Source organism: Neopsephotus bourkii, unplaced genomic scaffold, assembly GCF_033783945.1.
Source record: "Neopsephotus bourkii isolate Nb327-2 ecotype Australia unplaced genomic scaffold, CSIRO-AGI_Nbou_v1 NB_659, whole genome shotgun sequence".
NCBI classification, from domain to species: Eukaryota; Metazoa; Chordata; class Aves; order Psittaciformes; family Psittacidae; genus Neopsephotus; species Neopsephotus bourkii.
The window spans coordinates 4,149,927-4,690,640 of NW_026901158.1; the positions used below are offsets into that span (position 1 = coordinate 4,149,927).

General features: G+C 42.9%; 17 protein-coding genes and 4 long non-coding RNA genes across 56 annotated transcripts; 11 read left to right on the forward strand and 10 right to left on the reverse strand.

Annotated features, from left to right (window-relative positions):
• Positions 1–2,364: 2,364 nt before the first annotated feature.
• LOC133211876 (uncharacterized) lies at positions 2,365–4,425 on the forward strand. The gene has a single exon (XM_061352662.1). It carries the CDS (start codon positions 2,450–2,452, stop codon positions 3,767–3,769), a length of 1,320 nt encoding a protein of 439 aa, XP_061208646.1. The 5' UTR covers positions 2,365–2,449; the 3' UTR covers positions 3,770–4,425.
• Positions 4,426–4,989: 564 nt separating this feature from the next.
• On the forward strand, positions 4,990–13,425 carry LOC133211877 (uncharacterized). Of its 6 annotated transcripts, none has more exons than XM_061352666.1 (3): positions 5,041–5,137; positions 9,207–9,408; positions 11,086–13,425. In XM_061352666.1, exon 3 carries the CDS (start codon positions 11,086–11,088, stop codon positions 12,439–12,441), a length of 1,356 nt encoding a protein of 451 aa, XP_061208650.1. In that variant the 5' UTR covers positions 5,041–5,137; positions 9,207–9,408; the 3' UTR covers positions 12,442–13,425. The 6 variants fall into 6 exon arrangements, with proteins under 6 accessions (XP_061208648.1, XP_061208650.1, XP_061208651.1 ...); XM_061352665.1 differs by lacking the exon at positions 5,041–5,137 and adding an exon at positions 7,020–8,593; XM_061352669.1 differs by lacking the exon at positions 5,041–5,137 and adding an exon at positions 7,020–8,424 and having other exon boundaries at positions 9,212–9,408.
• A 3,101-nt stretch (positions 13,426–16,526) lies between these two features.
• FBXW2 (F-box and WD repeat domain containing 2) lies at positions 16,527–23,403 on the reverse strand. Its single transcript, XM_061352670.1, has 7 exons — positions 23,249–23,403; positions 21,122–21,631; positions 19,511–19,705; positions 18,832–18,965; positions 18,124–18,210; positions 17,344–17,513; positions 16,527–17,128 (listed from the first exon to the last, which is right to left on the reverse strand). Exons 2-7 carry the CDS (start codon positions 21,609–21,611, stop codon positions 16,840–16,842), a joined length of 1,365 nt encoding a protein of 454 aa, XP_061208654.1. The 5' UTR covers positions 21,612–21,631; positions 23,249–23,403; the 3' UTR covers positions 16,527–16,839.
• Positions 23,404–23,613: 210 nt separating this feature from the next.
• SLC2A8 (solute carrier family 2 member 8) lies at positions 23,614–40,675 on the forward strand. Of its 5 annotated transcripts, none has more exons than XM_061352687.1 (11): positions 23,622–23,709; positions 23,844–24,003; positions 25,346–25,552; positions 26,833–26,932; positions 27,072–27,283; positions 27,944–28,087; positions 28,579–28,687; positions 29,597–29,770; positions 30,392–30,537; positions 30,668–30,807; positions 40,546–40,675. In XM_061352687.1, exons 1-10 carry the CDS (start codon positions 23,651–23,653, stop codon positions 30,803–30,805), a joined length of 1,449 nt encoding a protein of 482 aa, XP_061208671.1. In that variant the 5' UTR covers positions 23,622–23,650; the 3' UTR covers positions 30,806–30,807; positions 40,546–40,675. The 5 variants fall into 5 exon arrangements, 3 of the variants coding, with proteins under 3 accessions (XP_061208671.1, XP_061208672.1, XP_061208673.1); XM_061352688.1 differs by having other exon boundaries at positions 23,627–23,709; positions 25,481–25,552; XR_009725310.1 differs by lacking the exons at positions 30,668–30,807; positions 40,546–40,675 and adding an exon at positions 29,892–30,000 and having other exon boundaries at positions 23,617–23,709; positions 30,392–30,521.
• On the reverse strand, positions 31,847–72,766 carry GARNL3 (GTPase activating Rap/RanGAP domain like 3). 9 transcript variants are annotated; one of them, XM_061352681.1, is made up of 29 exons: positions 64,624–64,758; positions 55,827–55,896; positions 54,878–54,952; positions 54,693–54,792; positions 54,154–54,254; positions 53,361–53,425; positions 52,613–52,676; positions 52,324–52,350; positions 51,858–51,933; positions 51,630–51,728; positions 51,027–51,130; positions 49,725–49,833; positions 48,895–48,940; positions 47,384–47,490; positions 46,419–46,540; positions 45,562–45,666; positions 44,208–44,282; positions 43,159–43,270; positions 42,353–42,451; positions 41,570–41,686; positions 40,799–40,971; positions 40,350–40,508; positions 39,970–40,036; positions 38,744–38,851; positions 38,201–38,319; positions 37,620–37,755; positions 36,902–37,111; positions 36,503–36,614; positions 31,847–35,794 (listed from the first exon to the last, which is right to left on the reverse strand). In XM_061352681.1, the coding sequence occupies exons 1-29, from the start codon at positions 64,695–64,697 to the stop codon at positions 35,638–35,640; spliced, it is 2,988 nt and encodes a 995-aa protein (XP_061208665.1). In that variant the 5' UTR covers positions 64,698–64,758; the 3' UTR covers positions 31,847–35,637. The 9 variants fall into 9 exon arrangements, with proteins under 9 accessions (XP_061208665.1, XP_061208667.1, XP_061208663.1 ...); XM_061352683.1 differs by having other exon boundaries at positions 49,725–49,782; positions 54,154–54,272; XM_061352679.1 differs by having other exon boundaries at positions 46,425–46,540; positions 54,154–54,272.
• Positions 72,767–74,604: 1,838 nt separating this feature from the next.
• GFI1B (growth factor independent 1B transcriptional repressor) lies at positions 74,605–85,724 on the reverse strand. Of its 3 annotated transcripts, XM_061352692.1 has the most exons (7): positions 85,585–85,724; positions 80,175–80,303; positions 78,768–78,914; positions 77,949–78,211; positions 77,552–77,689; positions 76,928–77,093; positions 74,605–76,481 (listed from the first exon to the last, which is right to left on the reverse strand). In XM_061352692.1, the coding sequence occupies exons 2-7, from the start codon at positions 80,287–80,289 to the stop codon at positions 76,303–76,305; spliced, it is 1,008 nt and encodes a 335-aa protein (XP_061208676.1). In that variant the 5' UTR covers positions 80,290–80,303; positions 85,585–85,724; the 3' UTR covers positions 74,605–76,302. The 3 variants fall into 3 exon arrangements, with proteins under 3 accessions (XP_061208676.1, XP_061208677.1, XP_061208674.1); XM_061352693.1 differs by lacking the exon at positions 78,768–78,914; XM_061352690.1 differs by lacking the exon at positions 85,585–85,724 and having other exon boundaries at positions 80,175–80,809.
• Positions 85,683–89,768, forward strand: LOC133211886 (uncharacterized). The gene is made up of 3 exons (XR_009725312.1): positions 85,683–85,986; positions 89,145–89,359; positions 89,689–89,768. It is a non-coding gene; the product is annotated as an uncharacterized LOC133211886 (long non-coding RNA).
• An 8,615-nt stretch (positions 89,769–98,383) lies between these two features.
• Positions 98,384–118,089, forward strand: TSC1 (TSC complex subunit 1). Of its 6 annotated transcripts, none has more exons than XM_061352672.1 (21): positions 98,384–98,700; positions 99,337–99,440; positions 100,079–100,231; positions 101,942–102,086; positions 103,108–103,262; positions 103,593–103,666; positions 105,106–105,284; positions 105,718–105,827; positions 106,054–106,177; positions 106,568–106,680; positions 107,016–107,088; positions 108,424–108,522; positions 108,623–109,193; positions 109,698–109,741; positions 110,394–110,560; positions 111,434–111,616; positions 111,977–112,087; positions 112,646–112,768; positions 113,773–113,960; positions 114,067–114,228; positions 114,996–118,089. In XM_061352672.1, exons 1-21 carry the CDS (start codon positions 98,595–98,597, stop codon positions 115,480–115,482), a joined length of 3,471 nt encoding a protein of 1,156 aa, XP_061208656.1. In that variant the 5' UTR covers positions 98,384–98,594; the 3' UTR covers positions 115,483–118,089. The 6 variants fall into 6 exon arrangements, with proteins under 6 accessions (XP_061208656.1, XP_061208658.1, XP_061208655.1 ...); XM_061352674.1 differs by having other exon boundaries at positions 98,385–98,700; positions 99,297–99,440; positions 106,565–106,680; XM_061352671.1 differs by having other exon boundaries at positions 98,385–98,700; positions 106,565–106,680.
• Positions 118,090–120,388: 2,299 nt separating this feature from the next.
• SPACA9 (sperm acrosome associated 9) lies at positions 120,389–125,778 on the reverse strand. 2 transcript variants are annotated; one of them, XM_061352695.1, is made up of 4 exons: positions 125,600–125,776; positions 122,626–122,828; positions 121,924–122,071; positions 120,389–120,454 (listed from the first exon to the last, which is right to left on the reverse strand). In XM_061352695.1, exons 1-4 carry the CDS (start codon positions 125,741–125,743, stop codon positions 120,446–120,448), a joined length of 504 nt encoding a protein of 167 aa, XP_061208679.1. In that variant the 5' UTR covers positions 125,744–125,776; the 3' UTR covers positions 120,389–120,445. The 2 variants fall into 2 exon arrangements, with proteins under 2 accessions (XP_061208679.1, XP_061208678.1); XM_061352694.1 differs by having other exon boundaries at positions 120,389–122,071; positions 125,600–125,778.
• Positions 125,779–126,455: 677 nt separating this feature from the next.
• AK8 (adenylate kinase 8) lies at positions 126,456–191,532 on the forward strand. Of its 4 annotated transcripts, none has more exons than XM_061352697.1 (14): positions 126,456–126,618; positions 129,101–129,185; positions 133,106–133,155; positions 133,878–133,991; positions 139,078–139,146; positions 146,375–146,456; positions 148,072–148,143; positions 148,918–149,118; positions 151,686–151,817; positions 154,113–154,202; positions 166,679–166,820; positions 181,278–181,348; positions 189,142–189,222; positions 190,949–191,532. In XM_061352697.1, exons 1-14 carry the CDS (start codon positions 126,541–126,543, stop codon positions 191,143–191,145), a joined length of 1,464 nt encoding a protein of 487 aa, XP_061208681.1. In that variant the 5' UTR covers positions 126,456–126,540; the 3' UTR covers positions 191,146–191,532. The 4 variants fall into 4 exon arrangements, with proteins under 4 accessions (XP_061208681.1, XP_061208683.1, XP_061208680.1 ...); XM_061352698.1 differs by lacking the exon at positions 126,456–126,618 and adding an exon at positions 127,130–127,285; XM_061352696.1 differs by lacking the exon at positions 181,278–181,348 and having other exon boundaries at positions 126,547–126,618.
• Positions 191,533–194,630: 3,098 nt separating this feature from the next.
• On the reverse strand, positions 194,631–205,112 carry GTF3C4 (general transcription factor IIIC subunit 4). 3 transcript variants are annotated; one of them, XR_009725313.1, is made up of 6 exons: positions 204,746–205,112; positions 202,355–204,175; positions 200,413–200,543; positions 199,407–199,495; positions 197,922–198,374; positions 194,631–195,138 (listed from the first exon to the last, which is right to left on the reverse strand). XR_009725313.1 is itself a non-coding variant. In XM_061352700.1 (5 exons), exons 1-5 carry the CDS (start codon positions 205,079–205,081, stop codon positions 198,310–198,312), a joined length of 2,442 nt encoding a protein of 813 aa, XP_061208684.1. In that variant the 5' UTR covers positions 205,082–205,112; the 3' UTR covers positions 196,503–198,309. The 3 variants fall into 3 exon arrangements, 1 of the variants encoding a protein (XP_061208684.1); XR_009725314.1 differs by lacking the exon at positions 194,631–195,138 and adding an exon at positions 196,503–197,808; XM_061352700.1 differs by lacking the exon at positions 194,631–195,138 and having other exon boundaries at positions 196,503–198,374.
• A 247-nt stretch (positions 205,113–205,359) lies between these two features.
• On the forward strand, positions 205,360–253,877 carry DDX31 (DEAD-box helicase 31). The gene is made up of 22 exons (XM_061352329.1): positions 205,360–205,571; positions 205,636–205,719; positions 205,778–205,814; positions 206,890–207,191; positions 207,346–207,421; positions 207,995–208,038; positions 208,452–208,522; positions 209,103–209,167; positions 209,641–209,685; positions 211,221–211,262; positions 212,940–213,004; positions 213,874–213,993; positions 214,355–214,461; positions 215,187–215,416; positions 215,742–215,918; positions 218,210–218,269; positions 224,189–224,239; positions 226,257–226,396; positions 231,426–231,507; positions 237,431–237,542; positions 242,847–243,027; positions 253,440–253,877. Exons 1-22 carry the CDS (start codon positions 205,360–205,362, stop codon positions 253,585–253,587), a joined length of 2,451 nt encoding a protein of 816 aa, XP_061208313.1. The 3' UTR covers positions 253,588–253,877.
• Positions 253,878–259,209: 5,332 nt separating this feature from the next.
• BARHL1 (BarH like homeobox 1) lies at positions 259,210–266,810 on the reverse strand. 2 transcript variants are annotated; one of them, XM_061352701.1, is made up of 4 exons: positions 266,389–266,810; positions 264,370–265,093; positions 261,300–261,522; positions 259,210–259,965 (listed from the first exon to the last, which is right to left on the reverse strand). In XM_061352701.1, exons 2-4 carry the CDS (start codon positions 264,818–264,820, stop codon positions 259,671–259,673), a joined length of 969 nt encoding a protein of 322 aa, XP_061208685.1. In that variant the 5' UTR covers positions 264,821–265,093; positions 266,389–266,810; the 3' UTR covers positions 259,210–259,670. The 2 variants fall into 2 exon arrangements, with proteins under 2 accessions (XP_061208685.1, XP_061208686.1); XM_061352702.1 differs by lacking the exon at positions 266,389–266,810 and adding an exon at positions 265,218–266,208.
• Positions 266,811–270,043: 3,233 nt separating this feature from the next.
• Positions 270,044–330,749, reverse strand: CFAP77 (cilia and flagella associated protein 77). Its single transcript, XM_061352330.1, has 7 exons — positions 330,719–330,749; positions 330,013–330,383; positions 294,221–294,320; positions 293,577–293,805; positions 280,985–281,087; positions 279,325–279,414; positions 270,044–270,250 (listed from the first exon to the last, which is right to left on the reverse strand). Exons 1-7 carry the CDS (start codon positions 330,747–330,749, stop codon positions 270,182–270,184), a joined length of 993 nt encoding a protein of 330 aa, XP_061208314.1. The 3' UTR covers positions 270,044–270,181.
• Positions 330,750–331,207: 458 nt separating this feature from the next.
• On the forward strand, positions 331,208–340,337 carry TTF1 (transcription termination factor 1). The gene is made up of 13 exons (XM_061352732.1): positions 331,208–331,349; positions 331,525–332,142; positions 332,926–333,642; positions 333,880–334,280; positions 335,028–335,302; positions 335,663–335,848; positions 336,690–336,768; positions 337,042–337,172; positions 337,735–337,942; positions 338,252–338,341; positions 338,566–338,631; positions 339,322–339,407; positions 339,836–340,337. Exons 2-13 carry the CDS (start codon positions 331,537–331,539, stop codon positions 340,033–340,035), a joined length of 3,045 nt encoding a protein of 1,014 aa, XP_061208716.1. The 5' UTR covers positions 331,208–331,349; positions 331,525–331,536; the 3' UTR covers positions 340,036–340,337.
• Positions 332,152–332,550, reverse strand: LOC133211904 (uncharacterized). Its single transcript, XR_009725318.1, has 3 exons — positions 332,486–332,550; positions 332,315–332,380; positions 332,152–332,206 (listed from the first exon to the last, which is right to left on the reverse strand). It is a non-coding gene; the product is annotated as an uncharacterized LOC133211904 (long non-coding RNA).
• A 3,179-nt stretch (positions 340,338–343,516) lies between the features above and the next one.
• SETX (senataxin) lies at positions 343,517–371,660 on the forward strand. Its single transcript, XM_061352704.1, has 25 exons — positions 343,517–343,597; positions 344,410–344,590; positions 346,366–346,576; positions 346,763–346,872; positions 347,910–348,129; positions 348,398–348,517; positions 349,500–349,671; positions 351,187–351,277; positions 351,873–355,637; positions 356,454–356,553; positions 357,081–357,257; positions 357,907–358,136; positions 358,614–358,781; positions 359,350–359,503; positions 360,355–360,456; positions 360,916–361,031; positions 361,698–361,769; positions 362,679–362,828; positions 363,428–363,535; positions 364,431–364,618; positions 365,637–365,729; positions 366,336–366,500; positions 366,960–367,055; positions 369,368–369,455; positions 370,482–371,660. The coding sequence occupies exons 2-25, from the start codon at positions 344,411–344,413 to the stop codon at positions 371,244–371,246; spliced, it is 7,641 nt and encodes a 2,546-aa protein (XP_061208688.1). The 5' UTR covers positions 343,517–343,597; position 344,410; the 3' UTR covers positions 371,247–371,660.
• A 6,171-nt stretch (positions 371,661–377,831) lies between these two features.
• Positions 377,832–422,741, reverse strand: NTNG2 (netrin G2). 3 transcript variants are annotated; one of them, XM_061352725.1, is made up of 14 exons: positions 422,234–422,741; positions 418,593–419,693; positions 402,445–403,088; positions 391,895–392,067; positions 390,114–390,140; positions 388,106–388,261; positions 385,779–385,847; positions 383,783–383,857; positions 382,599–382,643; positions 382,107–382,172; positions 381,578–381,652; positions 379,909–380,076; positions 379,352–379,486; positions 377,832–379,018 (listed from the first exon to the last, which is right to left on the reverse strand). In XM_061352725.1, exons 2-14 carry the CDS (start codon positions 418,803–418,805, stop codon positions 378,795–378,797), a joined length of 2,070 nt encoding a protein of 689 aa, XP_061208709.1. In that variant the 5' UTR covers positions 418,806–419,693; positions 422,234–422,741; the 3' UTR covers positions 377,832–378,794. The 3 variants fall into 3 exon arrangements, with proteins under 3 accessions (XP_061208709.1, XP_061208707.1, XP_061208708.1); XM_061352723.1 differs by lacking the exons at positions 383,783–383,857; positions 385,779–385,847; positions 388,106–388,261 and having other exon boundaries at positions 382,599–382,667; positions 422,234–422,738; XM_061352724.1 differs by lacking the exons at positions 381,578–381,652; positions 382,107–382,172; positions 382,599–382,643; ... (1 more) ...; positions 385,779–385,847; positions 388,106–388,261 and having other exon boundaries at positions 422,234–422,732.
• Positions 422,742–432,820: 10,079 nt separating this feature from the next.
• Positions 432,821–443,730, forward strand: LOC133211902 (uncharacterized). The gene is made up of 3 exons (XR_009725316.1): positions 432,821–433,055; positions 433,774–433,857; positions 443,515–443,730. It is a non-coding gene; the product is annotated as an uncharacterized LOC133211902 (long non-coding RNA).
• Positions 440,749–447,379, reverse strand: LOC133211901 (uncharacterized). The gene is made up of 2 exons (XR_009725315.1): positions 447,118–447,379; positions 440,749–440,972 (listed from the first exon to the last, which is right to left on the reverse strand). It is a non-coding gene; the product is annotated as an uncharacterized LOC133211901 (long non-coding RNA).
• Positions 447,380–450,939: 3,560 nt separating this feature from the next.
• Positions 450,940–534,606, forward strand: MED27 (mediator complex subunit 27). Of its 3 annotated transcripts, XM_061352726.1 has the most exons (8): positions 450,944–451,216; positions 453,283–453,427; positions 481,820–481,950; positions 507,749–507,842; positions 517,412–517,519; positions 523,847–523,888; positions 532,037–532,114; positions 534,124–534,606. In XM_061352726.1, exons 1-8 carry the CDS (start codon positions 451,011–451,013, stop codon positions 534,256–534,258), a joined length of 939 nt encoding a protein of 312 aa, XP_061208710.1. In that variant the 5' UTR covers positions 450,944–451,010; the 3' UTR covers positions 534,259–534,606. The 3 variants fall into 3 exon arrangements, with proteins under 3 accessions (XP_061208713.1, XP_061208712.1, XP_061208710.1); XM_061352728.1 differs by lacking the exon at positions 523,847–523,888 and having other exon boundaries at positions 450,942–451,216; XM_061352729.1 differs by lacking the exons at positions 481,820–481,950; positions 507,749–507,842 and having other exon boundaries at positions 450,940–451,216.
• Positions 534,607–540,714: the final 6,108 nt, after the last annotated feature.

The window sequence follows — 540,714 nt, forward strand, 5'->3', positions numbered from 1 at the left end:
GAAATACCAAGATTGCACATAGCAAACACGAACTCCATTGTTTTCTCTTTACATAACAACTGAAAAATGTTGAGGTGTTATTTAACTATTCCAGGCAAAATGGGTGTCAGATTTATAAAGTTTCAGTAAGAGCAAGATATTAAAAACAAGGCTTTCGTTGGTTTTTTTTGTGTGAATAAGTTTCTTGAACTGTGTTGATATAACATACCTTGCAGTAAAAAGTTGTCTTCCAGTTTCTTCTCTGTCCTGCAAGTGGTATTAACCTGAACAGGCTGAAGTATTTTCAAACTCTCTTTTAAAGAGGAAATATATTTTTCTGTTTGAGAGCACACAAATATTTCATGTAGTAACAGAGACCACAGTGATATCAGACACAGTGAAACAGCAGTCATTTGCCCAGCTTTGGAATATTATCTTACATGAAGTGAGGTTTTGCTAACATATATTCATTTGAACAGAGAACACTACAAAGCAGTACAATGAGTACCTCTTAAAAACTTCACAAGTATAATCCTTTATCAGAATGACAGTGGATAATTCTGCTTAGAAATTATTGCTTTGAAAATAGTTGAAATGCTGCATTTTTTTAAATGAACAACAGAAACAGCATTTTTAGTCCCCTAGTTCAGTGGACATCAGGTAGTGGTTGCAGCCTTTCAGCCTGTGGATTCCAAAAGAAGTGGCACAAGCCTGAACCCAAAATCATATTTCATATTTGGGAAATGATGCCCTTTCTTGGAAAATCCGTGTACTTCCCTTTGAGCAGGTCAAGGTGAAAAACAGAAATGGATGAAAGTTAGCAACCCCTGGAGGTTTCCAGACATGCCTGTCTTTGGGGAGAAAACACTAGATTATTTAAAGGGTACATAGATCTCTCTGTGCTTCTGTCATTTTTATAGGCTACTTTATGTAAAAGGGACTTGCTTGTTTCTTTATAGTAACTGTCTGTAAAGTTTTACTCCCAGTCATCATTCATGCCCTAGGAGGCCTCTGGTTTCCAATAGGAATGCTAGTTTACTTTTTTCCCAGATCAAATGCTTCATAATGCTTTTGGCATGCTAAAACTACTCATTGTCGTTAGTCTGAAAATAAGCTATTAGGATGAATTTGCATTGTCCAAATTGGGAAACACATGCAGACGAAATTCATGAAGAGAAACAATATCAAAAGGTTGCTTGCACATAGTTGAAACAAATTGTTTAACATACAAGAAAGACATGAGATGCAAGGGAACATTTGAGTGAACTTCCTGCCTTATGTAACTTACATGTAAAACTAACATGGAGACTTCTGTGCAGATGAATTTACAGGAATTGCTCTCTTTTTATACTGGTGAGAAAGCAGTACTTGCCATGGGTAGATTTTAACATTAGGTCTTTATTGCAGGAAGAGAATACTGGTTTTCTAACATTCCTTAAATCTTAAAAATGCAATTTTATGTAAGTTTCCCAAGCCTGATTTAACAGGAAGTCTTTGAGGTGCATTTCTGCCTGGGGTAAGACTGTCAGTGGAAAACATTTTTCACCAAAACAATGTAGTGGTGTTTGCAGTTAGCATCTATATCAAAAAACCCCAAACAACTGAACACTGTATTTCTGTAAATAAAAGTGACAGGGATTAATTAATGATGAGGAACTTTATTAGTGCTTTGTTTCATCTCACCATTCCATAAATTTGTCCCATCTCTTATGCAGTAAATTATCCTCCCCAGAAAAGTTTCTGTCAGGATACTGTGATTATCTCTACCTTCCTCAGTCACTTTGAGTCGTACTGAAAACAACGGTGGATTTAGGACTGTGGTCTGAGCATCTTTAGTGGCAAAAGCAGTTTACGTTTAAGGTAATCTCAGCCCCCTGAACAACTGAAAAGGTTCATTTCAAACCTCTTTTCCTAGGTAACATTGACTACCATAAAATCCTACTAAGCTCTGAAAACATTTTCTTTGTGATTTGACAATCAGGAAACTGAGAGACTGTGACAATACAAGAAAAGGCAATTTGAATCTCTGTTCGCAGCATCTTTGTTTAGGAGGATGAAGGGAAAGGATAACTCTACAGTCTCACAAGCTTATTGCAATACCAAAAGATAGAAATTGTGGGCTTTCACTAACATAAAGTTTCTTCCAGGCCTTAAAGTGATTCAAATTACACTGTATTACCGTTTACTAAACCAGCTAAAACTGTTGCACTGGGCTCAAATGTAGAGTAAAATATAATAAAGTTTTTAGTGCATTCCAAACCTGTATGAAAAGCCAGGCTTTCATACTAAAGTCTGAAGTAACAAAACAGTAACTATTGTGTTTAAGAAAATACAGTTGAATACAAAACATTTATTCTTTTTGGCAAAATACTGAAAATGTGGGGGGTTCGTGTGTTTGTTTTGTTTTACAGAAAGTGAACAGAAAACTGAGTGTAAAGACCTGTGAAGTTCCAAAACGTGAAATTCAGCAATGATACACTGCGGAAAGAAACGTATTTGTGCTGTTGCCACGTCTATTCTTATTTTTGCAACTGCTTTCATCTCCTACTGGCAAGGTCCTGAGCTACAGAATAACATCGCCAGAAAAATCTTCCCCCAGGCAACAACAGTCAGTCCAGCAGGCCAGCTTTGTAGGGGTAAACCTGCTCAAGATGCTATAACACCATTAACAGATAACAGAACTTTTATTATATCCCCATATTTTGACAACAGAGAAGGCAAAGTCACTCGTGTGATCGGGATTGTTCACCATGAAGATGTAAAAGAACTGTTCTGCTGGTTCTGCTGTAAGCCCGATGGAAAGATCCATGTATCAAAAGCAACAATCGATGTTCACTCAGATAGATTTGGGTTCCCTTACGGTGCAGCAGATATAGTTTGTTTGGAACCTGAAAACTGTGACCCAACGCATGTGTCCATTCACCAGTCTCCACTTGGAAATATTGACCAGCTGCCAAGCTTTGAGATCAAAAACCGCAAACCTGAGCCCTTCCCTGTTGACTTCACTGTGTGCATCTCTGCCATGTTTGGCCACTACAACAACGTCTTGCAGTTTATACAGAGCATGGAGATGTACAAGATTCTTGGGGTACAGAAAGTGGTGATCTACAAGAACAACTGCAGCCACCTGATGGAGAAAGTCTTGAGGTTATATATGGAAGAAGGAACTGTAGAGATAATTCCCTGGCCAATAAACTCGCACCTTCAGGTTTCTTCTAAATGGCACTTTTCTATGGATGGAAAAGACATTGGCTATTATGGACAAATCACAGCTCTAAATGACTGTGTATACCGTAATATGCAGAGGAGCAAGTTTGTGGTTCTTACTGATGCTGATGAAATAATTCTTCCCCTTAAGCACCCAGACTGGAAAACCATGATGAGCAGCCTGCAGGAACAGCACCCAGGGACTGCTGTTTTCCTCTTTGAGAACCATATCTTCCCAGAATCCATCTCCACTCCCATGTTCAACATCTCATCCTGGAATACTGTGCCAGGTGTTAACATATTAGACCATGTTCACAGGGAGCCTAACAGGAAAGAAGTTTTCAATCCCAGGAAAATGATAGTTGATCCACGAAAAGTGATTCAGACTTCAGTCCACTCTGTCCTCCATGCTTATGGGAACAGTGTGAATGTTCCCATGGATGTTGCCCTCATTTATCACTGTCGGAAGCCCCTTCAAGCAAACCTTCCCACAAAATCCCTCATCAGGGATACAATACTGTGGAAATACAACTCATCGTTAATTATGAATGTTAACAAGGTTCTACATCAGACTGTACTGTAAGCTCAAAAGTGAAACCTCAGTCATAAGGAGGGAACGCAAAGTGTTGTGGGGAGGCAGAGGAGATCATTTGAAAATCATAAAATGAAATTCACTTCCACGTGAAGTTTAGATCTCACAGAGGTTTAGGAGAACATCCCTGCTACATACTATACAAAGGTAAATGCTTTTGATTTGTGAACCGAATCAAGGTATCCAGGGAAGAGATTTTCAAAACTGAAAAAATCATTCAAGGATGGTTGAGGCCTCAGCCCACTACTTTTCAGGCCAGTTTTGGGGAGACACTTGCACATGGTTGGGAACGGCCTGATAACATTGTTGTTCCATCAGTGACATGTGTCCTAGCAGGGATACATCCTTCTGGAGATAAAACATCTTTGGCTCTGAAACTTAACTGTGGTGGGTTGCTGCAACTTTAAGTGCAGCAATGAAATTTAAAGGTGTTGCAGTAGGCATTTAATGCCATGTTCTCTCCAACAATAAATGCACTGTGCATTTAAGGTGATCGATTACTCGCAGGAAGAAAGCTCTGTAACATAAAGCCACCACCAGAGAAGATCCCATCCTCATACAGGGTCTCATATGAATGTATTTTGTTGTAGGAATGATTCAACTACCAATTGCTGTCTCTAAAAAGTAAAAGTACCAGTGTCAACGACTGCGTTTATCACCTTCAACTATCAAATTTTCCTTTGCTTTTTCACAAGTGATTTCCATCCGGAGCTCACTTCAGCTTTTCCATTTCACATAAGTTAATGAGGCGAAGTGACCGGAGCCCTCCTCCTCCCCCGAGGCACAGCCTCTCCCTGCGCACTCGCGCTCCCTGCGCTGCTCATCCTATGCGGGGCGGTCCGGGGCGCTCCCGGCACCGGCCGCCGTTGCTCCAGCGCTCGGTTTTGCGCGGGGCCTCCCCCATAAACTGATTGGGGGACCCTCGACAGCGGTGACAGCGACCGGCACCAGGGCTGCGGGGCCGGGTGACCCGCACCGTACGCGCCGTGCCTCGCTGCGCAAGCGGCAGCCCCGCCCCGGCAGGGGAGGGGCCCGCAGGGTCTGTCCGCCCCCGCGCAGCCGCGCCGAGGGGTCAGCGGGGCTGGCACAGCATGGGGTGGGGGGGCCTTGGTGTGCAGTGATGCCCCGGTGTCCCCCCAGCCCCGCGCCGATCCCGCAGGATGGAGGACGCGGGGAGCAGCGGGATGTGAGGCACATCCGTCCAGTCGCACAGCGGAGGGTGTCGGGCTGCGGCTCCTGCTCAGGATCCCGTGACCGGCATCGCTTGCAAAAGAGGCTCGGGACCTTATTTCCACTCAAGAAGTAATAAATCAGATGGTGCTCAGCTGTAGCGTTGTTTTTGGGTACTGGTGCTTAACGGTAAGTTAAAGGTGTACGGTAACTGCACAACACAAGTTTTTGAAGTCTCACCCTCCAAGCCTGGAGTTTAATTTTAGATTTAAAGAATGTGTACTTCCTCGCAAGAGCGGTTTCAGTCTATGTTGTAGGCAGTGAAGCACCACACAGCTGCTCGCTCACTGCCTCCGTCCTCCTCCCCCAGCAGGATGGGGAAGAACGTCGGAAGGGCAAAAGTGAGACAAGCTGTGGGTTGACATTATTTAAGAGGTAAAGCAAAGCTGCATGCACAGGCAAAGCAAGATAAGGAGTTTACTGCTTCCCATCGGTAGGGTTTTAGCCATTTCCAGGAAAGCAGGGCTCTATCACAGAACAATGATTTGGGAAGACAAATGCCATAGTGCTGCATATCTCTCCCTTCCTCTTTCTTCCCCCAGCTTTAACTACTGCCACACCATCTGGAACAGGCCTTTAGTTAGGCTGGTTCAGCAGTCCTGGCTGTGTCCCCTGCAGACTTGTGCTGCCTTATGCCTGGGAAAGGGAGGAGGAAGCAGCATGAGAAACAGGGGTGGCCTTGATGGTGTAAGCACTGTTCAACCTCAGCTCAATCATCAGTGTGTTCAAAATTTAGTCGCAAATGTAAACCACAGCCCCTTACAACCTGGTACAAAGATTAACTGTGGCCCAGCTAAAACAAGTGCAATGTGAAAAACACACAGCTGAAAGAACAATCTTAAACATCATGCCTGAGTGGTTGCTCCTCAAAGGACACAATGTCTGATTGTTTACAATAGCAGAAACTTGCCTTAGGGATGTACAGCAGATTATAGTGGAGAAATTTATGACTGTACAGGAAAATGTGTGGTTTGTCAGTTCCAATGGCACAAATTAAGTAGATGGCAACAGTGTCCGGCTTCCTTTCTTGTGTTTAGAATAGAAGGGGTCAGCTTCAACTTTTTTAGAGCAATATTTTAGGAATAGTGGGATAATACTGCACTTAGCTTAATAGTGTCTGACTTTGGGTTGTATGAGAGAGGAAGGACACTGGTGTTTCAAAGAGTGCTCCTGAAAAAAAGATTAGCTTTCAAAAGATTAGCAACAGACAATCTAGATAAAGATGGTAAATGGGTGTTAGTCTTTGGAATTTCTTATTTAGGTACCAGTTTGTTACTTCTGGTGAGAAAACATAAACCAGAGGATAGAGAATAACTTGTTTCCAAAAATAAGAAATTAATAAGGCTATTTGTTAATGGTGACTTTTTAGTTAGGCCCTGGATAAACCAAGGATTAGGCTGTTTCTTCTTTGTATACTGCTGAATCTAATACTAGATATCAGGGACTGAAACTTCACAGTCACATCCTCTTACCCTCACCCCAGGAAGGGAGATAAAGTAGTAAGCTGAGAATTACAAAAAGTCAAACTCAATGTAGGCATTGCAAAGATACTGAAATGAGCAGCGGAGAAGGTCTACAGCTGTCTCAGTGCAAAGAAAGCAAAGGACAAAGGAAGGCCACAATGCAGAGAGCATGTGAGGGAGATTAGACCTTGGAGTGGCTCTTGAGCTAAATTAGCACCTTGTTCCACCTTTTCTTAAGGACAGTTCTAATTGTGGATGGTTAAGGAAAGATGATGAAAACAAAAGTATGAAAACAAAAGTTGTACAGCAGAGGTAAAATCAATATTCCAATTGGAAGGTGATACTGAATAATTTCAGTTCCAAAATTCTAAGACACACAAGCTATTAAAGAACCTATAGTGGGTGTTTAATAAACGTTCATGAGCGTACTGGTGCAATGTGGCAAAAGAAAGGGTGAGTGGTTCCTTGGTTTAGGGAGGGGAAAACCCATTGTTTAGATATATACAAGTTTGTAAGTACAGTCTTGGGCACACACAAGGTTTTGAAGTAGGCTTTAGAAGGACTGTGGCAAAAGAAATGAGAAGTGTGATTAATTTGAGCAACCTGATCTACAGAAAGGTGTCCCTGCCCACAGCAGGGGCTGGAACTAGGTGATCTTCAAAGGTCCTGTCCAACCCAAACCATTCTGTGACGCTGTGATTCTAACTGGGGCAAGAGATCTTCATTAGTATGACCTTGCCAATGAAGAAAACACATTGTGTAACTGCAGCTGGCTGAAAGACTGGCTAGATGTGTTAATCCTTGGCTGATGACAAGATTCCATCTATCTGTGCAGTGTGATGCATCTGCAAAAAATATAATCCTAGCATGTGTTGAGAAATAATGTTTCCAGCAATGGTAAGGGCTTGTGGCTGTCACATACAAATGGATGAGGAACAGAGATTTCTGGTCTCCTGTGATAGAGCTTAATTGAAACCAGGCCAACAGCACAGAAGCAGCTGTGCAAAGAGTGGTTCTTAGGAAGTGGTATTAGAACTGCTGTCTCATTTAATGGAAAAGTAGGAGGTGATCTGACTGCAGTCCGTAAATGCACTAGGGAGGAAGAAAGGCTCTTTACTGTTAAAGGGGATACTGAAAAAGAACAAACTGGTGCCAGGTAGCCATTGATGCCATTAGCTAAATTCAGTATTAAAGCAAAGCTCTGTAATTTAGATCATGTTCTGTCTGAATAGTAATTGGGATTAAAAGACACAAAACCAGAATGAATTATTGTTGTTATTCTCATTATAAAATAAACCCTTCTAAAGATGCTGGAAACGTATTTTTTGAAGTTAAAACTTCCAAGTACTCTCTGTAGTGAGGAAACACAAATGTAATGTTCCTAATTAATCTGACTTTATATCTGGCTACACATCTGTGCTGTTAATTTCAAGGGACAGAATTCATGGGTCACATGCTGGGAAAACCGTTGATTTCACTCAAATAATTACATACTTCTTTAAGATTCTGTGTCCTGGTGTGTCTTGAGTTCTGTATTTTGCTCCTTCTGCTTCTGGAATGTTCTGTTGTTTCAGATATCTCTCATACTTACTCATCTGTATCTACCTATTTTAATTAGGCCTATAGTATGTTGCTAAAGAAATGGTTGCCCAAGAAGCACCGATATATAGTACATTTTTCTAGTTCTCTTGAAGTATGCGTGTGAACTGTGGCTATGTCAACAAGCAGCATTCAATTCCAGAAGGAGATTAAGTAGCCTGAAAAAAAGTCCCCCGAGTGCTTAGGTTTGATTTGCTTCAACAGCCCCACACTCAAGTTTGTAATTTATAAGTTAATGGGAGGCAACTGTGCTTTACCCAAGAGAAGGAAAACTTGTTTTTCCGGTAGGTGTGGCAGCTGTTGCTGATATTAAGGAACACCGGGCATGGAAATGGAATGTATCGGCAAGGAATTGTACCAGCAGGTTTTGCTTCAGTGTTGTTCTGAATTGAATAACTCTTGCAATTTCTCTTAACAACATTGAAGTTTTTGCCTGGTTACAATAAGCAATCTATAGATCATACCTTAGCAAAAAATAAATGGAGGACTGAACAGAGCTTCACTCGTTTATCTGCTTTAAAAGGTACTTTTTCCATTCTGATATTCACTGCTCAAAACACTGTTGAAAAGATATAATTTTAATTGTTTATTCTTTATAGCTAGCAAAAACAGGAGAAACAACAGGTAATAAATGAAATTATATTATTTAATGTTGATAATGAGTGATAATTCTCTAGTAAAAACTGTTTACAAGACTGAACAATATTTTAAATCATAAATAGATAAGACCAAGATAAAAATGTTGAATATGACCTACTCTATGTTGTAAGAATGGTGGGAATGAGAATGTTCAGGGGAAACATTTTGTTTAATGAAACCATTCGTGTTTAATGAAAGGACTTAGAGAATTGAAGCTGTTCTCAGTCACAAATCTCAAGCAGAAAGTTGTGTGACAATGTCAGGCTCCTACCCTGTATCTGCAGTTCTGCTCTAAATTGTAAGGACTTATTGGGGGGGATACTTAGAAGAGGAGTCAGTGCTGGCAGTTCTGCTTTGTGTCTAGTGCGATGTAGTGAGATTTGTGGTGTAAAGCAATTGCTTGGTGGCTGGGAAAGCCTGCTATAAATCGCATTAGCTTTGGCAAATGGGGCATTTTAGCAAGTATGTTATGACAATAGTTCTCCTTACATTTTCAGGAAAGAGCAGTTGTGAAAATACTGCACAGTTTTTTGAAGGCATGAACTGTTATTTTTTTGCCTAAATTCAGTTGAGATTCAGAAGCTAGATTGCTGTCTTCAGAAGCAAGGTTTTGCTGGTTGGAAAAAACAGTGTTTAAGCAGAACACAAGACTCCAGGAGGACTTTTCAACCCAAGTAGTGAAGTTGCCAAGGAATTCAGGTACCTCCAAAGTTATGAAGTTGCCAAGTATGATACCTGGATCATAACTGTGGATTGAGGTTATTTCTAGTTTTGTACCTGTCTTTGAAAATGCTAGTTTCCTGTTCCATCACAAAGCTATATTGAGACAGAGACTCTTAAAAGAGCTTTACACAATGTGTGAAATGGGGGGGGGGGGGGATCAGATTTAGTTATTATTTTAGAATAGAGTAATATGCTTTGGAAAAAACATTGTTAGATATTTATCATGTGCATGCTCCCTGAAGATGCTTAGATCAATAAATATTTAAGCAAGTGATTTTATTAAGTCTTGAGAAGTAAGTGAAAGGACAAAAAGTAGAAGAAACTTCCAATATCTGCCTCACCTATGACATTACTACCTGTTTTAGCTATAAAATATAAATCTAGAAATCTGGGCCTTTTAATGGTATGGTTTATTTTCTTCTCAGGAGTTGGCATTACGCAGTAATGATATGGCTGTTAGAAACATTTCCTTCATCTTGTGCAGTCGAATCAGTTTATTGCATCTTGGCATTTTACCCTACTTTTCTTGCTGGCTGTCTGGGCTGCTCTTTTCTACCAGTCCAGTTTTCTGATCTAACATGCATCTGATTAACCTGGGGTATTCTTCTTCCAAGAATCTCTGTGGTACAAGCAGGCCTTTGAAGAGACTTGCTGTCACCTTGTGGGTCTATATCTGGATGCTAAAGACTAATTTGTAGGGGAAACTTCAATTTGGGCTGCATTTACCCAAGTGACTGCTTGAAATTGCCAAGAGTTCCCTGTCAGGCATCAATGCTTAGCAGCATGAGTGCTCCTAAAGGCTTTGGCCAGTTTCTGGGAGGCATCCAGTACTTGGGGATATCTGTTCCTGCAGCCGCAAGAGTTTAACACCTGACCCTCAAGCCATGCCAGGATCTGAGCCCGCACTAGTGCAGTGTGAGGAGGCCCAGATTTCTAGCAAACACAATATGAGGTGACATATCCCTGCCTTGTAGGGTAGAGCTAATAACTAAGAAACCTTACACCTGCATAGGTTTCACCTGCCTCCTGCTGAATTGTATGAATTGACCTTCCTCTGTATGTATTGGCTCATCTGGGGTGAGCTGCAAGTTAGGGAATTTATGCATTAGCAATTGTATCTGGACCATCATGTGCAATCCCCAGTTGCTTTGTTTTTAAGGAACTAATTCTGTATACGTTTAATTTTTGTGTCTGCCCCTAACTTGTCTGTGAGAAGTCTGGTTCAGGGTTTTTTTCCTGTATAATTTACATTTACACCATGGGGACTGAGGGGGAGGGAGAAGGCTTTTGTTCTGTTTAAACATTACTGCCTAATTGTTTAATTGGATGTTCTGAAACATGGATTATAGAAAATAATGAATAATGCCTCCTTGTTCTCCTGTATACAGACCTGAATCATACTCTTTCACAGAATCCTCCACGTACGGAAACAATTCCGCATATCGACATACAGAGGCATTCAGCGTTACGTACACTATTGTGCAACCCACTGAAGGTGTGTTCTGGGATTGATTTTCATGAAAGCCCGGTAGCTGGGTCTCTGATGAACTCTGTGCACAATGCTACAGATTTGCCCCACATCTTGTTTGTGAAGTTCTTGAGCAATGATCACGAGTCCATATGATCTCATCCTACCTATTTTCTTTTCTACAGATGCGGCAGCATAAAGTGCAAGGACAAAGAAATGTGCATCCACATTTAGTTGCATTCAGAATGTTGTGTGGTGGGAGAAAATCTTACTTTGCTGCTACGGTGTGCATTGTTACTCTAACTTCAATGATCACGCTTTCTTACCTTAGGTTACAGAGACCTTCTCACCTGCCAAAAATAATTTATGAAGTTAGCAAATGTAGAGGGGAAATTACCAATAGCACAATAACACCATTAACAGATAAAAGAACTTTTATTATATCCCCATACTTTGACAACAGAGAAGGCAAAGTCACTCGTGTGATCGGGATTGTTCACCATGAAGATGTAAAAGAACTGTTCTGCTGGTTCTGCTGTCAGCCTGATGGAAAGATCTATGTATCAAAAGCAACAATCGATGTTCACTCAGATAGATTTGGGTTCCCTTACGGTGCAGCAGATATAGTTTGTTTGGAACCTGAAAACTGCGACCCAACGCATGTGTCCATTCACCAGTCTCCACTTGGAAATATTGACCAGCTGCCAAGCTTTGAGATCAAAAACCGCAAACCTGAGCCCTTCCCTGTTGACTTCACTGTGTGCATCTCTGCCATGTTTGGCCACTACAACAATGTCTTGCAGTTTATACAGAGCATGGAGATGTACAAGATTCTTGGGGTACAGAAAGTGGTGATCTACAAGAACAACTGCAGCCACCTGATGGAGAAAGTCTTGAGGTTATATATGGAAGAAGGAACTGTTGAGATAATTCCCTGGCCAATAAACTCGCACCTCAGGGTTTCTTCTGAATGGCACTTCGTGCATGATGGAACACACATTGGCTACTATGGACAAATCACAGCTCTAAACGACTGTGTATACCGTAATATGCAGAGGAGCAAGTTTGTGGTTCTTACTGATGCTGATGAAATAATTCTTCCCCTTAAGCACCCAGACTGGAAAACCATGATGAGCAGCCTGCAGGAACAGCACCCAGGGACCGCTGTTTTCCTCTTTGAGAACCATATCTTCCCAGAATCCGTCTCCACTCCCATGTTCAACATCTCATCCTGGAATACTGTGCCAGGTGTTAACATATTAGACCATGTTCACAGGGAGCCTGACAGGAAGGATGTAATAAATCCCAAGAAAATGATAGTTGATCCACGAAAAGTGATTCAGACTTCAGTCCACTCTGTCCTCCATGCTTATGGGAACAGTGTGAATGTTCCCATGGATGTTGCCCTCATTTATCACTGTCGGAAGCCCCTTCAAGCAAACCTTCCCACAAAATCCCTCATCAGGGATACAACACTGTGGAAATACAACTCATCGTTAATTACGAATGTTAACAAGGTTCTACATCAGACTGTACTGTAAGCTCAAAAGTGAAACCTCAGTTATAGGGAGGGAAAGTGAAGAGCTGCCTGTGCTGTGGGGAGGCAGAGGATATAATAAAATAGAAATTCACTTCCATGTGAAGTTTAAATCTTACAGAGATTTAGACTAACAGCCTTTTAATGTGTTGTAGGAAGGTAAATGCATTTGATATTTGAACTGTGGCATGGTACCTTGTAAGAGTCCACAGTGATCAAATGCTGACTAATGACTGAGTTCCTCAGGTAAAGTCTACAGCAACCTTTTAAGATGTGAGAGATGAGGCATCGTGAGAGGATAGCCCTTTTACATGCCTATAACTGTGAAAGGGCATTATTCCAGATATAGGAAATGTCCATGCATAAATATGAAATTTAATTTACCAATTTCCAGCTTTCTCTCTTTTCCTGTTCCTATCCTCCTGCATTTTAATTTGTACAATGAACCCGTAAACTTCCTGAAGAAGGAATTGAGTTTTGGTTATTTGTCTCCGAAGGACTTGGTGGTTAACAAAATACAGCTGTGTTTAATGGTGCCTTTTAAAAGATGGCTTGGGACAGCATCTCCCAGATGAAGAGCATTAACACTCTCACCCATTATAATCACAAAGGCAGAGTAAGCAAACCCACCACCTGTAGCACTGGAGCTGTCACTTGTTAGAGGTATTTCTTCTTAAGGGAAATGAGAATTCACAGCAGAGCCATGAGTCATTTCATGATACCAAGCATCAATGCAGATGGTATTCCTTCTGGAAAATGTAAAATAAGGTTATTTTCAACTAAGAAGAAATAAAAATCAGTATTTCTCAGCTGATTCAAATAATGCAAAAGGCTGTGCAGTTTTCAACCAATGTACAGAAAATAACAACTATGGGCTTTAGTATTAATGTTGTTTAATTCTTGCAGTTTGTATGTCACTGTTTGGGTACAGAATTTCTATGTGCCAAGTTGAGTAAAAGGCAAACTAATAAATTGTGAAAGTAATTGAGCACAATCTACTAGTTTCAATTGTAAAAAAAGAACCTTTTATTTTCTTGGAACTAGTTTGCTGAAGTGGTGATGTATCGTAACACTAAGCATAGCTGTTGGAGTTCTGCTGATTGGAATGGCTGCTCAGCTGGTGCTTTGACACATGTGATTTTAAGAATGGTGATCCCTCTTGTTGCCCACAGCTGTTGTGAATTACTTAAGTGATAAGCGTTGAGTCATGTTGGAAAGCTTTAAAACAGAGGCAAGGGCTACAGACTGATGTTGAAGAAACTGAACTGAAAAGGTGGCTGTTTCCAGGCAGAAAGATGGATGGATGAACAACTACTTATGGTATGTAACAGTTGCTTTCTTTTTCTGTGACTTTGAAGCCTTCTAACAAACTGCTTCTTCATGAAAGTCAGACGCCAGGTGGATTTTAGACCTTCATGTGATGGGTAAGTTAAATTATATTGTTTCCTTATGTAGGTGTAAAGGTACAGAAACTGCATCTTTTCCAACCCTTATCTAAAAACAGTGTCAAGTAGTTACTAACTTCTGCCAAAGGGTCAGGAGGACAGAAAAGCAAACAAAACCTATTTGTTCACTGTAGTTTCACAAGTTCAGTTTCTGGTTTTTAAATGCTGTGTGCATTGTACTGATGGTGTAATGTATTAGAACATTCCTATGAGGGGACATCCGGGGGCAGTTGTAGTCTGATACTGATATGTGACAAATGTGCGTGAGAGCAGCTATGCTTGGTTTAATTTCAACACCAAGGTCATGTTTTCATTTGTTTTCAGCTGTCATTAGTGGGTTAGTATCATTAGCTTGCAGATGTCCAGTGGAACTTTCACTTGGATGTCTTCAAGAGACAGTCTGTAAAGTAACTGTTTGCTAATTGTGTTTATAACAATCATCAGCTGCTATGTAACAGGCTACAACTCCATTTGTAAAGCTAAACGGGTAGAAGAGCAACATTGTGTGTACTGAATGCTTCTCATTATGGTTTTCTGCTTGTATCCTCTGGATAATGCTTCCCCCCCATGCCTACCACCACTTTCCCTTCCCACCATGCTCTCTGGAAAGTTGAATTTAGCTCTCAGATGCTTTGTGCTCTGCCCCTCATGGGACTTGCTTGTGTATGTCAGTGTTTGGTACTGGGCAACTCAACATTGGACTTGGGTGTGGCTTTGAGCACAGAACAGAGGTGAAGAATCCCTTCTCTTTGGTGTCTCGCTATCTATGTGTTAGTACAGCTCAGTGTAGTTAAGACGCCTTTGTCACAAGGCATATTGCTAAATTTGTTGTGAAATAGCATTCCCAGGTCCTTTCCTGTAAAGCTGGTTTACATCTAGTTGGCTCCAACCTGCCTGTTGTGTGGGATGACTGTGTCTCGGGTGAAGGAGTTGCTTTGGCTAAACTTCATGAGATGTCTGTCAGCCTACTTGTCCAGTTTGTTGAGAAGCTCAGAATTAGGATTCCCTGTTCTCTTGCATATTGATTGCTGCTTCTTCCTGTGGTTTCCCCTTCCCCTCCAAATAAATCAGTATTGTTGGAAACTTGCTGAGAGACTGCATCATAAAGGTCACTATTAAATTTATCAGTTCTAGCCCCTAAAGAACAGTTCCAGTAAGTGGTTTACAGTATTTTACAGCTGGTCCATCATCGCATGGCTCCTTTAGAGTTAACTGAGTTATAGCCCCCATCATACACGGTATAGTTACACCCACATTAAGAATGAGAACTGAGTTTCAAGGAAAGTGATTGAACCTGTTTCATGTAAGCTTTCACTTTCAACTGAGAAGACAAAAGCTCATTAGTGCCCCAGTCAGTGAAGGCTGTGAATTTGGCTTCCAGTGGGTAAAATCCTTCACAACAAACACATTTGAAAAGTAAGTTCATGTGAATAAAGGTGGAAAACAGTTACTTGAGACTAGCATTGTATTCAAGAGACACTGCTCCACTGTGACTTCATACAATTCCAACTGCATCACCCAAATGATTACTCTTTCATGTAAGAATTTCCCTTTCATTGGTGTAATTTATGCTGTATACATTTGGGAACATTGGCCTTTGTTCAGTGCCAAGTATGGAATTAGGTTTCCTTGGATAGTGGGAAGAAAAAAACTCACGCAACAGTAATGCCAGGCAGTTTGGGTAGTTTCAGCTTTTCAAGGATTTGAGCCAATCTTCATGAAAACGCATGTTTTCAAGTTGTGAAAACAAAGAAAGACATTAAGGGGACGTTTATTGTAAGGGAGGAGGGGAAACCAACCTAAAGCATTTCTAAACCAGATGTTGTCATAGATACAGCTTTTAAGTACATGTCAAATACCACAAAAGTATGTTGACAGGCATTTGCTACTCAGTAGTTAACTGGTGTGTACATCAGGTCTCCTATGATGATCAAAGCAAAAGACCTTTTCCTACTCCTTTGCTTTTCTTCAGACTTTAACTTATTTTCCCCCCGAGATGTGGCATTCTCACTGTTATTTGCCCCCATTTTCCAAATCTAGATGTAGCAACTACTTGAAGTGCAGGATTATCTTAAATGTAATGTCTGGAAAGAATGAACGGCTGCTAGACATCTTTTAGTGTAAGAGAGTGATGCTGTAGAGACTGAATATCATCTTCTCATTCATCAGATTTCTACCTCCCTGTGAACTAAATTACGTTCTCACACAAACTATAGGAAATGTGGCCTATAAAATACTGGTCAAGTCATTCTGAGTTACCATCAGCAAATATGATGAATACTCAGAGGTTCTCTAAGGTTAATTGTGATGGCAAGCTCTATCAGACAGATGAAAAGGTGGCTCATTCTCACTGAGGAGAGTTCATATTGACATGTTCCCAAACTTAAATTATTATAGTTAGCATCTGATCCTAGTTAAAGGACTCACTTGATTCCTTTATTTCAAAGGCTAAGTATTTAAAGCTATCATTAGGAAAAAACATTTTGAAGAGAAGGATGTTGGAAAAAGGAATGGTTTGCTGTCTTCCCATTTGCAGTGAGCAGCCATGCACTGTAACCAGTATTTGCTGTTACATGTACACAAGCCTATGGTTCTAAAATAGTAGCTTCACCTCCTGTTTCAACATCAAAAAATAGATCAGAAGTCAGGTCAAGCACTACTTCATTTCAATCTTGATGGTGGATTTGAATGGTTTAAATGTTACAAGCTATGCTCCAGAGCCCAAATAGGTATGTTTGAACATGAGTACAGACAGAATTTTGTGGTGAATACTGCTGGCATGCTGCATTGCATTATGTCCAAAATAACCCATTCCCAAATGCCCAAATAAAAGTAAATGATTGTGCATTGCATGATGATGCCATTAGGTGTGCAACTTTGGTTCATGCAAAGTCTTGTTTTATGGACACGCTGCTGATAGTCCATAGATTCCTGAAGATGCTGCGCATGTGAGTGTCTCAGCCATGTTCTTTCCATAACACCAAATGGATACTATGGTCTGGCATACTGGTGGCAAAAACCAAGCCCATGTCATTTTGTCCATTAAGTCCATTTAACCAAGACATTTCACCAGCCAAAAAGCTTGAGCCTCTCTTAGATTTTCTGTACTCTGGTAGAGGCCAGCGGCTTATCAGTTTTTCTGTCCTCAAGTCCATTATATACAGGTATCTGTTATCAAACAGTAGAGCAAATATCTCTCCAAAGCCCAGCAAGGAAACATTTGAGAAGTCAGGAGGCTTGATAACCCTAGAAGACAAGACAACATCGTATTAACAGCTGGTAAACTAGAATTAAACCTGGCAGTATGTGTAGAGAAAGATGTTTACAGAATTCTCACCAATATTCAGCCTATATCTAAAATTATTAAAACTAGTATGTTCCACTTCTCATTTATTTAAATAGAACTAGAAATGTATTCTACTTCTTATTTAAAGATGACTAAGTCTTAAACAAAGATTTACCTGAGAATATCATAGCTGGCAAAGTCCCACTGGTATAATCCTAGGGCTGAACTGCACACTATGTATTTGCCATCAAAGTGCAGCCTGGGCTGTAGGGAGATGCTGCGATCCTCAGAAACAGACAGTGTTTTTAAGCATTTGCAGTTTATTTCCCTTCCAATAGGCCAAATCTACAATTAAAACAGAGTTTAAGGCCATAAAACATTCCTGTTATAAAGTTAGGCAGAGCAAGCCTCACAGTCTCTCTTTAAGCATCAGGTAAATGTGTGCATGTTTTCTCAGAAGTACTTATTTCCTTTAGGGAGGAACATTAGTTCTGTGACTCATCTTACAGTGTTGTTGCAATATGTGATGTTTCTAGCCTAAAAAACCCCAATGAAAATGAGCACTTTAAAGAACAAATCAACCATCCAATTGGACAAAAATGTGTTTCAGTTGTGAAGCACATCCATAGCCACAAACTACAGCACTCTCCCACCCAAAAGTCCCCAGCCGTAACAGTACTTGCAGTTAAGTGCTTTGCTGTCAAGACAGCACATTAAGCATGCACTGAAAGCACTTGTTTTTTTCATTACCATTCATGTAGAGCTATGATTTAAATCTAAATGTGAAGGAAAGCATTGAAAGGTTAGCTTCCAAAGAGCTGCATGTCTTGTACACAACTTTACAAGCAGGGAATGCAGGAGAAAATAAAGCTTTATATTATTTGTAAACTCCAGCAAAGCACTCAAGCATTTCTCTCAGTACTGAAATTATGTATGTATGAGATACGGTACACACCTTGATTTCATACTTATCTGCACTTAGAAGAATATAATCCCCAGGACTATGCATAAGAGATTTGACTTTGCACTTCTGCAAAACTACCTGTAATTGAAGGATGTAATGATTTATGTTGATGCTGTTAAATAACCAGACTTTCATTTACATTTCTCATTTAATTGACAACCTGCATTCTGTACTCTTGTATAAAGGCAATTATAATACTTTTAACTAGTGAAGGGAACCTACACTTTACACTCTTCTTGTTCCTACTAGTGACAACTTTATTAATAAGCAAACATATGTACATCACCTCTAGAACGACCCCCCCCATCTTCCAGTTCTGAAATACTCTGAACTAAAATACTGTTTCTTGACTTCACAACACTTTTCATGCTCAGATTTTGGTTATCACGATAACTTAGTTTTTCTACATTATTTTTAAAGTAGATTTCTTTCAGAACCATTGTTCTTATTCGGTCTTTGAACCAAGAACTGATTCCTAATGTTATTCCACCTGCTTTGAACTAGAAGTATCTTCAATGGTCCAAAAGGTTTAATTACAGCTTCTTTCAGTGGTTTTTCTGCTCTATTTTGCAGTATTTCCTGAAGTTCTAGAGATTCGACACCTACGTTCAGGGTTAGGATTGGGAAACAGAAACTTGGAACATGTTACAAGCTTACTGCAAGTGTTTTGCAAGATTAATTGAAAACCATTATTCCCACCTTAGTGACCCATTCTGTGTGTCCAGTGAGGGTATTCAGGCACGTTCCTGTTGATAAGGCCCATACTTTCACAGTGAAGTCTGCAGAGCCACTGACCAGAATATCAAGTTCATCATTGTAATCCACACTAAAAACTACAAGCAGAGAGGGTACTGATGAGGAAGACTAGTCTCTGTGCCCATGGTTTTCTGTAAGACATTAACTAGTAGTCTCTATATGAATTTAGTAGCCTCTAAATTCATACGCTAATGCAGCTTTAACCATTGTTCTTGAACTGTAGACATGAATGGTTGCTCTGGATTCCTAAGCTTACATCACAAAATGACTGATTTTTGTCCAAATTAAGAGTATGTACATCAGTGGTTCCTTTATGGTTGGATTACAGCAAAGCATAATTTAAGATAAATCCTATTTTAAGAGTTCTAGTAAATCAATTCCAGTGGGATTAGTACATTTGATATACCTCATTACTCACAGGGGAACAGACCTACAGCTGAGTTGAAGGTAATTTGCAGTAGAGGACAGAGAAGTTAATTATGAGGGAAATGCAAGTAACAGACTTGGGACAGAGCCTAAAAGAAAAAGGTATTGTGCAAAGAGCTAACTTACATTATAATTAGTTTGATGAGGATGTATGTTACTTGACTGGTGAAATTACAACTTGAAAAGCTCAACATACCTGCACCAGTATGCCCTCTAAAATGCTGTGTCTTTGCCCCAGAGCTCCATTCCCAACAGGCTACTGTGTTATCAAAAGATCCTGTCACAAGCTTTTGTTCATCAAACTTCACCGCAGCACAAGTGTGTGTCTGGATACCATATATGCACTGTCCTGTGCTTACATCCCACAGTTTTGCAGACAAGTCATCTGATCCTAGAATATAAAAGAACAGGGTAACTGGAAGCAAAGAGTAAACAGCGTTTCCTATTCTTTACTCATCTTCTACATTTGTCTCAAATTTTCATGGAATCACAGAATGGTTATGACTGGAAGGGACCCCTGGAGGCCAACTCTTCCAAACCCCCCCTACCCAAACTGGTTGCCCAGGACCATAACTAGATGGCTTTTGAATATGTCTAAGGATGGATGCTCCACCATCTCCCTGGGCAACCTGTGCTCAGTCACTATCACAGTAAAAAAAGCATTTTAGAGGGAACCTCCTGTGTTTCAGTTTGTGTCCACTGCTTCTTGTCCCCTCACTGGGCACCACTGAAAAGAGCCTGCCTCCTCCTTCTCTGCACCCTCACTTCATGTATTTATGTACATTGATAAGATCCTCTCTGAGCCCTCTCTTCTTTAGGATAAAAATTCCCAGCCCTCTAAGCCTTTCTTCATATGAAAGATGCTCCAGTTCCTTCTTTGCTTTCACGGCTCTTTGTTGGGCTGTCCAGTGTGTCAGTGTCTCTTTTCTAGCCCAGAACTGGACAAAGTACTCCATGTGTAGCCTCACTAGTCTGAGTGGTGGGAAAGGAGCACCCCCTCCAACCTGCTGCCGACACTCCTCCTAAAGCAGCCCAGGATACTGTTAGCCTTTGCAGCAAGGGCACATTGGTGCCTCAACTTTGTATCCATCAGGACCCTCTGGTCCTTTTTGCTAAGCTGCTTTGCAGCTGGGTGGCCCCCAGCATATACTGGTGCCATGGAGTTTCCTGTCCCCAAAGTTTATTTGCTTTTTTGAATATGCTCTGGCAGCACCTTAGTTACTATTTTTCCATATTTAAGGTTTCGAATGTGTTCTGGATGTATTTTTAAGTTCAAACTGAAATCTTGAAGTCTGCAATCTTCAGGGAGGAAGCTGAAATTATTATTACAAGTCAGTCTAGTACCAAGTTTAAATGCTACATGTCTTCATACAAGCTCTTGTGTTAAAAACTGAAAGTGCTTACAGACTGTATCGGAGAAACTGTCTTGTTTCAAGGAAGAAAACAGCCTTTTCCTGCCACACCTTACGAGACTGCAGCAATCACATAGCCCAAACAAGGTTCCTTTAACTGGAAGTTACCCCCTGAGAGAACTAACATATCTTCTCAAATCTGAAGCACAAAACCTGCTGTTAATGGCTTTTGAGCCAACAAAGAAATTGGTTTCCTTTTTTTTCTGCTCAAGTTAACTACTAGGTCTGTTGGTGTGCCAGGGGTTACAGAAACCAGGGAAAAAAAAAGAATTAATGTTGCATCATCTTAACCTGTGTCGGCACTATGGAAGTAATCTGGTAAAGGGAAAGCAAACTGTCATTAATCATATGAGGAGGTGACAAATATTAGACTCGAAGTTTTCTGTCCTTCCTACCTGTACACAGAAGTCCATCCTTATAGTAAAGTGCATATACTCTGGCACTGTGTCCAATTAAAGAGGATGTCTCAAAGGCTTCGTGGTCCTTCAGTTGCTTCATCCTTAAAATAGCCTTTAGGTAAACCTTCTTCCAATGTAGAGGATCCTGAACAGAGTCATCTATTTGCCAACCCAAATTCTTACATGCAGTCTGCCACACCTCTGTACAGGCACTTATAACCTTGTTCCACTGCTTAGAGACGAGGCAACATGTGAGTAAAGTCTGAGGATCAAGCCATTTTAACAGATAAAAACTAAGCTCCAATGGAAGAAGTTTGAGGAAGTCCCTCTTGAGGAGAATCTCTAGATTATTGGAGAGGTGCCTGAGCTGGACTGCTCCACTCAAGCTAATCAGGTGATCCAGAGTTTCATTTTTCTGCAAGTCCGTCAGAGAAAGAAATGTAATAGAAATGTTATCAAGCCATGCTTCAAAGTCCTTTTTCTCCATAAGGTTATGGAAAAATTTACCTGTGATACATCAAAATACTGTATTAGTTCTGTTCCGAAAACAAGGTAAGCATCACATCTTTATTACTGGTACATCAGTATTCCAAATGGCATGTTAACACACAGGCAGAAGTTACCAAACGCATTTTAAGATATACATTAGACCAGGATTAACCATTTGCATTCACTCTCAACTATCATTTGTCCCACATCAGACCTAGAAGTGAACTGTATGGAGCTAGTGAATGCTGGTGTTCGTTACGAATGGTAACAGCTTTCTTGTTCTAGGTTAACACTTTCAAATCCAGAATCCAGTAAGGTAAGGGTTGGTTTAAAACCTGTTAAAGCAAAGGGAATCATAGAATAGTTAGGGTTGGAAAGGACCTTAAGATCATCTAGTTCCAACCCCCCTGCCATGGGCAGGGACACTGCCCATAATCAGCACTGTCTTATGGTTTACTGATGGATAAGACTGGTAAATGGAAGAAAGCAAAGCGTTATAAGCAGAGTGATGCGCTCACTGCTGACAGAACTTATTCATACCTCTGTCCTGAACTATTTTAAAGACAAAGCAGGTAACTTTGTGTTTAAAATGAAGTTGCAGAATAGATACAGAGTGTGTTGTTGAAGGATATGTTGGCCATCTTTCTAGTTGGCTTGTGTAAGGACTATAGATTATGCTGGTCTAAGATCACTTTTGACGTGTTTGCACTGCTTTGACTTAAACACTTTTATTTCTTTTAATTCCTGTTCAGTTGGGGGGGTTTACCTATTTTACCAGGTTATTTTTAATGAAAAGAATTAACTTTGAAATTGAAGGTCTGAAATGCCACCTCCTGACCTACACAATCTGTTTGCATTTGCAGTACTGAAGTTCCTACAATAAGCTTGGACAAGCCAAACATCAGGCAAGTTACAAAGCCATAGCTATTTTCTTTTCCCTGGGAGATCTAATTCTGTTCATTAGCCTGGCTGAATTTGATCCATAGAGGCTCCCAAACACAAAGAACTGAGGAATCTGAATGGGAGTCTGTGTTGTGTCTATTTCTGTACATACTTTTTACCTTCATAGAGTGAGATCTTAAGAGTGCACCTCTTAACGTGGCACAGTAGAACAGCAAGTGCAGCCTCTGCTATGCACGGCTGCACAGGACACGCACTGCTGATAAGCGCACAAGAAGGTGCTGGGGCTCAAACGCACTGAAACAGGCGCTTCTGTCAGGTCGCAAGTTCGTACAGCAGCTCCTACAGCCGACAGCACTTACCGGCTGTGCTCAGCACACAGGGCAGAGAACAGACCGGCTGTGCTCAGCACATAGGGCAGAGAACAGACCGGCTGTGCTAAGCGGCACGGGCTCGCTTTAAAACACACACACACACGTTCCTATCGGGCTCCCTCCGAACTAAACGTAGGTGAGCTCAAAGGCTCTGCCGTGCTCAGCGCGGGAAGCCAATACTGAGCTCAAGCGCTGCCGTGAGGCCCCGGTGCCGAGCTCCGTGCACAAGGCTCGTTCCTCGGTGCCGCGCTCCGCTTCCCCCGCCCGCTCCCCGGCACCTCCGCACGCAAAAGGCTCGGCCGAGGCGGGTGCCGGCAGCTGCCCCCCTGCTCGCCCGAGCCCCGCGGGCCGCGGCGCTCACCTCAGGTACCGGTCAGGAGCGGGGCGTCCTTCAGCAGGCGGCAGCCGCCACGGCCCCCCCGAGCCCGGTATGGGCTGGGGCTTCCCCGCGGCCATCGCTCCCTCAGCCGGAAGGGGCCCGCACCGCTCGCTGCGGGGTGAGGGGTGGCTCCCGGACGACGCTGGCGCCTCGGCCGCAGGAGGGGCGGGACGGGCCCGCTCCGGGGGAACCGGCCGGTACCGGAGGGACGGCGCTGCCCGGGACCCGCGGCGCTCCTTGCGCGGCAGCTTCCGGCGCACCTCGGCGTCGTCATCGCTCCCCGCTGCCTCTCTCCATCCGTTTCCGGCGGGGCTGGATCCTGCAGCGCCGCGCCGGGGCCCTGGCTCGTACCGCCTGCCCCTGCAGCAGCGGCCGGCGCCGGCCATGGCTGCAGAGGAGTCCCGCTCCCTGCTGGGTCACCCCGCTCCGGACCCTGACCCGAGGTGAGCGCGGGCGGGCTGAGGGGCAGCGCTGGCGGCCATGGGGCGAGCGGGGCCGGGCCCTCCTGAGGGGCTGGGGCCGGGGCCGAAGCGGGAGGTGGGAGCGGCGTGATCCTTGTGGGCCTCTCCTGCCTCAGAGTGCGGAACAAGAAGCTGTACCTGGCCGCCTTCGCTGCTGTCCTGGGACCGCTTAGTTTTGGCTTCGTGCTAGGCTATAGCTCACCGGTTATCCCAGAGCTGAGGAGAATCGACGACCCTAAGCTAAGGTTGGACAGCGATCAGGCCTCGTGGTTTGGGGTAAGTCCCTACGTGATGATGTGAGTTCACTTGAAGGCATGGGTCAGGAAGATGCTGCTTATACGGTGGGGTCTTATTCCTCTTAAGAATGAGGGTAAATGCGGATCTTGATGAAATCTAGCATCTTTTTTCCTGATCTCGGTGAGTGGCTCGAATTTTCCCAGAGGAAAATGCTCTGTTAGCACGTATGTTAGAGCACAGGACTGATGACAGGAACCTAGGGGAACTAGCGGGGTTCACTCTGGAGAAGAAAAAGCTCGGGGGGGGGACCTTACACTCTCTACAACTACCTTGGAAAGAGAATGGGGACTGGGGCCAGGAGAGGGCTGGGCTCTGCTCCCAAGGAACAGGGCCTGGGACAAGAGGAAACGGCCTCAAGCTGCACCAGGGCAGGTTTAGATTGGATATTAGGAACAGCTCCTTCCCCAGAGGGTGCTCAGGGCAGGGCTGCAGTCACCGTCCCTGCAAGTGCTCACACAGCGTGTACTCAGTGACCTAGTGATAGCCTTGGCAGTGCTGGGAAATGCTTGGACTTGATGATCTTAAAGGTCTTTTCCAGTCGAGTTGATTCTGTGAATGCATATCCTTGTTATTTGGACTTAAATGCCCTCTAACTATTCTCATGTTTCTCAGTTGAACCTGTTAAGAGACCCCAGGAAATAAGCTTGTTAATGAATTAGTGCCATCCATAACATGGGGAGTATTTGCAGACTTCATGTTAGTCAATATAATGAATTCTTCAGGACTTTAAATCAGTTTGAAAGGCCTGTTTGGGAAAGATGGCTTTGTGAATCAATTTCTGCTGCTTCTGGGCTTTTTCTTAATTAGAATCATAGAACAGTTAGGGTTGGAAAGGACCTTAAGATCATCACGTTCCAACCCCCCTGCTATGGGCAGGGACACCTCGCTCTAAACCATATCACCCAAGGCCTCATCCAACCTGGCCTTGAACACTGCCAGGGATGGAGCATTCACAACCTCCCTGGGCAACCCATCCCAGTGCCTCACCACCCTAACAGGAAACAATTTCCTCCTTATATCCAATCTAAACTTCTCCTGTTTAAGTTTTAACCCATTACCCCTTGTCCTGTCACTACAGTAAATTGAAAGAGCTTTGTATGTGATGTGAAATGCGCTCACTGTTCGCTGTGGTGAGCGGTGCTGCTGGACTAGGTTTTGATTAAGAAGTTAATGTCTATTTTGATTTTCAAAACACCTGCATATTCTTGCACAGTTTGTAGGAGCTGTTGGTACTTTTCTGCACGTTAAAAGCAATTGCTGTTATTTCTATATTTATTTACACATATGTATAACAATATTTCTTTTTTACTTATTTTTGAAGTCAGTAGTAACATTAGGAGCTGCTGCTGGAGGAATACTAGGAGGCTATCTGGTGGATAAAGTGGGGAGAAAGCTGAGTCTAATGCTGTGCTCGGTGCCATACGTTTTTGGGTTTACAATTATTATATCTGCTCAGAATGTTTGGATGCTTTACCTTGGACGAATGCTGACAGGCTTAGCCAGTGGAGTTACCTCACTTGTTGTGCCGGTAAGAAGTTTTGCTGGGCTCTGTGCATCCGTGGCTGCTTTTGTGTGTGTTTGTGGGCCTTTTTGTTTCTTTTTCCATAGCAGTGTTATAGGTGGATTGGGTGAAGGAACTGAGTAACTGTGCCCAAGGCAAGTTGTGGGTTTGGAAGAAACTGATTTCTATAGAATCAGATTTAGTTTGGTTTTAATCATCAGGAAATCCAAAATAAAACAAATTTAGTTTCTTCTAGTGGCACTTCTGTGCTGTGCATTCCTGGCACAGTGATGTGATCTGTTAGTAGAGCTTTATTGGATTGCTTCTGGTTATGTTCTACCAGAGTTATATCCTGCAGCTTCCTTCAGTGTGACTGCAGTGTTGAAGGGGCAGTGTCATCTGTAACACCAAGTATTTGTAGCTGTTCTTGAAATGGGGATTACTTATTGTCTGTGCAGGAGTAAGAACTGTGACTTTACAAAGAGTTGTATGAAAGAAATATGCATTAAAAATATGAAGAATTTCATTTTTTATGCATACAGCTAAACTGTAGCTGTTGGCTTGGGGTCAATGTATTAAAAGATAGCAGAAAAGTTCAGGTTGATCCCAGATGGTGGATGCTGTTCATGGTCATGCTTCATGATGTGAAGCAGCTCTTGCTGATACCAGCTCATTCACCTTTGGGAAGGGGCGCTGCATCAGGAGCTCCTGCCTTAGTGCCTCCCTTTTTCACAGCGCTTTCTGCAGCCCCGCTACCCATTAGTGAGGGGGCACCTTTCTGCCTGCGCCTCTGCCTGGGGCCCTCGTTAAAGAGGGAGGGAAATGCAGCTGCGAGGTTTGAGGGTTGGTTTTTTTTTGTGAGATTTGTGTTTCTTGGGTGGCTTGTTGGGGTTTTTTTTCCGTTTTTTTTTTCCGCCCCCTCCCCCCCTTTTTCCCCCGTTTGTTTTCCCTGCTCTTTTTTTTTTTTTCTCTCCCCGCCCGTTGTTGTTTTTTTTTGGTTTTGTACCCCCCTTTTCCCCCACCCCCGTCCCCCCCCGGGGTTGTGGTTTTTGGTTTTTTCTGAAGGGGTGTGTGGGTGTGTTTGTGCCCCCCCCCCCCTTTTCTTTCCCCTGGGTTCAGTTTGGATTTTTTTTTTATTTTTTTTTTAGGCTTTATTTTTTCCCTGCAGGGTGGGGGTTTTGGGTGTTTTTTTATTTTATTTTCTTTATTTCTGTGTTGGGGGAGGGGTGTTCCAGAAATGACTTCTCAAGCCCTTGATCCCGACTTGGCTACAAGTTGTTATTGGACGTTTTTTCCCTCTGCTTTAGGTGTATATATCCGAAATATCCCATCCTAAGGTCCGTGGTATGCTGGGCTCCTGTGTGCAGCTGATGGTGGTGACCGGCATCCTGGGAGCCTACATTGCAGGTACCGGGCTTAGGGCTCTGGGTTACAAACAAGAATCAGTGCATGCAGTGAAAGCACTGCACTGAAGACAGTAAATGTTAACTTGCTTGTACAGCTTGCTGATGCTCACAGTCCTCTTTCTTTCCTTCTTATTGCCAAGGAATAGCACTACCATGGCGCTGGCTGGCAGTGCTGTGCTCCTTCCCATCCTGCATAATGCTCTTGTTCATGTCCTTCATGCCTGAAACACCGAGGTTCCTGCTGAGCCGGAGCAGGCGCTCGGAGGCCGTAGCTGCTCTGCGCTTTCTGCGGGGGCCACTTGCGGACCATGAGTGGGAGTGTGAGCAGATTGAAGCTGGTGTTCAGGAAGAGGTGATGAGAATCTCATTTACTCTTGAAAACACCTTTCTGTATGGGTGTAACAGCTGGAGTTATCAATGCTTGGTTAATAGACTTTTCTGTAAGCAGTAGCCAAACCTGTTCTCTCAGACAAATGATACTCAAGAAGCAAGTGAGATTCTTTGAGTCTTTTTCCTCTGCCTTTCAGCTGTCACTGTTGGCTGCCATCAGTGCACAGAGTAGCAGTCAGGCTCGTGATCTTGGTATGAGAGCTATTTACTTTTTTTGCTTTATTTAGCAATGTGTAGGCTTGCTGCACACCTCTGACGCTAATGTCCTGTTGTTTGTGTTGTATGAATGCATTTTCTCTTGTATCTGTGCATCACTGACCCTGTGAATGCTTAAATAGGCATTGAAGTTCAGTTTCTGCAAGCTGTGGATTCATGTTAACTTTCTCTGCAAAGTACTGTTTATTTCTGACCCTAGAACCTGAGAAAAGGGGAAAAATGCTTTTCTGGAGTTCTCGTACTCCAGATGTAAAGGTTTTTGCTGCTAAGGCACTTAGTTTCGCTAAAGGGGGGTGTAAAACACTGAGTTTGAACAGATAGAAATGTTATGAGGAGGTTTTTTGTTGGTTTTGTTCTTTGAAACGATGAAGTTTTTCACCAAATCATTGCTTTATCTTTTTAACAGGGGCTGAATGTGTCTGAATTTAAGAACCCCTCAATCTACAGGCCGCTTCTTATTGGTGTGGCTCTGATGTTCTTCCAGCAACTCACAGGCATTAATGCAGTCATGTTTTATGCAGAAACTATCTTTGAAGATGCAAACTTCAAGGTAACTGGGGTCTGCTTCTAAACTGACAAACGTCTGTAATAGTTTCAGCTTAGTCAGTGCTGTAATGAGTCTAAAACACCCAGCAAATGACTTGATCCTGCTGCCTGAGGTTGGAGGTTGGGGAAGTATGCTGTGTTTTGCTAGTCTGAAACTTCGGTACTGATAGAAATCCATATTGTAGTCATATTCCTATATATATTTTTTCACTGGAGTTGCAAATGCAATGTTTCAGAGACAGTGAAACTATAGGAAGAAGTTGTGGCTTATTTTAAAGTTTATTAAGAGGATTGTATGTTGTATTAACTGGGGATGGGGTTTTGTTTGGGTTTTTTTTTTCCCCCTAACCCCTGTTTTCTCCTCCCACCATTAACTTCTTTGGCATAGTTTGTCTTCTTTCAGATTCAAGTAACAAATGCGTTTGTAATGCTTGGTAAGTGATCCTCTTGCCAGCCTGAAAGAGTCAATTCTCCTTCCCTCTTACTTTCTTTTAGGACAGCAGACTGGCTTCTGTTGTTGTGGGTTCCATACAGGTGTTCTTCACTGCTGCGGCTGCACTTATCATAGATAAAACTGGACGGAAAGTGCTGCTCTACGTATCTGGTAAAACATCGTACTCAATTTTGGTCAGCAAGGAAGATTACTACATAGAGTATCAAAAAACATCTTAACTGTTGGGGGAATTAAGTCTTGCTATTTATGCATTATTGAGTGGTTTGCTTTTCTAAGTTGGTATAGCTATGGATTTGAACTCATAAGAAGAAACTATCATAATTATATATATTATAGGTGGAACCCCTGGAAATTACATACATCCTTTTGTCTTCTTACCACGGATGTTTCAGTTGGTGCTAAGCAGAGCTTACCCTAAGTCAAGGACTTCCAGTCTCTCATGCTCTGCCAGTAAGGAGGGGCACAAGAAGCTGGGAGGGAACAAAGACAGGACATCTTATCTGAACTAACCAAAGGGATATCCCATACCACAGCATGTGCCCAGTATAGAAACTGGGGGGAAGAAGGGACTGATTGCTGCTCGGGGACTGGCTGAGCATCGGTCAGGGGGTGGTGAGCAACTGTGTTGTGCATCACTTGTGTTTCTTGGGATTTATTCCTTCTCTTTTTGTTGTTTCCCTTTTCATTACTATTGTTAGTAGTAGTAGCAGTAGTACTAGTATATTTTACTTCAATTGTTAATCTGTTCTTACCTCAACCCATGGGTTTTACCTTTTTATGACTCTCTTCCCCACCCCATTGAGGGGGGATGGCTGTGTGGTACTTAGCTGCTGGCTGGAGGTAAACCGTGACAACTGTATTGTGTGGCTGGTGTTTAGAATGCTTGTCTGGCACCTTTCACTCCTGTCAAGGCCAGTGTTCATTTCTGCTGATGGTGTCTTTTAAGAAACACTTTGTGAGGGGCAGCACATCTTCTGTTTGGCTGACGAACTGTGTTCTGTCTCTCAGAGAATACCCAGGTGGTAACTAGTGACAACTTGGTTATTGCTTACTTTTCAGGGGTAATCATGGCTCTCAGTACTGCATTGTTTGGCCTTTACTTTAAAATGGTCCTTCCAAATCCAAACAACTCATCAGATCCTGATGTATGGGCTGCTCTAAATTCAGCATCGCCAGGAACAGAAAGCAGCATATCCTGGCTTGCAGTGGTGAGCCTGGGCTGCTTCGTTGCTGGTAAGTGGAACAGGCATCTACGTAGCCATTACACCAAACTCAAACTTGCTGCTGAATGTGAGAGTTTTGTTCCATTTTGCCACATTACTGATTAATGGGAATGAGTTGTGTCTTTGGCAAGACTTTTTCAGGGTATAATGCAAAGTTGGGCTGAGCATTCAGAACCATGGTGGGAAGAGCTAGTTAAGCCAATTCCCTGAGAAAGGAATTTATACCTCCTTGTGCTGACAGTGAGTAGTGATTGCTCAGGTTAAATTGCTTTGCTGTTAATGGAAAAACAGACCTCATTAGTGACTGAGCCACACTGAATTCTGTGATGGCACAAAGCAGCAGCAGTAAGAAACAAGGTTGGATTTTAAGCTTATCTGTGACTTCATGGCAGGAAGCCTCTCATGTTAAGAATGCTTGTCATTAATTTGCTGTAAAATGCACTGGGATTTATCATGCTGCCCTAAAATAATCTGCTCTCTTTCCTTTGGGCAAAGGTACTGTGTTATTGGAATCATCCAAGAATCTAGAGTGAAAATTGCATCCCCCTTGCTTGACTAACTTGGGCATCATTCAGTCATCCCTTTAATATATATTTAACATGCATTTATTCTCTTCTGTGTGTAATTGCAGGTTTTGCCCTTGGCTGGGGTCCTATTCCGTGGCTGGTGACATCCGAAATCTTTCCCCTTAAAGCTAGAGGCATATCAAGTGGTGCTTGTGTATTAACAAACTGGGCTATGGCCTTCCTGGTAACCAAAGAATTCAATGATTTAATAGTAAGCATTGGAAATTATCCTTTAAAGATGCTCCTGAGAGAGCCCTGAGCCAGTCTTTTCTGGCAATACAGAACTGCAGTTGTACAGTAGTGAGCTCTTAATAATGTGGGGTTTGTTGTCTCTCCTTCAGGGTTTCTTAACATCCTATGGCACGTTCTGGCTCTTCTCTGCCTTCTGCTGCCTCAACATAGCTTTTACAGCCTTTTATGTTCCTGAAACAAAAGGACAGACCCTGGAGCAAATCGAGGCCTACTTCAGAAGATCTTGAGCGTAAGGCTTTTTCTAGTGATACGAAACCTTTATATCATGAGTTACGGTGCTGCAGTTGAAGGCAGCTGCATCGCATGGCAGACATCTCAGTTACTGAACTGGCTAGCAAATCATTTTAATGAATTCTGATAAATATGAATTCTGGTTTTTTTAAACACTACCTCTGGGGGTGTGCCCAAGCCTCTCCGTGGGTGTTGCACATATTCTTTTTATTTGATTCTGAGATGTAAATTAAAATGTAATTTTGTAAGTAAATAGATTTAGTTTCCTTGCTGCACGTTACCTTTCCCTTATGGCAGAGCTTACAGTGAAGGAATGAATTATATAGCCTGGCTCATTTAAGTTCAGACTGCAGTACTTTACCTTTGTGGTGCTGCTACTCTTTCTGGGATGCCTGACCATGGAATAAGTCTTGGTCCCAGTCAGAGATGAATACTTGGATTTCATGAGTGTTAGTGTTAAGTTGACCTTACTTTTTCATATTGCTGTCAAGCTGGCCAGGAATGCATCAAAATCACAAGAAGGGGTATAGCTCTTAGGAATAATGTATTACAGAATTAAAGAAAGAGCATTTCTTTTTCAAAAGGAGTTACAATATATTGGAGCCAGTGAGAATATACTCTCAGCCAGAAAAGGAGAAAAAACTTGTAATTTAAGGGGTAAAGATCTCCAAATGGAGGAGGTCTCTGAAATTCTAAAAGATGCCTGGAAACACAAACCAGTGCTTGACTATAGTTCTTGTCAAGGATGGGTAATGCTTAAGACACAAACACCAATCCCCCAGGTATGATAAAGCACTTAAATGAATGACATCTCTGAAACACAGCTTCTAGAGAACTCAAATGGAAACAGCAATGCAGAGCTGTCTGCAATAGTTCTACCTCCTGCCTGTTTAATGCCTTGTCTGATAAATTAAATTCAGTATAGTCATTAGTTCTGCATGTGTGGAAAAAAAGGGAGGTCAAATTTATGATCCATTCTGTATGAAGGAATAAATCTGCTACTCCTTCATAAAGGTGATAAATGGCACTTAAACCCGTTCCAGCTGTGATAGGACTGTTTCTATTTGGAAACACAAACTGTACACGCTGTCACATGACATTAAAACCAATGGTAATACAGCAGCAGTTAAGACAAATGGGAGGTAAAGAGATTGTGTCACAAATGTAGCAACAGTCTTAACAATAGGCAATTACTAAATCACAAAGCAGTCTGCTGACATTCAAAGACTTAGTCAAAACTGACATTCCAGGTTGATAACACTGTTTGCATAAACCTTTAGAGACACAACATTTTCCATTCAACCAGGTGAATACCTAATAGAGCTTGAAACCAATATGCAGAAAATAATCTCTTAAGTTTGCTCTTTAACTCGTGTGCTGATGCCATGATTTCCAGTGGCAAACAGGAGTCAGCTGCAGGTCAGCAGCAAGTGAAGCAGGTAGGCAGTGTACAGGCTGGTGAAGCTGCTGTGCTCAACTAGTACAAATACTTTCTAACCCGCATGCAAGTACAGATGTTTGCTGCATTCTGTCACATGGGCTTTCCTGTACTGTTAGTACAGTTTATTCCCCCCCACAAAATCAGGCTAAGCCTATCTGAGATAACACTGCTTTGACCGAATTAGCAAGCATTGTGTGTATGAGCCATGCCATCAAACTGGTAATAATGACAGTAGTGTGGTACTCATTTTCATACAGAGAAGGCAACAAAAATTATTCTCAAATACCTTATCACTTGCAGATGTGATAAGATCACATTACTCGATATTCCCATATATGCTTAGGACTTTTAATCCCTTAAAACTTGTGGTAAAAATTACAAATATACACACAAGTATATATATATAATCCTTTGGATTTGGTTTTTACTGTATCTCAAATGCAGACTAAGCCAACAGCTCTGGGAAAGCTGCTGCTCAAATTAGAGACCCACACCTTTAGGAAAACATGCAGGAGTTTGTATCCGTGGCTTGGTCAGAGAGACACAGACCAACAGAAAGTAAATGGCAGGAGCAGCACCCTGGACCCTGTGCAACTGGTTATGTAAGCAGTGTTACACTTCCCATGGGTGCTACTGTCCTGCTCTATTAAGAACTGTTTAAGTATTGATTCAGTTGACTGGCCTAGTAAAACCCAAACATCAAACAAAGCCATCCCCCAACAGCCCAAGAAACCAACTGAAAACAGCAACCCCAGCCCCAAAGCAGGGCAGATCCCTAATCCAAACAGGCTCTACTTGTTCCTTGCAAACTGGGAAACTGAAGGTACCCATTCATCCATTCAGCCTAGGGGCACAGGTGTGGGTTCTGGACTAGATGATTTGCAGGGATCTCTTCTAACCTCAACTGTTCTGTGATTCCATGAGTCACTACTCATGCTGGTAAGGAGGCACGAGTACACTCTATAAACTGCCTGTAATGCTTGCACCAAAGCAAATGACATTCCTATTGTTTAGTCAGACTAAGGCACAGTGCTGAAGTGGTGACAATCCCATTAGCCAGAAGAGGTTAAGAGCCCTGCCTCCTCCAACAAATCCAGCATGTTGGGATAGTAAACATTTCTTGCAGAAACTTATCTGTTGTAAGAGCCCAGAATAGGCCTTCAGATGAGCCTGACACCAAGTGTCCAACTTGGTAACAGTTCTTCCTTTATGGAAAGGATTTCTTCCATCCATCTGTAGCAAGATTTTTCAGTATTCCTCTCTATTAGAACAACACCCATCTTACACAGCTGTAAATTAAAGGTTATCTGCCCTCCCATCCATGAGCTGGTCAGCCAGCATCGAGAATGCAGGCTAAAGGCAGCTTTAACAGATGAAAGCAGGAAGGGTTGTGTTTAGGGTCGACATGGCTACAATTTGTGCCATCTACACTGTTTCCTAAGTTCTAATGAGCAGATGCATGCACATGCTGGAAAAGCAGAAGGGAAGCAACATGGCTCTAAGGCTGGAGTGAACAACAACAATAGCTGTGCACACCAGCAGCCTTCCAGAAAGCCTTGTCATCTAACACCAGTCCGAAGCAGGAGAGGTTGCATAGATGCATAAAAACCTTGCCCTTTATAAATGGTGCACAAGAGCTTATGTATCAATACTACCCACTGGCATTTTTAATTGGAATTAGCAGTCAATGGTATGTATTTAAGACAGTATGTTTTGAGCGAAACAGTGGTTAGAAGCTAGTTCTGAGGATGCCAGTTCATCACATCAAGAGGCACAGAACTCCTGGGCGTCTGATGAGGCACGGTCTCTGGCAATAACATTCTCACACAAAGTTATAAGCTCTTGTAAAGACTTGGAGCTAGCACTTCCTTTTAGATGCTTATTAAGGTTCACCCCATACATCTACGGGTGCAAGAACACTAAAATCATAGTAGCCACTGGTTAATACTGTTTCTGCTTCTAGATTAGTTACTGCTTAAAATATTGCTTCTTTCCTTATCAGCCACTCCAGCCGAGAGTAAGAAATGACCCTTTCAGATAAGGCATTGTGTATATTCTTAGGTGGAGCAATTAAACCATTATACACAATAATCTGGGCAAAAAAATACTTTGCAAAGACAGTTTTACATTCAGACAGACTGAAGCAAAAGGCACACATCTCCAGATGGTCATGCTTGGAAAGAAAGTGAAATGACACAGGAATGGTATTATAAATTAAAGTCAAGGATACAGAAGTATTTCTACATATAGAACAAGAAATACCTGCTAGTAAAGGTAAAATCTTTCTATATATACTAAAAGCCTGGAAGCATCACTCTTTCATGGAAAAACAAACCCCCCCGAAACAAACCCAAACCCTTTCAAAATACGGTTTAAAATAAGATTGTTGGCATAAAGGGCTGAAAAATAATAAGCTTTAAAAATGAAACCCTGTCCTTTAATGTAACAAAATCTTTAAGATGACTGTTTCATCATAGAAAACTAGCTGCTTAGCAGTGCAATTTCCATCTGGATCCAGTTAGAAAAATGCAGTTACCTGGAATAATGACTTACGCTGTTGGTGCAAGAGCAGACAACAGCTAATGCAGTGTTCCAGGAAATGGAGAAATGCACTTGGTTTGGGTTTTTTGCTTGGTGTTGGGTATTTTTTTTGTTGTTTTGGGGTTTTTTCACTTCCAATTCTTAAAAGAATATTTTGAGAGTTTGTGTTTTCTATAAAAAGTCTCAGTTCAAGGACTCTTGACACCAAAACAGTTTTCAAGTTTCTCTAAAAAATATGCATGGACAGGCCAGAGCAAAGGAAGCAGCATCTTCTTATCTTACCTGATCTTTATAGAACATCCTTGATTCTTCACTGAACATACCACAGCTCCATCATTTGGAGGACAGACTGACTGGTTGGAAAGACCTTGCCTGCAAGCCTTTGGTTTGGTTGGTTTGGTTTTTTAAAGGCTTGAAAACCAAAAGGAGTGATTTATGTCGTAAAATTCCTCTTCCCTTATGACACACACTGTTGTAAAACAACTGAAGATAGTAATAACAGTATTAACTTAGCTCTTGTCACTCAGGTACTTCAAATTACAAGAAGCTCAGAACAAGTAATACTTTTTATTCATTTTCAGCCTAAATCTCTCATTAATTACCTACTGTTAGAATTCCACAAAAAGTAATGGTTCATTAACTGAGAAGACAAAACATACCTATGTCAAAGATATAAGCATCACCAAGTCAGGCTGAACTATCCAGAACAACATGGGTTCTATAAAGATGAATCATCAATACTTCCAGCCACATTTCACCACTAGAAGCAGTGTTTGTGACATTCCCACAGAGCTCACAGAGTTGTAAGAAAATGTGAAGTAAGGAGGAAAGCTTTTAAGACTGTCTTCACTTCAAGTCAATGATGTCTTCATCATATAAAGAAATGGGCTGAAAGGGACAGCTAGATGGTGAGCTCTCCTCCCTGTTGGCCAAGGTATCTGGATCCGAACTAGTGGAAGGATGACGTCCTTCAGAACAGCTTTCAAAAGAGCTTGAGATTATCCTGCAGAAAGGAAGACAGAAGTCACTAAAATGCACAGATCAGGGCAAGTAGGATCAGTGGCTATTTCTAGATTTAATCAAGTTATCTTAAAGACACAGACAGACCATTAAAACTGAGTTTCTCTGGTTTACTCTGCTCAGTATCACCAAAAGGCAGTTGTTAATGAAGTCCCTGCCCAAATAATTTTCAAATAGCACAATCAATCAAACGTGATTTTACATTGCAGCAGATTTTGTTTCATTAATTTCAGTCTGTTGTATCTTGGCTGAATTCTGTCACTGCTCACGCAAATGCAGGTTACAAGCCAGTGGAAATAAGAGAATGGCAGTGGGGTCAGGTAAGCAGAGCCAGACCCACCAATGCTGTGGTATTTCTTTGGAAAATACATTCTAGAAATAGCAACACAAGAGCATACAAAGAAAACAGCAAGTGACCTGCACAGCAGAGATCTAGCAATCAAAATCACATTACAGGCTCAACTGCAGCAGGGCCCCAGAAAATCCCATTTAGTGCTGCTTTGGTCATTAACATGTCTTTAGCAATCAGTGGAGTTGTTTCAATACTTAAGAGTGTTCAGATACTCTCAAACACAAACATGAAACTCACATCAGTGTACAAAGGTCTCAGCACCACACAAAGGCAAGCCTGAACAATCAATTCTGAAAGCATTCACAGTTCAGCTTAGGTTCTTTTCTAAACAGTATTTACCTGTCACTACTGGTGGATCTTACTGCTCCCTGCTTGGGGTCTGACTGTCTTCGAGGAGCCTTTTTTTGCTTCTGTGCAGTTTCTGTCTTGGGTATAGGCTCATCCAAGAGGCCTTAATAAGGGAATAAAAGATACTCTTAACAGAAAAAAAAGCATCCAGGAAAATGTTAAAAGTATCTGTTGCTGGTTTCTATTAACTAAAGAGCTTCTACCTGTCTTAGAATATAATCTGTGATCAGATGCTGGCTAGACTACTTGAAAATTCTCAGAGTTTCATTTGTTCATGCTACTTAGTTACAAATGCTGGTTGCATGTTACAGATCTGACTGTGATGGCCCAAAGATTAGTGATCCTCTACGTAGCAAGTGATATCTGCACTGAAGAATGAGGAGCATTTACCCAGCAATTCTTTACGTGTTCTGCTTGCAATTTCTTTGATTTCCATACGAGATAAGGATAGGGAGTGAGTAACTGGCATAGAGGGAGTGCCACTGGGGGTTGTAGTAGTGATGACCTTGGGAGCCAAAGGTGACTTCAGAGGTCTTTCAATGCTTCGCCCGACCAGGTTACTGAGAGGAATTTTGTACAGCTTTTTGCTTGGAACTTCACCTGCAACAGGAAAGGAAAAAAGAATGTGACATTTTCTCAACAGAATCGATTCTTAGTACTTCCAAACAGAAAGTTACTACACTTGTTGTGCTGGGTGCTTTTTAACACAAATAACAAAGATCTTTCTTGCATTACCTACTTGATGAGCCCTTGTTTCTCTGCTGTTGTTCCCCTACAGACTGATTGTTCACAGATCATGTTACACTACATTGGCTGTGTGAACTCTTTCAAGGCTAGAACTTCTTCTTTAGGTTCTCAAAGGAGCTTTAACCATCCAGTGGTAGTTTAGCAACAGTGCTCCCACACAGTCTGAACTGAGATACTATGGAGCAAAAGCTCAGCCAGGTGCTTTATGTCTGTGGAGAAACTGAAAAATCTCTCTCTTCCAGACTCTCAACCAGGAAGTCAAGATCTTCCACCTAACTGATTTCATCTTACTAAAGATCAGATGTGATAGCTGTTAGAATGATCAGAGATGGTTATTCAAGCTGCTTAGAAACCATGTTACCTTCTAGAGAAGAAAGAGGACTTTCTGGCATTTCATAAGCTGTCGGTGTTTGAGGAGAGCTCCTTGAACTCATTTCCTTAGCACTGCTGTCACACGATCCACTTACTGCAGCAGTAGCTTTAAAATAAATATCTGACTGAAATGACAAATAACTCATCATTAGTACAGCAAGACTTTACCTTCTGAGTAAGAGCTCAAATGTTTGTCCACTGTGTTCTATTGCTGTAATGCTGCCAAGTCAACTAGGGTTGGTCATAGAAACGCTACCCCACTGTAAGGTACATCTGTGTACTGTAAAGTACGCTGTGAGGAATATCTGTGATGTTGAGGATAGCATCTGCCCCTTAAATGGTCAGATACCTCAGATCTGCACTACTGGGAGCATTAAAGGATAGTGATATCAATTTTGATTCTCTTTGTACTTGATATAAACCAAGAGCATGAAGATGAATGGTTATCACAGATCAGGTAGCTCATGTTACAGTTTTTGGTTGGTTGGTTTTTGGCTGCAGCAACTTTAGATGTGAATTAGATCCCAACATATCACAGAAATAGACAAACATGGTTGTCCTGTGTCTTACCTTTGATGCTACAAGTTGAAGCTCAGGCACAACTGCTGTGTGGACTAAGTTCCCATTCACCACTAATCGGATCTCAATGGAATCAGTAGTGAAGGCAAGGATATAAGGGAAAGCACAGACTGCAATGAAACAAAAATTATTTGGCAAGGAAAAATGGTTAATGGAAATGTTTGTTGGATGCTCCATCAAAACTGTTCTTGATATCTGACCTCTTCGGGCATCTCCCTTTCCTATGAAAAGGGTTGTCTAACATACTGATGGACATTGAGCTACATCAAGCCTGAAGAAAACGTCACTCTCCATGCCTGGCAGAACGCAGACTGAGTGGAAAATGAAAAACAGAAAAAAAGAGAAAGGAAAAAAAGTTCAGCAAAGAAAGAACTTGGCACCAAGACTCCACTTTTCAAAATTACCATATGCAGAAACTTAGCTAACGTGGCATCATGAATGCAGCATGCTTATTCTTAACACACATACTCTAATTCCACTAAAAGCCAAGTGCAAATCTAAACAACCATCTGGTAAAAAGAGATCTTTTCTTACCAACAGCATAAGGAACTTGATTCCAGCTGAAATGGAAGTCATAAGCTGATGGCTGGATCAGTGGAGAACCTCCATTGAAAGGATGTACCTTTCTGTACTGGCAAACATCTGTAAGATAAAAAGAGAAAAGGAGCATCCATCACACTGCACATGACAAACACCAATCTTACGGGCATATTTTCCATACGTGCGGGCATTATATGCATCATCAAGCATTTATGTAGAGGTCCCTTTATCTAAACAAATAAGGGAAATGTGCTTCCTCTGTGAACAAAACATTTGAAAGATCAAAATGAAAGGCCTACATTTTAGTAAGTTGTCACATTCTTTACTTCTTTACTCACATATTCTGTGAGGGTGGTGAGGCACTGGAACACGCTACCCAAAAAAGTGGTAGATGCTCCATCCCTGGCGGTGTTAAAGGCAAGGTTGAACGGAGCCTTGGGCAACATAGTCTATGGTGAGATGTCTCTGCCTATGGCAGGGGGTTAGAACTAGATGATCTTAAGGTTCTTTCCAACCCAAATCAGTCTGTGATTCTACGAGTGTACTGGAGGCTCCAGGTAAACATCTATGACCCTCTCAAATACAGGCTGTTTCCAGCTCTTTTCTATTTTTAGGCAAAACTGGATATTTTTCTTGTAATTGCTGTTCTTAAGACTAAATCAAAGTTTATGTCCAGAAATGTATTATAGGTCTTTTTCTAAATACGAACTTAAGCCACTGCCAAATTCTGTGTCCCGTTTCATAAAAGGAGATTCAGAGAATTACAATGAAATAATACCAGCAGTGCCAAGAGGCATGCTGAAGGAAAAGCACAAAGACAGAATGGGGTAGCACACAGAGGAAGAAGGGGTGGAATGCTAAATTTTACATGTCTGGCAAAAACCTAGGAAGTGTGTAACTACTTAAAGAATGAACTAGATGTGAAGAAACAGGACTTCTGCGATTAAGGTGGTAACATATATAAATACATACATACTCATCCATATTCCTGAAATTAAAACCTAACAGCTAGTATGTCTACATTCAACATACCCTAAAATAAAATACTGCTTCAATTTTTAGTCTCTCTAATACACATCTAAAGTCAAAAGCATGTATATTGAAAAACTTCCCATGAAACAATGAAACTTACTTAAAAAGATAGATCTAGTCTCCAATGAAAAAAGAATTACATATACAGATTAAGGAATTACCATTTTCAACCTTCCCTAAATACTTACAGTTGTAACACAACAGTAAACCAGCTTCACCATCTTCATATACATCAATAGCTGCAACAAAATTAACCTGCAAAGATAATGGGAAAGGTTAATGAACAGGTAGAGGATACTGAGATAACCTAACTGAAAATAACCTATTCACAAGAACCATCAAATGAAAAGAGAGACTCTAACTGTCTCTGTTGGGAGTGATTATTATCATGTATTCCAAAAGGAATAAATATCTCAAGAGTGCCCTAAAGCAGAGGTGACAAAGTGAAGAGACATGAGGATGTCCATAAATTATCCTTCCAGGAGGTCAGCACAGGATGCACTGAGTATGCAAGAAATTATGTTCAGTGTGGTTCTGCAAGAAAACAGTCTCAATGTTGAAAACTTACCTTGTTTGTTTCAACGTGATGCAGTCTATAGGACTCCCCAGTGCTCTCATTAACTAAGTCAAACTGATGCCGATACGCTACACAGATCATATTGTCACTGTCTCCAGTAGGTCCATCCACCAGCGTCATAACCACTGGAGGGTCAGAAAGGCATATTTCCTATAATGTAAATAACAGAATTATTCTCTTTTTTCAGGCTCCTGCTGTCGGTGCTGCAGGTACTCCGTGAATTTAAAGGGATGTCCATTAAGAACAGACATATGAAGCACAAACTTCATTAAAAAAAAGTGTGAAAGATCTCTTTGGCATACACGTGATGGAGCTCCGTCGGTCAGCTTCTCACTTTTGTTTGTCTGGAGGTTCAGAAGATAAACCCCATGTTCTCTGGCTTCCCTCCCCCAAAAGGCTGCCCAGTCTGTTCAGGTAATTACTGGTTAGATCACACATACCCGGATGTACTGGAACTCCTCTACTGGAGATTCAGATGAGAACAGCAGAGAGCTGCTAGTTAAACTGTTGCATGGATTGTATTTCTTTGTGACGAGAAGTAGTTTGCTCCGAATAGCCACGACAATCCTCAGTTCACTCCCATGGTGAGTATTAATGGCATACAAATGGCAGCCTGAGGAAATAATGTGCTAGATCAGAAGTCTTTGGGGTAGGGTCTGTTTATCTGTATAATGATTAGTACAACAGGGCTCTGATATATGACTTAGCAACACAATTAAAAACCTCCCAAGAGGATAACATTAACTTCTAGAAAAAGACAAAAGGCGAATTCTGCAGGCTCCAGATTTCCAAGGCAACTTGCTTCTGAAGACTAGAAAATGGCTATGTCTACTAATATAACAGGTGACATCCAAGTAATCTAAGCACTATTTGATGGAGATTTGTTAGTGTTCTTCCACCTTAAAATATTCAGTCTCACTAATTATTCTCCTGTCCCTCAATCCTGAAAGCAACATGTCTATTTTTCTCTATAGAGTTTTTCCATCAGCAGTGATTGCCAAGTACCATTTTATTTTCATACAGTTCTAAAATGTCATGTTGGACTACACCAGACTTACTTTCACATCTAAGCTTAACGAAGTTTGAACTGACTGTCCAGAGAAAACTATAAAGGTGAACACCTACAACTGCCTCAAAGGAGCTAATAAGTCCCTGGTAACTATAAGCATCATACCACAGTGGATGTTTTTAACACAAGAGAAAACAATCACCTTTTGTTCTCTCCAGTTTATTTTCTCTGCAGTCATATTTGCTTCTTATGATTTGCTTTGTTTCTATATCCTTTTGGACAGCACTGAGTCTGAAGACAAGGAGACGAGAGTCTTTGCCTGAAGGATGAAGACAGACAGGACACAGCAAGTTAAAAAATTATGATGGTAGTTTGAAATTAATACTTCCAAAGAGAAGCAGCACCTCCCGAACAGAGTTTATAGAGAGTATCATGAGAGTTTTCTGTTAGCTGAGTCCTAGTCCTGTCAACCTTTGTAACAATTACTTAGGATTATGAGATACCTGCTCAGAAAGTCTTACAACTTTTTGCCAACTCTTGGAAAGTGCAGATTATAATGGATGGCTGTGGTTGCTGCCTAGCAATTGGTAGGTTTTGCCAACCTAAACTCCCTAACAAGTTTGTGGCATCTTTGATACCTGTTGCATCGGTGCCTTCTTCAACAGCATTAAGTCATTTCCCCTACATGTTTGCACAACTGAATAAACATAATTCAGTCAAAGAGATTTCCAAAGAGTGTTGAGTTCCAACAGTGGCTGAAGGAAGACCAAAAGACCACATGACCTGTTTCAGGTTTGCCTTGAAGGAAGTATGAATGAGCATTCAGGGATTCTCCCTCCCAGCCTGTCAGAAAATAACAGCAGTTGCTGTATATGCTCCCCTATTCGAAATGAGGCATCTAACACAACTGGCTCATGAGACATACATAGCCAGCACTAGCCACATTCAAATGAGAACAGAATCAAAGAACAGGCACCTCTCCTACCTTTGTCTGTTCGAGCAACCAAAAGATCCAGAGTTTCCAGCACATGCATCTGCTTTACTTGGAGAGTTTTATCAAATACTTGCACTGATGGCTGACCGTCTAAAAATGAAACATATACATGTATTCAAAAAACTGCTAAAATTTGCTTGTCACTGGTTCTGACTTACTTAATTTCCTGTAATGCAAGCCTCAGGGTTGGGGTTTTTTTAATGAAAAAGCTGCTATAGCATCATAGCCAGCACTTGCTCATGGGAGAGTTTTATCATCATATGGATCAGATTATGCAACTGAAGCCCAAAAGGGACCTTCCTATGGAAGGCTTGAGAATTATCACCAAGAATTAACATCATTCTTTTGGTACTGCTGGCCTTATGTGCCATACAGAAGACAAGGGGTCAAACTAGCAAGATCATCACTGTGGAAAAAGCAGGCTTTCTTTGTCACATAAGCCTTTGGTTTCATGCTCACTATTATCAGGGGCTAAGAAATCCAGATAGGCCATTTAAATATTCCTTGAGCTTGGATGTGACTTTATGAGTCTTTTCAGATGGTCAAGAAAACAACATCTGAAATAACAAAGCATTCAGCAATCTGCATTAACACTGCTCAAATATGGCTTGATTTTGGTGCAGCGAGAATTTTTGCAACTAGGTTACTTAAATGCAATAAATTTACTTGGATTGGGAACTATCCCCATAGGTGAAGACCGACCAACACCTGAACACTGCTTATGAACATACATTTTCAAGAAAGTGCACAGATAGATACATAAAAATTGACTCAAAAACACTGGATCATTTACTAACCATCTATTAACAAGATGCCAGCATCTGTAGAAACCAGCAAGGACTGGCCCCAAGAATCTGCACAGACAACCTCATGAGGAAAATTACTGCAGAAAGACTGAGATTCCCAAGGCTATGAAGTAACACAAGGGATACATATTAAGTACACTAGGAAATACAGATCATACAGACACAAAATGTGATGGACAGTTGCAAGTAGTAACATAGAAATGTATCCTGCCAAAAAGCATCTACAGCAGTCTATTTTTCTGAATTTGAAATATCAAACTTAATTTTCTTGCAGAGGAAATGATTTCTGTACTTAGTCGCATCTGGAGACTAGTTAAGTGTAAGACACATTCCTGAAACACTGGAATTACAACACATGCAGCTGATACTCAGTGCAACCCTGGAAATACCCAGAACGTATTTTACTTAAACAAAAAACTATATACTTAAAAAGTAGCTACCACCATGCATATGCAATCTGCTTACATTTTATGGCTCAATTTGTGATGTTTAGTCACTAGCACATGGTACAGTTAAAACTTTCTGCCAGACTGTTCTTTCTTGATGTTCTCTGTACTTACCTCCCAGTACAGAGCCCCTCCCCAATTTAAATATTAGCTGAAGTCTCTGAGATTCTAGAAGTGCTTCTGAAGCTTCTGTAGATAAGATGCATGCAGAAGAGCATGGTTTGCACCTCTGACTCCCTAATGCCCTTGAACAAAATCTGGGACTACAGGAAATAAAAACACAACTGAATTTTGGTTTAAACTTGATGCAGAATTTGAACTAAAAGTTGACTGCATATGGAAAATGGTATTTTCATCAAATATTCTCAGATATAACAATATCCATACTTGCTTTAACTTGGGGAGTGCTTCTGCCTCTAGGCTCATCCTTTGTTAATTTGGTATTGGCTGCAGAATCACTTTGACACTACACATATCATCTTTGGTGCTACAGCACTAATTACAAAAGTAAATATATAGATGCAGGTATGCGATGCCATACTTGACAGTGTTTAGTCTTTTCATAACTCTCTTCGGACAGACAGGTTCACTCACCTCCTTTTTACAAAAGCTTGTGGTTGCCAAGTTAGCTGTCGCATCCCCTTTCACAGCGGTTTTCAATTTCAGTGCCTAATGCAAACAGATGTTTTATTTAAATTGAGTTTCTGTCAGCAATACCCAAGCTAAATACTGTAAAAAACGGACAGTTTGGGACCACAAAGTAGCTTCAGTTTGAAATTCTTGTCACATTTCAAGTAATTGGGAAAGAAACAGAATTCTGCATATCACGAACAAAGTGTATATGAAATACTAGATACCTTCTCAGCCAAAATACACGTTAGTTGGGTTTTGGGTTGGTTTTGGTTTGGGGTTTTTTTTTTGTCTTTAAGTTCTGTGAAGTAATTAGTAAACCTGGGGAATAAATTATTGGTTACTTTTATCTCAACATTACAGTTATTCAGGTTTTTTTCCTACACCTGCCAGGAGTAACCAGTTTGGGAAAGGGTGAGCAAAGCACAGAGTAGACCGAGATTTCTTTTGTACCAGCTCTCAATCATGTGGTACCATTACCCGGATCTGGAACTTGTCAGATTCTTCCACTCTTTAGCTTACTAACTCAGATTCCAAAAATGGGAGGGAAAGGAGGAGGCCTGGGTTTTGGTGATGGTGTGGGGGTTTTTTGTTTGTTTTGTTTCCTGTTCTGTTAACTCCTGCTGAGTATCCTTAAGATGAGCAGCAGAATCATGTCATCAGTCCAGGATCAAGAAGAGACAAGTGGGAAAGGCCAGAGGAACTGATGAGAGTAGACACTTTCTTTCTGCTGCAATGAACCATCAGATTAAACAAGACTAAATCATCATGAAATTTCACTCCTCACTGAGTTAAAATGTCAGTAAGCCCATGGAAGACTGGAGCCAGCATCAGGTATGTTCAAAGCTGTGTGGTAACCTCTGACTTAGCAAAAAGACTGTTGAAACTTCTTCCTGGCTGAAGTAGAGCAAATAATTTCTAAGAAATTCAACCTTAATAAAATACATAGAGGAAATCCATGAAACTTTATGCTTCTCCAACGCACAGAAAAAGACAGAGCTGCTTGGAGGCAGAAAGCGTCTGCTGCACAAAATACAGAAAGACCTTTTAGGTTTGATCCTAAGGTATGATTTTTCAAACTTTCTTTAGTTTAGGTATTTTGCAAGTATTTTTAATCATGTTGTGTACCTCAGGTGTTACAGAGAAATACTTCTATTCATATTTACCTGAACATAGCTTAAACAAATAACACAATACTACAAAAGTATTTCAACCACAGAGAACTGCATTAAATTCTGACATACCCATACAAGCTAACCAAATTCTAACAAAAGCAGTGATGCAGGCTTTGTAAACATAGGTCCTAAACTGATCCTACCTGACCAAGTCGGACAAACTCTGCTTGCCGGGCTTCCTCTTTCTTCCGTGTTGATTTTGGTGACTCTGGTAACACATCACTGAAGGATCTTCTGTTGAGCATGTTCTAAACCAGAAAACATTTTTAACTAAACCACAAGTTTTCATAATGTTTTAGTTTGAGTTAGTGTGGTATCACTTAAATTTTCTTCTTCTGAATGTTTTCCTGTAATTATGAATCCAACTATAGAGCTTTTCAGAGAACAGATAGTACAATTCTTTCAATCCTTGACTGCTTTACTTTCCAACTTGTTTGTCACTGTCATATTCTATATAATCATAAGAAAGACCTCAGACATGAATATATGGACAAAAAAGTTCAAGCAGATCTATTTAGACAGGAGAAATAAACAGTGGGGGGGAAAAGATAGCACCTTGTTAATTTTATAAGTACTAAACTCCTTTTATTTAAAAATCACCTTAATAATGTCTTCATCATCTAAAATTATCTCATTATTACCCAAGGGTAAAAATGATTCAAATTTACACACCAAAGGACAAGTAAGTGCAGTTTTTTTGGTGACAAGACTGATGTCTGTATTTGCAGAGCCTAAATTTCCTGCCTGCTGCAGGCAAGCTTACACAAAGTATGACACTGTTCTGCTTCTCCTTGTGTCTGGATAAACAAAAATGCATGAAAAGTCCTATCTTGAAATGACTGTCTGACAACTTCCATGTAACTGTAAAACAAGTTACAACAACTGGCGTTTAGTCCAGTGTATGCAATTCAGTGCTCATTAGGATTACAGTCTTTTAAAGCAACAGAACATTGCATTTCTAATGAGAACAGGAAAGCACGTAAGGGATGAAACGACTTACATTTACCTTGTGTAGATCAGGCATCAGGTCTTGATATAAAGAGCGGATCAGCATGTCCAGAGTGCGCTGACGTTTCTGAGAAAATGTTGGGGTTTCCAAGGTGGCTTTTTCCCCATTTATTACTAAAATATTATGGAAAAGAGTATACATTACCTAAATGAAGGGTGACAACTCCCACTGACTCTAGTTTGCTTCTGCATAAAAATACCCGTTCTACCCTTAGTAATTTAGAGTTGCCTTTTTTTTAGTGAATAATGACCCCTTAAGTTTAAAAGGGAAAAACAGCAATAGGAGAATTCTACAGTAATCACCTAACTAATAATAGAACAAAAAACAAACAAACAAAAAAAAAAAACAAATCGCTGATCATTTTAATTACTAAACCAGTTTAAATCTGTGAAATCAGTTATTAGTCAAGTTCTTGTCAGCTAAGCATTAACTGTAATCATCACGATACCAAAAGATTTTGTTCTTGCTGATTTAGCAAGGCAAGTCAGTGTCAATGAAAACGGGAACTGGATCATAACAGAACTGAATCATAACAGAACTGAAAAGTTTTTAAAGGTGCTGAAAGGCACCTATGCAGCATGCATTCAGGAAAGTCTATACTTTCAGGTTCCCAAGGCTGCCAACCTAACAGCTTCTATTCCTAAATATCAAACAGCATTACAAATGCCTTCAGATATATCTACAAGTCCTTGAAGAAAATGCAAAGCTAAATATGGCTGCACATTCTGCAGATGAGAAATTCAGATTCTGTCTAGCAGCCCGAGAAGCATAATTGCATAGAAGTGAAATTTTTTGTTAATCTGACTGGAACTGTTTGGTGGAACTGACATCCCACCGATGCTACAGACTTGAAAACAACTGTACACAGAACAAGAGCATACTAGGAAAATGTATTTACATTTTAAGCATCATTCATTTGAAGTATTTTTTTTTTAGCAAAAGAAAAACTGACTTACATTTCACTAACAAAAAATCCCTGAATTCCTGGTGATTTGTAAACACAGGTGGGGATGGAAGGGGAGGCCCAAAAAGAGGAACACTTTCTTCTGAAAATATTTTCAGCCTATTGAAAGAACAAATCTTTGTTTATATTGAAAGTCACAATCAAAATGCACCTTTTTTATAGATGCTGTTCAAAATAGAAGAACTGCAAACTGTTATCTGGGTATGTCTTAGATAACAACTCCCATGGGTCTAACAAAAACCATTCACTGGAATTATTCAGTAGAGCAAAATTCTGCTTCCTTTACGCAAACTCATACGGAGTTTGTTACTAACAAGTGAAGCTGAACTTTGCAGTTCTACCCGTAGAACAGTGCTTTTAATGACACCACCAAAATCTAGTCCTTTTCAAGAAAAGCTGTAAAACAGTTCTTCACCTACAAAACATGTAGTCCTAACAGATTTCTTCTTTACCTGTATACTCAGCAAGTACATGATGTATTTGTTTCTTTATGAATAATAATGCCTTACTACAGCTGAATATGTATCTTGGGAATAGCAGATTCATTTTCACTGAGGAACAGAGTCAGAATGACTTCCATGCCAGCTGGACCTGCTGAGTTCTTTCGATCCATAAGGAATCCAGCATGGATCTTGTGTGATATGCAGTATGGGAAAATGTGTCAAGACTGGCAGAATGAAGCAACTAAGGAGTAAGATGGATTCCTCTACTAAAAGCAGTCAGTTATTCACAGCAAGAAAGGTAAATTTATCTTATTTGCTGCTACTCCTTCCCAAATAAACAGCAGTATAAAATGCGTGTTTACCATGGACAGCCCATCTACTGACTATGAGCTTATCTGGTTAAAGCCACTTTGCTCATTAAAGCCTAGGCACAAGGCTGCAGAAATACTTGCTTTTCAGATTCTGATGACACCTAACAGACTCAGACCTGGATAGCATGTGCCTCCAAGAGTGAGGGTCCCAAGGCTAATTGAAAAACAGGTGAACACCACATGGTCTACCAGCAAAATTCCAGTAGGTTTTAAGTATATGGTGTCCAACTGTACTAGTACTCTATGAAGATCCTAAAAATTAACTGGTTTGCTTAGCTACAACCAAACCCAGACCTGTAAAAGGATCTGCAGTCCATGGCTATCACATCATATCTAATTATCTAGTTATCACATCACACATGTAGTTCACCATGTCATTGACCTCACCAGGTCAGAATATTCCAGGCATATCTTCCATCATTTTGTTACATTTCATCTAAAAAGCAGTTTTGTTCTGACCCTTAGCTTATGCCTGTTTCAGAATTTCATTTTTCTGATGGAAACAAGCAGCTATTTAGAGCCAGTTTACAGCCACCCGCATCCAGGTCCATATTGCCCTCTAATTTCTGAAGTTCATTTAGCTTCCTCTGCCACAAAGACAATACAAAATGTTTTTCCTTTATCTCTAAACCACTAGAAATTCAGTGTGAAGTTATTTGTTACTGTTGTGGTTTATAATCAGCACCTACCTGTAACTATCATTCTGCTTATTGTATCTCACTAAGGCAAAAATATCTGCCATGCAGTTAAGGAAGTTAATCCAGTACTAATGAATCACATGTATTTTAATACTGCTTTTTTTTCCTGCAACAGATTACAGATTTAATAAAGGTAAATTATATTAATCGATGTAAATATATAAAATATTCTAGACTATATACATTCTACTGTTTATAAAGGAGGTCCCATACAAAATTATAACACAGCCTGTAAGTTTTCAGTCTTCATAAACCCTGTCAAAGAAAACATAAGTCTGAATTAACTTCATTGGCTGTATGGGTTGATCCAGATAGAATGAAGAGACCTTTGCCAGCAGCTGTGATCAGCACTGCAAGGGACTGCACAACAGAACAGACTTATAATGGGAATTAGTTATTTCAGTGTAAGCATCCAGTGCAATTTAGGATGCTTAAGAGCATATATTGCCTAGTCTCCAGTTGCTATTCCAAAAGGGACACAGATCTCTTGTAGGCCCTGTGTCATCTCTGCCATGTCAGATATGCTGGGTATCTAAATTGGTGCTGGATGCCTTTACCTGGGCAACTCAGAATTCCACTGACCAGCTGTGGATTACTTAAAATTACCTAACAATAACATGGAGTCCTGAGGCAGACTCAGGATCCTAGTCAAGCAGCTGAAGATAAAGAATGCAAGAATGCATCTGTCTTTCTAAAATAGCTTTCACTCCCATAACCAGCATGCAGGAGGGACTTTGGGTAGAATTAAAAGTAATACAAATCTCATAAATAAATAAATAAATAGATAAATAAGTCACTAGAAAACATAAGGAAAAAGATACGTGTAAAATGAGAGCGAATCATGGATGGCTTGAATGCTGGAGAAGACTCTTCGCCTTCCTGAAAGACGATAGTGACAATGTCATTCCCAATGTGTCGCTTCCTTTCTACCTGGAGAAAAAAAAAATATAAAAGAAAAAAAAAAAGGAAAAATAAAAAATGAAGGGGGTAGGGAGGAGAAACAGACATAATGAATTAAAAAACATATCTAAATACCTTAACAGTTCTGTGAGAGAATAGTAAAACAATGTTCCTAAACTGCAGACGGAATAACTGTGATATGAAAATTATGTCTGAAGCCAGCATAAATTATAGCTGTGCCAGCTGCTAAAACAGCAGCTATTGCGTATTAAATTCACAAAACACTGATATTTTCCATAATTTCCACATTTAATATTCACAGATGGGGCACAGAACACCCCATATCTCAAATAAGCAAATCCACCACTTGAAACAAAGGAAAACACCCTGATGCTCAGTTACTGTTTAAAAATGATTAATATCCTGATTGGCTTCTGGTTTTTGCTGTGATCCTGTCTGAGAAAACTGGCATGGAAATAAAAAACCAACAATATAATCTAATTATATAATACATAATATATAACTATAGTTTAAGTAACAAAATAGTAAAGCAATTAATTATGAGTAATTTTAGGTAAATCATTATGGATGTGTGATGCAGAGGTAAATGCATGTGCTTATGAAGTATTTTTTGCCATCATATAATACATAGAAAGGTTCAAGCAATGGACAATGGCACATTTGAAAAAGCACCCAAGAACTCACCTAATCAATCTATGAAAGGGCAGCAGCAGTGGTTTAGAGTAAACGCACAAAGCTTACCATTAACATGCCCACACGTGGAATTTCTTTCAAGCTACAGGAATTGCTACCTGAGTATGAGTTGTGTGTTACGTATGTAATCTGACAACTCACACACAACTCTAATTCCCAGCCTTCCTAAATTCTTTGAGGTAATGATAATTCCAGCAGTGAAGCTCCACAGGTCATCCGAATAACAGATTACTCAATCACTTCTCACACAGTCAATTCTGACCTTCTTCACAACTGTCTTTTGTACCTTAATAGAGTTGATATGATGCATTATCTTCTAACAAACATCATTACATTTTCAGCATTATAATTACTGTTATAATATTGAAGAAAAAAATATAGCAGAAGCCTTAAGGCTTAAATTTCTGAAGTATTAATAGGCAAGAATTCCCTTATTTTCTTCTGAAGTTTTGGAGTTTGTGATTTAAAAAGAAAAAAAAAAAGAAGAAAACAAAGAGAGAAGCACATACCTGCTGTTTGTTCTCTCTAGAATATGGTAGCATGGTTGAAACATGGAACATGATTTCATGTCCTTGAAAAACCGTATAGATGGAAAAGATTCCTGTTGTATCATCTGCAAGGGAAAACATTCTCAGAAGGGATATGAACTTTAAGTTTTCTAAAGATCAAAAGGTATTTCAGGTCCTTCTACCAAACCTTCTTTAGTAATTGTTTTTTCTGATCCATTCTAGAAAATGTTCACACTGCATGTTCAACAGGGGTCCAAACCCAAGTTTGCAACTTGATCTGCACATTCACACACACACTTAAAACCTATGATGTCCTTCACTTAATCTATGCTGCTTTACTATCATGAAACAAGTAACATGTCAGGTATTCTTCACCTGATTCCAATATAAAACGAAACCATTCACCCTGAAAACACAGGTCCTATAAACACTTTTCTTCAACTGCATTCCATACGAGTGATTAAAGCTAACCTGACTTTTTCCTGGTGAAGCAAAGCATTTAGCATCCACATATTTCTGTAATGTATACAATATGTACATGCAATAAACAAAAGCATTTATACTGCAGCCCCCCTGACATTTTTGCTTCAGATGAGTTCTTACTTTTAGTGTCCAGTCCTCCTCTGTAGCCTGTCCAGCCTTTCAAAGTAACTGTGTCACCCAAGAGATGCAAAAATCTTTGAAAGCTTTCACTTCCCATTTCTAGACGTGGAAGGGAGAAATGTTACAACAGAAAAGCACACACTGTAATAGAACAGCTATAAAAAATAAGATACAGGAATATTCAGGTTAATAGAACAACTACTAAAAAGGTAAAAGAAGAAAGCTCACCGTTGCTGAACATTTCATCATCTGTAAGCTGCCCATCCTTAGCATAAAGGATTCCAAATTTAAAATTTACAGATCCCTGAAAAATAACACCAAATATTGCATGATAAATAGGAAACCAAAAGATAAAAAATCATGTTTTCTCTAAGGACTTCTATATACATACCTTTGTATACATGTGAATATACAATTCATTCCAACTCCACGCTGAAGTAGCAGAAATTGAGTAATTTATCTTTGATCATAGATTATTAATTTTATGATATACCAAGTTGGTGTTTTAGTTACGATCTCTTAAGTTGGAGCTTAAAATTATTTTTGATCTTATGTTGCAAAGAAATAGTGTATTTTTTTACTGCAATAGCAATTGATTTCTAAGTTGTCACAAGCGTGTCAGTGCATACAGTTTAAACAGAAAGCTGTTTTTGTTGAATAGGTCATGAACCATGAGTGGTAAGTTTATATTTACCTCTTGCTCTTCAAGAACCAGTAAGTCCTGTAAACAAAACAGTATCTTTAGCACATTGGTATTAAAGAGAACACAAATTAAAAAGTAACATCCTTGTATACTTAAGTTTTGTTTTGAAGTGTCTAGTTCAGCTGATAAAGACAGTTTATAATATCATGTAACTTTACTCATCATTCTTATCCTGCTACTGAAACAAACCAGTAGCATTTACAGTTAATGACTTATTTTTCCAGAAAATAATTAAGAAAAAGAACCAACCAAAAAAAAGAAAAAAGTAGTTACCTCCTACCTTTTGTATCTCAGGATGAAAGATTTCCCTTGGGCTCCTCTCAAATTTGTCAAGACTCATAGCACTGAAATGCAAATGAAATACTGCTTTAGAGAAAGACAAGTATGCATTTCAACATTAAACCACTCACTGGTTGCAGTCAGAACTGGTTACAAAAGGAATTGTTCAAAGATCCTCTTAGTACTGGTGTCAAGCTTGCTCACTTTATATTCTCTTCTGCCGCAAAATAGGCAGGACAGACTGCAAGCATGCTCATACACACTGACCATGAGAAGGAATTTTTTTGGTTTCACTGTGTATAACACACCCATAGCAAGACTTACATGGAGAAAAATCAACTGAAGAAATATTTATTCTTTTTTTCCCTGTTTGCTTCCTCCTGTTAGGGTCACATCACCACCACCTCTCTAGTCAAAATCTGTGGTTCCTTAGGTGTGTTAATTGCCTATTTAATTTAAAAAGGTATATCCTCACACCCACTGCAGTTCCACTTAGTACCTGATTTCCAATTAACTTGAAAATAGTCTGTTGAAAATAGTGCTAAGAATTTTTCTGGTTTAAGTTGTCACTTTATTCCAAAACAGGCTTTAAAACCACTTTTTGCTGCCTTAATGACTAAGATTTGTAAGCCTGTTTTTTTACTGATTTTATAAATCTACCATGAAAACCATACAACACAAAACTCTGAATTACAGGAAAAGGCATACAGACAAATATCTTTACTGGTAACTTTTTTGTAAATACATACCTTAATATAGATTTCACTGATAATGTTTTTGTGGGACTATAAGGGAGACATATTTTCTGAGTACCCTATAAAGAAAAAAAAAACTGGGAGCTACTACAAGACATAGTGACTTGTTCTGTATATTTAAATAGGAATATTAATAAAACAATTAAGTAAAAAAAAAAAAAAACACCAAAACTGTGCTCATTTTACTTACTAGTTTGGAAAAACAAGCAAACAAAAAGCCACAAACTGAATGTAAAAAGCCATGGACTGTGCAAAATTACTTTTTACCACATGCCAAGGTACTCAGAACTAAGTATAAGGACTGCTGAAACTAGAAAACATTACAAACTATGAACCATGCATACGTACAGCATAATTTTGAAATCAATTGCTTGGATAAAGGGCTCTTATGGAATGTTAAGTAGAAACATATTTAATTAAACAAGTATCACACCTGCCTACTTTCTTAACATTGCATAAGAAAATCCTAAAAGCAGTATAAAGTTATTGCCTAAATTGATCACAGGACATAATCAAGAACAAGTTAGGCAACATTTCTAAAAATAACAGAGTTGAAGGTAAGAACAATTAAAAAAAATCTGACATTACAGATTTCTGTCAGAAATTTTAGTATAATGCTATCTACAAAACTAGTTTAATCTACTATGGTAGAATTTTTCATATAAACAAAAAATATGTCATAAATACTGAAATTCTGAAGAAAGCAGAAAGTGCATGATAAATGTATCCAAAACAAACAAGCAAACCAATATAAAGCCAGAGCAACAGTTAAATATTGGTTTCTCACAGTTTTTCTCCAAAGTATTGCATGGTATTGAGGAACACGCTGATTATTTTGGTCAGACAGTACAACAGACAGAAAGAAAGGGTTCTTCTCTGCATCTGTACCTACGTAATTTTGATGAACTGTTAGGGAAAACCAAGAAGCATTATCAACCATAAAGAAGACACACACACCCGTTTGCACACACAGACATGTGTACAGATGTGTAAATATATGTATTCAGATGTAAAAATATATACTCATCTACCTAAGTAACTATGTATTTATATAGAGATGTATAAAAACCCTAAGAGATATGTACCACTTTAAAGGCCAACAGTTTCAAAACATCCCTTTTTGGTAACAGGGATTCTGCCATTTCCAGAAACCCTCTATCTTGATGTTAAAAATATGTGAAACAAGAAATTGTTTTCTGTACAGCATGGAAAATGGATACCAATTTAATAATATACTTTTTTCCCCATATTTAAGTAATAGCAATTAAAAGCTACATTGCGTTTTCATTGATCAAAACTTAAATCCATTCACGAAAAAATAATTACCTTTCCCTAAAAAATATTTGAAATACCATCTTGTATGATACTCTGGGTTTTCCAAATGCACATCCGTTCTGTGCCATGTGCCAGGAGTGTAGTCTGTATTCTGAAATAGAATTGGGAGAATGTTACATCAAATGCTGAAGGTGAACCATTTTTTCAGCTTTCTGTAAGTATCTTTAACCACTTACCTCACCAGAGGAGCCATTTTCCACACGGAACCGTCCAGCTCTTTGAATGGCTCCATCAGCATCGCTAGATATGAGCTATAAGAGAGTTTAAGATAGAGGTTCTAGTTCCAAAAATAGCCATATGATCAGCAGTCAAAGCTTACCAGAATTTCTTCTTCTCCCAAGCACCAGATGACTACCCACAGAAGGGATCAGCACCACTATTACCAATTTGACTACAGATTTGGCATGACTCAATTAAAACTCTAATCAGGTAAGACAGCTGGAGTTTAGCTTCTTTACCTCTCCCCAGTCCTGTTTTCCTACAGTGAGTTTATGTATTTTCATTAGAGCCTTGTCTAGCTTCATTAGAGTGACATTATTTTAACTGCTGATATACTGCTACTTTCACATTAGAGGAGAAATTTAGATATTAAAAAAATGAAGGGCCAACTTAATCTTTAAATTTGAAGAAAATATAGAATAAGTGATAGATTCTAGGGACCAGCTCTCCATATCCTTATTCTGAATACTTACTTTTAATTTTAAACCTTTTCCCACTGTTCTAAGGCACATACACATAAAATCACATATATCCGTAAGTACACGCACAAGCATGCACAGTTTTTAACCCATGTAATTGCAAGTACTTCATAAAATACTAGCCTAATATTTTGCCATCTTTGTCTCATAACAGGAAAAAAGCTCAATATGGAGGTAAGCACAATATTTATATAATGCTTCCTGTCCCATTATGATGAAATATTCATGAACAAGGTAGTAAAAAGATTTCCTAGCGCAGGTCAATATATCTATACTGAAGCTTCCTTTTATTACCCTCTAACTTTCAAGTTCAGCTTAGAAAGCACATTTTTCTGAACTAGAGCCAATTTTTTTACCTGGAAATGGAAAGGATCTGAGCTCTGCATTATAAGCTGCTAAAATCAAAGGACAAGCTGTATAAACTTACAAGCTCCACAGATCCGTAATGCTTTCTGCTAAACTCTCCACGTCTGCAACCCAGATCTTCAGAGACAGAGCTGGAATAGAAACAGTTCATCAGTGTACACAAGCAACTTGCCTTCCATCTCCTGCAACGCTATACCCTGCCACTAACAAATATCATTCCTGCAGAACAAGGTTTGCAGTGCATAAACTCATTATTGCAGGGAGCACTCCTTACAATGTGCACAACCTCCAGCAGCTATTGCAGTCTGGCTTTCATATTATCCCCAAAAGAAAAGAAATGTCTGTCCTGACTGGAGGAAAAAGCCAAGATTAAATTCAATATTTAGTCATAATTTGATCAGAGTTCCAAAGCAGATGGTGGCTTATAACCACATTTGAAATCTGCATTTAATCTAAGGGAAGCAGAACCTATAATAAACTTAATGCCTAAAACAGGACAACTGCACTGTGCTCAATAACCCCATGCTTAGTACCTTGCTACTGGTTTTTTTAAGAGGGTTGTTTTTTTTTTGACTACACACAAATATTAAGTACACAACTATTTTAATTCAAAAGCATAAGAAAAGCATTTCATAGGTTTCCCCCACCAACCTTAACAAAGATAAAATTGTCAGCAAGTAAAAGTAATCCTACCATGTGAAGTTCAAAATCTACATGCATTGTCACATATAATCTCATACCTTCACATAACATAAAGCACATCACTTCATGAGGTCAAAACAGATAGCAAACACCTCCTCTAACTATAAACACTAAGCCTTCTGCCTTTGCAATGGGCATATATGTGTTACAACTACAAGCTAAATAAAGACTCAGATGCAAATTTAACAGAAACAATTTAACAGAAACAAAATTATAAAAGAAACAGGATTAAAAACTTAGAGATACATAAATTAAAAATGACCAGGCAGTTCCCATGAGTAAGGCTACTTCAGGTTGCTCCCTGAAAAACATGCCCCAAAGATGGAATTTGCAAAGTTTGTGGCAGCACATCTCTGTCAGTCTTTTCACATTTATGACACTGAGGATTTTCAGAGCCTTATCAATTGGATTAAACAACCTTAACAGAGACCAATGGAAGAAACTGTTCTGAAGTCAGGAAGTCTGAGCATCCAGAAGCAGATTCAAATCTTAAGTGATCACACACACCATGAGGACTTCATGTCCAATACTTCCATACACCAGCCACAACTGCTGCTGGGCCTTGGAGTGAACATTACCATGTGATCATGCCACGGTGTTGCACAGTTGTGGCATTGTAGGTTTTCTATTCTTTTTTAACTCTTACAGGAAAATCAAGTAATCGTGGTAGTGCCAGCTTTTTTTCTATGTGCTACTTCTGTTCTACAAAATTCATTTTTATGGGTAGGTGTGCTAGTCACCTTAGAAACCACTGTATAAGCAATTCCAATCAATGAACACTTGTCACCCTCAGTACTGGTGGCAGAATGCTATGGAAACAGCAGTCGAGAGATATTGCTGCTGCTGATGTCTGAAATTCAGCCTTTGATCAAATGAAGAAATGTATGTAAGATGACAATTTAAGGAGTGTGAAAGAAAAAAAAAATCAAAATTTAATAATCCAACAACAGTCACTAGCACAACAAATCTCCTCATGCCTTGGGAAAGCCAGGTCACTGTCCTGTGTGTCTGTATCTGGACAGCTCCACACACAAACATAAAACAAGTTAGAAAGTCACCACAAAGAGCATCTGGCCTACTGTGCTGTGAACAGAACCATCTCTGCCTGGATAACTTTAATCAGTCATGTGATGGCTCCACAAAGCAGGAGAAAAGGAAGCTAAGGTTTACAAAACTGAACTACTTTTGGTTTGAGGAAAAACCTCAAAATGCATGAAACCAGAGGAAAATGCCATCTTATGAAACACCTGCATGATAAACCCAGTGAGTTCCAAAAGCATTTTAAATTACTGCATAAACACAAACTAAGTCCTGTACCTTAACTTGGTGACATTTCAGCTGAAAGTCAAACTCCATCAGGAAAAGCATACTGAGATCTGAGCATACTAATGCTGCAGGGATGACAAAATCAGTAGCTAACAAAAAGCTTTAAAAAATAAAATCTGGAGAGTACTCAAAACCAAATTTGTATAACTAAGAAACAGATATAGGTGTACAACATATGAATACGGTAATGTAACATAATATGGGCTACCAAGTTAAAGGAGAACATGACATGACAGCCATTAGTATTTTTCCAACACTGCCCAAACTGTTTAAAAAGCAGGAAACTGTTCACTAAAACAATAATGGTTTAATATTAATATTCTTATCCATTTGTGTGCCAATTCAAAGTACCTAAAACATACCAAACTTTCAAATACAACAGCAGTCCTTTTAAAAATTGGAATTATACCAAATAGCTCACCTCTGCTTCTTCTCAACCTACTTCATGTCACACTTCTGCTTTGTATCATACTTGTCATCTGCTTCACATCAAGCACTTACAGCAAAACCACACGCCAACATAAATGCTACACAGAGAACCTCATGAAAGTTAAGCATCTTAGCATCTCTTTATGCATAGGCATGATTTACATTATCAGGCTACTTGCATTACTGCCCATATTCCCCAATGAATTCTAGCCTGCACATCTCTTTTGCTCTCTGTTCTGCTACCACCAACAGTTGCACTCAATCAATTCTCTGACATATCACATCATTTAATTTAAAGAAATATGGTGTCATTAATACTGACTTTTCTTATTTTCTTCATTGGATTACATCCTTCCTCAGTCCCAACCTGATTTACATCAGAAAACACTGTTGCTCCAGTTATGCCAGTTTTAAACCCGTTTTCATCCTATTAAGAACCACCACCAGCACTGAAATACTTAGGTTTACCAGTGACTCATATTAGTTTGGTGTAGTAATTTATAATTTACTTATATTGCAAAGTGTTTCAATACAGACAAACCTTTATTCATGTAGCAACAGCACAAGGGGAAATAGATTCAAGCTGACAGAAGGTAGATTTAGGTTAGCTATTAGAAGCTCTACCCTGTGAGGTTGCTGAGGCGCTGGCACAGGGTGCCCAGAGAAGCTGTGGCTGCCCCATCCCTGCCAGTGTTCAAGGCCAGGTTGGACACAGGGGCTTGGAGCAAGCTGCTCCAGTGGAAGGTGCCCCTGCCCATGGCAGGGGTTGGAGCTGGAGGAGCTTTAAGGTTCCTTCGGAACCCAACCATTCTGTGACTGTCACGGGGACAGTCGCGGGTGGGAGCCATGAGGCAACCGCCGCTCCCCCTCCTTCAGCAGCGCTAATGCTGAACAAGCCCCTGAGGGCGCCCGTCTGGCCCCGCCCACGCCACCTGCGGCAGCCCCTGAGGGGAGCCGGGGTTCCCGCTGCTCCGCTACCTCAGTGCCACCGGCCCAGCGCCGCCTTTACGCCATCGACAGCGGGGGCCCGCACCGCATCGCGCCGCAACCGAGCTCGGGCCCCGACCTCCCCCACCGCTCCGGTTACCGCTGAGTGAGGCCGAGGAACCGTGTGGAGGCCGCCTCTGCGCCGCTCAGCTCCATGCGGACGCCCAGCCGCAGGCCTCACCCCTCCAGCGTACGGGGACGCGGCTTCGGCCCGCGCGGGAGTAGCGGCGGGAGCTCCGCGCGCACATCCCGCCACACGGCCGCCGCACACCCGCCCCGGCCCGTCAGCCACTCATGCGCCGCCGCGGCAGCGCCTGCCGGGAACTGTAGTCCCGGGAGCTGTGTACCGGGAGCGAACCCCTCCGCCGGCTCTCCGTCCGGCTGCGGACTCTGCGCTGGGAGCCAGGCTTCGCGCGGCTGCGTCAGGAAAGGCTCATAGAATGTACTCTCAACCTGCTCCCACACAGCCCAGAAGCTATAGAAGCACAATCACCTCACAGACTGAGGGGCTCTGCCATGTTCAGTCGCAGTCACCTCACAGACTGAGGGGCTCTGCTATGCTCAGTCGCAGTCACCTCACGGCCTGATAGGGTCTGCCATGTTCAATCGCAGTCACCTCACAGACTGAGGGGCTCTGCTATGTTCAGTCGCAGTCACCTCACGGCCTGATAGGGTCTGCCATGTTTAACAGCAGCTGGCCAGGAGGATGAAGCCTCACCGGTTAAGAGATAAGAGCTCAGCATTCCTGCTCTAATGAAGTAGACATGCCAGGCAGCACAGAGGAGGGTCCTTGGCCTGTGAGCCAGCACCAGCCTGCTTCATCACAACTGGGCCCTGCACCATCGCCACCTGTATGACTTCAACACAGAACAAAACAGCAGCACCTTCAAGCGTGTGAAGCTCTGCCCTCTGCCTTCTCCTTTTACACAGGTACACACTACTGTTCTCTACCTCTTCAGAGAGTAAACATAGTCCATGCTTGCCCTGAGACACAAACCCTGGAGTAGGGTTTGAACCCCCACACTGGGAATCAAACCATGGCACAGTGACCAAAAGTATTCTTACTATGTGAGGACTGCCTTTAAAACTTTTCAGTAGGAGCTGAAACCAGTATTACAGTCAAGTCCTATGGCTAAAGATGAACCAGTGAATAGCTTCCCTGTGAAGGTGGTGAGGCATTAAAACAGAAAAGCTGTGGCTGCCCCATCCCTGGCAGTATTCAAGGCCAGGTTGGACACAGGGGCTTGGAGCAAGCTGTGCTAGCGGAAGGTGTCCCTGCCCGTGGCAGGGGTTGGAACTGGGTAAGCTTTAAGGTCCCTTCCAACACAAACCAGTCTGTGATTTTATGATTCTATAATGTTTTGCTAGAGTAACAACTTCACAACCATATGTTAGATGACTGCTGTTCAGACAATTTTTTTTTCAGTAATTTCAATTGCTTTTGTGTTTTGTAATGAACTGTGTTGTGATACTGTGTATTACTAAGTACTGCAGCCACCTATGTAGTAAACTGTAAAGGGCTACTACATGATGTGATTTGGTATATAATCTTACCTTTCTTCACAGCAATTATTACAGAATAGTAACTTCAGGTAATATACTAGGACTGTACTTTGAGGTTTGAATTTCATGTAAAGCTTCCCTAGTGTTAAAAGACAATTCAATTCAATGAAGAGTGACACAAGGGGGCAAAGGACAGCCAGTATGCAGTAGAAGCTACCAAAGAGTAACTTTGAATTAATGCTGATCCCAGCTGGATTCAGCTCAGGAATTCTGTTAAGCAATAGCCTTACCTTAAAGAATTCAGACAATGTAGAACCTAAAGCTTATTAGAGTTAAGACCCATTTGGATCTTCAGTAAGCAGTTTCCAACATACAGACACCTGGGATAGCTTCACAATGGAGCCTCTGACAACAATTCTGTGAGTCTGCACCTTCTACTAGCTACTTAACTCCTCTATGATTCTATGCCACAGCATCACCCTTTGCTGTCAATTCTGCCATGGTGTTTGAGGTGTAACACTTAACAGCTGCTCAATTAAGTAACTTGGGGTTAAAATGAAAAAGTCGTAAAACAAGTCTTAAAAAATGGTAGAGAGAGACTTTTTGGTTAGCCAGGGAATTGCTGGACTCACAGCTGGACTCACAGTTGGACTGTGAGTTTAATGATAGGCTGATTTGAGCAAAGTGCAAGCATGAATAGTGATAGAATGCATTCTTTTATCCCAGCATACTATTACTCTGAACCTGACATCAACATACAGGACCACTTACAAGTTACATGGCCCACAGCTGCTCAGTTTGGCAGATGGCACCTCAGGTCCAAATCAAAAACTTGTACCTATACACTCAGCATATGCAGCCTCTCATCAAAAGCTAATACAGTGAGAATTCCATGCAAGGGGCATTCTTTGAGTAACCTCTCTTAGTGATTTCTCTTCCACACTGCCTTTTCCCTCATACCGGTAACTGTAGCATTCCATAGTTTATCTACCTAGAAATAATCATAACCTCATTGTCCAAACACAAATCCAATCCTATGCCACTTGAAACTGCATTTCAACTAGTAATACCATAAACTCAAAGCTGACTGCTTATGTATCAAGAAATAACAAAGTATGCAAACCCATTAAAATAACTTAAAAGGAACTTCCATACTAACGAAACAAAACTCTTTATTGAAAGAAATACTAATAATAATGCCTACTCATAAGTGTGCAGTGAACCATAACTTTCTTTCTTTCTAAATATCTGGGTTGCTTTACAAGACTGCCACAAATGCAGTCTTTATCTGGTTCCTTCAGAAGAACCTAGTTCTTCCACTTAAAGTACTTAATTTCCACTTTAATGCAGTTTTCATTTACCCTATTCCTCCTCCCTTCCATGCACTAGGTATAAAACAGTTAATAAGAATGCACACACTCATTCAAACTGAAGTATTGGTTCTGTGGTACCCCTCTGCCACCCTGGAGAATACCAACTTTTAAAACACAACCACTCTTTCAAACAGCAAAGAAACAGTCTGATTCTGCACAGATCCTCCCAATTGCAACAACAGCTTTTTCTCAGACAATTTCTAAGTACACCTCCTGAAATAGAAATCCCAAAAAAGTTCTGGGCTGTATAAGTCTAACAGCTGCTAAAATTCCACACAGGATGGAATGCAAGCACAGACCCTCTGCATGAAAATAGCCACAAAAAAAATTGAAATTTGAACTTTGGGGATTTTAAAATGTTTGGGGAAGAAAAAAAAAAGGCATTTCTGTAGCATTCAATATAATTTCAATGCTGCAATAAATCTTTAACACAATAAAACCCATAAAATTCTTTACACAAAGGGCTGCCTCCCTTTAAATAACGTGCTGCCTGCAATTATTTTACCATTTTCTCAAACACGTAGCACACAAAGATGAAAATTAGAAAGGTCATAGCAAATTAGTAACAAAATAGAGTATCTAAGGAGGTATTCTGCAAATGCATTGGCTTGGATGCTGTCTAGCTAAAATTTGGGATTCCTGTTGGCAGCTTTTAGCAATCAGATATTTCTAGTACCCTGTTGCAGGATACAGCATGTCTCTGCAGTTAGAGGCTGGCAGAGACACAAAGAGAACTCCTGAACTTTATTTCTAATGATTGCTGATTCTATATCAAGTTCCTTACTTCCCCCAAAAGAAAAAAAAACAATATATTTCTTGATACCGATGTGGCATAGGTTGGCCACTGCCTGGGCAAGTTTGAGATTCTACACTCACTGTAGCATACCTGCCATCTCTGAATGCTTTCACAAGGCCAAGTGCAGCCTGCTCGCAAAAGCACCACACAGAATGAGAGGCAATGTACTTCATGTAAGCTCTCAAACTAGCTAAATATATATATTTACTTGGTAAAAAAATGGACCAAGACCTTCAAAATTACAATGATTGGCACAGAGAAAGTAGGAAAGTAGCTTATGCTTAAAGATTTCCAGAAAAACCTACAGTACTAGCAAGGCAAGAGCCCCAGAAAGAGCAGCCCCCCAGCTACTTCTTACTAGCCTGCAGCACACTGGTCATTTAATGGATTGTAAAAGTACATCATTTCCGCCATCTGCAGGGAGTTTTCTGGGGAAAGTAAACCTGTTCTGTCTGCCTGCAAGTAGCAGAAACTAGGCAGTTCCAAACCAGCCAAGCAGGTAGGTTAGTCAGATTTACTGTGGAATGCTGCTCTCAAGATGTCACACAAACATAACTTCCATTTGCACTATGCAACTAAACTTGCGAGTGCATGTGGTGATTTGCCTGCCAGATGGAAAGCAATGGAATTGTAGTGAAACTAGAGGCACTACAATAGCATTCTCTTAAGTGTAGTCAGCATCACATTTGACACCAAGCAATCAGGCAGAACCTCAGTGGAGAATTTGGTACATGAATGACAGTTCTGGTTTACTAGAAACAGGGGGACAGTTCTTGCAGTGACACAGCTGATGCAGAGAGGGGTGAAAATTCAAATCAAATCCAGTAAAGCAAATAAATCCCAAACCAGAATACTGTCTGTTAGGAAAAAAACAACAACCAAGGGCAACTCCAACATGGGGATAAAAGTTCAATGAGTATTTTTAAGTATTTTCTGTGCTAATGCACAGAATGTGTGACTTAGGAAAAGCCCCACATGACCATGAAACTGTCTTTCTTCTGGAAGGAAAAAGATAAGGTATATTACATAGCTAGAAGTAAATAAATTATCTTCTAAAATGCACTGGGAACTTCACAAGATTGACTGAACTCTAGCTACTTCTGCAGGTAACTGGTTGAGCCATTTCCATTAAAACAATTATTCCCAGTAATTAAAACAGCTTATCAAAACAGCTGATGAAGAAAAAAATACCAATTTTTAAGAAAGCAACAGAACTCGTTACTTTTTTAAAATCACAGATTTCCCAACAGAACGATTCATCTGTGCAGTTCTTGGTACAGATTTGAGCGATTTTTAAGTCAAAGGACCAGAATTTCTTTTCCCATGGGCAAGACTTTCTTATGTCACTGAGGATACGCGCGTGCCAACCCATACGTATACGCAAAGACATAAGTGCAGTTGAATACATATAGAACACACGTGTCAATGAAAAGGAAACGCAGCTTTATCGAGGGTTGGAGCTTCACCCAGACCTCATTCGGAGGAGTTCCTCAGAGACCGTGTTTGCTGGTTTATTCAAGGCAAATCCCTGAAGGCTTCTCCTCAGTTTTGTAATGCTGCAGGGTCACCATCAGGTCGGGCAGGCCGCTGCCACAGGAGCAGCACGTCCACCTCACCTGCCCCTGCCAGGCCGCCGGCTTCGACCCCACCGCCCCGCCGAAGCCCAGCGAGGGGCCGCCCGGCCCCGCCACGCCCGTGGCCCGCCCGCGCTCCTCTCGGTCGCTGCCGAGCCGGGTAGTTACCAGAGGACTCCCAGAGGCGCCGGGCACCAGCAGCAGCTGGCGGGGAAGCTGCCCGGCGCCCCTGAGAAGGGCATCGGGACGCGCTCCCGCCGCGGCACCCCCAACGCTGCCGTCGGTTTCGGCGCTCCCCCGCTGACGCACCGGGCCGGGGGTGCGCGGCTGAGCTCCCGCCCCTTCGCCCCCTCCGCTGCGGCGGCGCCTCGGCAGCCGCGGGGCCCTCGGCAGCGGACCAGGGGGCAGGCCGCTGAGACCCGGGTCCTAGAGCCCGCGGGTCCGCGGCGCCGGCGGCAGGGAGGGTGCGGCGCTGTGTGTTAGCTGTCCTTGATCCAGCCAGGGTCAGCTTCGCTTTAGCTCAGTCCCTCCAGTGTCTGGAGGTTTTAGAGGCAGGGTTTTCATTGTGTCTTGGCTGGACACAGCTGAAGGTTAGGCTGCAAATACCGGGTGCAGTTTATGTGCCAGCGCTCGCTATAGAGGAAAGACTAGGGTTCCACTTCGTTCAAAAGTATAAATGGACTTAGGGGTGACAAGGCTGGGGAGCTGGCGTTGGTGGGTAGTCTGCTGGCTCTGTATGGATGAGAGGCACGCTTCTGCTGACAGTGCGCTGAGTAGCACAGTGACAGATGGTCCCCTTGGCACCCCTTCAGCCTGTGGCAAGTGAGAGGATGGGCTGCGGCACCGACTGCTCGTCACCGGGCGGCAGCACCACCGCAACGATCGTGTTCCGAGCACCGGCCGCGCTCCCACCCCAGTTTGTACCATCCCAGGACGATAACTCCTCGCTGGGCGTATAGGGCGCACCTTTCTTTGCCCTTTTCCCACTCGACCCAAGCAGAAATATTCTGCCTCTGTCCCAGAAAGCATCCCAGTGGCTCAAGCTTTTCCATCCTTCGCGTTTGACCACTTTAAAGGTAGGGGGATAGTTCCTGACTGTTTCCTGTTCCTGTCTCATGTCCCTGCTGAGCAACTCTTAACTCTGACACATGCAAACTGATACCACACACAAACAAGACAAATGATTCCACACAGAGACATAATAACACTCTCAACAAGAAGAATTACCCCCAGAGGGAAGGCACCTTTAGTGAGAAGACATGGGAGCCATGAGGAAGAATCTACAGCTGCCATGGCCTGTTACAAAAGGATACAGCTGCAACTGTGAAGATGGATGCATGAGAAGCCAGGCCCTAAGACTTAAGGCCAAAAAGATGCAGAGAAGAAGCAGCTTCAGAAAACAGCGCAGCAGTGGTGCTGACGCATTCTGGATTGCCCCTGAAGAGAAGGCCATCTGTAAACTGCTTGGACATAAGACACACCAGACAGATCTGTGCAATGAGCCTGTAACAGAAGTAAGGAAATGCTCAATTAGCATTGTGCAGACAAGATCCTTGGTATGGCTGCAGACATTCCCACCTAGCACCAAAAAACAATGAAATCATTGAGCCCTGAGTAACCTGAACCCTTGAGTCAGGGTTGGTGGCATGTCTGTGTTTGTGTGCTAGTATTGCAGCCGCTGTTGTTCCTCCTGTTCGTCTCAGCAGGGTGGGCAATGAGTGTGTTAATTCTGAGAGAACTCTGGGATGGGGCAGAAGCAAGACGACCAGCCCTGAATACCCAGGAGCCGTGAGCCAGTCTCCCTCCCCAAAGAGATGAGCGTGGCTTAGAAATTGTGATTAAAAAACCTGAATTATCTATTCACTGTTTTCAGCCTGTAGAGTGCAGTAGTACCACGTTTTCATAGAATCATAGAATCCCAGCTTGGAAGGGGCCTTACAGATCATCTCACCCAACCTCTCTTGGCAAAAGCATGGTCTAGACAAGACAGCTCAGCACGCTGTCCAGCCAAGTCTTAAAAGTGTCCAACACTGGGGAATCCACCACTTCCCCAGGGAGATTATTCCAGTGGATGATTGTTCTCACTGGGAAAACTTGTGCCATTACCTCTCAACTTTTTTTGCCACGTGACCTCTTTTAAAATGGGAGTCTTTGTGTTCTTGGTAGCCACCCTTTAAATACTCAACATGGTGACATGGTCTCCCCTATTGATCCTAAAAAATGTAATTCTCTCTCATTTTCATTAGGATTTCATGGCATTCTTGGAATGCTAGGCTCTGGAGTGTCAGGGTTGAATGCCATTAGGGGAAATATTCCATCTCCTAACTATGGTCTGGCTGAAGTTTTGTCTTTCTCTATTCTGTAGACCTAAAAGTTCATACTGTATTTCACTCAGGACTGGTTACAGCAGGAAACAAAGCTGATTATGGGAAAGATCTATAACATAAATGTGGTACAGTGGCCAAAACTGTAAGAAGTTAAAACATCCATTCTAACTGCTTTCTGCCATGCTTTGGGTAAAATTACTTACAGAACTTTTATTTCAGAAACAGTGACATTTGAACTGCTTGACAGTGGGCTTCCAAACTATTGAAAGTCTTGGTTACAGGCAGCAGGAACTCCTGAAAATAGTTTGCTTAGTGGAACTTTGTTCCAGAGTAAACCAGAATTGACTATTCAGTTCTCATATATACCAGTAAAAATCCATATCAGCCCTGTGCAATGCCTACATAGCAGAAGGCAGAATGTGCTTCATTTCCTTCCATGTTGTGTTATTTTTTGTTAGCAATGTTTCACAGGGTAAAAAATCCAAATGACAACCCTTTTTCTACATTATTATTGCTCCCCTCTCTCTGCCAGGCCTTGTATCATGCAGCTTCATCGTTTTTTTTCTCTCTTCTTGGAGCCACAGCTTTTCCCCGCTCATTTTTGTAATCTGACATTGTGATTTGTTCATTTATGTGCTTGTTTTTCTCCTTGGAGAAGATTTGCTGAATCATTGGGGAGGAGGCAGGAGCTCTACAGGCAGCTGGTGGCCAGTGATAAAACCAGGGCCACATCCAGTCTTCAGGGTTTGCAGATGACAGCTATTCAGTTGAAGGCCTGAGTCACATTCCCTTCTGAGCTAAGATTGCTGGGGACTTTGGGATTGAGGAAGTGAGGCTGAGGAGATGGTGCCCCAAAAATATAAATTATTGATCTGAAAACCACAAGGTTTGTGTTGCATATCCTGCAAAATTTATAGTGATGCTGTGAGAAAACTTGCTGGCTAGGAGCAAAATCCTGCTGACTGTTGTATGTTGTGCTCACTTCAGTGGGAACACAGAGTTAAGAAAATAGGAATTTGGCTTGAAATAGGTCACAGTACGTAGTGCCTGCTTCGAGACTTGCAGTAGCAAGGTATCGTATGAGCAAAGGTGTGCCAGAGCTCCAAGCCAGTCATCTGCCTGCATATTTGGAGAGAACACACCAGATTCCACTGGTATAACTTATTAAGCTGTTTATATTGCAACAGGGCTGAACTTTGTCCACTACCTAATGACTAAAATAAGAACTGGGAGCTAAAATGCTTTGCTTCCTTTTTTAGGTCTTTTACTCACCCTTTCTACATCCTCTAGGTACTTTATCTCTCCCTGGCCCTTAGTTTTCTTGCAGTAAAACAGGGATAAGGTGTTCCATCTTTGTGGAGCATTCTGAAATCTTTAGACAGTATGTGCTATTCAAATGCAAAGTATCATTAGTATTTCTGAGCCTGCAGCACCACTGCTGTGGCATTATGTAGCTGGCATGTGGACACAGCTCTGTGACTTTCCATATAGTTGTTCCCCTAAGATGCACTTAAGATGGGAGACCTCAGCTGTTCCATGCACATTCACTCTGAAACCAAAGGCTTTCTTCTCTGTCAGCTCTGCTTTTAATGGAAGGCACTAGAAAATAAGTTTTGTGCATAATTTTATAAGTATCTTTCAGAGCTATAATCTTACCAATAGTACACGATACTTTTCCTAAGAACAGAGTTTTAACTTGGGATGTTCCAACTGTACTTCAAGGATGTAAAATAGAAAGTTGGTTAACAAACAACACTGGAAGTCCAGGTGATCTGAGTTCCATTTCTAGTTGTCCTATTCAAATTTGGGCAAGTATTTTAAAGGGACAAATGCAGGATGGCAGATGATAATGCAGACCTCCCTTTGATGCTGTCTGCATGTTCTGTGGAATGCTTTCACAATGCCACTCCAATATAAGGTTACTGTGCTGGTGCAGCAATTTCACCTTGCTCTTATCCATAGATCTCAAAGCAAGTCTGTGTCATTATCCTCACTTTGCAAATGGGAAACCTGAGACATGGAGAGGGATAGTGGCTGGTTCAGATCAGCTGACAATGTCAAAACCAGGAATGCAATCCTTCTTTGAATTTTGAGTCTCCTATGTGGTGTTCTCCATGATGCTACAGTATCAGTTTCTGGACTGTCTTCCCCAGGTTCTCTCACAGCTGAGTGTCCACCAAGCCTGATGTATTTACAGTTAAGCTACTCCAGGCTGGATCTAAATAAGGAGCTGGGTAGGGATGTGTGACTGACACACTGGTTCACCATGTTCACACTCTCAGGATGGAGCCCTTTCAAGAACAGGAATGCTCCATCATTTCTGACTTCCCCTTCCTCAACTGAGACAAGAGATAATTTTTATTTTATAAAGAAAAGAAACCAGTAGACTTGACCACTGCCAAAAATCCCACCAAAGCTCCTAATATAGAAGGGTCTGGGGTGTAAGATAAAGTCTCATTGCTTTAAAATTATTCAAGAGGAAGGCAGAATCAATGGGGTAGAGTTATTTTTAACTCCTTATTCTTCATGAGAAAGCCTTGAACCTCAGAGTTGTGTCGGCCAGTGCTGAATGTGGCTGTTGTGCTTAGAACTTGACTTAGGAGCCCTCAATGCACAGAAGAATTAAACGGCTTAGAGGTTGTTCATGGCCTGGAGAATAGTAGATTATGGATTGGAACAGAAACAGCTGTGAGAAACTTGGCTTGAGAGTGGTGCAGAAACCACAGGGGTGTGACTCATCTGGAGACATCTAAAGTTACAGGAGAAATGAGGCTCCTTTTCTCTTCAGGGAGAAAAGTAGGTGCGTTGAAGGCATGACTTCTGTCCTACTCTAGATAGGTGCTTTAGGAGGAGCTAAATTGATTCCTAGATATGTTACTTGCCAAAAAGGGAGCCTTTGAGTGACTAGCTCACACTGGAGATACCCTGTCCTACTTTGCTGCTGCAGAGGGTTTTCTGCCTTGTATCCCATGGAGGGCTTGGGGCAGCACTTGCACCGAGGCAGCCAAGTCTGAACACATCCTCCCAGCACAGGTCAGGGCTTACACTGGGGCCAGCTCTCAGTAAAATCCCCTGACACAAGCAGGACCAAAGTCACCAACTTGAACCCAGCCAGAGACCCAGCCGTGGTGGGAGGCAGGATGACAGCAGTCCATATGGTCTAACTGCACAGTGACCTGGTAACAGTGGTGTGACAGGCTGAAGTAATGCAGAGTGCTGAAGATGCTGATCTGACAATGGTAAGATGCTGCACAGCGTATTGTCAGCACAGAAACCAAGGATGTGCCATGTGGGAATCTCTTGTTACCCTCTCTGTCACAGCTGAAGTATCTGGACAGGGAGTCTGCACAGGTCCAGGGCAGCTCATCCAAATGTAGGAGAGTCTATCTGCTATGATCTTGAGCTGTACTGATTTGGTTATTGCTGCCCTAGGAGTAGTGTGAATGGTCATATGTTGGCCCATACTCTTGCAGCTCAGATGGGAATGGTCAGGTTTTTTCTCTTCCGTTCACTTGGGTGTTTTTACTGTTTGGGTTGTTTGGGGCTTTTTTTCCAGAAACAGTAAAGGGAAAACAAAGCAATTAACTATACACCAAAACTTAGTGACTAGTGTTATTCTGAAGTGCTAAATTCCTCTCCCAGACCTAGGGAAGGCAGTGTGGGGGAGAAGTGCTGCTCTGAGCACTGAACAGGAGCAGCTTGCTCAGTAAACATCTGAATTGTTTGCTGTAAATCTGACTCTCCCTGCTGTGCAATGTTCCTAAGAAAGCCTACCCCCTGCATTCCCTTAGGCCCCTATGTTCATGTTTGCCGTTCTCATACTGCACTTACCAAGGTTATTTGTGTGGATGGGGGCTCCCTGTTGATGCCTGGGTGGCAGAAGCAAAGGGCTGACAGGCCTTTCCTGCCAATCTGTCTGTTGTTCAGATGAAGTGGTTGGAAAGTGCTCACTCTCCAGTTCCCTCTTTGGCTCAGGCACTCCGATAAGGCATGGGCTGTCCTATCTTGCCCTGGGAGCTGTTCCTCCTCCCTAACAGGCCCACTTTGCCGGCTGACAGTTAGCAGCCGGCAGTGCTTGATAAACTTATCAGAGCAAAGCTGAGCCCAGTGCACACTCAGCTCCTCCCCAGCCTCAGATTTCCCCATTCTTAGGGACTCTTTGCTGTCTGCCTGTCAGTCCATCTGGTATGGTGAACAAGATCACCCTGGGCCCAACAGGTCAAAATCAGCCCAAGGACCAGATTGAAAAATGCTTGTATTGAAGTAACACCGTTAAAATGAAGATATCAAGTGAGGTGTTTGTAGCATCTGTATCCAGTTCTGTCTCTCTGGAATGTTATTCACTGGTGAAAATGCTGCTCATGTCTGATTTATCTTCAGTGTTTCTGCTTGCCCTGTTTCTCCTCTCAATTGGCAGTTTAGTGGTTTTAATGTAGGGGTCTTGCTGTGCTTGGAGGATTTCTTTCTAAGCCAGTTACAGAACTAGGTTGCTTTGCTGAATTAAGTTTCTATCACTTGTTATGGCACTTGGGCGTTCTAAACTGAGATCAAGGCTTCATTGTAGAGGTGCTGTATGTAGAAGATAAGGAGGGGCAGGCCCATTCCTGACTATCTTACTGTTGAAATAAACAAGTGAAATGAAGGGGAGAGGGGCAATTATTATCCTCTTCTCACAGATGGGTGAAGCTTTCTGTGAGCCTCATAGTGAGCTGAACAACTTCAGAAATTCAGAGCTCATGTCTTGCCCTAGGTCATGCAGGAAGCATGTGGTAGATCTCAAGTCTCAGTTCAGGGTTGCAGCCTTAACATCAGTGTGTCTGTGGTGACTGTTAGTTGTGAGATGGTTTGTCAGAGCTCTGCAGGGATATGTGTTTTCTTGGCTCTCATTCAGCTGAGATGCAACTGATAGATTTATTATCCTTCAATAAGTTTGGTGTGGCTGTTCCAGGTTGTCTCTTCTGTGTGGATGTGCTATTCCAGGGGAGAAGTGGGAAAAATTCTCTGCTTTGTGAGCAGGAATGTTTTCCCTACACAAGCAAATGTGTGTGTGCAGCTCTTTCTGGGAGATAGTATAATGCTTTCAGTTTTCCCCTTGTGTGCCATGCTGATGGGCTGGAACTAACCTGCTTGTGTGTCCCCATCTCCTACACTGTGGCCCTGTGGGAATGACCTGCTGTGAGGACAAGGGACTCTGCTCTTATCACTTTTTACACTGAAGGCTTTCTCTGATGTCTGGGCAGGAAGCAACTAGACTCAGCAAGTTTTAGTTTACTTCTCCCCTTCCCCCTCCCAAATGCAACCTGTACCTAAATGAAGCCTAATTCTTCCCTGTCCTTTCTGTCAGTTCTTTTTAGGCCTTCCCTAACCATTGCCAACATAATGTGAAAACTTCAGGGTTTTCCTTCCTTAGGAATCCACTCTGTGGAGGTTAATACAACCTGAATATAAGTTCCAGTGTAATGGCATGATAGCTCTGCTTCCTGCAGGTGTCCTGTGGCTCTGCCTTCATTAGGAAGATGCATCATGTGCCCACACTTCAATCCACCCTTGATCATAGTATTTCTGGGCTGCTGTTCTCAGTGCCTAAAGGGTGTCTGGAAGACACAGAGGCACCTCTCTCCTTCTGACAAATGCCCCAGGTTATTGCTTTGCATGTCCCTCATTTGCTAAACAAAACAGCCCAAAGACCAGGATTTTCTTTCCCTGGCAATAAAGGGAAGATGTGAGGAGGACTGGGGAAGGGCAGGGTGCAGGGCGGGCTTGGAGGGAGGCAAAACAATCAGCTCTTTCTTCAGCTATGAAGATTAGTTGAGATTTTGCTTTTTGTTATCTGTTTCCTTGATTGACCAGAATGTTTTTGATGCAACGGGAGATGGTGGGAAAGGGGTTGTTTTCAGAGTGGTCAGAACTGGGGAGGATTTGCGTGTTTGGAGAACAAGGGCAGGTGTGTTTGGAGTTGGTGACAGCCACAGCCTGATCCTGACAGGTTCTGAGCATTCTTGGGTACCTGTCATGTGGATTCAGCATGGAAGGATCCAAGGATCATGGAAGCCCTTTGCCTGCTCCATACAGCAGGCCTGCCCTTGGCTGGTGCTGTGTTGGGAGTGGAATGCTGTCTCCCAACCTGGTGTGCTGAAATTTGGGTAATGCCAGATCTGTTTTATCCCTTGCTCCTTCACCTGCATTTCCAGAGCTTCAGGGGGTGCAGATGAAAGCCCAAATTTGGGCTGCTAGCATCATAGTCCTGAAGGAAGCAGAGCATTACACAGTGGTCTGAAAGTGCCACTTTGTTACTCAAGAGGAAGAAACTGTAGTGTCTTAGTGGAAAACCGCAAGTTAATTCCTTCTCCTCCTCCTCTTCCCCTTCCCTTCGCAGGTCCTGACTCTGGCTGTACTGTCTCACTCTACCTTTGCCAGCTGGCCTCCATCCACATTCTGTGTTCATAGAGATATACTCCCAGTGCTGGTGGGAGTGGGTCACCCTGGCCCCCTTGGGCTGCTTTGGCCACAGACTTGTTTTCCTGAGCACAGTTCTGCAAAAGCATGCTGCCTAAGGCCATCCCAGTGTGCTTCTCTACATACTGCCCATCTATCTAAAGCAGTCCTTGCATCTCCTGGGGATGTGCCCACCAGTCTCCTCACAAATGTATGGGTATGGCTGACACTGCCTCCTTCAGTGTAACTAATTCCTCTTCAGTAAGCACAATAATGGTTAAAGCAGCTGCCTGCCCTAGAGTCTTGAGAAAATAAAATACAGGACTGGGTAATCTTGCTTGGTTAGGAGGGAGAAGCAGGCTGTAGAACAACCTTAGGAGTGAAGACCACAGCTGCCCATTGAAGGTTATACCTCCTCTGTATCATGGAAATCAAAGATAGGAATGGAAATCTAATGGCTAGAGTAGCCCTTGTTCAGCAGGCTCAGGAGAACCAGCTGCCTGATTTGCTTTTATGAGTGGTTTTACAGGCAGTCTTGCCACAGTGCCAGTCTGTGTGTGCCAGCGCTTCCCTCCAGAATGGCCTTAAGTGTGCAGCTTCAGAGAAGTCAGACACACCTACTGTGCCAGGACACAGGCAGGGAAGTCTGTGCTGTTGTGCCTGTGTGTTTTGCGGCTGGAGGTTATTTACTGCTGAGCAGTTCAGATGCTGACATGCTCGTTAAATATTTCTGTTTGCAGATTTGTGGAGGATAAACAGGGTTTGCATTTTTGGCAGCAGTTTCAATAAGCTGAGATGACTTTGAGTAAGGCTTGTGCATGTGAGAGTGTTCAGGTGTTATGGTCAGGACCTGGGGACCAGTTCCTTTAGCCCCAGTTGTGTCAGAGGTCATACACCTCCCCTGGAGTCTCTGACCAGAGAACCTGACCAGGTTCTAGCATGACCCAGGAAAGGACAGCAGTTCTGGTAACAAAAAAATGGGGGTTTTAGTAACACTGTCTGCTGGGCATACAATCCCATGTCATCTGTGATTATAGCTACACAGCTCTCTTGCTCTGCAGAGCTGACTTGCTGCCTGTGGGGGACTCTACACCGATTTGTCTCTGAGAATGAATGTCTCTTATCCCAGGCTTTGAGCACTGTTTGTGGCTGTTCTTTAGCCAATAGGCCCCTGCTCCCTGAATTTGATTTCTTTCAAGTGTAAGTTTTAGAGCCTTGTTCTGCATGTGAACTTCCATCTTTATTTCCGCTTGAATCATATGGGAAAATGCTGTGCTCTCTCCCTTCTCCTTTTCTCCTCCATCCTCAGTGCCTGAACCTCCAGAACCAAGTGTGAGCTTTTCTTGAAATGGGTATTTTTAACATGGAATACACTATGTTAGCCCAGTTACCGAGAGGAAACAGATTTATCAGATAAATCCCAGCAGTCCTGTACATGTTGTCACTGTCTGGTATAGTGCAATAAAAATATACATTAGAACAATTATAAATACATTTACAGTGTACAAGTAAAGCCAGGAGTACAGACTCTTGAGCTTCCAGAATGAATATTAATGACTAACAGCTTAGGCACATAAAAAAGGGGCAAGTACATTTTAGGTCTTAGGAGAATAACTGGAGTTACAGCAGTGTAATTGAAGGCAGGATGGACTTCTCTCCTGGCAATAAATGAGTTTTCCGTGTCTTCTTTGCCCATGATGGCCCATTCTCCAGGCTACTTCCCACAGGTGTCATTGTCCAAGGCCACATGTTTAGTGATGTAGTTATGGGGTGAGCTGTGTGCTGATACAGTGCCCTGCTTAACTGAAAGAACTTGTCTTTTTAATGCTATAATAATACTTTGTCCTTCCTGTTAAGAACTGGAGGGACTCTATAAACCTGAGTGAATGACTCCACATCACCAGGAGGGGTGGAGAAATAAAAGCCCAGTGCAGTGACTTGCCAAAGGTTATATAGTGAGAACATAGCACAGCTTGGAGGGGAAGTGGCTCTTTACTTGTTCCAGTGCTTTGCTTTAACCCCTAGACCTGGAAGGAGGAAATATCACAGCTGTTTGTACAATATTTGTAAGGTACTTGCATACTCTGCCAAAGTGTACAGGCTGGGTCACTTCCTCCTTTGAGAGAGTGGCTGGAAAGCAGAACTCTGGCCCTTGACGTTGATACCCAAGGGCCAGTCCTGACTATGCAGTGACATAGGATTGCCCAGGACACCTCTAAGTTGGTATGCAGCGAAATACTGTGGGACATACCGGCCTGGATGACTAGAGCAGCCAGTCTCTCTTGTGTGGTACTGAGACATGGGGCTTATTAGCTTATGCCTCATGCTGTGGCATGGCTCTCTCTGGAGCTTGGTTGGATACCACTAACTCAGGGATCTTTGCAGCACAATACATATGGGGAATGCATTTAGAGACCCCTGTTATCAGCTAGGGATAAGGAGCTGTTTTCTCAGTGTTTTCCTCCCACTCCAAGCTAAAAATACAACACAGTTAACTTGTCATTTGATCACAGTAAATGTTCTGCTGAAAGAAAATTACTTTAGGTGCCTGTTGCCAGAATTTATGACCTGGGCAAGTCTCTGCAGAAGCCTTGTCCAGGTTGAACACAGCTCACTGAACACAGTCTATTTGCATGCCCTGGCCTTATCTTCCTAACCATCAAAGCAGAACATGGTTACAGCACTAACTTGGCACAGACCGTTGCTGCCACTAGCCCAGGAGTTCCCATCTCACTGCTGGTTCAGTCTGATGAACCAAATCCTGCACATGGTGTAAAACCAGAGTAATAGTGACCTTGGAGGAACTCCTCTGGCTTTGCACTTGAGCAGGTGATGTCAGATATGGGCTGGTACCTGTTGTAATTGAAAAGTGAGAGCTCCTGCAGGTTTCTTTGTCACCTACTGGGATGCACAAGGCCCTGGTGTGCCAGAACTCCAAAGCCAATGACATGACTTTGCCAGTCCCTAAGGGAACACAGGACACTATATGGGCTTCACAGGGTAAGCAGCCCCACGGTGGATGGAGATGCTGGGGAGAGTCTTATTCCCTGGAGTGGAAGCTCCAGCAAAGACTGGGAGCCATCTCTCACTTGAGACTGTGCTGGGTCTCTCGGTGCCTCCGTAGATCCACCTTGCGCTGGAAGCCCTTAGCACAGAGCTCACAGCTGAAGGGCTTGAAGCCGGTGTGCTTGCGGCTGTGAGTGATGAGGTTGGAGCTCTGGCTGAAGGCTTTACCACATACCTGGCATTTGTGGGGCTTCTCCCCTGCAGGGCAGAGAAAACGTTAAGAAACACTTCCACAGATGAGAGAAGGGAGGTAGAAATGCCCTTTGGCAAATGCAGACCTGACTGGCTATGCTTGGGTGCCAGAGTGCTGCCAGCCCAGCTGTCCTGCGCTCTGATCTAGCACCAGAGGGTGAAAAGAACCAGAGGCAGTATGACCCATGTCCTTTCTGCATCCAGGGCTAGGTACAACCATGACAAGCACCAGAGGCTGGTCAATAACCAGCTCCTTGTCACACAGGAGGACATGCATCTCAGTGATGCTTAGACTTTCTGCTTTCTTACCGCTTTCTTACAGGGAAGAATGTCAGTCCAGTGCCTTTAGGCACCTATTCACAGTCCAGTATCTCTGTCTGGGGTCTATGTATGTGTATTAACACGATGGACTCTAATTTGCATTCGCTTACTAGGACTATTTTGTTTCTCACCAGTATGGATGTAAGTGTGTTTCTTCATATCCGACTTCTGGTGGAAGCGCTTGCCACAGTATTGGCAGGGATAGGGCCGTGTGTCTGAATGGATCAGCAGATGAGTGGAGAGAGTGGAGGAACGTTTGAATGTCTTCCCACACATCTTGCACTCAAAACTTCTTTCCTGTTACAGAAAGAAAATCACGCGAATGTCTGTGACTGCAAGACATGTGACAGAACTTGAAGAGTGTTACAAGTGTTGAGAGTAGTAGATTTGCTAAGCAAATCTCCTTGCCTCATGGACTGATATGCGAGGTGCAGTACAAAGAGAATGTGGGAGGGATACTTATGGAAATGGATTATGTCTTGTGATCCAAACTCCTGTGCGCTTTAGGAAGAGATGAGGCACAGAAGAAAACAGGTAGCAACAATCCTCCATTCCCATCTCAAGGGCAGTCTCTGATTCGTGAGACCATAATCTATGGTCTTCAGAGCTCCTACCATTGTCATTGAGTGCTACAGGAAAGCCACCTCATTTGTAACCTTAGAAATATTACTTCCTTTATGATGGAGAAAGCAATAGCTAAGGTCCAGGCACTCCTGAGCTCTGTAGTGCTGGTTCTCTGGAAACATACTACCCACCTGGGAATGAATATTGGTATGCTGTTCCAGGCTTACAGCGTGTCCAAAGGTTTTGCCACATACTTCACAAGCGAAGGGACGTGTCCCACTATGAGACCTTCGGACATGGACCTCTAGTCCATGGGGAGTGGAGAATACCTGCAAAATAAAATGTCAGTGATTTTTTTAATGAGGTAGCTGCCTCATCTCTGTTTTAAATTCCTTCTTTTCATTTGAGTCTTCCCTCGCATGGGCCATGTGAACTGCATAATTCCTAGTGCCCTAGTCAGGAGAACAAGTAGGTACCCATTTTGAGCTGCATGCATTGCACTTTGTTGTAACCCAGTGAAACACTGATGTATGCAATGAAAATCCCTCCAGGCGCTCCCCATCCCTGAGGTTCTTGTCTGACACGCACCTTGTTGCACTTCACACAATGGTAGGTTTCCATGTCTGAGGAATAATGCATGCTGTAATCCAGAGGGGGCTCACTGCTTGGCAGGAGGTGGCTTCCATAGAGGCTAACTGGGTGCTCCAGAATGGCTGACTGCATGGTGGGAGACATCTGTCGGTAGCTGTATGGCAAATGGAAAGCATCCCAAGAAAAGCCGATTTTGTAGAATGAAGGGGTGCTTGTCGTGTTAGTGCAGTCTTTGATCTGCAGACTTGGGATGGCCATCTCTGAGTTTGGAAAAGAGAGGGAGAAGTGAGTGTCACACCTGCAGCTGGACACCAGTCAAAATGTTCCACAGGTACCACTCCTCCCCCATTTGATATCTTGCCTGACCTTGGGAGTTGCAATTGGTAACTCCTCCTTCTTTCACTCAAATCCTGATTCTCATACAAAGCTCCTGTTCTGACTTTGATTTCAGTCTCAGGAAATTTTATGGGAGAGAGAATGCTAAGGGAATATTAACCTCTCTACTAGCCCTGCTTCATATGGTGTTTGAACAAATATCATGAGAACACCTGCCTTGACCCATATAGCTACATTAGTCCTTGAGGTTTGGAGGCTCGCTCTTTGGGAATCAGCATCATCCTTCAGGGAAATGCTGATCTAGACCAGAATCATAAAGGGAAATACAGAATCCTCTTGATTAGCTCTGCCTAGGCCAGGTTTTACCATTGATGTCAAAATAAGAGCTGCTATTTACTGAAAATCTGGACCCAGCTGTAGGGTCTCCATAAGTCAGCCCACCCCTGACCTCATTTGCAATTGTGGCCTTGGGTAGCAGACCTTGAGCTGAAGGGCCCGATGGCATCCTGCTCAGGTACTGGACAGGGACACTTTCTTCTTTCAGTTCAGATGGGTCATTTTCTTGTTTTGGAATCACACATTCTAGGTCCTGTTTCTTTATGTCCTCCGGTGTCTTGTCTCCTATGTCTGTAATCATATAGTATTGTCACAGTTTATTCTGGATGCTAAGAGTTTATTAAGGTGGGGTTTGTACCTATGTATGAGCTCATGCTTGGATACATGAGTCCATGCTCAATTCCCTGAATAAGTGCAGAGTGGCACAATCAGCACAGCAATCAAGGTCTATCCATTGCTGAGAAACGGAAATTCCAAGCAGGACGAGATAGGTAACGTAGAGGGGAGCAGGAAGAAATGATAGAACACTTGATATGCTTTATAGTTAGAGAAAACCCTACAAGGCCACAATCTGTAACAATAATTTCCCTATTTAAAACTGTTTTCATTTGTGTGGGTAACTATCAGTCACTGATTTATTAACCTCCCCACCCCTCTCCTAAAAGAGTTCGTTATTGTTAACCTGAATTTATGGTCAGCCAAGTAGGGAAGCAGAGAGGGGAGGTAACTGCTTATGCAGCTTTGTCTCCTCCTGCTTGCACTCCCATTTCTCCCAGCCCCTAAAGGGACCAGCCAGCACTTGTTAGAAGTAGACTTTATAATAAGAAACTAAAATGGACAGAGATCCAGTTTGGTTGACATCTGGCATCCAAACCCTCTTGTGAGGGTCATACAACAAATGGTCAAAGGATGATGGCAGCAACTGAAATTAAATGTCACCTTTCTTTTTTATCAAACTTATCATAGGGCTGGACTCTGATATGATAGCCAGGGCTAGAACAAAGGGTATATTGATCCTGGATTTGAATAAAGAAAATTTGAATTGTGCCTGAAGGAAGAGGGTAATTGCCCCAGCCCTGCCACTGCTGTGGGAGAGCAGGAGCAGAAGCAGAGGGAGGACGGCAGGCCTAGGCAGAAGCAGTGTTGGTTGGTGTTAGTACAGTATATAGCAGCTGGCCCTTCACCTGTGAATGTGCAGGACTCCTTTCACAGTCAGTGTTAGGGTATCGCTAGTATTTTCTTTCTCTAGCTGTAACTTTCCTTGCAAATCATTAGGAGGAGGTGGTAACACTGAGGCAGAGAAGGTGTAGGTCCTGAGAGAATGTGTGCAATGAACACAGCAACAATCTAAATTTAGTTTCAGTGGGACAGTGTGCATTCGGCCTAAAGAAAAAGGGCACACAGCAGGGGATCAGTCTGTCCCTAGACTAACATCCCTGTGTGAAGCCCGTAGCTGCTCTCTAGCTCACTAATCCTACTCCCTTAGTTTGCTACTCAATTATTGATCTGCCTTGGTTTATTCTTACAAGCCCAGTGGATGGATTGACTCACCAGTGAAGGGAGAGGTTACTGGATCCCAGGTTAGTATAGGCAGGTCATCTTCCACAAAGCGGTGCTTATGGTAGGTATGAGCCTTTTTGCTCTTCACCAAAAAGGAACGTGGCATTTTCCATTCACTGCCTGGGCAGAAGGACAGAAAACTGGCAGGTAAATCTCTGTGGTTTGGGGTGTAATTTCTCATGTACTCCCCTAGCACATGCAGCAGTGACAAGTACTAAAACTCTTCTACTAGGGAGACAGAGAGTTCATCTCAAAGGCCCGTCCACCCAGCTGAAGAGCAGGGAATGTTCCATGTGCTTAGGTGCTTGGTGGATCTCAGCTCTGGGGAAAACACAGAGCTGTGGAGGGGGCTAAGCAAAAACCTTCTTTGCCACTGCATGTAGAAATGGGATGGCAGATTGCAATGAGATTGCAGATTACAGTATTCTCTGTAAAAACAACACTCCACAATCGACACCTAGTTTGAGGCAAAGCATTACTGCTATCTTCACATTATAAATGGCAAAACAGAGCATGTTTAAATTGAGTTCTGTGGCAAAGACACATTTGAAGCCAGAAGGCCTCTCTGGTAGCTCTCTGCTCTGGCTACAGGACGCAGTGCATTTGAATTTACCCTCCCTGAGAAACACTGGTTTGAAGGTTGAAGATCACCCCTTTGAGGAAGAGTCTGTCTTAGTGTTCGTATTGCCCCTTGAAGAGCACAGTCCTGAGCCATGTCATGGGCTTCTCTGTAAGATTGCTACAAAAAGAATTATAGGAACAACATCAGTAATAGGAGAGACAAAGTGGAAAATCCCCACAGCCACACTGTGTGGCAGGTTTCCTTCTTGTTGGTCAAAGCTGGAGCATTTTGTGTTCTGGCTGACAAACAGCAGTCAAGCAGAGGCAGAGCAGAAGTGCTGGTTAACAGAGGTAACATTTGGATTTGATTCAAGTATCACAGACCGTTGAAATGTTGGGTTAGAAACAAACATAAAATGCTGAAATTTAATCAAACAAAATCCTCTTGCAATACATCTGTTATCTTTACTACCCAGAACCCAGCCCGCCCTGTGCCCGCTCCCCAGGGCTAGTAACTGTTCTCATGGAGGCAGTATGACAACAGGCTCAATGCTGTGTGTGGCAATATCAGCTGGCACCTTATTTGCATATGTATTTGCATTTTCCCTTATAATTGTTCAGGATAGTAGCACTAAAAGCAAATCTTGCTGTATTTCATATGAAAAGTCAGCAGCGAGTCTGGCTCTCTGTTGACCAAAAAGTGCATTAAATTTCTTTTCGTGGAGCAGCTGAAATGCAGCCTACTTTTTTACTAAAAACAAACAGTTTGCTCCTGTTAAGTAGGAATGACCCGAAACATCTGTGTAAGCTGGGACAAAGCAGTGTAGGCTCCTGGAATCCCAGCCATGGATGGAAAAGGTCCACTCCACAGGGTTCTGAAGTGCTCACATTACCTCTACATGCTGAATATAGTCACACAGCCCAGTGATGTTTTGATTAAAGGTCCAAGACCCACATTTACACTGATGCCTATGGCTGCAAGTGCTGTGGAATTCACACAGCGAGGTGTGCTGTGGACAAATGGATTGCCAAACCTGCTGTGGTTGGTGAGAGTCAGGTGCTCACCAGCCCAGCTGCCTTTGGAAGCAGTTATAGCTGCCTTTTAAAATCTGGTCCAGGATTCCCACTGCTTCTTCTATGACTTCAGGGATAACTCTTGGTGTCTCTTAACCATTTTTTTTTTTATGCAATGACTCACCTGTTTTTCTTCATCTTTTTCCAAGAAATTTGCATGTAACTTGAGATGAGTAAGAGAAAACAGAGGCCAAGAGTAGATTTGTTAATTTAATTTTAGAAAGAGGACAAAACAGTGCTGAGAATGAACCATAAGTATGCCCTTGAGGGAAGGGACACTGAAGTACATTGCTGTATTTGCTGTATTTACTCTCCCCTAACTCTCTAATGAGCTTACTTCAAAGATTTGTAACATGTCTCTCTGCCTGGTGAAAAGCTGCAGGCGCAGAAATACCTCCAGTTTGGAACAAACACAAGTGTTCTGCAGTGGGTATAACCCTGCAGCAGTGTGCTCTGCTAAGCCTGTGCATCTCATGTCCTACCAGAAGGGCTTAGCTTAGAGGGTCTTGCTGGTCTTGGTTAGTCCCTGATGTGTGCATGGAGCTGCACTCTGCATCACAGATGTGCCCCAAGCTGAAGTCCTACCACAAACCTTTTCTACATGGAATTTCCACTCATAACAAAGGGATTTTCCCATGTGGTGGGGCAGCCTGTGTCCACGATGGAGGGTATTCAGACCAGTAAGCTTTAAACATTGTATTTTTCTGCCTTAATGAACCAATTAATTTCCCAGGGCTTCTTACACAGTGGAGGAACTCTGAATGTAGGGTGAAAGCCTGTGCCTAGCAGTGTCTGTTGGAAGAGTTCCTCTTCCTCCCCACTGGCTGAAGGACCCTATGGCATTAGCTGGACAGTTTAGCCAGGTAAATTACCCAGAACTGGAGATGGGTGCATAAGCAGTCTTGCAGTGCTTTATGATAGTACCTGTATGCTAACTACACAAAGGCACTAAGTGCAGCCTCTCTTTTCTGATGGTGGTTGGAAGTAGATGCGTATGAATTAATGGGATTTTTCCAGATGTGTTTGCCCCAGCATATGTGAAAGTCAAATTTGGTCCAGTATCTTGACCACTGATAAGGGCCTCTACTGAGCACAACGATCTTTAATGGACTACTGAGCGTTACAAAAGGAAGTTGCCTTCCCCCACCCCATTTTACAGAGAAAACAGGAACTGGGAGCCCAAAGCATAGTTAATTAACAACTGCATCGGGCTGTCTTTGTGAGTCACACAACCAGGTTAGAGGAAAGCTGGAAGCACAGATTGTGAGAGAAAAAATGCTGTCTGTCTTTGAAACTGAAGATTATCTGTAGCAAGTGATCAGCTGCTACTAATGGCTAACTGTATTTCATAGGGAAAGTAGTGCTATGGACAACAGACCCCGCTACATCTTAAAGTCGTTGAAGCTTCTGGTAAAATTTAGCTTCAACCTTTTGCTAAAAATTAAACTCTATATTTTTATGGAGTCTGTTCTTGCCAGCCCCTGTGACAGCAAGGGACTGGCAAACACACAAGGGAGCTCATTGCTTGGACAGGAGTGCCTACTGAAAATGGAAGTGTCATGGCACTTTTTGGATTCAATGCAGGATATAAAAGCAGTAGCTTGCTAGAACTGACACTCTCGTTTGTTGCCATTCATGTAGCTGTACAACAGTGTTGTAGTAGTTACCCCTGAGGGGAAGACAGCCAAAAGGACCCAAGAGGAAAAAACTGTTTCACTATTTTAGTGCAAAGAAGCACCTTAGAAGGGCTTCTTTTACTGGTTATAAATATCAGACCTCAAAGCAGACCCAGCATTTGTGTGTTCCCCTCCTATGTTCAAACTCAAAGTTCCTTAATCCTCAGTGATGCTCTCTGGTGACTTTGCAGAGTATCACATGTAAAACTGTAATGTAATTCTGGAACATTGAAGATTATGAAAAAAAACCCAACCCAAACCCAAACCCCAAATTAAAAGGGGTTTGTTTTTTTAGGGGGTGGTTTCTGACTTCACGATATGAATTTCACTTGATCCTTGGTGAAGCCCTAACTCCCGCTTCACTGCACGGCATCTTGGAGTATCAAAAAAATGCAGGATTGTGCCCTTTGATATAATTCAGAAGACATTCATATTCTCACTGAATTAGATTGGGAAGCTGTTCTCTCTGGTTCCTTCAGTGGGTAAATTTATAATACAAAACACTCTACTTGGAGCAGGTGTTTGCAGGATTGTGCTACACTGAATCAGGAGCCTCGTTTGCAGCATAAGTTCCATTCTAAAGCTGACTTCCATTTCCCTCTAAATTCAGATAATCCTGTTCTCAAATTTTCAAGGTTAACTGCAGAGCTTAAACCCTTCTTTCTGCTACACTCAGTGGAAATACTTAATTTTAACTTGCAATTTATAGATGTCTTCATGTGAGTTGATGAGTGTACAATGTTTTAGGCTAGAAAAGGTTTATTTCATTCCCATTGCTTAATTTATATTTAAATCTTATTATTGCTCTTTTCTGTTCTTTCTGGCAAAGGTGAAGTTTCCAAAGATAAAGAATAGTTTGTCTTTCAGAAGACATTTCTGAAGAAAAAACCCCACAAAAACAGAATACAACCTGTTTGAAATTTTTAAGAGCCCAAATAAAAGAAGAGGTTGTATGGATTCATGATTCTTTAAATATAAAGTCATATTTAAAAGCATTTCAGTTCTTTACAACAAAATTAATCATGTATCACTCATCCACCCTTGCAAACTCAAATGTACTTGGGGCAAGATACTTGAATGTGGGAGTTTTTTTTGTGGAAAAATGAGCAGAACATCTGGAATTCCTGTGGTAAAACTGGGCAAATGGACATTCTGGCAGGGAGAATAAATTATAATAGAAAATTTGTCCAAGATGAATGGAAATCCTTGTACATCTGTAGTATATAGAAAAATGTTTAGAATATAACTACAGCATTTGTTCTTTAGAAACTTCATTTAGCTCCCAGTGACGTTGGGAATGCCACTGGTTTTACCAAACTTTGCCTTAGGCTTCCATGGATAAATATATAGCGTGATCTAACAAATTCCACATCCCCTTAATGTAGAAATGCACTTACTGTGTGAACTTGCAAAATCTTTTTCTTTTCTGCTTTAATGTATTGAATCAATTTGGTGGTATATGAGGAGCATCTATAAATAGCTATTTCCATATGCTAGAAACTGTTACCCTAATCAGCATATCATCCTTGGGAAGGATGGAAAAATAAGAAAATAAGAGATTTGAAGCAAAAATCCTAAACAGGAGAGGACTGAATTTGCATAAAGCACAACTGGCACAGATGAACTGATGTCAGCAGAGGTGTGCTGGTTTCTGAGTTTAAAAGTCTGGCCCTGTAAAAGAGCAATTAAAGGGAAAAATATAGCATGCACTCTCCTCAATACTTAAGTATAAAAATTTGCATATAAAGGTTATTCCTGCTGCATGGAGCTTGCTGAGACACAGGTGTATGAGACCATTGTCACATCTTTTCTATTTTGTTCTGTTATTGCCATTTTCATATGTGAGAGTGAAGTAAGTATATGGCATATACTGAAGTAAGTATATGAAGTAAGTATCTGGTATAACTTTAAAAGACTTAACTCATTTGAATGAAGTGAACCATTATCATAAAGGAATCCTCAGGACAAGTGATTTAAGCAGTGGAATAGGTTACATATTTGCAAACACAAGCAAAGAAGAAAAAGCTCAGAAAAACATATCAGAGAAATGAGAAAAACAATTAAATTGTTTAAAAGGATAAATCAATCACCTCTCTGGGGGACTTTGCTTTACTGGGTTCGCCTTGAAATCTCCCCAGCCAAGCGAGATGTCGTCTTCTCTCTGGACTCTTCTTCCACTTTTTCACTTAGTCGCAGGCTGCTGAAATAGATACTTCTCCTTTTTTCTCTCTCTGTTTTTTTGCCCCTGTTCCCCTCCCTGATTTTTCAATCAGATTATTTGTGTCAAAATCTGGCGGTGAAGAAACAACCAATAGAGAAGCAGAGCCCAGACAGTATTTGCTTATCAAAACTTTCCAGGACTTTGAAAACTTGAAGAGAATTCACGATGCCCAGCTCGAAACCCTGGCAGCAGCACCCTTCACTCTCTGGGGCAGCTTCGCCTTCTGCAGGAATACTCCTTATTGACACAGAGCATGACACGGTGAAATAAGGTACCAAGCAGACATTTGTTATTTTGTCTTAAAAAAAAAAAAAAGCTCTTAAGAAACCTGTATTTTTACACACATTCATCCACGCATCGTGTCTTTCACAAACAGGCACACCATCTGTCTCGCATACACACACTCACATACTTCAGGCTCATAAACAAAGCCATCTAGCACATATGCACAAAATTATTTTATCCGAGAATGGATCTGTTATCTCTCCAATTTCCAAGGAAAAAGGAATAAATACTTGCACGGTAATAACTGAAAAAGATGTGTGTTAATCAGCCTTCATTTTTCTAGGCATATGTGTGTGCAATACATACATATTTGAGGCACTGCTCTATCTATATACAGCTGTATAGAAGATATAAATATAGATTTAAGAAAGCTCATTAAGCAAGCTCATTAACAAGCATCTTTGCAAAAAGCTCTTCAAGAGCAGTAATAAGAATTTGCACTTCTAACACTTGCTTTCAAAAAAGGTTTGAAAATGGGTTTGCAAAAGCAAAATAATTGACTGCCACCCCCTCTGTAAGGGCAGGATGGAAGGAGGGAGAATGAAGCAGAAGCAATGCCTTTTCTTAGATCACCTGGTTGTTCTCTAGCAGAGGTAGGAATAGGAGCTGCAGAGCAGTGATCTTCTTTTCAGAATCCTTGGTCATATCTCTTATTTAGGGACAAAGGAGACCTGATCTCCCCAAATGCTGGGGGGGGGTGGGGGGGGTGGTGGTGGTGTGTGTAATTCCTTGATTTCACCTCTTCTATGCCAGTTTTCCTGACTGTGCAAGTGTCCAATGTCATGAGTTCTACGTGCCTTCAGTATCCCTTGTGCTTACAGCACACTCTGTGCATGGCTGGAACTGGGACAGCGAAGATGCCTTCTGAGAAGTTTATAATCTAAGACATATATAAACACACAAGCAGCTGTTGAGTGCCAAGGGACATCACCAGCAGAGAAATACTTTTAGAGCATGGAGTTTTTCTGCTCTGTGTGAGCTTTCTAACACCGTTTTCCAAAGTCAGTTGTACTAAACCGTGACTCAGTCAGGTCCCTTTTCCTACCACAGCTCAAGGCGGTGAAAGCACCAGGAAACAATAATAACCATTTTACTGCCCTGCAAAAGGGTCGGCAGCAGACTGGCATTTCCCTGATGGAGCAGATGTGGTCCAGAGACGCTTCAAATTCATCACGGAGGTAATTTTGCATCCCGCCGTGGCAGGCAGTGCTCAGGTCTGATGGCCCTAGCGCTCTCTGCTGGGACAGCCACAAGTCACAGCCCTTGTCATCGCGGCTGTCATTGCCCCATGGCACTGGACAGGCTGTGCAATGGGGTTTGATGCAATGTGGAGATAGGAGCGTAGATTTCACCCACATTGAGAAAGATTATGATTTTGTTCTTAACCCATCTGTCATTTACTGAACATAATTAATTCTTGTTGTTTATAGAAGCAAACAATCCCTTTTCCCTCTCCCTCCTCCCCTCCTTATTTATCTAGCTGGGTTTTGCATGAAAGAAACATTCCCAAGGCATTGCACTAGCACACTGATTTGCATTGCCTTAAACACAGGCATGTGAGAGATTACATTTCCCGCTACAAAAACAAGTATTGTAACAGAAACCCAAAATGTACATTGCAGCTTCAGGGTTTCATATGAAGACAGTTACAGGAATTAAACAAAACAGCAAAATTACAAGCTGCTGAAAGGATCGAGATGTTATTTTATGAAACATTGGAGCTGGCTTCTGTCAGCACCCCTGAGCATAGGCTTTGACATAAAGTGGCTCTTAAAACCAGAGATAGTAAAAGCAAGTGGAAAAAAAAAACCAGTTGTGCAAAAAATCCCATAGAATGTTCAGTAAAACCAAAGAACACTGGCACAGTCCTTTGGAGAAGGAGGATGATGAATACACCTCCCAGTGTCAGGAAACTTGTGTAGACCAGCTGTAAATAAAACATCTGTATCAGAGGTTTTGCTTCTCAAAGTAGCTGTTGTCTCACAAAGACCAGTTATAACTGCATACAAACTGATGCTGGAGATAATGAGCAGAGATACCCTCTTTTATGACTATTATCACTGTGCTAGATTGCCTGAAGAGGGATGGGGACACGCTGTGTCCACCTCAGCTCTCACCCACCCCTTCTCCCTTTATTTTATTTCAGGATATTTATTTTATTTTGGGGTATATATACAGAGAAAACAGTTGCAGGATGGGAGAGCAGTCAGCTCTTGCCTTGGCTTGTGTTGTTCTTACTCTTCCCTAGATTTCTGTTTATGGCTTCTGTTAAACTTATCAGCTCTTCTCTCCATTGAAACCACCATCAAAAGGCATTTTATACAAGCGTAATTAAAAAGCAGAGTGCCAGAGATGCATTTTGGTCTTGAAGGGCCTTTGAGCTGACCCCGTGTGGTCATCTTATTTTATGTTCTTCCTGTTGAGATAAATTTCCAAGTTCTCTTCTTATTTCGGGGTCATCAGAGAGCGTAGAGCTGCAGAGGGCTTATCTGGGCTCGCATAGGCTTGGCCTGGCCCTGACCCTCATGGGCCACGGTGCATCTACAGCGAGTTCCACTTCTATCTGAGGACAGTTTGCTTTTGTGTATTGCTATGAGTTCTTCCTGCATGCCATGTGCTCCAGTGCATCCTGAGTCAATAGATTATTAAATGCATAACTCAGTAATAATAAACAGGTTAATTATAAAACATTGTGTCCGTTCTAATGCAGTCATTTTCCCTTTCAAATGTAGCAACAAACCCCTCCTCTAGCATCCATGTTTTCTTTGTCAATTTGAATATTACAGCAATTAAGTCACAGTAAAATAACAGGAGTAATTGCTTCCAGCTCTTTTCTGACGCTCTTCCTAATTTTCACTCTTTTCTGTGGCAGATTAAATAAACATGTCTTCTGCACAGCAGGAAAAGAAATACCATCACTCATTCCAGACTGTAATAAATATTAATTGCCATGTACAAGGCAGGACTAGATTAAAAACATGCTGGCTCCCAGCAGCTCTATCTCATCCAGAAGCAGGATGACCTATTGCAGGTGCATTGGGAAGAGATGAGAGCTGTGAAACACCACAACTAATGCAACCAAAGTTAAACATGAGCTGATGCTCTCAGACATGGTTCTGATCTGCTTTTATTTTTCTTACACAGTTTCCACCTTGCAAATTTAATGTCTGTGATTCCTACTGGCATCTGAGGAGAATTCAAATGGATTGAGGAGTCAGATCAGCAGCTGCATCCTTGGTGCATCCCCATGGAACTGCCCTCGGAGAATGGGGAACACCAAGACCTGGGGATTGACACACTGAGCCGAAAACCTGCTGGCTATGGCACACCTGACTAAAAGCTGGACAACATTCCCCAAGGTAATTTCTGTTCTTTCCTATTCAGCATTTTCCACAGGGAAAAAAATAACCTTTATTTACATGGAAGGATGGACTATTTTGTGTCATGTGGTTGCTGCATTTCAGCAAGAAAATAATCTTCATCCACAGTTTGGATGAAGAAGCACTCAGGGGTCCAAAAGAGGATGAATGACATGAGCTTTGCACATTCATCAAGCAGAAAGGCATCCCATTTTGAGTGCCTGCGCCTGGATGTCTTTCTAGGACTCCTGCAGTCCAGCACACACGGGTGCTCACTTAACACCACTCACACACAGAGCCACTTCACTGAGTTTATTATTCCCTTTCAGCATATTCACGCATAGTAAAAACCGCTTCCAGGCCGCAGCTTAACACCGGGCTCACGGCGTGGCCCGCGGCCCCTCCTGCCCTGAGCGGCCAAAGCCCCCGAACACAGGAGGCCCCGATCCGCGCCCCTGTGTGCCGCGGGGGCAGCAGGACAGGCACCAGCGCATCCCCGCCGGGCGCTCACTGCCCCAAACACCGCCCTCGGGCGCCGCCGCCATTCCCTCCGGCAGGGCCTTGTTTACCGGCCGCCGCCCGGCCCCGCCCCTCGTGACGTAGGCACCGCCCGGGGCATCTCGCGGCACCGCCCCCAGAATCACGCGACCTCTTCGGCGGCCGCATCGCTTCCCGCGCTGAGATACCTCCGCCGCGGGAGACCGGGTGAGCAAGGTGGCTGTCACCGCAGCCTCGCTGCCCCACATGGAGGAAGGCCCTTGACGGGGAAGGGACCAGCGGGGCGGTGAAGGACCCGAGCGGGGTCGGACGAGGTGGGGATGAAGCGGAGAAGTGGAACTAGTTTGTGCGGCGGAGGGATTCGAGGGGAGAAACGTCCTGTGAATGGGAGGGGGAGGCAGGGCCAAGATGGCGGCGCCCTGTGGGCTAGCGGAGCCCTGAGTGGTAAACAGCTGAGGGGAGGAGAAGGAGAGGTGAGTGCGCTGGGCCTCCTCCTTCCTCCCCCAGCGGGGCGAGAGCGGGGGCAGACGGGGGGAACAGAGAGAAGGAGGCAGAGAAACGAGATGAGGCGGGAGGCAGGGAGAAAGGGCTCGGGGAGGAGGCAGTAGGAGAAAGGGAAGGGGCCGGGGGGATGGGAAAGCGAGGGTAAAGCCTGGCGGGGGGAGATGTTTCCCCTCCGTCCCCTTTTCTTCTCCTGAGCCAAACTTGCCCCTTGTCGCTCCCCACCCCCGCCGCGGTGGGCCTGCCCGGGGCTGAGGTCGCAGGGTCCCGTCCCCCCCCCCCCCAGCAAACGCGCCCCTTTAATTCTATACGGTTTATCGAAAAAGGTTCAGCATCCCCGTTTCAGACGCTGAGTAGAGATTGCCAGACCTCCGCCTCCTCAGTTACTTGATCAAGAGGTTCCCTCGTCCGGGGTCAGGCATTAAAGCAGTTGTAAAGCAGTCCCCTTGGTGGAGAAGGCTTGTCTTATTTCCTTGCTCGTGGGTATGTAATGTTGTACAGGATGTTGTTTACTTCTGCAAGAAAGCATTTTGCTTCCTGTTATCCCAAAGAACTTGGAAGGCTGCAGTTCTGAAGTTTTCATTCTTTGTTTGCTGTGGATGCAGTCTCTGTCATTGTTTTATCAGTTTAGTCAGGACTTCCCCTGTTGTTTGGCATATTTTTAATGAGCCTTTTACAAGGCAATGAGTGGAAGAAAGAACATGCCTTAAAGGAGTATATGATTCAAAACCTATAGAAATTACACAGAAACTGGGGTCAGGCTTCGTGTGCAGAACTGTTCCAGAGCTGCTCTTTTCCAGAGAACCTCCCAGTGGATGCTTATACCAAAGGTTTTCATTCTTTGTCTGGTCTGATCCTGTAGCTTCCTGACATTGACTTCTGTGGCAGGTTGTTAGAAATCTGTCATAATCGAAGCACTAATACTGAAGTGATCCCATTAGATGAAAAAATTCCTCTTCGATTTACATGTAGGAACAACTAGAAACTGAATCTTTGGAAGCTCAGGAAGTTTTAAGGATCAGTGCAAGCATTGGGAATACATGCTCCTGTCTGCAGTTGGCTTTGCTTTGCTAAGCAGCAGTCAGGTACTCTGCTTATCAAAACTAGCTATGCCACATTTAAGCTTAAAATAAAATCATGGGTTTAAGATCCTTTCCTCAGTAAAACACTTTTTTTGCTTGTTTGTTCATTTGTTCTGGGTTTTGTAATGTTTTGGGTTTTGTTTGGTTTGATTGGGTGTTTTTTTAACAGCCCAGTCAACCCAGTACTAAATTGTCTTTGTGGGGAGTTGCATGGGCTTACTCAGATGAAAATACAGTCAGAATATCTAATGTGTAATGAGGTGAGCGTTAATTAAAATTACTTTATCTCTGGCTGTGTTTAATCCTGGCTTCTTAACTCATTGTCACTTCAGAACTTAGTTTTATGGTAACTAATAAAAAGTAGCATTATTAAAGTGATCCCCCCTAAGAGATACTGTCCAATTGCAGATGTTTTGGTATTTGAACAAGTATTTGACTTGAGTACCTATTTGTAGTTTAAAATGAGTGCTGGCCCTACTTAGAGCTGAACTGCTGCCATGTTGACTTGTATCAGTTCCTGGAATTCCTACCGCCAGACACCTTATTAGCTCTGAGATGAGCTGGTGATGTGCTTACTGGTCAGTCTCTGTAAGAACTGAATAGACTGTAGCACATGTGCACATGTTCATATATATATCCACATATATTGAGATATGTCTATATATAGATAGATATTGTTGGAAAAGATACCTTCCATAAAATGCAAATAACTGAAGAACTTTACGATTCTATGATTCTGTAATGGTGGAGGCAGGGGAGGGGTACCAGATCTTATAGCATGTTATAGACAGGTATATATTTTTTTGTGATAATGTTACATTTAGGGTCTTGGTCTGAGCTCTGATGGCAGTATTTTCATATAGCTTAATAAACATAATAAGAACAAGTAATAATACTTCCTTTGTTAGCATTAGCATTTCTTTGAGTAGCACATTAAGATATAGAACAAGCAGTTCTTGCAGTGGTGAACTGCTGTCACTTTCCAGGGTATTACTATATTTTGGTTTTATTTAAGAAGTTACACATTATCTGGTATTTTGTTTAATGCAGACTTTAATTCCTGGGGTACTTAAAATGCCTCAGCTGAGCACACTACATAGTTTGCAGAGGTTTCAAGATTTACTGAACTCTCTAAATATGTGTGAAGGTTTCTCTTGGTGGCAAAAAAAAAATCTTCTGCAGAGGTTTGAGTCTTGCTCCTTGTGTTACTGTGAAATCCAGAGCTTTCTGTTTACCTGCTTATAGCTTTACAAAGATCCCTTAATTGAGTTTATTTTCCTTGTGTACTGTTAATTAAATTGACGTAGAAAAACAGGGCTTGTTCTTATTTATTTATTTGCTATTAATATATGCAGTTGTATGTAAGGAATTGAAATAATTCCCTTTCATGCTTGTTAGCATGGCTGCTGCCAAAGGGTGAGGTGTCAGCCCCACCATGTTTGGGCTTTTTTCAACATGCGTTGCCTTTAAACAATTTTCCCCCTGACAGGAATTTGATGGGTAGCAATTAGCACTGTGTATCAGCACAGTGGAGTTTCAGAAGAATCTTAAAAATTGCTGAATATAGTTCTCTCTCTTTGTTTGGGGTTATTGGTGTTTTTTTGTGATCTTCGTGTTAAGTACCTGTAACAAAATACAGAAGAAATTCTGTAATACTGAGTTACAAGTATTGAGTTCACAAATGGAATCTGGTATCAGAGCTTGAAATAACCAGAAAAATGTGGGCTACCAGAAGCCAGACACCTTCAGTGTTTAACAATGAATAAATAAATTGTACTGCCAATTGTAGCGATCAGTTTGAACTGAGGTTTAAAGTGTTTATGGAGTTGTTATTTCTGTGTGGTTAAAAAGGGAATGATCAGCTGCTTATTTTCCCGTTGCCACCAGTGGATTTTCTCCCTGCTGTCACTTTTCATTCATTGCTAATGTCACTTCTGTAATGTAGAGTTTAGTTTACCTATGAAGACAATATAAAAATAAGTGTTGGAAAATATAAATGAGGCTGGGATTTTTGTGTATCAGAGGGGGAGGGAGTAAGGCTAATCCTGTCATGATAAACACTTCAAAGATTTGAGTGAGAAGAGCTGTTTTATTGTCAATCTGGGGAATTTTTGTTATTGAAAGCAGTGATTGCTGTAAAATACTTCTGTCCTCATTCATGGCCTCTCCAAAGCAGTACCTGAGGACCGAAATCAGATGGAAAAGTATTAAGTCTTGAGGTCTGATATCACTTCATTGCTGTCAGCAGTGGCCTTACATTGTTGAAAATCCCCTTTTCCTTTGGAGTGGGGTGAATAACGTTTGATTGTCGTGCCCCGAATTTAACTGTGATGTTCATCCCCACACAAAGCACCCCTCAGAATAAGTGGCTCAATTTCTATGTTGTTCCAAATGCTGAGGGCATTCTGGGAGGAGCATGCATTTACTTTGTGTGTCCCCCTCCTCCCCACCCTTCAGAGGAGCATAACTGGCACTACCAGCTGCTTTTTCATTTGGCTTGAGATAAAAATACACTGAACAGAAGAACATCTTCTCTTGACAGAAATACTTCCAGAAGTCATAATCTTTTGAAATACTCAGCTATCTCTTTCTCTATTTAGCCTTTTCCAAGGAATATTTTTACAGTCTTTTCCTTTGTCTCAAGTTTGTAGCTTAACTGAATTGTGTTGTGGTTAAATTAGCTGCTAATTTAAAAAGAATTGTTAAAACAAATTGGGTCTTGCCTTTTTTTCTCTGGAAGCTAGCTCCAAAGTTGTACTGGTGCTTAAAATTAACACTTCTTACTAAAATTTGTCTTTATGAAAGCTCCTGAATATAAGAAGTTTGCTACTGGTGTTATATCTTCCAGTGAGATTAAAATGTTGCATTTTAAAATGTATTTAATGAGGTTTTTTTTCACTCTTTAGTCTCTAGTGCCTTGGATCTATTATATAAAACTCATTTTAAAAGTTAGTGAAGAACCAGTGACTCAAACTATATGGAAGGGTTGCTGACTTTATTTTAACCCTGTCCCAAGTAAGGCTTCAGGGATGTGAAAATTCTACTAGTAGGGGAATGATTGCAATAGCTGGGAATGGAAGCATTAGAGAGACTCATCTTGTTTACTGTGTATTTGAGAAGAAAGAAGTGGCTATGATACGAATACTGTAAAGATTTGAGGGAAATCCTGTTTACCACAGATGTTGTATCAAACCCAGATACAAACTCCTGTACATTATGGCATATACATTGTGGCATTCAATAGATGATCTTGCTGTTTTACATTATAATGGATGTTCCTTAACCTGTCCTGGGTTCCTTATCTACAGGGTGTGAAAATCATGTCACAAATTACTGGTGGGACTGGTCATAAATCATGCTGACACTGTGGGCCCTGGGAACTGTACTTCATTTACCAGCACACGGTGTTTCTGATTGAAGTTAAAAGGCTGTTGCTGAAAAGTAGTTATTCAGCTGTCTTTGCTTAAAAAAAAGTGAGATGTGATTTAAGGCAATGCTGGAATTTCCTGGTTTGTTCATTTGTGTTGGGCATCATGGACCCAGTATGATTTAGAGGATCTCAGTCTGACTCAGGACTTCAGATCTGTTCCTCACAAATTTACAAGAGATCCTGCATTGAGCAAGCTGTGATTTGCTTTTTGAAAAATGTGGCTATTTGTGTATAGGGTGACAACATTGTACTGGTGTTTATAAACTTCAGCAGTTAAACTGCCCACCTACTGAACTACCTGTGTGTAATATTGTCCCATTTTTAGATGGGGTTTGAAATACTTTTATTAATATAATGAATACGGGCTTTTGGAGTGGAACCTGTTCCAGTTTACATCATGTACTTCAGTGCCCAATCAACTGATTGACAAGTTTGTCTAAACTGTGCTTAATTTATTAGCATAAGGTCTCCGGAGGCATCTGTTTCAGTTTAGGGAGTTTGGGAAATTATTTGTTACCTATGTGTATAGTTATCTGCAACAAAGCTTGCCTTACGAACCTTGCTGTCTGATTGTCATGTCTATGTGTGCCATCAGGCCAATAGCATGAAGTTTGAAATCCTCTTACCTACTGAACATTTAAACCAGTGATTTCCCATCTGTCTGCAAGTGTATTGTTGAACCTGATGTCCACAACTCACCTAGAGTGTCTGTAAAGGCATATTGGCTTTACAGTGCTATAGCTTTTCCTATTAGAATTGGTGAAATCTGTTGTTGAGGTCTTTACTGGAGAAGATCTGGTATTACTAGAGGAAAATAAGATACAGAAATCATTCTTTTCACTCTGGTGGGGGGTGGGGAAACAGAGAAAAGAGAGTTGTTAAGGTGTTCATGGGGTAAAAAAGCAGAGTCTAGCATGTATGCTGCTTTAATTCTCCAAACAGGTTTTGCTTGCAGCTGGTTTGGGGGTGTGTTCATGCATCTCTTTTGTTAACAAGACTTTAAACAACTAATTCATGTTGCTTAGGAAGCTGGTGAATTTATTGCTTAACCATAGCTGAGCCTCTGTCCTGATAGAAATTGGGGCACCTTTACAGTCTCAGAGAGAGTGTTCTCAAAAATAAAAGAATAGATTCATGGTAGTAGAGTATTGCCCCGTATGTAGTTCTGCATTTTCTCTGGTATCTCAGTGTAGCTGTAATTTAGTAAATGAAATATTACAGCTGTTGCTAGAAACTAATAAAGCAGTTGACTCCTGAAAATGAGTAGCAGAGTGGAGGGTTGACTACTTAGGTTGCATGAATGAGTGGCTTTAAGCTGTCTGAAAGGACAATGTCACTCCTTGAACACTGCTTGCGTTCTAAACAGCAAGCTCTTTGAGGAACAAGTTGAAGCTTGGAAGTCTGCACAATGTAGAGGAAAAAAAACCCCAAAAAAACCTGAAAACCCCAAGCCACAACAAATCCCAGCTCTAATATTTTTGGAAAGCAGAGATCTGTTCTGGTTTGAGTAAAAAAGCAACTCCTTTCTGCCACCCCAAGTTTATCTTTTATTAGCTTTAGTTGAAAGTCTTGCTTACACTACCAGCCAATTTGAAGTGTGCAGTTGTAACATCTTGCCAGCATGGGACTTAACAAAGAAACAGCATTTCAATCTGAAGCACTTGGTTTAGAGACTCTTTTGACTGCTTCAGATGAACTGAAAGTTTGGACTGTACAGCTGTGACCATTGAGAAGTGATGTGTGTGGGGGCATGTGTGTGTGTAATTTTGTTTTCTAAAGCAGTGATTACTGTAACACTTAAAAAAGTTTGTTGCTACAGAAATGCCGGTTGTGAGTGTGGTGCCATATTATCACCTTTGAGTTTGTAATCAGTGCCAGATTAAGTAAGCTGATGTCTTGTGGCCCTAATAAAAGTGACCTTGGGCAGTTCTGCAACTACGGAGCGATATGTTGCAAATGACAAAGTTTACTGGTAGACAGGTTAACTCCTGCTGTCCAGAAACATTGTTATATGCAAGTTTTCAAGAAAGTAATGTATATAAGCAATTACATCATTATTATTTAAAATTGGCAATGTTTTGACTAGAATCTAAAGACTTAAGCTGTTACGGTAATTATTCTATGTTCAGAATTTGGTAGGATAAAAGGAGACTTCTTTGTGTGTAATATTTCACCTACCATAAATAAAGCTAGCAGCTTTTGAAGGTTCACAGTACAAAACTACACTGTTGTGAAAGCAGTCTTGTTTGAGACTATTGCATAGCTTAACCTGTGGACAATTCTGGAAAGGGAACTATGCAAAACTTTTTGGTGTTTTTCAAACTAAGGGCTAACTTTCCTCATGCAGGAGCTTCATAGCTCTGCTGTTCTTACTGAATAACTTAATGCTGTTCTGAATATCCGAGGTTTGATAAGGAAGAAATAAATGGTTCTTTTTGTTAACCTCTTCATGCTTTTTCCTTACTAGTGATCATGAAAGGTGTGTGGCTGTCAGAACTGCAGACAGAAGCTCAGCTTGTCCACAGAACAGGTGCTGTATACACAATTGCAGTAAGAAAAATTGTGTGTAAACTTGGTATGTGTCAGTCTTGCCTTCCATAAAGGAAGTGAAAAATATGTGCTGACTTGAAGCAGGAGGAAAGAAGAAACCTTTGCTAGTAGAATTAGGTGTGGTGTGAAGCCAGTCTCTCTGCCCTTGGGAAAGCTTCAGCATGGAATTCATATGGGTAAAAAATAAACCTGTATTCATTTTGTGATTGATAGATAGATATGATACATGAATCCCTCCATTGCTGGTACATGGGAGAAAGCCATCTTACAAGCCAGAATGGCCTAGATTTATTCCTGCTTAGTACTGTGAAGCTGACAAGTCATGTTGTTTGCATGCTGTTGCATTTAGTAATCTCTGCAGGGTTTGACTACAAAGTTTTTAATATATTATGCACTAATTATGTGCAAACTAAATTATATGCACTAAATTATGTGCACTAAATTACATGCACTAAATATGTGCAGACAAGGTATTTTGTGCTGCTAAGTTAGTGATTTAGTATGCACAGGTTGGCCAGAGAGCAGCAGCTGTAGTAACCCTAACTGATTTTCCTAACAGCTGCAGCTTGGCCATGTTGCAAGTATTAAAGCACAAATCTATTAGTATGCAATAATGCAAAGCTGAGGGCAGTGAATTTCTAATCTAGCCACAGCAGTGGAGAGGGCTCTTGAGGTTCGTGTTGTCTCCAGAATGTAGACCACTATACAAAGGACTTGCAATTATGGTTGAGGAGAAATCGCTGTAAGAAAGTGAGAATGGAGTTATTCCAGGGAGCTATCTCCATTTTATTCAAAACTTCAGTCTTACTTTACTGACCTGGAGAGCAAATTAAAACCAATATGGTCATGGAATGCTCTGACGGTGTATATGTGCTAGCCAGTGCCTTCTGCAGAACAGATTAGTGTCTCAATTATGAAGAAAACCCTGCTCGTGACTCACTGGCTTGTTTGGAAACTTCTCTTACAGCCTTTATTGCAGGTGTGTAAACTCCATGAATCTTTTCTGTATTAAATGGGCAATACTGCAGAAAAGAAATAGGGAAGAGATGGGATATGCAGAATGGAAAGGGAAAAGGGAAAGTTCATTCATTTGCTCTCTTTTCTAGTCTGGTAAGAGACACCAATGAGGAACTCCTGAAATTTTAACCTCCACATTCATGTCAGTACGTGCATCATGGCACAGCAAGGAAATGTTGGTGAGCTCCTCTCAATGCTGGATTCTCCAATTCTGGGTGTCCTGGAAGATATAACAGCTGCCTTCAAAGATAATCTCATTTGTGGTATGTATCCTTTGACGTAATTTGAGGAAGGGTTGTGCTTTTACACCAATAGAGGTAATGGGTTTTTTTTCTTTCTATCAAACGCAGTCTTTGCAAATGTAACTTGAAAGAAACTCTTGATATTTGGGTTTGAAATTGCTTTAAGGATTGAGGCTTCTCTTCAGTCCATTTTGCTTAATGGCATGCCTCTTGGAAAGTCTGTTACATAATTGTTAAAATGCTATTATAAAATGATGAGCTTTTCCTAGGGCATAACCTCAAGCTGTGAGCTGATGAAACTTTGTCAAGTGTATCTAGAAAGAATTAGGTATCCATGTTATGGGAACTAGCAGGATTCTGTTAATTCAAAAAATAAACATTAACAAAATACCCCACCGAAGATCAGACAGTACTTGTTATTAAAAAGCCCCAGTTACCTTCCCCAAGCCAAATGCAACTGCGTGAATGGTTAAGAACTAGAAAATGGAGTTGAGAGGTCTCATTTTCCCAGATGTCTTGTAAACACCAAGTACTGGTTTATGTTATAAATTGTGTAATAGTTTCTACGAAGTTGTGCAATGTCCCTGTAACAGATGCTTTGTTTTTGGGGTATTGAGAATATATGTGTGTGTTTTTCTTGTTGTAAACAAATGACAGACCGTGGACCTATGCTTGTGAACAGCCTGGTGGACTACTACTTGGAAACCAGTTCTCAGCAGGCACTGCATATATTGTCCACCCTGCAAGAGCCTCATGACAAGGTGAAGAAGTCTTGTTTTGTATGGCAAATTTTTAGCCTGGTATTGAAGCAGCCCTTAAATAGCATCTGTTAGACCTCTGTTTTTCCACTGCAGTATAGAATTACCTTGTTGTAGAGATGCAGTATCTTTGTAGTAAGAGTAGTTAAGTTTTAAAAAAGCTTCAAAGTTCTCTGTTCCCTGGGTTTCTTAAATTGACCCAATTAAGCAAAGAACCCCTATAAGTGAAAGCTTTTCTGGGGACTAATGTTGTCTTTGCAATTTTACTGATGCTTGTGCAGTGCTGGATGTGTTAGCCTAAAACAAATGGGGTATTTTGAGAGTAAGTATGGATTTTTAGATAGCTTGAGAGAATAGCACTGCAAGTTGCTTTACTTCTGCTGGCCAGATTTTTATTTATTTGTGATAAACATTCTGAAGTGCAGTGACAGCTTCTGAACTGAAACATTTCACTACCAGCAGGCTTAAAGTTATTGCTGGGTTTTATTTGCTCTTAGGTCCTGTATATTTGTAAAATGTCCATACTTCCGTAATTGGTTGTGGCAAACTGCTGATTATAGATTGGTGAAAAAGAGTATGTGCCAGTTAAAAATAAATGCCTTTCCTTTTTTTTTACCATTCTCTGCAAAATTCTCTATCAGCATCTGCTGGATAAAATTAATGAATATATGGGCAAAGCTGCTACCCGTTTACCCACTCTCTCTCTGCTGGGACACGTGATAAGACGACAACCATCTTGGAAACATAAACTTTCTCAAGCACCTCTCCTACTGTCATTACTTAAATGTCTCAAGGTAAGAACTGTCAGTGTTGTCCATAAAATTGTTGTACGCCTGATGTAAATATACATACTTGTAATGCAAGGCAATTATTTTCTGGTTTGATGTCATTTAGTTAACTGTGAGAGAATGTAAAATGTTGATTAAAATACTGAGACAATTATAATAACTAAATACTCTGTGCTGATCCTGTTATTACTGACAATCTTTTCCTAAAAGCCACTGTCACCTCTTAACTTTGAGTTAGGAAAGTTTACTACAATTTTTCTAAAAGGAAGTTAAGGTCAAGAGGACCATCAGTGAAGTTGATGGATATCTTGAGTGTGAACTTAATGAGGATGCAATAACTTCCCATTAGTGCATTCTGAAACTTGTGCATTAAAGGTAATATACTTTACTTGCAGTGTAGATGGGTCATGCAAGATGATATTTCATGGTGCAGTTACCTTGGAATTAGCAGACTTTACTAGCTGCAGATAAGGAGGTGGCTGTTTCCCCATGTTTTGCATTTTTCTTTTTCCCTCTGCAAATTTAGCGGTTACAATCCTGTACAATATTGTACAGTGAATAAAGAACAGAAAGTGTTTTGAGACATAGGATGTCTTGTTAGTAATCTGATTTAATATGATAGTGAAGAATTCATATTAAAGTCACATTAAAATCCATGATGTAGTCAAGTGCCAGTGTGCTTCAAAACAAAAATACAATGAATTTGTAACTGCCAAAAAAGAAAGTACAGGTGCTGTTACTGGGACTCCTGATGTGCCTGGTGAGTTCTGTTATCCTTTTCAGTGTGAGTCTTATCTGACTGTGAGAGGAGTGAAATGTGTGAGAAAGCTGGTGGGAGCAGATCAGAGAGGCGAAGTGCTAGGGATGTGTCAGAGGGATGGGGATGGACATGAAATGTGCTGTGAAAGGTTATATCAGACTGAATTACAACAGAGGTGGTGCCTTACACACAGGAAGAAAAATCCGTAACACTAAGTATGTCTGATCAGCCCAAGTGGCTCTTGAGAGATACCAGGACCACTTTGGTGGCACCTGCCTTCATGTTTACCAGTGCTGTTTGCACCCCTGTCGTCACAAAGCAGAGGAGCCAAGGAAAACGTTCATTAAGCTAGGAAAGAATTTGAACATCATCTGTGTCCTGTCCTAAAATCTGATTATTTATTACTGTTTATCTAGCTAAACATTTTTACTGCCACATCCCTTTCTCTTGATATAAGCCAAGGGATTCTAGTTATTGTTTAAATCACTGCTTTATGAAATCCTAGCAGCCAGAGTTGTCAAGCAGCTTTAATAGAAAAGCTTTTGACACTTGCACTGGTAGTGGGTCAACATCCTTGAACACCCTGATCAGATTTGCAGTTTCCTAGGCTCTGAATGCAGTGTGTTTTTAGCTCTGGAAAAGAAGGAAGGTGGTACATAAGGTACATATTTTCTACTCAGTTGTGGAACTGTGGTGATATTCCCTATTTATCTAGGTAAAATCTTTATACAGTGAAGCAGCAGTAGAGTAGGAGCCAGAATCCCGAATCTTTCTTCTTAGAGTTGTGGATGAAAGAGAGGAGAATCTTGGTCCATGAAGTTATGATAGATTTGAGAGGGACTGTTCTGAAGTAGGGGACTTTTTCCATGATGATGATTCAATGTTCATTTCATCCTTGGAAAAAAATAAGTTCAACACTTTTAACTGACTAATGCAGGTTTTTTCCCTTCTTGCAGACTGACACAGATGTAGTAGTACTCACCACAGGTGTCCTAGTGCTAATAACCATGTTGCCAATGATTCCTCAGTCTGGCAAACAGTACCTTCATGATTTCTTTGGTATCTTTGGGCGTCTCTCAGCCTGGTGCTTGCAGAATCCAGGTGAGAATTCAACTTTGTTGCATGCAGTTATGGTTTAGTAGTATCCTTGGTGTATTCAGTGGCTAAGCCCTTTCTTTTCAGAGACTCTTACTGGTCTGAGATTATTTAAATGCAGAAAATTATGTATTAAGCACACAAAGTACTTTTAATAGCTAGCATTGGGGAGTGCTGCTTTGCTTAAAATTCAGAAGTCTCTTAGATTCTTCCATGTGGTGCTCCATGGAAACTTCCATGAAGTTTTACTGGACTGAAATGCTACCATAATGACAGTGAAAAGCAGAGATTGATCTTGATGGATAAGGGAAAATGCTAACATTTGAGGCAGATACTTGGGAAATTGAGATTCCCTGGAATGGATGGGGAGGGGGAAGAAGCAGCATGTAAGAGTTTCTGTTAATGTGCACCTATTAGTAGTCATGAAAGTGTTGGTAAAACTAGTCCTCTCAGTTGTAATGTTGGGTTTGTTGAATTTGTTGTAAGGTGTCTGATATCTAACACTGCTGTTACCTACGTATGTGTCTTAAGGCTGTGTGAACAAGTGCTGTGTTCAGCACATAGAGATGCTATTTAGAGGGCCATTTTGGTTGCAAATAGGGTTGGAACTTACAAGACAGCTGGTAAGATTCAAGTCTGTTGTAATTGCTTTGTGTGGATACAAGCTGTTAGTTTTTCCTTTTGAAATGAAGCAAACCTTTTTTAACCATTCAGCCCTGCAGACTCTGGCTCACTGTTCAGAGGTGTTTCAGGGTTTAGCTTGAGTAAAACAATAAATGTTATGCTTCAAGAATGACAGAATGCTGGTTGGAATTAATGGTTCTTATCTTAATATTTGGTTTTGCTGTGAACTGATGAATAGGTGTTGCCTGTTCTTTCAGATTTCTCAGTTTCTGTAGGGAATATTTGTATCTCAGAAGACCTGTTCCAGTTAACATTTCAAATTTTAAAGTACTTTTCTTGCATTCTTAGAAGCTTTGTTCTTTTCTCCAATGTAATGAAAAATATTTTAATTATTTTTTTTCAGGTCATGTGGCAGAGATTTATCTTGTCCATCTTCATGCCAGTGTTTATGCTCTCTTTCATCGTCTTTATGGAATGTATCCTTGCAATTTTGTCTCCTTTCTGCGTTCTCACTACAGTATGAAGGAAAACTTGGAGACCTTTGAAGAGGTAGTCAAGGTAAAATGCTGCTTATTTCTATATTATCTGAGACAAGGAGTTCATAGCTGTATAAAGGCAGGTATTTGCCAATTTAATACATTTACATGGGTTTAACCGAGGGGTGCTCAACGAAACAGAATAAAAACTGCCTATTGGAAGACTGAAATCTCAGTTGGCAGCAAGATCATCTCTTGAAGCTGTGATGATGTGCATTAGCTTTTTTATCTGTTAAATGTAACATTCTGAACTGTTGGGACCAGTAGATGCCTCATCAGCTTTGTGTAGTTCAGTGCAATCAAAAGATGCTGTATTGATAATACATTCTTCTCCTTGCTCTTGCTCATTCAGCCAATGATGGAACATGTGCGAATTCATCCAGAATTAGTGACTGGATCTAAGGACCATGAACTGGACCCACGAAGGTATATACATTCACTCTGCTATTAGGAAGGTCTATAAATAAGCAGCTCTTAGAGGGGTTATTTCACAAGGCCTACAGCAAAACCTTTTCTGTCAGCAACAGCGTGTACCAGTGGTGTTTTGTCACCCATATTCATAGGTACACCAGGTAAACATTTAGACTATCTTCATCCAAGCCTGGAGTTGGATGAATAAGAAAAGACTGTTGTAAAAGGCCATTAAGAACACTGGGGTTCTAAAATTAATCTTGTGTCAGGAGTAGAATCTCTCTTCTGTTTAACAGTTGACTTTGCCTTAATTTTATAACTTAAAAATTAAACGTTCTCATCAAGTTCCAGAAGAGTTTGCTTATACTGAATAAACTACCACTTCATTGATTTATGGTTTGGGTCTTATTTTTTTGATTTGTTGAAGTACTTGGTAGGATTTAAGTGTTTAAAATGGCTTCAGTGTGTCTTGTTTTGGTACCTAGATATTGGTTCAGTTAACAGATCAATTCTTTTAACAGGTATGTCTTAACGTTATCAGCTGTATTAGTTTTCTTTAGAAATAGGCTCATTTGCCTGCAGCAGCACCACTTGCTGCTTTTCTCTTGTCTCCACAGGCCCAGCCACTGAAGAGGAGAAATTGACTCTTGTTGCTGCACTGTAGTGCTCTTGCCCTGCTTTTCAGAGCCACTAGGAAAACACTACTAAATGGGAACCTATTGACTATCACAAGGCTCAATTTTGCAGGCTTCTGCCAGACAGGGGGGAGGGTGGCACCACTAAGGAGTACAGTTGGCACAAAGCTACCAGTTGAAGCCTTCTCATTTGGTATCTTGCACAGAATATCTTACATTCTAAAGCAACTCAGCCATTAGTAAACAGCCTTCAGCCAGACAGCTTTCTTTACAGTGAATTTCCATCCCCTGAAATAGCAGGTGATCTAATCTGGCTGCTTGATTCAGTGACAAAAAGTTTTCAGAATGAAGGAAATAGTAATAATAAAAAACAACCACATTCTAGAACATTGGAGATAAAACACAGACCTGAAACTTGGCATTGCAGATGGTGTTTGCTTAAATAATCTAGGATTTCCTCATTGCTGGCATGTCTAAATTTTGACTGCCAACATCTGAGTCTAGTTGAGCTGATTTCTACAGCTGCTGAAGCTCAGGATCAACCAAGTCTTCGTATGCTGTTCTTCATTTCCAGAGTGCTCCATGGCAGACCTTTATGGATCTCTGTGTCAAAGCTGTTTGTCTCCTATTTGAGACCCCCTCTTACAAGTCTCCTTTGCAATTTCTGTCCGGTGCCTTGTTCCAGTTTTGGGTGGGAGCATGCAAAGCTGTCTGGAACAAACGAGCCATCCTACAAGCCAATTCCTCATATCTCCAGGAACTCTTGTTTGTAACAATAATTGACTAACTTACTCTTTTGGATCCAAAAACTGTCTGCAGGTGGAAAAGACTAGAAACTCATGATGTTGTGATAGAATGTGCCAAAATCTCCCTGGACCCTGCAGAAGCCTCATATGAAGATGGCTATTACTCTGTGTCTCGGAAGCTCTGCACAAGTTTAAAACATCATCAAACTGACCCCAGTGCCAGCTATTATATTGACACACAGAGCAGCTATGGTAAGACCTACCTGACAGCTAATGAATGCCCAACTTCTGGAGGAAAACTAACCCTATAGCAAAAAGACATCTTAATAGTTTATCCCACTTAAAGTCCAATTCTTAGGCACCAGAAAATAAACCATAATTTAAAAAAATAAATACAACAGATACATGTTCTGGTCACGCAGACATACAGCATGTTCACAAAGTTGCCTTCCCACCACCCCAAAACAACCAACAGCAACTAAAAAAGCTGTAATTTGTGGGATATATTCAGTAGGTGTTTTCTTAGCCTGGAAGAAAAGTCTCCTGTTTGCTAGCCTCAAATGTGTATGTTGAATGGATTTGAAATGCTTTGGTTAAAAGCCTTTAAATACAAGCCATAAAAATCATTGGCTTGTATTTGATGTGTTGGATACTTTTAATTTTTCTATTTTTTTTTAACTTTCAGGGACTTCTACCCCATATTCTACTCCTCGGCTAACACTATCACAAATGCCAGGGCAGCTACCTCAGATCCTGAGCTCTCAGTCAATACGGCTGTCAACTGAGCCACAGCAGGTAAAGCAGAAGACAAAGCACAGCACACTTTTAATGCTGTGTGCTGCTTTCATAGCTTCTCCTGACAGTCTTAAAAATTTATGTTTCTGAGATGTACTGTGAGTTCTTCAGAACTTAGTGTACATTTTGTATTTAATTCCTGTGTCAGAACCTGGATGCAGATGCTGCATGTATTCCTTTTCTGAGCTTTCCTGATCTGTGTTTGTTGTGTATTGCTTTTCCGTAGGTTACCATCTGGAGTCCTTCTGCAGTTTGTGGTATGACCACTCCACCAACTTCCCCTGGAGTTGTCCCATCAGACTCATCCCAGTCTGTATCACAACCTTACAGCAAAGCATTTGGCACACCTGGTACGTGCTGAATTTTGGAATTAGGCCTTCCAAGTTTGTTAAAATAGAAATTCTGGCTATGAATTTTGCTGTCAGCTTCTTAAATGAGAATACCACACCATGCTATTGGATAGGCTTATGTCATTACTTCTGTTAAGTGAGTACCTGGTCATATGGAGCAGTGCTATTGCAAACACTGAGATAGGAAATAACTTACAGTGAGTTAAGTGCCAAAGTCTGAAGCAGGTCTTTTGGAAACTGTGCACTTTTATGTTGGTAAATAGTTGAAAGACATTTAAGAAGTAAATGCTTGAGATAGTGTTTAAACGGACAATTCTTCACATACAATATTCAGCTGAAGGGAGGCAGTGGGAGCCTGCTGAGAAAACGTTTGCTCCTCCTTTTCAGCAGGGGGGAAAGGAACACCTTTGGGAACGCCAGCCACATCTCCTCCTCCACCCTGCACTTCAGATGACTTTGTGCATGTTTCACTCCCTTCAGCTGCTGCCACGCCTCCTAAAAAGGTATAACAAAATTCTTCTGCCAAACAAATCTGATATTTTTTCATTGACTTGCCATACATGCAGTGACCATAACTGAGAAGGAAAACACTACCAAAATCAAAGTAACTGATCTACAAAAAGTGTTGCATTTCATTGCAAAAGTTCATTTTCTTATAAGTTAAGACAACTATTGCCACTTCCAGTTGCACAGTTTTAAGACTGCTTGTATTGGTTTGCTGTTTAAGCCATCTGTTTGCTGGAATTTCCTTTCTATGATACTGTCAAGAGGTTTGTTTCCAAGAGATGTCTGATGCAAAGAACCTATTTTGGGTTTTGTTTTGTTGTGTTTTTTTCAGGAGGACAAACCAGATTCTGGGAGGCCTTTACTGTACCGACAGCAAAATGTCATAAACAGCGAGAAATCACTGGGTAAAACTGTTTTCCTCTCCCCATTTCAGTAACCTATTGTAAACAAGTCCTGTTTGTATTGACACACATTCCAATTGCCAAACACTTTTCCACAGGTTTTTCTTTTTCCCTTTTTTCCACCCCCGAGTTGTTCGTAGTTCCAGGAGCCTTCCTTAACCTATGAGTCAACTTAAAACCTTCTTGTGATGCTTTTGATTTAGTTTTCACTATTCACCTTCAGAAATAGCTTACAGGTTATTTTTTTTTAACTGGCCCTCATGCATTCTCATGCATGTTTAAATGCCCAGATCTACACTGAAGGTGGAAAATTACATACTTTTTTAAAGAAAGCTGATTCTTTGAGGGTCATTCTTTTTACTATTATGAAAAGCAGCAAGTTGTATATGAAGTCTTACTTCCACGTTTTGTGTCACATGTTTGGATCAAACTGTAAGGCTGCATATAAGGATCGATACGAGGCTCCCTTTGAAAGGCTTTTGGGAAAAATTGTTTTCTATCTACAATTGCATTGCTGTACTTGACACTTTTTTAAAGTCCTCTGGATTACTGAAGTCAACAGTGGATGGTTGAGGAGCTCAGCTTCTAATAGGTATATCATAGATTCCATTTTCCCTTCTCTGTCATCTACAGCTGTAGAAAAGGATTTTGGCACTGTATTTGAGCCTTCTGTACTGTGAATCTTTACAATCCTCAAAGTGGAGATGATAATGAAATTTATAGCTGTTTTTCCTTGGTGAAGTCATACACCAACACTGGAACCTGAACTTCCTCAACTACATGTTAGGAACAGGCAAGGCTTTTCAGTGGGCTCCTAATCTGTGACTGAGCTGTGAGCAAGAGGTTTCTATCCTGCATGCTTCAGTGTCTCAGAGTTTTGATCAGTAGCCACGTATTGTCAAGTCTGTATTACATCTGTTTGCTAAACTTCCTTTTTTCCACAAGTATTGTGTCCTTGTGTAGCCAGATCAGAAGCTGAAAGGGAGTCTAATGCTAGCGTGGAAGTATAGTGGTCACACTACACTTAAGCCATTTTATTTAATGGGTTAACTTACAAACACCACATCCTTATTCATAGAGGTGATTGACTACGCTTGTTGTGCAGTAGCAAATACTAAGTTTACAAAATACATTTTGGGATCAGGACTGATCAGTGACCGATTTCTGAACTAGTTCCTACACGGAATGGACCTCCTCCTTTGAGGAAGCATCTGAAGGAGCAACAAGTTTATTCTAAGGACCTTACAGCAGTAAAGGACTTCTGTTTTGTGCTGTGCTAAGGCTGAAGAAAACAGCATCTGTAAAACTAACTTTTCTTTTTTCTTTCTTTTTTTCCAGACACATCTGGTAGTAAAAGTTCAGTAACCTTAAGTGATCTTGCAGAGTTTTTAGGTGGTTTGTCTTTTGAAGATAGTGCTGAAAAGGATAGAGAGGAAGGTAATTACTCATCATCCTTACATTCATCTTAGCTAAGGAAATGTTTGTAATGTCAAAATACAAGATATGTAATTGTGCTTCCCCCTCCCATCCTTCTCAGATGCAATATCTAAAGAGATCTCCGAGATCACAACTGACGCTGAGCACATGGTGCCTAGAGGAGGATTTGACTCTCCGTTTTACCGCACAAATGAAAGTCTGTCAGGCTCTCAGAAGAAGACCCATTCAGTAGTCTCTAGTGTTCAGGGAAACAGTCAGACCTCTGAGCCTTTAACATCTTCTCTGGACAAGTCTGGGCCTGAGAGTGCACGGGAAACACCCAAACAAACATTTACTCCCATAGACAAGCCCTGTGGAGGCTCTGATGAAAGCCCTGCTGGTAACAGGGAAGGAACCTCTGGGGAGACCAGTATCCTCACTCCCAGCCCTTACAAAGTACCAGCACAAAGAAGAGCGGTGTTTCGGAGTGGGCAGCCTCCCCTGTATGAGCACCTTTTTGAGGTTGCATTACCAAAGACTGCCTACCTCTTTGTTGGCAAGAAGACTGAGGAGCTGCTAAAGAAAGCCAAGGGAACCCAGGATGATGACTGTATGTCCTCTACTTCTCCTGTGGAAGTTCTGGACAGACTGATACAGCAAGGAGCAGATGCACACACTAAGGAGCTGAACAAGTAGGTGACTGAAAATCTTTGCAGACTTTCTTGTTACTCCTATTTGTGCTGGCTTTGTTTTAATAGCTGTGACTAGAAAGCAGCCATGTCTGGAAATCTACAGTGAAACTCTTTTGGTTTCTGAGGTGGAGGATTTCTGTATTTGCAGTGGTAACATGTTTGCTTTGATACAAAGGGACCGTGACTGCTGTGCTGTTACTGTACTAACAGAGTTTGGGGTGGCGAAGCAGGTTTTGGTACTGCTGTTTGTGAGATTTGTTAATCAGGTGTAAGTCATGCAGTAGGTACTTAAAAGCAAATGTTGAGGCTTATACCCTCCATGCTCTGCAACCTGCTGCTTGTGCAGTTCCTCCTTATTCTTTTCCTATTGACTGACTGTAATTGAACTTTTATTAAGCTGTACTTTTATTAAGCTCTTTTGAGGTGGGCTTTCTACTTTCAGGTGAATTCCAGAGTGTTTCTATGTTTAAACTTACTGGCTTATGCTGCATTTTCATTTTTCAGACTGTCTCTGCCAAGCAAATCTGCTGACTGGACTCACTTTGGAGGTGAGGAGGTTTCTCAACGTGTTTTGGCAATCTGTTCCTCTATTATTAGACTGGCTTAAAAAATGACCTGCAACCTATTTTTATTTCATTTTTTTAACTAATGTTGCAGAAAGATGGTGCCCTCCATTAAGTCCTGGTTTATGTGCTCAGCAGATACACTTCTGTGCACCAGTGAGATGAGCTACTTTTTTTCATCTTTGAAAAGTGAAAACTGCTTTCCCCACAATTCTAGACATTTCTACTTTTGACCATTGAAGATCTGCTAACCTCCAGTGATGCTGAGCATTTAATGGATCCTTTCACCTTTCCAATACTATTTGAGTTAAAAACTCAAGTGATGATTGTTTTTCTTGCTGCTTCACATGTGTCTCATAGTTTTGTGCTCTTAGGTGTCTGTGGTAATGATGAGCTTGCCTTTTTTCCCTAAACAGAAGGATCAGTCTGTTGGAAGCATATACATGTTACTCTGGGAAAATACTTCAAAACTTTAACTGTTTAAAACTTTAAGTTCATGTTGGAGACAAAGGGAGCAGACAGAATTTTCTAAGTTTTAATTTCGAACAAATCTAATTTGCTTATTTTAGAAGATATTTCCTGTAGATGGAACAGGGACAGTTTAGTACTACCTTCTGTCTTTTAACTCCACCTCCAGGTTCTCCCCCTTCGGATGAGATTCACACGCTGCGTAACCAATTGCTTCTGCTGCACAACCAGTTACTGTATGAACGCTTCAAAAGACAGCAACATGCCCTTCGGAACCGTCGGCTCCTGCGAAAAGTGATTAAAGCAACAGCTCTGGAGGAACGCAATGCTGCCATGGTGAGCAGACAGCTCTAGCAGGGATTTAAACACGCTGCTGTTAGAACACGTGTTAATTGGTGTGGCCAGTATATTTCAGTACCACTCAATTAAAAAAGAAGCCTCATTTCTCCCCTTATTAAAGTCAGTGTTTGTGGAATAACTTGTGGATGAATTGTGTGCACTGTGATTGTTAAAGCCAGGAGTTTCTGTTTGACCATAGGCAACTGAATCAGAGGATGCCTGCGTGTGTGATCCCTGCCAGCACTTACCTTTGGATAATAGGCTTCACACTTAGTGGAATAGTTACTTAATGCCTAGCTAGACACCTTATTATTGTATTATTTCACTCTTCAACTGAGGAGTAATAGCAAAAACTTTAGAAACTCAGATGTTCTTTTCCAGAGGTATTTACCATTTGAAGTTATAAGTGCATTGAAGGATGTCTTATTACAGATTTAGCCATGTGTTATTTTGTATCTCCATATTATAGCTAGTTTCATCAACAGTTTCACCTTTTGATAAGTCAGTGGAGGAGCCAAAAATAGACTTCCAAATAGGTTGTGAAAGATCAATTGTTGCTTCTGCTGTGAAGCCCAAGTCCCTGTTCAAAGTATGAGATGCAGTGGAAGAATCTGCTGTTGCTTACTGTGCCTTTGGATGTGACTTGGAGTTTTCAGTCTGTCTGCTTTATCACTGTTTGATCTATTCTTCAGCCAAAAACCAAACCAGACCCCCAAAACTTTAAGAACATGTTCCTTATAGAATATTGTATCTATGGAAAGGTGTTATGCCTGCATGCTATTGATAGCTTTACTTAGGTAGTGACGTAAGATAGATGTTCCAACTCAAAGCAGGTGTCCTGTCTGATGCTTTGTGTGGGGCTTTTAACAGAAGGATCAGCTGAAACTACAGGAGAAAGAAATCCAGGCCTTGAAACTCAGTCTGCAGAAGGAACAGGCAAGGTACCACCAGTTTCAGGAGGAACATGAAAATATAGTGTCTCAGCTTCACAGCCAGATCAGACAGCTGCAACATGACCGGGAGGAATTCTACAACCAGAGCCAGGAATTGCAGGTATGAAGCCTGACACTGAACAAAATTGTGTTATCTACTTACTGGTTTTAAAAATAACCTTCCTAATAATATGGCATGGAATACCTGAAAGTTACATATCTCTGTTAGATAAATTGTCCTAATTCAGTATATGACAATGCATAATTGGAAATGCCTTATATCAGCATCTTTTTATAGTTCTGTCTTGTTCTCAGTTTGGAAAAGGAAAGTACAGTTTCATAGCTGGATTTGGGGCTTTCAAAAGTGCTCAGCCTATCTTAATTTATAGTGCCTGGGGTTACAGCCCTCCAGCTGTCTGCTGTTGGTAGTCCTTATTAAAGCTTCAGAACTCTGAGTGAGTTGGTTTCTTCGTTTGAACAGACCAAGCTGGAAGACTGCCGAAATATGATTGCGGATCTGAGGTTAGAACTAAAGAAGGCTAACAACAAGGTGTGTCACACTGAACTGCTGCTTAGCCAAGTTTCTCAAAAGGTAAGAAAAGTCACTCTTCCTAGTGTCCCGTTTTGTCTTTATGTTTGTTTGCTTGATTGTTTTTTCTGATAGCTTTTATCAGATGCTTTTTCTTTCTTGTTCTGAAAGAAGCCTGTGCTTAGTTCTATAGAATCTAATATTAATTGCATAAAACCAACACAGAGACATGTATTTTGGGGGAAAAACTTTAAATTCAGTTCAGAGGCTTCTGAAACTGCTTGTTTTAGCTGCTTTTTCCACAGTAGGAGTTTGCAGATTGAGCAATATGAACTGGTAATAAAGCTCTGCTAAATCTTGAAACTTTAGAGATCTTATTCCTATCAGAAGTGGCATTCTTGTGTAAGTGAAAACATGGTTATCTTAAGGGGAGTGATGCCTGTTTGGTGAAATTCTGTATGAACTGTCACTAGCTTTATCAAAACTGATTTATTTAACACTTATTACCTATGATGCATTGGATTCTTGTCTTTGTCTCCCTCCTTTATAAAATGCCCTGTGAGCACAATGCCTGTCAGATGTGACTCTCCCACTGAACTGTTCAATTTTTTCCCTTTAAAGCTTTCCAACAGTGAATCAGTGCAACAGCAGATGGAGTTCTTGAACAGGCAACTTCTGGTTCTTGGAGAGGTCAATGAGTTGTACCTGGAGCAGCTGCAGCACAAGCACACAGACACTACAAAGGTATGGTTGCAGAGGAAGCCTTTTGAGGAATACTTCACTTGAGGTCATCATCAAGCTGTTCTCAGCCTTCTGTTGGGAATGGAGAAAAAGCCTCTTAATTTAACAGATACTTTGCAGTCGATTTTTCAGGGATTGGATTTCATATTTGATCTTCTGTTCAGATATTTTTTGCTGCAAGTTTATGGAATATCTTCACTGCCCTGTGTCTGAAAGCTAAGAAGGAGGTGTTAGGGTACACCTGAAGTCAGTTTTGGCCACTTGATGTAAGCTATTAGTAATTTTTTTCTTGCTAAAGGCCAAGACTCTTAATGTTCTCTTAATATAATTGGCAGGAGACTTGCTGGTAAAGTAACATTGGCTGTTATGTTTGTGAAAGTGTATAATGCAGGGTAGTAGTACTGGAATATGTAGAAAGATCTTAAACAGGATTTTGTGTTTTAGTAAGGTGCTGTTTTAAAACAAGTAGTCTTATTCTCACTCAGTCCTTTTCCTGTTAAGAGTTAGTATTAACTTTACTAGAACTTCTGTGGTTCATATGGTTTTACTTCCTGACTTCAAAGGAACCTTTTTTTAATTAGAAGCAAGTAAATTACACAACAGTGTAACTGCTCCTGCGTGAGAGCAAGTAATTAAAGGAGGTGATTAATAAGCCAAACAGAAAAAAAGTATTTTAGTGGTATTTAATGAAAGTCATATTGCAAAATGGTTTTAAAATGGAGTTTGTCTGTTCTAAGCCAGTGCAGAACTGACAAGTTTAGTTTGCTGAAAAGAGTTTCTCATAAGGAACATTAATGTGTTAATAAATTCCAGTGATGTATAGTTACAGTAACTTGATGGTGCACATCCTCAGAGCATCTCATTTTCTGTATCCGTTTCTAGAAATACTTCTTTTATTCCATCTTGCTTTAAAATGTACCTATTTATAGCATCTGAGACATGTCTAAATACTAATAAAAATAACACATGATCAAATTATACTTTAACATTGTGTTCTTTCCTTTGAGGAGGTTGAAATGCTGCATGCTGCTTTTCGGAAAGAACTGGAGAAAGCAAAATTGTGTGTTCAACAGCAAAGCCAAAGGCTTGATGCTTCCCAGAAACGGATAGCTGAACTGGAATCTCAGCTTGCTAAAAAGGACCACCTCTTCCTGGAGCAAAAGAAATACCTGGAAGATGTTAAAATTCAAGCAAGGTAGGGGTGTAAAATTTGAGCTGTGCATTGACAGATGTGCTATCATAGTTGAGGCAGAATCTAGAGACACTGGACCTGATGGATTTTGATGTCTTTTTCTGTTCAGAGGTCAGCTGCAAGCAGTAGAAAGTAGGTACAAGGCCCAAAAAAGAATCACTCAGGCATTTGAGCTGGAGATTTTGGATCTGTTTGGCCGTCTGGAGAAGAGCAGCCTCCTGAAAAAACTTGAAGATGATAAAACAGAAGCAGCTGAAGCAGCAGAAGAAAGGTAAGGGTGATGATGTAAAATATGCTTGGCTCATAACCAGCTCATTGGAAGTTGATATATCCTTGTGGAATTCCTAGTATTTGGGTGCATCATCTCAAAATATTTGTTACTCCCCTTTTTGCAGACTGAATCTATTTTGGGACTTTGCTCAGAGTCATTGACAAAACTGGAAGTGCTCATGAAGTAGTTCTCAGATAGCTGAACTGTTACTCAAAGCTTGAGAGAAAGCTCTGGTTTGTGTCAAAGCCCAGTCCTTTTAATCTACAAATTGTTACACTTTTTAAGTAGTTGTTTTACATGTGTCTACCTAAAGCATCAAGGCGGTGCTGTACTTTCCCTCTGGTCATACTTAGCGTTTTATATATCAAATTCTGCTGCAGCATCAGGATAATTTCTTGCACTGCCAGCAGATTTGTGGTGATCCCTGTGCTGGGGTTAGTTAAAAGATCTACAATCCAAGAATGGTCTCCTCCTTTACCTGAACAGATCAGGAGCTAGTTCAATTCCATTCTGCTTTGGGATTATTGTCAGTTTTGGATTTAAATACTGTATGTTGCAAAGCTGAGTGTGTGTGACACTTTTCTGGTTACCCTCTGTCCCTTCTACTTTGCTACAAAACTGTGAAGGGGAAACTCCTGAAGTACATCTACAGTAGCAGAAACAGAAAGTGATCAAAGTAACCTGCCTTCCTCAGTGTTTCCCTGTTCACTGTAAACAGTTGCTATCATTTCCTTGTCACTGTATCCTCTTTCTTTTTTTCAAACCAGGCTGGATTGTGGTAATGAAGATACCGTGGCAGGATACAGTGAAGAAATGATTGGTAGAAATGGAGAGACCAAACCTCCCAGCACTCGAGGTAGTAGTAGCAGTAAGGGTGGCAGTAGTGGTGAGCTCTCCACCCCAGAAAAACCCCAGAACCAGAGATTCAGCAATCGCTGGGAGACATCCATGTTGCTGGAGCCCTCATCTACTGTCCCACTGACTGTAGGTTCACTCCCCAGCTCCAAGAGCTTCCTTGGAATGAAGGCACGAGAATTATTTCGCAACAAGAGTGAGAGCCAGTGTGATGAGGAGGGTGTAACCATCAACAGGCTTTCTGATGCGCTAAAGACTGAACTATGTAAAGATCCAAGTATGGAGACAAAGGCCCCTCCAAGCCCTGACAACCTTAGCCTCTCGCCTAAGATCCAGGAAAGCAGTGTTGGACAGCTTCATATCATGGACTACAATGAAACTCATCATGACCACAGTTAAAAAGGAAGATAGTCAATCAGTGTTATTTTCATATTCTTGGCATAGAACAGGAGGCGTGAATGCAAGTTTAACTAAAAGCTTTTATGTTTCTTTGGTCTGAGCAGCTAGCTCATGCAGCGGAATAGGATTGATGTCCAGAAACAGAAGAAGGCTGCTGAATGAATGCAAAGTGGATTTTTGGGTCTGGAATTGAATCGCCCAGCCTAACTCCTGCTTCTTTCTCAAATTCAGTCCTTAGCAGTGTGTACTAATTTGAAGGGACAACTGTTAGCAATTGCAAGTATTTTTTCCCTTTTTCCCTGTCCCCAGTTGAGTGGCTGCGTTTATGAACTCGAGTGCAATATGAGGCCAAATTAACATTTGTGAGTCTACTATGAATGCTTTGTATTTCCTTGCAAGCTTCCAATTTAGAGCAGTTAATTGTGCTGGCTGTCCAGGTGACTCCAGTTGCTTTCATCCTGGAAAGAAGCAGCACTAGAATTTCTAGTGCATTCATCTAAAGGTCTCTATTTTGCCTGTCACTGTCCCATGTCCCTCAGAGCCCAGACTTCATTAAGTTGGACTCTGGTTGAATATCTAAATGTTTAAAGAACAGTGTACCTCTGCAAAATGATTCATTCACCCTAATTCATGATCATTGTTTATATTGTCCTTAACATTTCCTGGAAAGTTACATTTGAACAGACACTTAATGAGGAACTGGAGCTTGTAATGCAGAAGAGACCACATGCTGGATACTTGGTAAAACACTAGCTTCTGATCTTCTTGGTATTTTAAGTGTTTGCCTGACATAGTGGTACTGACCTCAGACTGGTTCATATGGGAGAGTGGCTGGGGTGGGAGAAGAGGGAAGATGAAGCTTCACTAGAGTAGGGAGAGCATGCAGAACAGATACGTAGGATTGCAAACTTATGAAGATTTGCAGAGGAGCATTTGTTTCTCTAATTGGGGGAATGCTTGTGCTGCCTGACTCTCCTTTGTAATTCTGTTCTTTGTTCCTGGTCTGAGCCAGGCCACTGTATTTTGAGTCCAAGAAATTGGCTTCGTTCTTCCTGGGAATATGTTTTCAGACTTGACTTGGAGAATATGGTTTCCTTTGAGTGCTGTTGTGTTCAGACTGCAGCACATTGTTCAGCTCAGCAGTGTCAGTTTGGGTCTAGGTATCTCCCCTTTGCCCTCATCCTGTTTCCTTAGAGGACAAGGCCGAGGAGGAAGCCTGCTCATACTGTGGATCAGAATTCTGTGTGAAGCCTTCCTGCGCTAATCATATTTTTTAAGTCAGTGATGAGCCTTCTGTGAAGGAGGATTGTGGGATCAGGGCTTGTCAGTGGTCAGACTCAATCTCCTTCGTGGCAGAGCAGAGCCTGCTGTTAGGAAGGCAGTGTGCTTGTTTTAAATGTTAGATATGTCTGGGTCCAGGCGTACTTAGACATATCAGGCTTCACAGTTACCCTGCATCACACATGGCCTCTTTTCTTAAATGTTCTGTGGGTGGCAGCTGCTGTTTGAAAACTGTCTCACATATAAATCAAGTCCAAGTACACTTGCACTTGTAGTTCAAATCCCTTCTTAACCTGAATAGGAACAAGACTTCAAGAGCAGCTGGCAATATGCTAACTTGTTCCTGACAGTACTTCTCCTCACCTTTCTGCTTCTTCCATAACACCTAGGGTCTAAATACATTTCTGCCTGTCTAAATTATTCTCAGTGTCCTTTCGGTTGGTCAGTCCTAACTCTGAAAGTAAAGGTGAACTTCGGTGGTTTTGTCCAAGCTTGAATCTGCATGGAATAGAAAATAGAGAGTTGGTTGTAAGTGACAGACTGGTTTTGTCGACATGTTTATAGGCTTTCTAAGACTTAGTGGTAGCAAACGTGGTAGCATATGTTTTGGTCAGATTTGAAGGTTTCTTGCCCCTTACCCCAGCGGGTGCCAGCCCCAGGAGTGAACGGTTTGCACACTGACCTTGAAGGGGGCTCGGGCACTGGATGCTGTTTTGTTGGAGGGGTTCATTGACCCATCCTTGTGTTTTGCTGAGCCCAGGAGAGTGTCTTGCAGGATGAGGTCACTTGCTGTGCAGAGAGGCGGTCTTTGTTGTCGGTTACAGAAGTGCCCTGGCGGTAATGCAAGCTCAGTGATAAGGTGACTTTTTTCTTCTTTTAAAAAGGATTTTAGCACCGGGATAGTAGTGGAAACCACTTTAGGTTTGTTTATGGACCACAAAGATTATGGAGGAACAAATTTTGCATTTACTTTTTTTTTTTCTAAGTCTAAAAATCATGGATCTGCTGTATGTAGTTAACTTGCAGTTTGTTTGAAGGGGTCCCATCAGTGAAGTGGAAACAGATTTTTTTAACTGACTGCTTTTAGTTAAATCTAAAATTGCTGTCTTTGTCAAGTTAATCTGTTCCCTGCCTCGCTCTTTGTAAGCATGTTAAACAATCCACATTAAATGCCATAAATATGAAATACGAGGAAATGGTACAATCGTAAGCTAAAGAGAACTTAAACCAAAAGGAGGTTTTGCTGTCCTTATTAGAATGTTCTAAAATGTCAAGGCAGTTGCTTGTGTTTAACTGTGAACAAATAAAATGTATTGTTTTGCACTACTCTGTGTTAAATTTCCTCCAAGCTGACCTCTTTGGGACCAAGCCATGCTGAGACAAAACATGCAGAAACAAGTTCAGTATTGAAACATCTTCCAGGAGCTGCATAGCACAGAGCAGGTAAGCGGTTCTGCCCCTTTTGAGTGGGGTTCCATGAATTCTGCAGCGTGGGGTAAGTGAAATGAATACAAAGCAGAAGGTGAATTTGACTTGCTTTTACCTTATTTTAAACCATTTGCATATTCCTTAGCAAGCTTAGCCTTGGAAAGCTGTACTTGCCAGTTTAAAAAAAAAAAAAATTAGATATATATTACCCACAGAAGTACATCCACTGGGGAGCAAAAAGAGAAACTAAAGTACCTTCATTCCTCACTAATGCTAAGTAGTGTGTTTGATGGTTTACAACAGAGGTAATAAACATGGAGTAGACATTAGGGAAAGAAAGAATTTGAAGATTCTTTGCTTGACTGATCTTGATTTATTGGAACTGCTTAGCTGCTGGTGCAGGGGTAGATTTTAAATGAGGTTACAAAAGAATTTAGAGAATCAGCAGGAGTTATTTCATACATTTGTACACACAGGAACTTCACAAAAAGAGCTTAGTTACTGTTCACCCAGGCTTTACTTTTCAGACAGAACTTTATTTTGGTGGGTGGCTGCACAGATCCTGTGTCCCTGAGCTCTACTTTGGCTAAGCCTGATTTTCTTGACATCCCTTTCAGTCCAAGCACACCCTTCCAGCTGCAGCCACTAGAGGCCCTGCCAAGCTTGCCACTTCCCAGTGCCTGCTCTGATACTGTTTTGGGGATGCTGAGTCCCCCCTCTCCTTCAAATCGCCCCTCTCGTGCCTTCAGGAGCCCACCCCAGTGCTTGGTCCTCACCTCATGGGGCCTGACCCCATACCCTCTGCTGGTGAGGTGCTGGGACTGGGTGTTTCACTTACAGGATGTTCTGACCCAATTACAGGTTGACAAAAGCCTCATTTGACCCTTGGCTGAATTGAGGGGAGCACAGAGGATATTTATAGTCTGCAGAGGCCAGGATTCAGTTGAGATCAACTGCTACCAGCCCGTACCTCTTACACAGTATTTGAAAGAAAAAGCAGCATTTATTTCCTGGACTAAGTGACACATCTCTGGGTAAGTCACTCTGGGGCCCTGCAGGGTTTCTCAGTATGTAAATTGCAATTTTATGCTCACAGAGGCTAAAGTTAAACTTTATTGCACTTCTGTGTTTGGCATTTACATCCTGTTTATGCAGATTCTTCAAACAGCTTGATTTGTAGTAGAGAAAAACAATTCTTGCTGTATCTTTTTGTCTTTTGAAGTGTCCATCCACCCTGGAAGAGGAGAACTTGTATGGAAATTAAGTAATTTGTCTAGATGTTTTTGTGAGCCTTAACTTTGCAGTCTTCCAGCAGATCCTGGTCATGTCATTACCAAGCCGCAGACTGCAGGTTTCATGCAGTCATTTTTCTGCTTGTGTCTTAAAATTTGGCTGCATAAGACTGAAAGGATAGGGCTAGGCTAGAAATTATTGGTAAGGTTTAGGGATTTGTTTAGGGATTTTCTTGCATGTATGGTGACCTTGGTCAAGCACAAATGGACAACTGCATTGGTATTGTGAACAGTGAGGCCAGAGTAGGGCTCCTCAGAGCCTGGCTGTTCAAATTTAAACTATGTGACAGGGTGAGGAAGGTTGGAAATAAGATCTGGAAGCAGCATCTCCTGTGTCCCCAGCACTTGTCTTCTTTTAGTCCATGTAGCGTGTGTTTGTACTGAAAAACTTTCCAAGACAGCAACTGTCATCGGACACTTGTCTTTGCCACGTGAAACACAATAGGGCAGCTGTGAGCAACACTGATTTTTCTGCCTGAAGCTGCCTTTGCAACAGGGATCTCAAGTAGAGGCTGAGAGGGTAACAGGCTCATCCTGCTGGCTGCATCCCCAGCAGTGCCTGGGAGCCTTGCTGGGACCCTGGCAAGCTTTATTACCCACTTGAGTTCACCAAGATTCAGTGCAGTTGGATCATGTTGTCTCCTAAAAATAGGCTTCTACTCAGTGTGGACAGATACATTGCTTTGCAGAATAAGTGGATAGGGGGGGAAAGTGCAAAAGAAGGTGGGGTTATGTGAGGAATCAAAATATTCCTGAAAATACTTGCCATTTCATCTGAGCTATCATTCCTTCCTACGCTCCCTCCTCTGCATTAATTCTTCTCCATTTTTTGGCTTCTGGTTGCCAAAATCTAGTCACGTTAAACTGAAAGTTTTTCACAACTTTTTAGCAAACTGAGCCAGGAATGCAAGGGGAAATGGTTTATTCAGGAGTGTCTTCTAGCAGGAAGCAAAGAACAGGAGCTAACTTCTCTGTGGGAGAGGAAAAGAGCAGTCACATACAGGGAAGGCACCATATTATTGAGATCTTAAGTCTGTAGTTAACTGTGCTTGAGTAAAAGCATCACCAGAAATGCGTATCAGCTCCAGAGAATGGGGGGAGCCATGGCTCTACTGACTGTCCCTGAGCAGGCTGGAATGAAAGTTGTTTCCAGCACTGGTATAAAGTCACTGTGCTGGAATTGTAGTGTTGGTATAAAAGCAGCATGAGACTATTGCAAATGCCTTGCAATTTTAATGAATTTTAAGCCTCACAACATCTTTGAAAGCTAGGCAAGCTGGATTCTCATCTCAAAAAAGAGAAAGCACAGACATTTTAACTTACAATTTGAAAAGGAACCATCTGAAAATGGCCACAGCTTTCTCAATCTCTCTGCTCCCACCAGATTCCCATGAATCACATTGGGAATGACTTTGTAGTTTTGCAGAGCTCTGGGGATGATATGGGTTAGAGTTTTATCCAAGCTTGGATATTGACAGTACACCAGACTAAGTGCAAATGATGTTTGTTCTCTTTTCCATCTCTATCTCTGACAGCAAGGAGGTAAAGAGGTGTAAGGGAAGATGTTTGGAGGGGTGTGTGCCGGCCATGGTGTGAGAACCTGCAGGAAGGATGCAGCAGAGCGCAGTCAGTGCAGCTAACACACATTGACCTTTTTGGTAGCCAGTGGCATGTAAGGGAAACATTGTTAGTGTCCTGTAAACATTGATTCTGTGCTCCAGATAACCAGACAATTTCAGTGGGGGTGAGGGAACTTCAGGAACACGCCTGAATCCCAGACCTGTGTCTGAATCCAGCTTTGCTGCTCTGCATCACGTTCTTCAGACATGCAGGTTCATCACACCTCTGTCTGGTGCCTGAGTGGGTGTTCCTCAGAAGCCTGAGAAAGTGTAAAATCCCATTTTCCAGAAACCTGCCCAAGATTTGTGGCTGAAAGATTAGAACCTGATTACTCCTGACTATTCCCTGCTCTCACAGCAGTGCTGGTCAAAGGCATAAGCTCTAATGCTACAACTACTGCTGGTAAGGATACAGCTGGAAATACCAGCAAGGGTGAGACTGTGTACCTACCTGCTCAAGGCCGGGTTAGAGGGCTAACTATTCAGAAAGTGGACTTGGATAGGCAGGATCTCTAGTAATCATTTCACTGTCTTCAACCACCTGATTAAAGGTGGTAAGTATCAGATGGGTGAACTTTGATCCTTTAAAAAGCATGTCTACCTGGAGGTTTCCAGGGACTTTTACATTTCCCACTGTGACTTTTTGTGTCATTGAGGTGCTTCTTCCAGACGTGCTTATTCCCCTGCACTTGTACATTATCTTTCTTATTAGCTGAGGTCTGAACTTCAAGGTGTGCAGAAGGTGCTGTTTCAGAAATGACTGCCTTGTCTGCTGCACCTTGGGGTGCTGACTTCTCAGAGATAGCATTTCCACCACTCACATTTTGCAGCACATCCCGTGACAGCTTCTCAGTGTGAGTTATCCACTCCTTTATGCAGTCTAGAACAATGGGGATGAGGCTCACCACCCCTCCAAAAAGATTCTTTGCTTCATGACAGCTCAGGTGATTCACAACATCGTGGGGGTATCTGTGGGACAGAAGGCAACAAGTGGCAGACTAGTCCCAGCAGTGTAACCCTGGTGAGCCCACAGTGCGTCCCTGAGACCCTCTGCGAAGAGCAGAAATGCAGCCATTCATCTCCCCAGAACAAAAAGGCACAGATAGGACTGCATCCTGAGAAATGAGTCCTGCCAAACACACCATCTCGGCTGTTGGACTGGAGCTGAAAGACTTGAAGAGTGTGTACAAACGCTTGCCCCATGGAAATCATTCCTGCAGAGCAGGAATAGGAGGAGGGAGGAGGTAAACTGCCTGAGTGCTGCATGGGACTTCAGGGTGCTAACCTGTCTTCCACGTACCAGTAAAAAGAATGAATAAAGAAACCAACTCCCTTTTTGTGATCAGAGGCTGGTTTTCCCACCAGCTGGAATGGTAAACTGGGTAGCATCTCATACCCTCACTAAAGCCAGAAGGGTGTTGTAGCAGAACTGATGGAAAAGTCAGGTGGGAATATGCATTCCTGTGACAGTTCCCCAGCACTGACAGTCACCTCAAAGAAACAAAGCTGGTGGAGACACTTACTTGGCTCGGATGCTGCTCAGGTCATTGCTGTGGCTGAGGAGCACCTTGCACCTCCCCAGAATGTCATGGGTTGTGCTGTTACGAGGCTGCACACTTTCCAGCTTCTGGCAGAGCTTGCTTAGGTCATTGCAGATGTTTAGGAATAAGTTGAGGATATGCCTGTCAGTGGAATTGTTACAGTGATTGTCCATGTAGGACTGTACCTGTATGTGGGGAAAGACAGAGTTCTGCATGTTAAATTACATGGGACTTATGCTGTAAAGGTGCTGAAGTTAGTGAGGAGAAGGTGCTTTATTTTGTGACTTCAGGCGTCAGCCACTAGGAAACCACAACACTGCGGCAGGCAGTAAGATTTCTAGAGCATGTCCAAGATGTTTGCTTGTCCTTCATCATGACTAAAGAACGTGGTAACAGATCTGCTCATTGGCACTCCAGTGAGCCTTCTTCCCTCTTTGAAGCAGTATAGGAGAACTGTGGCCAAAGACAGCTCTACTGCAAGCCCTGCATAAACAGGCTGAGCATGAGCAGTTCTCTCTCTGCTCCAGACCGGGCATCCTGAGCCACTGCCACAAACTGCCTGGGCAGAGCTGGGTGTGAGGTGAAGGCAGTGACCAAGCTGGGAATAGTTTGGAGTCATGTGCATTCTTCACTTGGTTCTTTATTTGTCACCACTAGATGTGACTGCAAGCTAAACTCATTTAACTTAAATTGTCCTTACTAAACTGTCACAGCGATGATACTCCCTATTTGCCTTGAGCATTTTTGTTAGTCGGAGTGAATGGCATAGCATGATGAAACATTATGCCAAGAGATTAAGTATCTCCTCCAAAGAAATTATGGATACTTTAGACATGAGTGGTCAGGATATAAAATACTGAGTGGCTGGTTGGCAGTCATAGCTGGGCTCTAACACCTTCAGAGCTTTCTGTAGCATTTCAAGACAAGATCCAAGTAGCTGCTTCAACACTGGCACAGTTCCTGCATACAGAAAAGCCATTACGTGCTCGGGAAAATTCTCAGGAGGTTTGTAAGAAAAATAAAAAATGGGCCCTAAGTGTCCATTTCCACTCCAGGTTCCTCCTTGCTCACTGTCCTTGTGAGTGGCAGGATTGTTTACTGCTTGCTGTGAGCAGATTTTATTGCTGCTGTATTCTCTCCTAAAGAGAATAGCATTTTAGCCTGGATGTTCACCGATGGGATAAGCTGGACTTCTTTCTGTCCACATCAACAACAGAGGTAATGCACCTGAGTAACCAGGATGGGGACCAGGACTACAGGAACAGGAACTACCATTAGCCAGCTGCTGCTGAGCTGCAGCAAGGGGCAATCATGGATGGCCTTGACACTGGGCTGATGTCATGACCACAGCCAGGCTCTGCTGGGGTCACTGGGTGATCTGAAGCAATGACTGAGGAGCTTGTCTCACAGAACCGCTTGGGATTTGACTTTATATCCTACTCCATGTAGAAGTCTTTAAGGAGCTCTTGCCATTGCCTAGCACGGGTGTGTTCTTTACCTTTCCACTTTACTATGCTCTGTCAGAAAAACCTCATCACTCACCACCAAAAATGCACCCACGTACAACTTTCAGGGATTAGAAATGCAGCTGTATTCAAGTACACTATCATTTTTTTTATGTAGTGTCTATGCCTACATGGAAAGAAAGCTGGCAGTCAAGTCAGCTGTACGCTGTGACCACCCATATTTCTGTTTATGTTGCTTATCTTCTTGTGCTATACCAGGCAAAATTAAAGATAAGCTTGGACTGATGTAGAAGAATGGTAGGGAAATAAACTTAATGTCTGGTTTTGCCACAGCGAACTTTGGTGGTGGTTCAGTTCCTGCCCAGTGCGTCACCAGTCTGTGCTCAGCCCTTGCGCTCTGTTCTCCCTGGTAGTTTGCTCTTTTCCCTTTGTCATCCTCACCCTGCTTTGTACCCTCAAGGCTGTCTGGGCAGTACAGTTTGCCACCACTAAGTTCACATATTACTGTTCCGCAATGCCACGGATCACTGTAATTGCTGAAGTTGTTGCCTATAAGATTTCTTCCCTACAATAAACATCCCTTCCACCTCTGCTGTTCTTGCAGAGTCAAAGCTGGCTTAAAACCAGCTGGCACTTTTAAATACAGCATAATGTTACACAAAATCTTAAATGCCTATTTTTGGAAAGAATGGAGTGGAATGATTGTCATGATCTTCTTCAGTATTACGAGCAAAACCTCTTATAATAGGGAGAGTCAGCCCTTAGAAAAGAGAACCAGCTGACTCCTGTGTCCCAATCCTAATAACAGCTTGGCTCTCACTCTGGCTTTGACATCCATCTGGGTTTTGTGCCTGCGTTCTGCTGTCTCAAATCCCACAATTCTAATTTGATTTAGACTTTTCTTCCCCCTCTGTCTGCAGGTGGTCTAAGTTCTTTCCACTACTTAAAACATCCCATGTTATAAAAATTCCAAGACAATTCACTTACCAGCCCAGAAAACCTGTAGCCCACTTGGGACTTCCAGCCCTCAATCCATCATCCTACCTCTGTAACACAGCCATTATTTTTAATAAGGGCTATAGAAAGCTACAGCAGCACTAATACCAGGGGGAAGAGGCAGGCATGCTGGTTACTGTGAGTTAAGGATTACACATTCCATGTGTGGCTGGGGAAGGAGCATTGGTTTGTTTTCTTGTACCCTGGATTTCTGGCCATGCCTCAGCAGTGAAATGACAGCGTTAAACTAAATCATAAAGTGATGCTCAGCAGGAAAATTCCTTCTCTGTAAATGGGAAGATCTAACACAGGTATTTCTCTCACCTACTTTTGCCACTGGATTGCAGAGTTGTACACAAATGTTGCTGAGAGTTTTTGTGCATCTTCCCTTAGTAAAAACATTTGTTTATCCCTGAACTAGACCCAAGTGTGTGACAGCACCGTGCTGGTCCCTGTTCTCATCGGCAGAGAACTTTGTGCTGCATCCTTTGTACCTGGCTGATGCTTGCCACAGGTCTGATCGTGTCATGAGCATTCTCTCGGGTGTGTTGCAGTGCTCCGATAAACGTGAACTGCTGCTGACGGAAGAGCTTGTAGTTCCGCTCTATGCTTCTGAGGGCGTCCTTTACCTCATTCATGTTTTCTCCTTCCTGGATTTGTGGAGGGAGAAAGAGGAAGCTGCTTTTTAGACATGATGCAATTCTATACGTGTAGTTTTACCCGAGTTGGAATGGTGTAGGCTACTGGAAAACTTTTTTAAAATAGAAGTATGAAAGAGGAGATGTGTTGTGTCACAGTTCTGCAGTCCCACAGCCCCAGACGGGAAGTCAGTGAGTTCATAACGATGCTGCAGAGGCAGAGAACCCAGAGAGGACCCTGACAGCCAGACACCATAAGCCCCCTTGAGTCTATCATAAGCTAACTTGGTGATGTGAACGCCGAGCGCAGGGTGGCGGCTTCTCTTGCTCCACACAGCCACAGCCCGAGCGCCTCAAACACTGGCGTTTCATGAAGCCGAAGGAGGCTGGAGAGGCCCGGCACGCACCGTCCCCGAGTCCCCCGAGGGGGCTGTTTCCTCCCTGCAGCCCCCTCCCGCCCCACCGCCTTGCCCGGGCAGCTCAGCGGGCCCTGCGGGTCCCTACCGGCCGGTGCGGTCAGCGGCGAGCCCGCCTGCAGCGGTAGCGGCGAACGGGACTCCGCGGAGCGTTCCGGCATCTCCCGCTGCGCTGCCGTCGCCCCGGCAACGCGCCTCTGTCTCCCTGGCAACCGCGCCGACGTCGCGCATCACCTCACCCGGGGAGGGGCGTGTCGGGGATGGATGACGTTGACCCCGTTGCTGTTGCTCCAAGCAGGGCGCGGCTTTTCTGCGTCGCGGAGTGATGACGCGTTCCTTAGCAACGCAGCAGCGCGGCAGGGCGGGTTGCTAGGGGCGGCCATGGCCGAACTGGCTGGGCCGTGGCCGCCGCCGGTGGGCGCCTACGCGGAGGAGCGGGAGCTGTTCCGGCTCCTGCAGGTGAACGGGCCGCGTCTGCACTGGGGCACTGTGGGGGCTCCCCTCCGGACCTTAGGGGCGGCCTAGAGGAGCCGGGGGATGGTGAGGGGCACACGCCAGCGCCGGCCTGGCCCTGGGCGGGGGACTCGGCTTCCTCACCGTTCCTACCGGCGGTGCTGCCTGGTGGGGTCCCTGAGAATGTTAATTTGGGGCGCAGCGCCGGGGCCATTTTCCCCAGCTGTCGGTACCGGACTCCGGTGAGAATTCGTAGGCTGTGGCCCCATGTGAGGGGCAAATGCACCGGCAGAGGGCTCAATTAATTAATTTATTAACTAAATTAATTAATTAACTTAATACTAGTAATTGCTGGGGGTCGTACACGTCTTGTTTTGAGGAAGAAAGTGCTAGCCTGTGGAGGAAACGTGAGGGGGAGGCGGCAGCAAAGCGCGGGAAAAGCCAGGGTGAAGGGGTTTGCCCCCCCAGAGGTGCCGAGATAACCCCAGAGGCGCCGAGGTAACCGCTGCCGCCTGCCCATCGCCACCGCCCGTCCCAATGCATTTCTCGGCGCGTTGCTGCTGCTGTCGCGGCTTTTCTGTGGAGATGTGTGTCAAAAATAAAAAGAAGTACACTTCTAGCGTCGTTGTGATTTCACTAAATAGCAAGAGCGCTTTCCGTGCCTTACAGAAAGGTATGTTTTGTTTTGTAAGTGTGGGGAAAGCCCTTTTGCCGTGCATGGGGAGGTTTGTGTGCTGCGGCTCTGAGGAGAGAACTTGGTAAGAGAGGCTCCCATGTGCGCTGCTGCTCACAGCTCTGTTTTAAGGCCTTTGTATTAATATCTCCGTGGAAAACACACAAATGCTTATTTTTAACCTAAATCTAATTACTATGACCAGTTTAACATAATATTTGTGGGGTTTTTAATAGAAATACTCTGTTTTGCATGCCATGAGGTATTGAATGCAGCTGCAGGACCTCGCATTCCATCAAACAGTTGTGGGATTTGCTCAGTCTTGTTTTCTTTTTTGTGCTTGAATTGTATTGTAGCAATTTGTAATGGTACAAACAAACACAGCTTGAGATTATTGTCCTAGACTTTAAACATGAAACATTGACAAAACCCAAATTATCGAACCTAAAACATGAGTCCCAAAACATGAAACCCCCTGAGATTCACAGAACTCATGTAAAATTAAACTGGGATTAATAGAAGTGAACAAAATGAAGCATGCCTGTAAGTGCAGGTAGGAATTGGGCACAAAATAGTGGAAGGATAAGTCATTCTTAGTCTGAATAGGTTTGAACTGTAGTAAGGTCAGATTTTCTTAGTTCTTTTCTTTTGATAGCTGCTGATAATGGTGGTGCCAGATTCAGGTTTCTCAGTTTAAATGATTGTTGCTGGAAAGTAATGATTTTAAAGGAACTTCCAATAAAAATACAAATTTTATACTGTGTGCTCTCTGCTGCCCAGATTTTGAACCATCAGATCTTGCATGTGAAAGAGTTTACAAAAGGAATTGAGTGGTTTAATGATTCTAATTAAGTGGATAAGGTCGAAAAGGAAGACGGGTCACTCCAATAAAAGACAACCATTAAAATAAAACATTATGGAATATACAGACTTTATGGTATTTACTTGTGAATATTAAAATGTTATGACTGATTTTTAGCAAAAGATGCTCTATTCCAGTATGAGCATTGTGGTAGGTAGTGTAAGTCAGAATGTTAGCTGCTGTTTGCTGTTTAGTGTTAATTACAGAATTCTTGGCTGTGCTGAAATGTCTTGTAAGGAGATCTACAAAGTTTGTGTTTCTCAGTGTTACTTTTTCTCTGCCTGGAAAGCTGCAGTCCTCACTGAAATTAGTGGAACATCCCCACTGCTGTCAGTGGGAGCTGAAGCAAGGCCCTGTGTAACTTTAAACACTTAATATGAAAATGAGCTCCAAAGTAGACATTCAAGGAAATGCTTTAAGACTTACCCCTCCCCCCCCTTTACTTTTCATGTAGGAGAAAACTAGCATGATTATGAAAAAGAGATGTGCTGCTTTTGAGGCTTTGGCCATTGGTTTTGGGTTTTCTGCAGGTTGTGTCTTTTCTGCGTTCTTCTAGGCTAGTGAGAAGCTTGCCAGTGTGCTTGAGAAGGAGGCTTAACTTGCCCTGCAGAGATACTGATTTAAGTTGACTCTGGTTTTGAAACTCCTTGTATAGTTTTTATATCAATGCCGATTCAACTGTTATTGACACCAGGCTCAAGCAGTGCCTGGTGCCCATATGTATCATAAATAAGCCAAAGCAATGGGGTTATTTTTGTTTCAGTCGGCAATTATCTCACTATGCTTCATGGTTTCATAGTTTCAATTTTGTCTGTGAAAGGGGCCTTAAGAAAATAAAGAAACATTTGTAAACTCTTAAAGATCCCTATTGTAATACTGCTGTAAAAATGCAATACATTGTGACTGCCTAGATATGGTAAATTTTCCTTTGACTTTGCCCTATTTATTTGCAGAACATGCTTGAAGAACTAATAATTCATCAGCCAGATGATCCCATTCAGTTTATGATAAACCATTTAAAGCAAAACAATGATGATGGTAAGTGAAAATTGAGACACCATAAATAGTTCAACTCCTTGTTTGTAAACAGCTGTTTGAAAGCTGTGCTTCAGTTGGCAGATGATGGATAAAACTTTTCAGGCTGTGTCGGGGGGGGGAGGTGAGCGTTTTGGAATAGTTATAGGTAAGATGCTTTTAATATCTTTTTTTAGTGGGTAATCTAATAAAAAATGCACTTTAACAGTTACAATGAAACCCTCTAAGGGAATAACAAAGAGTTCTAGTGTATCAATTATTAATGTGTTCTGTGCCCCATCTAATATTTCCTGTTGTCTTTAAGCTCACTAATTACTCCTTTTGTCAGGTGTAAATTTGGGTTCCTATTCTACCTGGGCTGGCAGATTCTTTGTGGTTTTGATTAGTTAGTTACTAGCTGCTGTTAATGAGTTCCACTGCTCAGTGGCATCTCAGCTGAAGGAACAGTGAGCATGCCTACTTCTGTGTATAACAAAACCTGGTAAATTGAATAGGAAGTCTATATTCTGCACAATAAAAGCATGTTCTCTCAATCAAATTATTTGATTTACAAACTGTTCACCCTTAGGCAGATTATGTTTGGATATGCACAACTGAACTATAATTTTTGTTCTGCATGAGCTGTCAGGGGTAGCTGGTGTCATGTTGCTTCGATGTTTCTTTAAAACCATAGTACACCATTATGAAAGTTCTGCTGCAGCATCAATGAAATTGTTCTCACTAGAGGTGCCGGGAGCTCTTAGTGGTGGGGATCAGATGAATGTTGATTGAAATGCTGCTAAATATATACTAAAAAAAAAATAAATCAAATCCTGCAAATTGTGTCCAGCCTTTTCTGATGTAGGCAGCATGAGTAATCAATCTGCTTTATAGACCTGTGGAAAAAATGTGGAAGAATTTAATGTGGCTTGATAGAATGCTGGTAAAATTTCTGCACATTGAGCTAACATTTGTCCTCAAGCCCCACAGTATTATTTGAACAGAATTAGGCAGGTTTCCATTTCATGACTTCAGTACTTGAAGGCTAAAGATAGAACTACAGCAGTTGTTTGTCAAAGGAAAAATGCTGTCTGTTTTTGGTCTGGAAAAAAAGGAAAGCTATTAAGAAAGGAAAGGAACTCCAATTAAAATTAAAGCCTAAATGTTGTTTTAAGAATAAATTATATGGAAAATAATGTAACAGGAATCTGCAGCAGAGTTGCTTTTACTTTTTGATCATGGCGGAAGGTGCTGACTATTTAGAAGAAAAAAACCTTATTAAAGCCATCAGGAAAACGATGAATTTTCATGATCTTGCCTTGCTAGACAGTTTTAGCCCTAGAGAAAATTTCAAACAGAGATGTGTGGAAAAGCAGCATTGAGTCTATCCCAGGTGTGAAGTTAGGAAACCTTTTTAATTAATAATAACATCTAAAGTACTCTTAAAAATATAAACAAGTCTAATGATGATTATAGCTTACAACTGTCTTGAAAATCTCCTAGGTCAAATGTGTGGCTAAGTGTTTGTGCTTGAGGCTCTGTACTATTGTTCTTTCATGTGTTCCTTCTAAAAGCCTTAAAGAACCAGATGAAGCCTGAGAATTCTTTCATATACAAGATGCTCATTTTCTACACTGTGTCTTGGTTTGTACTCATGAAAAAAGCTTTTGGGATCCAAGTGGCATTTCTGTGAGTTCTTCCTTTACAGTCAAACCTCTGAAGAGATGGAAAAAGGTTCTGCAAGAATGTTCATTGTGTGCTATGTTCTTTTCATGCTTGACAAAGGATTTCACTTACAAGTTAAGCAAATTTTGCCACATTAATACTAATCATGGAATCTCTCAGACTTAAATGGAACTCAGTGAGTCCAGCTTTTTTGTATGTGTGTTATTCCAGGATTAATTTTATTACTAAAATAATTGGTGAATATTAAAACTTATTTTACTTGGAAGAGTAAACATGGAATGAAATATGATTTGTTACTGAAGCCAAAGGCATTTTCTAGATTTCCCTGTCTTCATTTAGCTGGTGGTTCTGACCTCCAGTATTAAATACTGACTATTTGCTGATTGGAGGGGATTAAACATTACATCCAGCAGTGTCCTGGTTGTGCCCTTGTGTCATATGTTTAGGGAGAATGCTTTAGAGGAGTCTTACAAGTGTGCAAATGAGTAAATCAGTGAATTACACTGCCCCATCTGCTGCCAGCCACTAAGCAGAGAGAAAAGCAGATTTAGTACAAAGTGAGCATTTACAGTAGCCCTGGGCAATATTAAAGCATGATGTGGTGTATATAATGGTATGTTTCGTTTTTTATCAAACGTTTGTCCAAGAAAGCTGTGTATTAAAGCTTCAATACCTAAGGGCTTTCTTGTGAATTTTAAATCATGCTCCTAGTTAAACCTCAAAAGGATCTGGGGATGGAAAGGTTTTTTGATTTTCTTTGAAGTGGTTTGAAGAAGTTGATTAGTGTTGGCACCCGAGCACTCTTTTATGACGCTGTTTATAAATAATTCCTAAGTACCAGGCTGGAGTTTCAAGGTGTTAGATTTAGAAAAAAACCCTAGGATTTAATCACATTACATTTGAAAGAAATTAGGTGATAAAAACAGCTGATGTATCCTTTTAAAGTATTTTTCTACATTGTGTACTAGTTCTGTTGCACTTGCAAGAACCAATAAGGGGGGAGTTTTTCTTAAACCTTCCAAGTCAGATAACTTTGTAAAGATGAATCTGTAATTTGGGTTTCATGTCTGTTTAAAAATTGCACCTGCCCAATAACTGTTAAGTGCATGGAAGGCCTCATAAAAATACATTTCACATCCTTCCCTGTCTGCTGCCATCAGACACTGTTATCTCCTTTGGTTATCAAGAGCTGAAGAGGATTTTGGGTGAGTAGATCCCGCCCCTGTTTTGACCTATGTTACTCCGAGAAATACTCATTGGTCCCTTCTGTGTATAGTCTGGTTTGGTTTGGCTTTTATTCCTCCCAAGGTATAGGAGAAAAAACATCAAAGATATGAATATAAAATGATAGCTCAAGGGATTGCAGCTTAAGGTGTGTTCATGGAAAAAGTCCCAAATACTTTCCTAAGGGCTACTCCGTTTGCCCATGTTTGGCTTGCCTGTAATTCATTCCTAATGAAGCTTACAATGGTAATGCCTATTGTATTGTCTGTAAGCATTAGATGAAGGATTCCTCAGAACTGGGATGCATTTTTCCCACCTTGCCATCTTCAGGGGAAGGAGAGGTACATGCAGTAGAGAAACACAGGATATGGAGATGAAGAATATTAGTTTTACTGATGATTAGAAAAAGTGAAGGAGCTGTCAAAAAGGGTAGAGAAAACATGCTTAATTTTGCAATATCTAAATCTTCTCTGAACCCTGACACAACCTATTTAGATGAAACTAAAAAGTGAAATTGCATTTTTGGGTGAGAGCCAAAAGCTCTGCTGAAATAAAAAGTATTTTTACCACCATACTGTGTAAGGGAAATAAGAAACAATCTCAAGAAGTCCCATTCAATCTCAACCATTTTATGATTATGATAATAGTCACTTTGAGATAGTCCTGTCCTAAAAGTTAAACTACTTTTTCATAACAAAACGCGTTAGGTCTAAATCAATGTGTTCAGAACAAAAGTTAAACTTGGATAAGAACATGTTTGTATCATGCTCTTGTTTACCCATTGACCTATCCATGTGTTTAAATTTATGTACGTGTATCATGAAGTTGAATGTTTAATCAGTATTAATCTCACTGACCATGAAGACTTTTTCCCCTCAAGTGGAGCCCAATCATGAAGTCTCTGTTCAGACAGGTTTCCAACTGAAATAATTGTTTTGCTGTGACTACATTTATGTTCTGCAGTGCAATGGTGGGAAATTGGTTCGTATTTTTGCTGTTCTGCATCTTAACATTCACCTATTCTTGTTTGATAGCTCCAAGAATTTGTGTACTTGGTCCACCTGCTTCTGGGAAAACAACAGTTGTAAGTGTCCTACCTTCAGTCAGATAATACTGTTCACTTTTTTGCTTTCTCCTGAGCTGAACACTTGTGGCAATTTTAATGTGATAAAATAATTTTCAGACTAACGTAAGTGATGGAGAGCACAAAGCAAATTGGACGGTGGAATTCTTAAAGGGTACACCTCTATGTTAAACTACAGGTTATATGGAAATACTCAAGTGAGCTCTGCGAGAGCTCACTATCACTAGTGGTAGTGATACTGCTGCATTGCAACAGAACTTCACCTGCCTTGTTTTTCCAGCTTTTTAGCAGAACTGACTGGTCTGGGAGAGAACCATAGTTACATGGTTTTGGTATTCCCATATTGTGGATTGCTCCATTTACATGGCTTGTTGTCTGGCATGCCCACTGGTACCACTTAATTGAAAACATCAAAGTTGTGTTTGAACCACAGAGAAAGCTGACCACAGAAACTGCAGGTGATGGTGGGGTGGGCATGCCAGGAAGGATGCTTTCTTCTTTAAAATCTCTGCTGTAGTACAGTAGATGAAAAAGACTTTACTCAAAGCTGTACACTCTGGAACAACTTCATGAGAAACTGCTTAAATTTATACATATAGTCTGTATTACTTAAATGGAAGGCTGGAAAACACAGTCTGTGTTTCTGTAGCCTTCTAAAAAAAAAAGCTTCATTTTCTTTCCAAATATTTCAACCTGTATTTTTTTGTTTCTTCTTCCCTCAGGCACTGTGGCTTTGTAAACGTTTGGATGCCATACGTATCTCTCGGGAGACTTTGTTATCCAAAGAAGCATTAGCGCTGACAGAGGAAGCAAGGGCATATAAAGAAAGGAAAGAGGTGTGTAAGTGGATAGAACAGTGGCAGTTCTCACGTCACAGAAGAAGAATTATATGGCATTCCCATGATTTCAACTGCTATGAGTTGAGCAGATGAGAGTAAATATTATTATATCTATGGTGGTTTGTACACTGGTTTGTATATATGGATACCTGGATATAGGGCCTTTCAGAGAAGGGTCACCTCTGCTAGATAAGAAGTTATGAACAAAGATAAAGGCTGTCAAAACATAGGATAGGGGCAGGAGAGGAAGACAGTTTAAAGTCATGGAGTTCTTGAAAACATTAACCTTATATTCAGAAGATAGTTCAGTTCTTGGGGTGATGTGCTCTACCCAATTCGGAGTATCTGCTTTGCTCCACACAGGTTTTGATGAATGTTCAAAAGAGCTGGTCCAGAGAACATTTTTTCCAGATGTCATGACTCAGCAATGTAACTGTCTTGTTATTGAAGGATAGTTTCTCTATATGTCAAGGTATTCTGTGAGTAACAGAATGAAAGATGTCCAGTTTTCCGTGACTCTCTAGCAAGTCCACTAGCTTGAGTTTATCTTGTTTTCCCTCACCACTTATTTGCTTGAAAACTGAAGTAATTTCATATCCATGACAATTCTATACCCCTGCTAAATTGGATTGGAATAGGCCAACAAATTCATAATTTGCTGAGATGGTAGATATTGCGACACACAGATTAACTTTTTTTTCTTAGAAAATAAGACTGAAAATAGGGTAGAGTTTATTATATTGAATTAGTGAATGAAGCTTGGAGTTAACTTGAGTAATAAAGATCTGAGAGGAAAGAGCACATTGAACTCACTGAACTTACTGGCAAAAAGGTTTGCTTTTGGCTGGGATGATATAAAATAATTCTTATCAAGAATATGTACTTTGAAATCTTCCTTCTAATTATTAAAGATTGTTTTGCTGGGTTCATAAATTTCGACTTGGAGGGGAAGAATTTAAAACAAAAATTCCCTTTGGTTTAATTACTGTAATTATTAACATATTTCAGACTATACAGATGCACTTTCAAGGGTGTCCTTTTGGGCTTATTTGATTCAAAAAGATGGATAGTGTGGAAGATGAAAGTCAAAAATGTCAAGGCTAATCAGGTAGTAAGGAGTGCCCAAAGAGCAGAAGCTAGTGGTGGTTTAGTACTGTGCAGTTTGCCTTTGGTTTTGAGATGTTAGAGCCTAGAATAACGTTTTTGCTCAATCATTTCCCTTGTTTTTTATGAGTTTGATTCTCCAAATGTAACTCTAAAATTAGGGGGGAACTTTTTTGCTTCCTCTAAATCAATGCAAGGTTTACAATGACTTAAAATATAGCTAAACCATTTCTATGAGATGACAGTATAGCTCTAAAAAAATACAGCTATAAAAATACAGCTAAGAGCTGTTTTCCCTTCCTGTCTGCTGGCTAAATCTACTGATGCTGTAACTGACCCCTGGTTCTGCTGAAGCAAGTGATAAACTTGACTCCTGTAGCACACACAACATCCATTAGCACTAATAGGGTTTGAATGTCTGTTCAGGAACAGAACAATAGCTGTTTATACTATCTTTGATACAACCAAGACATTAAAAAGGTATAGTTGTGGCCAAAGCAATTTAATAAATGGAAAGAGATAAAGCAGGAATTGATTGTTGTTTTGAAAGTCTGGTGTGAAGATCATATAACACAAATTAATGCTGTTAGAGGAACGTTTCATGCAGATAAAGTTACTGTGGCTAAGTTAACCCCAGTGCCAAAGGTCATTCATTTTTAGGTCAGTGGGCCAATGTCACTAGATCTGAGCAAATGCTGCAAAAAAGTCCACAAATGTTTGTTATTTTACTTACCTTTAGCCAAGCTTTCATCTCTTTTGTGTTTGCTCCCAGTGAACATTAAAGCACTTGAGTTTTCCTGGCACAAGAATTCGTGGAATTCAAGGTGTATTTAAAATACATGATGATTCTTCAAAGCTCCATTTTTCAAGTTAGACATGGAATCATTCACTGACACACACCTGGCCACTCACTAATGAGCACAGCTTAGGTACAGAACTTTAAATAGTGACTGTTCAAAGCAAAATTATCATTCTGCATGTAAAAATCAAGTCAGATATTTTTGAATATTCAACAAATTTGCAGAACCACAAGCTAGCAATAAATATTCCACGAACAGAAAAAGAGGCTACAGTTTTGGAAAAATCATTGCAAATTATTCCCACATCTCTAGTTTTATAATGTTAATAGGAAGCATCTTCAGGTTTTTCCTATAGTGAAGTCTAATGATGAGCTATTGCATATTTCACTTTTCCTGTTATCTGGATAAAAGAAGAAGTTGAACCAACTGTGGTAATTGTGGACTGGTGGGATGGGTGTACTCTTAACACTGTACTAAATTGCAGTTAAGGTGTTTGCATATGACTTAATGGCTTAAAACTGCTCTAGAGTTCCGTCATATCCCTGTGCTTTTGAAGAAGAAATATAGTAGAAGAAAGAAAAACCTGAAGCGTCCTTATCACGGTCAGCATTCTAATCTATTCTAGGCCACTATGAAAGAAAAGTAGGAATGGTTCCAGCCTTGTGTGTACATAAAAAGGACTGGCCTTCATGTGTATTATCTGAACAAGCTCAATGTAACCAAACTGAGCCAAATTTCTTCAAACTTGAGTGCTTCTTATCTGGAAGCTGCAAACCTGGAGAAGTCAGAAGTTTTTACCTGTTGCTGTTTTCAGAACAAATGTATCCAAAACTTCCAATAAAAATATCTAGAGAAAGTGCTCCCTGCAAAAGAAAAAAAAAAAGTGTAGCAGTTTTCTGAAAACATCATTAAAATATAGCTGTGCATAGATTAGATAGGCATGTAAATTGAAGGATGATGTCCCTGAAATAACATGGAATATTTAAAATGAATCATGAATGAGTACAGCTTTATAGCAGTATAGAAATAGTGATTAAACCAGTGTATATAGAAAAATCGGACCAGAAGAAAAATACTGTAGCAGCAGGTCTTATTCAGTAGCTAAACTGAATGTTGGACAGGCTCAGAGTGCCTTAGGTAGGTTATGGTTCTGCAGTAACTGAAATGTATGTGTTTCCTTGTCCATTACTGCAGATGTCTGGGAGGTGCAGCCCCATCTACCAGGCTTATGATACATTTATTGTATTTATGAGAGAGAAACTGTAAATATCCTCTCTGCTATGTATCAGATTTAATGATTTCTAGTTGAATAATTAGGCGTTCTGCAAGCAACCTATTGAAAATGATTTCATAGGCCACTGCTCAGTAGGAGGAAAACTGACCAGGAAATGAGACTGGAATTCAGCCACAGAGAGCAGAAGGAACTAAACCAGTGAAATACAGCATGTGTGTCCTTGTTTTTGTGCAATAAACCCTGCTCAAAAGAGAGGACTGAGAATACCACTGCACTGAAAGAAGTTAGTGTAATTTTGGTTTAAATGGGTTTGGCAAGGCTTAGCAGAGTGGACCCCCAGCAGTCACTAGCCTGTCTTGACGTGACACATCAAAGAAGTAAGCAAGACACTAGCTGTTTCTGATAGCAGCATGATGCACCTTTGGAAGGTGACAGACTCAAAGCCTCAGACCCAGGCTCCAGCAGCACAAGGCTGCAGGAAGCTTTGACACACCACCCTGTGGGACCTGCTGACTTTTCAAGAGACATGGCAATTTCTTTCCGTTATTCTCTTTTACCAGCTTGAATGCTGCCTTATGAATGGCTGATATTAGGAAAGGCACTGGGAACTGGGGACAGCAGAGAAACAGAACAAAACCCAGTGCCTGACTGGGCCACCTTGTTCCATAGCCAGATGAAGACTGGTTGCTTTTGTGTATCCTGGAGCGCTTGGTCCTCTCTACTATAAAAGTGACTTGTGCAGTAACATTTCCTCCGCTCCTGGTAAAGTTGTTTCATGATCTAATGAAGAAGATTGTTATGAAATCTACACATAGACACATTTTCATTATATCAGTCTACATCATTTAGTATAACATATGCCTGCAGACATAGACTTTTTTTAGTCTTTTAGCTCACATCATTAGGTGAAAGATATTTTTTTTGAGCTGGGGAGTAGAGAGTCTGGCCTGCAGGGTATTCTCTGAGTGTTCATTTTACCAGTAATGACAAAATGAATGAGACTGACACAAGGCATTTAGTCACATGCTTAATGGCTGGCATGGCCAAAAGTTTAGACTATCAGATTAAACTGGCTAATGTAGAATTTGTTTAACCATGTTCAGCATAGAATGAAGGCCTAAATTAACAAGATAGTCAAGAAAATTCTTACAAGAAGGAAAGAAAGGATTATTAGCTTCTCTTCAGGAAACCTAATACAATAACAAGGAGTATTGGGGAGATGCTAAATCTGTAGAAGAAATTTGTTCTTCTGTCAGATAGAAAATGTTGTCTTACAAACCATTACTAAGTATGGACAAAGTAATAGTGACGGAAAGAAACAGCGCTCCTGAAAAGATTGACACATGCAGCTTCAATTCTGTTTCACAGTCCTGATTTAAAAATAGGCTAACTTTAACATTAAAATTAACTTGAACCATAAAATGTATTTTAGGTAAACTTTTTGGATGATGCAAGACACAGAGTCGCGTGAAATTTTGAAACAAAGCTCCTGAAAGTCAGATTCTGTTCTTTGATCTGTTTGATCTGCTGCTTGTCTCACATTATAACTGTTAAGATCACTAATGCTGAGTCCACTGGCACATGGAGCAGTATTGGGTCAGATACTTGTGGTAGGAAAGACTGCTTGTGGTTGTGGTGATCTTATGGATCTCTTTGCAGGTTTGTTGTCCAGTGTGCGTGTTAATGTGCAAAATTTGGCATTGCTTCCATGTTACTGTGCAAAAAACATGGATGTAGGCTTTGTGTTCAGCTTACCTTTAGCACTGCTTTTTGTGCCCTTATTAACTCTCTGATATATTATGTTAATGGCTTGGGACTTGCAGAGATTTATTTATTTATTTTTAAGAAGACATCTCACTTCACCTTTAACCGGGCTGTGCCTGCATGGTAAAATTCCTTTTGAACTCAATTGTGAATATTCAGCCTTTTTTTGTTCTTTCTTTAGAAAATTCCCAACGCGCTTTGGGCCAATCTGATCCAGGAACGTCTGTCAAACGTGGACTGCATCAAACAAGTAAGAATTGCTCCTCAGAGGGCCGGTGGATAAGCACTTACACAACTCGTGCATAGTAGTTAGCATTCTGAGTCCTGAGCAGAGGAGGGAATGGGGGCAAATCATTGGGGGCTGTGGAGCCGATTGCTTTCTTGAACATCAGCAGAGGGAGTTTGGAGCTTTATTAACAGGATAAAGGGGAGGATGAGAGTATGCATATGCTAATCTTCTAGCACAGAGATGATCAAAGGCTGAACAAGCATAGCTTTGTTGATTGCCTGGGGCAACTGGCAGAGATAGAGTGGACAAAACAGATAAACAGGAAATATATAAAAATCAATATGTTAAGATTTTTAATTCTTATTGAGGAAAGGGGGGAGGGAAGAGTTTAATATTACTAATTTTAATTTTCTTTATTTCTCATTGTTGGTTTATTTTTCTTTTAATTCCTGTGTTGGGAAAAACTGCCTTTGAATATATTCTGGGTAATAATAATTATGTTCACTGTTAGTTTACACAAGAAGGCAACTGAATAGGTTTAGCTATATTTACAAATGTGTGGCTTTTCTTTTTTTTTTGTCTGTGTACTTAGCCTTAATGTAAGTAGAGACTTATAACACCCAAAGAGAACTTAAGTAGATTATATATTGGCCTGGAATCAATAAAAGCAAAATCTTTTTTATGTGATTCCTTTAAAATCTCAGATATTGTGATGGTTTATTGAGTCCATAATCAACCCATTATAAGGGATTATTTGTAAGAGACATACTAATACAATGGATAAAACCCTGTTTCTAAACAGTGCCACAATCTGAACTCTCATTATTTGATGCATATCTTGAGAGGGGAAAGTCTGGTCCAAAGTAGGTGTTATGTTCATGGAGGGCTAAACAGCTTTTTTCAGATAAATAGTATGTGTTTTCAGAGCAATCACTGTCACTCTCAGGCTTTGGATCAGGGGATAACTAGAACTTCCTGGCCTCACAGAGATATTGCAAGGCTCATAGCTTTGTTCAAATCTGTTGCTTCTCAACATCATCATCCTCTACCTTGTTGATTGAATTACCAGGGGTGGTAAGTCAGCATTTCATTCAGGTATAAAAATTGCTTCCTAAAGCTTCTTGGCATTAGGACCTGAAAACCTTATGTCTTGTATTTCTTTCTCTGTCTCTCTGACTTCTGGTGCAGTCTGCAGACCAGATCCTTCCATCCATGTAAAACAAAGTCATCATGGGGGCTGGGCTACTGCCTTGTAGTTTTTAAGATGGTAATTCCTTAATGCATAGGTGTCTATAGGTGCAGAGAAACATCAACAAAGCTAGCAAGAACAACTGAAAAAATATTCTGTCCCTGATTGAAGGTTTCAGCGTTTAGAAGTCAGATAATGTGAATGATTGCTAAAGAAGTGGCTTTCAGTGGACCTGCCTTGTGTAATCTAGATCAGATCATCAATTACATGTATGAGCTGTGGAAAGGATAACTTGATCAGGATAGTAATGAATAGCTTGAGACACAATCTCTTAAAATGTTCCTGCCTGAGGGGTTTGCTAGAGGACATCTGTCTGTGTCATGTTTCTGTTGTGAGTACATAGCTGTAGCAAAATAGGCAGTAAGCTGGTCTTGAAGCAGTAGCTTGGAATTAGCAATAGCTAAACTTCATCCTATCCTGTTATCATAATTTTTATGTGGGTGATTTCTGAACATTTCATTGCATTTGTAGCTAAATCCAGCTTTAACAAGGGGCTTACTGCAGTAGAACACTGGGATGCATTGTTGGCTCCTGTACCTATTTATAAATGACAATACAGGACTTTTAAACTGCACTAGTATTTCCTTGTGTGGGGAATTGCCAAGATGTTAGGGTTTTAAAATGTACTGGCAGCTCTAAACTGCAAAGTGCAGATTTTTCTGATCCTCCCCTCCTGCCTTCTTTCCACTTTCTGTCAATTAATAACATCTACTTTGCCATGCAGGTAAGACATGTTTTTAGGCAAAACGCACACTATTGTTAGTCCAAGCTCTTACTTTCTTCCTAAACCTAGCTGTTGTTTCTCTCTGCATTCCCTTTGTACACTGATGTGATCGAGGCCTGGGAACACTGTTGAAGAATTTTCTAGTTTATTATGTGTAAGGGTATGACACACACCCTTCCCTTTTTTTTCCAAATGGATTTCTTGGGCTTTTCAATTGGCAGGAGAACCTGTTTCAAAACACACATGTGGGGTATCATCTTGTTAATTTTTGTGGCATTTTGAATTAAAGAGTGTAGCTGAGGAACACTTCAGGAACCAAAATTGTCAGTTCTGGATATATGAGCAAATGAGCAGCAAAAAAAGGCTCTGAATGTCAACATTTTTTATGTAAGCAGTGCAAGGATATATCATGGATATACGGCAAGTCAGGCGACTGTATGATTTACTACCTTGTCTTTGTGGCAAGATGTGGAACATCTGTCTCAAGTGAAACTTCTCTAGTGAGTATGTTTAAAATATCTTTAAACCTGTAGAAGTGGAAGTGAATTAGAAGGGTGATAAACTTGAGAGAGAAGCTGCTCTTCTGGCTGCTGACTGCTGGTCTTTAGGCTGGTTTCAGACGCCAAACACAGTCCCTTTCAGCTTAACACTAACAGCTTTTCTGGTTGTGCTACTAGTATTTGCCTGATGGAAAAAAGGTATGTTTGTTTTCAACAGCTGATTTTTCCAGTGTTTGTTGTGAAAAGGTGAGTTTTACCAACCACCAGTGTATAAAGAAAATCCATTGCTCTCCAAAGGCTGCATCTGCCCTATGCTATTTTGCCCCAGGTTTTCTATAATTGTTGTCGTGATTCTAGTTCTTTTAATAGCGAGGAAAGGATCTCTCAGTGACTGTTATTTTAAGTATTAGGTCATGTAAACTCTGAGTAAGGTGACAAGATGGTTAAAATGCCAACAGCTGTATGGTGTCCTGCCTGCATTTTATGTTCCTGTTGTTAGCACCTGCAACACTGAATCAGTGCTGGATGTCTTGCAGAGCTAGGGGGGAAAAAAAACCTTTATAATGCTTCCCTGAAAATCATAAAAAATGGAGAGGGTGTTAGTGATCTAGGTAAAGATTCATCTGGTTTTAGGAAAAAAGCACATAATTGACTTTGCAAAGTTGCGATGGTTATGAAAAATCTTTTAATTACTAGATAGCAATTTATGGCCACATTACATGTCTTCCATTTGGAAAGGGATCTATGCATTTTAATTCCAGTATTTTCCTTGTGTTATTGGAAATAGAATTAATACTGTGGATTTTTTTACGTGGTTGAACAGATTTATGCTATTCCTTTCAAAACATGAGTCAGCATGTTTTTACTGAAAATGTTAATAGATGAAGAGCAGTGTGTTGGACCATAGTACCACAGCTCTTTGTTTTATTTCTCCTTGTGGTGTCATTGGCTTGGCATTAATTGTACAGCTTTCATCCCACTGACAGTAGGAACACAGAATTTTTGTGCCATTGTTTTGACAGTCACAGGTTTATAGATGTCACAGGCATTCTCTAAGGAGAACATTTTTATTGATCAACAGCTCTGCTGAGGCTCGGTGTTATGTGTTCTTCTAACACAAATGTAGTTAGGACTGCAAGGGATCAGATGGGTAGGTCTTCCAGCATAGGCAGAAAACTTATTGCAGACATTATGTTAGAACCTGGGGCTTGTGTAGCTGATACGAAGACTTTTCATCTTACAGGGTTTGTACATGTTGTCTATGGCACCTCTGACTGCTGGTGCTGTGGAGGGAATATATAGAACTGGAGAAGGCTGGTGAAGAGACTGCTATATAATGAATTTGTGAGAGAGCCAGCTGACAAACCTTACTGATGGCTTAGGACTATTTAGAAGCTAAACTTAGGCCAGTGATTCATGAGTGGCAGAATTCCTTTTGATTGCTATGAAACAATTCCAAATGGTAGTGGCTATCCTTGAAAGGGGAGGCAAACATATCAGTGGTTATTGGTTCTTTCTGGGTTTACCTTAGCAGATGAAGATTACCATATTGTTTCTGAAAATCCACGTGAGAATAGTGATTTATCTGGGGAGAGGATGTGCCTATTCACCATGGGTTTTTTTTTTTCCCCAAGAAGAATGTGGCTCTTTAAAAAAACTTTGCAGCTTATTCAACATACAGAAATAATGTGGGGAATAAAAGGTTTCTTTCTAATGGCAAATTATAAAAGTTTTCCATATTGCTCATGTTGATGGAGTGCAGGGTTGACTATTCCTACTGCTCAGTCTGCTGTTTTCTGAAAATCTCAGGAATTTTAGATCCATACTGACAAAGGTATTACTGGTACTATTTTTTGGCACTATTTTCTGTCCCCTTTCACAGGTGGGACTGAAAAGCACACGATACCTTTTCAAAAATACTGAGTGATGATGTGGAGAAGCTGCCTTGTTTTCCTAAAGGCAGCATGTTCATGACCTTTGATATCTGTGCTTGCGGCTGAGATTTCTTTCAGATGTGCCACATAATTCAGCGTTATTTCTCTGTGCTATTCCTTTTCATTGTTCTAAAGCAGTGTCAGTTCTAGATTTTGTAATTAAAAAAATAATTATTGAGGATGTACAGGTTAAATAACCAGAGAGATGTTGAATACCCAAGTCATTATTATTGGGGTGGAAAGTGTGAAAGTATGTAGGCTTGGTGTTATAGCTGAGAGTAGTGCCAGCAAAGGACTGAGATTTACATTTGGGAATGACCTTGAGCATTTCCAGGTTCCTTAAGTCCAGAGAGAAAAGTGATGGCTTTGAAAGTACTTCCTTGTTGCTGCTTTTCAGCATGGCACGGGTCTCCAAGGAGCGCTTCACCTGGCATTAAGGCAACAGCAGGATGCTGTATTTACAGCAGTCTTCTTCTGGGGAAGCATCAAGGTTTCCAGCTGAAATAGAGGAACAGTGACCACAGAGTAAAGGCACCATGGAATTACTCACTTCGTTCCACCCTTGATGTGATAAGGTGCGATCCATGCATGGATGTAAGGTTACTGCTATCAAGAACAAAAAATACATGGCTTCTTAAAAAAACAAATTTACCATGTGAAGTTACTAATTACACTTTCATGATAGTCAGGAGGGCAAAAAAGACCAGTGTTTGCATAAAGCACGATAAGCATATTTTTAAGTCAGGTCTTGCTCTTCTGTGTCTTGCTTCCTCTCGCTTCGTTCCCAAGCCACAATCGCTTTTTACTCCTCTTTCTTTTTTTCCCTATTTTTTTTTTTATCTGTGACATCTGCTTGGAGCTTGTCCCTCCTGTGATCCCATACCACTTGCAGCTGTTCAGACCTCCAGCTCTGGGCTGTGCATGGGGTGCCCTGAGCATACGGCCTTTTTGATGTGTGATAAAACAGAACCAAGCCACTGGGGGTATGGAGAGGGAATGCAGCAGAATATCAATAAACCTGTTCTGAACAAAGCTGCAGCTCTGTGGTGGAATAGACATTTCACTGAAGTGTCAAGTAGATGGATAATGTATTCTAATTAGGGACTGACTGGTACCCCGCAACTTGGAGACCTTTGGAAATCAGATCCAAAATGCTAACTATTTTTGTAGTGTGTGTTTATTTTGCATTTGCTTAATGCCTTAAAACCTGTTTGTTGCAAAAAGCTATTTATTGAGCTGTATTTTCTTACATTGCAGAAACTTTTAGCTATAAAATTGCTTATTGACCATTTTAAGGACCTTTGAGATTTGTATATAAACCTCTTGAAGTCTGTTAAAAATACAATATTGTGTTTTGCTGCCTGTTGCTCAGGGTGTGTTTTTGAGCAATAAGCTGTAGTGACACCAGAAACCATGGATTTGTGTTGGGGTTGTTTCCCATTTGTTTCATTTTAGTTTCCACAAGTGTTGCACTTGGAGTGGAATAAATGAACCAGATTTGTAGCCTGTGTAAACTGACGGAGATGTTTTGGCTTCAGACCTCTGATGCCATCCCTTCCTAGAAGAGGATCTGGGCCTATATGTGCATTCTAGAGGCACAATATATTCAGAGCTAGTGCTGAAGTTCCTAGCATATCACTAAAAATATTGTTCAGCTTTGCCTCCTGCAAGTCCCAAGGGATAAATTGATTTCTCAGCACCTGGGTGACCTTAGACAATGGTTCATTCTAATTCGACAGAGCAAACACTGGGAGTGGCAAAAAAGGCTTTTTCAGTTCCTCTTATTTCCTTCAGCTATCAGCAGGATGACATGTTCCTGAAACCAGGCTAATTAAGGAATTTTAAATAGTCTATTTTCTTGTATAATTGGAATGTCCCATTGACTCCTACAGAAGTCATGGAGATACGTTTTCCTGAAATACTTCTAAAACCTTTGGACCCCAAACTGACAGATCTTCAAATTTATGTGGGTGATGAGAATGATTGCCAGCTAATGCAATATTAAAATATCTTCTTTAATTCAGTGTAAATATGGCTTCCAAATTTACGGTGGTATCACAAAGTTATTCTGAAGTATAGGAAATAGTGCTAAGGACACGTGTGGTTGAGCAGCTAACAGATAAATCAGAGAAAGTTCAGGAGATTCAGACTTGAGACTAGGAAGTGGATTAGATTTCAGAAACTGCATCACACAGACTGAGGCTGCAGCTCTCCTATGGTATTTCACAGATCTGTAAATGTTTTTTTAAAGATGCTCAATCCAACACTTAGCTGGCTATAACAAGGACTTTAGGGAGCAAAAGGCTCTTTTTTCTTTTCTCTTACTTTTGCTCTGTTGCTTCATTAGCTTTGGGAACGCTAGTTCCATTACTGTGAGTTTTCCTGTATAATTTAAGAAAATAATGAAAGCATGCATATTTTCCTCAGTGTTCTTGGCATTAAATCTGCCTTTAGATTTGTTTAGCCTCTTTTTTATACACAGTGTGGGCTGGTATACTTTTGAATATTTCAAAACTGTAGAAATTGTTTTGGGTTGTTTTTATTCAAGGTAGAAATTTTGGGTTTAAGGTTGAAACATGAAAAAAAACACCCCAAACAGTTGTTGCTACAATACGTAAGTTCCCATCGCTCTGTGGCACTGTGTGTGTATTAGTGTGTGCCATCTCACAAAGATAGCAGTGTTCCACATTTGTTTTCTTCTCTCACAAACATCCATAACAAACACTGTACTGCTGGGGATCAGAATGAGGTAGTTTTTGTGCAAGCAGCACTGATATTTAGTGCTAATTTTTTGGTTTTTCTCTTCCAGGATCAGTAACTGTTTCATGTTTTTGTTCAATAGGGATGGATTTTGGAAGGCTTCCCTGAAAATCAGGAACAGGCATGGATACTGCAGTCATCTGGCATCATTCCTAGGCATGTCGGTAAGCAGTACAAGGTTTATGTGTGATTGCATCCAGTAGGAAAGACTAGAAGTGTTTCTCCCCAAAAATCCTCAATAAATTCCACACTGATACTGAATACACCAGAGTCACCACACAGCAAAATACTTCAATATGGCTTAGATTCCTTCAAGAACTCAAGGTAACCTGTGAGACTTTAAACTCTGTCTTTCACATGTGAACCCTTTTCTTCTTGCACATTAGAGTTCTGTATATTCAAGGCAATCACAGCAAGTGTGTCTGAGCAGGTATATGCATCTGTGCTTCTGTTCTAGGGGTGAGTCTCAGTTGTCTCTGCCTTCCATCTCTAGAAATCAACCTTTATCCTCAGACCAAAACAATTCCTTGTATCCTAAATACAAACTCATCCTTCTGTTGAAGTAAAGAATGCAAACTTTACTCCACCAAGTGAAGTGGAAACATCACAGTTTTAAGCTTTACTTTTCAGGGTATGGGTGGATTCTTACTTCATTTCAGAGGAATCTGTTTACTGGCAAAGTGCTGATATCCAAGACCTTGACAGCTGCCCTTGCCATCTAGAAGAATCCAGTTGTCCCAAATTAGTATGGTTAGAGGACCTTCTTAGAATGTAAAGAATTGTTATGATTGTGTGGAATACAGTGTAAATGCTAAATGTAGAGCTTGCCAGTGGATAGTGAAAAGAACGTTAGTGAACTTGATGAATTGTCACTTTGGATTTGATTTGCATGAGATTTGACCGTTAATGAAGAATTCAGAAGTCACTGCAATAGAATTAGGCAAAAATGTTTAATGTCTAGTACTTGCATGTATTTTTAATATACCTAATAACATCTGAAGTGGAGTTTTGCTCACAATTATATCTGTGCCACCAAGACCTGAATGAGAATCTTAAAGCTCAGTCTGTCTAGCTAATCAAAAAGAAGGGTGAGAAGAAATTTATGGTATATGAGTACCTTAATAGGGAGAAAAAGTATCTGGAAGAGCTATTTGATACAGAAGAGAAAGTAATAAGAAGATTTTTTTTTTTAATCTGTAATCATATGCACTGAAAATAGTAATTAAATTACAGTGTTTAACTGTGAGGATGATGAGCCAAAAGCGACCTAGGGACCTGACAGATTATTCCGCTTTTGATGCTTTCTAATCAAGTTTGAACACTTTTCTGTGAGGTTATCAGAAAATAAGTTTCACTGGTCTCACTACCAAAGTACCTGGGTAAAAATTGCTTGTGAAATAGAAGAGATTCAGTCTTGAGTGACCTCTGAGTACTTCCATCCTGGGCTCCAGATACAATGTAAGTGAGAGAGAACCTTGTTAACCAGAGTGGATGATGGGGACAGCCTGTGTACTCATGGTTATTGGACTGGATACATACGTTAATGTGTCTTTTGTCCTACTATGCTGTTTAGGAGGTGAAGCAAAATTCTGATTGAAAGTGGGTATTTTGCAGGTAGAATACTGGAAAAGGAGATTGAGGCAAATGTGCTTGAAATGCATTCATCCATTTTTAGTATTAGGACACATCTAAACAGTTACAGGAAGTAAAGCAATTAACTAACAAGAGCTACACTTTTTTCTTTCATTTTGTTTTGTTTTGGGTTTTTTTTGTGCCTAGTTGTGCTTTATGCTCCAGACACTGTGCTGATTGAGAGGAACAGTGGGAAAAGGATTGATCCCAACACAGAAGGTACAGTATGTTTGCTCCTGATCTCCCCTAGAAACTGGAGCATTGCTTGATCTCAGAACCATTCTAAAGCCAATAGGATTCAAACTTAAATTATATCCCTTTAAGAACTAGTAGGAATTTATAAATTCATCTGTTTGGAAAAAGTATTTGTTGATGTTGCATTATTTTCTGTGCCAGTAAAATATGGAAAATGCAAAGCTCAGTATTTAGACTGCAAACAGTAGACTGTGGCTATAGCAGAGAATATCTGAAGGTTATATCTGCCTATATGAATTTACATTTTGCTGTGCATCTTTGCTAGAGTCTGGGATTATTTTTTTTCCTGAGGTGCAGGTATGCCTATGGATGTCTTCCTTTAAATGACTGTCAAATAGACTTCTGTATTGTTTGTTGTGTAGCAGTCATCCATTACATAAAATCCTGACAGTGATCAATAAAAAAATCCCACTGAATGCTTTAAGAGTGGAATTAGGAGGGATGTTCTTAACTTAAAAAATTACTTTTATTTGTTGTAAGGGAGATTTGTTTATCAAAGGACTTGCTTAAGGTTCAGTCTTAAGAATTTGGAGAGGTATCCCCAACCTGGCTACTTCCTGTTTGTGCATGTGCAGAGTAATAGCTTTCAGTACAAGTAGGAAGGGAAGTGCATAGGTTATTGCTTGCCTCAAAGTCTAAAGCTTAAAGACCATGATTTTGTTCGTTAGGAAACCTTTTGGAGCTGAGCAAGACCTATTAAATAGCCCTCTTAGTTCCTAATCAGTGTCTAACTTTCAGAGGTGTACCATACGACCTTTGACTGGCCATGTGATACGCTGATACAGGAACGTTTGGTGAAACCAGAAGATCCATCTGAACAGGAGATACCAAAAAAACTGCTGGAATATCACAGAAACTTCCCTGGGATTTTCCAGATCTACCAAAAAGTTCTGAAATCAATCAATGCAGACCAGCCTTCTATGGATGTCCTCTCACAGGGTAAATATGCATCTTTATGGCAAATCTGATAGTCGATAAACTATTTTATATATAAATTTATATATAAATTTGAAAGGTAGGTTCCTAGCTGTTAGAGACAGTTTGTAGGATTAGGATTAGTCAACACAGATGGCTCCCAGCTGAGTTATGTTCCTTCTAGTACAACATTTGGGCTCTTCCTGGTAATTATTTTATAGGACTAGAGTAAGTGCAGGTAACTGGAAAGTCTTAGCACCACAGTCCTGCCAAGGAGCAGCTGAGCCAGAGCAAATGTCATGGTTATTTCTGCAAGAGTCTCTTCTAAAAGGCTGCATTGTGGCTCAGTTGTTAATCTCCCAAAGGGCTGGTACCTTCCACAAGTCTGGTAACAAGAAGTAGGAGTAGTTCAAAGCCAGTAACATTTCATTATTTAAAAGCTGTTCTTGCTGGTAGCTTTTCTGTTCAACAGTTCTTGTTTGCCTTTGCTTGACTGTAATGCAATCTGACTTTTAATGTTGATTCTTCAAGAAGAGAATAAGGAAACTGCCAGAAAAGACCAATTGATAATGTACTTTGTAGCTGTCAGTCTGTAGATGATCTGTTATATCCCAGTAATGCTGCATCTCAAAAAGGTCTTTTTTTTAATAACAAGTGCTGCACTTTTAAGATAAACAAGGAGGAAGTTTATATTCTGAATTTACAGATTAATTACTTCTAAATTACTTAATTAAATTTAAAAGTTCATATCATCATTCATAAAGAATTCATGCCTTGAATTGTAAATAAAAATGTGAGTGCCTGAATATTAATTATTATTAATTAATAATGTAGTGAGATAAATTGAAAACTGGAATGAAAAAAATCCTCTCTAGATCTTTTTTTCTGCAGCGCCTCAAGCAGCCAGAGGCTTTTTTTAAAGAATAATTAGCTGTGGAGACTGTCTGGGGGATCATTACTCCTAATTAACTTGGTTATTTACTGCAAATTAAGCATCATTTGTAAGCAGGGTGCTTTGCCTGTAATGTTTGTGCTTTTCAATACACTGGGTTATGGCAAATGTTCAGAATAACTGGAGCACTCCTTGGGTAGCTGATACTCAGGGTTTAGAAAGTTCTGCAGCAAAACACACATTTGCTGTTAGGATTTTCCAGTTAGGATTTTCCAGGGTTTTTGTTAAGCTTCCTTTATTGCTATAGGTACGGTGTGAAAAAAGAAAGAGGAGATCTCTCATCAATATTAGTGTTATTATGGATTGTTTCATAGAATTATAAAATTCTGTAAACTTTTAAACTGTAATGCAATTACTGCTCACATATGCTGGGATGTGTGACGTCAAATTCAGTTTGTGTGGTGTAATGTCCCAGTACAGCCTGTGGCACTGGAGAGATGTACACGATCCTCTGTGGTTGCAGTCTGAGTTTCTCAGTTCTGCAGGTTCACTGCCTAGAAATAACCAGGGCTGGAGTTTGCTGGAGATGCTTCTGGTTTACAAATGTACTTTAGAATGATACCAAAGTGTCTAACAGAGGGTCCTCACAAAATTTGTTAGTATTCATTGTGTGTTAACAATGGTAGTTAAAATACTTAATGGTGCTCTCCATCAATCCTTTTATCCTTTTGTGGTTTTGTTTGTTCTGATTGTTTTGGGGGTTTTAGTATGGGCTTTATGATTCTTACAAACGTTAATGTCTAAGCTTGTCCTGTTTGTTAGTCATAAAAGGGGCACAGGGAGTAAGAGCCTTTGGCTGTGTCCAAATACGATCCTAATTTGTCTTCACTGCCAAGCCATGTTTTCTTTTAGCTTCTTGGGTATCTATCAGGTTCTCTTTTGAAATTGTAACAGAGTTCAGATCTCTATAATACATTACATCATGACGCTTCGTATGTCCTGTGGTCTTTCCAAAGCTCTTATCCGTAGATTGACCTGAATGTAGTATTTCCTACACAATACGAAATGTGGAAGAGTAATGTCCAGCAAACAGTAGAATGGGACAAATAAGCTCAAGGCAAAAATGATGGACAAAAGTATAAAATCATACTGGGTTGTGCATTGTCAGTGCCGTGTTGTGTCATGACATCCTAGGATACAAGTTTATAATACTGTTATTAGGAGTCTGTTAACCACACACAAAGAGCTGGTTAAATGTCATATTAATTTAACAGCCTGAGTTTTTACACTTAAATATTTGTACAGAAACTGCAGAAAGTATTAAATGTAATTATTATATCCCTCTATATTTTGCATGGTAAAATTGTACCTATCAAGCAAAAATTACTTCTGCTAAAAACAGCATGGTAAAAGAGCAGCTATTAATTGAATCTACTCTTTAAAATGGTTTGACATTTACTGATGAAAGGAAGTATAGGGAATATGATGATGGTAACATTTCTAAAGTGCCTCCTGGTGTAAGTTGCTGACATGACAGATACCAGTGTCTCGGTTTTGGTTGGAGTATCTGGAAGTTTCAGTGATAAAATAAATGATCATCAACATAATTTAATTTTATTTTGAGATAAGCTAATATTTATATTAATTAAAAAAAAAAAAGAAATAGGATGTAAACTCTATTTCTTGCTTCGTGTTCTAGTCCTTACCTGTGTCCAAACACGGCACCGATCAGCTGCCCCCTTTACACCACGGATTGTCTTTTTTGGACCCCCAGGCAGTGGGAAGAGCCTTCAGGCAGCGCTATTAGCTCAGAAATATGGTGTTGTCAACAGTAAGTTTTCAGTAAATACGTACTTTGCTCAATTCCCCTTTTCTCCCTTTCTGATCATTTCTCTTTTGCTCTCTGTCTTTCCTACTTGCTCACAAAATTTCTGTTTGTCCATTGCTATGGATGTCAAGTTCTTGAAGGAAGTGAAGTAGTGTAAACCAGTAGAGCATATGTTGTGCCAAACCAGCTCTAACATTATTTAAACATGATTTTTTATACCCATTACATCAGTATTTTTCCATGTGTTAGTTCCTGTAGTGCTCTGAATTCTGTGGATCAGTGGATCATGAGTAATGTCCTTGCAGTTTCAGCTATCTGACCAAAACTGGGGCTCTTTTAAAAGAGAGTTTACTCTGAACTATAATGAAGAGTCAGGTTCTGTGCATCTGAAGTAATGTAGTAGAAAATAAGTGATTATTTGAAAGTGCACTCTCTTTCTTTGGTAAAGGAGGCCCAGAAAATTCTAGATGATGCTTGTTCATGGTTAGCATGCTAATGCTTAGATCATAGGTTTGTACAGTTCCGTTACAGGCACAGAAACAGCTATGAACTGTCTACCTGCCAGTTCAGGGTCCTAGGTTTAGCATTTTTCTATTTGCAATCTTTACTATTATTTTAGTGTTTTAAAAACCATACATAACTGTGACTAAAATGATATCTGGTGAACTTGAAAAGGGTAAATTTAAATTATTTAAAAATACTGAAAAGTACAGATAAAACTGATAGACTGTGCTATCAGTTATTTTAATATTGCTGTGGATTGTAATTTCATATTAAAAGTAAATGTAGTTTTATTCAAAGCTGTATTTTTAATAATGTTGTCATTGGCTTAATGAAAAATAAACCATGTTTGAATGTGTTAAAAAAACTTGTCCTCATGTTTCTGAATGTATTTAATGTTTTTGGACTTTATTTTTAAAACTGCAAGTTTGATAGTGTTTTCATCTAGGTCAAAATTTGCATTTCTTTCTAAAGTAACTACTGGATGAGACTGCTGCAGCTGCTCTTACTAAACACCATTAACACTGCTTTACCTGTATGTTGAATTTTAAATTTACTGTAAACCAAATATTGGAAGAATGAAGTCTTTAATTAATAGACCATCATTAGACCATCAATAGGCAGTCATTTTTGAGAACAGTATTCAGATTATAGTGGGATTGAAGCATAGTCTTAAAAATCTAATTATATGTTTAAATAGTCTCATGAATTGGATTGAGTTTAGGTTTATATATATATATTAGTTCTCTTAAACTGGGGTCTATGAACTGAGTTTCTGTTATGTTTTCACACCATTTATTCACACCATGTATTGACACAAATTTTCTTCTTCAAGACAGCTAGTAACTGTTAAAATTTGTGCTCATCCCTTGTTGCTTAAACATTAAATTCCATCAGCTGTATCCAAGAGATGTTCCTCTTGTTTGCCAAACAGGCTTTTTAATGGCGATAAAACAGATGAAAGGGCTTGCTGCTCTTGCCATTAAAGTCAGTGCAGCTGTAGATGTTGCTGCTCTTGATTTCAGAAAAAGTAGAATTAACTTCCAGTTATTAATTGAAAGGTCATGCAGTAATGTACAGAGTGATTTTTATCTAATACTAACCAAAATGGATTTGAAACTAGGACCTGGGAGGTTGTATAACCTCTCCATGCCTTGATTCCCTCCCTGTGAAATAAGTCAGGTATGTTGCACTGAGCTTCTGTGTAGCAGTGAGACTCAGTAACTCCAGTCAGAAAGGCAGTATTTCACGTACCACTGTCCTGACTAAAATTTTAAATCTGCATCTCCTGGTGTTCTGTGTGTTAGAAGTCAATTATAATACTGCATTAGCACAGCTTTTTAAATATAATTCTTACATGATCATTAAATGATCCAGGGAGTCACTCCCTTGAACTGCAGATTTTCCTGGACCTCCAGCTGAGCTGCTGAGATGCTGTTCAGCAGGTGTTACTTTATTCAGTATTTACAAGTTTATAAAAAGTGAAAACCACGAGCAATCCTCGACTTGTTATTTCAGAAACATATTTGATTAATATCTTTATGTCTATTTTTAATATGTTCTTTGCCAAATGTATTCTTTTTTATTCAGTATTCTCCCCTGCTCAGACTCTTTGCTTTTAGCTCTGCTTGGCCAGAAAAAAAAACAGATCCTACCACCCACCCCCCCAAACCCTGCAACTTTTATTTTATTCAGTGACCTTATTCCATTATGCAGCTTCTGGGTTTTATTTCTCTTCTTTGTTGCTTCCTTTTTAAAATTTAACCTTGTGTCTTTTTTGTTCTGCCTTCCTGTTAGTTTGCTGTGGGCAACTGCTAAAGGAAATTGTTGCAGGCAAGACAAAACTTGGGGAACTCGTTAAGACTTACATTGACAGTGGATACCCAGGTAGGGCACGTTGTCTCATTACACTGTACTTAAAAATTTGTGGCAAAAAAATAAATTGTGAGTGAATTTTTCTTGGTCAGATTCTAACCTGAGTTACATCCGAGTAATCTGGTGACTAATTCCAGTCCTTACATGTGATTTGTAGCACTGCATAACAGAAGTTAGATTGCTGAGCTCTTTGATATCTTCAAAGCAAATAGTTCACTGTTCCAATGAAATTTAGGTTTCTTCTACACCTTCCAAAATTTGAATTCCTTGTTTTATCGCTAAATCAAAATCAGAGTTCTGATGTAGAATTTTAAAATGTTTAAACTGTCACTTAAAGCACAGGATTGTGTTTCATTTTTATTTCAAGTGGGCTGTAACAAAGACTATGTTGTGGTTTTTTTTAATTACTTTTAGTAGATTATTTTCATGAAAATATTTTAAACTTAAAGTTTATTTGCATTTCATTTCTATCAGCATTTTTGGTCATAGGAAGGGACTACCACAAAGAATATCTAAGCATTCTTTGCTTTTGCAAGGCTCTGCGGTGATTTCAGATAAATCATGAATACTGTAAGCTCCTTAGGGCAGCAGATTAAACTTAGGTGTTTGTTAGTTGTCTTGCACAAGGATAGCTGTCTCGATGTGGTGGGTATTAAAAATCAGACAAGAGCTGTAGTTCTAAAGGATGAGTGGCATGTAAAATCTCAGTAGCATGTAAAAATGTTTTGTTTTTCCAAATTACAATGGCCTGGAAGAGGAACTTTCAGTCCTGTTTCTGGCAACAGGCCAAAGGGTTGCCAACGATACAACTAAAAGGAGACAATCTTGTTTAAGATTGAGAAATCTTGGTTAAGCTTCAGTATTAATGGAATTTTGAGCAAACCCCCCTGAGCAAAGAAAAATCTTCATTGTCTTTTAGTTTTAGCAAGGAAAGTCATTTGGTGAGGTGGAAAGCTTGAAAGTGCCCTTTTTTTTGCACAATAGCTTAATTCTGAGACTGAATTACACAGATCTGAAACATGAGCCTATAAAATTAACTGAGGTTCCCTTGATACCATAGCAAGAGATTCAGTACTTTTCTAAGCATTTCAAAAAGACCTTTGGCAGCCTGCAGCTTTGGGTATTCTATCCCTCTGTCAGGCACTTTATCAAGCCATGAGGTAATACATTTTAACTCTAAACTTCATCTCTAGTGAATGGATTGCATTTATTTGTAACTCTGCGAGTTCAGTGCATTAATTTTCTGTGTCAGTCACCATATCACTGGGACTAGGCGCTTACGTGGGAACCATGGGAATGGAAAGCATGAATCTCTACAGCCTGAAAGGGAAGCTGAGTCCTCTGGAACATGGGCTCAGAGATCCAGTAGAGGATTTTCTGATTTAGAGACACTGCTAATCAGGATGGCCATTTAACTCAGGAGATCTTAGTGTATACTAATTGCAATAGATACTAGGTCTTCATGTGTGGAAATAACTTTACGTGTATAGTGTGATTGATACGGAAGTGGCTGCTTGCGCAGTTTAACTCACATGTGGAGATCATCTTAAGCTCTGGGCCCATGTTTTTTCATGGTATCCGTTAATTTCAGAATCTTATGCGTATACTGTAATTTCACCTCTTATCTCTGTGAAGTAGAGGACAGCCACTCTAAATACTTCACTCCTTTAATTTCAGCTGTGGCTGAGATGGGAGTTTGGATGATCTATTTATTCAAAGATAGGTCCTTTAAGAGCTTTCTTTCCTAAAATGCTCTTTTGTGTATTTTAGAAACTTCATCTTAACCATTAAGGTGTCTTAAAGGAGATACCAAAAGCATTCCCAGTAGAGTAAAATAACTGCACAGGTTATAATTTTTAGCCACTCCTTAAAATACACACATTCTTAGTGCAAGGGAGCTGTCTCAGGAAAATAAAATTGAATTTGTAGCTCCTTTCTCCCTCCAAATTAGAAATTATTTCAGATTGAGATTATTTTTTTTAATGTAGCAGGTTAAGGATGAAGCTGTACAATGCTTCTGAATGCTAATGGGAAAATAATTGTATTTCTGTGCATTCTGCTAAGAAAAAAAATCCCTCTTTGCTTGTGGGCACATATATTTTATTTCAAAATTAAATAAATTAATTAAGGGCTGAATAAAAATAAGTATTATATAGCAATACCAGAAATAATAAGTTCTGTCATTTTGCTAATCCTCCTCTCCCAGGGATAGCAAAGAATGAATTTACATTAGTAAACACTAACAAGAATTCATTACTGCCCTCACAAGAGGTTTGGGGAAAATGAAATAACATAGTGTATTGAAGAGGAAAGATGGGCAAGGGATTCTTGCAGTCTTGCTACAGAGGTACAGCCAGGTTAATGCAGAGGAAGGATTCTCACACTGTGATTGACTACGTTCCATTTCAAGAAAATCACATTTAAAAAGAGTTTGTTTAATCAATAGCAGACAGTGTTAGAGCTGGAATAGCAGTTAGAACTTCAACATTTTTCATTGCATTTATAGTTAGGTACCAAGTAAACTTAGTTGTTCTTTGGGCAAGGAATCATGCAAGTGGTATTATCACAGAATATCCTGGAACCAAAGGCAGGCCGGGAGCAATGCTGTGTTCAAATCATTAGTAGTCAAAATGAAACTAGTGCCATAAAATCTTGAGGGCATGCCTCATATATTCTTAAAATGCTTTCCCTAGGGACTGATTTCAGTGTGGTTTTCCTTCTTGTGGACACAATTGATTGCATACAATTAGTCATTTAAGATATGCCAGCAGGGTATGTTGTGGTGTCATAAAAAGACTCAAAATCCAGCTTATTCAAAGCTAACTCATTATTGAATTATTGAGGCTGCCCACTGTCTGTTCTATTCTAGTTATGGTTGACTAACTCAGATCTCTTCTTGGGTTTAGGATTAACAAACATTCTTTGTGTTTCCTGTATGGCTGTTCATGTGTACAACATGTACTTCAAGAGCCCAGGCAATTACATTATTTACCGCAGAAGGCTACTCAGTGCATTCCTATTTTCTGTATTTTCTAGTGTTTGCTGTCTCTTAAAGACCTTATCTCCTGCTTTATCGAACTTGTCAGTTTTGTATATGGTGATTTATTGTGCTTAATGAAGGTAGCAGAGTTATATTTGAGCCCATTAATTTTGTAATTGCCAGTACATTCTCGTCTACAGTTGGTGCACACTGAATACTGAAAAGTCTCTTTTCAGTGGGAAGGTCAGCAACCTGATTGCTTTCTGTCATAAACATAGAGCTGTTCTTTGGACAACCACTCTGAAATGCACATCCTTTTTCTTTAGGATATTGTGGTTTCCACTGAATGCTGGGCAATTATTGCTAACTATACTCGGGCAGAAAATTACACAGTCTGAGACCAGTCCACTGGTCACTAACTTCAGTTTGTTTAAACCTTGATCAGAAGTTTAGCACAGGCCATTTGGAGTAAGAGGTGAGTGTAGTGGCCAGAACACTTCCATAGGCAGCAAAATAACTTGAATCCATTCAGTTTGACTCCTTCTGAAATGTTGTGAAGAGCTTGGTCCTCCCCTTCTAGTAATTCAGGCTGTGGACAAATGATGAATATGTAGATAGCCTGTCATAGACCTCACGGTCATGATGAAGACCTTGATGCAGTATTCATGTCCTCGGGTTGCTGTAGTTCTGAGGAGGGCTAGATGGCCTTCTCTACCTGTCTCATTGAAAACATGGGCATGCATTAATTTAAGGGTCCATCTGCAGGATCTCTGTTCACCATTTTAAAGGTGTCTGTCAGAATTTGATACCTTGAGAGAGGAAAAAAATGCAGAAAGCATATTCCCCTAAATATCCCTGGTGTTTGCCCCTTGAGATGTTTGGATTTGATTAATGAAAATAGAAGCAGAAGCTATTTGGTGTTGGGGGCATCACAAAAATAGGAACGGTCATTAGTCAGTTGAAAAGGAATTTGCATGCCACTGTTCAATTTGCTGTGTTCTCATGCTGCAATAGCATGGAGTGATCACTAATTAATATATCTGTTTGCAAGGCTGCAATAAATGGAGCCAAGAAAAAAGAGACGACAGGAAAACAGCATGAAGAGCTAGGGGGAGAAAAAACCCCCACTTCCAAACCAGTAAGATTCTGCTTTTCAGCTGGGAGAACTGCTATTAGTTTGGGTAATTGTTTTTTCTACCAAAATGAAGATTCAGGTGGCAAGGAGAGCTGATTTGTGGAAGACAGAGAACACTGCACTGCTTGCAGCCTGTTAGAGCTGAACACACACAATCTGTGTTGTTTTTTCCCCTTTCTTTTTCTATTTTTTAAGTAGTAATATCTGAAGTGGTCCCCAATGGCAGCTTGTATGTAGGGGGTAAAATCTGGAATTCCCTAATTTCTCCTATTTTCTAATAAAAACTATTACTGTACAAATGTAGATTATTTTTCCCCATTATTTTAAATTGGAATGGTTTTAAAGGGGTGCTTTTTGGTGGAACCTCTGAAAGTTGGGGTCCCCTGGTGATTGTGATCACAGACTCACTGAAAGCACTTGGGGTTGTTGGGGTTTTTTACATCAAATTAATATTCTCGTCACTCAGTGTGAAGTACAGACTTGACAATAGAGCAGCTTCGTCTTTGTTAAAAACTTGCAAAGAGTTTCAGAGTTGAAAGGCTGAGTAAATCTTTATATCTGAGGAGGTAAGCTTAGTGTTATTTCTTGTTTTTAACAGCGCTGTACTGGCGAGCTGCAAGCTGTCTGAACATTGCAGAGAGACCCTTTGGGAGCTCCATTGGTTTTCAGCAAGTCTTTGCATGCAGTGTGTTTGTACTAGCTGAAGACAGCGCATGGCTCTCTAAATAATTTACAAGTTGATTAATAGACTCACATGGGTATAATTAGAAGAGGGAGAGACAGCAGCTCCAGTAACGGGTACAGTGCTTGGGGGAACTAGAGACTTTATTTTTTTTAAAGAAACTTTCTAGGGTGCTGGGCGTTTGAAGATAAGTTGGGAAGAGCTCAGTGCCTCTTCTCTTTTGAAGTGGAAATAGGACAGTTTGAATCCGTCGAGTTTAATTTTTCACAAGCTTTAGGGGCCCTGCAGTGCAACTCCCTTTTTATTATTGAAAAAAACTCTCCATTTTTCTTTCATTTTTCACACACATGCACACACACACACAGAGCCCAAACAGTAGCTAATAAACAAATTGATTTTCTACTTTATTTAAGATAGTTTTATAACGGTGCTATATGTTCAGCTATATGTACACCTCCATTACAAATATACTGTGTAAAGTTATGGAGATATTTATGAATGCACTATAATTTATGATTTTTAAGAAACCTTCACCTCTGTTTGACAATGCTTTTGAAGTAGCTCCGTTTTTCAAGTCAAACTTTTGACTTTTCCTCTGGGACTGCTACAAAGGTTTTCTTATGGAAAATAGGTAGCAGTCTTTTTTCCTACTAAGAGAAAATTGGTGGTCAAGAGAACAAAATAAAATTTAGGTTTTTTTTCCTCTTTTAATTAAAGATGCAAGGTTGTAGAATAGGAAGTTTTACATGAAGGCAGAGAGGGAGTCAGTTGTCAACTTCTTTCCTGAATTTCACTTTTTTGTGTTTTGAATCATTAAATATGATAAATTAGATCCCCTTTTCCTTTATTTGAAAATCTAGAATATATTTTTCTTTACGCATCGTACAACAATCAAGATTGGCATGTCTGGCTGGCAGATATTCAAGGCTGAAGCAAGTCTTGGGAGACTCAGTCTACAAAGCCAATTTTAAAGCCTTAAATGGGCCATCCCATTTAAGAGTAAAAACAAAACAGCAAAAACCCAACACCCTGGAAGCCAGAGCAGACAAAATCAGTGTGATTTTATTTAAGAGTCTAGTGCAGTTGTTTCCTGGAGCAACTGCGATAAGAAGTCAGCCAGTGGGTATTGGCCTCCTTATATAGATTTTGCCAGTCTTCTGGTTTTGCAGCTCTATTCACTGTTAACTTTACTGGAGTATCAATAGTCCAGTATTAGGCATCCATTGTACTATACAGTGCCGCTGAGATCTGGTGATTTGTGTGAGGAAGGGGGTATAACAGGTTGTAAGTTAAAAGGTCTTGAATGCTCACCGTGGCTTTGGCTCTACTTTGGGTATCATATGCACAGAATCAGGTTCCTGTATGAAACAGACTTTTTTTTAATGACAGAACATTTAATAAATCTTGGGTGTCACTTCACATATTTGAATGTCCTATTAATGTGATTGGTAGGTGTTCAGGAGGAACAGCAAGGGGAGACTCCCAAGTACTGGGGATTCAGACCATGTCCTGGCCCCAGGCCTTGCTACTGAGGACAGCAAACCCCTCATCATCCTCCCTTCTCACTACATGGGGAATGCCAAGATGGGTTTCACTGTGTTATCAGACCAAATTTATTCATTTTTGTAATCTTATCACTGTTAAAAAGGGGTTTGTAGGACAAATTCTGCCTGTCAGAAGGCCTGTGTTCTTCAGTAGGCCTGAACTAGGTTAGAAATAAGGAGGAAAATGGGGAACGTGGTTGATAATGGAACTGATGTGTTACATGGGTTGCTGTCTTGAGTCTAGTGCTATTCTCCCTGCAGAAGCTGGAGTAGTAAAAAGAAATAGTGCACATACAGATTTTGTTACTACTTTTAGAAACTTTCGGGTTGGAAGCATCCCTGTGAGGTAATTCAGAGTAGCTGTTGTCTGGCGGGTGGGAAAGCTGAGGCAGAAACCAAGTTGAACTTGAGCTGCACCGCAGTAAGTGAGTGAGGGTGGATGGGAACCTAGGTGTGTGAAGCCTGACTCTGGTATTAATCTCTGCACCACTCCTGTGTCACTGGTACCTGGGCATTAGGCAGCTACCCACAGACACTGAAAACATCCCAGAGGCCTTTTAGTGGGGGAAAAAAATGCTTTTTGTGTTTGTATGCTGAATAACCAGTTTGGGCTCAATTTCCGTTGCTAGATCTGAAGATGCCACTGACAGGTGTAAGGGGCTGGAATCTTACCTAGTCACTGAATGGGATCAGGTGTAGATTCCTGGATTTCTGACTTAATAACTGTGGGAGAAAGCAAGATGTGCTCCTTTCATGGGTGTTTCTGAAGGTCTTCGTTTATCACCTATCATTTGATCTATGATTTGAAAGGTACCTGTTGCAAAAATGTCATCACTTCCTCTTTAATGCAGCTAATTTCTATTTTAAATTACTAAAAACTCCATAAAATAAGAGGTTCTGGTATATTTGAAGACAAAAAATATAAAATGTAGAAAGAAAATATGTTACCATACTATTTATTTTAGTGTATTAAAATAATCATTTCAGTTCCTGCAGGCACCTATTCTCGGCAGTGCTGTAGATGTAAAATTAGTGGCATCACATCTCGATGTCAATTTGCCATTTGATGAGGTGACTGACCGGGATTTACTGTTCCTTGACAACGCTACGTTACTGGAGGGGTTTTCCACGCCGCCTCTTCACCTGCCGGCTCCGCGCTGGCTTCGGGACCCAGAGCGCCAGCAAGGGCCGCGAGGTCTTACTTAGGGTACTTAAGGAGAGCTTAAATCATGTCCGTGAATGAATCACGCCGAGGTTTCAGCCGTTCACAGCCCCGGTACCGGGCGCCGCCGCCCCGCGCTGCCCGCCGCCCCCGGCAGGTGGCGGTAGAGAACAAGGGAGCTGGGCCGGCCGGGCGGGGCTCCCCCCGCACCTCGGTGCTTGGGGTATAAACCGGCCTGTACCCCCCAAAGCGAGAGATACCGGGGTGAGGGTTTATTGCCTACAGCAGGCTGTGCGCTGTGGAGCGGGACAGCAGCCCGTGGTCACGAGTCTGACGTGTTGGCAGGGTTAGATTCAAATATCGATTGACCTATGGGATGGATGGTAAATCACTGCTGAATCATTCTTCGACACATTAAAACCCAATTGATAATTGTTACCGTCTCTGAGGACTTTAATGTGGGTGAGAAAATAGAACACTTCTCTAAAAGATCTAAATAAAATGACCTGTTGTGTGTAACCCAGAGTTTATAGAGCAATAAAATAAGCAAATCTCACGCTTTGCTAAATTTAGGATTGACAGGACAATCCAGGGAAGTAGCCTTTGGCGCTAGTTTATACTCAGGGCAAGATGTTAACTGTCAAGTTCTGGAATCAAGCCTCAGGCATCTGAATTAACTGTGAAAGTCTGCAGACCTAGCCTAAAAAAATTCTTCAAGAGAAGGGTAAAGGATAAATGGACAATATTGTCTAAAGGACCTGAAACTTTTTGCAGCACAAAGCTGCAAATGCAGATGCATTTATGCTGGACTTAAAATTGAGCTTTTATAGGTTTGGAGAAGTGAGTCAGTGCCCTTCAGAGTCAGTTTTAAGGGGTAATATATGGAGGAGGAATCAATTTAAATATGATAATCGTATAGCTTGGAGCACTGACAGCACTGAAGCTATTGGAGAATAGTGCCCTGTAATTCTCCCAAGTATGTGCCTTTAACGTTCTGTTACTTTTGTCTGGAGCAGATGGCATGATTTTGTAACTGATTGCCTGATTCGGTTTTCTATTAGTCCTGCAGATCTATCGGTTGGGTAAGAGCTAATGGGCCACACTCCTATGAGTTTCATGAGGAATTGCTTTTCCTAAGGAGTACCTTCTACCTCTGAAAACCTTTGAAGCTCTGGGAAGTAAATTTATTTTTTAAATGGTCTGATGATTGACAGCCCTGGAGATAGAAAATCCCTATGTGTCCACGCAGCAGTTCCAGTATGAACAGCAGCACTTTAAGCCTCTGTTGCCTGTCCCCTGCCTGATCATAGACATGAATTGATTAGATCACTTCTTAGGTCCACAGCTGCTAATTCAGCTGTGTAGTCTAGACCATTAACATGGTTGAGACAGACCGGGAGATAAAGGAGTTTTGGTGTGTGGTATCAATGTTAGGCAAAGATGTAGGCATGAATGAATTGCATTTCTATATGGAGCTGGCCTCATTCTGCCACATACACCATTTCTGAGGTTCACCATGACCGTGGTCCACAGTTCTGTATGGTGCTGTCAGCACAGGGCATCACCGTAGCTCAGCAGCTCTGCAGCATTTTGTCTGAGGGGCGAATTTTACTCCGGCACCTTCATTTCTCGCCTTAATAGAGATGTGCTTCCACATTACCTAATCTGGATATCTCTTTGTAGCGCATTGTAATTTTTACAAGAAACTTATCTTTGGACTTCTCTAATGATAAAGTAAAATATCTCTAGAGTCTCATTCCCCCAACTTTCAGAGTTGGAAACTCACACAAGCTTATGTTGAAAAGGAATTGATTATTCAAAGCTCTTGTGCTTCATAATCTACTTAAAACATGTAGATTGACTGTCTCATCAGAAAAGCTCTAAATTTTACTTTGCTATATAGCCCACTGGGTCATGTGCTTAAGGCCAGGAGACCTCTGGCTAGTTACTTACAGACCGTGTGCCCCTCCAATTACAGGTTATTAATTTGCCTTACATTCAAGAGACAGTTCCACATGAGTGAAAAGGAATACCATACTGCAGAGTTCTTCATTACCTACTCTGTCTGTACTGCAGCAAAATAAGAATAATACTGATTTCTTTCTTCCTTCTTGCTTCCTTTTTTTATCCCCCTCTGGTCTGTGGAAGATGTTTTACAGTTTTAATGCAGCTGTTTTAAGTGTGACTATTCCTGTTCAAGGGCAGCTGATGTACTTTGTAATGCCATTGAACAGCCAACAAGCTATGTTCCCCTATTGTGTTGAAGTGATAGGTATGTTTGCTAATCAAGAGGAGAGCAGAGCTTGCTGTCTGACTTGTTTATGTTTTATTTCTCACCATCAAGCTTTAGAGGGAGGCACAGAAAATATGTAAGCATCTATATTATTCAGTGATGTATATACGTACATGAGCATACAAACAATCTTAAGTATATTGCTGGTATCTTCTAGTCAGTCATCACTGAAATTAGCAGGGTGTCAGGGTTAGAACACATCCCCAGTATTACTCAAGATACCTCAGACCTGACATGTCATTAGATAAACTACTAATTCATTGCCACTTCATCTTGATTGTTTTCTTCCTGTCTTGTGATTGTTTCAGTTTTGCTCAAAAATAGTGACCAAATTGGAGAATTTTGATCATAAGGATTCACAGAAGGCCTGTGGGAAGTGATCACACAGAGGAGATGCTGCCTAGTTCCCATCACAAGTCCTTTTTAATTTTCTTGTAGGCTGTAATGTTTCTACTTCCCATATGCAGGATTGAAGCAGTTTGGCCCCTGGAACTGGAGAATCTCCTATGATCTGCTGGAAGCTCAACAGTACAGCCTACCGCTTATTTCTCTGTGCCATTCCTGGGGCTTTCAGCCTCTGCCTCTGATTCCCTGTTCAGCTCACAGGGATGTCGGCTCTGGCAGAATACCACTTCAGTGCAGTTTCACTCAGGGGTTTGTAGGGTTTTTATCCCAGTCCATCGCAAAACTGTTTTAAGCATTCTGAAAATGTTTCCAGAAAAACAAAACAAACAACCCAAACCAAACATGTAATTTGTCATCCTTGTAAATCTATGTTAATAATTCCAGTAGGAATCATGATAAAATAACATGCAGCAATACAGAAAGTTTAGTGCTGCAGCCAGAGACTCAGTAGTACAGGAATATTGCGCTGGTCTTTGTATGGAATACATCTTGGGGAAAGAGAAGGTGGGATTTTATTTTCTTTTTTCCTACTAGGATGTCTTGGATTTGAATTAGTTCTTGTAACCTGGAGGGTGGGGAGAACAACTGCCCTGTAAACATCACTGAAATTCTCCTGTTACCCCCTCTATGCCTGCCTGCAGCTCAGGTCTTAGATAAGTATCATCTGTCTAATAACGTTTCTGCCTGCTGCTGCGCTATTGTATAGTTAATTTTATGAATCCTATTTTTAATGGAATGCCTAGTTTTGCATTGTCATTTTGCTCTCTGTCAAGTGTCTGGTTTTATTCCATCCCTTTTTTCTTTCAGCAGATGGAGAATATTCATCCCCTTAACCTGTTCTTTTTTTTTATCATGTGAAGTAGATATCCTCAATTAATACACTAATCTGTTTTCTAATTAATTCCCTGTGGTTTTCCTCCCTTTTTGCTGGTACATTGAATCCTGAGCGCAATTCTGTAAACTCAGTAATTTGATTATTTAAAGGAGAAGTAATGAATTTCATGCTAGAGGTGTAGGTCATTAGGAAATGTTAAATTTCAGGAAGCAAGTGGATTCTATCATTGTGGTTTAAAACCTTCTTGTACTCAGGGTATAAATGTGCACTGCTAATAATATACTCGGCTAAAATACAGGCACATTCCTGTCAGCTAGTCCTAAAGCGAATTGCATTGTTAGAAATCTGACACTTTTACTCTCCTACAAGCAATTGTTGTTGTATTTTTGTATGCAGATGTGATGGCAGAGTGAGTATCAAAACATCAACATTCCATGATGTGGATTTATGTAGCATTTTTTATCACTTGTTTCCAGTAGAGGCAACAGTGTATAAGACATACTGTACAAATAAAGAGAAAGGACTCTCGTTGCTGCTTGCAAATTGTTTAGTCTGCTTCTTTGGGAAGTAGCTTGAGGTGATTTTGCTGACCTTTCTTTGGGGTTATTTAACACTAAGCCCAGCACATTGCAAGAGTCCTTGGAAATTTTATAGTCGCTCTTGGTGAACTGGAACATTCAATTCTTCTGTAAAAAAAAATAAAATAAAATTACAAGATACGCAAGTTTAAGTGTCTGATTGAAATATTTCAGTGAAAATATGCAGGATGCCTCCTTACCATTATGTCCCATGAAATAGTGTTTTAAAAGCTGCATAGTAATTGGAACCTCAGTTAGCATCATGCTGGTGATCTCTCTTGCCCTAAAGAAAAATAATAATAAAGAAAACTTTTATCTCTAAAATTAGGAGCCATCAATGCAGTAATTACACTACTTGAAATACATTTCAGAAATGTATTTTCAGTTGTAAAAGCTTCAAGCCTTTGGGCAAATGGAAGAAGTATTGCACCCACCCTGCTGTGGCAGAGCCATTGTCATCTGTGAAGTTAAATACAGACTGCTACAAAAATTTCTTTCCTGTTTTAGGGCTTCTTTTTCACAAGTCAAGTCATTATTTTTGCATTTTGATAAGATTGTGTCACACACTTCACTGTGACATCAACCCAGCAGGGCTGAAAGGAAAAACTACATTGCAGATTTTTGTAGGCATCAGTTTTTACCAAATACTTTGCTTTAGTCCTGCAATTCTTTACGAGTTTGGGGGTTCCATGGTAGCACTGTAAAGATGCAAAAGTCAACAGTAACTCCTCTCTCCAAAGTCTATCAATCATAAATGGGAATAACTCTTTGTGTTTTAGTTCCTGTAGCAGTCTAACCAGAAAAAGTAGCATGTATCTTCCTTAATTGCAGACTCAGCATACAAAATAAAAATTATCTTTTGAATTCTTTGCAGTCCCAGACAAGCTTGTGATGAAGATCCTGACGGAACGCCTAAGTGCGCCAGACTGCATGACCAATGGATGGGTGCTTTATGGCTTCCCAAAAGATGTGGAGCAGGGAGAACAACTGCAAGAATCTCATTTTGTTCCAAACAGGTAAGATATACATTTAGTAATCACAACATTACACATATGAAAAATTTGTTTATGGAAAGATACTGATCTTTATTGGCATTGTATAAGCTGTTGCGTCTTACTTATTACTGCCTTAGCTAGAAAAGGGGTCTTGCTCCTGGAGAGTAGGAAATGGAGCACTGGCCTTACAAATCCTCCAGATGGCCAAACTGTGGGAGAGAAAAGAGGTTTGTTATTCTGGTTATTTGTTTGAGTCGCCTCTAAAGGCAAAGCATAAGAAATGGATTAGAGTTTGGATTATATCAGAAGGTGTATTTTATTTGCAGCAGGAGAGGGATCTACATCTTCTTTCTTTAGAGTTGGCATAATGTCATAGAAATATATTAGTATTGTGAGGAGCTCATTATGAGACATTTGGGTTTTGTGAAATAATTAAAAACAACATGAGAATTATATTTTATTTGAGCTATAATGAAATGTTCAGAAATGTAATGCAAGAGAAATGAGCATCAAAAGATAACTGTTATGAGTGTCAGGCAGATAAAATAGGGTTACTCTTTACAACTGGTTCAAAGGTGCTGAGGTTTTGAGATGCTGGTGGACTCATCAAAGCTGACAGGCTTTTCCATTCCCCTTCCAATGGTTCCTGGTTCAGTCCATACCGCTGGCTGACACAGCTTCCATTCCAAAGGCATACATTGGAAATTTGTAGTCTTTTATGCTTCCAGGAAGTTATTCTTACTTAAAAACTCATAGTGGAAAAGGTGTTTTACCCACATAAGTGTTTAAATTGGCAAAGTTACTCCTGTGTCTTTTGTGTGGCTGCCCTCAGTCCCCTCCCATATACAGGGCATAGTGGAAAGATGTAAAAGGGTAAGACTGAGTTGGAGGGAGAAGAGAGGAGAGTGAAAAGGGAGGGAGTTAGCAGCAGTCATGGTATCAAGTTTTGAAAATGAAAGTATGTGAAAACAGCAGTGGCTTGCTTTATTAAAAGTGATGCAGTACATATCTTAAGCAAGAATCCATTTAATGAAAAAAGGGAAAAGGAATCTTGAAATGTTACTTATCAGTTAAGTAACATTTCCCATGGATTATTCCTCATATGCATTCAGAAGATAGGTCCTGAGTCCCTAAACATGTATCTGAGAGCACTGTGAATACTCAAATGAGTGCCAGCTGTGCCTTTACAGGATCAAGACCTCATCAAGTGAAGAAGAGCAACTCATAAAATTGTATGTGTGGAAATTAGGCACTGAGCCGGTTGCTCAGCTTCCGTTTTCTTTAAAGAGCTCTGCATACCCATATGAGTTAAGAATTTGGCCCCTCCAATTTTCTACAGGGGTTGAAGTAAGGGACAAAAATAGACATCATGCTATCTGATTGATTTTGGAGCTGGTATTTTCCAGGCAACTGAAGTAGTAGGTATATAAGGGAGAGAGGGTGATTATAAACAAAAGGACATATTGCAGCATAGGATAGCAGGGCAGTAATTCAGTTTCAGTTGTGATGCTAGTTATAAAACACTATCTGCAGAGGTGGTGTTTCTGACATCAGGAGAAAAACCTGATAGAATTATAGCCTTGAAATCAATCTGGGAATAGGATGCAGAAATCTATAAATCAGACACAGAGCAATCTACAAAGTCTCATTTTTAGGAAGGCTCTGTTGATGAAATTAGATTAAAATAAATTTACATATATATCAAGTTTATTATTAAAATCTAGTCACATCAGTAAACAAAATTATTTGTGAAAGAGTATGTTACTCTGTGTTTTGAACTCAAAGTAGACCTCTTTGGCTGATCAGAACCCAGAGTTATTGTCTGCTTGTCAAGTCACAAATCTATTCCTTAGAGCTAATAAATGGTTAGTGTTCAAATACTATGTTTTATCTGACTCCCACCTCATAAAGCTAGTACACATAATACTAAATTATACAGCATTGAGCAGGATCAGTCTCCTGACTCCTCCATCTTATGGAAAGAAAAACAAACCTAGTAATTGATGGTAGAAAAGAAGGAAAATAAAGTTATTTGAAAACAAACAAAATGGGCTATAAAGTTTGTTAAAATGTAATAATAAAAAAACTTATACAGCATCAGCCACTGCACCCAAAGAACTACCCTGGAACAAAAAGGAAAATAATTCATTTTTCCACTGAAAAAGTAAGGTACAGGGGTTTCTTTAAATTAGAATTTTCAGTAGAGCAAAGGTTTGCTTACAGCCTGATGCAGGAAAACCTGCCTTATCAGACAAAACCTGTCTACCAAAAGACTGCTCTTTCTGTACTCAGAGAAGACATGTATCGCTTTCTATGTTCCTCCCTATGAAGCAGTTACTGCTTAAGTGGACAGGATCCTAATCGCATTGAACTGTGGCAGCCTTTAGGGCAACTAAGAAGCTGAATCTATTAGTGGACTCTCAGCTATCTGGTAAAAGAACACCATTAACCACTTAGTGCCTACAGTAAGTGGGAATTCAAATCCAATTACAGGTTGGCATCTGAAGCTCAGATAGCTTTTTTAATTGTCGATGCTTGAGCAACAGTAAGAAATATATAGTAAAACCATAGATAGTTCTAATATACTGAAAAGTTCTATTTGGTATCTACCAAAATATTTCTTACCCCTTCTGCTCTCTCCCAAACTTACAGTTAAAATAAGACTCAGCAGCGGCAGTATCATCTGTTCAGTATCTCTTGTCATTAGCTTTAGCTAGTTTTTGACCAGCTGAGTGCTGGTTCCAGGCCAGTTGAAGGCAATCAGTAGTTTAAGAACTCCCTGAGCTAGAGGGTCATCTGGACAACTGTCTAATAGCCCATTTTGCTTGACTTTACAGTCTCTTTTTCAACACTGTCCTTTTGGCCTCCACCATATATCATATGGAAAGGAGTTTCACTTTTTCGCTGACTGTCATATGAAAAAACTTCACAGTGTTTTTTCTGGGTTCCTTTCTTCTACGGAGAAACAGGTATAAGCATACCCTGTTCATGTCTCCTAACACTCCTGATTTTATAAGCTGCTTGTGTGTGACTGTTCAGTCATCTCTGTCCCAGGCAAAGAACTTGGATCTGTTTATCCTTTAGTTTCCTAAAAGTCATTTCACTATTCTGATCATCCTGTTTCCCTGTTCTTTACCTTCTCTAAATTCTTTTGATTTCATGGGACAGACAGAACTTCATTCAGTTTTGAGGGTAACACTGGATGTATATATGTTAGCATAACCTTTTTTTAGTTTTATCTTAACTCCATTACTCCTAATCGCTGATACTCTGCTGGATGATATTGTGATATTTGTTGGAATATCTTGTGTGTGTAGACTATTGAAGAATACGGTGTTGCTTTCACTGAAAACGTACTGAAAAATCACAAAGTGTACAGACTCGGTGAGAAGCCTAAAAACCCTTTAACTCAAGATCTCTGTAGTTAAAGTTGTAGCCTGGTTCATGTTAGAGGTCTCCTCAAGCTGATAAAGCATCTGTGCTGATGGGCTCTGCTGCTAAGTGTGTCCTGGGATTCTAAGTTCCCCTATTCCATCATTTCCTTTTGTTTTTTCCATCTGATCTGAATCCAGGGTGAATTGTTTTACATTTCAGTATTGACTAATTATATTACAGTTGAATCTACAAACAATACAAGTGGACAGACAAAGCTGGGCAGGGGAGGGATGAACTGGAGGATTGACCAAACAATACATATATAATATCTCAAATATCCATTTTTCCAATATTATAGTTTTCTCTTTCCCCGTAGAGAAAATAAACAGCACTTGCTTCTCTGGTGCAAGTTTTCCAGCAGTGTTTTATTTGGTCTTCAAAATGGTGTGGCTGTATCCCTGATTATGTCATCTTTTTACATAATATATTTAAAGTTTCTTTTTTATCACACTACTAAGAACCTGTCTTCAAACAGTACAGGATAACGAAGCTCCTAATTTCTAAAGCAGAATCTGTGAATATGTTGAAAAGGGAAAAATCAGAATGGAAAAGAATATTTTTATTTTAACTAGTTGGTCTGTACATGGGGCTTTCATATTTCTGCAGCTGATCCCAATGTGGATTAGGGATAATAAACAGCCTATTAATGGAGGCCTGAACTAGGAAATGGAGTTTGAATCAGCAGCAAAATTCAATGGCTGGCGAAGGTTAATAACTCCATTACTATCAGCTCTATTTTTTAGCCGTTTGAAGAGCTAGGTGTTAGCCTTATCTTACTCCTCATTAATTGAGCTAATAGAACCCCTGTGACCCTACCATGCTGCCATTATATGAGAGTTTACCAGACATGGACTGGAATACTTATCACTGAATACGTATTCCTCAGATTCATTTTTATATCAGAAATATTTTTGTTAAAGATTGGCTCTCTTCAGGTTTCTTTTTGGCTTTTCATTTCCTTGCTGCCTCCCGTAACAGCTACATATTTGGAAATTAAATGTAAATGACTTAATTAAAATCCTATCAAGGAACAAGCTAAGTCCCAAAATAGTTGCATCAAGGAAACATAATAGTGATTGAATTATTCTGACATGGAAAAATCTTACAGGGCATTTTTAAAACTTTGGCTTAATTTAAATGATAGATATTGTGTATTTATAATAGATGTGTTTTTAATTGATGGCATACAAAAATCTGTTGAGGAACAAAGAAGAAATACTATAATTATATCTTATTTTCTCCTCATTTTCAGGGAGGAAAAAAAAAACCTACCAGAAAAATAATGTGGTAATCAAGGTACTAAATCTGTAGAATTAAATTTGCCTGCACCAGGGAGGGAGAGAAACAGTAGGAAAAGTCCAAGTGTCTTATGTAGGATTTTGCTTAATTTATAGAAAGTGTAGTAAAAATAATAGGCAGATGAATTCTGTTTCAGTCATTCTCATTTTTTGTCTCTTCTGATTAGAAAGCAGCTCACTCTTACCAGAGCCATTATATAGTTGCTGGTTTACTGACTACTGTCTTCACTCATGCTAATTGGTTGCCTTTTTATTATCACTTTGGATATCATTTCTCCCATCTCAGATAGTTTCTTCCTCCTTCCCTGGCATGTTCAAAGGCAGAGTGACTGGTTTGGTAAAAACTAAGGGGTGAGACACTGGAAGCTAAAGGGGCAGGATCTTCTTGAGGTCAGTGCTGGGTTTATGAAATAGAAATGTATTTTGGAAAGTGTGTTTTAGGTGATGAATTCTTCATCACAAAGTTTTTCTTCCCAAACAAAATCCATTACACATTGTGCTTACAGAGCAAACTTAATGAATCTTCCTCTGATCTGGATTGGTGAATGATCAGTCAGCTTCACTGAGTGAATGGAACCAGTTTAACCCATAATTGCTACCCGTGTAGCCTTTTCCAAGCTACAACAGTTCAGCCATTGTGTTATCTCTTGATGCGAGTGTTTTGAGACTTACCCAGTTCATTGACAAGATTTTAATTAAGTCCATTACCTTTGTTTCCTGATCTGCCTCTATTGCAAAAGGCATCGCTGAGCACTCTGTAATGGCAAAATATATCAGGGAAGCTCCAGTTACCTTATGTGTAACAGCTGTGCATAGAAAGGTGTAATTGCTCTGGCATGAAGGCTCTGTTAAGCAGTCACACCCATGGGCTACTTAATAGTGACAACTAATTCTCCACAGGTAGTGGAAAAGCTGCACACAGATTCTTGCCCTACACAAAACTGATGGAAGCAGCTCCTTAAGCAGATTGGATGATTACAGTAAAAAATTATCACTTCTGCACATTCTACCTGTCCTTTCTATCCTGGGGAAAGGGCTTAATATGCATCTTGAGCCAACAATAGCAAAACCTCAAATGCAGTTTTAAAATTCTTCCATTGGCTTTCAGTAGGATGCTGCATTCGCTCTCACAAGTTTATTCTGTTCCAGCAAGAATAGAAGGTATATTTGGCATCAGCTGTGGGAGGCAGGTATTATATTTAGAAGTTACCTCATACAAGCTCCTTTTGATGGAGTTTTTGTGGTGAAATCCTGGATACAGCAATTAAGGAGATCTCTGATTTCAACAAGCTTCCTAAGTCTCCAGGAAGAGAAAGGAGAAAAGCTATTGACTTCTAAGAAGAAGGAGAAAATATTGACTTATAAGTCAATATTTTTATTTTTGTATTTTAAGCACCCAAAGCCGCATGCAAAATCCTGCCATTCTTTTTGCTGCTGAAAGGAGGGTTATTTTTCTGCAGTAGCTCTCTCACGAATGAGGAGACATTAGGAGACCTGAAGACTGCTGTCGCCTATAGATTGAAACCATTTTTCTCAGAAGATGCCACTGGTATCAAGACTGCCTGAGCTCAACACCTAACTGGAGAGAGAGAGAAAACTCTGTAAAAATAGTAGATAACATCTAGGATAACATTCAGGCTGAGAGAGTTGGGGTGGTTCAGCCTGGAGAAGAGAAGGCTCTGGGGAGAACTTATAGCAGCCTTCCAATACCTTAAGGAGGCCTACAAGGAATCTGGAGAGGGACTTTTTACAAGGGCATGTAGAGATAGGACAAGGGGAATGGCTTTAAGCTGAAAGAGCGGAGATTGAGATGAGCTCTTAGGCAGAAATTCTTCCCTGTGAGGGTGGTGAGGTACTGGCACAGGTTGCCGAGGGAAGCTGTGGCTGGCCCATCCCTGGTAGTGTTCAAAGCCAGTCTGGGTGGTGATTGAAGCAATCTGGTGTAGTGGAAAGTGTCACCATTACATCTGTACAGGTTAAAACTGAATTCATGAAAGTCTGTTACTGCAACTGCAGTCTGATACTGAGAAACTTCATTACAAATGCACATTACCTTTGAACTCCATGATTACTCAGGAATTCTGGAGTTAAAACTTAAGATTGTGCCAGCCATGCTCTGATTTAGTAGTCTCTTTGGGCTGGAGACTAATCCCAGCGTAAGCCATTACTTGGAGCTAGTGTGTCTGGCAAAATTGGCCCATACTGAAAACCACAGGCAGAACAGGCATTATGCTGCTTTCGCTTAGATTCTCCAAGCTGAAGATCTGGGAAGACAAGTGCATCAGTCTGTAGCAAATATAATACGGCTTGAGTGATTAAAACTGTCAAGTAATATTGCATATTGAATGGAGACTCGTTTGTCATTACCATGAGGATTCGAAAGTGTAATCTTCATTAAAGCATCAGTGGATTTACTGCTGTTTGCCTTGGAACAAGGTATTTGCTCAGAATTTTCTAGTAAATAAATTTAGCAAGTACAGGGCAATTTAAAGAGCAGAACTGAAAATTGTCATAGCTTATTCTGTGGGAAAGATGTAGGAATGATCCCTTATGACAAATGCAAGGTTTCTAATTCTATTGTTCTTTTCATATAACTGACCGAAGATCAAGGTGTAGCCACTTACAAAATAATTGTTTTATTTAACCTTCTAGAAAATGCTGCTACTTTGTGAACATAATTTAAGTTGATTTTTGGGCTAAGTACATAGAAAGAGCAGTTCCTCCTCAGATACTTCTAGTGAAATCGAAGGATTTGTACTGGCTCTGAGTGTGCCTCAGCATTAAAGAAAACAGAAACAAAATAAAGAAATCATCTGGTTTCTCAACCCCTTGAGTCCTGTGGGCTCTTCAGATTGCTGTATTTTTCTTAGCAGTGTTTGCAGTAAAACACTGGACTGTCAAAGCAAAGTATGTCGTGAACTTGCCATATTTCTGTAAAGTTCACTTTCTCCTTTTAAAAGCACAGTTCCTTCACAGAAGTCTCTCTCCAGTTGTACATGTCTAACCTCCATGGAGGAGACTGAATAGGATTAACTGGTGCAGCAGCAAGCCCTTACCTTTCATTGCACCATTCAAATTATAACCTTCGCTTGGAAACTTGCTGCCGTTTTTTTTCTTTTGCTAAAACTGTTACTGCCACTCCATTATACTGGATCCAGCCTCTTATTAGCTGTGAATAAACTGCTGAAATGCATTTTCCGTTGTGATTATTAAATAATTCCTTATTCCAATTCTGTAATTATTAAAGCAAGTAGCTGTTACTCAGAAAAACCCAACAAAACACAGCAAAACCACTGATGGCAGGAGAGAAGCTTGGATGTAATGACAGGGGAGATGGAAGACCAGATGCAGCTCTTAAGGTCTCTTCTATAGCTGTGTATTTGCATTACAAACCTAGGAATTTCATTCAGTACAGTTTCCACATTGTCCTGTCTGCAACATCTTGAGTGGCTTCCTCCGATTTCTTAAGCATCATGTTGATTTACTGCAAAGTGCAGGGGGGTTCCATATTCAGGCTGAATATTTGGTTTTAGTTCCTGACTTGTACAGAATTTCTCAGGTGGTTCCTAAGTTTCTCATCACGCCACCCCTACCTGACCCTGCTATAGATCTCAACTGTTGTTTTACCTTGTTGATGTTTTGTCTATATTTGCTTTAACCAGCTGCCCCTCTTTGCATGCAGCACTGGGACTCATCCCCTCTCTCCTATCAACAATAATTAGCCTTGTAAGACTAATGGAAGAAATCGTGTCTAATTACCCTGTTGAAGGCCCAATTATGTTATTAACATTTGTGGTCTATAAGCTAATGATGAGGAGAGCCTCTCATTTGCATAGCATTAAGTTAATTGAGCTGGAAGCTATGGGGTGGATAGCAGTGATGATAGCAGGATTCTGTTACAGAATGGATAATGATGACCGGAGCAGGACGATTCACCTGACAGGTTTATTAATTAACAGCTATCTGATTACCTAAAAGAAATGGCAAGTGGCAGCTCTTCTGAAAGAAGGGGCAGTATTGTTTTAATGAAAGATGCTATATCACTGCTGGTATTTGGGGCTGATTGATGTTAATGGCAGTGAAAGCTCTTTACTGGAAGCGTACACAAAAACCTGTTCTGGTTCTTCCCTGCCCTTGTAAAAACATGCTGTGAAGGTCTGATATTTGTGAATATGTTCAATTCTCACATGGTGCACGAAGCAGCTCTGTGCCAGTGGATTTGTGTGGCTGTATGAACAACAGCATGGTCTGAAAATCCTGCATTGTTATGTAACCTGGAAGTTTTGCCCTTGAAAGAACCAGAGGACTGGGTTTTGTAAACAGGTTTTTTCCCATTCAGATCTTAGGGAGGATTCTATGTTGTATCAGGGAGAAAATAACTATAAACAGTCAGCTTTTCACATTTTCCTCATGTGTACAAACTGCAAGTGAAGGTGGGTGCCCCTACCTTCAATTTATTTCTGAGTACAAACAGTCGTGCAAAGCTGTTAGGCATCTTAGAGAACAGGAATCTTTTTTATCTGAAACAGTTCTAGGACTAAAAATCCATGTTTTTATTTTTGATTAGATGCCAGGTTCTGTTTGGTTAATTCCAAACACATTGTAATTCGCAACAGATTCAGAGTCTTGTTTGAACTATAGTACCTTTTAGATGAAACAAAACCCCCACTCTGTTTAAAAGTTGCCTGTGCAGTCAATTCAAGACTAACTTGCTACGCCTAACTTTCAACTTGTTGTTGGAAGGCCACTCCTCAGTTCTGAATGTCAAATACAGCTTCCAGTTCACAATCGTCTTAGAGTTTTTTCAGCTACATTGAAAAGCCTATTATTAAATCATGGGAACTCCAGACATTATCCAGTGACTGAGATCCCCAGTTCATCCTGGACAGCCTTTGACCAAACCTGTCCCAGGAAAAAAAGAGAATACTACAAATGTTAACCTTTCAGAAAATGACTTTTTATCCATTTAGGTGGCCTGAAGATTACTGTTTCAATAGTAATAGATTTGTGAAGAGTAAAGACCTATAGATAAAATACAGTCACCATTATTTTGCCACTGGAGAACTTGCATGCAGTCTTCCTGCGTTCTATGACTGGCATTTGTTGAGTACGAAGGAGCTCAATTTTGCCTTGATCTGATATGATAAAGAGGCCAAAAGTTTAGTTTACTGAGTACATACAGACATTCACAAGTTGCCACAGGCACTTTTGGTCAGAAGGAGAAGAAAAATGAAAAAGCAAAGATGAAGGAGTAATCCTGGAGCCAGCTAACAGTGTGGTCTGTTTACTGGTTATGGCTCACAGCCACCAGCAGAAATAGGCCACTGCAGAGTGAATTACTCTGTGCAGCTGTGGATACCTGTGTGATGTGGAGCAAGCGAGGGAGATGCATTTGTGTAGCACTTACAAGGATCATCCTCCATCTCCTTCGAGTTCTGTTGGCTCTGTACCTAGGCTGTATCTGGCTTGGTACAGAGCCTAATGTCCGCAGCTGTGTAGGAATTACCTAAAATGTTTGTTCAGAAAATCTAGCACAATGAGTAAGTGCCTTTGCTGGAATCTAAACCCTACATCCTCCTGGTCCTCATTAACTTTCTGTAGTCACCAACGCACACAATGTTGGATGAAAATATCTTTACTGTATAAGTTAGTTTTTCTGTAAGGTATTCTGTAAGTGTAGTTCACTGCAATGCCTTGCCGTATAAAACAAACACAGCATCAAGCCAAGATCTGATAGATCAGAAATTATGTATTTAATTCAGAGTTCTGTATAGAGTGCTCATAAAAGCTTGATCATGATAGAGGGGGCAATAAACATTTGGGAACATAAATATTTCTGTAGGAAATGGCTTTGTGAAACATTTAGTTGTTGAGTAATAAGAACAATAGAGAAAATCAGAAGAACAGAAATCTCTGGGTACTAATCTGATGGGTTATATATGTTGCAATGATAAGAATGTTGAGAGAGAATTTTTATGGGTGGAGTAGCAACAAATACATTGAGTCCTGTATTACTAATGTCATCATCTTAGCCCCACTTGCTATCTCTGCTGCTCCAAAATTCAGCTTTAAACCTAGAAAAGCAGTGGATGAGACCTTGGGGTGCTGTGCTGCTCCTCTACTTGGTCACAAGGGTGTTAAGTCCTCTGAATTTGCAAGAGCTCAGTGTTTTGAGCAGGCAGGGCAAAGCCTTGGAGTCCAGGCCATGATCAGATGTTCACCAGAAGAATGGATCAAAATCTACAGAGGGCCAAGCAATGTTTGTTGTCAGGGATGGACTGCAGGAGAAAATACAACTATGTGAGAATTTCAGGGGAAATGATGCTCTTTCTTTGTCTCTTGTTTTTCTGGAACATCCATTGTGTGAGTATTTAGGCATCACTCCAGCCAGACAACACAAGGAAATATATAAAAGCACACATCAAAAAGTATTTTAAATAGCCAAACTGTAGAACAAAACATTCTGGCAACAGAGCTGATGCTCTTGTCTGTCTGTAGGCTAGAAAATAAGAAAGAAACCTGTAAGAAAAATAAAAACAACCTGGGAATAGCCAATTAGGTTAGAAGTGATGTTTTGGCTGCAAGGATTTTGAGGGCTGTAGAGAAAAAATAGTGTAAGATTAGAAAATGTTTGTCCATCCTGTGTGACAGATGTGGGGGAAGATGTAATCATTTGTTACTTCTCTCTTTTTTCCTCTGGAAACAGCAGCAGCAATGAGCTGGCAGGCACAGTAAAATGCAGTTAGCAAAAGTAATGGGAGTTGAAAGTTTGACCTTTTGTGATGGAAATTTGATATGAAAAAAGGGTCTTTTGATAATTTCTCTATCCAATCAGCTATGGGAGATGTCTTGATCCTGTTTTCTCATTTGCATGCTGACTGATCTCATTTGAAAACCCAATCATTCAGAAATACTGGGACGTCAACAGAAATGTTACAAGGAGTTGTTTTATCTGGAAGGTCTGCAGGGTGTCATCTCTTGTTTTTCACTCCAGTGGCCTGATCTCTTCTTCATGATTCCGTGTTTTTATTGGCAGTATAAGTTGAACATATTGAAATGCAAATAGCCCTTTCCACATTGAACCAAAATACAGGAGTGGGGTTTTTTTGTGTGATTGATTATATCCAGGGCACTTAAAAGGCAACGAAGAAAATACTTTCTGCAGTTCCTTTGATTTCTTGACATTGGAAAGTTCTGATGTTTCCTGTTAGCAATCATTGGCAGAAAGCGGTTCCTGGGCCTGAGTCCCACCCCTGCTTTTTCCCCATGTAAGGCCCACATTGGTGCAGCTCACTGATTCTGAGACCAGTGTGTGAGGTTATTTAGTTTGTCCACACAAACATACACACTTTTTGTTGTTATCCCAGGCATATTTAATGGTTTTTACCAAATTGCAGATGTCTTTAATCCAAGAATGTTATAATTCAAAGCCTACCAAGATCACATGTTGCCTTTCAACTGTGTGTGTGACCAGATGATTATCTGGCTAGTCATATTTCAGATCCCAGGCACCGCCCACTTAGGTGGGTTGAGGATCAACTTTATCTCCCAGACAACTTAAACCTCTCTTTTGAACAGTCAATCCAATTTCCATTTTACTCAACCACACTGTGGGTTAATGACAAGTTTTTCTGCTGTGTAACTGGTGTCATTATCCTTATTTTGGAGACTACCTATTAAACTAATGTCTTAAGCCAAAGTTTTGCTTTACTTAATGCAGAAGCTAGGTACAAACTAACAATATATGCTAGTTATGAATAAAGGAAATTTTTATATTTTTTTTGGCATACTATCTTTTTAACATCAGGGTCAATCTATACAAGAAATTGTTTTTCTTTTAATATCCCAAGATTTTTATTTCTCACCTATCTCTCCACCTGGACAATACCTAGTCTGCTAATCTGAGCGCTGCCATAGGAGATGGGATGTTCACCTCCTTTCTGGCTTCTTAGGCTTGCTCTGCTTTGTAGAAGAAAGCAAGTATTCACTGAATGTGTCTCGCTTCCCTGGTGAACACCTGCATTGAACTGCAGAGATATTTTGCTTTTCTGGTTTGATGTAATTCTTTATACAAAACAGAACAATTCCAACAGGAGAGCAGGGATGGATTTTCTTAGCTTAATGTTCTGGCGCTTGGCTGGGAGATGGTTCATAACTGGAATGTCAAAGTGAACCTGTCATGTTTTGAAGAGCTACCCGTAGCCCCAGCTGTTGGCTGTCCCTGCCTAACACAACCTTTCTTAAAACTGGTGTGGTTTTGCACAGAGTTTTGCTTCTGGCAGGCCAGCATCCCCTCTTGCCTTTACTGGTGTGGGCAGATTTGGCGGTGGGATTTCATGCTCTGTGCTGTAGAGCAGAAGCCCACCGGAGCGTCAGTGGGGACACTCCACAGGGACTGCTTTCCAAAGCCAAATCCTGGAGGGAGCGGGTGTAAGGAAAGGGATGAACCAGATTATGAGCTTTACATAATAGGATATCTTGAAAGTCATTCAGCTGGTGTTTGTACAACACTTTGAAATGTAAAGCTCTAAATTAGAGAGGAGGTGAAGATTTACCATGGTGTTCCTCAGGTGGGTGGCAGTATACCTCATTAGAGACCCACAGAAGTTTGCAGTCTCCATCACTGAGCTGCAGAAACAGTGTATTTACCCAGCTTGTTCTTTATTCAATAGATTTCAGGGTCTAACCACAAATTAATGCACATGTTTGTGATGTTTATCTGATAGCACCTAATTCCTGCAGCAATACGTGTACTTCTGTATATGGGTTGGGGATTTCATTGCTAGAACGATGTGTGAGGACAGAAGTAACTTGACTGATAGGCCTGTTCAAAGCAAGAGAATCCATTTAATAAAATCCTGTGGCCTGTCAGCTGAGGGGGAGTACTTTTCAAAACAGCAGAAATGGTAAATTCCCCCATTCCTTGTGTAATAAACTGAAGTTGTTGGCATGACTAGCTAGCACAATTCAGCAGCTCTCAGAATTACACACTGAGCATTCTCCCAATGGGAAATCAACCTCCTTCATCTCTCGTGTATTTTAGAATATTGATCCATGGAAGTTAAACCACGATGTGTTATTCTTGATAACTGCAGCAATCTAGCTCCTCCCTGATGGTTTTTAAAATCTACTTCCCTCTCCACCTTCTTTTCCTCCACAGTATTAAAAAAGAAACGCAGCTTAGCATGCCAATATTTTCTCTTCAGTGAAGTCAGCATAGAATATTAGTGTCCAAAAAGTTGTAAAACAAAAGACTATCATATGTTGCACCTTTTAATCATGTAATTGCTGAGTGACATTTAACTCTGAGGCTTTAAGTTACTCCTTTGTCAGCCAGCCTTCTCCTCCTGCCCCTCTCATTCCTCCCTCCTCCCAAAGCAACCTGCTTTTGCAGAGTAGTGCTTTAACTACACTGAAGTTTGGCTGAGCTTCTACATATTACAGCAGCAACACGAAAGCAAACAATTGAAGTATTTGAGAACAATGAAATATGTATGGCTATCTGTGACAGCCCTATAAAGCAGAGCAATTAGCCGCGTAATCCGAGAAAGCCAAAGCGACCGGCAGCCCACGGTTCCCTATTAGTTAAATGCTTTTTGTACGTCCTCATCCCATCAAATCAACTAACACTTCCTTTAATTGGTTCATGAATTATACAGCTTGGCTGCATTATAATTTAATCACCAGTAAACATTCCTGGGGCCCGCTGTAAAGTGTATAGCGCTCATTAATTCCTTAATTTCAGCAGATGGAAGGGGAGATCGGATGAACGGTGGCAGTACAGAGCGCCTTGGGCAATGGAAGAAGGAAAAAAAGGTGGGGGGCCGTTTAGATTTTTTAAGGGCTGTCAGAAACTCAATCTGTGTGCTGTCAGCAGCTTGGACCCGTTTCCCCCCGCCTCCCCCTGCCTTCACCCCACCTACTGCTGCAAGTGACTGACGGATTCATATGGAGGCTTGTCAACCCGTCTTTAAACATCAAGCCAGCGGGTAAACCAAGCCCAATGTAAATTAATTCTTGTCTTACGGGCCCCCCTTTCTCCGTCCCCATGAATATTTCATGGCGGGCAGCATAAATATTAATTCTAATAGCTCTGCACAGTGGTTATTATTTCTGTTTTATGACAAATATTCATAAAATATTCAGGACCCTTTTTTAGAACATTTACACACTTGATTGTGAAATTTTCCAGCTTCCTGGGGACACAGTAAACATATTGGGGTTCTCTTGATGGACTTTTTTCTCTCTTAATTAATACTACGGCACATTAATATTTAATCAGATTTAGTTTTCTTTTCCCCAGAAGTGAACCCTATTACATTTGAGGATTTATTTGACAGTATTTAAACAGGGAATTTTTATTCCCTATTATGAAATTGGTTTCCTTTGACACATATATAAAATGACACATTATAATCCATTCTTTTATTCCCTCCCCTTGCCCCTGAATCATACACTTTTTTGGTGTAAATTCTTTTATTTATTTCATTTTACATCCTAAATATCCTACCGACAACAAAAGTTAGTGTAAGTGATGAGTGTGGGGGGGGGGGGAGGGTGTGTTAATGTATCATTCACTATAAATTTCATTCTATTTATTTAATAAGTATGGGATCCTCGTTAGGAGCAGGAGGTGTAACAGAAAGGCTGCAGACAGGTAGCAAAGGCATCAGTTCTGGTAAGAGTTTGCTAGTCCTTAACCCTGGAGTTCTTGCTTCACTCAAGACTTGCTTTGCAGAATCTAATTATTGCAGGGGAGGGTTGCAAGCATCTGAGGAAACAGGACTGCATTTGGGGAAGCGGGTTCAGGTTCCTGACCTCAGGCCTCTGGGGCTGCAGAGGCTTTCGATTATCTGAGACTGAATTTGATTAACCTTGTAGAGAGTGGAAATCGTGCCAGCCACGTTACTCTAAAGCAGTGCTGGCTGCCATCTTACTCTGTCTTTCACAAAGCACCACTGGAATGAACTCCAGGGGGACTGCAGAGATGCTGGAATAACAGCTGAGAGTAAGAAGGAGGCAAAGAATAAAAATGAGGATAGAAATGTAAACCAGTTTCGAATGGAGGTACCAATGCATCCAAACCATTTATTACGTATGGCAAGAGTTAATACTGCCTTCACAAAAGAAGCTTCAAGATTCTGGTAAAGCCTCGAGTATGAAAACACTTGCTCTGTGTATGCATGCCCTTTCTGTGCTGATGGAGCATTTACGCAAGCAGGAGCTCTTCCACGTGGAATGGCTTTTACTGCCAGAAGGCCTGGGGTTTTTCACTGGTGTAAATCTGTGTGATGCCAATGGAGTGACTTTGCTTTATCCCAGCTCAAGCTCCAGCCCATTGTTCTGTAAAGCAGAAAGACAGTGCTACCTAGCAGGGCTGCGCCTGCTCCCTCTGCTTAGGGTGATGTGGCACCCGCTGAGATGCTGTTGAGATACCAGGCTGGTGGGGTGGGATGCAGCAGGGACCCTGCCACCTCAGCTGTCTGGACTGTTGGGGGCTGAGCACATCTAACTGGTGGGTGGAAAATATCTAATAGTCATTACTCTGCACTGCTGGTGAAGGCAAGGAACATCTGCAGCTATGAAGGATGTTGTTCATCTTGCTCCCCTGGCCAGAAGCCATGTCCTGGGAATAGTGCCCCACTTAGCTGCCTGTTGTGGTTATTGGACAGAAATGCATCCATTTGAAAAGAAAGATCCAGTGTCTGGGAGCAGCTTGTCATCACTTGAATCCGTATAGGAACTCAATGAGCAAAACACTTGTGCCGATTAACCTGTGTTTTAGTATTTATGCAATGTATTTTCCCTTATGGTCAAAACCTAGAGGGTGAAATTACTTCCCAAAATAGAATCAAGCATCATTCATCAGAACATATCCCAGAATTTAAAAGACATCATTGAATAAAACCTCCCGAAGCTCCTTCTATAAATAAGAAATAAGGATCATTTCATCCATTGCAGAGACATGCAGAAGGAGTATTTAGAGTAAGATGTAAACTAAGATCCATGTCCAGTCTATAGTACAGCTTCAGAAGATCCTTTGTAGTCTGGTTACCCATGGGCAAAATGCCTGGTTTATTGAGAACATAAAAGAGAAACTGAGCATTGAGAGAAATCTGAGCAAGACTGAGGAAAAGGTAGATGGGATCTATGTAATCTGTTTAAATTTTAAGAGAGGATTTGGGGATTGCAGAATGTAATTATGGAAATATAACGTGCTCAGGATCCTGTGGCTGGGCCCCTAGTGCTTGAGAAGAGGCTTTGCCAAGGTTTCAGGTTCAAGGTGTCTTTATATTGCAAGAAAGGGAACATTCTTTAGGGGACCTAATTGATCCAAGTCAGGTATCTCTGGCTAGGAAGTCTATAAAGACAAAATGACCTGGGTTTTAGCTGGGATTAGTCACTTGGATTCAAACCTGAATTTCCTTGTACCTGTCAGCTTGAACCACTAACTTGATTTGCTCTATTACTGTGATAATTCAATAGTGCTACCCAAGAAAAAAACCTTTCTGCAATGCAGATTTTTCTTGTATCTTGGCCAAGCCTGTCATCCCATTCCTCTCTGGCTTGTGGTGCCTGGATGATCCAGAAGTTTGTACAGTTGTATGCACTTCTGGAAACTTTAAAAAAAAAATTATGGTGAATTTTAATAATGGGCTTTAGAGTTTAGCCAAATTCAGGGCAGTTGCTGGAGATGTTCCTTGTCTCTCTGCCAGCTGATTCCATGGTGCCCCCCAAGGCTTTTCTGTCCTTTTGCAAGAAGTGTGTTATTTCCTTCTCCACCTGCTTTGGCTGTTTTATGAACCAAAGGGAGGAGCTTGCATTTGTACCAGAGATCACATAAACATTTTACCTGTGGTAGCCTTTTAGAGAGCTACTGCATCCGTACACTTCAACAGCCTCATCTCTTTTTCAGCTTTATAACTCTATTACAAAAATTGTAGCTATTGCATTGCCAGAACCAAGTCCTCAAGGAGAGTTACTTTCCATGGGGAATTGTGCCATAGAATCACATAACACTGCATTGATTTCTCCATATTGAGTAGGATGCACCGTGCCTCTGAAAGGCTCAATTTTCTACCCGTGAATTTAACATTTTATATTTGTCTGCCTGAAAAAAGAGTGTAACTTTGTGCCCCTTCCTCTCATTCCCCTCTTCCTCTTTCTTTCACTCTCTCTCTCTCTTGCTCTCTCTTTCCCCTTCTCTTCAGCTGAGGTTCTGTCAGAGTTCTGCCAGCGAAGTTTGCTGTAACTTTGAGACCACACAGGCATCTGATCTTTACATCCTTCTTTTTTTTTAAGCAGACTGATGTGGTACGTTGTAAACTGCCAGGAGCACTTGCTAATTTAGTAGTTAATGACAGTCACAGAGAGTGTTTTTCCTGCCCCTGGAGAGGCTTTAGACACAGCTGGGGTAGATTTGCCACTATCAATTATGCACAATTTTAAACAAGAATTGGCCAGCAGGGGCCTCTTTTTTTTTTGCAGAGCGCAGAGCATGAAGAATGGAAATATGGCAGCTGGTACCTGCCTATGAGGGAGAAGATCTATAGGAGTTAAGAATATAAGAGAAAGATTAATAGCTTGCTATTTTTAAAGTTGCAGTTTCAACTCAAAGGTTGAAATGCTGCATTAGAAGTGGCCCAGTGTTGTTTCATGCTGTATTTTTTTTAATTCAAGCGTCATAACTTGACTGCAAGGCTTGATCTGGCCCTGGTATAGCCATAAGCAAGTCAGTAGTCTCTGCTATTAAAACCAGCAAGAGAGTCAGGATTCTGTCTTAGATATCATCTTGCATTGTCTTTTCATCCTTAAATGAAAGCAAGGTATGAATTCAATTGGATTTAATGGTATAGGTCAAATTCTGCAGATGATAATTTTACAAAAAGAGCCTGGCTCCTCTCCACCAATGTCAGTCCAGAGCAACTCCAGGAAGTGGGAAATGACAAGGATGGGGATCTGACCTAAGTAGATAGTTCAGGTCTAGAACAGCCAACATCTCATCCACGTAGGTCAGCTTCATCAAACAGCTATGTTTAAATTACAGCACCAAAACTGGTGGAAGGCCATGGCTTACAGGCAGAGCTTTAGTTCTCTGGAGATGTGAAGGCAGCTGGCAAGGCAGTGGAGCCATCCTGGACAAGGACTGTCAGTGCACAGGAGGAGTTTGCCTTAATCCCTAGCTCAGGGATAGAAGAATTCAGGCATGCAGCACTTGCTTGTCTTATAGAAACATTCCTAATTTTTCCATTATAGGTGTTTTAATTTGGTGACTATGTCCACAAAACAGGAAAACTACCACGAAAAAAAATTCTCCTGAGGACAACTCTGAGCGCTGTCAATTGTTAATCACTTGGATTAACTAGGTTGGTTGCCATCTGGAACAAATGCAGTTCAGAATTAGTTGAATGCCGTTGTGTAGGTCAGAAAACCTTTCTTCACTTATTGGATGGCTGTGACACGTTTTTCCAGAAATGCTCTCATGATCAGGCATGAAACAAAACTTGTGCCACCCATACTTTTACCTTCTCGTCTCTCTGTCTGCAAAGGGAAGCCATCAGGATGCCTTGGTGACCTCTAGGATCTTAGACAACACTGTCTGAATAGTCAGAAGCCAGAAGTAATTGGAATACCCTTTTGGAATGCCAGATGGCTGGTAGGAAAATGACATTATATTCCAGCTGGTAGAGGCCTTATATATTTCATTGCCATCCAAAGGCCACTAGTTCTCATTTGACTAGGTACACAGTGAAGGTGTCATCAACATTATGAATCTGTTGGAGTTTAATTTCTCTAATGTATCCGAAAGCAGTGATAGATCAGGTAAGTGATGTCAAGTACAGTGAGGAAGAGGCAAGATTCTCACCCAAGATATTTTTTTTCCCTTTTAACATGTGAGTTCATGGTTTTGTTGTCCATGCAAGCTTGCTGACAGGACTGGAACTTCTCTCACATGCTTCTCCTGGGAGAGGAGAACAAAGGAGAGAGGACACAGCTTTACTTACAAACCATTTGGCTTCAGTCCTGCATCTAACAGCAGTGTTGCCACTCAATGGTAGTTAGTTTGTCCTCAGAATCCTGTGCTGAGAGGCTCTGCTGAGCTGTAGCCCACAGGGCACCAGTTTGTAACTGACTGCCAATGATTTTAGGTAGATGCTGAGCCTGTGATGCAGGAGTGAGGTTTCTTGGTGCATCTCTGCCCAGCCCTCCCCATGCACACCTCATGTTGCTACTGATTGACGTTACTCACCTGTTGCAGAGCTGAACGAACAGCTTGCCAGCTCTGAAAGGGAAGCTGTGCTGGATGCTAATCTAGCAGTATAATGTAGTATACTTTGATACGAGGCTGTGTTTCCTTGCCTTCCTGTCTACCAATTCTGATGACATCTGTTTCATATTTCCCCTTGATAGAAGTTGTGACACATTACAACATACAAAGCCTGGCTGATTCCTAAAGCAAGCTTTACAGAGGATGCATTTATGTGAAAAAAGAATTACAGCTGGTATGTGAAAGGGGCCAAGCTCTGCTTGGAGGTGAATCCAGTACTTGTAGGGCATTGTTCCAGCTATTGCTGTAAATGCTTGATCAATGTCATGAGCGCAGCCCTGTGTCTTAGGAGGATTTCCAAGGGAAATCCAACAAACCTGTTTTCTGGACATTTAGAGGGTCAAGTTTGTTATGTGATCAGAGTCATAGTAGCCTGAGACAGGGACACAGGCAAAATGTTGCTCAGAAACACCTTGAGAGAGGCTGAAGCAGATATATCATATACCCAAGACTACCACTTTGCTGAAAGTACATACATGTAAGTAGGCTTTACTCATGTGAGTAAGCCTCCTGGGGCTGCATAATAGACTGTGTGTGGTATGTTTCTCCTTCAAAACAATAATAAAGCTTTCTAATTGGAAGTATTTGAAGTCTCGACAGTAGTTCTGTCAGTGTTTTTCCCCTTCATCTTTTTTCCCTGTTTCTGAACGATTTTGAACTGACAGCCCTGGGGAGTGTTGTTTTCTCTTTATCTGTACCCTGCCATACCCTGTGGTATGGCAAGGTGAGGCATCCCACCTTCACTGGAAGGACCACTGGATTAGGAGTTGGTGCTGTTGTGTAGTATATTCTGTGTGCCATTATACGATGCATGTGGGGGAAAAAAATAAATATGTGTATTAGCAGGGATGTCTATACTCTCCCACATCTTCTCCCTACACTCTTCTTTAATGGTGACACCAGACTGGATAATAAGAAGCATCTTGTATAAAAAAGAAGGGAAGCTCAGACAAGGCTTTCAGAGTTCATTTTGTTGGCAGCTTTTTAAGTGGAGTTTTTTTAGGCTCTTCTGCTTCAAATACCATAATACTTTTTTGTGTTAGTAACTATGAATTACGACAAGCTTTCTTGATATGCCAGGTTATAATCCTTTAGTGGGTTTGTTTATTTCAGAATATAATAGGAAGCCGTATCAATTATCATGACTGTATAAATGTTGTTCCTCTCTACTAGAATATTCATCTTGAGACATATCATCAGATGTTACCTGTTCTGACAATCACATTTTTGTGCCATTGTTGGGCAACAGAAAAAAAGAAAAACAAAATGTTAAGAGTGTAAGGGATAAAAGAGTGTTGAAACTGTTGTTCTTTTCCTGTCTTTGGAATCTCCGAGATCTTGAATGTTTTATTCCTGGCTGTTATTTTGTTACCACAGTGTGAATAGAAGTCATTATCTGTAAACATTTGAAGAGAGAGATGATTTTCATAACTTTAAATCCTACAAAGGATTCTAGTAATCTGCTGTGTGCATGCCAAGGTAAAGCTCAGCCTTTCATCTGGTCTGATCCCACCCTGTCAGTGTAAAATGCTCCTTTGGTGAATGTCTAAAGCATACAGTATCTTTTGTGAGAGGCAGACACAAACGAAAATAGGAAGCCTAGCCTTGAAGGCAGCAGCAGGAGAAGGTGTAATATAAAGAGAGATGTTTTTACAGCCTTCAGGCCGTGCTCAGTTGGTAAAAGTTTATTTTCATAAGAAGCTTTATTTTTCATTTTGCTCTGAATTAACCATTGAATGTGATCTTCATCCAGATCTGCTTTAGTCTCCAGTAGCTGGGGGACAGGGGACTCATTCTCAACAGTTTGTCAAGAATTTTCTGCTGGAGAGTTTTTAAATGACAACATGAAATTAACAGGGCCATGATAATGAATCAAAATTCCAAGGAGTCAGTGTGAGATGGGCACAACAGCTTATATGCAACAGTGTAATGTGACTGGGATCATCAGTGGTGTACACTGTATATTACAGCTGTAATTCAGTCACTAGTGTCCACATGGTATTGTCGATTAAGGCCTGTCAATGCACACAGCAACACACAGACTGTGTGTTGAAGAACTTCTGCTCTGATGAGGTTGGACACTAAACAGATGTGAGGAGAAGAACCAGAGGAGAGAGGCCCTGTGCATAAGCTAATCTTTTCTGATGCTGCAGTTTTGAGTGGTACTGTCACTTCCACATCTGTGTGTGCCGTTCGTTTGGGTAAGGATTAACTCATACTCTGAAGGTCACAAGTGATGTTCTCAGGATGTTAATGCACTTAATTGTTATGTTCTCCATAGGGTATTTTTCTTTAATCTCCCTTATGAATCCATTGTGGAACGACTGTCTCAGCGGAGGATTGATCCTGTCACTGGGGAAAGGTTAGCACTCCTGTCTGATGTTTAACATTTTGCAAGGCTGCCAGTGAGATGAAAGCACCAGATAGACTTCATAGAAATCTAAGGAAACTCAGGAATGTTGTACTCTTGCTAAGGGATTCCTTAAAAGAAAAGTTAAAACTTTCATAGCTACTCAAGAGCCAACCCACCTGCCTGCTCCTGTTCTCAGAAGAGGACATTTTAAAACCGCAGAGCCTGAAATCTGCAGTAGCAAGTAGCTCAGGTCTGATATTTTAATGGTAACTAAATTGATTGGTAAAATAATGCTGAGGGAAGATGTCTGAAACCTAGCCTAAATGCACGTGGTTTTCAGACATTCCCATGGGAATTTTGAAGGCTTCCCAGCTGGGGAAAAATGGAAAACTTGCTGCATTTTACTTCCCCAGCTCCTGTGATGGTTCTGTCTGCTGTGAGATATTAATATCTTTCCTGCTCAGTAAAGCGAGCAATCTTGAGTCACTGAGTCCCTGTAAGATTGGATTCTCAAACGTGGCTGTGCCTCTCTCTGGCAGTTACATCATCTCACTTCTCCAATGACCTTCATGTCTTCTCCACCCTTTTTTGGGAAGGAACAAGTGACAAATATCTTCCTAAACACCTGCTGGAATTGCTGTGGATTTGCAACTTCACTTGTGCTGGTTTTATGATTCCCCACAGTTAAATTTTAAATCACTATTTTACTTTTCTAATGGTTAAATGTGTCCTATGGAATCAAAGACAAATACCAAACCCTCAAAGATTAAGGTCATAAGTACTGGATTTATCCCAGAGTGATACATGATTATTCAGACATCTCACTTGAGGTGCAACATTAACTTGTGACAGCAACAGTGATTTGCTGTAACTGTTCTCTTTGGCTTAGTAATAAGTGATGCAGTTGTTCCAAAGAAATGAACACTATGAAGCAAATCATTCACACATCTTTGCATTTCTTATCATTAGGATTAGCCTGTTCAGTGTCTGCTCCAGTTAACACGCTTCCTTCTTCCAAACTCTGGGTTTTATTGCTTCCAAATTCATTGTGAATTGAATTGTTTTAGGTACTATATCTAATCCTTGGCATTATGTTAAATCTGCATTGCTGGCTTCAGTGCAGTGAAGAGGGTGGACTTCAGCTGTGCTTTAAATAATAATGATGTGCTATGTGTCCACATCATTGTACCAACAGGAGCTGTAACACAGTTCTGTGCAATCACAGAGACTCTGCTTCTCTCCTTGGTTTTGCATCTATCCCAATAGTTTCAGAAAAGTTCGCTGTACAGGAAGAAGGATAAACTGGTTTTGTGTTAGGGCACAGGAAACAGTAAACCACAGCAAAGGTTTTTAGCTAATGCTAAGGTTTAAGGTTAGGCTTTTTAGGTGCCTTTTTTAAGATAGGAGTCAAAGATTACAAGTAAAACATGTTACCTTGGGATTAGATCTGGAACACAGAGCATTGGGCATGTAATAGGGATTTCTTTGCACCTTGTGTGAAGTATATAAACACCAGCAGCACTATCTCTGTGTCACCTCAAGAAAAGCTCTTAGCTTTTGAGTATCCAGGATTCTTTAGAGCAGGAACAACAGATGACTTGTTTTAAACCCCCAACCTAGAGTAGATAAAGTCACTTCCAAGGAATTGTGATAAGCAAAACCATGGAATAGTTTAGGAAATAGCTGCTGTGTCCTCAGCCTGAGCTCTGAAATGATACTTGTATCTCATCTCCAGATACCACATTACATTCAGACCAGCACCCACACCAGAGATCCAAGCCCGTCTCAGACAGAACCCTCGAGACAAGGAAGAAAACATTGAGGTGTGCGTGGAAAGCTATTACAGGAATATCAAGGAACTGGAAGATTTTTATGAAGATGCCTTTTATGTCAATGCTGACCAAGACCCTTTTGCTGTCTTTGAGTTTATAGAAAGCTGTATCATTAAGCCCCTTCCATGCAAAAAATTTAAAAGCTCATAATTAATACAGATGATTGCCTGAACTGTTGATTTTAAACTTTTCCCTGTAACGTTTGCAGTCTGGTCACTGAAGTGGCACATTATCACAAGGGGACAGGAAGGCAGCAGAGCCGTGTTGAATATGAAGCTCACCAAGGCTGATTGAAGTACAGAGAGTAAGAAATTGTGCTGTAGGGGAAACTTTTGACTTCTGTTTTGTGATCCAAGGTATGAAGCACTGTGGGGAGGGAAGTTCCTGTGTTTGATTCAAATATATTTTTCCGATTCTGTAATTCAGTGAATAGTAGTTTTGTTTTAATTGTGTAATATACACAAAGCCAACTGGAGTGTTAAAGCTATTAGATGTGTTTTGTGTCTTAATTCACTCACTGCTCTCCACCAAAACTACACAGGCACTACTTGGCTACTTCACTGTCACACTCTGCAACAAGCAAACATGAAAGCAAATGGAAAATGAAGTTTACAGCTCTGCAGTGGTTTGAGACCAGGGTGCAGAGGTTTTTATTCCCTTGCTAATTCAGATCACTTCAAAAGTTCTGACACAACACTCTGCAGCTGCACTGGCTGTCACCTTCACCCTGTTCTGCATTCCAATCCTGTGGCTGGGCAGAAAGACTTGGAACTGGAGAAAGTATGCAGAGCCTTAGAAAACTGGTTGCAGGTTCATCCCTTTCAGAACCCAGTTAAGGACATAATGAGCTGCAGGAGCAGGTAGGTTACTAAATTACTTTCCTCAGGAAACGAGGCCTCACAGCCTGTGGCTGCCCTGACTGAGCCGTGGCTGGGGCAGGTTGGTGCCCAGGTTTTTTTGCTCTGACTGGATCTGGCTGCAGTAAACGCTCAGGTAAGCTTTTTTTTTTTTTTAACTGGAAGATCCTTGATGAAAAGCACAGCCCTCTGTTGGCTAGCTCAGGCTCTGGCTGTGGAAATGGTTTGCTGTGATTCAGAGGAGCACCAAGTTTGATGCCTCTATTATGTCTCCCTCTATTTCTTCCTTGCATATGCATGTGAATTCCCTTGAGCAGGGGATGGGGAGCAGCTTCAACTTTCTCCTGGAAGCCTCTGTACCTAGGAAGGTGCAGGAGGCACGTATCTCCTGCTCTTGGAGAAGCCTTTTGGTTTTAGATGACTTCTCTGGTCCTTTTGCTGTGAATAAGTTTGGGTCTTTGTTGCTGTCTCTGTGTTTGCCTTGGTCTATGCAGAGTGCTGTAGAGATGTATTGCCAAATTTCCTTCTAGCGCCTGTAAATTCAGATGGAAAGACCCTGGTTATCCAGATGACTATGGGGATATTGCATTGTTCTGGGAGAGCTTCAGGTCAGAATTTTCAATGCCTTTGGGGGGGTTGGTGAATGGGAATTAAACTTTACAGCCCTGAGGGCAGCTTTAAGAATCTTAGCATGAATATCTTTGAAATTGAAGAAACCAAATCCTCTGGCACCAGCAATGCAAGCTGAGTTAAATGTGCCTCTTGGACTGAGAAACTCCAGCTTATAGCACAGGGTTGAGACAGAGGCTGCTTCCACAGCACAGGGCCCAACCACAAACTGTTGTGTAAAGCTGGGCAAGGGCATTGATAACAGTCCTACCTGTTACAAATGTGCTGGTCTATAACCTACTTGGGCAGCTGTTTTTTATGCTGTTGCTATAAAGATATGCTGTAGCATTCATGCATAATTGGGAGCCCTTCTATTAATAATACATGGGAAGCTCATCTTGCTAATATCACCTTCATCTGAGTGTTCCTACTAAATATTTTGATAGATGAAATGGATAGAGAGTGTATTTAAATACTGTTTGTACTGCAGCTAGGGTACAAAAGGAACAGAGCATCTTTAATTAGACAGGTACATCTGCTTAATTAATTTAGCTGTAAAGCCCTTTTTCCTCTTCATTCTTTCATCTATATGCGGATGCTATATTAGTTCCGCTCTGCTGGTTCCACAGAAACTGAGAAAAAGAGCTCGTCTCATTGAGATGCGCTTGGCATGTCTGGGTACGGAGTCTCAGGTCAATGGTCAACCCCCAAGGGTTTGCAGCAGGCCTGAAGTGCAGAACGTAAGGGTTAGCAGAACATGCTAATACTCATGTAGAACTCTCCCTCGGAAACAACTAAAACAATTGACATTCATTTAATTACTGTAAACGAAACAGCCCCTGCATGACTTTGCATAGTAAAGCCTGTTAATACCAAAAAGGTTCAGTGGGTGGAAGGAGGAATTAGGCTTTTATAATTGGAATGCAACACTTGAAAACCAATTTGGTAACTACGCTTGATTTTATTAGCATCTTATTCTGGCAAAACAAATGTTGAGCAATGAGAAAAACAAGGTAAAGAGGAGGTGGTAAGAACACAGCAGGGATCAGATGTTACTTATAGCACAGCTTGCCTGGTCCTGAAATGGACGTTGTTTATTATTCTGCCTGCCGAAGATGCTTTGTGGAGAGGGCTGCTCAGAGGTTGTGCCATACCCTATATGTTATGCTGTTAATTACATAGTTCAGCATCGAAGTGTTCCACAAACTTTAGTGTCCACCTGTTCCAGACAATAGTTCCCTCAGTGTACCATGGTAAAAGGACTCTTGAACACCCCCAGGCAGAGGCCACATCCTCCAGCACCTCTCTGCAGGGCCCCTGTGAGCCCATGAAGGATTTCCCCTGCCTCCTCCTCTGGTTTCTCACTTTTCTCTCTAAGGCTCAGGTGCTGCTCGTGTGATGACGCCAGCACAAAAACTTTCAGTGTCACTGGTTTTGCCTTCACCCATTCGCAAGCTGCTGTAGAAGCTGTGGGACTGCAGTGGTCCTCAAGGGCTGGGGTAGAGCAAGGACAGGCTTGGTACCTCCCTGTGCCTCAGCTGTTTCCCAAAGGGGCAGCTGGTGCAGAGCAGATCTGGAATAGGAGCGAACTGTAACTGTGTCGTGGTTGTCAGAACTAAACCTGACAGGTGACTTTTCCCTTGTCACACATACTTCATACAGAAAATTGTCTTTCCCCTCTATGAGAAGCCTCTCTGGGGTCTTTCTCTGCAACAAGAACTTTGATTCTATGAAAGAAAACACAATGTGATGTCAGGCTCCTTTCATCAAAGAAGGTTGATTCATTAGCAGCATTGTTTTTCAGACTTGGAGCACTGCAGGTGGCAATTTAGGAAACCAGGGAAAAGGGGCTGACCCTGTGCTGATGATAAGAAGGGACTTACTGTGTGGCTGAGGGGCACTGTCTGAGCTGGGTCCTCTCCCAAGTTTTACCACCTCTGTTCTGTGACAGTGGCCACAGTGTGCTTTTTATTATTACACCTTTTTTAAGTAAGTGTCAAGCTTTGTGCTGAAGGTCTGAGTGTTCAGCTACACTGCTCTGTCTTGCCAGTCTCAGCTCTTAGCACCCCATGTCCCCCACAGGAATTCAGTCCCTTAAAAGACAGGCATTACAAACAAGTACTTTATTTATTTATTTAGAGTAAAAAAAAGGAGCAGAATTACAGTGCTGTGGGTGGTATACAAAACATTCATCTAGGTTTGCTTCACTTTTACAAAGTGTGCCATATACACAGCATTGATATTCACAGCAACCTTGTCACACCCTCCTATGAACTTGAATCTGACAGGAAAAACACAGAAACTGAGGATTAAAACTCAACTTTGCATTTTGGTCAGCCTGGTGACCACATGCTCTGGCAGCCACAACCCTTGCACCCCAGCATGGAATTAAAGTAGAGATCAACTAGATGAGCAGAGTAATTAAATTAAACTCTCCTCTGAACAGTTCCATGTGGATGGCTCTTGGGTTTTTCCATCGCAAGGCTGGTCTCCTGGTTTCGTGCTCAGTAAGAACGCTGTGGGGCTGGTGCAGTCCTGTGACTCCTGCCGCAGGCTCTCAGCAGCGCATGAATCCTCCTGTGATAAAGTGCTCCAAGGATTCGCATTTGGGTTGATTCAGCCATGGCCTAGGACAGCACAGGGAATTATTCCACTTTTGGCCCCCCAGTGTAGCATAGTTAATGCTACCAAGTGCCCCATGTACTGGTTGCATTGCAACAGTGACAGCAATCATCCACCAGCCACTGTGACATTCCTGAGGTCACCACCCAAATCATGGCAGAGCAGCAAGAGCTCCAGGTCTTTCGAGTGCTAGAAACTGAGTTAGCATTAAAAACTAGTGACAGAATGAGAATATTCCACCTGACACCAAGTGTGTGGGAACATCTCCAGTGTAAGGTATGAGTTAGAATTGAGTACAGCCAAAGATTAGCACAGACAGAAGTTTTAAGTAAGAGTATGTATAGAAGGCCCTCCTCCATTAGAAGTGTGAATATGAGCTCTGTGGGCATTGCTACGCACACATACCAACGTCTTCAAGCTGTAAAAAACTACCTTGGATTGAGACTTTCAGGGCTCAGCTCCGTCTTGTTAAGATCCCTGCACCTTTGGCAGATGGGACGAGGCTCCAGATGAGGACAGCCAAGCTCAAGTTATGCCTGTTTACTTACATGGCAGGGGTAAAAAGGAGCTTCCTAATCTGGTGTTTCCCAGCAGAAATGTAAACTAGCAGGTACCTCCATGGAGACCCATTTCATTCACCTCTGGTGAATGGGTCAGGGTAAGGAGTGAAAGCTTTGTGCTAAAGGATTTCCACTGGCATGCAGACAAGGCTGACATCATTGGCTTTAAAATTCCATTCTTCCAGCAATCACAGAATCCGAGGTTAAATAAACTGGCTATGGTATACTGAGTATCTAACGCTCCATGTACCAGAGCTTCTACATTATCTAAAGCATGAAAAACTCAGTCCAGGAAAGTCAAGGGAACTGCTGTAAGTAACTACCAGGAATTAATCTAATAGTATCAGGCTGAACCTATTGGTCAGCCAGACATAAACACTTCAGCAGACCAGAATATTATTATGGTTTCTAAGCCAATATCGAAGAAATGGTCTTTGATGTACAAGGCTCTGGAGAGTTCTCTCATGTCTTCCACAGTCAGGTGAATTTCTGAATTAGAACAGTACTCACTGATGAACTGGCCAAGACTGCCTAGACAAGGACTTGCTGCTTCCATCTAAAATGCTTTTTCTGCCACCGTGAATCAACCCTCTGCTCAGCTTATAGTGACAATTGATGTTCTGTTCCCCCCAAACCCCATCAGCGCTGGGAAGGAGGAGGTAAACGCTGCTCCAGGTACAGCACCTGGCCCCAAACTGTGCACACGCTGGGTATCGAGGTTACTCTTCGTTTTACTAGGTGCTATCACAATCTACATTTTCCTTCTTTGCAGATACACTGAAGTAATTTCAATTTTCAATGCACAGCAATAAAAAACTAAACATTTCTTTAATACAGTTATGGTATCACTTCCAAGAATATTTACAAACAAGGCTATTTTACAGTCGAATGTGCTTCTGCTGTTCTAGGCTACTATATTAATCATTTGCAGTCAAAGCACTATCATGCTTAATGCATGAAACACAGAATAGTAAGGACCTGGGTTAATGTCAGCTGAAAAAGATTTGCTCCTACTGAAGGTGAAGGAACATTAAGAAGATATGCATAGTCACTGACTCAAGGAAATTTAAGTACCAATCCACACATGCACTGCTGGAGTCTGATACTGTCAGACAGATGCTTGATTTCTCAAATAGCTACAGAGCAGTTCACACACAATCAGAAGTGGCATGAGAACCACAGACAGGACAACACATCCGAGTGTCCAGGCTGGTACTCTGAAGAATGTAAATACATAAACTTTAGAATATTTGACAACATGGAGTTAACAAGATAAACTGTACCAAATCGCTGTACACATTTTTGAGGTATTCTTCCTCTTAACGCTGCATAGGAAATTGAAAATTATTCTCCTGCTCCCCACAGGAATGAGATATAAAGATGTGGGTTTTTTTCTGACAGGACAGTTAGGAAGCAGAGTAAGTTTGTGGGCTCAGCCATGCTACATCACTGGTATATTTATGACTCTCTTGACGAGAAGGTCAGGATTATACAAGAACAACTTCCAACAGATTCCATGACCACTCACTGAAACCTTACCTATTATGTGTGAGCCACAGTGGTGGTGGCTGGGTTTGGGGTGTTTTGTTGGTTTGTGGGATTTTTACTGTTTTATTAGGAAAAGAAAGACCATCAGCTGAGAGTGATTACTTGTGTGTCATACTTCCGTAAAAGTCAATTACTGTATGAGGGAGACTCTCAATTTAACTAAAACTAACATAAATTGGTAATGGTTTTAGTAACTGAGTTAGACTCGAAAAGATCATTCCTGTTGGTAGAGGGTTAAGTGAAACAAAAGGCAAATATGTTGGCAAAAAGCTCGGAAGTAGTTAGAATTTAGTTCAGGAAAAGAAAGTGGGACAAAATACTTAGGAGCACTGGAAGTAATGTGTTTGTATACATATATTAGTGTTTAATCTAATTCCTATTAGTTTAATAATTATTACATTTAAAAATTATTCTCAATCATTTGTATTTGACCCAGACAGCCAATATTACCCTTCTGACTGCAATACTGTTATAACAGTTAAGAGGCAGTTACTCTTCTAGACTGTAAGTAAAACTAATGTAACGGCCAATTTATTTCACATGGCTGTAACGGGCACACGCTTCACTCTGCAAGAAATCAGAACCACAAATTATTTTGATAGTTTAATGTTCTGCAGCAAGTGCTAGTGCTTGCTTAAAAGCACATGAGAGCACTTCAAGCTGAAGCCTTCTCTACCCACCAAGAGCATTCAAGAGGCAGCTCCACTGTTCCCGTCCTGGCTTTTGGGAAGTCACACTGTTGTCAGGCAGAAAGGACAGTTCATGCTGCGTGCTTGACTTCGGTTCCTTTTCAGCAAAAGGAAGCATGTCCAACTGCTGATGCTTCTGTGGGGGAGTGCATTTCCAAACCACTTCATAAACTCAGTCTTCCAGATGTATTCCTGTTTCTGGAGCATGGAAGGGACTCCGGACTCAAGGAGTTTCTACAATTACTGATGTTCTATTTACAAGGCTATGGACAATGTCTTTCCCCTCCAGTAAAGTCTGATTCCTGTGCTCTATATCCTTTGAGACTGAAGGGAGCTTATACAGTAGAGAAAGTACTTTCAATCTTTACATAGCTTTTCTCTAGAAAACAGGAGAATCACAGAACGTGCAAGGTCCTTGCAGTAACCTCTTGATCCATTCAGGATCTGCAAATAAGAACACAAGTTATTTAAAGCTGGAGGCGGAGATGAGCGCAGGAATGATGCCTGAGCTGAACAAACTAAGTAGTAATCCTGAAACACTTTGTATATAGTTACCATGCAGGACTGAGAGTTAAGGGGAATCCAACTCCATTTCTGTCTTGAAATCTTATGTAATGCCAGTTTAAATTCCTCTTCAGTAGAGGAAAAAAAAAAAATCAAGGTGAAATTCCATGCTATATCATTACATACTACATATTAATGTAGTGTTCTCATTTTCATAAATGAAATTAGATCCTTCATATAATGCAGTCCTTGGTTCCTGTTTCTTCGTCCCTTTCAAATATAGGGTAATTAAGTTTACAGCCTCTCTATAGAAGTGCTGTATTTGATCCTTAGTGCTGATTGGAATACTGTTATGGGCAGAGAAAAAGCATCGCCTATACTTTAAGACAAACTGTTAGAGTACTCCATGATTTATTGAATTTTTTTATTTATTATTTTTTAAGTTTTTACCAGTGGGTAAGAAAACAGTTTTCTTGCACAGTTTGTCCTTCCTCAAACTCTGAAAATGCAAAGCCAACAGGCTGACTGGCTCATTATTGTCTCTGAATGCTGCACTTATGGCAGGTTTGGGACCTAAGCCAAAAGGTGCTAACTATTTCTTAACCTGTGCTGGATCAACACAGCTTGCACTGAAGTAGAATGTCAAAGACCCTCAGCTCTTGCAGAACTAGATGCTAATATATTCAACTTGAATATAAACTAACTGTTGTAGCACTCCAGCACAGATTATGTGTTTACCCAGCTCTCATTAAAATGTAGTATTTATGAATTGACTTCTGCAGTCACTATTTTGTAATTAACATATGCCACTAATGCATGGGCAAGAATGGGATACTGTGAAATGCAGAGTCCTAATACTTCACATGGTAACTGCTTCAAAGAGAAAAACCAGTGAAACTAATTAAAGTTGTTTTGCAGATAAGAATTTAGGAATATGTAATCCTGCCCCTTTGGGCCACAGAAAGAGTTTACCTTCTGGGGTTGGATGCCGTGCAATGCTGTCGTGGAGTAAACACCTCCTGTACACCAAACTCTGGCAGGATTGGTAAGTTAGAAAGCACCTGTGAAAGGAGAAGAGTTTTATCAAGAGTCTTGGGGGTTTATTATGTTTTTGTGACCTGCTCCTATACCCTTACTTTCAGCTGGGTTCTGTTCCGAATAGACCTTGCTTTCTCAGAGTAAGGGAGCCCCATTAAACACAAAAATTAATGATTTATCAATTCAGACAAACGAAACTTCACAATTGTACCCAATTACACAGGGCCACCAACATAAAAAAGGCCAAAAATCAATATGCCATAGAAAAAAGTTTCATCACTGGCCAAAAAATTTTAGCCATGCAATAGAAGAGGTGGAAAGCTTGAGGGTTGCTGCACAGGGGAAGACCCATGGTGTCTTTAAGGCAACAACTATTTAGCCAAATTAACACATAAAATCTGTCAGACAAATGTTTTTCTTTGTGACAGACTACTAACTTGCCAAGTCTCCACAGACAAGCACTAGGTACCTGATACATCTATATTAGGTTTTCTTTCCTATATGTTCCAGAACTTTTCTGACTTTTCAATGTGGCTGTTTCCAATCTTTTTTTTTTTTGTTAAATAATTTTGTTTTCAAATGCTGAAGTAGCTGGAACAAACCCTCCTTCACATGCTGTTCCAAAGGATGACTTGTGCTTCAGTTTCCTTTGCCTACTGTCTCCCTGCCCCCATCCTCCCTCTGCTTGAATTAAGAAGTTCATGATCAAAAGCATTTGTTTTAAATGTGGTACACTGATAAAAGAACCAAATCCAGTCTACAATGCCCTCCCTTCTCTCAGGAGACGACAGATAACAGCCAGCAAAACCTGCAATTAACTGCAGCATGGATAACAAGCTTCATGACTTTTTACTCCAGCACTAAGAAGTACTTCAGGTTAGCTATTTAAGTATGTTTAAATTATGCAGAGGAGGGCAAAAACTCTTTAAGAACCAATTACCTGAGCCAAATATGTCCATTGGAGCAGACTGCCTGTTTGCGATCGGTGAATGGCAGGATCTCTTTACACAAGCTGCAGTGCTCTGGAAAAGTCTGTTTGTTCATTTTCTTTAAGATATGCCCGATCAGCACCTGGAATACAGAGCAGTCAGCACTGTATAGAGCAAAGCTGCCTACTGAAAGGTGGAAATGTCTCTCAGGATGCTGTCATTTTAGACTATGGTACAGGATGCAAAGATCTATGTACTTCACTGTATTCAAGGAAACAAAAGCACTAGAAATAGAATGCATTGGTAAGTATCAATTTATTCTCATTTTACTGTTATCTCCTAAAGATTTCTGTCCCACAGTAAAGGAATACAGAATTTAAGTGCAGTAGTGTTATGTTAACCTGCTTGCAAATTTTAAAAGTACTGGCACCACTTTAGGGGATGCCACTGATCATTACAGCAATGCTTTTTCTCATGATTATCACAATGGATGTGCTAAAAAGATCCTGTTCAGAAATTACCTGGATGTATGTCGTCAGTAGTCATCTTAGAGTATACATAATTTATAGCAGTACATGTATGTGATGGAATTTGTCTCTGACATTTCAATAGCTATAAACAGCGTTCCGAGGACCTTTAAAATGTGACAGCAAACTGAATAGCTAAAACAGAATTTGTAAGTCAGCCTTTTAATTACTATAAAAAAGAAAAATCTTGTTTATGTGATAAGAAAAGCAACCTCTCAAACCTTCAGTTCACAGTAACTGGATGCTAGAAAAGCACAGTTCTGCCAGTATACTTTCCTAGTGAATTACTGAGAGCCACACCGTGGCCTGCTTGCTTTTAAGTCCAGCAGAAAGACCACCACGCAACATCAGTAGTGGGAATGTGCTCCCTTCCTCTGTCTTTCTGGACGCAATGTAAGGGTTGATTTTTAGACTTAAAGTGATTTAAGGACTTAGGTACTGAAAAGAAATGTTCTCTGAGGACTTAGGTACTGAAAAGAAATGTTCTCTGCTCATCAAAAGAGGTACAGAGATATCTGAGACATTCCTGTCATCGAGTCTTAAGAGCCAGGAGGCTGATGGCAGAGTGTTCCCACTGAAGCTTCCTTTGTCTGATGCCTATATTCAGAAAACTTCATTGCCCAGTGCAATTCATCACTAATTTCCTGCCACAAATGTTTACTCTACACACTGCAATAGTCAGGATACTGTCCCTGCAGTTATGCTTCTATTTTGGCAGGGAGTATTGCAAGTTTGGGAGGACTTCCTATCATGTCCAAGCATTCAGTTATGCTCATTGTAGTTCAATAAATGCAAGCATGCCTGAAGGTTCAGGCCTGTCTGCTGTAACAAAGACCTTCAGTCAGACTGGTTAACTGGAAGTCCTGTACAAAATTCTGAATCACTGGGTTCAACTCACAGAACGCAATCACTTTCTGAACCCCTTTAACTGATCTTTCCACTGAAGGCTCATGGAGCAATGACAAGACCTGATGTACCACCTGAACAATCACAGTATTTTCAATTATAAAGCATTACTGCAACTCTTAAAATTAGAACTGCAGATGTAACTGGCAGGAGGAAATAACTCCCAAGTTTAATTTTGAGAGATGAGTGATTAAATAAGTTTAGCCATGAAAACAATACCCTTCTCAATTAGTACTTGTTTGTAACCCACCAACAGGGGCATAATAACCATAGCCCTCTTCACTCTGAAGGAACTCAGGCATGCTTATTCTTTCTGTACCTGATCCAAATTCCACGATCTGTATTTACATTCCCTCATATGCCACAATTTCAAGGAATGACAACTTAAGCTGACTGGCAAGGATGACGTGCTTACAGTTCTCTTTCCCACCTCAAAGTTGTAACTTAAATTAAGGATACGGATGGGGGAGAAAGAAGTAACTTTTAACACCAAACCCCCAGAGCATAGAGGTGCACTTACTCGTGCTGTTCTGTCATCATAGCCAGCATCGGACATTAAAAAGTCACAGACTCCTCTGGTGGGAATACTGGTGTTTTCTGTAATCCATGTGTGTAGATACACTTCTCCCAACACCCGTTTCATGTGTTCTCGTGTCAAGTGCATTTCTACTGCCTCAATCTGTGCCTGTATTTCAAGAAGCTTTTCTTCCATTGGCTCACGGCCTCCTATGTCACTTGACTGAGGAAGAGAATCATCTGCAGTGTCATCTATGTCCATACCTTTGCCAGTGTCACATAGGCTCTGCCTGCTGGCTTGTTTGGAAGTTCCTTCCTCCTGATCATCTTCAGTGCTGCCCATCCCAGGGGAATCAGATATCAAGATTTTTGTGTCCTCATGTGAAGGTCTCCACATGACCTCTGAAGGAGCTTTCTGCATTGACTGGTGCAAAATCCTTAGGAGAAATAGCTTAAGCCGCCAGAAGTAGGTGGAACCACAGCTCTCAATCTTTTTATCCAGTGCTTCCTGTAAGAATTGAGGAATATGCTTATCCTTCAAGATTTTCCAGCGTACAAGGTCTGTCAAGTCCACTTGCCGGAAAAGGTTCTGAACAGAAGATTCCAAGAGCTGCGCAGCTGCCTCCTCAAAAGTCTTAAGGGTGACAAACTGGACTCGGTAGTTTTTGTTAACTGGGTGCAGACCGTTAGTCATGCCCTCTGTTGTAATAACTGCCAAGTATGCCCCACATGGGCTAACAGCTATTCCATGAGTCCTGACAGAGCCAAACACTTCCGAGAGCTTAATCAGCTGGTGCTCAAACTTTAAAGCAACATCTGTGAATATAGGAATGAGCTGCCTTACCTTTCCATCACTGGAGCACGTATACACCGTGCCATTCTGTTTGTCTGCAGTCATGGATACAATTGGCAAAGAATGAAGCCCTGTCACATGGGAATTATGGACATTCAAACCCGCTTTGGATATCAACAGGAGACACCAAAACACATAAGCTCCTCTTGCGGCCACCACTAAGCTACAACTACATTTCTGGTATGGGTGGTAGAGAGGAATACATTTGATACTATGCACTGGTAACTGGTCCATTTCTTGCCATAAGACTACGGGTTGTCTCAGTGTAAAGTAGCCTTTCACTGCTTTTAAATTGACAGGAAGGATCTTAACCGGTCCAAAAGCACTCCCTACAATAAGTCCGCTCATCTTTCGGTTGTTATGTTCATATTCCCACCAGGACAACACACTTGGGGAACATATTCCAGACTCTATCGTATTGCAAGAAGTAATTGATTCCTTACCCAGAAATGGAAGCTGAAATTGCCAAACTGCAATGTTACCATTTTCAAAGAGTACTGCTAAGAGCACACTGCCAACATCCCGGCATTCATTGTTGTGCTTGACCTGCTGAGTGGTGCAGATGCCCGACCACTCCATGCGCACTGGAGTCTGCATGCTGTGCCGCCGCTGAAATTCAGGGAAGTCTCCTAACTCCCCCCTGGGAGTGTCAGCCTTGGAAAGTTTGTAAGTGGCTTCATACAAACGCTCCCCATAGATTTCCGTCAGGTCCACCAGCTGCACCCACTGCAGCCTGTTGAGGTTTGCGTGGATGGTCAATCGATTGTCCATGGTTAAAGCTGCAAGCAGGCACCTCCCGTTGGCATCACAGCCCAGCGGCGACCAGCTGGAATACTTGAATCCTCTCATGGGTGGCAAAGACTTCCCCTCGGGATTGAATACTCGATCCAGCATAAAAGTTTGACTAACCGTTGGATCCATGGAATTTGCAAACTTTTCCTTGCATTCAGCTACCTCCTTCTTTGGACCAACCTAAAAGATAACAAAAAGATTATCTAAGAACAGTTGCAGAAGGAAGACTTCCCTGGAATTAATACCCACTTGAAACAGAGCATCCTCTGTCACAACGTACACTACACTGTTCCAACGGTTAATTAATGGCAGTTTTAAAGACTTAAGCTTCATTTTTGGCCTGAATTTGTACAGCTTTGACTCCCGACTATTGAATCTTTGTCTGCTGAATCAAAGAGCCTGTTTTCTACTTCTTAAGTGTGTATTTAAAGGTCCAAGACAACAGACTTATTCTGTAATAAGATAATGCACCCAGAGTTGCCACCTCTCTGTGCTACGAAGTGTCAGAAGTCCCCCTTGAAGCTCTGCTTAGCAAACCGAGGAAGATTTCAAAGTGCTGGAGCTCAAGTGATGCTTAGAAAAGAATCCCTGAAATCCACTTGGTACCGGCTCTATTTCCCCTTTACGTTACTAGCTTATATGTAGCGGTTTTATTCCCCTATGCTTTTAAATCGCACATGAGATGCTGCGTGTACCGCTGCGAGTTGTGCGCGGGGCAGGAGCATCCCCGGGAGGCGGACGGCGGCTCACCTTGAGCAGACAGGCGGCGGAGGGCGCGGGCACGGCCGTGCGGTGGATGACCATCTCCTGCCCGCCGCTGTGGACGTCGCTGAGCTGCTCCAGCACGGCGATGCTGCGGGCCGTGCTCACCGATACACGGTGGTCCTCCGACCAGGCCAGCGGCTCCAGCCCACTGACGCCATGCTGCAGCCGCACCGCGGGCTCCCGCCGCACCGCCGTCAGCCGGAACCCGGCGCTCGGAGCTGCCGCCACCGCCTCCTCGACCAGCGAGTCGAGCCCCAGCGGCGGCTCCTCCTCCTCCCCGGCCGACAGCGAGCGGCTGCCCCTACGCTCCGCCGCCGCCATCTTACCGCCGCCGCTCCGACTGCCGAGCGCATGCGCCACCGCCGCTGCCGAAGCCCCCGGCCGGCCCGGCTGGGGCTGCCCCGCCGCCGCCTGCACTGCCCCGCCGGCCCCAGGGACGGACCGTGCCCGCTGAGCCCCTGCAGGCGGGCGGCTGAGGCCCGGGCGCCCTGGGCCAGTGCCCGTCCCCGCTGGGGACCCTCCACCCGCCTTTCCTCCACCCCCGTAGGCACGGCCCGGCCCCAGGGACGGTCCCGGGGCCCTGCGGGAGGCGGTGGGCCATGGCGGCGGGCGGGACGCTGCTGCTCAACCTCAGCCCGGCGCCGCGGGGTCGCAGCCGGGTAGGTGCTGCCAGGGCAGGTCGGGGACCCGGCCCGGGACAAGCGACGGCCATCCCTTTACCGGGTCTGGGGAGGCTGCTGCCGGCTGAGGCCGTGGCTCTCGTCAGGAGTGGAGCTGGGGGCACCGGCTGGGACTGGCCCGGGGAGCCGCGGTCAGTGGGGCAGGGGGAAAGAGCCTAAAAAGTTCTTAAATTGAGGTTTTGGCTTTCCCCTTAGGGACGGGGTTGGTGTCTGCAGAGGGGCCGGTGTGCTGGGCACGGAGACGGGCCGGCCTTGGGTAGTGGTGGTGGGAAACACGAGGTATGAGCTTCTCTGATCCCTTCAGCGGGGCCGCTCTGCCCTTCTGTTGCCTTGCCAGCGGCTTCGGACTCGTCTGGTGGCTGCTGAAGCTGTGGGTAACGCTCTTACAGGCTTCTGCTTTATTTAGAGTTGCTTTTAAATGCTTCTAGGGAGGGGAAGTCGTGTTTTAGAGTGCACTCCTAATTGTGGGAATGCTGTGAAGGGCAGGAATAAGTGCTTTAATCAGTTTGAAGAAAGATGGAACAAGAATGTGTTAACGTAGATATTTCCATTTTAAAGTTATGGTTGTAGTGATTCTGGGTTGTTTTGGTTGTTACTCTGAATTTTTAAATCGTTCTTAAAACACTGTACAAAGGTATGCAAGAGTGAAGTGCCAGGATTTACCCTGGTTATATTAGGCACTTGGAGGTAGGGCACCACCACCGTCACTTCTGTGATGGTGAATGTTGGAGGAAGCAGGTTGGGGTTGGTTTGGTTGACAGAAATGTGAAGAAACAAGTGAAACAGTATAGGTTATAAGAGAAAATCAGAGTGTGCAACTAGGAGCGGAGACAAGAGAAAAAAGTGGGGCAGGATTGTGCTGATATTTCAGTCATTTCAGGAACTCTGCAGTAGTGTCAGGGAGGGAAAAAAGAGTTCATAGAAGAAGGGCTTGGGGACACTGAAGAGCACTGGGGACCAAAGGAAGTTAAATTTAATTTTCTTTATTGTTCCTGGAGGGATATAGGGAGAGCAAAAGTTGGTTTTGATATGACTGGAAGATCAGTAAAATAAACTCATTGCTGCAGAAGAAGAAATCAAGTGCTCAGAAGTGCTGGGAGTTGGCAGAAGCATAAGTTGGAGTGAAGCACAGGCCATCCTTCCTGGCCACAGAGTTAAGGAAGCCTGCAGGGATGGCTTTAATGTAATCAGGAGATTTGCAGAGCTTTTGAGAGAGATTTTTCAAGTGTGTTTTGAAGCTAGATAAAATCCTCTATAGAGATGAGCACTGTGTATGACTTAAGATTTGTCTTTGCATTTCAGTGATGTTCAGAAGCCTCAGGTGTGCTGGTGAACCTGGTAGAGTAGGAACTGTCTAGCTGCAAAAATCAAGCTTACTTTCTTCAGTTATGGGGCAGGGGATCTATCTGTGGGCTAATATTTGTGTTCATCTTGATACCACATTGTTAATTCTCAGTCATTAATGCATTCTTTCTCTCTGGTTTGTTAACATTAAAGCAGTCTGGCGCTCTAAAAAGAAAGCTTCAGTCACCAAATGGAAACCCACCTTTGAAACGTAAATGTAAGCCATCAGTAAACACCTTCAAGAAACCTGCTATAGAGGCTGACATCAGGCAGAAGGGAAGTTCATCACAGAAATCTACTCCTAAGAAGCAGTTGACTGACAACCGAAATGAAAGTCAGAAAAGCAAACCTTTCATTAAGACATCCAGCCTGTTTAGAAACAACCCTGATATCCCAAAAATTCACAGGTATTTTAGGTATATTTATAAATAGTAGGAAAAACCCTTTTCAGTGTCTTGAATTCTTGCCCTTACTTGGGCAAACTACTACACAGACTACTGTTGTATAGTTTTTAACCACATTATGTGCTTTGTTTGTTTTTGTTTGTGTCCCCTAACGCAGAAAAGCAGTGCAGCAGGTACAAGAAAATGTTTTCACTACAGATTCTTTCAGCCAGTTGGACCTCCATCCACATCTGGTGAGTGACAGCAAGGCTGTGTGTCTTGAAACATGCTTTTTTGGGTGGGGAGCAGGTTAGGGAGCTGGGAGATGCACCTTTATTCATGGTGATTTGGACAGGCTTGCCAGTACTTTGCCTGATTTCGTTGTGTTCCCTTAGAATCATAGAATAGTGAGGGTTGGAAAGGACCTTAAGATCATGAAGTTCCAACCCCCTGCCATGGGCAGGGACACCTCACACTAAACCATATCACCCAAGGCCAATAGGTCAGTATGCTCCCCAGTGTCCTGACCCATCCCCAAAGACACTCTCCCACCCTTCACTTTATGCAGTTATAATACCAAAGAAACCCACAGAAAACTATCTGGGAGTGCAGTATTTTGACAAGTCTGATATTTCATGATGTACCACCAGTGGTGTAATTCTGATTAACTAAGCAGTATTTGGAGATCATGGGGCCTTTTACATCCAGTTGCCCTCGGACCAGTAATGTAAAGAATCAGCATCAGTCTTCTGATCTGTCTTGTACTACAGAAAGTAACAAAAGGAATGGCAATGAAACCTGTTTACTGCTCTTTATTATCTCTCTAGATCTCCACAATAAACACCGTCCTAAAGATAAGTAGCATGACCAGGTAAGCAAATTCATATAAAAACTTTGCACTTCACTGCACCATAAAGCCAGTCATTTGTGATTGTTTTGTTAAATGTCACTGGTTTGTGAAGTATCTGTTATGCTGTGATGCTTACCATAGGGTTTGTTGCTTTCTGAATCTGGGAGGAGAAATAGCTTTGTAAGTTACACAGCAAGTGAGTTGTCACAGCTGAAGGTGGAACCTTTGAGTCCTGCCTTGGAATTTGGCACTCAAATCATAAAATAATCTTTTTTCAGTTTAACATACCTGATGCCTACCTAGTGGCTTTCCTTAGAAATTACCTCTACTGATGTAGCTACACAGCAGAGATGAATGCATGGAATTTGGGGTAAACAGTCTTGAAACAGACCTGTGTTGCATTCATATTTCTTAACCTGTTTTGTTTGATGCAGTGTTCAGAAGCAAACAATTCCTGTTCTCCTGCAAGGCAAAGATGCTCTAGTGAGATCTCAGACTGGTTCAGGTCAGTATTTAATTGTCACTCTCCTCCCATAAGGCATATTAAACTGGATCTCAAATACAGAACCAAAACCTCATGTTCCCTGTACAGTTCATATAAGTGACAGGCTGGGCAGCCTGGTGTGGGACTGCTGTGACACAGACAGATGCTGTGCAAACTTCTGTATCAGCACAGTGCTGGGACTGGCTGTTGCTGTGCAGCTGCCATCCGTTGTACAGGGGCCTGTTCCAAGGCTCATGCCGGAGACACAGAGCCAGGAAACAGCAGAGCTAAACAGTGCACACTCTCACTATGCAAGCTTAGGTGCTTGCTCTGCAGCAAGCTATGTCTGGGTGTCTCATTTGCTTGGGTGAGTGGGGGTTTTTATTTAGGTAGATCTTAGTGGGGTACCACCACCTCTCTGTTTTTTAATTTGACCCTTTGGTGAGCTGTCTGTTAATCTTCTGGGAACTCTATACTTAATTAAAACGCTTCTAGACTCTGACCTCAGCTTAAGAATAGTAGGGTGAATGGTACTTTAATTTGCTGTAGTTTACACAAGTTTTATTGATGAAAAATCCTCCAAAATTTCCCTTTTAAAAAGGTAAAACTCTTGCCTACGGAATTCCACTTGTACAGTCTCTTCAAGGAATGGAGTCCAAAATACAGGTAGGTGAAACAGAATAATTGCTCCCAATTTGGATCATCTGGTTGACCAGAAAAGGCTGCTGCAGATCTGCCATCTCCTGTGCATTTTATGGAAAGAGATCCTGACTTTCCTTACGGGATGAAAAGTTTCCAACCCATCCTGGATTGTTGCTTTCTACAACTTCTACCTACAGATTGTTGCTGTGCATCAAACATGAGAGCATGCAACTCAGAAATACAAGAGTGAAACAATATGTGTATGGAATAAAATGTTGGGTATGACAGAGCAGGGAAGAGAAGGCAGTGCAGTATCAATATTTGAAAGACTGCTGATTTCTTTAAAAGGTGGGAGGGGGGAGTACCCCCAGCTGCTGTATACAAACTTGTACTAAACCCCTTCAGAAGTCACTTTGTTGGCTAATAGCAGTTCAGTGTAGAAGCACTCTGTTTTTCAGTGCTATGTTCTTAGCGGACGTTGTATTCTCTGTTTGCAGCGCAGTGATGGGCCTTACGCACTCATAATAGTCCCAACAAGAGAGGTATGTGGCGTTTCTTCTTTCTGATTTTGTCTGTATCAGAGTGTTTGAACACTGATATTTAGTGTGTAGATGTAGGCCCACCAGCGGCTGTCTTAGGAAACGTTGTCTGTTCTTTTGCACAGGCCTTGCCCTCACAGAAAGAGCACTTGCTCTCTGGATGCATATTGTCATTTTTGTTCAGTGCCATGCCAAAGAAATGAAGGAATCTCTGAGTTTTCCTTACGCAGCCAGAAATAATACTGAGTCCTGGAGAAGCATTCTAGTTCACTGCAAGGCAGGGAGAAGCTTGCCTGGCTTACGCAAGGGGAGCAAGCAAAACCAATTAAGTCAGCTTTGTGAATGTGTAGGTTTATACAAAGGTTTCATTTTTAAAGCCCTTTTCAAATCCGTAAGTGAATGCTGAAGATGAGGCTTCCCAGAGTTGGTTTCTCCACTGAACTCTTCTGTTTGATTTATATTATTTGCAATCACAAAGGCAATTCCAGTGGAGGGTATCAACCTTTTATTTATTTTTTTTTGTATGTCAAATGATAATAACTTCCATGTGGAGGATTGATTGCAGGTATCTGGTTTGGGGCACAATATTTTATGCAGCCTGCAGTGCAATATCTCAGCTCAGTTCTGTGAAAGGAGAAAGCTCTGAAGCTATTTAAATTTTTACAGCAGCAAACTTACTGCCTCTCTAGGATGCTGTGTGAATACTAAGCGTGGGGAAACTGTTCCTGAGCTTGTTTAAAGGGATGCTGGAGAGTACTTATGAAGATAATTTGTAATTACAGTTGGTATTACTTTAGTTTTTTATTGAAAGCAATGGCCTTTCTTGAGAGCTTGGCCAATATAATATGTAGCATGTGTAGTCAGAGCATTTATTTATTTAAAAAAGTTTTATATATTTAAAAGAGTTTACATATTTAAAATAGTTTTGCTTCCATAACTAAGCCCTGATCACATACTCAGTCTGTGAATGAGGCAGGGAGGCATTATTGCTTTTCTCAATCTCCACTGCCACAGCAGAAATGGCTGTCAGACAGCACATGAAACCCAGGCTAAATGCTTCCTAGTGACCGGACACTAGGTGTGCAACCTTTTTGTACAGCATGTCTGTTCTGCTGACTGGGAAACTGAGAGGTAGGAAGAAACAGAGGTGATCACTCTGTGGGTCAGGTGCATTTCCTTTTCATGATGGTTTTCTTCCAGAAATTGTGCTGTTTTCGCTTTTACTCTTCCTGTGGGGCAAAGTCTTGTGTGGCTTCAGCTTATTTTCTCCCTGGGGCATTCACAGAGCCAGCGGAAGTCCCTGTTGTCCTGAGAGCTGGCTTGTGGAGCTGAACCAACAGCAAGGTTTTTGAACAAGTCCAAATATGATAAGAGAAGGATTGTGCAAGACAATAAAATAATAAGGAGCTTCTAAAGGAAAAATTAAGGGCATCTTTAGTGTTCTGGTGATATACGTAGAGTTTACAGATTTCTGAGCCAAAAGGGTTTGTAGTCCAGAAACTTTTTCAGAGCTCACTTTCTTTTCTTGATTTCCATAGCTTGCACTCCAGAGTTTTGACACAATGCAGAAGCTACTTAAGGTAAGAGCTCAGTGCTCTGTTTTCTTCTTGTTCTTGAGCCTCTTATTGGGAGTGGCAAAGCAACTTCAGTTCCTGTGAATTCAAACTGAATGGATAAGGAAATTCAGCATCTGGCAAGATATGAGGTCCTTAAAGTTAAATCTGTTTGTTAGTGCGTGATTTCCCTGTGGCGTGTTTTAAACTGTTACATGAAGAATTAAGTGCTTAATTATAGCACCTTTGTTGCACATGTGCTCATAAACAAGTGTAGTTGATTTTCACAGTGTTTTGTTTTTAGAAGTACCCATCATTGTTTCAGTCTGAGTTATGAATGGAAACTCTCACAATGACATGCACCATTTTACTGAAACTAATACTAGACAGATGGGTTTCAGATGGGGAGACCTGAACAGCTTTGCCAGTTGAATGGCTAGAGAAATTAGAAGGCTATTAAATGATTGTGCTTTCTTTTTAATTGAGGCAGAGTATCTTACCATGAGGTTAGAAGGTATCCAGATCGTTTATCTGATCCATATTCCCAGTCTCTCTTCTATTATTTCCTTGAAATAATAAGGCAGTTTCCAAGTGGTTTTTTAGTGCTGGAATTACCAAGTATATGATTTTGTTGTGTCATGCTAAAGTTTAAAGTATTTCAGTCTTCTTCCATAGTAATTAGAAGTTGTTATGATGTCTTTCAAAGCACGGAGTCTGGGCTGACCCCCTTTGATTTTTCTTTGTTACATATAACGTGTAGTGACCACTGAGTCCAGTGTAAACTGCTGTAGTGACCCAAAGCAGAAGATTTAGACTGTGGTCTGACTGGACCTTGGAAGGGCTGGATGACTGGAGGGTTTAGTATGATCGTGTAATTACTGAGAGAGAAAAAGATTGGTTGGGCTGCTCCTGGCACAATTAGTTTAATGCCAACTGCTTGGATCTTGCTTAGACATCTTCCTTATTTTAAGCCTTAAGAAACTCTTTTTGTAGTAACTATTTTGTTGGAGCATTTCTGGCAGGCAGTGACCCATGCAAACTTAAGCCTATTTACCAGTCACACATTTGTGTGATCTTTACAAGCTGTACTCTGCTTCTGTCCTGCACTTCTTTTCAAGTGAGGCAGTGGCAGTACTGTGCTTTGATTATCTCCCCAGTAAATATTGGGCAATATTGGATTCAATGGAGGATTGGACCTCATTAAAGTAAGTGGCAAAAACTCCTGCCAATATCAATGAGACTGATATTTAATGTCCACAGACATGGTGACTGTGTGTGGGTAGGTGTGTGTGTGTGTATGTAAACTTCATGGGTCCTGTGTTTTCCTGAGATTTTCCTTGGTCACAGGAAGATCCTGCTTAAAGGCAAGATGAAGAAATAGCCATGTAGCTTGTCTTTGAACATTTAGACAACATGGGGAGAAGGAAAAGAAATTTATTATGTGATTGGAAGTGGTCCAAAAATGATTGCATTTCTATCTTCCTAGAAGACATGGGAAGCAAGTTACATGGCTAGAACTAAAGGTGCCATTGATATGTAGCTGTGGGTGAGAGAGAGCATGTGGGCTGTGTTAGATCAAATGAGGCTCACGCTGCAGTCAGCCCCAGTCCTTTCTCTTTTTGCTGAGAAACATCATTTTTTGGATTAGGCTCTGTCCCTTTACTAAGAAGAATCTATATTGGTCTTGGGTTTTGTTTTTTGTAGCCATTTGCCTGGATTGTGCCTGGAGTGCTAATGGGGGGAGAAAAGAGAAAATCGGAAAAAGCCAGGTAGGAAGCCAAGTTCTTAAATTGTTTTTTGAGTTCTTCTGCTCTACAGTGTTTTATCTGATGCTCTTCTTTGGAGTGTTTTTCTTAGTGGGAGAGAGGATTGTGAGTTTGGATCAAGCTGTGATCCCCCTGGATCTTACACAGACACAGTGACTGGGTCAGCAGGAAGTATTCACTTCCCACAGTTAGATCTATTTCTAAAATGTTGATGAGCCTTTCTGAGAAGATGATCTCTCGTGTCAGTGTTTTTTTTCCTCTTCTGACAAACACCTGCATTTGCTTACCACTGAGTGCTGTCTACGGTATTTGTTATGGGGGAAATTGCTTTCTGGAAAAGAGATTTCCTGGTGTTAAAAATCTTTCTTTTTTCCCTTTTAAAGAATTGAAGTGTAAGCTGGTAATCCAAAATGGAATTTTAATTTTGCTGTGTATAACCGTACACAAAAAGAAGTTTACTCTTGACAGTAAAAGAAGTTTACCCTTGACAGTAAGAGCAGTACTCAATTAGAAAAGAAAACCTAGCTTGGGTGGTTTGGATTTTTTAGCAGTATTAGTATTCCTTTCTACCCTGTCCTCAGTATGCCTCTGAGTATTGGTGATGAACAAGGATAGGATTTAGCTGTGCAATAAATTTCAGTTTTAATCAGTGAGAAGGTACCATCCCTGCTAATTTGATGCTACGGCCATAACGCTTTCCTCTGTAGGTTCCAGTTCCTCACTCTAGGTTCCTATTCCAGAATTACTGCTAACCTGTATGTTTTCTTTTCCTTTCCTTTTTCTTGTTTCTTTTTATTTTTTGGGGTGTTTTCTGTTTTGTTTGGGGTTGTTCTGTGTGTGTGTGGTTTTTATTTTGTTTTAAATCTAAACAGATTACGGAAAGGAATAAATATCCTCATTTCAACTCCTGGTCGCCTGGTTGATCACATCAAGTCCACAGAATGTATTCATTTCCGTCGCACTCAGTGGCTGATTATTGATGAAGCAGACAGGTAAACTTCCAAGGGTTTAGATGTGGAAAATAACTGATACTCTCTGCATCATAATATACGAAATATAAACAAAAAATAATAGTGAGAGATCTTAAACCGTTCATGCTCAGTGGCCTCAGCCAAGCACCAGATGGCTGGGATTATGAAGAAATGTCCCCTTTGGACAGATTATTGTACAGTTATTCATTGCAGAGATTCAGTGTCTTCTGACCCTGGCAAAAGTTGAAGATGGAACACGAAACTAGATGGGCCAAGGATCTGATCAGTTCTAGTACTTCCCTTCCTAATTGGCTCATGTAGTGTGAAGACTTTCCAGTCATTCCTTTCAACAACATCTTTCGTCACCTCTGCTGGTTTGTAGGATTCTGGACCTGGGCTTTGAGAAGGATGTAACTGTGATACTCAATGCTTTAAATGCCGAGAGGGAGACCCGTCAGAATGTCCTGCTCTCAGCCACCCTCACGGAAGGTAGGATATAGGTAGATGGTGTCTCTTTTAGCTCAGTGATGCACAGGAGACTACAAAACAGTTGGTTGAGTCTGATTATATTACAGCCCAGTCTGATGCACTTCGCAGAACTGGAATAATGCCTACTGATTTCTTTGGGCTTATGACACTTGTCCTTTGTTAGTGGAATTTTTGTCAGTGTATATATACTTACATGGTCCTCATACTGTTTCTGAATTTCCAGATCAAATTCAACATGAACCTGGGAAGCACTGGTTTGTTTATTTGCTTTACAAAGATAGAATTAAGGCAAAAAGCTGATGACAGGACAGCCAAGTGTAATTTGCTCAGTGTCACAAGAAGTCAATTGCTGAGGCAGTAAATGAGCCAGGCCTCCTTGCTCCTGTACTTCTGATAGTGTGTTGGGTTTTCTTCCACACACGCTGTTAGAAAACAGGACTGCCAAAGTCTCTCTATCTGGTCAAGACATTTCCATAATGTAAAATAGCCCAGTTGGCTGAAGTAGCAGCTTGCAGTGCGTTTTGTGAAGTCCACAGCAGCTAAGCCCTGGAAAGTCTGAAGTTTGCAGGGGTATTCTGTCAGTGTCTGAGGCTCATTAGCTCCTTGGTCTTTGCTGCTTTTCACTTGGAATTGTGTTAGTTGGGGTTTTTATGTGACTATTTCATCACCCTTCCCAGCATCACCCCAGACTGGCCCTCTTGTGTTTTTCATCTTCTATGATTTAGGAGTAACACGACTGGCTGATATCAGTTTGAATGATCCCATCAGCATTTCCATAGCAGATGAAACCCAGATCAGACCAGCATCACAAATGGATGGACAATCCAGTAGTTCATCAAACTGCATGGAGCAGGAAAACTTTGCTGTTCCAGAGAAGCTCAAGCAGTATGTCATGGTGGTCCCCAGCAAATTGAGGCTTGTCACGTTAGCAGCTTTTATCCTTGAGAAATGCAAGGTGAGTCTCTGTTTGCATTTATATTACTAAGTAGCCCTTTGCCCTTTCCAACTCCTTTATCTGTTACTCTGTCAAGGATAGATCTAGGGCTTTGAAGTACACCCAGTGTACAGGCAGCCACAAGAGAGCTGAGGTGCTGTTGTGTCTTTCATGCTGCCAACTGAGATACTTGTTTTGTGGGCTCAGTATTTGGTGTCAAACTCTGTTATCCTTTCATGGATAATCATATCTCTGGAAGTGGAAGTCACCTAGATCTTACAGTGACCATGGAATTGAGAGAGACCTATAGAAATGGTTATGTGCAATTTTCTTGTTTTTCTCACAGTTTGAAAAACACCACAAGATGATCATCTTTTTCTCCAGCTGTGAACAAGTGGAATTCTACTATGAGCTCCTCTTAAAGGTCCTTTCAGGAGGGCTGGAATCAGAACAACCTGAACATTCATCTCTCTCTTCTGCACGCTTACAGTTTCTACGACTGCATGGCAATATGGAACAGGAAGTAAGCATTTTCAGAATGTCAGGATACACTGTTTTATTCCTTATTCCCTTTGATTTATTATTTTGTGGAGGAGGGCAGAAGAGAGGACAGAGAGTCATTTCACCTCTAGGGGCCTCACTCTTCCATCTGCTAATGAGAATGAGAATATTGTCCCGCTTCTGGAAAGTAGCTTAGTAGCTATATCTGAAAAACACAGCTGAAGAGGCAAGAGGTGTTATTTCAGCAGGCTGAGACAGCCATTCTGTATTCCCAGTGGGTGCACTAAACCATTTATGTATCCGTGGTTCTCTCTTGTGCAGTCAAGACAGGCTTTTAATGCCAAAGGAAAACCTCATCCAAGCTCTGAAACATTACTACTGAATAAGTTGCCCCATTAGATGAGGATGGAGCAGTTTGGCTTTCATTTTGATGTGCTTGACATGCTGCTCTTCCCTGGGCTGAAATAGTAGCAATTAACAGCAGTTACCCCAAAATAAGTCTAGGTTTTGGCTGGATAGACTTGGGTGATGGGTTTCAAGCTTGCTACAGACAGCTGAAAGGCCAGGAAAAGAGTGTCAAATGAACTGGTGCTGCAGCATTTCAGTAGCTGAGGGACCTCCCTTGAAAGTTCAGGCCCTGATCCTGTCCTTGGTCTGTGATGGAGAGACTTACTGCTCTACTATGAGCTGCACAGCAGAGATCACAAATGAATAGAGCAATTCTGATGAAGTAAGAGGTGAAGAGCCATTGTTTTTTCTCACTCATTCCCATCCTGTGGAGACCAGAAACATGTGCTTTGCTGTCCCTGCAGTCTGGCCTTTCCTCAACCTGCCTGCCTGAGCAAGTGAGCAGGCCTGGTCTGGCCCAACTCTACCCTGACCAGCTGTTAAGCCAACAGAACACCACTAAGTAGCTGGCACCAGGGGAAGGGTTTTGTCTTTTTAGTACCCAGTGTGTAATTAGTGCTCGATGTCTTCAAATTAAGAGCATTAATGGAGCTAAATTGTGGATCCCATATGGTACTGCTGAGCACGGCTGCTGTCATTGTCAACAAGATACAGCGTGCTCTCTTCTTTAATTTTTGTCAGCAGAGGATTCAGTGTGTCAGCAAGGCCCAAGTTTCTCTTCCTTCCTGGAACAGTACCCCTAGCTGGGAGTCAAATATGTAAGGTTCCCTCTATATCATCAACGTAACAGGACATTCACTTAATCTCTGGAACTCTGAGGTGGAACGCTTTTGAAGCTTGGGAACAAGGATACTTTAGAAGGAGGAAGCAAAAGGCGTAGGAATGAAATGGGTATGGTGTTTCTAAGGCCAGAGACAGCTTGAGCTCTGAAAAGGAAAAGAGTAAATGGAATCGGATCAAAGGAGTGTGTGTGTGTGGTTATTTCTCATAGCTAGTGTAGGTGGATAGGTGGTACTGCCAAATGAAGACCACGTGCCACTGAGTTATTTAGTGCTAAGAGATTGTCTTGTGTGATAGTAAATACCGTGATGTAGTGTGATGTAAGGAACAGCCTTCATCCCAGTGTCAGCAGCACCATTGGTGGCCCTCGCCAGCATGAGGTCATTTCCTGTGGGAGCTCTGTGGCAGCTGCCTGCAGGGCCCAGGAGTCTTGCCTCCCTGCCCCCTTGGGCAGGGGTTTCTAGCCAAGATCTCCTCCCTCCTGCTCTGTTACTTTGAAGACTTATCCCACAACAGTTCATGTGAGGAATTGTGCAGCTGAGCATGCCCAATACTTAATAATTACTCAGTCAGTCCAGTGACTGTCTGCATGCCTCATTGGGCACATGATGAAGCTGATCTCTTGTGATGTGATTATATCACTGTTGTCAACCAAATGGGTTTATCCTGCCCATCTTGTGACTGGACAGACAAGATGTCCAGCTTTTTCTTGCATTCACAAAAGCGTGTGCTGCCCATAAAGTATGCCAGTGCTTCTGCTGCTGCTGCCTAATCTTTTATGGATCCCCTCTCCACGTAAAACAGTTACTGCTTTCTAACATATATAGGCCATGCTTCTGTGCAAACCCTGGAGGTGTTGGCTGCTTTGATTTGAATAAAGGCATTCAGGCTTGCCCCAGATGCTTTGCCTTCCTACACAGGACCACACCTGTATGCTGTAGATACATCTTTTTTTCCATTTGCAGAAGCAGTCTGACTGGAACTACTGTAAGTCAATTGCTTTTGAAGCTGTACATGATCTAGTGAACAAGGCATAGTTGCTAAATTGTTACATTAACTAATTTGCTTTATGTTTGATTGTAATGTGCATAAGCACTCTTTCATTTTTCTGTATCAATTCTTTAGGAAAGAACAGAGGTCTTCCAGGAGTTCTTAAAATCCAAGACCGGCATCTTGCTTTGCACTGTAAGTAACTTGGAGTCCCTTTGCAGCTCCACGCTAATGGGCCTGTCTGATACCTAATGGTAGAGCAGAGGATTTGGCACTGAGCTCTCATTCCAGTTCGCTGTCTGACCTTGAGGAAAGTCATCTCCTTTTTCTGCATCTCACATGTTAAATAAGGACCAATGTCCTCTTTGCAGACATTTACATGATCTTTTGCTGCAAGGTACCACATACAGAGAAAGTGTATGTCTGTAACGAGGCCTCTACGTATTTTGCATGGTCTTATGTCTGGAAAAATCTGATCATTTGGAGCTGGAACCTCGCCCTCTACATACAGTCAGTAGAACGCAATCCTAATTTGTGGTATGCCCCAGAACTGCCAGGTAAATTGGATGTAATGTGATATTTCCCATCTTAATGACTACCCCAAGGTTAAAAACAAAAACCTGCAGGGATGGAAGGGAAGCCCAACCTGAGAATGGTGTCACTAGAAATGCACATGCTCCGCTGCTCTCCATGCTTTGCCCTTCAAGCTTCCTTCAAGGGTGCTGAGGGAGAAATTCTTGTCCTCTACTGAAGTTTGCTGGCACCCTTGTGCTCTGGTGGCACCTTCCTCTTCTCGTTTCTGACCTGTCGGTGCCACAGCTAGCCTGCTGCAGTGGTGCAGAAGGCTGCACGATTTGCTCTCTAATAGTGGCAGCTGTTGATCTGAAAATGTGTGAATCTTGGCGATTTCTACCCACCGCAAACTTGTAAATTACAGCGATCGGGAGTAATTAGAGCTGAGAAACCCTCTCCAGCTCTGAAATGACTCCTCTTCCAGCAGATTATTCTTAAAGGAAACTAGTTGCCATTTTTTTTCAGAGGGTGGGGGCTGAATTTCATCTTTTTAATAGCCGAGTTCAAACTAGGGCTGCCGTGTGTGTAGGAGTGTTCAATTTAGTGTTGCCGCGTTATGCGTTGTATCACCTGTAAAATTGTACTTGTTACGTGCTAGTCTTTGCCCTGCTTGTGTGTGCAACCTTTCAGTGGTGTGATCAAGGTCAAAATGCATCTTTGCAATGCATAAGTGTATCTATAGCTTGGTTTACCCAGTGTACAGAGGTAATACATAGTGTCTTAACTGAGGAGGATAGCAAAGGTTAAATCACTCGGTGGTGTAGCTTAAGTGTTTTAAAGATAGAAAGTGTTTGGTAAATTCTAAATAATACTTTGTTATGCTTCATGTACATGCTGTCTGTAACGGAGAAATTTCAGGGACATGTCTTGTTAAACTGAAATTTCATTTACACGTTTGGAAAGACAGTGAATGCTCAATTTTAGACAAAGAGAAAATGGAATCATTGCAGTCACTGGGATATCAGTTCCTGGGTGAGACTGTTCAAAAGGGAAATGCAGCCTGTGACAGGAAGAATCTGCCAGGAAATGTACAGCTGTTGACAAGGTAGGAGGAAGAATAAGTTAGATAAAGAAATAGAGTGGGTGGGATCCCCATCTTGAGACGCTGGAGATGTGGTTTGATTTCCTACCATGCCACAGACTCTGTGCAAGTGAATATGGAATTGTGATGACAAGGCAAGTAGCCACATGTCAGCTGAGCAGCAATAGTTGTGTGTTTGCTCCTGACCTGTCATAAATGGGAGGTAATGTGAATTAATCTAGATTGCCATGAAGAGGGTAGTGTAAAGTAATGCATTTATCGTAACCCTCCTTCATTTCCATCTAAGCTACTTTGCATTTACTGCAAGGCAGGGATGCAAATCCTGACAGTTATGGTTACTGTGGCTCAGCTGGCACATAGTTAGCACGTTAAGCACAGTAAGTTGTGTCTGAGTCCAGAATCTCTCTGTGCTTCAGCTCCCCATCTGTAAAATAGGGATAGTAGCACTTTTCTATCTTACAGAGATGTTGGGAGGACAAATGCATTGAAACCAGGAGGTGGCCTGTTACCACAGTAATGGGGACCATATGGACACCTTAATATAGAGATACACTTTGCACTAGTTCCACATTACAGGTGCCTCCCCAACGCAGATGTCCAAAGGGCAGCCAGGCACTGTGACCACCTCCTGCCTCTGAGGGCATTGCCTTTTCTGACACTTCTCTTCATATCAGCAAAAATGTTTTGCAGAAAGAGGGCTCTGTTCTTTTTACTGCAAAAATCATGTTTTGTGCCCATGAAATCTTGAAACCTGGCTCACAAAAGAGCAACACAAATAATGTTGCCGTCCTTCCCTTGTCCCTTATGCCGTGTTCTCCACCCATCTTTCCGCTCTAGTAAGCAATGGGACCTGCTGTTCCTTTTATTAATTTGCTGTATGTCATGTGTATATTAATATATTCCATAAAATATTTTTGCCAGACAATATAAGCTGGCAGACAAGAAAATAAAGAAGGGCCGTGTATCTCAGAGGGTCTCATCCGCATTTATTTCTCTCTCCTTCACTGAAGTTCTTTGCAGCTTCCTTTGGGATGTGCCTTTTAAACAAGTTCATCTCTTCCAGGGAGAGAGGAAAGATCATTTGGAGATTGTTTGCTGTTTACTCAGTCACGCTAACTCATCTTGCCAGTTTTCTGGCGGCCCCAGCCAAGAGCTTTCGCCTCTGACAGCTTCTGTGCTCTCCCCTTCCTCCTCTGATTACGCAGCCCAATCTGTCACCCTGCCGACGGGGGTCTCTACCCTGCTGATGGCTTTCCACACTCGGCAGTAATGACTTTTGGCAGGCCGGGAAGGCGAGAGAGCTTCTTCCCCAGCTTGGAGAGCCGTTAGGCCCTCTCTGCCTGTTAGCTAAAGCACTTTGTGAGGTTCTTTGGTAAATAAATGAGTCATTTTAATCCAACTGACAGCCTGGCACCTGAGCAAGCTGCCTTCCATCTGTACTTCTAGGCCTCATGTAGGCAGCCAATTGTCAAGCTCAGGGCCTTCAAGACCTCACCATTGAGTGTCTTTCAAAAGCAACTTTAGCAATTTCCTTTGCCCTAATTAGAATGTGTGAGAGGGACTGAGCAAACCAAGGCCCTTGCAAAACTTTTGTGGCTGTGTCTGTTGGGTCTTCTTCAGTGCCTTGCTTTAGGTGTGACCTTTCTGCCCTCTGTTCCCTTGCACCCACCCCTGTGTACCCCACCACCACAGGCTTAGGCTGGTAATGTGAATTGTTAGAAGCAGAAATTTCAGCATTTCCTGGGGGTCCTCAGGTAGATTGTACCTTGATACTGTGCCATTCTGTGTCTTGCAGTTGGGGTCAGGGCAGTAATATGGTTAAGGTCATCATGTTCGCTGGGTATCTGGGTTTTCTCTAAAATTGCATTGATGTAGGTTATTTCTCCTTTCTCCTGTGAGATGGTCACTTAATGCTCCCTTCAGTTGTCCATTGAAAAGAACCAGTGGTGACTTGCTGATTCTAGATCAGCAGTTCGTATTCTAGATTTCCTTGTTATTAAGGAAAGGTGGTGTGAGGTCATGCATGGAAAGGGCAGTACTCTCTGGGGCAGTGGAAAAGAAGTACATTAGAAATATATTGGGCTTCTTGGAAAAGCACTGGCAGCAGGTTAGTGATTCTGTGTGTGGAATAAATGTAGTGCTAGCAAAACTGGATAACTATTGTTTGAGTTGTATTCTTTCCTGGTATGGTGACCCACAACTACTTTCTAAAGATCTGAGAAGCAGGAAGCTCATGGGCTCTGCCAGCAGAGGAAAGCAAATCAACTCAAAACTTTTCATCCTAATTCTACCTTGCTGCTGTCTGCTAGGGTCTTTGAGGAAAAGGAGCTACAGGAGACGCAGGTGGACTGATACTGAGGAATCTTTGAGAGTTTGCAAAACACTCCAATTACCAGTAAATCCCAAGACACTTCTGAAAGAAAGCCAAGTTAAACCCCGGGAGAATAGCTGCTGATATGTGTCAGTAACAGCTGAGTGGAGTTGGTGGGATTGTGAAAGCAATAGTGAATACAAGATGGATGATGGGAGAAAGGCTCCTAAAATGTTGTCCCTGGCTATTTATTAGGCTTTTGGTTAACTATTCAACTTCTCTGCATGCTTTGGCTAAGGCACACAAGAACAAGACTGTCTGCAGCAGTAGTTTTCCAGCCAGAGGTGTTGAGAAAAGGTATCTTAGAAGAGGAGAGAAAAATCCTGATGAATGAGAGCAATGGCTCCTGCCCCTGCTGTCTCCTTCTCTTCCCCATGTTGGAGGCGCATGCACCTGACCACAGGGGCAGCTTGGCTATCTGTTTATTTTGGGTGAGCTGACCCTGCCCCAAGGTCAGAGCCCTCCTATCAAACACAGCCTTTCCTAGGGTACTGGGTATAAGAAAGAGCACAGTATAGGAAAAGACCAAAGGCATGTCAGCCTGGAAATATATGAGGGCCAACCTGATCGGAATCAGGCATCAGCACTGCTGTCTGATTGTGCTGCAGACTTTATAATCTTGTTATCCTGGTAACTGCTGTACACATTCCCCGACTTCTCTTGATTTATTTCCTCCAACCTCCTTTAAATGGCTTTTTGTACATCTGTTCATCCTGACTCTGGGAACAAGCCGCTGCTTAATGAGCGTGTTGGAGTGAAAGTGTGTGTTATTTCAGAGTGGGCGCTGTGGAAAGTGTCTCCTCTTTTACTGCATTTGGAGCCACAAAACAACTTGGCTAGTGCTTATGGGAAGGCCTTTGCTGCCAAAACATCAGCTTCCGAGTCTTTTAACGTGTGTGGGAGTTGCATGAAAACACTTCAGTGGGTGGCTGACACATTTTTAGTACATTAAGCTCCTGCTTACATTCTTAATATATTCTATTTTGCAACCAGCTAAAAGATACATGTGTTCCAAAACATTTCCTAACAGAGTTAAATCTGCACACCTGCTCTGCTATTCTGCGTGGTGAATGCAAAATCCAAGGAGTATGTGAGGACATTACTAATGAACAGAAAATCAAGAAGGGAGATTGAAACATGTTTACACTCCCTCTCCATTTTGAACAGTATTTACACTCACTTTTCTCTTTGAAAGGGTATGGGTTTTTGAGCTATAATGTCTGTGGGTAACTAAAGGGTCTCATTCAAGTCCTTCTCCAAGTTGATGGGTTTTCTCAACAGCTGGCATATCAAATAACACTCCTGACAGCAGCTTCAGACTTGTTGCTTCAGGGTTGAGTTTTGCTTCTCCAAATCGAAACAAGACTGGTGAAAATCTCAGGGGTAGCTGAAGTCCCTTCTCCTTGAGCTGTGCTCCAGCTTTCTGCAGGTTCTGCTAAATTGTTTGTGGGCTTTTTATCATAGGGCCAAGTGATCTGCAAGTCACCTGCTCCTCAACTTCAGCCCATCACCTAGGAAACAACCAATGAGTTGTAGGTGGAGATCAGGGCATCCTTGGACACTCCACTCAAGGCCTTGGATCCTTGACCATTGGCTGTATGTCCATTTTCCTCTTCATCATAAGCAGCCACGTTTTAATTCTTAGGCTTTCTGTGAAGAAAGGTGTTCTCAGAAATACTGTTGCCTTCCAGAGATTTCCTTCTGCCTCTCTCACTGTTTGAGTAGTATGTGCATATGAGCAGATCTGTTTTCATCAGTGAAACAAACTGAAGAACCAAAGGTATCACTACCATTAAGACAGTTGATTCTCTCAGATATAATATAAAGGGACTATAACAGACTGCTGTAACTCAACACCACTCTCAGACAAGTGGTTTAATATCCTCCAGGCTTTGGGCCACAGTAGTGAATTATTTCTGTTGTATTAGCATGTTAATAATATTCCTTGTGCTTTAAACCCTCAACATTATTTCTGACCTTTGGTCCATCTCTCCCCAAACAAGGCACGTAAGATTCCTACTTGCATAGCTAGTTGTTTCCTGGCATAATTGCCATCCCAGAAGAGCTTGTTCTTTGCTGATATCTTGAAAGCATTTTTACTGAAGTAATTTCCCTATTAATTTTAAAGGATGTTGCAGCACGTGGATTAGACCTGCCTCAAGTGACATGGATTGTGCAGGTAGGCTTGCAGTGTGTGTATGCATGTACTTGTATATGGAGTGCAGTGTTGCTCAGATGAAATCCCTTTCTTGTCCAGTCCTTCTTTCTGCAGTTTTCTGGTCTTTGTGCTGATGCCTACAGGTGTGGAAGACTGACATGTTCCTGACTGCAGGATAGGGACTAAGGGTTTTGCTAGGATACAGCACTGTTATCATACCTTTGGTTCTGGTAGTTTGTTTTCCTCTTCAATAACTCCAGTGTTACCAGCTGTATAATAATATTCCACAGGCTGGGAGGAAATGCCCTCCATTTCCCCCTACAGGAAGCCAAATCTTGTGAAGTACTGACCATCTCTATTGCAGTTTTGTGTTTTTATGTTTCTCAGCTTGCTGGGGAGGCGGTTCTGTTAGGAGTTTAAATGTCATCCTAATGTTAAACATTGAGTAGCCCAATAGTGTCTGTGCAGTGACCTGAATGTTGCAAGTGAGGCTGTGCTGGGTTGGCACTGTAAGCGTTCGGCTTTCAGTAGAACTGCATAGTACAGATTTTCCCTGGGAAAAAACAACAACCAAACAACAAAAAAACCCCACTGCTGCATTGCTGTTGACAGAAATATTGTCTTGGAAGAAAAGAGAGAAACTAGGGGAGCTGGATTGAACCTTAAAAATAGCAGCCTGTCATATCAAAGAGGAAGCTTGAGAGCATGAAGTAGATTTCATTTTTATAAAAGATTAATAATTAAGAAAAGGTTAGTTGAAGTGAGGAAAAACTGATCCAGAGATTCGCAAGAATCAAGCAACACCTGGGTAAAAAGAACAGGGCGCAGAGCCTCAACAAAGCTTTTTAATTCTACCTCATCCCTTCAGGTAACAAATTTGATTTTAATTTTTGTGTTTTTGAAAATGAAAGGTTTTGCAGCAGGTAGCTAGCTGGAGAAGGCTGGGGAAGTGAAGTCTGTAATTCCCAGATCTGTATATTAATATAATTTAACCAAAGATATAGTTGCCAGTGTTAGAACGCAGTGCAAATTACCTAAAGCCCTGAGAGACTTCTGTGTGTCCAGAAGGCGAAATCTCAGCTGTCCTGAGAGCTGTGTCCAAGAGCAAGGACCTGCAGGGAGCAATTAGATTGCTCACAGCATCTTACTCACACCTCTAGCCAGTAGAAACTTTGCCAGAGGGCACAGGTATAAACACTATAGTGGGCTTTGGTGGTTGGGTTTTTTCCAGTTAAACTGCTGAGGGCTCATTTCTGAGCAGTATCTCTGTGCATGTTCCTTTTTCCAGGAAAAAGAGGAGGGAGGAAGAATAGGGGGAGGTTATAGGGAGGGAAATATGTCACCCTTTATCAGATCTTGCAAATAGCTGGGCAGTTTTGATTCCCAGTGAAGTAAATGGGAGGCACCACTATATTAGGGGTGACTTTAAGCAACATTTTCATACTGACTGATAGTTGTACATGGTAAGAGAGTTGTTACCTGCATTTTATGCTGCTGAAAGCACTTACTCCCTCATCTCTCTTAGGTTTCTTGTCTCCAGTAACCAGCTATGATTTGCTTTAACCAAAACAAAGCAATTTAGCCCAAGTCCAAATTTGAATCTGTCGTCTTCTATTTGATGATACAGAGAAGCAGCTTCCTGCACCATAGGGGTACTCTTGGGGGCTGTTTGGTTTGAGGTCTCTCTGAGATTATTTTATTTTATTTTTTAAGGGAAGCAAACAGGTTCCTGATGTGCCAGTATAGAAATAAAATGTAAAAGGCAAAGAGAGACACTGAGATGGGGAAACTGTCCTATTATCTGAAAGTTGGCCAATGTGTCACATTCACATGTCATGATGGGGGGTGAGGGGGCTGAGTGATGGTTACAGGGATGAGCCCGACGGGCTCTTTATAAACAGGCCAATTCCGAGGGAGGTGCAGCATGTGGGGTTTGCTGAGATCCCTTTTGTTTCAGATGAGCGGGCTGTCTCGTTTATAATTAACACGCCGTGTTCTGTTAATTCCTCTTTTCCCTTCTCATGTTCCCTTTTTGAAGTATAATGCTCCAGCTTCACCTGCGGAATACATCCACCGGATCGGGAGGACGGCTCGCATTGGCTGTCACGGGAACAGCCTGCTTGTCCTGGCGCCTTCGGAGGCAGAATATGTCAGCTTGCTGGCTTCTCACAAGATTAAGTGAGTCAGAAACGCGAACAAAAGTTTCAGCTCATCCTTGCTAATTAACCTTCCATGGCACTTGCAGCGGGACTGTGTCTCGTGCAGGTTTTAATAAGAATTTATTAATTCTTGTGATCCAGGACCGGCCCCAGACTAGCAAAAGGAGGAAGGAAAGTGTGTGAAAATCATCAGCCTGGCAGACTGTGTGTGAGTGAGTGTGTGTGGTGAGGGGCAGAGAGGAGACGATAGTCGGAGATCCTTTGCACTCCATTGTTATCTCTCTGGCCCTGGGTTCAAATTGTGGCTATGTGGAGATCACAAGTCAAATGAGCCTGTCAAATGCTAACTGGCCATCTGCCTGCATAGCACCATATTGTCAGAGACTGTGATTTCTCTTCAGGAGAGATCCGGCAGGGAAATAGCATGGGAGCTGTGGATCATACCTGGCAGGTAATTGGCTAAGATGAGTTGTGCAAGTGGGTTGTAACAGGAATAGTAAGGCCTTTTGCAAGTAGTGAGTGCCCAGTATGGTCCTGAAAGGTAATAAGGACTCTGCAGACCAAAAGTGGGGTGTGCTTCCAAGCTAGCTGAGAAAGCTTCTCCTTCACCCTCTCTAGCTCAGACTTGGGAGTAGGCAGTAAGGAGAGAATGTAAAGGTGGGTAAGGACCAGCTCAGTGTGCAGTCAGCTACCTGATGGCCAACCCATGATGAGATTTTAGCCTAGCTTGCTTGTGCCATGGTCCTTTTGTGGAGAAAACCCACAAGTCTCTGCTCAGCATTGCTAGTCAGGAGTGCCATCAGGTCTTAAGCCTCCTCAGCAGTCAGCTGGGTGTATGTGACTCCCCTTGCTCCCTGCTCCACTGTCTCTCAGCGTTTCAGAACATCAGCTGAGTATAGTCTCTTCAGTGCTGTACTAGTGTTGATGGAGCCCATGCACAAATTAGTTCTCTCTTATTTCTTGTGTTTATGTTGGGTGGAGCTGCTTGGAGTCATATTTGGGTTCGCATCCTTGAAACAAACAAATGTTGGCAGTAAATACCGGCTTATTCTAGGCTGTGAGCCATTTAGTGGTCTAACAAAGAGCCATCCATCATCCCAGGTAACTATCTATTAAGCAGACACCAGCAAGACATGGAGGGCTAAGCTGACAGGATTTTTTTTCATGTAACAAACAGCACTGACATTTAAAGGTGAAATCCCACATAATTGTGAATTTTTAACTCCAAGTGGAAAGTTCTATTTTTCTATTTTATAATATTTTGGAAGTGTTGGAGGAAGGAGGGGGAAATTTCCCTCCTTTTTTTATTTTAAATGTTAATGCTTTTATCCCATTTTGTTGATTCTTAACAAGTTTAAAGAGCAGTGCCACTCATGTTGGTAATTATATCTGCTAAGGAGACCTGTTGTTGAGCTCACCATGTTCTTCACAGATCTGTAGAAGGCTGTGCTGAATGAGCAGAGGGAGGTTTCTTTGAATGCTCGTTTTTTGCTCCACTTCTCAAATCAACAGAGCCAAACAACTGTGGGAATTGTCTTTTCTTGTTTGTCTGTTTTATGTTCTTCATAAAACGTGCTGCCCTGCAGATGAGGGACTCGCCAAAAAGGAGTGCAGCTTGCCTTCCTTGACCCCTGTCTTCAGATGGAAGAAGATGAGTGTCTAATTGGCATGGGTGGGCGAGTCGGCCTCTTTGCAGTCATATGTCCTCCGCTCTTCCTATACAGTAGTGCATGGTGTGAGAAGGGGCAACGGGATAGAAAAGAGCTGATGAATTACAGAGAAGATGCAGGAAGGCAGCTTGAAGCAAGAGACAGCAAGTGCCATCAGCACAAATTGCCGTTACCCTTCATAAACAGAGCATTATGGTGATAATCCTGACAATTTAATTCAGTGCAAGGGCGAAAGACAGCATGTGTTGGACTGTCACTGATCCTGTTAAGCACTGGTAATTTTTGTTTCTTTACCCTAAGTCCTCATAGCTTTTGACTTGGACTGCACAAGTTTCTGGAGTTTGCATTTTTTTTATTCTTTGCTTAATTTTTCAATCTTTGGGGTTTGTGGAGGGCGAGCGTGTGTTGTGAATTTCTTTTTTAATTTGTTTTTTTCTTTTTTAAATGAAATTCCTGCTGGGTTTATTGAAATGTAAATACTTCATAAAATATGTATTTCTGAGAAGACAAAGCATGAGATGGGTCCCCGCAGCCTTCAGCTGGTGTAAATGAGATGTGCCGTGCTGCTTTGCAGTAGATGAGGATCTGACCCAGAGTTTTTCTTAAGCCCCTCCACCCACCCCAGCATGCATGGGAGTAAGTCCAGAAATGTTGAGAGTCGGAAGTAATGAGAGCAGACGTGGCTTTGTTCCTGGATGAAAATCCACTTCGGAATTAGGGATGACTGCCTTTGAAATTGGAAATCGCTCGCAATTAATTTTCACTGGTACCTGAAGCCTCTCCTTGGCTTCCACTGTGGAAAAGCAGCATTAGCCTTTGCCAAAACGATCTCACTTTGGCTCTGCTGAGATCAGCAATTCCCAATGGGCCTCAAGAAAGCTGTGTGCATCTCTCTCTGCAACTTTCCTTTCAGTCTTTGTGTGGCTTGAAGTTGTGGTTCCTCTACCTAACTGTAGCTGTGTGCGTGCACATGCACACTCATGTTTACATTTCCTCTTTCTTTCTTTCTTCTTTATTTTAAAGGTTAGACTCCAAAACGTTCTGTCTCAGCTCTCAACGTAACTAACAGATTTTCCTTCAAAGGAAAGAGGCAAGAAGCAGACGAAAGTCAGCGAGGTTTACTTCGTTTTTTGTTCCCTTATATCTCTTTTACCTCCTTCAACTGCAATCTAGCAGCGCCTGCCTCGACAGCTATCAGATAATTTCTTTATCTCCTAACGGCGGCCTAACTAATTTATAAAGGGAAGCGCCTCGCCGTGAAGGCACGAGTCATTTCTCTCCCTTCTGGAGGGCTGTGCTTGCCCCCCTCGCGCGGCGCTCCCCGCTGTGAACCCGGTTCACGGAGCTGTTAGGCTGCGAGCTGGCGGCGCGCCAGGCGAGAGGAGGATCGGAGAGGGGGTGACATCCCACACAAATCAATGTCAAAGGTTTGACGTTTTCATTCATGGCGGTGTCAAAGCAACCTTTGGGGTTGGGGGGGGTGGTGGGGGATGCTTTTCTCTTGCTTAAGTGATTGCCATTTATGTTTTAATTTGCTGTTATACTCTTCAAAACCAAACAGAGAAACCCTCAGTTGTCTTTTTATGCTCCATTTCCCTTTCTCCCCCATCATTCCCCCGCCTTTCTCTGCATTCTCTGCAGAGGAATCTGCTACGTCGTGAGTCCCAGCTGCTTGTCTCCCATATAGGATATCTCGAGGCTACCCTGTACCATCCAGGCTGGATGGCTGTTTCTCTGGACCACCTTTTTCCCTTTCTTTGTATTGTGGTGGTGAGCTGACTGAGGTTGACAAGGTAGATTGCAAAAGTAAAAGGTATTTGTCACTTTAACTGGGAAGGACTGGGGAACAGGCGAGGATTGTGGTATCCTGTTACACAGTGTGGGAATGATTCATCCATTCTTCCTAGCCAGGTGTTTAGAGATCTTTGAGTGAAAGAAAGGGAATATCCTTGTTGTTAGTATGTCTTTCTGTAATTTACAAATCAAAGAGTATCAGCAATGCTTCCTTTTGGAAACCGCATACATCTTTCTATTCATCTGACATTCAGGAGTCTCAGAGAATTGGTGGACCCCCAAGATTTCTCTCTTCTTTAGACTGATGTAACCCCAAATGAACTCCTTGGCTCCATGCAGTATTTATGATCTATTCTGGTATAAAAAGGGAAAGAATCTGTTTTCTAGAGATGACCTTTGCCCATTGCTGAAAATTTGGGCCCACAAACCTCAGCTTTTATCATCTGGGTAATTCCCTTGGAAATTGGACCCAGTTTGGATGCAGCTGTAATATTAATGGCCTGGAGCTGCACAGCTGTTCCTGTATTATCACCTGGTGTATGTGTGCCCCACAAGACAGTGTTAAAGAGGATGAAGAATTTCTCGTCTCCTGTAAATGCACCTCTAAGTAGGACCACGCACCTTAAAATGAAGTGGGTTTGTAAGCGTTTCCAGTATCTGGGCCATAAGAGTACCCAGCAGTGTCTTGCAAGCAGGACTGGAGAATAAATCATCTGGTTGACTCTACAGGAGGAATATGAGTCGACAGAATGAAAATAAATGCCCAGTGTGAAGCCTGGCTAGGACAGCTGACTGAGTCTCCTGTATTTAAAAAAGATGCTATAGGGTCCCTACTGCGCTGGGCTTTGGCTTTGCACTTCAAATGAGAGGGAAGGTGAGTTCTAAGAATAGGGAAGGAAATCAAACAGTGTATTTGGTGTCAGAGGTGGCTTTTGAAGCTATAAATGAGTTGGAGGGGGTGTGCGTCCATCAGGAAGACCATGGCATCTAATGTACGATAAAATGTTTGACATGCTCTGGGTTCAAAGTGGAGGTTACAGATCTTACTGTTATAAAGTAAATCTGCAAGAAGCATTTGTTCTGAGCTGCTTCAACTCTGGTTTGAGTTTCTCTTAGTGGAAAATGGAATCAGGTGGTTCCCACTTGTCTTGGTGCTTCTTAATTCAAGGAAAGAAATATCATTAAAACAATGAAAATGTAATTCAAGACCTAACTTTTTTCTTGAATTATTTACTCTGGTTAAGAACCAAAGAGACTCACAGAGAACTGAAAGTCCACCCTCAGTTATGATGCTCTGTTCGAATTGGAGCGTGTGTTGATGACTTGTAAGAGCAACAAGATTGTGGGTAAAACTGTGTCTCTTCCAGTGAAAGCACCAGTTTAGCTGGGGCCGAGATTTTATGATAGTTACTCTTTCAGGGTTTCTGAGTAAGTGTCTGGAGCAAGACCTGTATTCCAGGGATAAATTCTCAAGTTGAACATGTAAATCTCAGTCTTTTTGCTCTCCATTGTCAGCCTGTGGTTCGTTATGTGCTATATCTGAAAAGCTGGAGAAAGGGTAATTTTTTTGTCTTGTTGCTTCAGTGTTTCAGAGATAAAGATGGAGAAAGTATTATCCAGCCTGATGAAAGACGATCGCTTCAAGTTGCACAGACCAAGAAGAAAGGTGAGTTATTCTGCCGATTTGGAATTGCTCCAGTTTTCATTTACCAGTTAGACATCATGAGTATTCTTCCCTTAGCTTCTGTCTTTACCATACGAGGGTTGGCATATCCGTGATGTTGGGCAATGCAAATAATTCTACAACTGCCTTATATCACAACTGTCCAATCATTAAACTGTTGTCCCCAAAAAGCATCGTTTTTAACGCTTCAGCAAGTATTTTTGTAACAGGCAAATAAAGGTTTCTGGCTGCAAAAGCTTAGGGTATTTTCCCCATTGTGTTTCTGTTCGTGGATTTTTGGCACTAAAGTACTGCTGGAGATCACAAATGACACAAAACTTCTCTTAAGATATAAGATTTGGTGGTGTGTCACATATGGGTTTTTATTATCTGTATTTACTTGGAGCCTAAACTAAAGCGCACTGGGTTGACAGGCATCTTTTTATTGACTTCAGCAAGGTTTGGGTCTGCCTTCAAGTTGCTAATTCACAGAATTCAGTCATTTGCAATTGATGTCTCAGGCGTTCCTGCATTCTGGCAAATTAAATCCTCCAAGAACCCTCATTTTGAATGGAAGTCAAGAATGTGTCAAGCATGATGCAGCATGCTCTTTTTTCTCTTGTTGCTGTTTTGCCTGCTCGTTCTTTCTGTTACACCATGTATGAGCCACCTTCTTTCCTGCAGATGACTGTTACAAACTGTGGTTTCCTGGGTATACATGCTTTTGAAAGATGTTCAGTTTTCCTACACACCCTATATTTCACAGAAAGCCAGATCTGTGGCTCCTCTGAGATACAGCTCTGTTTAAAGCTCTTTCCCATGACTGCACGTTTTTTCCCTGAAAGCGGCCTGTAATGCCTGCATTTCGAACGTCTGGATCAGGCCTAGGATATGACCTCTTAACTCATTAAACAAATATGTAAAAGTTTAGCTGTGCTTTGTTAATTCAAAAATTATTTGAAGTAGTTCTGTGTAGAAATACTTTCCTTTGCTCCCAAATGTGCTTATAGGCAGGTAACTTTTGGACAGTTTTTCCACAGATACATTTATGCAGAAATTGCACTTTAAATCTGTTGCTGACGTGGGACAGAATAAATATTATTTGCTCTGGGCTTGAGGACAAATGTTATTTCTTGGAAACTGGGCAAAAAAAGAGAACATGTTTTTTTCTAGGAAATTACGATGTGGCTTTTGAAAAGTGGCAAGAGAAAAAGCCTGCTGAATGTCAGAGCCCAGTACATGCAGAGGTTCAAAATTGTTGAATCATTGCAGAAATACTCACCGAAACATCTCAGTGCCTTTATGTTCCTTGTTCCAAAGGAACAGCAATAAAAAGCTAACAAGTCTTTTTACTATCAGGACTCATCAAATAGGTAATTCTCCCATGCTTTTAAATTGTAAAATACTCTAGACATCTAAGCACAGAATATTCTAAATAACTTTTCTTTTGTCTTTCTCCCTTTAATTCACAAAAATATCAAACCAAACCATGCTTGAAAGCAGCAGTTGCTCTGGTTTTGCTCAGCAGTGCTGCCTGGTCATGTGCTGCCATGCCGGGTACATGAGTGCACATTCAGAAGGAGCTGGTTCCTTTCACTGGCAGTCAAAGGTGGGATTGAATTCCTCTCTTCCCTCTGCCATCAAAGGGAATGGGATTTTGCTGTTGACTTCACTGGAGCTGAGATATACCCACCCTGGGTTTAGGGTGGTCTGACTCTGCTGCAGGGATTTACAAAACCAGAATAACCTATTTTTGTGTGGCTCAGACTCTGAAAGGATCAGTACTGAGAAACAGAGTTTCTCTTTATGGGAAAAAAACCATGTACCATTTAATGGGGATGAAATTACAGTAGTTCTGTCAAGATCAAATAGGCTTCTTCAGGAATTACTTGAAAAAAATGTATTAAATGCAGTCAAAGCTTCATTCTGTTTGTTAGCTTTGTATTTTATCGCTATCAGAGGCTCTGTGAGTGGTCTGCAGTGCTTTCTCAGAAGCTGCAGGGGCACATTTCCAAGTTTTCAGGAGGGTTAATCTCTCTTAAGTTCTGTACATTTGCTGTAAAGACAGTGCAGTGAGCTGGGAATGCAGTGGGACTTTGCACAGGACAGAGAGTGACTGAGGACTTGTTATGAGGAGCTGAACCTGATCTGTTTGTGATGTTGCCATTCGAGAGAGCGTTAGCTTTGCTTATCAGCTCTCCGTGCATTGAGTCATGTATATATTATAGTCGTGCACACAGGAACCTCATTATAATGCTCCTCAGTTCTCATTGCCTCAACTAAAGTCCATTACAAGTACCACATTGGAACGTGTATATTTTGGACTTCTGTGTGCAGCCAGGGAGCAAGCTGAAGTGTCTGTAAAATGTATATTTTATATTTAGGTATATAAAATATATATGTGGCTATGTCTGGGTGTGTGAATGTTCACCTGCCTACAAAGAGAATAAATTTGATCTTTCAACTTTTATGGAGGGGGCAGGGGGACTTGGTGAGTTCTAGGGAAGGTGTGCAGAGGTTAGTAAAAAGTTGTTATTAAAACAAAATCCTTCATTTTGTTTTGAAGGATAATGGAAGCAGGAGCTGTTACAGCCTGGCATTTTGGTGCTTTTTTCCCCATCCCTGTTTTTTTTTTTTTACTGTTTTAAAAAAGAACTTTTCTGCCTTAGTCTGGCTGTATTATATTTCAGTTCTTTCTCCCATTAACATACTCTCTTAAAGAAATCAGAAGCTTTCAGTACTTGTCCCAACTTCTCAAACCTAAAAGCTGCAGTCTTTATCATAATAAGAAGTTTCCTTCTTCTGAAAGAAAGAAGTGTCTTTTCCTGGTGCACTTGGCATTTGGGTGAGTCCCCCTGATGTCTTGAACCTGTTAAATAACTTTGCATCCAGGTCCATTTCTTCTTTTAGCTCACGGATACTGTTATTGACCGCAGTTATCGTACTGGTGGTTAGGGATCTGCCAGAGCAGGCTTTTAAGTAAACACAAGGTAGAAAAAGTTCTCCTATGCCACTATTTCTCCATAACGGCAATAATGCTTCTTACTTAACAGATGCAACAAATTCATCTAGATGGGAGAGTAGATCACACAAACCTCTGGGGCAGGCTTTTATCTTTTGGGTCTTGGAGAAACGTGTAAGGTCTCAAATTAATTGTCCTGTTCATCCAGACCAGGATACAAGCAGGATTAAAGCTTGCCCATGTGAGCAAAGCATACAGGATGACTTCCAGTGCACTTCCAGTAGCACTGTTTTATTTGATCTGCCCAGACATGGTGGCAGGTTTTATTTTCCCAGTTTGGCTCTGAGTCAGTTTTAAATTTAGATTTATGGGCTTTTATTATTATTGGCTCGTTTTTTATTTTCTTAGATGAACCTCCCTGGAAGGCAGGAATCAAACACAGGGGGTTCATGCCCATTAGGGGGCAGTTTTAAAATGAGATCTGTCTCAAGGGGCTGAAGGGGGATAAAAGACAAGGTGGAGATGGGAGGAGGGAGGGGAGAAGCTGTTTTCCGAGTACATTATGTTTCCTGCCGTTTGCTTTTTTTTCACTTATTTCTCTTGGACTGACCTCACACTTTGGAAATTATGCACCTAGTTTCTTATCCCTCATTTTTGTCTGACTTTTTTTTTTCCTCCCCCAAGCACCAGGAAGAAGAGATGCCTCATTTTGAAACCTAAAGGGGGGAATAAGAAAAGTCCTTTGTAATATATTGCCATATTATCACTAAATCCCCTGACAGTTGTGACACAGAAGCAAGTCACCTGTCACTTAAGCTTGAGGTCTCTTTAATTTTCTCCTGGAATTCGCACCAGGCTGTCTTTAATTTGAGGCCTTTATTGGAATTCTGAAACCTTTCTGCCTCCCCGGTGCTCAGATCTATTCTGAGTGCTGTTACAGAATGTATACAATAACCAACAGAGGGATTCAGAGGGGGCTGAAGCACTGTTTATTTAACACTCTGGAGGGATTTTCGTGCTTATTCGGTCCTGGCTACCCGGCTTTCAATATCGCTTTGACAACCGTTATGCCCTTCTCATTAATTTTAAACAGTTAAAACACAGGAAAAAGAGAAAAAGTTTTCATTATTAAAGTGCTTTACTTTTTAATAACAGAGGATTCTGTCCGCCAGGGGAAAGGGCAAACCTCACTAATTTCACATTCATATTAAAAAACGCTGGGAAGGTGACACTTTGTGCTGCCAGGAGGCTTAACAAAAGAAAAGTGATGGGGGCTACGAGGAGCAGGCGGGGCGAGAAAGTTTTATGTTTCACATCAATGGAAACTTCTTAGTCACAACAGCGAGTGTCCACTTTGGGAGGCAGCACCACTTGTAGTTTATTAAACCTTTACAGAGGCCCCTCGGCTGGAGACTGTCTCAACTGATTAATAGGCACACATGAAGTCAAACTAAAAGGTGTCTGTGAAACGAGCTGTGTGGTGAGTCTTTCTCAAGTGGACTGGGAGACAGATAGCAGAGGCCAGGAACCTGGGAAACTCTTAATGTAGCCTTAATGTACCCACCATTGTCTTTGGAGATGCTGATGGACAGTTAGTCCAGGTAATGAGTGAGCAGGAACTCTAGTCCCCACGTGTGTTTGCTTCATTGAACCCAGTGGTGGAAGCTGTGGGATCTTGAGTTCAAAGGAGGGCACTGTGCAGGAGGTTTTAGGCTACATTTGAGGTCTGTCTCTGGGCAGGTTTGCTGTTTGGCTGTAGAGTGGTAGATCTGGGTCAGCAAAACGTTTTGTGTAGGGTGCCAGCAGCATTACCTGGCTTCCAGGATCGCTGAGGTTCGCAGTGTCAGTGTGATATAGTTCTCCTGGGCTAGCAGCAGTGCAGAGGTGAGCTCACAGCTATGAGGGAAGGAGGGGTTTGCAGCATTAGCATGCAAATCTGCCAGGAAGGACCAACAGGATTGTTGCCTTGGCACAGGCCTAGTACAGAAGTGTGGGAGGTGGATGTTTGTTTTCAGTCAGCCCTGGTCAGAAGAGGGGATTGACCATTATCAACTTGCTGCCTTGGACCTGGCAGTGTTAGTCCTGGATGCTGGTTTGTGTCTGAGTAGGTTTTGAGAACTGTGGCCATTTCTTGGGGGAGGTTCACATCCATGGATGCTTGGCTTTGCACTTTGCTGTCAGCTTCCCATCAAAAATTCCCCTGTTCCTTGTCCACATTTCCTTTCTCTGGCTGGGTAATTGAGAGAAAGAGATACAGCCTCTTCTCTCCTCCCAGTAACAGCTTGTTCCCAGGAATGTTTGTTTTCCATTTCCTGACATGCATCCTACAGTCTGAGCCTGGCAAAGCTTGAGCACGTGCAAAATTGCCCTTTTGGTTTGAGGAAGCTTATTCTGTCCTGCCGTTGGTGCAAGGGGCTTCTCTTACTCTAGAAGAACCACCTGATGGCAGTTACAGTGAAGTATGACTTGTTGACAGTAAGAAAACTTCATGTGGGCATTGATAGTGAGCAGTTCATACTATGGCTTTGTTCACAGGTACGGAATTTGGTCCATTCTCTGGAGCCTGAGAGTGAGCATAGATCTTCTGCCCAAGGAGCAACTTGCAACATCAGTCTGAAACTGTTAATTTAGAGTCTGGGGGGAGTTATTCCACAGAACTGCAATGGAAACTAGCAGTGGTATCTGGCCTGTTGAATCAGGGAGGGGGTGGGAGAGGGGGAAAAAGATACATGATAGATGTTAGAAAACACAAAATTAAAACTGATTTGCTCTCCTCTCTGCACAGGCTGCTCTGACTTTAACATCTTTATCTTTTTTTTTCCTCTAGTAATATTGAGAGGATTACCTTTGTTGGCCCCTCGGTGGTTACTGTGTGATTTTACTGTTATTAAATCTATTGTAAACTGCTTCATTATTCCCGACTCAAATTCTCTCTTTCCTCTAATCCTCCCGCCGCCCTTGCAGCAATCCTGTGGCACGGACCCTCAGGAAGTCCGGGAGCGGGCCACGGTCTTGCAGACTAAATTTGAAGACCACGTTCACTCCAGCGAGGGCACTGTCCGGTGGGCAAAGAAAGGTCAGTGTGTTTCTGGTCAGCTTAATCCAGAAGGGCTTACAAAAGCTGCTAAGGTTTTCTTCAGGGGGGAAAGCTTCGGGGGAAAGGCCTGGAAGAAACATTTTGGGGCCATTGGGCTCTGTAGGGGGTTGAGATGAGCCCAGAAGGCTTTGTGATGATATTAAATGTCAATTTTATGCATTCCCATTTTACGTGCAAATGAGGTTTAATCTTGGCTTTTGATAGGATTCACATCCAAGGGCTCTGACCCAATTGCATGAGTGAATAGATTGTGTTATGCTGGAGAGGTCATGGGTGACTTGCTTAACCACATCCTGGTCCAATACTCCTTAGATGCTTTCAGTTTACACCAGGGATGAATCTGAAGCCTGTAAGACAGGATGCCTTGGGAGCAGCTCTTAACAGGCAAGGATCTCAAACTGAAGGTTGTTGTGTGGAATGGGAGAAAAATGAGAGAATTGGGAACTAATCAGAAAGGCAGGAAGGAGAAAAACGGAGATGGATTTAATAACTGCAACCGGGTGCAAATCTGGGCTTCTGGGATTTGGTTTGCCATCTTTGCCAAGCACTTGTCACTCAGCAGTACAAGGAACTTCTCTTCTGCTTCTCAGTTTGGACAATCCAGAGGAAGGCAGATTTGGAAGAAAGGTGACAAACTTGCTGGGAATATTGTAGGAAAACAAACACTAAGCACTCTTCTGACAGGAGCCAAAAAAGTATTGCAGCTTAAGCTCCCCTCTTCTGTGTACTGTTCTGTTGCCCAGTAAGGCTGACCTGGGTGTAGTTAATGTTCCAGGTACATGAAGATCACATTGATCTGTGTCAAATCCTGCTGTCTGTGCTTGTATGCAACTCCTGTTGTTTTCTCTTCTGCAGCATTTCCAGTTAGGTTTGGATGAGAAGGGTCCTGTTTTGATGAATCTTAATGGTCTACATCATTTTTGTTTACCTGCTGTATGTGTGTGCACACAAGTGTCCCATATGTGCTGAACTGCATAAATTGCATACTAAGGGGTCCAAAACCAAATGGGAAAATTGGCCTTTGAGATGTGCAGTGTCATCATAGAAACTGGGTAAGGGAAGGCTGTTCTCAAGATAGAAGGCAAGGTAAACATTAAAATTGTTTGGAATCCTGAGAAGTGATCATTCAAGAGGTCAACGGTGCTGTTTTTTTCTGAATGTTGTACTAACTTGTTAGGTGATGACACAGCAGAAAGACTAATGCTCATTCTACCTGCTTACCCCAAACTATTCTGCATGCTTTTAATGGTGCTTGGTTGTACTGAAATGCTTGAAATCCTACTGTTTCACTCTGCTCTACCCCCTGCCACTGCATGTCACTGTACTGATTCTTTCCCACACCCACACTCCGATAGTTGCAGAGCTGATTTTTGTTTTCCTCAGAGCTTTGTAGTACCTTTCTCCTACAGGGAAAGTGCTAGAAGCTGCAACACAAGGGGCTTGCACCCATTTTCAGGTTGTGTTGTGCTACTTGACTGGTGTAATTACTTTTACAGCTGCACTTTTAAGTCCTCAAGTCTCAAAGCATGTGACTAATACGATCATAATTCTTGATTCTGCATGGATGAGCTTCTTGTTGCTCCTCTGGGATTCTTTATACCCCATGCAAACTTCTAACCTAAACTGGCTAGTGTAGAGCAACCAAATGGCTCTGCTTACCCTTGGTAAACCTCTGTGGTTTCTCTTTACAGCGTATGTCACTGTGCACACACATCCACACACACACTTGTTGCTGACCTCAGCACTTAGACTTCTTTAGCCATGAACACGAAGTGCAGAAAATAGATCAGGAGATGCTGAAATGTTGTGCAGCCCATTTATCTTGTACAGGAGCACTCCACCTCTTTTTCCTACTCTTCTATCTACATATGCAAATTTTCCACTGCTGAGTGGCTTCCATAAGCCCCCTCTTCCTCCCCTCTGCGCCAGGCATCATGAATAATTAACATGGCAGCTGGCTTTTGCTTTCATGGCAGACAATCAATTGGAAGCTGTGCCAGAGATGCATTTGTTTCTCTCTCTTTTTCTCCTTTTCCCTGTTTTCTGACCTAGTCAATGTTAATAAGCAGTGTTTTCACTGCAGCCTGCTTTCAAAAGGCGAGTGGCTCCCTGCCTGCTCACCCCTTCTGCCTCTTGGCCCCGTATTTTCCAAACTCAAATCAAATGGTTCACTGAAGGTGCTGCCCTTCAAACTTGATTGACGATCAGTAGTGAGATGGGTGGGAGGAGGGGTATGGCTGGGCCTTGCTACCTGAAGGACAAATCCCATGAAGCACAGAGCCCCTTTTGGGAAACAGAGGACTATTTGAGGAGTTGCATGGTGATAGGTACTCCATTTTGGAGTCAAGGGACAGGTAGAGCTCAGGAGACTCTGATCCTTCATACCACTGGGGTTACAGTAAGTGATAGGACAAGGGGGAATGGTTTTAAACAGGAAGATGGTAGATTTAGATTCGATATTAGAAGTTCTTCACTGTGAGGGTAGTGAGACACTAGAAGAGGTTGTCCAAAGGAGCTGTGGATGCCCCATCATTCAGTGTTCAGGGCCAGGTTGGATGATGCTTGTAGCAACCCAGTCTAGTGGAAGGTGGCAGGGAGGTTGGAACTGGATGAGCTTTAAGGTCCTTTCCAATCCAAACCATTCTGTGATTCTGTGAAACCCTGCTTGTCTCCTCCATGTTTCCCCATTTTATAGCCACTAGTTGAGTATTCTGCCTCATTTTTTCTGGTCTCAGCTCCTGTGTGTTTACAGGGGCAGCAGAGTTACAGGAGCCCACTACTGTGGCACAATGCTTGAATCCGTAGCAGTTTTGGTGCATGCTTCCTCCCTGTTCCCACATGCCTTGTGCACTGGCAAAATGCCTCCACCAGTTTATCCAGCTGTGTGGCTGAGGCTGCACTCCCGGGCCAGCACTGGGAACTGGCTGCCAGCTGAGAGCATGGTGAACAGATTATATCACCTGTCTCACTTTCATATCTCATTCCCCTCTTGTCCCCTGTTTAAAACAACATCACTCCAACCTATCTAACCTCCAGCAGATGTAGTGTGGTTTTTTTGTGACTTTCCACACTTAGATTTCCCATGGGAAAGTGGGGATGCATGGGTAGAAAGGACCAACCTAAATCCACTCACTTACATGAGCACAAGTCTGAATCCCACCACAAGCCAGTATACATTGCCTTAGACTCATATTGGCATGGCAAAACCAGTAACAGCTCAGGCAGTTTGCTCCTGTGGCATTGAGATGAGGTACCCTTTATGTGAGTTATGGTGTGACCAGCACTGTTTCCAGTCTTTCTGAGTTGTTTTCATAATTATAAAGTTGTTTTCATAATTGTAAAGTTGTTTCATTGATTATAAAATTATGACAGAATTTCAACTTAAAAAAAAAAAAGCTAAAATTGCACATAAAAGCTGTAAAATATGACTCTAGCAACACTGAGAGGTCTGAAGACCTAATAGGAAAGATTTAAGAAAGAATCACACCCACACAGATCTTCATTTGAATCTCATGGTGCTGTGGTGAACATTAGGAGCTCTGAGCTCCTCAGAGGTCAGACAGTTGCAGGAGCTGAGGTTTTGACCTGCAGGTATGGGAGGGTTGTTAGCTCAGCTTTGGGTTAGTGTCCTGCAGCTTGGTCTGGCTTTACGTGATCTGACTCAGGACTGGATCTGACTGTTGTCTGTCAGGATTTTGGGAAGAGTGGGGCCTTTGACACTTTGATTCTCTAACTCTGATCAGGGGAGTTAGTACCAGCAGCCTTTCCTGCCCAAAGAACTGTGGAGGTGAGCTCAGCCTTCATAATAACAGGATCTTTAGTATCAACCATTTCGAATGCTGTGAGAAAGACAGCTATATTGGCTCCAACGGGACCAGAGTCAGAGCAGGAGCAAGTTCGTATTGTTTCTTTTGAAGAGTTACACCTTCTCATAGCAGGTGAATTGGACCAATAACTTTATGGGAAAAAAAAAAAGGAGCAGAATAGTTTTTGAGAGCATTTGAGCTGGTTTATAAGCCCTCAGAAGCATGACCTTTAGATTAGGCACAGAGACGAAGTATCTGGAATTTAGCATTCTCTTTTTGGGAAAACATGGGTCTCTTGCTGCTCAGATGCCTCTAAGAGTAACATTGTGAAATTGGGAAGAAGGTGCAAAAAACTCAATCTTTTCTTCTCATCGATTGGGAAAAGGAGTTCGCTTTACTCAGTAAACAGAGCTTTGATGGATTCCCTGGGTCCTTCCAGGAGCTGATCTGCTAAAATGACATTTTTATTACTGTTCATAAACTCCAATCTCTGGCTGCTGCCAAGAGATTAGACATAAGCTGTGGGCAAACTTGCTGGTCCAGTGGCTCAACAGGCAAGGGCAGGAGAGGTTAGAGTTTAGAGCTCGCTGCTGTCAGGGGTTGAGAGGGAGAGAATGATGTAGGTGGTGGATGGAGTGAGGGCTGGGGTGGGAGGGACACAGGAGGTTTAGCAAGCAGAAGGGCAGCAGAGGATTGAAAGGAGGTATTTTCTGAGCTGTAGCGTTTCCCTACTAAAAGTCCCTCTATTCCCTATAGCAGAGAGGACAGCCTGGGTGTAGTTAATGTTCTGGGTATGTGAAGGGCGGTGGTAGTGTTCATATTAGCAGATGATAGACTTTAGAGCAATGAGCCCTGAGGGAAGGGCATTACAGGAATATAAGGATGTGAAGCAAAATTTGCATGCAATTCTATTACTTTTTTTTTTTCCTTTTGAGAAGGTGAGCTCTGTTCTCAGTGTGATGATGAGTCAGGAAATCCAGCTGGCTCTCAGATATTATAAGGGACTAGCTAGTAACTGGTGAAAAATGCATGGACTACTGGGACTGTAATATCAGAGGACTCTTCCTATGCCATCTCCATGCTTCTTTTTCCCTCTCTTCACCCCTGCCTCTCCATTCCTTCTCTCCCCTTATCTACTACCACTGATGTCAATGACTGTTCCTGTGAGATGTACTACAGACATCACTCTTTCTGGCAGAAGGGGCATCCTTGCAAGAGGAAAACCTAATGCAACTTAATGTAGTTTTGTTTCAGTTCCTAACACTTCTCCACCTATCTTCTCCTTTCAGGATTGTATTAGTACTATACAACCTTCACAGGTTCACACAACCTTTTCTACCAGCTGCTGACCAAAAGGTGTCCCAAAGGACAAGACCAATGTCATTTCAGCTGGAACAGCTGAATCTTTAAGTATATATATATAAAAATGCAGTAGCAAACAGAATTCACTCTCTTTTTTTCTTTTTCCTCCCCTCAGCACTGCAGTCTTTCCTTTGTGCCTATACCACCTATCCCAGGAACCTCAAGCACATCTTCCACATCAAATCTCTCCACCTGGGTCATTTGGCCAAGAGCTTTGGCCTGAGAGATGCCCCCCAGAACCTGACTGCTTTTCCAGCTGCAGGCTCAAAGAAGAAAGCCAAACCAAGACCAAAAAGGTAGGCCAAATTGATGTTTCTGAGCTGAGGAACACCACATGACAGACTGTGGTGTGCTTTGCTCCTCAAGGTGATTGTGCTTGCTGCAGGAATCCCAGAGTGGTTTGAGTTGGAAGGGACCTTTCAAGACCATTTAATCCAATGCCGCTGTCATGAGCAGGTCACATCTGACTATTCCAGAGAGGCTAAATAATGTTGACCCATTGGTTTAGGTTGCATTGCTCTCTGAGCTGTTGTTTCATTCCCCTTTTTCTAATAGCTTTAGAGAGCCTAAAAATTACATTTGTTAAACCAACTTGGTTGAATATTTGAGTGGGAATTCAGATGCTTTTTTCTGAAGGAAGCTGCTAAGTGTGGAGGTGTACTTACACTGACTAGCCTGGATTTTGCTGTAGCTTTTCTATTGTCTGATCACTTGAAAAATAACATCTCCTGTGAGTCTTATGAGCAGGAACAGCCTAGTTTTTATTTATTTATACTTCACTGAAGAGCTACCTTGAAGGATGAGGAAGGGTACAGGCAATATTCCAGAGCAAAGAATGAGACTTCCCATATATTGATTCTGTTTCTTGCACAGGTCATGGTAGCTAGAGCTCCAGCAGCAGTTCTGTTGTCAAGGCCAAGCACCTCCATAGTAGAAACTGCCAGATTTTTTTCCATTCATATGCCCACTTCCAGTCGCATGGTCCTATGGAGAGCTACGATCCCTGGCTCGGGATCAACTGCACAGCAACTCTTTGTCCTCATCCCTCTCTAGGGAAAGCCTCTCACAGATACAGTTGTGCTTATAAGTACTTGCTCTTGATGTAGGGCATGCAATGATAAAAGCATCAAGGAAATAGCAGAAAAATTAGTATTTTCCCTTCTCTAATTTGAAGTTGACTGTCCTGCACACGATGAGCAAGGCTGTATAAGTGCTGATTTATCTCACAAGATGTTTTTTCCTTCCCAGCCTTGACAAATACCACTGCATCAGAAGCAAAATGTGTGTTTTGCTGTCTTTAAAGGCCTTCTGTGGCCTCCTATGACGTTTTTTATCACCTTTTCTTACACTAGACAGACAGTCTTTTGTAGCCTTTCTCCTGCACTTTCACCAAAGGTTTCCTGGCTGTCAGATTTGCAATAGGACAAATGTGTTCATCCTCTCAGAATGTTCAGCTGCAACTTGTACTGCTTGTTCTTCTCCCTATGAAGACATTAGCTTAGTGCCTGAGAGAAAGAGGAAGAGTGCAGTGTATTTTATTTTGTTATTAAATGTGTGAATGACTAGTTCTGTAAGTACAAGCGCAAATCAAAAGGCAGATCTGTTGGTAGTAATGATCCTTCTACAGACTTGGTCACTGCTGCCTCGGGATTTAAGTAGTTCTGCCAAAAGCATTTCTGTAAATCCTGTGGGATCTCTCCAAGAAGAGTCTGTAGCAAACCTAGATTTACAGTTCTGTCCTCTTTGGTGTGTGGACAGGGCTGTTTGGAGTACTCCTTTCTTGTGTTAAGAATTTGAGGCTCCCTGATGTTTCTGGAGGAGCAAAGTCCTGAATCTTCTTCTCCACTTGAAATGGAGCTAAAGATGCTCAGTACATCCGATCCTAGTTACTTCGAGTTGGTTCCACAGGATGGATAATCCTCCCTTTTGAGATTATAACATTAAGGATTCACTGCCTTCCCTAGCACAGTGGCAGGATACAAACCTCTGGCTTGCCAGGAGAATCACTGCAATAATTCAAAGGAGGAAAATCTTTTATCAGTACCAGTTGTGACTCCTTACGTGTAATTGTTGCTGCAAACTCCATTAGCAACCGTTAGCTATTAACGCACTAATCCACATAATTGTTCCTGGGCTGATGACATCTCTTGCACATGTATGTATCTTGGGGGGGGGGGGGGGGAGAGAAGGAGAAAGGATTTTAAAATAAAAAGTTGGAGACCACATTGTCCTGCTTTGAGAAGCCACCAGGGACAGGCCACTGATCTGCCTCCTGCTTCAGCTGACCCTCACCAGCAGATGGGCAACAGGATGGGAATGCCCCTGTGAGCAGGGGATTTAACGGAGCTTTATTTCAGGAAGAATAGCCTGATTAGCCGATAAAGAGCATGTAAGATGGTATGGGGTGGGCTTTGATGTCTTGCTGGCCCAGCAGGGTGTCAAGCTATGACTGACAGTAGCGTGTCATAGGATTACTTGGCCTGCAACAATGCCTCTCTCTGTTCCTATGATGTTGCTACTCTGTTAGAGCTACTTTTTCCCTTGTTACGAACCTCTTTTAGACAGAGTTCCTCCTCCCCAAGTCTTCATCCTATTATAGTACAGACAAGCTCAATATACAGTAGGTAGTTTATGCACAGGACATGTAGGGTTGGGGGATGTGGAGGTGTTAGAACAAATGGTCTGAGAGTGATTTGAAAGCTCATTTGCACGTGGATCAAATAATTACAGCTCAGGGAAAGTGGGCAGACTTTGCGCAGGTTCGTCACGGCTCAAGCACCAGATTTCCATTCCAGGAGCATCTGGAAAGTTAAGACCCTGCAGGAATAGCCGAAGTTGTGACGTGCAACAATTGTTCTTGCCTGTGAACCTTGTTTCTAATCAACTTTCTTTGTGTGTGCTTAAAAAAAAAAGCACCCCAAAATGGAGAGAAGATAACATTAGTATTTATAGGATAGTTTAGAAAAAGTGAATATAGACTCAAATTCAGTCTCCACTAGCATAAATTCAAGATAGTGCTGTTAATTTACAGAGGAATGCTTTTGATTTCACGCTCAGAATTTAGCCTGCCATTTAGAAGACAAATGGCTTTTAATTGTGAAATGCAAGGCTTGAAATTATAATAGCATAGTCACAGAGCAATCTTTTTAATTATATTTCCTATGCGATACTGTGAGTGATGGTTGTCGTATTACACATTGTCTCCAGACATCCGATACTTGTTTTTAATCAGTCTGCTCACTAAAGCCTCATCTCTCAGCACCTGCCCAGAGAATAAAGAACAGGCAGTCCAGGTTGAAAGTGGGGTAAAGGCAATCATTAAATGTTTCCTTAAGAGGACAAAGAAAACTCTTCGTTTCTTTTGAAGTCTCCTTTTGTGCTTAGCGCCTCCTTAGAGAGCCTGCTTGGGGAAGGTGAGGCAGGAAGACAGAGAGCCAGGTGCGTGATGGTTCAGTGCTGAAATGTGGAAGCAGCCCTCTCCTTCTGAATGCCCATGTACAATTTTTGTGTATTTTTTAGATCTCTTTGTGCAAACCAGCTGTCCCCTGAGCTGTGGTGGTTCTTGCAAAACCCCATCTGAAGATGGTCAATAATTGCTCATGATTCTTTTTGAAAGTCAAAATGCTGCATTTAGGTAAGAGGTGAGCGCATGAACCAGATACTGTGTATTAAGTTACAGTAGTACATCAGCTTAGTAAGTGTCTGGGCTCATGCTTATACTGAGGGGTAGACGTAAGGAAGCTGATCCCACTTCCACTGAGGGATTAACTGTCTTTCGTTCACTGCAGAGAAGCAGCATGCACAGGAAGTAGCTGACATGCCAGATAGACATGGGTTTTGACTCATTCACAATGCAGATGCCAAAGACCTATTGCCATTCCACCAAGCATCCCTGTGCTACTCAGTCTTTTGCATTTTGGGTCAGTGGGGTTTTATGAAATTCTGTGGTGACTGATGGTCTGTTTTCTCCTTCTGAACTCTGGAAGGCTGGTGTATGTCCCCAAAGGGTTTCACTGTGGTCAGGAGTTGCAACTTAATTTGCTCTGTTTGTGAATTCAAGCCCTTACAAAGAAAGAAATAAATCTTTAAGTTCAATAGATTCTGTTGAACTCATTGCTACGGGATTTCTCTGATGCCAGAAATGCTCAGAAAGATTGAATATACATGTGAGTATAACAAATATTCATAGTTGCTATAGCATGTACAAAAAGAGAGTATAAAAATTAAGGGGAAAATCCCCTCATGCTTCAAGTTTAAGCCCAACCCTTAACTAAAATGGGATCAAGAAAAAGTGTCCAGGATACTTCCATTTGAAGGAATCTATTTACATCATTAATACACTGCTATTGCTCTGAATATGGATATCATCATGCCCCAAAGGTTTTGGCTGCAAGATTATTGTACTAATTCTTTCTTCAGCATTTAGTGGTCAGATAGAATTAGACTCCTGCTGGGAAATGTGTCTTGTAACCCTGTGTGTCCTCCTTTGTGTGGTAGGGCAGCAGTCTCCTTTGGGTGAAAGCTAGTAGCCTCTTACCTTGTCTTACCTCGTGTATTTGATTCCACTTTTGAACACCTTGGCACTGACAGTTTTGGAAAGACTAATGCTTCTATTGACAGGGCATGCGAATCAAGGCTGCAGCTGGGTCTCCCTGCACAGCAATTGTATAATCATTAGAAGCAGTTTCCCTGCCAGTTTTTGTGTGCCATTTATAGCTTTCCTAATGTCACTTAATTAGTCAAAATGCAAGTTTGGAGTTCTGCCTACTGGGAATTTCCCTTGGTTTGGGCAGTCTGCTCTAGAAAGCCAGACTGGAGCTCAGGTAAGAGTGTGTATTCATGGACTGGAGTGCAAATGGACCCAAAAATTAGAGCAAGAGCCATGGCTGTTGTGAAAGGAAACATCACTGTCAGACTTCGTTAAGGCAGTTCAGGGAAACAGATGAGTCCTGCTTACCGCATCATGATGTTATAAAAAAAATCCTATCATGAGGTTTTGTAACTGTAAAATCCATTTGATTGATACCTGCATACAGCAATACCTTTTATTAGTGTCCTCTTTCACCATGGCTTCAGCACAGAGCCTGTGCTTCATCTTTGAGCGAAATAGTAGGGCTTGCACATGGAGCTGGAAAACTTCTGTGCTGTTTGGTACACACCAAAAAATGATCATCTATCTCTAATTGAAATATATACTGTCCTGTAGCAGAGGAGAGAGCCTGACAGAAGCAAGAATCCTGGGAGGTTCCCAGCCTCCCAGAGGTGCTTTTGTCCTTTCCCTGCAGGGTGAAGACCAAGGGATGGTAATGAAGCTAGGGGGTTTTGTCTTTTTATGTGTAGCTGACGTACAGTTCACTTCAGTAGGGGTAAGATGGGCTTTACTGTTTAGCACATATTAGTATGAAGTCTGCTCTGATGCCTCTGGAACAGCACTTGATGCTCAATTCTGACTAGGTAATAATTTTCCTTGAACTTCTCAAGCTAGGGTTTGCATGAGCTGATAGAGAGTACCTAGGCCATCTGTTGACTTGTCGAGAGCAGCGTAGGATTGCTGATGAATTTCTTGCCCCCACCCCACAAAAAAAACAGCAACAGAAAATCCAAACCCAAACAGGGTTGCATTGGCTGCAGATGGTTCATCCAATGCTATAAGTAGAAAAAGCAGGTGTTGCAGCAGCCTTGGACCAGAGGTAACCCAGCTCTGCTGCTGGCACAACTTCAGAGAGCTGTTGGAGATGCTGTCAGGCAGATTGATAGTGCGATCCATGTTGAAATGTTTTCTGATAAATGAAACAGCCTACTCTTGCCTGCTCCAAAGACACACCATGAGTTCTGGGACTATGTGTCAGAACTTAATACTCCTCCTTCCTCAGCTGGAGAAATTTGGGAGCCTTTGGTTGCTGCAGATGCTGCGTGTTGGTTAAAGATACTTGCTGCACTGTGTTGCACCAGCATTTCACACAGCTCAAGGCAAAGGAACAGACAGCAATGCCAACCAAGTTGAAGGAGACATCTCTGAGAACAACTTCGCCCACCATTTAGGTAATAAGGCTAGCAAAGGCATCTTCTAAGCCATCAAAAGATACCCAAGAAACCACACATATATGTGGACCACTGTTCTGGCATGTAGGATTTTTTGGCTTGGAGATCAGTTTGTGATTCAGGTCTCTTGACAAAGCAGGTGTGTCAATGAAACACAGGATTTTGAAGTGAACATGCAAAATGGTGTCATACTCTTTCATTGTATAACTGCTGCCAGTTGGTCCTTTCACACCCCAATGTTTGATAGTCTCAAATCCAGGATGATGGTTTGCATATTGTAATGAATTCAGTCTGATGAAATCAGCTGGTGACACTAAATAGTCCTTACAATCTTACCAATAATGTATGGGAGATGAGTGGGATGTTACATAGAAACATAACAGCTTGTGTATTCTTTTCTTCTGTTTGTGACTTGGAGCTGTCCATGGGATCCTTAAAGCTTAGTTCAGTGTGCTTGTCTTGGGGGTGTTTTTTGCCATAGTATTATAGTCCTAGTTACTCTACCATCTTGTTGCTAGTGATTGTGGAATTCAGTGGATGGTGTCTTCAGAGCTTCCAAAGCCATCAGTCACCCACGGTGTGTGGAAGTCACAAACTGAGTGTGTTAAAGGTGTTTTATATGTAAGCTAGGTGAGACTTCTGTGGTGAGAACAGAAGACAAAGCTGGAAACAACAGAGAGGATCTCAGGCTAATCACCTGTTCTGCAAGTATTGACCTGCTTGGGTTTTTTGCCTTGTTTTGCCTTGAATCTTTTCTGATACTCCTGAGCAAAGCAAAGAGTTGAGAGTCAAGTGGCCAGAAAAGGAGACCGATCCAAATCATTCAGGTTTCCTCTGAGGTTGGGCAGCACCAGCCTCACTTGAGTTCACTGAGTTAGGCAGCACTGTGGTTCCTGAGTGAGGTGGGGAAGGGGAGCAGTGTGCTGGAAGCGGCTCTGTAGGTGGAGGTAGAAGGAAACTGAAGCAGAGGAAAGAAAGATTTTATTGTCTTTCCTTCCCTGGACACTTCTTGGTTCTTTCTTCCAGATGCTCTTCTCCTGCCTTTTCATCATTCAGAGATTCATTTAGCAAGATTCACAAGTTTCTCATGTTTAAAGAGTGAATAATATTATTCCAGTTTTCGGAAGGAGGACAGAGCTTTATTGTCTTTAAAAGTTTCTCTCTGCTCTGGTCTTTCCCAGACTTGAAGGATATAACCAAGTCATTTGGGGACAGTTTCTGTTTCCTATTGTCTCTCTGCTGAGGCTCTGAGTACCAGTTTCTGTGAGATTGCAGCTTAATTACAGATGTGCACAGATAGCTGTAAACCCAGGTCTTTTATTCCTTCCACTGTCTCCATTAGGAGCAGAGGAGGTTTCTTAGACCATCCCAAGCAATTACTAGGCTTTCTGCCTTCCATTCCTCACTGTGCAAAGCACCTTTCTCTCCCCTTGATAATGAGGCAGGTAGGTCTTAGAGTGATATGGCTTTTGCCCTGTACCTCAAACATAAAGCCCAAAGCAGTGGTTGGTCTGGGGTTAAGCCCTGCAAATGAAGGGGTGATGTGTCCCCCATTTGAAGTTAGAAGGTGGTGCTTACTCATCTCTGCTGGCTGCTCTTGACTACTTACCAATTCCCATTTGTCTTTGATGGGAGCCCTGATATCCCGCTTCTGGCATAAAAGAGCAGTGTTCCAGTGGTGTTTCTGCCTGGCATCCAATATGTCACAGCACTCAACACCCAGTGTGCTGGACAGTAACACAGGGAAGTCAGATCACTTGTGTTCAGGGCCTGGTTCTTCCTAACTCGTATGTTGGGGCTGCTTTCTTTTCTGAGTTATGACTTCTCTATTTCTGTCTCATTTCCCCCCAGCTAATAAGAGTAGCTATTTTCTCATCTGTTTGAACATTCCTTTCTCCTTTAAACCCTGCTGAAGTCTTGGCACTGTAGCACATTGGGATAGGTCAATCATTATTGAATTTTTTTTTCTCCTGCAAGTTCCCTTTAGCTGCACTGTTTTGTAATTCCCACTTAAATACTGACTATGTTTGGGGGGAGGAATTTAAAGGGATGGGGATTTCTCTGTCCGTTATCAACGTGATGTGTTCTCATTAGGGCTCAATATAGTGTGATACCTAGACATGAGATCACAGAAAGAGATGTTGACAATCCAGGTGTTTATCCAGTGCTGGGAACATGGATTCTGTCTCTGTTGCAATTGCATCTTAAATTCACAGCCTTTCTGTGAAGCTTTTTTGCCGTAGTATCGCCACATAACTCTCTTAAATCAACATCACACAAGCCTTTGGCAACAGGGAAAATATAGCTATCCCGGGTTATGAGGTGGGAGGATGGACATAAAGGCCAAAGAGATTAAATACCTTGCCCAAGGATGCTCAGGGGTGAGTGTCAAGGTCTTGCTCTGTTCTCTTGGGCTTTGTCTCATAACCACAGGGCACCTTTCCTCACTGATGTTATCTTGGCTGGTTTGGCAGAGCCCCAGAGACTTTCACCAATTGAGCAGAGAGGGGAATTTACGGGTTTACAACAGGAATCAGAATCCAGCCAGGGATCCTGACCTGGGGCATTTTTCCTGATGTACTGTCACTGCAGACTCTTGCTATTGCTGGTGGGTCTTCCATCTCGTGGTTGCACAGGGCCTTGACAGCTGCTTTTCTTCCCTCAGCAATCAGCACAGGTTCCACAGCACAGCTCCATTGATTTTTGTGGCCCTGGTTAGAGGGAGAAACCTCCCTTTTCCCTGCATCCTGGCTTTTCTGTGTACAGCTGATCACCACAGCAGGGGGTATTGATTTACTAATTGGGCAATGATTTCACCTGATTGATAATAAAGTGTTGGACATCCTCCCTGCTGAGCTGAAACTCAGCCTGCAGCTACTGGTGGATTACTTGTCCTTTTGCAGCAGATAGTTCCCTGTTGTTAAGTAAACTGATCTGTTGCTTGGTAACCTTCGAATTACTGTAGTAAATGCTTGGAGACACAATGAAAGTGTCAAACAGAAACTTTATCAAGTGATGGAGGGGGCTGAGCAGAGGATACAGCTGCATTATGAAGTTCTTGCAGCAGAGCTTGGCTGGTTGAGGGCAAACCTTGGCCTGCCACCTACAGACACCCCTCTGTGCTGCTGGGGCTTGTGCATTCAGGAAGGCAGTTGGACAAGGCACATCTGTTGTGGAGGTGCTGCAGATACAGCTCTACCAACAGCACATTTGCTTCATTAGCTGTATAGTTGCTTTTGAGTTCATTCTGTCTCTTTGTCTCATTTCTGTGGGTTCAGGCTGGGTGGTAGTTGTGTGTCTTATTTCTCTGGTATGTCTGGTCTCTGGTCCTTGAACATTTAATTAGTGAGAGAATGGAAGCTACACTGAAGGTAGCAGAGTCTTCTTGCCTGTGTATTCCAGGCTTTCTCTTCTAGGGAAAACTGTCAGTGGTAATCATCACACCATCCTTTTTATCATTCTGATCCATCCTTCCAAACCCACTCCAGCCATCAAACCTACACAGAGATGGGAAACAAGCTGTGGAAAAGGGGGCAAGCAAATACCCCAGATAGCCAAGAGTTTTCTTCCCTCGTCTTCTTTGTGTGTTTGGCCTAATGAACGGGTTGATCTGTTGCTGCAGCCAATAATGAGTCCTTCCCCTGTGATCCCCAGCACAGTTCTGGACACCTGGAAGAGCTATGCAAGGCAGTACTATATGGTGTCAACCTCCAGGACTGCTGCCGTCCGTGTGTTGTGTAAATGCACACTGGCATGAATGGGGGGCTTCTCTTCTGTTTCCTCATATTTAGAGGGACAGATAGATTTCTTTTCACTCTTGGAAAATTTTGGGTTCTGTTAGTGGTCTGTATTATAAAGAGGAGAGTGGGGTGTGTAGACACCAAGAGCTGTGGATATTCCTTCTGCCCAGGACTATGGGAACATGGTAGGGAACAATAGGTCCTGCAGCTAAAATGAGTGAGAGTGATAGCAGCACTGAGGATGAGATTCGGCCAAGGTTATAGAGCAGGGGCAGAACTTGTGGTGGAAAAATGCTGAGCAGGTTTTTATATTTATAGCTGGCAGTTTAGGGCTACAGGGAGATCTACACTGGAGTTTAGTGGCTGGGCAGAATGCAGCTACCTTTGCAAAAGCTGGTCTCTGGAGAGGGAGGCTGTAAGGTGCATGTGATGTCTGCAGGACACTGCAAGAAAAGTGTTGGGTTTAGACTCCAGACTTTTTTTTGCTTGTTTGTGTGGAGGTTTTGTGTTTTCAAGCTCTGGCAGTCAGTTCTGTTTATAAAATGTTTCCATTGCTCAGTGTCTTAAGGCTGGTAGGGTTTTTTTTTTTGTTATTATTATTCTAATTTTCAAGCTGCTGTGTCACCTAATTCATCAGCCTTCAGCGCACAACCTTCCTCCTGCTCCCCGCCACCCCTGCAAGAGCATTTGTACAGAACAAAGGCTTGCTTTTAAAAACGGCATGATATTTTGCCACCTTTGTGAAAACCTGTCACAACAATATCTAATTTTGCATGAGACAGAATTTCAAATCAAGCCTCAAGAAAAGGAAGCTGTTCTTCTGCTAATGTGCAAATGTCACTTTCCAGGGTGGTAAAATAAGTAACCCACCTAGCAGCATTTCAGAGAGAAGGAAATCTAATTCCTCTTATCTTCCCTCTGCCCAGGTCTGACCTTCTCAAGAAGACCCGTGGCAAACATTGCCTTGCTGAGATCTTGCGATCTGAATATTCCAGTGGGATGGACACGGGTGTATCCAAGGTCAAGAAGAAGAAAAAACAGAGAAAACCTGGCAACCAGCAGATTCCAACATAAGTCAGGACCTTCCAGTGGTTGGATGCAAAACCTGCTTGAGTGCCTCTGCTGGGGGTCAGGGTGACCTGCCAAATGAACACAGGAATGTTTCAATTTATCAGGCAAATATGGGAGGGATCTTGGTGTTCTTGGCCTCCTCCCTTTCATTCCATAGGTCCAAATGGAATCGAATCCAGGCGTGTCCTGTTGCACTGCTGCAATTGAATGTGGCCTCATAGAGATGCACCACGTTTCTAAGGTGGTTTTTTTACAAGAAAAATAAAAAAGGTTAAATATGTTTTTCAGAAAAATGTGATGTGTCTATAACGTGAAAGTGAGACGGGTACTCAGATAGGAGACACTTTCCTGCTTAAAAGAGCTGCAGAAATACTCCACAATCTGTTTGCTTGCTCATTTTTAACCAGATAAACAGTAGTGGCAGAGAAGGTTCTGGGACCATGTTTAAGGAGGCCCTTTCCCCTGTCATTATACATGGTGTCACTTCTGTTACTATCTTGGGTCACATAGCCATGTTGCTGCCACCTTCTCTCCTGCCCTTTGTGCACTGTCTATCCCTGGACACTGATCATTAGCCAGATCTTGGCACCTGTAAAGAGTCTCCCCAGTTTCAGTGCAAGTGGTAGGACTGTGGAGAGCTCTCTTCAGTGTAGTGACACAAGGCCCCTTTGGGGCAGAGCTCATGGGCACAAATCTTCATGTCGAAACTCCTGAGTTTGGGAATGAACACATCATGTGGGAAGGAGCCAGTGTGGCATCTAATGATCTCCAGACTTCTCTTTGCCTGCAGCATGTGGTCTCACTTAATTGTATAACACAGAGCAGATATGAAATGTCTTGCTTCTGAACATTAAAGCCTTTGCAGGCTCTTGCTAACACTTGTCAGTAGTAACCCCAACTTTCTGGGTTCTCTGTGCTTTGGCTAGGCTGATATTGAGTACATCCCAAGCTATGGATTTCACTGCTTGCTTTTCACATCTGCCTTCTTTCTTGTTCTTGCTTGTCGAAGAATTGGGATTACTGAGAAAAGAGAGGCAATATGGCCTAAAGGTGTTGAGACCAGCACTCATGCACCATTGCCCAGCATGCCAAGTGGAACCTGAGCTTAGTGGAGTCGGTGACAGAGCTCCCCTTGAGTTGGGGCATGGGGGAGAGTGAGTGCTCCCCAAGGCCTGCTGGAGGCTCACAACCTCCCCCTGGACTGGCAGGTGAGCACCCACCTCCCTCTCCCCGTCTGCCTCACTGTGCTTCTTCCAGCGCCTCCTACAACACAAGCTCCAACAGTACACACTTGAAAACAGTGCAAAGCTTTCTGCTACCTGTGTGCATCTTCCTCGAGGAAAGCAGTGAGGAAGAGCGGCCCATCTGTGACCCAGGCCAGGCACATTGTTTAGCACAGGACCAGAAAGTGTTGAAATCCAGTAGCAATTTCAAATGCAAGAAGGAAAAAAGTACAGAAAAAGGGAGTATAACCAGATGAAAATGATGCTCACTTTGTGACTACAGAATTGAGGGCACTTGCTCAGGGCTATAATGAGTCATAGTGAGCATTGTAGGAGGGAAGCAATTGCCCAAAAGTATTTAATTTCTGAAATTAATGTAACTTTGAGAACCAAAATGGTATTTTTTTTCGTCCCAGGCAGTTACCAAACACGCTGCTTTTACTTAACACTTCAGGAAGATGTTATAAAGAGACCTGGATAAAATTAACCATGGTTTTGCAGAGATAATGAAGTTACCAGCATTTACTAGATTAAGATAAAATAACAAAGCCCACCTGGTTCTAGTGTGAGTACTGTTTGGAAGAGCAATTGGGTTTAAGGCAAATGTCATCTTAAACAGAAACCTTGTGAGGATGAAAATGACTCAGAGAGAGTGACGCAGAGAGTGTAAGTTTGGGAAGAACTGAGCTTGTGCATGAGAAGAAAATACATGACCTTCTCCTGACTGCCACATATGGATTAATAGGGACTGTTGGCAAATTCATAACAGTACAAATAAAGGCAGACGAGTGAGAGATGTCAGGAAATGTTATTGCCATCTGTATGAACTGGGAATGTAACATTACAAATGGTTGTGATAAATAATGTGATTAAAAAAATAGAATGCCTTTTTCTTCCAGCTTCACCATGTTTTAGCAAGTAGTGCTGGATTACTTGTGGGATTAGGGAAAGGAAGAGGAGGGGATTGTTAAACAAGAAGGAGGAGGTGTTAGAAGGAATACACAGGCACCTGAAGCTAAGCCGAGTTTGCTCTTAATAAGCTTGAAGGCCAACAAGCAAAATGTGTTTGAATTGTAGCTGGGTCAGCAGGAACCAAGGTCTGCCCTTGTTCACTTTGGTAGCTCTAGCTTGGCTCTGTGCTGACTTTGTGCTGGTGCATCACTCAATTCAGGTAGAGCCTGGTAGGTCTGAAGTTAATTTGTACTCAACTCAAAGCACCTTATCAGCAGGGCAGGACATGGGGTGGTACCTGCCCTGGAGCAGGGGTGACCAAGCTGCAGAGCTCCACTGGCTGCTGTAGGAGCCAGCTCTTCCGAGCATCTGAATGCTGGACAAGCTGCTGGGAGTCACGGTGGGCTCCCCTGGCATGGAGCAGGTTGGATGTCACCCTGAACCACTCCTGAGTTTATTCCCTCTTGCTCTGAGGTATGTGGTGTGTGTTGCAGGGGTCTTGGCTGGGTGGAAGCTGCCTATGTGGCTTGTACGGGTGCGGAGATGGGCTCTTGGCAGCGTGCAGGGCACCTCTGTTGGCTTTGGTCAGGCTTGATTGTGTCTTGATAGTGGTGAGTGGTAGGGGCCCTGCTGCCCTGCAGCTTGAATTTTGTGTGTTCAGTCTGGAACTGATGGCGCTGTGGAGCTTTATATACAGCTGCCTGTGAGGCAGACCTGGACTGGGTCCGGGTTTGCCTTCCCACTGCTCCCTGCTCTCACACCTGGAGTCCTGCTGCTCCCAGGAGGAGCTCTTTCCTCAGCTGTCCTTTGCCAGCAATGGGAGCCCACGTCCTCCCCTGCTCTGCAGCTGGAACATCTTGAGTTTACACTTCAGGGCTTCAGGATAGCCAAAAGGAGGTCCCCTTGGAACAAAGGTCACAATTGAGCACCCGCTTTCAGTGTCTAGGCCAAGCACAGTACCCCTTAGTGCTGGTACTCACTGCGGAGAAGCACTCATAACTAAGCAGGATAGAAAGCAACAGAGCTCCCTGTTCACAACAAGTTATTTTCTCCATAAGCCTGGGGAGAGGGCAGGGAAAGCACCGACTGTTCAGGCCTTTCCATCCTGGGTTAATTTTGCTTGGTATGCACATGAAATCGTGGAACATCTCTGCTAGGAACGATCATACTGATGTCACTGAATTTGTGTGTGTGGTTCAGTGGAGCAACTTCTGCTCTCTCTCTGGTCTGAGGATGGTGGTCCCTATTAAAGCTGTGTCAGGAGGAGAGGAAGATGGCCCTCAAGCTGGGTAAAAGCCCACAAGGGGCTTGAGAGCCAGGGCTGTGCTTGGTCCTGGCAAACCCACTGCACTGACCTGTTTGTGTCTTGGATCCAGAGCCCGGGCCTGAAACCAGCCACCAGCAGCCTGTCCGTTGGAGTCTCTGAGCCCCGAGAGAAACTGGTGGAGCAGAGCTGGGGCAATACTCCAGAGGTTTCCTTAATGGGATCGGTGCTTCTTCTCAGCTCTGCCTTTTACACTGGTTTCAGCACAGCCTGTCCCACCCCGAGGACTTGCCAGGATAACGCCTGCTTGGCACCAACCTCTAGAAATCCAGAGTTGGGTTTCCAGCCTGGTCAGGGACTGCTGTAGATGCAGGTGGGTTCTGATGTTGGACAGTGGGATCCCATCTTGGTCCCTGCACACAAGCTGGAGGTGAGGCTGGGCCTTAAGCAGCTTTTGAGGCTGCTGAGATCCTCCTGCAGGCGATGCTGTTCATGTGGCGAGTGCAGTGCTCTCTGACGAGAGCCTAAAGGCTGTGGTGTCTTCCCTAAACTGAGTCATTTTGAGCTTGCCTTGCTTGACTCTGCTTTGAGATCAACCTGGAGGAGATGGCTCCAGCCTTTGCCTCCCCTCTGCAATCCTTCCTTCTCAGCCAGACTCGGCATGGCTGTTCCCCCTTCCTGGAGGGGAGGTTTGAGAAGCCCCTCTCTTCTAGCTCTGCCCCACTCTCTCCCACCATCCTCATGGCACAAACTGGACCCTGTCACTGTGCTACAGCACAGGCTCAGCCCCGCTGTTCCAGAGGAGTTTCCAGATGTGAAATGGCAAATTTAAATATTGCAATTACAAACGTGTAACGAAGCCTTGTACTTCATTAATGTCAGAGGAGGAATCTGCTACGGCTACAAGGACAATTAAATATTAGAGAATGTCTTTGATTCACATTCCTGCTGTGTAAATGGGAGGAAGGTTGCTGTATGCTCCTTGCCTTTGCGCTCACAAAATGAAAAGCACACCCACTGCAAGTTGTCCTTTGATAGATTTTTAATATGATTTTAAAGAGTTTTGTTTGGCCTCATTCTTATTCAATGAGATTAATTTAAAGCACTTATCCCCTGGGTTTAAGTCAATCCATGTAGGATTTGGGACGGGGGTTTGTTGCCCGGGGAGGGGGGTTGTTTGCAGGCCTTTCTGAAAGACTCCTTTCCCACTTCATTAACCCCGAGCTGGGAGCGATTCTCCCCCCCCCTTCCTCCTCCTCCTCCTCGCCCCAGCCGAGGCTCAGGGATTTACCAAACTCCCCCATTCACATGCAAAGGATCAGCGCGGTCCACAAAGGCCGGGGGCTCTCCCCTCCAGGCGTGGCTGTGCATTTGGCCGAGCCGACAATGACCCTCCCGGCGGGACCGGGGCTACCGGCGTGGGGGGAACCGGGGCAGAGCTCCCGGGACGGGGCCGTCGGGCTGGCACCCGGCCCCGGGGAGGGGATCGTTGGGGTCGGAGGAGGGGGGGGGCGCAGACAGCCGGGCCGCCGGCTGCAGAGGGCCGGGGGGACCCCGCCGCCCATCTGCCGGCGCCCCGGGACGCGAGCCGCTGCCCGGCTGTCCCGGGGACCAGCTGCCGGGCCCGGTGGCCGCGGCCGGGTGAGCGACACTTATAAAGGGTGGAAACAATCCATTTTCCAAAGCGATCGTTTAAAGCACTTAGGCAATTATACCCTGAACATCAGCGTTATTGAGGCACCGGCGCAGCGGAGGCAGCATCAACCCCGTCCGTCTCCTTCTCCCCGCTGCCCCCCAGCTCCGCATGCCGGCACTGGGGCCGGGCCCCGGGGAGCGGGACACAAGCCGCGGAGGGGATGCTCCCAGTGATGGGAGGTGGGAAAGCTCCTCTTTGCTTTTCCCTCTCCCTCGGCGGCCGCTGCTCCGCCAGAGCAAACGAAGAAAGGGGCCGCGGAGCCGAAGCCCGTTTGTTTGTAAAGAAGTTTTATTTCCACATTTAAAAAAGGGGGGGAGCGGGAGCGGCTCTCCGGGACCCACCCCCCCCCCCGGCCGGCCCCGGTATACAGACTGACAAGAATCACTTACACAGATACGCCCTCGGGGTTCACAAATAAATAATTCATGTACATTTTGCGCAGTTTATTTACATTTGCCGCTTCCCCCCCCCCCTTTTTTTTTGTCTTTATTTGTAGTTACGGACGTCCCAAAGTCTCTGTCCGGACACCGCTTCCCCTCTCCCTGCCCCGGCCCTTCCCCTGCGGCGGGACCGGTGCTTCGGTATCGGGGAGCCGCTGGAGGCGGAGCCGTCCGTGACGGGGGAGCTCGGTCCCCACCGCGGTCCTTGGGGAGAGGCAGAGAGGCAAAGCCCCCCCCCTCCCGGGGGCAGCCGGTCCCTGCCCGAGCTCCGGGCGGGGGGCACATGGGGATGGGGCAGGTCTCCGGCTCTCCGTCCTGCCAGGCCTGTCCTTGCTTCTTGCGTTCTCTATATATATACTTATAAAAAGGAGGGGGGAGAGGTCTCATTTATATATATATATATGTATAGAGGGGGGTGAGCGGGAGTCTGTCGCTTGCCCGCTGCCCCGGAGGCGGGGTGGCCCCCTCCAGCCCGGTTGGGTGCCGGTGGGGCTGCCCCGGGCGGCCGGGGCTCACCGGGGTTGCGCGGCCCGGGGCAGGACGCCGGGCAGCGGGGGCAGGGGCGGCGGGGGCTCGCTGCCGCCCTGCAGTCCGTGGATGAGGATGCGGGGCACCAAGGGTCTCTGTAGGGCGGGGGGCGGCGCGCTGGGTCCGCGGTACAGGTAGAGAGCGGCGCCGGGGTCCAGGTTGGAGACCAGGCTCTGTGGGTAGAAGTAGGGCGAGGGGAACATCCTCTGGAGAGCAGAGTAGTTGCCAGCCTCGGCCAGCAGCTCCAGGCCCACCGCCGTCTGCCTTTTCCACTTGGTCCTGGGGGGAGAACAAGTCGAGAGAAGGGGTCAAGAAGGATGCACCAAAAGCCGCTCTTTTTACCCTTTTCAGACCCCCTTTCCTTGTGCATCCCTCTCCCCGCCGCTGGTGCCCGGGGCCAGTCCCTCCTGGACTGCAGGGATGGGATGCAATTGGATGCGATGGGTGGGACCAGTTCACTGTGGGGGGGACATAGCCCCCATTAACGGAGCGAGGGGCTCCTCTCGCTGCTGTCCCCGCCGCGCCAGCCCGGCGGGAGCGCCCAAAGAGCCTCCGGAGGCACCGGAGCCGCAGCCCGCTGGGGACGCGATGTCGGGGTGTAACCCCCTGCGATACAAACCGCGGGGAGCATCTGGGTCCCTTCCGGGGCTGTGAATTCCAGGTTACAAATCACGGCCCGCGGGATCCCCCAGCGGTGCCCCCGCCGCCGGGCACGGGTGATGCTGCCGCTGCTGCCGCGATGCTCCGGCCCGAGGCCCCGGCAGCTCCGCTCCGCCGCCCGGGGCTCCGGGACCGCCGACCCGGGACGGGGCTACCGGGGCCGGGCCTGGAGGCTGCGGGAGGCCGGCGGGGGACACGCGTAGGGCAGTGTGGCGGGGATATTCGTTTGTGCCATATATATGTATATGTCTATGTATATATGATGTATATGTAATATGTGTCTGCAGGTACATAGACACGAGCCCCCAACGTGTTGCTAAGTCGCGGCTCTTTGCCGGTGGCGAAGCGGTGCTGGAAATGGGGAGGAGAAGTTTGGGGTGTGCTAAAAACCGGGGTGAGGGAGGGTCCGGGGGGGGGGGAGTGGTGCAGCCGGGGGCTCCCTCGTTTCGCGGAGGTGGCAGTGATGGGGCTGGGGATGTCCGGATAAATCCACCGAAGCCGTCCCTCACCTCCAGCCCTTCCACAGAGTTGGCGCTGAAGCGCTAAACCGATTTCCACCAGTAAATTGTTCATCATAATAATAATTGTGTAATTACTGTAAAGGGTGTTAATTATTGATGCCCAAAGCAGTAATTGGTATCTATAATTAATGGGCCCGATGTGTTATGCTGTTGTGTTTAGCTGGGAAGCCCGGTTCTGCCTCCCCGCCTTGTTGGGGCTGGGGGCACGGATTGTACCCCCAAACCTGCCCCTCCTCGGCATCGGTTTCCTCCTTCTTTTGGGATAAAAGGCCCCCCGGGGGAGGACGACACACCGCACCTCTGCTGGTGGCAGGAGGGACGTCCCGCGGGGTGGTTGCGGGTTGCCCTGCCTGGTTTGCGGGTGCGGGGCCGGGGAAGGGCATCAGGATGTGACCCCATGGCTGTGAGCAGGAGGGAACGGTGCTTCATTACCTTCTGTTCTGGTACCAGGTTTTCACCTGCGTGTCGGTGAGGTTGAGGGAGGCGGCCAGCTCCATCCTGTCCTGCACGCTCAGGTACTTCTGCCGCTCGAAGCTGCGCTCCAGCTGGGCCAGCTGATGGTCGGTGAAGGCGGTGCGGGCTTTGCGCGGCTTTTTCAGCCGCACCGGGGGGCTGTCCCGGGAGCTGGAGATCTCTCGGTCCCCTTCTTCTTTCACTGAGCCGAGGGGGAGGAAGAGAGGCCAGGTCAGGGCAGGAAAGGAAGAGAAATGCTCTCAAAAGAGGGGGTCCCCACTGCAGCCCTGAGGCGGAGGAGCGAGGCTCAGGGCACGTTTGTAAATGTTAATCCCGGCTGCCCACGGGGTTCCCGAACTGGGCCCGGCTTTTCCCGGTCGCAAGGCCCCGGGTGATGGGGGGAGCCCCAGCCCGGCCGCGCTCCTACCCGAGGCCCTGTGCTCCGCGTTTCCCACGGGGCAGCACCCTCGGGGTGTACCCCCAAACCCAACCGCTTTCTCGATGCTTGGGTGCTATTGTATTTCGGTGTTATTGTTGTGTTTTGTCGTCCTTTCCCTTTTCTCTCTCTCTTTTTTTTTTGTTTCTTCTTTTTTTTCCTCAATTTTTCTCCCTTTTATTATTTTTTCAGACCCAAACCAAATCCAACACAAAATGAAAATCAGGAGCCCCCAGTTTTGGAGGGGAAGCTCCCTGGTGGTGCCGCTCCTTGCCCTCTGCTGAGGAGCCCCGGGGGACGCTGCCGGGGCCCGGAGCAAACCTCCCTTCTCCCTGGCGCACAACGAAATACGGGGGAAGAGGCTCCGCAAGCCTGCGCCCGGCTGTTATTTACCTTTAAACCCGCGGATTGGGGCGGGCTGGCTGCCGTTCGTTACCGCACTCGGTGCATGGGCACCGGCGGAGAGGTGCGGGAATTTACGCCGCTAAACGTTAAGTAGGGGAAGGGGAAATTTCCGAGCAGAAACAAAAAGAAAGGGCAAAAATTAAAGCCCCGTTTGTGCTCGCCTTGCCCACGCTCCTGGAGGAGAGGATGGAGCGAACGGGCTCGGCTTGTACAAATCGGCAGCGGTTGGGGTTTTTACAGGGTTTATGTTAAATTCGCTGGTGGCGGGGCCGGGCTGATTTCTCTCTGTAGGAAGACAATAATCCGGTTAATTGAGCCACCGGGGAGCGGAACCCTTCAACCAGAACTGCCGAGCGGGCACGGCTCGGGATGAGCGCGGAGACCGGCTCCGGTTCCCGGGGAAAGCGGCATCCGGAGCGGGCCGGGCAGGGCAGGGGGGTCCCGGTGCCGGTCCCGCTCCCCCCGGGGAAAGGCCCGAAAGTTTGTGCGGAGTTTGCCGCGGAGGAAAGCGGGGCCCGGCCCCCCGGGCTACCCCTGCGCTCCGAAAACTTCCTGCTTGCCGAAGGGCTGAGCTCTGCGGCGGCCCCGCATCTTCCTCCCCTGCTCCTGGCTAAAGCGATGGTTTTGTATACCATTATAGATATGTCACTTTATGGCTTTGCGTTTTGGCAAGGGGCAAATCCTGCCGCTGCCGCCGCGGGTTAGGCCCAGCCCCGCAGCCCCTTTGCAGAGTAAATCGGGGGCGATTTGCCCCCAGGAACAGCGATTTCCAAAGCAGCAAATAAAAGGATCGTGCTGGAGCGGGAACCTTCCCCGGCTGCCCCACTAAAGGGTGGGTTTACCCTCGTCTACGAGGTGGTTTTGCCCTCACTTAAACTGTGGTTTCCTCCACATTTAAGATGTTGTTTTGCCCCATTTAAAGTGTGTCGTTCCCTCCCCCCCACCCCCCCATTTAAAGGTGTGGGTTTTTCGCACCATATAAGAGATGGTTTTTCCCTTGTTTTAAGCGGTGTTTCTCCCCATTTAAGGGTCATTTTTCCTCCCATTTTAACTGTGTTCTCCCCTATTTAAGAGGTGGGTTTTTTCCCCTATTTAAGGGAAGTTTTTCCCCCATTTAAACGGTCTTTTCACAGGGGCTGTGGCTGCCCCATCACAGGGGCAGGAGAGGAGCAGAGAGGTCCCCGTCTCAAACTGGACCCCCCAGCCCGGGCTCTGCCGGCTCAGGGGGACGGGGGGACCCCGCGGTTTTTCTCCTCCCTCTCTTCCTTCTCCTCTCGGCGATTTGGGGGAAGGAGGTAAGCTGAAGGAATTCGGGGAGGGGGAATATAGGAGGCGAAAACAACGGCCAAGGTGGGAACCGCGGCTGTTCTCAACCCTGGCCCTGTAAAGCGGCGGGTCCGATCGCAGGCTCGGCCTATCCTGCCAATTTCCTATCAGCATCCCGCAAATCCAGCGGTCCCGCACGGTGCCATCACCTCCCCTGTCTGCCCCCGATGGGGACCCGCTCCTTCCCCTCCCGAGCACTCAGGAAACTCTTTTCCAGGGTGAAAGTTTCCTCAGGGGTGCTGGGGGCGCGAGGGGAGCGAGGACCGACCCCAACCCACCCCGTGCGGTCCCCTTGTCCGGGAAGGGCCCGCAAGGGCCCGGGAAGCCCGAGCCCCCGGTCCGGGGCGAGCAGCCGCGGCGGATGCGGCCCGGGGCTCCCTGTCTGTCGTGCTCGGTTTTAAACCACCTCAGAATAATAATGTAAATAACACAAATCCAATCAACCCCCGCCGAATTTCTTCTTCGTTTCTCCTCGAGCGGGGAAAGACCCGGAAACCCCGCGATTATTTTATTATTGTTTTCTTTTCCTTTTGTTTTTTTTCCTTTTCTCTTTCCTTTCCCATCACAATCCCGTCCTCGCTTCTCCTCTTTCCCCGCGAGAAGGAACGGAACAACCGGATCTTCCCGGCGCATCCTCCGGGCGCGTTTACCCAAGTGCCGATCGCCTCAGCCCCTTTCCACCGGCTCAAGCCCCTCCGAGCCCCCCAAGTTTTCCCAAGTTGGTGCCGACACCGCGGTCGTTTCGGGGACGACCGGTGCCGCCGTTCCCCATCACCGGGGCGGCTCCGCAGTGAGCTCCCGGCGCACCGGGAAGCTCTGGTGCCGCCGGAGGCTTCGGGTAGAGGCCGCCATGCAGAGTCCGGCGGAGTGCGCGGCTCTTACCTTTGTACTCTGAGTCCGAGGAGGAGCTGCTGGTGTTTTTCTCCATCTTCTCCCGAAAGTCCTCGCCGGGCTTGGTGGGGATCCTGCCCGCCGGCTCCTGCCCGCCGTGAGGTCCATTGGTGCTGGAGTAAGGAGCGCAGGCGGCCAGGGGCTTGCAGTCGGCCAGGATGTCTCGGATGAGGAAGGAGGAGGTGACGGTCCGGGACTGGGAGGGGGCCGAGACCTGCCCCGGCTGCAGGAGCGCATCCAGGCCCTGCCGCGGCACCGCCGCCTCCAGGCACTCGCGGCCCGGCGAGCGGGGCGAGGGGCACCCGCTGCTGCCCTCCGAGCGGGGGCTCAGCTCTAGCGGGGACCGGCCGTCGCCCACCAGCGGGTCCCCCTTGGGCACGGCCGGGCTGCTGGCTCGGTGGGAGAGGATGGAATCGATCCCAAACCCGGTGGAGCCCTCCATGGCCCCCGCGAGGTGCCGGCGCTCACACGGGCATTGGCAGGGCGGGTGCGGCGGAAGCGGTTTGGTAACGATAGTTAACAATAACAGGAGGGAAAATGAAAAATCGAAAAAATTAAAAAAAAAAAAAAGGAAAAATTATAATTTAAAAAAAGAGGGTAAAAAGAAAACGAAAGCGCAAAGTTCAGCCTGGGATCCGGGCCACAATTGCTGCAAGGCTCTCCGAGGCGCCGCGCATTAGATCCAGGGCTGCTCCGTCTTCAGCATCGCGCCCAGCTGCACTCACAGACAGACAGACAGAAGAAGGGGGGGAGAGGAAGGCAGAGTCAAACTTTGGCCGCGAAGGGGGTGGGGTGAGAGGGGACGGACCCCAACCTCACCCGGGGCCCCGGCCCCTTACCCGGCCACCCCACCCTCGCCCGGGGCCGCGGCGGCGCGGGCTGGGGGGCAGCCTGGGGGCTCCCAGCCGGACGTGGGGAGGCAGCGATCGATAGTGGTGCTTCGCAGCGCCTTAACCGCTTAATGATCCAGAAATCGATGGGGAAGGGCGAGGGGAGGGCGGAGGGGGTGGCCAGCCGTCGGGCGGCCGCGGCGCCCCCCTTCCCACCAGCACCTCGGACAGCACCCGAGGGGGGGGGAACCGGAGTCACCGCGGGGCCGGCGGAGCCATCAGCACCTCGGACAGCGGCAGGAACCGCGCCCGGGGGGGGGGCGCAGGGGGAGGAACCCCCAAGCGCTTTGCCCCGTTAGCAGGGGGACCCCGGCCCCCTCCGGGAGAACGCGCCCATTGGCCGCCGGGTGTTTGGGGGTGTCACTCCCCAGCGGCGACACCTTGCAGGTTCATTAACGGGAATTAATTGCTGCCCTGGTCCCGGCGCTTTCCGGGCGGTTTCCGCCCTCTTTGGCTGTCATTATTCCGCTGATGGGGCTCGTAATGGGATGATTAGCTGCGGGGGGATTCCAGGGGGGGAGATGTGGGGTAGAGAAGGGGAGGTTGTCAAAGGGCTGCTGCGCTCTGCTCGCCCCCCCCCCCCCCCCATTAACCGGTCTGAGGGTCCCTCCCGGGCTGGGAAAGTTTTTCTGGGCGTTAAAATAAAATCTAAAAATTAAATAAAAAACATATTAAAAGAAATAAAGAAAAGGGAAAGCAGCGAACGCTCCCCTCAAAGCCCCAGCGCAGAGGCGGCTGCTCCCAGCCCGCGGTGAGCCTCGGAGCTGCGAATTTCGTTGAATCCCCTTCAAAACCCGTTGCGAGGAAGCAGGATGCTCCTCGAGTGCGGGCAGACGGGGACCGGGCATCGCCTCCCGGAGCCGGGGCCGCTCCTCCCGCCCTCCCAGCGCCCAGCGGCGGTGCCTACCGGTGCAACTGGGAAGGGACCGCGCTCAGGGCGAATTTTTCCTGATGTCCATCCTGTTTTAAACAACCCCCGGCCCGCCCTGCCCGTTCCCTGCCCGTTCCCTGCCCGTTTCCTGCCCGTTTCCTTCCCGTTTCTCCCGGAGACACCAAGTTTCCTCCCTCCCGCCACGTCGCGGGGTTTTGCTGCTTTTGGTTTCCCCGTCTGGACTCCCACCTTTTCCCGGTCACAGCGGCTCCTGCTTCCTCCTCTCGGGCTCATTTAGGGGCTTTTCCTGCGGGTAGACCCTTCCCTTGGAGATGAGCAAAATGTCCACGCCCGGGTGCGTGGAGCTGCGCCGCTCCAAAGCGGTGTCGCCGGTTATATCTCAAAGACTCGATTTCCTCTGTTCCCCACTTCCCGGCCAGGCAGATGCATCTTGTCCCTCTTCCAAAGCCGCCCTTGGCCGGCAGCTTGGAGGCGATCAGGAAGGGGAGAGCCCCCCCCCGCCCCGGGAAGCCCGGCTGCCAGCTGTCGGGCAGCGGCGCAGGCAGGGCCCCAGCACCTCCCTGCCCTCGGCCCTGCAGGCTCGGGGCCGGCTGGGATCGGGGCAGCGGAACAAAAGAGCCTTGCAGCGGGATAAGCCCAGGGACGAAATCGGCACCGCCCGGTCGGTGCCGGTCTATGCCCCCTGCCCAGGATCCCGCTGCTGCTCGGCCCCGTCTTCCTCCCCCTGGCACGGCGATGCCAGGGACCGGGCTGAAGGGTTCGGAGCTGCCGGGGAGCGGTTTTGCAGCATCCGCTGGGCAGGACCAAAGCAATGGGTGTGCAGGAACTGCTCCCAGTGAGAACGGGCAGAGACCCCAAAGGGGTTTCCCACCTCTTTGCAGTGCGAGTGTGTTGGCACTGACTGCCTCCCTATGCAACCAGCAGACCCATTTGGGATGGAGATTGGCACCGGGATCAGGACCAGCACTGACTCTGTGTTAGGGATGGGACCAGAGGCAGCGCTGGGAGTGGGTTTGGCATCAGGATTTGGATCAGCCATGCAGAGACAGGGCTGGGCTGGTGGGTCTGCTGCTGTGTTTCCTTCCCTTGAATAAAGCACCTGCCTTCAAACAACCACAAGAAAGTTTCTAGATCAGGCCCACTCTCTGGTGCTGGGCAAGGTTTTGGTGTGTGTGGGGAGTCCAGTCCTCATCCCTGAGTGGACACTATATTGTGTCACCCTTGGTCAAGGCCCTGGGGACAGAGACTGTCACTCCTAGGCCATACTTGACGTTACAGATGCACTTTTTTCTCATGTTCTAATGGCAGTGGGACTGACATGAATTAATATCAATTATTATTGTTATTATTATTAAGGGGGCTTTTGTTTTTGTTTCTGTTTTTTTTCTTTCAGAACTAGATTCCCCAAGGCAGAGACGTGCCTCATCCTGCCCATATGAGGTGTGTCCCCTGCATCACTGGATAAGTGGGCTTCAAATGATTTGTCTGTGGCTCCCAGCATAGATAAAAAATCCCATGTACAGACAGCTAAACAGTGTACACTGCTTCCCCTGCCTTCCCTCTGTGTGTCTGCCTTTAAACCCCATTTTCTAGACTGTTCCAGTTCCCAACTACACAGGCATGGAACAGACAAGAGGGGATCCCTGGTGTCAGTTGGGTTTCCAGTTCCTCACAAGCCCCACTTGCACCCCAGGTTGGCTTTAGGACTCTGGCAGCTTTGCCAGGATCCGGTGCTGCGGATGGACACGGTCAGGCTCTCCTGGCACCAGTTGCCAGTGGAGCTTTGGTCCTGGGGCTACAGAACAGGGCTGACCCCGAGTGTTCCCGGAGGTCTGGGGTGCCGGGGGAGCCCTGATGGGGCTGGGGGACACCCGCAGAGCTGGACCCTGGTCTGGAGGGCAATGAGCTGCTGAGCTGTGGCCATGACCGCAGCAAGGGTTAGTCCAGAAGAATCTGCTGGTGGTTCCAGAGCGGCATCCGGAAGGGTCTGGCTGAGGGAGGAAACTCCCCGGGGGCTCTGCTCTACTGAATCTCAATCGGGAGCCAAGCTGGGGGCTCGCAGAGGCCGTGCCCAGGTGGGCACAGGGAGGGATGCTCAGCGGGGACCGGCTTCGCAGGGATGCTCCGGTGAGGAAGCGAAGGCACCTTCGTGAGACAGCGGAGGGCAGAGCGGCTCGGGGTGTGGGGGACGAGAGAAATGGGGGGGGGGAACAACGGGGGTCTCAGTGCCGGGGAGGAGCAGGGCCCGGCGGTGGGGAACCTGCAGCAGCGCTGGAACCCCCTTTGCCGGTGGGTGTCACTGCAGGACAAGGAGCGGCCGGTGCCGGCCGGGGCTCGGGACCGAGCATGGCTGGGGCACGGTGAGGGGGGGCCCGCTTGGGGCGGCTCTGTCACCTCCAAGCGCCACCGAGCAGCGTCTCCTCCTGAACGCGCTTTGTTTGGCTCGGCCGTTGCTTTTCGGGTTCTGGTGTCTTTGCTGGCTCGGAGCTGTCCCAGGCCAGGAGGTCTCCATGGGCCTGGTTCCCACCAGGTTTCTTGGGCAGCCCTTTTCCAGGGGTGCAGGACTCCCTGGGGGGGCTTGCATCCCTCTGTGAACCCCAAGGATCCGAGCAGTTTGTACAGGTGGGCACGGATGCTGTGGCTGGAGGAAGGGCTGGAGGTGGGCAGTGGGGCAAGGCTCAGGCTGGGTTTCTCACACATGCATTAACTGTGTCATTTTGGGCAGGACAAGTCATTTACGGCCCAGCTCCCCTTCCCTGGGGAGTGGGAAAGGTGTCCAGTTATAATGCGACCGTGCCAGCCCAGCAACCCGTACTGTCATCCTCCTGGTTACGTTAGATGGGTTCTATTTAGAGGCCTGTGCTATATAGAAGGACCCAGGTACCAGGGTTTCCCCTGTGTGGAGCAGGTGATTCCTTTCTCCCTCAGCTCAGGTGTGGGCAGGGTAGAGTTTGCTACAACTGCTTCCTTGTATAAAAAGCAGGTTGAGGCACCACCTGCCCCTTAGGGGGCATGGGAAATGCCAGAGCAGCGGCTGTGGAGCCTTCCTTGTCCTGAAAGAGGTAAGGAAAGCTGCCCTTGCAGCTCAATTTGTTGTTGTGTCTTGAGCAATGAAGCTTAATGTTGTGAAGCACTCTGCTTTTTGAGGTTGGGGTTTAAAAGTTTGGCTCCAAGTGCTAACAGGCTGTTGAATGGGAAACCTGAAAGCTACCATTCGACTTAAGTATTATGTGGTACAGCCTGAGTTATAGCAATAGATGTGAGAAGCAGATTGCATAGGAGTAACTAATTATTCCTTGAGCAACCTTGGAGATGCACAGTTAATCATGGTTGTTACCAAGTGATCTTTTCTTAAGGTGAAATGCCCTGTTGGTAGGAGATGGGTTTTACACGCGTTGGTACCGAGCTGGGGTTTGAGTTGGTGTTGGTGGAGTTTGTGTTTGTGCAGCAACTGCTTGAAGTGGCTCAGCCCTGAGGGACAGCAGCAGCTATCTGAGGGTAGGTGTGGAAACAGGCTGGAGCCATCTTCAAGGGGAGGCAGGGCTCTGTGGTGAGGCCTTGCTTTGGCAGAGTGCTCAAAGCAGATGTTTAGATGCCTTCACACAGGCTTTGTTGAATTAGGCAGTGATGGGAAGCTTATTTGGCAGAGAAATGGGAAGGACTGATGGATTATGAGGCATTATGGACTTGATATCAACTGGGATATGGTTGCATTTAATATAATTGTGCAGAATGAGCAGCTTTCCCTCTGAGGCTGTGCTGGTGTGAGTGCTGTGACTTTGAGCATGATGGGGATTGTGCTGATCAGACTGAGTAAAGGTGTTGTGTGACTGATAGAAAGCAATGAACAGGCTGAGACAGAATCATTGCCTTTCAAATGCGATTTATTTGGCTGTATCTATATTAGCATACTTTCAAAGACAGAAAGCCTATTGCCTATGGCTGTCATAGGATCCAAGGGCTGCGATGCCCAGCACAGTGCTGTGTGGGTCTTTTGGGGCCCATGTCCCACAGGCACCCCTCAATGGGTGGCACTGAATGCCTTCTGACGAGCCCAACGATCTGGAAGAGTACTGAGGTGAGGCTTGACCTGTAAGAGAAGGAGCAGACACACAATTGGTTACAATGAGCAGCCAGCCAGAGAAAACGGGTTGTGGCACAAGCAGGAAGAGGACTGGGTTAGCACAAGGGTTTGGCCTGTCTGGGAGGTGCTGCTCCAGCTGAAGTTAAACACAACCTGTTTGAAATGAGGGCTAGTTTTCTGATTGACTTCAGGAGATGCTTATTCTGCCCTAGTAACAAGATCCTGCAGTCTCACTGTGCTCTGTTGGTTGTGTGATGTTTCCAAATGCTCTCATACCTTAAGGTGAACCCTGAAATAAATGTGGATGGTTTTCTACAACAGGGGACCTCTGTGATTCACTGGGGGGCCAGGATGGGCCCAGAGCCTATCAGGGACTCTTGCATGACTTGGCCAATGACCACAGAAGCAGCCTTTCTCCAGGAATCACCTTTAGTGTGGTGGTGATGGGTGAACAAATCCCAAGACAAAGAAAGGGGAAGTCATCTGATTGACTTCAGGAGACGCTTATTCTGCCCTAGTAACAAGATCCTGCAGTCTTACTGTGCTGTGTTGGTTGTGTGATGTTTCAAGATCATCTGGAAGAGAAAGGCCCCAGGGCCCTTTGGGGTGAGCGCCCTTTGGGGTGCTGCTTGCACACAACTCATGCAGCAGACTTACACAGTAAGTGCAAAGTTACTGAGATGCTCATGGAATGGTTTTGCCAGGGGGTGGAACAGGTTTATGCGCCCCAGTGCAATCCCTCGTGCCATACATCTACCTTGTGTGGATGTGTGGAGCTGCCTCCTGCCTCCCCCTGCTCCCCACTCAGGCTGGCTGGATGTCAGGTTTTGCATATGTAAAAATACGCCGGCGTCTTTGCCCTGGAAAGCTTGCTAGTGATCTCATTAATCAAGACAAACAAAGCGTAGTTAGCTGTTCCCCCTCTCTGGAGGTACTTACATATGCATTTCAGTGCCGAACTTCAGACAGTTGTTTCTGGGTGTTTTTGCTTTCTCACAGGTAGCAGCAGAGACATAAACCGCACCCCAGGAAGGAAAGGGGGGAGAGGCAGAACCCAGGGCTGCTGGCATAGGTGGGTAGTCCCTGGGATCTGGGACAGTCCCCAGCTGGGGCAGCTCCAGCCTCCTGTTAAAGATGCAGGAGTTATTCCCTCGGAGCTGGGATTGGTATTAAAATCCAGTGCCTGCAGGCAGGGACAGGGGAGCTGCTTCTCTGGAATGTGCCTCCACCTTTCCCATCGTGCTGCCTGCCCAGCAGTGCTGGGAGCTGGGCAGAGGGGAACTCCTGCCTGGGACTGGGTTGAAGCTGCAGTTCATTCACTGCAGTCTTGGCAGAGAGCTCCCAGGTGAGCAATGTCACACTGAGCCACAACTGGCAGTAATTAAAGTTAGCAGAGCCTTGACAAAGTCGTGAGGGATGCCAGCTTCTGCCCTCAGCATGAGTAAGTGGGAAGCACCAGGTGTGGGACAGGGGACAAGTGCTAGCTTAAAAAATGAGAAACCCTCTCCTAACAAGGGCTAGAAATTAGAGTCAAGATAAGGATGTTCTTGGGTCAAAGGTCTTACTATGACAGAGACTGGTGTTGAGAAGTCAATGCCAGTGATGGATCCTCATCTCTGATACTTCTAATTCATATTCTAAATGATGAACCAAAGACACTTCCTCTAGGCACAGCTGATGATCTTCACCATTGCTCTGGTGTGGACATGGGCTGTTATGCCAGGATGTTGTCTGAACCATGGATTTAGAGCACTGGCTGTAGCAGGACAGGAACATAGTTTGTAGGCAGAAGATTGTTGGTTTTCCTTGCAGGATGATTGAACTGCAATGGTTTTCAGCTGCTGATTAGATGCAGTGTTCTGCTCTTGTTCATTGTATTTGTCATTGACAGATTAAAACCTGCAGGACCCTTGCAGCTGGGGTGTTGTAATGTCAGTGCTTGCTTCAAAGAATTAGAGGGGCAGTAACAAAACACCTTATCATTCCTAAAACTTAAATATGTATTTGGGTGTTATTTTCATTTGGGTTTCTCAGTTATGATAATGTTTTGAATCTGAGGACTGTAAATGATCACTTGTCAAGCATTAGTACAGCCACGTATGTGTTGCAAGCAGTAGCACGTATGTTAATGGAGGACTAATAAATAGCATGTGGGAGACAGAAAAACTACGCTCCCCTGACAGCAGCAGAACATGTACTCCACAGACCAACCAGGGCTTTGTGGGTGCTATCGATGTTGGGCTTGGTGAGGTAGGTGCTGGGCACTGTGAGCACCCTTGGGTGCTCAGTAAGCTTAGCTACTGGGTGGAAGTGCTGATTAATGTAGCTGGATTAAATGGTTTGTAATGATTTGTGGGAGGTGTTGAGAAAGAGCCCATAAAAAGGGCTGAAGCAAGCAACAAGCAGCACCAGGCTCTCCTCCTGTCCTTGTAGGACCCATGCTTGGCTTCAGGGAGATGTGGCTGTACCTATTCCTCTTGCAGCACCCGCCTGGCTCTGCCTGCTCCTCAGAGGTAGCCTCCCAGCCTTGTGCCATTTTTCACTTTAACAGCAAAGCAGCACCTAGCCTCAGCCTAGTTTTTCCATCATCCATTCAATTGAATCCTTTTAGAGGATGACAAAACACTTTCTTGAGCTCTCTTTACGGGAAACCAATCTCTCCTCCTTTTTCAAAACCTCCCTCATTTACCAGAGTCTAACAAATCCTTGGCCTTTTAAGTCCTCTCCTGTTTGTGTTTTATTTCCTTTCTTCCCAAACCCAGCAGATCCATGTTTGTAGATATTTTCTGGGGGGGGGAGGGAATACAATACACAATGTGAATGAAGAGGGGTAGGGTGTACACACTGACGCACGCCGCGCCGAGCATCCCCGTACAGACAAAAACCCCACGTGCGCGCACATCGAGATGCAAATGATTTCCGTGAAGCTATCACTTGTAAAGCTTGACAGAAAATAATGAGAAACACTAAATCTTTTATAAGGTCAACACTCAAGCAGCTGTCAAACAAGAAAAGAATTTAGCGAAAGATCCGCAAAAACTTCCATCGCCTCATTAAATCCAACAGGGCCGGGGCCCGGTGTGGTGAGGAGGCACCGGGGCGCCTCCGTTTTGTGTCAGTAATTTGTGGTGGAGGAAGAGGGAAGACGAAACAGCCAGCGCCGAAGGGGCCTTGGGGGAGGCTGGGGAATCGTTAGTGCGCCAGGAGCGGCCTCGGCTCCTAATTGGAAGCATTGGGCATTATCAACGGAGGATTTGCCTCGGCTCCCTGACAGCTCTCTAGGCCTGGAATGATAGCCCACTTGTCAGTGTAAAAGACCATTAAAAACAAACCATTTTGATTTAATTGGAGGCGGTGTGCTGGGGGCCCAGGTGAGACGCTTCATCAGCTGATGTTGGCTGCTGATGCCTTTTTCCCCCTGTATTGATGGCTTTTTTTTTTCCCTCCCTTTCCTTTCAAAAACTGTCTAGGAAAGAGAAAGAGGTGCTGAAAGATCCTTCACAGCTGCATTGAGAGCGGCTTTCAATAGGGTTGTCAACAAATGCCATGACAAGTTAGAGAGCGGCAGGTACTTTTAAAACAGACGTTATTTTGTCCAAGATGAGCTGTGCTTGGAGGTGTGTGTTGGATTATTAAGGTTACAAATACTGTGGCTTTTCCTGGCAGTAGTGCTCTTAACTGGTTTAATGAATGGGGTTAGTTTTTTCTTTCCCCACCTTTCTAATTCTAAGAACGTAGGGAAAGGCAGGACAAGGGAATCTGGGCTAAATGATCCTTATCTGCTTCAAATGTAGGAATGTTTCAAATAGTTCTTTTGGCTGCTGTTATTTAATGCCCCAAAGAGATTTGGGAGGTTTTTTTTGCTACCTGAAAATAAGGGTCACAGATGTTTGCTGAAGTTCCCTGGTCACTTGGTACGTGCAATAGGATGAGTAAAGGAGAGTTAACCCACTGGAGCTGTAACCTAATGTGTACCCCTCTGGTATCAGACCAGAGTGGCGGTTTTCATACTGACCTCATGTGTTTGAGATTTGAATCCTGAGCTTTTTCATGCCAGGCAGAAGTTTTACTTCAAACTAAGTTGTCTGTTGGTAAACAGCATCTTGGCAGAAGGCAGAATAGGTCCATGAATGAAATCCCAAGTCCATTTAAAAAGCACTTCTGTGGATTTGTGTATGAAACAGTAGGTAATGTTGAAAGCGATGGTTGGTGCTCACCTGTTAATCAACACTGTGTGTGTGGTTTTACCCTACTGCAGGCACCCCAGATCTATTCCTTCATGTGTAAATGCTCCGTAACAACAATGGGCATTGGTTGCCGACAGTTGCTTGTGCTGTCTTTGGGCACCCAGACTTGGATGTAGATGGAACCTGGCCTGGAGATGGTGCAGGGGTGTTGTTTTCCCTTGTCAACTGGGAGATGCTGGAGAGCAATGAAGATGGCAGAGGAATGACGGGTTACCATGTCCTTCAGGGAGGCACAAGGAGGTGCTGAGCATGGCAGAGGGCAGCATTAGGGTGTGATGAAGTTGAGTGTCCAGGACATGTACAAAGGGATACCGGAAAGGCTGGACCATTGGACAGCCACCAGGTGACACTGATATTCTGATTGTTTCTTTTTTTTTCTTGGTCAGCCAGAATCCCATCTGAAGGGAGGTCTGATCTGGTACCATGGTGACAGAAAGCTCTTGAACTCATCGCTGTATTATTTAACTGCTATTTAGGGCCCTGGAGACAAGTTTTGGAACACTTCAACTCCATGAAATTTTGTTGCCCTCAAACCTGGGTAGGATAAATGCCATATCTAGAAAGTCAACCCACTGTGTGTATGAAGCCCAGGTTATTTAAACAGAGTCTATGGCTTTTCTGACAAGACAACAGTTGCAAGATTACATGAGCTGTGCTTGTCAGTTCAGCTCTTCAGACAAAAATAGAGGTAAGGCATTAAAAAGGAATGTGGAACATTTTTGTGTGTATGTGTTAAACTTCAACTGTTAATTCTGATGAAGGATGAGGCTGTGAGCAGATATCGGATCCCTGGTGAGAATCAAATTCTGGAGCCCAGAATTTTGCTGCAAACTTTATACAGTGGGGATTCTTCTAATTACTTTCAGTGGAAATTTACCTGACAGAGCTTTCCCAGGTAGCACAAGGCGTATGCGGGAGAGCCGCTCAGCCGTTGACAGAGCCTTTGATTTAGTGCCAGGTTGCAAATTAAGTCTTTTGCCAAGGTACCCGAACACTTGCTCGTCAATTGCTTATCGCTTATTCATATCGTGCATCGAGTGCAGCCTGTTTCATCTGCTGGGGAAGGCAGTGTGTGTTGACAAAAATGTTGTCCAAAGTGGTTGCTTTTTCTTTCCTCCCCCTGTTTGGTCAAGTAAACAAGACTATTCTCCCCGAAAAGCCACCCTGTGCAAGTTGGAATCCTCTAATGAGCAAAGGAAAAACCCTGGTGTGTGTCAGTGACATGCAATGCATGCAGCTATTTTGACACACGGGTGAATTGTGTCCTACATTGCTGCTGTGTGAAGGTGTGTGTCCTGAATCCTTCTGGTTGACTTGACAGAACGCTGGCAATCTACTGCAGAATGGCTAGTGCTGACTCACTGGTTTGGACTGTGACTATCAGATATTCCGATGGAGTCTCACTCTGAACTGGCAGAGACAAGGCTGTGGGGATGCTGTATTTTAGGTGACAACATCCTTTCCAGAGTTTGATGTCATTCTGCTTGGATGCGTGATGAGTAGTGATGAGTGATACAGGGATAGGATACATCCCAAGAGCACGGGGGCAGGGATATACTTATGTCCATGCTGGGTGCCTGAGGTACAGAACATAGTCCCACATCTACAAATAAATGAAGCCTTGGTCCATAGTCCCAGCTGTGTTGGCAAAATCTGAACTCAGGAATCATGTCACTGCAGGCAGAGCAAGGCAGAGGCTGTTTGTCTTGGGGAAAGCTGACTTGAGGAAGAGGAGGGCAGTGGAGAATCTTGCTGAGGTGAGCAAGGAGTTAACTTCTGTTTGGTTTTGTGTAAGAAATCTCCAATTCAGCAACTTTCCCTAATGAACTGCCCATCAGGACATGACTGTCTCCCTGTGACCTGTTTGTCTCAGCAAGCTGGAGGGCCCAGGAGACCACAAGCCAGGTCAGTCCTCCAGAGCGAGACGTGGAGCAGGAGCGATCACCCGGTGTGGGAGAGCCTCTAAATCACCCGGTTAGCTTAACAGCGTGGGTCATTATTCTAAAGCAGTGGGGCTGAAACCTAAATCCAAATGAAAATATAGTCAATTTGTCCATACTTTACTGACTGAATGACTATGTAATGTCATGCAGCCCTGGTAATGCAGGGAGCAAGCTGAGGCAATTAGTGGGATGGCAAAGGTCCTTTGTTTTCTTGTCTTCTGCTTCCTCTGCATGCTGTAGCATGGGGCCAGGAGATAGTCTTGCAGGACTGAATGGAAAACCCAGATTAACAGCCAGTATTAACATCCACACCCAGTTTCTGCAGTTCTCTGCAAGGGGTTAGGATGGGAATAGAAAAATCATCATTGATGATTTTTAGGGGTTTAAAGGAACAAAATCTCATCTTCCTGCTACCCCCTGCTTTGGGATACAATGATCTCAGCAGCTGGGTGCTCTGCAGTGCATTCCCCAGGCCCAGAGCAGGCCAGGCTGAAAGGCATCATGCCAGATGACAGGGGTAACTGAGTGACAAGAAGGGCGAGTAGCTTGAGGACATATCACATCCTTGCACCAGCCTCAGGTCACATGGAAAAATAGTCTAAAGTGGGGCTCTGGTCAGGGATGTGGAATCTGTAAATGTACTTGCCCAGAGTCTGAAGTTGCTCTCAGGTAATGAGCACCTTCTGTAATAGCCAGAGCGGGTCAGTGTCATTGAAGGCTGGAAATAATAGGTGGGAGTCTCCTAACAAGCTTTCTGTGAAGTGATGTTTTTGTGGTTGCTCTTCCTACTCTTTTTGAGCAGTAGAATGAGGGTGTTGTATGGATTAAAGACAGTATTTTGGTAAACTGCCTACAGTGGTTAGTGCCAACTGCTGGCCTTCACAGGGAACTGGCTCTTAAAAGAAGTAAAGCAGTTATCCATGACCACAGAAAAGCTTGAGAAAAAGCTTTCATGAGGACAGAAACACTGTAAGAACAAGGTCCTTCCCTTCTTTGGAGCACTGCTCTCTATTGTCACCCTCATGAAGGCAGAATAGATGGTGACATCTGAAGACCCTGAGTTTGATTGATAGGTTGGTCCAGTTTGTCTTTCAGGACCATTCTACCACCAGCTTTACAGAGGTAGTTAAAGCACAGTTTGGAGGCTATCGAGTGTCTTCGGAACTATTAACTTTTTGAGGGTTGTTATTGCTTCTAATTGGGTGAACACTTATGGATGTTCAAGAGAACTTATTTTTCTATGGAGGAAACCATGCACTGAACCTCAAGTGAGTAGTGAATTTCCTGATCCAAGATCTAACATGGGCTGTGCCTGTTAGATCTGCAGCTGGGGAAAGGCAAACCTTCTAGGTTAACATAATGAGAGAGGAGGAGTACAGGAAATCTGCAGGGGCTGTGCAAAGTGAGCTGTCCCTCCTCCCCAGATGCTGCTTCTGGGAAGGAAGGGAAGAAGAGAGGAAGGAGAAAAGCAGAGAGGAGAAGCAAAGACTCGGGGGTTTGAGAGCTGTGTCTTGGGGGGAGAAACCCAACCGCAATCATGGTTGAAACAAAAGGGAAAGCATGAAGAAAAACACAGGCTGAAAAATGAATAGTGATGGAAAGGTCTGGGGTGAGAGGAGCTCTAAAGAGGAGGCTTGCCCCAGTATCTCGTGTGACTTACACAATCTGTTTAACAGCGATCGGTCATGTTCTTTCCCTGACACTAGCTGCAGCAGCAGCTCTGTGCTGACAGGCAGTGGGGAATAAATGATTACTGACATATGCTAATCGGACAGTCTTAGACAGGACGTAAGAGGAATACATCAAGGTGGTGCAAAACACATTTCTTGGTTGAAACTCTCCAACTTGTATGAGTAAATTAGCTTCAGGAAGTCACGAGCCTTCTTTGTTGTCTTAAACTGCAGTTAAAAATCAACAGCATGGCAAAAAAAATAACCTCATCAGAACAAGGGCTGAGGCAGAGGGCTGAAAGGCTCTTTGCAGTGGTATCTATCAATGCCAGATATGATTTTGGCCACGTAAACTCCCTGCAGGGTTTCAGTGCTTTCAGACTTCCTGGAGTCTCCTTTTCATTCTGCTTGCCCAGCTCTTTTCCCTTCCTTCCTGAAATACCCCCTAGCTCTTCACTTGAGGTTTCACTGTAATTTACACCACAAACATAGCTAACAGAATACAAACTACTACCCCAGAGCATAGCAGGATGCACAGATGAATTCAGGGAGGTGTTTAGATCCCATTGTCAGAACAAGAAATCTTCACCTTCACTCTCATTTGGATCAATTAAAGGAGGTGTCACGCACATCTGTAACCTGGCTAGACCCTCTGCTCAGGCTCAGGGTGAATATAGTCGATCAGGTAGTTCAGAGAGGTTTCAAAAGTGCAGGCTTTCTGGAAAGCTATTTCTTGGGGTGAAAAATTCTCCTTGAAACTTCTGATGTGGTTTAAATTGGTTATTGTGGAGGTGGTTAAATGGCAGGCTACCAAAAGGTATGTTTGGCTGTTCTGCTTGTGTAGGATAGCTGTGGGAATACCAGCAGAAAACAAAGGCCAATCCAGTACTAACTGTAGGACATAAAAAGATGCTTTTCGTCTCGTGAAAAGGCATGAAAGTGCACACAAGTTAGAAAATAAGTCATTAAACCTTTATCTGGGCATCCACTGCCTCTCTTCCAGGTCTTATGGCTGCAAAAAGTACCCCACCCTGAAGTCCAAAACAGGCTGATGTTTGATGGTATCCAGTGCAGGACCATTTAGGGTCTGGAGCTCTGAGGAAGAGCCTAGTGTCTACCTTTGTTGTGTGCTAAGGTATCTCCTATCCAGACCCTGTGTGTTATCAGGGCATGTGGGCAAGGTTAGAAGGTGTCCCTGAGTTCAGGCAAGTGCTCCATACCTTCTCCAAGCTGGGCAGGTGCCAGGAGGACTCCTTCTTTGGAGGCAGTGGGTTTTTTCGCAGGAATGTGGTGCGAGTTTCACGCGCTTTCTCTTTCTGTAACCAAAGGTAAACAAGAATAGGCTGAAATGGCTGCAGATCTATATACATCAGGATAATGTCATGATGTATAAGGTATATAGACATATATAGGTGGTGTAATGACACAGAGGTGAGCAAGACTAAAAGTCTCTTTGGATGGATGATCACAAGTGCCTGATCTGGGCAGTTTTTCATGCCTACACAGCCAATACTGATATCTAAAACATACTGATGAGACAAACATGAGCAGCTTCCAGCTCTGTGTCTGCTTTATATGGCATCCCAGTGAGATAACTGCTGCCTGCGCTCTGAGCTAGAGCAATGGCTCATCACTAGCTGAGAAAGTCACTTCCACCACTCCCACTACAGGAGGGTTTCCTGGCTGTCCTGTATGCTGCTTTCCTGATTAATTGCAGTTTGCAGTGCTTCATAGTCCCCCTGTGAGCCAGTGCAGGTACCTGGTGAGTGCTTTAGCCATGTGAAACCTTAGGGAATCTGTCTGCTCTTTGGTCTAGGATGTGGGTTTTTAACTGATAATTGGTGGCTGCAGGCTTTGGGAACTTGATGGAGGGAACCTAGTGATTAAAAACATCTATCATTAATAGGTAAGGTAGGGATGGGCTTTTGAGCACCCTAGGCTTGTGTATTCATAAAGTGGCTGCTAATTAAGAACACTGTATTCTTGCACTTCAACTATAAAGCATAGTTTGTGATGGCAGTAAGCCCATTGAAATTGGTCATTACCATATTAGCTCGACTCTTCTTTGAGCCATTAACTAATAAAACAGTCATTGGCTGCTTTTAAATGTTCTTACAATATTGGCTTGTTTAACAGCACAGCATTGCACTCTAACAACTGCTCTGCGTGCTGGCATCAACCACACCATGCCAGGATCAGAGCTGATGCTGGTCCATTTGTTGGTTATTCCATTGCTTTGTCCACTGTCACAGGTAACCAGAGCAGAGCTGATGCTGTCCAAAGGAAAGCCTGCAAAGCTTCTGGCATGAATATGACATAAACACTGAAGATAATCTGAAACGTAATTCTTTGTTACAGCAGGGTGTTTTACTATTGTAGCAATGCAAAAAGAACCAGAGCCTCTGTTTCAACTGATACTGGGAATTTAGCTGGGCAACCTGTACCTAGAGGCATATATCGATGCAGACAGATGCTTGATGGTAACTAGAAAAGTATCTCTGTGGGATAGGTGTCTAAGCCTTTGAAAGGCCTTGGCCAAAGCAGTGTTGCCCTGGAGAACTTGCTCAGCTCCCATGTATGGCTTCAGATACAAAAATGCTTAACCCCACACCCCACAAACACTACATTCTCTTTTGTCTCTAAAGCACCCACATTGTGACTTGCGTATCTGGTGTTTGCCCCTACAGTGGATGCTCTGGCTGAAGCCAGGCCCATCTTATCTGGGAAGCAGCTCATCTTTGTTAGGCTTCACCAGCCTTTTAGTAGTCAGGGAGGATGTTTTCTCAGCTGAAAGCCCTTCCCATGGCTGGGGGAAGCCCATCCATTGTGGGGTAGCAGTGCTATGCACAGCAAGGGTAAGCACTGCTGGAGCATTATCACCTTTTTCTTTTCCACTCGCTCAGCTGTTGTCAGGTCTCTCTGCTGCTCTATCCACAGGTGCTGGTATCTGTGGTGGAGGAGGTCAAAAAAGGGAGTGCAAGGCCTGCAAAACATTGAAAAGACGACAGTATAGTCCCCAGTGTTAATATCTCTTTACCTCCCCATGCTGATTCATATCTCTGCTCTTGGAAAGTGTGACTGGTGAGAATCAGCCACACTCACACTGGACAAGGCTTTCTCTTGCTCAAGAAAGCCTTGAACGCAGATGCATTTTCAGTTCGTATTCCACAGCCTGCATGCCCTTGTTATAACCTGTAGCATCACTGTGCTAGAGCATTGCCCAGAACTGGCACAATTTCTATCTTTGCACAACCCTCTACAGGGCCCATATTGCCACCTCTGCTCAAGCCCCAGTGTGCTGGAAGCACAAAGTACCACAACTGTGGGTCAACTTTGGGCCCTGCTATGGCTCCAGGAGAACATTTCCCAGCTGATACCTGATGGTTGGTAATGAAAGCACTGAATGGGGCAATGTTTGGAGGCAGAGAACTGGGCTTTTGCATTGCCATCCTGGGGCTCATAGGAGGAGCTCTGGCTGCTGCAGCCATGGCAGCTGATGCAGGCATGGCAGCTGTGTGGAAGAACCACTGGGTGCAAAGTAGGTTTTGCTAAAATAACACTGGGTTTGCTATTGAAATATCACTCCTGTGGTATACCAAACCCCACAAGCACATGAATGACTGATTGGGTGAGAGGAGTAAGTGCTGTCCTAAGCAGTCTGAAGAGATAAAAATTGACTCAAAGCAGCACAAAGGGGAGCTGGAATGCTAAGCCCTGGTCTAGTACCTGAGCTGCACAGACTTATTTGCCCCTTGAAGCAGCATACCAAGGAGCATCCTGGCCAGGAGTGGACAGCAGCAGAGAGGTACCACAGATGACCATGGTTCAGTAAAACTAAAGCAGTTGCCTGCTGGCCAGCATCCTGTTTAGCTGCTCTAAGCTGGGGTTAACCTGACCAGCTTGTGGCAGAGCTGCAGCCTGAAATGGTTGAGTCCTGCTTCTTGCAAGTGAGGATACTTCATCAGCATGGGAGGCAGAACTGGCAGTGGCAGCAGCAGGGTTCTTGCTTTGAGGACAGCGTATCAGTTATTGCTGTGGTCCTGCTGCTATTCTTTCCCCCCAGAAGCAAGCACTTGAAGGTGATGGAGGGCCCCAGCCTCAAGTTTTATTGGTCCTTGTCCTTGCACACCTTGCTGGGGAGGGATTCTTCCATCTCAGCAGCAACCAAGGACTATGGAGCCCCGGTTCTGCTCCCACCTGTAGCCTGCAGCTCCTTCAGCTGCAGCTCCTGTGACAGAAAGGCAGTGCTTTCCCTGCCTGTTCAGACCAACTGGAAGACACTGGGGGACAGGACTAACTGCTGGGCTGCTTCTGCGTCACCATCTCCACCAGAAGGTCATTTTCTCCAGAGAGCCCATGTGCCACAGGGTGAGCTGGTGCTTCATGGCTTTTGGCAGGAGCAGGTCAAAAATCAGTAGCAGCCAGCTTTTAGCAGTCTGGAGAATCTTTGACTATCACAGAGGGCACCAGCAGCGCATATGCAAATAGTAACTCCTCCGTTCCTTGTTCCTTCACCCCTGTGGTGACTTTTATTACTTAATTATTGCACACCGCATGCTTCAAAACAGCCTAATCTATGGTCGTGTTTTCTAATGATACTAGATGTGCAATCCAGCAATATACATCCCGAGGGGGCATTCATATCAGAGGAGACATCCTTCTGCAGACCTCCTGTTTCATAGATCACATGCTGCAGGGCTTTTCAAGGCTTTGCTTACAAATCAGCTGTGCTGCTCCAGATTGTTATCTGGAGACACCCAGTGCCAAAGGTGACACCCAACATTTACCCTTTGTTGTCCCTTCTCCTCTTTCCCTTCCAGTTTGGTATTTCCTACTGATCAGAGCAGGGCGAAATACTTGCAGAGGATGACAGATATGGCAAACCTGTGGTCAGGTGTCTTATTTTCTGGGTAGGTCTCCAGTATTATTGCATGGAGTAAATCTTGGGATTTCTGGCACAAGCATATGGTGAGCTTTGCACATGAGCTTGTTTCCTTGGCCTGTCCTTTTGTTCTCAAAGGAAGGAGCTTGCCTGGTGTGCAGAAGTAGCAGGGAGGGACAGAGGAAAACATTGAGCCTTTGTGTGTAGTGTTTGATTATTGATTTTTGTGGTAGCTGAATGTGTTTTCACACCTCTATGGAGGTGACTTTTACCATCTCCACTGGACCAGCCAGTTGGTGACTGATTAGTCCACAGCTGGCTTGTAAGTAAATGCTTGAAAGGACACATTTGGGTTGATGCTCTTCAGAGATTCTTCCCTGCCGTGTGATTAATCGCATTTAAGTCCTGATCCAGCAAAGTATAGAATCATGCCTGGAATGATACACGCATGGACTGCCTCTTTGAAATTGGTGGGAATGGCTTGTGTGCTTAGTTATGCACGTAAGCTCTGGTGGGGCTGTAGGACATGAAGATTCATCTGTCTTTTGTTGCCTCTTGTGAGAGAAATGCTGATGAAGGGGGGAAGAGCAGGGGACATCAGGTAACACCCTTCAGCTGAAGTTACTGCATACATTTCAGCGAGGTGGCTTTTTCTTTGTAGGTCAAACACTGATCTCATCGGAGGGGATGGGGAATTTTGGCCTCGGTATCGGTGCCTCTTGGAAGTGTGACAGGATTTCTCATGTGTAGCTGGCCTTTAGGAAAACGTCCTCTTGCCTTAGTGTTACTTCAGGACAGGAGTAAATGGCTTGTGTGCTCTGTTTCCTTTGGTCACCCTGCCCAGATATCACTCCTCTGAACTGGGAGGACTTTGCTGTCGTCTGTGGATGCTGTGGGGAGAGTAGGGGAAGCATCCACTGAAAACAATTATTGTGGGTTAAAATCCATCGCGTTCAGAATAACTCGGATCTCCTTGTTTTGGCACAACCACCCTGCCACAGGCAGGAAAGGGAAAGAGGTTCTGATAGGATGTAACAAATTATTTATAATTGTGGAAAAAAATAATCAGATGCTTCCTTTTATAGTCAAATAGTTGGAGCCACTTCTAATGCTGACATTTCCTAAATATTTTAAGATTTATCTGTGCACATTTTCAAAACTATTATCCCTGAAACAGTTCCTGTCTCTTTAATAGACTCTTTCTCTAATTTACTTTCAAGAGTCAGGGTACAGACCTATTTTCAACTGAAATGACAAGCACCTGCTAGCTTGGTTATACAATGTGGTCTGCAAGTCTGCCAGAAATCTCCTCGAAAAGAAGCTGCAGCCTCCTAATAGGCTATTTTACTGTGAAAACAATGTTAAAAAGTATAATAAAGTATTAACAATATTAAAATAAAACAGTGTAGGCCTTAAATGAGCTACAAACTAGCTAAATCTATTCCATTCAATATGAGCCTTCAGTGCTTTGCAGCTGATACCTCAGAGCTGGGATTTATCTAAAATGAAGGCACCAGGGACATGCAAGAGAAATGGTAATTATAATTTGCAAACATTAGGCTGACATTTTTTTTGTGTATGTGTGTATGAATTCTGACAGCTGTGATTTGTGCCATGCCAAATAGTGTTCTATCGAGCTGGGAAGGGCTCACTTTGTGGCAAGCCATCCTCAGAGCAGCAGCTCATTAAAACTTTGGAGAAGGAGAAGTTGCCGAAAACAGGAAGGCGTCAGAACCATCTGAGGGACTTTTGGTACATGCTTGTTGAAAGGTGTTTGAGAAGAGAGCCTTGGGTCTGACAAACTGGAATTTTAGTACGCCTCTCCATTCACAGTGGGGCAAAATAATTGGTCATCAGTGACTACTAATTTGGTTTAGTAGCCAGAGGCAGTTTTTTTTCTTCCCAGAAAATCAATGACAGTGCCGAGGTCTGTTCAACGTGATTCAGCTCAAGACGGGTCCTCATTTAGCTCTTGATGCTTCTTCCACTGGAGACAGCTATTTTGTTAAAATGAAATTAAAATCTAGCTATAATACTCGGCTCTGGGAGCAGCACCCGTCAATGCCATGCTGCTCTTGAGGTTTCAAGGTTGTCAGTCTCCCCTCAAACTTATTTTCAGAGGTTTATATATCAACTGGAGGGGAAAAAAAGAGAGGTACTTGGCAAAAGGGGATACAAAGGACTTTGCTCAGGAAGGAGGTTTATACCAGCTTAAAAGGTGCAATCAATTTGATTGCTAAGTTGTGCTGTAAAATGGTGAAGCTTGACTTGTAGCCTTTTTCTTGTATAATTCAAAAGCATAGGGGTTTGTAAATATTTGAGTGCAAACTTCAGCCCTTGCATTTTCCAGGTAGCTCTCCAGCCAGGGCAGAGAGCTGCACAGCTCCTGCAGCACTCTTCCTGCTGCGGGTCAGGACAGGCTCCAGTGGGAAGCAGAGCAAGGGAGCAGAGGACGAGCACAGGCACTGGCTCCCTGGTGGCTGTGCAGATGTTTGGGCAGCACCAAAACCACTGCTCTGATTTCAGTGGCAGCAGGATCTGTCCCTGTGTGGATGCTCATGCAACAGAGCAATCATATAATAGAATATTTTACAGTGGTGATATTAAAACTGTGTTGCAACACCACTGCCTATCCTGAAAGTTTAACCCTTTCTTGAAAGATCAATGAGGTTTCAGGGGGATTTAGTCCTTGCTGATGTCCTTCCATCTGAGATGATGTGCTTCTGTTGCACAGCAAGGATCTGTCCGTGGGGTCTTCAGTCCAGATGGGAGATAGCTATAGGGGGCATCACCTTTCTGTTCCTTTCTTGTGTACTTTATGATGGGAAGAGTTTGTCCTGTGGTAGTAGTGTCCATAAAGAGATCTTTCTGCTCAAGGCCAGGTCAGACAAATCCATTCCATTTGGTTTCTTATCCAGAACCAGTTTGGTCTCCAGCATCTCTGGGGTGTGTGGCTCCTTGCTGCGGCTTATTTTTAGCATGTAAAGCACAAGCTGGGGTCTGTGATTCTTCTTGGGGCCTTGGGTGCTTGGCACCAATGCAGGCAGCAGTATGGCATTAATGCTCAGGTCCTTCTGCCCTGAAAGGGGGCTGATAGCACAGGAAAATTCTGATCACAGTTTCCTTGTAGTGCTATACTGTCTCCCTTCCTCCCTCATTACTAATAGGCTGGAGCTAGCAATCCATCTACCATTAATTTGTCTCCAGCAGGAATCTGGGGTATGATTACAGCTCTGGCCCTTGTGTGAGAGCCGGCACAGCCCTGGTATCCCCCTGCAAACTGCCTGGCTCTGCCTTGCCTTAATTGTTCCCCTTTGGCCGGTTGGACCCGTCTCGTCTAACAAGGGCAGTGAGGAGGGCCGGGGTAATTGAAGCACTTAGCCACACTCCCAAGCATTGCCTCCTGCAGCTCATTAGGAAAGAGGCCGCTGGGCTCTTCATTATTTCTTTTAATTGTTTGTGGGTTTTGCATAACAGTGAATGGCAGAAGAGGGATGTGCAGTTAGCGGTGAAGTCTTGACTTTGAAATTTGTATAAAAGGTCACTTACAATTTGTTAACGCTTTCACAACAGTGAATTCAATTAGCGGCTCTGGCAGCCCCTGCACATACCCGTATGGGTGTGTTTGTGAGGAGAGGGAGAGATGGCAAAACGAGCAGGCTGTGAGTGTAAAAGCTCTCCATTTCCTAAGAAGCTTGTGGACTATACAGTAAAGGTACAGCTTTACGGTCCTCTAAATAGGTCCTGGCAATAAACCCATGGAGAGGCCTGAAAGATCATTTTTAAATGATCTCCACTTGTCCTCACTTTCCATTAACCACTGAAGAAAATAATAAGAGAAAAATTGGTAGAAAACACTTGGGGACCAATCTTTTTTTTTTTTTTTTTGCAGTTTTTGTGCTGGCAAAACTCTCACTTGAAATAGTGGGTCCTCACCATGGCAGCTGCAGGATCTGTGCCATCAAAGCACTGATACCTCTGATTTTTCTGAAGCTTCTTTAGAATCCTTGTAATTCGGATAAGGAAATAACAATATAAAGTATTTCAATGTGGGCAGCCAGTGAGGCTGTGGCTTCCTGTAAGTGTCGGAGGATGTGTTATTTTGCTCAGAGGGCTCATACGTATAGAACAGTAAAAAGAATAAAATCCATTGTAAACATGCACTTTAAAAGATTTATCAGATGCTCATAGCTGTACTTAGGAGTACACATGGTTACAAGAGCACCAATTTGCTTTACTATTCCCTCCCAGGCCAAGAGTGAGACGTATACTTGTAACGGTCCTAAATGCACACACGGAATACGTCTTGCAGTGAAGATACCAAGCCAGCTCTTGCCCATTAAATAACTGGGTTCACAAGCTGGAATTTGTGTATTAGCATTGATTTTTTTTGGGTTGCAGATAGCCTTTGGCTGACTTAATTGGAGATGATTTAGTTTGTCTTCAACACATTTGTCTGCTGTTACCCTCAGAAAGTCAGGTGGGAGGTGATTACAGGACAGAGCTATTCTGCCTGGAGGTCTCGATCCATGGCTGAGTGAACAGTGCTCAGGCTGCAGCCATCAACAAATGCAAAACATCCTGATGAGTAAAAAAAAACAAGGGGGGGGAAATCCCACAGTGCTGAGCAAAACAAATCGAAGAGCAAGGTCTTCCCCTTGACCTCCATCCCATGCTTGAATCTCCCTGGCTGGGTGGGAACATTACTTCATTTGAAAGGAAAAGATGACAATGAGGGCTGGAAAGCTTTGCTTTCACTAAAGAAATTCTGTGGTTATTTCTCCCTGACCCAGGTTTTCATTGCGCAGACTGCAAAAGGAGTTTTCCAGGGAAAAAAAACATCCACTTGTGGCATGAAGTAGTTTTAGATGGTGAAAGTTTGGAAGAAATTCTTCAGCCAGTTGTAATCAAAGGAGATAAACCCCTGAACAACAGCCAGCTGAGGGAGTAAATTACTTTCCTATTCAGTGTAATGCAGTTGGTAATAAAGGATCTAAATCTCCTCCTTTAGATCTCTTTTTTCCCAGCGCTGTGGCTGATGTGCAGGGCCCGAACCTTACACTAAAGCATGACTTGGCTGTTTGTTTTCTTTAAAGCTGGGAGCCTGAAGCAGTCAGGAACTACACTGTAAAACTGCAGGAACTACACTGAAGGAGACCCAGTACCATGGTGCACTGAGGGTGTTTTTTGGACAGGGTTCTGCTCAATGAGATGCAGCCACCGGAGCACAAGGCAGCATGATCCAGGCAGATGTGGCTGGGAGCTCTACGGTAGCTGATGGTACACAGAGCGATGGGAGCACATACCCAGCCTGGAGCATCTCCCATAGAAGGGAATTATGCCTGAAATAGAAATTCTTATCTTAGCAATGTGAGAATGGTGGCAGAAGCACAAAGTGCCTTTGCTGTGGAACCGAGCAGGATACACAATTATCTGAACTGATGGGAGTCCTATGTTTTTTAACTTGGTTGCATTTTTTGGTGCCTCAGCCTGACAGTGATTCCAACACTGTGCTACATTTTCACAAGTTGTTTTGCCAGAGCTCAGATACTACTTTTCTAGAACTTTTGCTTGCCCCAATCTTGGACTGTTTTGTGTGGTTTTACTGTGCATTTGTTTGGTTTCTAGTGATTGTGGCTCAGATGTGGGCTTGCTTCAATATTCATCTTTCATGCCTGTCCAGCTCTTCCTGGTGGGTTCTTTCCAGGAACACCTTCTGCTCTTCAGTATTGTTTCTTTGGCATATCTTTGCAGCTAGTCTATAGCTATATAGACCAGGGCCATATATTAATGACCTGAGATGTTCTTTAAGTGTCCCAAAAACAAGCACACCAGGGCACTGTGTGTGCCAAAGAGATGCTGGAAATACCTCTGTACCTTTTGGGCAGCTTTCTGAACTTTGGTGCTGTGTAGCCACATGGACACTTTGGGTGGAAAGGCCACTTGCAAAGCAGAAGCAAGAGTATTGAAACCTCCCTTCTTGGGGAAGGTGAAAGATAAGGACAGAGCAGTCAGTTATGCCAGGAAGCTGCAGGGATAGCCAAGGTAACAGCTGAGCTGCTAAAGGCCAGGGAAACAATTGTCAACAGAGCGATAGGACAATTGCACATGGTACAAAGAAAAGAGGGAGGTACTGGATAACTGATGCTCTTGGCCAACTGTAACAGTTTGAGGAAGAAAGATTGCAGTGACCAAATGCTTTGGAGAGGTGAGTTTGCTGCAGGAACATGGTAAAAGCAGCTGCCAAAGGATTAAAACCAGCTTTGGAGAATAGGAGGTGGAATGGCAGGAGGGGATGGTTAGAAGGAAAATGGGATGTGAAATTCAGGAAAGGGACGGTTGAAGCGAAGGCAGACAGTAGGGGGGGACCCGGCAGGAGACACAGGGATGACAGAGTGCCAGGGAAATCCTGCCAGCACACCCAAGGTCAGCCCAACCTACAGGCCAACTGCCAAGTGGATGGCAGCGTGTTGGAGGCAGGGTTATGGCCATGCAGGGTTTGAAGGAGGTTCAGGTGTAGAATGGCAGAGAATGGCAGAGAATGGCATGTCTGTGCAGTCTCTGAGTCCAGGAATATGTTCTGGGACATAGTATGCAGGATTAGGAAACTTGCACTACTAAGAAGCAAATGAAAGCTTTTCTCCAAAAGCAGCCCTGGAAATGCTGGAGAGCATGCTCGTGCTGAGGACACACACTGCACTGCTAGCTCCTGGGGAGAAAACTTGTGTTTGGGGTACCAACTGTGTGCTGGTGTGTCTTGGCTTCAAACTCCTTGTGTGACCTTGTGCAAATCAATGTGATCTGAAATCCAGCTGTAGGCAGCATCCATGTCTCTGTGCTTACTTCTAATTCCAGAAATGACTATTTAATGTCTGCTGATTTCAGTGCATGTTGAACTTCAATCAGAGAAGATGTTTAAGGGGATAAATGAGGGTCTGGACATCTATCAGAGTTTCAAAATGCACCTTGAATAACAAGGGGTGTTAACACTGGTGAAAATTCTGGAGGTCTTCAGAGTCTGTGTCTTTAGATCTCCAATATCCTCAAAACACCCAGCCTACCCGGTGCCCTGCATCCTCCCTCTTATAAAACAAGGTAATTACACAAAGAGTATGGGGGTTGAATACACCTGCTAGTAGAACTGTCCTGGGATTATTTTTAAAGGAAAGGACCTGGGATTTGGGTCCAGGGTGACAGCAACCCAGATCTGCACACATCTTATGGCTATGTAATGTGCCATTCACAAAGCATGTGGATGGGGGATGGTTTTAGCTCCTAGAGGAGGGGTATTACCAATGATGAGCACTTCCCATGAAAGAAAACCTGTAGACCTATTTGCAGTGGGGATGAGAGCTGAGGCAAGTGAACCTGAGCATGCATGCACAGTAACATGGTTGTTACCCCAGTGTTACGCTCAATGGACATGTGTTCTCTTGCAAATTGTGGCTTACACAAGGCAGCTCTTGTAGAGATCAGAAACCGGGGCATGAATTGGGGGAGCCTGACTGGAGGATGCCTCATGGGGGAGGCTGGGACCCTACCACATCCTCGTTACTGCTGACCTTGGCACGAGCACTGCCTGCTGATGGATCGGCTATGGAGCTGGACAAGACCCTGGGGAACCACTGTATTATCTATTATCGTCCCATCAGTGCCTCCCCTGACCCCTCCCAGCTCTGAATGCCACAGGCATCAGGGAGGGAATAAATCTCTGTCTGATACTGAGAGAGAGAAGGGAGCGAGAGCAGGAAAAAGGAGAGATGAAAAATGTCCTTTTTATGACTCTCACAACAAAGCTGGCCTCATGATTCGTAGCAAACATTTCTCTGGGAAAAGGGAGGGAGAGAATGGGGGGGGGATCAGCAAAAAAGCAGAGCTGCTTCTCTCCCCTGGAAGATGTCCACAGGGAATTAATAGAGGGATATGGGTGACCTTTGAAGGTAAATATCCCAGGAAAGGAAAGAAGCCTTGGAGCTTCAGAAAACCCACTCCAGTGTCTGACACTGCCTGTGAAATGCTCCATGCGGCACACATCCGCTATGAATGGAAAGCAGAGATGTAAGCAATCCTCCATGCTAGAAGGAGCAGCAGGGCCAGGGTGTGATTAATAAGGCACTAATAGCAACCACAGCATTTGTGTTCATTTCTATTTGGGATGATCCAAGAGAGCTCTTGTACTTAAGCCTGCAGAGAACTCCTGACCTGGGTGTCTTTAGGAGACAGAAGCCTTTAGCAGCGCAGGCCAGGGGCTGCGGATATGTTGTCAGGGCTTGAGAAACCCCTGCACATTATCTGCTGACAGCTGTTAGACCACAAACCCATTCCTGTGACAGCTGCCGAGTTGGTTGGCCTTTATAACCCCCTGTGCTGCTGTTCCTGGGGAGGCATCCCAGCCCTGAGGGTTCGTGCTGGCAGTAACTGCAATTCCAGCTGTGCAGAGCAGCTGCAGCAGGGCTATGGGTGCAGATTAGGAGCGTTTGTGTTGGTGCTGTGAGGATTGTCCCAGAGCGTTGCCATCATCAGGCAGAGTGGCTGCAGCCACTTCAAATGCAATGGGAAGAAACCTTTGCTCTCTGGCCTTCTCAGCTGTACTGTCTGTGCACATTGGGGAATGACACACAGGCTCTTTTCTTGCTGAAAAACATCACTGCACCTGGTGTGTTTATCAAGGTGGGCATTTCTAAAGGCAAGGAAATGCTTGAAGTCAGGGAAGAAGACTCTGTGCCATTGTTCTCTTCTGCCCCAGACAAGCATGTTGTGATTGCCTTCCCAATTAGCAGCACTAAGAATGCAGCTGTACAGAACTCAGAGTCTGAAAGGAGAATCAACTTAAACCCACTGATAACGAAATAACTTTTAACAGAGCAGGTCTTGGGGAACCTGGTTGGCTGTGATTAGGGACAGGCTTGGGCTGGGTAGTGCTGAACAAAGCTGGTATCTTTAACTTGCTAGTCATGGAAAAGTATGTTAAATTCCCACTTTTACTGAAATGGCTGTAACAACTCTTTGGTAACCCCAGTAATTTGATTTTGTCTGTAACGTGCTTTTAAAGTAAAGGGATAAATACAATCAGTCGGCATAAAAGGTAGCTATTAAGAAGCAGGCAAGTTGTACAATAATAACTTTAAATTAAAAGCCCTTTCCCACTACTTCAGCTATTGTGGGGCCTGCAGGTTTTCCTTCAAACTTTTGAAACGTGCCTAGACTTCTTAGAGGCAGCCATTTAACCTCCGTTTATGAAGAAATAAAGCAAAATTGATGTTGATTTTGGTCTACATTGGGGGATACTTTTGCAACATAAAAGCCCTTTTGCCTGCAATTTGCAGAGCAGCCCTGTCACATTGGTGAGGGCTGATACTGATAAAGATAAAGCTTTATAGCTGGGGCATTTGCAGCTAACAGCAAGCTAATGCTACATTTTCATTTTGATGCAATTAATGTTAATGTCTGCTACGAAAATTGTCATTAAATACCATTTTAAAATCCATTCAATTTGCATATGCAAAGCCCATTTACTATCATGTAAAATACACAATGCCGTTCATCATGTCTCCTCTGTAGAATTTGTTGCTGTTATTTTTTTGTAGTGATTATTATCCAGCTCTTAAAATGAAACCTAATGTCTGATTCAGACCTCCACAGAGCAAGAAAACACACTGTGCTCTAGCAGCAGCAGGGCTGCTTCGGAGCCACTTTCAGAGGCTTTGAGCATTTGTTTGTGCTGGACTCACACTGGCTCTTCCACACTGCTGTGGAGGGACCTAGAAGTGAGTCTAGGGTGCTATGCTCTCCCTGGAGACTCCCTGTTTCCCTATGAGAAAGCAGCACAGCAGGCAGCTGAGAGCTGGTATACGAGGGGGATGTGAAATGCGTCCCTTCTAAGTGCTGTATCTGAACCTCTGGTAGGACTCGTATATGCAGGATGCTTTCTAAAAATCTTTTGGAAGATACTGCGATGCAGAAGACCTAACTCAGTGTGAAGCCTTAACCAACCTGCTGCATTGCAAGGGTTATGCCCTGCTAGAGGGTTGCTGGGAGAGCTGCATGTACCGGCTCTCCCTGCCAGCTCTTGGGAGAGAGCCCAAGAAGGCAGGAGAGGGCTTATTTGCCTCCATTGTGCTGTACTACCAGTTTCTGCTCAATGCAGGGAGGTGAGCTACCAAGTGGGAAAGGGAAGGATAAAGAACTTCAATTCATCCTTAAGTGCACCAGTGGAAATACCAATACAAACAAGTAGAAATGCTGTTGCTCTGGTTTTCTGACCCTGCGAAGCCATCATTCTGGCTTACAACTTTTCACGTTCCTTTAAGTTGAAGGATTTTCACTGACTGTATTTTTAAAAGGCTCCAAGCCCTTAGTGCCACAGGTGAAATGTTGATGTATTGTGGCATCTAGATTAGATTTAGGTAGTTGATTGTCTGGCACACTGGTGCAGACATGGAAGTGATGCTGTGACTCAGTTGCGGCATGTCCAGGTTCAGGACACCTCTTTTATGGGGACTGTGCTAGCTGAGATGTGTTGGAGATGTACATGTGAGGGTAGGAAGGGATAGTCTGATTCTGAGAAGGGCCCCAAGCCTTCCCCCTTACTGTGTTTTGATGCCATAAGTCATGTCTGCAGGTAGTTCAGGAGGACGCTTATTGGAGCGACTGTTTCCATCATCCTTGCACCGAATGTCCTTTGCCTTGTAGTACAAATTATATTCACGGGCTGTGGTATAACCGGCCTTCAGGGCACTGCGGTTCATGGCAATGTAGTCTCGGGGCATCTCCCGAACTAAATGAGTCCTGGGCTTTACGGTGTTCCAGTGGCCTATTGCTGGAGATGGAAGGAAACATGAGAGACAAGGAGGAAAAAGATCAGGTACCTTGGGTAACTCCTATTGGCGAAGGCAGGCTGATGTTTGTGCATCATGTCCAAGGGCCTTGCATGGTGTGCATGCCTTTTGCCACGGCTTCACCGTGGAGTGAACTTCATATCTTATCCCACTGCATTTCATATGGGGATATCTTCCATCTGAATCAGATGTCTTTGCACCCTTTACAATGGCTTGCTCAGCAAGTCTGATTTCACAGTGAAACTGTTAATTTCAGGTGATGCTAATTAAAGTGGGGAATGTTGGATTTCCTCTCCAGCTTGATGAGAAGTATTAAAGAGCACTGGGAAGGAGATGAGATTCCCTGCCAGCGTTAGGATTTTGTTGCAGGTCTGTATTTTAGTGGTGGTGTCATACCTTCAGGGACTCCTCCATCTGTCCTCTTGGTGTACAACCCATATGCAAAATCAATGCCTGGCAGGGTGTAGCAGTTTCTCTGGGGCTTCCCCAGTTCTGCCTGTGGAAGAGCGAAGTTAAAGGAGAAATGTAAAGACCTTTCCTGATTAGCTTAATTCCCTGAAAACATAAGTTTGTAACCGAACATGGCCACAAGCACCAGGATTTGAATCCCACTGCACAAGCGTCACAGTGCAAAAGAACTGGCAGCCATGAGGCTTCCCTAGAGGGGAATTCACACAAATTCATTTTCCTAGAGCTGAATTCACACAAATTTGTACCTACCCTTGCTGAAAACAGGGATCCTGTCTCAATATACACCGACTTGAAGTCTCCTTGTCTGGCTAATCTCTCCTTGGCTGGGATGCCCTGCTGTAGTCTCTGCTGGGGAGACTCTGTACCAAGTCTTAACTTTCCTTTTGGGTTATTTCTAAGTTGTGCATCTTCCTAGAAAACTAATGTAAATTTCCCCAAGCACAATCACATTGCCACTCCTGCCTGTGAATAATCAAGACGCAAGGCATGTTGCAGGGGGAGGATAAGGGGAATGAAGAAGGGGGAGCAGAGCCTGGGGTTTATATCACAGAAAAGGGAACTTGAGCTCAATGACCTCATTTTTATTTAGTTTTAAATGAACTCTTCTCCAGCCCGTGTGTGTCCCAGCCTGGTGATGCCTGTGGGATTAACTGACCTCCCCTCACCCCTTTGTCTCTACCCTCCCATCTCCATGGTGAAGTCACTGCAGGATGTGTGTGTCTTGAAACCTTATTGCTGCTTGAAAGGGAGGTGGTGGAGGAGGGAAGGGGCGAGAGCCTGGCAGCCTGGGTCTGTGAGCTCCTGCTAGGGGAAGCTGGAGCAGGGTCCTCTGGAAGCCTGAGGCATGGTGTGGATGCTTTGGGACAGGTTATTTTCCATGGGAAGGGTGTTGTAGGTTGTTGCAGGTCTTGCTGGGAGTGCTGAAATCCTACTTTAGTGCTTCTTCTGGTGAATCGGGTTTGAGGTTGACAGGGACCTCTGGAGGCCATCATGTCCAAAACCCCTGTTCAAGCAGGGTCACCAAGGGTTAGGTGGCCAGGATTGTGCGCAGGTAATTTTTGAATATGGGGAAGTTTTCTTTGTGGCAAGACATTAAAGACGCTTTGCTTTTATTTACTAACATTCCTTTTTTTTAAAGATAAACAACTTTCTGTATATACAGCTTGATAGTATAAGAAGAATCCCTGGCAGTCTTCAAGACCAGTTTGCACAGGAACATGAACAGCCTGGTCTAGTGGGAGGTGTCACTGCCCATGGCAGGGGGTTGGAACTAGATGATCTTTAAGGTCCTTTCCAACCTAAACATGCTACGATTCTATGCTATGATTAACATTAAGATGACTGTTATTACACTCCAGAGCAAACACTCTCTGGGTCAGGAGAAGCTGAATCAAATGCAGCCCTTTCTGCACGGACCGAGTCAAAGAGTAAGACTGAAAATGAACCATCTCCAACTTGCCGCTATGGCAGTTTGAGGCTGTACAGTGACTGACAAGGAACACAGCTTACTCTAGCTGCTTGTATAGGAACATCATCCAAACCCACATTTATATTCTGCTCCAGCCAGCAATGTGCAAACCCTGGCTAGGGCCTCAGAGCTGTATGCTGCCAGCCTGGTGGTCCCTTTCCAATGTGCTGTTAAAGGGTACTCACCAAGTGTGCATGATGCTGCCGAGCAGCTTGAGCTGTTCTGTGTCACCCTTGGTGCAGGCTGAGCCAGTTTTGCCTGGAGAGCGAAGGTTAATAACCCCTGCCCAAAGCAGGAACCTTTCCAGAGGGCTCTCTGTTGAGGGCTCTAGAATTTGCTTGCATTTCCTCACACTTTTTTGCCTGAAGCCATTTTTTTTGTGCCTTCAGTTTGGAGTTTCTCAGCTCCTGTCCCCATAAAAGCACACAGGGGCTGTGTCACTGACTCCCCACCAGTGTGCTCGGGGGTGAGATTGTGCCCGGTTGCCTGAGTGACTTGTCTGTGTTGTGACAACAGCTCTGCCCCTTTGCAAATCCTGGCAAGCTGGCTGCCAGCTTTGCCAGTTTGGGATTATTGGTCCTGCAAACCTGTTCAGTGATGCTTTCAGGGAAACCCAGGGACCTGTTTCTCAGGTCTGGCAGGGAGGTGGCTCATCTTAGCCTGTTAAATCCATGCACTTGTTACACCATAGAGTAAGCGTGGTATTTCCATGACTCTCGGGAGCACAAGTTCACCAGGAAATGAGTTTTCTGGACTTGCTAAGATCCTTTGATAGGCTCAACCCCCCCACCAGGCTCCTTGCCCTGTGCAAAGCTACAGATCCCTTGTTGCAGACACCTTTTTGAAAGCAATCAGCATGGCTATCTGATACAACCTGTGCATAACATGGTTGCATTCCCTTAGCCTCCTGTGAACCTCTAGCAGAGGAAGAAACAGTCCCTTGCAGATGTGTCCAGCACCAAGCACAATAAGAGTGAGCAGGCTCTTAGTGCTACCACAACTGAAATACCACACAAGAGTGCTAAACCATATGTGCATGCTGTGTGTGAGTTAGGGAGCTCGTGCAAAGCATAGAAACTGGTGTTGGGGATGATAAAGTAGCTTTCATTGCTGATCTATTTCGTCTGTATTTACAGGCATTTGTATGCCAGCTTGCTCTTAGATTAGTTGTCACGAGTATACAAGGGAAATGGCGTTATGTTCCTCAGATGCCTGTGAAAAGGCTCTTTTCAGGGATCATGTTCTGATACTGGATCAGCTAAGTGAGGTCAGAAATCTGCTATGATGGCAAAGGTGTGGCAGATGGGAGGAAACTGCAGGTAAGGAGAGAGGCTTGTAACCTGTGGTAAAACTGCTTCCAGACCTTTGAATGCAGAGCTCTGTAGAATAGAAGAAATAAGGGGATTTAAAGATTCCACAGATGGGTGTTTAGTCCATTGCCAAATGAGTGCACGCTGTTTCCTTTTATGATCGGATGGCATTTACAGGCTCTTTGCACTGAATAAAGAAAGTTGAAGGTGCTGGATAAGTAATTATAAAAGAATCTGGTCCGATAGATTGAACATGGAGAGAACCTGTGCCTGAAGAGAATCAACAGACTCGGAGGGCTCTGGTTGCCTGCCAGCATCTTTTCCCCATTAAAGGCAAAGAAGGGGGGAAGGAGGAAGCGGGAATGATTCTTGCTCAGTGTAATCCAAGATTACAGCCTTTCTCATTCATAAATTAGCAAAACGCTGTTGCAGCCTCATGGGCTGATTTCATTTGTTTGTCCTGGGGCACTGTGGGAGAGCTGTGTTGTAGAGCAGTGGGGAGAGTGAGCCAAAGTTGATGCAGAAGGTCCTTTTCTCTCCCCCAGTTCCAGCACTGTTCCCTGTGTTCAAGTTTAGCCTGTCACAAAGCTGCTTGGCTGGAATACAGATCTGTCTGACAGCTGTGCCCATCAGCAGACAACTTCATTAAACCTCATTAAGATGTCATTTCTCTGCCTTATTTCCCACCTCTTGGCTCTAATTAAAACCGTCTCTCTCTGCATCCCAGGCGGTCCTAATTTTCTCTGGGTTCCTTCTGCAAGTTTTTTCCCTTTACGACCTCAGTGTGGAAAATCCAGCATCTTAAATACTGTTTATCCTGCCTGTTTGGAAAAGACAACTCTAGACTTCTTCCTGAAGCATTCCCTGAGCATCCTGCAGAGATCATCACCTCCTCCCAGAGCTGCGAGAGATGTGTGCTGAGGCTTTGTTTGCTCTCTCAAACTGTCTTTAAGGACTCAGCTAATGAATTCTTCCCCCCTGGACACAGTAATTTTCATGGCTGATCCAGGTGTACCTGAACTGGGTTTGGAGATGCCATGCTCAGACTGACTGCAGTGAAGTGGTGGGGATGTTTCAACAGTGGGAATACCATGGTTGGCTGAGAAGTGAGCGGCATTGAATGTATGGAGATCTCCCTGGCCTCTGCCAGGTAGCTTCTGACTTGTGCAGCCCTGGATTTTCATTTGAGTGTCTAATGGTGCTGGAAAATGATGTGAAGGAAGAGGAAGGCTTTCCCATGGTTCTCTTAGAGCAAAGGTGTAAGAAGTACAAAACCTTAGAGGATTCTAGGTTTTGTTGCATTTTTGCAAGACTTGTATGTTTCATCTGCTGGTATTTACGCCCCATCAACAAATATTGCACCAATGCTATAGAGAGGACTGAGACTGCAAGAGGGGTAGTAGACGTGTCTGTGCAGAGAGAGGTACAGTGAGAGATGGAGGCATGGGTATTTAATCCCTGTATTTGAGGCAGCCCTTTACTGGGAGGGGATGCTGGGCAAATCCACTCAGCTGGGGCTGCCCTGTCCCCTCCTTGATGGCTCTGCCCTGCGGATGCCTGCAAACCCTGCGCCGGTGCATTTCCAGCCTGCCAGGCTCTGCTTCCTTCCCTACCTTCTGTTCCCCTTTTCATTACACCCCCTTGTACAGTAAAGCCTCCCGTCACGCTGCCATTACTATTATTATTGCAGATTTACTGCACTTTCAGAGTGAAGTGATTGCGGTGACAAGGCCCAGCATTTTTCCCTCCTTCCCCCCGCGACAGCTTGAAATCAAGCCCTTCATTTGCATTTACATGATCTTGCTGTGCAGCTTATGAGATCGGGAGATTTATTTGCTACTTAGCTTGATGTTTGATTACACTCTAAGAAGGCAGTGAGCTACAAAGTGCAGGGATACATCAGAACTGAGCTGCTGAAAGCCTCTGGGGGACAGTAACTCAACATCAGGTTTAGGTAGATGAGAAAGGGAATGTTCAGTGTTTTGAGAAAGGCAAATTTGATGAGATTTTTTTTTTTTTTAAGGTAGAGGGCAAAACTTTCTCTTTCACAGAAAATGGTTGGGAAAACAAGAATGTGATAAAACCACACCTGAAAATCTGGATTTGTTAGTGCAGAAGAGATCCTAGCAGCGGCTGGCAGCTGCTGGGCTGCCTGCTGCTAACTGCTTGTAACTTCCACTCCCAAGAAGATTATAAATAATAAGTTGGCAGTTATCTTTCATGTTTTCATAAACAGTAAAGGTCAAAGTCAAAGGAAGTTCTCCTTGCTGAAGGACTACAAAATCTGTCCCTGCTTTATTAAGCATCAAAATGCACCACTGAGCATTAATCCTACAGTGCTAGTGGGGAAACTGAGGCAGGGAATCAGTGCGCTCATGCAGGACAGGAAAGGGAACGGAGCTTGGGTTGTGGAGAGAAAGGGACTGTTCCCAGTGCTCTGTGTTCAGAATATGTTCACAAATTATTACAGTGTTCCACAGTGGTGTGAGAATCTTCCAGATGCAGAGTGATGTCTGGGCAAACTGGTGCCCTCAGAGTCAGGAATAGTCAAGGTCAAGGATATTACTGAGAGTTTAACTCATTTCATTACAAATACTCCAGGTAGGCTAGAGACACAGCTAACAGTATGTCTGCACAGGCAGTCTGCACCAACCTGTTCTCCTGACTGACCCGCACTGGGAGCTGTACCCTTATTTAGATACAAACCTTTGAGTGTTGGGTCTAAATCTGGAAGATCCTCCCCTCTAGAAGCTACTCTTTGTGTAATGCCAACAGCAGAGGACTGCAAGCAGCATGGGACACAGGTGTCCCCCTCACTGGGTTAGATAAGGCAAATGGTTCTTCCTGCCCAGGGTTCTACTTATCCAATCCCAGACACCAACTTGCCCCATCCCGTTTTCTCTGCTCACAGCAGGGCTGTAACACCAAGAAGTGAGGGCCATGCCCACAGGTCCCCGATACAGAAACCCATATCTAAGGAAAGACAGCCGCTATCTGATACAGTAGCTTCATGTGTGAACTGTTTGTACTTAGCTTTTAGTCTTGAAAATTGCCATGAGATCATTAAAGACTTAGGAAAGAGTATACCCCATTACATAAAAGACTCCATCGATGATCTTTATCCAACTTGTAAAATGGGCAGACTTGATGTAACTGAATAATTTTCCTCTCATCTGCACAAAATCATGAATGCAAGTCATACTTTGAGCCTGAAGTGAACACTGCGAGACTGGCCTATAATTACCAAAACAGAAAAAAAGAACAGCGTTTTCTAATGAATGACAAGCCACTAGGTGGAAATCTAATTTGGTCTAATTAAGCAGCCTTTGTGAGGATTTGTCTTTAGATGAAAAGAGGGAGCCAAAGAGATCTAAATGCAAATTAACTCTATCATTTTGGTTTTAAAGGGCCAGGCAGATATGAAAGTATTTGCGTGCACAATACTTCCATATGTCTTTATGAATACATTCACCTTCTAGCTTTCTATTGAAAAATACTGTTTGCCCCCGAAATCTGGGACTCTGAATACTGCTCACTCTTCATTGAGTTAGAAGATACTATGCTGTTAAAGGGACAATTTAAGCAGTAAGGCATCACAACTGTTAAAATTGCCTTTCTCTATAACAGGGCTTCCTGTTTCTGCTGTTTGAAAGTGGTTTTGGAGAAACAAGGATGTTTTTTGCTAGGGAGCCAGTTCCCAAGTCTGTTGCTGTTAGCATGTGGTACCTTATAACTCTTGGGTCTTTGGGGGCACCTGCTGGACCCTGAGCTCCTCAGTGCCTCTGTGCCTGTATGAATTACTTCAGCACTGATAAATCACCAAAACCTTCCCTAGTTGTGCTATTTCTGCTGATTCTGCCAACAGTCTCAACTGTGGGAGCAGGCAGCCCAAGTACAGCCCCAAAGGCTGAGGCTCACTGGTATGTTTGGCTATAATTGAGATGGAAATATTGAAAATGATCTTCTTCTGCTCTTTTAAGTACTCTCCTGACTTTAAGATAAATTTGTGCCTGTGTAAGGTTTCATGCCAGAACTGAAGGTCCTACGACAAAGCTGCTGGCAGGAAGAATGTGTTTTTTGGGCTAAATGAAGATGGGTGCATTTTACAACTGCTGCTAGACTGAGGTCTTAACTATTCCTGATCTTTCTTAAGCTACAACCACCATTTGTCTCTGAGGCAGAATGAGCCTGGAAGAGATTTGAGGGTGCATAGGGACACAATGGCAGAGAGGTTGGTACAGCATGGGGTGGCTGTGGATCAGCTGAACATGGAGAGACATCTCTTTGCTCTTCCTCTAGGTAACATCAGGGGAAAAATGAAGGTGTGTATGGACAGATCAGGGTGGCAAACCAGTGAAATAATCCAGTCTTTGCAGTAGTTCTGGGAGATCTGGGGAGAATGTGGGCAGAATAGTGCATAGCACCTTGGCAAAAAAAGAAGCCATTTTACTATCTTTGCATTTGACTCCCCAGGGACATGTGAGCCCTCTAGAGAGTAGATGCAAAGGGTGTAGTGGGGCTGTCATTTCCCAGAGAATCGCAACCTTTGGGGACACACATTGTGTTAAGTCAAATTCTGCCAGGGAATGCTTTTGCTCGGTGTCTGCTGGCTTCAGTGGGAGCACTGAGGTTTAGATGAGAAAAGGAAGGTGGTTATTTGAGGATGAGAACATTTGCTAAATGTTAAAGGGTTTGCACAGAGTTTTCTTTAAAAAAAAAAAAAAAGAAGTTTCCCCCTCCAGCAGTTATGACCTTTACTTCGTGTTTCATCCTTACTAATACCTGTTCTACAAACCTCCCCATCTGCTACTTCAAGAAAAATCCCCTTATGATCTTAAAGCCAGATGCTGTCCCAGATTACATCCAGCACAACCTAACTTAGTGAAGCTGCTCTTTACACCGTATAACTTCCTGCTGGCTCCTTCAACTCCAGGCAGGTAGCTTTGATTTCTTCCTTCTGCATTTATTTGAGCACTATAGAACATATTAGGCTAAATGCTGCCAGCATAGCCTCCATATAAGCCACAATGATATTAAAGGAGTTGAATGCAAGTAAGAATTTAACTGTGGGTTTTTTTTGAATGGACTGAATATGGACACATTCCGTGTATAGCAAAACAGTTGCCCAGACCTCTGGTTCTGAGGGCCAAATTGAATCCCTGACTGCAAATGAGACACTGGCTGCTTTGAGATCTACCTGCTATTTCACAGCAGAGTTTTCCTGAAATCAATACACTCGTGGTACCTCCTAGAACAAAATATTCAAGTATTTCAGACCAACAGATAACTTGTTGAATTTGGGCAAACCTCTGGTTCAGAAATCTCTCAGATTTCACTCAAGGAGAAACTCTAATCTCTGATCACAGATGTGGGAACTTGCCAACTTCAGTCACCTCATGTACAGAATAATCTGTGTTTTCATTAGAGAATAGATAAAGTTTTTGCTGTTAAAAAAGGATGCTGTTTCTTTAATGTAATAAAACCTCAGCAGGACAGAACATCTTTACTAGACTCTCCCCCACTATTCCCTCAAGAAATCAAATGTAATCCTATTTAAGAAGCTTTAAATAATTTTGAGCTTTCATATTGACTTATTAAAATGCAGCTTAAAAAATGCCTTCTTGCAATCCCTTTACAAGGGTCAGGGATATAAAACTTGAAGAAATATGATTAGTAGATCAGTTGGGAAGATATATGAGGCAGCTTCCAATTTTATTATTTAAAATACCCTTTTAGAAGAAAAAGTGATTCTGTAAGAAGTGGCACCATCTCCCTGAAGGCATCAAGTCCCAGGGCTTCCAGTCCTATCTCCTGCACTCAGCATCCAGCGCCTCTGCCAGGTTTTTCTTAGACCAGAAAAGCTCTTGCATTTGGGACAGAAGAGTTGGTTTGTGTCCTCATACTCCAGGAAATTAGAGGCATTTCAGGCTTTCAGCACAGAAGAAGCCAGTAGCACTTGTGGCTGTTTGTAACCTTTCAGGTGTTGGTTTGAGTAGGAAGGGTCCCTTTTTCACTTCCTAAACACTGCGTGTTGGAATAGAAGATTATAGGATGAAACACGGTTCCTGCTGTGCTGACTTGAACTCACTGCAGGGTGAAATGCGTCTTACCCAAGCAATGGCTTAGAAGCTCCACCAGTGTGTCCTGAGGTGTCCAGCAGAAGCCTTATTCCAACAGATTTCAGTCATTGCCCATGTCCTGTTGACTTGAGAAGAACTGGAATTGTACCCACAAGCATTTGGGGCACATTGCTAGAAAAATTAGCTGGATGATGCTAAGCAGAGAAAATTTGAGTCAGTTACAGGTTATCCTGAGCTTCCATCCTGTAGTTCTCCTGGGATTAACATGGTTGTATGGATGTAAATGTTGAGATGAGACAATCTGACCCTTGCTTTTGAAGCATATTAAATACAATGAAGATCCAAATTGTGCTGTCAGTTAGACAGAACTCCCATTAAGCACAGAGGGTCTTGTGCTAAATCAGGAATCTGCCCGAATAATTTCCTCTGTCCTACAGCAAAATGTATTCAATATGCTGAAATTTAAGTGCAAAACCTAGCGAGCAAAATCACACCCTGCCCATTACAGTTACAGCCAGTTACTGTGAAATCCTAATGTGTCAGACTTTCTCTGGGAAATAAGGTAACTAATAACTTTATTCCTGCCTAAGGCTGGACTTTGGTCAAGGCTGTCAAGGCTTCTATGATTTTCATGTGGTTTTGAAAATACACCCATGATTTTGACATGTTGGGACTTCTGTGTGAGCAGGCAAGGAGCTGTAATAGCTGAACTTCCCCGAGAGCTGCAGTGCTCAACCTTGGGCGCTCTGCAAGACAAACACCAAAGGGTCCTGAGCTTGCTAGTGCCTCTGTCTTCAGCTCCCAAAGAAGTCAGTAGCAGTCAAGTGTGATTGACTCTTGGCAGGATCTTGCCCAGAGATTTTTCCTGTGGCAGAAAAGAAGCAGTGACACCAAAGGCGAGACCAGCAAGCACTGGAGTCCCCCAAGTCCCTTAGTCCCCCAAGGAGCTGTGAGGCTTTTCCCTGCCCTGCCTTCCTAATGGTCTACATTTATGACAATAATTGTGAAACGGGGCTGAAATAGCACTGGGAAGTTGCTGCCAGTGGCTAGAAACTATCATTGCCTATGGGTTGATCTTACTAATGGGGCTAAAAATGTGGCAGAAGTTACCTGGCTTACAAATTAATGCTTGTTATCTTTGAAAGGGATATTCTTTCTAAAATTCGCCATAATCCTACATCTGACTCCTCACTGCTTTCCGCACCAAATTTTCTCAATGCGATTTCAGCTCTGCTTTGTTCTATTGTTTTCCTCTCCAGTCCCATATTTTTTTGAAAGGATAGAACATGAGGGGTCAGGTTCTGCTCAGTTGATGTACAAGAGTAGCTCAATTTCTTTCAAAAGGGCTGCCTTGTGAGGCAACCAAGAGTTGGCCCAAAGAACTCACTTCATAATTGCATCATATTTGCTAAATCAGATGTTTTAGGCACTTAAGAATTCTCTATGTTCCCTTTTCTGCTCAGCCATTACAAAAGGCTCCTGCTCTGCTGGAGTTGTGACCCATATTTTTCCTGCAGCAGTCCAAATTTGGTTGCTAAAAGGTAAAGGAGAAAAAAATTCTGTGTCTCATCACATCTCTCCCAACCCCTGTTCAGCTGCTGTGGTATTTTCCTTCATTATGCTGCTGCCTCAGACTGTAAACCTCTCTAATTTCCTACATCGCAGCTATTTATTTAAATGCTAACTCGCATTATGAAGTGATAATCCACAAGCGCAGGAGATAATTTATGAAGCATTTAAATTAAGAGGAGCAGCTAATTGGGAGCATGTGTCTTATAAGCCTTGCTAACACCAGAAAACTACAAATTAGGGAGAAAATGGAAGATATTTTTATCTTGCTTTTTTCTTTTGTAATGCACTGAGGAAAAATATTACCATACATCACACAAACAGTGCTGCTCACAGAAGTCTTCTGTTGCACGCTTTGTAGTTAGTCTAACACACGATGCTCTCGTTATTACAAATTCTTCATTATAGCACACAAAATAATCTTTGCTCTCAGAGAAGGTGGAACAAGGTGGGGTTTTCTGTCTCCAAATAAAGTGGAATAAATTTTCCAGGAAAGGTCCCCTTCTCAGCTACACGCATTAATTTAAAAGAGCAAAGACTCCCTTGTTATATAGGGATGTTAAAGTGCATTTAATTTTGGACTGCATCATGCTGTAAGAGTTTTATAGGTTTTTGTTGAAATGAGAACGAGCATAAATGGCTGTGAACCAGGGAATAGCAAATGTGCCACAGCCACAGGGCTGGAGGGGATGGATTTTTGGTTCTGCTCAGATTTTGGCACCAAAGTCACAAACTTTGATCTCACTGCAGCTTTGTGGTGGTTTGTTCATAAAGATTAATATTGACCTGAGTCTGAACAGCAATGTGCTCCATGATACGCAATTCCTGGGATACAGATTTTATGATGGAAATGGCTCGCTAAATGCTGCTGGGCTGGGCTGATGGGGAAAGGAGGGTTTTGATACTCAGGCCAAGACAGAAGCACAAGGGAAGGTGATAACCATCCCCTGCCTGAACCTCAGTCATGCACCAGATCCCCTGGGTTTGCTTTTGGAAGCTGTTTTCTCAATGGGGAAGGAGCAAGCTGGGTGTTTTCAGGAGGCAGCTGCTTTTGCCTGGAAGCCTGATGCTGCTTTGTTTGGTTTTTTGGGTGTTGGTGCTTTGATCAGAGGAAATGGCTGGGATGTTATCCTGTAAGAGCAAGAGGGTTTCTCTGAGCTCCCCAAAAAGCATCCTAAGCACCTAGAGGACTGCATTAACACGATTCAGAGGGAACCTGTGGGATATGAAGAGTGAAGCTGACAGTAAGGACCACTTTAATATACAGCTCTCTTCCTGCCTTCAGCAACCACTTTAGGGTAGTTGTACAGTACAGTTCTGTGAGATCTTTAGTTAGGATCCTCCTTTACTAGGCAACCAATTCTTGTGGGTCCCTTGTGTGGTTACTTGAGACAGGTTTGCTGTTAGAGTAAAATATTGTGTGCACATGCTGCCTTGCAGGGTGCTTGGGAATCACTGTGAGGTCCTTACATGGAAGATGCTCTGGAAGTGTGGGTGTGAATTCAACCCCTACACATGATTGCATATGTGTGTGCTGCATGTCTAGAAAATACCTTGCTTTAATCTTTGCATTCCTGTTGCTGCTCTTACAAATCTCCCTTTACTTGTATCTTGTCAAAAGCAGTCAGCAAACAGGCTCTGGCATTATTGGAGTTGCTCCTTGATTCGAGGGAAACCATAAATCTGAAACTTCAATCATATCTTTATGATCATTCAGCAAACAGAGATGGAGGATTTATTCAACATGGGATAGCAAAGGGGAAACTGCAGGGGGTTATTGCAGGAGATATTGGTTTAGCTAAGGCAGAACTGCTCCCTCGGGCCTCTCTACAGCCGAGCCAATGAACAATGGCACCAATGACAATAACAAGGCAATTATGGGGAAGAGGGTGAGGAGGGGGTAATGCTTTGTTAAAGATAGAAGTAAGATTCCAGCATGGTGTCTCTTTTGTGTGCTTTTGGAACTAAAGGATGGTGTGTCTGCCTGGGGTGGTCTTATTAGGAGCTGCTGATCCTAAAAACGTAGAAAGTGCTTCTAAGAGCCTGTAGCTTGTGTGTAATTGTGATGCTCTTAGGAGGTTATGAAGATTTCCTCCCTAATTAAATAGGGCTGACAATAGGTTCCCCTAATCTATGCTGCACTCTAGGGCAGGAGGTAAGCACCTAAACCTCTGCTGACAGAGGTTTGTCTCTCTGGCTCTGTGATGATGTTGGGGTTTCTGCATTTTGGACTAACCCTTGTTCCCAGGGGGGCACTCAGGGGACCTCTTCTTGCTGAGGGGTCATTCAACCTTCACTCCAGACTGGCCATAGTGTCATGCCACAAACACTACAGCAGCTATTGCACCAACTTGACCTGGGACGGCTGTTTCGAGATTGCTCAGTGACCTGGTACTCAGACTTGCACTACTCCTGGCTTTGTCTTTTGGATTATTACTTTAATAGCAGTAGCCAGCTTTCAAGAACCTGACTAGAAAAAGAAGCCCAAAGCTTAGGTTTCAAATCAAAATGAGTTTTGAACACCATAAGCAGATGCATCTGCATCTGCTTTTATAGGGGCCAAAAAGGGGCAGCGCTTGAGGGGGCTCCTCCTGCTGTACACAATGGCTTCAATGTGAAGTGATGCTGGGCTCAGCCTTGACCACAGGCCTCCAGCAGGGAAGTTTCCCAAGTGCAAAATGGGAACATGAAAGCTTTGGTACAAAGCAGTGGAAATGTCCATGGGTGAGCTGGATGCTGCCACTGCTGCCAATAGATAGGACTTGCATGAAATTTGCATCTTTTCAGGGTGCTTTAGAGACAAAAGTCCCTTTTTAAAAGATGCCATCATGCAAAAGCAGGAACTAAGTGATCCATCCCCACCTGTCCTGCCTCCCTTTTTCCTTCTAGCAATTTTTCCTCGCCCCTTTCCCCTGCGAGCCCCAAGCAGTTTGTTTTTGCCTGCAGAAGGAAGCTTGAAATATTGCAAGGGGGGTACGGGCAGCACTCCCTGTGGCCTTGCCCCTGATGGCACGCATGCAGACATAAAATAACCCAGTGCCATCAGTAACCTGTCGCCAAAGCCCCACTACGAGGTGAGAGTTTTCCTCCCTGCCGTGGCTGTTAGCTGCAATGTATTTCTCCCTGCACTAAGCACCGTCTTTCCCAAGGCTGCATTACAATGATTTATAAACCCCATTTCTGGGGAAAACTAATAGATCAAAGTGAGGAGAAGGAAAAGGAGACATGAGCAGCTGGGAGAAGATATTGAAGCATGAAACAAAAACAGAAATGAAAAAGTAGTTTGTGGCACTAGTGAGGTGTTCTGTGCTGCGCTTCTGTTATTGAAAAATAATAGGGGGAAGTGGTATTTTAATCCTTTTTTGTTTTAGACATTCAAATAATCTGAAAAGCTCTTCCTAAAGCCAGCTTGTTTTTGTGTGTTTGTGAATCTCTCGCAGAGCCAAACACTTATTTTGCTGTTTAGACCTTCCCTGTCTATTCTCATGTCATTTTTAGACTTCCCATGTTTTAAGCAGCATCTAGATCTTCTAACAGGGTAACAGAAAGCATCACATGGAGGATTGATGTTCAGCTGGACCTGAGCCTAGTATGTCCTAATTCCTGAGCTGAGACTTGGTCAGGTTTACAAAGGGACATTGCGGGCTGAGATCAGAGTAGCCAGTAGCTCTGCCTTTGTTTCTGCTTCCTCTCCTGCACAGTGGGGATGAATGAACAAGGTTCATCATGTAATTCTCAGCGTCAGTCAAGTTACATCGCGGCTGATCTGAGCCAGAGTACAGACCAATGCTCTTCTCTTAGTTTTACAATGATTAATGCATCGGTGTTTGTAAGAGCTTTGGTGATGAGAAACTAACTGGGCTTTTGCATTGTGTTCTGCTTGTCTGGTTCAGCCACCAGACACCTCTGACTTCAAACGTAGGCAGTGGTGGAGAATTATTATGAAAATAACCATAATCCTTGTGCAGCACTTCATATATTCAGAGGCAGTATGAACCTTCTATCTACAGTTTCCTCATGTAAGTGCAAACGTTACGCACAACAGATGAAATGCATTGAATAGGACAAACAGCAGATTTGATGGAGGAGACGTGTGGCAAGACTACAGGGGCTTTTCTGAGATACTGTACACAGCTATGAGATGGAAGATGAAGAATTATCCCTAGGCATGTTGCAGACTTGTCTAAGGTTTGCAGCTTTCTGCTCAAAGTATTTTCTCTACATTCCTGTTGTTTGTCTTGTTTAAATTTTCAATCTCCCTGGCAATTTTCATTTGCCACTTAATGCTGCAGCATTGTGTTAACTTTAGCCTGGCTGGTTTACCTTGGTTCCTGATTTCTGTTACATCCTTGGTGTTGGTTAAAGTGGTCCTGGGGGAGCGCAGGTGGCAGGGATATGTTCATGGACATGTATAATTGATACTTCTTGCAGATAAGCCGGGAAGCAAGCACATGTTGAATGCACTTGTGTGCCTGCTCTGCTCAGGGAATGCCTGTGCCTGTTCACACAGAGGAGCAGTGTAGGCAATGAAGCAGTGTATTTTTCCTTCTGGTGACTTGTAAACACATAGCCTAGAGACAACACATCTAGGATGGCTTCCATGACTTAACATCCATGATGTGATTTATTTCTAAGTTACATGGCATGCCTACTGAATATATTTAGCTAAAGAGAGCTAAACATTGTCATTTGCAAAATCAACACCTGTGTGTTCAATCAGTCTGAGATGACAAAGGTTTTTATCATCCTTATTGGTTTATTTCACCTCAAGATAGTCTATGATCTTCACAGCTGAGCCTGACTTAGCTCAGGGCTTTGATTGGTAACAGCTGAGTGAGTTACAAGTCTGGTGCTGGTGTCATAGCTGGTACCTGGCAAGGTGGAACACCAGGCAGCTGCAAAGGTCCTGTTATTTTTACTGCATGGATCCTGCTTACTGCTGACCAGAGCCTAACACAGCTGCCTCTTCCATAGACCTTACACTGGTAGTTGCTGACTGCATCCCCTATTATAATGGGGAGAAAAAGCTGTCCGTGCTCTAATAGCTATTGTAACCCTCCTAAAACTATGACAACATCTTTCTTCTGACTCCCTATGGCCCAACCAGTCTTTCCTCCGCTTCTGTTTCCTGTCTGTAGAGAGAGCACTTGCAGGATGAAAGACAGCTAGGAAGGCAGGGAGAGCTGAATGTGGACTAAGAGCTGCCAGAGGAATAGGAGAATTTTGCCCTATAAGCTTTAATAAGGTGGTGGGTTAAGAGAAATGCAGCTAGGGAGAAAAATGGGGAATGTTCTCTCTCCAAATGGGCACTGCTTCAGTTTGTAAAAGCACCAGGGATTCCCCATGTGGCTTAATTTATTATTTTCCCACTCGTTAAATGCCAAAACAATAAAGCAAAATCTATTGTTAGCTTTAAAATGCAGGTGATTTGCATGTGGCTGTGATAGTCCTACTGCTGCCTTCATTTACACTCAGTAAGCCGAGGTACCTTTAAAAATTATGACTTGTTTTACATTTAATATACTGAACTGTGTTAACATAATATTAAGGGGCTGACTTCACAGCTTAATTGCTGATCACGTAGAAGGTTGCTTTAGCAGAAGCATTAGTCTGGCAGTGCTGTATGGCCTAATATGAGAGCAGCTGGAATAGCAGCCTGCACAAAGGGGCTGCGAGCTGCTCCTTCCCTGCTGTGATGCTCCCCCTAAAAGCACCCTGGAAACCCAGAGTAATTTTTACTCCACTCTTAGTTTACTCCCATGGGCTAAAAGGTACTTGGTGCCCTATTGCAGAGCAGTGCCTGAGCAATACAAGTAGGATGTAATTGTACCTGTACCAAGTGGTATGAGAAAATCAGGTGGGAGTTTTTCCTCCATTCAGTAAGATTTTGCAGACGGGAAGGAATGCACCATTCCTGGCAGAACTGAACCTGTACTGTACGTCCCAGCCCCAGGTCTCTGAGGTTGCTGTAGAGACATTGTGCAATTCTAGTGGTGGTGGTGTATCTCATTTTCTTCCTTCCTTCTTTGACCCTTGTTTGTGTCTGGCTGAATTCAAAGAGGACAAGTATTGGAAATGGGAACGAGGTCCACAGAGACTCTTAACTTCTTCTTGAACTCGGAGACCCTGTGACAGTGTTTTGGTCGATATGGCTGGCTAAGACTGCATGCTTGGGTTGGAGGGTGAACTGCTGCAGCTCCTTTTACACCTGCTGTATTTTCAGCACACCGAACCACTGGGTCAGCACTCAATGGCAGGACATCACCTTCAAGAAGAGAGGTTCTGTAAATGGCAGCCTCATCCTTGATCCCCAAACTTCCAGAAGCAAACTGGCACATTGTGCTACCTGTCCCATCCACTGTGTTAAAAATATAATTGAAGTCCAAATACTGCCCCAAGACGTGTCCAAAATAAGAGGCACTCAAAGGCTTTTCAGGAGCTGAAGAGGTATCCGGGCATTACCAGCTACTTGAATCCATGTGTCTGACTTCCACACACGGCTCCAAATTGGCAGTTCTGGACTCCTTTAAAAATTTGCCTTTTTTCCCCTCAGTTAAAATAGCCTGTAGATTGGCAGAGATGTACACCGATTTCTAGCCCTCTATGATTTAAAAGAGCAAAATTATAGGCCCCTGAAAATTCAAGTTTATAATACAAGCACTGGCAAACCCTTAACTACAGAGAAGCTACCAGGCGTTGCAACAATAATTGGGAAGGGAGGGGAAAAAAATCACACTGTGTTTTTCAGTGCTTAGCTAAGAAATACAACAGGAGAGTTTATTGCTTGCAAAACACAGCTGCACTGCCTCAAATTGGATGGAAAAACGAACCCTGATAATTTATTACACCCCTAAACTCACAAGAATGTACCCATAAATTACTTTTTTGGAGGGGGAGGGAAGTGGTACCACTGTAGTCCATTCTGCACAACCTACTTATTAGTATCATAATTTATTATTATTATGCCCTGCTGCAAATAGAGAGGCAGATAAAACTCAAATCTATTAAAACAACCGCTCCACTTTCTCTGAGCCACTGAGGGACACCATTCCAAAGGAAATGAGATAAATTACTAAGATGAATGTTTGAGTCTTGCATTGCAGCACGTAGCTTATATATATGCAAGAGCAGGAGGATAATTCAAGCAAAAAAGAGTTGTGTTAAGTTTTACCGTTCAGGATTCAACACGGAAGGATTGGAATAATATCAAGTGGTCAATTAAATATTTCTAATGTATAGATTTTTTTTTTTCCTCCCAAAGATCCTATGTGTTAACTTGGAATGAATGTGCAATGCTGAAATAACTGCCCTGCTTCTATTGCAAATGCACTTGGATCAGCATATATATTTAAAAATATGCTTTATCTAGCTATTGTGAGGAAGTAGGCACTATACTGATGAGTCTGAAAATGATATTGATAGAATGTATATATCCAAGTGGTGCTGATTAATTAGAAAGCTGATTAGAATTTAAGGCTGGTGAAAGGCATTGCTTAAAGTCCCAAAAGGGCAAAGTGCCAGAGCAAAAATTACAGTTGTAAAGTTCAACGCATGACTCTGCTAATGGGTTTCAGAGAAGTCAACAAGAATTTTGTAATACTCTTCCTTCTCTTCGTTTCCTTCTGGGGGAGTCAGCTGGACCAGCAGTTTTTAGTGTTGTCCTTCCCTTCCCTGCCACATGGATGGATTAACAGAGATGATAATTGTACTGGGAGGTTATTGCTCATTGCCCTCTTCAGGAGATGGGTCAAATGTCTGTTAGGTTATTGCAAAGTCAGGATGAGTTCAGTGCTTTTGGCCACAGTCACTGGGGTATAACGGAGCTCTGATCCTGAAGGCTGATGGTCTAGAACGGGGTTAGGTACAACAATCACCAAATCTAAGGATAAACCTGGCAGCAATTTTATTTCCATACAGCCAATTTTGTGGCTTTCAGGTTTATTTTTTTAAAAAGAAAAATGATACATATGTGATAAGTTCATACTGGACTTTGCTAAGTAATGTAAGAGCTGTGCAGGTTTAGCTGGCTTCACTTTAATGAATGCTGGGGATTCTCAAAGCAGAGTACATGAGAGACAAAGCCAGTGAAACCTCGATGGTCCACAGTGTAAACAAACTTAATGAGAAGAAAAGAGTCAGCAATCATTTCATCTTCCCTACAAAGCCTGCTGCTCTGATCACGAAAACAACATCCAGGCCACGCAGTAAGACACCGAGACTTTGTGCTCTTGCTACAGAGGGAGGAGGAACAGGAGGGATTGATGAAGGAAGGAAATGAGGCCACATGCTTGCTGTGATACTGCAGATTTTTGTATTTGCAGACTGCTGGTGGTTTGCATCAATCTGTACATCAGATTATTGCTTCTACACCCTTGCACGCTTGTAGCAACTGTGTGTGTGCGTCTATGCTGAATGATTCTCTGTACCCTTTTGTATTCCATGCATTGGCTGGTTTTGGGTGTGTTTTTTTTTGTGGGGGATTACTCTTATTGATGATTGTGGTAATTGGAATAAAGAATGGAAAGGAAATAAAATTATTCCTGAGCTAAAAGGTATATGGAAATAAATTTATAAAGCTATATTTAACATTGCTCCAGGTTTGGGCTTTGATATTTGCTTCTGCAACTTAAATGGTTTATGTAAGAATGTGAGGGAAGAGAAGGCAGGAACTTGTTCTACCTTCATTTGCATGTCAGTTGCCTAATCCAACAATTGCAGCTTTTTCTTTCTGAGCTTTTTTTCACATCCTAGGTATCAAAGTTCTCAAGGAAAGCTGAATTTCCATTCTTCAAATGACAAGCTGCGCTTTGTAAAGGTATTTCTTTCAGATGTGGCATTTGCTGCTCTGGTAAAGTGCAGGGCTACTGCTTGGGCTCTTTTGGAAGCTTTTCCTCCCACTTTTGCCTTTTCCCCAGGGAAATGCTCCATTGGCATGGCCCACCAGTTCCTAGCATTTAGTTTGGTAGCTGGTCACCTTCTTCCTGATGTTCTGGTACTGCCCATTTACAAGCAGGAAGGTGAAGAGGGGCGAGGAGAGGACACTTCCTTCCAGGCTTAGATGTGTACCTAATATGTGGTGCTTAGTTTCTATGGTATATTGATATTCAGGTTTTCATAACAGAAACCTGTGGTTTCCTTGTATTAGAAGCAGTGGGTAAATCCCTACTATTTTCAACATCATACAGAAGCCCCAGGGCTGGCTGTATCTCTGTTACGTTTTTAAAGCAGCAGTAAACAGCATGCTTTCCTCTGAGCAACAGCTGCCTTTCTAATGGTGGACTGTGAAAGACAGCAGCTCTGAGATTCATAGCTATTGCTGCCTGCAGGTATTGCCTGAAAGCCATGGGATGATGCCACCTCTTATGAACTAATGAAATACAGCTTCATTACCAAATGAAAAAGAATATAGCATTTCCAGGGGGTTGTGCATTGATTACATGGACAAGAGAAGCATATGCATGTGTGACTGGGAGACATTGGTTGAGTGATGTTCACCTTCCTTTCCCATGTGTTGTAGGAAACCCTCTATATAACTGAATTGTGGCTGGGTTTTCCAAGATGACTGGATTTGATATAGCAAGATGAATCCTTCACACTGTGTAAAACAGTCTGTTGCTGCTGGTCACAGCAATTACATTCTCACTTCTTAGCATTCTGCACTACAGGTGATGTTGGGCAGCTTTTGTTCAAGCTTGGCTAGGATTTTTGACAGCTAAAAAGTGTTGCACGTACTGAGAGGCAGGACTAGATAGCCTGATATCCCCAAATTGAGGGTGCCTCTGACCCCGGTCTGTACATGGAGAAGGCACATGCCTGAAGAGGTCAGCTACGAATATGAAAAGCTTGATCTCAGTGAACCATTTTGTGTTCCTTTAGGGTAAATGTTACTGCTGAAGCTAAGTTTCCAACCCAGTATTTCCTCTTCAGGAAGGAAGAGGATGATACAAGCTTTAGCAGAGCAAGGATAGTGAAATTTTAAAGCATTATGACACACATACATTTAATATTACATCACATGTAAGGGAACAGGCACATATGATTGCAATATTACAAGATGAGTATAAGTCCTATGACATTAAATTTAGTGCCCTGTGATTGATGATCCTTTGTTTGGAGGCTTTCTTTTATGTAAATACTACTTCTGTAGGATAAGCATCTTACCAGCTGGAAGAAAACATACAACTTTTTTATTTCCTAGCATGTAATTTCTGTTTGATTCACAGCTAATAAATAGGTCATCTTGTACTTTCGAAATGCCAACATGCAGTAATTCAGTGAAATAGAGACTCTACATTAAAAAGCTGTCAACCTCAGTGCAATTTTCCTGCACCCTATGTGCTGGAAAGATACCTTGTCACTCACGGTTCAGCTCTGTTTGCCTGAAATATCTCTTCTTCTGCATAAATAATGAATATAGTTGCATGAAAATATCTGGCACAATATCTGTCCTTCCTCCCACTCTAAGGAGCTGCGGTACAGACTCTGTATTTATTGGTTGATCTTCCCAACAAATCTTACTGAAATCACAGGTGTGGTAATAGTGTGCTCCCCCTCCCAGCTGCAGGTAGGTGTTCTCTGCAGTGCTAACCCCATCCTACCCGCCTGCCTGAAGTCAGGGGGAATGCTGCCTTAAAGAAAGCTTTTGCTATTTAGTACAGAATAATTTAAACCAGTTATTTGCTTTCAGTGTCTTTCCATTTCTAATCTGTTTCACAGATCTTGCACAGAAAAGGTACTGGGCTGAAACAGATCCCAATTAGGAGCTTTAAAAATTAATTCTATTCTTTTAAAAAGGTAGATATAATTCCCATCAGGTTTCTAAGCCTGTCTCCTATTTCATGTGATCTGAAAAACACAGTTTACTGGGGGGTTTATGCCTTTCTCCTAGTAGCCTACTGGAGGTGACGGAAGGATGGCAAAAGCTGGTTCTGCACCTCTGATTTCAGCAGTAAAGTGCCACTACTACTAAGTGGGAGGGGGAAGAAGGCAGCACTGCTATTCACAGACTTAAAGCCAGAAGGAATCCTGTAATTCTCCTAATCAGGATGCATTCAGGGGATCTCGGAGACAATTTTCAGATGCAGTGCAGGGAAATTTCTGCAACGCTCATGTCAAAACCTCTGAGCATTTATAACCCACCATCAAAGTACACATACAAAATTTCAAGTGAAAGGTTTAATCCTGAAGCTGTTACATGAATGGTTTCCCCTGGACCTAAGTTTGCTAATGCAGTGTGAGGCAGGGGCAATGCTGTGCCAGTGAAAAGCTAGACTGGTCCTAACCACGAAAATTTTGGCAATCTCTTTCATGGGTTTGAATCCATAGAAAGTTGAAACTTGCAATATATCAACCCTGTAAAAATGGGAAAAAAGGGATGTGCCAACCCCCTGCGAACTGAGTTTTACAAGGGATAAAGCTGCTGAATCCTCACAGTGAGGTCCAAAAGTAATTTAAATCTCTTCCCTTCTCTTCTTGCTCCCAATTTCCCGATCCCAGTTGTTGTTAGATGCATCAACTGAGAAGGAAAGTTAGAGAGTGACACTAATAAGGAGCGCTCAGATGCACTAAGAGTATTAAAAGGTTAGGTCACGGTGTGTTCTATTAAATAGAATATTAATTGAATTCTTGACATCTGAGGTGAACTGTGACATGCTCATGGGATAAATATTGCATTTAACAGAGCATCATGACCTAAAGCTCTAAATACTATTGAGCATCAGCGCCAGTCCTTCACAATAGATCTTAGCCTAAGTCCTCGGGGTACGAATGCTCCCTTGGAGTTTTAGAAGCTTGAGTGTAAAGCTAGGTTTCGCATTTCTTGATTCTGTTCTTGATTAAGTCCAAAATTGCTTCTTCCATCTCAAGGCTATGCTCAGTCTCAGACTTTTGATTGCAGATTCTTAATATATAGCTAAAAATGCGTGTTCCACATGCCACTCGTTACAATCTATTGGGCATGGTACAGGAAAGGTTGAAAGAAAATTTCTTCATTTCCACCCCCACACCATAAAGAAGATTAAAACATTAAAAAGACCAATTAAAAATAGGGAATCTCATGGTAACATTTTCATTAACCCTCCCCAGTTCTTCTTTCTGTCTCATTAGTCATCACAGGGAGAGGAAGGATCATTTTAATTAGCAGCATTGTAAAGCTTTATTTAAAGCAACTGCCCCTCCTGCTGCTCTGTGGATTACCCTGCCGGCTTATAAATACAATACCAAATCATTAACAGCCAAAAACAACACCGCTGAAGGGTTTGGAAGAAAGAAGATCCACTATGGTCCATGTTTAGGGCTCTTTAACAATGTACTTTTTCCTTATTCAGGTATAATTCAAGCGTAATATTGGGCTTTACAGAACAACTCAATATCCTCTTACAGCAAAGCCCTTTCTAGTTGAGGATACCATGTGTTCAACTTTCTTCCCCTTTGTTTTCGAGGCAGTGAAAGCACAGAACCACATCTGATAGGATAGACATGGTATATAGGATCACAGGTTTTCCAACATCCCAATTTAGAATTACTTGCTAAATTCCCAAATTAAAGGCACTGCTGCACTCTAACAGCCTTGCAGGAGGGGGGTGAGCAATGAGATCACAACCAGGGGAGGCTGGTGGAGCATTTTAGAAAGAGGTTCTTGTGAGTTTAGGATGAAAACAAAGCAGGCACCCACACTTCATGAAAAGGAAATTGCTTTTTCCACTCGTTGCTTGCTGAATTTCACATTTCTTACAGGAATGAGCCTAATGGGTCCGTTCTGTTAAGAAACCGTCAGCCAGTGTTTCTAGTCAGCAATCTCCATATACCTGGGAGTGCTGCAGTCCAGAGTGCACGTCTGTGCAGAAGAACAGATTTGCTTTTCATCACACCCATGTAATGTGTGAATGAGCCCCACTGCAGTGCACAGGCTTGTTTTGAAACTAGTCTGAGCCACTACATTTTGATGAGGAATTAGATGAAGACCAAGATCTCTCATCCTCTTGCAGGGTCCTGAGTCAGATACATTAAGGAAAACAAACAGGACAGTGCAACCCCGGATCCTAAGCAACCCAATGGTTGGGAAGATCCGAATGTTGCCTTCTAGCCCCTGGCTATTTGGTTGTCCTGCAAGCAAACAGAACACTTTCATTCTGGACCACACTGCAGCAGCTTCCTCTTTTGCAACCATCAGAATAGTGATGAAAACATCACATTTATTAAGATGTAAGTGGTACAAAATGTCCTCCTTACCAAGAAACCCCAACTCAGACTATTAGGAGTCCCCATTTAGATCTGTGGCCTACTTTTCCTGACCTGAATATGTAACTATGGTCTCTTCAGTACACCTGGGTGCTGCGATCTCTAATTGTTTATCACTGTCCAGCCAAGCCAACCCAGCCATTCCCTTGGAGCAACCCATTAGATACACACAGGAGTTTAGGAGCTGCAAGTACTCTACAGTGGGGTTTTCATCTCAGGGTTTGATCTTTTGAAGTTCTAATGTACAGCTGAAGTTAGCTGAAAGTTTGAGGTAACTTCTTTGCTGCTGGCTGCCAAGTTGCATTAATGTATATTAGACACCTAAATCTACCATTTTATTGCTTGACATGAGATACAGAAGATCAGACCAGAGGACAAGAACTGCTAGCACTGAAATTCATGAAGTCCAGTTCACCTCCCCCCTAAAGCAGGCTTGCCCTGACTTCAGTTGAGAGCACTGAGCAGAATGTGAAGAATAATAGTAGCGTCTTAAGAAACAAATGTGCATATTCTCTCAGAAAAGGTTTAAAAATGATGCCATGAGCTTGACTTCGTTTACATGAACTACTGTTAAAGTAATAACAAAAAGGAAGGCAGTAATGACGTATCATTGAATGATTAATGTATTGCTACATAAACTTCATTTTGTATGAAGTCAAAATCTGTGTCTGTGGCAGTTTACATAGAGAGGTGATATCTTTTATGGAAGTAAAACAAAGATGGACTGAGCAGATCACGGACCTGAGCTACTCTCCCTAAATGCTCATCATCAGAACTGGGGGGAGGTTTACAGGGGCCAATGCCTTGCCAAGACCTGAGCAGGAGAACCAAAGCTTCAAGGGTTGTTGGTCTCTGGAGATCATGGTTGCTAAACTTGCTTAAAAAACAGACAGTGACAAATAGTGTGAGTAACAGCCATTGTAAAAGTTTATATAAGAGTTGCTTTGTTTTCTATTTATAGCTGTGCTGTATTTTTCTTGTAATACATTTTTAATGAATTATAAAGCCTAGTTATTTATTCTCCTGAAGCCAAATACTTTCTCACCCTGATAATGCAAGCAAATGAGCTTTGCACAGTGAAGCTACATGTGAGATGGCTGGATCTGCTCCCTGCACTGGCAGCAGGTGCGGGGTATGGGGTACCATGAGGCATGCATGCTCCTAGCCTGCTGCCTGGCTCTTGGGAGCCCCATGGCATTCCATGCCACTGATGCAGCTCTCTGCTACCTCTCTGCAGAGAACTGCCCATGGAAGGCCTGCCTGGGTTGGAATATTTCTAAAGTAGTAATTATTCCATCTCCATACTAGAGAGTTTCTTTTTATGGTTATTTTGCTCTACATTTCCTAATCCAAAATCAACCTGAGTTTAAAAACAACCCCCAAACCTGCAGTGCCACATCGGCACTGGCCCCTTCAATCTGTGTGCTGAAAAGTTAAGTAGCATGAACAGCAGACCAAACAAAAGCAGAAGATGAGACTCTTTGAAATGGTGCATGAAATATATATGTATTATGAAATATAATTAATCTGCTAAACCAGCATCCACCCCTTAGCACAAATGCTGATTGCCTCATGATGAGTCTAACCAGAATGGTATTAACTCTACTGATATTTCTAAATTGTTATGTACCCAATATTTTCTTTTGACTCTTCTTTATACTTAGATTAATAACTATGTAATCACTTCATTAGTTTATTTAGATTATGTTATTTTAGGAAATTATTGTTTAGATCAGCCTTGTCCTTCCCAGAATTAAGCAATATCTGAGGAAACCAATTAATTGTAACTCGACCGCTGTAATGGGGTCTGCTCTACGATGTGGCAATGTCTAATGGAGTTTTAATTTCCCTGTAGTGAGTCAACATTTGTTTAAGGAGAGAAGACTGTTAGAGCAAACCACTGTCTGAAACACAGCTTCTACCAAGCCTGAGGGGTTGAACTGGCATCTTTGGGCTGCTGCTTCTTTTCTTGGGGGTAGAATTCAGAGAGGGAAGTAGCTGGGGTATTGGAGAGCATCCCAATTCCTACCACAGGTTGAGGTTTCCTATGAATGTGTGGAACATGGAGAACATAGAGCCCTACATGGCCCTCAGGTTTCACCTCCCAACCTTGCAGGAATCTGGAGTGCTGAAACGGACTTGTCACCCAGTGAAGGTTTGACAGCCCTTTTTCAATGCATGGTCTTCCTTAGAGAATACTTATTTACCTGGCCTGGGTCCTCACGCTGTAGTTGCACTAGCTAGTCCTTGTCAAGGACTAGAAGCCCATTGTGGTAGTGGGCTCTCAAAACTGAAGTCTTATCCCCAAGGAAGCTGCTTGTCCCCATGTAACTCCTGACACACATGGGATGGCAGAATTTATAACTGGATTTTTTTAATTAATTGGATTGGTCAGAGTATTTAGCACCAGCAGAAGTTACATTTGGGATTCTGGATGGAGGCAAAGCACCCAGAGCCCTTTCAAATGCCCTAGTCCTTCCCTTGTTTGGGTTCTGGGCATCTTTGTAAGCCTCAGCCTATGTGCTGTTAACTAATGACTCCTTTGCTTGGTAAACAGTGACAAAACTTCTGAAGTCAGTCTGCCTTTCCCTATCTGCTGACAGCTTAAAAGATTTGAAACAAAGCTACATTATGATGCAACCAAATTCAGCAGCATCTGATTAACAAAAAGGAGGCCACAGCTACCTGACAGCAGCCGGTGGTTATTGCTTATTTCCAAAACAAACTGCTGGCCTCAAACATCCATACATGTATTTATTTTTTTTTCTTTGTTTAAATGTCTCATTTCCAGGTTTGGGTTTTTGGTTTGTTTTTTTTTTCATGCAGGGAAATAAAGTTCTTTCAATTCTTCTTCTCATAATAAGTCTGTCCAAAAATGATGTTGCTCGTTGTGTTGAAAGATGGTTTCATTTTCTACTCAAAATTGGTATGAAAAATTTGCCTTGCCAAATGAACATTGTATACTGAACTTGTCAAATCCTCTCTCCTGACACAAATAAAAGATAACATTGGGTGGCAGCATGTAAAACAGCACTGACAAGACAGCTAGGATGGAAGCAAAGAAATGCATATTTTTCTCTTTTTCTCTTCCCGAGAAGAGTAGAGGAAACATCCAGGTGAGTGAATGCTGGCGTGTTACAACCAAAAATACATCTTCTAAAGACTTAACAAGCCATTTCAATGCAGGTTTTATGATAAACGTAAGCAATTCCTTTTGTGATTAGTAAAATCATGACAAAAATCTTGACTTTTTCCAGGCAACCACGACAGTTGCTAAGTCGAAGTGGAGTGGCTGGGTGAAAGGGGTTTTCAGTTGAAAGTTCACAACCCTGCTGCACAGGCTGAAAGGACTGCTCATAGCTACTCATAGCACTGCTGGAAATTATTATGAGTATAGTTAAAAATAAATAAGGTAATGATAACACTTTCATTAGATCTGCAGTCACACCATGTAAGTGATTCCCCCCCCCCCATTAAAATTGTTGATTGAAGGCTGTTAAGCTGTTTATCAGCCCAAAATTACATTTCTTCTCTCCTAGGGGTTGCCTCTTAAAAATCACAACAACTGCAGAGTTAGGAACAAGAAAAGACTCCTAAAACCTGCACTTTTGGATTTGGGGGGGTGGGAGGGGGAGGAATACAAGCATGAAACACAGATTGCACCTTCAAATCCCCGATGGCATCACGCTTCTTTGTTCTGCTAAGAGAAATTAACCTCAATCTCGGCTCAAGGTCCCCCGATTGATTATCATAGTCATTTAAATACTGTAATCTCATTTTCAGCATCAGGGAAAGGGAGCGAAAAGAAGAAAAAGAGAAAGAGGTGGGGAAGCGAGGGGGAGAGAAAGAGAAAACAGAATAAATTATCTGACAAAAGGAAAAAGGGCCTTTCTGCTTACGGAGCCTATTTCAGATCCTTCCACTTGATTGGAAAAGTTGATGAAGTTTAAATGAAGCAGAATTAGAGGCTCAGGCCACTGAGTATTGACAGGGGCCCATGGAAGAATGTGCGATTCAATAGGCCTGATTTCTGTGGAAAAGAGGGGAAAGGCCTAAATGGTATAATCTTCAATCAAATCTAACATCGACACTGACAAGGCAGGGTAATGAGATAGGCCAGATCAGGCATGTTGGTTAAAGAAATTAATCCCTCTCGCTGCACCAAGAGTTCAGCTTTGATGCCTATTGTATAGATCCCTGTCCCAGCCTATCTAAATGCTAACTAACTGCGAGTGTGATCTGGGACTGTGCTTTTCATTGCTGGGGCTAATCTGATAACAATTTTAGCTCCCTGCTTATGGTGGCAGAGGTAGCGCGGGAGCCTCTCACTGTGGCATCGCGGCAAGGGAGGAGAGGGGCAGAGTGCAGGGATGGACGCAGCCACGTTTTGGTGTGTATCAGGGCTTTAACACACTGTAATACATGGTGATTAGTGTAGCTACAGTCACCTCCCGATTGGGATCTCCTGGGAACTACAGAAGCGCCCAGGCAGCAAGCAGGAGGGTGTTGGAGAGAGGGAATGTAAAGGGACATTGGGAAGTTGAAAGGCATGCTGCAAACAAAGGGGCTCTTCTACCTGGCGAGCAGTTTGAAGCTGGTGATTAAAACCATCTTCATTTTTCAGGCTAGTTTACTCTTCACTAAGCAATATGAGGTTCAAGGTGTTTGCTTTTCTGATCCCCCCCCCCCCCTTCCAGCCTGGGAGTTATGCTATTATTTTTAACCAGGTTTCACTTGTAAGATTTTTAGGCACAAACCCCACGTTGGTTTGCTTGAAAAAAAAATCAAACTAGAGATATTTCCCTTGATATTGAAGTTTTTCTTAAAGGCTGTTTTGGAAATCTAGTAATAGGCTCCTTATCCATGCTACTTCAAATAAATGTGAGTAGAAAAGTCAGTGTTAATTTATTTTATACAAATGGTTAAAAAAGAAAATATCCTCAGAATTGCAGGATCTGTCTAATCTGTGCAATGTGAGCAGCCAAGCAAGAGCAAAACCATCCCTGCAAGATGACAAAGGCTTCACAAATTCAATAATTAAGCATAAGAGTATCTCTAAGTATTTGCATGGAAAGCAACCTGCCCTTGGGGAAAGTCTGGCTGAAAAACTTGCAGAATTGTGGAACTGGAAACACTGGTCCTTGTGATTGCTGTCAGTGTGCTTCATTTGCTTTATATTCTGCTGGGCAGCACTCAGAAAGAGGGGAAATATTGTGGTAAAGGTTTAAAAATTAAGAGATTTTTGCCTTTTCTTTGGGCAGCTGCCCACTGGTTGCCTGCCCAATGCTCTCCTGTCCAGGACAGCCCTTACTGAGCTTCCACCAGCTTCCCCTCTATGCTCAGGACGTCTTCTTGTGCCTTTTCCAGAGGAGAAAGGGTGTTTATTGTTGGTAGAGTGAGAAGCAAGGACAGAGAGGAAATAAGGCAGAGGTATTCCTGTGCTCTTACAAGTTTTAGCTGGGTCTCTGGTGCTCTCAGGGTTCAGTGTCCCTAGAGAAGGGTTTGTGGATAAGGCCAAAGGTATCAGCATCTGGAGTATCCCTGACTTTCTGCATGGTGGCTTCGACTTGAAGTCTGAAAATCATCTCTAGGATTAACATGGTTTGGGGCCAATGCCATAAAGTGGTATTGGCTCTCCCTCAAAGTTTCTTAAATCTTTTATACAATAAAGCCTGAATTTTAGGTTCATCATAAAAATTTATAGCCTGCTGCAGCTCTGGATGCACTGTGAGTGCATAGACCCATTTATTCATTTTATTTTTTTCCCTTTTCAGTCTACGTTCTCTTGTCCTTTGGCTGAATTTCTGCTTTTACATCCCCAACAACTCAAGCAAGAGGCTGTACAGATTCTCTGCTATGATAACGCTGCTATTAGGGTCATAATGCAACAATTTGGTCTAGCGGTTATCATTGTGCTGGCTGACTTCAATAATGCACTTTTAAATCAAAGGGCCTTTGAAGCTTTATTTCCATTGTATTAGACAAATAAACATAGAAGATTTTCTCAAACATAAAAGGCATTCACCTTGTAATGTTTCAGGGCTTATTAGTCTCACCAATTTGCATTGTTTTGTTCACATAAAGGATCAAAATGCCCTTTTGCTTGCTTTTACATACTGCCTGCTGATCATGGGGATGAGCAGCTTCCAGTATCCAGTGCTGCTAGGGCTGTCCCTCTGCCTGCTGAATCACGGCTGGCAGCTCGTAGCCTAAGTCCTGTCTTCAAATAACCAGAAGACCCCCCCCAACTTTGATTCATGCAGAATGTTTATTTGCCTCTTGGAAATGCCTTATTTATTTAGTGGTGTCTGTGCAAAATATGGGAGGGCACTAAAGCTCATAAGGAGTTTAATTTTTAGTGTACCAAATAATTCATTTAAAATCTTAAATGAGTTCATGCTGAGAAGAAAACCCTTAGAAGTCGGAGCATTGGAAAAACAAAGCTCAGAACCAAACCTGATGATTATTTGACTAACCAGCCCTTCATTAGCTCATTTCTCTAATGAATTATTGAGCTGTACTGTATAGACATTTCAGAATATGTTTTTAAAAGCACAACACTGGCCCTAGATTGCAAAAATATTATAGTAGTAGTGATATAATAATAATAGTAATAAGCACCCAAAATGCTGCATAAACACTAATTAATCCTCAGCATCCCCAAGCAGCAAGCACAGGAGGCAGGATGCTCATCACACGGAGTGATTTGAGGTAAACAGTATAATTAACATCAAATAGAGACAACCTATTCCAAATGCAGCTCACAGTACTTGTGGTTGTGCTGCTCTATCTTACAGGGGTTGTTCACTACAGCCAGACAGGCTAAAATCTAGTCCCCAGTCAAGTTCTCAATAGATGCATTGATTATAAACAGCTGAGAGCAGGTATCAGGAGAGAAAATGGAGTTACTTAAATCAACAAGCTAACAACTGAAGGAAGTTATCCCAATGCTTTAGAAGCTGCTTGTAGGGCTGTGATGCTGTCAGTGGAGTTTGCTACACCTGCGGCTCCTGATCAACATGGAAGAGACTGTGGGATCTCAGGCTGTGCCTGAACCCACAAAACACTCGAGGAGAGCAGAGGTGTGCTGCAGAGACAATGAAGACCATAGGGACCTGCACACTCAGAGCATAGGTGCTCTATGGAGAAGGAATGATTTTGCTCTCTGTCAATCCCAGCTGTCACAGACACTACACCTGTGAGGTTCCAACAGCTCATATCTAGTCACTGTCTGAGCATTCAGTGATGGGTATGTATATAAGGAAGCCTTTATCATCTTCCCTTCCTCTGTGCAGGTTATCAGTCCTTGCAGAAAGATGGATGACAATTACAAAGGTGAGTTGTGTCTCTTGGCTTTGCCCTGAGAGAGGGCTTGGTGAGGTGAGAGCATGAATTCAGGTTTACCTTGGCTTTTTGGTGCACTAAAGAAGATGAGTGAATTTGGAGGAAAGGTTTAAAAAAGTAAAGAAAGGTGAGGTTGAAGGCTCAAACACTGGGCACAACATTCAATGTAAAAGCCCTATTATAGCCACAATGCAGGTCTGTTAATAACAGCTCCAAGTCCACTGATGGAAAACCTGCCCTTTCAGTACTTAACTGTTGCAAGAGATGTTTATGATGCATGTAATTGAAAACTCAGAGCTATAATATTCTTGTTCACACAGTTGCATTTGCCCATGTTTATCTTGCATAGAGCTTTGGGGTTCTGTCACGATTTGACACAATTTTAGGTTAGTAAAATGGCTCTACTTGCTTTTCTTAACTGTCCTTCCTACAGATTGTTCCAGAAACCAAAGTGATTTTGCAACAACTCCAAGCAGCTCCTTGCTCAGTGATAAGTCTGACAGCTCAGAAATACTTCATGATAACGTTCAATAGGCATGAAAGGAAAAAGGAGGAATTGGTGAGTGATTTCTGCCTTCACTTGGTACCTGTGTAGTTAATGGAGTCGCAAGGCCACCCAGCTGGTGCCCTGTGGTCCCCCCCACTGAGCTGGCCTTCCTGGGCATAGAGCAGGCTCTCCTGTGTGTCCTCTTCCTCCACTGAGAAGGGCAGTTCATCCTCCCTGGCCTAGCTAATTCTTCCTTTGCTGTGATTGCCAAAACTGAGGCTACCAGTGTGCCCATTCCTTTGGTTTTTGAGGCTTTTTCATCCTATATTCTTCTTCAGGAGACCGTAACTGCTGAATTTTTATTGCCTCAGTCCTGTAGCTTTATTATTTCCAATCTTGTTTGGGAAGAAAAGAAAAACATCCAGCCCTCAGGGCTGGAGAGAAAAGCTTAGGAAAATGAATCCTAAATGACCTAGCATTCAGGCCAATAAAAAGAGCCTGGCATCAGTTGTCATGTAAATAATAAGCTTCTAAACCAGACATTACATGTTCCAGTAGTGCTGTAAACTTCAGTTTGTTAAACCTGTTTCTCCTGCAGCGTGGGTGACTGGGAGACTTGGTGGCAGCCTTTCATAGCCTGCAAAGCATCATCACCATCCTCCTCCTCCTCAGAACTGCCAGTTCTGAAACAACTTTTGATGTTGAATTCTATGGCTGGAACTCTGCAGGCAAGTTGGTGTCTCTTGGCTTTGAGGGGGATACATGGAGAGCAGTTCCCTATGTTCTGCGTGTCCCCTGGCTGCTCTTTGACAGTAAGTGGATGCTTTGGCACATGGGTCTGGCATTTTTACCTTCACACACCAGGGTTATGTCCAGCTCCAGGCTGGTGATACAATGACTTTGGCAGTGATATGTTGAAATTAATAAGGGCACAATATAAAAAAAAATGGTAATATCAATTAAATCAAACTGGTGTTGGCCACTTTTTTCTGGAGCGTCTGTCAGGCATGCTGGGTGTTAAGGGTGGTGAATTTTCCTGCCCAGAGCTGGCTTAGTTTTGTAAAGCAGTAGCTTTAACTTTGTACTGAGAAAAGTGCTTGGCTAAGGCTTTACTGGTAAAAACAAACTACCCAAAAATGCTTTGCTCAGATTTCTACTGGCATCAGTAGATAAAGTAGTTTCCCCAGTTTATTTCCTCAGTGTTTCCTGCAAGCAAATATATATTGATAAACTAAATTAATTCCTTGATTAATCATATCACATTCTACCAGTGAAAAACAGAGCTTTCATCCCTAGAAATCTTTATGTGAAAAAGATAGCTGGCATGTGTGGACGCATCCTGGTGGAGTGATGGGGCTGGGCAGAGCTGAGGCAGGAGGGTCAGCCAGAAATGAAGGCAGTCGTCTGTGCCGTGGTCTCTGTTTGCATGTGATGCCTCATTTAGGAGATATGTGAGAGAACTGGGAGAGAACTTAGGGGATCCTGTTGTTAGCTGCTGCAAAGTAGGAGCTCTGTCATGCTTGCATTAGGGTTTTGGGGACTGAATACCAGTTGGAAGGAAGATCAGGGACTAAGTGTCCCATCCATCACTACTGGGCCTCAGGTTCTTGTGTACTTGCTGTCTGGTGAACCTTCACAACAGCTGGTGGAGCTGTGCGTTCCTCAGTGCCTATCCATGGCTGCCAGAAGCACTTGTCCAAGCAGCAGTTGTCTCAAAACCTTTTGTCCCTTTCTTCTAAACCATCTTTGTGTCCCTGGTTTTCAGGTGCCACTGCACAGTGTGAGGGTTGGGATCTGCTGGCCACCTTCTTTGGCAACTCTATCCAAAAATGTCTGGTCCCCAGGACTCTCCTGGTGTGGGAAGAGGTCCCAGACTGCAGCTGGAAGCATGAAGAGGAGATGTGGCAGAGGGCTGATCTGTGTGTATGCCACTACTGGTCCCAGTGAGTAGGTCTGACTGAGGGTCAGTGCTTATCCAATAAACTGCCATCCTGTCACTGTCATGTCCTGGCAGTGAAAGACACACTGATAAATCCAGTATTCAGTGGGGCACAATGCACTGAGGGAAGGCAGCTGGCAGGAGATGTGGAGTTTGCTCCACAAACTTTACAACCTAAGTTACAATAAGGTGAAATTACCCCTGGTTTGAAGAGTAAAAACATCTCTGTTATTAGCTCTGTTACTTTGAGCTGAAGGATTGCACCAGGTGGATACAGATCTCTCTACATCCCTCCAGGCTAGCTTACAGTGAAGGACACCTCCTGCAAGGAAATCCTGAGAGAACAGAAGTTGTCCAGAATACTAAAATTTAACACTACTTTTTCTCAAAACTTGCTCAACCTTTAGTGTCACTTGGCCAGATAGAAATACAGATTGGGTCTTATTAAAACATCCTGGGATATATAACTGCTCAGAATTCCCACTACCAGGATGCTCTGCAAGAGTTACACTGAGAAAAAACTCAAGCCCTAAAGCTGATGGGAGAAGACATCAGCTGAGCACTGGGGACAGACAGTGCTTGACCAAATGCTCCCATCCAGATGGGCAGAACTTCCACATCAATCAATGTAATCTTAATGACCACATATAATCTACGTGCAACACAGACACTACAAGAGAGGAGCTGCCCTTCGTAGGATTACCCCAGTGTTATATCTGTAGACCTGGGATTTACAACACTGATGAGTGGTTTATGCCTATTTCAACTTAGGGAATGTAAATGCATCATGAAAATAAGCAGGATCAACCGAACCCCTGCAATTATGCTTTCACTTACCTGAAATGCTTTATACTGATACACTCTTCTGATTCATACTCATGCACCACCTAATGATATATTTACTAGCACACTTTTCTAAGAAGCAGTTTGGAGGTCTGGGGAAGACGTGGGGCTGCCTCCTCCACCCTGAGGAGGTTTGACCACATCTGCCCACAGCAGCTCTTTGGCAGGATGGGGGACAATGCACAGGTAGGTGAGGAAATCTCACCCTGATCCCACTTCTAACCAAAGATCCTGCAGTTTCCTGTCAGAGCAGCCAGGGAAAAGAAAGTACAAGTTGTGGATTTGAAAAGTGAAGCTGCTTTTGGGTTATGATGCAAGCCCTACTTTTTTCTTTTCCTTCCCAATAAACTTTCAATGTTAAGAGTTTCACAAGCTAAAAATAAGGAAATCACTATTGTAAGACTCAAATTTTCTGTGATATTCCGAAAATTTACGGCTGAATTCCCAGCCTGCCGCTGCCGGGCTAGCAAGGGAACTGGAGTTAAGTACCACTGTACAGCCGCGTCTAAATGTCACCGCTGGCTGCGGTGGGAAACCAACGCTCTGAGCGAAGCTGCCTGCCCTCCCCCGGACAACAGGGAAAGCGCAGCCGGTGGAACCGCTCCGTGCCAGCCGCGGGGCTGCAGCCGTCGTCCCTCTCCCTCCGCCCCGCCCCAGAGCCGCGATCCCGACCCCGAGCATCGGGGGGCTCCGCACTGGGCCGGCGGCGTGGCCGGAGGGAGAGACTGGGACGGGAAAAAGCTGGTTTGGGCACTAAGCCTTTCTGCGAGTGCCATCCAGGGGACGAGAGCTGTACTTCAGCTGCGGCTGGAGGGGATGAGGGAGTCCGGGGCGGGCGGGGGTAGAGCGGGACCTTCCGTGGGTGTCGGTTTGGAGTGAAATACCTGCCTGAAGCTTTCCAAGTCCAGCCCAGAGCTCAGCCTATCCCCGGGACTGGGGTACAGTGGGGTTGGTAAGGTGAGAAGTGTCGGGGGTTTGTGAACGGACCGTCACCTCCACAGCCGGTCTATAAATCCGAATATAGGGGTCAGGGTTTGTGTCCCACCCCAGAACCCCTCCGCTGGGGGGGGGTTGAGGGGGGTGACAGCGGGCTTTGAAAACCCGGCCCACACTGCCGCCGGTCTCCAGCTGGGGCTTAGCGGGTGCTTAAAGGGGATCAACCACGGAGCTGCTGGAGGAGGAGCCGCGAGGAAGCGCGGTTTTCCCTCCTTGCTGTTTAAATCAATGGGGGGGGGAACGGGAACCTCTGTTTTCAGCTGCTGTAACTCCCCACGTGCTTTAGCAGGCAATTTTTGCGCTGTTCGCCTGCGGTGCAAGGGGCTGCCCGCGGGACCGGGACCCCTCCCCATCCTCCGGGACCCCCTCCGCCGCTACCGGCGAGGTGTGGGTAGTACCCGGGCAGAGAGCGGGGTCGATGAGGAGGGACCGTGTGTCTCACCTTGATGATGAGCGGGTTGCACAACATGCTGTCCCGAGCCACTCCCAGCCGCTCGTTCTCGCTGCCGGGCTGCACCTCAGCCAGGGTCAGCGGTCTCCGCGGGGCCGCCCCCTTGCCGCCCGCCATGTAGCTGCCCGGGTTGCCCCACACCATGGTGGGGGGAGCAGGGGCTGAGGCAGACGCCGGGGCCGTGGCCGTGGCACTGGTCAGGGCCGTGGCTGTGGCAGCGGAGCCGAGAGAGCTCAGCAGCGGTTCTCCAGCTCCAGCCCGACAGCGCTGAGGGGGGAGAATAGCGGTGCCCCGTCTCCTAGCAACCACCGTCGCACGCCGCTGGTCCGTCACTTTACTAGGTCCGGCTGGGAACGCTTCCGCTGTTGTGGCGGGAAGGCGGGGAGGGTGGAACGGAGAGGCCGGCAGCAGGGTGCAGTGGGAGCAGTGTTAAGGTTGGATTACCGGGAGCGCTGGCGGCATCGAGGTGTCTCGTTATCGTTATGTGGCGGGCCGAGGCTGGGAGGGCCTGCACCGGGGCGGGAGCGTGTTAGGGCTCCTAGGGCCTGCGGTTTACCCGCCTCGGTTCATTCCTGTGCCACACAGAGGCCTGTGGTGGTGGTGGTGGTTCCGGGTGCCTTCCTCTCCCTAGGTAGTTCGGGTAAGAGACGGAGGCGAGCGGCCGGTGCGCGGGGGCTGCCGCGGGGCGCTGACCCACAGCCCGCCCTTAGGCCTGCCGCGGTCTCCATGTGTGCGTGTTGGTGCTGGCTACAGGTGCTGTGGGAGCTGGCGGGTCCTGGTTGAGTTTGGGCCTGGGCGTAGGCCTGGGCCTGTCGGCACGTGAATGAAGCCAGTCAGACGCTTCTAACCAGGACAGTTGGTTTTAACGCTGATTAGTTTAATATTTCTTGATTATTTTTAATTTGTTGTTTTGGTGCTGGAAACAGAGTGATAGAACAAGAGGAAATGTCCTTAAGCTACCAGGGGTGGTTTAGATGGAGATTAGGAACAATTCCTAATCTCGGGCATTGGAACAGGCTGTCCAGGGCAGTGGTGCAGTCCTGTCCCTGGAAGTGTGCACAAACTGTAGAAAATGCCTTCAGTGCTATGGGGTAGTGGTGGGATAAAGGTTGGACTTGCTGATCTTGAAGAGTTTTCCAATTTAGTTGGTTCTATGAATATAGTAATCTGTTGTTTCTTAGTTATTCAGAATCGACTTAAAGTTATTGAAATGTATCTTTGTTATAGGAAGGCAATTATAAAGCAGAATACAGCTGTAATGCACATTTGTTTGATGAAGAAAGCATCACAATTTCATCCTCCCACTGCAAAATTACCTGCATTAAAAAGTAAGTATCTTCATTGCATGTTTCTAAGATAATGTTGAATTGCTTTGTAGTATTTTAATATTGGGGGGAGAGTGGGCCTGTTTTGTTCACATATTGTTTTTTCCTGTTTGTTTTTTACCTGTGTAACGATGCATTAATTATAATACTTGAGTAAACCCCATATCTTTTATTTAAGGTAAGAAAAAAGATGACAGAAAAAGCAAGTGCAGATGATTTTCAAGTTCAGGATTTTCTGAAGAAGAAGAAGAAAAAGAAAAAATACAAAGAACATAAGGAACATGAAAATGATGAAAGAGAAAGCATACAGGTTGCAGAGCTTTCCTCTGCTTCTCCACCTCTGCTTGAAGATCAAGCAGCACAGAGTGGTGAAGGTTTTAAAAAGGAGAAAAGAAAAAAGAAGAAGGAGAAGCAGCAGTCTTTGTTAGGTAATTCTTGTGTAGAACTGGAAAGTGACATTAATAATGAAACTGGAGTGGATGCTTCCCAAAAGAAAAAGAAGAAAAAGAAGTGGAAGCATAATGATAATACGGATGAGGAAAGTAATGCTGTATCTTGTATCGCAATAAATCAGAGTTGCTCTGATATTTGTCAGGAGATTGACACTGATTACGTTTATTTAAAGCTACCTGTGAAGAAAAAAAGAAAAGAGAAATTACCTGAAGAGGATGAGGTATGTGAGCTGCCTGAATCCACTTATTTAGAAGCACCTGTAGAAGTGAAGGAAAGAAAAGAGAAGATGCCTGAAGAGGATGAGGTAGGTGAGCTGCCTGAATCCATTTATTTAGAACCGCATGTAAAGAAGAAGAAGAAGAAAAGAAAAGAGAAATTACCTAAAGAGGATGAGGTATGTGAGCTGCCTGAATCCACTTATTTAGAAGCACCTGTAGAAGTGAAGGAAAGAAAAGAGAAATTACCTGAAGAGGATGAGGTAGGTGAGCTGCCTGGATCCACTTATTTAGAACCACCTGTAAAGAAGAAGAAGAAAAAAAGAAAAGAGAAATTACCTAAAGAGGATGAGGTATGTGAGCTGCCTGAATCCACTTATTTAGAAGCACCTGTAGAAGTGAAGGAAAGAAAAGAGAAATTACCTGAAGAGGATGAGGTAGGTGAGCTGCCTCAATCCATTTATTTAGAACCACATGTAAAGAAGAAGAAAAAAAGAAAAGAGAAATTACTTAAAGAGGATGGGGTATGTGAGCTGCCTGAATCCACTTATTTAGAAGCACCTGTAGAAGTGAAGGAAAGAAAAGAGAAATTACCTGAAGAGGATGAGGTAGGTGAGCTGCCTCAATCCATTTATTTAGAACCGCATGTAAAGAAGAAGAAAAAAAGAAAAGAGAAATTACTTAAAGAGGATGGGGTATGTGGGCTGCCTGAATCCACTTATTTAGAAGCACCTGTAGAAGTGAAGGAAAGAAAAGAGAAATTACCTGAAGAGGATGGGGTATGTGACCTTCCTGAATCCACTTATTTAGAAGCACCTGTAAAAATGAAGAAAATAAAAGAGAAGATGCCTGAAGAGGATGAGGTAGGTGAGCTGCCTGAATCCATTTATTTAGAACCACATGTAAAGAAGAAGAAGAAGAAGAAAAGAAAAGAGAAATTACCTGAAGAGGATGAGGTATGTGACCTTCCTGAATCCACTTATTTAGAAGCACCTGTAGAAGTGAAGGAAAGAAAAGAGAAATTACCTGAAGAGGATGAGGTAGGTGACCTTCCTGAATCCACTTTTTTAGAAGCACCTGTAAAGGTGAAGAAAAGAAAAGAGAAATTACCTGAAGAGGATGAGGTAGGTGACCTTCCTGAATCCACTTTTTTAGAAGCACCTGTAAAGGTGAAGAAAAGAAAAGAGAAATTACCTGAACAGGATGAGGTATGTGACCTTCCTGAATCCACTTATTTAGAAGCACCTGTAAAGATGAAGAAAAGAAAAGAGAAATTACCTGAAGAGGATGGGGTATGTGACCTTCCTGAATCCATTTATTTAGAAGCACCTGTAAAGAAGAAGAAAGGAAAAGAGAAATTACCTGAAGAGGATGAGGTATGTGAGCTGCCTGAATCCACTTATTTAGAAGCACCTGTAGAAGTGAAGGAAAGAAAAGAGAAATTACCTGAACAGGATGAGGTAGGTGAGCTGCCTGGATCCACTTATTTAGAACCACCTGTAAAGAAGAAGAAAAGAAAAGAGAAATTACCTGAAGAGGATGGGGTATGTGAGCTGCCTGAATGCATTTATTTAGAACCACCTGTAAAGAAGAAGAAAAGAAAAGAGAAATTACCTGAAGAGGATGAGGTATGTGAGCTGCCTGAATGCATTTATTTAGAACCACCTTTAGAGAAGAAGAACGAGAAATTACCTGAACAGGATGAGGTAGGTGAGCTGCCTGAATGCATTTATTTAGAACCACCTTTAGAGAAGAAGAACGAGAAATTACCTGAAGAGGATGAGGTAGGTGAACTGCCTGAATGCATTTATTTAGAACCATCTGTAGAGAAAGAAAGAAAAGAGAACTTATCTGAAGAGGATGAGGTACATGAGCTGCCTACCTCAGAAACACATGACAAAAATGGAAGTAAAAGATCAAAAAGCAAGAATAAAACATGCAGCAGTACCCTAGATACACAAGAAGCAGCAGATGTAACTGTTGACCAGTCACTGTTGTCACCTGCAGAGCAAAACGGGCAAGGGAAAGGCACAGAACTGCCAGTAGCTGCAGAAGCGGGTGGTGTGGCATCATCCCAGCAACGGCATGAAGATGGTGACTGTGATGCTTCTCCTGCCAGGAGAGAAGATTCTATGGTTGTACCTGCTAATTTATCTAAGCTGACTAAAGCAGCTCATCATTCTTCTAAAGAACGTCCAGTGCGCCCTGAGAAGATAAAAAGCAGAGCTTATATCACAGAGGAAAGTTCTTCAGATTCTGATGTAACGTATGTAGGCTTTGTTTGTATTTGGTTTTTTTACAGCCCTTCTCCCCCATGTTTCTGTCACAATATTTGGGTCCCAGATTTTTCTTCAGTCTATTCTGTATGAGTTTTTAAAAGTGGCTCCAAACCCCTTTACAATATATTGTGATGTTACAGAGACCTACTTTAAGAGCTTTGTTATAACTGCGAGGGTAGATTTAGGTTGGCTATATGGAAGATGTTCTTCCCTGTGAGGGTGGTGAGGCATTAAAATAGGTTGCCCAGAGAAGCTGTGGGTGCCCCATGACTGTCATTTTTCAAGGCCAGGTTGGACACAGGGGCTTGGAGCAAGCTGCTCTCGTGGAAGGTGTCCCTGCCCATGGCAGGGGGTTGGAGTTGGATGAGCTTTAAAGTCCCTTCCAACCCAAACCGCAAATAAGCTCTTGGTGCTTTTGCAGTGTGTAGAACCCACAGTTAGACGACTAGTGAGAGACAGATAAAAAAGTTCTATGTTGCCAGTGGTAGCAGGAGAGACTGTTTCTTCTGTATGGCCATGTGTGAGAGTTACGTGAGAAAGGTGCAATTTTCAAAGCTTCAAGCTTTTTGAGTATTGTAATTGTAGAAATCTGATTAAAAAATTACCTCTGTGTTGAAAGATGGGAATACAAAGGGGTTGATGTGTGAAGTATTTCTTCTTTAATGAATACGTTCATTCTTCTAATGGTTTTGAGGTCTGGTGGTGTATTGTATGTTGTTTTTTCTTTATATCAGGACACCAGCAGCATTGGCATGGGAACCATATAGAAGGCAGAACCAGAACAGTTCCTTTACTAGAACAGGAACCACAGGTGACGGCAGTAAGCATCATGATGATGATGATGATGATGATGATGATGAAGAGTACCTGAATTTTCCTGTCATGGATCTGGATACCGCAAAACAGGAACTGGAAGAGTTTATTCCTCATGTGAGGAATATATCAGAGCATACAATCATGAAGATAGCTTTAAAAGACCTAGCAAGGTTTAAAGAGTTTAAAAAACAAGGTGAGCTCTCCAAAATATCGTAGCAGTGAGGAAGGACTGTGCAGCTGTGCTAATGCTTTGACAGAGGGAACATAGTTTTTGTACCATGTCTGTCGCATCCATGGAGTCTGGTTCACTTTATTGTAATAGACATCTTTTCTGTTTCTCTGCTTGGTAGCATCAACTCCTCATTACTGAATTACAGTCCGAAGTATACGTGTAAATCCCCTGCTTCCAGCTCTTGTTTGTACTCTTTAATTTTTTTTTCTTTCACCTGTTGAGTTAATTGATCTTTTGTTATATTTGTTAAACCCTGAAATGTACAAGAGATGGTACTTGAAGTTTTCTTTTTTATTTAACAAAACTTTCTGTACATTTTAGGTATTCCTGTCAGGTTTGGCAGATTTTCCGAGAAGGAGAATAATCAAATCCGGAAAAATATTGCAGCGTTCTTAGAACTGACTGGGATAGATAGTGCTGAGAAACTCCTGTTTACCTCGAGGTATCCAGAAGAGAAAAAAGCCATCAATCGCTTAAAATTAAAACATCTATTTTTTGAAAAAATTTGTAAGTATTTAAGTTCCTTGTACAAATGGCTGAATGTTACATTTTGCAACCTGGTGATAGCACAGTGTATTTCCTATGTAGCAAAGCACTGGTGTTGCCAAATCAGGCAAAAAATGAGCGTGCTTCTGAGATTGCTGTCTAGATTATCAACTACACATACTGTTCTTGCTATTTTTTCTTGGGTTTGCAGAGTTTAGAGATGAAAATATCATGACCAGCAGCACTTACAGACTTCCAAATTTACCTTTGGGCTTTGTGGCTTAAAGTGCATTATTTGCTAGGCTGTAATTAAGCATAGTGACTTACTAATGGCAGGTTTGATTGAGCGCTGTGTTTGATTCTTTACTGTTCTTAGAGCACATAAATAGATGGCAGGTTTAGGATAGAGTGAGTGATGGCAGAAACAGAAAGAAATTATGTCTCTCTATTAATGAGAGTTAGCTAAATTTTAATTGCATTTGGATCAAAGGTACAGCCAGTCCATACAATTTGTACCTAGTTTTGTGCTGGAGAGTTTAAAAGTTCAGTTTTCAATATTCATATACAGGTGCACAGGCATGTACACAATTACTTACCAGCACTCAGCATTCACAATCTTGGCACGGTCGTAACAATTACATCTTTGAAACTCCTCAGGAGATTCTACTCAGACCATTCCTTCCCTGTGCAGTTACTGGAGTGTTGTACAGTACATTCTCTTGACTGGAGAGAATCTGTCATTGATAGCATGGTCACAAAAATGTATGTTGTTGGGGTTTTGTTTAGTTTAGTTTTGGCTTTTTTTGAAAGCGGCCCCACCTCTGTGAGACATGTTACTTAAATGAATCATTTTACCTTCTAGCTGAGGGCATACCACGACTCTGGACGCTGATATATTACCGAGCAAGAAAGATCTTTGACCCACACAATTATAAAGGGAGGTGAGTAACTTGAAAGCATTTCCAAACACTAATATCAGTCTCTGAGGTTTATTTGACCACAGAAAATGGATATAAATGAAGGTCATCTCTGGTTTGTGCCAGTTGCTGCATCTTAATTGACAGTTCATTTTTCTGACTAGTCCTTATCAATTCTTCTGTTCTAAAGTGTGACATGAAATGGTAGTGATGAAACATCTGTAACGATTACAGCTCTTTTAAGATATTGGAATGGTTTGAATTTGCAGCTGAAGCTTTGCCAATTTCCTCAACCAGGTACACTAATGAAGAAAAAGAAAAATTGAAGCAGTGTTATGCTCTGCATGGCAATGATTGGAGGAAGATTTCTGAGATGATGTGCCGTTCTAACCTCTCAGTTGCTATGAAATACTCTGAAATCAAGTCACGTATGTAATTTTAAGAAAAGCAATTCATTATGTGTATTGCAACTTCAGAAGTTATTTTAACTGTAGTTTGTATGTGCCCTAAACTTTAGGAAAAAAATCCCTGGAATGGATTTTTTTTTCTTTTTTAAATTAATTTGTGGTGGTAGTTCTTTTTTCTAAACCACTTACTGCATTTGCATATGGAAGGGATAAGAACAGTCTGATGGAAAAGAGAAAAGAAATCCAACAAATGCAGCTCCGTATTAAATGGAACTGATGTCTAAATAGATGCTTTTGGGGGCAGGGTGGGAAGAATTTGGCAACTGGATTTGGTGATTAGGCTGAGCTCTTTTTTCAGATTTGGTGTGTAGAGGTTTCTAGGAAGTGTGTTAAGAAGCTGGTCCTGTAAATAAGAATAGACATGGTCTAATGTGAGGTGTCCCTGTCCATGGCAAGGGGTTTGGAAGTAGATGATCTTAAGGTCCTTTCCAACCCAGATCATTCTAGGATTCTATAAAAGTGCTCTTTTGCCTTTTTTTCACTAATCATTTATGAGAAATTATGCCTCATTTTTCAATTTTAGATGCTAATTATGGCCCTTGGTCAAAGGAAGAGGTCCGGAAGTTAATGTGTGCAGTGGAGGAGGTGATTAGGAAAAGATTAGGAGTGGAAGATGGACGTTCAAATAGAGATATTTTAATTGACCGTGAGAAACTGTTCCAGAAATTCCCATGGACTGAGATCGAAACTAAAGTGGGAACTCGATATTGGAGACAATGTAAACAGAAATGGTAAGTTTTTTTACTGAATTGAGATAGCAAAATGTGTTCTGGAGAGTATTTAACTCTTCTGCCAAACTGTTTGTACCATGATGATTGTTTGGTAAGATAGGAAATAAATAGGAGGTAGATTACAGAAGAGGCATCATAAATATGTCTGAGACAGATAACTTCGTTAGCTGTGGTGATTTTTGTTCTTGCTGTGACAGTGAAGCCTGATTTCTGCCGCTTTGTGGCAGCAGTAGTATCTTGAAGATGCTTCCTTTTGGTGCTTGGAATTTCTTGATAAGAACTTTTTTTTTTTTTTCTATGTTTTCATAGGATTACAATTTTAACAAACAAGTTAGGCAAAGGACGGCAGTTATGGAGGGGGACCAAAGGATTACAAGTCAGAATCAATTTTATTAAAAGGTATAGTTCAGAAGTACTGGACTGTTTTTGCGTTTCTTACTGTTCTGGTTTGTGTTTATGAAGGCTTGCAGGGTGAGAATGGCATGTCTGCAGTTTCATACAGGTTTCACAACTGCTCTTCTTTAGAACAAAATGTCCTGTGACTTCTGACTGGGGGAGTTGTGAGTGTTTTTGAATTATTTCTTGAATTCTGCCTACAGACTGCTTCTGTATTATATTCCCAGGTTGCGTGAACTGAACGTGGAGGATTCTAGTGAAGTAAAGTGGGAAGAATTTAGTGATATTATGGGGTAAGCCTTCTTTTATTTTTTTTGTTTATCCTCTTTTTGTGGATGCAAAGGGTTGTTGAAGCAGACTATCTTAAAAGTTCTACAAAGGAATCAAACTTTTTAGACCTCTGCAACTATAGAAAACATCATTTAGCTTGGTAACATATACATATATCTTTGCATAGCACTGGGCATTAAACCATGCCTATATGATCTGAAACCACTTGTAACCACTTCAGGCAACCCTTATTGTATTCCCAGTATATTTGTGCTTAAAACTTTTGCATAGTCTATGCTAAAGTCTTTGATGAAAGATTTTTCCAGGTGTTCATCCCCACATATTTGAAAAAGGGATAATTATAGGAATGTGTGTAATATTCACAATGTAATAGTTTTCTTCCAAACAGAGTTAAGTGTTGAATATAAAACTATGAGTGCTGTGAATGCTGTATACTTGCTGTACAGTGCTTTTGACGTTTTCCATATACTTTCAGTTTCGTTTACTCTCTCATTAAACACATTTAGGTTTTTACCTTCAAGGGGAATTGCTGTCTTGAAAAACTGTTTTAATTAGGATTTGAAATCTGTCCTTTCTACCTAAAGCTAAGATACTGTTTGACTGGCATCACTCTCATGAATGGGTAACTCGGTATCAACAAAACTTCATAATAATTGCTTGCACACTAATTCTTTGAACTCTTCTTTTTTCAGAGGTGCCCCTAGAGACTACGTTCAAGCAAATTTTTATAAGCTAAAAATCTCCTCTGTGCCTTTATGGCGAAAAAAGACTTTTTCTGGTCAGTATCCCAGCTGTTTGTATATACTCCTTAACATTTTCACTTGAATCTAAGAGGATACATATTCTATCTGAATTATGTTTTAGTTAGCTTTCCCCCAGGTAAATTGGCTGATATCTCAGGCTTTTTACTTATTTTACTGAATGCCTTTTTTTAATAACAGTTTACTTTCAGTGACATCTTCATGCAGTGATTATGAACCTCTTTTTTTTTTTTTTTTTAATCCCTTGGCTTGAAATGTTTTGTGACTGCTTTTCTATAGTTTCTTGTGTGTCTGTGTTGGAGCAGTGTATTTTTTTGTTGTTGTTGTTGTTGTTTGCATTTAAGACTGACAGAATAATTTCTGTGGGATCCTGCTTCCTGATGGCATCCATTTCCCCTGTAGATACAATTTACTTTACTTGTCTCTCTATTTTTCTCCCCCAAAGAAATTATTGAATACCTTTATGAAACTACACTTCCAGCACTTGAAGAAAAGCTTGAAAGAGAGAAGGGGAACGACCCTAGTCCTGACAACTCAGAACCTGAGCAACAGAAGCAGGTTTTCCTACTCAGTGACATTTTTGACACCAGTGAAGAAGACCAGTTAATTGACTGCCCTAAAGACAGTACCCAGTGTCCACATTGAACTATACAATGGATGTGGTTGAAAGTGGGCACAGTCTAACAACTGCAGGTACACAGGGTATCTAGTGATGGAGAAAGTAAAGATACAGATGTCTGATTCTCTTTGTTTCATATTGAAGGCAGGTAAATACAGTTTAAGCATTCAACTTTCTGAATGTCTCAAAACCGGTATTTTTCCACTACTTTGTTTTCTGTGTAGTTGAAAGCTGCTCCTTAGCCTTTATGCATAAGCTTGGTTTTCAGAACTTTAATATGTTTTAAGTAATTTTTTTTAAATATCAGTGACTTGGGAAAGGACTTTTAGTTTGCAAATCTTCATCATCTGTTTTAATGGAAACAGCACAACTTTGAGTTGTTTTGGAGTTGTTTTTTTAACAGGTATCTTGTTCTTAAAAGCAACGGATTTTTATTTTTGATGTAGACTGACACTATTATCAGCCTTGTAGAGAAAAGGAATTTTTGTCCATTGCTATTCATAAATGATAATCTCATTTCATGCAAAGCAGAACAATGCATTTAAAATGGTTTTATTAATACTCGGAATACAGAGACAAAATAGTGTGTGTGTATATAGATTTTATACTTCTATTGTGCCAAGGAGAGTTTCTACATTGTAATAAGGAAATTGAGGGGCAAGATGAGGTTGCATTCATGGCTTTGAATGATACGTCTGACTGTCTGCCTAGAATGTGTACACTGACTGAGTGAATGTCAAAAAACAACCCCAAAGTCTTCCTGTTCCTGTAAAGTATATGTATGGTTTGTTTATATTTCTTGTATGCTGAATTAAAAAGTAAGGCAGGAGAACTTGGTCTCTGGCATATTGCTTTTTGATGGTCATTTGGGTAAGCGAGAATTTCCTTCTTTAATAATTATCATTGACTCGTAGCAAAGGATGTTAATTGAGAGCTTCCCATGTTTAACTGTGTCTGCCTTTAGTCTCCCTGAAGATACAAACCAGTGTGATTCTTGTGAGACAGGCAGGACGCCCCAGGAGATCAGCCACTGGTGGAAGGGTGAGTTTTCCAGACAGGAAATGAAATGGGGCTGGCAGGATGGGAGGAAGGAAACATACACCAGCTCCCTTGAATTTAGGTCTGTTGCCTTACAGGTTTAAAGGTTAAAAGCTGAAGAACTAAGTTTGTATTTTTCAAGATGCTTCTTTTGTTGGAAGATGGAGATCCTCTGAATCTTCTTCCATGGTTACAGAGTTTGTAGAGTAGATCTCGTGAAAATAAACTTCTAGCTGCATAACAAGATTTATTTTATCCTTTTCTTTAAAGGGAGACTTGTGGGTGAGTGGAATACACCTCACTCAAAAGAGAGAAGCAGCTCTATGTTTTATTGAGGTAAAATAATAATTTGACAAGAGTTCAATAAATTTGATGGAATTTTACACAGTTTAACAGTGGATCAGTCAGTTTGATGGCAAGGTTTACTTTATTACTTCATGGAAGAAACATATAAAGGCAAATAGAGTCAATTTAGAATGATTCACAGACTGGAGATGCAAAGGGTAAAGAAGACCTTTCCACTTCATGAGGTTCAGAGTGGACTCCTTGCTTTCTAAACTCCTGGTGGTGCTTATGTGCGGCTGGGCCCAATATTAGTCTTGGACTTGGACCACAGTTTATGTTTAATAGAATTATCTACACAAATGTAATAATTATTAGTGATATGGATTATTAATGTTTCATTAGTATTAATTCAGCATGCTCTCAGACACTTAGCAGGGATCTGATGTGAGTAAGGGATCTGGCTGTCTTAGGCAAGGATCTCTTAGTAAGGCATGCAGTCCAGCTCTAATTCAGGGAGATCTTGAATGGGGCTTATCCTGATCATAATATTTCTATGGTAAAGTGGCTATCTGTTAGTCAGAAGTATCAAGTTAAATGTCTATTTTAGCTTTGGTATCAGTCTGTACTTTGGTTATCTTATGGTTTGGGGCTTCAGAACCACCTCTTGAACTGTATTTCTGATGCACCTTCAAGTCCTTGTATGGGAGTCAGGGGTGTGTCCCTTTGCCATCATCTTAAAAAGCAAGAGGGAGGCTGTTGATGAATGTGGCTATTTAAATTTTCATGAAAACAGAGCAAATGCTGTGCAGGGGTTAAAAAAAAAACAACAACAAATGGGCCCCAACATGACAAGGGACATAACACATCAGGTGCATTCAAGTCTAAAACCCACCCCGTGTCCCCTGAACACTAAGGTGGTGCAAGCAGATACGTCGCTTCAAGCATTTCCTTGGCCTCAGATGGCGTTACAGAGGAAGAAAAGCCTCCGCTGTGTGGCATTGTCAAAGCCAGAGCCAGGCAGGTTCCAAGAGTTGTGGTTGCAGCAGAGAAGCACTTCGAAGTCGTGGAGTGTTAATGGTGCCTTCACCCATTTCTTCTGGAAAGTCTGGGACAAGAAGTTGAGGGGAGGCAGCTACTCTGTATCTCTGGGATCGAAGGGCCTGGAAGTGCAGTAGCTAATGGGGCAGAGCCACAACCCCTTGAACTTTCATGGCCCTTCCTGCCTGTTTCTGTTCCCGGATGGCAGGCAGAGCTGCGCTTGGCCGTGGCTTCCATTGCCTCAGCTGCTCTGAGGAAGCTTCTCGGCGGGGTTATCACTTCAGAGTGTTGGGGAAAACCCCCTGCTTGGCTCGATTGTGGAGCTAGAGCGGGATCTTAGTGCTTCAGTACCGCCCTCCTTGAGCCGCTAACACCGCCTGCGTTACTGCCAGCCCGTGCCTCAGTTTCCCCCACACACGCTCTCCCCTCCTCACTGTCCCTTTAAGGCCCCGCCCGCCAGTGGAGCCTACTTCCTGCGGCGTCCCGGAAGCGCGGTGTGGGTGGGGGGGAGGCGCCGCGGCCGGAAGCAGGCGGGCAGGGGCGGGAGGCGCGGGGTTGCGTGAGGTGAGGAGGGGGCGGGCGGTGCCTCTCGCCGTGACGGCGCTGCTGCTGCTGCCCCTGCCCGGGGGAGGCCGCGTTCCCCTCCCGCCGCCTCAGGGCAGGCGCTGGGCCCGCTCGGCGAGAAGCGGCGACGCCTTTACCGGCTGCAAAGGGGGCTCCGGCGGGGGAGCGGTGGCGTGGGGGAACCGGGGAGCGCCGCTTCGCTCCCTCCTCGGGCAGGTAAGTGCCGGTGCCGGTGCTGGGCAGGTTGCTGCTCGCGGCTAGGCAGGCTTGGCCCGAGCTACGGAGCGGTTTCTTCGCTTAACGTGCGCGGATGAAGTTTCCCATCTTTTGTTAGGAAAAGGCGGGTGCGTGATTTGCTGCCCGCCTTCGACGTCCGGAGGGGATTCAGGTGCAAATCTCTCGGTTCTTCAGTGGATGGCACATTAATCTGCGTGCCAAAGCTGTTCTTAGTCTATAGCCCGTGAATTTAAGCCGTTTCTGATGCTTACTTTTCTTTTCCTAGGTCTGTGAAATGCCACCGAGGCTCGGTTTCCAGGGCATGGATTACTGAAGATACTCGAGGGCATGTGTGGCTGGAGGGGCCAGCCCCCTTTCCCAGCTGCAGGGTAGCACACTTCATGTTACCTAGCACGCCCTCACAGCAAATAGCTTCCTTTTCCAAAGGTAAATACCACCTGTACCTATGTATGAGAGAGTGGGTGGTTTTGCTTTATCTAGATTTCCCTTCTTCGTTCTTTGTCATGCTAAATAGCACAGTAATTACTATCTTCCCTTTTATATACTTGCCTCAAGTCGTCATGCTTTCCCAGTCTTCAGTTGAGCTGTTCATACTGTCATAATCTGAGCTGCCTATATTTCTGCTTAGTTAGGATTTTTTAGTTTTTGGAGGAAGCAATTTGTGGTGAGAGTTTGATGATGTTTTCTAACAGTAACAACAGCTGTGACAGGAAAGTTTCGCACAGATATATTTTGCTTTTGGCAACAGGGATTTGTTGACCTAAATTTTAGCAGGAGATTAAGAACAAAAGCTAATTACGTTCTGTATGCATTAAATCTCAATTCCACGGGTACCAGTAAAGCGATATGATGAACTCCAGCATTGGAGTCCTGGAAAGTGTGCATTAAGTGTGGATGAGGGGTTACTTTTGCAACATAAAGTCACTTTTCACGTACTGTGTCATAGTTTGCAAATTATGTAATTTGTCTTACTTTCAGTGCTGCTAACGCTTGCTATTCAGGAGGCATTTTTCTGTAATGTTAATTTAATGGTTTAATCTGCATTCCTTTATTTAATTGTGTGTATCTGTATAATATAATAATGTCACCCAAGAACATACACATGTATGCTGTCACTGAGTTATGTAAATCCTGAAACTCATCACATTGAAAACTGGGTACTGTTGTGGCCAAAAGGGCATATTTTGCTGCTTTCAGCCTTTGAACTTCCATTCATTCCTCCTTCTTTCCATGCAAAGAATGAGCACGTGTCGATGGTGTACACCTAGTGGTCCCGACGCCACTGAGTTCCTGAAGAGCTATGCTTCTAAACGGTTGTCCCCGGAAGATCTTGAAGGATCCAATGAAGATCTCTGTTACTGCCTGGAGTGTGTGCTTGAATACCACAAAGCCAAGGAAAAACTGCCAGGGTTACATGAGGTAATTAAGAGATTTGGCTCCAACCAGAGAGGGAGGACTCGGACTGCAAGGAAACGTTCAAATGAGGTTTCTGTGGTCCAGCCTCAGTGTAGGGGGAAGCTTTGTGCAGAGGTTGTGTTTATTGGTGTTGGGGAATAGGTCATGTGGCTTTTTAACTGTTTTGCTTTTTATATATTGTGGTGTAAAGAGCTGGTTGTAAAGCCAGAACACCATCTTGCTTTGCATATATTCAAATTAGCAAGAGCTAAAACAGTTGTGGGAAGTTGCTGATTAGATGTTATAGCTTGTACTTTATTCATGCTATGGTGGCTTGCCATCTGAAAAAAAGAACACCTGCCAGACTGTGTCAGTGAGAATAGTTAATGGTCTGTGGTGAAACACACAAAAAGAGAAAAGTACTGTTTGTCTGTGGTGGCTTCTCCCTGAAAAGTCCTGCTTTGGCTGGACCTCAGAAAACTCCTGATCTTGGGAGACCTTTGTAGGTATAGCTGGCCACTTCTTCCAATGTAGACTGGCCTCCTACATCAGAATGAGTGTGCATTTTTGGTAGTATAAAAGCCCGAGCCTCATGCGATGCGGGGAGGCAGAACCTCATAGCACCTAGGTCAACATTGCCTCCATGGGGATGCCTGCTAAGGTTGAGTCTGCCCCCTCACACCTCGATGATGTTTCTTGGAGCTGATTTCATGATCATCATTACATGGTCTTTGGGGTTGGTAAGATAACCAAACATCAGAAATATCCTTTGCTGTATCTTTTACTATCTCTATATTTTCCCTGTATTAATAAAGTAGTTGAGGTATCTCTCAGCCTGGAATCCTTGAACTCTGGAACACAGACTAACACCCTCTTCAGTATGTTTTCATTGTTCTTCAGGCATCTGTTCCACTTCCGTTTCTTCCTCTTTTTGTTAGCTTTCACTTTTCATTCATAGTTTTCTGCTGTGCTTCAGTTTAAGATCTGATCTAATCTTGTGGGATTAAAACCAGTCAAAGTTTAAAAACTGTTATCTTAAGCCTTTTGTAATTCTTTCTCACTAGTATCCCAGTTTTACATTTTGCAAAGCTTGTTTTCCTGTAGATGTGTGTAAAATGAATATTTGTAGCCAGTTGTTCACAGTACAAATGTCTAAAAGGTTGCTCTTTGAATTAGATTCCTCTGCAGGGCAATCTCATCTTAGTATAGTTTGGAAATAGGTGGAGTCACTGGAATGCTGAAAGTTTTATTAGCTGTAGGAAATAACCTTGGTTTCTAATTGAAATTGGGAGAAATTTACTTTAGATGAGTTATGTTAAGTGAGCTGAATCTGCTACAAATACTTAGCAAGTCAGTCAGTCTGTTTGCATTCTTTACATTAATTCCATTCACCAATACAGTACAAAATATGTGAGAAGGCAAGATTTAAAAAATGCTTTTATCATCTTCCTACATATGATTGTTTTCTGTATTGTGTACTTCTTTATATTGGCCATTGAAACAAAGTTTTGTGACTAATTTCTGGTCTGAAATAACAACCAAGACCGTTGATGAATATTTAATAAAAATATAAAACCACCGTACTTTCTAATCCCAGCTCTGAAGTGAGAGTTTTGTGATTCTCACAATCTGAATTCTACCTCAAGACTTCATCATTTTACACCACACTTGGAAAGAAACTTTTTAAATGAAATTTTAAGTTTTGAAAGTCTAGTTAAGGTTTCTGCCTGTGATAATAAATGTACTTAAGTGCTTTCTTCACATATGCACTTTGGGTATTTTGTTTCCCTTCTGCATAGGTCTTGTGGGAGTTGGAAACCTCCCGTCTTGTTGCCCACATTGAGAAATACATGCAAGAAGAAGCTGGAGAAGATGATGAGTTGTTTGTAGTCGATGAGAATGGACAGACACAGCTGTCTGGTTATGTGGGCCCAGACTTTGAGAATAACCTGCGAGTGCCCCTTCTAGAAGTACTGAAATATCCATATCTGCTGCTGCATGAGAGAGTCAGTATGTATCTTACCATGTACAGTTGGAGGGAAATATTATTTCTACTGAAGGAGGTGAAAATAACAAGTAGTAGTTAAACTGAAGTTTTAGTGTGTACCTGTGTGTATATGTATTTTGTATTTATTTTATTGCTTGGGTTTCTTTGCGAGCATATAAATTACCCTTTAATGTGTTTTATCCTTGTAGGTGAGCTGTGTGTAGAAGTGCTCTGTAGGATGGAAAGAAGTCACAGCTCCTTTCAGATCTTTGAGAAATATCCAGGAATTTATCTCTTTTTGGTACACCCAAATGAAGTGGTAAGTTACTTCTGTTCCACTAAAACTTAGTTTTAAATGGCATCAGGATAGATTATTATTTTTAATGGCAAGAGCATGAAAATAGTAGCATTCAGAATTTTAAGTGTTTGATTTTCTGTATTTAACAATATACAGAAAAATGAGGTTTCAGTAGGAGTATAGTTACTCTTGCTGAAGAAACTGTTCTAGAATCACTTTGCTGTTTGCATTTAGTCTGCGGAAGTTACAGATGTTCAGCTGGCTTGTTTAAACACCAGTGTGGAGCTGAAAATTTCATGTCCTAAGAAACAGAAAAAGATTTAATAGTATTTTACTTTACACTTGCTCAAACTCTGAAGTTTTCTCTGTAAGTCAGAGAATAATTCCACCAAGGTAAGAGTGGACAAGTGTCCTATGCTGACAGCACAACTTAACACCTGTTGCTACAGTATACAATTATCTAATAGGAAAAACAATGTTTAGGTAATATAAGCACGTACAAAACCAAATGCTGCCTTTTTGTCACATAAATCCCAAAGAGTTTTGTTTCATAGACTCACAGAGTAGGTTGGAAGGGACCTCAGGGATCTCCTAGTACCACCTTTTCTTGGCAAAGCGTGACCTAGAGTGGAATGGCAGAATCTTAAAAGTGTCCAGCGCTGGGGAATCCACCACTTCCTGGGAAGATTATTCCAATGGCTGATTGTTCTCACTGTGAAAGTTTTTCCTCTTGTGTTCAGTTGGAATCCCCCTGGGAGTTGTGACCATTGCCCCATATCTTTTCCGTGCGACTGCTTGTAAAAAGGGGGTCTCCATCTTCTCTGTAGCCACCTTTTAAATAAGGTGTCCCCTGAGCTACCTTTTCTCTAGGCTGAACAAACCCAGCTCTCAGCCTTTCCTCATACAACTGCCCACCCATGCAGTTATGAGAGCTTCCTCTAGAAAAAACACACTTTTGTCCTGTTTGTAGTAGCAATGTTTCCTATCTTACAGCATTGTGATTTTATTTGGGTTTTCTTCTTATTCTTAACATAAAACTTTTTTGTTTCAATCCTTAGATTCGTCGATGGGCCATTCTAACAGCAAGGAATTTAGGCAAGGTTGACAGAGATGATTACTATGACTTACAGGAAGTGCTGACTTGCTTGTTCAAAGTTATTGAATTGGGACTTTTTGAGAGTCAGGATATTTATGGATCTTCAGTGGTTGAAAAGGGCAAACTCGTCCTTCTGCCATCTCACTTATATGATACTGCCAACTACAAAAACTATTGGCTAGGTGAGTATGATCTGGAATGAATTTGTACATGTAGTCTCTCATAAACATTTGTTTCAAGTCAGAGCTCTCCTGTTTCATAGGTGCTGTTTATTTTGGGGCATGTCAAATGGGAAAATTGAATGTTGCACAACAGTAGTGTGTTTCATGTTGCTGCTGATCTCTTTGGTCAGGTGTTACACTGATAATGGTGTTGGAAACATCCTTGGTTTGGTGAAAATTAGAACAAACGTTTGCAAATATGTGGACAGATTGCATCTTTTTCTTTTAGGGATTTGTATGTTGCTTACAGTGCTGGAAGAACAAGCTTTGGATTCCTTGTTACTGGGTCCAGACAAACAAAATGACTTCATGCAGTCTATACTTCACACCATGGAGAAAGAAGCTGCTGGTAATTAATTTTGATACTGAGTTTAAGGCAGTTCATAGCCTATTTTTCATCTTTATCAAACTTCCTTACTGAAGTTCTTAGTGAATTCTTAGTAGTGTATCTCAGGTGATTTCAGCTGAGGCTTATTTATCTTCTGGAAGATGGTCACTGTTGTGTAATACTGACAAACATTGAAAAATTACATTTAAACTCTTAAATAGAAAAAGAATGGCAGTGCCTTGCATAAGGCTGGCTTACGGGTTTTGAGAGGACAGTCTGTGGCTTCTACCATATTGTTTACATTTAATGTACAGGTTGTAGGGGAATGTGAATTTCACTGTGGCATGCTTTGACTTTTCAGTCCTAAAATACAGAAATGCCTTCCTCTGAATTGCTACAACTTGCTTAAAGTTTGACTCTTCCACCCATTTGAGAGAACCCCTTTTGTAGCTGGGAATTTAGGCTAGCAGCCCCTGGACCATTCCTGTAGGCCATGTGTCATGGCATAGCCTGGGAATGGCACGTGAGCTCAAGATCTGGGCTGTGTCTCAAATGACTACGTCTTTATGAGCTTAATATATTTATTGAGGGTATGATGTTACCTTATATGAAGGGGAAAGAATATACTTGAGGGAAAGCCAATTGCTTCTAGCTTGAATTTGAAGTATAAATTGTCATAGCTGTGTAAGTTGTACCCACTTCTTAGAACAGTACTGCAAAAATCAGTGTGGAAGAATTGGATTCATCGAGGTGCGAAATATTAGTTACTGTTACCCAGTTACTGCATAAGGAGCAGTGTCTTGTCTGTACAAATAAGTGATGTTGATGTTTTTCATCCTTTTTCCAGGTTAAAGAGTATAGTTACAACTTACTGTAATACACATCTTTATATTAGTATTTAAGAAAAATCAATGAAAACCAACTGCTTTCAAATTCAGCTTAGTTTGAGAACGTTCAGGACTCTTGCATTTCAACTCTCCCCAATGTTACTGTTATGTTTCAGATGAGTCTACTGACCCCTTCTGGCCAGCGCTGCATTGTTTCATGGTTATTTTGGATCAGCTCGGATCTAAAGTATGGGGTCAGCTTATTGATCCAGTCCAAGCCTTTCAAACCATTATCAACAGTGTGAGCTACAACAGTGAGATAAAAAATATACGCAGTAGCTTTAAGAGGTCAGTTTTATTCAGAGACTAGATCAGTTTTATGATTTTAATACCAGGTAGTGTAGTAACTTTGGTCTTGGTTTTCTTGTCAGTGCTACTTTAATTTGTGTTGGGGGAGGGAGATGACAAATAAAAAAAAACATATTGGCAACTAAAAGCAATGAAAAGATGAAGTAGGTCCCCTAAAATTGTAAGGTTCTTAAAAAATACATACTTACTGCTTTTTGACTACTAAAATGTCTGTTATGCTGCTCAGGTTTTTTTCCTGAATCAGGAAGGCTGCTACCTGTTGAATGCTTACTGTTATAACCAACTGGCACATAAGTTTAATGGAGATTGCCATGCCTGACACTCTTTGTAAAGCTATGGGGATTCCTGAATTTTCAGTGCATTACATAGTTTTAGATTTTATTGTAGTTCCAGATGACAACTGATTTAAGTTTACTTTCAGCTCGTGTTAAGCTTTAACTATTTCTCAAGATTAGATTTACTTAATGGTACTGTATGGTTTTAGAACTTTTGTTTTCTAAATGTATTCCTTTCAGGGAAGGTAATAAAGTGAGAATCATGGAACAGTTCTTCAGTAGCTTGGATAACATAGTGAGCTGCTGAAAGGAAACACATTAAAACACATAGCAGGCACCAGATAATCTTTTGAAAGGTTTTGTCTTCATATACTTATATCCTAAGATAAAATGGATTTTTTTAACTTTTGAGGGACAATATTGTCAGTATTGAGCAAAAAGTTAATGAGGTAAAGTGTTTATTTGGTGCAGAAGTAGCTGGTTAGCACAGTGCTAGGAAGCCTGGAAATAACTTCTTTGGGAGCAGGATTTTGTTGCTTAAACTTGAGCTCCATCTTTTGGCACACTGTCCCTTGTAAGGGTATTTATAAGAATCCAGGTCCAAAGACTTCAGGAGCACCTATTTTGGAAAACTGAAATTGTGCCTAATTTTAAAATCCTGGTGGAAAAAAAGGATAACCATACCAATCATTTACTTCATGTGGTATATTTTGAATCAATTTTGAGTGACAATGTCTTAAATGTTCATTATTTTTTTACATGCACAATTTATAATCTTACAGATAGCTGCCAGTATAGATACATGGAACGTTATAGATAAGAGGAAGACATATTTAAGGAGATTTTCTTCAGTTAAACAAGCTATTTGAGTGTTGTGTTCAAATAGTTATATACAAAGTTGAGGAGTGTGTAGCCATCATTAAACTGTGTTTGTGCACAGAAAATACAAAGAAAATGGAGTTCTTCTGGGTGCTTGTTCTAGATAGTCAAATCTGTGGCTTAGTAGAAATCTTTTTCCTGAGGCAGCCACTTCTCCTGCCTCTTAACCAGCAGGATAGAACAAGCTCTACAATTTTAAATATGATGTATTTTCACAGGTACAAATTCTAATAGCCACCTGGTCAGTATCTGAGAAATGGAATCTGTGTCTTGGCCAGTTGGCTTTCTTATAGTGTAAGTTAGTTGTGTGGAGTCTGTAATGGTTTCTGTTTCTTTTCAGGACAAAAACTGAACCAGAGTCAGACTACGATGATGACATGGTTACTTGCAGTCAGATTGTGTATAGTTACAACACAGAAAAGCCTCAAAAGGTATTAAACCAATATTTTATTTCCCTGTTCTTTGAACTCTGATCACAAATGTCAGTTTAAACCATCTATAAAATACATGAGGGGAAGTTACTCAGTTTCTACTAGCGATGTAAAGAAAAAATACTGAATGATGTATGTCACTGTTGTGTGCCTTAAATAATAGTCAGTATGATCACTTCTTGTTCAGTTGGTACATTCAGAATAAATATTTATGAATGTATTCTGTTGATGTTGATGTGTTGTATTTAAGAAATGTCTTTGAAGGCTTTAAATGTATATTTGATTATCTGAAGTTAAGTTAATGTCATCATAATATCTTTTGGAGAGTTCACAATGGTTTTTAAAGGAAATGCTACTTTACACTTCTTTCATAGGTTACATTTTAGGAAATGAGCTATTTATACATGTGTGTTTGATTATTTTTTGCATTTTTAAAATTTGGTTTCTGACTTGCATTAGGATATAAGAGATGTTACCATTTAATGAACATATATTTGAAAGGAAGTAACTTTTATGGCTAGAAGAAAAACACCTGGGAGATGAAACTCTGCAGGTGTTTATGATGAGGATGATTTGTGGTGAAATTATTTTTCAGGATACTGGATGGAAGACTGCCATTTGTCCAGACTACTGCCCCAACATGTATGAAGATATGCAAGCACTGGCTAACATGCTTCAGTCTGCAATTGGTAGAGATACACGTATGCATCAAAGCACATTTTTGTGGTTCATCCCTTTTGTTCAGTCGGTTATGGATTTAAAGGACTTGGGTGTAGCATATATAGTAGAGGTCATTCACTACCTCTGCTCGGAAATCAAAGGTATTCTCAATGAAAGTATCCAGCAATGTGATAAAGTCTCTGAATTTTTTCTCCTGATCTTGGTCTCCATTATTGAACTACACAGAAAGAAAAAGTGTCTGCATTTGTTATGGATTAGCTCCCAGGAATGGGTGGAAGCAGTGGTGAAATGTACTAAGCTTCCAGCTATTGCATTTACACAGTGCACTGAAAAACTACCTGGACAATGTGTGAGAGGTTCATCGACAATATCTTCACAAGCTTCTAACTCTGTGCAGCATGCCTGTGTGCAATTGATACGCAGCCTTCTTAGAGAAGGATATCAAATTGGGCAGCATGCTCTTTGCAAGCAATACCTAGACAAACTCAATCTTCTTCTGCGAGGAAATCTGTCTTTAGGTTGGCAGCTGAACATCCAGGAAACTCAGGAATTACAAGTGTGTTTAAGGCAAGTTATAAGAGGTATAAAGAACAGAGCATTGGATACCTCTGTGGCTGCAGGAAACGATGCAAACTCTACAACTTCACCTGCCATTTCTATAAAGCAAGAGAAGAGTGCACATGGTGGTGGATGTGAGATGAGTGTATATGGCAGAGATGACCTTCGTTCACTGTGTGCTGTCTCATCAAAGGAAGGCAGAGATTGCTCTCGCTTCTTTAAAAGTGAACCTGGTATGCAGGAGAATGAAGATGATGGGATTATGCTTTCAGGGTTCAGTGGCACCTTACTGAAAAAAGTATCAACTGGACTAAAATCAAGTTCATTGTTGAAATCTGAGATTAAGAAAGCACCTGACACGCAAGCTTCAGACTCGAAACAGCTTGATTTAAATGACTTGGCTAAATATAACTGTGAAGATCAAATTTCAAAGTCCTATTTTACGGATAAAACTTCAGCAAATGGCCGTGTTCCGTCTAGCTCTGAAAACAAGAGCAATACATCCAGCCCTGCTTCTCGGATCAGGCCACTGTCAGTGAAGTGTGGCTCAAGTGACAGGTTGTTACAATTTTCAAAGTATTTCAAGAGAGAAAGCAATTCAGTGGGGAAGAAAGAGGAGGATTTTATGAAGATGGTTTCTGAAGGTAATACTTTAACAGACTCCCAGGTTGATAGAGAACTCAGTAAATTATCTTTAGCTGCTTATGCCAAAGGTGTCAATTTTTCCTTTGATTCAAGCCAGGAGAACTCACTAGATGATAATGTGTGTGATATTAAAAGGAAAGTGAAAGGTGTGGTAAGATCTTCCAGTGGTGGTCAGCGTACCACGTCTCTCTGTGGTTCAGATTGCCTTAACAATAAAGTCATTATAATTTCAGACTCTTCTGATGAAGAAAACTCTGTGGCTGACAAGAAAGAAACAAAAAATAACGAAAATGAAAAAGAACAGCCTTCAACTTCTAGCTGTGCTTCTGGTAGTGATACCAAAACTGAAGCAAAGGTATCAGGCTCTCTCTTGTCACTGGAAGACTGTGAGTCTCAGTACTTTGAATTTGAAACAGAACTTGATGTCTTTTCAGTTTGGCAAGATACTCAAGACTATAGCATGGAAGTAACTCAAGACTATAAACAAGGTCACGTTTCAACATCGGTTGGGAGTGGTGATTCAAATGAGTTACTGGGCGATCATACAAATGAATGGGGTTATGAGATGGATTACCTAAGTGATGATAACAGGGAAGAAGCAGCAAATTTGACAGGAAAGACAGAAAATCTTTCTCATCAGACAGAAGCTGGTAATACAAAAGTAGTAACTGATTCAACATTGCAAGAATCTGTTGGTGAGGAAAATGCAAAAGATCAACTGGAGAATTCTGCAGGCAAAGGCACTGTCAAAGACTTCACCTTGCACTCAAAATTGACTGAACCAAGAGTATCTACATCTAAGATCTCATTAGCTTCAAAACTGGCCCTTAAGAAAAACAGTGAAAGCCCACAAAAGAGTATAGCAAACTCTAAGGTAGCAAGAACTGTTCAAAGAAGCCCTAAGAAACCTGTCCCTAAACCAGCACAAAACAAAAAACTATTTCAAAGTACATCAAAAACTTCCCAACCTGGCAGTTCAATGCCTGCTGTGGTTCCTCCAAGGAAAGTTCGGCAGTGTCCAGCACCAGCATCAACTGTAGAAAAACTTGGTCTGAAGAAGGCGCCTCGCAGAGCATTTGAGTTATCCCAGCGCTCTTTAGAGAGCCTGGCTCAACTGCGCAGCTATGGTAAAGCTGCAGGGAGAATTGGGGTTGCACAGAAACAGAAGATTAAACTAATTGCTCCTCAGAGTTTGTCTATAAAACATAACAAAAAATTGCTGGCCTGCCAAGACCTTCAGTATTTAAGGCAGACAAGGCCCAAAAGAAGGGTCGGAGTGGGAAGTCCTGCAGGAAGTTCTGGGAGTAGAAACAGAAAAGGTAGCAAACTGGATACAAAGCTTACGAAACAAAAGCCTGGAAGGTTTGAAGTGGCATCTGTTGACAAGCAGGAAGAGAGAAAAAGGGTGTGTACTGGTTTTCCCTCTGTGAGTGAGAGAGAATTTGAAAGCCTTTTTGTGGAGGAGGAGACTGGTGTCTCTAAAATGCCTAGTTTTTTAGACGTTAACATGAAATCAGATGATAATGGTATGATGGTTCCTCCTGTACCTGTGTATTCAAGTTCCTCTTCCTCTGCATTGGTTGGAGATGGTAAAAATGAACCTTCAGGAAACGATTGCTTTGTCCAGCCTGAGTGTGAGAAGACAAAAGAAAATGGCTGTAAATCAAATGAAAATAGTGATGATGATGATCTGTTTTTAACTCAGTTAGATCCAGTGGATATGGAATTATGTTCTGAGGAGGAAAGTGTTCAAGATACCACTAGAACTAGTAAAAGCCCAAAGGAAATGGATACTGCTGAAAGTCTTCAGCAGAGTGAATCCTCGACTATAGTGAAATGCAAGTACAAAGACTGTAATGAAAAAGTAGAAAACCCAGGAGAGTACTGTAGTAAGCATTCAGCTACCAGCTCAGAAGCAGATCACTTGTTTGCTAAACCTTCTCTCCTGCCACCTAAACCAAGAAAGCCTTCCACTACCAAAATTTTCAGCTCAAAAAGTTCTTCAAGGAATGCAGCCTTCAGCAAGGATCTCGAAGATGTTAAAAAGCTACCACCAGCTTCAAAAAGCAAAGTGAATGCGGCAAAACCAGTGGTGGTCAGGCCTCCAAATGCAAAGCCTATACCGACAAGAAATCAGACGTGCAAGTCTCCAAGTTTCATTAACATACCTCAAGCCAATATTCCTAATAACGTTCTTCAGTCACAAAATAGACAGAATGACAACGCTTCAAACATTTCCAGGAGGCCTGCCCAGGAAGCATATTCTTCACCCTTTTATGTTAAGCAGCATGATTACAGTATTTTTATTACTGAAGTCCTAAGGTGGACTTATGAAATGTTTGTAAACTCCAGCCTCTTTGGACCTCCAAGCAATCTGACACAGTCTTTAGTAGCTGCTGTTCCTGTCCACTTTCAAGGATACAATGACTATTTCAATACATTTTTCCCCTTGATGATGCTAAATGCCTTTGAAACAGTAAGTAGCTGTCTGCCTCTTGGTTTTGTTTTCATCAACCCTGATAGATTTTACCAAGAGATAAAAAATTGTTATATGCTTTATATTTACCTTCTGAAAATGTTCAGATACAGGTCTGAATACAGGAATGATGAGGGGGAAATACCACGACAGTTAAGCTTAAGATGGGGACTGTCAGTGTTACCTCAGTACCACTATTTTATTGGGTGTGCATCAACAACAGCATGCAAAAGGAGGGAAAAAGGAAGTGGTTCCTGTTTCTTTATAGCACATAAAGCTTAAAATGGAAATCTTCTAATGACAGTTTAAAAAGAGGTAGTGTTTTGATTCATGTTGAGAGCTTATGTGAAAGGGTGGTTTAATCTGAAAAGTATTTTTTTTCCAAACAGCTTGACTTTAATAGTTTATAGCTTAATAGTGAGAAAATGCAGCATTCCTTCAATTGGAAGTTGCATGCTTGCAAATTCAGTTATTGCATCATTTCTTCAGTAGAAAAAAGGTAGAAAATGAAGTCAGTACCAGGATAATACTGCCATTTTAGGTGAAAATGTGGTCAGGGGGAACACACATTTGTTTTGAAGAGCTTTGTAAGAAATGAGGGTGTTGGGAAAGAAGCACTTTTCATTTGCTCTGTTTATGTAATGTGCCCACATACATTAGAGAAGTAGGTAGGACTGTTGGCTTGTACCTGACAGTCCGTTAGCTTGCTTGTATTTCTGCTTAGTGTGTTTGCCCTTTGAGTCATGATACGCTATTTTTCTGAAACACTAAACCCTTCAAAGTATTTTTATTTAGCTATTACTTTCCAACATGTAGCTGGCACAAGAGTGGATAGAAAACCAGAGAGTGAGAGAGAAGAGTTACTACTTTAACTTACAGAGCTTCTCTGCTGACTTGAACACAGCCGATTTTACAGGTAAGGGGTTGTTTTGTGGGGGTTTTTTGGTTATTTTTTGTTTTAATAAACCACTCTTCTCATTTTCACATAAGCAATGTGTTATAATGAGCTAGCACTTACAGGTAGAATTTGTGCTTTACAGAAAAGACTTGAATTTGCTGCTTTACATAATGCACATAACAGAAATGCATATTTTGCAGGGAATCTGTGGCTTATGTGTTAGTACAAAAAGTTACTTGATTACTGCTGAAATCTTTTCAACTTCCCATTTCATTCATTTGTGATTTTATTTTAGCTTCTGTTGGTAAATAAAATAGTCTTGGACTTGCTTTATTTTTATAGTGCTATCTTCAGGCTTAAGGGTGCAGGATGGTGTTAAAACTCTTCATAGTCCTTTGCTATAGCTTTTAATTGCTTTAAAAATTAACAGGTGAGTGATACTGAAGTATATTCAATATGTTAATTGTAATACTTCTATAGTCAGAGAATAATTGTAACCGTCTTCCTTTTAATGTTCTAATTATTTTAAAATGTATTTTGGGTAGCTCATCTGCGAGAAAGTGATTTGGCAAAGCAGCTTCATCCAAAAGAAGATGACTTAATCTTTTTGGTGGTGCAAAAGAAAAAAGATGCCTTTAGGGAAGACAGTGAGATGGAGGACCAAATAGTGAATGAAGTTGGTCTCGTGACACGATTTTCTCGTGCATCTGGCCGTGCAACTAGTAAGTTAATAGGGTTGAAATAAAAATGGGATTCTTCTGGGTACCATAAAATGCTACTTCATCACTAGTTGTTGGTAGTTGTACTATATGACTTATCTCAGAGGAAAGGGGATTGTTCTTCTACTACAGCATGTCTGTTCTATGCTAGAAGCTTTGTAAAAAGCCAGGAACTATAGGTGTAGACCTGCTTTCCTGGCATTTTTGTAGGCCCTTCCTACAATATAGAGGTTAATACTTTGCATAAGAACAGAAACTAATGATGAATAAATTCTCTGCATACATCTTGAGGTGTTCATTGCTGTGAGATATGAAGTGCCATGAACTTTAGTGGTCTACTGACTAAAATTTTCACTATCTTCTGGAACTGAAGTTGTGAATTACCAACTATAAGGAGTAATGCTGCCTCATTAAAATGGTAATCTGAGTTGGGTTAGAGAGCATTGTTGTATATGTTTTTTGTGTAGGGGTTGTTTTGTTTTGGTGTTTGGGTTTTTTTGCAAGAATGAGTTGTTGGCTTCCTAATAGAAGGCATGGTTTTGATGAATTCTTTTGAATGACCTGTTAGAATATGTTCTGCTTAACCGTTTGGATAGTCTTTGAATTAACAGCTTGTGGTCTGGTTTTGATTTTTCCTCCCCTCTTTTAACAGGACAAAAGGAGCAGCATACCATCTGTCATCTTTCTGTGCGAACTCGAGGCAATTTGTCTTTCTTCGTAAATAAGCAAGTGAAGTGTATGGTGGTTGGCTCCCTGGTGACCACACACCGAACATTCAAAGGTCTGCTGCTACTGAGCAGGAGTCCCCTGGCTAAACCCATCATAAATCCAAGTTACAATGACTTCTGTCCCAGAGATTTGCCTGTAGCTTCAGAAAGCACTGTAAGTCATGCAGCTGAATGTGATTAGGGATGACAAAGCAGGCATTGGATGTGTGGTTTTGTGAAAATGGTTTTGCATGCTACTTTTTGAGATAAGTTTCAGAAGCACTGGGTCACTGCATTTCAAAGTTGGTTGACTGTGTGAATAGTGTTTCTGCTGTGTTAATATGGATACTAGTAGTGCACTCCAAGCAGCTTTCAGATGTTTTTCCACACTGGACCAGGTGTCTGTTCAGGAAATAAGGCATAGTATGGAAAAGGTCGTGCAAAATAAAGGGGTATGTAGAGTAAATGAAACCTTCATTACAGCTTGACTCAGGATTGGGTGTGCATCTAGAGCAAACCTAGAATTAAAGGCTTCCATGCCCTTCAAGTTCTTGAGTTAGAGGGATGAGGGGCATTCTGAAAATACATAAAATGAACATGGAAGGGTTGATCAACATTAATAGATTATTTTTCCTTGTGTCTGTTCATTCAGGCATGGAATGTGAATGAGTACAATGAAGATCAAAAGAGAGCCATTGAGACAGCTTATGCCATGGTAAAGCAGCACCCAGGGCTTCCGAAGATCTGCCTTATCCATGGACCACCTGGAACAGGGAAATCAAAAACTATTGTTGGACTTCTGTCTCGTGTTTTGAGAGAAGTAAGTGAACCCGATGTGATTGTCATGTGCTGGTGATGCATGGAATGGACACAAGGATGGTGTCAATTGAAGAGCTTAAGCTAAATGAGAGCACAGTATTGGTAATTACTGGGGATGTAATTCATGAAGCTGACTTTATTACATCTGTATAGTATAGGATGTAAAAGTGGAAATAATACCTTTTGGGCATCTTGGAAAACATTTATTTTACAAAACTTGAGTAAAATCAGGGAAATGTGCACAGTTGGTAATAAAAACACTTGTTTTTTTTCTTAAAAAACTTAACATTTTGATGGATGAAATAATATTATTTGACCTGTCCTATTTAATGGTTTTGCTGACAGTGTCCAGTAGATTCATCAAGTGCATCATTGCTGAAGGGAATTTATGCAAGTAGTATTAATACATTTGACTTCTTACTCAATGTAAGACATACCTTAAGAGATACTTAAGTGTGAGAGTCCCCATAGTCTGCCTCCTGGTTAAGATGAGCATACAGTCTGGCTTTTAAATCACAAATGAAAACAATCTAAAGAGCATGTTTTGGTTTATTGTTAATTAATCACAGAACACCAGGAATGAGAAAACTCAAAAAACAAATTCCAGGATCAAGCCAAACCGTTTTCTTGTTTGTGCACCATCAAATGCTGCTGTTGATGAACTCATGAAAAAGATCATCATTGCGTTTAAGGAAAAATGCCAAAACAAACAGGAGCCTTTGGGTATGTTTTACTTTAAAATTCTGCTTAAAATTCTGTTAAGTTGGCAAAACCTGAAGTGAAAGCTAGAACAGTTGATTAGATATAGTATGTATATGCTACTCTAAGCAGCTTTATCTTGCAGAGCATGATTCATACATCCTTATACCGTTACTAATTTCAATGTGCTTTTCTACAAGGTGTTTTTTTTTAATAGATGGCACTTTGTCTTTATATAAACACTGACCCTTTCCTCATAATGTTAGTTTCAGTTCATCAGTTTTTACTCCTTAGAGATTTGAACACAAGGCTATTACCTTGATTTTGAATGAAATTGGACTTAGGTCATGCTGAACAGACTGAAAAGTTTTACATCAGAGCCTCTCACTTGTGCTTTGCTTTCTCCTCCTGGTTTGTAACTAATACAAAGTAGATAAAGTCTGAGCAAGGCCTCTGGTATATGGTGGAGAGAAAACCCCAAACCTGTATAGTAACCAAATGTTAATTTGGTTTTGGCTTACCAGCTGTGTTTCTGATGGTACTTGGTCATTTTCTGCATTAGGAATTATGTAAGTTTTAGATCAGCCTGAGAATAATAGGTTGTTCTGTTAATTTAGAATAATATTCTTAACTGCTAGCCAGCACTAAAACATTGGCAACATCATCTTTGTTTGTGTGTGTTTGTTTGTTTAGAGTTTGGAATTCCTGATTATTTTTGTAGCTGTGTTTAAATAAATTATTGCAACCCCCTGAAAAGCAGAAAAGGAAAAACCTTGTTTGATACCTATGATGTTTACTTTTTTATTTCTCTCATACCAAAGTGCAGAGATGATTGGAGCAATCTAAAAGTATTTTAACCCTAATTTTGTAAACAGGAAATTGTGGTGATATCAAATTAGTGCGACTTGGTGCTGAAAAAGCAATCAACAGTGAAGTCCGGGGATTTAGCCTGGATAAGCAAGTTGAACACAGGATGAGTAAGTAACATTCAAATCAGACTTTTCTTCAGTCTTTGTTGAGCTTGATAGTGTTTTGCACTTAGGGCAATGTGTTCTTTAAGAAGGAAGAGCTGGTAAGAGATTTTTCTGCAACTGTGCTTCATGAAGTATTGTTGTTCAGTCTTAGTGGGAAAGTGTCAGCTTTCATAAGGCCTAAAATCTAAGCAAAACAGAAATAAGCAAGACTGGGTTTTTTTGTTTGTTTTTTTTTAGAAGAAATTGCAGTACATATATGTAAAAAACATGATTTTTAAGCAACGCAGCTGTGCAGCATTTGAGAGCTACAGTTGGAACCAAGTCTCGTTATCTTTGTTTTACAAGACCTCAGTAGAAAACACAAAAGTGCAACAAAGAAGTTTGTCCATTTGAGTGAGAGCAAGTGTTATTATAATGTGGTCTTTCTATTTCTCATGTATGTTTTCCTTTGTTTTATTATAGAACGAAAGCCAGCTGACTGTGACCAGGATATTCAGAAGAAGAAAGCTGCTCTGGATCAAAAGCTGGACATGCTGTCTCGTCAGCGTGCCATGCACAGATGTGAGAAGAAGGAAGTGGTAAGATAGTAGTGTTTTGAATCCTGCTTGTGTTTTTTGAGGGTAAAGAGCTCTACTGTTTGATGCCATCTCTGAGCAGTAACTGTCTCTTCACCTGCTTTTTCAACTAACGGAATATTCGGTTAGCACTGCAAAAGGGAATGAAGAACTTTCCATCAGGGTTTATTTTCAACTGGTTGATCATGCCACTTCTTGCTCTGGCGCTCACTAATCTTCATTTGGTTCTATCACCAGTTAGTTTTTAATATAACCATATGTATAAATCTTAATGATTTAATTTGATTGTATACTTCAAAGCTCTGGTTTTGTTTAACTGGAAATAGTAATATACCTTGTGTTCTGAGATTCCGGGGTATGTGTTGTGCTCGAAGTTGTCCTTTTTTTTTCTTTTTTTTTGTCTAAGAATTTGGCATTTGTGCTGAGATTACAGATTTCTGATGGTAAACCTTTTTCTCAGCTGCACAGAAATGCAAGGGGTAGCACTGTGTGTTGCAAAGTCTAAATATGTTGACAACTTTCTAAAACTGGTGAGTTTCTTCAGACCCATACAATATTAAAAGAAGTCTGAACAAGTCTAAATGTTTAAGAAATGAATTAGGGTAAGGGAAGAAAAAAGGTGTATGGAAAATATGTGGTTTCTCTTTATTTTTTTCTTCTCCCATCTAGAGTCGAATGTTAGATGATGAAATTGGCAGACTTTCAAAGGAGAGACAACAGCTTGCTTCTCAACTAAAGGAGGTAGGAATTTATCTTTGAGGCACCTCTTTAATAAACCTCAGCAAATATATTTCTATACTTAATAATTCTTTGGGATAGAGATTTGGTTCTGATGTGGCTGGAAGAATTTGTAGAGTAGTAGGTAAATAGATAAAGATCATAAGCCAAGTGCAAGTTATAGTTATATGGACTACCTGGTGTGAAGTCCAGGTGTACTCTGGCTCCATATGGCAAAAACCCTCAGACAAACCACCAAAATGAGCAGAAATCCCCAGTGCTATCCCCCCAAAACTGGATGAAAATATTCACCCTTACAATTAAGGGGGAATTTAACCAAATGTGCCATATTTGGCAAAGAAGCATGCATGTCCTTATGTTCTAGGGTATATCTTCACTACCACTTCATGCCCTTTTACAGTCCTACTGGAGCTGAGATACTTCCACATATTTTGAAGTAAAACAACTGGAAGAGTTTTTTGTGTGTGGAGCTAGAAAGTGGAAATAGGCATTGACAGCAAAACCGGTAATTAAGGCTGAGTAATACGAACCTTGTGATGAATAAAGGTTCATCTTTAATGAATACTTGCTGCCCCTTAATGGTCCTGGAGGCTTGGATTTAACAAATGTGATGGCAAACAAAGCTTTGCTTGCGGTTAGCGTGTCTAGATTGCATAGCTGAGAGATAAAAGGATACTTCTATCCAGCTTGCCACCTCATTGGTATCGATCTGTGATTTAAAGTGGAAGTAACACTTCAGTGAAGTCAACTTGTGCCTTTCATTTGTAATAATGGAGATAACTTCATTGGGGTGATGCATTATGCATGATGTCTTTGGCAGTTAGTATTGTCCAGGCAGTTAGAAGTTGCTCTAGGATGGTTCTAAGAAAGCCTAAACAGGAAAGGAGACATGGTGTCCTGTTGTACTTGAAGGTTCGGGGGCACTCTCAGAAAGTACAGGCAGATATCATCTTGGAGTCTGACATCGTCTGCTGCACACTGAGCACAAGTGGAGGATGCCTGCTGGAATCTGTGTTTTTTCGGCAAGGACTTGATCCTTTTAGCTGTGTCATTGTGGATGAGGTCAGTAAAGCTATTAGAACTACAGTATGTTCTACCTCTAAGGTCTGCCTTGTTCTCTGCTTAGGTGGCTTGTGGTTGTTTGGCTGCTGGTGTGGTATACTGTGGGTTGACTGGCCGTTGGTGTGATGTATTGTGGGTCAAGTGCCTCATTTTTTGCTTCTTAACTGGTAGCCATTCTGTCCTGCTGAGTAGAGCCATGAGAAGAGTAACTTTCAATTGCTGCTTTTTCTGACTTATTTGGTGCTTTAATGGCAAACGGCTTTTACTTAAAAATCATGGCTGAAATGTGGTTCTTTCTGGTCTGAAATCTCTTCAGAGATGTCCAGATGGTTGGGTGATATTTGTATCTGTTTACAGTGCTCTGCATATTTCATAATAAAAATCTGTTTGTAGTCTTTTATTAGGGAGAAATCCTTATTTTTTCCTCTCTTGAGTTTGTGGTGTTTTTTTTTCTTTTTTTCTCTTTTTTTAGTTTTTATTTTTTAGAAGATTTAGAAGGTATTTGAGTTAACGTGGCTCTGTTACAGGAAACTGAACATCTTTCCCTCCACTCGTTTGCTTACAACTTTCACTTTCTGTCCTGTTTGCATATACAAAAGGCAGGGCAGTCCTGTGAGGTTGAAACACTCATTCCACTGATCCATCGCTGTAATAAACTTGTCCTTGTTGGAGATCCCAGACAGCTCCCTCCTACAGTAAAATCGGTGGTAAGTATTCCAACTGCATTTTTTTTATGCTATGTAGTGGATACATGGTAAAGAACAGTATTTAGAGAACATGGAAAAGGAAAAAAAGACACTTCAATGTCAGATCAGGATGTGTATGATAACTTTTGCCCTGCAAGTTTAGTCTCTTGTTATGTGGAGACCGTATCAATACTGCCTTCGAATGTGCAGATAAAGCTGATGGAGATGAGAGATTACAGCCTCTATAGCCTTTCCTGGTGTAGCTTGGAACTGATTTTGATTTCATGCACCATTAGTAATAGCTATGGCAATAGGAGTTTCAGTGCAGCTCTGCATTTGGTCTGTGATGGGCACTGTGTTGCGGCAGGCTCTGTTATTTCATTATGAGAGCTTCAGTCAGTGTCACTTTCCTTAGGGAATGGGGGATGAAGACTGTCGGTTTGTATGGGGACTTCACCACCGTGTAGATGTGTTCCAAGGATGAAACATACAGGATTGCTTCTGTATCTGACAGTAAGGTCTATTTTAAACATCTGGTAAATAAAGAGGAAAACCAGACTGCCTTTTCTAGAAGGGTAAATCGTGCGGAGGCTGTGTGCTTGCTTAAGGAGATGCCACCTGGAAGAACTTTCTTTTCATTATTGTTGATGTTGTTAAAATTTCCCAGTGTTGTGACTCACAAAGAAAAGCTGCCTTGCCAAAGACAACACTGACAAAAATTGAGATTTCTGCAGGTGATCTTTCCTGAAACAGACTAACACAAATAGAAAATTGAAGTGCAAGTCGTTGTCATTTTGTCAGTGATTTAAAAGTTTAAAAGAAAACACCAAGTAGTTTTAAGTTGAAAAAGCAAGTTCCTGATGTTAATTTGGGACCCCATTCCCCAGAAGTCAGTCCCATGTTTCTCCCCTGGCAGAAAGCTCAGGAATATGGCTACGATCAGTCCTTGATGGCACGTCTGCACAGACACCTGGAGGATCAAGTGCACAAGAATATTTTACGAAGCCTGCCAGTTGTGCAGCTGACTGTGCAATACCGGATGCACCCTGACATCTGCCTCTTCCCATCCAATTACGTTTATGGCAGGACTCTAAAGACTGATAGGTGGGTGACACTCTGTTCTCCTTTCTAAGCAGGAGGTATTTCAAAGAAATCTTTTCATACCAGGATATTCTTTTGTGTCTAAAAATTCCTGAGCTTTTGTGTGGGAAGATGCTTAATGAGAGAAAACTCTCATTCCGCCTTTTTAGTGCTGACTGCGATACATAGGTTAACTAGATCACTTAAAACTGAGCACTGGGGCTGCTGGTTGATGAGAAAATGAACATGATCCGGCAGTGTGTGCTTGCAGCCCAGAAAGCAACCGTATCCTGGGCTGCATCAAAAGATGCGTGACCAGCAGGTAGAAGGAGGTGATCCTGCACCTCTGCTCTTGCGAGACCTCACCTGGAGTATTGTGTGCAGTTCTGGTGTCCTCAGCATAAAAAGGACATGGAACTGTTGGAACAAGTCCAGAGGAGGCCACGAGGATGATCAGGGGCTGGAGCACCTCCTCTATGAAAATCGGCTGAGAAAGTTGGGGCTGTTCAGCCTGGAGAAGAGAAACTGCATGGAGACCTCATAGCAGCCTTCCAGTATCTGAAGGGGGCCTATAGGGATGCTGGGGAGGGACTCTTCATTAGGGACTGTAGTGATAGGACAAGGGGTAATGGGTTAAAACTTAAACAGGGGAAGTTTAGATTGGATATAAGGAGGAAATTCTTTCCTGTTAGGGTGGTGAGGCACTGGAATGGGTTGCCCAGGGAGGTTGTGAATGCTCCATCCCTGGCAGTGTTCAAGGCCAGGGTGATATTGTTTAGTGTGAGGCATCCCTGCCCATGGCAGGGGGGTTGGAACTTGATGATCTTAAGGTCCTTTCCAACCCTAACTATTCTATGATTCTATAATTACTGCTTAGAGTTCCTTTTCAGACCTCAATATCTGCACGTAGCAGTGAAAACTAAGGACTTTGAAGGGGGGAAAGCTGAAAGTTGCTTGTGTTTGATAACCGTGGTGTAAATAAATAAAGTATCAGTTCTTAGAATGCTGTATGGTTACCTAGTGATAAAAATGTTATTTACAGAGCAACAGAAGAGAACAGATGTTCTTCAGAGTGGCCATTCCAGCCCTACCTTATTTTTGATGTAGGAGATGGCCGTGAGGAGCGAAACAATGAGTAAGTCCTGCATTCTACTCAGCCAAACTTTAGATTTGTTGAGAATTTATTACCTTCTCTCCTTTGTTATTCCCAATATGCATGAAGTAGCCAGGACTGCATTTTCAACTTTGATTTAGTTTCACAAAAAAAGCAGGTATTAAATGTTAGGGTTTTTTATTTTATTTGTTTTGTTATATCTGAAACTGGTTTTAATATTGATTTGGCTGTCTGTTAGCTGCTAGTGAATACCTACAGTCTCTAACTCTAGTAGCAGTTTGAGTTTCTGATTTTTTTATCATTGACTTTCCTTTCAGAGCTGCATGCTGTGGTAGTACCAGAAGGTGGCAGGCTTAGTCCTCCCCTTTGACTATTCTGTAAGGAAAGCAAACCTATATAGTTGTAAGGAACCTGAAGTGTAGGCCTCTTGCTGCTAATACTTCTCATTGTTGTTACCCCTTCATCAGGGCCTGTTTGTAGAGTTCTTTGAGTATCTATGTGAAGGAGACTGCAAAAGTTCAGGACAGGAACTTTGGCTCATAATCCCCTTACAAATTGGACTGAAGTGCTGAATTTGAAAGCACTGTCAAACATGGTTTTGTAATGTTTCTATTCTGTCTTGTTCAGCTCTTTTAGTAATCCTCAGGAAGTGATGCTGGTGATGGAATTAATTAGAATAATAAAAGAAAAAAGGAAGGATCCGGGTCTTCGACGCATTGGAATAATTACACCTTACAGTGCACAGAAAAAGAAAATTCAAGAACAACTGGACAGAGTGTTTAGGAATAACAGGTAAAGAAACCATGAGTTTTCACATGGGATGTGGCTCTTGCATGTTTCTCCCCTTAAAATCATAGCAAAAACTCAAACCTTTTTTTGTACTACTAAAATCTGTGTTCAGTCGTGCCTTTAAAGGGGACATGCAAGCCTTTTGTTTAGACCAGGCATGACCTCTTTGTACTATTTCTTAGTTATTACTTTTGTACGTGCTCTGATTTTGTTGCTGTTCTTAATAAAGTGTATTTAAAGGAAAAACTAAAATTCCAAACCATATGGATGTGAACAGCTTTTTAATAATGGTGCTGGCCTCAGAAGTAAATTCAGATGTAAATTCTTACACTGAAGCAGAAGTTTACCTGGGGTTATTTTGACAGATGATGGTTAAGGATAGTATTTAGGCAATTTGCATTAGTGTGTTGCTTAAAAATTCAACTAACGTACTGAACAGCTTGCTAATTCTTTCTTTAACAGCCCAGAAGTGGACACAGTAGATGCATTCCAGGGACGAGAGAAAGACTGCATCATAGTGACATGTGTCCGGGCAAACAGCACGAAAGGGTCAATTGGGTATGTTTCTCTTTAGTGATTTGCAAGTCCCCTTTCCAGTGACACTAGATGTAGTCATATTTTTTAATATGACAGACAGTTATGTAAGACCAGAACAAGTCACTACAGCCAGCAAATTAAAGGGTATCTTAATGCATGAATTAATATTACTGATTTGAAATCTCAGACCAAAAGGGACACAGAAATGGTAAGTATTGTGTTATGTGTTGCGTGCTGATGAATTTGTGTTCTCCCTGTCACTGTTTTGGTTTGGCACGATTGGCCTTGGGAACTTGAACTTGCCTCTTTGAATTAGTACTGCAGCAGTTGTTTTTCTTACAGCTTTTGATCTGTATTGTAACTTTCTGAATGCTGCTCTCTTTAAACGAAATCCAATTTCTGCAACTCATTATCCTATTAATATCACATTCTCTCTGTAGAAGTATTGTTAACTAGTTACGTATGTCACTAGGAATGTGATACAGACGAGCTAGATCTTTGACTTCTAGATGGATATGCTTGTCTTCTGAGTTGTGAGGAGCTTGGCAGAAAGTCTCAATTCAAAATAGCAGGTTTGGTAATTTTACATGAGTGTTTCCTGTTTGAGACAGAAGGAACTAATGGGTTATCAACTTTCTGTAACTTATGGATCATCTTAGTTTAAAAAATGGTAATAGAATTATGTTGCCTTAAGTTGGCTTTGAAGTTAAACTGTGGGAATTCTGTCTGCATAAACAAAAATCTTTGTTTCTGCATGATTACTGATACTAATTTTCTAATTGCTAGATACAGGACTTTTAACTGTGCTGAACGTTACTTTGGGAAGAGAAAGAATCCAAATCTTCTAAAAAACAACAGTGATGATTTTTGGACATCTCTTAATTTGGTTGATTGAGTTTGGAAACTGAAGAGCTAGAACCTGCCAGTTCTTTTGGCTGATACAGGACTTAACCTCTGTCTGCTCTTTTGGAAGAGAACTTCCCAGCTTACTGTGGTGAAGCTTTGGCAGTGCAATGCTGTAGAAGCAGTACATGCTGATGAGTTGGACATCTGCTTCAGGGGCAGGTGTCATTGGCAAGGTGTGAGGGGAAAGATTGACGCACCCTTATGATCCTGTAGCTGAGCAAAGTATTTGGTCTTCAAGGTAGCTAATCCAGCATTAAATGTACTCTGAAAGTAACTTTCAAATGGTGGAGAAAACTCCAAGGAAAGATAATGTTTTGGGTTTGGTTTGTTGTTTCTCCGTGTTTCCCTCTGCCTCCCTCTGAGAAAATGGTCTTGTTGCTTACCAGTTTTAAAAGCTGTTAGGAATATTTAGTGGTCTTTCAAGATGCTCTCCTTAAGTCCTAAAGAACTATAATATCTGTAGTGCTGGATCTGTTCCCCATGTCTGCTTCCTGCCTGTCTCTCTTGTTTTCTGCACTGCCCAAATTTCCTGGGGCAGTGCTGGGACTTGTGCAGTTTGGAATTTGCTGAAGAGCAGGTCTCAGCACTGTGACTGCAGTATCAGGTGTTGATGTTGAACCTGCCCAAGTTAAGCTTTACAAGGACTTGGCTTTTTTTTGCAAACTTTGCAAGCTGGGCGTTTTTTGAGTTTTTTCATTAGAGAAGAAATAATTTATATTACTTTCACAAACCTTTTTTTGAGTGTTGGTAAGTAAACTCTAATAGAAATAAACCTTTAAGAGTACATTAAGCATTTGTTTAGGTTTCAGTACCTTGATTTGTGATATCACATAACCAGACTAGACAATTTTCATAGTGCAAATACTGGCTTTCTTCTGTAAGCATATACATTTCAGTCTTGAAGCATGACAAAGCAAAAGTCTTTTTTCATGTGCTTCCAGTGCAGGTCACCTTTAAAGTAAAATACTGGCGTCCAGTATTCAGTATTTCAGTAGAATATTTTCCCATTAATCATGCCAAATATTATTAATCCATTTCCGTTCAAGTCAAAAAGAGGCTTAAAGTCTTCATAGGTGAAGTGAGGTTGATGTCCTCTGTACTTTGAGGAACACTTATGGAAGCGCTGGTTGGCATTAAGAGGGGATTTACTCTAAGAAAGGAAACGTCAACGGCAAGAACTGGAAAGAACTCGAATTCCCTGCAAGGAGTTAGAGTGGTGAAGGAAAGAAAACACGATTAATGCAAAGCTCTTCATGTAAGGCAGGGCTGTTTCAGTGGGATCTGGGAGTGGGTCATGAACTACTGCTGCCTTTATAACTGCTTCTGTTATCTCCATTTCACTGAAATTGAGTATTGCCACTTTTTGTTTTAACACTTAAACCTTGTGGAAGAGTAGTTTAGGAGCAAAGCTTTGTCTTGTCACCTAGGTTTCTGGCAAGTCTCCAGCGTCTGAACGTTACCATTACCCGAGCCAGATTCAGCCTCTTTATCCTCGGAAGACTGAAAACTCTCATGGTAGGTGCAGTGTTAATCAAATGATCTTCCGTGATCCACCCTTTTAGGTCAAGTCAGGGTTGGGAAAGAGAAAACCATCCTTAGACTACTCCAGTCTATGAAAGGGGACCCTTCTGTGGTGTTTTGAGAAATCAGTACAATCCCAGCCTCTGAAAGGTTCTCTTTGAAAGCTTTGGCTGTAACTGTCAGCTGCCAAAGCTGACAGTTAACCAAAACCAAAACAATTAAAAATCTCTTTTCTGTGCTTCCAAGAAAGAAATTTAGAAATTACTCTCACAATATTTTTAGTAACTAAATTGTAACACAGTGCTTTACAATTCAAGTGTGGGGGTTGTGAAAAATCTTCTCTCTGCTGGTAAGATAGGGTGATGGCAGAAATGCTTCCTTGCTCGATCCTTCCCATTCCTCCAGCTATAGTATTTGTCACTGGATACTTGAGCAAAGAAAATGATTTTAAAAAGCCAGACCGCCTCCAAACATTCCCATGATCTTCAGATTATTGGGTTTGCTACTACTTTATGTAATCACATGATTTCTAAGTATAGGCTTTGCTTGTACACTTTGAAACAGGTATTTCTTAAACAGAACTACATATCTGGGGGACTGCAAAGGCGCAGTGAATGTATAGGGAGTGCTCTTGAAAAGGCTTGATGTCTTGCGGTACTGGATCCTGATTTTTCCAAGGGTAGGGTTTGATAGCTGCACCACAAGAGGGCATTAAAGCCTTGTTCCTGTTTCACTCTCTGCAAGAAAAATCTTCTAGCCTTCATAAATACAGAAATTGTCATTTGAAGTGGTAGCTCATTGATGGCTGAAAGTACCATCCCTGTGTTACAGAAGCCAGAGTGCCTGTTCCTGGTTTGCAAGTGAAACATAAGATTCTTCCATTCCAGAAGGAGCATAACAGTGGTTTCCATGACAGTTGTGTCAGGTACCTTAACTAAAGGTATCCTCTGTCCATTTGTGTGGATTTCTTTCCAATAACCTTTCTTTCTGGGGTGTGTCCTTTTTGTCTTTTTCTAAAAGGAAAACAAAGACTGGAATGAGTTGATTCAGGATGCTCAGAAAAGAGGTGCCGTTATCAAGACATCAGGAAAAAGCTACAGGAAAGATGCTGGTAAGATCTTGAAGCTCAAGCCACCAGTACAGCCCCCAGCCAGTGCAGGAGCAAAGCAACCTGCTCCAACGCAGTCGTCTTCCAGTGGCAAGAAGCCACTTGCAAATCCAAGGGAGGCCAGCAACCCTCAGGAGCTCCCTGCTGGCACTGGTTGTGTAGTGCCACAGGGAAGTGGAGGGCCCCAGCAGCCACAGTGTGCTCAGACTGTGGACTCCAGGAGAGGCAGTGCCCCTGCACGCATGGTGGCTGCAATGCCTTCTGCTGATCAGGAGAAACCACGGGACCCGAGGCTGGCAAGTATGGCTAGTAGAACTGAAGCCAAAGGGAAGGAGCAGGCCTCAAAAGACAGCAGTCAACCAGACCAGAGCAATCCAGGATCAACATCACAGCAAGGCTTCAATGCATCCTCAGCTGCCAGGGATCAGATTTCCAGAACAGAAACTTTCAAGAAGCCCCAGCAAACATCGGGACAATGTGATCTGCCTTCCACAGCTCGGCATGAGGGTGACCAGAGAGCTCCTCCATTGAAAAGTGGTTCAAAATCCCACAGTGAAGGAGGTGAAAGTTGCATCAATAAGCAGAACAAAGACTATTGTGTGTTAACAAGAACATCAGAAGAGTCACCAGTGAGCACAGAATCAAACGGTGCCAAGCGAAGAAAGACATTTCACTGACTTGAGTATTGGCTTGTTACTGAAAATCTATTCCCAGATTTCTGTCTAGCAAGGACTGTATTTTAAATTATTTAGTACACTTGGAACTCCCTTGTATTGATACCGCTGCTATCAGTAGGTTCATCTCTTTCCCATACCGTCCCTAATTGTGAAGGGGACTTTCTACCTGACAGTTGATAGATTTGAGCTTTCGTAAAGAAAAGCTGGATAGCTGTGTTGCTTGGAAGAGCGGTCGTCTAGGAAGTTAAGGTTGTAAATGTTTAATGATGTATATTTGTACAGTCTACAAAATTATTTTAAGATTTAATTTGGCAAATATGTAGTTTCTTGTTTCCTTGTGCAAATGCTAATTTCTTAGGTATTTTTTTATGAAGAACCAGAGCAAAGCAGAAAGAAAGAAAAAACAAACAAAAATACCCCAAAGTCCAGAAAACAGCCATACTTTGTTTCCCCTTTGCACTAATAAGTCTAATTTATTTGATGGCAGAGTGAATGCTGATTAATGTGGTAGCAGTGATTCTTCCTCGTGCTCCACTAGTGCCTCTGGAAACACTGAAGGCAGATGTATATTGGTTGAATGGAGAGAATTCTACTTATTTTGTATATTTTATGGCCTGTTTTTACAAGAACAGAAGAGCTTCCATTTATACACACGTGCCTTGAGTTTTGCTCTTGCTGCTGCTTCATCAGTTATAATTCTTTTCTTATTGCAGAGGCAACACAAACTGCAGATTAAAGCCTATGAGGTCTGTTTGGTCCCAGTGAGTCCATGTGAGGAATAATCAACAGCACTGTGGAACCTTAGTCAAAGACCTAGGTATCACTTCTTGGTAATGACACTTGAGTTTTCTTTATACAGAGAATTTTGAGATCTAGAGGGCTAAAACGGGTAAGCAGTTAATTCTGGGTGTTATTACTGGATTCATTCCACCGTGTTGATGAAGAATATATAACCAGTAAAATGGGGTGGTACAGGAAATTAACTTGATTTTTAAGAAAGCCTTCCTCTTGTCATTTCACAATAAAAATGGAATTACTTATGCTAATAATGCTTTGGGGTGACTGAATGATTGCTTCATCTGGAAGAATGTGTGTGAAGGAGGTGAAGAGCAGCATTTCATGTGCACAGTTTTGCATGGTGGTACCTTAGCATGCTTCTGCCTGGCAATGCAGCTCCACACTGTGTTAGCACAAGCTGAGTGTACTGAGAGTGGGCTGGATTGCTGTCTCCATGCATCTGTGGTGAAGTACAGCCTGCTCTGAGGAAGGCATGATCCTTCTGTCCCCCCACAATTGACTTACTCTTAGCCAACATCCCAGCAGTAGCTTTCTGAGCTGCCAGATTCCTCTAGCCAGGATTTAGCCATCATCTTTAGTTATGTTTTCTGTCCTGACACTTTAATTGGAGTGGTTAGTATTAGCTTTGTCCTTTAAACCACTGCCTGAGAGGTACATGTGAGCTAGTCCAGTGAAATACAGGTGCCTTACTGTACAAAACATCAATTCATTCTGTAGCTGCCAGTAAAGCTTAATGCATCCAAGCCCAGAACGAACGTGCTTTACTGGTAACATGTTGTAGATGTGTTGAGGGGCATTTAGTTGCTGTCTGTGGCTGTCCAGCTCATTGTGCTGCTTGGTACAGAGCATTTTAAGATACCAGGGGAGAATCTTTGAGATGCCTATGAAGTGAAATGGGTATATGTGCATTCTTTAGCTTTAGTTATTCATTCTGTTGCAATCATAATTGCTTTGGTGAACCCTGACCACCTCTTGTCAACAGCGTATGCTCTTCTGAAACTGCTGTGACTTTGCTTTGATGTTGTGTACTTTGTGCAAGCAGGAAGGCTGCTGGAATGAATCGGACTGTTGTGAACTGGACATCTTGGTCACCCCCACATCCCAGAATCCATGCCCAATGTGTTATCTTCTTTTATGTTCATAGGAATATTTAAAAATGGTCACATTCTAGATCTTTTCTATCATCTTTGAAACCTCTTGGCTCTGTTGGGTATAAGACAGCCATTTAGACTGTCTCAATGTAAATAAAGTGAAGCTGGCAACAGTGTGAATGAGGAGATGCTTTTCTGGTCATTAAGTGCAATTTTGTCAAAAGACTGTTTCTCTCTAACTTTTCTTCTAGTTTTCTTCCTCAGTCTGCATTTCAGAACGTGATCTTCGAGCGCTGTGCTTGCAATGCTGAAAGAAGTTTTGTTCTACCATTTAAATTCTACTGTGTTTTGTACACTGCAATAGGCCATGTCCTCTGTAATGCCTGTGTTTTTCCATAAATCATCTCTGAGGCATGGTCAGCGGCTCGGACTTTGGTTATTTAACACTGGGTTTATCAGATTTAAGTTATTCTGTCAGTGGTAGCTTATTGCTACTGTATCATTAATGGTGTATTCTTAATTGCTCTTAGAACACTTTTCTTATATCACTCAGAGTATGTTTGTAGTTTTAATTAACTTCCCCTTCCCTTCTCTTTTATCCCCATAACATGGAAAACCAAGCTAACTCCAATCCAAAGCTTGCTTCTTGTTGCTTCAAATAAAACCTGCATTAGGGAACAAATAATTTAGGTACCATTTTCATAACTTCTCTGCTCTTTACATTCCATGTAACAAGATGCTGAGTAGTGACAAGGCAGTCAGTGTTGGTAAGCTGTGAATGCAGACTTGCTTTATTCATTTAGTGTATCTTGGAACCAGTGACAGCCAGAGCAGGTTCTTCCGTGATTGTTCTGTTCTGCTGAGTGTTAAAGTGAAAAATCAGTAAAATACTCAACTTCAGGCAAAAGAGTTTAATTGGAGGTTCTGCCACAAAACTTTGGAAGAAGCTGCATTCAGGTTTTTATGCAACCATCCATCTGGATGGGCTGAGGAGTGCTGAGCTGGTGAGGCATCTGGGTTATGGGTAGTAATCACAAGAGCTGTGCCACACTCACCCTCTACTCCCAGTCTCATCTACATTCAGGCTTCCAGTGCTGGTAGTACTGGTGGGGCAATGAGATTTTACAGTACAGCCTCCTAGATGAGCTGAGTGCTGTAGTTAATGAGGGTTATGGGGGTCTATCAGGACCTGGGTGTCTAGGTGGTACAAGATGTGCAGACTGGCAAGGCTTTTCGCCCCTTCCTCATGCCAGTCCATAAAGTGGAATTAGCCCCTGCAGTACTGGTGCAAGGGAAATACGGAGCAGCACATGCTTCTAGAGTGAGAAAAGACTTGTAGTGACCAAATGTACTGATTTGAGGGTAAACTGTTCCCATGTACCATGGAACCCTGGCAATGTCAGAGGTGAGACTTTGGGGATTTATGCAGTTACTGAGGTGTGGTGGGATGCTGGGGTTTACTTTTGCATACAGAAGGGGGAGACCCGAGCAGCCAATAGCTGGAGCTGAGCTGTTCATTCACAGCCCAGCAACTGTAGCAATACCAAGAATAAGCAGAACCGTGGTCCTAAAAATGCCAGACGTTCTCTCTGGTCTGCATGAATAAATGATGGATGAAATGGCTGCTGTATTGTAAATGGAATTTATAATGTTAATGATACAATGCAGTCTCTTGCCACAACGGATCCATTCCCAAGCCATATATAAGGTCTCCTTTCTTGTCTTTTTAAGATGTTTGGAAAGGAGCCCACTGCCTTATTCTTTAGTGCAAATAAATGTAAGCTAAGCAGCCTTGTACATCGAGTATCGCTGACACATGAGACCTTCCAGCTATGTGTATCTGTCTTCTAAGGCCTTGACTAATTTGCCACCAACTCCCAGTGATAGAAATGAAAATGAAGGTGTTTTCAGTGCATGTTACACTTGGTATTGTGGAGATGTAGAAAACCTTTTTTTGTAGTTTGACAGCCTACACTGGTGTGGCTGTCCAGTTCTGTCACTGATTTCACTGTGGCATCAAGCAAGAAATCCCTTTGCTACAAAGAAATCCCATCGGTTTCTCCTCTATTTTAATCTCTGAAATAGCAGAGTGTGGTTGGGATGGAGCGTTTGGAAGCCAGTATTATTGCTGGCCAAGAGAGAAGGTGGTTATGTGATAAAAATGAGTGGTTTTAGGCTTTCCTCCCACGTTTCAACCCTGCAGTGAAACTTGTTATGACACCTGGAGAATCAAAATGGTAAAGGAGCCTTTAGGACACACTGAAGCTCTTCTCTGCATCTCAAATCAGTGTGATTTTTAGCCAGTTTCTATGCGATAGCGGCCAAACTCTGACTCCCTGCTGGAAGGGCTGAGGTGGCAATACAAAGCTTTTCAAACACCAGCTCTGCTCTTATTTCTAAGCAAGAATGCTCAGCTCCTTTACAGGGAGCTTTGTTTTATTTACATTTGGGACTTTCCATGAAAGCCAATTGTAGAAGAGAGTTGAGTGGTGAGACCATTAATTTTATTACCACAAAAGTGTTGATTCCCTCACTACTCCAGCCCTCACAAGGCTTCTTATGAATCACTCCTGTAGATGAGATTTCTGTTTCCTCATCTTTAAAGCACCAAATAACATACCTGGTAAGTGCCAAGGGAATTTTTAACCCCTCCTTCTGTCTCTAGCACCAGGGACTATTAGCTTGATGTTTTGTCTGGTGCTGGATAAAACCAGGCTGCTGTTGACTCCTGTAGCTGGGGCTGTGGACTCAGCCTAGCCCTAGTGGTCTGTCACATCAGGCAGATTTGTATTGCTTTGGGGCTTTTGGTTATTTAGTCATTACTATAAATAGTTAAAACCAGAGTAGACTTTGAGGTAAACAAGGGAAAACAGAAGCTCTACTTGTACTGTTTGGAGAGGTCATTTTTTTTGCAGACAAGTATCATTTAGAAACTTTCTCGAATCAAATGCCGGCGACAGGATACCCAGGAAAACCTCTTGAAAGAGCACAAGTGGCTTTTCTCAGATAAAGAAGTACCTTTTGGTTAAGCTTTCCACAAGTAAAGTACCAAGCTCATTGGACAACATCTCCCGTTTGGATGCATTAACCGATGTACAAATGTCTCTCTCTTAAGGAAGGTAAGGTTTGGGGTCTGTGGGTACTTGCTGTGATGGTTTCTCTCTGTGTTATTTCAATGATGCTCTTTGTGGAGGCAGCTGTGTGCTGATGGAAGTCTGAGGTTAATGGATCTTCAGTGCTGATGCTTTCAGAAGTTTTAAATTATTTTCTTAAATACCAAGTGTAAGTTTTTGAGGGTTTGTTTTTCTGTCTGTGGTGGTTTGTGTTGTGGGGTTGCAAGTTCTGTAGCACTGCTGGACAGGTAAAATGCCATCCTCTGCTCTCCAGCATACAGGGTTAGCTTTGCGCTGAGCCTAAAGGTGAGCTGTAGTGCTCTGTTTGCAGGCAAAGCCACAGGAGGCAAGTCTTGAAACTCTCTTTGGGCCCTGCCCTTGCTCCAAGCCTAAAGGCTTTAATTTCTTGCACAAGATGAAGTGTCATGTTTGTCATTTGCAGTTACTATTACACAGGGGCTTTGCACAACTAGGAAGGCTCAAAGGTGACTTTAAAGAAGGTCCAGGAATGAACATGATGGGTATTGTGGATTCACAGGGAGGTGGTACAATCTCTGGAGCTGAGTTGGAAAGCCAGTGATGTTTTATCTTAAAAAGAGATGAACAAAACCCCCAAACCAACCAACCAGCACCCAGTCAACCAAGAGAAAACCCTCCAAACCAAAAAGGTCCAGTGCAGCCGTCTACCACCTTCAGCATTTTCATATCTGCATAGTTCTGAGCTTTGTTTTGCCCTTCTGAGGTTATTCTCTATAGGAATTCAGTGCTGCTGCTTGGCACGTTCCTGCTTGCATCGCAATAAAAGTGTGTTAGCAGGGAATCTGCTGGGTGCAGAGTTTGTCTGGGACACAGCTTTATGAAGTAGTAAATTTTCTGTTGCTCAATCTAATATTCTAGAGAAAAACACTAGTACAGGGAAAGAAGAACGTTGCTTCACCTTCCAGACGTGCCATTAGAGATCTTGATCTTGTTACAGTCTTTTCAATGCTGTTACTTGTACGAACAGTAACATGAGGATTTTAAATCTATTGCAGTCAGAAAGTACAAAGAAAGAGCAAGTGTTAATACCAACAGACATCAACTGACGGCACTGAAGAAAGGGAGACAATGCTTGAACCAGTCCACTCTCGGAGATCAGATCTCAGAAGGGTGAGTTTAACCCCCATTTATTTTATGGTGGGTTAACTAAGCCCTGTGACTTATGTTGTTAAATGCTGCTCAAAATGTGCCCCACACTTAAGAATACTCAAGCAGCTCATTCTGCAAAGCTACATCATGGCAGCAGCTCTGGTGGGGGCTGCAGTGGGGTTGGACAGTGGAGGTCCCCCTGGAGAAGCATCCTTGGACTGCCTAGCCTTATTCTGCTGCAGGCTCATTGGAAATGGCCCTTCCGCACTAGACCAGTGCTTAATACATCACTCAGGCTCTGTTCATTGTCTACAGTTAGCAGTCTAACCTAGGTTCAGCAAAGTAATTAGGAGAAATAATTAACAGCACTCAGTAATGAGGATACCTCTTTCTCCTTCCCCTCTCCCTCCCCATGCGGTGCACCATGGTAGTGACTTAGAAAACACAAGAGGACATTATGAGTCAAAAAATAAGTCTTTACCTGTAATTAACTGTGCACACAAGAAGAAAAGTGATCAAGCAGCCATTAATAGTTGCTTTACTGGAGGAGGATACACCAGAATCAAATGCTCATGGCAAAACGTCCCTTTAAGTTGTAGTTCTTGTATAACATTTAATCCAAACAAAAAATAAGTCTCTACCCAAAAACGTATTTGAACCGTACATCATACGGATGTGTGTGGATAAGACACTGCACTCCTCACGTACCATGTGCCTGATGGCCCTGCCTTCTCTGTTAAGTGCAAGAAAACAAAACCCAGCAATGAAAATACAAAAATCAATGCAGCAACTAGAGCTGTAGGCAACGGTATGTGGTGGGACGTGGGACTATGCAGCAATGATAGACCAGAGTCCCCCCCTTCCCTCCCTCCCCTTTCCCCTGCCTGTTGTGTTATGGGTCTCTGGAGTTGAGTTGACGTGACAGGCTCCTTCAATACAGGACACTAAGAAGAGTTAAAATGAAAAGAACACCCCAGCCTATACCAAAGTAAAGAAGTAATAATAAAAAAAACACCCCTTGGATTGCGGCACTATTTCACCAGGGCCCCATGGCCCCGGCCCCAGATTGCCCTGTGTGGAGCAGGGAAGGAGAGTCACTGTGCAGAGGGAAGGATGGGTCTGTGTCCCCGCTGGGCTGCTGGACCACGGCCCGGCACAGGCTGGTGCAGTCCCCGTGCTGCTGCTCGGCAGCCGGCTCCATGCTGCGGCCACCCCGGCTGCTGCCAGGATGGGTTCAGGGGCAGGAGTCAGCCCCTCGTGTTCCGTGCACCCCTCTGCTCGGGAAGTGGACTGAAAGACGTTGTGCAAGTCCTAGCGTGAAGGAAGGCAGAGGAGACGGTGGGGAGAGCCACCCGGTACCTTGGTCTCCCCTGGCCCCTCGGGTGATGTGTCTGGGCTGAGCTCCTTCCTCTGCAGGTTCAGAGGTCCCCCCATCCGCGCAGCTGGAGGGCGAGCACCCCGAGGAGGACAGTGCCAAGGCTGCTGCGCACGCTGGAGGCACCATCGCAGTCCTTCTTGTCGGCTTCACACCTGGATTGCTGGCACAGGACCCCCTTGAAGCCCACAGGGCAGATGCAGCGCTGGTTCTGGTAGCACGTGCCGCCGTTCTGGCAGAGCAGGAGCTCGTCGTCGCAGACATTGGCTGTGAAGTGAGAGGGAGGAAAGGATCCGAGTGTTAATCCAGGGTATCTTAAACCCTTTGACTGCAGCACAAATCAGAAGCTTTTGGCTTTCTCCTTTAGCTCCTAGGGGTTGAATTATTCAACCCCTTAGAGCAGTCCCAAGGCCAGAGGAACATAGCAGGGACTGCAAACTCCAGGAACAAAGCTATCAAGTCATCTTTCAGATTTGGGAGAAATGGCTGGTATCTGCTCACTCTGAGCATCACAGGGGACCCAAGCAGGCAGTGCTGAGGATCCCCCTCTAGCTTGGACCCATCTGACCCCCACCCCATCACTGTGCCTCAGGTACTTACGGAAGCAGCCCTGTCTCCAGTAGTAGTTGGGCAGGCAGTCGTCGCACTTGGGCCCCGTGGCACCTTCCTTGCATTCACAGTAGCCGGTCTCATTGCAGCGGTCGTGCATGGAGCCGATCTGGTTGCAGTTACATTCTGGCCAAAGACAGGGCTGTCAGTGCCTGCCTTGCCTGGGGGCCTTGTTCCTGTTATTGCCCCGAGGGAGATGCTGTGACTTGGGAAAAGCCTGGCTACCTGCTACAGGAGGGACCTTAGAGACCAAGGGGCTGGGAGAGCGTGGCTGCATGACAAGTTCCCATGAGTGCAAGATCACCCCTCTTTGGAGCTGAGCACCTTCTGGTACAGCAATGCATCTGAATCAGGTTGGAAAGACAGTATCTGGGCTTTGTTTCCAGCAAAGAGATGCCTTGGCAGGCTGCAGAGACTGTTAACGACCAGGGGCATGCAGCTACCCCCTCTTTCCAGAGAGGGGCTGAACTGAAGCCCACCCCATAGAAGAAGGTTCTACAAGAGCCATCCCATGTCCTAGTGCCACCCAAGGCCACCCCAGTGCTCACCTATGCATACATTCTCATCATCCAGCTCTGCCGAGCTGTTGCGGTAGAAGCCGAGGCGGCAGTGCTGGCAGTGCTGGCCCCTCGTGTTGTGCTTGCAGCTCACGCAGGTCACCACGTTCAGGAAGTCGATGTAGCTGCAGCGGTTGGAGTGCCCATAGCACTCGCAGTCTGCGGAGAGCAGGAGAGAGCTGGGGAGATGGGCTGGGAGCATCCTTCCTTATGCAGGGTGGAGGAGAGGAGCCATGACCACTGCTGACACAGGGCTGGGCAGGATGGGTGCACACAGCATGGGGGGATTGGGGTGGAAGTCACTGCTCAGAGCGGGGGGTTCACCCTTGGGGTGAGGACAGGCAGGAGCCAGCCCCTGGCTGTCCCAGGACATGATCTCTTTAAGGAAAGGCACAATGATGGCAGCAGGCAGTGGATCGGGTGTTAATTAAAGAGCTGCCTTGTTAATGATCAGACCTCCGCTTGGTGCTTGGGATTGGCTCTGGTGGAGCCGCAGGACCTGTGGGGAAGCTGGGCTGAGGAGGGCAGAGCCCCAGTGAAGGCTGTGCTCTGCCTCCCTATGGCAAGGAGGGGACTGGTCCATGGATGGGGCTGGCGCAGGGTGCAGCAACGCTGCCTCCAGGGATGGGAAGGGCCTGGGTAAGACTGAAGCGGAGCTGGAGCTGCTGATGTCCAGGTAAAACCTCGCTGCCTCCTGGCTTTTTCCCGTCTGTCCCTTCTGTTGTACCTCCAAAGCAATGCTGGGTGTGAAGTGTGGGGACTCTCAGGTTAAGGGCTTAAAATGAGCCTATTCAAGGATGTGTGGCTTGTGTGGGGTCCCTTGAAATGGACAAGTGCATGAAGGTTTGAACCAGGGCTGCCTGGCACAGCACAGGGATGCCTGCAAAGGCTGCTGGTGGGATGGGAGATGCCACCATTGCTTGTCCAAGCACTGTTCCTGTCCCCAGGGCTGACCTCTCTCAGCTATGGGCACATGCTAGGAAACTACCAGCCAGGTTTAATTTATAGCCAGGGGAATTTGATTATTTGCTTCTTCTCGTTTGTTTCATTACCATGACTTGGGGTGATGAGTGCCTTGCAGTGTTTGGGTGCTGGGAGTTTATAACACTGCCTTGTGGCCCTGCTGTCCTGGTCAGGTGTCCCAGCCAGCATGGGCAGGCAATAACATGAGCAGAAACTGTGTGAGCCAGGTCTGAGCTTCTCCAGCCTTTGGAGAGGGGGCTCAGAGCTGGGGTTTTGTTCCAGGCGCTGACATTAACCATTCAGTGATGAAGGGATGGGAGGGAACGGTATGGGTTGGCATGCACATGCAACTGGAGGAGGAGACTTGTCTCAATGAAATGATGGCCAGGGAAGATGGAGCAGGGCAGAGGTTTCCCCATGGTTCATAACTGCCTGAGGAGGAGCTGAGATTCTGTTGTAATCTTGATCTTCTGTGAAACAGCTTCTGCCTCTTTGACCAGTAGCTAAAGAATTTCAGCTTGGATGCTCCTGGCTGCTGCAATTCCCAAGCATTGTTTCACCCTAGGGATGCACTCCTACATAGAGCTAACCACAGCCCAGATATGCAAACCCTCCCCATCTCCATGTCTGATGCTGCTGGACCACATCACTTGGGCAAAGACTGAGAGCCCTGGAGCACAGCTCTCCCTCCTCTTACCTTTATATGTTTCAATAGGAGCCACTGGACCAGAGTCTGGTTTGAGCCGGATGAGTTTTGAGCTCTTTGAGGATGCTTAAGGGAAATCAGACACATGTTTTCTCACTGCTTAGCACCGCTCCACGTCCCACCCTACCACGAGCAGCTCTGCTACGAGAACAATGCTGACCTGAGCCAAGACCACTGCTCTGGCAGCACTGGCAGCTATTTCTGCACCAGATAGCTGGTAGCTGCCGAATTTATCCTTCTTTTCTCCCCTTCTTAAAGTCTGATGCATGAAAAACTCAATGCACAGCGCTACCGCGATGTGTGGAGCCAGGAGGAGCTACTTGAGCTTCCCCCTTTCATGCACGTTCGGTGGTAGGAATTGGGTTGTTCAGGATAAGGATCTACAGGTCTGAACAGCTTAAAACTCATCTACTGGTCACGACATTGGTTTGATGGAGGTCACACCAACTAGCACCAAGAAGCTGCTAAGAGGGCAAAGGCTACGGAGGTGATATCAGGCAGGGCTGGCCTGCTCACGTACCTGGCTTCTTGCCGTGCCTCTTGCCTGCAGAGTGTGCTGTGCGCCCTGCTTTGCTCTTCGGAGCTGCTACACCAGACAATGAAACACATCTGAGTGCTGTGGTGGGGTCAGGGCTCCCAGGGTCAGCCCAGCATGGTTGGGCTGGGATGTTTCCTCTGGGTAAGGGGCTGCCCTGACCAGGACGGAGCTTCCTTGGGGCTGTGCTGCCAGCCAGACCCCCTCCCACACTGAACGATTGGGGTGCTGGGGGTAAAGGCCATCACCTGCAACTCAAGCTGGTGGGGTTTGGTGCGTGGTAACCCCCATAAAGGGCAAGGTTGAGCCATGCGGGGATCCCACAGGGATCCTGCCTCTGATGCGTTTGTGAGGCTGCTGTGACACTGGGGCCTCCTTGGATCCCCATTGCTTCCCCTGATCCCATGGTGGGCTGGCAGTGTCCAGACCCTCCTCCACCAACGTGGCATCTCTAGCCTTGGACAGGCATGACCTTACCTCGCATGTTCTTGGGAGGGTCTGGTGGCTTCGGTCCACGTGCTGCTGTGTTTGGTGGGAGCTGAACAGCTTACAGTGGCATCAGTTAGAGAGAACATCGGATTTAATACACATCCTCCTCCTGTTTGCTTAAAAAGGTGGCAAAGGGGCACTGGAAGCTCTAGGCAGGGTGGGTTGGTGGAGTTGTATCTTACTGCAGATGGGTTGAAGCAGGAATGGGAGACAAAGTCCCCTGGAAATTAGAGTCTTAAAGTGTGAAGGGAGACAAAAAGCACTCCTAAGGGGAGAGTGTGGGAGCTGCTGGATGGCTGGGTGTTGGCATGTGGTCATTCCATTGCCCTAGCATGCAGAGAAGCTACATCTGCAGACTGCTGTCAAGGCTCAGAAACCCTCCTTTTTCAGCACAGGCTGTCAGCATCACTTGGCATGGATGCCCACTGTGTAGACGAATATGGTTTGTGAGACCACACGCAGACCCCAAATGACAATTCCAAAGAACCTCAATTTCAGCACTTCCAGCCTCCCCAGTTGAGTATTTCCAAGCACTGGGTTGTGTCCTGGATCAAGCTTCAACAGATACTGTGTTCTGCACTGGAAGGGATGCTAATGTCTGCAGCTGGAGCAAGCTACAGGCATCTCATATGGGAAACGGGAGCTGAGCACCAAGAGGCAACTGCCAAAGCGTGTGTGCTGGTGGGAATGCTGAGGAGGAGAAGCTTCAGCATGAACAGCCAGCGTGAAGCCTCCTAGGGCTCTCACCAGGAGCATCTCACCTTAGGCAGGAGACCTGAAGCAAGGAAATACACAAGGAGGCATCTCTGCTATGAACAACACAGGCCTATCTATTTACAAAGTTCTTCTGCTCTACAAACAGACTCTGGTCTCGGGAGACAACAGGATTTCCATGATCCTCTCCGTTCACCCAGCAGCAAGCTGTGAACAATCTCCTCTACCATTTACCATCCTCATCTTTCATGTATATGACTAAACCCCGAGGCTCAATCCAGCCTCACCAGATTCCCAGCTGCGTGTAGGGCACAGACAAAGACCTGAGCTTTTTCCCAGGTGAGAGGAGGAGAGAGATGCATGGAAAACAAAGACATGGATCTAGAAACTAAAGTGTTTGCTGAGCACTGGAAACTGGTACTCGCTGGCAGGACACAGCTGAGCCACGTGTCTCCTACCTTCTGCTCCAGGGCCATCCTTGGCCAGGGGAGAGCTCACTTGCAGCGGGGCAGCCTCTGACAAGCTGGTGTAGTCTTGTAGGGATCAAAGGGAAAGCAGTGTTATTGGGTGTGCTGGGGGAGCTGGTAACCAGCTGGTGACTTGCCCTGATGCACAGAGCAGGATGGCAGTGGTGTGATCATACAGTCACAGAATGGTTTGGGTTGGAAAGGACCTTAAGATCATCCAGTTCCAATCCTCTGCCATGGGCAGGGATGAGCTGCGCTGAACACAGGGTGTTCTGCTCATCTTTGCTTAAGGACCTCATCCACAGATCTGCACCCCTCTGCTTTAAAGTAATGGGACTGAGGAATAGCACGGGTGTCTACGGATGGAGGCACAAAGTCCTGGTTTCTAACCCAAACTTCCAGGCTCTCCTTCAAGCTCTGCTCATCCCTCAGAAATACCACTTACAGAATTCGCAGCTAAGCCATCAAGAAATCTATAGATCACTTGTTTGATTTCCCTGCGGCCCCTCACCCCCACTGGCTCCATTCCCCTCCCTGTCTCCTCAGTACTGGTAACAATCCTCAGGTTTGCTAGAAAACAAACTAAGGAATAAAAAATTTAAAAGCCATATTATTAATTTGAAGCTCCAGTTGGGTAACATAAGGAGGAGGAGAGAAAAAAAACCCCCATCTCTTGATCCTTGCCAAGTTTCAAAGGACAAACCCGAGTAGGAGAGAAATGTGATTTCCCAGCCTCAAACAAGGGGATGATAAACAATGCAGAATAAAATAGAGCTTGTCATTAAAAAATCATCTCTTTTCCTAGGAGAAGGTGATAGACATTGTCCTTTTCAGCTGGAAAGTGGAAACCAATTGATATTAATACGGTGTTAAAGAGAATATGAAAAAAGCCCCGTGCAAATTGGCAAGGGTTTAATTAGAGTCACAATAAAAAACAGCCCTGGAGGCATTTTGCTTTTTAGTCATTCACATACACCTCCACTCAATCGCATTTACAGAGCCAGGGAAATTATTAATGCTCATTATCCTGAGAACCTTTCCCTTGTAGCTCTGGGACATTAAGGGACAGTTTTACATGCTGGGAGGGGGAGAGATATGTTTCACCCCCAGACCCAGCTCATACAAATGGGAAACTCCAGGCAGCTCTTGCCCCAGGGGCTTGTATCAGCCCTGATGGAAATTGGTGGTCCTGGTGGGTTTCTAGGGAAGTAGAATGAATTGAATGCTTTGTAGCACAAACCACTGGGGCAAACAGCATGGGAATGGTGGGGAAGGACCCAGAAAAGGTCCTTCCCAAAGCATAAACACAGGGTTTCTTTTCTGCGGGAGCTGCGCAAAGGGCTTTTGGTGCTCTCTTTCTGTCGGAGCTCTTCACCATCAAGCAGGGTGCAGGTTGGGTTTGTTTGTCTCGGGGGTGAACTGGCTCTGAGGAAACTGCTATGAACCAGACAGGGGGGAAATGGAAATGAATAAATAAAAATAAATAAAAAAAGAGGTTGTTTCTTTTTTTTTTTGCTTATTTTGAGCATGGGAGAAACGCAACAAATGGCAAGGAAGAATTTGACAGGCTTCAAGGAAGATTTCAAAATAACAGAATCGCAGAAGGCAAAAGGGAATAGCACTTAATGCATCCTCCTTAGGGTAGCTCTGCCATTTCCCTTCCTTCTACCCATTCTGGCAGCCTTGACTGCCTTCAGACCACAGACTGTGCCCATAAGCTCATTCTTCTCTCCCCTCTTACCGCATGCCAGGCGACCGGGCACAAAAGCATCCTACGAACATGACCACAGCTCCACCTTGACCACGGAAAACACCACGAGCAGCCAAAGGAAGCAGATGTCTAGCAGATCCATGCAACCCAGAGACAACCCAAATCTAATCTACTCCTCTAGCCTACGTGCTACATTGCTTTCTGCCTTGCTGCTACCCACTAGTGTGCGGAGGCATGAAGGAGAAGGGAAAAACACATCAGTTTGGCTTTAAATACCTGTTTTTTTCTCTGTTTCTCTCACGGGCACAGAGGCAGCGAACTCAGAGGCTGGTCTGAGGATGCTTGCTTATGGTGGGGAGCAGAAATTCAGGGGCAGAAGACAGTGTGTAAATTAGAGGGTGAAACAGTGCAGGATGGGGCAGGGCTCTGAAAGGACTTTCCAAGCTGGCAGGTTGAGCTGTCCTAAAGCAAGGAGGGATTCGTGCAATGCTCTGAAGTTCTTAAGGCAGATAACAACAGAGTATCTCACTTTGGGACTCTGACCCAGCTTGGGTTTTATTGCATCTCCTTACCAAGAGCCCCAAGGGGCATCTCTTTAGCAAGGTGTTTCCCTTGAGGTCCGGGCAAGTTAGATTCACAGCCCTTTGAGGATGTCGTGTATTTAAAGAAGCATTTATATTCTATATTATTTATATTTTATATTATATTATCTTATTCTATATTATTTTATTTTATATTTTGCAGGGGGAGAGATGTCTCTGGTCAAAAGCAGATCTGAATTAGGCTGTGAATTGATTCTCTCTTGCTCGTCAAAGGCATACAATGGACCTTTGGCCTCAAACCCAGCATGCAGCCCATGAGCAGATCCCTGAACTGCTGGGTGGCCCTGACTACCTTCTTATTTGAAGCAGCACCCCCAGGGACTGTCTCCATCCCCAGGCACAGCATTCTGGGGGTCTGGATGGGGTCGAGGAGCTCAAAGCTCAGGCTTGGCCTTATCAAGCCAGAGATCTGGTGGCTGGACTGTGATTTACTGATTTGTTTTGTCCCTTGCCATCAGTTAATGAAAGCATTCTGAACACATTTTGTTGCTCAGGATCAGGTTTTGGAGAAGGAATAAACCCCAAGGTGCATCACATCTCCCATGGAGAAATTTGGCAGGAGAGACTATCCCCATCACCCCCAACCCCACGCAGATGCTATCCTGCCCGCCCCAGCTGAAGCAGAGCACTGCAAGTCATAAACAGTATAGACACTAAAAACACACCATCATGTACACAGCACTTGTAAAGAAATAGACCTAAAAGCACTGCTACAGGTGAGCATGGATAAAGATCAATGATCCTAAGTGCACGGTGCAGACATAGATGTGATCCCCTGCTACTGGTGGGGCCATGTGAGCTCTAGGCAGGGCTGGTGGATACCAATGAGGTCCTGGGTAAGGAGCACTTCTTAACAGGCCAGAGACCCGCATTCTTTTGCCCAGGGTCCCTCCATCTCCAAGGAAGTTGGAGCTAAACTCTGTGCTTCCTGATGAACTACTCAAGCAGGGTACTTCCATGAATATATCTATATTTGCATAAACATGCAATCAAGTTTCCTCATCCCTTTGACTGGCTTCTGGCAGCTCCCCCAGACAGACTGTTACTAACACACTGTGGGTGTAAAACGTCCTCCTGGGAAATATCAGACCCAGAAAGCGTGGCGAGGGGAGGAATGCGTGTCTAATTCCCCCATGAGAAGCTTAAAAAAGTGTCCTGCTGTTAAGTCCTCTCTGCCCGTTTCCACACAACAAAGCAAAAACGTTGTCCCCTTGTTCGGGGGCGGAGGGAAGGAAAAGGACAAAGGTTTTCCTCCATGGGGTGGTTTTAGTAGTTAGAAAGGGTGTTTGTGGCGTGCGTGTGAGCTCCAGCCCGGCGCGCTCCATGGATGCTTGTACATCAGCCTGGGGAATGTTAATGGAGGTTGGGATAGAGCAGGATGGGGTATGATTCCTCTCTCCTTCCAGCCAGGTATGTGGTTTAATTTACAGTGGGACAGTAAAGCCTCGACTGCCTTCCTGCCATGCTAGTGCTGGAGCTGTAAGAGAGCATCTCCTGCAGCCGTGCCAGCCCTGTGCACAACAACGGTGCCAAGTGGCTCGAGGAGGGATGGGTTCTGAAAACCTTTCTCTTTAGGAAAGAAAAAAACAAAATTGAGGAAAAAAAAAAGGGAAAAGTGTTGCTTCCCCCGCATCCAGTCCTGGCTTCACTTCTTGCTGCATTGATGATAACAGAGTGACAGCAGAGTGAGATCACCCAGTGAGGGGGGGGGGATGTCAACCCATGGTGCGGTTGTTGGCTTTGAGGTGGACCCATTGTGGCTGGCTCCTTGCTTATAGGGACCAAAAGGCTTCTAGCTCATGTTACACATCAAAGTGCCCTTGGACTGAGCAGAGAGAATAGCAACCCAGGTCTGCCCAGGGTGATTTTTATCCATGTCCCTTTATCATCCTACAAAGCAGATAGCCAGGGCCACCGACACTGGGATGGGAAGCAGCTATAAAGAGGAGCCCAGCAGTGAAATCCTGGCCCTTGGAGCGAGGCAGGGAGTGTGGCACCAACCTGGCTGGGTGGTGGTGGCAGGCAGAGGGGTGGTGGTGGTGGTGGTGGTGGTGGTGGTGGTGGTGGTTGAGGTTGTGGTAGTGGTGGGCGCTGTTGTGGTGGCCGTTTTTGCAGTGGTGGTTTTTGTGGTGGTAACCCGCTGCGGTCGCTCATAGGCTAGCAAGCAAAGAGAAGAGGTGGAGGCACTTACTGGGGGAGGATGGAGGCTTTCCTTGCCAGCCCATGAGGCTGCTGCACTGGTGACCGATATCCCAGCGCAGTTACAACTGGGGCACTGGGGGGATTAAGGCTCGATGACACTGGGTGCAGTGAGCGTGTGTGCGTGCAGGAGGCTGTGACTGTATCAGCATCAGCTTACCCTGCTGGTGCAGATATTGGCTTAAATACTTACAGCTCTATCATAAACTAATTGCCAATTAAGCTGAAAAGGGGAAATGAAGCACACTGTGGCACAGATGGGGTGATGAGCATGGGGGGAGCAGAGGAGCCCCCCCAGCCCACCCTGCCAGGAGCTGCGCTTCAGTGCTGTGCTTATGCTGCTTGATGTCTATGCTCATGGAGCATGAACAGCACCATCTCCTTCCGCCACCCAAACTACCCAGCATCATCAAAACCAACCTGTACAATTGGCACTGTATTAATTTCCACTGGCAAATTAATTAATGGCTTAACATCACAAGCCCCCGTGGAGCTGACTGAGCAGGAGCGGTGCCGGGTGCAGTGCCTGCACCACTGTGCTCAATACAGCAGCCCCAACTAAAATAACACTGGAACACAAATTCCTACTTAACTTACACCTCCTGCCCTCCTGTCCTTGCTTGTCCCACTGCTTCATGCAGATTATCATGCTTAATTTCATAATAGCCCTGAGCTAGTTTAAATACTTAATTTAGGTCACTTCTAGTCTCCTATGCAGGCTAAATAATCTCTCCTTAACCGGCCTTGGACACAAATCCCTCCTGTCCACCTCCTGCACATCGCTCCCAGCACCCCCACAGCTTTTTCGTAGCAGGACATTTTGATGGGAAGCATTTTCCAGTGACACAAAGGTAGCACCGAGGATGCCAAGCTCTGCTAAGGGGGGAAAAAGATTAATCAATATGGTTTTCATCAGAAAAAGAGTGGTTTTGACTGTTAAAACACTGGGGGTTTTTAATCCTAAATCACTTAAGGGAGGCTTTCAATTCTATTTGAAATTTTTAACCCTTTCAGTTTAACTGCTTGAAACCTAAATATGGTTCATTTACCCAGAAAACCCATCCTCTGCTTTTCAGTTAGGTGCATTTTTTCTTAACTGCATTTGCATCTCTCTGGAACTGTTTCTCCCCCGATTCTTTCCACTTGCCTGCAGACCAAAGAAGCCATTATTCATTCAGCTCCCTGATTTGTTTCTTCTTGAGGGTAATTCTGAGCCACAAAATAGAAACCCAGGTTTCTGCTTACCCCAACCTCAAGGCTCTTTGATATCAAACGACCTCCAGCTTTGTTAAATAAGGAGTCCTATCACACCATCAGTCTTCCAGCAGCAATCCCAGCGGAGCTCTATCTTTGCTGCCAACACTTCATAGATGTATGTTTATATACATACACGTGTACATATGGATGTACACGCTCTAGATACGACAGCCCAGGGTAACCCAGACTGGATGCTATGCCAAATCATTCAAACCCAGCTCCTTCTCAGAGCAGAATTCAGCAATACTGGGGCAGTTCACAGCGAGCACTGATGGGTTTGAAGAGGCTTTTTTATTTCCTTTCCGGCTGCCATACTAACGAACCTCATGGGGGGAAACCGTGCCAGAGGAGGAGGCAAAATGAGGCTTCTGAAGTCAAAGCAGGAAAATGTAAGACTCTTTGACAGGACGGAAAATGAAGCACAATTAGGGAAGAATTATTGCCTGGAAAATGAGAATGGACAGAAAACAACCATTTTTGTTTCCTAGGGACATCCACAAGGCCCATGCACCGAGGGGTTAAATGCCAGCATTTCAGTTATGTTTGTACTTACTGCCAAAGGCTGAGCCTGCAGCTGCACCTGGAAAACACAAGAAGAAGCCCAGTTACTGGAAGCAGGACACCATTGGCTCTGACACCAGCAGAAGATCACAGAGTCACGACGTGGGACCGAACATCAATGAATTAGCGGGGGTCTTGCTCATAGGCATATCTGTTTGCTGCAACAGCTTAAAAGCTGCTTTTGTCAAACCACAGAGGCAACCAGACAGTGCTGTCTAAGGTCTTGGCATCTCAAGCCTTTCACCTGGGGGAGAAAAACCAGCATGGTCCTTGGCTCAAGGCCATCCTATTGCTGGCCATCATTTCCTTGATGTTACAGGCCAAGCTCATCTTCTGAGGTTCACTGGGCTAAGTACAAGCTGTAAGGGCTGAACCAGGGGCTGTTGCACCCAGGGCAGTCTTTGATGAGCAAGAAGGGTTGAGCACCCTTCCCACTGCAGCACTCACTCAACAGGACACTGCGAAGTCACTGGCTTCAAACAGACCAGTTGAGGGCCATCCAAGGACCAGCTTCTGGCTTTTAGCACCCAGGAGACTGATGGCTGTGGTCTTCCCCATTGTAACAAGTGGAAGGATCATGGAAAGTCTCAGCTTTGCATGAACACAAAGCACAGGACTGGTGATGGAAGAGGTAAGACCACCAGGAGGAGAGGGCTTCAGAGAACTGCCTCTGTTGCAGAGGAATAGGATAGGGGGAGGATGAAGCAGTAAGAGTTGGGAGGGTGGGAGAAGACTGAGTGACAGATGGGAAGAGAGATGAATGGGAGAAGAAAGCAGAGGAGAAAGAGAAATAGGAAGAGACACAAGGAACGGAGGGGAGGGAAAGGGAGAGAACAGCATGTCTGTGCCTGTCAACACCAGAAACTCTCCCAAGCTCCTTTGAAGCAATGCAGCCGCTTGGTGGGAGCTGACAAGCTCGTTCCCTTTCAAAGAACCTGCTCATCTACCAGCCCTGGCACACACAAAACATTCCCGTCACAGCCTTTGGAGCTCGAGTTTCAGCTTTGATCATCTTAAAGCACATGAATCTTTCAAAAAAACTGGGGGGGAGGAAGGGGAAAGATTCTCTTTGGTGATGCTCAAAGCTGCTGCTTGAAAGGCTGGAGCGGCTACTGTGGCTTCATGACATTTAAACAAGTCTGCTAATGTGGACTGGACAGAAACCCAGGAGAAACTGGCCCATCTGTGATGTTTCCTGCCCCAATCCCCCTTTCAAGAATGATGGTGGATATGCAGCCTTCATCTCATCTGCGTGCCTTTGCTTCTGTCACTGCCTTGCTCCAGCAGGCAATTGGATGAGACTGGAGCTGCGCAGAGGAGCTTGCCTGAAATACCAACACAGAACAGGATCCAGAAAGCAATCCAGAAAGCAGCCTGCCCTCCCGCAGCTGAGCAGTGCCGGTGCTCAGCCCATGGACTACTTGACAGCCAGTGCTTTGGTGTGGCTAAATAATGTCCTCAAAGGACAGTGATTTGCACTGCCACAAAGCCATGGACCTGTATCTTGGCTCAAGGCCATCCTATTGCTGGCCATCATTTGAACTCATCGCTCATCTACCAGTAATCAACAAGTCACCTCTGCATCCACGCAGATCCTCTGTCGTTCCTCTGCGTACTAAGACACAGGTAAACCCTCACTTCCCTTTTGAAAGCTAAACATCCTGCTCTGATTTGAGATGGAGGAGGACAGGATGAGAATCCCCTCCCATCTGCGGGCGTTGTGCAGCCCAAGGTGGGAGTGCAGCCAGGGCTGGCTCGCTGCAGGTTACTTACATGCATTGGGGGACCCATTGGGGAGAGGCAGGTAGGATCCTGCTCGCCAGGACCTGGAGCGAAAGTTCTTCTTGCACTTGCCACAGTCCTGCCCCGTGGTGTTGTGCTCGCACTCGCACTGAAGGCTGCCCTCTTTGAAGGTGCACAGGTTAGCGTGGAGGTTGCATTTACACCTGGAAGAAGAAGGCAGGAGAAGAGCTGTCGGGTGTTACTGCCACTCTTCCTTGGCCCTAGTGTAGTGCTGCCTGTGTGTGTGAAAACATAGTGGTGAAGTTGTGCTGGTTGCCCCTTCCCCATTCCTTCTGCAGGACTTTCTCACTGAACTCAGCTGTTTTCCCCAGGTATCTGGTGCTGGGGTTCCAATGTCCACCTCCTCACCCAAGAGGGATCTGCAGCCTCTGTTCCAAGATGCTAGATTCTCTACTCCCACCATCTGACTGTGCAGACCATGTAATGGTGAGTCAATGCCTCCAGCTGAGACTCCAGGAAGGAGTCACACATTTCAGGCTGTCACAGAAAGCTGGGTGAGGAGCTCAGATGGAGGCTGTTACTTGGAGGCAGAGGGGACAGCCTCATGCTTTAGATGGAGGAGCATGGCTAACACTGGTGGGACTCAGCCCCTTGGCCCCCATGCAGTGTGCTAAAGTCAAGAGCGTTTTCTCCCATGGTGTGAAGCTGCCCAACACAAACCCTTCTCCTTACGTGCAGCACAGCCCCAGCCTGCTGAGACCAAAATAACACAGAGAACCAGTCACCATCAGAATCTGCCTTGTAGTCCCCGCATCATCACAGAAGGCAACAACGAAAACCACGATTCAGCAATTTGCAAACATTAACAAACTTTTAATGAGCTGTAGTGCAGTATGCAGGGAATAATTATCTCTGTGCACAATCATTCCTGTTGCTCAGACTCCAGAGGTGACTTATGCAGAGCACAGAGGCTGAGCCCATAATTCACACGTGGCTCTGGTGACTCCTGGGCCCAAGCTCAGGCCATCAGACAGAGACTTTGGGGACCAAAACCTCTCATTGCATTCCAGGCTCTGGATCCTTAGCACAGCCCAACGGGTTTTTACTGCTTCATGCGGTAATTTACACTCTCAGAAGCAGAACCATTAGAAAACCATAGTGCCTTATGTGAACGGGTTGAGAAGTCTGACCAGGCAGTGCTTCCTTTTAGAGGGCTAATTGCACAAGAGATGCGATGCTGAGGGGAATGAACTGCTTGCAGAGAACACAAAGGAAACATGGCCTGCTGGTTCCTGTGCTCAATCTGCACTGGGATAAGCAACCTGGATTAGGCTGGGAGCTGTAAATCGGGTCTCTCCCAGCACCATGCATGCCCACCACCTCCTGGTGTCTCTCTCCTCTTCCTTGGCAATCCTAAAGATGCTCCCCAGCCGCCTGCCTGCTCTGCCAAGGCTGCCTTTGCTGCTCCTCACGCATGGCTGGATGAGTGACCTCATGTATGATTTGTTTTACCTCTCCCTCCCCTCCCTGTCCTTAATTCTACCAAACCCTGCTCAGAGGCTCAGCATAAGCTGGATGAGCAGTGTCTCTCCCTGCCTTACAACCCTGCCCTGTCTCTGATCAAGCAGAGGAGCTGCAGTCTCTAAAAGGGAGGAAGGAGGAAAATGTGGTCCATGGAGCAGAGGCAGGCACACTCAACATGCTCCACTTGAACCTGTGTGTTAGCAGGAGCTGGAGATGCCACGTCATGTCTGAAAGCACTAACAGCCTCTGAGCCTCAGTGCTCTGGGAGCAAGCCATGGATCTGAGCACCCAGGGGAAGAAAGCAGCTTTGGCCAATACCTGCATATTGGAGGGATGCTGTGTACCACCGTGTCCCCGCTGCCTCTGATAAGGAAGCATTTCGGCCGAGCCATCCCAGCCTTTTGGCAGAGGTGGTGCCCAGCCCTGGGATGCTGCGGAGCCAGACTCTGAATTATTCAGCATCCACACAGCACGGCCTCCTTCTCTCACTTCAGAACAGTCAGACGAGAAGGAAGCAGGCGAGATCGCAGGTTAAAGCAGGTCAATGCTTCAGCACTGCTGCTCTGGGCCCAGCCTGAATCAGAGCAACAGCTTCTGAGAGCTGCAGCTCTTCTCCCTCCTACCTTTGGTGGGAGCAATGGGATGGGAGCCAGCAATAGTGTGCTCCTAAAATCCAGCTGAGGGGGTGTTTAAGAGTTGCAGGGGAGGGGGGTCAAGGAAGGCAGGGCCTGGCATCCCCCTTGTTTCCTCTGATTATGTGGCAGGTAGCGCTTGGCTCCTGTCCTGGACCCTGCTGGTCTTGCAGGGGCAACGTAAGCAGTGGGTGACCACTGACTGGTCCCCTGTGGTTGTCTGGGGCAGCTTCAATCACCCCCTCTGCCTATAGAACATCCTTGCTCCTGGCATCCCCTGTTGAGGGCAAAGCAGCCGTTTTGGGGTGAAACCCATTCACTGTTAACTTGGCTCCAGCTACAACCCCCCCCCTCCAAGGCGTGGGACCCAATCTTCTCACTACCAGGAAAGTGATGCACGGCTGTGTGCAGGAGGCAGTCAGATGTCCCTGCTGGTACACAAATGTCACTTGCTGCTGTGGAGCCAAGCACCAGCTCCCAGGACAGTCCCCAGCCATCTCCTGCCCTGTGAAGGCACCCATGCTCCCCTGCCAGTGGGATGGGGATGGGATGGGTGCTCATGAACATCCACAGCCCCTGCATCCCCCATCCTGCATCACTGCAGGATGATGGAGCATTGCTCTTCCCAGAGAAGCCCCTCACTTCCTAACTGGGGTAAACAAGGACAATTAAAGAAGAAGCAGAGGCAGCTGGTCACCCTGCCTGCTGTGCCCAGGTCACTTGTATTTCTCACTGCTCGGCCATTCACTAATGTACAGAAGTTTTGTTATCCAAAGGATCAATTTTACCAAGGAATTGCTTTCTGAATTTGACCTTTGAGGATCATCAATCTAAGCAGAGAACTGTAACCCCAGCAAGCTGACCCTACAACACAGCACTTTGCAGCCCAATCAATCAGGCTGCATTATTTAATGGCCAACAGCCGAGTGCCTTCAGCCAGCCCTGATTGCCAACACCATTTGTGCACAGGTTTCTGCATCCAGGCCTCCCTGCTGCTGGGGCTCAGTGGCTTGGCTTCAGCCCCTTCTTGAGGCTTCTCTGCTTCCTCCTCTGGGTCTGCAGCCCAAGGACGTGTGCTCGCTGATGGTCTCTTTCCCCAGCCAAGACCCAGATGGTGGAGGATGGAGTAAATGGCATTAGCCCATTCTCCTGGGAAGATGCTGCTACTTGTGCTTGCCTCCACTCATCTTCCTTGGGCGGCCAGCCATCGCAGGAAAGAGAGGATGAAGGAAAAGGTTAGGAGCTACTTAGTAATGAGGCTTAAACAGCACCAGTGGGGCAGACACCTGTGCTGTGCTCTACAGAAGGCAGCAATGGCCCTGCTCCAGCCACAGGGCTGCTCCAGCCAAGTGCTGGTTGCAATATGGTGTCTTTGGCTCCGGGGAGATCTGAAGAGCTGGGAGCATTTCTGTTCTTTAGCTCATGGCTCAAAGCTAGTGGTGACAATGCTGTTTCCCAGTGAGCATGCAGGATGCAGCCACGGTGGTGCATGGCTTGGAGAGGAGCAGCCCCAGCACACACGCAGCAGGAGCTGCTGGCACCCTCCATGGCCCAGGGATACCCAAGTCCTGCACTGAGCTGTTCATAGGTAACACAACTGCATTATGCTCTGGCTCACACCATTTCCAGCAGAAGTGGCTGCAGCAGTGTGTGGCCCCAGACGTTACAGTTTGCTCTATGGGGTATTTATGAGTTCATTTTAGTGCAGGTCGTTGAGTGCTGCCTTCCCTCAGGGTGGTGCAGTGTGGTCTGATGCTGCCAATGCCTCCACCAGGGAACACCAGGGAGCTTGGAGCGCCAAGGAAAATTGACAGGAAAGTGTCCTCTTTCTGTTTTCCTTTTTCTTCTCTCACAGCCATGAAGAGCAGTTTGCCATCCCTGCGTTTCTCCACGTCAGCATCCAGGAGCGAGTGGTTGGAGAGGCATCTGATGCCAAACCCATGTGTGATGTAAGAGATGCCCATGCACAGAGGTGAGTGCTGCAAACCTACAGAAGCAATGCTGGGAGTGGGAAAGCAGCCCCTGTCCCTGAGCTTCCATTAATAATGACTTTGAAACCAGCCCTTTGCTTTCCTTCCAAGGATTCTTCTGTGGTTTACAACTACTTTTCTGTCCATGAGCCGACAGGCAGAGCAAGGAAATAAGGCAGAGAAAGGCAAAGGATATCTCTTTATCCCTTGCCCTTCCTGCAGGGCTCAGCCAGTCCTGGAGCACCTCCCCTCCAAGTCTCCTTCCAGTCCAGTGTGCTCACTCATCTCCACCCTGTGCTTCCTATGAGGATGCTACCGCACAGCCAAGGATGCTGTGGTGCCCTGGTCCCATCCAGCCTGCTCCTGGGCCATCCAGCTCCTGCTTCCCCACCACCACTGCCTTGTCTTTTCCCCCTGCTCCCTTTCTGGTGTTGGGGAGAGGCAGCACAGCAGAGAGCTGCTAATGACTGCCATCCAAAGGAAGGCTTATGATAGCTTTCCCTTGAATTGTTTGCTCTCACTGTAATTGATGAGCCTTTAATGAGTCTCATGGGACAATGTGTTTGAAGGGAGCTCTTTCCTCTCCATCCCCAAGGAAAAGGATGTTTCAACTGATCTCAGCTCTCGGGGAAACATGAATAACTCTTCTCCATCTCTACTGTCATCCCCAGCGTTGCTCGCAGCACGCTCCAGCAGCTGCCTGGCCATGGCTTGCACGCTTTCTACCTGCTCCTTTGCAACCGTTTTGGCAGCTCAGCAAAACCAGGGAGCAAATCTTTTGGGCAAAGCATAACGGGTGCTGAGTTTGGATTGTTTCTGGCCCATCTGTGCGTGTGGAAGCAGGTAAAAATAGCTTCTAATGGCTGGGCCATGGAAGAAGCACTGTCCCTTTGTGGAGAGCTGTTATATTAGGATTTGCCTTGCTGGGAGATTGCTCGGCAGAGGTTTGCTATTGCCAGAGACTGGAGCAGGGATGAAGAAGGTGATGGCAGCTCATTCATCCCAGGAGCAGGGATGAAGAGGAAGAAAAAGTTATTTAAACGCATTATTTCTTTCTGCTCAAACGATGGAGAGAGGCTTCTGGGTTCCACTGCTTTCCATAGAGCCAAAAAGCTGACTAAAACCCTCAGGGTTAGGTCAGAGGGACATGCTGTGTGTTTGTCTTCCTTGTGGGTTTTCACTTTTGGCTGTGTGGTAGGGAGAGATGAACCCTCCTCACTGCCCTTCGAAATGATTTGAGGTTTGGGTTACAGAGAGGAGACAATCCGAAAGATGCCAAAGTGGAGAGCAGGCTATAGCTGGCTGTTCCCATCCGACAGGCTATTTATTGTGAATACGTTGACACTCACCAGCTGTCAAGATCCTGCTGACTGGTGGAATGTCATTTACATTCAAAGCTGCCTTAAAAAGCAAACACAAAACCAAACTTCCCCATTAGGGGGTCAGGCAACAGAAGGGAGGAAGGGTGAAGAGGACATCACACAGATACGTGAACATAAATATTTGCAGTGTAATGTGTATAAATGCTCTTGTTCTTTCTCCTGGAATGCAATAATGCCTGCAATTGAGTTCATTGGCCAAATTGAATTTGGGCTCCTGTAGAAGTCTCTTTATATTAAGTGCTTTAACATACACCACCTTCTCAGTCTATCGATGAAATTCTATTATCTCCTCAGGGCCGGACGCAACTCGGCAACAAAATCGGAGGGGAAATAAAAACCTTCACAAACCAAAGCCAGGAGCAGGTAATAGGACCTTGGGCATCCGTCTCCGGCTATTGACAAAGTGTCAGGAGTGTTTGGAGAAGGAGGAGCTCTCTGGTTTTCTCCCTCCCCCCTCTGCATGTTCCCCTCCATCTTGCTGCAGTGGGAGTAAAATCCTTTAAGAGACTTAAGGAAAGCCAAGGAAAGAGTTGCTGCGCATCAACTGTATGACCAAGAGCAAGATTTTGCTTGAACTCAAACTAATTCCAGCCTGGAGGAACGCCAGGGTAATTCAGCTATCCAGCTCTCAGGGGCTGCCCAGCACGGAGGCGAGGACAGGCCGAGGAATGCAGTGCAATGTTGGCGCAGACTTGGCTGTCCTTGACACGAGGATGCTGTTACCTCCTGGGACCCAAAGTCTGGCAGCCAGGAGCTGCAGGGGAAGAAGTGGGAACAGGCACAGGCAGCATGTGCCCTGGTTTTTGTGGTCATCCCAAGGCTGCTGAGCACAGGCTGTGGGCTGCGGGGGTGTTGGGGTAGTACTTGGGGGGTGTTTGGGTGAGCCCGTGGCTATTTTGCGGGTGATGCTCTGGCACTGGGGCTGGGCAAGCTCTCACAGATCATTTATCCCAGGTCCCTTCTGCAAAGCAGGAGTGATGCAACTGGCTGGTCCCTCCTTGCTCCCCATGGAAAGATGCTCAATGGGGCACCACTCATTACACAAAACCTAAGACCCCCAACAAGAGACTGTTCTGCCAACCAAGCCTGCTTCTTCCCTCCCTTTTAGAGACAGCATTGTTGGAGAAGTCAAGATCAGCTGGAGGCTCTCCAACAACTTCATCAACAGAGACAGAAGGAGGAATGTCCAAGCAGTGCACAGCAGCCTGGTAAGTGTTTGCACTGGCACCCCTGGCTTGGGCTGAGCTACAGCCATTAGGGAAGCGTGTTGAGCTGCTACCACTGTGCTGGCCTGGAGGACAGAAGCAGGAGGCAGTCACCAGGCTGGGCAGGAGCTGCTTTGTTTTTAACAGCAATGCAGCACTGAGCACATGGCACTGAGAACTGCACAAAGGGAAGGCAGGAATCAAAGCAGAGGGGCATGGAGGTCCATTCCCTTCAGTTCTTTTGTGTAGGCAAAAGAGAAACCAAGGAAACCCTCAGAAAAGCCAACTGGAGAAGAGAGGAAAGAAAGTACTGTTACAAAACTGGAAACCTCGTCTTTCTGTTGGTGCCTGTTTGGCCCAAGCAAAGACCAGGTCAAAGCACTGTTAAATGGGGCTGCTTGGTGATGAGTAGTGCTCCCTCCTCTGGGGACTGCCCATCACTGGCAGGAAGGACGGACAGACAGACAGCATGCACAGGGGCAGGGGAGGACAAAGGAGGAAAATCTGAATAATCAGCCTAAAATTGATTCACTTCTGCTCAATCTGATTTCTCCTAACTGGATCCACATGTCCTGGCCATGGCACATTAACTTCAATTATGGCTTATTAATGTCTCCATGATGGAGCGTGCCCTGGTGAGCATTGTGGTGACTGACGTTATGAAGGGGAAAGAATTACTCCAAAGAGACACGGTGTGTAATGGGAAGAGAAGTGGTGGCTTTCATCATGCCAGCAGCAGGGAAAAGCTCATTCACCCATTCCTGAGAAGATGACTGAGCTCATTGCTGCACCCAGGAGAAAACCAAGCAGTGAATAGAGATCTATGGGGATCTATCCGCTTCCTTTCCCCACCCTGCCTGGCACACACCCCAGCACATAGGCCAAGGGCTTGCTCGTGTCTATTCCTGTCTTGACTCCTCTGCATCTCCAGTTACTCTGCAGATCAATAGGGACCGGATGGCAGAAGAGGAGAAAACAAAAGAAACAAGAGAAATAGATATCAAGAAGAAAGAAAGTAAAAATAAACTGTCAGCCATGAACAGAGAAATGGACCTGGCTGAGGCTGTGGGAGGAGGAGATGCAGATGGGGTGGGCAGAGGAGGCTGTGCGGTACCAGTCCATTGCACCAGCACCCAGGAAGGGGCAGCGACTCTCAGGATTCATCAGATACTCCGGAGATCCTGGCAAACTCTTGACCACCCTGGTCCATTCTGGCCTGCAGAAGGAGAGAAGGCAGCAAACTCCTTCCCCTTCTCCATGTGTCCTTTGCTTTGCCTCTTTCTGCTTTCCCCCAAAGCTCTGGGAGACTGGGGTTTTCCTTGGGGGGAAACAGAGGGGTGTGCATGGATGGGGGCCCCAGAGCACAAGGACTGAGGGGATCAGTCCATGTCATCCACGCTCTTTCCTCCTCGAACACAGTCATTCCCACATCCTGGAAGAGGCAGCATGCATCCATCCCCCTCCCTGCCTGCCCTGCCTCCCCCCTTCCCTGCACAGTGCTCCTGTCAGGCTCACATTGATTTCTCCTCTCTTCCTCTCAATAACCTACCCCTTGTTGAGCCATACACAAGATTTAATTTGGTTTTAGTCCCTGCACTGTAACTGGTTTTGCTTACAGCTGGAATTAGATTGCTTTCCAGTGCAAAAACCTGCTTGCTGGGACTGGAATAATCACAGGAGCAGAGTTGATTCACATGAAGCTTCTCCACCTTATATAGCACTTACCCACAGCTCCTCAGCCGAACACCCTTCCGTGCCCTGTGCCCATCAGAGCTGGAAGAGTCAGAGCAGGACAAGCATCGACTTCTTCCCTATCAGCATGAGCATCTCCCTCCCCTGGGGAGAGACCCAGCAAATGGGGACAGACGGTGAGAGCTGGAGCAGCGCAAAGCTGGGTATTGCTGTAGCTCACAACTTTGGGCTGGGAAAAGCAGATTTCGGAGTTTTCTTTGTCCCTGGCTAAGGAAAAGCCCTCTCCTCCCAAAGGCCCTGCTGCATTGGAGGAGCTGCAGTCAGGAGCCAAGAGGGAGGCGAGCAGGAGCTGCTGCTCTGCAGCAGCCATGGGCAGCCGTCCATGCAGGCAGCCATCCACATAGGCAGTGTGCCAGCGCCAGGGCCAAGGCCACCAGGAATCAGCCAACAAACCCCAACCCATCTCATTCTGGCCCCAGCAAAAAAGCAGCATTGCAGCTTCCACTGGGTGCTCGCAGCCTGATCCCTCCTCACCAGCAGGCAGAAAGGTGAAGGGCTCTGAGGATGCCAGGAGCATTTTAACGTCTACCTTAAAGCATCAAGTATCCTGTAGCTGCTGCAAACGCAGTGACAAGTCCTTGGTTATCTGCACAGTTATCTCCATGCTTGGAAGCCAAAGGCCATTTGCACTGACATCAAACATTTAATCCTAATTTACCACTTTCTGAGCTGAAAACTCCGTGTCCCTGATACAGAGGCTAACCAGCCTGGATAAATCAATACACCAGCTCCAACCCTTCCTGCCTGCCACCCCTGTCAGTATGGCCTTTGACTGGGAATTGATCCCTATGGCTTTGCCACTGCTGTCAGTAACATCAAGCTTCCCTGTGGGCAGCCTGTGGAATGGAGCACAGACAGGAATGGCTATGGTCAGGGTGGAGGGGAAGACAACGCACTTATTTCTCTCACTTTTGCCTGCTTTCCCTCCCTTTCACCCTCTTTACTTTGCTATTTTGCCCTGTCCCTAGCTGTTTGAGGACTGTGGATATTTAGTACCCCCGGCAATGCTTATGGGCAGGTGTAAAATACCCCTCTACACAAGCATGCTGCACTGAAACCTGGGTGCTTGAAGATGCACGCAGAGATGCTCTCCTGCTCTGTGCCTGAGCTCCCCAGTGCTCCTCCCCAAGCAATCCCAATGGCAGGCACCCAGCCCAGCCAAGAACCACGGCTGCTCATCCTGTAGGATGCTCAAGCGAGACCTATCCCCTCACCACTGCCTCCTGCCTGCCCCTGTGGGAGGAAAGGGCTCTCCCATCCCTCGCTTCCTTCCCCTTGGAGCCTGTTCAAAGCCAGCCTCGGTGGCACCTACAAAACAGTTCTGTTTTGCTTGCAAGCCTCAGAAGGGGATGGTTTGGAACAGATACAAACGGCTCCTCTGTCACTGTGGTGATTCTTGTTAGCACGGGGTGGGTGATGGGGAGATTTTCTCCCCTCTTGCCTGTAAGTCTCACACACGCTGCATCCACAAGCTGGGTGGGAAATCAGCCATCTCGGCATTTTTCCACCTTACTTTGCTTTTTCGGTTGATGTCATACTGTAACATATGGCACCGTGCAGAGGAATGAAAAACAAAAGCCAGGAGAAACAAACCCTCTTCTGCCTTCCCCTGCCCCAGGTATGTTGGGGTGTGCTACAGAAAGAGGGGGTAACTGGGGCTGCTCCAGGGGTGTAGGAATGACTCGCAGTGACCCATCCTGCTTGTACTGGCAGTGAGCTAGGGTTCAGTGGCGTGAGCCTTGCTCCTCACTCACATTTCCAGATCCACTAGCATCACCCCTGGGATTCTTGGGCAGAGGCTGGCCATGTTTGCAGAGCTGGGGATGGGATATCAGAGGGAATCAGACCCCATCCATCCATCCAAGTCATGTCCAAGCTCTGTGAGGTCACAGCCCTTTTCTCAGACACAGCCTTGGAGATGCCCCAGACACTGCCTGCAAGGACAAATCTGTTTTGTTACTGATGCTGCCCTGCTTGGGAAGAGGGATATTAGAGGGAGAAACACTGATAATCATATCAGTCAACAGAAACCCTGATGGCTTAGTTTTATAGCAGTAACCCTCTTCTCATCCCTCTTTGGAGAAGAGACACCCAAAGAAATACAGCAGCCGTTACCTGCCGGTGACTTCAATGTTGGAGACGGCATAGAAGTACTTGTACAAGTTCTCCCTCTGCACGTAGGTGCCTCCCAGGGCCGGTCTCAGCAGTCTCATCCGCAGGTCGGTCACGGTAAAGAAGTCCTTGAGCCCTTTGGCACTCTCCAGCCGGGTGTACAAGTTGTCCATGTTCTTGAGGTCGGGGCCAGCGAAGATGGCAAAGCGGTCCCGCACCTCGAACCGCACGGTCTTCTCCTTTTTGGAGCCCGCCCAGCGGGAATACTCCTCTGTGCAGAGGACCCTGTTGGCACTGGTGGTGGAGAGGTCCCGGACCCTCCGTGCTGGCATGCTGAAGGCCTCCATGCAGTCATCTGCGTAATACTGGTACGGGTGCCAAGTCCTCCCGTTGTCCAGCGACTTCTCCAGCATCATGATGGTGGGGCGGCCGTACTCGAAGGTTATCACGATGTCGTCCGTCAGCTCGATGCTCTTGTTCCAGGACAACGTGATGTTGGCCAGCAGCGGCTCCGGGTACCGGCGCCACGTCACGCTCTGCCAGTACGTGGCCAGCCCTTCATCCTCGCTGTCAAACATGAGTTTTGGCGGGTGGGCCAGGTCTGGGTTGGAGGCATCGCACTCATCGCTGCACAGGTATGGGTTCTCCTGGAACAACAATAATGGTCACAGAGACAAGGCATCGCATGGGCGTCGCGTGCACACGGATGAGCTCACCCCATTACTGTGCCCTGGTTTTAGCTGCTTGTGTCAAATGTGACCTGCTGGGCTGAACTGGAGCACGCCGGGGGTCTGGCTCTGGATGATGCTGTTCCTGAGCATGAATTTAAGGCAGATGCGGCTTTGCCTTTGCTGTAAGAACGGCTGAACTGTTTCCTTTGAAAGGCCCTTTGGAAAAAGGCGTTTCAATTTGGCACGGGGGCAAATTTCATAGAAAGCGCTTTCCCTGAGACAGCCTCTGAGAAACTTCTCTTAAACTTGGCTGCGTTACAAGTGTATGGAAAGCTGTGTTCATCCCTGCTCCAGTGCAAGGATCAGGCTCAGGCAGGAAAGGCCCCACCATCCTATTCTGCCCACAGGTGACAGTGCACGGCTGAGCTCACACGTTTTGCAGGGGCACACACACCAATCCACATGTCAAGGTTACACCCCAAACGTTGACATTTTGGAGGCAGCCATCACTGCTAGCTGTGCCAATGGGTTTATTGCTTACCTGGGTGTGTGTGTGTGTTAAAGCCCGTTATCATTTGCCCTGCAGCCCCTGCCTCTAGGAGTGTGGGTCAGGCCTGCCTTGGGGATGATGTGGGGCTGTAATGTGGGTACTACCTGCAAAAATATCTCTGCAACACAGTGCAAATCTTTTCTGCATGTGAAGCATCTCTTTGCAGTCACTTCACCTCCCTCTCAGCCTCAGAGTCCCCAGGATCAGGGAGGGATTGGCTCACCATCAGGTTCTGCTGCAGTGGGACCCTCGGCAGGGAGGCAGAGCCACCTGGCAGAGGAGGAGGAGGAGGAGGTGATAAAGCAGCTGGAGATGCTCAGAGCTGATGGCTGGGGGCGAGGAGCTTGCTGGGGTGTGAGGTCTGACCCTCCTGAGCACAACGGACCTGTAAGGTAAGACTGAGCTGGGGTTTCTGCTTTGGTTTGTGAATGCTTTGTGTATGGTCAGCATCCTATGGAGAGATGGAGAATACAGGGAGCAGTGTACTGGGGCCAGGGGGGTGAAGCTGGTCCCTGGGGGCTCAATGAAATGAGATGCAGAGATGTGGTCTGTGAAGGCTGGTTGAGTCCCAGGGCTGGGAGAGCCCTACTGCAAGCATGGGAAGAGACTGATTCTGTGTCCATGGCACTGGGGACTGATCCTGCACCATGGGCTTGCTTTGACCTGGGAAACAGGTGGATTCTCAGTGTCTGTGATCTGCTTTTAGGGTGCCCTGTGTATACCCCAGGCAAAACAGAGGAGGGGGTCTGGATTGTGCAAATGGGTGCTCTCAGGTGCAAAGTGGGGCTTTGCTTTGAACATGGAAACTGCTGTGTAACATGAGGTGCTTTGGAGAACCTGGGCTTTGCCAGCTTGGGAACTGCTTAGGGTTTCTCCACTCTGTGCCTGTAAAACGGGCCTTTGGTACCCCTGTGCAGCTCAGAGACACCTACTGAATGCGAGCAACTGTTTGCACAGTGAGTGGAGGCCACAGCATTGAGGAGCCTGGGAAAGCGTGCGAGGACATAAATAATTCTGTCTTCTGAGCAGCGTGTGAGTAGCACGCTGTAAATAAGGCAGGAGGCTGCTCCGGCAGCAGCAGGGATAACACCAAGCAGCGAGCAGCTGATCTGTACGTGAGCACCAGGCTCCTTTGCAGGGGATGTGGTGGCAGCCTTGGGGAGAAAAGGGGACTCCTGTAAATAAAGTATGTGCTGTTGTGTGTGAGCACGAGGCTGCCAGGGAAAACAGAAGCCAGTTGATAAAACAGGGTGAAACTCACACTGTTTGCAGCGCTGTCTTGCTCTCACATGCACCTACCCAATGGTAAAGCCGCAAGTGCCGGGCAGAGATTTGCTCTGCCTGTTACTGCCTTAACTTGAGCAGCCTGTAACTTTTGCCATCTCCATGTGTGCTGGAAGGGCTGCAGCTGGAGGTGCTGAGCTCTGGTGTGGGGAGGTGACTGAATGGATGCTTTGGTTGATGTTTTAGAAGCACATGGATGGATAGTTTTTGTTATCTCTTGTGAAACTGTGCCAACTGAGCAAGGAAAATCAATGGGGAGTGCTGGAGCTTGCTCAGGTGGGTGAGGCTGAGGGCACCTCACCTGCATCCTAAACAGGGGGAGATGCCCCAAGCTAGGGGAGATGCCAGCTGGGGTGCAGGGGGGCTCTGTGCCATGCTAGGGGGGTTCTCTCCTGTCACAACACCCTGTTCCCAAGCAGGGATTAAAAAACCCCTCAGATTCTGACATATTTAATGTGCTCTCTTGACTTGTCACGTTCAGGGGAATTGTTTACCTCTGCTAATGAGACACAGCTTCCTGCTGGGGGATGTAGCTGCCTCTTAGCACAGCTTTACAGCCGTGGCTGATGGAGAAGGAAGAAAAATCCCCATCAGCTGAAGCACCAGGGGCTCTGAGTATGTTTCCTGTGTATATGAGGCAACATATTGTGTTGCAGTATGGTCCTCCTGCCAATGTGGTCATACAGATGGCTTAATAGGACGGTGTTGAAAAGACCATCCTGGAAGTCCGTTTCCACCTCTTGTCTGAAGGAGGGTGCAGTAGAGCAGTGGCTTGGTGGGCTCAGGAGGGGAATGGGATTGGGATGGTAGCAGGAATCTCCCTGATAAACCTGCCCTGCCTCTCAGAGTGGCTCTGTATGAGCAGGAGTCTGTGCACAGAGCTGTCCTGGCCATGTGGATTCCTCTCCTTGCGTGTGGCAGCCATTAGGGCTGCCAAAGCACTTGGGCTGGTGTATGATGAGTCTCCACTGAGTATTTGCGTCTTGAGCTGGCCGCAGTGGCCAGCTTCACCTTCAGGGCTATGGATGATGCTCCTACCAGGGCTTTCTTTAAAGGCTTCCTTAAGCAGTGTCCAAATCAGACAGAGGAGGACAGACCACAATAAGAAAGCACTACTCTGACAAGTAAAGCATGTGCAGAGTGGGATAGGTTTCCCAGGAGCAACAGGGTCTGACAAGCATGATCCCAACCCCAGTGTCCCGTCTGGAGGGACAGGCCTGGCCAGGCATGTCCCTGGCAGGGAACTTGGCAGGTCAAGAGCAGGAAGAAGTGGAGCCAAAACTCTCCCTGTCTCCCATATGCTTGTCCCAGGGAATGGATGCACAACCCCTGATGGCTCCTGTACATCCCAATCCTTAAGTATGCTCAGCTCAGCAGGCACCAGAGCTGTCTTTAACCACCCCGATGCTCTGGAGCAGTACACAGCTCAAGAGCTGTGTGGTTGTAACAGGGCAAACACAACAATAACCTTTAAGTGGCAATGCTGAAAGGTGGGGGGGGAGCCTCAAAAGCCATGGAGTGAGTCACACCACTACAGCTTCCTCTGCTAAAATGAAGTGTTCCTTTTTGGTTTCAGGTTTATTGAACTGTCCTTCCTCCGCGGGATGCTCAATGCATTTTCTGCTGGTGGGGTGGTTTGAAGTCAGCCGGGAGGGCAGGGGGGAGCGGAAGCAGATGGCCATGCTTTGGCTGCTCCGTTGGTCCTAGTAAGATCACTTATAGTACTGTTGAAACAATTCCAGGTGTTATTTTTGACTCTGGTTTCCTCCTCCAAACCGTGTGTCCTCTGCCCAAAGTCTCAAGATATTTAAGTCTTCAATCTAAAAGTCAGAATGCATTAGCCAGGCAAACTTGGTCTCAGTGAGCTTAAAATAAACCAGTTCGCTTTGAGTCTTATGCCATTAAATCAGTCGTGAGTGTCCTCACAGTAACTAGATATTGCAGCTTTCCAGCTCTCTGGCATGTTCTTCTGGTTGCTCATTTCTTGAGGGTGTACCAAAAAGCACCACAAATTGCTTAGCACCAGCTCAGCCCAAAGGGGCAAACTGCAAGAGCCTCATTGAGGATAAGTTTTCCTAACAAAGGGCATCGCAGCAACATTGTGCCTCCATGGGGAAGATCATAGAAGGGTTTGGCTTGGAAGGGACCTTTAAAGAGCCTCTAGTCCATCCCTCCTCCAGTGAGCAGGACATCTTCAACCAGACTAGGTTGCTCAAAGCCCTGTCCAACCTGACCTTGAATGTTTTCAGGGATAGGGCATCTACAGCCTCTCCAGGCAACCTGTTCCAGTGTTCCACTGTTCTCATTGTAGAAAACGCAGACCCAGCCTTTAGGTTTTGCCTCCTCTTAGTGCTTGGGGTTGGTGCTGGGCAGAAATGCTGCAAAAGAGACTTTCTGAAGGTGACAGCAGGGACTTGCTCCTTGAGGAAGAAGGTATTGGTCTGACAAGGCATGATGATAGGAAGCTGCTCCCCACCTTGCTGGGAAGGGAGGAAATGGGGGGAAACAGCCACAATAGAAGCCCAGCTGGTTTCTAGAGCTCTTAATGAGCACACAAAGTTGGTTTCCTTTTTTTCTCCCAAGCAGATAATGCCATTTCGAAGCTTCATAGCATAAAATTGTATTTTTTTGTAGGTGAAATTACTTGATTAATCATTAGGCTGCTGAATATTTTAAACAAACCAGACATCTGTTGTGAATGGTGAAAGCTGCACGGAAATAAAACTGCAGTTTTTGGGAGATCTCCATGCCAAAGGCAAGCTGGAAAGCATTGCAACCACCAGCTCCACAATTAATAATAATAATAATAATAATAATAATAGTAGTAGTAGTAATAATAATAGGAGGAAAAAAACAGGTTTTGAGCAAGGAAAAGTAAGTAGATGCTGTGAAAGTTTGTGCTTCCCGGCTAAGGATGCTCATCACGGCTCTTAGAACCCAGTGTGATTTGTTTAATGGTGCCTTGGCCGAGGGAATTGGGGGGGCTGTGGGTGAGAAGGGTCTGTGTGGTGCTGCCCCTCTCATTTGTAGGTTTTCATGCAGTTTTGCTGAGTGGCATGAGTGATCCCAGGGAAAACAGCAGCAATAATTCCAGGGAAGCAGCGTTTTGCTGGCCTATGAGTCGGGTGCTTGCTGGAGTAATTTCAGTGGGGCAGGGGATGGCACAGAAACCACCTTCACTCCTTGGGAATGCTTGTGGCCAAGAAAACCCCAGTCTGAACCACCCGGGAGGGGACAGTTTCTCCTTAGCATCTGTCCCATCCAGCCATGATGCTCAAGGAGCTCTTGGCTGCATCCCTTCTGCTTCTCTTCCGGCACCTACGATGCTGCCTTTTCTGTTAAAGGTTATCTCCTGAGGCTCACAAAGTCCTTGCATTGCCTCACACAGCAACAAAGCCCTTAAGTTGGTATCAGATTTCCTCCAGGTCCTGCGAAACAACTGCATCAGCAAAATCCTTGTGTGCACTTGATCCTTCTTGCCCTGCTCTTGTACCCGATGTGGACCAGTGCCACCATGGGTGTCCTGCAGCTGCCCCTTCCCTGATCAACCCATCTGTCACGGGGAGGACTGATGGCCATGGGAGATATGAGGGTCCCTACCCTGTAGACAGGAGTAGCGGACAGCCAAAAGCTGTATTTTTTCCCTGTCCAGCACCAAACTGCATCCATTTGCTCATCAGGCTGCAGGATAAAGCCAAACCAATTGTCTCAGTGTGTTTGCTTTCCTGCTTCCTTATGCCCAGCTGCAGTTCATGACAGGTACGAGCTTCCTTGGCTCTGCTGGGGATTTTCAGGGATCTCTGTCCATGTCCTTATCCTGGCTGGGCTGTGGGTTCCTGTCAGCACCATGATTCAGCACTGGGAAATAACCCACTAAGCAGGGAAGATGCCATCCCTGGCTCCATCACCTTCATCCTCCCCACTGGTAGAGTCATAGCTATTTTCTCCAACACAAGGTTTTGATAAGGGCCACCCTGATATTTTGGGAAGCTTCCTTGGTTTTCCATCCAATAACTGCTCCAGGACACACAGGATGCTCTTCCCTAAACAACTGCATTTACCGGGGAGAAAACACAGGCTCATCCTGACATCATTAGGGGGTATTTTCACTCTTGCTGCTTCTGACCTGAGGGTTCAACCGCTCTGTCTGGGTTCATGAAAAGACAAGGTGATTTTATGATCAAAATCAACATTTGTGGGTAATTAAATCCCATGCTTCAGGGCATAAACCATACCCTGCCAGTGGCCGGGATGGGACTCCCAGAGAGAACTGCAAGTACTCTCTGGCAATTAATTTTCACTCTATTTGTGGGCTGGGAGGGATCAGGGGGTGAAGCAATGGTAATTAATTTACAGTGATTATTTCCAACAGCTGGCAAGTGGCAGAACTCACTGGCAGGGATGGCTGGGAGCAGGGGAATAACGGAAGTATGAGGCTCCTCTTGAGCCAAACAGCCCCACACTGCCCCTTCCCTGTGAGCCTGGGTAAAGGTCTGTGCCCTCCTGGCTCAATGCTCCAGGGAATATGGGGAGGCCACATCCTCCCATGCCCAAGCAGGCTTTCCCTGCAGCATGGATGTGTCTCAAACCTGCCCAATGTATCAGGAACAGCTTTGCCTGTGCCGCTTTGGGATGCCGGTTGGTGTGAAGAGAGGGGTCCCCAGTGAGGCAATGCAAAATGCACCTATTCGCAACCATGCCTTCAAGATGCAACGTTTTCTTCTATTTGTTTGTCTTTTTAAATAGCACTTTGGTCAAGCTCTATATATTTTAGATAGTCCCGAAGCAGTCTCATATGGTAGAAGATGCAGTTTTTCCCAGAGGCTGCCTGCGCAGGTGCTTGGGAATGCTCCAGCAAACCCCTTGTCCACACACCCTGCAGGCATCGCTCTCCTCTTCATAGTAACCCTCCAAAAAGATGCTTTTAAATGGCCCATTGGCAGGTCCTGGGAAGGCATCTGTGGTTATTCTGCAGTTTCACCTCTGCAGTGGAAGGGCAGCTCCGAATGGGGAGCATCAGGGTCCAGGGCAGGAAGCCTTGTGGCAATGGGATGGAGAAGGTCAGGGTGAGCTGGTGAGGTGGTTTGCTTGCTTGTGCATCCTTCTCTTGCCTCCTTCCTCTCCCCAGTCATTTGCACAGGGCTCTTATTAGGACAGAGACAGCAAAAAGGGAGAAAACCATCCTTGCTAACAAGCTGTTTGCTGTTTGTGAGCAGGTAAAGGCAGAGCAGGGATGAATTATTAATAGGGTGGAAATGGGGTCCCTCCACAGATCTGCTGCTAATTCTGGCTCAGCTGAATGTCACTGCCTCCGCCTCCCCCCGGCTGTGGTTTGGGGGATTGATTGCTCCTCCGCTTCCTTCCCCTTCCTCCCGGATCCGAGGCTGTCCGAGCGCAAGGTCACCCCTTGGCACGGGCGTTAGGACACACTTTGCCTGGTGTGGGATTCAGGAGAGCGTGAGTCAGCAGAAAGCAGCCCCGGTGCGGCTCGGAGCGAGGACACGCACTCGGCGAGACGTTTCCCTTTGCTTTTCGCCTCTTCCCTTTGGCCCGGAGCAGGTTCTCATTCATTGAACCATGTGCTGCTCGCTCAAGGCTCTCGGGCTCCCTTGGGCCCGTCTCTCCGCTGGAGAAGAGATTCAACCCCTGCTCACGGCTATTCTTCCCCTTCCCCCTTCAGCCTGCTTCTGCATTCGAGAAGCATCGCATTCCTGCTTCATCCTAACTCAGCACCATGCCCTTCTCTCCACCGCCGATGGGCAGGCAGGGCTGTGTGGTGGCAGTGCAAGGTCCCATCTCCATGTGGGGAAACTGAGGCAGGGAGGGATTTCAGGAGCAGGTTCAGGCTTCACCAGGAGCGTCAGGGCTCCATCTTTCTGATGAAGGAGTTCAGTCAGGCACCTGCAGCTGAGCAAAGTGGTGGCTCCTTCACTCAGGCTTGATGTGAGAGTCAAGGCAAACCATGAGGGTCAAGGGAATCTCTGCTCTTCACCCTGTGCTGTCTTTGAAGCTCTCCCCATGATCTGCTTCCTACCCCCATTGAAAGGGTCTGACCTGATCTGTGCACCTTCAGTGATATAACCTCTGCAGGAGGCTGACATCCAGGCAGGAAGCATCACCTCTGCAAAGGGAGGATGTGAGGGGAGATACTGCTCCTCACGCACAGGGATGACCCAAGTGCTCGTGCACAGACACAAATCCCTTCACGCCCACTCTGGCTCAGCCAGAAACGGTCACAAAATCTGGTTACCCGGTGAATTTTAACCCCCAGACTGAAATCAGCCCAATCCACAGGTGACCTCTCCATGAAGCTCCTAGAGTATTCCATTAACGGAGTGATTTTGGGGCAGCGCTTCCATTTCCAAAGCCCGGGATTGGCTGGGCAGCCCCATGCTGGATCCAGCGCCCAGCACCTTGCCCTGAAGGATGCTCTGTGTCTGATCTGCGTGTGACACAAGGGTTAACACTGCCCGGAAAATTCCACTCCTAAGCAGATAATCTCATCTGTGCAGGGCACACACGCACATCGCCCGCAGCCCGGCCTCCCATGGAATCGAGTTTGAGCAGCTCTTTGTCAGCTGCTAATCCCCTGGTGAGCGGCTCTAACCCCATCCTCCTGCTGCCCTGGGATCACCCCCCTGCCAAGGCTGTACCCTCTCCCTTTGCAGGTGTTTGGGTTACAGGGCGACCTGGAGCCCTGGATCAGAAGCTGATGCATCAGCCACGGGTGCGCGTTCAAAGACACGGGTGTTTAACCCCATTCACTGCTTTTTAGCTCGTGTCCAAACCTAGGCTTTGAGTGCCCGGGAGCTCCAAGCTTTGCTCTTCCCAGGGTGCTTCCCTAAATCTTGTCTACAAATTAAGCTGCTTGGATCCCCCCCTATCCCTTCTCTGCCAGGTTATTAAGCCCTTGCATCTTGCTACAGAGACGTACTCATGTCCACAGCCCCTACCAGCAGCAGCACAGCAGCAGCAGCAGCGACCTGCGTGCCGGGCTCAGAGTGCATTATTGATTCAGGACTAAGAAAATGCTTAGGAAGTAGGAAAAGTGTCCTGCTCTCTAAAAGCCTGTGTGCCGTGTAAGCTCAATACACGCAGCCTTTGCAGAGAGGTTCGCTACGCCGCTATTAATATTTTATTCTGTAAGAGAGGCCCTGATAGTTTGATGGGATGTGGAGGTTGAGGGTGGGAAAGGGGAGGGAGAGGGGGCTTTGCTGTGGTCCTCAAATGGAGGTGCAGACCCCCCCAAAGCCTTTGTAGGGGTAGCATGGTTGGGTGGTGGATACCCCTACCTCTAACCAGGGCTCCTGTGTCTGCCCCATCAAGCACTCTGTGTTAGTATTTGGATGCTTTATGCTTTGTTTTAGGGGAACACTCAGTAGGTGCCTGTTGGAGGCTGGGACTGAGCTGTGGTCAGCCTGAAATGTGCCCCGGCACACTGGGGGACTTTGGGAACCTCATGGGACACATCTGAGGCTGCAGTGGATGGCTCATGTGCCTGGGGCGAAGGCTAGAAGCCTTTACTGCTGTTTGCCAGTGGGTCTTAGCGAGGGCTTTGCAAGCACTGGCTTCTCCCCAAAGACATCTCCTGCATGGTCACTGAGCAGTGCTGCGTGGTCCATGGAGGGAAAAACCTCTTTGGTGTTTTCCAGCACAGGAACATGTGTACTGCATTGAACCGCTGGAGTAACGCCCGGGGCGTACTTGGCACTGCAGGCTGGGTGCCTGGGGAGATGGATGCCTTGGAGAGGGCGGTAGCAGTGGTGCTCACACACCGTGTTGGTGGAGAACTCCTGCTAAGCAGGTCAGCAACAGCCCATGTGCATAGGAACTCCAGCAGGTCAGGAATTGGGCTCTGCTAGCCAAGCATTGCCTGATGGAGCTCAGCATCTAGGTCAGGAGGCATTCATTCACCTTGGGACCCCTGGTTGTTGCTGCGCTGCTGTAAGCTCTGTACCTGGTTGGGAGGGGACAGCATGAGATGAGCATGGAGCTGCCCCTCACTGGTGGGATGCAGGGTCTGGCGAGTGGGGCTGAGCTCAGCAGGAAACAGTGAAGCCACAGGAGCCTGTGGCTCTGGTGGAGATGGAAGCAGTGCTTGACAAGGGTTTTGTCACTACTTGGGCTCGTTTCCATTTTGGCTTCCCAAAACCATGTGGTGAACCAGGTGCTGAGGGCACCAGGATTGCTTGCTCATCACTGCACTGTCCCAGAGAGTAACCATGGGAGGAGAAGCACCCGTCCAGTGCCATATGTGATTTACAACCCCACTTCTGCAGTTTGCTGCCTGCCACTGCTGCAGATGACCCAGCTGTTGCTGCATGCAGCGTTGCAGCCAAGCACTCAGCATGCAGTGCTGCAGCCAAGCTGCAGAAGCAGAAAGCAAAGTGGCTGGGGTGGTTTTGCAGAGGTGATTTTCAGATGGATCAATGACCTGCTCTGAGTGTGGCTCTGCAGCTTGTAGTGCTGCTACAGTGGGAACAGCAGGGATGCGCTGTCACTCGTGTGGGACAACAGGCAGCGTTATGGGGTTGGGTCAGGCAATGCCTCACACCTCAACATCCTGAAGGTAAAAGAGTTGTTTGCAGTGTGGGATCAGGCCCAACTAAGGTTAAAACTGGACTTTCACATAGGGAAAGCATAGTGTGGAAGGAGCAGTTCTCCTTCCTGCTCAGGCAATCTCTTCTGGAGGGAGAATTCCTTTTAAAGTTTAATGGGAAATCCTATCTGTGCTGTAGAATCCAATACAGATCTTAAAATGAATAAATAGGAAGGACTCCCCTGAATCCCTTCACCTTCAGAAGTTGCTGATGGAAAAACCTGATACCTGGTGCTGATGTGCAAGTGAGCATAAGAGCTGCTCTCCTGGCTCTGGCTGCACTCCCCAGCAAGTCTTTGGAGTCAGTTCTCTCCAGCTTTTCCCATCTGGATGCTGTTCCCTTTGAAAAGCAAAGCTTTTCTTAGAAGCAGTTTATTCCTCCCCATCTCGCTCAAGGTGGGGGTAAACTTTCTGCTCACTGTACCAATTAAATCTACTTGACAGCTTGATTTTTATCACCGTGCCTTTTCCATCAGCAGCTGGAAATGATCCTTGTTAGGGGAGCAGCATCCCACTTTACAGCAAGATGAATCCCGAACCGGGCATTTAAGGAAATTGCTACAGACTTGGGGAGGGGGGGGGGGATCCTGTTTGCTCAGCACTCTCTAATTCAAAGCTGAATTGTGTTCTTTCATTTTCTGTAAAGCCTCTGCTTTTGTAATACCAAGATCTCGCTGCACCCCGAAGTAGCCTCTGTGGTGGGAGAGCAGTGGTGTGTGATTTGCTGAGCAGCTAATAACGGGCAATCCAAGGGGCTGGCCCCAAGGGCAAGGAGCCGTTGATCTTGACTTCAAACAGTGCTCTCTGCAGCAACCCTGATGCTGAGAAGTGATTAAAGGTGGGAACAAAAACCAAACGGCCCCAGCCCTTTCTCTCACACTCAAAAGCAATGGGAGCAAAAGGTGGATTAGGGAAGCCTTCATCCCAATGGAAATGGCAGCAGTTGCCTTTTCCAGGCTCTTCTCAAAGGAAATGGGAGAATTTTCCAGGTGTTAATTTAATATACTGGGGGATTCAAGGGGAAAAGAGGGCTGTTAGCACTTTACAGATGGGAAAAGATGCAGCTTTCCATCCCTAAAACCCTGACTGAGATGCCATGGGCAATCTGACAGCAGAGAGTGGATTTCTTGTGCTGCTGAACTTTGGCGTAAAAGCAAAGTAATTGTCCCTAATACCACATGGGTCTTTAAAAAGGTCTATATAATATAGACCTTTAAATAGGTCTTACTTTTGGAAGAGCATCCCTGAAACAAATCCATTTTCTTTCTTACTTTAAGAACTTTGACATTAGTTCTAATCACCCAAACTCACAATCCTTTGTGAGGGGTATGAAGATATGGTAGGGTAGATATGTATGAGATGGGCTAAGAATGTAGGGAAAAGGGTTTCTGTGCCCAAAGGTCTGTCTGCTTTTTCCAGTGTTAGCCCTCGGTCTATGAAGAGGAACAGTTCTTTACTATGAGCCTTCTAACCACATGTCATTCAGGAAAGTTTAGCTAAGAATTAAACTAAACATCAAATCTGGCTGCATGTGTAATGAATAAATAAAGCCTTCTCCTTTTATGTACCCGTGCCAAAATCAACAAGCTCTATTAGCAGACGAAACAATGCTGACGCCAAATAAAAATACCCCTGACCCATCAATACAGGCTAAGAGCTCGGCCCTGCATCAAAGAGTGTTGTCTGAACAAGAAATACTGCCTCAACACCTCTGCAAGGGGTAAAAAGGGCTCCGATCCCAGTGGGAAGCTGGGCTTCCTGTGCCACTGGTTGGGTGTGGGAGCTCTCAGGGAGCAGCAGCACCATTCCATGGTGACTGTTGGCTCATAGGAACTCACCTGAAATCTGCTTTTAGCTGCTCTGTGCCATGCCCTGGATGAGATCTTGGATCATAGAAGTCTTGCCCTTCCCTCAACATCCCTGGTTAAAATAATCTGTTTGTTCCTTATCAGGCTTCAGTCACGCGTTTAGATTCATTCAGGCTTTATTTACTTATCCATCTGTCTTCCTACTCCCACCACTCCCCCCTGCCCTGCCAGGGGGGAAAGTACAAGTCATTTTTCAGCTGACCCTGCTAGAAAGCCATTGACATGAATAGGAGAAGGTTCAGAACCTGTGGCAAAGGCAAACCCCCTGACTTTAATAAGCAGCAAACCTCTTCCCAACCAGAAGGGAGCAGGCAGATGTGACTAGAACTGCTGTAAAACAGAAAGGACAATCCTCCAAAGAGCTCCTGCAATCCTCCAGGCGCTTCCTTTTGCAGAACTCTCTATCAGTGCTGCTCCACGTTGTTACAACCGTAGCAGTGAGTGATCCTGCAGGCTGTGCAATGCCTGCTCAGGACCGGTACAGCCTCAAGGAAACACTTGCTATGTTACAGGGTCCTGACTTGAAGCAGGACTCTCCTCCTCTACCTGCCCGCAGCGATGCCCTGCATGCGGATGTCATCCTCCCCCTCTTGCGTGGCTGCCTTAAGCACAGAGGGATGTTTGTGTGTGTCTTTGACTTTGATTTCAGCTGTCTGAGCAGCGCAGGCGTCCTGCCAGGCTGTGCTTAATTCCGAGTCACGTCAGTCTAACTGCGCGGGCAGTACCCCGCTGGTTTGAAAGACACCTAAGAAAGCAATATAGTGACCACGAGAACCTCTCTGCTGGAGAGCCAGGCTCCTACGAGAACCCACCTGTTATAGGGAAATAATTAAAACCTGAAGAGAAAGGATAACGAGACACCAAAAGGCACCCGAGCAGGAGCTGCGCAGGGTTTGTGAGGGCTGCTTGCCCTCCTCTCACAGCAAGGGCTGAGGCTTGGAGGATGGAATGAAGGCTGGGCAGTGACATTGATTTTTGCCCAGCACTTCTTTGCGCTGGGGTAGCAAAGCTCTGCTTGCATCCTGTGTGGGCTCTGCTCGCCTCCCTCCCCATGTCAATAGGTGTCAAGCCACCACCCAGGGCTGGAGATGGAAGGGCAGTTTCTTGCTGATTCCACTTTCTACCGACCATAAGGGGATGCTCAGCAGTAAATGGCCACATGTCTTCGTGGCAGAAGCTGTGAAAATGGACCTTGAGGGCCTCCCAGCACTCCCCACTCCAGTCTTCAGGCTGAACTGGAGCCTGCATCCCTCCTCCAGCCATCTCCTACTCTGTGTACCAAGTGCTCACCTCAGCAGGGCTGCTCTTCATCTGCTTCATTTCTAAAACTCTCTAAGCCTCTGGAGAGGACAGTGCTGGTGTAAGATGGGGCAGAAAGGGCCATGGATACAGTGGGGATTCATAAACCTATCCCAAAAATCCACATGCAATACAGTACTCCTGTTTTTAGCTCGAGTCTTCATTAGGAAGGTGCTCGGGGATGCTGCTGTGAGTGCTGGTTTCTGGTCTGGGAGATGAGAGCTGGGCCAGGCACGCACCCGGGGTGAGGCAGGGACAGGAAGAGGCAAATCCATGTTTTGCATTTGTGTAACTCCCATTCGCGGCTGTACACGGTGTTTGCAAGTGTTAGAGCACATGGCAGGCGTACTCTACAAGGAGATGATGCTGGTACCCAGAATAGAAGGATTTTAGCTCAGTATTGACTGAATCAAGAGACGTAGAGAGCTGATTGCAGTTTGTGTCTCTTGCTTCCTGGGAGGTCAGTGGAGCTGAAGCCTGGAGCATCCTTAGACACAGAGTTTGCAAATACCTGCAATGAATGTAGTGGAATGCAATCTGGAGTTCACCTTGTAATCCTCCTGCAGCCAGTCAGATAAATGGAAATACAGACTGACCCATCAACAGCTAACTCTTTTATTTGCAACCTTTGACTTAATCTTCCTTTTCTAATGGTCCTTTAAAAGGAGAAGCTGCTACTTATCTGGAATTGGTGGAAATGTCTTCCTTGGTGTTTAATGAGACCCCTTAGGCTGGAGGGAACTGGCAGCATGTTCTGATGGTTGTAAATGTTTGGCATCTCTTGGTATCAAAGCAGCATTTTTCTCTTGGGATTTCAATAGGTGCTCTGAGCTTGCTGGGCTCGGGGTGTTTTCTAGGTATTGGTGCATTTCCTAGGTGGCAAACTGAGGCATGGCATATGTAAGTTTGGATAATGCTGGCAATATAAAATGGGACTGGGCCCACTTACTGAGAGATAGAACTCCCCTTCTCATTATAGGTAGTAAAAGAATACTACACTCCTTTTAGAAGGCACTCCTTAAGCAGTGGAAACCCTGTGTGCATGGGCTGGCTCGGTCCCTGTGCCTTAAACATGTGCTTGGACCGCTGCTGGAGGACATCTCTGGGAGGGGGCATCACAGCCATAGTGTTTTGCTCTTTGCTTTGACCCCTGAACTCTTTTTAACAATGTAAAGCCTTGTGAATTATAAATCAAATGCTCCTGCTGAGCTTTGTGGTGCACGGAATGAAATGCAATGATTAATATTTAAAAGAAAATAAGCTAAAGATTTTAACTACAAGGGCAAGTGTCTGTCCACAGACTTCTCATGTGGAGGCTGGAAGAGAGGGAGGAACATATTTTCAGGGACTTCAGTGAAATCTGTGCCTGTCACCAACTGCCCGAGGTGCTGGTGCATGGGGGCCACACTGGCCTCTACCACCCTGCTCCGTGCTCTTACTCATGCTGTACCCATCTTGGTAAAACCCTGGTGCCAGTGCAGCCTTTTGGGATGGGACTGGTGCACACATCCCGCATCTGCTTGCTTCAGCAAGCATATAATACACTACTCAGCAAGCAGAGGGGTGGCTCAAGTGGTGTGCTCTCTGGGGGAAGAGCTTTCCCAAACCCCAGGCCATGACTTGCTGAGCTCTCCCCAGCTCCTCCTTGCCCTCCGTCATGCTAGCACCATCCCTGCTGTAGGGCTGGCCTCTTCATCACAGCACTGGGATGGGCAGGACACTTTCTCCCCATTGCAGACCCCGGGTTGAGAGCTCAAAGCAGCAGCCCCCGTTGCCACCCTGAACTGAAATGTCCTCATAATGGCATCTCAGCAGGGCACTGCCTTTAGCCACCTGCAAGCCAAGTCTGTTAGAACACATCAAACAGAGAGAACACTTACATGGGTGCAGAACCTCTCCGGTGGGTCCCCGCAAGTGATTCCTGCTGGATCCACCCGTACGGTCACATAATCCTTCATCCGCATGGCCTTGGGTTGACAAGCATAGAACTCCCATGACGGTCCATCGTCCGTGGTCACCCAGGACTTGCAAATGTCATACTGTCCCATGGCCAAGGGGAGACAGTGCGAGAGGAGAGCAACCAGGTAGAGCATGGCAGCTGCGGCCAAGAGTGGGATCCCTGGTTGAGGGCAGTGCCGAGATCCCCGAGGAAGGCAGCGACTGAGCTAGGGGTTGCTCTCGGGATCAGCATGGAAACCGCTCATCTAAATATGATCCAGTCGAAGGGAGATCCAGATGGTAACAGGAACGATCCCAATCAGCACACTGTATTTGGATGTGGAAAGTTTTCTGTCGGCACAGAAGCCAACTCTGCAATTCACTTGATTGGGAAAGTTTTGGCTGGAGTTGCTGATCAGTGGTCAAAAGTCTCCCTTAGCCTCATTTTTTCCTCCTTTTATTGTATGAAAGGGCTTCCAAATCAGCATGAAAATATCTAGAGGTGACTCCAGTCAATCAATAGAAAGATCAAGTTCTGAGTTGCTGATGAAATTTGATAGGATTAAATTGCAGAGGCCGTGAGATGGTGCTGGATCAGGTTTTCCTCAACCTTCTTGTCTGCCACAAATGCGTCGCTGTGGAAAGTACCTTAAACTGTGGTCTGCCTTAAAGTATTATTGGGTGGATTGAAGATTAATATATAGATATAGCATCTGGTCATCAGTACAACTGTGACAAGAGAGACCCTTTGGAGCTAAAATCCCTTTCTCCCAGGGGTGTCTGTGTCAACATGAACACATTAGGTGATGATGTCCAAGGGGTCTGGGTGCTCAGTGGGTTCATAAGAGCAGAGCTGGTTGTGCTGCTTCTCCCTCTGCCTCTCGCAGTGGTGGGGAGGCACTCACAGGCAGAGATTTCTGTTTGACTCTGCCTTTTGGAGCATCGAGCTCCCCAAAGCCTTCAGCTGCAAGCCATGCAGCTACGTGAGGTCTTCCCTCTCTCTCATGGTCAGGGCAAAGGGAGTGTTCATTATCTGGCTGCACCTGCAACAAATTGGAAGACAAATTAGCTGGGAGCAAAAGGGGACACTTGAAGCAACAAGACTTGTAAGAACAGGGGTCCCCCAGGAGATGCAGCCCCCAGCTGGGCTTCCCAAGCCACAAACCAAGGGTTTGTAAGAGGGAGATCTACAGCTTTAATAAAAAGAAATCCATAATACGATGCTTATGGTTTTTCTGCTGCGTGGGAGATGGGAAGGAGCGCGGCCCCATTTGAGATATCTGGTTTGTAACAGCGGCTGGACAACAAGAGCTCTAATGGGTCTTCAAATAATATCCAGAAGCGGCTATAGGTCATTAGAAGATGGAGAATATGCAGACACAGAGCAGGGACAGACAGACAAATGGCTGGTCTTAAAAAGATAAGCAAATAAGTAAGACAGCTGGAGAGACAGATACATTGTCCAGCATCCTCACACAAGATTTATCTGAACAATAACATTTAATAAAAAACAATTTAAAGTCCTAATAACATTGTGAAGGTTCACCTAACACAAAGAGCAGCGACCTTCCCAGTGTTCAGCTCAGGTTAGAGCAACATTTCTGCAATTTTGTTGTCTTTCCAGCAGAGCTATAAAAATCTTCAGTAATTGCAAAACAAAATGACAAAGAACTGGGGAAAAAAAGCAGTAATAGACTCAGTCAAACCCTGCCTCAGTGTCAGATCCAGGGGGGAGCTCTCATACAAGAAGGTGGGAGGCACGGATCCAGAATAGAAATTCAGCTCTGGATTAATTCCCTCTCTAGTCAATTCCCCAACTTTCTTCCACAATTCAGGGACGTCTGCTTCAACAGCACCTCTAGCATCTGCTTTCTCATAAAGCTCACTTACTAAAACTCAGCAGCTCCAGGTTAACAGATGCATTGATTCATGTTCGGGGGGGCTTCGTGTCACTGTGCTACCTCCTCCTTCCCCCCCCCCCCCCCCTTTTTGATCGAAAGATTGCTGATTGGGATGAATGAGTTGAGAGAAGAGAAAGCTGTCTCTCATGCTTCAGCGCCAGCTCTCAAAGAAGAGCCTGTTATAGCGGTGTTGGACCTGAATAAACTCCCAAAGAAAGAATAGACTGTCTGCTATTTTAACATTCTGAGTAGATGTAGTAAAAATAATAAACCGGTGTGACAGTGTTTGTAAGTCCCGCTGACATCAGAGCTGTCTTCTCAGTCACAACGAGTCAGCTCCTAATTATTACATCAAACTGGGCACAGCCAAGTGCCTAATAACAGCGGAGAGCGTGAGGCTGGTATCGTATAGGAAACAGGCAGGGTGGTTTTAATGAGGACCCCAGTGTTAAGTTTATGGATCTATTTTCATAGCCTTAACAATTATGTTTTGCACTTGAATGGCTGTTAGGGAAAAACCCGGGAAGAAAGGATCTATACTATCTATTAGTGCCTTGTTATGCCGTCTAAATGTCACAGATTCCCAGGGAAATAAAAATGTGCTGGAAAATGTATTTACTGTCAGTCAAGCAGCCAAGCGTGCGGGTCCCCTGCGAAGTCTGTGGTGCAACACTCCCCAGCATTGTCCCTTTGCAGAAAGAGTTGCTCTGAAATAAGCCAGCACGTTGTAAACGGCGGGGGGGGGGGAGAGGCTCCCTTAATTCCAGGTTTTGCCCTGCTTGATTTGGTTTGGGTCTTAAGAAATCTTCACCCAGTATTATTAAGAAACTGCAGTTCATGGGAACAAATGGAATCAATGTTCTTTGTTTTCTTTGAAGAGTACTCAGCAATCACTGGGGACTGATAGCCAGAGTATTAAAAACACAAAATTAGATTGCATCTTGGCTTAGCTGGTTCCTTCTCTTTTATTGTTATTATTATTGGATTAACACCCTATTGAAGTAAAGGGACGACGCTGAGCAACAACTGAGCTGCTCTGGAATGGGGATGAGAAAGTAAACTCCACGGAGGAGTTTTCCATTTGCTTTCACAAGTGTCTCCATCCAAACGAACCCCAACCGCGCTCAAAGCCCCGCTGCCCGAGCGCGAGTTTGCCTCTTTTTTCCCCTTCCGAGCATCCCTTCCCCTCGCACTCAGAGCCAAAGTTGGGGAGCACCCTGCGCTCCGGTGGGGGCACTGCGCCCTACGAACACCGCGGCATAGCCCGGAGGGAGGGCACCGCGCTCCCCCCGGAACGCCCGAGGGGCTTCGCTCCCGTTCAGCCGCTCCCCGCGGTGCGATCGCGGCTCCGGGCGAACCGCTCCATCCCCCGGTTGGTTCATCCCGAAGGACTCACCGGGAGCTCCGGGAGGGGCCGAGTCCCCGTCCGCCCCCCCACACCCCAACCCCGGCCCCGCCGCCTCCATCCCTCTTCTCCCGCTTCCCTCCGGAGACTGGGAAATAAACCCCATCCCGCCGTGGGGATCCCGCGGGATCGCACGCACGGCGGGAGAGCCTCGGAGCAACTTCGGAGGCGCGGGGGTCACGCTGGGTTTGGGAGATGGGGCTGCCCCCACCCCGTTCCCCCCTTCCCTCCCTCTTTTCCTCCCCTTCTCCCGATGCTCGGCGCTGCAGGTCCTTACCGGAGGGAGCTCTGCGGCGCGGGGCTCCCGGCGGAGCTGGGAACTTCGGGGCTGGGGGGACCCCCCCTTTACACCCCACGGAACCCCCCCCAGCCCGGCGGGCTGCCGCTGCGCCGCCGGCCCCCAAGGGCAGATGGCCGGGGGAGCTTTGTGCAATCCCCGGCTCCCCTCGCAAGTTAATGCCGAGGCTGAAATCCCTCTCGCTCTCACTTTCAATCACAATCGGAGCTTTTATCTCCGTGCCTGATCCCGGCTGCGTAACTTCCTCTGTGCAGCTTTAGCACACACCATCCCACCGGCGAGCAATGTGCTTCTTAAAGGTGCAGGGAGGAAATGCGAGCGGGGAAAAGGGGGAGGAAGAGGAAAGGGGGAGGGAGGAAAACCACCCGAGGAAGAGGAGGCTGCGAGCGGGAGCCTTCAGCACCGCCGGCTCTGTGGGTACCGGTGGGGCAAGGAGCATCCGTGCTGTCCCGGTTGCCTCCGTTTGGGGAATGGCAGGGCTGGGAATGCCGCTCCTGAAAGGGTCTTGTTCAAAAATTCTTCCTATAAAAGCTTAAAAAAACCCATAAAAATAAAAATCATGAGACCATGTTTGCGCGAGGGAGGGGGAAAAAAGCTTCAGTCACGAGGGTTTCCCCACACGTGTAAGTTCTTGCTTGGAGTGCCCTGAATATTTTGGGGAGGCTTCTGCTGGCGAAGATGCTGTAAATGAGGCTGCGTGCCTGTGTGTTGGGGGAAGAGGGGGTGGTTGGAATTAATAGGATAAACAAAGCAGGAATTCGGAGATGGGGAAGTCAGATGGCTGGGAAACGCTGTGGGAATGTGCTCTGGGATTTAACCAAACCAGGTTTTTCTTTGGTAATGCAGGGGATGTAAGGTGTGATAACACCCTCCAGCGCAGGGATGCAGGAGCTATAGGTGTTGCTTAAGTCAACTCTTTGGTGTTCATGCACATGGATAAATGGCAGTCCATTTATGGGGAGGGAAACCAGAGAATCCCCATAGCCCCCTATGTACACAACCACCAAAAAATGTCTGTTCCTTCCTAAGCAAGAATTCAATGACTTCCAGCCAGACAGCGCATTGTCCAACCTGTGTGTGCTTTGCAGCCTCATCAGCTCAGTATTTCAGTAGATGATTTCCTTTTCCTCATTGCTCTGAGGTCCCGATGTGGCTTCTCCCATCTACAAGGTGCTGGAAAACACACAGTCCATCCCTGGACTGTGACTGGGCAGATTTGATTTAGAGTTGTTCTGGGAAACGTTTCCCATATATTGGAGCATAAGTGAGATTTATGAAATGCTGCGTATATCTTGACTGTGGCCCAGCCTCAATGTTCCACTGATGATCAGGGTGGTCTTTACTGCAAGGCTGTCTTTGATCCTGGCTCCATCTCCATTCCTCTGATCAGGGCATGGACTGATACTTTCTGTATGGTAACTTTCCCTGTAAACGCTTATTTTATGGCAGCAGTATTACTGAAGTGGGAAGCACTGGCTGGGAATTCAAGGCTGGCTAGTATATCTGGATTCCACTTTGTGCCTTTAGGTCTTCTCTGTAGTAATGACTCCCCATGGAAATTCCCCACGTCGCACTTATTACTCCTTTATTAGTTATTATGGCGAAGTAACGGGATAAAAAGGAGTTGGTATTTCATTTTCATTCCCTCTAATAGCCACGGCAAAGACCAAGTGGTGTGCTGATTATTGACATCAGAGTTAAGTGATACGCACGCATCATTAGGTTTCAATTGGAAAGAATAACAGCACAGTGTGAGTCGTCACACTTCTAAACTACATGGCATTTAAAGCAAAAGCCAAGTCGTTTTTTTCTCAGCCCTGCAAGCTCAAAAGATCAGAAGCTGGGAATAAGACTTGTATAGACACAGGTAAAAGGCGCTAGCTCCAGGCAAATCACCAGATTTAACTAATCAGAGTAACCCCCCCAGAGAGGCTGGCAGCAGCTGCAGGGCTTGTCCAAGGTTATGCAGTGATTCAGGAGATCCAGGAACAAGCTCCAAGGATGGGAAAGCTGCTCCTGTTCTTGGATGAACCCACAGCTCTGGCTCCCAGGGTCTTTAGGCTGGGAAGGGAGAGAGATGGTCTGTGGCACTCACAGCCCAAAGGAAGCGATGCAAAACAGCGCTGCTGTCACGGGTGGGAAGGGATGGGGAAGAGTTGCAGTGTATGTTTAAGTTTAGACCATTTGCATTGTTTTACCCAGTGCATTCTGCAAATACTTACTGCTGGGTGTCATTCCCATCTGGGTGAAACTGCTGGGAGGAGTGAGATGGATGTGCTTTACCTTGAGGGGACACCTCTGCCCCCTCGCTTGTGCTGAGCACTCCCTTCTCACACAAGGAGAGTGTGGTTGAAAATCAATGGGTCTGCACCGAGATTTAATTACTACAGCGTAGGCAGGGGTGGAGAATAAGGCCCTTAATATTTAATACATCCTCTACTCCCAGAGGGATCCCCAGGGCTCCAGGGCCAAATGTAAACCCATTATAAGCAGGTGTAATTCTATTGACATATGCGGGCTCGCACCTGTTTATACGATGGCTGTATTCAGCTCCTGAAATCTAAATGGCAAATGGTGCTTTTGACATGCGCAGAGGAAGAGGGAAGTGTTTTCCCGACTTGGGATCATAGAGGATGTACTGAAAGAACAGAAGGTAAACGTGACACCTCGCAGTCCCCGTTCGCGGTGGCGATGCGCTTGCTAACACTTGAGCTGAGTTGAGTCCGTGGAGAGAGATCCAAGATTACTGCCAGAATAATAACCAGGCTTATAAAGGACCTTTCATTTGGGGATGCATGTTGCTGTATCACCTATAATAGCAATGCGTTCTTTTTATAGTCCTTATCTAGCAATGTGCGGCCAAGGATGTCAAAGTGCCTACTGCAAGTGAGTAAGCATTTTACTAGGTGGAAACACACAGCTTGTAATTGTGCTCAGAGCCCAGGAGCAGGTGAGAGACCCCTTTGCTTGTGCTTGACAAGTGTGGACACCTTGTTCCGGCAGGGGCTTTTTCCAGCCTGCCGTGACCTCAGGGATGAAGTTTGCAGGGAAAAGGGAAGAAATGACTAAAGGTGCTTTGTTTGGGATGTTATGGATGATGGGAGGGAAAGCTGCTTGAACCCTGCACTTTTCGGGTAGGGGATTTGTCTCACCTCACCACCCTTGCACTGTCCTTTTGTTCTTAGCGAGCTGACTGTGGAGAAAGCTTGATCAGAACGGGCAGGTCTGTGCTTCCCAGTTCCTTGTGCTTGGCGCAAGGACCAAATCACTCAGTTCTAAAAGGAAGGGAGACGTAATATTTTGTAGTTAGCAGAAATGCTGGGAAACCCACACAAAGCCTGAGAAACTGAGCAACAGCCAGCGATGGTACACGCAGTCCACAGGGTGGGTGGGGGATATTTCTTGCCATGCCCTCCCTGCACAAGGGACCAGACTCGCAGGTCCCCTGCTCTTAGGCACACACATACACACCCCTGCGAGCAGGAGAGGGAAGAGCTGAATGCTTCAGTCCCTGGAGTACTCTACAGCCTTTTTTCCTTTGTGAAAGCTACTGTGGAGATGGCAGAGAGCATCTGCTCTGGGAGGGGAGGCTTCCCCCAGCTCCCTGCCTCGCACCCTCTGCGCAAGCCCTCGGATGCGTTTTCTGCAGCTCAGATGGTTTTAGAGGGCCCTGGGTTGAATTTTGCCCTCCCTGATTAGATAACCAAAGGAGCAGTGACTGTACTCTCCGGAGAGAAGATGCTGTCTCTTTCCTGCCAGAAGGACAGCTGGAGGGAGGGTGGGATCTTCAGCATGCAAGCACTTAGCCAGATCAAGGAAATGGGATGCAAAGCATTTTAGGCTAGGAAAGGTTGTTGTGCAGGGAAACATGAAGCTGCTGTTCTGTTAGGGAGATAACGCCTCTCAGAACGCTCCTGCGTGCCAAGCTGCAAGCCTGAACTACGGCAGGTCATTGCCTCTTTAAGGAAAACAAGCATGACAAGTCAGAAAAAAGCCCCATTACTGTTTTTGCTGAGAAAACTTTGATCATTTAAATATTATTGATGCACATTAACCCCATCAGAGATGGGCTGGGTGATGGGAAGTGCTTCACCTTGACACAGGGAAAATATGTTGCCTTCTGTTGCCTTGTCTTCTGCCTTGTCTCTTGTTTCATATATCAAATCAGAGCTTAGCCAAGTGAATCAGCTCAGGAAGCATTTAAGATTGATTTGATTTTGGGGAAGGTAGAGCTTTCCTTATCGTTACCAACTGTGGGGGAGTAAGCATGGATAAAAACAGGAGGAGCGCTTAAAGGGAGGGATCTATAATTAACAACGCCTCAGAAGGGGAACTTTCCTTTTAACTTACTATTAAAATGGAAGTGTCTGAGTATACGGTTTTGGCTCTGGGGATCTCCTCCGTATCCTTGACAGACCCCTGCGAATCCCTCTAATCCCTGCCTCAGAGCACCTCTGTGCTTTAAGAACAACTCCTGACACCCCACGGAGGACTCACCCCAACCCATGGATCGATTCCCATGGGAAGCCCTAGTGTTGTCCCCATGGCCTCCCTCAGGGTGATGGGGAGCGGAGCTTCCTCGGCAGCCCCAGTCTCACACTGGGAGGAGATGCCTTCCACAACTGCTTTTTAACCTGAGGAAGGAACGTGTCACTTGCACTGGAGCTGACAGCAGCAGGGAGGGTTTTTAGGTTATTGGTTGAAGAACACACTCGTAACGAGCGAAGTAATTGAATAAACGCTGACAATTTGATGCAGAAAATGCATAATCAGCGAGCTGTGGAAGGTTGACTTGCTCCTTTTTTTCCCCTCTCTCTTCCCTTAGCACTGGGATGAACAGTTTATTCTCTTCCAGGCAGGTGATGTGTTCAGCAGCACAAAACCAGCAGGCACATGCCCATGCTCCCCTCCCAGGCACACATGTGCTGATTGCCAGCTAATTGACCCAGTTATGCTAATAGGCTATTTCCATCACTGGAACTTCATAAATACCCAAATAATCAATCTCAACACTTAACTTTTTATTGGGTCATGTGCTGGTCGAGTACTCACTTCAGCAGCTTCCCTGGCTCTAGCCCAATTACAGTAGCTGTGCCTATACAGGGGAGAAAGGTGCCAGTCCCTGGGTATACAAATGAGCCCACACCAGGTAGCACTAAGAGTCAGTTGTGCAGGAGTAACTGGCTTTTCAGATCCCAAACACAGCTAGCTAATAAACTGTGGATGTAGGCAGTGGAGCTGACACATCCCAGCGCACTGACTTTCCTTACCCAGCCACCATCTCAGCTTTACACAGATGGAAACTCAGTGAATTCTCAAGCCCCCAGTTTCAGTCTGACAATGGGAACAGCATCATCTGTGTCATGTATGTTGGAAGGAATGAATAGAGAGCTGAGCTCACTAATCTATTTGCATATTGAAGACATGGAAAAAAACCCTCTTCTTGCTTACTCTGCTGCCTACTCGAATATCTGTGAAACAAGGAGGATGATAGGGGCCATCTTCCTCCTTCAGATCTCAGTGCCCTTGAACCAAGGAGTGATTGCCCCATCCAGCCTTCTTGGATCAGTGTGAGACTCAGAACTATCTACGCTGTTGAAAGCTCCCCATACCTTTAGGCTGGTGGGCAAAAGGCAGTTCTTGGACAAGAGGGCTCATCAAGATGGATGCTTTGACTTTATGTCATCAGGACATATGTCATCCATCCCACATCCGAATCAGCACCTGCATACCTAGGGCAGAGAGGCTTGACCTGCCAACTGTTTAATAAATTACAGCATACTCCCCCCAAACTATTAGCATGGAAGGGCACACATTCACAGGAGAGACAAGCTAAGGACACAGCAGGTGACAGGAACAACGAGCTTTTCATTTGGATAGAGCTGAAAGAGTTGTTTATGACAGTAAAAGTGAAACAGCAGCACACAGCAGTTCATCCATATCCTGTGCAGGTACTAGGCTATGACTTTATGTTCAAGGCTGAGCTGAAGTTTGGGCTTGACTCTGTTCAGCAGCTCAGGATTATCTTCTTCCTAACTTGAACCTAGGTTTCCTCTAGGTTATAGCTGTCTTAAGTAGTAGAAGCGAGATCCAGATCAGGCTTTAAGGGTTGGAATTTATACTCTTGTGCTTCTGGTATTAATTTCATATGCAGTGGAAAAGTAATATCCTGTCTGTCACTAGGGAGGAAGAGATGTGCGTGCGTGTATGCGCACAGTCAGTGCTAACTGTTGAGCTTTTCCACCCAAATTTCGTTTTTGTGAAAATTCCTAAATTAAAGTGAAAATGGGCTGCAGAAACGATGAATGTGAAATACCAATAAGGCAAAAAGCATGAGATGTTTTCTCTTGTTTTCGTAACTCATGGTCTTTGTGTGTAAGAGTGTATTGCATGGCAACTGCATTCACACTTCTCTTTAATAAAAGATCCTAGCAGATGGACCCACTATTAACGTGTATCCCCCAGATTTGCATATTTCATATTCATGCCAAGATGGCACTAAGCACACATGGGATGAACAAGGCTGATATAAACACAATTGCACCAGATTAATGCTGTGATCAAAGGGTATTGTCCTAGCATTCCCATCAGTTTAATATTAGTTATTAATATTGTTAAACTCCTCCCGGAGTCAAATTAAGGTCTTCCAAATACAGTTGGACAGGGCTCCTAGGTACTACAAGTTGATGAATATGTTATGAATTCCTGAGAGAGAGGGCTAGGAAACAGCATCTGCATCTGAGCTGTGAGGATCTCAGGGCTGGAAATGTGCAAACCTCAAGGTTTGGTCCAGTATATTGTGTAATTAGGTCTCAAAATTCACGTCTTATCCAAGACTGTATCTGAGTTTCTCAGAATTCAAGTGCAATCACACCTAGTTGGATGACAAACCTATCTGTAATATCAAATATTAGGCATTACAAAGTGGTATTCTGGAGCTAAAAATATATTTGATCCCATTGTTCTAGTCCATTAACCAAGCACTGCACTGCACATACTAATAGGATCAAACATTAGGAAAAATTTATGAATGAGCATTATTGTGACTGCAGAAATTAAACACAGCAGGTTTAAATATACAAGCTCTCAAAGAGGAAAACTTGATTATCTCCTATATATCTGGTGCCAAATTCTGAGTGAATTTTAAGTGAATCTGAGGTAGTCTGGGCTTGAGTAATTTACACCTTCTTCCAGCTCCCTTCAGCGTGTAAATTATACCTGTTTCCACCAATATTGAATCTGACCCATTGCACCAAGGATACTAATGAAATGATGTAGCACCAGATAATGCAGTTTCAGAGAGGAAGAGCACTGTGTGTACACAATGTGGCGGTACTTGGGGTGTGTGAAGCTCAAACTCATGTGTGATATCCCTGTACTCTGTTCTGTGTTCTGAGTCTGCAGCTCCCAGTGGAAATGAACCACTGCTGACCCAAGTGAGCACTAAAGCAACTGTATTTCTGCTGTTTCTGAGTGCTGGGTGGAATGTGGACATGATAAAGTCCTTCTTGGAGCTGGGAGTTTGTCCCGTACTCACTAGATCAGAGGTGAGGTATAAAGTATACAGTAGCCCCACAGCTGTGGTTTCGACAAGAATAAATCACATCAAACCAATCTGATTTCCCTGTGACAGGGCAGCAGGTCTCAGAGAGGGAGAAGCTGGAGATGTGAATATGTCTTGACTGCACTAAGACTTTTGAGACTCTTTCATATGGCGTTCCCAGGAGCAAGGTGGGGGAATATGGTTGAGGAGAAATGCTTTAAGGTACCAAACCAGCTGGGAAAGCACACTGAAAAGCTATCAGCTGTTTACTGTCGAATTGGAAGGACGGCTTGAGTATGGTGCTGCAGGGGTCTGTGTAGGGTCTGCTGTTGCTCAATATTTTCATTAGTGACTTGGGTAATGGAATATGGAGCAGACTTATTGCATCTGCTGACAATACCGAGCTGAGAGGGGCTGCAAGTGCTCTCAGAAAACAGGAGAAAGGCTCAAAAACCTTAATAAACTGGAGACACAGGCTGGAAAGAATAGATTGACATTCGAAAAGCACAAGAGCAAAGCAGAATGTACAAGAACTACTGAAATGTGTGTCGGGAAAGGGCTTGTGCAGGAAGCATTTCTAAGGAAAAGGGGTAATATCTTGGGGAGGACATTAACCCTGAACCAACTGTGGTACCTGAGTGTGAGAAAATCAAAGCTGGCATCACTGTGTGTAAAGAGAGTGTGGTACCTGCTCCCATCTGTACTGAGTGTTGAGGAGGAGCAGGTTTGGTCAGGTTTCTGCTGGAAAAATACACAGAAATGAAAGAAAGGTCAGAATTGTAGGAAGCAAACCTATTGAGGAGGAAAGAGGAAAGAACTGCAGTCGATTACTTAAGGCTAACGCAAACACAGCAATAATCTCCCAAATGTAAAAGATGCCACAATAGTAGTAAACTGTTGCCTGCATTCACCAGAGTAGGACAGAGTAGTGGGATAAACAGCAGCAATTTGGGATAGACTTTGGGGACAATGTTCCATCTGTAAGGATAGCTGACAGACCATATGGGAGCTTGTGGAATCTCCTTAAAAACCTCCAGGGATGACCAGGTTAGAGCAACTCCTGTCAGGAGCGATTTAGGTAGGGTTGATCCTACCCCGGGGGAAGGAGATGGACTAGGTGACCTCGCTAGATCCCTTCTCCACTTATTCCCTGTCATTCTATGTGTATTTCATGTGGCGGTGATATTGTGAGAGCAGAGAGCTTGATTCTGCATGCAGGGTAAACATTTTACATTTAAATCAGGAAGTCTTGTTTACTTGTCAGTCTGTTGTTGCTTCAGTTTACATCTTACTAATTCGAGTTGAACACTGAATTATAAATTACAGTGATGGGTGTATGAGGAGTATCTAAGGAAACAGACACTGAAACCTATTAATCTATAGGTCACATCGATCAGAGTGTTTTAAATTAGAATAGCATATTCCTATTTTTGAATATGTTTGAAAAGACTCTGTTAAAAACAGCTTTGTTTTAGCACCTGCAGGAATTCTCCTACCCTTGGATAGGTGCATATCCTTCAGCAGGCACACAGCAAAAGTTGATGTTGGCGTATCCAAAAGACAGGATGAATCCTTATGCTGCCACAATAAAAGGAAACCATTGGGTTATTTCAGTGAAGCCAGGCAGTGGTCTGGCTGGCAATTAATGAACACATTACTGTTAAGTGATAGCTTTAAAAAAACAGTTCCCGAGTTGTCATAATGGTTCTTGCTCCCCTTCCCTCCGAGCATTGTAATTGCTCCTTTACTGGAAGCGGAGCCCCTCCAACAGCAGGATGCAGTAGAGCAGGGCTTAGCAACGGAGAAGCATCCTGGACTTTAAGCGTAAGGGGGGGGATCTACACCAGCAGAATGTGATTCCACCAATTAATTTGCTCAAGACCCAGGGGTTAGCACTAATTTTTGCACTAAGTGCCGGGAGAGCTTTAATGGCCGCAGATAGCGAACACTTGAGTTTTCACTTCGGCCCTCTCGGAAGCCGAAACTGCCAGGATCAGAGTGCCCTCTAGTATCGCAGCGGAGCATTAGCTTCCCTGTGCCACCTACTGAACTGCCACATCGCAGAAGCATTGCTCACTACAGCAGAATTTGCCTTCTGTACTTTCACAGCATAATTGCACCCGGTGTGTGAGCAGGAGCCGGGGCTGAGCTTGGAGCTGCTCTTGCCTCTGTTGGCAAGCAGGCAGGCACAGCTCCTTGCTTCTGTCCTTATACACTGCTGTTTTAGGATAAGAATGCATGGAAAGATTAAAACGCATGCTCTCCTTAGAGGGTTGCAGAGCCCAGGCTGCTTGGGAGGAGGATGTTCAATAGTTTGCGGCAATTTGGCAAAGGGGTATTAATAATAATTTGCCTTAAAAATGGTACTTTGCAGCTGTTGCTGTATAACTGCTAACTAGCAAAATGCACACCGGTGAAGGAGAGGGAAGGACAAAGGAGGAAAACCTGAGTCATGTGAAACCCATTAGACATTACCCAGGACCACATCCTAGCTGAGGTCACCTAACAGAAGGACTCCTCAGAGCTCTGACCTTCAGCCTCACATGGATCTCTCTGTGGAGCAGATGCAGGAAAATTCCCTGGTGGAATAGGACGAGGCACCTGCTGTAAGAGTGGGCATATTTATAAAGCACCTCTAAAGGTTTCCAGCTGCTGAAGTAGCTGTTGGAGGCTGCCTGTGTAAGAGTGAGCTGATGTGCAGTGTTACTGCTGCCCTGAATGGTGCTGGGGGAACAGCACTGTTCCCATGCAGGCAGAAGGAGATGTTAAACTCCTGCTTGCCTCTAAAACAGCTGTGATATACCTGGCAGCTCTTCTTCAGAAACCCCCTTTTTATGCTGATTTGTAAAAAAGCTGCCTATATTGTTGTTATTCCATGGCAGGGAATGAGTTGGTTTAGGTGATGCTCAGGTTACCCAGAGATTGCTCTTGTGGGGGGAACTACTTAACTAGTGAACCTTAAGTTATATTAACCAAGCAAATTTAGACAATGAATTGCAAACATCTGTTTTCAGGTTTTTCACATCATTTTATACAGCTGATGATGAGATGGTCATAGACAACAGCTGCCATGAAGATGGAGCTCCTCTAGTACCCAGCATGATTGGTGCCTGCGCTTTGCTTTGAAATACATACTCATAGAAGAAAGCTTCCTGTCAACTTAGGCATCGACTTCCAGTTACTTCAGTTCCTGGGTTATAAACTATAGAAGACACCTGAGCCACCCTTTCCTGACTGTGCATCAGAGACCAAAATCTGGTTAGTAGCAACCGTTGTTGTTTTTTGTGAAGATAAGTAGTTCTTCCTGCTTGTAAACTATGTGTGAGGGGGTCACATGCATTAAAAATGAAAGTATTCTCTGGAACAGTAATCGGGGTGTGTGAAGGAGGGGGAGAAGCTAGGAAAACTGTTAGTAAAATAAAATCATAGTGAACGTAGGAGGTCTACAAGGTTAAAAGGCATCATAAGATGAAAACATTGGTTACGTAGCTAAAGGCTGAACTGAACCTTATTATTCTTATGGACTTTCAGAAATCATCCACTGAAATAGCCTTCTCTCTTGTATTGTAGATCTGTACGGTACATACAAATGTATTTTCCTCAGTGTCACTGCTGAACAGCAGGACAAAGAACAAAGGATGCATGGGGGCAACCTGCATCTGAAACAAGTATCATCCCTTCACTCCCCCCTCGACTTGCAGCCCACTAACAGTTTCTGAAGCACAGGATGTCTAGCCAGGCTCTTTTTCATCACAACATTTTCACTCCCTCTCACGTACTGTGCCTTCGATGTAAACGCTGAACTTTCATTATTGCCAATGTGATTTCTGCACATGGAGCCACAAGAGGCAGAAATAAGAAGTCTAGAGCCCTTCTGCTTTAAATTCTAACTCCTGCAACCACTGTGCTAGAAATGAAGAGCTATCTCATTGTATATGCAATATGCAAGTAGTTTGACAAGGATGTCTCTTTACAGCTTAAGTGTCAGCTCTGAATAGATGGATCGGGGGTCTTGAAAGACTTGCTACACATCTCTGCATCATTGTTCATAAAAACTTCAGTAAGTATCTTCAATTCCTTGCACAGCAATACAAGCAACCGCCTCAGCTTCTCAAGGGCACTATACCTTTGATAATGAATAAATTTAAACAAAAGGGGGAAAAACACCTTTGCTGAATATAATAGAATGCAGCTCTCTACTTTTGTATTTCATGGGACATGAAGGTTCATCATTTAGTGAAAATAAGATGTGCACCATCAGTAACATCCTGTCTGGATTTCATTTTCAGAGTAAAATGCCTTTCCAGTAACACTAGAAGAAACTGCTTTTCTCAGAGAGCCCCTTGTACTGGAGCTGTGCTGCAGTATCCTCCAGCCTCTTTTCTCCCTTTTGTTGTGCTCTCTGTTACAGCCTGGTTTTCCAGTTTGCAAATCCATTTTCTCCTTTATATTTAAAAACTTTATGCTTCATGTGGGCAAATTTCCATGAGCTTTCAGATTCACTGTTATTCCTCACTGGCCAACGGATAAATTCATTTGATTAGAGCTCAGCCCTCAAGAGAGAATCTGGAGGGAAGCAGAGTTCAATCAAGGAACACCTGGCATCAGCTACAGAGTGCACACCTCCTCAGTAGTATCTTCTTCCTCTTCTGTGAGCTGAACTCATTGTATATGAACACCATCTCCAGCTCCAGACACCACAGGACATCTTCACCACAATAAAAGGACCAAGGTGTGTGTTGCAGGAGGTTCATAGCCTGCTGTAACAGGCACCACTGATCAAACCCCACAGGGAGTATCACTGAGCTGATGTGATTGAGGCAACTGAATGTCAAACCCCAGGCACAAGCACCTGAGGAAGAGGGCTGAAAGTGACACCTGGTCCTTATTCTGTGGCAACCAACTGGTGCCAAACAATGCTGAAGGCTGGGGACTTTGAATGAGGAATATAAATGGCAAATAGAGTTTTCTAGCAATAGAAAAACCAGGGAAACCATCATCTGTTCTGAGGCAGTGCTCTTGCTGCAATACTTCTGACATCCAAGCTAAATTGTGCAATAGATCCATTCCCAGAGGATGAGCCCATCAAGTGGGCTGCACGTGCACCACCTTGCAATATATTTGCTGCTCTCACAAACTACCAGGATCGCTGGGTCAGTGGCTTGAGGACAGATCCCAATGGAAACCTTCTGTGCTGCAACACATTGTTTGGGTGGCTCAGAAGCTCTGTGTTCCTTAGAATCAATATTGGATTAATGCAGTGGTATTGGGTTGGAGGCACTAGCTGTAAGATGAGATATGGAACTGAAGTGTACTTGTAATGCCTGCTTGTAATATTTTAACAATTCAGCAACAACTTTGTAAGGCAGGCTATTAGCTGGACTGTGCGAAGCAATTCCAGCCAGAGCAGCTGAGTTCTCTATGAACCCTGCTCCTGCATTTTGATTTCTGTGAGATATTCCTGCTTTGAGCTCTTGCACGGTGTTGCTGTGCATTATTAAACCCCCACTATTTTCCACTCTAGAAAAGCCTGCATTTAGATTTAGGTGAACTTACAGGGGAGAGGTTAATCTGGGAAAAAAAAAAAGCCACGTAAATGTAAATGATTAATTTCTACTTTCATATTTTTAAGCTGAGAACCCATGGCTGCAGGGATAAAGTTGGTGCATTGGCTCACTGAGTTACTCTGTACTCACACTTCTCCTGTGGAAGAGCAATTTGCTCTCCCTCTTTCCTCTTTTCTTTTTCTCCCCCACTGAAAAAGGGAGTGAGCAGATTGTTCATCTCTTTGCTCATTGAGAATGGTCTCCTAAACACTGAAAGATGGTTTGGCAGGGGGGGTTGTTCAGAAGATTAGCATCTCTCCTCAGAGCTGGTCCCCAACTGTATTCACATTTATGAATCCATCTAACGAACCCTGAAGAGTAATATATAACCTGATGATGCAACAAGCCAGGAGACAAAAAAAAAGATAGCCCATTAAGAGGACAAAGCTAATCAATACTAATAGCAAAGACTAAGATTTTAAAAGCCTCTCAATGAAGTCAGGCACAATCTTACTGGTCGGTCAATAAAACATGGAGTGTGCCTGGTGGGGGCAAGGCTGGGGGCAAGTCAGACAGAATGAGGAGAACTTTGTTTAGGAGGTACTCCAGTGGATTGGTTCTCTGGATTGTACAGCATGTCCTGGATGCAGATAGCAAAGGTGGAAGGCACAGCAGCTCTTGAAGGGGTAAAATGCTGACAGCACATGGAAGTTGGTTAGTTCCTCCTGCCTCTCCTTCTCCTTAACTCTTCCAGGTGCAGCTGGGATCTGAGCAGCAAGTTTACACACCCTATGTTAAGGCATCTGTGCTCAGCCATCCTCTTCTATTCCCAGATCTGGTTGCTTTTCAAGACAGAATGTATTGTGGCTTCATTCCTTACCTGGCAATAACTAATTCACCCAAAAAACTGGCAGACTGGAGTGGTTCCTTCTCATTGCTCATCTCCACAAGGCCAGTTATGGATTGAGTGTTTCCTGATCATGGAAAGGACACTTCAAATGGTCTGTTATTTTGACTGTATTTTTTTGCTTTGGCTTCTAAAATTCTTTGACAACTTTCCTAACCTGTTCTTGCTCTAGATTAGGTTCTGCAGTGCATTTCCTGCACAAGGTCCCTTTCATGTCATTGAAAGTTAGACCTGTGTTTGGCATTCTTGTGTGTTGATAAGAGCAACATCCTTTCTCTTGGCCATGACTGACACAGGCCTTGTCCTCCTGTGCTCTTATAGAAGCTGCTGGTAGATGTGTTTTCCTGCCTTTGCACCCTTTATCTGACTTTCCAGTATATCCTCATGGGAGAATTCCTCCATGGATGTTTGAGAAACCACCTCATGCTCTTTCAAATCCCTTCCACTTGCTCATTTTCTCTCCTGCTCCTGCCCATCCTGCCTCATATCCTCTCTGCTTTGTACTGCACTCCCTCTCTCCCATACTCCAACTGGAGCTAATCCTTCACCCAGCACCACCCTCTGCCTCTCACTCTATCCCTACTAGACAAACGCTGCCCCTATGACCCAGAACATCCTTCCCTCACTCCTCACAGCCCAGGCAAGCTGATGGACAGAAGGGAAAGCATTGTCCTCCTGTAGGGATGGGTATACAAACATAGCCACCTCATCAGCCAGCCCAACTGCATCCAGAGATCATGCCAGCAAGTCCTTAATTCTCAGAGAGAACTCGTAAGAGGACTGAGTACCTCTTTGCCCTGTGTGTGGTACATGACAGAGCAGAGCCTAATAGGATGAATAGGCACTACAGAGTTAGTATTGATAAGTCAAATGGCAACCAAAGCTTCCCACCCTGTACATCAGCACTAGTGCCTGGCTGTGAGCTGCCTGTGAAGAAGAGGAAGGCTGCTTAGCACCTGTAGACCAGTCCTTGGCCTCTCTACTGAAGCTTCTGTAAAGGCATAAAATCACTTTGCTAGGACTAAAGGCAGCAGTGGTGCAATGGAGCTGTGCTGGGATCATTAGAGTGGTTAATATTCAGCAGGCATATTGCTAAAAAGACAGTGCATGCTATGAAAAAAAAGCAACAAAGCCCCAGCACGGCATGCAGATCTTTGGCAGAGATATTAGCAGTGACAATGTTGTTTGTACAACACACAGCTTACATCCTCTAAGACCAGACGCACTGCCATGCTGCACCTACATGGAGGTCATTGTGGAGCAGTTGTGAAAACAGTGTAAACCGATGAATTAGTGATTAAATGTTTTTTACTGCTTTATTGGTCCTCCAAAGATGAATTCTCTACTTTGGCACCAAATGATAAAGCTCTTAACTGCATCATGCTAGGTGCCAGTGGAGCAGCAGTCAAGCTGCAGTCAGAACTGATGTGACTTTGGTTAGGGGTCCAAAATAAATGATGCTAAGCAGTAGCCAAGCCTGCACATATACATACAGATACACATTTTGCAAGAAATGTAATTTAATTAATCTAAAAAAGTGAATCATAACTCAATGAACTCTTTGGAAAGGCCCTCAACTGGAGATGAAGTCTGTCTGTCACCATAAATGCAACATAGCTGGAGAAGGAAATTTTCAATGTATGTAGAAATTCGATAGTCCAAAATGTGTTATTAGGCAGAAAACCCAAATCCCTGTAAAGGACCACCTCTTGCTATAATGCAGGTCTTTTCTATAATAGAGTCTGCTCTCATATAGGACTACTGCTGCACTGCAAGCTGTAATAAATATTAATGTGTCAAACTGTACACCACCTCTATTTCAGGATGGAGGCAACAGCCCTGCAGAGATGAGTTGCAGCCCTGCTAGGAGCAAGTGCATTCCCAGGGCTTTGGGTAAGGAATTTTTATCTTTGCAGTGATTGTATCCTGCATTTCTCTAAAGAATCACCAAACTCTCCATTTTACTCTATAAGAAAGGCATGAAATCTGTCTGTGCTTGGGGCTATGCCTTGGGGGAGTGATATTTGCACTTCATCCTATGTTCATAGAAAATCTGCCCTCCTGCCAGCCCAGCATTTTGTAATGCAACCCCCCAAGGTCATTCCCTACCACCTGACAGTAGGATGCTAAAAGCCCAACATATACCACCTTGCAAAGAGATTCTGATATTTATATTGCATTTCTTTCTTATAGTGCAATTGGTCTACAAAGAAAACTAAATAGTATTTGTTGTGTGTGTGTGTTTCATTCTCTTGCCTGCATCATGACACTGTATTAAATGTCTCTAAGTAATACTCTAAGTAGTATTACTAGACCAAACATTTGAATCTATACTTGTCTTTAGACACCGTATTATTCTAAGTATAGGATATAAATGTAAATAAATATTATACTAAATATTTATGTTTACTATCCCACGCAACAATAGTTTATTAAATATTTACTAGCCTACTTACCTGTGCTGTTGTGGGCATAGCTGCGTAACTATTTGTGCTACAGAGTGTTTCTGTGGTTGATTAAAATGCATTTTCTGTGTACATCTGCAATGTTGGGTAGGCCTGGTTAAGGAGCCACTTACAGAAGCAAGCAGCGAATGCTATTCCTTTAAAAGACATGAAGCTGCTTGTTACAGATTCTGCAACAGCCCTTAGATGAGGCTCTTATTAGCATCACGCTAGGTGCCAGTGGAGCAGCAGGTTATTTTTAAAGTGTTGGGGTGCCACATGCAGTGTTACTCTGCAAAAAAAACAAAGATAAAGAAAGGAAAAGCAGCCTCTGTAATGAGCCCTGATCATTAGTTCCTTCTCACAACATGTTGATGAAAGAGAACTCTTTTCCTTTCATAGAAATGTGTGTATCTGTCCAGGAATAATCCTAGGAGACAGGAGAGAATGGGGAGATTATCCCATTTCTTCATCAGGAAATGGAGTAACATTGAGAACAGGAAGGCAGTACTGCTCACCCATGTCGCAGACTGAAGACGACAGGGGATTTTATACTTCCACGGCAAGAAGATTCAGGCAGCCTTTACTGTTTATTTCATCCTTGTTAAACTTAATTGCTCTACAGGCAAACACTGTTGCTACTGTTCATTCAATATACGGTCCAGCAGAAGCAATTTGCCTGCAATTAGTCAGCAATGACACCCAGTTCTTAGGCATTCTTAGGTGGCAGCAATCACAGTTCTCACTCTCCCTGCTCTAAGCAAACTTTAATCTTCTCACAATACAAAAGGACTGCATTTACCACAGGAGATGACCAGCCCTACTGTTTGAAAAGCCATCATTTAAGACTCCCACCAGAAATTACTACTTTGGTTCAGATTTACGGGTAAAAAGGTACTTCAAAATCTTGCCCATGAAGCTTATCATGGGCTAAGTTATTCACAGAGAGAAAACAGGAATGAGGAAGAAGCACAAGTCTTTGCTTTTATGGTAGATTCTAAGTAAATAACCTTAGAAGCAATAGGTTGATTTGGTTGCAATTCATTTCAAATAAATTAGCTTTCCTGAGTCAACTGGTAACCTGATGGCAGGTTGTCACACTGGAGAAAAGCTGCCCAACCACTCCACAACCACATAGTATCAGCCAACAGGGCTGAGGGAGGTGAACTTTGTAAGGAAGAGAGACTGCAATGAACATAGGAAAAAAAAAAGGAACTCAAAAGCAAGCCATTAAGTGCTTTTTCATCCTAACTAAGTTCATTGTGAAGGGTGGTTGAGAAGAGGGGTAATATGAGACTTTCTTATTGAAGAAAATATTGATTGTTTGGAATCAATAGCATTAAAAAGCTGTGTCTTAAGCACCAAGCTTTGAAGGACTCCACAAGCTTTTCCGTTCCCTGTCTATTCTCCTGCCAGAACTTTGATAGATTTAGCCTGCAAACCAGCAAATGCAGTGATTTTATGGTGGCCAATATATATTAAAAAAATTAAGGTGTCAAGCATGAATTTTATTATATCTGCAATCAGATGTACTTCCTTCAGTCAGCTCATTTGCAATTAAGTCCAGCTGTTCTCAGTGGAAAGGAGTCTTCCAAGGAAATTGCTGTAAAATTTAATGGGAATATTTTCCTTGGTGCTTTGTTGTAAATATAGTTTTCCTAATAGGCTTGCAGAGGGCTTCGGTTTTTATTCAGTGGGCAAGAGAAGATCAGTAATTTTTCATGTATTAGAAAGTGAAGAGGTCAGTGATAGAGCTTATAAAGCTTATAAAATATTCTCACTGTATAGCAACAGGAAGAGCTTTAATACCTTGAAGGAGGGGAAGTTTGGGCAATTTTCTGGTGTGCATAATATTTTATTTACATATAAAGGGCTACTTGTTACTTGACACATCAGATGGAGTTTGCTCAATATGTTTTATGGGTTTTTTTTTCTGTCTAGAATCAGGTATGACAGCCAGAGAGGGGCACCAGATTGCAGACTTCAGAGTATGATCCTTCATTTCAATATTGCAGTGTAACATCCCACAGTGGCCAAAATATTATACCATAAACTCACAATACTGCAGTGCTTTAGTTTACCATAACAGAATCCAGTTTGGGCTTTAAGCAAATGATGAACATCAGAAACTTTCCTATGCTCTTGCTACTGTGCCCAAAGAGCATCCCTTTCCTTTTTTCCACTTAGGCAAAGCTTAGATGTGCTTTTCCTATCTTCCAACAATCTTTTCAGCAGCGTTTTCAATCCGTGTGCTTCTGTCATTTTGGGAGAACAGCACCTAAAATAAAACAGTGGGATTTGTAATTATTGACATACTTTTAAGATGTAATGGTGAAGCATTAAATATAACAAAATGAAACTATTTTGAAGGGTAATGTTGAGACGTGAATGATTGAAAATACTGTTATTGTGGATCTGTTCCCACCTAAGCGAAAACCAGACTCCTTCTCTAATGGTGAAATATAACCTGGCTCTTGCAGAGAGAGTAATTTGCTAATTTGCTTAACGTTGTTATCTGTGCAGGAAAGCCTTGCGGGAAAAAGAATTCAGAGTGGATCAAAACTGCAGGTTATTTTGGGGGACAGAATTAAGCCACTTTTTATTCTGTAAGACAGTGATCATATTCCTTTTTTTGGCAGCTGTGGATACTGAGGAGAAAACAACCTGTCCTGGTTACCATTGCTATATTGGTTTGCAAGAGGTGAAACTAAATTCCTATCAACAAAACCTTCTGCTGAGGCAGTGGAAGTCCTTCTACTAGTGCAGTTTATTTGAAGAACAGGATTGAGCTTTATAGCAGGAGCAATATGCTTTTGCTAGTACAGCTACCTTGGCAAATTCTCACGGTTTAGAATCCCATCTCCCAAGTCTGCAAATAGCAAGAGTTAGTTGGCACAGTTTGGAACTCTTCTCCAAAATAGTGTAGCAGAGAAATTCAGTGAGGAAATATCTGCTGAACATGTATGTTTCTGTGTTCAGGCTTCAGAACAGATTGATAAACCTGTTCAGAGATGATTAATCAAAAGGGTTTGGATCAGGAATTGACAAGTGAGTCAAAGTGAGCTGCAAAGGAGTGCAAAAGGATTAGGTCTCTGTGGGAGAAGAATATATTTGGTAAAAGTGATCAGAAAATGAACTCAAACACATGATTGAGAAGGAAGAAGAGCTAGAACATTGTAAAGTTAATACTTGGGGTGAACCTACATACCTGTGTTCTATTTATATAGCTTGCTTGGTTTTGGTTAAGTCACTGCCTTTAGAATAAAGTATGTGTTTTTCATCTAGAGGCAGTTACAATGTTGTGGCCTTTTTGCTGTTCTTTGTGGGCTTTTTGCTGTTCTACGAATTCAAGGTCTCTCCATCAGGAGTAGAAGGAAGAGCACAAGGAACAAAACAGGTCTCCTTGTCCATACAGTGCTTGTCTTTCCCTTTTCTAATCCAAATATGCAATATCCAGAAAGGGAGCGACTCAAAGTCACAACAAACGCTGTGGATAAATGGCTTCACTTGGATGAAAAAGCTGCAAACAGCACTGAGGTGCCGTAGTCTGTTCATTCATTGAAGTTCTTTGTATGCCTCTTTTCCAGCTTACATTTAAGCTTACACCTGATATATATAAACTTCAAAGGTGTCTGGGTCACATTTCAGCTAGTACCTGGTAAGAGAAATAAGCACAAACACACCTTTTAGCTCTGTAACAGAGCAACTGCTGTGGGAAGCTGGAGATCTGGTCCTGACTGCCCCCCCCATTAAGTGCATTTATGGATTGTGAGCTGTGATCCATCAGGGAGGTGCATGACAGCTTCAACAGAAAGCTTTCTTGGTCTCTTAAGGATTCCCGCAAGCATTATTCAGCCATTGAATTCACAGCCTCTGTATCAGCACTTACTGATGTCTTTGGCTTAAGTGAAGAAGAGCATATATAGATGTCTGGCTCTGTTTAATATAGTAGATGTGTTTGAGACAAAAGTGTGGGATCCAGTATTGTACTGTTTGAGAACAGGCAGGTTCTACCTTGCATCTAAATGTTCTGTTTTGTTTTTCCTTCAGCTCCACTCTAAACTCATAAGGTGACTGGAGTTAATCCTTGTGTCTTAAGTATAAAAGTTGTTCACGGAGCTTTGGAGGCTGGAGGGCTCCAACCCCTTGGGGTGATGTTTTCCATTCTCTGTGGGCTTCAAGAAGCAGAAGGAATCTTCCCATGATGTGATGGGAATCCTCATGAGAGAGCATCTTCATCACAAGAGGTCATGGCAGGTTTGCTTTCGGGACCTGACTGACAGACCCTGCTTTTCACAAAGCATCTGTCCTTCCATACCTTAAGTTTTTGCTTGCACCTAGTGCCTTAAACCCAGCTCTCTGTGATATCATTTAGGCTGAGCTACACAGGGAAATGGCATTTCCACACTATTCCTTTCATCAAGCAGGAAATGCCTTGTGTCCACAAACAAATTATCCTCTAGGAGCTTATCTCACCCTTTATAAGGAAATAATTACACAGCTTTAGAATGAAATCAAGACTGCTTGGCATCACCTTTGTGCACTCTGTGTGCATTTCTTCCTGCAGTTCAGAAGCAATACAGCCAGGTACCTGCAAACAGCTTGGCCCCACACACGATCAATAGCAGAAAAGATAAATCTGCTGCAACTAACTACAGGCTGTAGTGTCCCTAAGTGACGATGAAAAATGATCACTACTTGAATACACTGCATTTTTATGTTTAAATCTTTCAATAGAAGCAGTGTCAATAACAAAGCACTAAATAATCTCTACATGGAAGGAAAATCTTTCTTTTTTTATTTATTTTTTTTTTTTACAGGGAAGATGGATGTCACTTTTGCTGGAGACCTTAAATACTGGAGTATGGAATTAGATCTGCAAATTCCAGGAAGTGATCGTCTGTTTAGACAACCTCTGTCTCATTGTAAGAAAGACTGGCTGGATTCTGCTGGAAAGCATCGCTCAGTTCCGTATCAGGGATGCACCAGGGTAACCGTAAGTCGAATATGCAGAAATAAAATAAATAAGGATTTTTTTCCTCATGTTCCTTTGGGGATAATTTATCTCTCTGAATTGGATACAGCTGCCACAGATGGCCTTTCTTTACTTCAAAATATCTCTGACCTTTCCCTGAGCTAAGTGGACAGAGTTTACCATATTGGCCCAAGTATAAAGCAAAGTCTTTTTCAGATAATAGCCTTTGGAAACAATCCAATCTGTTTGGTATCTGCAGACCACGTCACACATGGCTCTCTCTGGTTCCTCCCTATCCCACGGATGCTGTTAGCCTGCATTCTCCTTCATGTGACTTTTGGGTCTGCTGGTCTTGGTGGAGCAACACCCAGACAGACTGTCGCTGGGGATGCTGGTAGTAATGCAGCCCCTCTGCCTGTGCATGTGCTTCTGTTTCTGTCCTGATGAAATTAAGGTAGGATTTATTTGAAGCCATCTTATTTCCATGTTATATGGTGCCTCCACCACCTACAAGTATTGATGTCCCTTTTATTCCACATTATTAGACAGTAAGAAACACACTAGAATGCCTTTGGCAACACCAAATTGATTAACTTATTTTAACTCACGCAGGACACTTTCCATAGCAATGTCTGTGGAAGCAGAAGCTTCCAGGTAAATCCAGTCTGGTGGCAATTTGAGCAATGCCAGCTGTGTGGTGCAGGGTGCTAGGATGCTCTGTTTAGTTTTAGCCTTCCACAAGGAGCCTGCTCCAGAGAAAATGCTCTCTGGTTGTGGACTCTGAACTGAGTTCAGTTTAACTGCCCTAAAACTTCCAGAAATAGGCTCTTGAAGCAGGGAGCAGTGGTATAAAAAGGTTTATTGATTTAAAAGCCCCTTTGTATGTACTCTAAGTTTGGTTCAGATGCTTTCTTGAATAAAGGTCAAGATGAAGTATTGGATTTCTGAGATGCTGAAGTTCTGAATATCCCAGAACTTTGATTTATTCTGCCCATTTTGTCTGGGTTTCTGTTAAAAAGCATGGTTGTCTGTCCTCCTTAATGGATTGATGAACAATACTGAGTGCGAAACAGCTTGAAAGAAAATAGTGATCTATGCAGTTGCTAGAAGTGCTTGAGTTGTCTGGAAAACTGCATGTTTCCGTGCCCTCATTCAACCTTCAGCATATATTTGTTTTTGTTGTTGGCCCTTCTCTTTTACATCTGGAAAAGAAATGAAAGAAGGCACTCAAGAAAAGCTGAAGAGTGAAGAATAAGACCTTGCTGCTTCAGGATGGCTGGTGCTTTAAGGGGACATCAGCCCAGTTTCAGCTTTTAAAAATCCTGCTGAGATTGACTGGTTTATGGAGAGGTGATTATAAAAGCCAGCGAGTAGCTTAATTAGGATGGAGAGTTATGAGAAGTAGCTTGGCTTTTGTAAGAAGTACTAGAACAAATGACTCTTGGCAAGTGGCTGGTGGAATGTGGAAAGCTAAGCTCAGGAGTTAGGCAGGATGGTTGCTTGGCTTGCTGCATTTACATGCAGAAGGAATAAAGACTGCCAAAATTGTGCCTGAATCTGGTTCATGTCAGGCGTTCTTGTCCTGAGGTTACACTTGTCTCAAATAATATTTACTAATCAGGAACTTCAGAACTCCGTGATCTTGTCTTAGTGTTTGTTACTCTGCCAGGTTTTTCAAAGAGCCTGGGGAAAAGCAACCTCTGCTTTTCCAAGCTGCAGTTTAGAGTTTGCTCCTGGCAAGAAGAGATACCATATATCGTACCATGAACTCCATCATATTTACTGTCATAACAGTGGATACACTGCCATCTAAAACTTTCATGCGCCTGTTCAATGAAGAGCAATAGCTAGGGGATGTGCTCTACCATGTATTGAATAACCATTATGTTTCAAGCTTCCTCTTGCCTGCTGCAAATTCCTACCTCCGCAAGAAGCTGGTAAGGAGTAGAATTCAAGCATTATGTATTCAACAAATTCTGCTGACTGCTGCTAGGCAGGGAGGCTGGAATGATTGTGCCAAATCCTGGTCTTTCATGCTAATGGAAATGGAATTTTCCCCAGAGCACCCCGGTGTCAGAGAGAAAACCCAAGGGACAAAACAGAGCATTTGAAAATACAGCCCAGACATTAAAAAAGGCAAATAGGCCTTAACTGGTTAAATTGCAGACTATCAGGAAACAAAATATGCAGAATATAATACAAATATCCCCAAATTATGTAAAAGCCTGATCCTGCAGTCTTTGGAGAGGGAAAACAATGTGTTCAACCGACTCCAATACTGCAGAATCATCAGTATAGCCAAGAAGAAGCAATCAGGTCATTCTGTCTCAGCCACTTGCATATTGCACAACTGCTTGTCTGTTCTCACTATTTCATCTCTGCTAATGCCTTATTTAACCTGCTCAGGATAGCTGTCATGTTGAAAAAGTGCAAAATATATTAAATTTTAACTACATCATTTAAAAATATGTGTATTTGTGTAGAACACGACTCAGCCCACTTTAAAGAAAGTATGTTGTGAGCAGGCATCAACAGATAGACTGAAAAGCAAGGCAAAAGCATAGGGGTTTTTTTTAGATGTTGAGTGGACTAAATGCAATGTGAATTTATCTGCAAACCATCTGTGATTTCTGGTATTTTTTGATGCCTTCACAGCTCTAATTTTAAGCAGTTATATAGCCTTTAAATAATGATACTTTCTCCCCATTTGGTTTTACATCGGATTCCACACTTGATCACTGAATGTTTAAAGGAAAGAAGTGGCTGAGTATACTTCCCTGCAGATTGCACACATACAGAATCAAACAGCAGCCTTTTATTTTTGCAAGTAAAATTTGACATATTTTGGGACAGAATTCTGAATGCATAAAATAACACCATGAGTTTTACTGGGTAGGGTTTACTTTTTGTATTTTGCTTTATACTTCTGATGTAAATTCAGGGTTGGGATAAGGTGTTAAGTTGACAACCCCAGGGACCAAAACTCCACGAGCAGCCTAGCATAACAGCAAATCTTTTTGAATTATCTTTAAATTGATATCAAGGGTGGCAGTTGCATCAGGCAACAGGGAATTGAAGAGCCATAATCCATCCAGTCATTAGTGATTCTGCAGACAAATCTGTTACACACTGGATTTTCTGTGTGTGATGCGGACGCTTTATAACTGTGAACTGAAATGCTTTCGACAAGGAACTGAATAGCCACCCGAAAGTGTAGTTCCTACAGTTAGAGTGACCCTCTAACGGGAATGGGAGGCCTCTAGTTCTGTTTTCCATATACTGTGATGTGGGGGAAGATCCTTTTGAATGTGAGCCTGGTCACCTGAGAGCCTGAAACAATATGAAGCTAACTCTGTTCATCCCACAGGAAATCTGATGAGGAGCACATCATTGTCAGCTCAGTTCGTTATTTCAGTGGCATGAATGTTGAGATAAGATTTTCACTCACTATTGTTGGATGTAGTGGGAGATTCTGATTCAGGCAACAATAGGAAAGAAATAGCACTGAAGATCAAGGCTCCCCCACATCTGAAATGTCTTGCCATTCCCCTTGTCTAAAGGGAGGCAGGACTCACTCCTTTCTCTTGGCAGAAACCTCAAACATGAGTCGATAACCCCCCAGCTTCTCTTCTGTTTCAATAATGCATCATGTAGTAAGCTCTGCGGCTAACTGAAGACTGAATACCTGAAAGAAATTAAAAGGAAAGTAAAAATAGCAATATCTTATCAATTACACCATTGAGTGTCACAATTATTTGAACAACAAGAACAAAAATTAATATGTTTATTATATTTATCTGAAGTGCTGTCAAGAATGGAGCAATGAAGTATGAAGAAATGAAGAGGCCCTGGTGATGAATATCAGTCCAGCTTGCCACAGACTAAATATCAGCATTTATCTATCTCGGAGGAAGATAAAGATAGTTCCTTATGACGTGAGTTATTCCAAACGTTGAGTCCTGTCCAGACATTTCATGAGAGATTATCTGCACTTGGTATGAAACCCAATAGTCACCATTAGTTGTCTCTCTTGACAACAAAATTAATTTCTCCTAAACGAGAATGCATTTCTAATTGGGCACTCTCTTCCCTAACAAATTGTTTACAGTACCTCTGCAAGGATTCTGAAATCATCCCTTTTCTTTGATGATGCTGATTAATTATAGCCCACTTGGTTCTCAGTAGCTGCAATTTGAGTAATATTGCCATAACATACTTTGCTGTGAAAGGTTCATCTTAATTACAGGCTCCCAAGCCAAGCTTCTGTTTCAGAAGAGAACTGTACTTCTCTTGTCAAGCTGCATGTGATGCCAGGTTGGACTGTTACTTTCCCCCCATCACCTTTCCTCTCCAAGTGAACTCAGAGCTTATGTACGTTATGAGGCTGACAGCACCCAAAACGAAATTCTCTCTTCAGCCACAGAACAGATACAGAACTGGCAGTTCACTGCAGTCTTCTCTATTCCATCTCTTCATCTATCTAGTGGCACAGTGCAGCAATGTGTGGAGATAAGTGGGCTAGCTGTAGTGTTACCGTGTTAGTGCGGTGCTCTGCCGGATCTCATTAGCAATGCTGAGAGGGAGGGTTTATTAGTCTGGTCAGAATGCTGAACTAACAGAGCAGGCTGCTTCCAGGACTGCAGCTGCTGTTTGCATCTCTACAGGACACCGTGTTATGTGATGTGGATATAACCCATATGCTTTAAATGTGATCCTTTTTTGGAGGGAGCACACTAGGTCCTTGAACTTCTGGTGGAGAGGATAAAAGATGTCAGTTCTGACGCTTGCACAGACGTGGATATGTGTCCATATTGGGCTACCCAAATAATTTTGCAGGAGCCCACTCAACAGCTGTCAGACAGCAAGATTTTTAGATGTTTTGAACATCAGCTGGATTCTTGGGTTTATGTTTCACCAGTGATTTTAGGGCAAAAAGATTTTTAGGGATACCTTGGAGAAATCCTGGTTTCATGTATTTTATATCCGTTATGCCCACTTACAATATACCTGTAATGAAAATGAAATTAGCATACTGCTTTGGTCTGGGCAAGCTGCCACTTAAGGAATATTGCTTAAAATAACACAGTGAGCAACTTAGGTAAGGCAATGCCCTATAGACCAGCACATCAAATTCTGCAGTCTTTTCCTTCTAGATATGGCAAAACAGGAGGAGGAGTAATACGAGGAATGGGACCTCCTGTTCTCTTCTTAAATCATTATCTTTAGGTGTTGAAGCTAAGTCTGCCTTAACTCCCCACAGAGCCAGTGGAGTTCAAAATGCTCTGCATTGCCTCTTGCCTGCTCAGGAGAGCTTGGTTCCTCATTTATGCAAGGCAAAACAATCCCTGGAGCAAGAAATGTGAATGCCCTCCTTTGAGTTTCTAAGCCAAAGCTATGCTGTGTTTTTTTCCTTAGGGGCAAGTTCCAAATAGTTCCTCATACATCTATAGATTTGTTGTCAGGCCACTGTTTTGTTCCAAATATTAAAACAACTGTCAAGGCCTTTTACTGTTCCAGGTAGGATGTAAAATCATAAATCCTTGAACGTGGGCACCATAATGACGGGAATCTTAGAGATAGTTAAAATAAATGTGATGCTAACAGCTGAAAATATCTATTTAAAAATAAACCTTACATCAGAGGGGAATAAATGGAAAAGAATCACCCATTTCCAAGGAATAACATACAAAATAAGTTACAGACATCTGCAATGTGCACCCAGAGCCTGAACTTTGCAGTGAGAGGAATAAAGAATAAAGCCATGCAGGAATGATCTTTTAGCCTCCAAGTGTTCCCTTATGATAACACAGTGCCTTCTTCACCAATCTATTATAGTCCAGAGGAAGGTGTTTTATGTCTAACATAACTAATATTACAGCTCCATAACCAGTAAGTTGCTGGTCTGGCTGAAACAGTCCTGTCCTTTTCTGCCTGGGGCTGCTATACTTTGGTTCAGTGCTTTTTTACATAAAGAACTATTCCTGACTTGTTCACATTTGCCTTACTAAGTGTGCTCGGTCCATTGCTGATTCTTTGAAGTACACCATTATATATTTCACCATTTATGTAGGTTGAACTACATTGCTTCAGCCTACATTGCTTCCAGGTTTGCTTTACCCCAGTGCTCAGATACAACAGCATTACTATGCTCAAGAGGAGTAAAACCGCAAACTTTTCATTTTCTCATTCTTTATGCTAAGTAATAGGGTTTCACTTATCACTATTGTCTGAGAATGTTTAATTGATTAGATGCAATTTTCAGTCTCCGATGTATGATAGACAGCAAAGTGTCACCGAGCGGAGGGCAAAGCCTCGCTTCGCTTGGCCACTGACACATCTGCTGTTCCTTGTCGCATTCATTTCCATTCCGCATCCTGACTAAAGGATCAGGCTGTGTGGATGGTGCTCCCTGAATTTAATTAATAGCTTTATGAAAGAGGCTGTTATTTACTTTAGAAGTTGAGAAACCAAAGAACCTAGCCCTGTGCTGCAATTTAGTCTGCGCGGAGCGACTATTGGATGGCGCAGTGCTGCGTTTGTTTTAACTCTATTTATTTTAGCTGCACTCTAAGGGTGGAACTTGCTGGTGGTGGCATTGGAGGCACAAGCAGCTCCTACAGAATCAAACTGCTTGGTGCTATGATAGCCCTCTCGAACTCCGCAGTGCTCCTCAAATACTCAGTAATGAAGGTCCTTGTTATTTCAGCTGGAATCACGACTGGGATGTGAACTGTAACACCATCAGATCTTCAGTTTGTCCATGAGCTCAAGGCCTATAGAAGCACTTTGCTTTCTTCAAGCTAAGCGCAGTTGTTGCAGCAGGACACAGGTCATTGCTCCCTATTTTAAATGCATTTACTTCTGGCTCTGTGCCTGGAAAACACCCTCCAGCTTCCACGGGGGAGGGAATATCCCTTATATTGCGAGCAGAGAATGATGCAAAGCACAGGGAAATACAAGAAAAGAGGGTATTTGGAAAAAAACGTGTTTCTGAGGAAGGAGAAACACTGCCCCAGCTCATTCCTTTTGCCCTGGGGTCTGAGATGGGCAGACCGTTCCTGTCACAGGCGGCGGGCACAGGGCGCACGGGGAACCCCCGCTTTTGATGGAGAAATCCCTTATGTTATAAAAAACAGGATAAAAGGCTGAAAAGCGCTTTTTGGTGTCGACCCCCCGGCTCTCTCGGCCGGGGCAGCACCGCTTCCTGCCCCGCCCCGGCCCGCCCCGGCCCGCCCCGCCCCTGCGGCGCCCGCACTACATTTCCCAGCGTGCCCCGGGAAGCCGCGGCCTCACCGCGCACCTCAGGGCCCGCTGCGGAGAGGCCGGGCCCGGCCGGGCAAGATGGCGGATGGGGTGCTGAGCCCCGGCGTGAACCTGGAGGCCTTCTCTCAAGCCATCGCCGCTATCCAGGCACTGCGCTCCAGTGTAACGCGGGTCTTCGACTGCCTCAAGGATGGGATGCGGAACAAGGAGACCCTGGAGGGCCGAGAGAAGGGCTTCGTGGCCGCCTTCCAGGAGAGCCTGCACTCCGTCAGCCGCGACCTGGGGTGAGCAGCCGGTACCGACGGGGCTTCCCTCCGCCTCGGGGTGTAGCCGGGACCCTGGCCCCGGGGAGGGAGAGGGTTCCCTGGGTCCTTCCCCGCCAGCCCCGGGCCTGGCCCTTAGGAGGTGCCCGGTGGTGCCGTTCGCAGTCCCCGAGAAAGTTTTAGGCAAATAAACGTGAAAACGGTCCATTTTATTCCTTCCAACATCATGCGTGTTACCACTTTGTGGTGGTTTGTGCCGGAGTCTTCACAGGGATGAAACTGATCCTATTTACCTGTTTGTGGTCCTTGTTTTGTTAAAACAAAGGAGCTGTCAGTGAGGTTGCATTGGTGAGGTGAATGCTTTTGGTTGCAGGGAGATACTTTTCTGTTTTTTGAGGTGTTTGCGTTAAAAAACCAAACCCAACAAATATCTCACTCGTTTAGGCGCTGACTATATGTAGTAGTATCCAAGTAGCTCAAGAATTTTTGTTTTATTATCAAAACTTGTAATGCTGGAAAGTCACTATACGTGAGTATTGCTGTTTAGTACCAGGAGGTGTGTCTGTGCAGAGACGAACTGTTGAGGCTGATGCTCCATGTGGATCTGCTGGAGACTGCTGGGTTCCCTCATATCCTTCTGGGAGCCATCAGTGCTGCCCATGAGGTGTCCAAGGGCAGGGCGAGCACAGAATCACCCTTCCCAGCACACCTTCTGGCCTCTAGGATCTGGTTTACAAGAACTGGTTTCTTTTAACCACGCTGATTTTCAGTTCTAATAACGTTAATGTAATTTGTTGCCTGCTTCTTTCCTTTTGTTGGGAAAGATGGTAGATAATAATGAATGACCTTGTATAGATTTACAGCCTTCTGTTGTATCACTTTGGTTTTAATTGCTTTCAAGTTGAGGAGGCATCCTGTCTGCCTACTGCTGCTTTGCAGTTTATCAACCAGGATTTCAGTGCTGTGAAGTTCTTGTGCAATCCTTACTACCATACCTGAGAGCGTCTTCATCATCAACCTCCACCAGTTCTTGTGTCACCATCACTAGCAGATGTGCTTATCAGTGATTTGATGACCATTTCTTTCCTGATTCCCTGCAAGATAACTCTTTCAGAGTATATTTGTTTTTTATTTTTTGGAAACACAACTGCCCCCGAATATTGCAATTTATCTGTGTTGCATATTCTCTTACATGCTTGGGAAACATAGATTTCAAGTAGCAGGGGAATACTCCAGAGTGTATTGAAGTTAATGTTATCAGTGGACTTTGGCTCACATCATGGAAGTATGGACTGGGATCCCAGCGCAACAAAGCCTTATAGCTATTATGTCTATTCACATTTGGTTTGTTGTAATTTGTCAAGAAATAATAAGCACATCCATGAGTGTTCACCATGCCAGAAGCTTAGAAAGAATGTAGGCCATGGAAACTGGAAGGAAAGATGATTAATGAAGGAGAATTTTGTGGTAGTGAAGTGTGGAAGTCTTATAACTGTCAGTTCTCCGATTGCTGGTGTTTATTTTCATAACCTTTATTAAATGCAAATTGAGATAGTTGGGGGTTTTTCTTTACAGAGATTTTTCAGAAATCACTTCTTGAAAGGTTTTAATCCTGCTTTTAATTTAGTGAAAGCTCTACAATTCAGAGTAGGGTGTAACATCCAGAAGTCAAAAGGAAAGGCACCTGACTAGTCATGTAACTTGAAAAGTTATATTTTTTGTCTGTGCAAAGTAGCCAGGCTTTCTTCTGCAGTTGTTGAATGCAAGTTTTAAAAATTGCTTCACATTTTGTTATTGAGAAATTAAGCAAGAATAGATCATTTCACAGTGATTTTTTTTTTTTTCCCCTCATTGGAAACTGGTGCTTGTTATGCTTTAGTTGAATATTTTACACATCTACAAATGTATAAATTGTTCATAGAAATCAGAAGATGCTTCCTTGCCTTAAGAACTTGGAATGCGTATACTTGGTTAGAGTAGTCACAAACACTGCAGGACCATCTCCAGGCTTAACACTAAGGAGTATACATCTCAAATACCTGTATCTGCAGATCTGACTTAAAAAATGCCATTCTATTTTCTTTCAGTGAATTGGAGCGTCTGAGCAACCTAGTGGGTAAACCATCTGAGAACCACCCCCTGCACAACAGTGGACTCCTGAGCTTAGATCCTGTTCAGGACAAAACGCCTCTATACAGCCAACTTCTTCAAGCCTATAAATGGTCAAATAAGGTAAGAGAATACATCATGCATTTTAGTTGTGTATTTCTACAGGATGTTTGGTTTGTGATACAGTAGACTCCTGAATGTGTGAGACTGTTAAAAATGCCAAGTTTTTTATGAAGTTGAGGAGCATAATATGTACCTAGATGTATTTTCAAGGGTAAAAATAGTGTATTGAAGGGGAGACTTTTCTGCAATACTGAGGTATGCTCTTGTTTTTCAAAGGGGGTGTTAAGTCCCAAGCGGAATAGTATTTTCCATGGTAGCTATTCAGCATATATTTTGTTGGTTTTTTTTAATCAGTGTGTCTGTACCTAAAACTTAAGCAGGTTTGTAAATTTTAGGTGGATCATACCTACCTATATGACTCTTACTTTTTCCTGCACAATTGGTTGCACAAGTAATAGCTTGTTTAGTTTAGTTTTCATAGATTTCAGCTGAGGTTGCATTAATCATTCCTTGTGGTTCATGAGACACTGGACATTAGAATGGTTATTTCTTTATACTTGCAGCTTTGTTTTGATGCTGGGTCAAGCAAAAGCCCAATTTTGATCTGGTCTTGGATGCATGGACAAGCTTTTTCAGTTAAATGGCTGTTCTGGATGCAAAGCATAGTGAAGATCATACAGATTTAAACAGAAAATTCCCTAAGATACAAATGTTAACATAGGAGATTAGGCTTACCTGACACTTGTCAACTTGTTTTACTTCCCACGATTAATACTTGTAGCTGTGGCTGGTTACATATTGTGAGAAGACCCACTTTTACCTGCAGATTTACTGACCTAACTCTTCGGCTTACTGCAGTAGAGATGGGTTGCATGTAATTGTGATTTCAGAGATATTTGCCAACAACCTAATTTTACTTTTGCTGTGAGTCACAACATTAGTTCCTTTTTTTTTTGAGTATCTTAAGTTTGCCTGCTCCAGGAATGCAGAAAAGTACAGTGGGAAAACTCAAAACTTTCCCTACAGAAGTGTGTCATCTTGGCAGTGCTTGTTATTTATTAGCACCTGCCATCCTGATATTTACCTACAGTAGTTTACCAAATAGTTTTGCAGATGGTTTAGTTGTTCGTATAATGGAAGCAGCTGTTTGGGAACACAACAGCTTGTCAGATGTATTAATTACATACACATGCAGCTGTAAAGGAACTTTACTTTTCCAGGGGTTTAACAGAGCTCACAAAGGACTGCTGAAAAACACAGGAAGTTTAAGTTGAACTTATTGCAAGCAAGAGCTCAATGCTTTTTCTTCTTTGCTTTAGCTTCTTTGTGTATCAGTAGAAGTCATGTAAGTAGATTGCTGACTGTGGGCTGTGTGGAGGCATGTAGTAGCTGTGCACCAATATTTAGGCCTACTTGGTATTTTTTCCCCCCTCCTTTTCAAATTTAAGAAAAAAAGATTTTCTTCATTACAGTTGAAGTGCTGTTTCCTGAGAGGATGTATATGTGACCTCTAATGTAATACTGAAGATATAATATTAGATAAGATAAAAATGAGCTATCGTTCTCTATGGGTAATGCAGATAAAGTATTATTGGCAAGTTAGGAAGTTTGTAGTTTTTTGTTTTGTTTTGTTTTTTCCTGTTGTCTGTCTCTGCTTAGTAACTGTAGTTGAATTCTGGTTCTGGTAGTTATATGCATCTTGTCTGTTGAATTTTTTTGTAAAACGATTGTTGTGCCTGATCAGATGAAATCTAAGATGTCAGTGGCAATCAAAGGCTTTCTGGTTTGCGTGTATGGGGCCTGGAACAGTCAGGACTAGATGTGCTGAGTTTTGCTGTTTTACTTTTTGTTACCAGGTGCTTGCTTCTTGCATTAGTCTGGATTTCAAGGGAAACTACTGTAGGGAGAATGCATCAGTGCTAAGTTTAGATGAAAGGGATTTTGAAGGCACTTACTAGACTGAAATACTGATTAAAATCTTTGGGTCAATTCTAAAACAAGACCCTGTATGCTGGATTTCCTTGTTCCTGAGTGCTGCTTGTTTTCTGCTGGAGATGAGACCATGGTCTCATGAATAAGAGCATCATTAGATGAATAAGAGCAACTGGGTATTTCTCGATATTTCTTCTCAATTCTGGGTCACAGAAGTGTTTTGTGGGGGAGAAAATACTTGCTGATGATGTGATCAAGCCAATATTATACAGTTATCCATATAGAAAATGTTTAGTAAAGCTTGTGGTTTTGCCTTATCAAGTTAGGTTAATTCTGATGGTCAGAGTAGATGCAGGTTTGGGGAATTCAGGAGTTTGAACTCATTCTTTGAGTGGTATAAACTTTTTTTTTTTCATCTGCTGCTTTAGTGAGGTTATTTATTGCCTGTAGTGTGTATCTGTGCATCCTCTTTGCCCTTGGCAAAGCATTTGTATACCCTCGCCCCGTGCATGCCTGAGGCAGTGTCTGCTAAGGTGTTTCCATTGATTCCAGTGAAGCAGAAAATATACAGCATATTTTATGTGCACTGAGCAAGGCAAACGTTTTTATAGGGCAAGTTTCCCTCTCTTAATGGGGTGTTGTCAAGTAGTTCATGCTCAGCATTTGAACTTTAGTCACTGCTAGAGACTCTGCTTATTAACTTTTATTTATTTGAAGGGATAAGCAAAATGGATCAACTGCCAAGCCAATGCTATGGAATTTACTCTTTCTACCAGGCTTAAAGAAACATTTGAGGTTTTGGATAGAAGCAAACTAAGTCTTAGTCTTCCCTGAGCTGCTGAATGATAGCAGTACTAGCAGAGTTTATTTGCCCAAGTGAAAATGCTGTCTTCTATAAGTCCCTTTTTTTTTTTTTTCTTTTGTAGCAAGGAGTTTCTTCTCAGGCTTTTGAACAATATCATTAAGAGCAGTAGAAGTGGGGAAAATTCAGAACAATTGTAGCCATGAACACGATTGTAACTTGACTGAAGTGCAGTGTTGTATACTCTGTTGTTTTCAGAGCTGTGTTTGTCTGTTTGCTCCAATTCCAACACTTCTATAGTTTTCAGCCTATATACGTAGGCGTATGTGAGTGGTGGTGGTGGTATTGTTTTATCTTTGTGAGATGATACTTAAAAAGTCATCATAACCATGTGTTTCGGAAGGCTGTTACCCACCACCTCAAGCAGAAAGTAAAAAAAATCAACTTTGACTTTGTGACTTCCTGTGTGAGTAGGATTTACATCATCTGTGAGAAGGTTATGGCAACTTGTGTGCGCATTGTAAATGTTCTAGCTGAACAAAGCTGGACAGGACTTGTCATAAATTAATTTAAAAGTAATACACTGGCAAATACAAAATGAAATAAAAATATTACTGTTCATCTGCATGGTGAAATACATTACAAAATGTTTGGATTTCAATTATTTGTTACTTCATAGCTTCCTCTTGGTTTTACACAAATCTAAAATCGAACTGTTGAGACTACCATTAATTAATTTAAAATTATTTTCTGTCATATGACAGAAAAGGAATTTATAGGTTTTGTTTATTAAATTATTTTGACATATTCCCTGATAAATTATTTGTATAAATTGTGTTTGTTGTGGGCCTCAAAAAAAGAAATCAATAGAGCCCCTAGAGAAAGTCCAGACTTGTTACGACTGCCCTTGGTAGCTTAGTATTGATTAAACACAAATACTGAGTTTAATGACAATAAATGACATTAAATATTAACCGTAATAGTAGAGAGCCACTGTGGAATAAGGGGTTTTTGTTGTTGTTCATCTGGATTGTAAAACAAAGTGTTCATTCCAAGGAACATTAATCTTAGATTTTTTGGATGCGCTCAAACATTTTGAATTTAATGTAATTTTACAGTAGCATGGACAATGTAACTGAATTATTATGTTGGCAGTTCTTTGGAAGTTCAGGCAGGTGGCCAAGATTTTGTCCTTTCAGGACTTTTTTTTTTCTACAGAGACGCAGTGTTATAATGTTGTGACATGCTGTGTCATGGAGATCCAGTTTATTCTGCTGAGATTTCATCCCTGCAAATTGGGAAATATTTTCTTCCCAGGTGTACTGCAGTATCAGCCAGTAACAAATGTGTGGTATTGAGGAAAACTGTGTCATGGTAACTGGATCATGTTTGCCCAGTGCTTTTGAAGGTGGCTTTTGAAGATCATCTATGCTTGCAGGGGTGAGAGCGGTAAGGTTGGTGGTCCAGGTCGAGATAGTGGTATCCTTAGCGAGCAGAAGCCCTGAAGAAGTTACTTAAAGTAAAGATCTGAAATGACTAAAATCTCTTGGTTTGCTCATAGAAGGGAACAAATGAAAAAAAATGTAGAAGAAGATTTGAATTGAAGCAAAGTGATGAGTCCCTACAAGGATATCTCTGTTGCAGTCTGAAGAGCACATTTAATCTGCTTTGTAACAGCAGAATCAGTATTTTGTAAAGGAAGCTGGAGTGGAAAGGCTCTTAGGGATTACTGGCTGTGGAGTTGTTTCCTGTGCAGATAAGTCATGGGAGTTTATATTCCTGTCACTGAAGAAATGAATGATACATGAACTGGTGTTTTCTTGTACATGGGCACAAAACAGGAGCTGGTCTTGCATTCTGTTCTTGCTTTTCTTATTAATTTTTGTTCTAACCTTGAACAGGATGCATGATTTTTTTTCTGTGCCTCATTTTTCTTAGGAATAAAATAGGACAATAATATTTAGCCTACTTCTCAGGAGAGTTTCTAGTCTAAATGTGTCTCAAATGCATTGGGTTATTTGGACAGAAATGCTTTGTAGATGCCAGGTATCATACAGCAAGTGAGTAATGTTGTTTGCTTGGCAGTTTGGAAAAATGCCCTTTATGGGGTTTTAATTTTATGTGAATTTAGGCAAATGTTCTGGTGAAATGCCCTTGCTGTTGAGGATTACATTAATGTTCCTTTTTTCCACCTCTTTTCTTTTTAATATGACTAGAAAAACAGGTGTTTTCCTTTTTGCTTCCAGCTGCTCTAGTTATTAATTATTCCTCAGCTGTCTGCCTGGAGAATATTGACTTTTATTCTTGTGGCGTTGATTTTAGTGACCAGCAATTGCAGGGGTGGCCACTAAATTATCCTCGATATTACAGTGATGAGGGGAAAAAGCACTGGAAAAGCTTTGATAAAGAAACAAGTGTTTGCCCCAAAATATACAACAGGGTGGGTGGGCAGGAATGACAATAGTCTAAGTAGAGTTTACTGGAGAAGGAAAATGGTGGGATGTTAAATATTTATGAGCTGTGCAATGATAGTTTAAAACTGTGAATATAGGGAGATGGAAGAGTAGTGAAAATAGAGAAAACCATAATGAAAATGGGACATTGTAATAATAGCAACAGTAAAAGTAAAGGCAGAATCAACGGCTGTAGTATGTTGAATTGGTTTTATTCTCTTGAGAGATCCTGCCTAAAGCAGCATCTGGGGTGTTGGGATGGATAAAATCAGCTATGGATAAAATCAGTCTTCTTTTTGAAGGATGCATCTTCTTTCCTCAGTTGGGAATCCCTGGAATCTTCAGCTCCTGGACTTGTTTCTTTGCCTTTGATTCCTGTGCTGGTTTTTAACAAAAAACCAACCCAGGGCTATCTTAACTATTTTGCTGTTACCATGTATAACTATAAAAGCGTTTTTGACACCTCATAATTGGAACAGAAGGAAATGAAAATTACCCATCTCTTTTTTTTTTTCCTTTGTACTCCTGGAAAGATGCTGTGGCAGTGAGAATTTGCCACATATGCCACCTTGTGCCAGTGTGCAGGCTAGTTGTATTTCTTTGGCATTTTGGTAGACCGAGGTTAGTTTGTTACTTCAGGAAGAAACCAGTGTTGATGAGTAACTTGTTGCTGAATTTTTGTTGAGAAATAATTGATGTTTGCTTCTGGCTTATCTGTTATGTAGTTTGAATGTTTTACATCTGTGATCTTCCCAGACTTTTAATAGTAATAATTCACACTAGGATGCTATTGTGAAATAAGGTTGTATGTGTCCAAACACGTTACTCCTTTCTTACTTGATTTTTGTTAAAATACTCTGTTTCAAATCTGAATCAGCCCCAGAATGCGATCTGGTATATTGTTGTTCCTGGTGTTTGTTGTTATTCACAGTGTTTTTGCAAGGCTGTGATCAAAATAATGCTGTAAGCAGTACCAGTCTCACTTCTCCAAATTATGGGAAATGATCTATCAATACACACTATTATAAATCACAGCCCCCTTGTCAGCTGGTGGGAATTATTTAATGCTTTGCAACCCCTTTATTTGCTAATGAGTGGGGTTTTTTTCCCCGTTTCTTTGATAAGTATTAATGTTCTAGCTGTTAGCCTATTTCAGGATGGAAATGATTGATGTAGCTGTATATTAACCAAAACACTTCTGGCCAGTCCAGGTTCTTCATCCCCTAAACTCCTTTTTTAAACTCTGGAAGAACTCTTCAGGTGGTTCATGCTGAATGGCTGAATTACCTGATTTGCAAGTCAGCAAACACTTTCCCTTTCTAATCAAATTTGTTAAAACTGCATTGCTTTGTATTAGTAACAGACTTTGAAGCAAACTAAACCATGCACAGACACAGAAATGCAGTATGTAGATGATTAAGAGTGGTACAAACATCAGATCGTCAGAAAAGGACAAAGTTGAGAAATACAACAGAGTAGAACTGGAAATCCGTATTGTCTGGGGATTAATTGAAGAATATGTAGGACTGCAGACCAAGAGGAGCTTTGTAAGAAACCCTTGGACCCAGCATTACTTTGAAATTCATGTTTGCCTGCTATCTCAGCTCTCGGTGGCACAACTGACTGATTTATCATCTAGCGGATGGTGACCACCATGAAAGCCCAGAGAATGTTTTCAGAGATTCAAAGTTATGCCTTGCTTTCTTTGAGGCACATTAAAGATGTTTGTAAAGCATTTGGGAACCTTCATATGAAGGGCATTCAAGGAATATGAACACTAATATAAAATAACTGATACAGGTGATAATCATTCCATTGATATTCTTTATATGGAAAAGATTTGTTTTTTTTTTTACGGCTTCTAGAGGAAATCAAATAAAAAGGAAAATTTAATGATGTCACCCTGTTGCTCTCTGCTATTGTTGTTGTCAGGTCTTTTTGTGTGACTTATTTGTGTTTTTTCAATGCAGGAGTACGCTCATCTGTAATCATTTTTGGAGTTCTCTTTCAGAGTTACTAAAGCTGCCTCCCACAGACAGTTCACAGAGTGATGTAATTGTTTGAATTGCATATAAGCAATTCTTCCCCATTTTGTCTTAATGAGGTACTGTCGATAACTGGGCTACAAAGCATGGAAATCACCTAAAGGCTAATAAAACTGAAAGTAGTCTGTAAGGAGCTGGGTGTCATTAAAAGTGCACTTCATATCACTGGCTTGGTTACTGCTGCCTAGAAAGGTACATCTGGCAAAAATGTGGTAGCATTTTTTTATCCAGCAGTAGGTAATACTTAGCTGCTGATGTTGAAGACACGTAATGCAAAGGTATATGGTGATTCATGAAATCTCTTCCCTCTTGAGGTCAGTGCATACTGGGTTTTATTTTCCTGGGAGGAAAGAACAATCCTGCCCTGCTGGAGTGTTGTTGTTTTGAGGCTCTGATGCTGTGACAGTTGAAGAACGTGAAATAGAAATTACATACCACGACATCAGTACCATTACTGTTGATACCTGTGCTTGTTTTTTGGTTTTAACATACACAGAGGTGTAGTGAAAAAGGTGTGGGGTTGATCTCTGACCTTTCAGAGTGAGTTTGCTCTTTCCAAAATATTGCTGATAGTAAAATAGATTTTTGCTTGCTAATTTGAGAAAAGTTGTCTGTTCCCCCTGAAGTTGTAAGACTTCACTAATAACATCAAGCAGGCCATCAAGGAAGTCAGCTCTTTCCAGCAGATGTGCTCATTTTGCATTCTTCTGAAAATGCTTGTTTTCGAGATGGATTTTGGTTCAGGTCTGGCTGGGTATTGGACCCAGCTTTTAGGGATACTTGCATTTGGTGTTCTGCTTTCTGCAGGAGCTCTGATGAATGACTCTTCTATAGTTGTAAAGTGCTGCCTCTTGAAAAATGGGCTTGGGGTTGTTTTTTTTCTTCACCCCTTTCCCCTTGTAATTATTTTCTTCTGCTTTGGGTCAGCTGGGAGTAGAAATGGGGAAAAACAGTATTCTAAATGTGGTACTAGAATTGTAGCCCTTGTAACATTATGGCTGTCAGGATTGTTTGGTAGTTGCACAAGCATAATGTAGTTCTCCTAGAAGTTGAAGGAGTCGCACAGTGGAGTGGGTTTGGGGTTGATGAGAGAGTAGACACTAGAATATGAATATTGCACTTGGAGCTGCTTCACTCCAAACTATTTTTTGTTGGTACATCATCTTTGGTGTAAGCTAGCATTTAAATCTATTTGAGTTGTAAAATCCTGAAGTTCTGAAGATAAAGATGACGTATCAGTACATGTTATCACTTTTTCTGCTGCACAAGATTAACCCAAGCATGTACAGTAGTTCATTTTATCTAATTTTAAATGCCTGCGTGCAAGGCTTCCACTTGCACAAGAAACAAAAACATCAATAAAATCTTTTATCCACTGACATTTGTTCAGTACACTATGCCTAGAAAAAGATGTCCTCTGAATTAATAAAAGAAGATGTAATGAAAGCTCATTGATTCTACCAGGTGTTAGTCTAACATGTTTTTGATCTTTTCACAGAAAGATCAAAAGTTTATGTATCTTAAGCATCAGTTTTCTTGTGCTCTTTTGTAATATTCTTGGGTTAGCGTGAAGGGTCCTGTCATGCTCCACTGAGCTTCCTGAGAGCTTAAGTACTTGAGTTAAATGCCTATTGCTGGATGTTGTAAGTAATCTGAAAGGTGAAATGGCACATGACTGCAGTTGTATGCTTGCTTGGTGCCTTAGTTAAAAATATGCATTTGGCGTATGTGGTTTTTTTTATATAAAATCATAGAATATCTCAAGTTAGATTGACTTGTTCCCAGATAGGACTTCTTTAGAAGGGCATATACTGACAGACAAGCTGACAGTAATAACTAAGATACTTATTGGGTAGAATTAGTATATATCATTATTATGAAAAGTAATGACCATATTGAAATGCTAAGGATATTTTCAAGACTACTTTAGATTTGGTTGGAAAGCAGAGTATAATGGCCACATCTTACAGCATGTAATAAAATCACAGGGGTCTTTGATGTTCAGAACTGTGCTTTGGAACAAATAGTTCTATTTGAAACAGATACCAGGCTTTATTAATTTGGTGGTTGTATTTGGATTCTCTATGCTTCTGTAACTGGCAGTTACACATAGTATAAGAGGTGCTGTGTGTACTGCATGGGCCGTTAGACACAAAAGAATTGTATCTAGATGTGACATTTTACAGTATATTCAAAAATAGATGTATGTACTTCTCATTATCTGAAACTGCAGTTCCTGTGGAAATCGATATTGAAAATACCCACTAAAAGCCTCCCAGGATCTGCAAGCATGACAAAAAGTATGCATGTACTGTTACTCAAGCGGTGGGTTAAAGTGTATTATTTTAATCTTCTCATGTCAACAGCAATTGAGTGTATTTTCCTTACTGCAACATCCTGTTACTGCTACAAAAGTTGCAGAAAATGGGGACTAGAGCAGAAAGAGTCCTGGAGTGTCTTTAAACTGTTTTAAGCTGCCTGTGGTTTGAAAATATTCAAGAATCTGTGATATGAGCTGTTTGACATTTTTCCTATTCCAAATGCTCAAAGGAATAAATCTACATAAAGAGTGTTCAAAATGAGAGAATCTTTGCGACAACGTCTGGAATCTCAGGATGTTACTTTATTTCTCTCTTTTGGCTGACCACCACAGGAGAACAGCTGAATCAAATCCTTTTATGTATAAAATATATTTTTTTGGGTCTTGACAGCTTGTTTCCAGTTTTAGTCTAATTCAGTTTGAAACAGCTGTTCCTAATCTCTGCAAAACAGTTTTTTGATGGAAATCATGACATTCTCAACTACTGCAGTGTTACTGGGCTCTATCTCATTTCAGAAGTTGGATTTTCTTTATGTTAAAGGAATTCTTCATTCAGAGAAAATGTCACTTTTGTATCAAATAAGCTGCAGTTAAAAGGATAATAACTTCCTCCTCCACCCAGGTTATCTCTCAATGAGGTTGGCTATATGTTTCTCTTCCTACATGACTTTTAAGAAAAAAGCATCACTGTGTGTTTTACCATTAGTTAGATTTTTATTCTGATGTTCCTGCCCTACCCATATGCTTTCAGATGGGTTCTATTTAGAGTTTCCTCTGCAGTTGTCTCTGCACTCAGACTTCACAAGTTCTCTGGCTTGCCGTATGGTTCAGTTTTACTCTGGAGTCAAATCTTGTATTTTCAGAATTTTCAATGTAGCATTTTCAGTTTGCTCATTGCCATCTTTTTTTGGGGGGGGGCGGGGGGGGAGGGAGGAAGGAGGCAGGGATTGGCTGCACTGCTTCGTGCTTCATCCAGAGCTGTTTGTGGAGGTTTTGTACATCATGGAGCTGATAAATTCTGTAATCTCTCTTGTGCCTGATAAGGCAAAAATTAATTTCCAGTTTTCTGGTTTTTCTGGACACCCTGGCATATAACACGGAGTGAAGCTAATGACTTTGTGCATAAAAGAATTTGCTGTCAAGTTGTCTGTGTGAGCCAAGTGTATAATACCATGTGTGAATACTTCTGATGGGGATGGGGAAGTGGCAGCGTTGCCAAGTGTATAATGGGACTGAGGGGGACTCTGGAGTTGCACATCCTCTTCTTTCCTCTGTCCACAGCTTGCTTGATGGGGTTTCACAAGTCATGTCTTTCTTTTCCTTCCCTTCTATGATGAAGATTGTGCTACAGAATGAGAAACCTAAGAGCGATATTACATACGAGTAGGATCACTAATGGTTGCTGATTTTGCTTCTGAGCCTGCTATAGACAAATGCCACCCAAAATAACCCCTTTTGGGTTATTTTGTTAAAGCATGATTTAGTAGCTTTACTACTTGAAGTGCTGTTAAATATGTTTTCAGTTTCGCAGTCAATGTTTTGCCTGGCAAATACTTCAGAGTGTTTATAGTTCTCCTTGTAATCATTTTTTTCCCACAGTCTGAAGAACCTGACTTGGGTCTGTGTTAGGATTAAGTGAGATTACTAACATCTTCTTTCCATCCCTCTTGTGTACCTCATATGAATACATCCTAATAACTATTGATATTGTATTCATCCTGCAAGAAGCTAAGACCTTTAGTGTCTGCTGATGCTGCAGTTTGGATGTTGTGCTTTTCTTGTAAGTAAAATCGATTGAGACAAATCTTGGTAACTTTTACAGCAAAATAAAATGACTGTGCCAGGCAGCCTCTGGAAGATTTTTAAGTATGGGTATGCCCTTAGATCACATACACAGGATTGTTCCAGCAGAATTGATTGGTTGATCTACTAGATTTAAAGGTCAACTGTAATCACATTTCAGGAGCACTGAAGAAGATATAAAATTGCTACTGTGCTTTTCTTGGTCGCACACCCACTTCTGGTGCTCTTTGCTTTTCCCTTGTACATCTTAACTTACTCAGCTAGAGCATCAATACATAAAGGGCACAAGTCAATGTGCTTGCTTTCTGCTGTCGATGAGGGAGGTAGTTAGTTGTATTTCCTTCAAGCCAATACCATCCCTCTGGAAGACCTGAGGTGGAGCAGTTGTCCACTACACTCTACAGATATGGAAGAAACAAATCTCTTTCAGGGGAAGGCTGTGAGGAAATCTGCAGTCTAGCTGTCTTGTTAGGTGATCCAGTCAGTTGCTAGAGTTGCTGCATCCAAGGGATGATGTTGTCTATTCGAAGTGCAGCACAGATGGGAAAGAGTCGGCATAACTCTCTTAATGTGTGGAGGCAGGTGCTTGTGGGGAATGGAAAGAACATCTCATTAGTAGTGCTTTATGCAGCAGCTTGGTACAATACAGATGTCCATAGAGAGCAGACAGCTCTGGACTATTATGTCTTGTAAATGCAGTGTTTCAAAATCATGTTTCCATGTTACAGACAACCATGTTTGCATACGGAGGTGAACAAAGTCCTTGTTAATTTTTTTGAAGAGCCAAAATGATTCTTTGAGTCACTTTCCCCCCACAGAAAAACCGTGGTAAGGAATGTTTTTCAAAGGACATTTGTAGTAGAACTTCTGGAGTCTAAATTAACTCAGAGTACTGTCCTTAGCGTATTTTCATATGTGCTAACTTGCAAAATGTAGTAATTCCCAGCTGTATAGAAATGAAGGGTCTGAGGCTTTGCTGTAAGCATCCATGACCTGCTTTTAAAATAGACACTGACATACAGCAGTGGCTGGAGACTCTGCTTGAGTGGACTGAGGAGACATTTCTTATGCATTTATTTAAGGTGGCCTTTTAGAGAGTCTTGCTCTGATGGCCCTCTAACGTCAGTATGCGTTTTGCTTTGTCAGCCACAATGTGAAGTCTGGAAAACTAATGTCTCATGTTCGCTACACTTATGGTAAATATGGAAAGAATATTTCTTTAAATAAATAATGGCCCACGCAAAGTTTTCAGAGGCTTGCGTGATCAAATGGGAGCAGCAGTAAATCCTTAGTGATTTTCCCAGTGGCTGCTGAAGCCAAACAGTGCATTTACTGACCAATTTGGTTTATCTGTTCCTGCAAGTTGCTTAAATCTATTTTATGATTTTAACCCATGATGATGTCTGTTGTCATTAAAAGGCTACTTATGGAAACAGTGATTTTTTTCAGCTGCCAATGTAAAATACCCATTGGAAAAGGGGAAGAAAACTGCTTTGTTATCGTAAGTATTTGAGCAAAGAAGGCGCCTTTCCCCTTTAAACAACCTGCTTTATCATAGGAGAGTTTCATAGGAAGAAGAATCTTGTGCTTGGATTTAAAGTTAGTTTTTCATTTGTGCTCTGATTCCCTAAAGAGAGCATACACACACATATGTGTGTGTATATATCTGTGTGTATATATATATGTGTATATATATATATATAAAGAAGTTCCTGTGGTCAGAGTTTATAATGATTTGGCTTTTATGAAAAGTTGCAGGTTAGATTTTTAGGTTATTAGAAGTCTTTGCACGACTGCTCTATTGCTCAGTCATGATGGCCTTGAAACGTAATACTTAAAGCAAGTTAGTTGGAGCTCCTTATGCATTTGTCAAGAAGTCCTTCAGCAGTTCTTCACATGTTTATATGTGCATGTCCACAGTGAGTCCATTGCCTCTGAATATGTCCTCAAGGTCCAAAACAGGACTTCACTTGAGCCCAGCCAGCTGCTCATCTGCTTCAGCATGTAACTAAAATTCCCTTGGTTTTGTTCCACAAATGAAATGAGTCTGCTAGGAAGAAGATCAGAAAATGAAACCCCCGCAGTTTGGTAGTGCTGCCCAATGGCAGTCTGTGCCATCTCCATGGTTTTGTGCCTTCGTTATGCAGCTTTTACTCAGCACACTTTTATTTAAAGCAGATCTAAAAGTGGAACTAAATAGCTGACATTCAGAGCTGTTCAGTAGGATGCAGAATTACTGGGAAGGGGATTGGACAGGAAGAGGAATGCTGCTAGTGCCAGGTGGATTTGCTCAAAACAATGTGGGACTGTCCAGAAAAACTTCAGATCACGCTTTAGCAAGGAGTATAAGCTAACTGGAATAAGTAGTTCTATTTTGTTTTACTCTCATTTACTTTTGTTTTGTCTTAAAGCCTGAAATGATGCATTCAGTTTGCTGTGGCTGTTGCAGCAACCAGGCACACTATTGCCACTACGTTAGTGCAGCATCCCTGTGCCGATTGAGCCATCTCCATATTGCAGAGCCATCTGTTTTCCTTACTGTCCAAGCCTTAGACTCGGTAGTATAAATTACTAAGTGCTCTGTGGCTTTCAATTGTTCCTGTTTGTTTAGTGTGCCACCAGCAGGTCTTCAGCACCATTTATAAGTTTTCCTTGCTCTTTTATGTCTTAATGCCTCAGGCAAAAACTGTAGTTGAGTTGTTGGTCGTATATGTTGCTGAATTATTTGGTCTGGTAAGAAAAACTTTGGGAGGTAGGTAGTGTCCTCATTTACAGAAGATTTCCTAGCTAGAGAAGTTCTAGAAACAAGATAAAATGTCATGGTTTGCTAAAAGCTGTGTTTTGCTCCTCCGCCGCCCCAGTTTCCTTAAACACACACCAGTTTGTCATGTAGCTGGTGGTATGATCTCATACAGAGAGATCCTTTTTGGCTGTATAATTACATGCGCTGCTGAAGAGTTATGGATGCTTTTGGAAAACTTAATACTGAATTTATCAGCTTTTGTCTCTTTTGAAGTCTAATTGTAATGTAATGATTGTGTACTTTCTCTAATGCAATTTCCTTGTCTATCTTTAAGACCAAAAAGGTGCAGGTTTGTGGGATTTTTTTCTTTTATGGATAATATGTTTTTGCATTCTCAATTTGCTGTTCAAACTAAACTAGTTACTTCCAGCAGTTCTCTGATGTTCTGCACCCACCACAGCTACAGTGCTGGGTATTGTGGTGTGCTTAGTTCCACAAAGTATGTGTTTCTGGGCAGATGAAAAACTGTTGGAGGAGAAAGGGTTGCCTTGGGTTTTGAGGTGAGAAAGGTAGGAAAGAATAAGCGAGGATATAGGGTACAGCGTTTTGTGGCTGTTCAAGAGTGGCAAGTTATGGAAGGTGACAGACCATGTGTATTTGATACGTTATGATTCAGTGGGAAGCAGTTGATAAAATGAGGTGGATACCTATTCACAGTAGGATGGTGCTGTCAATGGGAAACATTGGAGAAAGAGGAAAAGATCAGTAGTGTCCATTTGTTCTGACCAATATATCCTTAGGGCTTCTAAGCATTGTGGTCTTCAGAGAGAAGAGTGAAGTAGTTGGAACAATCACAGAAGTTTGTCTTATGATTTGAGGGAGGAAACACAGCTCTTGGCCAGATGAAGCTGTATAGAAGAATTTTCTCTACCAGTCCAGTGTTACCTTGCTTCTAGCTCTGTGGTTGATAGTGCTCTTAATTTCCCTTCCCGTAAATATGCCTGCTAAGCCACAGTGGCCAGCCACATTAACTTGCTATTTATTTCCCTTATGGTGACCATCTCAAGCAAAGATTGATGTCTGCAATTTTTACTTCATTAATAATAAAGTCCACAAAACAGTGAGAGAAACGTCTGTTTAGTTGGTGCCTTAAACTGTGGTAGTGAGAAACTGCTGGGTTTTGATCCAGTAAGTGTCTTAGTGATTATCAAGGTACAGAAATAAGGTATGTCCATGTTCAGGTGAGGAGCTGAAATATCTGAGTTAGGTAATAGACATGTAAGTAGTAATTGGGTTATTGCAGAGTGCCTGCAAGCTGGATGATGCATGGAAAATTAAATGTATGTCAGTCTCCTTTGAAATCCATAAAAATTAATCATTTAGGTTTCCTTGTGGCTTTAGGTGAGTCCCACAGCAACTTAGGAGCATCTCAGTCTCAGAGTCTTTAAACTCCTCTGATAACATCAGTGCAGATTCCTAATAAGCTAAATAAGGAATCTGTAGTCACTTCCAAAAAGCATGGCAATTAGTGATAGGAGTACTGCAGGGCTTGTGTGGGTAGGGACATTACATGCCAAACACAGTGACAGCTGCAAGTCTGGTCTTCAGAAGCCTGTGTTCGGCCCTGAGCATCATTCTCTTTCCCCTCTGTTCCTATTTTGAGTCCATTAAAGAGAAGCATATGTTTTCTTGCATCAGGGTTACTTTGTGAAGCATGACAAGGGCATGTGTGTATGTGGTAAAAGAGGAATTCTCAAATTGTTTGAGCTGTCTTAAACCTACTTTTTTTTCCCCGAGACACATTAAGGATTTCTGTGATATACACCGTTAAATTTCTATTCATGTAGGTATGTGTGTTGATGCCACATTGCTGCTCCTGAAATTGGTACTGTTATATTATTAATATTGCAGATCATGCCAAGAAGGTGTCTTGCATTTAATATAGAACATAAGAAGATTTGCCTACCCCATATGAAAATCTCAAATTGGAACTGAAGATGCTATAAAAATTTAAAAGGGACAAGGTCAGCCTGAAAATTGCATATTTTAAGAAACAGAAAATCATCTATTTTTTAACAACAGATTTCTTTACCTCTTAGTACCTGTACCAATAACATTTTCAGTTACTAACACTTTAAAATGGTTTTAAGTGTTAGTTTAATTGTAAAACTACTCAGTTACCATTTGCCTAGGTGCCTGTTAATTTATGGTTTTCTAGTTGAGAGACATGACAACTGATCAAAAGCATTTTGGTTCCTGTGCTGCTTCTGTATGATCAAAAAAGTTCCATTTATTTCACTCAGAAAAGAGGATGACTCACTCTACCACCATCTTTATTGAAGAAGAAAAAGTGGATAAGAGGGTTCTTCATAATAGCAAAGACAAAACAAATTTAGTAATGAAAATAGAAATTTAACAGCTATTACAGCTAAGGTGCATAGTTTAAACACTTGTGGTAATTAAATACAAAGAATTGGAGAACAGTATGGGGCTATTCCTCTCCATCAAAAAGGTGAGCACATGCATATTCTGTTTTTTTCTGAGTATATTTGCTAAATTATAAACACAGAAGTAACTTGAATTAGCTAAGAGGCAAGACTGAATGTTCACCAAGGTTTTTTCAGATTGACTTAGTAGTTCTTAAGAAGCTTGTGGAAAGGATCAACTTCAATCATCCAGATTCTCAAGAGTTGGTTGCTCTGTTTTGTGGTCACTAACTATACACATTCTAACTTGAGGACTCGTGATGAGAAGGATCTATATCCATGTGAACGTGCTGTCCTCCAGAGAATAGATTTGAGTTTGAAGGTTCAGAATCTCAGTTTTTATCTTGCTTTCAGAGAACAGCTGGCAACATGTGCTTCACTTCCAATTAGTAGCTGATCAAGGCAGAAAGTAATGTTGAACTGCTACCAACTAATCCTTTATTTCAAGTGATAGAAGCAGGGTAGAGCATTCCAACCTTGCCATGATCTGGCTTAAAGCATTTTCTGTCGGCTTCGAAGCTTGCTGAGCACCTGATTGCACTTAGTATCTATAGAAACTCTACTACAGCTATAGTAAGTAGTAAAAACATTTAGTAAAAAATCTGAGTTTCCCCAGATCCACACCCAGCATGAGTGGAATAAAAATTGTGAAGGTAAATTTAACAGTATTTGTAAAGAAGCAAGATAAAGCAGGAAAAATATCATGGAAGACATCTGAGAAGATAAGTGTGGGCATTGTGTGAAATACTGTAAATAACATTCTGTGCATGAAAATGGTGCTGAATAACTGCCTCTTCATCCATGGGATCCTGCAGACTGGTAATTTGAGGTCTTTTGGAAAGAAGCACATAATCAAAGTCTGAATCCTTAGCATAAGCAGATGGATTTAGATTGCGCAGACAATAAGAATTCAAGCATTTCCTAGCTATTGAATTCTTCATTTGTAACCTTAATGTCACTTTTTTAGCATATATAACAATATATGGAAAACCACCGTTGCTCTCCTTGAATATGAAGTGTTTCTGGGGTCGAGACAAAAGCTCAAATCTCACTGCAAACGGTGTTATATATACGATAAAAAACTTTTGGAGAGGATTTCTTCCTTTTGGTTCCAGTGACAGAGGGGTAAATAAAATAATAGATGTGCCCTGTCAGCTGTCGACCAAGTTTCTCGTGGCATGTCTCTCCTTTGGCATGCATATAGCAGCAGCGCATTTTAGCAGCTCGCCTACAGCACCCACCTCCTGACAGCAAAACTTGTCAATAGAAAAGCATTCAGCACTTCATTATTTCTACAACCTGAGTGCATTTGCAAATTAATTGATGTGTAGGAGGAAAGGCATCTGCTATTGTAGAAGCCCTTAACTGTAGCAGCAAAACTAGGAATAAACTGGTTAGGTATAGTGAACTGTTGCAGGTGTTGAAGCCTCTATAGTGGCATCTTGTCCCTTTTTACTTGTCTTTCATATTATTTTTTTAAAAACCCAAAGCAAACTGCTCACTGAATTGTGACCATGGAAACAAACAGCGTGATAAAGATAATACCGTATATACTTCTGTATTGTTAGTTAACAAGTAGTTTCATATTTCTTGCTGGCTCAGCACCAAAAGAGAGTTTTAATTAGGCCTGTAATGAATTGCTGGGAGCATTTTAAAGGCTATTAATCTTGTGGTGTAATTGAGTTAATTATAATACCATTATAAGCTCCCATGAAAATAGTATGAAGTGTATTCCATTTGTTTTGCTCCTAAAGCCAATCCCCTGGCTTCATCTGAAATACTCCTACTGCAAGTCTTCAACACTGACAGAGAAAACTGTAAAACTGCTTTATGTGCCATCCCACTGAACCTTTCTGCTCAGTGCATTATCCTGGTCCTGATCCCGGGCTCTCCAGGCTGCTGTGTTACCTGTAAACTGCACGTAAGTCCTTGCAACAGAGTGTGTCTTTAGCTTCCATTGCACACCGTAGCATTTCATTGTGTTTTCCAGTTTCTGATCAGTTAGCTTCCCTGAGCGTGGCAGATGAGAGTAAGAATATGTGATCTATTTTCAGAAATAAAGATTACAGCAGCTTTCGAACTGTTACTCTTTGTGCTGTGGTTAAAAAATGTGTAGCATAAGAGGTGTTTTTGCAAAGCATATGGCTTTTACACCAGTTCAGACTACAGTAAGTTTTGGATTTGGTTGTAAAACATCTCTGTGCTTTTTGCACTCTCTAGTCAAGAGTGTGACATCTTCAACAGATGGACAGGTGAGCTTTCCATAATCCATGTCTTTCCTCTCAGAAGAAGAGATGAAGATTCTCGTTTGTAAAAGTTGTTGAGGAAAACCTGAGCTTTGTAAATCTGTTGTATGCTTAGATGTTGGGGTGTGAAAATTTGATGGATATGCAGCTGAGCACTGGAGTTACTGATAACTTTGGGTCTTGTCTCTTTGCAGGTGTAAGGTCAGTCCTCCTTCTGTACGTACTTCAAGACTTATCATAGAATCACACAGTGATTGGTGTTAGAAGGGAGCTTAAAGCTCATCCTGTTCCAACCCCCTGCCGCAGGCAGGGACATCTTCCACTAGAGCAGCTTGCTCCAAGCCCCTGTGTCCAACCTGGCCTTGAGCACTGCCAGGGATGGGGCAGCCACAGCTTCCCTGGGCACCCTGTGCCAGCGCCTCAGCACCCTCACAGGGAAGAGCTTCTGCCTAAGAGCTCATCTCCGTCTCCCCTCTGGCAGGTTAAAGCCATTCCCCTTGGCCTGTCCCTGCAGGCCCTTGTAAAAAGTATTGGAGCATTTGCTTAATGTATTTTCAGAACCATGTACCTGAATTGTGGAACAAGCATGTTGCTCAAACGCACCTTCTCTCTGTTTTGGCTGATACAATGTCTTGTTTGGTTTTTGTAACCCTGCATTATGAGGATTATTTTGGTTTAGTGTTTTTAAGTTCTGCAATCAATAGTTGTTTCCAACCTTAATTAACCTGCTGGGATGGTAGAACTGCCTTATTTTCTTGCAGTAACTTTGCTGGTCACACTTCTGTGTTTTCCATCCTCTTGACTATTACAGATTTTGTAAATAGTTTAGAAATGCCAACTTGTGATGTATGGGCTACTTTAACATTTCTTTGATTTATGTGCACAGTGCTGAAAAAAAGCCAAGGAAGCATATTATTCTGGGAAAAAAATGTTGCCAGTCTTCAGTTTTTTCAGTCTTAGTTAAAAGTTACACTTTTATCAATCAAACCTGATGGATTCTTTTTACATTCCTAAAAACGTTCATGACTTAACTCCTTGAAAAATAATCTGACTAAATGTCTACTTCTTTTTGTATGTCTAACTGCAGATATCTTTTAAAGTGCTTTTTCATGCATTACACTTTGGTCATCTGAAATTAGAGACATTCAAAAATCCCTAAGGGTAGGGGTTTATTCTTTTAAAACAAAGCTCGTCCATATGTTGCTATTATCCATAGTGCATTGCACAGACTGATGGATGAACACACATTTTGGTCTCTACCAGTATGGAGTAAGAGGATCCCTCTACCTTGTATACAAAGGACAAGGATCCTAGATTTGATTATCCAGCTGCTCATATAGTGTCCTAATGAAATACAGAGCTGTTTTTTAAATTCCTGTGCTCTGCTTGGGATCAGATCCCTGGAAGTCCATGTTGTGAGCCATAAACAGCTGTTCTGAAGGGGTTGGGAAAATATAGTTGAGTTTTAATGTAGAGTTCTTGGTTAATATGTAGTATTGTTTAGTTGGAGAAGAACTTCAGTAACACTTCTTGGAGAAGGAAGAGCTTGGCCGGCTGCAACTGATCAGCAGGATTGCTCTGTCTCCCTGGAGCCAGTGTCAGGTTGCAAACAGGATTCTGATGTATGTCATTAATTTTGAATACAGAAAATCTGAGTAAGGGCAGAAAAGCTCTTTTTTTTTTTTAATATTTTTTTTTTTTTAATTGCATTGGAGGAGGGGGAAGTTTCATATTCTCTTGACCATCACATTTCAGCATTCTGCTTGGAAGTACAGTGGTGGTGATGTTTTTCCCCAAGAAATAGTCTGGAGATGTCCATTCAATGTTCAATGTGGTATGTTTCCAAGGGGGAAAATGATGTGTTTCTTTTTGTCATCCTCCAGAATGTAGCTGATCTTTTAACTTTCACCTGCAGTGAGTCTAGGGTTTATCTGTGGAAAAATGGGTGTTGTTACAGGGGAGGGCAAGAGTCTAAATCTCTTTAACCACTCCGTAAGTGACCTTTAGCAGTTGCTGTTACTTAATGTGGGAATGCTTTCTGTGGGCTACTTCGACACTGTATTGGAAGGAGTCTAAATTCATCCATCCACGAATGTTCTAAAGCTATAGTAATGATGTTCATATAGAGAAATAGGCCACATACATTATGTTCCAGATCTGCCTGTTCTGCTTCAGGCTTTAAATTGTTTGCCCTTGCTAGCAGGCTGGAGATTAGCATTCCCAGCAGCATTGCTTTGGGACATCTGCTAGGTTATTAGCAAAAGTAACCATTTAAGGAAGCATTCTCTCCTAATTTGGCAAGTTCAGCTCACTTTAAACCCTATTCCTGCAACTCCTGCTGGCGTGGGACTGTGATCACCTGTAATAGAAGAGAGTGGTGATATCTGGTGTCGCCTGGCAGAGCATATCCATCTGCCCATGGCATACGTGTGGCAGGATGAAGTGTGTGCTGAAGCTCTTATCTTTGACTACAGCTGCTGGCCTCAGGAAGGCCATGGGAGATCAGTAAAACCAGGATTCCCTTTGCTGGAAGAAAAGACCTGTGGCTTGACTAATAGCTAGTGTCTGATACTCAGTTATGGGGATTTGTAATCTGAGTATTTTGCTCACTTTAATTATTGTGCAAGTGAGCAAAGCTCAGGAAAGACATTTAACAGAAGTTAAAATAATTAAATTTAATGAGTTAGGGGAAAAAAAAAAGAACAAGACAAGTAGCAGCCAAGGTCATTCCTGCTACATTGTTTATCTCCTAATGGACTTCCTTCTCATCTGTTCTTCCACTGTCTTTTTCTTCTTTGTCTGCTGCTGCAATTGGGCTAGTTGGATTTACACAAGCATTTTGTTGGAGAAGAGTATTAATTTCTTTATTTGTCTGAAAAGTACTCTGTTGGCTGTAGAGGTAAAGCCCAACCACAGTGCTGCAAATCATGGCATGCTGTTAGACAATCTGAGGAGTGTTTCCTTTATTCTACCACTCAGTTTTAAAGTATCGTCACATTTCTGCTATAAGCACCTGAGCATCCCCAGTCACGGAGGCAGCAGGCCATTCTTTATGCTGACATAGCTGCCACCTGAGCCCCTGACACCAAAGATTTAGTCTAGGGATTTAGAAAATATTAATCTTAGTAGGAGAGCAATGGCTTCAGTTCAAAGATCCGGTGACTGTTTAAGGGAGCACAGCAGCACTGGGGGAGGATACTGATTGTGTCCTTAGTCAGTCTTGAGTTTTAGCAATAACTTGTCCCTGCCACAAATTAGTTGTCCTATGCAATGATAATACTTTTGTCAAAAAAAAAAAAAGAATTTGAACTTTCTGTCAATTATTGGTCAAGTGCACTTATTGGGTCTTTAGACTTTAATGAAATCCATTAAGTGAACACACAAGTGTGAATATATTGCATAGAGTGACACTGAGATCATTTGTCTGTAAGTGGATCACCTTTGTGCCAACTACTACCCTTGAGCTCAGGATTACTTGAAAATACTACTGTTCGTTACTGCACGTGGTTTTATTTTTGACATACAGATGCAGAACACAATGTAATAATTTTAATCTACTTTTTGTGGTTCTTTTACGTGTCTGGGTTGTAGCTGCATATCCAGTGAAATGCCAGTTCATTTAGTTGTCTTTCAGGAAACAGATACACTCAAGGCCTTCAGAGCACGTCGAGGTATTTATGAACATTTTAAGTATAAAATACAGTTATTCTTTCTTTTGAAGAGGTAAGTAGGGAGTAGCCCCAGATTATGATTACTCTGCCTCTTTATCCATTTCCAATACCTCATGTCTTTAAACTTCAGAGCCTGTTGTCTGTGTAGTGTCCCTTTGTGCTGACATTATCCAAAAAAACATAATATTTCACTAATGTAACTGTTAAGTGGATTCCAGAGTACTTAATAAAACAAAACCTGGAGGAGGAGGAGGAGTGGCTTTTGCAGACACTTAGAACAGTTTTAATTTTATTGGCAGCAAGGGATGCAGAGGCTGAAGTTTTGACCAATTCCTTGAAGAAAGTGCTGCCAGATTTGCTATCTCTGCATGGTAAAAAGCCAAAGGCTTGCAAGCAGTATTGCAGTGGGGGAACATTGATGCAGTCATTCATCAGCAGAACTTCAATGTCTTCAAAGGAAGGGTAAGGGAAGAGCACACTTTAAGGCTGAAATCTGACACTAATTAAAACAGCACTCTTGGCAAAAACAGGGATTCAAAGACAATGGAATAAATGTAGTGAAGACAAGGTGCTAGAAGAAACAGAGATATGTACCACCATAGGAATATACATATAAAATGTCTACGGTTGTTTTTCAACTCCCTGGTCTTGAGAGGAAGGAGGAGAGACCTCAGAGAAAAGCAAGGTGGCATGTGCAGATGTTTGCCCTCGGAATGCTCTATATCCCCTGGTTTATTGACCACGGTGAGGCACAGGCACTGTGCATCTCAGTGCAATGCAGGTAAAAGCTGTGCTGTGCAAAAGGCTTGTAACAGAAGTGTGAGCTCATTAATTTCACAGTTTAGACAGATCAAGGTGTTTAGGAAAAGGATTTAAAAGTATAGAATAGGGGTAGCCTTTGTTCCCATCATGGATAGGTATTTGTTACTTAAATATTCTTGTCAACTGGAATGCGTTTTGGGGCAAAAAGTGCTTTTAAAAAAACCCAGAACAAAGCATTTGTAATTAAATTGTAAACTGGAGCAAAGGCACAATGTCTTGTTTTCTTACTAATTGAAAAGCCTGCAACCCAGTTCCACAAGAGGAAAACCAATGAGTAGAGAAATCGGAGACTGCTCTTTTGGTTTATTGATGCTGTGTTGGCCAAGTTAAGAATTCAGCTGTCCTGAAATGATCAAACGTTGTTTGGAGAAAAAGAGAATTTCCAAACCAGCCTCATTATCTGAGAGAAGCTTAAAAATCTCAATTAAGGTAGTGTAATTTCTCTCTTGCCTAGTTTAGTCTGCAGAGATGAAACTGGGGGAGTGTCCTGCTTGCTTGCTCATTGCTCTTTTCAAAGGAAGGACTAGAGTTTTATCATAATAGACAAATCCCTTGTTAGCTGCAAGGGAGAAATAGTTTAATGATGAGGGGCAAAACACTGGGTATCTTAAAAGAAGGCAAATGTGTATGTATTCATCAGTATTACAGTGAATGTTCCATGATGGGTAAGTATCTGTCAGGCTCTTCTGTAAAACTCCCTTTCTTGGAGGAAGGGAAATGAACTTTTTTTTTATTATTATTATCTCTGAGAAAGTGCTTTTCAGTTTACGTCTGGGCTCAATCAGTATTTACATGAGAAAGGAAAATAATACCACAACAGGGTAATGTGATTACAAAGAAAAGTCATTCTTCTGATTGCAGTCTTTAAAGAAAGAGCACCTATTGGTGCTTAAGCTTTAAATAATGGTAACGTGTAAATTTAATGTGCAACTGTGATTTGACACGATCAGCTGTAAATGTTCCAAGTGATTTCCCCCCCACCCTTCCTTCTTACCTTCTTTCTACCCATCCGGTTCAATGGCCTTGTCAGTAAGTGGACTGTAATGACTTGTTTGGTCAGCAGTCAGCACATGCAAAATCTCCAGCCCATGAATTATGTAAACTACAGACCTTTAGACCCAGCACAATTCTAATGATGAAGCTTTAATTTAAAAAGTTTTAAATTAGCACTGTGAACATGTTTGTAGTTTCATAACACACAGTGTAGTGTAGGCCTGGAGGCCAAAATATAAACTGTCATGATACAGTCGGGACATTTCTGTTGAACAAAAGGGCCATACCACATTGTTCTGATTTAAGCCCTTTGGCTGTAGCAGAAGTTCTCTGTCTGCTTCAAACCTTAACCAGCATCTGCAGCAGATATGTCCAGGTGGGTTAGATGGGTTCTTCTTTGTATGTTTTGGCTTTTTTAGGGGTGTGTTGTCTTTCTGGTAAGAAGAGAGTCACTGGGGTAGAATAAACAAATACTATGTGATTCACTTTTAAAGAATATGGGTGCTTTTGGAATGAAATCCAGTCTACATTTCTCTAATACACCTTCTCTTTTTAAATAGTTCATGTGAAAGCCAAAGATATCTTACATGAATGAAGAAATTGCTCACTTTACAATTACAGCTGTTGGGGAAGTGACTCCAAAGTGATGTATTTCACTTTGTGGGGAAGTGACTCTGTTGTGATGTATTTCACTTTGTGGGGAAGGTTAAGAGCTGTCGATACATGAATGTAGTTTTCATATACTCAAGAACACTGAAAATATGAATTATGGCACCTATAGAACATTAGTGATAATCTTTTCTTGTGTTGCCATTAACCTAGAGAAATAATGAATCTCAAAAATAATAAAAACTAAAACCAGTCCAAATTCTGGTTTATTTACCTTCAGGTAAAGCTCTAAGCATTAGTTTTAAGGACTTTTCCGATATCCTTGAGAACTAGAGTCTCTTGATTTTTAAATGTGGAATTCACACATCTACTTGGAAACACAGTTTCTAAGAAAAATATCAGGTATCATGAGACTCATCCTAAAACTGTGCAAGCTGGCACTGGTGTATGTCCTCGCTGCGAAGTGTTATCAGTTGATTTTGTTGTTGATGGTTTTATTTGCTAGTTTTGTGAAATAGATTCTATGTTTGTGAAATACATTTTATGTTTCATCTGCATGTATGGGGGGGCGGGGAAGATCAATCTTGTTGAAATTCTAAGGAGGAATTTCTTTAGGAGGTAAAGAGCTTAACTTTACATATCCATTTGGAATTCCCCAAAGCTGGAAGATGTGGATGCTTGCTGTAATAAAGCCTCTGAATGATGGGGCATTCCTCAGCAGCTGATAAAGAAATGCTTTGCAGTACTACCTAGTGCTGCACCAGCGCTCAAGCTCAGTGAACATTTGGAGTATTCCATGGATCAAGCTATTGCTGTTTACCATTCTGCTGGTTTAAATGAGCACAGTTGTCAAAAGCAGATGGAAGTTTGTTTGGAATACACTACAGAAGGCAGTTGTGACCATCCACAAGTGCCCAACTTTGGCTTTATTGGGTTACAGGGTCCATTAGACCTGCATGGATCACTCTTTGGAGACACTGACTGACAGAGCAGCTCTGCCGGTCCAGCCAAAGGCTTCTGTTGCCCTGTATCTCATCTCCTGCAGTAGCTGGTAGACACTTCTTTGCAGTGCTATTCCAGCCATCAGCAGTCTCTAACTCAGGGACTTCAGGTAAATGTGGTTTCTGTGTGTTTATTAACCCTCAGCGGGTTTGTGTCCCTTGAGCTCATCTCTGTTTTCCTGTATGAGCCTTTTAACACCCGTCATACCCTCCGACAGTACATTCCGTTGTGTTCCCTAAGGTGAAGAGAGTATGTTTGGAAATAGCATTCTCTTGTTGGAAAGTACAAATTTTGAGGGCATTGGTATGTTTCTAGCTGAGATTTGCTATCATGTCTGATGTTGACAGACAAAGGAGTTTATTTTACAAGGGGAAAAAGGAACTGTGTACGTCATTATCCATCAGGACGGTTGAATCTTCAGGCTATAGTTTTGATGTTACTGCTACTGTTTTGGTGCTATCTTCAGTCTTGTTTCTGCTCCTCAGAACAAGCGATTAAGAAACAATTTCCTAGTCTCTTCAGTTAACATCTCTTTGCCCCCAAAAGCCGTGCATTCTGTGCAATACAGTATGTGATACTTTAATAATGTATAAATCAAGTTGGAAAGAAGCTGCCTGTCAGTTTTATTAACTTTGACCTTTTCTCCCATTATAAGGATGGTTGGTAAATATTTAATGGCCCTTATAGATTTTGACAGCTGGATCTGCATTCCTAGGAGCAAAGGTAGATTATAAAGAAATACCTATAATTAATAAAAATAGTTTAATCACTGGGGGTCAGCCTTCATGTATAAAACTGTTAAAATATATTTATTTTGAATTTTTTAATGCCTGACCACTAAATGTCAGACTAGCTGGGAGGCTATGAAATGTCTTTAAAAGGTTGCATTTAAAATGCATCTATGCTTAGCAGTATTTTGTGCTGGTTACCTCCATCTCTAAGCACTTGTCCAATTGATATGTTCATGAAATAGCTGTCAGTGTCCTTCTGCACAGCGATTGGTGTCACCAACACAAAATGGCTACAGGAGGGCTGCTGTTAGTAAGATGCAAGGAGAAAAGGGAAAAGCGTGTTCCTGGAGTTGGAGGGGTCTTCTGCCAGAGCTGTCTTTTCCTTTAATTCCCTGCATATTGCACTCACTGCAAATTCTGGGAGTGAAGATTGAAAACTAAGCCCCTGACACTTTGAAACATTGCCTTTCAAACATGTGCTGTCCATTGCTCTCATTGATTTCTTTTTCATTTCAGAAATCTGTCGGAGAAAAACAAATTCGAGCAAAATTCATTGGTCTAAGCTGAGCTGTTGGGGTACTACAATCCCCCCTCCCCTGGCAGAGCACGGTTCTCTTCCCATTAGGAATGCAATGTGTCTTCATGTTGTGCCACAGCCAAGATCACGTGGCAAAGCACCCAAGTGTATCAGGAGCCTGTTAAAAAGCCTTATGGATGCTCTGAGCATTGACATTTGAGTCAAATTGCCTCACTGGATAGCTTCACTCATTTTAATAGCTATTTTCAAGTAGATCACTTTACCAAGCTTTGTTTCGCTCATTTTCAGTCAGTCCCCTGCAGAGTAGCTTTGCCTAAGCCCACTTTATTTTCTGAACATACATAAATTGTGTTTTCCTAACTGTACCCTTTTTTAGATTCACACCATTGGGGTTGGAGTTATTAAACAGTTCACCTTTTCAAATCACATCTTTAGACAGTTTAAAGAACACATTGAGGTGGGGACTAGAATGATGGAAGTTGCGTTTGTTTGACGCTGAATTCCTTCCCCAGCTTCCTTCAAAAGCAAAGAACTAAATACAAACTGGGAGGTTTTAGAGGTAAGCTTGCGACTTGTTGCACTTGAAACTGGTTTCAGGACAGATACAGCACTGTGGCCTTTCCTACATCTCTGAGAAGTGGGATCGTACTCAAAATCTTGCAAATTCATGCTGTGTCCTTCCTAAATTTGTCTTTCACTGGCAAGTAACATAAAAGGTTAGGAGAAAGCTACTGAATGTGAATCTTCTTGCAATGCTTTGGAGACATGCTAGCAGCTATTTTAAAGGGTAGGTTTTTCTTTACAGTGGTAGAAGCTTCTTTGTGAATACTGGTGGTTTTATGTTTAAGAACAAAAGATGTGTTATTTCTAAAAAGCTGGTTTATGCACCTTTCTTCCTCTTTTCTTCCAAAAAGTAAGAATGCTTGATCCCTTGAGATCCTTGAGGGGAGAAACAGTCTTCACATTTAAAAACAAGCTCAAGTTTCAGGAGAGTTAAGACTTGAGAAGATGTCTTGGATTCATCATCTTACTTGCCCTATAGCATAACTTCCTTGTGATACTTATTTCACAGCAGGCTATAAATATGCTTTTGTTTGCATCATCTTCCATCCAAGCAATATATGTATGAAATACCATGCATTAACTTACTGACTGGCTGTAATTTGAATCAGGTGGTACAGATAGTAAAGGTCTGACATAGACAGCATAACTGCAGTGGTGTGTATTTTAATATATGTATGTGTTTTATTATCCAGTTGCAGTACCATGCCGGGCTGGCATCTGGCCTTTTGAATCAGCAGTCTCTGAAACGTTCAGCCAACCAGATGGGAGTATCTGCAAAACGCAGACCAAAAGCCCAGCCAACAACTCTTGTGCTACCTCCTCAGTAAGTAATGGAGTATTTTGAAGAGTTTGCATGGTAGGGAGCAGATTTTCTTTAAAACTTTTAATTATAATGTTAGATTCTTAAAAAATCAGCCTTGTGCTTGCATTTTTGTTTCATACAAGGTGAATTATTCTGGTTGGTGGGGTGGGGTACCATATAGAAAAAGTAATTTATTTCTTCTGCTTATGGAGGTCCTTGATAACAGGAGACTTGCAAGGATTCTTCTTTGTAGCAGAACATAAATGTTTTTGCCGCATGAGGTTGTCGTTGAGGAGTGATGTTCCCCTGAGTAGTATGACTTGAAGCTTCAAGTAGGACTTTTCTGAAGGTCCTAAAAGGCTGAAGCCAAAAAGTCTTTGGTGTGAGTACTTTCTCGACAGACGTCTGTCTGAGTCCATCTGTTCACCATATGTTAGTTCTGCATTGGATCTAAACGTCTTTTACAGGTGACAAGCAATTATGAGGACACTTAGGAACTGTTTGAGGACATAGAGTATCAACACTTCAGGCAGTCTGTGTACTGATGCCAAAAACAGAGATGTCCACAGATAAGCTCATAAATTAGTAAGCTGCTTAAAATATTTAGTTACATATAAGAAAATGATTATTATGGAGAAAATGAAGTGCTGAGCAATTATTCATTGTGCTGAGCATCCTTGTAGTTTGTGGAAGCTGCCTGGGTTTTCACAGACCAAGTCACTGGTGTATAAACATCGTACTTCTAGAAACTTCCTAGTTGTAGTAACAAAAGTCCCTGTTGTCACCAGAGTCAGGCCTAAGTTGATGAAGGAATCAAAGGGAACCTTAATATTGGATATATAATACACACATTAAAAAGTATGTCTCTATCTACAGGTGAGTTTTTCCTTCAGTTTTGCATTTACCTGGAATTTGCAGGTAGAATATAATTTTAGTGTGGTAATTAAGCTTGATCTAGTAGTTGAATTCAGTATATTCAGATATATTCAGATACTGAATTCAGTATCTTATTACTACTTCCAGCATCATTCGCAAGGAAAATATGTTTATGCTGAGCTGATCCTTTATCTGTCACTGTTTGTATTTTTTCTCTCTGGCTTCTCTTTGACCTTTTCTTATTTGTCCTTATTTGCTATCTTGGTATGTCTTTAAGAAGAGAATAATAGCTATATTAAGCCAAATCCAGTACCTGTTGGGCTCAATATCTTGTCCCCAACACAGGGCAGAAGTGGATTATGAAAAGACTTATGAAAATAGGCTTATGAAAAGTATTAAAGTGTGGCAAGTGCATTTTAATATCTTGATTTTGCTGGAGTTTCATGCAAATAATGATGAATCATGCTGTGAGTTTGGTTTTTCCTCCCCTTCATTCTTTATAAAATCCAAAAAAAGAAAGCATCAGGTGCAGAACTTCATATCTCCTTGATATATATGAATATGGCATACTGCATACTGATTTTTCCCATGGGAGTTCAGGGTTTTTTGGCTTTATTGATTAGTCAAGAAAGGGGAAACTATTTATTTCTCTTTTTTTTCTTTGGTGTGTGCTGTTATTAAGTTAAATGAGAAGTATTTGGGCTGAGTACCCATGTCAAGTATATATTAAAAGTTGTTCAGAGCAACTATATTATGTAGCGCTTTTCTTAAACAGAAGTGGTACAAACAGGCTATATGCCAAAATGTCATTTTGGAATGGCAGATTGGAGCAAATAGCAGTGCTGCAGTAATCCTTTTCAGCCTGCAAAAGAATGCAAGGAATGCTGTTATTCAGCAGGTAGCATAGGTGATGATATGACAAGGAATCTTCTAAAAACTTTTGTTTTTATGCAGATTTTTGTATAAGGATAAATTGATGTTAAATGGCTTAATCTGAGTTAAAGGTAGCATTAGAGAGCATGATGGATTTATTTATGTTCCTGTTCCTTAAAAACACTGCATGGGCAACTTTTGCTATTGCACATTATGTTCTTAATGGCAATGACACAAGATGAGGAATTACCTTATTAATCTGTATCTTTGATCTTTATTGCTGTGGTGAGACTTGAGTTTTATTCCACAGGCTGAACAGAGACAAATGGTGTTTCTTCTCATAAGGGTGGTGATACAAAACTTGATTGTTGTGTCAACTCATTGTTCACTTGAGCCCTTCCTCTCTTTCTCTTCTCTGCTTTTTCTTTTCTTTTCCTCTCCAAAATGGCTTTTTCAAAAACAAACAAAACAAACCCAAAACCTTCTCAGCCTGTTTTGGAGGCTCAGACATCTCTTGAAACCGCATGCTCGCAGAAGGAGCCAGAGAAAGGGTTTTGCAAATGGCAAAGCTTATTCGTGGTGGGCCCACTCATTGGTCCCTCGCCACCCCTAGGCCATCTTTAGATGCCCTCTGGTTTGGAGGCAAAAAGCCTTAGCTTTTCACTAGTAGATATCCAACCCAGTAGCAGCAATTTTGAATCAAAAAGGTATTTTTACAAATGGAAGGTCTCAGTCTTGTAACCATTACCAGGAAAATTTTTGTTTTCTCATTGTTTTCTGTATCTGAGGGCTTCTAAGTGCTCTGAACAGTTTTGAAGAGAGGCCTTTTGGTGTTCAGTTTGGCTTTTCTGTGTTGATTTTCACTGGCTCTGAAAGTGCAGGAAGGAATACTAGATTGGCATGCATCTCCTTTCTAGCCAAGTGTATCTGTATGAGAAAATGACTAACTGCTGGCTTCTTTCTCCCCCTGCTTTGTCCCTCCTTCTGTCTTCTATTAACAAGACATCTCCCTGTACTTGCTAATAGATGCGTTCCCTCACATGCTTCTCATCTGGCTGCTGGTTCCTTCCTTCTGTTTGCTGAAGTGCTGAAAGCTGTCAGCTCCTTCCAAGTGACTAGAAAAGCAGATACATGCAATCCTTCTGAAAACCAGAGTGTCATCTTCTGGTTTGAAAGAAATGAAGTCAGTAAGAAAGCATAGCTCTTAGGTTTTCTTCTTTTCTCTTGAAATCACGCAATTAATTTTGTATTATTTTGCTTGGCACCACATCTCAAAAGCAAATTCCTAGTTCCAAAGCTGTCTCCATGACTGTGCATCTCAAAGAGCCTGGGGTGGCTGGGAGCAGTGAGCCCATGGAAGCAGTCCCTGGTGGTGCACTACCTTGCTGCGAGCCCGGCAGACTATGGTATGTCACTTGTCTCGCTGGAAAATGACAGCAGTGAGTTGCTGTGAGATGAGGCAGAAGAAAGCAAAGAGGAAGCGCAGGAAGTTGATTAGGTTCTTGCAGTTGTGTTCATTGGCACACACAAGAGGGTCAGTTAGTTTTAATGGGAAATTTTAGGGGTCTCGGCTGACAACCCTGTGACTCGATAGCTCTGTTGTATAGGACTTTCTCAGTGCTCCCAGATTAATCATCTGTCTTCTCTGTCTGGCAGGAAATTGCCAGAACAAGAACTTGCTCACCACAAAAGGTACTAAGGCTCTTGCCCTTTATGGTGCCTTTTAGGGTCATTTGTTGTGACACTTGTGGTTTTGGGGAAATAAACAGGCTATAAACAATAAACAAGCTGAAGTCTGCTTCTTGTTTGACAACTTCAGGCTCAATGGACAGAGAGGCTTGAGTAAAAGAGTCCTTTTTTTTTTTGTTTTAGGGCTCTTCAGTTCGTCTTTTAAGTCTCTTGTGGTTTGATGTATACCCTAACCTTACAGTGAAAACATTGTAATAGATTGAGTAAAAATCTCTGTGAATTTGTACTCTTATTGCTAGAAACAGAGCAGCAAAATTACTTTTCCATTATTGAAAAAACAAAGATAGTGCTGCCCATGCTATTGCTCTAGATAAGTGAGCAGTAATAACCTATGAGGATAACTTTTCTTTTATGAGATAAGAAGGGCTTGAGCACAGAGTGCTGGGCAGAGTCTCAGGAGGGATAGGTTGTTTCTGCCTCTTGTTCTTGGTGAGATGAGGAGGTCTCTGTTCTGCTCTATGCACTCAGAATACATCTGGATCTTGTAGAGAAGATGGATGTATTTAAAAGAAGTCCAGACTTGCTCCATCCTTTGGAGCTACATTAGCAAAAGATGCTCTTTGGTGAGGGGTCTCCTTTAAAAAGTTAATTTACTGGTTCATCAGGTATCTGATCATCTGGATTTGGAAAATAAATGTATAGCTCTCCCATATTGTAGCTTGATTCAGTACCAGCATAGTCAAAGTGTTGTTCTTTCATAAAATTGATGACCTATCATTTTTAATGGTTCTGTCATATAAGTAACACTGTAAGATTCTGTTGCATTTGTTCAGGAACTTTCTTCAGGACATACAGTCTGACTTTCAGGGAAGGAATTTGAGTTAAAATAGTGATTTAATATTCAAAACAAAATTGCTGTTTTTAACAATGAACTAACTGAAAGCTGTATGTGTGTGTATGTATATATATATATACATATATATATATATCAAAATAAGCTATACACCCAGTCCTCAAATGTGCCAGAAGAAATGATTTGGAACTTCACTTGTGTAATTTATCAGTTTTACATTAAGCAGAATCCCGATGAGCCCTTTGCCAAGAATTTTTGGAGGGAAGGGTTTTCTCAGCATTTCATTTTATAAACAGCATCTAATTGCTTCCCAGGTTCAGGGATTTTCATTGCGAAAGAAAGAGGCAGATTATTCTAAAGGTAATTAAGCCAATAAATGTTCATAGGGTTTGGATTTTTTAAGACCATATGTTTAAATTCTGCTCAGCTGGTCTGACCTCACTGAAATGCCAGGTAGAGTTCCCTGCTCCGACACCAGGAACCCGATGTCCCAGTGGAGTGTGACACCTGGTCTAGAGGTTGTGAGGAATGTGGGTATTTACCACCGGAGTGGTGTTGGTGCAGTAATCCTGTTCTGTGTTACAAGCTGTCCTCCAACATTGGGCCTCTTCTGAGAAGTAGTCAGGAGTGGAAGAGGGGAGAGTGTGGCTCTGCCTTCCATTTTGAGAGAAGTTATCAGAAGTTCTTGGTGCAGTTCTAAAATTCTCCTTTCCCCCTCCTGGCAAAGCTGCATTAAGTATCAATATTCATTAAATACCGCAGAGATGATAATGTAATAAAGCAGTAATCCTCAGGCCCACATCCGTATTTCTTTCCAGAAGAGTTGGGGTTGCGAATATAATTAAAGATTAAAACTCTGTTTGCATTCTGGAACATGGCGATATCTTTTTGTACATGATGGGGAATTGCATTAATAAGGAAGAGATCAGTTTCCAATAACTCTCAATACTAGGAGCTCATTTAATATCCCTGTTCATGTCTAAGTTTCTCTTGGTATTCCGTTAGCTTGACTTCAGCAAGACACTGCAACAGGAACTGTAAAAGAACGTGTTGCTGAAATATAGGACTCTTTTGCTCCACAAATTAATCCCTTTTTCTATGAAAAAGAAAAGATTAAAAATTAGTTCTTTATATTGTAAGACAATATTTAGAAGAATAGATTTAATTACTTTGCAGCCATGTACTATGTAGATTGAACATTAGTTTTAGTATTTGGTATCGCGTGCACAGTTTGAATCACATCATTGAGGTGTTTTTGTTTGATTTGGAGTAGATCGATGAACACCTGTTTGGCAGATGTTTTGGGAAGCTGTTTTAGTGTAAGTTGCAGGGTATTGCATTTATCCCTGTCTGCTATATTGATTTTAGCGTTGAGAGTCTATGTGCATATGGTGAAGCATCTTTTGAGAAGTCAAGTCTCTTAATATTTCAGCTGGTTCAACTAAATAGAAAGTCTCTTTAAAAGTTCCTAACTTGTATTTCACCTTACATTTTTAAGTTTAAGAAAAAACTCTTAATTTCCCTTAGAAAATCAGAGTCAGTTTGTTTCCTCTTTGATATTTTTCCCTGCCCCTCTGTTCTGTGGTCAGCTCTTTGTTTTGCCATTAAATAAGCTCCATGATTTTGCACAGAAGGTCCAAAATACTGGTTTCCCCCCTCAGATATTGGTATTTTAACTCCCAAAGTTAATCTAGCTGGATAGAGTGCGAGTTCTTTCTAACCTCTAGTAAAAATGATTTGCTTATTGCACAGGTAGTTTTGTGAATGCTTGTCCATTCCCCAGAGGAAAAATCTATTTCAATTATAAAATCCATGTTGTGGATGTATAAAATCCATTTGGGGGTTAGTATTCCAGTGGTGGTGGAGGGCTTTGATGTAACGATGGCAGTTGGATGGTACCCATTCCTCTAGAATTTTTCAGGGGAATACACATAATGTATGTAGTGTTTAGTTTCTTTCAAGCAGAACTACAGAATAACATGAACCTGTTCAGACTGCTGCCTACAACACTGCTTCAGAGAATAGCACATCCTCAAGTGAATTTTTCAACCCATGTAGAATATAATAGAGAGCAATCAGCAAACAGGAAACCACTGTTTTGACAGCTTTGTTCCAGGAAAATAAGTGCTAAGAATTCAGATCATATTGAATTTCAGCAGCTATTGAAAATACGATACTTTTGAGTTATTTTAAGATACAGCAGTGTTGTTATTTGTTTGTGATTTTTCTTCAGGTTTGCTGTCTTCCTACTATGCAGGGATGACAACAGTTGCTTTAAGACAAGTTGTTTTATGGAAACAACACTGGACATCGTGATAGGAAAAAATCTACTTTTCATTTTAGTTTTAGTGAGATCCTTGGGTATTTCTGGTTTCCTTAAATACAGCGAGTGTTAAAGTCAGATCCTAGGACATGGGAGGAAAAGTTGTAATTAAATTATCCCAGCTTTTTCATTTTCTTCTCAACAGTGTTTCCCCAGCACTGCAAGCTAAGAAATCGGGTTCTCTGATTTACTACAGAAGTACGTTGCCACCACAGTATTAGAAATTCTGATTTAAGTTACCCTCAATGGTAATGTTTAATGGATGGCTTGGAGCTGCTCTGGTTCTTTTCAGATTTGGTAGCCAGGACACTTAGATCCTGAATCTGGAGAAGCATCTGCCAGGGTTGAACCCATAATATATTACAGATTTTGAGGGGAAAATTCTTAGGTGACAGCACATCATTAAACTTTTGTGAACTGAGTTTTATCAAGAGAAGAGCTTTGTTTTCACTTCTGTTCGCTTGGGTAATCTACCAAGTGAACTGTGGAAGTTTTAATCCTGATCTAATCTCCTGCTGTGTTGCTATATCTGGCAACAGGGGGTTCTGTAATCATCTTGGTTTTGTTATGCCAGATCAGTGGGTTTTTTGGCTACAGCTATATGCTGAATTTCATTTCATTAAGTCCCATACAGGTGCATATTTTCTTACAAAGTAACTACAAAAATCCAACAGGCATTGATCAGCACAGATTGTTGAAAGGAAAGATTTTAACTCAAACTAAATGTTCCTTACGGTATTCATTAGCAGGATAATGATTTCTGTCCATAAAATACAAGAGACGAGGATTTTGGATGCTGCTTTATCCCGAGTAAATTGCTGAAATGTGCAATAGTTGTGTTGTAAAACTTAACAAGTGCATTTTAACACAGAGGAAAAAATCTGTTCTATTAATTAACTTTTCAACAAATATTCTAACCAACTGCTATGGAAAAAGACTGCCTGTAATTAAGATTTCAGCATTTCTTCACCGTGTATAGAGCTTCACTTCCTAGTGTGCTGTGAGCTTTTATGGATTGATAGCCTGAGCTCAAATGCCCTTGTTGTGAACACCTGCATGAGTGGTACTGTCTTGAAGACATGAGCCGGAAGAGGCCTGGGGCTGATCCTCTTGATGTTTTGGTGTCATATTCTGCAAGCTAATCCCAGAAATAGGACTGACAAAGTCTGATGTGCAGCCCTGTGTGACTGAGCAGTGATTGGAAATAATTCCCATCTACTTTGCTGGAGATCAGCTGGAACACTCCATTGTTGGGAAGTGAAAAAGCTGTCTCTTTCTGGAAACTTTGGGCTGTGTAGCAGTCTTGATCTGCATGTTCATTTTCTGGAATAGGCACAGATCCAGAGCAGTGTGTAGCCCTCAGTGAACATTAGTGTTACTGGGGGTTGCAGCTCTATTGTAAAAGAGCAAATTTCGGACTCTTTGATGTATGTTTGCCTTAGAGGTAATGTTTGTATGAGAACTGTGCCATTAAAAGGTGGCAATTAATTAAAAGTTGTTCCATAGTCCCAACCATTAGAAGATGCCCTTGCAGCATTTAGAGCAGAACACTAATAGCGCACTGTAGGGAATCCCTGTACTTTCAGTAAAACAGAAAGTTAAGGATGAAGATGTTAATGTGTAATTAAAGACTCAAACACTCATTTAACTGCTTGTTTCTTTGTCAAAAAAAAAGAAAAGGAACACAAACTACCAGTGGTTGAACTAATTAGACAGTGAAGAACATGCTAGATAAGAGAGGAAATTTGTATGAAGTTAATGATATCAAAGCTTTCTCTGACACTGTGATTTTTATCATATGATTGCTTTAACCCCTTTCTTTTTTAGCTTTACTATTTGGGAAGGGTGATTAGAGGCAGCATTACTGCAGCAGACAATCAATCTGAAAAGAATGAAACTGCAGCTTGCCAAATTAAGAAGCACATTACAGGAAGTGTTCCCATCTGCACTGGCTGTATATTCCCTTGTCAAAGATGACAAGCAGAAAGAGCTGAGGCATAATAAGCTGGGTGGGAGAAGGTCTTTACATTTTGGTGGTGTAGCAAGAATAGCAATAGGAACTTTTGAGAATATATTTATTAACCTTTATGCATTTGAGAGGAGAACTAAACAGCTATACTATGAGGGGGATAAAAGTACTTTGAAATGTGAAACCTGTAGTGTTAAGAAGGAGGCTCTATGTCTATCACTGTAAAAACAGCTGTGATACCTAAATTGTTCCTGAAAATGCAGGCAACTGAAGTCCCCTGTAGCTTCAACAAAAAGGTAATGAACTGCAGATGGGGATTTGCCTGGGGATTAATGGGGCCATTCCCTTCCCTGGGGACTTTGCTGGGGGGCTCCCCATGCTGCAGTGCTGCCTTGAGCAGCTGCATTCAGCACCCATCAACCAACCAAGCTTCTGAGTTTGAGGAAGGTGAGTAAATGCCCTTTAGAATTAGGAAGGACACAGAGTTTGAGAACTGCTTTGCTCTGCTTTCTTTACTTGATGTTAAAAATAACTGTTATTACTTTTTAATTTCACTTTAGGGCATTCTCTGGTTATTTGTGTGTTTATGATGTACCCTATGAATGGGTTAAACAAAAAAAAGCTTGGGTAGCAAATTCCAGCTGATGACTTCATAGAGTTTTCCTCTAAACATAATCATCATTTGTAATGATTTGAACTCTTTTGGTACAATCATTTTGCTAGTCCCATTTTCTCAATTGCCAACTGAAAACATAAATAAAATGCAACCACTGGAAACTTCACTGGGTGAAGTGATTTGCATCCCTTTATAGATGCTATTATTTTCATCCCTAATGGTTAAATTTTCTAAGGTACTTCCTCTTTGCTTTATAGGTTTTACTAATAAAGAGTCACAGCGTCTTTATCATTTCAGTTATGTTACTCAGTAGTGTGTGTGTGTAATTTTGAAAACAAGTGTTTTAATGGTGTCACTCACATTTCTAATTGGCCATAGATACATTTGGCTCATTATTAGTTTATTTTCCTGATTCTTACCTTTGCATGGCTAATACAGGGAGTAAAACGGTCTGAACAAGGGAAGACCTTGTTAACATTGGCAGACCTAATTTTGATTTTTCTCTTTGACTGCAGGCAGTCTCTTTATTATCTCTGAGTCATGGCTGGGGGAATCCTATAGTGAATCCTATAGTAAATCCTCTTAATTTTAGCAACCAAAATTCAATGCAGCAGTATTTGCATTGAAATGAAATTTTTCTTCTTGTGTTGCTCAGGATTGTTTTTCCAAATTCTAGTTTGGGAAAGAAAGTGTTTGGCATAGAGATTGTGATAGAGTAGTTAAGTCACTTATTTAACCTTTGCTGAGCTTAACCTGAACACTGTCCTGGGAATGAAACAAAGATTACATTCTGTGTATGATCATTGCGCTCTCTTGTTGTCTGTAATACTTTGTTTCCATCCTTGATTGTAGAATAGTATTTGGCCTTTTCTTTCTGTGCCATATATGTTTGAAGGCACTTGACAACACAGAGATTCCTGGGTAAGTTATTGCAGGGCAAATCACTGTTTTGTCAAGTTGCTCGATGCCTTAGTTTCCCCATGTGAACTGTATCATCTGGGAACTGTGCAGGAGTGCTGAGAGCAACTCGAGTAGTATTTGTACAAAGCTGGGATAAGAGAAGGCATTAACCGTAAGGCAGATGCTTTCATCCGGGGAGGAGTCTGGATTTTCATCAGTTCTTCAAAACCAGTGAAGTTTTTACAAAATTCAGAGTCCAGGAGTGACCCATTGTGAGGAGTGAATGACCGTGTAATTCCTACTTGTGAGACCTAATAGGAAGCTCTAACTATCCACCATCGACGTTCATCTTGATAAATGAGGGGTGATGTATTATTCTGTCTCCTTTGTGTTCTCACCTTTAGGTGTTCATTTCAGTGATAGAAGACAAAGTGCAGACACATGAAATAATTACGCAGCAAGCTTGGCTGGAGCCTGTCAGTCTGTGTCAAGCTCTCTTAGACTTCTCGTATCTTTAAATTGTTGAGCTCTTGCTGATTGTTCCATTTAGTGTTTGGTGTTAAAATCAAATGTGCTCTAGAAGTGGCAAAAAATACCTTACTGTTTTGATGTATTTTAACTTGGAATTTAATATCTGTGTCTAAAATAGCACTATAAACCCGAGCTCCCCTCAAGCCAAAACCCAGGCTTTTAGACTTCCCTATTTTACATGCAGAACCTTCTTTCATTTTGGCTTTTGCATTTTGACAGCTGCTCAGCAGGGATGATGCTTTTGCTCATGACAAATTTGTATGCGCCTTGTAGACAGGTCTTAGAAAAGAGCCTTTTGTGAAGGACTGAAAGGCAAATCAAACTTGGATCTAAATTTGGGCCTAATCAGCTACATGGTAGTTTGCAGAATCATAGTCATCTCTAACAGTACTTTACTGTTATAACAAATAATACCTAAGTTTAAACATTTATTGCTTTTTAACTTTATTTTATGGTTCAATTTTAAATGTAAGTGAAGAAAAGAGGGCATTAGGCTGATGAGCCAAATGGGACTCAGTTGTATTGTTAGCAAGTAACACATAGATTTGGAAGTTTAGGAAACGAATCCTGGCTGATAATTATGGATTTGGGTGTTTCAGTTACTGAAGCACTGTATGTCCACTGAGCATGCTGAATAGATTCTGTAGTTGTAATTCCTCCAACTGTGTGTTTATGTGCTTATCCCTCAGGTACCACCACCTCTGCTAACCCCCTGTGTGCTGCAGCTTTTTGTGTTTTCTAGTCAAGTAGACATCAATGGAAAAGTCTGCTGTGGCAATGGGTGCTTCACAGCCTCAAATCTGAATCTTCTTTCATCTGTAGTTGGAAGGGACCTGGGGAGGTCATCTAGTCCAGCTTCCTGTTCAAAGATGGTCTCTTTTCTCAAGTGGATCAGATTAGTCGTGATGTTGCCTTAACTGAATCCTGAAAACCCCCAGGGTTGGAAAACTACACTTGTAGTTCTCAGTGAAGCAGTTCACCTGCATCTGGAGGTCTCCTTAGTGCTGTTCTTGTTGAGACATCTTGAAAATAACCCCATTCTAGGGAGAGGTTGAGGAGAGTGTGGCTGATGGAGGGAGAAAGCAGGAATTTTTGGAAAAGCTAAGTAGTTGTGCAGGTTATATATATAGCTATAGATGCAGGTTATAGTAGCCTGCTTTTAAAAAACAGTAAGAAGCTGATGAGTTAACTAAAAAAGAGCACTGCAAGGAGGAGTGCTTGGGATTTAAAATAATACTTGTATAATGTTTTTAATATAAAATATGGGTTAAAAGCAATTCATATGTTGATGCTTCCATGATCCTTTCTACTTTGAAAGTTGCTCTGCACATAGTTACTTCTTTAACAGTGATTTTACAGCATAATAGATAATGAGCAAATGTAATGCCATCATACGTGTTTCTGAGAAAGTGAAACGTATTTCTAGCTGTGACAGAGTGATGGTGGCTCTTGTATGCCACTTGTAAAATGAGCTCATTGGCAGAAGATGCCAGGTAGAGCTATTTTAACATGTGATTATGCTTTTAAAATGAAGATTTCAGTGCAAAGAGAGCAACTTCAACACCACAGACAGAAAATCAATTATCATTTTTAATAGTACAGCTAAAATAGTATCTGCTGCTACTGATTTCTTTTGGTTGTTCCACACTTGCTGTCTTCCCTCTGGTTTTTATTAAGTCATCAATGGAGATAGAAATTCTGATATTGAAGCCTAAATGTTGTAATATTCTTCTGTCTCTCCTGGTGTGTACTCTTGCATCTGTCTGCAGTACCATGATTGAATTGTCTGTTTCTATGCATATGTATTTAAGCCACTTAGTTTTTGTTGTGTCTTAGGCATCATCCTTCAGCAGCAAGCTCTTATGCGAGCAAACCTATTAATTGCTTTGTCAAAGTGTCAGTATATACTGGATCTGAAAGATCTCTGTTTTGCAAATCTGTCGGGTATCTTCTCGAACAGAAACCTGAGAATCATGGAATGGTTTTGATTGGAAGGGGCCTTAAAGATCATACAGTTCCAATGCCCTGTCATGGGCACAGACACCTTCCATTGGAGCAGGTGGTTGTCACCTCCATACATCCTAAATACATCCTAAAATGCAAGTGTAAACAAACAACACCGAACTGGTTGTTGGATAATCCTTAGTTTTCAGTTGTTTCAAATATTCCCTTACCTGTTAACTTGTTCTGGTTGGTTGTTTCAGAGAGCTTCAAGAAAGAGGATTTCTCCCTCACATGAAGTCTGTTCAAATAGTTGAATCCCTTTGCTTTCAAATCCTAAATAAGTAGCTCATTTCCATCTCCTGAGGGTGTATGATAGAATATACTGAGAGAAGTTCAGCTCTGATTTGAGCGTAGAGCCTCTCCAGATGTGTCAACATGCGTGCAGTGTGATATATGCGAAAGGAAAGTGCTCCTTGACTGCCCTGTGATACTGGAAAATGTATACACACGCGTGTATTTAAGCTCATGGTTTAAGGGTTTGAGGATATTTTTGTTTTACACAGTAAATAAGCCCTTTGTTTTGTTTGCCTGTATTTTGTGTCTTTTGCTGTTACTGACTTCTCACTGGTTGCACCTTTTGAAGAGGTCTATTCTCAGTATAATGGTGTGGCTTGCACGAAGATAGTCAAAGCAGCGAACCTCTCAGCAGTGCAGCTGAGGGTGTTATAACTCCATTTGCTTTGTTTTCAGTGAGGCTTTCTCTTTCTGTTTTCCCATCTTCATGCTTCCTTTCCAGAGGTGTTGTGCAGTGTTTGTCTTCTGTCTTTTGCCAAAGTTGTACAATACAGTCAACAGCTAATATTTTTGTCTCCTTTTTTAAGAATGTGTCTGACATCAAACCAATGCACAATGTGTATAACTGTACTTTAAATCTGTGGAAAACGTGAGGACTACAATTAGGCAAAAAGTGAAGAATAATTCAAGGATTAACCAAAAGTCAAGTACAGAAGTGTATGTCAGTGAGTAGTGAATGCAAAGTGAGCACGAACGGAGAGCTCCCTTGAAACATCTGCAAATTCACTGATGTTTGGAAAGATAACTGCAGGACAATCTTTTGAGGGTGACAGATACTATATGGTAATGTTTTATCTGTTTCTGTAGGGCATCAGCTTCAACTGGTTTGCTCTCAGTAGCTACATGTTAGGTAATTAATCATATGATTTGCTGTCATGTTACTAGGTGAGCCGGTATTCTGGTAGCAGCATGAATTTGAGATAGTGGTTTCCTAACGATCCCAATAGCTGTAATAGCCCTGGGCTGCACGGGGTCTTCAACTTTCCCCTGGTTGCTTTTAGAGTGATCTTTGATATGAGGATCTCTTAATGAAAGTTCTGTCTGCTAATACAGTTTGCAGCTGCATGTATCAATATAGTGAGTCCCATTCTCTTCTTTTACAGTGTATTTTAAATGAAAACACCATACTGCAGTAGTACATTTGTTAATATTCTATACGTGTTCAACATCAAACTATTCTGTAACTTTCGCTCTGTGAAGCAGAGATTTTGTTCTCTTTTTAATTGGGTATATGTTTATGCTACCATCAAACCTTTTCCTAGGAAAATACTGATATCTGTCTTGTGGAATACTTCAGAAGATTTGCCTAGAGAACTTTTAATCAAAAAATTACTGAACCTTCTTTTCATAAACAACCTTTAAGCTTGGACAGTGTCACTCTAAAGAGCCACCTCAAAAGGAAAAATAGGAACAATAAGCTTAAAATGAAAAAGACCCAAAAGTAACCTTGCCTTAAAAACACTGTCATTTATCTCCATGTTTAAATTCGTGTCCATATGTACGGAATGTCTTTAGTCAGTGTAAAAATCTAATTAAGTCGTCTTGTGATAGTGATTTATAGCTGACCCTCTCTTTATCAGAACATCTTACTGGGCTACTAAACCACTCCCTGCTGAATGACACTGGCATGGACAGACAGGCGAGACACTTGACAGCTGATGAGGCTGGAGTTGTCTTCAGAGTCTGTAAGGAATCTTTTCTTGTCCCTTCTGTAGCAGAAATTCTGAGATGCTGTTTGGCTGAGTCCAGGTTCTCACTTGTGACCGTGTACAGTCTCATCTGGTGGTGTGTTATTTCACCCCCTCATTCACATTACAGTGAGCAGTCTTCCTTCTGTTTTTCATTGAGAGCTGTGACTGCATAGAGACTTTTAATTTGTACCTATTTACTGTTGGAAATATTCTGACAATTTGGAATTTCTTTACTTTGTGTAACCAGACTGACATACCTTAAAGGAATTTGATTTTTATAAGTGTTGAGCTCAATACTGATGAAGCAGATGAGCAGAATTGGAGAAATGTATCAAGAGACAAAGCTAGGCAGTGTTGTTAATCCCGTTTGCATTTTCCTAAGGAGATCTTCATCCCTTGTTTTTCACTTAGTCAGTTTTCTCTGTTAGTATACTTCCATAAACAGAAATGTATTATTTTTTAATAAGCTGAACATTTCTCCCTGATAGCACCAGACACAGTAGTTCTATTCAGGTTATTCTGCTTTAGATACATTTGGCATAAAAGCTGGTTTATGTTTTATTTCTAGGGAAGCTCTGCAGGTAATGTGAAGCGATGCAGGTACAAAAATATACTTACAAACAGAACTGTATTTGCTTACCATGGTACTTCTTTTGGCTTCAGTCCAGATTTCAGCCCAGTGAAGTACTTGAAGCTCTCCTCTGCCTGTTCTGCACAGTGGAGGACCACAGGCAAAGCAGCCTGCAGCGTTTCAGAAGCCCCAGTGAACATAAAGGCTGGGGGATCTCTGCTGAGTCGCTCTCTGATCCTCGTGTGTGAGGGGGAGCCTGATTACAAGAGTGGGAGAATGGCCAGAAAGGTGCAGTGAATTTCTGCCATTGCTTTGCTGAGGTGTCTGGGTAGTGTTTGGCAAACCCAAGAGTAGCCGCCATGATAAGCCCTTTCCTTTAACCAGCTCAGTTGTTTTAAAGAGAATTTTTTTTTTCCAGAGAATTTCTTTAAAAGAATTAGCCCTCCTCCCCCTTGTTGGCTTTCAGTTTTCCACACAGTGAATTCCCACGAGCCCTGTTAAAAAATCCCAACCTAAGAAACAGCTTGTCATGTTGGGAGGACAAAGTGATGAAAGTGTATTAGAAAACAATATTCTGAAGTGCTTCTCTCCAAAGTGTTTGTACTGGGGAGAATCTGGAGTTTATAAATACCTAATTGTACTTGTTATATGTGGGTTTCGTACTGGAGCGTAAAGCTGACCTTGAAGGAGTCTTTTCATAAACGTGTGAGTTTTAAGGGAGGTTTTTCTCTCTCCAGTATCACAGACAGATCAAAATGCTTGGTCAGTGCATAATTCTGAAGAGAATAAAACAGGACTAATTATGAAATGCTCCTAAGAAAACTTGAAGTCAGTGATCACAATGGTTGATATGGGTATTTGGTGAAGCTTGTTTAATAAATTGTGTTGGGCTGTACAAAGGATCATTTATTACAGCATCTTATCTTCTCTTCTTCTTCACCCTTACTTCCCCCTTAATTACAGAACACATTGATTTTAAGTGTCCTTAAAAGCCGATATCAAGTATCCTAAGTACCCTTAGAACTAGTGCTGTTAAGGCTTGTCCATTTTTACCATGGTTTGTAATTGTAATAGAGCATTAGGTCTTGAAGTGGATGCTCTTTTTGAGTGGCTGCTTGAAATCTATTGCCGAGGCCTAAAATCCGAGTCTTTGCTTGCTAGTTCTGTGTGTTCCAACATCTTGTTCTAGAAGAATAACATAATTCTAAAGGAAGAAATTAGAAGTGTAACAATACATCACTGTGAGGACTTGAATGAAATGATGGAGGCCATATTTTACATGCCGTCGTGTCTTTGATGGTTCCTTTTGATTGTGCTTTTTCTCTTGCCTAATTTGCTCCTTCAGGCACTTCTCTTGTTATCCAAGTATGTTAGATGTTAGCATGCTTACAAGAAATCCACTTGCAAAACACAGCAAGTGCCCGGTGCAGATTCTAAGGTAATAGCACTGGTTTAGCTCATATCTACAGCACTGAAACCATTTTGCATCAAAGCTGAGTAACTTCATCCCGGTAGCTTCTAACAGGACATGAATCATTAGATATAAAAGTTAGTAACTGAGCAACACACCACACCCTACATACATTAAATAATAAAGGCTGAAGCTCTCATGTGCATGCTGGTGCCTGCATTATAGAATCATAGAATGGTTCGTCTTGGAAGGGACCTTTAAAGGTCATCTAGTCTAACTCCTTGCAATAAGTGTGGATATGACAGAGACAATAAGCTGAACGGTCTTAGCTGAAGTTAAACCAAATGTATGGTGAGGATGAGAAATCCCAGCAAGATAGGTTTTCAGAGTACTGAGCCATTGCAAATTTAAAGAATGTTTTAAACCAACATGATACTGCTTGCAAAGCATCAGAGCATCATTTAAGTAGGGGACACATTTTTAAAAGCATAAAATGCCAAGGCTTTGGTAACTTAACAGGTACAAACAAAACCTGTCTCGTGAAGTGCTCTGCTCACCTCTTTTGATATTGGCCTGTCTCCAGAGGGTTATATCCTTAATTCTCCCTTCCTCCAATCCTCTGGACTTCGCATTGCCTTTACTAAGTTCTGGGACTTAATGTGCCTAATATAATGATCACTAAGATCTCTTCTTTCCAGCAGTGCTTGTCATATGGTCATGTATAGTGCATGAAGAGGTCTAACTGTGCACAACATCCTGTGTTTCCTATTCATCAGTCTCTCCATCCAAAAGTAAAATCTCGCTGCTTTTTGTAGGTACAGAACACATAATGGGTATCATGCTTCCCCTGTTTCCTTTCATAAAAGGAGGTAAGTACTGTAATTTCTGCTCTGTTGAGGGAGAAATAAAGCACAAAGAAAGTGAGAAGACTTTTCTATTGATGTAATTCTTCAATAGCAGAGCTGAAAATAACATGTTATAAAATACTGAATTCTAGCTTTAGAAGGCTGAATTCAAGGATGACAGCGTGGAGTAATGTGCAGTATCAGGATCCCATCAGGCAGGCAGTGTATACAATGGGACCTTCCCATTTTCAGGGAGTCTGGTTTCCTTTGTTTGGAACCTGGCTGTGCAGGTGGGCTGAAAACCAGCCCAGCCCATTGTCTTTTTGAGAAGCAGGACTGAACTTGGTGCATTATTTTGAGGCCTTTGTCAAAGCACAGTCTGGTGTTTACTGAACATCAGCACAATCAGCATGTCAGAGTTTAATCCACTCTCCCTCGCTGCACGATCGACTAGGGAGTGCAGGAGAGGTGGATTCACCTTATAGTGCAGAGCCAAGCAACCTCAGATGAACTCTGCTGAACTGTAGGTGGTGGGTAGGGTGAGAATTGTCCATCTCCGAAACCCCCTGGGGGAGAACTGTCATAGTTTGTGCAGTCATTTAACTTTTTTTGTTGTGTTTTAAAAGGCTGTCTGCAGCTCTTGGCTTGAGTTTCTCCTGAGGACTTTTGGCACATCTTTGCTCTATGGAAAACACGTATGTGCATGTGCAAATTTAGGCTAACAGGTGGGGCAAAAATTGCTTGACAAGTTAGGAGTAATTCAAGAACCATCTTTGTAGCTGAACACTGATGTAATAATTCCAATTCTCATCCAGGCCCCTGAAAATCACTGTTGTTAGCATTTGTTGTTGGGCTGTGGAGCAACATGTAGTTTCATGAAGAAGTGGAAATATAAACAGTACATATGGGCTGTGAAGTATTGCTTCTGAAGTTCTATTACTACTGATGGTTATAGTTAGGGGGGACTGTTTTTCCTCTCGAGGTATGTATAAGGGAGTTAATGTTTTCCATAAAGCACAGACTAGTAACAGGCTCAGACAGGATCCTGGTGATGACTGTAAAGTAGATGCCGGGTTGTTTTGTTAACCAGCTTTCACACATTCTAATATCCATATTCCTCTCTTGATTACTGCTGTGAATTAAAAGCATTTTGAAGAGCATTCCAATAAATACAAAGAAAGCAATTTCAACAGTGTAATAAAATATCTATGGGGGTTTGACTGCAAGGTCTCTATTTGTAACTTAAAGTTTTCCTTATTAAAGTTACACTTTTTAAGGTGATGCATTAGAATTCAGTATTGCGAACAGATGTCTTTTGCTCTGTCTTACAAAACCAAATGGTATATTGACAACATGTGTGTGTTCAGAGTGCATGAAAGAGGTGTTCATGTTTAATGTAAGTATACAGATGTCTACAGACTGGTGCAGGGGCAGGTTTGGATTTCATAAGCATTCAGCATGAGAACCTGTGTGTGTTTGTAGCATCGCTGTCAGCTTGTACCTTGAGGACATCCCTTGCAGGTTTACACAGTGTAATTTATCAGTGGAGTCACAGTAGCACTGAAGAATTCAGAATTGTGTTTGTTGTATAAACAACACTATAAGTAGCACATTTTACCATAAAACAATATTTTATTGTTGTAATAGAATGACCCCAGTGTACAGTATTCATAGCCCCATGATGCATGGTCCCAGCAGGAATTGCGCTGGCACACAGTGTGTGCAGCCACAGAGGGAGCTGAATCATGAAACCAGTTTGGATTTTATCTAATACATTTTTCTTCTTTTTCATTTTCTTTTAAAGCCAGCTCAGTTGTGTGATCCAGCTCTTCCAGCACAGCACAGTTGAGGGGGCTGTGTGCTGCAGCATGCGGGAGGGGATGTGTCAGTGCCTTATGTCACTATTGGTGCTGAAGACTGAAAATTGTTGAATCACAGCCTCGGGTTTCTAAATGTCTTTGTAGATCCAACCCTTAAACACTCTGTCTTGCCTTCTAGAGAACTGTCCAAACGACTTCACATGCATCCTGAAGTGCTATACCAGGTTTGGCCTTTTGGGAGTGAGAAGTGCAGATGGTGAAGTGTTTGGTACAGCTACATGTGCATATGCTTTTGAGGCAGACCACCCTGTGTTTATATGTAAACATTCCTAGACTATTTAGGCACATAACTTAATCTTTTACATCCACTCAATAATGAAACGTAATTCCTCTATGACCGAAATAACATCCATAGCAAAGTTGAGAACAAGCTGACTTGCAAGAATGAATGGAAATCTGCCTTCCTTCAGGTTTGGAGCTGAATCTTCCAGCACTTTCAGCTATGTGTTGTGTCACTGCTCCCCTTCAGGGCAGAGTGGGGTTAGGCATGCATCTCAGCAGATTTGCTCCTTAGGACCTTTGTCCATGGTCTCTAAGCACATTTGTACCTTACAAGCCACACATTCTGGCTTGCTTCTTTCCATGCCTGTGGATTCATATCACTAAGACAGAGTGCTGAAACTCGCTAATGCTGATCATATGTTGTAGCTGCAAAACTGAAGAATTACGCATAAGTGGAGAGACTCAGGTTTGCCCCTTCTGCCCTCAGCTTACTTCCTTGTTGTTCAAAATCAATCATTTGAAAGAGGTAACATTTTTTTCCCTTATAATTTGTCAGTCACAACACTGCAGGAGTAGCAGAGACCAAGTTAGGCTGCAGATGGGAAGGGAAGAGAAGGAAACAAGACAAGCCAGGAAAAGACACTAACAGAAACTTGGAAATTAGGTGAGGAGAGGAAGTCGCTGAAGCAGTTTGTTCAGAAGGAGCAAGACAACAGCATTAACAGCTGTAAGAGAAGACAGCCTGGCAAGGAAGCTTAGCGCTGGAGGAGAACTTGGTCAAAACAAGCAAGTGCTTTTAGTACTGGAGCGGGGAAACATGAGCAGTTCTATAGAGGTTCTACAGAAGAAAAGAGCAAGAACCTGAATTAACACAAAAAAAAGCCCCAAACCAACAAAACCTGTGGAATCTGGGGAAAGAGGCAGGCTGTACAGATGTCACAGATTGTGCCAGCTGTCTAATTTAGTCTTGAGACTTGAAGTAGCTTTCTCAGCGTGAGAGTTGTTGAATTTCTTTTCACACTCTTCACTGCCTATCCAAGCAGGAAGTGTCATCTCACAAAAGCTGGCAGAGGTCACTGTTTTAATAACTATTGTTAATTGATGCTTCTGAAAATCCTTCTATCAGCTTGAATTTGCTACCTGCAGAGACTTGCTCAGCAGGTAGTGGAATCAAATTAAAACTTTAATTCATTGATGAATAAATCACATGAGAACTGTGGCTGCCTCTCATGTTTTAAAATACAGTATTTCTCTAATCAGCTTGCCTGAAAACTGTTTAGTCTTTTCATAAAACCCATAATATTTAAAATCTTGTCATTATTAAAAGCTTTAAATTATACATTGAGTCTGGTTCTGCAGAAAACAGCTGATCATAGGTCTTGGTTGAGTGCAGGCAAGCTCTTTGCACCGATCAGTCATTAGCAAACACTACATATGCTGCAGGAGTCTGCAGGGCCCATGTGGCTGAAATAGCAGACATGTGAAGGGAAATTATTAGTTGTGTTGAAAATAGTAACTGAAAGCCAAACAAAAATATTTCTGGAGCAAATAAATACTGTGCTAGCGAGAGAACATGTGGAGAGTTTGCCCCCTTGCTGTCCAGGGTATCATGAATCCAGACTGAACAAAGTTACGGAGTTGCTATTCATCTTATATGTGGTATTTTCTATTGGGTACATAGGGAAGATTATGCTCCCTTGTATGTGTATTTTTTTTCTTTCGCTCTTTTTCTCTCTCTCCCCAGGACCATTTAGCAATGTTTTCTTTCTTCCAAAAGACCTCCTCAGAAAATTAGCATTAACACCTATATTTCTAATCTCTAAATTGTTGTATTGAGTGGAAAAAATGAACAGCATGCAAGTTAAACACTGTGTGGGATAAATGCTATTAAAATCTTGTCTAAGCTGTTAAACATCACACTAACATTGGCTTGCTGGATCTAATCCAGTAAAAATAAATAAATAAAAATGAGAGGTCACATTAGAGAACTAAGCCATCTGTCCAGTGTGGAATTGAAAGGCATTCATAATGAATTACTTTTCTATAGTACTATCTTTTAGGGGAGGGACGTAATGTGAATCAAAGAGATGGTACAAGACTGTTTATCTACAAAGATGGTTCCTGCGTTATTTCTGCTTCGTCAACCTGCTGTTTCAGTAAGGCAGTTCTGGTTTAATATTTTGCATAACTAATTATCCCTTAAAAGGCTTCAAAACTGTCTTTGGTCTGTCTCGGGCGTTGTTCCTCTAATACGGACTAAAGGATTTACATATACACTCATTGGCAAAACGTCAGAGAGATGCTTCGAGGAATATCTGTTGCTTTAGTGTTGATTTTTCTGCATGTTCAAAAATACTTCCTTTGGAGTGTAATATTTTGAATTAGTTTCTGTTAATGTTCATGAAGTAGATTGCAAAAGTCAAAACACAGCAGTATCAATAGAGCATGTCTGTAGAAAAGAACATTCTACTACATTAAAATGAAAATAACCAGTGTTGGCAGCTTTGAAGTTGCTTGAAGCTTTTTTGACTAGAATGGGACTAACTTAGGGTATTGCAGTTACAAGGTGTTAATATATTGTCTTTGGAGGCCTAGAAGAGTAATTAGGATGACATTCTGTCTAAACAGAGTTTAAATACTGTGCATAATTGGATAGGGGGGTTACTAGGTATGATCTTTTGCAGTCATTTGTGGTCTGTTTTCAGACCTTTTTGAACATCCTTTGCATGGTAGAGAAGCTGTGGGGAGGGAGTTTGTCTAGACTCTCTGTTCAGCCCCTCGGTGGTGGAACAATGCCTGTTCTAGGATAAGAAGGAAAGCTACTACCAAATAACTTCAGCTTGTATTTAATTCTGAGGATTCCATGATTTTTTTCTTTCTTAAGATATGCCAAATGCTTGAGCAGATCTATTTCCATTTGCCTTTCCCTGCTTTGCGTTATTTCTTCTGGGTTTGTAAATGCTTGTTCCAACCAGCATCTTTTGTAAGTAGGAGAAAACTGGGATGTGGTAAGTATGTTAAAAGTTAGAAGTGCTCATTGGCAGAGTAAAATTAGACTTTTCCATCCTTAAGTGCTACGCTTCTCCCTGGCTACGTAAGAAGTTCTGTAACATAAATAGCTCAAAAATACCATAACTCCTAAAACTGGACAGAGATGTATAAATTGTGATTCTTCTTATTTTGGCATTAATGTATTTCAGTTCCACAAAGTGAATTCCAGACAGCAGCTTTTTTTCTGACCTTCTTTCCAGACAGCCTCAGGAGTGCACTTTATCTTGTCTTTATCATATGTTCTCTGAGTCGTCACCAGTTACACTTTTGCATTACTTTGCTGCATCTGATTTATCATATCCATCCCTTTGCAAGATGTTTTACCAGATGTCCTCTCTGAAGGGCATATCTGTAGAAGAATTTTGCCTTAGATTAGGTTGTTTGTCATTTTATAGTTGAGGCCGCCGTATAGACAGGCTAATTCAGTAATTATACATGCATCTTTGAAGAATCCTTCTGTTCTGATGAGTCCTCAGGAAACCCTGATGTCTTCCTGAAAAAAGGCAAAGGGGCAAAATGATCATACGTACATCAATGCTCTTTTATCATACTTGTCTTTGGATTTTCTCTGACATCCTCCTGACTGAGAAGAGAGGGAGCAGGTTATGTGTGTGGATGGGCCTGATGGAGTTGCTGAGCCTTGCCAAAGTAAAACGTTATATTTTCTGAAGTGTGTGATTTAATGTACTTTTTTCTGTCAGCTGACCTGTGAAGAGTGCTACAAAATTACCGAGCTTCTAAGCCAGAAGTATCCCAGTAACTGTTAACTTCTTTCAGAAGCTGGTTAATACAAACTGGGGAACGCACCTCCCATATGAAGATAGGCTGAGAAAGTTGGGGCTGTTCAGCCTGGAGAAGAGAATGCTGCGTTGAGACCTCAGAGCAGCCTTCCAGTACCTGAAGGGGGCCTATAGGGATGCTGGGGATGGACTCTTCATTAGGGACTGTAGTGACAGGACAAGGGGTAATGAGTTAAAACTTAAACAGGGGAAGTTTGGATAGAATATAAGGAGGAAATTCTTTCCTGTGAGGGTGGTGAGGCACTGGAATGGGTTGCCCAGGGAGGTTGTGAATGCTTCATCCCTGGCAGTGTTCAAAACCAGGTTGGACGAAGCCTTGGGTGGCATGGTTTAGCGTGAGATGGCCCTGCCCATGGCAGGGGGGTTGGAACTTGATGATCTTAAGGTCCTTTCCAACCCAAACCATTCTATGATTCTAAGATTTCTGTTTTGCTATATATTGTATAAAGGGAAGACTCTTCACTAGCTCCCTGTGTGTTCTCCGTTCTGCCTTACACTGTCAGGTATAAGGTGACAGTTGGGTTTGAGTCAAGTTTTAAGGCACGAGGTCAAGACAAGTTTTATGCTTAAAAAACAATTGTGTCTAAGAAACAGTTGAAGAATTGATTCCCTCCAGCCAGCTGGATCACATTTTCAAAGGATAAATATATGTGTCTGCTGGGGTTTTTCAGGAGGACCTGAACAGACTAAATGCACAAGTCCAACTACTGTTTGTATGATTTTAAATTAGTTGAATTTTCCTTCCTTAGTGCACATAGACAGTGTCAATGTCTTGTTTTATGCAACTTCGTGTTTTGTTCTAGTTTATTGCCCAGAGCTTGGAAAACTAGAAAAGTTATGCATCCTAGTGTGCAAGGCTATCAGATCTGTTCCGAGCCATGTGCTCATCAAGCAACCCAGAATCTCTCCTTTCCTGTTTCACAATTGTCATCTCTATTCACACATAAGTAATAGCTATTTTCAGAGCCTGTATAAACCCTCAAAAGTATGGGATTTGGTAATGTTTAAAATTAGTTAGGTACATAGTGTCAGAGTGTAACTCTACTCACCCTGAAGCAGTGTCTTAGGTGTCTTCTCGTTCACCTTCCTAAGGAAGTTCTTGGCTTTTGGATGTTTGACTGCTAATGAGTGTTTGAGTGAATGGGAAACTTTTCAACACAACGAGAAGTGTGGATTAAGGTTTTTATGCAGAGTTGTCATAAGTAATTCCATTCTTTTGTTACTTTTCAAAGCGGGCTGACTTCCCCAGCCATTGAAGTGTAGCTTTCTTGATTTTATTTTATTTTATTTTTTCTCATTTTTAATCCCTTGCAAAAATAGCAACTGGAGCATAGCACCTCATTATTTTTTGAGGGGGAGAGGTTTAGCAACTAACATTAGAACTTCACTTTGAAGAGCAAGAATTCAGCATTTTTGGCCTTATTTAAGTAGGCCAAAAGGAAGTATTTAGGTTTTCAGTTTAATGTTAAATCTAACCAGGACAACTGATTTTTTTCCAAAAATCTTTTTTTTTTCCTGGAGCACATCTGTGGACCGGCATGAGAACAGTTTTAGGAATAAATGCATTCATGGATCTGACCAAGTTGCAGAGTTTGTAGATGTGTATGGTAACAAGGCTGTAGTGCTCCTCTCTTCTTCTGTGTACTTCAGGAGACCCGACAGTGATACCAGGGGATAGATCAGTGAGCAGATGATATAGACTCTGCTAAAGCAAGTAATGTGCATTTTTACATGTCCAGAAGAATGGCAAACATGCCCATGGGATGGGGCGATGTGCTCTGTAAAGAAAGGTCTGTGAAAGGAGTTTTCAATGTTAGTGGATGTCAGCTCTTAATAAGGTACCAGGGAACCAAGACAACCCTACACTGCCTTGCTTTGGCCTGCATAAGCAGAGGGATTATACCCAGCAGAAAGGGTATTATTGTACCTGTGATCACTTCAGAGAAACTTCTGGAATGTAGAAGCCAATTTTAGAGTCACCATGCATGAAATGCATTGCAAAGATTCAGGAAAAAAACTCCGAACAAACTAGAAATAGTGTGAAGACTTTGATAAAACCTCTATTTGTTTAGTTTCTCAAAGAAAGAGTGAGGAGGTGACATCCTATGCATGCCTACACTGGAAGAGTAATTCTGATAGTGTATCCTTTTATCCCCTGAGGGAAGAGTATAGAAAAATTATGGCAAAAATTAGAAGAGTATAAGTTCTTAAGAGCAGAGTAATTAATTTTCACAACAATTTACACAGGGTTTTGGTTTGCTTCCTCTTATCAATAACTTTTTAATTATACTTGCATACATTTTTGGGGAATATGCAGGTATCAAAGAGAAACTAATTCAGAAAGTCCTGTGGATGTTGCTGTAAAGGAGTGATAGTAAGGAGCATGTGTGTTAATTCTGTTGTTTTGGATTATTTGGTAGATACGTTGATGATGTGATCAATCGGATTGATAGGATGTTTCCTGAAATGTCTATCCAGCTATCCCGGCCAAATGGAACTTCTGCAATGCTTCTGGTAAGTTGGATCATTAATGCCTTGAGATGGATTTATTGACATATTGAATTACTGTTCCTGAAATGCATGTTATTACAGCCAAGTCTTTTCCACGACAATGTAGGATCTTTCTTGCTCTTAGGCAGGTGAGTGATAGAACAAATTTCACCTTTAAATGAAAGGTCTATTAGTTTTCACTTTTAGGTCTGTTTGTAGAAATATAAGCACAAGCTCAGCTGTTCCCTGTGTTCTTCAGCAGTCTTAGCTGAGTGAGTCTTAATCATGATAATTAAGAAGGAAAAGTGTGGTGGGAGGAAGAAAAGAAGGAGGAAACCAATATGATTTAAATTTGTTCAAATTGGTCTTGGGTCAGTGGATCTGTGTTATATGATGAAGTCAAGAGTTTGCCTTTGAAGTAAATGAGTGGTAAAGGCTGGATTAGAGATGAACAAGTCCAATACATTCGACTTATTTCTGCCTGACCAAGCAAGATTTCATTCCGGAAGAACCTATTGTTCACACCAATTTTCACAAGCAGCTGTTGTGCTTATAGCAAGAGAAGTCTTTAGAAACAGCAACGTGGAGGTGGAGTCTGCAGCATGGCAGGTGGATTCTGGGTTTCCTCTAACAGGGTGAAAGGCAGAAGTCGCAGCTTTTGCCAAATCTTTAGTAAAACTACAAAATACATTATATACACAGGTGAAGCACTGAGACCAGATCAGTCTTTTCCACCTCAGGTTTCTTATGGCACTTCCTCTTATTTTTTCCTTTCTCTCAAAGGCTGTTACGAAAAGCTCAAGTGTAGCGTACATGTGAGTATATTTCTTGCTTCCAAGCAAACAGTAAAAGAAATCTGAAAATCAGGTATTTTGTCGAAACAAAATTGTTGCTTCAATATAAGTCATCAGTAGAATCGCTTCTTAGATTTTATACTGGCTTTAGAGTTTGTTGACTTTAAAATCCTGAGGCCTTGGGTGATATGGTTTAGTGTGAGGTGTCCCTGCCCATGGCAGGGGGTTGGAACTTGATGATCTTAAGGTCCTTTCCAACCCTAACTGTTCTATGATTCTATGGTTACAACTTTGCCTGTATTTTTCAAAAGTTCTGTTAATTTCTCTATTATAAGTATAGCTGTGATTATAGTTAGTTCTAGTTTATCAACTGTCTGACATCCCATTATTAACTTTCTTTGAATAGCCCCAAATTTGCAAGAGATTAACCCAGTCAGAGGTTAAAAAACAGCTGGCATTAAAAATTTAATCTGCAATTGGTGAATTTTCCAAGTGGAACAATATATTCCAGAAAAGAATTGAATTCATCAGTGCAGTCTTAAGAAGCTGTAAGTCTCGGAAGCTTATGTGTTTCCTCTTAAGCTGATTTTGTATTTAACTATTTAGCCGTAGAAGAATGTCTGGTTTTACTTCTTTACCTTGAAACCCTTTCCATTCTCTTAGAGCAGCTCCTCTTTGCATATATTAAGTACCTTCCACTTGTTGAGGGCAAAAAATAGATGATGTTTTTCAAGGTTCAGGCACCATTAGGAAATAAGGTCAGTTATCTTGGATGTTAACTGATAAGTAATAAGATAGGGTCGAAGGGTGTTAACTGTAACAGAAGCCCTTTTTACAAGCAGTAGTAATTTAGTGAATTCCATGTTGCAGTTGTTCTCTAAATCAAGGACATTATGTTGCTACAAGCCAGCAGGCCCATGTTGAACCAGTGGTATGCATATTTTCCTTGGATCAGAGATCAAAAAGATTGTTTTTAAAGTATTTTTGCATGTGATTGTGTGATGGGTTTATCATTTTTTCTTTTAGGCAGGTTTTCCCTCTTTCCCATCTGTCTCAGTTGATGTTGCCAATATGGCACTTTCCATCTGGCCCTGACTGCTACAAAAGCTTTTGCTGTTTTCAGCCACAAATCATTCAGTGAAAGGTGCTGCAGGATGGGCAGTGTGAAGAGCACCTCCCCCAGAAGAAGGGAGGTTTCTTAAGTACTTGTGATTTCTCACTCTGAACTTATCCCAAGTTAGATCTGGAGTTGCTCCCTTGCAGCAGCCTGGTTTATCACAATACCAAAGAACTCAGATAATGCTTATTTCATTTAAAAGTATTTCAAACCGTGCTGTTTGCTCAGAGTTAATTAACTCACTGTATAATCTCAACCGTTTGCATCCTTGGACTGTTCCTGTCATACCTGTTGTTACTTACGAAGGTCTTTGACGCAGAGGTCTTGTTGTTACATTAAAACATCTTTAAACACAATCATTCCATTTACCAGAGAAAAAGAGCCTTCATCTTCAAAGGCACTGGTAAGCACTTATACATATTTTAAGAATGTGCAAATGGAAGGAAATGGGGAAGGAGAGGAAAGGAGCTCTGGTGAGGTTCTTTGAACCTTCAGAATAGCTGGAGACCTTGCCAAAGAAATCATCTTTAGGAAAAAGACCTAATAAAGAATGTTTCATCCCTGGAGCCTACAACTTCATGTGCACATGGAAATCAATTTATGTCCTTAGCTGTAGAGGTGAGTCTTTCACAGTCTAACATTCATCTAGTGTTTCAAGAGGAATAATTAGCAGCTATGTCAAACACTTCTGGCAAGTAACCTTTGTGTTAAGCTGGGTTCTCCCGAACCAGGGTGCAGCTTTCACGTAAACAAAAAGGAAAATAAACTGTTCCTGAGAGTATGAATGCTGTGTCTTGAAAGGCTCCTACCTCCTGTGCCTCTGAGGTTCCTGCTTTCTCCAGACAATAAGGAGTTTTTTCATGCTTTAGATTTATACATAGCAATTGTACCTCATTAGTCTAGATTTATGCCACACAGACTAAACACATAAATAATTGAAACCTTTCTGAGCTGTGTGAAATCCTCAGTTGATTTTAAAAGCAGTTTATCATGGCATTTCAAGGTGCTGTTTAATCCCAGTCTTCACTAGTGATTTTTCAATTAGTCTTTTAATCGTACTATGCATAAAAAAAGACTAAACATAGAATTATATCTGCTTTAATAACAGTGTTATGCAAAATTAATTTCCAGCAGCAGCAGAGGGAACTGCAGACTCCTTAAGGGTTCTGTGAGATTCTGTTGGTCAAATGACAGGAACTGTAAATAGATAAACCTCTTCTTGTGTGTTAAGAAAACATAAGCTGATTTTTAATTAATGAAAAACACCTAAATTTTTACTTTTTTTTAAATGATTAGTTGCATTCCTTATTTTTCTAATAGCATAATTTGATGCTGTGATCATTATATGATTGGTTCACACACCTTGTTTCTCTTACCAAATTCAGGGTAGTTCTATATATGTGAAACAATAGCTGTGTACAATTAATTCATTAATGTCACAAATTATTTAGAAAACAGTAGCATTTAGCCTCACTTTTCCAGTTGATAAATATAACTTCCCCAGGGTCATGCACCTACTTAGTCCTGGTATAGAAACTTACTTTCTTGTCTTCATCTGGGACCTACTTTGTCTTCAAAGTCGTCTGCATCCCCAGTGTTTGTAGAAGTATAGAAAAGCACTGCTACAGCAAGTTACAAAAACTGGGTAAATGTTTTTAGAGATGAATGAATAATAATCTGTAATTTGAGCTGTTTCTAAAGCATAATGACGTATATAACTAGCTGCCAATTTGAAAAATTGGATTGTTTCTGCCAAACCAAAGCTCATGGCAGAAAGAATTCCTTTTCGTGTTATCTACAACTTTTTGATGGTAAATTAATTTTCTAAATTTATAAACTGTATAAATGAGTCTCTCATATAACAGTTTGAAATATGTTTTTATACAGTTTTATTCATTCTCCATAAAATCAGGCACATTTGCATTTGAACTTTCAAATCTTGTTCCAAGCGTATTAAACAGTCTGATTGTATGGAAGTGGGCTGTATTAGTTGCAAATAGGCTAGACATCTGTTCACTAAAACTGAATAATTTCTTGTGTCTCGTTTCTGTTTATCAGTGTTTTGCATAAAATTGCTCTTATTTTTTGTTGTAATGTATTATTTATCCATTCAGAATGGCCACCAAACTGATTTGTGTTCAAGAGCCCCTGATGTTGAAGAACTGGGAGGAGAGGGAGAAATCGATGAAGTGATTTGAAACTGCTATTGATGTTGTACTTGATTGGAAACAGTTTAATTTGTTATTTTCAAAGTCATCTCTTTTTCCCAAATGCTTAGCAGTGTAGGCATTCCTCCTCACCACTCTTGTGGTTCATTGGGAATCTGGTGCACAGTAGGTGCTGGGTACAGGTAGGTGGGTTCATGATGGGGACATAGATCTGATGATCACCTTTGATGGCTTAGGCACCTAATTTTAGGCACATGGGATGAAAGTTCCTTTAGGGACTTACTCTCTTGGAGACACTAGCTAGGTTATGGTGTTCAGTGGAACTACTGGGATGTTTCAGGATCTCTTGTGTGTGCTGGATGCGGAGGAATCACTTCTGAGCTCGTAATGGGACTGTTGGGCCTGCGGAGGCTTCGCAGTTAGTCTCTTGAGAACCAGCATTTAAAAAGCATTAAGCCAGCATTTGAGGTTGTATACGCAGAAGAATGTGTTGAATCACGAAAGTGCAAGCAGGGGATGCCATGTAAATTGTAAATTATTCTCTGCTTGTCTAATACCAGAATGGGAAAGATGAGGAAGAGTCTTCCCATAAACTTATATTCTGTAAAATCAGACATCAGTATCATCCCTGTAAAATTCCTGGTCTGCTACAATTAAGAATGGAAAAAAGATACCGAATCCATTTGATCATCTGTAGCGATGCTGGACTGGTGTGACCCTTCCAAAAGTGTGACTGGCCGCTGGCAAAATCTGTTCTTTTAACCTTTCAGCAATATCCTGTGCTAGTTTATTCGCCTTACTATGGGAATATGGTATGTAACCGAGGGAGAGGATCACCAGCTCATCCTTAATATGGCAAAATCATTTAAAGCCCTTCATTTATGTTGAGTTTTTAGCATGCACTATTGCAATTAGGTTAGACTAATGAAAGGTAAATTCCAGCCCTGGCATGAAAAAAAGAAATCCTTGTAAAGAACCCAATTAGTATGTTTGTTTATTTAGACTCTAATGGCTTAATTGCATCTTATCTTGCTATTTACAAATAGGCATCATTAAAGAATAATGAGCATGTGAGGGAAAGCACAGAATTCATACCAGCAGCAGATGAGACACAGGAAAAAATAGAGTTGAAAGTCTGGGGGTGCTTTTCTCTTTCTTTTTTTTTTTTTTTTTACTTTAAGAAGCCTCGGTTTTGAGTATAAATAAATATGATTTCCAGGCATTATAGTGAGCAGTAAGATAGAAGCACAAGCTTGCGGATGGCTATATGGCAAGGAACAGGCATCTGGCCTTTTGCTGATGTACAGCCTGGTTACATCTCTAGTTTGAAGTTCTTTTGTTTCCTAAAGTGGATAAAGAACACACACAAACTTGTGCTCCTTTTAATCCAAGCAGGGAGGTCCCCATGTTAACTGAAAATAATGTTGTCTGTCTTTTAGCTCTGCATTGCAGAGCATCTGCAGCTCAAATCAGCAGCGAATTCCCTGGAATGCTGAGGGGAAATCTGCAGCTTTGGGAGTTCTTTGCAAAGTTGGAGCTTGGTGTTTTCAGCACACATTTCCCTAATAGCAAACTTTTAAATACATTTTGAGAGAGAACTTTTGTTAATGCATGTTTAAAATTGTTTATAAAAGAGCTTTTAACTTGGTACTAGTTTCAGTGAGGAGGCGGAATTAAAGGGGGGGATTTCAAGCTTTTCCTCCAGGCAGAAGTCTGCTATGGTAAATGAATTCTAATCCTTTTCACTTTGTAAACTCATTTTCACCCTGACTCTGACTTATTTGGAGAGGGACTTTGTTCTTTTCCAATCATAAGTGTTGTTAAATGGGAACTCTTTTAGCAGTCTTAGGAGAAATTATCAAAGCCATTCTGAGGGATTATCTGTTTCCCCCTCCCCCTTCCTTGGCATGCTCTGGCTGTCATCTGCTCCCTGAGAATTAGCTTGGTGATAGACAAAATATTTTTAAAACTGGGATATTTCAAGAAGATTTTTATTTTATATATCTTTGTCAGAAAAGCTGCATAATATTGCAGCTTTCAGTCAGCTGCCTGGCCTACCTTCTTCTGGAGCTTGCCATTTTAAGAAGCAGGGGGTTTATGAATAACTTAACTGGCTGAATTTAGTGTACTTTAGTTAAGAGGAAGATAGAAGAACATTGTTATTACACAGACCAAAACAGAAGCTACAGAAGTATTTAACTGGCAGCTGTTCCATTTTCAGCTCACAGAACTGTGGGGCATATTTTTTCATTCATATTAATTGAATTTTAAAGTGACCTTGTACACGTATTGATCTGCATTAAAATTTTCTACATCAAGGACGAGTTGGCATATATCCTTCAGGCAAAATATTATAAAGCCAAGTGCTGTCTTAACAGGATATCGACAGAAGAAGTTGAGATTTAATAGGAAAAGTTGGCTTAGAAAGGAAATTGTTGCTTTTTTGTCACAACTGAAAGGTATCTTTAATGTCTAATGAAGGAACTTTCTGTCAGTTGGTACTGGTGGAAATGCAGGGACATTTCAGTGCCCTGTCAATAGGGATCATCTGCGTGAGTCCTGACTTGGCAGAAGGAGAGACCTGCACTAGTGGAGCTCAGAGAAGAACCACCAAATTACTTCTATACCAGAGCCATTCGTTTTTTATTACCTTCTTTGAGGTGATCTGTAGGGACACAGTTGCGTGATTATAGGTGTAAATTATATTCCATACGTAGCTCTTTTCTGCCCGTGGACTCCAGTTAGCTAAGTTGAACAGGCATTGAAAGGAAATGGTTTGCTGGAAAACATGATTTGAGGTGAACAAAAATGTTAAGTCCTGAAAACCTGATTATTAGAGGAGAGAATAAAGTGTATCCCATTTATGGTGTACAATACCAAATGTGCTTTAACCTTAAAATAGCTATGGAGCATACTTTTGGCTTCCAAATCACACAGCATCCTCTAGTCTAGTGACAGGCTGTTCATTCTTTGTACTACTAGCCTCATTCTTTCAATGCTGTTAAAATGATGAACTATAATTTCTCTAAGCTATGCTTAGTTTTACAAAATTACTGCTTCTGTCAGACTTAACTAATGATACAGTCCTACAAAACTCATCTAAGTCCTTGTCTCTCTTCCAGCCAGTGTAAAATCTGCAGGAATCCCATGTCAAAACAGCGGCACAAGATAGGAAAGCTTTCTATTTTGGTGGCAGAACACTGTAAGAGCTAATTCAGGCAACCTCGCAGTAACCCAGCAATGTTGCAATGCATTCAGTGGTTTATTCATATTACCACAATGCCTGGGTGCCCCTACCCCCTTGCGCTAACCCGTGGTCAAGTTGAGATTGCAACGACAGTGCCCTTACTCAGGCAGCTCATAGCCTTAGGCACCCATCTGAGGATGGGTTTATACAGCTCCTTACGCATGTGGAGACAGCATAACCCTGCTGGTTTTGACATTCAAGCAAGTCTGTGATTCAGGCTACTGTCCTGGACCAGTCTGCAGAATTTGACCTTTGGTATTGCATGATGGATGTTAGCTGGGAACTGGGTAGCTGTGATGGATTCTGAAAGCGTGGAGTGAATCATTGGAAGGGTGTGAAAACAGATGACCTGGGAGAAAGCAATGAGCTAATGCAGAAGCATTTTGAAACATTTGTGCAGGTAAATCTTGTGGGGAGATTTGTGGCCAACAGTAAGTATATGCAAGCAAGCTGGAGTGCCAAACATGGGATTTTTCAACTTGTTATGTTGCACTGTTCACTTTGAAAAATCAGGAACATCCCACACAGGCTTCAGATCAACTTCATCCAGTGTTGTTTTTTTTTCTACCTGGCACCAATGTGAGGTAACTTGAATGCAGAATGTAAGGGAAGAGGAAAGAAGTGAGCATCCAGGGAAGTGTGTGAAAGCAATGGTGATGGAAAATATTATACATAAAGCTGGATTTGGGTGTTGGTAGAGCAGCATCTTAGCAGTTATGACAGAACTTTCTCATTCCAGTGGATGACCAGCATCATAGATCAGGCACCTCTGGGGCTGTTTTTAACTCACTTGGTGCAGTGTTTGGTGCCGAAATAACTCTGCCAGTTTCCTTTACGTGCAGACTAACTGGGTCTTACTACAGAGTATCCTAGCAAGATATGACATTTAAACCCAAATTCACAGCACCTGCTATGGTGTTGCATGCCTGTTCAGAAAATCCCAACCTATTTTAAGAAGGCAGGAATCAGAAAAAGTTTTTCATGATATGTGCATGGCACAGGCCACAAAACATCAGTATTTTTACAGTAGCTCGGCTAACTGTTCCGCTAAGTTCTGTATTGTCACCCCATTCCTACCACCATTTCCCCTCCTTCCCTCCTGAAGCACGGTTCTTGCATCAGCTTGGAGATGAAGTATTGGTGCCAGTTTTTCCTTCAAGGAGAGGAAAGCATCTCAGTATTCAGAGTTGATCTGCCCTTTAGTCTGTAAGTCAGCATCAGGCTGAGGCTAATCGTGTTGAAACAAGGTGGTAGATAGGAGTTATTAGCAGAAGTTAAAAAGGAAAAACATGTAACAAATCAATAAAGATGTGTATTGACTGATTTTTTGGGGCTTGGATTTGTCTGCTGAGGCTAGCAATGAAAACAATTGTCATAGCGGGTGTTCATCTATACTGAATGAAATGTTGGAACACAGACATAGAAAACGAGCTGCTGCTGGTTGGGAATTACTAAAATGAACCAATTGTTTCCTTTTTTATCTCTTTTGTGCTTTTATGGATGAGGAAAAGCTTGGTAATAATCTCTGTGTAACCAAACACAAAGACAGAATTATTGTTAGACATCACAACAATATTGAAGTGCAAGTTCATCTTTGAAATGTAAATCGATTTTTAGGTTAAAATGCCTTCGTTATTGCATTTTTGTCAGTAATGAAAGTTAGGCTTATTTCTGTTGTTATACTCTGACTGACCCTATATATTTTCCATGACACTGGTTTTATTCTTTACACTTTACCACTTGCACAGAAGAAAACGAAACCTTGAAAATGTAACATTTTTACTTTTTAGCAGTAGTTTCCTTTTAAATAATTTTACATTTTTGCTGGACCTAAAATATTTTCCATTAAACTCATGGCATGCTTTTAAAAGCTGGCACTAGAAGAGTCCAATTCTTCTTTCAAATTCTTTTTCTCTAAGAGGGCTTACATTGGAGAATATCAAATGCATCAAAAATAATCACATTTGCTCATTGTTTTTGACAAGTTATTGAGTTGTGGTGTTAATAAAATTGAGAGTGTTACTTGGCAGTGTCATGTCTACACAAGGGAATACTGTGAATTGATACAGTTTTAGTGCAAATGAATGTTTGTACAGCACTTTATAGTCTGTCTCTTCCTCATAACATGCACTGGGTTTAAGTCTTTTATTTTGGTCTGTCTATAAAATACTGAAAACTGAAATTGCATCCACTTAAGCTGTTAACTTGATGGTCTTCAGACACCATCAGCTGTCCTTCAACTTGGTTTTGTCCTTCTGTTCTTACAGGTTACCTTAGGAAAAGTGCTAAAAGTGATAGTGGTGATGCGGAGCCTCTTCATTGACCGGACCATAGTAAAAGGGTACAATGAAAATGTCTATACTGAAGATGGCAAGGTAGGTTATTGTATATCTAGCAACGTTCAGTTCTATTTTGACCTGGTATTTAAATGACAGACAGCAGGAATCCTATCACAAGCTCGCCAGAAAGATAAAAATGTCAAAAGACTCTGTAGATGCTTTGCAGAATGCTCTGGTTTAAATTTATCATGCTTTGCTTGGATTTTTCATATCCAAATGTCTTGATTTCTTTCTAAGCTCTGAAGTCCTTGCTTGAATTTCTGATTTATCACCTCAGACCCCAGTTGCCTCATTAATAGTGCCTGCTGAGAAAACATTTTTTCAGTGTACCATCACATCAGTAGCCCAAGGTTCATATTTCTCTTTTCTGAGAGCCTTTGGGAAACCTTGGGCTAGTTTTATGTTCAACTTGATAGACACAGCTGTGAGCATCAGGGGTAGGTAGTCCTCAGTAATTTGCTTGTCTATATTAGCACTTTCTGAACAGCAGCTATTAGAGCAAGTGTTACCTGTTTCCATGAGTGATTTGTTTTATGAACAATTCACCCTGCTTGAACCCTCAAATTTCTTCTGACTGCACACACTCCATATGGCTCTCTAGTGCATCAGGTTATGTTAACGGGACCTGACGGCCTTCAGCTTAGCCTGTTTCTGTTTTCAGGGTGGAATGGTCTCTCTTACAGAGACATCCACCAGGACTCTCCTTTACCAGTACTAAATACCTCCATGTTTTACATTTTCTCTCTGGAGCTTTCTCTTCCGATTATGAAGCCTATTAAAACAAAAAGTTCATTATATCAAGATGAGTATTTGGCACCCATAGGCCATGTTATAATGAGGTGAGACTTTTTTCCCTTTCACAAGTGGTAACTGTGTTTTAGCACAGAGGCAAGTTGTGTACTGACCCAGAGTTCAGCAGCTCTGAGTGTGAACCTGTATTCTCTAGAAGAGGCGAGGAGCTGATCTGCTGAAGGAGATAGTACAGCTGCATCTCCCAGGTGAGACATTCTCACTCGAAAGGCTGGGGATTGGCCTAAGAAGTAGTAAAACAAAAATTGCCTCATTTTAATTTGCATTATTCAGATGTGTAGGTTTAAATACCACTTTGCCGCAGAAGCAGCTGCACTTACTCCCTGTATATTAGAATATAAATGCAGACTTATAGCACCAGCCCCTCTTCACCCCAAGTTCTGCTCGGAAGTGAAATGATAGTCTGTCGAAAGAGCACTGAGAATGCTTGATGGATTCCTGTGTCACACTTCATCTGGGTGTGCTCATTTTCTCTGATGAATCTGGCTTCCTTTGAAGCTCCCTTGAAATACAATAATGCTCTATATGCTGAAAAGCTAAGTAGAAGAATTCCTTTCTGAAACTCAGCATCTGGCATTGGGCTTATGTTTAGCTCAAGGTTAACTCTCCTGAGAGCCATGTACCTTTTCTCTGTCATCACTTGCTGCGAGGGGGAAATAGGACTTGCCAAGGCCAGCTTTGGGCACAGGGCACTAACCTTTGTCTGCTGCCAGTGGGGAGCAGTTCACCTTCTCCAGAGCATCACTGCTAACACCTGGCTTATTTTCTTGCTTTAAGCCAGTCTGTTGGGGAGTCTCTTTTCTACCAATTTAGCTTTGTGTGTCCAAAGTCTTGGCTGTGTGACTGCTCCCACGAGGATGCATGAACCTGTGACCTTTACGTGGCAGTTTGCTATTCCTTTGGGCAGTCCCAGGGCTTTTGCAATCCTGAAGGTCTGCATTTCAGGTATAAATAGGAACATAGACTTAAGTAGAATTGGAGTTGCAACTGCTTAAATCATGAGTAAATTTGGCTTGGGAGATTGAATAATTGCGTAGCTTGCTAGTTTTGCCAACAGGAGCACATATTGACAAACAGTGAGCTCCCTCTTTTTTCACTAATTAAGTGTACTGGTAATTGGAGAATTAAGAATTAAGATTGTGCTCTTGCAATGATCCGCTTTCCTTATTGTGCCTGCCGGGAATGAGCGATTACAGTCAATTGCAAACATAGTTCATTCCAGTTCTTTCCCTGTCACAACACATGCTGCTGGGAAAGTGCTCCAGTGAGCTTTTCACTTTTCACAGTTTCTAGCCTCATAGAGGGGAAAAATGCACTAGCATTCAGAAGAGACACGGAAGGGTATGAAAAAAAGAGATCGCCACTGTCATCTTTATTAAATAACAGAAGTATAGAGAACCCTCAGGATCACAGTAGGAGATGATCATTTTTTCAGTGAGCAGTTCACACAGTAAATCAGCAATGATTTGGGAGTTAGCTTATGTATTCCTAGGAAGCATTTAATATTTGTAAACAGCAGCAAGAAGATTAAGTAGGGGTGGTATCATACAATATAGCAGTCTTGGAGGTCCTGTCTTTTCTGTAAGCCATGCTGAAGAAGGGACACTGAGTAAGACATTGTGCTTCTTTTCACTTAAATAGCTGAATGCAGGTCTGTTGAGTCATCCTCCAAACTGCACCAGGCAGAAGGTACCTTAAGTAACGAAAGTACAATTTAATAGGGGGGTGTTCTTTAAGTAGAGCTGGGTTAGGGGCAACAAAATGTATTCAGTAGTATTGAGTGAAAAAAGAGGTGGCTGTCATCAGGAGACTGAATGATCACTCTGATAGTAAGTGAAAAATGGACTGTGCACAGAAGGGGCCAACAATTTGCTTGCAGATCAGGGGAGTCATCATTTATCTCTGAAAGTACAACTCTTCTAGCAGATTTTGGGAAGAAAAAGGGAAGAGAGGAATGCCAACAGCAGAGGTGTTGATAAGTTTCTGGGCCATTAGTCAGGCAAGTCTAGAAAAAGAACCAAATACGGGTGTTTCTTGTAGTCGTGGAGCTGTGTAACTGGCAGTTACACAGGAAAGCTGACGTTGCACTATCCAGGTTGCTGTAGCTTGCTGTGTGCTTCTACATTGTGCTATGTAGGTTGACAGGTACTTCTGTGAAAGCTTCACATGGTTTCTGCTTTACTGAAGTCTAGTTAAATTGGGTACTCCCTCTTACAGATTTAGATACTTTCAAAATTAGGGTGAAAAAAATAGACGTCTTAAGCTTTTTCAGTGAATAAAATAAAACACTACATTCTCAGGTTTATTTTCAAGCTTTGCTTATCCAGACGAAGAATCGTTGCATTTCTTAAGTGCACCGTGTACTTCTCTCCTGAATTATTCATAAACCCTGCAGAATATGTCTTTGCCAAGTTGCCAGCTGCATAACTTAGACATTTTTGGTGACACTTTGCAAAAAACAATAGGTGAGATCTGGCAGCCTGTGACACATTGTAGGTTCTCTACCCTGATCGCTCTGCAGTCTCTTGCTTACTGTACTAACCCATTGTGTCCACCACACACTGATGCATTTTAATTAGCCTCATGGTTCTAGTGATGGCACCGTGCCACCCTTCATCTCAGTCTTTGACATGCTCATTTTGCACTGGAATTTAACACTGGATAGTAATTAATTACTAGTGTTGTCCTGATTCCTGGATAAATGAAGCCGTGCAGCTCACCTTTGCAAGGCAAGCTTATTGTCAGCTGAGCCATTAGTAGCTCTGGTCTGCCAATAACAATATATCAGGATTTTTTGGCATAATAATACCCTGCTTTTCTTTGGATGAAGAGACCAAGTACCACCTTGGCAGGGCATATATAGAGTGTGTATTTAGAGTGGGTACTTAACATCGGTGCCTATCCAGATTCCTACTTCTGCATCTATGAGACTTAACTGAAGAAACATAAGTGTCTCTGTTGAATTATCATGTTAAGGAACTTGGGTTATGTTAATGCTATGGCTTCAGTAATTACCCCATATCAGTAAGAAAAGGCAGCTTTTAGCCTCCTAGCATAAGAGAGGAAAAGAAATAGTAGTATCAAAGGAAAGCTTCAAAGACAGGCAGAGCTGTCTCTTGGGTAATTTCTGATCCCTGCATTCTTTCCACTTCAAAGCTGGATGTGTGTGTGTTTGGGTGAAGGGGGGGTTGAATCCGATTTCTCTAATAAGTGTTGGCACTGGACCTGTTTGATATTAGATGCAGGGAACATTCTGATTTGTTATCGCCTTTGAAATCGTTCAGACGACCTTCAGAAAATGGCCTCTTGTTACTTATGCTAGGGGTGGGTTGGGAGAGTGGGGCACTGGGAAAAAAAGCCCCAGTTTAATTCACATGCAGAGGATGCCCTGAAATTGTGCTTTCAGCAGTTTTTTAGTTACAAATGTGTGTCTTGATTGAAAGTGAAAAGTTGAAGAATAATAGACCTATAACGATGCATTCTTTAATCTGCCTCTGCCTTAATCCTCGGTTTCAGGGGGAAAGGTGGGCAGTCATTTAGGATGCGTGCATGTGGCTGGGGGGTTTGGTTGCTTTTTCTTCTTTTTTTAACTTGGATAACATCATGTCTGTGAGACAGACATTCATTATTTTTTTCAGCTTTTCAATCTTTGCTAAATAATGAACATTCAGAACCTGACGGACTCATGTTAATGCAGCATCTGAAGCGGACTTTTTCTGAGTCTAACTAGAGAGGATCACATACTTGGTTTGATCACTAGAGATTAGCAAAACCATATATACATTCCAATTATAGCAAATCTGTCTGCAGTCAAAGAAAGCCTTAAATTACATGAAATGGTTTTTAAAAAACATGCATTAATTACTTTTACTTGCAAATGTAGACTTTTCTAATACGGAAATATAATGCTTCCATCCCAACAGGCACAGCTCTGTTACTACAGTGTAACCTAAGCTCAGGTCCAAAGCCAGGCTGAACCTTGTGGACTCAAGTGTGTCAGTGGTGTTGATATTCACACAGGTTCTTGATTGTACCCTAAGAGGCAGTAAATGTAAAAGGGTTTCCAGGTGCATGCCTCGGGGTACTTCTGTCTTCATCTAACCTGGAAAAGGCATTGAGACATCAGCTGCTTTTTGTCTCCGGGCAAGGTCAGCGTTACTATGCCAGGAAACATCTATCCTGAAATCATTTTTAGTCTTCGACATCACCTCGTGTTTAGGCTGAGGATTGGTAATTCACAAGTCACTTCTGAACCAATATTTAGAAGTGGGCCACTAAACAGTGGTACTCTTAAAAGAATGTGAACTTTCAGCATTCTGAACATTTTTATCAATGTGAATTAATTACTTGGGTTCAGAATCCTTTCTCCTCTCCTCCTTCACCACTCTCTAATGTGTTTTATTCACTTCGTATGATTTCCTCTATTTCAAGACTCTTTTTTATGCCTTTTTAAAAGGCTTGTAATTTCAGCTGGGACTTATGGGCATATAAGACAGAATTAAGATAATGTGTTGTACCTTCTAGTAAAGGAGATAAACCCACATTGTGGGAAAACGTGTGCCCAGCCATGTTGTGAACCACTACAGGAGATATTCCTGCTTCACAAATTCATAAGTTCACTCATAAATTTATCTTCTTTTGTCTAGACAGATTCCTCTGGTTAATGCTGTATCAGACACCTGTGACAATATGGAGTTGTTGAGTACAGTGGGATCTGTAGGGAAAAAAGAAGTGATTTGCAAGTCTCGGATTGACAGAAGTTCCTCTTGGTTTTCCCTGATGCTTTTGCTTGACAGAGTACAAGATATTCCATGGGGCTGGGCTAGAAAAGCATTAGCATGTCAGTTGAAGTTGTTTAACACGTGAGCCATTTAGTTGTTTAACAAGGACAGCCTTACCTTCTGCTTTCCAGGGCTAAAAAAACTTACTTCAGTTTTAATCCTTTTAGTTTGTATATAGTTGAGCACATTGAAGTCATGGATGTGTGCAATTATCTACGACCTTAAATCTGTTTTATTGTGATTTTTGTCTGCGAATGTAAATGATGTTTCCTAAGGGATGTTTTATTTAGCCCCAGTAGACCAGTGCTGTGGCTTAATTCAGCTAAACGTTCTTTGGGTCTTTTGTAACTGGATCACTTACTCAGACACAAGACAAGCATAAACTGAGTAAAAATGCCCTCATTTTAGAAACAGACTGAAGCTGATGAATATTTGCATAGATCAGCCACAGCCCCATACAAATGAAGATTTTGCTGTTTTTAAAGAGAGTGCATTAATTCAACAGGTCTTGTATAGATCATTTTAATTGAAACTGGGATGAACCATGTTCATTCTTCATTGCAATACAAAGGAAATCTTGTATCATTAATTCCCTTTCTTGGATTGCAACAGGTAAAGGCAGTGGCCCAAAATAGTGAACTAAGAAATATGTCTCCATAAATCTTTTACTTGCTCTTTTAATGTCAATAGCTGCTTAGCTTTTTTTTCTCCATAAAGCTTCTTCTTAAGTGTGGTAATATATAACTCTTCTTTTTTTTCTTTCCTGCTGTAGCTTGACATATGGTCTAAATCCAACTATCAAGTGTTTCAGAAGGTAAGGCACATAATTTCTCTCTACATAATGCACATGAGAGATATGCAGAGCTTATTTTAAATATCTAGGCCCTTATATAAAAGAATTCAGGAGTTGTTCCGTTGTCACCATAACTTGCAAATAGCAAACAGTAATCTGTAATAGTGGAAAACTGTGAATAGAAAAGGAGGTCACTTCTACTGCTATTTCATTTGGATTTATTTCCCATCACAATTCCAGTCTATGGTTTGGAATAGGAAATTGGAGATTATACTACTCTTGTGTTGAAACTTCTCAAGGAGTCTTCAAGCACTCTTGGTTTTGAGCTTGAATCTTTTGGGGGAGGAAGGACTGTTTCAGGTTCATTTTGTTTTGTTGTTTTCATTGATTTTGGTTGTCCCCCCTCTCCTGAGGGCTTGGCTTTAATAAATCAGCAGAACTCCCTTTCAAAATGAGTTTTGATATTTTTTCCATTACAATATTTTGCCTGCTTCTCTGCCTATGATGCTGTAAGCAAAAGGAGTAAGTTACTGGAATGAATGTCATTCCAGAAAGCAAGAAAACACGGGTGAGAGAATGGGAGCAGTAAGTATAAAACTCTTAAGAAGGTTAAAGTGTTTTGGAAATATCTGTATCTCACTACTTTCCAGGGAGGGAAGAGAAGGGTTCTCTTTGAAGGCCTCTTGTAAAAAATACTGTAAGTTCAGATTGATCCAGATTTAAATTCCAGTTTCCTTACCTTCAAGCTAGAGTTCAAGGAGCTTGAGTCTCCAGCTAGTGTGCTAGCTTCCTTTCATCCGCTTCTGTAGTTTGTGTAACAAATGGGGGTTAGGGACCTGAAAGGGCATAAAAGCAGGGGTCAAAAGAATGGCATATTGGCTGTATTTGTGCATCTTCCTTCCAAGATTTCAGATGCAGTCAGAAGGGAAGATGTTTGACCTACGATATTAACCTACTAGAGATCAAAGGACAGCTTGTAGGGAGGTTGGTTGCTCTCCCTCTCTGCCTAGAACTAAAGCAGAATTTTGCTGCAGTTGATTCTTTACCCCAGAGATTAGTGGATTAAATATTCTTCCTTTTTTCCTTGCTCCTTAAAAATATTATATTTAGTGTCAAGTAGGGTGATACAGCAAGAAGTAAACCAGTGTATATCTCAGGAACCTGTTTATCAGTGTGCTCCAAAGTAGTTTTTGCAGTGGAATAAATGTAAAGTTCTATAATTAAGTGCATCATTTCAATTTCTGTGTGTGTGTATGGTTGTAAACTCCTTTGGGCATAAGATCCTCTTCCTGGATGTTTTGGTTTAAAATAACTGGCAATGGTTAAGTCATATGGCTGTAATTTGTGCAAAATGATAATAAACTGTGAGGTTTTGGAGAGAGTGCAGGAGAAGGGGTTGCCTCTAAGCCAGTTGAACTGCTCCTTGCATTTTTTACAGTGTTTTTATGCATTTTGCTCCACACTCTGTCACTGTGTTACCTCGGGCACCTTAACCTGTCTTTGGATCAGTTTTCTGCTTCCCTTAGGCTGGGGTAATACTTGCTGACTTCACAGGAGCTATTGTTGAATTGGTTGCATAGTGCTCTCTGACTCTCGCATGAAAAATGTGATAAAAATGCAAGGTGATGGTATTTCTAATCAATAGATTCTGTACTATTGAGCTGGTAGTTGAAGAAATTAAAGCTAGGACCTAGGTCAAGTTTTCAAACAGATGATAGAAAATGCCATGGCTCAGCTTAGTAAGTTTTCTCTCTCTGGTGCTGTGCTTGGTTTGATCTTTTCTCATCTCTGAACCTGCACTTGTAGCCATTTAAAATACCCAGGACTAGCAATTTAGCAGGAGCAAAATGAAGGGAATTAATAGTTTCTTTAGCCCTGTTTTATTTTACTCAGTTGCTAGTGTAGGATCCATACTGCAGGATCTTCAGAACAAATGTTTTCATGCCATTAAAAAAGTCATCGGTAAATGTGTCAGAGCACATCTGAATGTTCTTGAAATGTGTTTCTCGTGGCAGTCACCAGTAACACAATGTGGAAAGGCTGTGCTGAGAAGGAAAAATATGGATAGTTAACTGCTCCCACCATGGAGGCTGGGCAGCCCTTTCAGCTCTGCTGCCTCTAACACTCTGAAATCAGTCATCCCTCTGAAGGGCAGGGCTGCTTCTCTTTAAACGCTGGACCAAGGTCTCAAACTCTGTCTCCAATGACAATATAACAACATCTGGAGCTCACAAGATACCTGTCTGTGGTAGCTGCAGGCCTGTCAAAATCCTCACAGGGTTGCAGCATGACTTTCTAGGTTAAGGACCAGAGACCTCTGATCTTCAATCCAACCCTGTCAAACGATGCTAAATTTGTCCTGACTCTTTGTTTGCAAACGTTGGCTGTGTCAGCAAGCCTTTTCTCTCTCCTTATTATTAGGCAGGATACCCAAGTGTGTATAATCTGATGGGGGACGGCTCCTGGAGGGCCATTACTGTTAAAGTGTACAGTCATTTTCAAAGTTCCCTGGAGATTCCTTGAATCTGGTCCTGGGGTGAATAAGCTTTATAGGCATTGAATCTACCAGCAGGGTTAGATTCAGAGAATGGAGCTGGGAAATAAGAGAGGGAAGGCTGAAAGGGCAAAAGCACAAGGAGCTAAGAAAAGGTTTTCAGACTTCCATGTTGGTCTGACATTTAAACTCCACAGGAGTTGGCAACTGTTTTGATCTTAAACCTCCTTAAACCTCTCTGCATCTCATGATCCACTAGTGCTAGAGGAGGAACAAAACAGGAAATATTTGGGGGCTTAAATCTTGGTGGGAAGAAGAGTGTAAATGAGGGCTGGATAATTCCAGAGGATTAAAAAAATACATATTGTAGAGAGTGGTGCAGTATTCATAACTTTACATTCAAACAACAGGCGAAAATACAGAATAGTGAACTGCTATGAGTGGATCACAATGGGATATGGTGTCATACATTAACTGTTTCATTTACCAAGCTGCTCAGTTAAAAGCAGCATAGCTTGTTTTGCTGTGTAATGTAATAATTTTGGCTGTTTCATTCTGATACATAAGTATTTCATTCTGTGTATTTCATTCTGATTTCAGAGTCCCATTCGTATTTTCACCTAGATGGTCTCTCAGTTTTAGCATGCCACAACCTGGTTTTGTTTTGGCTTGATATGCCAAACATTAAACTTTCTTCTCAAGCATGTTTTCACCTCACCTTTGAGAAGCTGATTGTGCCTATCCAGCTGTTTGTGAGCTGCATGATCCCAAAGTGATGGAACTCAGGAGCACATTTTTCACCACTACAAGGGCACATAAGTATTGTAATATATGAAGATGTATTCTTGTCAATAATCTCAGAACAAAATCACATGCAGGATGAATGCATGCATGAGGCAGATATTGGGCTATTGATGATGCCTGTTCAAGGAGAGGAGATGGACTGTTCCAGGGTCACCTGTGTGACTGCTTTGGTGCGTGATCAGTACTTGCTCTGTTCAAAGACCTCCTTGGGCAAAATATAATCCCTGTGACCCAGTCCAAACAAGCAGAATGTGTGAAATAAAAACTTAAACACTCTGATAGCTCTGAAAACAGGTGATAAATCCTGCTCTTCAGAAAAGTCTGGTAGTGTTTTACTGAACTGGGAATGAAGAAGGGTGTATAAAGGGATTTGTGTGGAGTGCATCTGTGCCTGTTCATAGAGGCACCATTTATCATCCTTCCGAGCGTCTCTCGGGCGCTGGGTTCTGTGCACCAGATTCCCTCTAGAGAGACTCAGATGTGTTCCTAGAGAGAAGGTTGAGTAATGGGAATCCTTGGAAATGAAGAAAGGCACTCATGCGGTTTTCCACACTATAAAAGGTCTAAACATTAATAAAATAACTTCCTTTTTTTCTTCCCTTGTAGTGCTGCGATCGTCCTCCAGAACTCATTGTTACAGGCTCCTGTTAAGGCCATGAACTTAGCAGGGTTTAGAAAAAAATTAAAAAGCCTTTCAGGGGAGTTAGAGAATCCCTTTATATTAGATGGAGTTGTCAGTGCTGTACTTGAGGGAATAAACCAATAAGTGAGTGGCAAGGAAAGTTATGAATCTTAAAGGAAGTTTTGTGCCTCCTTTTGAAGAGCGTATTGAGTGGCAGTGAGATGAAATACTAGGAGAGAGACAGCTTCAGTAGCAGTCTTTGATGTTTGTATTGTCATGCTTTAGGTTTTATGCCAGGTATAGCAAAGCTGTAACAGGTCCTTGCTTTTGTGCTGTTTAGTCCAGTTAGAGGAAGCACTTGTTCAGCTTTCTCAACCTGTGAATTGTACAATGTTTTGGGTTTTTAATGAGTTTTCAGCTTTGGGAGTGCTGTATGACCAACAAGTGTCATGAAGGCCCAATAATGCCATTTTTTGGATGTGTCACCACATTTCAGCAAAGCAGTGGGTAGAAATGCTCTAGAAATGATGGCTGTTGGCTTGGTAGGGACAAGTAACGGGGGTTTTGTTTTCTACTCATCACTGGTGTGGGTCTCATGAGCTCTTTCTTGCTTTACCAAGCAGGGGGCTGCCCAAGGGGAGCCAGGAGTTCACATCTCCCCACTCCACAGGTTGTTTCTTGCAGCCACCCGGCCACCCCTGCTCACTTGCTGGGGTCTGGCTGTTCACCAAGTGACAACTACATGGCATTTAATTAGCACAAAGTTGTAGTGAAGATGAGATTTGATTCAGTACCAGTCTGTTTTGTATTCCTGTTGTATACAGTGCCTGAGACAAGGGAGCAGAGATATATTTAGGGAGACATGGTTACAGTCAACTTGAATTTGGAAGCAAAAAGGAGAAAAGGAAATAAAATCTCAGGCCATATAATTATTAACAAGAAGGGAAGTTTTCTTGTTCAGATTGAGTCTGTGCCTATTTTATTTCTCTATGTAAGTGAAGCCTGTTTTGCTCTGTCTCAAGTGCTTAGTTAAACAACAGGTAATTTGTTTAGCAAAACTGTACTTCAGGAAATTGCCCTGTCTTGCCTTATTTCAGACAAAAATTCCAGGTGCTTATCAATATATGATTTGTGAAATACGGAGCTTTTCTGCAAGATCTCTTGAAAATCTATTCCAAGACCCACGGTAATACCTGTCCCAATCAGTGTGTGCTCTTCTGAATATGTGCCCATATAAAAAGAGGTAATTAGAAAGTGACTGATAACTTAGATAGCAGTAGGTAAGGAAGAGCAATAAAAGTGAAGTTAATAGATAAAACAAAACCCTGAAATGTACAAAATGCCATCCTGCACCCAGAATAAATTAGTTTGTGATTCCAACTTAGCTGGAAGCAAAAGCATGTCCCTTAAGTGAGCTGGCGCCCGTGCAGTTTGCTTGCTTTGCTCTGCTCTGGTGTGAAATCCTATTGCCATTAGTAAGCCTGGTATTGATCTTCACTCCCCCTCCCTCCCCTCTTTCTTTTTCTCTATCTTTTTTACTCTTGGTCAGTGTGTGCTTTCTGTTATCATCTCTGTTATTTTGGGAGGGGTTTAATTCTTCCTTCCATGCACTGGCTATTGTATCATTTGCCCAGCTCTTTTCTGTTTGGTATCATTCTTTGCTGGGTGGGTTGAGGGGGTCATTCCCGTACTTCTCTTCCTCATTTTTCACACCCACTTTGATCTTTTTGGGAAGGATTTTATCAGCATTTGCTTATGGTAGAAATAAGCTCTGTTTTGCTCAGAAAACATTATTAGTGTTCTAGCAATGCCGGGATGGCTTTTATCTCCCTGTGGAATCTCATTAGCTTTACATTACAATAGGAACAGCATATGTGCAACTATGCCAAAGTGGCCAGTCAATTTAAATTTGTTAATAGCAGCATGTTTTTTAAGCAACTTTCTTCTGCCAAGAGAAAGCAACTTTGTTGTTCAGGGAAGAAAAGGAAAAGGCAGTGTGTTAGAAGTAGAAATACAGCAGAAGGAGGGCGGTTGCTCATAAATACCTTCAGAACTTTCTATTCTTTGACATGTCTGGTACTATCCTATAAAAGAACCATCTTAAAAGAATTCATGTAGCGAGTAGGGCTTGGATTGCAGGCATTTTTGAACACTGCAGAGATGTGTTTAAAAGAAAGCACTGATTGGAGTTCTGCTGTGCTATTCATGCACTGTTAATCACCTGATTTCTAATACTGTCTTTAATATGGTGACATACAAATGGTTTAAGCACGTTGAGGTCCGTTTTGTGACTTGTTTTTGCAAGCTAACAGCAATGTGCACAATCCCCAAAGTTTTCCCTTCTAAATGTCAGAATCATATGTCCCTATTCATGCTGAATGGAGCTGCTTTTGGAGCGAGTTGTGCACGACTGATGGGGAGCAGAATCTGTTTCTAAAATTGTAGTGCAACTTAAAACTAGATCTGGTATAGGACAGACTGATTCGATGTAGTGTTCTGTGGAGGAAGTTTTGTATGGTGTGAATTAGAGCTTCTCTGTACATGGGTTTATTCAGGAATATGTCTTTTACTGAATAGCTTCAAGCATGAGCCTCCCTTTCTCCAGAGAAAGTTTGGCTAACTGCAGATTGGGAACAAGTATTTTAGATTGGAATAGCAGTCGTATTTTCTATTCACTCTTCATCTTACTCAAAATTTGCTATAGGATATAGACACACCATGGGAAATACATAGACAAGCCTTGAGAAGAGCACTACTTCTCCGTGTTAGAAGTAGAAAATACAATTTAATCATTAACTGAACAGTTGTGTCCTTTGGTGGATGCTTTGATACTACTGATGGGGACCATTAATAGATTTAGAAGTTACAAGATGTGAAAGAGCTCTCATGGTTGTGTTGTCTTGAGTTCTTTAATAGCCCAGCCCAAAGAATTTTGCCAATGTTTTCTGCATTCAGCCTTGAACTTCTGGGAATAAGCAAGTTGTTGACTGTGCTAATAACTTCAGAAGCTGACAGGCTGAGTTACTTTGGGTGAGTTGTATCAGAGCTGTCCAACTGCCTCCTTCCAGAAAAAGCAGAAATTGGCAGTGATTTAAAAAAGTAATTAAATCCTATCAAAGCATTGGTTTTCCTGATTTCTCTTTAATCATTTTTGTTACTATACCCAGCACAATGCACATTTTATATGTACTGTGCCTAGCTGTAATTCCCAGATGTAAGATCTTGTTATGGCTCTGTCTGGGAAATGAAAAACCTTTCTATTAGAAATCCTTTAGTAAGGCAAGTATTTATAAACCATAAGCATATTAATTGATTCCTGGTTTCAAAGGAAATTAAACTGAGAGCTTGATTGCTGCTTGCTCAGTGTAAGCAACCTGAAACAGAACTGCAAGAGTTAAATATTTTAGCTCTTCCCCATTAGAAAATGAAGAGGAGTGTACTCAATCTTTTCTCTTAAAATGCATTTTAATATTGAGGTCTTTTGTTGTTTGTTTTTCTTTAGTAAAACAGGCCAGAACCAAAGCTTGGGGGGGGGTTTTGGAAGTCATAACCTCTGATAAATTAGTCTTCAGAAGTATTTAATTTAGCTACGTTATTGACAATGGTTTGTTTGTTGAGCAAATCATCCCAGGTTAAGAGTAAAAAAAACTGACTAAAGGAAACATACTAAGAGAAGACCAGAGTGCTTTCTTCTGGCATGGTTTGTTCAGTGACTTTGCTTACTTACGATTTCACAGAAGACAGTCACAGGAGCATAGATTTTGCTCTTATGCTGTAGGTATGGGAAAGGTAGGCAAATTATTTGCTATGGATGCTTTTATTTGGTACAAAAGGGTTGGGCCCTTTTTAGCTTTTTATGGCTGGGCTGGTAGTCCAAAGCATGTTAGTTTAGTGTTCCACGTGGCACAGAGCTGGTTGCCTTCCTCATCCCTTGGCTCACATTAGCCACCGGTTTAGATTCTTTTACCAGTGCTGTTAGGTTTTATCATGTTTATGAACTTCCAAAGGTGTGCTTGATTTTACTGCATGCATACAGTTATTTATCATGATTGCTTCAACTGATCCTTGTGTGAAGCTGGCAGAGGGAATGGAAGGCTGCTGGCAAAAGGTACCCAGAATACCTTGAGAATGTCTTGGAATCCTTGGTTTGCTACTTCCCCATGGAATTTATACTGTTTTCCTACAGATTAACACTGCTGTGTCTAAAATACAGATGGATAACGGTTTGTTCTCCTTTTGCCTGTTACAGGTGACAGATCACGCAACCACTGCTCTATTGCACTACCAGCTGCCTCAAATGCCAGATGTGGTAGTCAGATCTTTCATGGTAAGTGTATTGGAAAATACATTTTTCATACAGACTGACTTCAGCATCCTTACAGTGATTGACATTAAACAGTTCTGATGCAGTTGAAATTGCTTCACCTGTTTAAACAAGTTAGACAGGAGAGACTGCAATTCTTGTTTCTCATACCTGAATGAAGAGCTCATTCTCACTACCCTGCGATAATTGGTGTTGGAAGACTGAGCTGTATATGGTTCTTCTGTCACAGGTCTCAATATTAGCTTGATGATTCCTGTTTACAGAGCTGGTCTGGATAGGACCAGCTAGAAAGACAGTAGGAAAAACTCAACAAAGTGCTTCCTTATGGCCCATCCCTTTCACTTTGTTCATACTGTGCAAGAAGTTGAGTTCTAAATGTAGTTAAGTCTGCTCTGCTGGAAGTTCTCTGGTAAGAGGAGATTCCCAGTTGGTACCCTCTAATTTTGTCTCTCACAATCCTTAGGTGTATACAGTAGCATTGGTTCTATTATATCTTTGCATCTTTAATTTCAGCTGTGTAATTTCAGAACAGTCAGGCTCCCTTACCTGCTGTGCTGGTTTCTTTATTTCATAAAACAGCCGCTAAGATGAGAGGTTTGCAAAGGTCTTTTCTCTTGGAGTGCATCTTGATCTAATTTTGAAATGCTTTTCAGAGTGGCTCTCAACTGGTCAAATTCATGTTTAACACACTTCTGAAAACTGGGATTTAATAGGATGAGTAACACCTTTGGTTAAGCCATGGAGCTGCCTTCTCAATTTGATAAAACTCTTGAAACTTTCAAGAAAGCAAAACCAGATGTACACCAGAAGTGCTGGTCCTTTCACATCAGTTGTGCAATCCACATGACAGGATATAATGATGTCCTTATTTTCTGATGGGAATGAAGAACCCTTTTTTTCCTCCTTGCTGTCAACAGATGTCTCAAGTGCACAATTTAACTTCATTTACCTATTTTTGTATTATGGCTCAGAAAATTTGATTTCTCTGTATTGCAAGCAAAGCCCATCCAAACTCAAGTAAATAACAGCAATTTACTTGTAGTGTTCTCTTGCCCTTGTCCTTGTATTCACTGCTAAACCCAGAGAAGATCTAGTTCTCTTGGAGGACAGTTATTGACGTCCAAAGGTTTGGTTTCTATAGAGAAGGCTCTGATGAAGATGGAAGGATTTGTTTCAATAAACTCAGCTGACCTCTTCTTCAGAAAACAGTTTTCTCTCATCGATGCTATTCAATAGGACTTTAAATGACAAGATTCATGTTCATTCTTCACAGTATAAATCTGCTGGCCTAGGTGCTTTTTAGTTCTGTATCTCCTTGAGTTGAGAATTGAGTTATGTAATGCTCATTGCTATGTATGATGATGGAAACAATCCGTTCTAGAGGCAGGGACTGTACCTAGGAACACCTAAACTTACTGTGCTGTTCTGAACTAGCCTTTTATATATATATATTTATCAGTGTAATCAGATTTAAAATGATACGGTATTTTTATGACCAATGAATATTGATCTTAAAATCACATTAGAGAGGAAGTTAGCTTGTTGTGAAAGTCCTTAAATCTTCAGCTATGAAGAGTTGAGACTGCTGCAGTATGATTGCAGCAGGGGTGTGATAGATGATCATAGGAAGAGACAAACCAATATTCGCTTCAAGAAGGTACCCATCAGGAACAATTATATTCCAGTGAAAATATGAGGGACGTTACAAAACTTGCCTTCCATCAATGTAGTTTCTCTAGCTACAGATACCTCCTGCTCAGAGTGCAAGAATTTCTATTAACAAATTCGCTTAAGTGACTTGAAAAAGCACAACATGATTAATAAAGTGGGAATTCAGCTATACAGTGACCTTGTAATCTTGGGCATGTTTCTGTTTATAAAATCACTATATACCTCGCTGGGGCCTCGCCAAAGTACATTCTCTGTCCTTGCTACTATCGCTGTTTGACAAGAATGATGACAAAGGGGAACATCTATCCAGTTTTCTTAATTTCTCTCCCTTTTCCTTTTAGACCTGGTTAAGAAGTTACATAAAGCTGTTCCAGGCTCCATGCCAGCGCTGCGGAAAGTTTCTGCAGGATGGCCTGCCACCCACATGGAGGGATTTCCGAACACTTGAAGCTTTTCATGACACTTGCAGGCAGTAGGAGCCCAGACCCTGATAACGTGAGGGGTGGACAATCGGGGGGGGCTTGGAAGAGAGCTGATGGTTTGATAGGTGATTCCGTTTCTGAACCTTTCACCCTGTACTCAGATTGCACTAATACATTTGACTCTAAAAGCCAAGACTCTGCAAGGCACATGTGAGATTAAAGGATTTCGAAGAGGATGGTAAGAAGCTGTGTGTGATCGCTTGATACTTCTGAGGGGAAATGACAGTAATAAGTCATTATTCTAAACCTTAGTAAAAATACCTGTGTACAGTTTGTGTTTTGTGACAGAATTTGCAATGTTGAAGACTTTTACAAGTTTGAAATAAATTTTATATTCCAGAATTTGTGATTTTTTTTTTTTTATTTGATGAACAGAATCCTTGGGTTTGGTGGGGAATTTTCAGTGCTGCTCTTTTCTTTAGAAAAACTGGAAACATATAAAAGATACTGCAGATAGGATGTGGGGTGGTTGTTGCAAGGCTGCTTATCTGAATGCTGATACTGGGCGGGGAAGGGGGGGGGTGGAAGAGATTATGGTGTTGATCAAACACGGAATTTCAAAGGCATGTGGCAGCTTGGAAGATGCAATATACTGTCTATGGTGGGGGCAACAGATGCTTCCCTTTGCTAAGATTGTAATGAAAAACATTAGCATAATCTGCATGTATTAAGTGGTTGGGACACGTGTGATGGACAGTGACAGCTTGTCGTGGTTTAGGACTGGAAGGAGTGAAAGAATTCATCCCTAAAGCACAGCTTCAGCAGCACAGACACATACAGCAGGTTTGCTATGGGATCTAAAATTTACCTGCAACATGCCAGGGGATAGTATGATCCCTCCTGGTAATCACTGCACTTGGACTACTCAGCTCTGACCAGCCCCAGCAATGTTTCCTTCACCCAAAGATGGGGAAGGTCCTTGGTCCTGACTGGGACTGTAGCAGATTGTGCCTTCTGTGGGATTTTCCTCAGGACTGTCATTTCATCTGTCAGCTCCTGATAGCCACTTTGATTAATTCCACTGTGATTCCCACTAGTGCACTCTTGTTTCCTTTACAATCCACGATGGCTTTGGTAATAAGCTTCCTTTGGGGAGCTGGTAAGGGAGGTCTGAAGCTTTGTCACTCAGTTAATTTCCAGACAAATTGACATTAAGGTAGTATGCTATACACTGAGTTATAAGGTTCCTTCTGCTTACAAAAGCTGTGGCAGAAGGAAAAGATGTCCTTCTCGGGGGCTTTGGTGGTGGCAAAGTTGGGTTTGGCTCTCAGCAAGGAGTGCAGAGTGAAGTTAATCACATTTAAGAGAAAGAAGGGGATGAAAGGGACACAAAAACAGGGCAGGAAGGGGAAGAAGCCAGTTGAAATAAGATGCTCAGAGGCTTTAAAGCACTTGTTTAGTATCATTTGAACCTACAGCATTTGTGAAACAGCCCATTTTATAGCTGTGAAAACTGAAAAATGAAGGAACTTCAGTATCACCCTGTACTTGTGTGGTACTAAATTAACTGTAGTTGCTGGTAACATGAAAGACTGAGCTCCCAAAGACAGCAACTCCTTCCTGCAAGGACTGTGCGATGTGGGAATTGCAGCTTTCTAGTTACACAAGTCTGTGCAAGGCTGGCTCTGTAAAAGAGAGGAAAAAGCATGTGTGTGACTTCCTTCAGAGGCACCAGTGAAGAAGAGTGAGTGTGTATGTGTTCGAGGATGTTGGTAAGTGAGGTATGATTCCTTTTAACTTCTTAATTATTCCCAGTCCCCAAACACAACCATTGCCACATGGGATAAAGGCCATTTCAAATCCACTTGCAATTGAATTGCCTAATGACAGCTTTTCATGCTGTTGTTTGACCCAAGTAGCCTTCTTGGTACAAAGATCACCCAAGACAGAGCAACGTGTGCATCTTAGATGAGAGAGCACCTTGTAGATAGGCATCCCTGCTCTCTGTCCCATTACTGCACTAATTAGAAGCTTTGGGCTTCTGATAGTGTAAGCCTTTTTTTTGTTGTTAATATAAAGGTCATAATACGGTATCCAACCTGCTTTAGGCACTGCTCCATCCTGTTTATGCTGGAATAATGGTGCAGAAAGCAAATCCTGACGGTCACTAAAGTATTGTGTGTGGCATCATGTCTCGGTACTTTTAATGAGCTGTAGGAAACTGCATCAGCCAGTCTGTGTTAATTGAGCCTGATATTTTAAACCTGTAATTGGCGAGCCTGATGGAAAGGCATAAAACCCACTGTTGGTACCTCAGCACAAAAATAATTGTCTTGGAGACATGCAAACCTGTTGGTCACGTTCATTCCCCCGGGAACTGCAGTAGGAGGGAATCTCCTCTCATAGAGGCCCTGGAAGAAATGGTGATCTCCATCCCTGCAAGCCTTGGAGTGCAACAGGTTGAGATATTTCTGTCTTGGAGAGTAGAATTCAACCCAGAACTCATCTAAAGCTTATAAACTGCAGCGTGTGCCTGGGCTCTGCTCGCTGCCCTGAGGTCCAAGTGCTCAGTGGCCAGTGCTGGGTTATTGCTGAGATGGGGATTTCCAATTGAGCAGAGGCTCATTTTGAGTTCAGGAAGTGAGGAATAGAAGGTGGGAGATTGCCACAGCATTGTGGTGTTCTTCCCCCACTCTGTAGCTTGGGTGATGGGCACTATTATTTCACCCTTAGTTAACAGGGATGGGTGACAAAGAGCAGTTTAATTGCAGGATGAGCAACCTCGCTGCTTTTAATTGTCGGAGTTTGTTGCAGCTTTTAACACAGCTCTGCTCTTTGAGGCAAACAGAGAGGGCTGTGATCCCTCAAGAGCATTTGTCTCATCTCCTCTAGAGCATCTTCTAATCCCTGCTGGGGATTGGAACTGGATGATCTTTAAGGTCCCTTCCAACCCAAACCATTCTATGATCCTAGACTGCATTCCTCTTGATGCCTGTCTCTGCAAGGCAAGGGCTGCTGCTGAAGTAGTAGCAGCCAAAGGAAACCAATCTCCACGCAGAAACAATGGTGCTGCTTCCAGTGGCTCAGGCTCTGTATGTCAGAGCAGCACCATTGTTTATACTCCAATGATGTATTAATCTCACCTAATAATGCAGGAAAAGCGCGTTGCCTCACCCCGCTCAGCATCCCCTTGGTATCACTTGCCCCGCTCCCTGTGCACGCTCTGCTCTCGCACACCTGGTGTGAAGAGAGCTGGTTTTCTTCTCCCATGTGCCAGCCCCACCGCCTGTGCTCCTGGTGCCAGCGAGTGCTAAAGGTTACGAAATCCATCTTTTTGCTAAGAAAGCAACTTAATTAATGTGAAAGTTTCTCTGGTGAAGGGAAGCAGCAGCAGCAGCAGCAGCGCAGTGCAGGCTGCAGCCAGCTCCCAGCATCCCCCCCCTCCAAAACCACTTTAATTTCTCTGCCAATATTGGACAAATGTAACAGGCTGACTTTTTAATTTTCTGCTCCCAGGTCTCTGTTGTCCCCTCATGCATTTTTCATGGCGGCTCGTGGCTCCCTCCCTGCCTGCCCTGTGAGCAGTATTGATCGGCTGATTAAGCCATCAAGCCATGGCAAACAACTTTAATTTTCTAACCAAAGCCTTCCCGTTTGCTTCCCTCCCTTGTATATTTACCTTCCCGAGGAGGTTTTAATGCCTGCTTGGAAACAAATACATATCTGGAATTAGTCCCTGGGTTAATTGGGAGCTCTGCATCACCGAGAGCAACCCACGGTAAAAGACGAACCCAGTTAATGTAAGGAGGGAGAGGGGAAAGGGCTGGTTCAAGCCAGAATCATTCCTGCCCCAGCTTTTGGAGAAGGGCTTTGAGAGGACTTGGGGTGCTTGCCTTTTCCCTTTGGTTTCTCCCAGTATCCTTAAGTTTTACTGAGAAGCAGCCCCCACAGCAGGACAGCATCCCTGGTCCTACCTTACAGCCCTCGCACTCTGGGTACCAGCCTGTGCTTATGGACCACAAATGAGTGTTCTCAGCTGAACCCATCAAAGCCTCACCAGGTCTCCTGCACACAACTGCCCATGTGCTCTGGAAACCTGAAGTGTTCCTGCAGGCAGAGGTGAGACCCAGGTTCTCCTGTGGGACATCTTTAAGCCATGATGGTAAGTGAAAGGAGATTCATCTGACCTGCATCCCAGGACTGGCAGGTGAGTGAAAGCATCTTTCATGCAAACTCAGTACATGGGGTCTCAGTGAGGCTTGTCAGCACCGCTCTGTGGGTTTGCAAATGGCTTTTCAAGGTAAAAATGCAGGTTAAATATCAGGAGGTTTGTCTCTCACTGAAAGCCTCAGAGCTCCTCACTGTGCAGTGATGCTGCAGCCCTGCTGTGGGTGCTGGTCCTTTAGGTAGCACTGAGCTGTGAGAGCACAAATGGTGAACTGGAGCTGAATTTTGAGCATTGGCTCCAATGCTTGGTCTGATCCTAGGCGTGTGAGTGCCAAAGATGGGCAAAACCTCCCAAAGGAGATGGGCCACTGCTGATGGAGGGTTTGCATAAAGGCAGAGCAGGACCAGGTGACTTTACACCTCTGTGGCTGCCCTGTCATTGTGTTTCTATCAGTGTTTAGCTGGGAATCAGTCGCTCCTTGCTCTGACCCAGTGAGCCTGGAGGTGGGAGGTGTTGCTTGCAGCAGGATGGGTAAGCAGGAGGCTTGGCTGTGGTTCAATAGCTTGTACCCAGCACTGCATGGAAACCTCCAAAGTTCCTATTGCATCCAACACCCCTATTGCATCCCGCACCTCTGCCAGTGTGACCTGGGTACAGGCTCACGTGATGGATTCAGTGCAGGTACATGTGAGAGGGGACAGATCATCCTCACAGCCCGAGGAAGGACAAGTAAAAGGGGGAAGTGCCAGCTTCAGGTGGGTTTCTTCCCAGTAGAAGCTGGTTGCTTTGCCCATGGGCATTTGTTGGTCAGAAGCAGGGGGATGCAGGTGGAATTGGCTGTTCTGTGAGCAACAACTCCAAAACAAAGCTGTCTTGAAGTCACTGGGGTCTGTGTCGCCTCTCTTGGAGGTCTCTGAGGGACCCTGATTTCAATATCAGATAATTAATCGCTATGAAGACCGAGTGCAGGAAAAGATGAGTCACAAACTTGTTACAACTTCTGAGCTCATCCCTTTTATTTCCCTTTTAAAACCAAGTGATCAAAGTAAGAGGCAGCTCCAGATGTGCTCCTTGTTAGCACCAGGAGGGCCACAAACCCTCCGGGAGGTCAGAGCACGAGCCTCTGGAACAACAAGGAGGGTTTTCATCATCTGGAGTAAGGTTCAACAGGGGCACTAATGCCTGATTACCAGGTTTGTGTCGTGAAAATGAAAGGGGATTAAAGAATGCATAGGAATGGAAATGGTCTTTTATTGTATTGTGATAACCCAGGGACAGCTGAGCGTTCCTCGTGTATTTATGCTTTTATCTTAATAAGGAGGCTGATTCAAACTGAGAGTCCTTGTGGTTGGTGATGGAAGGGTTTGTCCTGATGAGGAAGTTGCCCTGAAAACCAGGGGCTGGGTTCAAGGATGGAGGGGTTTGGTTGTTCAGGTGCTGAGGTTTGCCTTTTGGGGTTTAAAGCAGCACCGCACCCGGGTCTGTCCTTGTCCAACGTCTCCAAGGAGTTCCTGTGAATCTGCTGAGGAATATTTATGGAAAGCAGCAAATACGTGGAAGAATCTCAGTGGTGAAATCACTTTAGATCCATGAGAGCAAACGTCCGCATCCAGAGCGTGAGGATGAGCATTACCCAAAACAGGAGCGCAGGCTGGGATGGACGTACCCGGTTACAACCAACCCATGGTATCAACACCTCAGCTCTGGAGCTCTCACAAGAAGCTGCTCGTTGGCATCCCCAGGTGAGGAATTAGAGGCAGGAAGTTTCACCAGAGCCTTGGTATAAAAATAACCTGGGTAGCAGGGAGAAGCAGGCTGTGCTCGTGCAGCGCTGCTATGCCCTTGCCTCTCACCATCTGCATCTCCTGCATGCGTTTGGGTTTTATTAAGGTATTTTTAGCCCTTTTCCTTACAGCCTCGCTTCTCTTGATGACCCCTCTTTAAAATGCTAAGAAAGCAGGTCTGAAGTCCTGCCAGCTCAGGGATGACAACGGGGCTGTGGCTTCCCTTTGGCTCACAGCAATCTATAGAGCAGCTATGGGGAGAGGTGGCCTGGGGACACTGCTTGCTTCCTTCCCGATGAGAAAGGTCATCAGTTCCTATGGCTGAAGAGGCTGGAACCCACCAGGGAACCTGAAGGAAAGCGAAATGTCAGATGGGAATGGCAGCTCGGGGATGCTCTGCCCAGGGGCTGGATGCTGCCTGCATCCCGCTGCAGGGGGAAAGACCCCATGGGTTGAAGGAGCAGCCCAGCCCCTGCCACCAGGTGAGGTCCCAAATGCTGGATCACTAAAACCTTAAGAGGAGGCTTGGTTATGTTTGTGTTTCTCTGAGTTTGCACC

Excerpts from the sequence above, each read along its gene's own strand:
- TTF1 (XM_061352732.1), top strand. The coding sequence starts at position 331,537 with ATGACAGAAAAAGCAAGTGCAGATGATTTTCAAGTTCAGGATTTTCTG. Across the intron at positions 337,173-337,734 it reads ATACTCTGAAATCAAGTCAC|ATGCTAATTATGGCCCTTGG; the intron begins GTATGTAATTTT and ends TTTCAATTTTAG. Across the intron at positions 338,632-339,321 it reads GAATTTAGTGATATTATGGG|AGGTGCCCCTAGAGACTACG; the intron begins GTAAGCCTTCTT and ends TTCTTTTTTCAG.
- DDX31 (XM_061352329.1), top strand. The coding sequence starts at position 205,360 with ATGGCGGCGGGCGGGACGCTGCTGCTCAACCTCAGCCCGGCGCCGCGG. Across the intron at positions 205,815-206,889 it reads GGTGGCTGCTGAAGCTGTGG|TTCTCAGTCATTAATGCATT; the intron begins GTAACGCTCTTA and ends CCACATTGTTAA. Across the intron at positions 214,462-215,186 it reads CTCAGCCACCCTCACGGAAG|GAGTAACACGACTGGCTGAT; the intron begins GTAGGATATAGG and ends TCTATGATTTAG.
- NTNG2 (XM_061352725.1), bottom strand. The coding sequence starts at position 418,805 with ATGCTCTACCTGGTTGCTCTCCTCTCGCACTGTCTCCCCTTGGCCATG. Across the intron at positions 390,141-391,894 it reads CAATGGGTCCCCCAATGCAT|GTGCAGCTGCAGGCTCAGCC; the intron begins GTAAGTAACCTG and ends TGTGTTTTCCAG. Across the intron at positions 379,487-379,908 it reads TGATGAGAATGTATGCATAG|AATGTAACTGCAACCAGATC; the intron begins GTGAGCACTGGG and ends GTCTTTGGCCAG.
- AK8 (XM_061352697.1), top strand. The coding sequence starts at position 126,541 with ATGGCCGAACTGGCTGGGCCGTGGCCGCCGCCGGTGGGCGCCTACGCG. Across the intron at positions 129,186-133,105 it reads AAAGCAAAACAATGATGATG|CTCCAAGAATTTGTGTACTT; the intron begins GTAAGTGAAAAT and ends CTTGTTTGATAG. Across the intron at positions 133,992-139,077 it reads CATATAAAGAAAGGAAAGAG|AAAATTCCCAACGCGCTTTG; the intron begins GTGTGTAAGTGG and ends TTCTTTCTTTAG.
- TSC1 (XM_061352671.1), top strand. The coding sequence starts at position 98,595 with ATGGCACAGCAAGGAAATGTTGGTGAGCTCCTCTCAATGCTGGATTCT. Across the intron at positions 105,285-105,717 it reads TGACACACAGAGCAGCTATG|GGACTTCTACCCCATATTCT; the intron begins GTAAGACCTACC and ends TTTAACTTTCAG. Across the intron at positions 112,088-112,645 it reads TTAGCCAAGTTTCTCAAAAG|CTTTCCAACAGTGAATCAGT; the intron begins GTAAGAAAAGTC and ends TTCCCTTTAAAG.
- SPACA9 (XM_061352694.1), bottom strand. The coding sequence starts at position 125,743 with ATGAATGAGGTAAAGGACGCCCTCAGAAGCATAGAGCGGAACTACAAG. Across the intron at positions 122,829-125,599 it reads CTGTGGCAAGCATCAGCCAG|GTACAGTCCTACATGGACAA; the intron begins GTACAAAGGATG and ends CCCCACATACAG. Across the intron at positions 122,072-122,625 it reads CTGAGCAGCATCCGAGCCAA|ATACCCCCACGATGTTGTGA; the intron begins GTAAGTGTCTCC and ends TCTGTCCCACAG.
- LOC133211876 (XM_061352662.1), top strand. The coding sequence starts at position 2,450 with ATGATACACTGCGGAAAGAAACGTATTTGTGCTGTTGCCACGTCTATT.
- GFI1B (XM_061352690.1), bottom strand. The coding sequence starts at position 80,364 with ATGAGAAATTACACCCCAAACCACAGAGATTTACCTGCCAGTTTTCTG. Across the intron at positions 77,690-77,948 it reads ATTGTGTGAAGTGCAACAAG|GTATTCTCCACTCCCCATGG; the intron begins GTGCGTGTCAGA and ends TTTATTTTGCAG. Across the intron at positions 76,482-76,927 it reads ACACACTTACATCCATACTG|GGGAGAAGCCCCACAAATGC; the intron begins GTGAGAAACAAA and ends TCTGCCCTGCAG.
- CFAP77 (XM_061352330.1), bottom strand. The coding sequence starts at position 330,749 with ATGGAGACCGCGGCAGGCCTAAGGGCGGGCT. Across the intron at positions 293,806-294,220 it reads AGATGGAGGAGTCCCTGAAG|CAATAGGCCACTGGAACACC; the intron begins GTATGACACCAC and ends TTCCATCTCCAG. Across the intron at positions 279,415-280,984 it reads AGCGAGTGGAAAAGAAAAAG|AAAGCGCGTGAAACTCGCAC; the intron begins GTGATAATGCTC and ends TTACAGAAAGAG.
- SLC2A8 (XM_061352687.1), top strand. The coding sequence starts at position 23,651 with ATGGCTGCAGAGGAGTCCCGCTCCCTGCTGGGTCACCCCGCTCCGGAC. Across the intron at positions 27,284-27,943 it reads AAGCTGGTGTTCAGGAAGAG|GGGCTGAATGTGTCTGAATT; the intron begins GTGATGAGAATC and ends TCTTTTTAACAG. Across the intron at positions 28,088-28,578 it reads TTGAAGATGCAAACTTCAAG|GACAGCAGACTGGCTTCTGT; the intron begins GTAACTGGGGTC and ends ACTTTCTTTTAG.
- MED27 (XM_061352726.1), top strand. The coding sequence starts at position 451,011 with ATGGCGGATGGGGTGCTGAGCCCCGGCGTGAACCTGGAGGCCTTCTCT. Across the intron at positions 507,843-517,411 it reads GAACTTCTGCAATGCTTCTG|GTTACCTTAGGAAAAGTGCT; the intron begins GTAAGTTGGATC and ends CTGTTCTTACAG. Across the intron at positions 532,115-534,123 it reads TGGTAGTCAGATCTTTCATG|ACCTGGTTAAGAAGTTACAT; the intron begins GTAAGTGTATTG and ends TTTTCCTTTTAG.
- BARHL1 (XM_061352701.1), bottom strand. The coding sequence starts at position 264,820 with ATGGAGGGCTCCACCGGGTTTGGGATCGATTCCATCCTCTCCCACCGA. Across the intron at positions 261,523-264,369 it reads CTCGGACTCAGAGTACAAAG|TGAAAGAAGAAGGGGACCGA; the intron begins GTAAGAGCCGCG and ends CCCTCGGCTCAG. Across the intron at positions 259,966-261,299 it reads ACCTGGTACCAGAACAGAAG|GACCAAGTGGAAAAGGCAGA; the intron begins GTAATGAAGCAC and ends TTCTCCCCCCAG.
- GTF3C4 (XM_061352700.1), bottom strand. The coding sequence starts at position 205,081 with ATGGCGGCGGCGGAGCGTAGGGGCAGCCGCTCGCTGTCGGCCGGGGAG. Across the intron at positions 200,544-202,354 it reads ATGATGACAGAACAGCACGA|GTGCTGATCGGGCATATCTT; the intron begins GTAAGTGCACCT and ends TCTGTATTCCAG. Across the intron at positions 199,496-200,412 it reads AATGGACATATTTGGCTCAG|GTGCTTTCTAACTTACCAAT; the intron begins GTAATTGGTTCT and ends CTCCTTTCACAG.
- GARNL3 (XM_061352678.1), bottom strand. The coding sequence starts at position 64,697 with ATGCCCTTCTCAGGGGCGCCGGGCAGCTTCCCCGCCAGCTGCTGCTGG. Across the intron at positions 49,834-51,026 it reads CTAGAGAGAACAAACAGCAG|GTAGAAAGGAAGCGACACAT; the intron begins GTATGTGCTTCT and ends TTTTTTCTCCAG. Across the intron at positions 40,037-40,349 it reads ATCACGTTGAAACAAACAAG|GTTAATTTTGTTGCAGCTAT; the intron begins GTAAGTTTTCAA and ends TTATCTTTGCAG.
- LOC133211877 (XM_061352664.1), top strand. The coding sequence starts at position 5,093 with ATGGTGCTCAGCTGTAGCGTTGTTTTTGGGTACTGGTGCTTAACG. Across the intron at positions 5,138-11,085 it reads TTGGGTACTGGTGCTTAACG|ATGCGGCAGCATAAAGTGCA; the intron begins GTAAGTTAAAGG and ends TCTTTTCTACAG.
- FBXW2 (XM_061352670.1), bottom strand. The coding sequence starts at position 21,611 with ATGGAGAAAAAGGACTTTGAAGCATGGCTTGATAACATTTCTATTACA. Across the intron at positions 18,966-19,510 it reads TAGAGGGCATACTGGTGCAG|TTTTTAGTGTGGATTACAAT; the intron begins GTATGTTGAGCT and ends CTCTGCTTGTAG. Across the intron at positions 18,211-18,831 it reads ACACAGAATGGGTCACTAAG|GTAGTTTTGCAGAAGTGCAA; the intron begins GTGGGAATAATG and ends CTTCAATTACAG.
- SETX (XM_061352704.1), top strand. The coding sequence starts at position 344,411 with ATGAGCACGTGTCGATGGTGTACACCTAGTGGTCCCGACGCCACTGAG. Across the intron at positions 346,873-347,909 it reads TGGTACACCCAAATGAAGTG|ATTCGTCGATGGGCCATTCT; the intron begins GTAAGTTACTTC and ends TTCAATCCTTAG. Across the intron at positions 356,554-357,080 it reads GAACACAGCCGATTTTACAG|CTCATCTGCGAGAAAGTGAT; the intron begins GTAAGGGGTTGT and ends TATTTTGGGTAG.